Source organism: Microtus oregoni, unplaced genomic scaffold (assembly GCF_018167655.1).
Source record: "Microtus oregoni isolate MIOR12 unplaced genomic scaffold, Mior012 000009F_ref0000495, whole genome shotgun sequence".
Taxonomy (NCBI): Eukaryota; Metazoa; Chordata; class Mammalia; order Rodentia; family Cricetidae; genus Microtus; species Microtus oregoni.
Window position 1 is genome coordinate 40059543 of NW_024543068.1, and position 490706 is coordinate 40550248.

Consider the following 490706-nt stretch of genomic DNA (forward strand, 5'->3'; position numbering starts at 1 on the left):
AAGGTTTGCATAGGGCTGATTCTCTTGTGCTTTGGGAACCTTCCTGGTTTGGGGGACACCTCCAATTTAGTGTGTGGTAGATACCATGCTACAAGGTTGTTAATTAGTAACAGCATGTAAACCTTAAGGGATAAGTTTGAAAGAACAAATTAGACAATTTTAAACTACCCTTAAAACAACATCTTTCCAGTCAGCTGTCCTGTTACCTTTCTTGAGTGGATTTCGAGGAGAGTGAGCAGTCTCAATGGAAACTATTTATTGACCATTGCCAAAGGCCCGCAAATGCCTGCGCTGTGTTCCGATCGTCTGTATCCCTAAGTTCTCAAGTTCGAAACTAATCTCCAGCACAACAGTATTAAGACATGAGTCTTTGGAGGGCGTTTAGTTATGAATGCGGTAACTGCCCTTAGAAAAGGGAGCTCAATAGTGAATTACGCCTCCCTGTGAGGAAGAAATAAAAAGGCCCATCAATGAAGCAGTGAGCATGTTCTCACCAGACGCTCAATCTTCTGTTGTCCTGATTTTGGGCTTCTTAACTTCCAGATTGTCTATCTATAAGTTCCCTTGTTTACAAATTTCCCAGAAAATAAAGTATTTTGTTATGACAGTCAGTGGACTAGAACAACCTCGCCTGTGTGAACGCCGTCCCTGTTTTGAGTGTATGCTGTCCCTGGGAAAGAACCTGAGGAGAGTTGCCTTATGCAGGCCCTGCTTTACTTCATAGCACAAGGGTTAACAAAATGCATACCTTCTGCTTTTGGGGGAGCCCTTAAGGGAGCCGATGATCTCAAGGTGTTAGCCGCAATGCCTTTGCTAAGGAAATCTTATGACATGGACCTCATCTACACATATTAGATCGTTTTCCTTTGGACGTGCAAACCAGTGCAAATGCAGCCGCAGTGTGGGAAGCATGTAGCTGTTTGTAAATAAGCATCTGCATGCGTTGCTTGCATGTGACAATGCTGCCTGCAGCAAGTCAGGAGAGAACTCCAGGACTGACTTCATGGAACTCTTCTACACAGTGAGAGTGTCCACCACGACCTCAGCAGGGTCTCAGCTGAACACCTATTTTCTGGGCACGTCAAGCTTGCCATCTGTGACCAGGGAATGAAAGTTATGGCGTGTGAGTCTTTATTTGTTTGGGCTGAAAAATATGAAAAAATAAAAAGGACTGAAATGATCTGACTTAAGACTGCTTTAGAAAACCACTTAGAGAAAGATCTCTATTATTGGTGCATTGAGTTTAGGTTGTACCACTTTTTCTGGTGGTTTTGATTTCACTAAATATCAAATCTATGACTAACTAAATTCCAGATCAATCACTAATAGTTAACTAAATTCCAATTCTTAAATTACTGATGCAGAACAATCATTTAGTTTATGAAACAAAGTATATTTTGTTCTCCTAAAATTACAAATCAAATGAAAGCATGTATTTGGTCCCTGGCCTGTATATAGTTGGCTGACCTTTGCCTTAAAAATAATAGAATATTGTGGCTTAAGGATGTCAATGGGTAAGTCACTCTGCACGGGACTGAAATTGACAATATAATAAAATCTAGAAAGAAAAGCTTGCATGTTCTATGTCCCATTGGCTTTACAAGCTGCAGTCCATCTGCCTCTAAGACAACTGTGCCAGAGTTTAGAATTCCATAGCCAAAGCATGAAAGGTGAGTTTATTAGCAAAGGGTCACACAGGAAACATCCCGGGCACCCTGACCACCAAGCTTCTGCTGTGTCTAAGTAACTCTGGAGTTAAAGTGCAAAAGTGACTATATGTAAGCCAATATGTGTGGCTGTGTTACAATAAAACTTTATTCACAGACACAAAACTTTGAATTTCATTTAATTTTCACATGTCACAACACACTCTATTTTCAGCCACATAAAAGATAAAAGGCATTCTTTTCTCCCGGGTCCAACATAAACAATCACTGGGTTGAATTAGGCCCGTGGGCCATAGTTTGCTGACCTCTGTCTTAGAAAATAAAAGAAAACGTGAATCAGGAATGTTAGTGATCCTCTCCCACTCCATCGGAGATTTGAACCCAGCATCACCCGTAAGCCACAGCTGTAAAAGCCAGTTTGTCCTGAGCTTCACAGAGAGGAGATAACTGGCCTCACCCAAGCTGTGACTCATTCTATAAAACTGATCTGAGCTCTTTAGAAATGTCAAGACGGTGAGGACCAAAAACGGGAGCTATAGCAAGAAAAACTATTCAGGATCAATAAGATGCAGAGCTAAAAGGCCTATGTGGTCATTGTTTGGGCACTAGACTGTAGGTAATGGCCCCGAAAAAGAGCATGTCTTGAAACTGGAGAAATTTTACTAAGGATTATTAAGTGATATTAAAGAAAACACCTTTGTTCCTGGTCACATTAGCTCAAGACTTTACAAATGAAGTGTTGTACTCAAGAAATAAATTTCAAATGGCACAATCATACAAGAAGGTTGTGTGCGTGTTTGTGTGTGTTTGTATGTGTGGTGTGAAGATGGAGGGAAAAGATATAAAATACTAACAATAAATATATCTGAATTTTAAGTATACAGACATTATCCCTCTACCATTTGGCTCTTCCATAGATCTGAAATTAGCAAACTGAAATTGGAAAGACGTGTGTACATGAAAAGAAATGGAGCTGTAAGACTTGGCAGTCCAAGTTGTTTTGAATGTAAAAGTTACGACACTTGAAGGTCAGTTACTCTGCAAAACTCCAGCATATTTCAATTTCATTCATAAATGAGCTCAGTGTGGCCTGTTTGTTGCCTCCATCTGCTTTGTTCTCAATACTGCAGAACGTCTGAAACCTGAGCTGACTGAGTCAGGCAACAAAATATTCCAAACTGGGCTGTGGTAGACCTAGATCCTCTTGTATGCAGATTTGTCCAACAACAACAAAAAACAATCTAAAAAATACTTTTCCCCTTTGAAACAAAACCCACTCTCCTCCCCACAGTCCAACCCAGACCATATGCTCATCTGATCCTTGAAAATGTAGACAGACTAGATAAGAGGCAAAGGAAGTAGGTCTGGGGAAAATTAATTTGAGGAAACGTCATAACTGGTCTAGAGTCTGGTCAGAGAGAAACCTGTAAATTGGTTGGAGACACACAACATGTTCAGTTGCCTATGTATCCCGAGGTCACACAATGCCTCACACAAGTGGCCCCCAAGGAATATTTGGGTGCCAGAAAGAATAAGTGAGTGAATAAATGGACGGGCAAATTTGTTTTACATGGAGATGTCAGGTTCGGATCCCAACATAAGGAAAAGATTCAAGATGACTCTGGCACCGGACCGGACCACTGAAGGAAGTCATGGATTCTTCTTTTATTCACTTGTTTATTTGTTTATTTATTGAAATTTACAATAATAGAATAAACATATATCTTGAATATATTTTAGAGAAAACTTAGCACTTAAACGTCAAGATGCTTCTCTACATGTATGATGGAGACGGTCCCTTGACTTCAAGGGTTCCGTCTGTTAACATTCAGTTCGGGTTGAAACGGACCTGAAATCATGACATATGAAGGGCGGTTGGAGGAACAGTGCTTAGGAGAGACCAGCAGGACAACCATGGGACAGAGGGAACAGGAGTCCTGTGGGCTGCTGGCTCTGCAGCAGACATAGGACCAATGAGCGAAACTAAGAGGGGGGGCCGGGAGGGACACCCTGTGGACGTTAGCAACCCACGAAAGCACATTCTAACAGAAACACATGCCCAGAGGAGGGACACTTTGCTTTACCAAACAGCAAACCATTATCGTGGGACATGTGTAGATAGGGTTGTCTGAGTTAATACAAACCAGATGGGCTGGTTTCAAGGATAACTTGGAAGGTAGCGTCAACACGGGTGTGAGGCTGAGTTTCTTCCATCCCCTCTGACTGGAAAAGGCATTAATAAGTCCAAAAGTCAACCTAAAAAAATTGGTGCTAATGTTAAGTAGATAATTAATAAATACTTTCAAATCCCAAGTCTTCATGACTATGTAAGAGGCAAACAATACACCTTGGCCCATTAATCTTTGAATGGCTTCCCAATGAACACAGATGATATCAATTACTGACCAAAAGAAATTCAGGTTGTCTCAATATATAAAATAATGCCTAAAAGAGGTCCAAAAATGTCCAAAGATGTCCACGCCTCTTGGATTTCGTCTTTCTTGTATCTCAGGCTACTATCCCTGCAAACTTTATTACTGCCTTGAGTCTAGCTAGGTTTTCCTCACTGCTCCCTACCACACACTTACACTAACATTTCCTCTTGCAATCCTTGTTCACACTAAAACAAGATGTCTCCCTAAGACTCCTTTGGAAGAAGTCACTACATATCTACGCACCTAGAATGAGCATTAAAAAATATGTGCAGGAAAGCTTGGAAGGGGCAAAACCCACACAAAAGTATTAAGGCCCTGTGAAATTACAGACAAGTGCTATTTAAGTGGTCCTGGGATGGTGATACTAAAGTCCTAGTCGTAAGATAAAATAAAGCCCCAAACAAACGACAAGTCCACCTCGTACACTGCACTGCACACCAAAGCTCTAACAACTCCACGAACACTTTCATTCCTTTCCATTTGTTCTTTCCTCATATTACATCAGAGTGATCCCCCGCCGGTATCCTAGCCTCTCCCTCCACTCTCTCCTAACCTTTCTCTTTGCCCCGTCCCTTGCTGCTGTCTCTCTCTTATGACTCTTTCCCTATTCTTGCCATCTCCCTGCAGGACGCTATGGTGTGTTGTCTGTGTAGTGGGCCATTTTGCCTCTAACCAAGATGAGCCTCCAAAGGCAGTTCATGGTTTCTAGCTGCATTCCCTGAATCTCGAGCAAAGACGCTAATGGGTGGTCCTGGTGAATGAATGATTGTCATTTCTGTGGCTACATACTTCTGTCGTGTTCTTTCTGAAATCTAATAACATACTGTGAGTGGTTTCACTTTGCACATCTTTATCTAGTCGTATGTTTTAATGCAGGAATCTCAAAATAAAGATTTTATATATATATATTCCATGTTACCCCACTCAATACTCTGATTCAGCAGATTCTGTGGAATACCTACTGTGTGTCAGGCACTTTAGTAGGAGTGATACTATAAATTAAAAAGCTGCAGTTTCTCAAGTCAAAAAAAAAAACAAATGAAATATTTCTCTGTTGATTTTCTTAATGAAATAAATACACCTGAAATCTATAGTTTAGATAAAATAATAGTCAATTTTTCTATACTTTTTATCATCCACCAAAACCATTCAAATAATTATTTAAATTAAATAGGACATGTAAGAGATCTCCAAAGACAACTTGAAATCATTAACAAGTAGAAATAGAAGCATTTAGTATAAAGGGTTTTTGATTTAGGGGAAATGGCCTTTAAACACTTGCTGTTTCAGGATGTTCACTTACAGTGAAACAGAAAGAGTCTGAACGTTATGAAGGCTTCAGGCCGAGTCTGCAGTTTAAGCAACTTAAGCCTTTTCTGCCATATGGATATGTTGGAAGCTGATACATGTTATTTTTTTCTTCAGAAACAGATGCAAGAATTTGGTAAGAACACAGGTAGAAGAGATCATTAATTTTCCTTTCCCCCAATACGCTGTTTTTATTATGCCAATTTTAATTACCATGCATTTGAATGGGTTTAAGGCTTACATTCTCCACATCACTGGACATCACAAACATGAAAGCATTTTATACTGTCATATATCAGTGTTTGTGCTAGCTTATACATATGTACAGAAATTATTCACAATCCTCACCTTGCTATTTCCTCCTCTCAGACCAACATACCATTACCATGAAAGCAGCTTTTTCATGAATGGGATAAGAAAGACAGCAAGGCACACAGTTTGTAAAACAACGTTTTTCTCATTACCACCCCGAGAAGCATAGAAAACAAACAAACAGACAAAAAAAACAACAGTAGGATGTACCAATTTACAATATACAACACCATCAGAGTTGTTTCGTGAAGTGCTGCATAGAACAATATTAAAAAGAAATAATTAAAATGATGCTTTAAATGTCATTTAATTTTGTAACAAGGACCAATATGTCTCCTCTATACCACAACCAAATCAAGGGCTGGCTTTTTAGGTAAATCTCTTTCAATAAACAAAAAAATAATACCATGGAATTTTTCAGAGCAAAACATCAAATTGGTCAAGCACTGGCGGGGAGGGGTGCCATTCCAGACAGTGGGTTTAATGGACCACCAATGTGGTGAACTGCAGAGCTTGAAAGGGGAAGCAGGAGAGGCGGTGGTAAACAGAGGTCTCGCTGGAGAGAGAGGGTTGGCAGAGGTAGCTTGGGACGGGAATCCATAGCAGAGCAAGCAGCTGTGTAGACATGAGAGGTGAGCTAAAGAGAAGCGATGCACACATCCAGATCACAGAGCCCACATGGACAGACCATTCAGAGGAAAGGTGGGTCATCTTCAGAAAGTCAATGTGACAGGTGTCAGTGACAGCAGGACGGAAGCCAAGACCAGCCCAGGGTGGATCAGGCCAGCCCTGAGCGGCAGCCAGGCTCGCTCTAGGAAACAAAAAGGCGACAGGAATAGGTTGCAGAAATATCTCTGTCATTTGCAGAATGAAGCCCTTTCAGGAAGCTGCCAGTGGGGGACCAGTTGCTAACGATCTGAAATCAGAGACATGACTAGCTCACTAGCTCAAGGCTCGAACCACATACAAAAAACCCTACATTTTCAGTTCAGCAAGATGTACAGATACTTTAATATATTTATATGGTTCCAATAAATAACAAAAATCAAGTATATAATCTTTTCTCTGGGTCATCATTCATTCTTCTGTGGGTGATCTCACTTTTATTAAGATGGTTCCACATCTGTATGAGAAGGTCAGGCAATTAATACCAAGGGACGTGATGATGCACGAACAACAGTTCGCAGACTGCATGGCTGGCTCTCGGGTTAGCACGCCCTTCAGTAATTTGTGTGTGATGTTGAACAATTCTATTGTGCAGTGATGAAGCGAAGTTGCGACAGTCTTAAATGCCTTAGCGCCTCACCTATAATTGGGTATAATTAGAATTTACAGCTCAAACATGACTGTGGTTCATTTTTAGGCACAGGAAACAATGAGAAAACTAAACTGATTCAATTCTCTTTTTATGTGTGATGATTGCTATGAATTCGTCCCAGGCTCATTCTGTCCTCCTTATTTCTAAATGACTATAGCACCTGGTCAAATCGGAACAACATCGAAATTCCAGGATACAATTACTTTAGGTTCTCAGACTAGCGCTCAAAGCAGGGCCCTGCCTGCCTGGCTTTCATCTACATTCTGCAGAGCTCTATTAGGTTTTGTCCTGACCTCTTAGAAGCAAGTATTCTTTTGTGTTTTTCTATGTCTTTCTATAAACTTACAACTTTGTGCAGGAGTCAGAAAGAGTTTTCCAACTGTTGTTCCGCTCCAGCCAAACAGGAGTTGGGAAGCTAGGGGAAGTTAGCAGGAATGGGGAGACAGATGGAGGCAGATGGAACAAAATTTGGTACAGTAAAATAATGCAGTAATTCAAGAACGCACAGAGCAGCATTGCTCAAATGCTGAGGAGGTGACTCATCAAAAGCTGCCACTGAGCAGGGAATCCTCGGGTGGAGCAAATCCTGTCTCAATAAAGAGCTGGCAATTGAATTCCCTGTGGGTGATCAATTCTTTCAACTTGGCACACTTGGGAATAGGCAGGCCAAATGGGCTCAAGCCCAAATATCTCCTCTCTCTCTCTCTCTCTCTCTCTCTCTCTCTCTCTCTTCCTCTCCCCCCGCCCCCCCGTGTGTGTGAGAGAGAGAGAGACTGACTTTACTTAATAAAATCATTTTTATTTAGCATGGTAAGTTATTCAGATGTGCCAGATAATTCAAATCTCATCCAGAAGAGCCTCGGTTTATTAAGGCGATTTAAAGGTAAATTTTACAAAACTATACGCATGGTGTCTAGTGAAAGAATAATATACATGCCCCCAATGGAGTTCCCTAAAGCTGCTTGGCCAGGCCTAACCAGCGCCAGTTCAGTAGGAGGCTGAGGCATCGTGTGAGAAGGGTTTGTTTCTACCACGTTCTCGGTTTATGAAAGCAGACAAGAACTTTAAACTGCACATGTGCAAACCTGAATGCGCATCCAATTAACAGTCATCCAAAACCTGAAACTCCGGCCACCGCCACACTTGCAGACAGATAAAGCAGGCAAGACAATGAAACTAAGACCAAAGAAAGTAATTAAGAACACACACACACACACACACACACACACACACACACACCGTGTACACATCAAGCCATCACAAAACCTGAAGGAGAAGACATCAAAGTACACCCTGGCTGCACATGAGGAGTTAACTTCTTACGCAGCAGGATTTAGCCTGCCTGAATCTTAGGGTTAAACCGTTCATCAAAGATCACAGGCTTATGATGAGGATTATGAAGAAATAACTGTCAGAATACAGCAAAAAGATTAGCGCAGAGTACCTCTCTTAGGCAGGTCCTAGGAGGCGTTCCAGACATACACTGTGTGCTTCCTCCGAATTAGCAGAAAGAGCTGCATCTCTCCAGTCACCTCGCCTTTGATGTGACTTGCTCTAACTGACCTCTCTATTTTTACAGAAATGCCACACACAAATGGAACCAGTGAAAAGCCCAGCGGTTGCCTGGGAAGAAGTGCAAACGCACTCACTGTTGGGCCCCACTAATGCTCCTCACAAGGGTTCAGAGGTTTGTACTTTGAACATAGTAAACAAAATAATTTTCAAAACTCTTCGCAGAGAATTTGCTCCGGTTGCAGACTCTATGCGTGATTCTACGTCACGAACACTTTCGAGTGGAATTATAATCACTTCGTCATCTGAGAATTTATTTCTGGGCAAAGAGCTCCAGCAAACTGACTTTGGTGAATTGTGCTGTCCTGATGCAAGGATGGTCTTGTCTAAGGGTCCTCGAATGGCTGTTAAAGAGAAGAGCCTTCACTGCTTTGGACCTTGTAGTAAGAAGAACAATTACAAACAAGCTCATTCCGATGTGATGTGTCGTCTTTACCAGGCCCTTTCCTACGCTTCTTGACATCAAGTGCCAAAAGCTTAGCAGCATTTTCGGACTAGGTAACTTCTCTGGTGACTGTGTTTCCGCTATATGTGAAAGTTTTCACCCAATGCTTATAACTAGCTCCAAAGCCAGGCTCCAGGGTGTGTAGTTACAGGACGCCACAGTGCACGCGCGCAACACACACACACACACACACACACACACACACACACATGTATATACACGCATGCATGCACTCACACACACACGTGCACACACATCCTTGAAAGTGGATAATAGGGGCCACATATGGCTGCTGACACAGCTCTAGGTAGGTAACAAGTCACTTGGGGGCGATGTCAGTTCTGCAGAAGTAAAATCTGGCTGCTTCTCCCTTCACCCACAGTAGAGCCCGGTGTGGGGTGCAAGAGAACCCTGCTGCCGGGCAGGCAAGCTGCTGATAGTTTTACACTGTCTGTGCTTGTAAAATGTGACAATTACACAGATCCATCAGCACCTTCACTTCCCTCAAGTCAAAAAATGGAATCGCTCATCATTTACATTTCATTTCAATTCCATTTCTCCACGTGAGGGAGCGAAGAGACTCCCGGAGGAGCAAACAGGGAGAATACATTCCAGAAGGCTTCTCCAAGGCCTGGTCTCTCTCTGCTCCGCATCTGGGTAGGCCCGGTGATTCGGGTCACAGTCACAGGCTGGCATGCTCAGGGTGCTGTTGTTTCCTTTTTCAGAAAACAAAATCAGCCAAGCTCTCCGTGCCTTCTGTGGAGGCGGGCAGAGCCTGCATCCAATCAGTTCTAACAGAACTCGCTCTGAAGCAGCTTATGGAACCCCAGTTACTTTCCCTTAATGGTCAGTGTTACTGCGTACTGATGGAGAATTTGATGATAGGGTGGGCACCACTCACAGAGAACACATTTCTCTCTCTCCTACTTTTGTTCTCCCTCGCAGCCAATTGTAAATAGGGTCTGAAATAGAAAATTAGTGAAGTGCCATTAGTAAGTAGGGTGGCTGTCTTCAGCTTTGCATATTGAGTTTATTTTTAGGGTACATATATGGTATAGGTTGCCCCCCTCGCTCCCCTTTCTAGCAGCTCTACACAGAATCACACATTTTAATGAGCTTAGGGCACAGGTGTTGCAGGAAAAAAAAATAATGATGTTTGCCATTCATCTTTCAAATTAAATAATGTGTTTTTAAATAGTAACTTTTTTCATAATACATTATGGGAACAACATTTATCTGTCACATTTTAAAAGATGTATTTGTAATAAATGTAAATTACTTTTAGAAAATCAGTAATTAGGCTCATCAAAAAATAAACAATCTGCCACAAAAAAGATAATCTTTAGCATAGTTAAGTATAATAACTGTTATTTGAATAAGTTAACAAATTAGGGTAGATTGCTTCTGTAATTCATTTCCTATAGCACGAGTGTAGGTTACGCATTAGGTTTCTGCAGTGGGGGTGGAGGTGGCACTATGCACCTCACCCTTTGGCGAAATACAACTCTCATATTTGAAAGCTAAATTCCTCTTTAAACTTGATCGAGGAAGTACATTCATCATTTGGGGTTTAGAAATGGAAATAACAGAATCCTTGTGTCACTTTTAGAGCCATCTCACCATCCCGGAATTATCAATCAATAGCTGTCTTATTAAATATGAAAAGTAGAATGACTTTCTCAAAAAAAAATGATGGCAATCAGCCTGTCACCTTCAGGCAAAATTCAAAAATTCTGTTTTTATCAAAACGCCATTAAGTTGTCACATATTCTCCCAGCCCTTGTGTTCTGCGCTGGTTCTCAGTCTGCGTGCATGGAAGTCAGGGGATCTTCTTTGAAACCAGCCTTCCCCTCCTGCTGGAATTCTCAGGCATGGCTATGATTAGGAGCTGAGACAGCATAGCCCCTTCTGGGGGAAATGAGGGTGCCAGCGGTTATGTGGGTAAAGCTCAACTCTGGAGATACAGCCTTCCCCCAGTCCTTGCTCATGAGCAGGAGTACGGAGTGGGAGCTCCAGGGAGGAGAGCAGCTACGGAGCGTGCATTCTGACCTTAGAACTGTCAGGGATGACTGTGGCTTGGAGAGTAGTTTTCTCGGCCAGTTGAAGAGTTTGAAGCCCTAAACTGATCAGCTGTTTCCTCAGATATTGTATTGCTCTTGACAAAATGATAAAACAAATATAATGTCATTTAAAAAGTCAAATTTTCACCAGTTTTCCTCTTATGCTTTTCACAGTTACTTTCACGGTTGTAAGCGTTTCTACTTAAATGTCCTATTCAGATATGTATGTGTCGTGACTAGTCAGTGTTCTCTAATGGCTCTATTAATGCAAACTCACACACACACACACTCATACACTCACACACTCACACACTCACACACACACACACACTCACACACACACACACACACACACTCACACACCCCCCCCCACACACACTCACACACAAACTCACACACTCACACACACACTCATACACTCACACACTCACACACAAACTCACACACTCACACATACTCACACACTCACACACACACTCACACACTCACACACACACACACTCCCACCTCTCTCTCTCTCTCTCTCTCTCTTTCACACACACACACACACACACTCACACACACACTCACACACACACACTCACACACACACTCTCACACACACTCACACACACACACTCACACACACACTCACACACACACTCACACACACTCACACACACTCACACACACACACTCACACACACACACACTCACACACACACACACAAACACACACACACACACGTGCGTGCATGCACATGTACTCGTACATACCTTTCAATGAGATGATTTCCATGCTTGGGGGCATTACATTCTACCTATGCATGTTTCTATGTCGATCTTCGTGAAAGTTTACAAGCTTTTCTTTACAGGTTAAAGTTTGCGGGCTGGGATACAGCTTGGTCTTGACTTTTGGCTGTTTTGCATTCAATGGGAGAGCTTGAATTTTTGATTTGGCTGAAGTAGCATTATTGCCTTCTGGCATTCCTGATTCACCTTGGTTCCTTGCACCTCCATCTTTACTGGGCTGTCCTGAAGGAGTGGTAAGCGCTGAGCTTTTTGCACAGCCCTGGGGTGTTTGGGATGCATCATCCACTTCCTTTCCATTGTCACCTCCTTTCTGAGGGGAAGGTCCTGAAAGAGCCACCGTGTCTGTCTCGTTGACTGGGAAAGCAACATCACTGAACACAGGAGAGCTGGCTGTCACTTGTATTGGCATAGCAGCTTCCTGGGGAGCTGCCGGTTCATCTGGAAGGGGACTAGAGAAACAGGCTTTCTCATCAAGATCATCCTCAACACACGCTTCAAAGAAGCATTCAATGTCTTCCTTGTCATCGAGGCTAAAGTCCACAGCATCCGGTGGCAATGGAGTGCTGCTCTTCTCGTCTATGTAATTGGTGACCTCCCCACAGTCACTGTCATGGGATGAAAGGGATAAGTAGGAGTAGAAGTCTCCCTTCCTCAGGGGCATGGGCCGATGGGAATGTTCCAGCACTTTCTCCTTAATTTGAGTGAGTGAAGTGGGGGCCGCCACCTCACTCTCAGGTTGAGATTTACTTTTTAGGGCTGTGGACGCCATGTCAATGATTTCCTTCACAAAGTCGTGCACTGAACAATCTTCAGCATCTTTTTCATGGGAAACATCTGGCTGGCAGTTGCAACAGGAAGTGCTGTTGCTGATAGAAGCACTTTCCTCTGTCTCATTTTGTCCTAGTAGGCAGCAACCAGCAGATTTTCCAGCCCCACTTGGTGCATCATTAGACAAAGCTTTCAGTCCATCACTGTCCTGTCTGCTTCCAACTCTGGTTCCTGACAGCAATTCTGGGCAAGGGCTCTCATCGGGCACGCAGGGGGCACTTTCATTTTCACAATGGTGGAGATTTGGGCCTGTCTGTGGAAGATGCCTCTCACTTGGGGGTCCGAATTCCTTTCCAGCAACATTTGAATCCTCTGAACTGTCCACTGATGCTCTACACTCACTGTGCTCAGAGTCAGAACTCTGTTTCACATCTAAACCAAGGTTCTCTGATGCCTCTGAAGTTCCGTTCTGCTTCTCCTTCTGTCTCTCTGGAGCACTTTCAATATTGCCATTTTCCATGTCAGCCATGTGGGGATCTTTACTAACTTCGTAAATATTTTTCTTGTTTTCACCTTCTGTTCCTAAGTCATGAGTTCTGAGTGAATTCCTTCCATTTCCATTGTTTTCAGAGAGACATTTTATGGAGCCGTTCAGAAGGGCCTGGATGTTCAGGGTGTCTGAGGGGTTGACCTTCTCACTGCGGCCCCCATCTTTATCGCCCTTTATTTCATCGGGGGCACCACACCGTTTCTTTTCTCTTGCCAAGGAAAACTTTGGTCTTACCCAAGTCTGCAATTCTTTCTTTATGTAGTCCAGCCCAGACATCAGGTGGCTTTCTTCATAAATTTCATCGTCCGTTGCAATACTGGAGTCATCGTCCTCGTCTTTGAGGCACAGCTCTTCTTCAGTCAAGGTGAGCGTGGAGCTTGAGAGGAGGTCACTGTCATCTTCGTCGTCGGTGCAAGCAGAGGTGCAAGAGACATTAACAATCATGCTAACGTTGACGTCACTCTCATCAGCCACCGAGCGATTCAGGCGCTTCCTGAATGACACGTTGGACTCTGGGACCTTGTTTTTGTGTAATACGATATCCTCCGAGCAAAGCGAGAGCTCCTCGCTACTACTCAGTTCTGTCAGAGATGCTGCCGAGTCCTCATTGATAGACGAGGTGACATCCAGTGACATCTGGCCCGTGAAAGACATCCTTTGGGAGCTGCTCTGGAGGGTGATATCAGAGACACTTCGCTTTATCTTTTGCTCCGAGGGGCTCTGGATGTTCTCCAGGCGATTCAGGAGGTCTAATGTCCTCTTGCTCAGCTCACCGACTGAGCCACTGCTCACGCTAATGTCCCCGGAACTGTGACAGCTGAAAAGATCTTCGTTGCTCTTATAGGATGTCCACCAGCTCTCTAAAGAGGAGCTCCGCTGGAGGCTGTCGCTGCCATTTTTAAAGACACCTAACCCAAACAAGTCACCCTCCGGAGAAAGGGACTCTACAGATGAGCTACGGGAGACGAGGGAGAGCTGCCTGGCATTTGGAATGCCCGCCAGTGTCTTCTCTTTGTCGCCGCTTTTATAGGAGCTGCGACCCATTTCATGGGGCGCGCTTGCCAAAATCCGCTCATGGGGAGGCGCATCTGGTTGTAACTCCGGAGCCTGATGTTTAGATCTGCAGGATTTTTTATCAAAATAAAAACCACAGAGAAGGGGATCCTCCACATGTGCCTTCTCACTCTGTGACTGTTTCATTATCATTGGTAATTTGAGTTTTGAGCCTTGGAGGTATGAGTAATCATAAAATGTAAACACGTCATGTTTTCCTTGTAATTCTTCTCCTAAACAATCGGTGGTGTGTTTGGTACCGCTATTTAAATCTCCAGCTTTTCCATTTACACAACCCGCTGGTGAGACGGAGGACTGAGAGATATTTGGAAGCTTAATGCATTCGTCCCCATCTTTAAATTTTTGCTTTAACACGTTGACTGCATCTCCCATTTGTGGGTCCAGATGTTCGGTTTCAGGGTTACTTGGGGACCCATCCACCATCCCGAACACACACATTTCAGAGTTGGTAAGCATCTCATTGTCTCCTTCGCTGACAATTCCACTCTCGCTGCCCGAATTCTGGCTCACGTCTCCACTGTGACATGGGCAAGGCCTCACCAAACTGGTGCCCCCTAAAAGATCTGGCAACGACTTTGTAGAGGAAAATGAAGAATCCGTACTGAGGCTCTTAGTTAAAACACCAGGCTGGGCCGGGCCTGTAAGCTTTGGGCTGCTTTTCAGAAACGGAGTGTGGCTGTCCTTGTGGAGTTCAACGTTGTGGAGACTGTACACTTGGTAAACGTGTGGGCTGGAGGGTGCGGTGATGTTTGAGGTATACTGGGACCCACAGTCACCTGCCTCCTCCTCATACCCAGGGTCCTGGTGGCATGTCTCTTCAAGATTCACTGAGGGTATGAGGGGCTCAGGGTCTTGACCAAGGTCGTTTGATTCTTCGTGCAAACTAATTAGCTTGTTACTTATATCTGTCTCGTCCCACTCTAGGGCATCTTCACTCATGCCATTCAGGTCCATCAATCCAGGGTCTATCACGTTCAAAGACTCCTGTGTAGAAGGGAGGGGAGAGAGAGAGAGAGAGAGAGAGAGAGAGAGAGAGAGGAGGGAAAGAGAGAGAGAGAGAGAGAGAGAGAGAGAGAGAGAGAGAGGAGAAAGAGATTAGAGAACATAGTGGAGAACTTTTATCTATTATAAAGCTCTTGAAAATTAGAAAATAAAATTGAAGCAGAAGTTGGGGGTGGCAGCATCAGTAACTCTGCCTCTCCTTGGAATACTATCCAGACACTGTGGGGACAGCTCTTCCAGCAACAACGATTGTCACTGAGGCGTTAATGCACATTCACATGTAAGATACAACTATCACATGATCCTTCACGGACTTCGCCATTTCCTGTTGATTGTACTATATTTTAAATCTTGGTTTGGGTTGGTCATTGTGGATTGAATATAAAATCTGTCGCATGGGCTCATGTTTTGAAAGCGTGGCCCCCACTTGATGACACAATTTTGGGAGCTTCTGGAGAGCTTTGTGGGAAAGGTTTAACTGGAAGAAATGTGTCACTTGAAGTGGGTCTTTGGGAAGATCTTGTCCTGCTCCTTTCTCTGCTACTTCTTCACATCAGAGCAAATAACAATCCTCTGCACATGCCCAAGGACATGGGGTCAAGTGACCATGAATGTGTTCCTTGGAAACTATGAACCCAAAGAAATCCAACATCCCTGAGATTATTTGTTAGATATTTTAGTAGTGTTATTCAAAAGCAACAAAAAGCATTAAAAACTATCTAGTATATGAAGGTTAAAGAGTCCATGAAGTTCCTTAGAGTACATTTATTCTCATTTTGTTTACTTCCTGACTCTGTCATTGAATATGGCCTGTAGTTATGCATTGCAACCTTCTTGCCTCGATTTCTGGGTTCTCCACTTAAATTCCCATTTACCTGAGAACCTAGATCAGAGTACACACCTTTCTTTTTCTTTATTTCCTGGGTTCTGCCATGAGAACTCATCTCTGCCACACATTAGATCCAAGATGAGCAACACTGGCATCTTCCTGACGATTCCAGGGCAATTTCTTAGCCATTGCTTCCTCAATCCCTTTCTTCTTCATTCTCTCTTTGTGAGAGAGATTTCTCTTTGACTTTTGTTAGCCATCACTATTGATCCTGCCTATGTTCTTGACGAGAAGACTCTTCCAGTCCCACATGCTAACTATCTAAAGATGTTCCTGACCCCCAGGGATACCGTGGCCCAGATGCCCTCGTAGCTGTTCTCTGCCTCCCTTTATGAGAACTCAATATTCTCTGGGACGTTTTATGGCTATTTATGTAAATCCTGAGATGTAGCCATTAAATGGGCTCCCACAGCATCCCCACTTGTCATCCAGAATCTGGTCACATTGTAGAGCCAAGGAAGGTGACATAGGCACCGTGGGCCCTGATGGCCACTCCTACCATTGAACCGTAAAGAGCATCCTCAGTTCCACGTGCACTTAAGCCGAGGAGGCAGATGCCTGGATATGACTCGAGAACTAGCAGACTAGTTAATGGCCCGACTCTGCTCACCAGCTTTATTCCCTGCTAGTTAAGCTTTTGAGGCATCAATACCATCACATATAAAATAGACATTGCTCTTTGGATCTTTCAAAATCATTCTTTGGATGAAATGCGAACAATTCTAAGTCCCCAAGGAAGCAACCCATATTTGGCAACTAATTCCTACCACGTGCAGAATTGCTCACAAGCTCCTTGCCTCCTCCTTGGCTATCTCCTTCTCACCAGGGCTTCTAATTTGCTCTTAAAAACAATTCGTGATCTGATCGGTAAGGAGGGGGCGATTCCTTTAACAAGCCAGCGTTTTCTCATCACAAGTCAGGTTATCTCGGCCGCCGCGGTGCTTCCATTCTTCAGAGGCGGGAAGACAAGCTCACCTGGAGCACATTCGAACACATCCTCAAAGCCCCGTCCTTCCTACAGCCGATAGCCAGAGGACGCCTCCCAAACACAGTAAGTGCACAATAGCCATTAGTGCTTTATTATCCTGGATATGCAAGAGATTCTCTGTACAGCCCGGTTTAGTTGAACAGAGTCCGGGTATAAGGCAAACATCAATTAGAGGCTGTTTAAATCTTTTCTAACAGAGATCTTTCCTGCTGCCCGTGTTCTAGCAGTTAATCTAGTACACGGGCAGTTATAACAGCCACTTAGATACCCACTCACTGTGATGAATTTTTATTACAATTTCTGTTTATTCTTTGCTTACTGATAAAGGGAAGGACTAATGACCAGTCGGTATAGGTAGTGAATGTTAAACTCTTCCGCTGTAGGGGCCATCAATCAGTCTACTCAAATAGTATATTAATTTCCAACACTATCTTGCCCGACACAGTACTGACGACGGTGCTGATAAATAATTAATCTTTTGGAGGAACTCTTTGTTATGTCTGCTCAACTTGGATGTGTGACAGCGGAGGCTTTTCCAACGGGGTCTCAACCGGAGAGGCAAGAATTGTGCCATCTTGTGCCAGGAGCCACACCTAAGTGATGCTTGCCGCTCACCCTGTCTCGGGACGCAGTCATGGGCCGATGCGGCGTTATGGCTTTACAGATTCAAGCCCGTGAAAGGACAGAACTCTGCAGTACCTGAAGGAGCGGATCTAAAGCCACTGGGATGAAAGGATTAAACTTGGTTTGTGATTTTTTTGCCTTACCTCTTTTTCATTTCAAATTTCCTTAAATTTCTCTGTGTGGTACTTCTAGGGAGTAGCTGACTGGATCTGCTAGGAAATCACTCGCTTAATAATTCAGCACCTTCCCTATTAAAGAAGTCCTCACTCAACCTCACCCATTTCCTGGTTAGTTGACCTTGGCAAAAGGGCTTTCACTTCCTCTCCCCTTTCCTTCTCTGTCCTTCACCCTTCTGGAAGGTTGAAAGCTCCTCCCTCTTGCCCGGCATTTGTATTCTAAGGAAATGTTTCACCCAGATGGCCATGATATTAATTGATAAACCTTCCCTTAGGTTCCCAGGACCCAGAGTATCGCAGGATCATTGTAGTGCTGCCCGCTACCTATGCTTTGGTTCCACGAACTTCCATTGGAAGGTTCTAAAGAAGGAAAAGACATACCATCAATGACAAAGACCCCCTCTCAGCCTATGCCTTCCTTGGCCTTTTCCTTTCCCTCTCTAGACAAGCTCCCTGAATCCCCAAAACCTTGTACATAGAGCATTGAGGAGCTAAGTCCCACATCTTTTTCATGGCCAACTATGTATAAGCCAGTTTCTTCCACACAAACTCTGGACTCTATATTAGCCTTCAGGAGGAGGGCAGCCTGGACCTCAATCCCAGTAACACCTTCTGGTTTTGTATTAAACTCTGTAGTATTTTAAATACAAATCTCAATTTCGTTGGGATTTAGCCTAAACCATAAAACACACCCCTAAGGTAAGAAGGAAATAAAAATGTTCAAGAAGAAAGACACAAGGATGTTTATGCTTTTTGTGCAACTGTTGGGGGTGGTGGGAGGGGAGTAAGGCAATACACATAGGCACAACTCATCTTGGTGACAGTTCAACATAGACAATAATTCTCAAACTAAGTGTTTGACTTGTTTTTATTGTTGCAATTTGTAAAGAAATGATGTAGAGCTGTTTTGAAAAAGATGCACATGCTCCCATACTTGATAAACTGATAAGTCTGAATAGATTCACACCGAAATCTAAGAGCTTGTGAAGAAAGGCGAATGAATGGCAGACAGTAAATGAGGAACCAATGGGAAGCCTGTGACTGTGGAAACAACTGATACAAATTCATTCAAGGACAGCTCTTTCCTTTAGAGGTCTCTTCAGTTGGGTTTTAGGGAGGGCAAGGAGGGTGAGTACTGGGGTGGGGGTGGGGGTTGTCCTTCAGGGCCAGAGGCTTATTGGCCTCTGCAACAACACAGAGGGGCTCCCTTGTAGAGCCCAGGAAACACACAAGGTGCCTCTTTTAGGTTTGTCAAGGGAAGGGGACCACTGCCGTAGGTGAGAAGGCAGACTGTGAATCCACGGCTTACACTTGCTACCGTGACAGTCACCACACTTCCTCTGTGTGGACCCAGTTAATGTGTGACCCACACTACTTGGAAGAGGTAGAGCAGGGCACTGCAGGGGGCTTACGCTGGGTGGCAGGAACCATTCTTTCTTTGGGAGGAGGATGGGGACTAGGTTAACGTTTGACAGTGAGACGTCACCGCTCACTGCAGCTCTTGAACGCTGCTTTGTATGTTCTTTCAGGACTCCGTGTTTAGGAAAGAATTACCTGGAAGATCTGTTTCACTGTCAGGATGACGTGACAGTTTCATGACAAAAGAATTTTGTCCTAAATCAGGGTGCTATATAAATAATTGTAAGTGCTTGCACATATGAACGTGCACACACACACACGTGCATGCATGCACACACACTGATATTTTTACATATCTTTTCAAAAAAAACAAATGGAATTAATTTTTAAAAAAATATTTACTTATTTATTATGTATACAATATTCTGTCTGTGTGTATGCCTGCAGGCCAGAAGAGGGCACAAGACCCCATTACAGATGGTTGTGAACTACCATATGGTTGCTGGGAATTGAACTCAGGACCTTTGGAAGAGCAGACAATGCTCTTAACCTCTGAGCCTTCTCTCCAGCCCCACAAATGGAATTAAGTGATGCTAGTTTATGTTATTACTTTTATTCTCTAAATAAGGTTATTTGCATACCCATCTGTATCAATGCCCTCTGAATCACACGGCTTTAATTGTGTTAGGTCTTACAGAACAGCTCTTCTAAGATTTTTTTTTAAAAAAAATTTCATGTTTATGGGTTTAAAATTTTAAGTGTGTTTATAAGAAATGAGAACGCATTATTACCTAAAGGATGGAAATGAGAAAAATGAACAAACAAGCAAACAAACAACAACGACAACAAAACAGCCACCTGGTAAAGATCCGATGCGCCTGACTCTGGGTTTCTTTAGTGTCTTTTCAAAGAGCCCTCATCAAGGAAATTTCTCTTTGCAACCGGCAGAGACCGTCACAGGAAATCACAACCAATCAAAATTCAGAGTTCTGTACCCAGTGCCGAGTGACACCTGATACAGCTACTGAACCTTCGGCTCAGGGGTCAGTTGGGAAGGGGCCTAGGGAAGATTCCATGAGGCAGAGGGACAGGAAGTTCACTGTGAGAATGTGTCTCCTAGAAATGTCAGCAAGTCTGCACCCATGAAGCCTCCCCACCATGGCCACTGAAACATTACCTGAACAGGTTCACCGTCAACAGACACGCTAACATGGATAGAAGAAAATCACCAAGCTCAGCTCTTCTCACAGAGCTGCAGACAACGGAGGAATGCTGAGAGTGGGACTGCATACAGCAAGGATGCATGCAGCAAGGATGCATGACAGAGGTGGTACACATCACAGCAAACCAGAAACAAGAACAAGGCAGGAACCAAGGGGCCAAATGCTCAGTGCCTAGCGACATAGGCCATACTTCAACTAGGCCATACTTGCTAAATGCTCCACAGCCCCTCCTCATAAGCAGGCCCACCAGCTGAACAACAAGCACTGAGAACATGGCCCATGAGGGCCACCAGAAGGTATACACATGAGTGTGCAAGAGATGATGTGGACACTGGGGGGATAACGTACAGGAGAGAAGGGAGAGAATACAGGGATATGGCTGGAAAAATAAATTTGAACCAGGAGAAATAGCAAAATGTAATAAGTATATTTATTTGTACAGCATTTTTCTTAACCACCAACTTTAACCAAAAACACATTAGAAATTTAGCTACTTTTTAGATTAAATGTAGGTAGAAATGAAATTAAAAAAAACACCCACAAGGCAGAGCGATAATTGTAAAATAATTCTCAGTTTGCATTACTCTGTCTCTTATTGAGTGGAGAATAACAGATTCCAAGCGAACAAGAAAATATAGAAAATAAGACAAAAAGAAAGCTGTTGACCAATTACCAGCTGAATGAAATTTGGGGTAGAAACTCACATAGACGTGGGCTTGAACCCCCCCCCACACACACACAAATGCATTAGCTGTGATCTTCTATAAATCATCTAGTGTCTATAAAAACAGTTATAACATTCATCTATCAGCATGCTGTGCCTACTCCACAGACTGTTGCGGGCATCCATGTGAATGCCTATGGGCCGACTTGTGGGGGACAATGATTGGCAGGTCTCATCATATCTTCCCTCTGCTACAGTGAGATGAGGATGATGATATGGCTCAATGTTAAATAACTAACTAGGTCTACATTACCACAGCTGGTTAGCAGGCACACATGGGTTAGTTAAATACGGATTAGGTGCCTTACTTCATTCACGCTGTAAACACAGTGATGCCTTCATTTTGCATGCTCTAACCGGGTCCCTTCCACAGGAGAAAAGCAAACGAGAAAGACGCCTGCCCATTCTGTAGTTTAAGAGCTTTCTATTTATTGAACAGCATCTTTTCTTGAAAAGTTGGGTCTGTTGTCTGTGGCATTCTATTATAGCTGACCAGGGAGAGCAACCCAACCCTTCTCACTATCGATTGACAATAATGTTCAGGTAACTTGTTTAAAAACGCTTCAGAAACTGCTTTCAAAGCCTCTCACACTAATGACCAAAAAGCATTGTTCTTGTGAATGCTCTTTTTCAATACCGAATCTTATCAGAAGCTCAAAACAGACAAAAACCCAGCTGTTTCACAAATCCCACTGGAATGTGTTGAGATGAACATATTTCCTACTCTTGCCATTTGCGTGAGAAACACTCTCTATAGGTGCTTGTATTTGAACACTTGCTTCCTAGTTGGTGGCGTTGGTTGAGGAGTAGCTCTCCTTTGGTGGGAGCCTTGCTGGAGAAAGCAAGTGAGTGGGAGCAGCCTTGGCTGGTTTATAGCCTTGCCCTGCTCCCCGTTTCTCTCTGTGCTTCCTGTGGGTGGATGGCAGTGTGATCAACCAGCTTCCTGATGGTGCCACCAGGCTTTCCTGACAGCTGCCATGCCTTCTCCACCACGATCAAATCCAGCCTCCTTGAACCTTAAGCCAAAAATCAATCCTTTCTTCCATGCTTTCTGTCAGGATATTTTATCACAGCAACAACGAATTAACCAATACAGACACAATCTAAAGTTGTCAGGGGGAAAAAAAAGCTATTAGACGTGGTTCCTACGAATAAAGCAATGGGAAATGGGGGTGTTCCTTCCGTAAATAAACTTCACAAGGACAGGAACATAGCCCATCCTGTTTCTGGGATAGTCCAGCATACAAAATAGTTTATGACATAAAACAGGCTCTCCAAATAAAATTGCCAAGTGAATTGAAAGAAGGGCTTACTCTCAGCCTCTCAGGTTGTTGTGGGAAGACAGACAAAGGTCATGGGGGTTAAACTGTGCTGTGCAAAACCAGCAAGAGAATCACTGGCTTTTAAAGGCATGACACTGCTCAGATATAAAAGCTAATAGCCTCGAGAATCGGGGCAGAATAAGGCAGCAGACACAAAAAGCCACGCTCAGTTGTCATTTGATATCCATGGAGGATACGTTCCAAGAAATGCCCCAGAGACCAAAATCTGAGAATGCTTGGTTCCTTGTGGTGCTGGGGATCAAACCCATGGCCTTGCATACACTAGGCAAGTGTAATACCCACAGAGCTCTGCTTCCAGCCCTGAGTGGCAATGTCTTGCATAAAATGACATCTTTCAGAACACATACCGTACTTTAAATCCTCTTCCAATGCCTGTTCCAGTGTAAACACACTGTAAGGGGCCGCTACCCTGCACTGCTTACAGGGGACTGACAGGCTTCTACACATAACTAGGCCAGAGACAGTTTTATCCCTAAATATTTTTAATCTATGTCTGGTTGGATCTATGTGTGTCAGTTAAGGGCAGGCTATAATATATTATTTCCCTTATTACAGGAGCAGGTAACTATTTCGAGACAGGTAATCTCAGGAATATTTGGAACAGGCAAATTCAGAGACAGAATGCAGACTGATTTCTAGGAGCTCTTTCTTAGCAGGAAGAAAAGATGCTGTGGCTTTAATAGGTCTGAAATTTGCTCTGAGTGATGAAAATGTAATAAAAATAGAGACAGTAGCTGTACAGTGTTGTCCACGAACTAAAGACCCTAGAGTGATTCACTTTGAAATGACTACTTTTGTGAGAATTCAGAAAAAGTCACCGAATTAAAGAAAAAAAGAGCACCAGTTACCTTAGAGATACCAGGTTCATAGGCTGGCACGTGAGGCTAGAAGCACGGGGCATACTGGAGAGCAACCTGAAGGAGGCGGGTCTGCAGCCAGTCTGACACTGGGGCTGCCAGGCTGCTTTCCACCCTCCTTCCCCTCTCACACGATCTGGGAAGAACAGAACTGGGAGGCACAGCAATGTCAGAATTCTGATTGTCCTAACCCTTCTCGCACCGCTCCAGACACAGGAGGCACCCCAGCAGTGTGTTTATTTGACAACTGAAAAGCGGAACAAAACAAACAACTCACTGAGTGCTTCAGTTTTATCTTGTCTGTGAGAAATAGGCTGCCAAGAACTTTGATGCTCAATAAGCAAAGAGGCCCGGGGGCTGTAGGAAGAAATTCCACAGAAGAAAGCAGAGTTCACGTGAGCACACAGACACGCACAGACAGACAGACAAACAAACACACACACATACACGTTAAAATAAAGGCAAAAAGAAAAAGCAAAATAACCCCACCAAACAAAGGAAAACAAAACAAACAAACAAAACCCTGAACACTTTTCTGTCTCTTTTTTTGGTACCTCAGTTTAGCAGAAGGGGTAGCCCGAGAAAAGTGCTGCTTTGATTAAAAAGCCAAGAATAATACAAATCATATTCTGTTTCTGTTTTAGGTTCTGGCCACAGAGAACCTAAAACCTGAGCATTTCCCAAGTGACAGTCATGGTTTTCCAGTTTTCATGAAGAGCCCTTTTGAATTTATGCTGAGGAGGCCATTGAAGAAGGGGTTCTGGATGGCCTCAGGTGGGGCCGTCATTTAACACATCAGTTACGAGGGCTCAAACTTTCTTCTAAGGACCACCAGGAAAGAAAGGTGGTCCTGAAGATTCAAACTCTAGAACTGTTGAAGGACACTGAATGAATTTCCAGGTACTTAACATCTGAGGGTACAGGAAGAAGGGTATACCCCACTGTCATGGCGGCTTTGGGCTGCCTTCCACCTACCCAACATAGATCTTTCACTTGGCTAATTCAGAATTTGCCTCTTTTTATAGCAGACAGGAAGATGTAAGTATCTCTCCATGCTCTGAGAGCCTTTCTAGAAAAACTATTAAACCTGAGGCGATGGTGGAGGAGCTCGGAAGTCTGCCAGCAGGAGACAGAGTTGGCATCTGTAGTAGGACAGTCCTCTGAGACTCCCCTTTCCCTCACGGGATCTGGTACCAACTCTGCATAGGAAGTGCCGGAACTGTATCAAAGGACACTGAGCTGGTATCCTGGAAGTAAAAGCTGTGTGTGGAGGGAAAGCCAAGCACCTGCAAATATGCCATCAGAGGATTGGGTGTAGAAATGGTGTCTTAATGGAGAAGCAATATATTTGTGCCAATAAATGAAGGACATTTAGGTTATTTCATAATTTATATATAAATCTTAAGTGTCTAACTTCAATGCTGGTAATATTAAAGCTAGGTGGAAATCAATCAATGCCTGTACCAACCTTTTCTTCTTAATTTTTATATAAATACATTTTCGTATTTTGTCCTTGTTTGCTTTCTACATGACCAGAGGGTTAGCACTGTTTTGGCCACGGTGTTTCCAGTGCTCAAAGGACCCTCCCACCTTGGGCTCCAGAGTGGCTGAGACCTTGGACACCCACGCATTGTACCAGCTCTCAGGTCCTGTACTGTTAACCTCCATGGCAGGGCAGAATTACTTTCTCATCCAACTATGAATATTGGACTAGAAGAAACTATAAATTAGCCTATTTCTGGTAGTAAACAAACTATTTTATCTTGGCCATTGCTTTGCATTCAAACAACTGAAAATTTTCGCTCACCCTCAGAACAGGCACAAGAGGGGAGGGATTTGATTTCTCCTCTCAGTCACTCTTCTTGGAACTTCAAGACAGTACCAAAGTTACAATCGTTAAATAATTAATATGAATAAAAGTAAACTGGGAATTTTTTTTTAATTAAAGGAATTTCTTTTTTCTACCTCTTTGGGATTATGTAGGCCTGAAACGATTAAAAGGAAGTTCAAAAGAAAAATGACCTCAGTGAAAGGGTGGGAGCTCCCAATGGAGTAGAGGTGTAGTGCTGACTTTGTCTACTGCATGGGAAGAAAAATCTAAGACCAGCGACCCACATGCCAGCTGGCTGGAGGAGCTCCCCTCAAAGATAATGTCTCGCCTCATTTTTCTGGCTTATCCTAGCTGTTTGGTATTTGCATTCTTGGTATCAGGACTTAAAATTCTTAGAATGATCTAGAAGTAGCATAACATCCATATGGGAAAACCTTGCCCATACACAAATGTCGGCCTGAAAAGCTACTCAGGGGATAGCAGAGCTGGCTTTTGTCCCTCCATCTGCGCTTTACAGAGTGCGCACATGGCTGTTTTTCCTTTTGCGGTTTTGCTTTCCACGGTTTCAGTAATTCATAGTCAACTGAGGCCTGAAGATATTAAATGGGAAATTCTAGATATAAGCGGTTCATAAAATTTAAATTGAACACCTTTCTGAGTATCATAGCAAAGCTCACTCTACCCTGCCCCATTCTACCTCAATATGGACGGTCCATCCATCTGTCTAGCGTATCCACTGGGTATGAAGCTACCCACCTGTAGGTAACTCAGTATTCGCCTTCATCTTAGTTTCTTATGATCAAGTCACTAACTCCCGTTTCATTAGTTTGTAAGAGCCTTGTGTCACAAGAGTATTGATGCTGGCATTTTAAATTTGCCAAAGAGATGCCATAGAGTCTTTTGTTCCCTTAAAAGTTCTCAGTGAGGAAAGAAAAAGCAAAGCTGAACACGGAGGTTGCCAAGATGTACCGTAAGAATAACTCCTCCAACTTTGAAATTGCAAAGGAAAAGGCAATGTGGGCTAGTTTTGCTTTCAAAACTCGAACAGCAAAAGCTATCGCTACAGTGTGTGATCGGCTTTGGCTAAAAAGGAAGAGGCATTACCATGTGCATGTATAGGGAAACAGCATGGTAATGAAACACGTAGGGTTTAATATCAGATGTCTGTGAGGGGCTATCGAAACATATTCCCAGGAAACAAGAGGAAGGACCACTGTGCTCACCGAAAGAAACTTGTATCTGCTCATTTCCACGAAGGTACACCATGGGCGTCAACACTGTGACATCACTGTTCTTAATTACCTATTCCTCTTGGACAAACAGGGTATGATTGTCTTTCTTTCTTCAAAAATCCTACGTTAACGATTAGAACACATCACTCAGAGAACAAAATAAGCAAAGAGTGTTGGCAGTGTGGGTGAAGGGTATATATTAACTACAACTCACAAGAGTGTGCACTATTTTGTTCCTGCTCCATCTTACCAGGACTAGTCAAGTAAAATTATTTCCCCCACATTTATAATCTGCTTGGCTCGAGGGTTAATTAATAGACAGGTCAGCTGGTGACTCGTTTTCTTGATCTAGTTTAACCCTTGTATCTACATCTTATTATCCCTCACTTGATTTATATCATTGCTTTCTCACGCAGAGGGGTTGCCAGGGTACCTCGCTTCAGCTGTTGCTGTTCCCCCACACAAACAACTAGAGAGTTTACAAACTACAGTGGGTGCTGGGACGGTTGCTAAAAGTTCAGGATGAATGTTCTAGCAGGTAATACCTGTTTTTGAAAAAGTTTTTCAAGAAAATTTATACTTCTGATTTATGATATAGAAACCTTAGACACATTAAAAATGTAGAATTGCGTTTGAGATTTTAGGTAAAAAACACTAAAGTTTCTGAAATCCTAATGTATTTTAAAACTCATCTTGATTGGAATAAAAGCAGTGGTCCTGGATCTTGTAGTTTGGATATTAAAATAGCCCAAGTGTTGAGGGCTTAGTCCCCGGATGATGGTGGAAAAGTTGGTGTGCCATGGGGATGCTAACTTCATTAATAGGTTGACCCACTGGAGATGGCTATCAGGAGGTAGAGCCTCATTGGAGGGAGGAAGTCCCTGGGGGTATGTTTCTGAGAGCATTTCTTATCCCAGGGCTCCTTAATGTCTTTTTCTCTCCACTTCCTGTCTTCTGTGAAGGCACTTTGCTCTACCACAGGTTCCCAGTCCTGATGCTCAGTGTCACCTGGGCCCAGAAGTAATGGAGCCAATTACATCTGATCTAAAACCTCTGAAACTGTGGGCCAATACAAATCCTTGTTTCCTGAAGTTTTTTTCTGTTGCCATAGCAACAGAAGACTGACTGAGGCAACTCTCCTGGGGGTTCACAGGCAGCTTTTACATGTCAGCATTTTAAACTGTAACAAGCACAGATTTCTATAGCAAAGAAATATCAATTTAAATCCGGAGACAATTACCTTACATACAGATTGATTGTGTGAATGAAATTAAGATGCGATCTTTAGAGGCTAGGGTGCATTTAATCCTCTCTTTTTAGCTGAATATATATATCTCTAGATGCTCTAAACCCTTGGAGTGTGGTCCTTAAGAGGTCGGTCCACTTGGAGAATACACTGAGTTTACGGTATAGATAAGCAAAACTCTGAGCAGCCAGCAGGGCTAATTACCTACAGGGCACCTGCTGGATTCACTCCCTGAAGGCCCTGGCAATGCAGCCCTTTATGACTGGTGTCTCTGTTGAGCTTGCATTCAGTGCGACGGAGAACATTTCCTATTAGACAAATCCTGGTGGTTGCTTTTCTATTAGCAAACTGGAAGTAATCAGGAAAATATAACCCCGGATGATTGCCACCTCTTGCCGGATCAGTCATATTTTTCAGGGGACTTCTCTTTAAGACGTTCTCTATGCAGATGCTGTGGCCGTGAGGGACCACCAGGGGCATCCGGATCAATACAGAATCCTTGTGTTTGCCTGCAGATAGCTTGCATATTAAACCGATAACAGCCTTTACTTTTCTCCAGCAAATCTAAAACTCCCCCCTTTACCGAATTAATCATTTTGCTTCATTATTTAGCAAAGTACTAGATGAGCGGAGACTCCATAAACTTTAGGAACTCATTTATTATGTTGGCCCGATCAGAACTTACATTTATTTACACAACGCACCCATAAAACCTAGCTTTCATTAGTGCTGGAGGAACTGTCCTGCTCTCCTCACTGGGGAAGGTGAAGCCGGAGAAGATAATTAGCCCTGAAACAATACGGAGGCTTGCTGGGCAAGCAGCAGTGTGAAAACAGTTACTCCTCACAAAAGAGGGGAAATTAGCTTGCTGGATAAAAAAGGAGGTGTCAGATTGAAGACTGAAAGGCCTGCCAACAGAAGTAGATAGCTCTATGCATCATTAATGAAATTTTTTAGCGCTTAAACGCCACAGCTGTCCACATTTAAATGCATGTATATGCCATGTGTTTCCAAAGATTAATATGCATGCTAAAATATTTCTTCCCCCCTTAAACTTCTAGATGTTGTCTCTGTCTACTTCCTTTCACCTACTTTCTTTCCAAGCATCAAACTGAGCCGGCTTTCTCAGCATCGTGCCCTCATTTCCAAAGCCTACATACGCCACACAACCAGGGGATGGGCAGCGAGCTCATTATATTTTAACAAACACATTATTTTACATTCATAATACCGATATTTTAGTAAACAGAAAGTTTGTTTTGATTTTTCTGCTTCACAGAGTGAAGACTTATGATGTGCGCTTCCTTTCAAAACTTCCTCCCGGAGCATCAATGCTCCCTGAAGCAGCCCCATTTTGGCAGAAATTCAGTTCTGTGCAGTGCCAAAAGAAATAGAATAAACAAACACTGCTCCACGCAGCTGGCGAGATAATTTACATATTACTGCACACCAAACATGAAGACCTGAATATGGATTAGAGCGACGGTGATGACACAAATGTCATATAGATAAAGAGAAACAAAATCCAACACATCGCTGTTTATTTTGCCACTGCTACTGTGTGAGTGCTGCTAAGGAAAAAAAAGAATGGGGAATTGCATTTGGAAAATTGGCCCCCTTTCTGTATTTGAAGTGGGTTCTTTCTAACTGTATCACCAGAAACGAAGGAAGCAGAAAGGCGTGAGTTGGACCTCTCCTATTCCCCGGGTGCGCTTTGTTGGCTAAAACAGTTTTAATGTCTTCAGTTTGGATTAGGTGGATTAGTGATTTTACAAAAATGTCTTTTAAAATGCAAAGCTACCTGAATTCTCATCTAGCCCTTTCTCTAGCCCTGATTATTTCCGCCTAACACTGAGCTCTTTAATTGGGTTGAGGTCCCTGGTAGGGGGTGATGCAGGAAGCAAAGGTCCAGCAAAGATGCTTCTGGAAGCACCATGCAGCGGGCAAGATCTGCCTAGCATCCTTAGCTGATATGTTCTGGTCCTCGTTTCTGCACATGAAGCTTGTTGCTTCTATTTGGCTCTTTTTGATCTCAGCAAGATGGGTGTCCTAGGGAAGAGGAGGTTGCTCCCTGGATAGCACTGCTGCAACTCCTTTCCCCAGTTCCCATCTTTGGGAGGAACAAAAGCCGTAAGATGAGCCAACTGAGAGAATACAGACAAAGATGACAGAGAGGGGGTGAGGGATAAAGAGAATATAAGGTATTTTGTGCTCTCCCACATTAAAATGTCTTTATCCTGAATTGAACAGGATTGACTTACATACAAAAACGCTTTCAAAATGGATTGTTTTAGTAGCTTGTAGACCTCTAACACCCAGGGGCAATTGTCATAGCTATTCTTGCTCAAGGCTAAAAGAAAAGTGAGAAATAGGGCCCATAGATTCAGCTAATCAGATAAATATCATCAAAGTTTATTGTAGAACGGTCTGTAAAATATAGGACAAGGGAGTTGGAAATACTTCACCAAGTGAATCAAAAAGCACTTCCTTTTAGTAACGACTGAAAAATTCCTTTGACTAGGCTAATGAAAACCCCTTTATTTCCATAATTCCAAACTCAAAAACCGGAGCTCCACCACAGCAAGGAAAGCAAGTGAAATCCTGTCATGACTGTCTGTTGAACGGCTGATCCTCAAGGCAGAGGTGAATTCAGAGGGGGACACTAGGAAGCCATTTCATCATGAGGCCTCTGGTCTCTGACAGTGATGGGTGCAGAACTCAATGGTTTTTGGGAGGTGAGCCTTAGTCGATGGGAGGGACTCCTTGGTGATACACCCTTGGGGGCTAGGTTTCTGGCCCTCCCCTGTTCTTTCTCTATCCTGGCTAACACGAGGCAAGCAGTTTCACCCTAACACACTCTTCTGTCACTAGGTCTTTGCTTTGCTGAAGACCCAGAAACAATGAAGTTGACTAAACATGAGCCACACCTCTGAAACCATGAGCCAAATTAATCTTTTCCTCCTTTGATTTTCTCAGTGTTTTGTCAGAGCCACAGAACAAAACCTGACTAATACAGATGTGCAAAAGAGATTTCTGGCTTAAAAGACAATTAACCGCTCTTGTGGAAATTTATGAAAACCCCATCTTAAAACTTTAAAAGAAAGTGGAGACAATGATGTGTTTGGTTTAATCCTACGTAGCCCTTCCAAACCGAGCCTCCTAAAATAAATCCTTGCATTGTATTGCTTCATTCATAAAACCAAGCCACCCTTATTCACATACCTGGAAACACACACAATCAACTTTCAGTGGATAATGCTGTGGGACAATGGTTCGACCCTGTAAACATTTGTTTCTTGTACTTGTTTAATAAAATGCTGATTGGTCAGTAGCCAGGCAGGAAGTATAGGTGGGACAACCATGCAGGAAGTAGAGGCAGGGCAATGAGAACAGGAGAATTCTAGAAAGAGGATTCTGCATTCTGCAGTTGTGACCCAGGCACAGAAGAAGCAAGATGTGACTGCCTCACCAAATAAGGTACCAAGCTACATGGCTAAGATAGATAAGGATAATGGGCTAAGTGATAAAAGTTAATAAGAAGCCTGAGCTACTAGACCAATCAGTTTATAACTAATGTAGACCTCTGTGGGATTTCTTTGGGACTTAACGACTGTGGGAACCGGACAGGACAGAAATCTTGGACAACAGGAAAATTTTTACTCTACATTATTGTGGTTTTTAGGGTTTCCCATAATCTAATTGCATATAATGACACTCAATCTGCAGCATTCCTGTGAACCTGATATTCACTACAACAATTGCTGCATTCACAGTCCCTGCTCCTTGTGACACGTTCACAGTCCCTGCTCTTTGCGGCACACTCGACCTTTGCTCTTAGTAGACACTCATCAGCATTTTGAAGTGAAGGAATGGATGGATGGGTGTGGGTCCTATTTTCTTCTTCTAAAAATGTCAAAATTCTGTTATCCATTCTTCTAAAGAATACTTTCAAAATCACTGAGTCCTCAGAGGTTTCTCTCTCCTTTGCTTCTTACATCAAAGGTAGAGTTATATACCTGATCAGTTGCTTATTTCTTTAACAAACACGCGTTGACCTAACAGTGTGCTGCCCAGACACTAAGCACGCAGGAAGCATCTCACGGTCCTGTAGTTACTTTTGTAACAGATGCTGCCATTTCCATCCCAAACACAGTTTGGAGCAATTATTGCCTCATCTGTGTCAATATTGTCTTACCGTCAGTGTATATGGCTTGGAAGTTCATTGAGAGTAGTGCTGTGCTTTCCTGCAGGCAAGAATCCCAGAGTGGGAACCATACAGCAGGCACGCACAGGGTATTTCTACATTATTGGTCGTTTCATTCCCTTCTAACCCATAACCCAGTGGAATCAACAAAAGCTATGCGTGCAAATGGATTAAATATTCAGAATACAATGTGTATTTGCAAGACAACAATAATAAACTGGCAACATTATGGCTATGGGAAGAATATGTTTTATGTGTTCTAAAATAGCTTTAGCGTTGGCATCTTGAGCCTATGGGCTGATATCTATAATGTTTTATGTACTTTCTTTTATACACAAAAGTTGCCTTTTCAATTTTGATATCTTAATTTCAATCTCCCATGACTTAAACATAATATTCTTATTTGACATTCAGTAAACTCAGTCATAAATGTGTTTAAAAAATGTAAACGTAATTCAGGGGAAGCAACAGACCTAACTATTAGACCTAAATGGAAAACACAGTCGGAGTGGGTGTGATCTTCCTGCAGCAAGAGGAGACAATTATTTGACACTCGTGGCATTTCCACTTAAATGTTTTCTCTCAAATCAGAATGCAAATGTGACTTCATGATCAACAGATTGGCACTAATGCTCCCTGACTGTATTTCTAGACCAGTGCTTCGTGTCCCTTTTCGAGTCATAACATGGAGAAAATGCTAACACAGACTCGCTTTTGGGGCAGGAAACAAGAAAGTGATTGGCCACTGCAGAAGTCTGTGTTCTCTGGAGGATGCTTGCCCTATAAAGTCTTTAATAACTTAGTTCATGGCTAGCCAACTCAAAACACAAGACAAGAGTTCTGCACAAAGAAATAAGAGACTTCTTTGGTTGGTTAAAACATGAATATCTCAGAAGGTGAAGAGGTAATCCAGTAAGAACTAAGTGGCAGATTGGGAAAAAAATGAAAATAAGTAATACCCTAAGGCAAGTATTACTAAGTTTTAGATAACTCCAGTCATTTATACCATGAACATACATTGAAAAAATATGCTTATATATTCAAAAAATTTATTGATCACCGGGTATAGTGTACAAAAATATATGGTTTGCAGCTAGTGGGTCAGATTATAATCTACGATATAATCTATGATATAACAGATTATAATCTATGATATATATATATATATATATATAACTTAATATCAGAGATTCAGTTTATTCTCAGAGGTGAGGAAAATCTTTCTGAAAAATGAAATTTTAGTCATTTTTGAGAGAATTCTAAGAGTCTTCTGGGAGGGAGCCAAGGGCTGGATGGACCCTGAAGACAGAAGAAACAGGCTTGGTGGTAAGAGGAAGAAGTCTGCCCTTGAAGGGATTGGCAGCAAACAGAGGGTCTGGCCTCTAGGGAGAGCAGAGACCTCTATAAACCCAGACAAACAGAAAGGGGGCTTAAAAAAATAATACTTTAAAAAGACTCCATAGGCTTTAGAGTGGAGAGGAGATATTAGAAGATACGAGAAAGGCCGTGGCAGAGGGACTGCTAAGAACACGTACAGCTCACGTATGCCCAAGGCTGGCTTTGCGAACCAGTCATAGCTCACATAGTCTATGCAAACTAGTCATTGGCCAAAGACTCTGTCAGCCTGGACTAAGGTGGCATTAGTGCCTAGACGAAAGGGCCCTTTATACAATAAAATCCACTAGCCAAGATGATGAACTGGATGCAAGGGACAGACCGGCTGAAGAGTGAAGGAGACCCTGTTCTTTGCCTTTACATGACTGAAGAGCTAACACTGTGTTTGCTCGCAGTCCACACGGCTGCAGAAGATCAGTTTGTCAGGAAAGATTAAGATTTTTCTTTTGAACAAACAGAGTTTGAAGTGCCTTGGGGAGCTCTCCGGAGAGCTGCAGTCCTGACTTTGTGTGTCTGGAGTTCCTGGAGCTAGGGGTGGAGTGTGATTGCCTAGAGAGAAGAAGAAGATAAAAAGAGCAACTGGATTTGAAAGCAGAGCAGAGCAGGGTGAAGAGAGAAAGGGGAAAGATCAATGTGGACCAGAGATTCCGAGGGAAACTGGGGGGGGTGAAGGGGATAGGCAGGGAACTTTAGAAAAACTATTCTTTTATAAGAGGATGTATTATAATACAAGAATTCCTCTAAATCTAGAAAACTATAGGGAAGATAATAAAATATAAAATATTTGACATAAGCCCGGTAAACGTCGAACTTAAACCGGGACACATTGATCACATTAAAATCAGAACTGTAACACACATGCAAGGCATGACCAGCATTATACACACATCTTGCTCTGCACTGTATCAAACGTTCTAGGCTGCAAAATATTTATGAATAATGTGAGTTTTAATCACTTTTGATATTCTTAAAACTCTACTAGAATCATAAGCTTTTGGAGTGTCATAGTACTTCCATGTTGGGGTCAGATTTATAGATGACATAAGGATATCATCATACGAGTAGCTCAGATCATCTGTGGATAAATTTTAAAAAGATAAATACTTTTGAGGAGACTGACAACATTACTCTTCATGTCTTTCCTGGCTAATTAGGTTGAATGTTCATTACAGTTGACTATTTTATTTACTGATTTATAACTTGTTTGATTATATATATATGTACATATATTATACACACACATATATAATACAACACACAGAGAGAGAACCACCAATAAACTAAAATTAAATTCCAGAAATAAAACTTAAACATTTTGGACTATTTTGTCTAGATAGATAGATAGACAGACAGACAGACAGACAGACAAAACGGTCCAAACTGTTTCTTCAGTTACAGTGGGGATCCAACAGTAGAGACTTGGGAGGTTATGGGCTTTGGTTTTTAAGAATAATGGAATTACAACATATCCTTAATGAGGAGAATGACATATTCCAACACCATTTCAACCCTTTAGGTCAGACGCACTTGCGCTCAGTAGACTGGAGGAGAACATGGAGATAAGCATGCTAATATGGAATGGAATCTAGACGACCATTGGTGATTCTAATCTTCCTGTCCGAACTGAACAGGTGGACAAACTCAGAGACAATGGGGAAGCTCACAGGACACAGACACAGCACACTGAGAAACTTCAGCCAGCGATGGAGAGTGCATCCAATGCATCCGCTCCCGCATCCGTTATCACCACAGCACAGGGCTCCAGTGCAACCGTGGACTAGGGCTGCAAGTGATAAAGGATGTTTGAGGAAGATTCCTAAGAATCCCTGAAGATAAGAGGAGAGACAAAAGCAAGAGCAGAGAGGACTTTAAAGCTCAGCACAAAAGACTTCCGGCTGGAGCTATGAGATTCAGCTCAGCTCCTGGCTAGATTAACATAAACCTCACATGGAGAGTTCACTATTCAGTTTCTATTACCTGGTAACCATGTCCATCTTTCAACAACAACAACAAAATATATAAGGCATGCTTAGGGGCCAGGGGTAACCTCTGGAGATAGAAGCATCAGAAATAGTCTCGATAGGACACGGATTTTAGAATCACCAGAAAGTTTGAAATAACTATGTGTTAAATAAACAACGTATTAATATGCTAAAGCCTCAAATGGAAAAGTCAATAGCATGCATACATGGGGAATGTAAGAAAAGACAGAACCGCTAATAAAACAAAATCAAATGCTAGAAATAAAAACTTAAAAATGCAAAATAAGTGAAGAAAATCCTTACTGGGTTCATAAATAGACTGGAGATAGCAAAAGGATCAGTGAGATTAGATAATAATAATTTTAAAATCCTAACCAAATCACCAAGAGAATGTGATCAAGTAGATAAGGAAAATGTGCAAAACAATCACAATGGGAAGTATTCCTTCACAACGAATAAAATCATATCATCTGAGGAAAAATGGCATGATCTAGGGATCACCATGGCCAAGAAAAATGAGCCATACTCAAAGACAAACAGCACACAATCTCTCTCGTGTGTGGAATCTCGACCCCAAAAGGTCCAGTTCTGAAAATAAGCGGGGGTGTTTGGGAAGAGCAAAAAGAAGAACAGAGTAAGCAGGGGGACAAGAAAAGGCAATGATGCAATCGAGTTATATCATACAAATGTATGAAAATATCACAATAAACCCATTATTCTGTGCTACTGATAAATACTAATGAAAGAAAAAAATTAAGATTTTAAAATAAAAGTCCTCTGTGGAAAGAAAAAGAAGAGGCTTCCTGCTTCGGTCCCTGTCATCTGTCGGTGTGCTTACTAAGCACAAATATTAACTCTGCTCTTCCAAGGGAGTGTGCCACAGACAGACTCGTGAGGAAGGCTTGTGAATATGCTCACTGACTTTCTCCTTTCTGCCCACTGGTGTGTCAGGGAAGCATTGCTGGAGCCTCTCATCTGCCTTCATGTCATGTCTAAGGCAGAGAGTCTTCTAAGCTGCTCAAACAGCTTAATAAACTCTTCAACGGAGAGCAGAGTTTCCACACGACAGACAGATGAGTCTCAGGAGCCATTTTGAGCCATGGGAACCTCTCACCAACTGTGTGCTGATAAGACAGCCGAAGACCAAATGCTCCGGAAGCTTTGGATTTTCACTTATATCACTGCGGAAGAGCTGGGAGAAGCCATCGATGTGAGGCCACAGATGGTGGCTTTCAGAGGAGTTGTGGAGCCAAAGAGAGCTGGGTCGAGAGAAAGGTCTCAAAAGCCAGGCGCCCAGTTAACTGATAAAGCTCAGCATTGCCGGCAGTAAGGAAGACAGGAAGAACATCCGTGAGATGATTTTTTACAGTATGGGAACATCAAAGTGGTTTAAACCATGGCTTGGACAATCACGACTCCACAGATGAAGTCGTCACCCAGAAATGTACTGCGAATGGTCACAGCTGTGAAGAAAAACCCCGTGGAAGCAAGAGTTGGCTAGTGCCTCATCCAGCCAAAGAGGTCAAAATGATCCTTTTGATCATTTTGGTGATGATTTGGAGATGGTTTGGGTGGTAATGATGATTATTGTCATGGAAGAGGCTTCAGCAGTCATGGTGGCTTTGGTGGCAGCTGTGGTGGTTGTGGTAGGTTTGGTGGTAGTGGGGATTGCCTATAATGGATTCAGTGATGACGGAAGCAGTTGTGGAGGTGGTGGGAGCTAGAATTGTTTGGGCAACTACAACACTCAGTCTTCAAATTTTGGACCTACAAAGGGAGGGGATTTTGGAGGCAGGCGTTCCGGCCCTTCTGGTCTTAGAGGCCAAGGTTTGCTAAACCACAAGAGTAACGTGCTGATGGTGGTTCTAGCAGCAGTAACGACGGCACTGGCAGAAGGCTTTAATTACTGCCAGGGAAAGTCTTTCCTGTCTCCCAAATTAAGACACGGAGGTGTATAAAGAAAAGTAATTAGCCACAGAGACACAACTAATGGCCAAGCTCTTAATCAGGGTGTTTGTTTGCGATGCTCACGGAACACCGCCCCCTTCACTTGAGAAATTCACTCTTCTACTGAAAATTTCTCAGATTAACATCTTATATTTAACATTCGATTATAATTTAAATTTTCTTTCTTTCTTTCCTTTTCCTATTCTTGCTCCTCTCCTTCTATTCTTCTCTTCCTGCTCCTCCCTCCCTCCCCACCACCTCTCTCTGACCGTAAGGAGAAACAGGAGAGGGGGTATATAGATAGCTATATGATGCAATGTCATATCTTTGGAGAAAAGAGTGGGAGGTTTTTAAAATGAACCTATTTATCGGGTATTGCTATTGAAAGAACTTTTTGATATTGGGAGCTTGGCTAGAAATATTCTAGAGAAGGAAGCTGGTTTTGACATGTATAAGAATTTTTTTTTAACAACCATCTCTCTTGTAAGTAATTAGTACAAGTAATTACATAATTACTTGATTATGTAGCAGCGGTAAAAATTTTACAGGAGGTTTCTCACTTAAACTCTAGCCTTATAAAAATAATTGCCACAAGTCAAATTTATTTTCTAAATGCAGTAATTCTTTCTGCATTTCATTTTTGTTCGTGGGGGGGTGGAGTCTAAGTCTATTTTTGTTTAATGACCAGAGCCCAAGAAATGTGTACCTTCTTAATATGCCACTATGTTTAGATACCCATTTAAACACCTAGGATGACTCTTCAGGCTACAGTGTGAGAAACACCTAGATAGGACATGAAATTATAGTCTGAGATTACCTTCTAAAGAATGTCTTCAGTCAGAAAGCTGTAAAACCATTAGTTAGATCAGGGTGAGGATACTATTACTTAAGTCAAAAACAACAACAGAAAACTAAAGGTTCTTAGTTTTCAAAATGTACCACCAATAGCAATATGGAGAAAGGGAGAAGGTACCCAGAGAGAAAGAAAGAAAAGAGGGGAGAAGGGGAGGCTTTATATAACGCCCCCTTGTTGCACAGCCTGAGCAAGGCAGCGTGTCAGGTTCCTTCCCTTTTATTTCATGCTCTCTTTTTCTTTTTTGAAAGTGAGCTGGCTCACCATTGCAATTTTTCTCAAGTCCTTAGAACTCTAATTAAAATGTGGTAATTGGTTATGTTACCTCAATTACCATGATGCATGGACATTGATGCAATGTGACACCAGCAGAATCCCTTGGGTGTTTTACCCTGGGGCCATCCCATTTATTGTGGCCTTATTATTTTCAATTATGTGGCTAGATGTGGTGTATACTTTCAAGGCCATTAAATGTGTATGGTTTTTCCGGACACAAAGTTCTGTTCTCAGGAGAGCTCTGCAGGATCAGAGCAGAAGGAGGAAAAATGGGTGTGGGGATAAAACCTCAGACCCTCAATGCACTGAGAATTCAAAGGTACACTTGCTTTAAACAAGGCATTTCAAAGGAATCTAGCTTCGTTCTGCGTTTGAAAAGCGGGAATGATTAATGTTACCAGACAACGACTGTGCCTAATAAAACAGAGGCCTCATAAGAGATTAAGACTGATGGGAAAACAGATACAAAAGATGAATTTCTTCACTCTTTCCAATACTTTCACTTTTTTGTTTGTTTGTTTTCAGACAAGATCTCACCAAGCAGCACAGACTAGCCTGGAGTGCACTATATAGCTCGGGCTATAGTTCTCCCATCTTTGCCTCTGGAATGCTGGGATGATAGACCTGTGCTACCATGCCTGGCAAGACAAGTCTCTCTCTCTCTCTCTCTCTCTCTCTCTCTCTCTCTCTCTCTCTCTCTCTCTCTCATATTTAGTTGATTTTAGTTTCTGAGACTTCATTTCACAAATACATTGTATTTACATCATTTTCTTCCCTTCTTCTCCCTCCTTCCTGCATCTCCTGTGCCCCCCCACCCCCAGCCCGAATTCATCGCCTCTCCTATAGACAAAGTTGTTTTGCACTGTAGATAATGCTTTGGGCCTCTTAGCAAGGATAGGCAAAGCTGTATTGAATGTCTTTCAGATGCATATTTGAAGAAATCTGTCCTCAGAGTGTACATGAAAATAGGAGTAGTAACTCTTGACAGAATCAAGTATTTCCCAAAGGGAACCCTACTGACATTTGTGGGAAGATCTGCCTGCCTATGGGGTTGCTTACTCGTTCTGTGCTGTGTCGTTCAAGGCCAGTTTTATCCTCCGTGGTCACAAACAACTCCCAAATATTCGCCTCAAAAAGCTTGGAGCTCGTCTGGAAGTGAGGAGTGAGCACGTGGACGCAGTGTACTGTTGAACCGGTCTTAAATGATACCTGGGTCTTCTCCAGCTTTCCTTTCTGAAATTACAGCCCCGGATAGCTCAAAGTTGGAGAAAAATTCTGGCTTTGTTTCTATCTTTATTGACCTGCTATCTCCAAATAGGTGTCATACTGGATCAGGAAACTGAGAAGGAAGTTGTTCACAAAGATCTAAGCAAGGAGCAAGACTATGGTAGAAACTTTAAGCGCGTTACTCTGTATTTCTCTGAAGACTGTCTGAGGACATTTCTATACAGTATCTCTACACTAGAATCCTACGATAGACAAAGAGCGCACTTTTCGTTAAGTGAATGTGATTACACTATTCTAGGGAGCCTTGGCTGTGCTTTGTATAATATAAATTTTTTTCAAAAAACTTTTTGTGATTCAGAAGAGAGTTTTGATAGATGTCCTGTATACACTTAAAAATAATGTCATCTTTGTTGCTATTGGATGACAGGCTTACCCATTTTTGTTGTATATATAAGATTATCACCATGCTTTGATATGCAAATAGTGCACTGAATAAAATTAGCATATCCATAATCTCAGAGCCTCTTTTGTGCATGTGTGTGGTAAGAATGCCTAAAGCCTCCTCTCTTAACACATTTCTTGTTTGCGAGGCAATATCATTAACTATATTTTTGCTTTTATATATTATATCTCTAGATTATTCAGTCTGCCATAATTGAAGCTTTGTGTTCTTTGATGGACCTCTTTCCACTGTCCCTGTATCCTGCCCCTGCAATCACCAGTCCACTGTCTCTTTAGATTTGTTTGTTCTGCTGCTACTTTAAGATTCCACATACGAATACGATGGTCCAGCATTTTTCTTCTGGTGCCCACTTATTTAATGCCATATGATGTCCTCTAGGCTACTCTATGCTGTGGCAAATGTCTGAATCTCCATATAAAGGATGACTATACACATTACAATTGCTTTTTTATTCATCCACCAGTCATGATCTCCGTGTCCATGTCTTAGCTCTGGGGGATAATGTTGTGAAGAACGCGGTTATACAGGTACCTTAGCGAGGAGATGGCACATACCCTGAACAGAGGCTGTGGGGTCGTACAGTAATTCTATTTTCAAACCCTTCAAGAACTTCCATATCATTTCCCACAGTTGCAGCAATCAACCTCCCACAGGGACAAAGGGGGTAGCTTTTGTCTGGACCTCTTTTCTTGCTGATAGGACTTGGTTGGAGTGTTTTAGATGTCTATTAGGTCACGTTGTTTCACGATAACATTCATGTCTTCTTATGTTCACACTTACTTTCTGGTCTATCAGTCGTTGAGGTGTGGTGTTGGAATTTCTGTACCACACTCTCTTTTCCTTGCCTTTTCACAGAGACATAGTAGGTTTTAATTTACCCAATTTAACAATTATATTCTTTTAAGTAGTTTTCAGTCCATTTCATTCCCTGGGACTATTGATGCAGCCACATTAAATCTCATCCTGTCCTTAAAAGCCTTATTACGTCTGTTTCTTATTTTCTTTTTCTTCTTTAGACGGCGATATAAAAGAATGACCCTATTCATTTCCTTTCGTATCTTCCTCTAGCTTTTTGCCTGGCTGTATCTTTCGGGTGTCGCAGCCACCCATACATACTTGATCTTATCACAGCCTCCCCTGAAAGGATGCTCCAGTACCTCACACAAAATGAAAAGAGTACAAAGCATTGTGGCGTAGCTGCTTCCTGGCCCTTGCGACTCTCCGTGTTGTAAATCCTACCATGCAATGCTATTATCTTGATTTAAACAGTCCATTAACACTTAAAGAGATTGAAATAATAGGAAAGTGTTTCTCATTTACTCACAGTGAGCAGCCCCATGTTCTTTCCTTTGCATATCTGGGTTTCTATTGGATATAAGTTCTGTTTGGTTGATGGCCTTCCCTTGACATCCTAGTAGAACAGGTACGCTGACGACAAACACTTCCGCTAGAGATAGTTAGAAACTCTATTTCCTTTCCTATTGGAATGCCACCTGCTCTGTGAAGGAGGCTCCAGGTATTTTCTCACATTGCCCCTTCACCTCCATCTCCACCTTTCCCATCTCCTGAACTTCCCGTTTCTGAGAATAATCTGGGAGTCACTCTTCTTGAAAGGGTCTCTCCATTCTTCCTCCAGCTGCTCTGAAGGTACTGTCTCACCTCTGGGCTTTACCTGTTTGATCTCGTCTACATTAGCTTGTTTTCCTGTTGTTACCATAAAACCTGACAAAAGCTACTTAGGTGGAAATGGTTTATTTTGGCTCATGGTTTGAGAGTACTGCCCATGACCACACAGAAGTAATGACCGTGGAAGCTTGAGGTGGATGATTGATCCCAATTGTGTCCAAAGTCAAGAAGCAGAGAGGACAGAGAACAAGCTAGCACTTGGCTTGCTTTACCCCCCCCCCCCTTCTTTTGACATCCAAGATACCAGCCTAGAGAATGGTGCTACCCACAGTGGGTAGGTCTTCCCACCTCAGTTCACCTACCAAGATATTTTCCTCTAAGTACTCCCGGAGGCCGGGTGGCCCACTCTCCATCCCTCTGCTCCTTTCCCGAGAGTGACGTTCAGTCTCTTTTTATCACTAACATCCTTGCTTGCTACCTTCATTGTTCCAAATCACCTCATCAGGAGAGACTTGGCTGTCATTTACATGACCTCTCTCCATTAGCTCACACTTCCAAGAAGCAACTTGCCTTTACTATAGAGATAGGTAAGACAACCCAGAGGATTGGGAGATGGCTCAATAGATGAGAGAGTGTTCGCTGCACAAGCAAGAGGACCAGAGTTCAGATCCCCAGCATACCTGTAACAGCGGGGTATGCCTATAACCCCAGTACTGTGAGGGATGCAAACTCTGGGGCTTGCTGATTGACAACTTAGCTCTAGATTCTAGGAAACCTTTCTGTTCCAAGAAAGTGACAGGGAAAGACTCATCCTTTTCTGTCCTCCCCACAGGAGTATGCTTACCTGCATACACACATGCACAAATCCTCGTATATTCCATACATGGGCATTTGTGACCACATGCATGTGTGCATGTGCGTGTGCATGCACGTGCGCGCACACCCACTCGTGTGCACACAGATACTCACACGCAAACATCCATGCTCTACAGCTACTTTACAGAGCCATGCTCTACAGCTACTTTACAGAGCTCAATCCAGCCTTCCTGATCATGATTCAAATAAAGCCTGGATCAGTTTTGTCTTTGCCAAACCAGTTGAATGCCCTGAAAATGCCATAACTTTTCCTATTGCCAGTGGTGCTGAGCTAAGCCTCTCTATCCTCACCACAAAGAAGATAAAAAATAACAACCTTTTCTGCCTTTACAAACATTAGCAAGAAGAAGGGGAGGGGTAGGGGAGAGGGAGGAACAGGGAGGGAGGGAGAAGAAACGATGTTAGTTAAACAGTTTCACAACAAACAAATTATTTCAAGAATAGACACCCTGCTGGGCAGTGGTAGTGCACACTTTAATCCCAGCACTCCGAGGCAGAGGTAAGAGGATTTCTATGAGTTCGAGGCCAGCCTGGTCTACAGAGCGAGTTCCAGGACAGCCAGGACTGTTACACAGAGAAACCCTGTCTTAAAAAAAAAAGAAAGAAAAGAAAAGAAAAAAAGAGAAATATGAAAAGAAAAAAGAAAGGACATCTAATTCTTGATTATTGGTAATAATCAATAATCAATATTTGATTATTGGTAATAATTTGGAAATCTTAAGAACTGTGACAGCTTCAGTTAAGATCAGTTGAACAGAACCGTTGAGAGAAATCACCCCCTGAGACTCAGCACAGACACAAAAGCAAAGGGGACAGAGAGATCTAATGATTCCTTGCCTTTCTGCCCTGAGTCCTTGACCTAAAACACACCAGAAAAGTCAATCCTAAAGCTTTGATAAGACGACAATTTGTATGTGTTTTCAATGACAATTCTTGTTCCTTTGGGTTCCCTTTTTTGCATTTTGCATTTTCCAAATATTTTGTACGACTGGAATGAATATATATATATATATATACACACATATATATGTACTTATACACACACATATATATATACATTCCAGTATATGTATGCGTATATACATGCGTATGTATGTGTGTATGTGTATGTATGCATGTGTATTTTACTTATTTAAGTCAAATGTAAAAAAAGTGGCCCTACAACTAGTAGACACTGATGTCGAGGTCACTTCAGGGATACCCTCTTTCCAGTGATGGTTTCTTCAGGGTTACCCTCTTTCCAGGGACGGTTTCTTTCTCCTGAGAATGTGAAGGCTTCCAGAGCAAATGTGTATTCTATATTGTAATTAAAGCAGCTTCTACTCTTACATATTTCTTTCCCCCAGTAACTGCTGAAACCTGCACCCGCAGGTCTGGCAAATGGTTAATGGAAAGCATGTCCTCCTGCTACCAACACTGCATTAAACTCTCGGAGGAAACTTGACAGTTCTCAGTAATCTGTCAGAAGACCCTAGAAGCAGGACTGCTGGGGACAGGTGTACAGATGGCTTTAACTCCTCATTCAACAGAAAGATAAACAACAGATATTCAAGAAATGAAACTGTACCCAGAGCACACACACTGCGCCATGTACTTAGGGTATTAAACTATCTCCTAGCAAAACATTCTTGGAGTAGTTGTGTGCTTGGCGAACATTTTGGTGAAGGAATAAATGAAAGAATTAATATCCTCAGTGGTAAGAATAACCAAAATATACATGTAATTTTTTTAAAAAAGACAATGAGATGTGCTAAAAAGCATGTGAGCAACATGAATAACTTTCTGTTATGATGAATGGAGTTTTGGTTAGGGGATGGTTATGTCTCTAGTTTGCAAGGAAGCTTATAGGGGTGCATGTTTGCTTAAAAAAACAACAGAGCCAATTGTGCGGGGGAGTGACACTCACGGGTTCTTTTCCCATCTTCTTTTGTAGCCGCGTCTGCCACTGGACGGCTTGCATGACAATGGCTTCCCACCTTCTTTCGAGGTTTACAATGATCAGCTGCATGGGCTGGTGGTCTGCATTCAGATTGCAGGTGTCGCGGTCGTCCAGAAGGTGCTGGCACAGCCTCAGAATGGAAGCTACCCCTCTACGACGCTGCTTGATCTCGTGACAGAGAGACTGCAATACAGAGAAGGAGACCAGTTTGTATGTGTTAGGAGGACCAGCTTTCTGGAAATATGAGATAATCACTTCCATCACGATTTCACATTGCACAGACATGCTCAGCTTTGAACACTAAGGCAGGAGCGGACCTACAGTTTTCTTGAGATTGGTGGCCTCCAATACACAGCTGATGAACGCTAGGGAGTTTAGGAGCCTCTGTTTCCTAGTCCCCTTTCCTCTGATTTATGCTTCCAAAATGGAAGATCTCGCCTTGACACTCAGGTATTAGCAATCTCTCACATGGTGGAGAAAAATCACGTAAGTCATATGAACTGCAGACTGTAAACAGAGTGAGGGTGTTGGTTCAAGGTCAAAGGAAACACAACAACAAATAGAAAATCCTCCTCCAAGTGCAATTATTCTTCTACATTTATTCCTAGATCCTTTGGAGGGAAAAGTTCAGTATTTTATTGGCAAAAATAAATAATACTGCAAAGAATTTTCATATGTAAACTCTATTATCTAAAAAACAGTGGGCAATATTTCTCTTCCAATGCTTGATTAACAAAGCAATAATGTTCCTAACACAGAAATCAAGACACTGGATTATTACTGCACAATTTGCTGGTTATTCTGTTTCTTTTAATAGACACCCACACCATTTAAAAAGGATCTGCATGCATCAAAATAGCATTTTGCCTCTCAGAAGCATTTGTATTGCTGCGCTGACCCTAAGCTGAACGATTGAAACAAAATAGTGGGTACACATGTCTAAAAATATTATATCCTTTCTTTGCCTACGGATAGTGTGTAAGTGATATTCTAATTCAGAGCCTTCAGGAGAAATGATGATTATACCCACAAACATCACTGAATTGCTAATCTCCTTCTCCTGCCACCATTGGACTGTTCCAACAGTTAGCAGATTGCTTATTAATCAACAAGGGTAAACAAGACAATGCAATTTCATTTAGTGTGAGGGTTTTAATGCCTGGAAGTATTTGTGCTTAAAACGTTAATCTAGATAAGGCTTCATTAGAAGAAGTCTTGAGATGATTAAGTGCTGTTCGCTGAATTGTGCACGGGGTAGGAGTAGTTGATCAGCAGGTGGACATTCCATACAGATGTTCCACTTACTGATATAATGCATGCTATATCCATTTAAATGACCCTAACTCGGTAATAGCTGGAATTCTATTATTTCCATAATGAGAGAACCTGTACCTTTAATATTTCTGCATTTTAAATGAGGTGAATGACAAATTCCCAAACCTCTATTTATGGCAAAATATGACTAGGAATTTTATTATTCATGTCTTACCCGAGCAGCTGTTTGAGCTAGGTTTCCTAGGGTACATTTCTATTTTCCTATATAAGTCCCAATACCATCCTGGCTCTGACAAATTCTTTTTCTGATGCTATTCACTAGTTCAGTGTAGAAGACAGGAAACCCCTAGACAAGCAAAGACAAACTTGGAGCCTAGTAAAGCAATAATACTGTCTTCATCTTCTCCAGCAGTTCTCCCAACTACCTCCCCAACCCCCACTCCTACCCCATACCGTGAGACACACACATGCACACACGCACACACGCACACACACACACACACGTGCGCATGCATACACATGCACATACATATGCACACACATGCATACTTTCACTTCAACTTGTCCCCTTAATTTACAATTGTCAAGGCATGCAAATGATGAAGCCCATCTAATAGCAAATTTTGCCCAAATATTGAATATGCAAGAAAGCGCTATGGGTATGGCCAATTGAAATTGGTTCAAATGAGACCTAGAGACATGAATATTGATGATTTGGGGTTTTGAACTGTGGCTAAATTGTTAAAAGAAAATGGCTAAAAAAATCAGGAGATGTTTTGATGGAATTTGGGTTTTGCAAACCTCTCTTTAGTAGAACAATAAGTGCATATCTATAAGCCAACAAAAAACCTCGAAGTTTTTAGCTGAGGGAAAAATCATAATGAACGGCACTAAAACTTTGTGTGGCGTTACCTCAGGTCATACTGCGAAGCAGTTCAGATGGGCTTCATTCACCACACAAAGTCCTCACAAAGGCTATTTGGGATGTAATATGTTTTTCATAAAGATTACTGACCATGATTTCTTGAAAGTGTGCAGAACATATTGAGTTTCTACATATCTAGACTATCTGCATCTACATCTTAATGCAGGGAAGTCAATATAAATACACTACCTTAAAAACTACAAAAGCAAGGCTGAAGAAATGGGTCAGAGCTCTTGCATTGCAAGAAAGGAAAACTGAGGCTCACTTACCACCCAGCCCAGCCGAAGCTGCATTTGGGTGCAGAAAGACCCTGTCTCAGGCCATTAAGACAGAACACTAGAAGACATCTGATGTCCTCTTCTGGCCTCATGTCCAAACAGGGGCACATACACCCCCATGCTGATGTGTACTCACTATGCACATACGCCATAGTCCCCACATAAACAGCATCCTAAAAATTTAAACTACAAAAGCAGGTACTGTTAACATTTGCTATCTGAGTTCTGCATCCTCACAATTCGGCAGTTTTCACTTTAAATATCTTAAGGGTTTAATCTATATCCTAGATTAATTTTTTTTCCCATGTGAACTGTTCAAAGGAAACTGGAGGATTTTTTTGTACCTAACATTGTTTCAGTCTTTCTTTTTACCTAGAGACAGTTGATAGCATTCTCCTACATAAATGTGTTTCCCTGACAACCAACAAAATGTATTTATTTATAATCACACATACTAAATAAAAATCAGTGGTTTGTTGCCAACCTTCCTTAGAATCAGTATTCTACATTATTTTTCTAATAAACTGAGATACATATTCTCCATATGTACTGAGAAATGTTAAATATAACTAGCGGGAGCAAATGATTATTATTATTTTCTGCCTTAGATTTTAGAGAAATATATTTTAGAAAGCAGAAACTCCAGCCAAGTAAGTAAGGCAGTCATAGAATAAGACAAACATCCTTCCATGATCTCCTCACATCTGTGATGTGTCTTCCACTTGCTGGAACGGAGGATTACACAGAGAACAAGTCATTGCTCCTTCCGTCAAAGAGCGGAGACTTTACTAGATATGAACTACATAACTAAGCACAGTACTCTGTAGGGGGGGGGGGGAGAAAGAGGGAAAGAGAAGAAAGAGTTGTGTAAGAGAGAGAGAGAGAGAGAGAGAGAGAGAGAGAGAGAGAACAGAGACAAACACCAAGTGATGTGCTCCAGGCAAGCTGCTGCTGGAATTTCATCCACCTGTAAGAAAATGACAGGAGCCAGGGGCCCAATATGAGTGATGGAAGTCAAAGGGGTAGAGAGCCCAGAGACCTGTTAAGGTGGTGTACGATCAAGCAGGCTTAGGTGGTAAGAAGTGGTTCTTGTGTTGGGAGCTGGAAAGGGGGAGGGGGCAGAGAAACATCCACAGCGCTGGTCATTACAGCCAACTCTGAAGCATGCTCTAAAGAAATCCTCCTGGTTCTGATACGAGTCACACGGCCTTCTTGAGAAATAGGAAAGAGGCTGAGAAAACAATATTTAAAAGGAATTTCAGTTACGTCTAAGAAAGGGATTCTAAAGACTTGAGCGTTGTAGCAGCCCGTCTTTATCAGAATCTTAGTGTCATCTCCCAGGAGAAATGTCCTGGCAGGCTACTCTCAAGTTTTTAACTAGCCCCTTTATTTATTTTTCATAAAGTTCCCACCAACTTTTGTCATGTTTCTAAAAAGACAGATTTGTAGTAAACATGGAAAGGCTGAAACAAATCATCAAACTTCCATGGTTTAGGGCTGAGAAGTTACCCCCTTCTTCCCATAAAACAATCAGACGTCACACACACTGAAGGCATCTGTTTGGGGTCACACTGTAAGACAGTTGCTAAGAGGATAACAGCTTTCCCCCTACGTTTATACACTGCTAATCTAACCTTTAATTCACCAATGGCGGAACACACAAATTTTGGAGGGAAGTGTGCTTTGTTTTGTGTGTCCCCGGCTTAATCAACTTTTCCCATGCTTAACTACTCATATTAGTAAGCCAGATATAATTTTAAAACAACAACAACTTCTGTTTTCCTTTTGTGGTGCTGCAATTTGAACCCAAAGCCTCACAAATGGTAACCAAGTGTTCTACCATTTTCCACCAAGCCGAATAAGACGTTTGTTGTTGGCTTTAGGCTCTCAGCAGCCCTGAAGGGAAGACTTCCGATGTTAGTGCTTAGCTGTCACGGTGTTACACATTTGCTTAAATGAAAACATATTATACAAAAGGGAACATTTACCTGCATGTATACATTCTTGACATCAAATGAGTATTAGCTACCTCACAAAATGCAAATGAACACACAATAAAAGAACGAGTATGATTATTACTGGAACTATTATATTAAAAACAAATGTCAAATAAGAAGAGAAATGAGAAGAAAAAATAGTTTAAAAATCCCCCAAACGAAGCAAATATTGAACACGATGAAGCAAATCTAATCCCTGATAGTCAGGAGCCTGAGCAAGAGGACAGTAAGTTTAGGATCAGCCTGAGCCAAATAGTAACTACCAGGCTGGCTGGGGTACAGGGTAAGGTAGTATCTCAAAGAAAGAAAGAAAACAAAGCTAGCTTGTAGGCTCTCTGGTATCATTCACACCTATACGAATAAGGGATTCTCAGGCAAGGCATAGTGAGTCACGGCTTAGGGAAGACCTACAAGTGAGTGCAGTCTAAAGCTTGAGAACTCTATTATACCCAGAGTAGATTAAACTTTACAAATTAGAGATTTTCCCTGAGTAAATCATTTCTGGAAACACAAACATACAAGTCCTAAACTCTGATTCTAACAAACCTACAGTGTAGAGTGTCTCTGGGGCAGAAGTAGCCTTTGACTCCTTGACTCCTGATCATTGCCAATGAGGTAATTTTGTCAAAGACCGTGTGAGTGGTATCTATTATAGCAGTAACCTCCTGATGGGTATCAGTTATGCGCCAAACACTGTACTTTCCATTACAGGATTAACATTGGCGGATGACAGGCATCTTGCAAGACGTGGTGCCTCTTAGGAGCTTATAATACAGCTGATTCCCCCAAGGGAGAGCTAGAAATACAAGGCAAAGGTTGCTGATAACAGCTAATTCATCAAGATGTTGTAATTTTCAGCAAGGCAAGGGAAGGGAGCGCGCTTTGTGAACGGTGAGGCCACGGCTCCCATGTGCTGTATAACCGATGAATGCCAGCCAGCATGCGGCCTGGAGAACAGAAAAGGTTATTAGAAGGTGCAAGAGACCGGTTAGAACCCATGGGACCAGAAGGAGCCATCTGAAGGGTTGGAAAGTGGAGGAGATGAAGGGCTTTATGGAAGAAAGTTGAAAATCTTAAGTTTAACCACAGTTTTCTAAAATCTAGATGTTAATGTAGGGTCTGATGATAATAATCCCACCCGCCAGATAAATTTCTGGAGTGCCTGCTGTGTGCCGAGCCCTTTCTCAGAGACACATCCAGCAGCATACAAGGTTCATACCTTTGCTTTCGTAGAATTTATGCTCTAATTTGTCTACATGTGGATATGAGCCTGGAGAAAAATGTAAACACACACAGAAATCATCACGTAATAAGAACCGTCCAATAAAACCAGTGATACTTTAGATTGACTCATCAATAATGTTTCTCCTAGAAGACATTCTATAATATGTACAGATATAAAAACAATGTAATTTAATGTTCCAATGGAAAGTCTTGAGATAATGTTTACATCAAGAATAATTTTATGCCATAAAAGACTTATTTGGTGGCTGGCAAAATGGTTTAGCAGATAAAAACCTCCCCCCATTCAGTCCTGATGATCTGGGTCAAATCCTGGAACCCCTGGTGAAAGTAGGGAACTCACTCCCAAGGAAGTCCTCTGACATTAGCATCAAAGCCTTGGTATGAGCCCCTCACTCACACCCCCCCCATACACTCACATTCTCACACACATATCACAAGCAGGCATACACACATTCATTAATAAAAAATAAAAAAATTTTAAAGCCTACTTTATGATTAAGTAAAGAGTGTTTTAAATTAGAAATTATTATTGTTATTATTATTATTATTATTATTATTATTATTATTATACAATTATAGGCCAGTAAAAGGACCTATAACACATTTATAAATGCAGAGTTGGAACAGCTTGGTTTTCTAAGGTAAGAGATAAAAGGCCTACATGGGTAGAGTTATTAATACAGACCTATAAACTTCACTCAACAGATCAAACATTTTCTAGGATAAAAATAATACAGTCCAATTTTAATAATTACCTTCTTTTAGAAATACCAAAACTATAAACAAAAAGTATACAGAGAAGCCTGGATCCTAAAGAAGAGTTGAAGAAGCACATAAAATGAATATATTAATTATGCATAATTATTGCAGTGATGCGGTTCTTATCTGGCTTATGAAATTGTCACATACAACACTGGTAGCCTGGAAAAATGGAAGACCTAACATAAGATGACCCATCATATACTGCACCAAAGATAATTCTGTTGCTCACATGTATATGAATAAATACAAAATAAAAACAATGTCATATGTGCTTCAGCTATTTTACCAAAATTCACTTGAGCATAAAAGAATAATTATTGGAATTGCTTATCAATCATTTGAACACTATTCTGTACAATATTTTATGTGTTACGGTTACTTCCACTAATTCCATATATATCAATAACTAATGTTTTGTTTTGTATGTATTTTAACATCCTCGTGTGTGTGTGTGTGGGGGGGGGTGATGTCAAAGGACCACTTGCAGGCATCAGTTTCTCTTTCTGCAATGTCAGGTCATGGAATTGGACTCAGATCAGTAGGCCTGACAGTAAGGACTTAGACTTACTGGGCCACCTAACCGGCCTCTTTCTGTAATATTGTGTGGTTGACTCATTCAGTGGTCACAAAAGCACAGAAACTTGTAAAAGAGTAGGTAGATGATGACAGACAGACAGACAGACAGACAGATGCTAGGCTGATTTACAAGTGAGAAAATGGTGACATTTCAAGTTTAATAAACAGCATTTCAACTTACAAGGATCGATGCCAGAATTTTAACCCAGGGAGGTGGAATTGAAAACTGACTCAGAAAAAATACTGACATTTCAGAAGCAAGCTAAAGATGCTTGTAAGATCTCTGCATTCTCAAACTCTCCCGCCCTAGACTTTTAACCAGAAGTGACCACAAACATAAAGCTACAATCGTTAAGAGCCAGTAGCCTCAACCCTTTAGAAGTCCAATCTCTACCTATTTGGAGGTCTTCAATTATATAAAAATGTGTAACATATGTTACACTTGAATCTAGGATGGTTTTGATAATAAAGATGAAAAATCCACATTATCGATTGAACAAATATATATGAAACACCTATTAAAATGGACACTGTGTTAAGGGTCTACGATCTGCCAGTAAACCAAGCAGACGATGCCTCCTTATCTCTTGGACTTGATAGTCCATTTCATAGTGGAAGCACTTTCTTTTCTCAGAAATAGTAAAGAGACTAAGCAAAGATAGAAGATGTCCTTTAAATAAATGATTATCAACATTCTCAGAGTCGATAGTTCTTTGAGTCCTAACAGCTGGATCCTAGCCAAATCTGTGCACAACCATGGATGTCATATAAGTGTTGCAAGTGAGAATTTACGTCCTAGAAGTCAATAATTTTAAAGTAGACAAAAGTTAGAGCAATGCAAATGGTCTTTGACCGATGATTTACATATTTTAAATAAAATAAAATAAACGATTCTGGGTATTTGAGCTGGTTCCAAATTTCTAAAACAGTGTTAGCTAATACAGAGACCCAAGCTCGGTGTCAAACTCTGGGATTTTAATCTCTATTGAAGCTAAATGTTCTATAAGCATGCAGTGGAGTGCAAAAAATAGCAATTGAAAAATGACTTGATTAAATGGCAAGACACGCAATCATTTGCTCTCGATTATGTCAATGTATCTTCTTCCCTTCTGGGAGGCAGGCAGAAATATTGTTTTTTAAATGCCTCTATTAAATTGGTCACCAATAATAAAATAGATGAGAGTCCTAATAAGCTCATTTACATAACATACATCACACGGCACGAAACTCTCCTTGCCAAACAGTGCTGCTCCCAGATTTGTCTCCTGCTTGTCCCCGGTCTTTGCTCCATTAGCAGATTTTAAGAGCATAATACTGCCTTCAGGACCATTTGTAGAAAAATGTTTATGAAACTTTTCTAGTTAACCCTTGGCAGGCTCCTTATTGCTAATTATGGAAAAGGTATTGATATAATATCTTGGCTGTCACATTCAATTATGGTGACGGTAGAAGCAGAGTCTTGGTGTGACATTTTGGAAATATCATCTAATTGCAAGTCAGAAACAGAGAATGACAGTTTTAAGTAGATTATAACTCCTTTCAAAATAGCAAAGTGGTTTGTTTAATATAAAAGCTAGATTTTAAAAATAGTACTAAAGCCTCCTGAATTAGTTCACCAAGCACATCTCTACCAGCTCGCTGGAGAGGAGCTGGGTGGTGTGCCCAGAGTGTTGAAATTATGCATGGTGATATAAGTCTAGATTCAGACACTGAGCTGTTTCTTAGAACCGTATAAAATACAAATATTTCCAATAACTACTTTTATTTTTAAGAAAACCCATCTCCCGTCTGTTCTTTCACCTGACCAATAAAAAAAAACAGTGGTTGCCTTGATTTTTTGGGTCTGGCTTTTCAACCTAGACATGATCTCAAATGACCTTGTTAGCTAGCATGCTTACTAAGCACTCTAAGTCACTAAGGAACACCAGGAGTGTTATTACCACTGCAACTTCCTGGGACCCATGGACGGATGGTGTTACCAAGTCTTAAATATGAATAGGTATGCATAACAAATTATGTTGTCAATTGTTATAAAATATTTTAATTTTAGTTAGAAGGGGCCGTTTCTATTCCTCTTACTGTTTTGGTTATAGATCAAAATATTGCAAGCATTCCAAACATGCTAACCCTCCCTCTGTTAGCCCATACGAGCTGCTGTTCCTCCTCCGTGGCTTTCTTTAATTTCTTTGTTACTTTCTCTACACTGGGTTAAGTACTTTTTAAATATGTTTGTTTTCAGAATAAAATTCAGTAGTTGTGTATTTAGCTCCTATTCACATGCAATTAGTAATATGTTATAAACCTCCTTTTCTAAATTAAAAACACTATTAAAATTCTAGACATACAAAACAATATGAAGATTAAGTTACTCTACAGGAAACTGTAATAGCTTACAGCTTGCCTGTATCATTACGAAAATGCCAGTATCTATTACAGAGTCTCCCTGGAATAAAGAATGCACTTTTGGCAATAATCTTTTAAAAACATGTCCATTATTGTTAAGACGCTAAACTCTTCTGCAATTATAGGAAGGAAACTTTTAGCAATCAGGAGGAAGAGTGCAGGGTGATGAAACTTAGCCATTAGGACGCCAAACACAGTTCCTTAAATTCCCACAATCACTCTTTCAAAAAAACAAAAAAAGGAGAGGGAGTAATTATAATAGATTTTTACATAATTGTATTTTGAAACCTATTTCCAATGCCCACTGAGGCTGCCTGTCTTCCTGATTCCACAGCAAACATTTTAAGTGATGCTGGATGGATGGAGGTGATTTTCTTCTTTCATTTTCTGTTGGTCCCAGCTCCCTAAAATCACCTCCTCTTTTGCACAGATCTTTAGCTCAAAGGATACCCAAAGCAGTCTGAAGGGGAAGGGAGAAGGACCAACTCCCATTTAGCAAATTCTAGGACAGAGGTCATCAGAAATGCCGTATCTAGAGAATGACGTAGGGTCAGGGAGAAAGCTGGTTAACACATGAGCCGTGTGAGCCAAGAGATGTTCCTGGGGATAACCAATGTCACGTGACCACATTGACTTTTGCATTTTGCATAGGCCGGAGCCATAGTAGTTTCCTTACTCCTCCATCCAGATGATAGATGACTGCTCTATACCCCTTCTTTGTACCAATCCCTAATTTTCCAGACTTAACTGTGGCTTCTTAGGAAGGTACTCCTGGACCCACTAGACTTAGTTACTTGACGTACAACATCCAGGGACTAATACTTTAGGAAAGCAGCCCTGTTATTCCAGATCCTACAGAGGGAAAATAAAAGGATCTACTAATTAATGGCAAAGCAAAAGACAGAAGAAGCAAGCTAGGGGAAAACATACAAGAGAGAAAGGTGCAGGAAGAAAACTTCACAGTAGAAGACTCCCTTCTTTATGCGTCCAATCCCCCTTGACAAGAAGAGGCAGAGGTCTAGACAGCATTAGTAAACTTCAGACTCCCGACTCTACTTTTAACACATCTAAAGTGAACAGAACACTTTCCATGTGGGTTTGGACCACTTCTAACTTGCTTCTTAGCTTTGCAGTGTGCATCTGAGTTGGACATCCAGTTCATTTTTTTTTAATTTTTAATATTTTAAATCAGTTTTCAGTATTTTCTCAGATACTGAATAAAGCTAACTGCACTTTTAGGATCATTTGGGAATTTGACTCCTCAGTAACACCAAGCTGTGCTTCCATTGTTGTATAAGGCAGTGGAGAGATGCTAACTTTCAGACAGCTGGTAAATTACAATGACGAGGGCTGGAGAGATGGCTCAGTGGTTAAGAGCATTGCCTGCTCTTCCAAAGGTCCTGAGTTCAATTCCCAGCAACCACATGGTGGCTCACAACCATCTGTAATGAGGTCTGGTGACCTCTTCTTGCCTCCAGACATACACACAGACAGAATAATATTGTATACATAATAACAAATAAGTTAAAAAAATTACAATGATGATTTCTTAGTTCAAAACAACATCTGAGAACCTAAAGCAAAGTGGAGCCCGGAAGTCCAGAAACCTCTGGAAGCACAGCTAAGCTCTCTGTTAAAGTGCTTCTCCTCTGGGAAGGGGTCCCTCACATCATCCTGCATGCTCCTCTAGGGAGAACCGAATACACAGGGGCTCTCCTACAGCTGGGGTGGTGCAAGATGTTTTTCCACCAGCCCTCTTGGCAGTAGGACAGAGCAGAAGCTGTCTGGCCACAAAGGAGGTTTAGTTTAACATCGGAGATGCCATTTGGAATGAGAAAGAAAACACATCTGTGATTGTCTCCTAGTTCAACAAAACCCAGCTTTGTCACCGTAAGTAAATCACAAAAGAGCCCACTTAGCAGTCTTCCTCTGAAAAGTAACTATCCGTAGCTGCAAACACCTCCTGGCTGCAGGTATAATACAACATAACCCTACACTCCGGAAAAATACACTATGGTGGCCTAAAATGGCTTTGAAAACATTATAAAATAAACTTTGAATATCTATTAAAGAAGTTAAGGTAGATGTTATCTTGCACGATGAATCATGGGGGCATTATGGTACTAATTTATTGCTGTGCCCTTATCATTTTCACTGCTGCTGGCTATAACTATACCTACCTTTTTGATCTGGATAAGTGGTCTATACTGGTCAGTTTTATGTCAACTTGACACAAGCTAGAGTCTTTTAGAAGAGGGAATCTTAGTCGTGAAAATACCTCCCCCAGATTGACCCATGGGCAAGCTGGGGTTGGGGGCATTTTTTGATTAATGATTGCTATGGGAGAATCCAGGCCACTATAAGTTGGGCCACCTTTGGGCTGGTGGTTCTGAGTGCTGAAAGAAAGCAGGTTGAGCAAGTTTTGAGGAGTATACCAGCAAGCAGAGTTTCTCTGTGGCTTCTGCATCAGCTCCTGCTTCTATATTTCTATGTCCTGCCTGAGTTCCTGCTCTGATTTCTCTTAGTAAAGGTCTGTTATAATAACCCATTTCCTCCTGTCTTAGCCACTTTTCTATTCCTGCAATAAAAAGCCATGTTCAAGGCAAAGTATAAAAGAAAGCATTAGCTTGAGGTTTCAGAGGGGTGGAGTCCATGACCGGCATGGTAAGGAGCACGGCAGCAGGTAGGCAGGGATGGAACTAGAACAGTAGCTGAGAGCTCACATCTTGATCCATAAGCACGAAGTAGAGAGAGGTAACTGAGAACGGCTGGGCTTTGGAAACCTCAAAACCCATCCCCTGTGACCCACCTTCTCCAGAAAGACCACAACTCCTAATCTTTCTCAAACAGTTCTACTAACTGGGGACCAACTGTTAAAGCATGTGAGCCTATAGTGATGGCTCTCATTCAACCCATTACATGTGACTCCCTGTTTCCCACAGGCTTATGGTCATATAGTAATGCAAAATGTATTTAGTACAATTATGAAAATCTCCATAGTCTTTCATGGTCTCAACACAGTTTCAAAATCCAAAGCCTCTTCTGAAAATAAAGGAAATCTATTAACTGTAACTCCATGAATTTAAAAAAAAAATTACACACTTCCAACCTACAATGACACAGAATATGCATTACCATTCTATAGGGATAGAAAATGGGGCATTGGGAGGAAAAGCTGGGCCAAAGCAAAACCACAACCCAGCAGGGCAAACTCTAAATCCTACAGTTCCTTGTGTGATGTCAAAGGGCTTAGATGGCTCTGCCCTTGCAGCTTTGCTGACTGAAAGGCACACTTCTCTCTCCCAGGATGGTTTTACTCCCAATCTGCAGCTCTGGTTGGCAGACTTCTCATAGTTCTAGCATCTCCAACATCCTGGGGTCTCTAATGCATTGGAGGCATCATTGTCACAGCTTCAGCACTCAGGGACTCCCCTGCCGCACACCTGGCCCCAGAGGAAGATTCTACAATCCCTCTACACCTGTGTCATTCATGACTCTAAAGCCAGAACCTCAGGGCTGATGCTCCCAAGTTGGGCTGTCTGCTTGGAGTAGGACCTGGGCTCGCCTTGAGTGACATCCGCACAAGTGGTCCTTTGTTACATAAGCCTTCCTTTTGACAAGCTGTAAGCTTAGCCAGGTAGGGTCTCACATTCAGCATAAGCCTTGGGACCCACAATAAGTTTCCACATGCTCCTTTCCTCCTCAAACTGTACGTCTTGTTTCTTTACTCCTCATTTGTTCCTTCTCACTGTAGCTCTGCGATTACTGATGATAGGGGCAGGATTAATATCAGGCTGTCCTAGACTCTCCCATCAGTGAAACTGATCCCAAAAATTTTCAGCTTGGCCTCAGGCAGACTTTTAGACGAGAACAGAAAGCAGCCAGATTCTTTGCCAAAGTATCACAAGAATGGTCTCTAACACAGTTGCTAATATTGTTCCGCTCTGGAACTTCTTACACTGGGCTTCCACAATCCACAATGTTCCCTGAACGACTGTCTTCCAAGATCCTACTAGGATGGCTCATTAAACCCTGCTTAGAGCATTCAAGCTTTGCTATTCCAAAGTCCTAGAGTCTTCACACTCCTCTAGAAACAGCATGGTCCAGCCTGTCATAGCAATGACCTGCTCCCTGGGACCAGTTTCTGTCCTAGTTACTTTTCTATTCACATCATGGCCAGGGCAATCTATAGAAGAAAGAGTTTATTGGGGGATCACAGAGTCCGAGGGTTGGACTTCAGAATTATCAGTATGGCAGCAGGCAGGTAGGCATGGTGCTAAACAGTAGCTGAGAGCTCACATTCTGATCCACAAACAGGAAGCAGAGACAGCTAAGTGGGAACGGTGAAGCTTTAGACATCTCAAATTTGCCCCCAGAGACATGCCTTCTCCTACAACGCCCTACTCACTAATCCTTCCCAAACAGTGCTACCAACGAGGGGCCAAGGAGACAAACATATGAGCCTCTGGGTGCCATTTCACTCAAACCACCTCACCTCCCCAAGCTGCCTTTGGTCATGGCATTACATCACAGCAATAGAAATCCCGACTAAGATGTCCATCGTGCAGCCATCCCCATGAAACCACTCTGACGGCTGCAGGTTCTATACACAATGATCATATTCTAATATCTTCAAAGTCCAACTCTAAATAACTTCACCGAGAAGCCATTTTCTTAAGCAAGGAATACAATATTGAAAAGCTCTAATTTCCATTGCTGTATTTGAAAAGCTCTGAAGTTTGTTGAACTGGTATTTTAGTTGGAATTAGGACGGCATGGTTGAATGGCCACTCATTGACTTTCTTGGTGATCTTAGCAGATAAAGGAGTGAATGGATCATGAAATATTCCTCCAATTCCTAAAAATCACATTTTCTAGTCATGGCTGAAGGACAATAAAGGACATTTCAGCGAAGAAGGACAAACAGCTCAAAAGTCGAGCCACTTCCTCATCTTCCATTCTCAGAGGAGATTTCAACACGAGACCGATCATTCTATTTTTTACACTAGCATCATGAAATCAAATTCTAAAAAGAAAGGAAGATCTTATTGGGGAAGAGAATGTGGTATTCTAAATGTTCCGTGTATAATTTAGGATTAATCAACAATTTAGAGTATCAGTAAAATTAAGAGAAAAATGTTAAGCTTTTTTTTTTCAGATAAGAATAATGATTTATGCTGACTCTATTTTAGAGAGGGTTGCGGAGGATTAATGAGCTGCAAAGCTCTTTAAGCACCTCCTATGGAGCAGCAACACAAATGCAAGGTGAAAAATGGGAGCATGCTCTACACTGAAGTGGGCTCCCGAGAGTGCAACACCCTGCAAAGGAGAAGCCGGCGAGGGTCATGATGCTAAATCTCCGTGTGCCGATGTCAGAGGAGCCTCCGTGTGTTGTCATATGTTTACTTCTGTTGAAAGAAGCTCTCAGCAGCTGTAATAAGCATTTCTAAATTCTCCATTAATCATTATGTCCCTTGTGAAGATCATTTTATTTATTTATTTATTTTTTGTCAAATCAGATAGGCTTAGTATGCCTTTACTTTTATGAAAAGTAAAGCAATTTGAATATTGGAGAAATAAAGATAAGGGCCCACAAATCACCACAGGTTTGTCGTTATCGGATCAGAGCCTGTTGGAATTAGGGAGGTGCAGGGTTTGGTCTGACTCTGGTTGTTGGGTCCAGAGTTAGTCACTGACTACATCAGATGTTTGGTTTCCCTCTTTGGAACAAGGACAAGAACTAAATGATGTCAGGTCTCCTCCAAGGGTGAAACATTGTCTCTCAGTCAGCCCTTGGTGGAGGTTTATTGACTTCGAGATATTGACTATGGTTTCATAAAACAAAATCAAGAGTTCCTACTCTGAAAGGATGTGCTATGGTGCACTGTTAATTCACAGAGTAAATCAAATGTCAGTACACAGAAGCACCAGGAGTTTCTTCTTGCTTGTTTCTAGACTTCTGCACATGCCCATGACATGCTGCTTCTTGCCCACTGCTTTACTACAGATCTCAATGCAGACTAACCTACGTGAGAGGAGAAAAGGGCCTGGGAAGGGCAAGGAAGGAGAGCGGAGGCACAGAAGGGAAGGCAAATATGATACTTATCTCATGCGCAGAACTTAGACGAAGTAGACTACATATATAAACAAGACAAAAAAAAAGGTAGACAGGAACTATTTTAGGATAGGAAGGACCAGAGGGAGGCAGGACTAAGAAGGGTCATGGAGGACAAAGGGGAGCTGCAAAATTTTGAAGATAAGGAATTTAAATCTTTTTATTTCCCACTCACCTTGTAAAGCTCTTATGCAGATGAGTTAATACCCCCACTCTGTAAAACATTTTTACCATGCTGCGCTCTCTGATGGCAGACCCGGCCAGCTCCTACCCCATTTCCTTCATTTCCTTTGAACTTATTCTTTTAAGACTAGCCAATCACAAAAGAGTGTGAGATTGGACCCCAGCCAATGAGGAAAGGATCCGGTCACCATCTGCCTTACAGCAAACACCAAATCTCTGCCCTGTGTGCTCACATTTCCCCTCTTGTGTGTAGGGAGCCCTTTCGATCAGAGGTAGTTTTGTCTTAAGACACATTAATTGGAGTTGTAGTCTTTTTCTTTTAACCCTGAGCTTATGTCTAACAACAGGAACAGAACAAAAAGCGCGCGGGGGGGGGGGGGGGGGGGGGGGATTAAAATGTGTAAACTTTTGTATGGGAACATAGTTATCATTTAAAGTATACTGCTATAATCGAGATGTTTTGTTTGAGCCTTATGCCGCAAACAAAGAAAAAGCTTACAGCAGACATAAAAGATAAGAAAAGGGAATCCATGCAAACCATCACCAAAACAAACAAACAAAAATCCCACACAAATCGCAGAGGAAGACAGGAAGAAAGAATGGGTCAAAGGAACTGTAAAACAATCAAAACAAACAAACAAACAGGATAGAGCGGCAGTGAGTGTTTGCCTATCAATAATTGGTGAAAAGCTAGATAGGTGAGATTATCCAACCAAAGGACAGAGCAAACAAACAGATTAAGGAAAAACGATGGTCCAACAGTTTGCTGCCTACAGAAGACCCGCTTTGGCTTTAAAGCACAAAGGGGGAAGTGAAGGTTGGAAGGGAGAAGGCTTGGAAATGCTCACAGAAAAGGAATGAGAATGGCGAGACTTCGCTTCATTCAATACAGGCCTTAAGTCAAAACCTGTGACCAGTGACAGAACGTCATTTTATAACAATGGTAAATCCCACAAAGGGACATAACGATTATAAATGGCTAAATATAGGCAAAATTTAACAGATGTGAACTGTGAAATATTAATGCAGCAATTGTGAACTCTAATACCCCCGTTCTCAACAACAGAAAGATCCCGACAGAAAATCAGTAGGAAAACAACAGACTTGAGCAACAGGAAAGTCCACAGTGATGCGCGGCAGGGCACGCGCTAATGTCCACAGAGACACTGTTCAGTTAGAGCATTCGTTAGGCCAGAAGACGACTCTCAGACAATTTCAAGAATCCGGAATTAGGCAAATGTGTCTATGGTATGACAAGAGAAATTAGAAATAGGAAGAAAATTTAAAAGTTCCCAAACACATAGAAATTAAGCAGCCTACTCCCAAACAACAAATTAGTCAAAAAGAAATCAAAAGCGCAAACTTGTGTGTTGATTAGAAGTCTTACATCAGTGTGGGACGGGGCAGAGACAGGGTTGCTAGGGCTTGCTGGCCACTAGCCTAGCTTCGGGTTCAGTGAAACACCGAGTTTTGAGGGAATAACATGAGCATGACAGAGCAGGACATTCTCCATATATCTACATACAAGCACACGCACCACCCCGACATACAGCATACATATATACCACACACACTTGTGAACACAGCAAAAGTGTATTATTAGATAATTTTCTATCCCCAGCCACTTTCTGATTGGATTTAAAGCCTGCTCCATGAGAAGAAACATATCTGGTACCATTCACTCAGACAAAAGCATGTGACTGGCTAGGTCATGGGCCCTAAGGGAGACTAAATACTATTATTCTCCTAAATAGACATAGTAATAAACCATGCCCTAAGTTCTTATATCTATATAAGTGCACCTTTCAACACTCATCAGCAAATCTTATTTTTGCAATTAGTACAGAGAGCCACAACAGGTCAAAGTGCAGAGAAAGAAGGTCTCTGGAATGTTTAGCTCTAAATGGGAGGCCTAGATCATCCCCCTCCCCACAAAGTTCAAGTATTGTCATGGAAGAGGAAGCAGAAAGACTGCAAGAGTGAGAGGAAGTAGGTATTAGTAGCAAAACAATATTCGCAGGACACAATAACACAGTTGCATGCATAAATCTGTAGTGCCCGGGACTTCATGCACACGATTTGCTCAAGATCAAACCAGTCAAAATTACAGCATGAATGGGGATGGCTCATAAAACCCCAGGCCTAGCTGCGGAGCTCTTGGTGACTGATGGCTCCCAGGGGAGAAAGAGTCAGTTTTCTTCAGAAATGCAGACCCTGAGAATTGGATTTAAAGCCTGTTCCTCAAGAAGAAACATATCTGGTACTGGAATAATATACACATGTGTCTCAACAGATTAATTCCACATCCATGGATACAGGCACCACTAAATAGACTCAGTAGTATTAAGAGATAGATAGATAGATAGATAGATAGATAGATAGATAGATACATAGATAGAAACATAGATAGATAGAAACATAGATAGATAGAAACATAGATAGATAGAAACATACATACATACATAGACAGACATAGACAGACATAGACAGACATAGACAGACATAGATAGACATAGATACATAGACAATAGACCAGATGAAGATGGGAGGAAAAAGTGGTGGGATTTTAAGTATCTGTGCTCATACCCACAGATAAGTATAGTCCCAGATCCCTCATCAAGGAAACTTCTTTGTGTAACAGATGGATACAATTATAGAAAACCATGACCAATCAAATGTAGAGCTGGGGCGTTCCGCCCCATTGGATACATCTAGAAATCTTCCCCCTCACCTAAGGCTCAGAAAACGCTGAGGAAGAGAAGGCAGAAAGACAGTAAAAGTCAGAGGTCTGTGCCTCCTAGAAATGTCAGAAGCTACACCCATTGTCTCACCAACACAACTGCTTAAACATGAGCTGGACCATAACAACAGACATGTCAAAGTTGGTGGGGGAAAGACCACCAGACCGCAACACCACACAAAGAACTGTGGCAACTAAGGGATGCTAGGAGCTGGAGAGAGACTCTTCACCCAGAGAAAAGCACATGGATTGGTTATCCAAGCCCTGAAAACAGACACACAAGTAGTAGTATACAAACTGAGCAGGATGCATTTATGTATTAGGAATATATACATTATATAGACATATATGTCCTGAACAACAATTAATGAAAAAATGGGCCATAAATTTGAAAGGCAACAAGGAGGGCAGTATGGGAATGTTGGAAGGGAGGAAAAGGAATGATTAAAGATAAAAATTCAAGGCAAAATAATTGTTAAAACATATTGAAGCTTTACCAAGCAGACCTTTGAAGACTTTCATTTATTTGTTTTCATTTATTTATTTTTATGTGTATGAGTGTTTTGCATTTCTATGTACCACACACATGCCTAATGTCCAAGGCAGTCAGAAGAAGTATCTGTCCCCTTATGACTGGAGCTACAGACCATTGTAAGACAATTTTCATGTGGGTGTTGGAAATCAAAGCCAGACCATCCAGTGCTCTTAACCACTGAGATAACTAAAAAGGGGACTTTGATCTTCCTTCTTTCTTTCCTTCTTTCCTTCTTTCCTTCCTTCCTTCCTTCCTTCCTTCCCCCCCCCCCTTCATTTTCAAGATGGGGCTTCTATGTATAACCTTGACTGTCCTGGAATTCACTCTGTAGACCAGACTTGTCTTAAAGTCACAGAGATCCACCTGCCTCTGCCTTCCTTTGCTGGGATTAAATGCGTGCACCATCACTGCCAGGTGACTTTGATTTTCTTGCTTTAAAAAATTACTGGCATATATTAATTTTACATAGTGATTTTAAGGGTATTCTTATTCAAGTATACCATGTACTTTGACCATAACCATCCCTATGATTGGTTTTCTTCTCAATTCTTCCACCTGTTTTCCTCTCTCTCTCTCTCTCTCTCTCTCTCTCTCTCTCTCTCACACACACACACACACACACACACACACACACACACACACTGATTTCTGTAATGATGTAATGATATAAATGAGAGAAAATGTATTTTTCTCTTTCCGAATCAGGTTTTTAATGCTTAATATTATGATCCCCATTGCCTCCATTTTCCTGAAATTTACACTTAGAAAAATATACAAAAATTACCTGTACACATTTGCTTTGACTGATCTAAAATAAGTGTGGTGGAACATGTACTATCCCGACAGTCAGCAGGTATAGGCAGGAGGATCAGAAAGTTTGTCATTCTTGGTTACACAGCAGGTGAGGCTAGCTTGGGCCATCTGAGACTGTCTCAAAAGGTCACAAAAAATCATTCACTTTGGGTTCTCTCATTCTCATCAAATACTATTATGAATAGGAGTGGCTTAAATCTATCAACGAGTTTCAACCTTTATCAGTCAGGTCATCTCACAAGTTAGTTCTAGATTGTATCCAATTATTTAAAATTAGGTGGGGTTTTTTTGGTTTTTTTTTTTTTTTCGAGACAGGGTTTCTCTGTGGCTTTGGAGCCTGTCCTGGAACTAGCTCTGTAGACCAGGCTGGTCTCTAACTCACAGAGATCCGCCTGCCTCTGCCTCCCGAGTGCTGGGATTAAAGGCGTGTACCACCACCACCCAGCTCAGAGGAGGCTGGAGAGATGGCTCAGAGGTTAAGAGCACTGACTGCTCTTCCAGAGGTCCTGAGTTCAATTCCCAGCAACCACATGGTGGCTCACAACCATCTGTAAAGAGACCTGGTGCCCTCTTCTGGTCTGCAGCATATATGTAGGGAAAACGCTGTATACATAATAAATAAATCTTTAAAAATAAACAAAAATAAAATTAGTTTTATGGTATTAAGTAGCCAGGGTTTTTAATATGTGGTAGAACAATCTGGTACATTTTTAAATGATTATACATTGTTTTCTTGTGATTAGCACATATGGTTATTATAATCCTTCTAAAAATTATCTAAACCCCTTGAGAAAAATGAATCCTTCTCAGGTCAGTGACTTTGAAGTGTTGGCTTGCTTTGGTCCTCACTAGGTTAAACACAGAGTCTCACAGCATTGCCAATAGAGTCATCAGAGCAAGAGCATCATGATGACCCAGATGGCACTAAGAACTGCGGCCACTTTCCCCATGTACTAAACTTACAAATTCTCCTGCCACTCTTCGAGGCTCATGGGAAATGAGACAGTTTATAGTGCCACTTAGGATAGTTATAGCAGCTAAGGAACTCGATGTCTCTCGAATGTCTTAATTACATTGCTCTTATTTTTTGTTTCCGAAGACCGTGTATTGATTTTTGAGGAAATATTTCTCTTTTTACCTCTTTTCCTTTTGCTAGTATATATTAATTGTAAACATAAATTGGTTCCACTTTGACATTTTCATACACGAGTAAATGTACTGTGATCATGTTCATCTTCTCCAGCCTCCTCTCTTCTCCTCCTCCCCACTCTCATTCTTCCTTCCTGTTTACAAATAATTTCTCCTCTGTTTTCATGTCCTTAAAAAAATCTAGATTCTGCATATGAGCAAAACCATGTGATGTTTGTCTTTAATAATTGTGCAGCTCACTTAACAGGATCTCCAATTGCATGCATTTCTTTTAAATGACTTTCTACCAATCTTAGTTCCCTCTCCCTTCCCATCTCCCACCCCACCCCCCACCTTCCACCCACCCACCCCCATCCACTCCTCAGAGAGGGTAAGGCTCCCCATGGGTAGTCAACAAAATCTGATACATCACTTTGAGGCAGGACCAAGAACCTCCCTGCTATAGCTAGGCTGAGCAAGGTATCCTTCCAAAAAGAAAGGGCTCCAAAAAGCCAGTTCAAGCACTAGGGATAAATCCTGCTCCCACTGCCAGTGACCCCACAGACTGCCCCAGCCACACAACTATCACCCACGTTCAGAGGGCCTAGTTTAGGCCTATTCGGGTTCCCCTGCTGTCAGTGAGCTCCCACCAGCTCAGGTCAGCTGTTTCTCTGGGTTTCCCCATCATGGTCTTGAACCCTTTGTTTCTATTATCGCTCCTCCCTCTCTTCGACTGGACTCTTGGAGCTCAGCCAAGTGCTAGCTGAGGATCTCTGCATCCAATTGCTGAATGAAGTTTCTATGAGGACAATTAAGGAAGAAGTGTCGGTTACAGTAACTGATTGCGGCTGCAGTCTGCCTTGACAGGGTAGGCATGCTAGGAGGAGCTGCTTGAGGCTACGACTGCAGGACCATGGGTGTGTTTGCTTGCATGTGAAGGATGGAGAAGGAGAGACTGAACATGAAGGTGGACCAGGCTGCAAACCCCACAGCCTCCCCTTGATGTCTCCCTTCCTACAGCTAGAGCCCATCTCTCATAGATTCCACAGCCTCTAAAGACATCACTATCAGCTGTTGCCAGACCGCTCACGTTTAAACCACGACAGCTGGCCACTCAGTACTCAGAGCCCAGGCTATGGAATAGCAGAGCAATAAATCCCATCTCAACGTTCTCTTCTATAAGTAAAAGATAGCAAACCCCATCACCTGCATCGGATTGGGGGGGGGGGTGAAGAGAATTAAACAAGCAACTGTAGGCAGAACTACGTAAAGCTGATATAAGAAACAGCCACTTGGCATAGAAGCCTTCAAGAAGCAGTAGTTATAATGTGATGCTATGGTGATATGGTGTGTGTGTGTGTGTAGTGTGTAGTCACACATATGCATGCATGTATGGAGGCCATAGGAGGACACTCACTGTGTTGCTCTATCACTGTCTGTTTTACTCCCTTGAGGAAAGGGCTCTCTCACTGAACCTGGAGTTTGCCTTTTTCAGTGACATTGGTAGCCAGCAAGCTCCAGCAAAGCCTCCTGTCTCTCTTCCAACCCTTAGCTCTAGAATTCTAAAGCCACAGCCTCCTACATTTTATGGAGATGGTGGGGATTTGAACTCAAGTCCTTATACACTAGTCTCTCTCTCTCTCTGTCTCTCTGTTTCTCTCTCTCTCTCTCTCTCTCTCTCTCTCTCTCCATCCTGTTTTCTATTTCTCAAAGAGGTACAGATACAGACATTTCCACACTGGTGTTTTTTAAAGTCTAACACAGGGTCAGATAAATACAGCCTTTGGGTCAAATCTAGCCTACCACTTATTTTGTAGATAGTTTTAAAATTAATTTAATCAACTCCAGTTATATTAATTATTTACTACATTGTCTGTGACTGCTTTGGCACCATAGCATCGGTTGTGTGACTGACAGAGATTATATTACTTAGCCTTTTATGAAAAAGTGTTTTGAGAAAAAAAAAATTAAATTTTTCACAATTGTCCGAAAGACCAGTGAGAGACAGAGTGGCCTACTATTGGGGTTTGCACCCACAGAGTGTTGCTTTTGCTCCCTCTGTTTTCTCTGTGTGCCTTTAAGCAAGTCACATTTACTTCCCACAATGCAAATTCTTCATTCATAAAGATAAGGAAGTGCACACGTAAGAAGGTAATCAGTAAGAAACATGAAAACACTCGGCCAAGCCTAAGTTGCTGCACACATGTGCAGCATCAAATGCCCAGGTTACCACGTCTGCTCCGTTCTTGCCCCTTCCGGACGACAGCTCTGTGCAGGGTCTACTCTCACTTCCCTTCCCAGTCTGGATCTGGGCCTAGGCCGATGCTGTGGGTTTCTTTAGCTGGTAATAGACAATTTGATCCTAATTTAGAGTCTTTAGAGTAATTAATTTGGTTTTGGGATACAAGGAACATGTGATTAAGTAATTACATTCCTTTCTCTCTGAAGGGTCATGGTGAAAAGGCAGTGCCATCTAGCCAATGGCATCGAAGTTCCACTCTTGGGCGATAAAGGCCCTTTGCCAGTTGGCCTCATTAAGTCCTTGACATGAGCTCCCCTGATTTGTTATTAAACTGTGCCCAGTCCTCAACAATTTCACATTTCTATCCCAGGGCTTGGGAGTCACACCTTCATGGCAGCCCTCTGCTGGGTTTAGACTCTTTATTGTACAGAATTTCTCCTGTGTCTAATCCCTCATCTACCACAATTACTGCCTTACAGAAAAAATAATAATTCCATAATTGCTCTTTTCTTTTTTTCCCCATGAAACATTAAAATCCTGATCTCTTTCCTTAGCACATATCAAGTCGAATAGGAAATTCAGTTCTGTCTACAAAGGGACAGACTTGCTCTTTCATATCCAGCATCTCCTTCCTGTCTTCTGGATCATGCACTGGAGGCTCCGGCATTAAAGCCTTGTGGTTTCAGAGAATAACAGGGCGTGGAGCTAAGGCCTGGGGGGAAACCCTCAGTGACTGTGGGAGATGCAGGCACCTGCAGCCGATGCGGAGCATGCAGCCCGTACAAGTGTCCCACGCAGAGTCTTCCTCCCTCCCTGACCTCCGCTGTTTTAGGTTTTCTTTAGACTCTGGCAAGCAAGAGGTCGATTCTCTGTGTGCTTGTTGCAAATTGTGATTTTTGAGACATCATAAACTCAATTACATTCTTATACTAAATTACAGACTCTTGGTTCTGGTCTACCAATGAGTCTGGTAAGGTGCAGGACACTTGATTAACTATATAAGAAGTGCTGAGAATAACTTGCAAATAGCTGATAAATATTAAAACTTTGCCTATGAAATATATTTACTCCAACAGACATGTATAATTTTTTCTTTAAAAGAAAACAAGAACAAGACGGCGTTCTGCCAGATCTCCCTCACCTGTGTGCTCAAGCTTCTAAGGGCCGGCTTCAGGGCTGGGAGCACAGTTTAGGAGGCCAGGAGCTCGTCATCCAGCACACACAAGACGTGTGCTTCATCTTAGCACCAGAAAGGGAAGAAAGTCGAAAAGGAAATGTACCAGGGCTCCACCGTCTCCAAAGGCTTGGCGAGTTTCAGCTTAGCAGAAAGCACACAGCAAAGAGCACTCGTACAAAAATGGAGACCCAACCTTGATATACGCACATCTCATCCACCTACCATCGCTAAAGCTGCGGCTTTCGGCTGAAAAACTGAAGAGAGCAACTAACTAATCGACATTAGAGAAACAAGAAAATGTACTTCTTCCCTGTCTTTCCTTTAACTGATATGGAAGGCTACTTAGGAAATATCAGTTAATATCAGTTTCACATAGTCATCCATCCAGAGATCATTAGAGCCAGACAGTCCTGCATCCCAATATAATCTACTACTCATTAAAGATGACCTTGGACACACAAAACTTAACTTCCCTGTGCCTCTGATTCATAGAACCCAAGTCAAGACCCTCACAGCTAATTCATAGCACTGCTATTAGGATTAAATGAGATATATTTACATATTCAGAGTGGAGAAGCCGAGTTTTCAAAGGAAGTATATTATTGCCACAGCCAACATCGTGAAGGATCTTTGCATTACTATCGTGAATGAAGCAGGAAGCCCTAAAGGGTAGCTTACAGCATGGATATCTTTGTAATAAAATGAAGAGCAACTAACATTAAGGAATTCAATTTAGCTATAGGAAGCATCCGATAATGAATATTGGGCTTGTGAGGCTGATTGCCTTAGTGGAGCAGGGCAGGGGACAGGGCAAGGACAGGAGCCACATGATTAGGCTTACATGTTGGCTATTTTTTTTTTACCTTTTATTTAGGGTAGGAAATTCCCCATTGTTATTATAGAATTTTGAAATTACTAAGAAGACTGGAATATAAATACAGATAACTTAATGGACAGTGGCACTTAAAAATACTGTCAAGATCCATCTTTGAAGAAGAGAAATAAAGTGGGAAAAGAACGTGATGGTCTCTGCTGTACTAAAATAACAGTTCTCTGCTATTTTTAGGTACTAAGTAAACGCTGAGTGAGGTAATCTATGTAGTGACCTTGCCTTACTATCTAGAGCGGGCAGCTTAGCTTCTGTGAAAGACTAGATGCTAGGTACCATCCAGTGACCAAAAGTCCTCTGTCGTTCTCCTAGTGTTGACCTCCACTTCCTTTCTCTCCTTTTTCTCTCTCCTCCTCTTTTCCTTCTCATTCTCACTATACTGCTTTTTCCCCCACCCCCCCAATTTCTCTCTTAGTTGAGAATTTGTCACTTAGGCCTAGCTGAAAATGATCCTGCATAAAGCTAGACATCAAAGCTACGATCTCGCGAGAGCCACAACGAACGTGATGCTTCCCTCTGTAACGATAGCACGTTTTCTTCAAAACAGCTGATTCCAAACACATGCGATATTAATGTTGAAGACCTGGGGCTAAGTCTGACAAATGTTTGTGATTGCAAACTCGCTGTTGTCTCCATGTTGGGGCTTACAATGTTAAGAGATTTCTGTGTTGCATGAATGCACTCACTACATAAAGCAAAAATAACTTATATATGTAATTGCAAAATAAACACTACTAAAAGCTCATTTTATATGGAAAGGGAGATCAAGGAATCATGTAAGAAACATGACCATGTCAAACAATTAATGGGACAGGAATATGACCTAATCCCAAAGCTGGGGACACGAGCCAGTTCACTAAAGCTGCAATACAGATACAACGGAAGTCCAGATGCTCTACGATGTTTACTATTTTCAAACAACATAGAGGCACGCAAGCCTGAGGACTCCTTCTCTCTGTAGGGGGCTTGAGTGGCATGAGCTGATCATCTGGATGTCTCAGTGTAAGGGCCGAAGATGAATGATTTGATTAAAATAATTTGTATAGGTGTGATATGGGCAGTTTATGGGCAAAGGCCTTTGAGGGTCCCCTGTCTTTTGTTAAAGCAGAGTATGGTGAGAAAAATGTGGTTACTTCGTAGATGGCTAGATGTCATCGGGGCAATAAAACCTGGCCCTAGAAGGCTTTAGAAGAAGTATTTGCTGGATCCCGAATGTTCTTTTCTTTATAGTTGTTCTTTTCTTCCTTTTTAAGGTCTCCCACGCTATAAGGTATCCAGCACACTAATTCCTTCCACAGCCCCAAAGCCTTGGACTGACCAGTCCAAGCCCATATAGTCACTGTTTCACTGGCATGTTCTGGAAGTACAGTCGGTCTCTTCTGGGCAATGAGGTAAAGCATTCAAATGTTAAATTGCATTCCATGAGCTGGCAAGATAGTTCAGTGGGTCAAGGCGCTTGCCACAAGCCTGAGACCAAGTTCAATTCCTCAATGAAAAGGAAGGAAAGAACCAACTGCTGGGAGTCATCCTCTAACCTCCACATGCAAGCTATGGCATGTGAGGGAACCATGCAACCATAAATACACACACGCGTGCGCACGCATACACAGATATTTTTAAAGCTCTTTTTTTTTTTTTTTTTTTTTTGATTTTTCGAGACAGGGTTTCTCCGTAGCTTTTGGTTCCTGTCCTGGAACTAGCTCTTGTAAACCAGGCTGGCCTTGAACTCACAGAGATCCACCTGCCTCTGCCTCCTGAGTACTGGGATTAAAGGCCTGCACCACCACTGCCCGGCTTTAAAACTCTTTAAACCTCAGTCCAATTGATACCACATAAAGAAGAGAAATAAACTTGGAGAGTGTTTCTCCGTAGGACATAAGCAATATCGATCCTGTTTCAAGAATAAGCAGCATTGGAATACACCCATAATGTGGGATCTCTTTTCTTTCTTTCTTCTGTGTATAGCTGACTTTTTTATATGTAAAATTTATGTTTTCTTTTGTTAGCACTAATGGATATCAATTAAATCATGTGCTTTTACCATATCAACTTATGGTAGTATAGTCTGTTAGGCTATTTATGGAACACTTAGATCTTTTAGAGTTCCCAGTAATCTTCCATGTTTGCTGATCTGCTTTTAATTTATCCAAGTCCTCTTCTACCAGACTTTGCACACACACACAGCCGGCAGAGACACCCTCTATACAGTGTGTATTTGATATGCTTGATGTTCCTCTTTGACACGTAGAGAGGTTAGCATAAGAAGCGGGTAAATTCCAGGAAGCATTAAAGGGTCTACCCATATACTGACACATGAGAACAACACGTTGCATGCTTGATAAATATTTCACCTCTCTCATAAAGAAAGCTTTCTATCAAGTTCGATTGTTCCTTTTTTAATTATTACCTTAAAGTATTGGAGTTGTTTCTCGGCACTCATTGCTTCCTTCTCTTGTCTCAGACAGGAATTGAAGATGAGAAGCTCTGTATCTCTTAGCCACCTCTTCAGTTCTTTGATCCTGACCTCCAGCTGCCTTACCAGGCTTCCACTCTCAGGAGACAGCAGGTCACGTGGGCCTGATGCACTCTGTCCTGCCACCGGGTCCTGGATCTTCTCTCTTAGGGTTTTCTAATGCATCAGATTAAAAGTAAGAAGAAAAACGAACCCAAATAAAAATAGGTTAGCTGACAAGTCCAAAATACATCGCGGGAGATAACACAAGACCATGCACAGTGACCCCTTCCACCTCATGTCTGACATTCGGCTCTGATGCGCTTGCTGGCGCCTTCGGGGCTTGCTTATTATTCCCACTATCAACAGATGCAGCACAAGGAACCTTCATTCTTTAGACTTCCCTTTCCCGGGAAAGGGATTCAGTCCAAGTCACCACCATCGTGGACAAAAATTCATCTGAAGTCTCATGGTCAAAGTTCTACAGTGAAAAGTGGTCTTACATAAAGTGTTCAAGAGACAGAAGCCTGAATCAGTGTACAGAGAATTAAGTTCCTTTCTTTTTCTTCTGTGAGGTATAATTCCCCAAATAGTATGAAAGAGCACTCTTAAGGAGGTATTCTGTGGTTCAGCTGTCGCCAATTTCTCATGACTTGGGGTGCTTCAGCCCCATGGTTCTTCTTGCTTTGCTTTTTTGGATGCAGATAATTTAATAGCTATGTGAAAACCATGCTCAATTGGCTGTGCCATCAATGAGCTCACGAAGACTAAGCACTGTGGCATAGAGGTGCCTTGCGAGCTGGTTTTCTTTTCTTTCTCTTTGGTAGAAACACTCTTTACATAATCAATGGGATTTAATCTATAATGATAAATTAAACCTAGAAAAATACGCTTTAAAACACAAATAAAATTAAGTCAACAAACATTCATCTGCTCCACTGTGTTCTGGAAATAGTACCTTTAGGAGCTCACGGCAGAAGAATCGCCTTTTGTGGCAACACCCTTGCATTTTCATGGTGCAAATATTGATAATTTGAAGGTCCTCAGTGGAATCCAGATTTAGCTATTGTTTTTATGCCGTAACAAAAGTAACAGCAGGAGGTGAAATCAATGCCCTTGGAGGCTAGGGTCACAAAAAGGAATTTATTGCCACTTTTTTGTTCTGGAACAGTTTGCAATCATAAATTCTTTATAAACAGAATACTTCAGAGAATGGTCCGTCTTCATAAATATACGACAGAGGACATCAATTTCATTTAATTCACAATTTGTGTCAGCGCAGCAGCTGCCAATGCCTGCCTTGATAGGGTTGTTTAATATGCAATTGAGACAGCGTAATATGCAGCACAGGGGACAAAATTTCACAGATTAAACTGTACGCACCACTGACATTTCATTCCAATGTATTTTCATTCCACACTGTTCACCTTAGATGAAAGAAATATTAAAAACCATATCCCTCTATTTTACTATTGTTAGAAGTTCAAATCCTTGTCTTTAATTTTTTTCATGCCAATTAAAATGTAATCATGCCAATTAAAGCGGGGTGCCTACTGGTGTCAGTGTGGCTCCGGCTTTATCAAACCCATCTCTCCAGCCTACTCTCCCCAAAATTACTGCAAAACTGTACGGTGTTTGAGTGATATATTGTCAAAACGGTAACTGCCTGAGTGACAGCTGACTCACGGAGACTAATTAAATACTCTGTCTTCAATGCAAGGACAATTTCAAAATTTTGGGTGAGGACTTGATATTCACGACACACTTGAAACAGTTTTCTAAGGAAGTACTGTTATCTATCAAATTAGGAACGATACATTTAAATGCAGTGCCGAGTGCCTATCACTTTATCTCTGAAGCCAATAAAGTTGCTATTCTTCTCTATTTTGTAAACAACATTTGAAAAATATCATAGAGTAATCACATTTCTCCTGAGAGCAATGAGTGCTGTAGCATTTTGTGGGTGCTGATTTAAACCTCCATATTTTAAAGCAAATAACATTAATTATCATTAAAAGACAAGGTCATAATAAGCAAGAGCAAGAATTTTTAACATTTGTGAGTTACTTTGAACAACTGTAGAGTGTAGAGAATTTAGATGAGAAACTAGGGCTTAAATGTGCAGATTTTTAATCACTTAGATTAAGCATGGCATAAACGGCACACTGGCATGTCTCCAAGTCATCACGGCACATGGAGAGCTCCTAATTCAAAATATTTCTAGAGTATTATTTCTTTAAAAAAAAATTAAAGAGGCAGAAAAATAGAGGGCTTGAAAAACTATGCTCTGTAACTGACACCACCCAGAGTAGCTATTATAACTCATCACTTAGGTAATTGGCAAATTTTGGTTACCCTTGATTTGAAGAGAAGGCAATTTAGGAGAGAAGCTGATGAGCAACTATAGGCTAACTTCTCTCTCCGCTGTGACCCAACCATAGGACGGGGCGGCCTCTGGGTGACAGAATGTCTATATTGCCTTTTTGCCAGATTCTTGTATTTCTTTGACTGGGAACTACATGAAACTTTACTATTATTATTATTATTATTATTCCCTGAAAATTGAGGCACTAAAAGGAGACTGATTTAATTCTGCAATTGAGATTTGGGTTAAATATGCACATTTGATTTGGTAGCTTTCGTCTGACCTGAAAACGACAGTGACAACTCCCCTATTCACTTTAAGGCTACACCAAACCATTAAACAGCGAATGTCTCTACCATGTACTTTCAGGACAAATTCTGTTAGCATTCATCCGAGCATGACAGCCAGTGTACATCAAATATAGCGTATTAGAGTTGACTTGCCGCATACCCACAATACATGGCATATTTTACTTACTTTCTTATGTATTAAAGAACCAAAATTATTAAAAATCTGAGAGGAGACAGACTCAGAATAAAATTAAAAAAAAAACATAAGAGGAAAAGCAATGTTTTCTCTGTAATAACATGAGTAGCTTGTTTGAAATGTAAGGAGTGAATTGAAAGAGAGAGGTATTTGTGCCTCAAATTAGAAATCAGACAGATAGAGTACTTCACCACACAAAAAAATGTACACATAACCTACAAACAGTAATAAAAATGCAAATACCCCAAGCAGCTCCCATTTTTCATTAATTGAATCCACTTTTTCCAGGAGATCATTTGGTAGAGAGACGCCGCCTTTCCTCAAGGCGTCCACCTTGCTCAGCAACTCTGTCTTTTTCGGGTGCCGGATAGACATTTCCACGCTGTACCGCTGAAACAACAACATAGGGAAAACCATTAGGGGACGGAGATGCTCTTAGGGAAGGCTTTGAGCAGAAGTTATGCCGCTTTAGGGGGATATAAGGCTTTGTTTTCAAGAAGATTTACTGGGAGGCTGAACCTCCTCACCTTGGGTGAGGCAGTAATGCGGCTGAAGACACTCCAAACATTGCCACACAGGCCCCACGGACACTTCTTGCTGTGTTGTTGGCTTCCAAGGTTTTTGTCTTTGTAAACTAAGTTTTCACACACATTTTACGTTATTTACTTAAAATACAGTAAATCAGAAAATGCCTAGCCTGGGAGGGTTTGCCAGAGCTACCCCTCTCACTGGACTCTCAGCAGATCTCTCTTGGAGAAGCTCAAAGTGTTGTTTTTCTTCATGAAACACGTATATCAATCACTTGACTGGGACGTGACCCTTTCTTCTCCAAGGAGAGGTGTTCTTTAAATGAAGGTAATTGATAGAGGGAAATGTGTGTGCCACAAACAATGCATATCTTTGTTATCTTTGTCTGTGAGTTATGAAGGTAAGAAACGGTGCTTCGTCTCTGATACATTTAGACTTTGTGTACAAAAATAAATAAATAAAATGATCTTTGAAAGAAAAATATTATATTTAAGGATTATGTGGTTTATTTCCTTTATGGTCCCCAAAGTCTCAATTAACATTTTGCTTTTCTGTTATTTAACAGCTCTGTGAGAGCTTAAGAGAAAGGGCCCACATAAAGAGGGAGCAGGCACGCTAGATCCTTGGGACAGCTATGGATCCACAATTGCTTATTGATTACCATCAACTGCCCTGAGCTTCTCAGCTGATTCCTGAGCCTTCCTGGTCCCACCAATTTACACTATATTCTAACTGCCAAGTGAGTCTCTTAAGAGATGTTCCCTGGAGACAATGGCGAAAGAGTTTCATGGTGGTGTTCTTCAAATACCTGTATTTGGAAAAGTTCATGGTCAGAACACCTTATGAATAGCTGTAGATAGCTGTCATGTGTATGTGTGGAGAGGTGTGCATCAAAATATACTTGAGTGCAACAATTAGGTTGTGGGGAAAATATTAAATGTATTTTACAATTTAATGCCTATTTCCAAAAAATGCCTTTCTTTGAAACAATGATGTCAGGTGGGCGAGCCCCATGGTAGCCTTGCTCCTTTCCCCTCCGTGAGCATGGCTGGCCCAACAGAAACCCTATCATTATACCTAACAAGGACAATGTCTGTGTGGGCAAGACATTGTCAGTCTTCAGGTTCACAACACTTCCAAGCACTCGGATGGTTTTTAGTGCCCTCGAAAACACTTTGTGTAGTAGGTAGAGGCAGGTAGCCTTACATTATAATAAAATAAACAAGATACACATGAACAGGTTTGACAAATTCCAGGCTACTGAATGGTAAAATTAATATCCAGCAAAAACTAAAGCCATACAAAATGTTATATACAAATGAATAAATTTCTAGGGGTGGTAATTTGAATGAAATTGACCCCCCCATAATCTCATAGGGAGCAGCACTATTAGGAGATGTGGCTTTGTTGGAGTGGGTATGGCCTTGAGAAAATGTGTCATTGTGGGAGCAGGTATTGAGGTTTCCTATGCTCAGGGTACTGCCCAGTGTCTCAGTCAACTTCCTGTTGCCTGCCTCAGCTAGTTTTTCAGTATCATATCTACATACATGCCACCATGCTCCTGGCCATGACGATAATGAACTGAATCTATGAAGCTGTAAGTGAGCCATTCCAATTAAATGTTTTTCTTTATAAAAAAAGAAAAGAAAAGAAAGAAAACACCTTGTGTAAAACTCCACTAAACTAGGACTGGAGTTAGTTTGAATGAAAAGATGTGATCACCATTTCCTGTGCCAGATCTTCAGCATTCGTATGCATATGTTTGAACCTTCCCTTTGCACTAAACACGCACATCATTTGTATTTTGTAAACTTCTCCAAATGTTAGGCGTTCGTGGATCAAAGAACAAAATGTTTTCAGTGAGGTGATTTAAAGCATTTTATACTATTAATGAATGTTGATCAGGGTGTCAGAGTACCCGAAATTACATGAATATGCATATTGGGGAAAATCAAGGGTTGCTGGAAAAGGCTTTCTGAATCTGGACTGCGAAACCTGGGGAATTCTGATTGCATGTCTAACTGTGGACAATTACTAGGATCATGTCACGCCATTACAGAGAACACACTGTCCACTCGGGTCTTCTCAACTCAACACTCAACAAGTATTCCAGAAACCTCCGTGGTATGTTATTTGTCAGAGTGATGACTGGTGGAGAGGCTTTATGCAATCAGATTCCCATGTAAGATTTACATAACTAATTAGGTAAGACTGACAGAATGTGGCGGGGGGGGGAGGGTGCTTATTTCAGCCAGGCAGAGGACTATTATTCAAATCTTCCCTTATGTCATGTGTATTCATCAACAGAGAGAGTCTTCCAGTGGCGCCTTCTGGGAGTGGCCTCTACTGTTGATTGACTTTTCTTGTGGCAAATCCACCCTCCGTCTTTTCCAGCTTTGAATATCTCTTCCAACACAAGTTACTAAGAACTGGGGGCAGTTTAGATCATCTCATGGAAATTAAAACCTTGCGATAATGAAAATACGAAGAAAGTAATGAGTATGATTTTAGACATAAGGAAATAATTTTTTCCTACGAAATGTGGTATGAGTAGTTATGGCAAAAGCTACTGCAATGGTTACGAGATTTAAAAATCCTTGTTATTATGCATGCTCTCCTTGTCACTGGGTAGTCTACTGCATAAACAGCCGATGGAAAAGTGATCAATAGGCAATGCCTTCAAACCAGAAAAGCTAAGATAACCCAGCTAATTGTTAGATATATTGACCTGGGAATGAATGGAGAGCACTGGAATGTCCTGTAATTTAAGGTGAAAGTATTTGGGTTCTGAGATGCTGGGAAGGTTGACTCTGATTGAAGGCCTCGAGGCTGTGTACATAAAGACTCTAGGAGCGTTGTCTTTTTGTTTCCTCCTCGATACATTTGCTCTTCTCTCGCTAGCATCTTTTCAGAAGCATTAGATGGGGAGAACCAACCATCAGCTCTATCTACTCTTGCTCCCCTATCAAGTGGGCTACTCTATCCTGTGGTGAAACGATAATTTAATCTTCATATTCATTTCACCCACAGCAGTGAAAGAACAGAAGTTGCCCCATTAAGTCCCATAGTCTGGGGGGTGCTATCATACAGACCAGTTTTCAATAGCCAAAAACGAGATTAGCAACGTTCAAGTCAGCTGGCTTTTCTTGAGTGCTGAGGTAAATAAGCAGCCAGTATTTGACTTCCCACAGCACCTGCTGTGGGCCTCACTGTCTAGTCAAAAATAAAATATACTTCATTCAAAGAGCATATTTACATTATTAAGTGTATTTGCTTGGCCAATTCAATTTGGGCTAATGAATCCTCTTAATAGATTTGTGAATGATCTACATTAAAGACACAGGCTACTAGTGCCCTGGAAGCTATTTCTTCAGGTATAAAGGAAAAGTTAAAGAAAATACACAGTTACTACTAGTCCATTGTCTTAACTAAGAACTAAAACTGAAATTCTGATTTACAGTTTATATTTTAGAAGCACAAATGCTGAAGCTAAATTATAAAACAAAGCCAGTAAAACCAGGGATTTATGAAATAAATACATCTAGTAACAAATACAGACTTGATTGAGATAACTTTTTTTGACGCTCATGCCAGGCTTCCCCCTCACCCCCCAAGATCTTTACCCCTTTTCCTTTCTTCTTTTTTTCTTTTTTTTTCTTTTTTCATTTTCCTTTTCTTTTTGTCTCTATCTTTTTTTTCTTTTTTCTTTTTTTTTGTTAAAAATCACACCGAAAATTCTGCCCAAATGGAGAGTGGAACAATGCCTTGAAACAGTGTTAATTGTCACCATGGAAACCAGAAGAATAAGCCATTTTGAACTGGTATAGAAGGCACACATTGAGAAACTCAAGCATTTTTCTGCCTCCCTCAATGTTAAAGAACAAGATGCCTTGTCACGGTGAGGTCAGAGAAAGAAAGCATCCTGAAAGGGAGTAGATACTCAATGTCTAGTAAATAAAAAATAATAATAAAAATAAGCCAGATACAGCTAATGCTGTAAAAGACTCTACCCGGCGAATCTTTTTGAAAGAGAAAGATCGCCAAAAGATGGTTCGGACTGGGGGGGGGAGGGGGGTGTAAATGGCTTCCACCTAGCAAAACTTCAGGGCTACTTTATGTGAACCTTGCCCCCAAAGCTCCCTGGGAATTCTGCTGTTGTAATAAAACTTCAGAAGAGGGGAGAAAAAAAGGCAGCATGATGGAATTCAAAATAATGCCCTAAAAGCACACAGAGAGATTAAGACATTCTTTGTAAGACTTTTGTGTGGTGCTTCTGGTGCTCACGCTGAAAAGGGACCAGACATTGCTAAACCGAGAGTGAAGCTTTGGCCACAAGAAACACAAGAATTAAAGCAAACAATTTTCTGATTAAAGAATATGGCTGTCCAATTCTGAGTCCTTGGGGTCTGAGGGCCATGCAGTGTGTCGTTCTTAACTGGGCATCAGCTGACTTTACGTTACGAAGAGTTAAGACAGGGACAATTATCTAGTTATAAAAACAACACATTTGAATCTTTACCCATACAAATTAATATCTCAAATGCCTATAGATTTGTCGTGATTATCTCCCCTACCCTACAACAGGCAGAAAAGGAAAACACAAGAAAATGGCAAAATATATCTTAGTTTATCAATAAGAAAGTGTATGCAAGGAACACACCCAGCCCAAACGACTACAAAATAATATGTAAAAAATACGTATTTTGCACACAAATGCAAGGACATGTCTGTGACTCTCACATTGGATTCTCTAGCTAGTGTTTGCCCTCCTCATTTGAGACTTCATTGTGGCCCCTCAGCTAGTCCATGCCTAATGCTATTCACTGGTGAACAAAGAATCTTTCTTAGGAAAGACCAGGTCCACAGCTCAGCTGTATTGGTAGAGGCCAATGCTGCTTCTGCAGCAGCTCTTGGGCTGCCCTCTTTTAGACTGCCAGCATCCAGCATCTCACAAAGTCTATGATGCTTCACAAGGGGCCAGCACCACCAACACTTAGAGAGGATGTTCAAGATTCAAGAAGAGAGTCCAGGCGCAAGATGAGTAATAGTGGCTACTTCTTGCAAACTGTTTGTATCTTACCGTTGGAATTTATGGCGAATAATTGCACAAAGAAATTATAAAGACTCCTACAATTGTCCTTGTAAATTAATAATAGGTTTTCTTGATTGGGATAAATTTGCTGCTGAGCCTTTGGAAAAATTAAAAAGTGCAATGTCATTTAAAATTGCCAGAACTCGCACAGCAAATTACATCTGAGGTTAAGAACTGAGCCTCCCCCCCACCTTCCAGCTTATTCCATTTGCATGATCTGGAAATCACATTACATTGGCCATGTATTGTTAATTGAACATAGATTGCATTATCTTTAATATAAATCAAACTACAAATATTAAAATGAATTGCAAATTCCCTAATAGAAGATCATAAAACAATCTTTTTAAAAGTATCTCCCATTAATAATTTAATTCCAATTATATCACTCAGGAAACTTAAGTGGGAGACCAGGCAACTTACTTCTCCAATCATTTTTTCTTTTACATAAGGAATATCTATGTGTTTTAAAACAAATATAGTCAGGACAGAATTTATTGTTACTGAGTAAAGATAGAAGCACCAATAAATGAAATCTTATGGAAAATTCTGAATAAGAATATCAGGTCTCCCAACTTCCCCTCTCTCTAACCCAAATCAAGGGTGAAAAAAAAAAACCTATAGGAAAGAAGTCACTGAGCCTAAGAAATATTGTGATCACACCTTCTGAAATTATAAAAACTGATAATTATTATTCTATTTATTTTTCAAGTGGGTTTTCTGTCCCCTATGATATTTCTACAAATATGGTATCTTTCTGGAGCCTTTGCCTGGCCTTTAATGAGTTTATATTAAATATTTAACACTGTTTAGGGCATATCCACTACTACCAAAAACAGTTATATTCCCAGCAGTCCTACTGTTCCAGGCAGAGAAGTTGATTGATCCTCCGAGCCTGAATTGAGTCGAATGAAAAGAAGCGGTTGGAAAATAGCTGCAATCATTTAATGCAGATGACCTCTGACAGCCTCGCAGCGCTTCTATCCGAACAGAAATTTGCATGGGGTCTCTCTGCAGAGGAACAATGTAACCTAAATGGTAGACAATCTTTATTCTAATGAAGTGGGTGTCAAGGTCAATGTAAAACCGCAATGATAAATGGCGCACCACTAGGCAGGAGAAGTTGCACGGCACTGTGGTGCTTTCACATTAATTGAAGGCTGAAACGCACCGCGTGAAAAGCACAAGCCCCTCTTTTCACCACGGATGTTGCTAGCGCGCCAGCGCGGAGATGGTTTCTGCAACACGTTTGCCTGTTGACGTGGAGCCACGGCAGAAATAACGGCACTCGGGCAGGAGGGGACATTTTCGGGAGTTAGTGCTTTCCTAGAATAAAATTATAAAAATGAAAGAAAATGCCCCCCAAACGGCCTGGTGACACCTAATAGAATTCCTTTGATCCCTTTCCTCCTTTCTTTTCTTATTTAGACGTGTCTTTAATTAGTTTCAACCAGGCAACCTTTCATAGGACCTTCACTGGGTACTTTTCCCGCTGAGCAGCAGTTAAATATGGCTCCCCCCTCTTCTGGGTCAGTGTTCAGCTTCATCTACAGCTAAAAACCTTCAGGTGGTGTCTATCTGTCCTAAGTGAAAAATGTAATGAAATGCCTATACAGTTATTAAAAACAAAAACCAAACAAACTCCATTCATTCTGCCGTGGGAATGGGAAAGTACAGAACCTGCCCTGTCCACTTGGCACTGCCAGGAAGGCTGCCTCAGTCAGCACGCCATTTCCTCAGCTGATTTAGCAATTTTGTGGTCAATATTTTTCAACTCCTACAAATACGGACAGTACGCTGATTTTCTAAATTTGTCATCTACTTCAGGGGTAGAGGAGACACTGTTTGCTGAAACACTTCTTATCAGACAAGCACTTTAAGTTCGTCAACTAAACAGGAATGGGAGGTGTACCCCAGCTTTCACAATTTGCTAAAATAATGACCAGCCCACAATAGGAACCAATTGAGAGACATCTCTAGGCGCAACTCCTAACAGGTTATAAACTGGATATATTTTTATTTTCTGATCTCAAAGAAATCTGTGATATTCCAACAATAACCTTCCCACCACAAGTAGGTTTTGGTAACACAATTATAGTCTTGCTAGTTAAGAGCTTGCCTGTACGTCCGCAGCCTTGGTGACCAGAAAAGAGGCTATTAGTACATCTTACTGTACTAAGTGCCACTGCTAGTTTGACAACTCTCATGCACAAGCGAACCGTCTCAAACAGAAACCCTCCGCTCCTGAAATGCTAATTCAAAGGGAGAAAGAGTCTTACTATGAAGGATGGCGAAAAAGAAAGAAAAAAAAAAGTTACCGATCAAACTGTTTAAAAAACCTGTACAGTTTCATCTGTGTGTGATTTGTCAGGCCTGAAGCTTTGACGTGCCCAAGGGGCAGACCCCAGCGGGGAGTAGGCTGCCGAGCTAAATAGCTGTGAAAGAAGCCTTAATGTAGGATGGAATTCAAACTAACCTTGACATGACCTCCGGAAAAATATGCAAAAACTAAAATGCATGCTCTCTGCAAGATACATCCTAATTTTGTGGTGGAGCTGGTTAGTTTTACAAACATAACTGAGACATTAAAAGAAAAATAGAAAGCTAGGAAAAGGGGGAAACTTTAGAATTCGGGGGGGGGGGTGTAAGCAGCATGATGTGTTGCCGTGAAGGCATGTGAACCATTTGGAAAGAATCCAAATAAAAACCCACACTGAACAATATTGTTGTCAGCCTGTCTATTCAGGAAAAAAAAATTTTTTTTAGGTTGAATATAAATGACACAAAGCCAAGATTACATCATTGCATTACAAAGTCTGTTGTGGCTTTTAGCTAAACAAGCCCCGTGGATCTATTGGTTTAGGACAGTAATTCAGTCAGGAGGTTTTAATGTGGTTTTTTTTTTTTCCTTTTTCTCCTCCAGTGCCAATAATAAAAAATAGAGGAATTTAAGGAAGAAATATCCAACATGCTTTCTATTGCGTGCTTTTGATCTGGATTTGATAAGCCAAACTCCAGTTTCAGCTGATGCATTTAGTTCTGATTTGACTATATTCGAATTTTGTCTGCTGGGAGTGCTCAGAAAGGCTTTGGCTCTGATCCCCCTACAGGAGCCAGCTCACTGTGTCTATGGGAATCTTAATTGTCAGCTTGTGTAGAAGTTTGCTCCTTTGACTTTCTCAATGCAAGTTTGTAGCAACCCCAGCCAGTTCTTCACCACAGTGCCAGCCAGATTTTAAACATGATTACATTTCTAGCAACAAACACCCGGAATCTAATGACTTCAATCCCTACAGCAAGGAGGTGAATTCACGGATTAGATAGATGTACTTCCACTAGGTTTTCATTGGTGCGAAGTGGGTAGATGGATCCGGGCGCTTAGAAGCACCAAGGTAGGGGGCTTGGCAAAGAGCCTGTGGAATACGGGCTGTGAAGATCACGGTGGCTACCCTCTTGCTCTGTCCAGTCGTCTTCAATATTTTAGCAACATAAACAAGGAAAACGTTAATAAGGACATATTGATCAGTTTGCCAGATCATACTGATCTTATTAACTGATAATAAACAATTTAACTCAGAGATCATACAGTCAAACACCTATGGGTATTAAAAGCTAATTAATGGATTCTCAAAGAACAGACAGTACTGATTTATGCGTCTGTTGGTCTCTCTAGTATAAATATACCCATTGGGGTAGATCCTGAGTGACCAATAGTTATTACTGTTGGCTAAATTCATGAATTTCTATCCGGCTATCACAAGCTACCCATGGCTGGCTCTCAGACCCTGCTGCCTGGAAGGGAGTGTCAGGAGTAGGGTCAGAGTCCAGCTCCTTCTCTCGTTCATGTTCCAACGGCTCCTAGTATTGTGGTGAAAGAGAGTTGTGTCTCCTACTGAAAGCGAAACAATCCACAAGTGTGATTATTACTAGAATCTGATCCCAGCAGCAGAAGATGGGACAGGGTAGTGTGCTCTGTGGTGGATACGCTAGCATCTGCCCCATCCTAACGCTATGCCAACTACCCCCACGTGGAAATGTGGCTTCAATATGGCTTAGGGACCATTAAGTCTGTTGTTTTAAGTGAGGCCAGGAGTACATCTGTTTATGTAAAAAAAAAATCTCATAATTTGTATGTTACATCGAAACTTTTAATATACACACCAAACTATGTCTGGGTCTTGGATCTGAACCCACGGGGGCCACTTCGTGCTGTCTGTTTCAGAAGAGAATATTAGACTCTGAAAGGAATAAAGATGCTGGCATGATGAATTAAATCTGAGGAGAAATGACAACTGTCGGGCATGACAGAGCTATTAGCCACCCTTCATTCCACCTTAGCCTCACCAAAAGACAGAGACTAAAACTTGGTTGGAATGGAATGGACAAGGCTTTCACTTGCCTTCAGGTTCAATACTAAAAACAAACAAATAACCATTTGGGGCTGGACTGAGACAAAGACTGGGCCACTGTATTGAATACCCAAGGGAGACATCTAAAGGAAGTGAGAAGATCTGAGCCTCCCCAGTGGAAAGCCTCTGAAAGAGCAATGGGTCATTGCGGGTGGAGTGGAATGAGAGCTCAGGGCAGAAAAGACGGACTCGCTGCAAACAGCATTGAGGACCTTTTACATGGAAAATAAGTTGTTGCATCAGATCTATAAAGGTTACACTGGAGGTCCAAGTCTGAAGCCTAAAGAGATATGGCATAGACAGCAGGAGGTGACTTTGGGGCCATCAGAAGTCTAGGTTAAGAGCAGAAGTCCAGCTGGTTGAGAAGCTGGGTGGGGCTGAGCGAAGAAGGTTGGCGTGCAGACTGAATCTCAGATTCCTCTGTTTTAGAAACTTGAGTTCATCTATACCGGCACTCATGAGATCTGCGTAACTATCACATCACTCTGGGCACAAGAAAAGCCAAGACCCAAACTGCCAAATAAGAAATTGCCCCTTGTTGGAAGAGGATTGAAAATATCAGGCTGCAATGGAAGCAAACCTGGGAGGGCAGTGGGGAAGAAACACAACCATATGGAAAGGAAGTCTGAGGAGGGTAAAGAAAGAGCAAATGAATCCAAACTAGTACAGCCATCTTCCGTTCGCCCTGTCGTAAGAAGGAACCACCGATTGAAAGCTTTCCGGTCCTTTAACTTGATAAATAGGTATCAGAAGGATTTTGACTATAACATTTGTGTAGCTAACCCGTATTTCAGCGACGAGTTTAATGCTGATCACATTTGTACGAATTCATACATGTGGGGACAGACAGACAGACACCCAGAGAGAGAGACTTCAAAATGAGGCTCTCACACTTTTCCTTCCATCTACTTTCTCCAGTAGATATCTAACAAATGTGTAGCCCAGCAGCGTGGTGCAGGGCAATCTGTGTCAATCCATGCATCTACGGTTATGCTGTATACTCTGCAAATCTACACATCTCGAGTGGCTTCCTCTGCCTTCGAGCACACTTCAATGAGGATGTGGGTCATGGCCACAACATGCCACAACCTCTCTAATTAAGGTTTCGTTTTGATGAGCCATATAGGAGCTGGTGGGATGTCATGTCAGCACGCAGTAAGAACGGTTATACGAGTATATAATATCTTTTAGTGTGCAGTGTAGGATGGGAAGACGTGAGGAGCAGGAATTAGTACTACAAACCCAGCTTTCTTTTTCAGAGGTCCTTACTTTAGAGTATAGTTTCCTTTGTTTTCTATCCCCTCACCAACACACACCTCAAATATTTATTTTTATGTAACTGATTACAATGTTACTACATTTTCTTAAGTCAAACAAAAGAAGAATTTAAAAGGAAATTCGCAAACTATAGCTTTCTTTTAGATGTAGTAAAAGAATTTTACCTTTTTCTGTAACAAACACATCAAAATTTCAAGTATGATAAATTAAACCCCACTCAAGACGTAACTACTGCCAAACCTCAAATACTCCACAGTCCTACATGATCCGCACTGAGTCCTTGTGTAGATATCCTCTCTCTAAAACTTGATTTACCCACCAGATTCTACTACATAAACCCTGACAGCAAAGAAAAGGCAACCGTTATAGCTTTAGTTGCTTCCTTACTCTCTCATCATAAATACTCGACTTGAGTTGTCCTCAACTACCTACAAAAGCAGATGCTGGTTATTGATTATTGGTTATTGGTGGTGTAGACTTGAAGAAAAAGCCCCCGGAGGACGACGGCTATCGTGTTTCCCTTGGGTAATGATGAAATATTTTCAAAGGTTAGAGATTTTAGGAAACACTAAGTCAGTGAATAGTGTCTCAAGGTGAAGTGTCACATGAACTGCTGTTTGTCGTCTTAATGTACAACAACAGGAGAATTTCTGTGTCAAAGCTTATTACCCCACATCTTTATACCAGAATTACAGGCCTGCTCAGTGTAAGTGTTTATAATGGAAATGCTGATGAAGCCTAAACTATAGATGTGCCTGGCTGGTACAGCAGCAGTCAGTTGAAATATAGATATATTTTTAGCATTTGGAGGCACCAAGTTTGTTTAAATCTTGAAATTTTTTTTCTACAATTGCAAGTAATGTTAATAGCACACTGTAAATGTTAAGGCTAAGTGTGCAGTGTCAAAATAGATCGGCTCTCTCTGGAAATTGGAAGTTCAGGCTTTTTAAACATTATCCAGATGTTTGGCTTTTATTCAGATTTTAAGAAAGAGGGAACTAATATGATATAAAATTCATACATGCATATTTCATTAGTGCTTTTGTATCGCTGAATTAAACATTCTAAAAAAAAATCACATAGTTTCAAACCAAAGTAGTTGCCAAGATGCTGTACACCTCAAAAATAATGCCAAAAGAGCCAAATTAGTTTCATAAGGAGAAAAAAAAAAGTACTTCTTAGGCTATCTTTGTTGATAAAGCTTCCCCAAAAGGGAATATCTTGCTTCCTCTTTGTAAAAAAAGGGAGACAATGAGAAGACCGTGGCCAGTATTCATCAGAAAGGTGTAGGGGTGGAGCTTGGTGACTGTCCCGTTCTCTAAGAACCACTGGCCCGATTTTGTGCACCATTTCATTCCCCAAGCTTTGTGTGATGCTGCAAACCTATAATCCCCAAACTTGGAAAGCTGAGGCAGGAGGATTGTAAGTTTTAGGCCAGCTGAGCTACACAATGAAACCCTGTCTTAAATAAGACACCTAAATACACACATGGTGACAATAGCCATAAAATCCACAGAATCCTCATCTTCTCAATTTTAGTGTTCTCGGTATTCCTCGGGGACTAAAGATTCCTGCACAGCGAAGCCACAGATAGAATGTATCACGTGGTGACAGGCTTAGCATGTGACAAATATTTTTCAGAGTCCCTCCCCCCAAAAGATTAATGGAAATGCCATCAAACTGGTATGCACTCACATTGTGATTTCTTATGTCAATTTAGAAAAATGTTCATGTCTAACGCCCATCCGCGCAGCAGCAGCACGAATTTTACGGAGGTAACCAGCAAGTTCCTGATTCAATTTAAGGACTACTTTGAAAGAAGGAATTCAAACCTGGTACTGCAAACTTGGCCACTAACTCATGGCTATAGAGGTCATACGACCGAGAGGAGAACCAAACACGATTATTTTGCTAAATGGACATAGTATCATATTGCCTTCAAAATATCGATCCTTCCAACTGTAGACTAGTGAAGCCCTCACCTTCTCTGGAGTTGTTTCGTGTCATAGTGGATAGCAACGAATGGATGCTCATTACTAGTTAAAGTGTAGAGATGAAGAAACAACAGATGCTCAGCCTCAAATAGGACTTCTGTATCAACCCTTCTCCCAAGTCTCAGGAACATCATGGAAGAGGGGGCGGAAAGATGTTAAGAACCAGAGCATAGAGAGGACTTCTGTGAAATAATGTCTTCTGAACACAACAGGACTCATGAGTTTCTAGTAGCCGTGGATGCCAAAGAAGACTTACACATGATCAAGCCAAGCAATATTCTAGCTTGGTTGGTGAAGGGACCCTGACCCTAACTGAGAATTACTGAAATTTGTTGGGTGATGGGGTGGGGTTAGCTTTCCTCAGTGGCATGGTCTTTGTCCATATTCCAATAGGTGACCTTATAGTCAAGTACATATTTGCAGCTCTAAATGGACTCAGTGAGCCATAAAGAAAAAAAATACAGAAGAGAATATGAAATTGAGAGGGAGAAAAGTGGATTCTGGAAGAAGTTGAAGTGGGGTGTATCTGCTCAAAATACATTGCTTGCCTTCATTAGGAACAAGCATCAAGTTCTCAAAGAATATATACATACAATAAATATTTTTATCAGCATCACATTATGTAGCCCCGGCTGGCCTAGAATTTCTCTATGTAGACCAGGCTGGCCTTGAACTCACAGAGATCTGATTCTTTGCCTCCAGAGTGCTGAACTAAAGGCACCACCACACCTAACTTTAAAAAATTATTAGAGATATAAAGGAGTCCTGGAAAGATGGCTCTCAGAGGTTAAGAGTACTTGCTGTTCTTTCAGAGGACCAGAGTTCAATTTCCAGCACCCATGTCAGGCTGCAATATAACTCAGCTTGAGGGAATCCAACATCCTCATCCGTCCTTTTTATGTACCACATATAAGTGGCTTACATATAGACACACAGACAGACGCATGCACACACAGAGAGAAATATTTTTAGATAGACGAAAGGATTTTCATTTCTATAATCTTGTGTTTATATGTTCATGTGTATGCACAGGTACACATGAATGTGTAGATGCCTATGTGTGTGTGTAAATTGTAAATTTGGAGGTCATAGAAAACTTGGAATGTCATTCCTCCTAAGCGACCACTACTGCTTTCTTTTTCATCTGTTTGATTGTCTTTGCCTACTTCTTGTTGTTGCTGCTGAGAAAGGTTCTCTCATTGGCCTGAAACTTGCCGAGAAGATGAGGCCTTGGGGATGAGTCTGTTTCTGCAGCCTCAGTTTGGGAATTTTAAGGACATGCCACCACTCCTGGCTGTTTTTTTTTTTTAAATATGAGTTTTGTCAAATCAGGTACTTAACCTTGCACAGTAAGTACTTCATCAGCAAATACTTTTCCTCAGCCCGTACCTAAAGTCTTCGTAGATCTATAATAGAATAAGAGTGTTCTTGGTTAGGGCTCAATCCTTGTATGATAAAATATTGCATGCCTTGGGGCCACTTTATTGAAAGTACTTCTGATGCTTCTTCAAATGAGGATAAATGTGGTTTAGGAATTAGATCACAGACTCTGCAACGAATGGACAGGACCATTTATTATTTACCTTTTATCCACTGTAAGTATTGACATTATGGCTTAGTTGTAGGAGGTTGGAAAATATTTACTCATTTGAATTTCTCCCAAAAGAGAGATCAGACAGACTTAAATCTGTCATGGAAATACATGTTAGGCAGAGAGTTAGTCCACAGAAACGAGAAAACCATGGCTGCCTTGTTTGTCTTTGAACTTCCCTCTGTGGGAATTTTACAAGGTAACACATCCAATATAGAGAAACAGCTTCAATTTTCAGATAGAAGTCAAGTTAATCGCCTCCATGGCCAGTAATGGTTAGTGTCTATGAAATGTGTCCGTGAAGAGGAGCTAAGGCAGCTCTTTAAGCATGTAAGGGCACCTCTCCTGAGGCACGTTTTCTTGGGAGACTATTTATCAGCACGCAGGAGGTCAGTGCTCACTCCAGTGCCCACACTGCTCTCTTTCAAGTTCCTCTGTTGCTCCTACTCCTGCTTATTTTGGAGTGGGGAGGGAGATGCTTCCCCATGTTTGCCAAAGACCACATTTTAGGGTTTCTAACCTGAAGCTGCTCTGCTTTTCCAGCCTCAGAAAGTTAGGTGATCACTCTAGTGCATCGCTCTGTTATTGCTGTTATTCTCCTGAGGAAAGCCCACGAGAAATGCTAGGGATATTACTCTGTTTTCAGAATAAAAGTCAAGGCTGGGCGATGGTGGCGCAGGCCTTTAATCCCAGCACTCGGGAGGCAGAGGCAGGCAGATCTCTGTGAGTTCAAGGCCAGCCTGGTCTACAAGAGCTAGTTCCAGGACAGGCTCCAAAACCACAGAGAAACCCTGTCTCAAAAAAAAAAAAAAAAAAAGTAAAGACCAAGGCACCTGCCTGAGACCTTCAAAGGTAGGGCTGCTGCCCAGAGATAGCCCAGGGGAGCAACACTGAGGCTCAGCATGCCAGGCTGGATTACTGCTCTCCAAAAAAAAGTTTCTTTAGATTCAGCCTGAAAGTCTGAATAAAATGGTGAGCCCCAGGAGCTAAATATAAACAATGTCATCAAAGTGATTTTGGAGTAGCCAAAGCACAATGAAGAACCCACCCTGTATCCCTCTCTGGTTATACTCATATCCATGTTCCTCATCTTCCAAAAATCACATATTTTAAATACTGCAAGCTGGAGGCTGAAAGGACAGAGAGAAAAGTTCTCAGTGATAGTCATGCCTGTCATTCCGAAGAATGGCAGCTCACAGCTGAAAGAAGCTCTAGGTACAGTAGACAGTACCCGGCACAAGTTAAGACCTCAAAGAGCAAATCTTGGTTATAATAACTGGTAACTGCTCAGAAGCACACACACCCCCTCACAGGTTCTAACAACTGCTACATCAGAGGAATCTGCCATAGGCGCCCATGGAGGGTCAGTAGAAATTATATCAAAGAGAAAACTCTGTGTGTGTGTGTGTGTGTGTGTGTGTGTGTGTGAGAGAGAGAGAGAGAGAGAGAGAGAGAGAGGAGAGAAAGAAAGAGTGTGAGAGAGAAGCATGTAGACTATTAGATATATGTATGCGTCTCAACTACAAGAGGCAGAGCAATAAAATTACGGGGGAGGAGGTGTTAAAGTTTCAGAGAACAAAATAAAAAAAGCAAAAGGTGGAAAAGTAACATGCAGGAAAGGTTATAAGGAAAATTAGAGCTGGAGAGGTCTTCAGTGAGCAACTTCCCTGAAATCATCACATGACAAAATACACTGTGACGGCGTTTCAAAAGGCTAAGCATTCATTGAGCGGAGACTAAAGAAGAGACGCAAGAAGTGGGCATTTCCAACAGGATACTGTTTTAACAACAATGGCAAACTTTTACAGAAGTCGGTACTAAAACGGGCTGTAGAGGGTTTTCTCTATGAATCATGGAGAGGTAGAACCCCTCCCGGGTGCTTTCTGCCCTGTGCCTGTCTTCCTGTCTTCCCTCTGTGGACGGCATGCTGTATCACCCAAGAGAAGTCATTTCAGTTTTCCATAGCTTCATCACCAGCAAAACACAGATGAAGACACCCTTGTCCCTTCTCAACCACTTGTGTTTGAAGATGTAATCAGATCATTTTTGTAAGAATTTTACATTTCTGTGTAGAACACATCATTCGAAGAGTCTCTTCAACTTTAACCCATGTGACTCTTCTAATAAGATTTGCTTTGGTCTGCTGTGCATTTGCATACAAGACTGCAAACACCCCCTTTTCTTTCTGAGAAGTAATATAATTACTCTCTAGCCACACTAGACAGTAAAATAAGTCACATCAAAAAAGAAGCACCAAAAAGGTAAACATTACATACACATTCAATTCCCACCTTGTAGGATGTATTCAACGAAGAGTTGAATTCAAGGCAGAGTTGTAACTACTTTTCTCTTCTCTTAGGAAGGAAGGAGGGAATATGTTGATATTAGCTGCACTAGTAACCTCACAAATCCTATAAACAATCATCTCAGTACTTCCTTGAGTCTTCATTCCTTGCCTAAGAATAAATGCTAACCCTCCATAGAGTTGTTATGAGGATTAGATGAACTGACATAGAAAAGAGCTAAGGCCTGCTATATAACAAGCACTATAACCATGTCTACTTGACCTTGCTCCAAATGCTGCCAAGGCAATAGAATCCTGGGCCCTGCTGTCCTCATCTGTTTATGGATTCATAGCAATAGTTTATATATTGTGCAGATTACTTCTTTTCCCCACATAGAACACTGGACTATCAGTAGAAAGAGAAGGACATCGCCCATGAATAACTTACGTTGAATACACTGGGTAAATCTACTGTGAGTCATCATAGACTTCCCATTCCTCTCTAGTGGAACTTCCTGGTTCCAGTACAGAAGCATGCCAAGTGAACTGTCAGAGCTAAGGTGTGTGTGTGTGTGTGTGTGTGTGTGTGTGTGTGTGTTTCTCACATTGCACTTTTCTGCAAAGCATCTACCTCTGCTCTCTTACTTGATATTCTCCCCAGCAAATCCCAGTTCAGCTATCATCTCTTACATAAGCTGTAAGAAAACTAACACTCATTCTGTGGTCTTTGCTCTTATTTCATGTTGTCTGTTTGTACTTTTCTAAACAAAGTAGATTATAAATTACTTAAAGAAAAGGATGGCCTTTGCATTTTTTTAAAGCTTGCATTTACTTATTTACGAGCACATGTTCACCAAGGCTTGCATTTGGAAGTCAGAGGACAACTTGCAAGAGTCACTTTTCTCCTTTCGTCAGATAGGATCCAGGCTTGGAGCAGGAAAGCCTCTAAAACTGTTTGCCATTCTACAGCATATCATAACACCTAACCTGCTTTCTGTTTGTCCTCATGTAGTTAGTAATATGAGATTACATTATTTCTTGTACTTTAAGTAAAGGTGAAAATATTAGACCATTCATTCTTTTAATTTTATCTGCATGCATTGTGTGTGTGTGTGTGTGTGTGTGTGTGTGTGTGTGTGTAATGTCTGTGTCCATTTTTGTATGTGTGAATGTGGTGTGCACCATAGTGTACATGTTGGAGAACCTAGTACAACCTCGAATGTCAGTTCTTACTTACCATCTTCTTTGAGGCAAGGTCTCTTTTGTTGTTCGCCACTGAATATGCCACACTAGCTGGCCCCCAGCTCAGGGACTCTCCTCTTCCCATCTCCCTATGGGAGTGTGGGGACTACAGATTAGTATTGAGCTTGCCTCCCATTGATTCAGGATATTCGAAATTGGGTCCTAACTGAGCCAGCTCCCTACTCGCAATTTATTCTTACTATGTGTATTAGGACCTAAGATAACTTCCAAAATATACGATTAAAAAGTAAGAACCAAGGTAGAACTTTGTGTTTTGGCATGCAGAAAGTGGTGAAAATTTCATAAATTATTAACCAGGTTTGGTATTAACAAAAGCAGTTTCCAAATTACAGGACTTCTGGCCAGTTTCTCCTCAAGCAAACAAGCATGTGCCTCCAGCCAATAAGACCCTCCCCTGTCAACCATCAGTCACATACCCTCCAGAGAAGACACTCCAGTTGGAAATTTGGGAGTACAGTGATTGCCTGTCACTAGGTCACCCAAAGTACTTTTATTCCATAATAACCTGCTCTTATCCAGTTTTATTGAGATATAATTAATAACTAATACACTTTAACCACTTAAGGTGCATAGCATGAGAGTAGTTACTTTGTCCACAAAGTTGTGCAAACATTACTATAATTAATTCAGAACTCTGTATAACCGCTAGTGGTTACTCCCCAGGTCTCTCCCTCCCTGTGCCCAGCCTCAACAACTTACCCATTTCTGTCTCTATACATCAGCATATTCTGAACTGAATTTCAAAAGTATTCCTTCTAAGGGATGGTCTATGTCTTTTTCCACCTTACCCCATTTCTCTCCACCCTTTAACTATCCAAACCTCCACTAACAGCTGTCGGATGAAGACAACATTTCTGGTCTCACATCTGAGCAAGACCATGGATGAAGACATTTCTGATTTCACATCTGAGTGAGATCATGGATAAAGACAGCATTTCTGGTCTCACATCTGAGCAAGACCATGGATGAAGACATTTCTGGTCTCACATCTGAGCGAGATGACGGGCTATTTTCCTGTTGTGCATGACTTGCTTCAAGTAATAAAATGTTCTCCAGATTCATCCATGTCGTTATAGGTGGCAACACTTCATTCCTCTCTGTGGCTTGATGACATTCTATTGTACACGAACAATGTGACACTCACTGGGAACATGGATGTCTGCCACATTTTCTTTATCCATTCGCCTGTGGATGGGCAGCTTCATTAGGCAAGAGGAAGAAATATAAGTTACCTAAATTAGAAAACAAGCTGCCAAGCTTTCATTTTCATCTGATATGATTTTATGTACAAAGAACTCTAAATACTTCCCCAAAATATTATTAGACACAATAAATGAATTCAGTAAAGTTGCTGAACGATAAATCCAAAAATCAGTAAAGGAAATATGATGTGGGAGTGTCATATATCAATCTATTGATTTCATTGGTTAAGCAATAAAGAAACTGCTAGGCCCATTTGATAGGCCCACCCTTAGGTGGGTGGAGTAAACAGAACAGAAGGCTGGGAGAAAGAAGCTGAGTCAGTGAGTCGCCATGATTCTCACACTCCAGACAGACGCAGGTTAAGATCATTCCTGGTAAGCCAGCTGGTGGGCTACAGCAGATTATTAGAAATGGGCTAGTCCAGGTGCGAGAGCTAGCCTAGAAGAGGCTAGACAGAAATGGGCCAAGCGGTGTTTAAAAGAATACAGTTTCCGTGTAATTATTTCGGGTAAAGCTAGCCGTGGGGGCGGCCGGGTGCCAGGGACGCAGCCCGCTGCTCCTAATTCAACAGAAATAGGTAAGAGTGCAGACGACTAACAAGCAGAAGAAAATATTCGCAAACCGTATTTTAACAAGTGATCTGTATAAAAATATATAAGATATTTAAACAGCTCAACAGCAAAACAATAGCAAAATTCTTGATGTAGAAATGGGCATTTCTAAAACATGTAAGCAGCCAAAAGCACGTACACCACACACACCCAACACGGTTCATCATTAGGGAAGTGCACATTGAAACCATTTGAAACATAACTTCATTCCATCTAAATGACTATTACTGAAAAGGCAAAAGAGCTCTTGATGAAGACAGGATGGACGGAGAGCACTTCCATACTGTTTGTGAGAAAGTAATTGGAGCCAACTTGGAAAACTTGATGGAGTTTCTTCAAAAAAAATAGTAAAGCTAACATTGTGGCCCACCTCCTCCAATCAGGTCTAGCCAAAGGGAGAGAAACCAGTATGCTGCTCTCCCATAGCAATTGCAGAAACAACCTAAGCCAGCTTGCCCTTTGCCAAATGTCCTTAGGGCCCCGTAGGTCCTTTCGGCAATTTGATGGCTAATCTTGGTGGTTGATTAGACTCACCTGGAAAAGGGAACCCCTACTAATGGCCTGTGGGCCTGTTTGTCGGGCATTTCCTTCATTGCTAGTGAATAGAGGCTAGCCCAGCCCACTGTGGGCGGTGCCAACCCTAGGCAGGTGGGACTGGGCTGTATAAAAAGTTCACCCAAGGAATCAGTAAGCCGAATTCCTCTGAGGCTTCTGCTTCTAGCTCCTGCCTCGACTACCCTTCAGGAATGGGGTAACCTATGAACTGGAATTAAAGCTCCCCGCACCCCGGCAATTTGTTTTTGGTCATGGTGTTTATATCACAGCAGCAGAGAGGCAAACAGGACACTCGTAGACAGCTAAGTGCTTTTAGCTGTCCTGCTGTGACAACCAAGGAAATAATTCAGGTATAGACCAGTAACAGGAGGCAAACAGAAAGGAAAACAAGTCGCCTAAATGATACGACGATTTTCAGTGGTTTCTATGTTGTGAAAAACAGGAGCATCTAGTAGATATTGCTAAAGAAGAAAGGAAGAAGATGAAAGTGTGTGAAAATTAAGACATGAAAGAACTTTCTGTGACAGACTTAGCAAACGTCACCACAGAGCACACGGGTGTTTAGTCTATGGCCGAAGGATAAAGTGTCATGAGAACGGTCTAAGACCCGCAAACCACAAGTGACACTGGCTGAAGCAAGCGAAACTGGTGTGCCATTTAGAGACTCGGATGACAGCTGAAAAATACTGTATTTACGCATGAGTTTGTTAACCTTAAAACTTTGTTGCAGGGGCTGGAGAGATGGCTCAGTGGTTAAGAGCGCTGGCTGCTCTTCCAGAGGTCCTGAGTTCAATTCCCAGGACCCGCACGGCAGCTCACAGCCATCTGCAATGAGATCTCTTGCTCTCTTCTGGACTGTGGGTGTGCATGAAGAGAGAATACTGTATACATAATAAATAAATAAATCTTTAAAAATGTGTTGCAGAATTCTGATTTTGCCAGACCCCCACAGGCAAAGTCAATTATTGAGGTAATCAATCCTCCTATCTCTTCCCCAGAGGGAGTGGTGAGGCTGAAATCCACACTTAGAACAACTCAGTCCAACTCCTCCTCACTGTACAATAAGAATGAGAGCTGGGACGAAAGCCTGGGGCAGTGTCTCAGTGAGGGAAAGCACGGTGGCCGAGCCTGGTGACCTGGCACACAAGCTGGACTCTGACAGCCACACAAGCCACACGGCAAGTGTGTGCCCCCTTGCACACATACAGACATACACAAACATACTCATAAACAAATGCAACAGCAATAATAAACTTACATAGGAGTTGGTGCCCAAGGGGGTTCTGGCTTACGTCTCTAGGACTCCATCACGTAATTCTTTTACAGTGACCTTAGTAATGCTAATCAAAAACTCAAAAGGGTATCTATAGGATGAAATATAAACCAGAGCCGGAAGATGAGGGGCATCGATTCTCTTCAAACGGGAGATGTGAGTCTGAGTCGGCCTTCTCTTTCCCTAAGGAAGCTTCTAAACCAGCTACCCCTGTATATAGTATGAGTGGGGCAGAGACACGGTGAAGCGATTAGAACGAAAGCCAGTTCTTCATGTTACACCGCCACTGTGGAGGCCTTGTGCACGCACATGCGCGCATGCGTGCCCTCCCCTGCTCGCTCACTCACGTACTCGCCTGTACTCCCACACGCTCCAATCTTTTTATTTACTGTCCTAACTATTCCCAGCTCTGAACTAGAACTAGTTTCCCAAGGCGAGCAGTATGACTTGACTTATGTTATCGGACCAAACAGGAACCACAGGCATAACGGAGCAGCTAGGCGGCCTGTGAAGGCCCAGACAAGGACTTGTTCAGAGAAGGGAGAGAGCCACTTTCTCACTTCCTTTGGGCCCTACAAGCACAAAAGAGTATAGGAGGCCACCTGGTGGTGAAATGAACCAATTAATTGTTTAACACTGCACTGAAAAGCAAGAGAGTAGAAAATTTGGGTTGTCTGAAAAAAGATGATTGGAACCTTAGACTGATGAGCAACAGGTGGTATTGCAGTATACTAGACAGAAAATTGCAGAGAAATCCTTCAAATCTGAAGAATACTACCTACTCCTAAAGTATAGTCCTAATTATTATTTATAATAGGTATTGACACGTTTTCCCATGAGGTTAAATGTAAATGGTTTAAGAATGTCAGCTGTGCAGTCACTGCTCCACTTACTCAGCTCTCCTACCGTCGCTACCTAAAAGATGTATGAGGTTGTGTTCCAATAAAGCTTTATTTAAAAATGAGTTTTGACCTGCAAGGCGTGGTTTGCAGGTTCCCAGAAGAGTCCCTTGCGTGCGATGCTTGATTGAATTTTCACCAGAACGGTGCGTATGATTCCCACGCCCTGCGCCTTCAACCTGCTTGCCGTGTTGGAAAATCTTGTGGAAGTTGTGAAAAACTCCGTGTGACTTAGAAATGCTTTGCGTAGCCTCGAGACCACCTTTCCCGCCGAGACAGAACAAGCTTGCTTTGGCCCCTTTCCCCTTTGTATTGCAGGGTCGGCTTTTGTTCTCGCGATAGGCTCTTTGCTCTTGAGTTCCTACCTCATGTGCCCTTGATACGCTGCCTCTTACCGTTTCTTCTTCCATCACTTCTTTTAGGTTTAAAAACTTTGCATCAATGGTTTTCATAACATTAGATATAATAACCAAGCTTGAGAAAGAGACAAAAGCCATGCATTAAAAATAGACAGCCACATATATAAGTCAGGGAAACTGACACGCTGTGTAAGCTCTAGGTGCAAACTGGGCCCAAACCACCATGCCTCATTCCTTCACAAATAATTGATTATGCATTAGCAGCAAGGAGACATGGCTCTGCCCCATGTGGAAAGAGGTTTACTTGGGGTCCATTTTTATGTTCCTTTTATTTTCTCTTTAACTACATGTTTGAGGTGCACACTAGGATGGAAAACCATCCCAGACAAGCCACATCCCTCTTCTAAACATCACAAAGGCCTTTATCAGTTGCCAACAAGAGAGAGAGCCGAAAACTGTGGCTGAGACATCCATGGAGCTTGTTATGTTCCTCACATATATAGGTTTACCAGTAGTCTCTCGGTGTTGGCATGTTTTCTCCCATAAGAGAGCATGGAAATAGCGTCAGTTGGATGGAGTGTAGACAAAACTGAAATAAATTATCTAAAAATATGGTTTGGTTAGCTTGAAAAGAAAACTGCAAAAACTTGAAAAATGTGACTACATAGAAGAGAGAGAAAATATTTAATTACAGAGCTTGGGTTCTGGTAGATTTGACAATTAAACCTAACAACAAAAGACATTCACACAGGCTATAGGAAGGCTTCCAGGGTAGGGAAAGTTGTTAAACATTTTAATGGGAGTTTGTGGAATTCCTTCTGGAAAGGTCTTTAGCAGGGGATAAATTCTCTCCTATCTGCAATGGATTTTAAAAATCCTTGAAGGGAGAAAATGAAATGAAGGTACCTTTGAGGGCACTTTTAGACCAGGAAGTTCTGCTGAAATTGAAATCCCCACTTTCCAGGGAACTAAATAGTTGTACAAAACCTCTAAGAATTAGCTTAGTGTGTGAGCGTATGGCTGACCGCAAGTCCCGCTCAGTGCTGGGAATATCCACCCTCGCAGGGCACAGGTCTGGACAGCAGTGTGGGCAGTGGGTAGGGAACAAAGCGATTTGCTGCAGTTCAAGTGTTTTAAAATGAAACTCGGTGCCCTGGTTGGCCGACACCTGACATTTCCGGCATTGATTCTAGCAGCCCTGTTTTGCTGCTAGAATTGCTTTTAAACAGAAAAGGCTCCCAACAGTGTTTTCATATTTTAATTATTTTCCTAACACAAACTTGGAGGATGGAGCCTTGTGAAACTCTCATTGAAACACGGACCATAAAATGCTCGCTAAATTTAAATCCTTCTGCTCTATGGACAGCTGTAGAAGAAGACTCCAAGGAGCCCAAGCCTAGAGATTGACTTGTGCCGCAGTTTCAGTGAATACAGAGATGGTCCCCGTCCCCCCCCCCCCCCCCCCCGTGGTTTGTAGGACAACCAGTGTTTGTTTTACAGAATGGGTCTTCTACCTATCAGACAGAAAAGAGGAAGGAAAAAGAAAATCGTTTGGATGGCAATGTCCTTCATGCGTGTTTTCAAGACTCAGTGGTCTCAGCTCAGGGGACCCAAAGAAGAAGTAAGAACTCAACGAGAAGACGGCAAACCCTAATCCATCTCAAGGTGGACACAAATAAGGCCACAATACAGATTCATCACAAATATTAACCAAATTCTAATTCTAGAAGGTTTAGCCTTTTTGTAATTGCACTAGAGACTTCCACAACACAACTACTACTAATTATTGACTCCACCTTGGCCCCAATTTTGTGTTTACAAAAACATCATTTGATAACAATATTATATGTAACGTTTCCAAATTAAGTAAATGAGGCCGGGCGATGGTGGCGCATGCCTTTAATCCCAGCACTCGGGAGGCAGAGGCAGGCGGATCTCTGTGAGTTCGAGACCAGCCTGATCTACAGAGCTAGTTCCAGGACAGGCTCCAAAGCCACAGAGAAACCCTGTCTCGAAAAAACAAAAACAAAACAAAACAAATTAAGTAAATTAAAGAATTAAAATAGTCAATCACAAGATTTTCCTGTAACTTTCCATATCTAGAAATAAAATAGAAAACAAAATCCTGAATTTCAAAAGGAAACTGTTTTAACACTGGTATTTCTGTCTCATTTTGGAATTAACTATTTTCATTTTATATGAATCTCCACATACTAAATATTTAATCTGTAAATAAATATCATTAATATAAATAAAGAAAAGGTATAGGCACATGGGAAGAGAGCAAGACGTCCTTGAGAACATAAGCACTGGCTAATCTAGAGTTCTGCTTTAGCTTTTCTACAGGACTGGTAGCCAGGATTTTGTGGGGTTTTGAAGTTATTATCTTTTAAGGGTGCCAAAGGGCATAAATGAGGTCACAGGATGGTTCTTAGGGCACTTCAATAAAATGGACTACTTCCATGCTTCGAAAAAGTTCACAACTAATTTCTAGATAAGATATATAAAGAATGTCCACATGACAATTATTTAAAATTTAATGTTACCGTAAGTCCAAGAGCATTGTACTGAAGTTTGCCAACCATCTTCAGTTACTAACCCTGTTCCTACCTGCATATACTGTTGGTTTTCACTCTCAGATCTGCATAGGAAATGTCTCACTTATAGATGCAATGGCCGTAGAACTATTAGGTTCAGCGCCAAGCACCTCTACCGGTTAAAACCACCTCTCTAACCTCTAACCGCTGACTGTTAATTTGGTCTACGAAGTCTAAATCTATTGTCATGATCTAATTCATTTAATTGATATAAATGATCAAGACTACATCAGAGAATGCTACTGGCTGAGAGAGTAGAGGTTCCCTGTACACATACAGAGACCAGTTGCACTGTTGTGCTGTTTATGTCTGTCACAATTGCACCTTTTTCTTCTTCTAGCTTTTTCTTTTCTTTTCCTTCTTTTCCCCTGATATCAACTTGGCCAAACATCAACTCTGTGATTATTAAGGGTTGTCTTTCCTGTTTTTTTAGTTTTTTAAAGATAGAATTTTTTTGTTTATATCCAATATAAAAAGCCATGAAATTTTATACTCAATGACTTACTTGGAAAAGTCATGAAATGATAGCTTACTTCTAATTAGTGCAGTTGAATGACTGAAAAAGCCTTCTGGAAATATTTTTGAAATATAATTATTAAGTTTCTAGAATGATCCAGAAAGTATGTTATTTTACTTGAAACAAATGATAGAATCAACAGATATGAAGTCTTCCCTCTTGGTACATGAAATTTTAACAAATTTGTAATCATTAATTCTTTTGAAATTTGTGTGACACTTATTTATAGTGTTTATTCACAAACACACATGCCAAGGTTTGTGTGAGTGTAGGTCCTAGAGGGCAGACTCAGGTTCAGGCTTGACAAACAGGCACCTTTACCCTTCTGACCCCTGGGTATCTCACCTGTCACTAACTGTTCATTCTTACTCTGCCAAGTCTAAATCTATCACTGCCACTTAGAATATGCATTTAATTAATATTAAAGAGCTCAGTGGGCTATGTGGAAGGGAGATTTCTTGGGAGGCAGTTATGAGTATTAAAAGGGATTGTGCTGTTGTAAGGGAGGCAGTAAAATCCAATAGGCCAAGATTTATAACATAGAATGCACTCCTGCCTGAAACCTTGGCATAGGTGAAGGAATTCTGCATTCTTATTTATACATGCATGCTTTAAATGTCTTGAGTCCAAGGACTCTGGTTTCATCTAAATTCAATTCCGATGAAAGACTTTGTTAATTAAACAAATTAATACTACATACACGTGTGTGCCCGTATGTAAATGTGTGTGCATAAATGCATCTCTGTGCATTCTTCCTCCACAGGCTTCTCGGGTTTTAATGGGTAACATGACAAGAGGAATATCACGATCATAAATTTTTTATGCAAATGTCTAAACACATATGGAATCAACTAGGGAAAGCATCTAAAGAGCATGTTCTGATGGATCTCGGGATGTATATAGATGATCTTCTGGAGGAATGCCCTAGCTCTGCACAAGACAGTTTAGTAGGAAGACCGAAATAAAGCCCTGAAGCAATAGGGTATTAACTTGGTGGTTTTTTCCTTCAGGAAAAAAATGTATGCATACACACACATATGTAGATGTATGTGCTTATGTGTTTTGTGTCTTACACGAGTGAACTAAAGTCAGCAGAAAGAGCACTTGTATCTTTCCCCAGTGCACCTCATTAGGGTACAGTGAGTGTTACAGAGGTGCCGAGTTTAAGAATGTATGAGCTTTAGCAATGCCCACGTCATTAAAACTATGCTGAGAAATCCCCCCGATTCTGAGAACTGAATCTGCTTCCCTGACAGCCCTGGCAAGTGGTCTTTTCACAAATGATATTCCTGTGGGATATTTCCCCATAGGGATGATTCCTTGGGAGATTTCTTTGTGATAACAGGGCTTGCAAGGTTGAATTTTACTGTCTTTAGTATAGCCCCCACCAAATATATATTTGCAGATTTAGCTGTTCTGAATCTGACAGAAATAGGACTTCCCTGGTGTGCAAAGGCATTGTAGAAAACATAAGTGTTTCCTGTCAGTCTGGTGAATGACGAGCCAACTCAAATCCGTCGAGTTTTCTTTGACAGTTGCTATAGTTTGGGTGTGAATGGCCCTCATGGGTACAGGTGCTTCAACACTGGATCCCTAGCTGGTCTCCCATCCCATGGCACATGAACATACTCCAACACACATGCATACCCATAAATCCAGTTCCCTTTTTATCCAGTGGTAAAGTTGAGATTTGCACTTGACCCATTTTCTGGATATCTTCTGATGACATTTTATTTGCTTCATTTTACAGTGTCCTTTGATCTAAACCACATTTTTGAAGCAGAGCCTCAGGTAGCCCAGGCCTGGCCTTAATCTCACTATGTAGCCTAAGATGACCATGAATTTTTAATCCTCCTACCCCTATTTTGCGAGTGTTGGGATTAGCATGCCTGGTTATTTGGTGCCTAAGAACAACCCAGAGCTTCATGCATGCTAGACATTGCATTAACAGAGCTATATTTTTATAGTCTTCATCTAAACCAGATTTTAAGATTGGCATTTAATTCAATATTATACCCCCCCCCCCAAATATCGGCCTCTAGCAGAGGTCATTCTTTATTTTCAAAGAACTGGATCTTAGGGCTGAGATACAAGAAGCACGGACACTTGAGACAGGAGGGGGTGGAGCAGAGACATTTCCAGTGTTCCAAAGATGTCGTGTCCTGCACATCACAACCCACACATCTTCCATGTACAGTTAGACATGGTTGTGAGATGAAGACTCATGCGACCAGGATAGTGAGTTCCTGAGTGACAGCACTGGGATTAGGGAATTCCCTTGGGGCCGACCACCTGTTCTGAATAAATCCTAAAACTTCTTCTGCAATAACTATAGCTTTGCTCCCTACCTTACACTTCAGACACACACGTATTAAATTCTACTAAGACATAAAAATATAGAAGCACAAGAAAGACAAAGTGTTCAGATTAAATGACATATGTATCTACAATTATATGACATATATATATATTACTTTTGATTAATGTTATCATAACCACTACCTTCCTGATAAAACTACATGGAACATTAAACATAATTCTTATATTTTTCATACCACTATCCCTTTGCCAATGAGAATACTTGGTTTTCATCTTTAAACTTTTGTGGTGTTACACAGATTATTAGAAATGGGTTAGATCAATATGTAAGAGCTAGCCAATAAGAGGCTGGAACTAATGGGCCAGGCAGTGTTTAAAAGAATACAGTTTCCGTGTAATTATTTCAGGCATAAAGCTAGCCGTGCAGGCGGCCGGGTGCCAGGAACGTAGCCCGCCACAGCCATTACAACAAACTTTGACCCTGTACTAATTTTTAACAAAATAACAAGCCCAAATTCATACCGTAGTGCTCTATCAAGTTTAATCGCATGCCATGTAATTTTTCAAGCTCTAAACCAGATTAGTCTAATTATGAATTATATAAACTATAAAGATATATAATTTGAAACTAGGAAACGCTTTAAAAAAATAGGTAGATGACATTTCCATTAAATCATTTATCTGAAATACATATGCTTCATTGAGTACCAGGAGCCAAAGAAGGCAATGAGACAAACGGCCTTTCTTGCTAGGACTTTTATAGAAATCTACAGATAATCCGGGGATGGAGCCAAACTCTCACTTTAACATGGGAGTAGATACTATATTTCCATTTAATTAAGTAAAAGCTTTAAAAAAGTTAAAGATTGAAGTTGTGTTTTGTTCTTTTTTTAACAATGAAATCAAACTTTTATTAGCAAACTCTACTCGTTATCCTGATTGCAATTAATGCCACCTCCCTAACAGGTCAGCTCATTTAGGTGCAATCTGGAATCATTTGGATTTAACATGATGGTTATTACTTATTACCCTGAAACCAAGCAGCACAATGAGATATTGATTACTTTTAACCTTTACATCCAAGGATTCAAGAAAGGTCGGAGGAGGGGTACACTCCACTCTCAGCTGGCAAACAGCCTTTAGGAGAATTCAAATGATTCCCGTTGGCCAAGACGACCCAAGATGAGTCCGTTCTCTGAGCTGGCAAGAAATGACAATGCTTTAAAAAACAACCCTCAGCCCATGTTAAGAGTTAGCATTACATTTATATGTCATGTTTATGCAGTGGATGGCCTCAGATGTGCTGTTAACCCCTTCAAGTTTGGCTCCAGGAAGCATCTCTATTGCAAAGAGATTTTCATGCGGGTGATTAAAGTATGTGATTTCCTATGGCAGCTCTCATTTGAATAAACTTGTCTCCCCAAACAAAGACCTCTTGGTCGGCTCCCAAAGGAGGAAGACAATGGTTGGCCAGTGATGTCGGACCCTCAGGCTCCTTTTGGCTTCCTTTTTCCACGACCGCATTTAGAAATAGTTTTTCACTTCTGTGGCCCTGAGAGGCAACGAGTTCTAGGCAGGGTCCAGCAGAACCACAGACAAGAGAAACATCAACGCTATGTGTGAGATTAATTTGCTGAGCACTCGGCGTTATTATTGCCAAGTCGTCAAATGGTTCCAAGTTGTTCCGAAGGTTGTTATTAATAGGATGTTTCCTGAGGAAAGTTCTGTCTGCTTTTGGAACTGCATTTCTGTTGCCAAGGAAACTCCTTTAAGGACCGTTTTCTAGGAGCACACTGCTGCTTTGTTTGCCAGCGTCCTATTCATATCATCTAAGTAGTGTTTTACACGCTCCAGTCTCCAGCCCCAAATGTTGACGGGTTAGCCCAGTTAGCTTGCTTTTCCCAACATAGCTACTCCCACTACGATTTCTTCTTCCCCTCTCCACTCCTCTCTCATTCTCACATTCAAAAGCTCCCTCTCCCCACCTTCTTCCCCTTCTCCCTCCCGTGTGCCCAGCTTTCACTAATCGAGACTGCAATCAAACAAAACCAAAGAGTTGCATTAAAGCAGATAGTTTTCACAAGTTTTGGGTAAATTAACTTTGATTTGAATAATTCCATAGGTTCTCGCATCAGAGCGTCAGGCCTTCAAGTGTTAATTATCTTTTCACTCTGAAATTAATGTAGTCATTTCCTACTGGCTCCTCTACCCCGTTTATTGAAGTGCGGAGGAAAACATGTCAGAGTCCCCAGCCAGGCCTGTTGTTGTGATTAAGCGTGGTCACATGGCCCATCTCTGCCAAAAGGAGGGCCCTGAGAAAAGGTGACAGAGACAGTGATTTCCTGTCAGCAAAGAGTACGACAGGGCTGTCTAGAAGTGATGCAAATGAGGGAAAATTTCCCCCACAGCTTGTTTGATCCACTCTAGGCCAGAGCCGGCCAGGCCAGAGGGAGAAGAGCCACACAATGCCGCCAGGCCAGCCCCAGAGCCAGCGCACCTTCCGGGCAGCAGCTCGCCACTGGAGACGGGCAGGCCAGGCTTCCCCTCCTCGCCCTCTGCACAGAGCCAACTGCTTCTTGGCATCCGATTTTCCTTACATCCTTCTTCTCCCCACTCTCCCCCCTTTTGGAAAAGTGAATCAAATAGGAATCACAGGCTCCAGCAGGAACCTTGCGTGTTTCAGAGGTTGCTGTCTCCTTTTTCTATCCCTGAACACTCCAGGAAGAGTTTTGGCCTCTCGAAAATTAAAAAGAGAAAAATATAAATTTGAGTGTCCATATCAAACAGTGATACATCAACACTCAAATTAATGTGGCAGTTAATCTCAGGACTTTTTGAACTTTAATAAAAATGGACCAACACATTCATTCCTAGATCAGTTCTGGTCACTTTCAAAATGACTGGATGATGTTATTTGAAAAATTATAATGATTTTAAGCATATTTTTCTTATTTTAATGGAGTTTTAATGTAACATACAATTAGGCTATCCAATTAATCAACTAGGAATGAGGTAAGAAATTATCATGAAGCCTGTGTGCCTGCTCTCTCTGGTCTCTTCTGCTCTGACTGCTTTCCGTGATGAGTGATTTGTTTGATTCGACACAATCAAGATTGAAATGTGAAATTTGATACTGAAATCTCAATATGAAGCCTAACTAGCAGAATTTAATTTTTGATTCACATCCCTATACTACAAACCGATATATATATCTTTATATATATATAAAAACACAGTGGCTATTTTTCAACCCTAAGCCTGGTCGCCGTAGCCTGAGCCACAAAGCAGATGCGCACTATAGTTTTAGGAACTCAAGTTTAGCCATGAGAGTATCAAGCAACATCTGAAATTATTTAGAACAACTCAGTCCAGAGCAAACTGAAAGGAATCTATCCCAGAGGGCTGATATTCGTGAGCTTATGAAATATAGGCATAGTGTGATTAATGTGTTTCTATGATCAGTTCACAGCAATGACAGCATCATTTTGGCATCAATCGCCGTAAAACAACAAGCCAAGTATGTCCGTGTATCTTCTCTTACTCAATATCTCTTGTTCCTCTGAATATCTAATCAGACTTTGCACACATTGCTTTTAGAGTCGAAGCCTTTCAAACACACACTCCTCCAAACTGCACTCCTTCTTCCAATAATTACTTCCAAGTCGGTTCTTCTATCGTTATGTTTCAAATGCTGTTTGGGTTCTTGTTTCGCATTTTCTTCCCTGTTCCCTTGTCTATTAGCCTAACGCGGCCCTGTTGCCTTTCTTTTACATCAACAGGATTCTCTTGGTGAGGTCTGTGCTCCCTTATGGAATTTGCAACCAAGACACTGAACTGTGAGTTAGTTCAGGGGTCACAGAAACTGTGTGTGCAATGTTACCTGGAATACAGACGTGATAAATATTCTTAAGAGATGATATCGACGTGTCCAGTGAGCTTAGCGTCTTTAAAGGGCCAGCTATGAGTTTTCTCCTGGGAAACGTGTATCGTGTTTAGTGAGCTCTTGTCCTTTGCTTTGCCACCGAGCAGCTTCTCTGTGCTAGCCATGGAGGATGCTGCAGGCTCTGCGGCTGGGCCAGGTATAGCCAGTCTTCTCACAGAAGCAGCCTCTGCTCTTGCACGCTTCCACCAGTTCTGATTTCTATTTTGACTTTAAAATGTTCTTTCGAAACAAGTCTTGCTACAGTGCCTCGCCCAAGTAACAAGGTTGAAGTTATTCTCTGCTCCCCTCCCCGCAGCATCCTGGGTCGCAGAGACCATGGGAATTATGTTACTGCATCTGATACCCTGGTACATTTTTAAAAATGTTTTAAAAATATTTTCATGAAGATTCTTAGCAATCCAAAATTCATAAGACATAAAAAATGGTCAATATGCTTAGTAACTATTAAGCAAGGTAAATAGATCTTTTTCTTTTACAAACAGGACATTCAGAAAATAAGATAATGGAGAAAGATACAGGAAACTCGTATTGTTTCCAGAAAATGTGCTACTATATAATAAATATATAAACATAAACAAAATAACAATTTTTAAAATTAAAGTTAGACGGTAGTGGCACATTCCTTTAATTCCAGCACTTGGGAGGCAGAGGCAGGGGGATCTCTGTGAGTTTGAGACCAGCCTGGTCTACAAGAGCTAGTTCCAGGACAGCTAGAGCTGTTACACAGAGAAACCCTGTCTCCAAAAAAAATAAATAAATAAATAAATAAATAAATAAAATAATATAAAATAAAATATAAAAAATTCTGCTGTAAATTTCCTGGCAATAAAGTCTTACTGGGTATTTATTTCAGATTATACCTGGAAGGGTTCCTTTTAGCCCCTTGGAAGTCATATGGAACAGCTAAGGGCTTCAGTTGAGGCACACATCTGTTTGTGCCAACTTAAAGTAACTCTCGCTCCATTATAATAATCACCAGACTCTAGTGAGGGTGTTGAGATTAAGCTTTCCTTTGGCAACATACATCAACACAGGCTTACGACAAGCTCTGCCGTCTGCCCTGTGTAGGTAGCATAGAACTGATGGAGGTCAGGTGGTCCTGAGAGGGAAACACTTAAAGCCTTCTGAAGTCAGTGGTGGGTGACTTCTAGGAGAAGAACAAGCTCAGCAAGCCCATGGATGGCATGTTTCCGGGTCACTCAGTCTATAAAATGTGTAGGATGAAAGGAGGTGATTGAGCTTCCCCGAACCCAAGAATAATGCCACCTTTGATCTGCAGAAATGAAAAAAAAAATGGAGCTTTTCCTTTGCAAGTGGAGTTTTAAATATTTCTCCATTAATAGTTAATGTGCAAGCAGGCCATCAGAGTGACAGCTCCTCGCAATTATGAATTCTGGCTTCGTAACGCTAGTCCAAATAGGAGCTGAACTTTCAAAATCACAGTGGTTACTTTTGACAAATTAAATTGTCCTACTTAGGGAGGTAGAAAGAACGGAGAGCAGGACTGTGAGAGAGTGGGGGCAATTTCTCCTTGACTGGGAAAGAAAAAAAACAAGAAGGGATGATGTTTGTATTTTCTAGGCTGAAGGGACTGCCAGTGTTTATTAGAAAATGGACAGAGAAGACTCTTATTCGGAGGTAGGGCAAGAGAGAGAAGGGGGGTAGGGAAGATGCAGCAGCCAGCTCATCTGACCATATCAAAACTGCAAAATATAATTGAGAGAATAGTTCACTTTTAGTAAGAGTTGAGTTTTCTCAAAACGATGTAGTTTCAAATTAATTAGAAAGAAAAGGATCTTAAATGTCTAGCAATCTGAAAACAAGAAGTGGATTAAGTGTGCGGTATGCTTCATTGCTGTAGTGAGGCTTTTAACTATACCATCTTGTAGCAGTGTGTTCTTGGCCTTTCCAATGTCATTCTTGCCCTGCCCATGTTCCTTTGTATTTGGCTGGCTTTGGATAAACAACATATAAACAAGAAGTATCCTACTCAGATAGGGTAGGTGGTTTTCCAGCAGGGACTAAAAAATAAAAGCAGACAGAGACAGCTAGGAAATCAGCAGCTAGTATAGAAGATGCTAAGTGAATGCCACTTTCTGAGACTAGAAAACCTAGGTTTTACCTAACCTGACATTTCCAAAGGTGGACCTTGGGGGTCACTTAGGACTATACAAACTTCTAGACACAACTGTCTATGCCAGGGAAAGATTTCAGTATTGGAACACCAAGCTACCCAGGGACTGAAGAACAAAGACTTGGGATGCTGTGATAGGAGGAACAGTGGCTGCCCTTGCCCACGTTTGCTTTAGCTTTTACCTTCACTCAAGAGTGAGTTTCTTTGGAAATTTCACAGCTATCCCTTTCAATCGTGTCATCTATTAAGAGCTTCATTTCTACTTTTCATTATTCTTTGGGATTTGAACCCAGGGCCTCATGTATGCCATGCAAGCGTTCTCCCATAAAGCTATTCTCCTAGCTGGGATTATAAGTATGCATCAGGTATGCACTATCATGCTTGGTGTGTGTATGTGTATGTGTGAGCGTGTGTGCGTGCAAGCGTGTGCATGTGTGTATGTGTGTGTGTATTTGTAATAAGTGAAAGGCATTTCTCCTGATGTTAACACTTTCAATAAATAAAAAGGACCAGGAAAGCCGGGCGGTGGTGGCGCACGCCTTTAATCCCAGCACTCGGGAGGCAGAGGCAGGCGGATCTCTGTGAGTTCGAGACCAGCCTGGTCTATAAGAGCTAGTTCCAGGACAGGCTCCAAAACCACAGAGAAACCCTGTCTCGAAAAAACAAAAAAAAAAAAATGGACCAGGAAGATAGCTCAGCAGGTAGAAATACTTGGTGCCAAGCCTGAGGTCATGAGTTTGATCCTTGCCTCCCACATAGTAGAAGGTGAGAAGTGACTCCCATAAATTGTGCTCTGACCTTCACATGTGCAGAGTGGTACATGAAAATACACATACACACACACACACACTGTAAAAGAATGTAAAAAGAAATGAAGACAGTTAAAGTAAGATAGATCAGAAATTCTCTGAAGTAGGTTCAGGTCACCTTACATTGTCACAGTGGCTCAGGAGTTAAGAATAGTAAACATTCTCTGGTGGGAAGCAAGGTCCCACAAACATCCTTCATCCCCAAATATCAGTGATGTTTTTAGTAAGAATTTTGATAAAGCACTGATAAGAGGGTTGGTGGAAGCCAATGTGAAAACTAAAGATGGTCAAGATGGTTTCGTGGCGTTTGAAAGCCTAAGAAGACCCGCTGAACAATTAAAGAGCTCCAATCCTTTCAGATGCTCTTTGATCGATAGGTTACCAGTTCCCCTCTAATAAGTGGTCAGTTTAGTGGATTCCTGAGAAAGCAGATTAGAATAGAGGAATAGAGTATTGAAAATGCTGCCCTGACCTAGGAAGCCCTAGGGAGTCTTGGACAAGACCTCAAACTAATTCTCAGTCATTTTTTCTATTACAGGCTGTCTAATGTCATATCCTCAGGATTGCTTTGAAGTTTCCAGTTCTCTGCAACTGTTTGGGGCTCACACCAAGACCCTGTAGACCTGTAGCATTTTCCCTTGGTTTCTTGGTGATGTTTTCTTTACAAACCAAAATGCACAGAGAATACTGGTTTATGCTGAAGTCCTAAAAGCAGAAACATGGTGATGGAATGAGTCACAGATGAAAACAACACGATACAGATAATGTTTGGAAAAGTACTCTGACCCAGAAGCCCCGAGTGGGCGGAATAATCACCCTCAGTGTGCCAGAGTGGGAATTCTCAGGCAAAGGACTTCCAAGGAAACCGCCAGAAAAAGACAACTGCTTTCTTCATTCGACGGCTTCCTATTAATTGTGATGTAAATTATATGACTGTGATTTTTTTTTTACAAAGAATAGCAATGTTTCAGAAAATAGTGGCTTCCATGCAAACTACAAAATGCATCAGGAAGACAAGAAATGTTACTTGGCAGTGTGACTGCAGTAAGTTCTGCAGTACTGGTTTAGAAGTGGATATTTTTCTAGCACTAAATTAATATAGATTTTTAAATATTTTTCATATGTAATTTATGATCTTGACATGAGGTGTGAAATAGCCTAACCACAGTTAATATCAGTTTGAAGCTGTTACTCAAGCAATGTTATTGCAGAAAATCTTTTGGGTAGTGCGGACAGTTATTTTTACAGAAAACAGAAAAGTCACCAAACAACATCAGTGCTGAACAGAATTTTTCAGAGAGTACAACGTCCCTATTTACTCAGCCCCTAGGGAGCCTATATTTTTTCTTAAGTAAGATGATTCCCAAGGGACAATAATTAATGTCAATCAGACACTGTAAAAGTATGTGTCTCTCTCCTTAGAGGAGGCAAAAGTTAAAATACTTTACTAAAGAAAGTTTACCTAAAATGGTAAAATTGAAGGCGATAACTTTTCTTTGACCTTGGATGTACTTCTCTTCGGTAAGAATTTTTAGAAAGCTGGAGGGTAGCTGTTTCTTGTCATTACACTGTTGCTGATTCTGTGCTTAGTTATTAATTTTATTTTTTATGATTCACAATCTGCTCTTTGAAATATGCCATATGCTCAAAGCAATTCAAGGATGACAACTGTCAGAATTACTCCAATAAAAATTGCTTAAATGAGAAAGATTTACTGCGGCTGATATTTGAGGAGAACATCCCTCTTTCTTCCCCCACAGCTTTTCAGGGACGGTGCATCTTAAAGGCATTTTTTTCCCCCAGTAAAAATCACATGATTGTTTTGTAAGGTCTTCTTAAGACTATTGAAATAGAATTGGTCAAACACTTTAGGTTAAGGGGGGAACTAGCAGACATGGAAGTATCAGATGGATTACCTGAAATCGATATGAATTCCAAGCAAGAATTCTTAAACCACCTGAAAATTCACAGACTTAATTACAAAGTCTGCTGCATGTGTCACTTGCATACCTTAGATGGCTCGAGCCCTATACATTGGTAACAACAAGGCAAAAATCAAGGCAAATTTCTGTCTTCTGGGAAGCTCTAAAAGAGTGGATCAAATCTACCCCAGTGCTCCAATCCAAACACACACTGTTCAATGTTACCAGCCAGTCCAGCCGGTCTTTTCTTATTAATGTGGTTTCATTTATTGCTATTCATCTTGATGATAAAGCTCTGCCCTCCTTCGGAATTACACCAAAAGGAATACGATAAAGGGAACATTCCCGCAGTTATGATGTCGGTCGGTGCAGCCTGTCAGCACGCTGGGGATGGAAATGAGTTTGGGGACAGGGGAGGGGATTCTAATAAATACCACGATACATACAATGAACACAAAGCTATCCTGAGAGAGAGAGAGAGAGAGAGAGAGAGAGAGAGAGAGACAGAGACAGAGACAGAGACAGAGAGACAGAGAGAGGCTTGTCAGGCTAATCAGCTCCCCCATGGCAAGGCGAACACAAGGGAGGGTGGCTCTAACCTTGTACAGGTGCTGCTGCTGCTCCTCTGACATCATCAGGTCGTGGCTGTCCATGACGAGGGACTCCATGTCAATCAGCCAATCCCAGAGCTCCTGATATTCTGAATCAAAGTCCAGAAGCCTGGAGATGAGGCACAAAAATGTATTATGTATAAATACAGTGTAGTTGTTAAAAAATCTCATATTAGAATAATGTATTCTTGAAAACCCATGATGGGCCTAGGTGAATACCTGTACAACGAGAAGGGAAAATCCTCTGTATGGTTACACAGAGGGCAAAGTAGGAACTGAAGGCTGTAACATAGACACTTCGTAGATTTTGAAAGCAAGACATGTAGTTCCTGTACTTGCTCCTGAGTCACACCACGGTGACCACCATCTGCCAACCCTGTCTGAACAGAGACCATGATTGTGCCCCTGAGAAGAAGCTCCGTCATTTCTCAGCCTGAGAAACGGAGGGTCTGGGACTTGCAGAAGTTTCCATAGTCCCAGATGTGGGGTAAAGACAGCACTTCAAAATCCTAATTGCTTTCTCTTTTGAATTTCCTAGATGTTGCTCCTCAGTAAGTATATTCTTAAAAATATTATCGAGATTTTTTTTTCAAGAATGATAACGCATGCTGACAAACCAAAAACATTATTTTCACTGGAAAATGACTCAATCTTTCATGTGTCCCTCTGCTGTCTATCTGTCTATCTCTATGTCATGTATCCAACATTTCTTGTCATGGATGAGTAGCTAGCACTTCAGGGTAACACTCAGAGATAGGCCTGAGTGACTGGGGTAAGCCAGTGAGGACCAGTGGCAGAGCAAGCCTTAGACAGGTGTTCCCCACAGACACGCAGGAAACAAAGGTAAGGACAGGAAGTCAAAACAATGAATCTTTGAATAACCAGCAATCATTAAAATTCAAAGGAGGATCACTATGGTTTTCAACAAAATAAATCATTAGAATAAGGAGCTTAGCAGGATTAATGTGATTCTCTATTGAAAGCCTGGTGAATAAGGAAAGCCCAATTCCTTTACAACACTGTGATCAGAAAATGAAAGTACAGGGTGAAAACTCGGAGTTTGTCCTCCCACCTCCAAACCACCTTTCAGAGAAATACAGTTTTGTCAAACTCAGCGGGGGCAAATTTCCTGCTAGTGCTCATAAAGCATTGACCGGGGCTATGAATGTAGATTTGCCAATGGAGGGTTTGAGTACTACTCTGTTCTTGTCTCTTGCTGTCAGATCGCTTTAAAAAAATACACTTAATAGATAAATCAAACAAGTTCACAGTGGATCAGGGAGTGGGAAGACTAAATCTGGAGCTGCCTATGTTGCTTTAATTGTTTTTGCATCCTTACAAACACTCTTGATTGTGGAACTGGTTAGTGAGTGTTCACTAGTCGCCAGTGGTCTGTCTAGCTGCTGCACACACAAATGGTGGCCTACAACCATGCTTCTCAAACTCAATGAAGATGGGGCACAGCTGATGATTCTAGAAAAATGAAGGTACTAACTCCTACTTGGGGAGGAGGGTGTAATTCTGCATTTCTAAGAAGTGTCGTCAATGCTTTTGGTTCAGGGACCACACTCTGAGGAGCCACGGGTTTCCAGTAACCTTGTGAAATCTGAATTAGTATTCCTACTCCACACAAACCAACCACTATTGGAGGATAAATGAACCACCAAGATTTCAAAGTTAGTCTGTGAACAGTAAGAAAGTCTTTGCTTGTGTGATCACTTAAAAATAACATTTGAAAGTATGGCTGCCACTTCCTTTCCTGTTGCCTTCCAATATTTTACCAATAAAAATTGGGGGAAAGTGAAATGCCACCCATAATATTTGGAGAGTAGGATATGCAGAAATATTAAAACCAAAGGGAGAGATAAATAAATTATCTTCATTGAAGTGAGCTTGGAGAGCATGAACCATGTAAAGACAGGAGGAGTAGACTCTAACATCCTCCCCCGTCTCTTTTGGCCCAAGTCTTAGAGAGGAAGCATGTGAGGAAGGCTGGTGGGGAGGTAAAACAAAACAAAACAAAACAACCCATAATCCTCAGCTCCATCTCCTGCTAGGGACTATAGAGATTGTCTTCTGTGGTATATCTCCAATAAGCAGGATTGAGGGAGGATAAGAGAATGGTGGGGGTGTGGGAATAAGGGGAGGGGAGACATAGGGGGAGCTAGTTTTGATTAACCTCCCATTGACATAGTCTTCTCCAAGAAAATGCCAAGATTTCTAAAAGTTCAATGGCTAAGTTAATTGGAAGTGTTACCATAGCAACAAAGGCACAGTGAACCTAAGGGCAAGTAGGTGGGGGGTCCCACATGGGCATGCGATGCCAGGCCTCTTTGAAATTTGGTAGTACCCATAAAGGCTGGGATGAGGCTTAGTCAGCAAGAATCGCATAATGGAGTACTACACAACAGAAAAAAATGACATCTTGAAATTTGCAGGCAAATGGATGGCTCTAGAAAACATCACATTGAGTGAGGTAACTCAGACCCAGAAAGATTAATATCATATGTATTCACTCATAAATGGATTTTAGACATAAAGCAAAGAAAACCAGTCTACAATGTACAATCCCAGAGAACCTAGACAAAATGAGGACCCTGAGAGAGATATACATGGGAAGTAGAATAAGACAAGATTTCTTGAGTAAATTGGGAGCATGGGGACCATGGGAGAAGGTTGAAGGGGAGGGGAGAGACAGGAGGGAGCAGAGAAAAATGTATAGCTCAATAAAATCAATAAAAGAAAGAATTCCACCAGGGCCTGACCAAGCTAAGAGATAACAAGAAGTAAAACAACCACAGCTGTCTTCAAGGTGCAACTTGCTTGCGACAACCTAGCTAGGCTGTACCAAAATCCTAAGTTTAGCCATTGAGGTCAAGAATCCCAAGGTCATGAAAACTTGTTTGCTCAATTGTCATCTCAGAGAAAAGGATGGAGAACAAGAGATATGAGAACCTGAGCATCAACTAAGATATCACTCCCTTAGGAGAATGAATGAGTTGATGAGACTAACATATAGTTAACACTCCAATGCTGATCTTAAAATGCACCCTTCCTTTATTCTCTTAGATGCTCTGGTTTGGTTTTGGTCCCTGTCATTGTGGTGGTTTGAAAGAAAATGGCCGTTCTATTAGTTCTTACGATGGGCCTTAGAACAAGCTGTCTGTTGCTGTTGAATGCTGAGTTCAGTTCTTAGCCCACACTGGAGACCTGGGCATATGAGACGAGACGCACAAAGATGCGCTACACGTCTCCAAGACTCTCTTCTCTTCGCAGCTGAGGATATTTAGGTTTGATATTGCATTTTTAAGATCTACTACTTCACAAGTTCTCTGTGAATGCTTTGCTAACATATTTTGGTCCTTTGATGTAGAATCTGCACCAGTGTCCCCCAAAAATTATCACAAAATCCTTATGCAAAAAGCAAGAAAGATTTTGGAAAAAGGCAATAACTTCATAGCAAATAAGAAATTGATTCCTGAATTTCTTGGTTGACTCTTGTGAAACATTCTGAAATGTTTACTATTTTATGTGCACACCATTACAGGCAACTTCGTAGGCTTAGAATTTGTTAAGACTTCTTTATCTTTATATTACTTCAAAAGTAATAAGATAAAATTTTTCAAATGATTTGATTGAGAGGCAGTATCTTCTACATCACGTGTCAACTACTGTGTAGTAAACAGAAAGGTCTCATTTCTTGACTCCGTCCCCAGAACTGACTAGCAGCTCTTTTTCCCCTTGAAGCATATGCCAGTTGGATCAACTGAATTCACACCCAGGTGCTTTTGTTGACTTTCCAAGTGAAAAATATCCAGGTCTCTCCTTCAACAGAGAAGAGGTAACTGATAGTGCAGTTAAGTGGCAGGAAATTCATAAGGGATTACATTCCCATGCATATATGAACACTATCAAGTTGATTTGGTTCTTTTCCTTTTCTCCTGCAGACAGAACGGCGACATACATTAGTGAGGCTGACATAGTTTCAGAAATGTCTCTTCTCTTGCATCCCGATGGGAATTCTGCTTGACTAGCTAAGTGTTTAATACACAAATGCATTCAGGCTTTGGTATTTAAAGTGGGCATCATTAACTCAACATTTCAACTTAAACTTTGCTTAAACGATGAAGTTTCACCCAAGTGAAATCAATGGGAGGTGTGTGTGAATATATGAGGTTTTATCTTGACCTACTGAGGAATTCTGATTAAAACAGACAACCAAATTAAAGAGTCATCAAATTAGAGTGATTATTGGTTGAAGAGAAGGAAATGCTAACGTGTTCACTGCTTTTCTATCTTAAGCTGAGTATTATTTGCACATACGTATTTATTTCATCCATACACATACATGTACCCTTTCAATGATTCATTCACACTAATGAGCATCTAAAAATATCCACCTGCCTATACTAAAAGTTTTATTAAATGACCCAAGTTTCCTAGCTTCTTTAGGATATTGATTCTTTCCCCAAATATTCACTAAGTATTCACTGTTCACACTATTTGAGCAGGGAAGTTTGCTTCTGATTTAAAAAAATAAAAATAAAAAAAAGACACAAAAGGAAGTGATAAGAAAATCTTACAAAATATATAATTTAAGTGATTTGCTGAAGGAAAATATTAATGATACTTGGGAATCTCCCACTAATATCTACCCCCATGTAGAATGCCAGCATGGAAGAGGGATACAATGGTGGCATCTAGCCCAATCATAATATCATTCAAGAATAAAATTCAGCTTTCCAGGAGTGGAACCTGTTGGGTACAGTTGCATATAGAATCCCTTTTCACTCTAAACATATTACAGTGTGGACACTAATTTACTGTTTTGAATGGAAATTCATGAGCAGCTGCCTTAGAAGGTGAGCCCGACTTTGCCATTAGTAAATAAAAAGAGTATGGAATATGGAGTTCTTTCCAAAAGTAATTCTCTCTCTTTCTATCTATCTATCATCTATCTATCTATCTATCTATCTATCTATCTATCTACCTATAGATCTATGTTTATCTATATGTGTATATATTATATATACACATACACATATGTATATAGGCATATATGCATATATATCTACGTATATGTGTTTTACATATAATAAAAATATACACACATATACAGACATTAAATTATCTAAGAAAAGTAAAATTAAGAGTAGAAACTTGTTAATGATTGGTCTTTGCTTCTCCTAGACCATCTGCCCACTAACACCAATTACTGAAACTACAGAAATAAATTCATATATTTATATATGCCCACATTGATTTCTGAGTGGGTTTTTTTTTTTGTCCTTTACTCTTGACCAACTTATTAGATCAGTAGTTGAACTAAAAGCTTCCTGACGTATTTTAGCACAAAATTCAGGAGAGCAAAAGAAGAAACTATATCTCTGAAGACAAAGCCAGGGGCACCAGTAGTTGTTTAGAAACAAGCCTTCCATTATTGTATTCACTGATGAGACTCAGGATCCAGGACAGCTACTCGCATGCTGCTGTGGCTTTAGGAGCTCACCCCTTAGTAAAAACCACGCCCCCTTCAGGCAGCATTAGTTTTCAAGGGTTTTATAGGAAGTATCTACCTTCAAGTTACAATACAAGTAAACCTGAAAATAATTTTCTGCTGCCCAATCTTGCTAACAGAAGTCTGGTAGCAAAAGTTTGCTTAAGAGGCCTTTGTCTCCATGGAGACTGTCACTGTGGAGTGCTCCATGGAGTGCTGTCTTCAAGTTTTAGGTACTTATCAACTACTCCTACTGAGTTATCCTTAGGTGTTATTTGTGCAGGCCTGAAAATGTAAGCCTATTTCCACACTGACCAAAGGTCAGAGAGTTGGAACTTACCTCTAGTTCTTCAAACAAAGGTCCCACCTGCTCTCTCAGGGTTATTGTCAACAGGTGTGGCTAATAGCTCTGGCTCCAGGAATAGAGAAATAGATTGTTCCTACCTCAAACAAGAGTCTAAGGAGCCAACTAAATTCCAGTTCCCTTTATGGAGATAACATTGGATTCCACCCAGGGAGTGGTTTGCCTACAGAATGTTGTGATCTAGGGTGTGAGTGTGACTTGTTTTGTTCTAGCAACAGAAAGTTTAACTATGGTTGTAGCCTGTGACCTTCAATTGGTGTGTTCATTTCCTTGTATCCTGTTAATATAGTCTTTTATCTTACTCCTACCTTTTGGGTCAGGGGTATTTAAAGCAATTGGAAACTAAATGCAGGCAAATTCCAGTACTCACTGGCACTCCCTCCCGATACTATCCTATATTTTTCTCCATTTTATTATTTCCTTTCACTTCTTCATATTCTTTACTAATATTTTCTAAATCCTTATGCCTCTACCCTAGCAAGAGGTATTTTTTGTTGAGGATGGTCCCCGACAATTATTGTGCAGCTCACATCCCCAAACTGAGAGTTATGATAACATAATGCTGTCATCTGCTGGCCTGGTCTGTCACCTGGGTACCCTGTTCCCTTAAGAGACAAGCCCTGCCCACTCTCAACCTCTCCCTCCCTTCCACCAAGTCAAGCCATTTCAAGCCTCCTCTCCAGTTCGTTCGTTCGTTCGTTCGTTCCCCCCCCCCTCTTTCCCCTTCTGGAGAGGCAGCTTCTGTTTTTCACCTCTCTTCCTTCCCCTTCTCTCTTCTCCCCTTCCCTCCCCCTCCATAACCCACTAAATAAACTCTATACCCCAGCTCTCTCTGCATGGTGTATCTATCTGTCTCTCTCCTACCAGGCCTCAGGCCACCTGCCAGGGGACCTGCCAAGGCCTCAGGTGACCTGCCATTGCCCCTCGTAGGACCAATCCTCCACCACCTCTTTATAAAGGATAACACAGAGATACCTTTCTCTCACTTGAGAAGCAATATAAGAGAGGGCTGGGGGTGTTTTTAATGATAAGACACTTCTGTAGAATGCACAAGGACTTGGATTTGATCAGTGCACTGTAAGCAAACAGCAGAACCACCTATAGGAAAGTAAGTTAGGTACTGTCTCATTGTTGTAAGTTCCCCCTTTGGTTTACTCTGTCCCAACATGAGAAAGCATGAGGGATTGACTCCATGGCAGTGGGACATGGAGGTAAATTTCTCACATGGACACTGGTCCGGGAACCAGAGAATCAGTATAGAATATACTTATAGGTGAATATAAGGTACATCTTCAATGATCCACCTTGGCTTACCAGGTCTCTAGGTCCCAAAGTTTCCGCAACTTCCCAAAACAATGCCATCAGCTGGGTACCAAGTATTCAAAAAATATATCAAACACATTTCACATTCAAATAACAAGGGGAAATTTCTGTCTAGTCTTAGTGACTAAGAGATTGCTTCAAACTGATAGATAATGTTTTTAAGACCATGGATTGATAATGAAGTGAATTTTTTTTTTCTTTTCTTTGGAGGATTGAACTCCTGGTAACAAATCATAGCCACTCTTGAGGATATGTAGTGTGAAAAGTCCTTCTGTAAATATGTTGCTTTTATTGGTTAATGAATAATGAAGCTGGCTTGGTATGTGATGGGGCAGAGTAGAGCTAGGCGGGGAAAACTAAATGAATGCTGGGAGAAAGAAGGCAGAGTCGCCAGACACCATGCAGCTGCCGGAGGGGAAAGATGCAAGCTACCAGCTGGAACCTTGTCGGTAGGCCATGAGACTCGTGGTAAAATATAAAATGATGAAATTGGTTAATTCTAGATGTAAAAGCTAGCTAGCAATATGCTTAAGTGATTTGCCAAGCAGTGATTTAAATAAGATAGTTTCTGTGTGACTTTTTTGGGAGTCTGGGCAGCTGGAAAATGAACAAGCAGCCTCCTACTAAAGATATGCATTAAATATTCAATTCAAAATGTTCATATTATTATTTTATTTTTCCTAAGTTATTTTAATGAAGCTTTTTTTGTCTTATTCACAATAGTTTTTGCAAAATGACTCAAGTCTTTGGGGAAGAAGATGGGAGAATGATCAAAGAGGATAACTTTGAAATAGTTCTGCTCTACACACTACAATGTGTTTGGTGAACTTTATCCTAGGGCCTTCTCAAGATCTGTTAGCCTTTTAATCATCTACAGCACCCATCAGTACCCCTGAGCTGTAGAGAGAAGCAATATACATAAATCTTTATTAGTTGACTATATTGCTATCTTTGAAGTCATACCTCCCTGCAAAGTAGACTTCCAATCTCTGATTTGCTGCTTGTTGGCTCTGGTATGGATGGAGTTAGAACATTACAGAAAACTGCCTAAGACTCTATTTAATGAATCTACATATCCCTAGAATAAAGTCTCATGGTACCACTTGAGTACATTTTTCTTGGCTACTGTTCTCTGTATGTTTTAGCCCCCAAAGTATCAGGAATCTCCTGGGCTCCAATGATCTTACTGCTTTATTCTCCTGGGTAGCTGGGAATATAGGCGCACATCACTGAGCCTGGCTATTTTTTGCTTTCTTGACTAAATGTTGCATTTTTATACTTTTACTCACCATAGAAGGAGCCAAAGGGATCTGAATCAAACACTGATCAGTTACTATATTGGGACAAAGGGAAAATCAGAAGGAGTAGGAATTCAGGAAGGATTTATGGTTTATTGAGGGTGTCTACTGATTTAGCTTATCTGTAAGGAAAATTTCAATACTGGTGCATGTAAGAGAGAGTGTGTCATTTCTAGGACTGGTGGGAAACCCATATTTGATGTAAGCAGGTTCCAAATATACTCACTGAGCAGAAAATCAAAGTGCTATGTATGTGTCTATGGGGGGCGGTGAGCACATCTGCATTCTATTGGATGGAAACTTGTGGCCTATGGCTCAGTAGAAGCCCAGGAAATCACCTGCGGCAGTGAAATCCAGGGTGATTATGTCTCTTCTCAGGTGTTTAAAGTCACTCAGCGTATCTTATTGCTTAATTAATTTAGAGAAACAAACCTGGTCTTTAATCAAGCAATATTTTAAATGGTGATTCGTTTCTTTTCACGTGTCAATAGCAGTTCTCTTTGGGGATGTTGTTGACGCATTTCTGTGTGTTTTCACACTAATCAGGAGGCAAGTCTCTTCCTTGTCTCTCCTGTCACACTCCTAACCTTTTGTCATTGTGCAGGAATAATTTATATATGGTTGGGAAGACATTTCATGCTAAAATCTTGTATGATGAGGAAATGACATTTCTATTTTCTTCAATATAAAATATAACCCTCAGCTACATCGCTCCAGTTTCCAACAAGCTTTGTTCAATTTCCTCCAGAGGCAGGGGAAGCCTTGAACACGGATAATGAGGTATCTTCTAAAAGCTCCCTTGGGAAGACCTCCTGCTCCAGGCAAGCAGAGTTGGGAATATCTCTGTGCATGCCTTCAACATTAAATGAGCTACACAATCTTCACTGCACACCCTCTGCACACTTCCTGTCTAATAGCTACTGGCCTCCCCCTTCTCCTCCTCACCATTTACTACATTGTGCACATCTTTTCAGGTAAGTCATGAGTTCTTTTCTCTTCTATTTCTCTCCTACCCTGTCAAGTCAGACTGCATTAGATAGCCTCCATAGTTTCATTCTGGAATTCTGTCCTGCGATTTATAATGCTGTATCTATGTCAGGGGCTCTCATTCCCTCTTTGTCTCCATGTCTCTCCCTCCAGACTACAGAGATGAAACCTTATTACAGTTTTGCATTCCTAGTATCTCACACTACTCCCCAAAATATAATATTTACATAATAAATAATTCATTTAATGATTTTACTTTTTGTATTTTCTTACAAATTGTCACATTTTCTAGATGCAGAAATTGGCATGAGTAGGCTAGGTTAATAACTCCCATTTTATATTCCCCTGTGGAATCTTGGAGAGATTAAATGTCTTAATCAAACTTGTGTAGCCATAGAGGAGCAAGGTGCCCCTGAAATTTGAGTCTTAGTTTGTAACCTGGTACATGTTCTCATTGACAAATTTAGAGTAGAGAGAACATATGACTGTCTCTAAAGATAAACATTATTTGTGCAGTTAGATGTATTCTAAGTCTATCTAATATAGATAACCTATAAATTTTAAAAATATTCTTTATTCTCTAAAAAATATCCAGGCATATGATATCTTTATTATATCTGCCCTCTGCCCCTTCCCTCCAATTCAACCTCACCACCCCAACATATCTCCCTCCTAACTTCATGTCTTCTTTTTTAATTTTCAAAATGATATTTGTTTGTTTGTTTGTTTATTTATTTTACATCCTGACTATATTTTCCTCTCCCTCTTCTCCTCCCATCCCCTCCTCTATGAGGAATAAGTTCCCAAGGGTCAGCCAAAATATGAGAGACAGCCCCTTCTCCCATTGTTAAGATTCCTACAAGTAGACCAAGCTACATATTGTCACATAGCTTAGGTCAGTCCCAAGCAGGCTCCCTGGTTGTTCATTGTGAGTTCCTATGGGCCACGTTAGTTGTTTCTGTGGGTTTTCTTGTGGTGTCCTTGACCCTGTTGGATCCTACAATCTTTCCTCCCTCTCTTCAGCAGAATTCCCCGAGCCTGGGCTAATGTTTGGCTGTGGATCTCTGCATCTGTTTCTACCAGTTGCTGGATGAAGGCTCTCTGATGACAATTATTTTTCTTATTTTTTTTAATAACTCATTGAGTCAAGTTAGTACTGCCCATATGTGTATGGGTGTGGGGTTATCCACAGAGACATGGACAGCTTATTAGGGCCAACACCAGGAAAGAAAAGAGATTTTCTTTCCTCCTGCAGTCATCAACAGGCTGTCTCTTCCAGTTGTAGGACACAGTAGCCCCTCTCCTAATAGCGGTCTGCCTTCTGCATGGGCATGCACAGGCATGGGCATGTTGGATGTTAAATAGTCTGATGTAGTGTGGGTCTTGTGTAGACATGAGCTTTAGCTCAATAATAGGCAATAATGGTGAACTATAGCCCTCCATCACCTCCAGCTAAAATGCTACCTGGAATTCCTGATTCTGTAGTCTTTATTTTAGAAGTTTTGTGTGATGTATCAAGGAAAGATTCTAACTGAAAAAAAAGTCATAATTATCCAGAGTGCCTCAGCTTTCTAAGTCTCAAGATTACAGGCAATGGGCTTGTGTTATTACCCTTGGCCTCTTAACTAAACTATGTAATTTTTTTGTGTGCTAATATAGTCTCCATTTTTTATCAGTATAGTGGTTTGATGGTATATGTGTGTGTGCATGTGTGTGCATGTGTGTGTGTGCATTGTGTGTGTCTGTGTGGTGCATGGACATGAATGTGCACACCTGTGTGCATCCATGTAGAAGCCGGAGTAGGATCTCAGGGAGGCCATCCGTCATTCTCCACCATTGCCTCAGACAGGGAATCTCATTGAGCTGGAAGATCACTGTTCTGGCTAGGTGGGCTAGCCTGTGAGTTCTCAGAGACCCATCTCTACCTCTGACACCACACCCCCACCCCAGAGCTTATGTAGAGGGCTCAGTTTTTATGTGGGGGCTGTGGATTCAAACTCATGTCTTTGTGCTTGTCGGTTAGGCACTCTATGTCACTGAGACACCTCTGCAGTCTGTGGAATACTGTGGCTTGTCGTGCTGGTACTTCCCTTACTGTCTTAGCTGATTTCACAGATGTCTTTCTTGGGGGAACAGGCTTTTTGTCACTTCCAAGACTGTACCATCCTCTGTTAAGTTATATTTGCCTGTTGAAATTCTTTGTATCTCATTGACTTCATATCCCAATGCCTTGTGTGACCTCTGTTTAAGAGAGTGGCACCAAAGTCCTTTGAACTGGAGCACTAGAGTGCCTCCCCACCTCTCGTTCCCTTCATCCCGCAGTCCTCTGAGGATGATCCTCTATTCATTATATCTTCTGTCTTCACACTTTTTATCATACTTTACATTAACTCCTAACCAGAAAATCTCCACTGTCCAAAGAAGCACTCCCCAAATTTCTAGAAATCACTCTTGGAAGCTTGTTGGCTTAGGGTGAATGTACTCTCTGGTCCCAAATTCTCTGAATTCCTAGGTAGGTCTGAACTGAAACCCAGAAATGGTATTTTAGCAAATCCATCCAAAGTGTTGATGTTGCTGGCTCAGAGAGCACACTCTAAAAACCACTGAAACAGGTTCTCAGCATGTGATGAGCTTTTGGGCCTAATTTTCCCCACCCCCACTACCCACTCCCCACCCTGCCTATAGAAGGAGAAATTTAGGCTGGTAGGGTAAGCAGGTGGGCCTAGCAGGAAAGGAATACCTTCGGCTTTAATGTTCCACTGGCGATTGATGGAGGAAGGTCATTGGCTAATAAAGGCACTGCCCTGGCCCATTTTATTGGTTAGAGGATAGGTGGGAGGAGTAGGCAGAACAGGACGCTGGGAGGAAGAGGAAGTAAGCTCAGTCTCGACAGCTTTCCTCTCAGGAGCAGAAGCCTGAGAGAGACGCCATGCCCCACTCCCGGCATGAAGCTCCGACCCAGGATGGACTAGGCTAGAATCTTCCCGGTAAGACCGGTTCTCACAGATTATTAGAGATGGGTTGATCGGGATGTGAGAATTAGCCAGTAAGGGCTAGGGCTAAAGGGCCAAGCAGTGATTAAATGAATACAGTTTGTGTGTTGTTATTTCGGGGCATAAGCTAGCCGAGCAGGCGGCCGGGGTGCTGGGAACGCAGCCCCGCCACTCAATATGGGGCGGCAGGGCTGCGTCCCCCACACCCGGCCCCCCACATGGCTAGCTTATGCTCCGAAATAACAACACACAAACTGTATTCTCTTAATCACTGCTTGGCCCATTCTCTTCTAGGCTAATTCTCACATATTAATTTAGCCCATTCCTAATCATCTGTGTGTAGCACCTCAAGGTGCGCTTACCGGGGAGATTCTAGCCTAGTCCATCCTGGGTCCTAGCTTCATCACATGTGTCTGCCAGGGAGCAGGGCATGGCGTCTCTGCTGAGGCGTCTGCTCTGGAGAGCAGAGCTGTCGAGACTCTGACCTCACTTCCTCTTCCTCCCAGCATTTTGTTCTGTTTACTCCACCCACAGGGCCAAGCAGTTTCTTTATTGGCCAATGACCTTCCTCCATCAGGCGATCATGGCTAAGACCATATACTCCATGATTAAATCCAGGGTCTGGAGTTGACTTCCTTCCCAATCATTTTCTCCCATTCCTTCAACATTCTACCCTGTGTCCCAGAGTGGAACGCAGTTGGCAGTCCACTAGGCCTTTGCTCCCTCTTTGCTGGCTCCACAACAGTTTTAGATACTTATCCATGTGAGCACCTAGCACATGCCAGGCAGCCTATATGAGTCAAGGGAAAACGCACAGAACGTAGGATGCTGCTGTTCCTCACGCATCATCTCATCAGTTTTGGGCACGCCGTTTTGTTATGAGATAAAGATGTGTTACATTCATTTGTGCTGTGAACCATTTGTTTAATGATGCAAAGATGTGTTGCATTCTTTTATGTTGCATTTGTTGTTAACTCTGTGAAGCTATGTTATTTGGCTTGTCCAAGACACCTGATGGGCTAATAAAGATCTGAATGGCCAATAGCTAGGCAGGAGAAGGATAGGCAGGGCTGCCAGGAAGAGAGAAAAAGTAGGAGGTGAAGAGAAGAGGGAGGAGCCAGAGAAAAGCAGGAGAGAAGGACACCAAAGGCCAGTCACCCAGTCACATAACCAGCCCCCAGGTAAAAAGAAAAGAAAGATATATAGAATAGAGAAAGTTAAAAGCCCAGAGACAAAAAGTTGATGAGATAATTTAAGAAAAGCTGGCTAGAAACAAACCAAGCTAAAGCTGGGCATTCTGAAGTAAGAATAAGTCTCTGTGTATTTTTGGGGGGAGCTGGATAATGGGCCCCAAAAGAGTTAAAAGAAACTATACCCCTACACCCCTTCCCCTCTCCTACTGCACAGCTAAATACCCACTTAATGCCACACTAAAGAGCTGTGATCTGACTTTGTGGTGTTCAGTAAGCACATTTCAGAGTACAGTGAGAAATTCTGTCACCTCCAGGATCCTCTCTGTTGTCTTCCCAGCCTGCTCTAGGTCTGGACACGGTCATAATCGAGTTCAGCTGTCCAGAAGGCTGTTTCTAACTCAGTACCTAGGAGACTCCATATCATTTAGGCTATAGATCTGCCCGTTCCTAAAACTAAACTCTGAGTTTCCAAGTGTGAATACCAGCCCACTGTCTGTACACACAGCTGGACTACAGAAAGCACTTAAAAACGCTGGTCTGCTTCATGACTGAATTTGGGTTTTCTGAGGGTTTTGTTCTGCCTTTTGCATCCAGGGTCTCGCTATTCTTGAAGTCTTGGGCTCCAGCGAGCTTTCGGGTTCAGGGTCCATAAGCAGCTGAACTCACAGGCAAGCTCCATCATAGGGTATTTTGCAGTTTCTTGCCAAAAACATCCTTGTGGAATGAAATCTCCTCAGGGCTATTGGTTTCTTTCTTTCTTTCTTTTTTTTCCATTGTCAATTTTACACAGTAAGGAATTTTCACAATGCAAGATTTATGATAAAATTCTGTCAAGGGTAGAGTTCAAATCTTCACAGAGGAGATAGTGTAACTGTTTAGATTATCTGCCTTTTTGTTTGGGTTCTGTTGTTTGTGGTGGGAGTTTTGAGATGGGATCTTGCTGTCCACAAACACTCTGCCTGTCTCATTCTCCTGAGATGCTGAGACGGCATGTGTGCAGCCACCCCAACAGCCATTATGTTCTTGACCTAGGGTTCTGAGCTATGGCTTGTAGCTCCATCTTAAAATCTTCTACGCTGTGTTAGTGAATCATTAAGCTGTTGGATGTTCTAATTCCTAATTTGTATGTTGAACCGAGGACATAAATAATCATCCAAACTAAGTTTTCTCAGCAAGGACAGAGCTATTTAATACATTAGACTACATATTCGAATTTTATTTGAAAAGTGCAATTAGATAACATCTTCATAGGAGTAAACACCTGTAAAGGGGGATGGCTACTGTTTACGAAGCATACAGAATGCAAGCGGTCCTGATAAGTTACACTTAGAACATTGAACCATGCACAAAGTAGGCCCTCATGAAGACTTACTTGATGAAAGAAACAAACAATCAATACTGCTCTCACTTAGATAAAAAGTAATGGTGTTTATTTCCCCGGAGAATCACAGAGACTCACATATATCAACAGGGTTTATCTCTTGCTGCCTAACCCAAGTCTAAAAGTGAAAAGGGGTGACAGCTTATATTTTATTAAGTATGATAATCACCACTCCAGGCCACCCAGGAGTCAAGGTTCCACGATGGTATGCATAGGCCAAGCGTCTCCCACAGACAAACATGCTCTATCGCCATGTTCCTTCATGTTCCAGAAAACCCTCCCACCACGCCCATCCAGGACTGCTAACCACAAAACTGATAGCTGGGTATGAACTTGGATATACCACCCTGATAAACACCTTCTCACCAAGCCAGAGCGGCTATAAACTCATTTCAAAAGGAGTATTTTTTTTGTGACACAAAACCTGTAGAAATTTAAGAACACCATTCATTATAGCAGCGGTGTCTTCCCTGTGAAATTCTTAGACAACTACATTCGTACACACGGTCTGAGCACGCGTGTATGAACGAGAGGCGATGAGCTGGACTACTGACATCATTAGTTTATTGGATTTTTGCATTTGAAATACAAACCCTGGGAAGCCCACACTATTCTCACATTTACTTGTTGGAAACAATGCTCATTTTATATATATACATATGAATGGTTAGTGAGGTTTAGCCATCATTGGAGTCAGTAATTTTACAAGGCTGTGTTTTTCAAGCTTCAGAATTACAGATCTGACTGCGGGAGCAAAGTCTTGGGGTCAAGACACCTCTGATAAACTCCCCCACAGACATTCCTCAGACAGAGCTTTCCTGTGTGTCAGCAAGGACTAGAGCGCAACAAAGGTTTCTGTTCCTACTATTAAATGGCTGGCTTGCCTTCACTGCACTCTTAAATTTCTGCACAATGCACAGCCCTCAGCACCCTAAGGAGCACAAACAAAGGCTATCAGGAAAGTTCACCCACTCCCACGTCACAGAACAATGCTCGTTGCTAACTAAGCAATTCCCAGGGCAGATTTATGATGTCCGGAGCCCAGTGCAAGCGCTCAGGTTGGGCCCTTGGAATCTGAGGTCAAGGCACGCGATGCTGCTGAATCGCAAGGCTTTCGGAAAACACGAGAATGTGACCTAAAGTCTGTGCCTGCATGCACGCCAGAGAGGGCTTAGGGATTTTGAGAAATTAAAGCTCATTAAGGCCCCCAAACAGCTTATGGTTCATGCTCTAAGATTCAACCTTGTCCTTCTCACTTGCTGCTGACCCCCCTTCCCAGTGAATAGCTGGTCTCCCGTGTAGAACACAACCTGCTAGAATGGCAAATAGAAATTATTTCTTCTCGTTTTTTAACAAAATCATGACTCTTGTATTTTTCCTATATTCTTATACCCTTAGTTATTATAATAGGACAGAATCTCTAACCTATGAGCTAACTTAGCCCACAACATTGTACAAGGGTTGTGAGTCAATTATAAATCTAAGTGCTTCGAAAGGTCAGTGCAAGTGGGCATAGTGGTACACCTTTAATTCTAGCAGAGAAGCAGGTGGATCTCTGAGTTCAAGGTCAGCCTGGTCTACACAGTGAGTTCCAAGACAGCCAGAGGTATACAGTGAGACCCTGTCCCCAAAAAGACCCCCACCCCAATTAAAAAAGATGCACCCAAGAGCAAGAAAGGGCTTCTCTTCTGTTGTTGCCTTTCAGAGAATATTCTGGATAGAGTTATTCCCACAAGTTTAGATAGTACTATAAACATGTAATATAACTCTGGAGGCCAGGGTCTATCTCTTGCTGCCTAAAAAGGGTGACTGCTTATATTTTACTAAGTATAATTATTACTAAGCTATTAAAACTATGAAATAATTTAACTTCATCTCTTTTCCTCTTTAATGGTCATCTATTAAATATTGAAATTGCACTAGAAAACAGAAATATATAAATACACTGGGAAATGTTTGTATTGCTTTACGGGCAGTAGGAAATACTGAAGGCTATGGGCAGCGAGTCCTAGCTAAGTGGAACCATCCATCTCAGGCTAAACCAAAGAGTTCCTGGGTCACTGCCGCTACCACCACGGTTCACATACTATAAACAGCTCAGGTGTTAGCTTTTCCAGGCACTGTAGCACATACTTGTCACCTCAGCACTCAAGGTGTAGAGGCAGGAGAATTGGGAGTTCAAGGTCAGCCTTGGCTAGACATGAGCTCAAGGCCAGCCTGGATTACGTGAGACCCTGTCTCAAACACTAAAAACAGAGTCAAGAATTAGCCCATAATTCCAGCTGATTTTGTGTGAATCTAAGTAGCTAGCCAGAACATGGTCTCTAAATCACTACTAGGTCTCTATACTATGTTCTTCCAAGTTTCCAATAAAGTTCTTTTGTTTAGAAGTATGATGAACAAACCTTAACATAGACACTGAGGTCAAAGCAAGGGGCGATATATAAGTTTGAACACAATCTATGCAGAAGAAAGACCAATATTATCGATAAAATATAGTCTCAAAAATACTCCTAAGAAACACAAGGCTGACTGTCTTTTACAAGATAGTAACAAAGTTCTGGCTTAGATGGTAGAGGCTGATAAAACCCACGGTTCTTCTCCAGCCCTCCATCAAACCTTTCCTTGTCTGCTAGCTAGGAAGGAAATTCCCGCGTGCCACCTAACCAGGGACGTGGTTGAAAGAGTAAGTTAGAGAGAATGAAGTAGAAAGGACGGAATGGCAGTCCCTTACCCATTGCTTCCCACCGCATGCGTCTTGGACATATCAGCGAACTCCTCTTTTCTCTTGCTGCCGCTGGAGTACTGCTCGCTGTAGAGCTTGAGGGACATTTGCTCCACAGCGTCTCTCTGTGCTTCCAGGTAGCAGAGCTGCACCTCAGCCTGCAGAGAAATGCAGAGGAGAACGGCTCTCTTAGTCCAGCAGGAATGCATTTCCGTGAGGGACAGCAGCTTGAAGGAAGGGAACTGTTCACATCAATATTATACGGCCTGTGTAGGGTTGGGTTTAATGGGATCAGCCGGGCATATTACAGAATTACATTATAGATCTGAATCTTATAAGTTCTTTCTTAAAATATGACCTGAATAAATGAACTCTCAGAAGACCCAGTAAATATTACAAAGTATCCCTGAGATCATAACACTGCATGATAAGACTTTACATAAAAATGCTGTGAAATTCCTTAATAATACTCTTCCTCACATTGTCACATATATCCTTTTTTAAAAGAAGTCTCCATTCAATTCATACACTGGGGTATTACACACACACACACTCACACACACACATTTCTTTTTTGAATTTTTATTTTCTTCACTGGGGAGCAGTAAAATACCTTTTTTTAAATTCTAGTACATGTTTAATAACGGCCATATACTTCATTTATTGCATTTTTTTTACTCTCTGAACTATTGTCTTAATAATTATAAATCATGGATATGGGGCAGTGGTTCTCAACCCTCTTAATGCTGTGACCCTTTAATATAGTTCTTTGTGTTGTGATGATCCCAACCATAAAATTATTTTCATTGCTACTTCATAACTGTAAATTTGCTACTGTTATGAACTGTAATCTAAATATCTGTGTTTTACAATGGTCTTAGGCAATTCCTGTGAAAGGGTCACTTGACCCTCAAGGGGGTCACAACCCCCAGGTTGAGAACCACCAGTGTAGTGACTTTTTTACACATAGGCATGGATCATTGAATCATAAACACTTGGGGGGTTTGCTGCAAAGAAAAAGTAATAAATATCACCATGTTGATATTTTTCTTTTCTTTTTTATTTTTAATTTTTGGATTTTTTTTAATCAACCAGAGGCCAAAGAATGCTCAAATACTGTTGCATGGAAATGCATTGGATAAATGTTTTATTTATTGCCACTGTCACAATCCCTGTGGCTTTGGGTTCTCTAAAACACCTGCTGAGGCTGAGAATGAAGTCCCCTCAGGGTCGTGCTTCCCCGCGTTGGAGGAGAGAAGGCAACAGAGAGTTCTCATGCATGGTGGACCGCGGGACCCTTCTTTTTCTCTTAGCATATTTCACAAAATCAAACACCTCCACTAGCATTTCTGGCCAATCTTAGAACTGCTACTTCATGATTTCATTATGTGTCTTCTTAGAAACCGTGATGTCCAGCAGACACGCCCTTCTACTCATAGCATTCAGAGCCAATGGAAGCCTTTGGCCTGGACTCTTTTTAAAGGGCTCCGCTATGGAGGAGAGAGAAGAGCACAGAGTGGCGATCACTTGAAGGGCCCGAACCATGAGACATCGTACATTTTCGGTTTTCATAAGCAGTCAGTTATGAATGTCCTAAATTTCCACAGAAAATTTAAAGAGATAACGTTTAGATTACTATAGTTACGTATTAGTTTCAGAAAATTCAAAACCAGTATCTATTCATCCATCTAGATTTTCTTGCTTAAACCAACTGGCTTGAATAAGAAGAGACTCAATTAGATTAAGAATCATACACATATACGATCCTGTATGTATATGTACATACATATACATATAGTTTGAGGCCAGCCTGGTCTACAGGACAGGCTCCAAAGGTAAGGAGAAACCGTCTCAAAAAATAAAAGCAAACAAAAACAAACACACCTTAAGAGAGCCGATGATTGTTAAAAGTACTCATCACATCTCCAGTCTTACATACAAAATTTTAAACTACAATATTGCCTCCGGTCTACAAAGAGATGTACAAGCAGACGAAAATTGTTCTCAAGGGTTCGATGGGAGATGGGAAACTCAAAGAGCCACAGGGCATCTCAATAAAGAGCCCTGCCTGAACTTAATTGACGAAAGAAAATACGGTTAATTTTGGGCTACATTCATGGCCTCAAACACCCGGCAGCAAAGTATAACCAGGTGAGGATGACTAGAACAGACATTTGTGAAAGACAAACTGTGACTCTGGTCTCAGAGGCCTCACATTACACTCTAAGAATGGGCCACTGTCATACCAGGAAGGACGAATCACAGCCACTCCGACAATACGAAGATACTTCAAGCTTGTGCAGGGCGATCCCCTCACTTGTGTTGAGCTTTGCTTCACTGCCTTCCTTCAGACACTGTGGGCACAACACACGCTCGATGACTGTGACTTGGAACTGATGTCCTTTAAATATATTCCCTTCTTCAAATCATTTTTTTGTTTTGCCTTAGAAACCCTTTGGTGCTGTTTGACTATTGTAAAGAACAGTAAACAGTGACTCTGTTAAAGAAACCCACACCTCACACGCAGACTTTTGGGAGGGTCCTACTTCTGAATGCCCTTGTCTCCTAACCCTTATGCTTAAACCTATATTAAAATATCTTTATTAACCCCCCCCCAATAAAATAAAGTTTCAAAAGTGATATCATACTAGACTTGGTAGGTTACCACCAAATCCAGCCTCCCGCTTTCTGCTAGGTCCCTTCTGTTTCTGTACTGTCCCTGTTCCTATGTGACACCAGTCCCTCCACTTACATACTAGAAGTCTCTTTAGTGCCCATAAGTGATGTCCACGAAAGCCACCTTTTCTCCTACACTATATTCTTCAACCCTGTGTTATTTACAGTCACACATTAGCTCCCCTAATGTTTTTATTTTCTTATGGTTAAAATAAAATGAAATGAAAACTAAGGTGAAGAGAGTAGTTGTCACTGGAGTGTCTTCTGGCTCTAGCTCCATGGTGTCTTTCTTCACTCTGGAGAACTAGGTTTGTATTTATGATCTGTGTCTGCTGCCTCCGTTTCTCTCCTCTTTCATACTGAATACCCTAGTTAAGCTTTTGTTCATCTCAACCCTACTCTTCAGCCCCAGTATGGTGGAGGGCACGTTCTCAGAACACTTGCTCTTGATGGCTGAAGGGCTCAATCTTCTCCTCATCTCTGGTCTTTGTTGAAGACTTGTCTGCCAACCAGGCCTTCCCACCTGTGTATTGTGTGGCAGAGTTTCCCATCTTCGCTCTGAGCCACAGCTCTTCCCTTTTCTAGTCACAAGGAGAATTCTTTTTCCTTTTCCTTTCTCCTTTTAGTTTTTATTGACAAAGTTAGCAGTTCAAAATTTCTTACCATAATTCACTTTCGAAATTCAAAGTACATTTTGTGTTCAGAAATGGGCTCTGTCTGGACCTTAATCCACATACCCACAATTAGGTACATTCTGACTAGACAGAAATAGTGAGATTATTATTGTATTATTATAATACATGGGATCCTATGTCACCCTTCCAGACAACACACACACCTGAATAGGATACCAAAGGTTTCTTCCCAGAGTAAGAGGAAGGAAGGACACAGGAAGAAATATTTCTTTGTAACAATGAAGGTCTTCAACAACTATATCATGAATGTCTTTTATATAAAGGACATTGCCCAAAATACAAATGTAGGCTTGCCATTGTGTGTGTCCTCAGGGAATATACAATCTACAATCAGAAAAGCTAGGGTTCATCAGAAATTCTCAACACTCATTCAAGGATAAGACTAAGAATATTCTTCAGAATTGTCAAGGAAACAATGTATTTTTAGAATGTTCTTTTTATCACTACATAAAAATTATATATAAGAAGTATATATAACACACATACATCATACACACACACACACACACATATATATATATATATATATTGAATATATTTAACGAGAGGGTCAAAGGGATGGCTCGATGGGCACTTACCCAAGCCTGATGCCTGGGACCCACATGATGGAAGAGAGAATGAACTCGTAAAAAATGTTCTCTGCCCACTGCACACATACATACAGGAACACAGAGCAAATAAGGCGTGGAAAAATTAAGAATGTTCAACTATTTAAATATTATTTTCAGTAAATATTATTGTGTATAGTGATCTTTTTATATTAAGTATATAGCAATATGATTATAGTGACATCCAGAAAACCTAACATTAGGGATGATTAGTGATAGTTCTCATATCTTTATTTAAGAGACTCAGCAATAATAATTTAGAGTTTTAAGTGATCATTGCTATTTTTTATTGATTTGTTTGCAAATCAATAAAACATTCACGATCATATGTAGGAAATTTAACTTTAAAGCTGTACTTTTAATGAGATTGTTAAATGGTAACATTCAAACAAAGTGGGGACATTCACATCAACACTATTTTCATTTCTCTTGCATTTATGTATAAAAAGAAATGTCTTCCCCTCTCTTTTAATGACATATGGGGTGTTTATTAATGCAATGAAAACCACCTCCTTCTAACAGACAAAAACGAACCGTGATACCCAGTTGCATTTATAGAGCCTTCACCTGCCATTTTGCCTTTCCTTTTTGGAATGCAAGAGGTTAAACTCATTAAAAATTCAGCATTTTGTATCATGAGCTACGGTGGGGGGAAGTGTGATTACAAGGTGTGGACTGGAGGGAGGATTAGAATTTTCGATGTTTCTCCATTACTGTTCCCTTTGAAATCTGCATAGTGACAGATGCGGCAAGTCTGTGTTTACATTCTGCAGCCGTCGCCGCCTAATTCCTACCCTCCGCACTAACCTGCAGAAAACTTGTGTTTATTCCCCACCAGAAACGCAAAATTTTAAATGTACATTGTGAAGATACAGCCAGAGCTCTCTCAGCCTGCAGGTCAGTACAGGGATGCCTAGAAAGGCTACCATGCTACTCAGTTACTGCAAAGTCTCTGGCTATCACAAGAACTCCGGTTCCTTTGAATTTCTTTTTTATTTATTTATTTATGATTTCTGCCTCCTCCCCTCCACCGCCTCCCATTTCCCTCCCCCTCCCCCAATCAAGTCCCCCCCCCCCCCATCAACCCGAAGAGCAGTCCGGGTTCCCTAGAATAGCTGTCTTCAAATGGAAACGGGTAGGGGGGCAGGGGGAGTGCAGCAGGAACAACAAGAATTACTTTACATACTAATAATAACAATTTAGTTATCAAAACAGAGCCAAACAAGTGTGCCTTTCTACTTTCTTCTGAAAATTCAGCCTCCCAGGGCTCTAATAAGCAGGGTCTACAGGTCAGGAATGCCCGGTAGCCCTCAGTTCAGAGCCTCATCCACGCCGACATCCACCCTGTCAAGAAGCTCAACTTTGAGCTGCTAATGTAGAATAAAAATCAATATAAATTTTGATCATTTGATGAATATTTACTGCTTTCTTTAGTGTTTGGGGATTTTGAATTGAAAAGTGCTGAATCAAGTCATTTTATTTTTTTTGTGTTTGTGCCAACACCAATTTACTACCTTCCAGAAAGTTCCTGAACAAGATGTCTCAGGTGGCAAGCATGTTGGTTTTTCCTGTCAATCACAACAGTGTGTCACTAGGGGACCATAAACATTTCCCTTTCATACTCTTAGTGTTCCAAAAAGGAATCTTTGGATTATTTCCCTGGAAAAGGTAAGCCATCTCCTTATGCATTTTCCTCTTATTGTAAGCCTGGGCATCTGTTGTTTTCACAGTCAGCTAAGTCAAACTTGATACAATCTAGTAAAAGTTAAACAATTAATTGGCTTCAAGGGTCATATACAATAAGCAGAATTCACAAATGGGTTGTTTCTCTGTGTAAAACTCAGCATCCTCCCGGGATAAAGACCTTTTGTGGACACCCCCGCCAGTCCCCATACGCATTTTTTCTAAAGAGTAACAAATATTATTTGATTGCTGTAATCAGTAGAAAGACTTCTCAGCACAAGACTTTACATTTTTATTGTAAGTAAAAACATACATTAAGAGGGCTAGCAATTAAAATGTCCCTCCAGTATTAGTTACATGAGAAGAACAGCATGCCACCCTTTTATTATGATATATTGCTAGATATGTGCATACACACACATGTGTGTGCAATTGATATTACATATATTCCTCACATGAATATCTACATGTGCATATATTCATATATGTGTGTGTGTGTGTGTAACACTATATACACATATATGTAACAAAAGCTTACTGTTCTATAGAACGTTTCTGTAGTGACTTTAAGATTGTGGACAATGGCCTTTTTCAACTTGAAAGACACTAACTTAATTGCCAGAACCCAAAAGGTAAGCAATTCTCATTGATGAAAATACCTTGCATGTAATAAAACAGCAGAAGACACAATAAAGAGACATTTTTGTTGGTTCCTATAAATTAAATAAAAATAGCAGCAGCTGTGTTTCCCATGGATGATATAGCTTTAGACAATTGCTAGACATTATGTGGACAGATGTTTTAAATAAAATAAGGTATTCAGATTGCTAGATACCTTGCTAGATATGAAGGCAATTATAGGATATCTTTGTTAAATTACATTTTTCATTTTTGTGAGGAGAAAAAAGAATTGTCCTGGAAACAGTACCAACAGGAAATGATCCTATATCTAAAACAGCTGGATACTGTAACTAATATAAATTTACGAGAATAAAAATGCTGTGTGCCTCTGGAGACAAGCAGGAACATGCCGTAAAAATAAATGAGAATATCAAAGTATTTAAAAAGGAGAAAATACATTTTATCTAGAAATTATATTGAGATATAGTCCACTGATTAATGAGAAATATATGGAGATGGAGAAAAAGGAACTTATGAAAAGTTACTTTTAAACTGCTAATATTTTATTTAAAGCTATATTTGTAGGAAATGCCAGTATTTTTTTAGAAAATACCATCGCTTCTTATTCTATTGACTTTTAATCATAATAACCCAAAGACATATACTGAGTCTAATTGGGAGGTTCTAAAGGAAACAAAGAATGTTTGCTGAGTGACCTAAACCCTTAATGTTAGATAAAATTATTGTAGCAAGTCACAAAGCCATATGTATAGGAGCTCCCCCTGCCATGTGTACTCCCTTATCCCAGTTCCTGTTAGCTAGTTCAATGGGGAAAAAACATCTTATATGCCGACTCACACGACAAAGGCGCAGGCGTTAACTGTCAACCTGGAGTGTCTCCAGTTTCGTTCATTTTAATTCTCTTCAGTTAAAGACAAAACGCACAAGCCCACAAGAACAGTTTAAGAAAAAAGTATGGGTAGAAATCTACCTGCAGAGTCGCCGAGACAGCTTAGCAGGTGAAAGCGCTTGTTACTAAGGCTAACAAGTTGAGCTCAGCCCCCAAAGCTTCACGATGGGAGAAGAGAACGGATTGCTCTGTGCACGCCCCTACCCACAAACACATATATGGAATAAATATTCAAACCATATGTTTTAAAGAGATCTCTGTGCACAAGAGATGTGAGGAAGCCTAGGAAAACACACCCACATCTTGGGTATTCACGCTTCTCACCGAAGTTTAAAACTTATCTGGGATCAGCGCCTTGGAGGTGAGGGTCTCAGACAGGAAGAGACCATGGAAAGTCAGGATTCCCCATGGGCCCCAGAGTCAGAAGAGTTCACACTGATTCAGAAGCAGGCTCCTGCATGTCCGTGGGGGAGGAGAACCCAAGAGGAGGAAAGGGGAAGCAGGACATACATGTGAAATAGAAGATCCAGGGGACAATACGCAATGTCTTGAGAGAAAAGAGCAGTTACCAGAACAGGGCCCGCAAAACCAAGATTTAAAGTGAACCCTAAACATCGGGGCAATAATTCTCTCCTTTCTACAGGTTCTCCAAATACTAAAAAGAACAGTTACTATTTTTCTGGGAAACCTGTGTCCATCCACCTCCCCCCCACACACACACACATACTTCTACAATAGTGATTTGTGTGTGTGTGTGTGTGTGTGTGTGTAGACACAGGTTGACCACTGACCATCAAGACTGCTCACAGCGTGTAGAACTTCCCATGCTGCTTAGATCGTCCTGAAAATTCTTACTAGGTCCCTGAGCTATCATAGTCATTAAAGACGAAGAAAAGGAAACAAACATGTCTTTTTTCCCTCGTCCTTGATGACTCTATTCCTATCTATCAGGCATACTGGTATTCTAAGTAAGGATCAGGGTAAGAAAAATTATATCCTCCATTTCCTGTTGCTGTTGATTTTAAGGGCAGAGTGAACAGATGAGCTAACAACATGAATAGGGTGCTACGCTCTAAATCTATTTTAGTCAGGACAAACGTTTCTCTGAAACAGTGGTTTACATCTGACTTTTTATATTGGCAACCCGTGTGCTATAGCCATGCCTCTCCAGAGTCTTCAAGGACCTGCAGTATTCGGTCTTCATTGTCTGTCACTCCCGTCTGCTGAGCTGCTTGTCTTCCTGATGGCTGGACACATCTTTCAGCATCACTGCTGGTATGGACCTACTTCCTTTCCACTGTGGCCATGTACTTCTCTCTGCCTGGAATTTTCCTCTTCTCCTTTCCACTGGACTAGCACATTTTTATCTTCAAATTCTGTTCTAATGGCTTTTCCTTCCCAAATTATTCTCCCTCTCTTTCTCCTCCGCACTCCTCCATCTTTGAGCTTCCTGATATTTATGACTATATTTGATTCATTTTTGTTTGATCTTGCTAGTTTGCATTTTCTAGAATATGAGTTTTTAATTCAGATTTCACTAGAAAGTAAATTCCACAATGGCAGGGACCATGTCTTTTTTTGTTTATTTGTTTGTTTTAGAGAATTTTGTTCATGAGTCTACATCTTTCTTATTCATGATTGCCTCTCGAGTGCCCAGAAAACTGTGTGCTGAATGAGTGGGGAGTTGTTGCGTGGGAACCCCTGAGATACCTTGCTGATAGTCTTGCTAGAAGAAGCTGTGTCCTTGCAGGAGTAGCGTCATGGTTGGTTCTAATCAGAATCTGAGGCTGCTAATCTGACTGTAAGATGGAATTCTGACCAAAATCACCTGAAATTCTTTCTTTTCGTTTTCCAAGACAGGGTTTCTCTGTGTATCTCTGGCTGTCCTGGAACTCACTCTATAGATCAGGCTAACCTCAAACTGACAAGAGATCCACCTGCCTCTGACTCCCTGAGTGCTGGGATTAAAGGCATGCACCACCACCACCTGGCTTCACCTGAAATTCTTTTCAGTTTAAAAAATGGATTGGGTGTCCCTGAAATTTGTGAACAGGAAAGCCCTTGGACATTACTAATCCCCTCTGTTACAGATTTAAATTTACAGGGACATCTAGTTTTAGCAGGTCTCTCTGAAATAAGATAAAGAATTCAATAAACTCTGACATGAAGAAACTTTATCTTGTTTCAGACAATGGTTGAAAATGGAATTCTTAAAGATATAGTAGAAAATAACACTTGATCATACAAACAGGACAGGAAAAAAATCCAGTCCCAAAGGAGCCAAGGAAAGAGAAAATGCTTAATAACTGGTCAATCTCCTAAATGGATCACTTTCAGACTCCTAAACGTCCCCAGCTCAGCTGCCAGTTTTCAAAGGGGAGGGGATGGAACAATTTACCTGTTGAAAGGCCAGCAATTATTTTTCAAGTTTTATGATATACATCATAACCCTACACAGAATCTGTTCTATGTACAATTTTCAGAATCTAAGCATCAATATTCTTGGAAGTATCAGTGAGGTTGCATTTCTTCACAAAGAATGTCTTCAAAATTATTTTAATATTTCCATTTCAGATTTAATAGTTTATGTTCTTTGCTACATCTAAGATGGAACAGTCATCTTTTAGATGCTAATAGCTTGCTTCATCATATGTATGTATGTATGTATATGTACATATATCTTAATTACTCTCCTATTGCTGTGAAAAATCGCCATGACCAAGGTATCTCATAGAAGAACCAGTTTCCTGGGGACTTGCTTACAGTTTCAGAGATTAGAACCCATGACCATCATGGTGAGAAGCACAGCAGCAGCAGGCAGATGTGGTGCTGACACTGAGAGCTAACATTCTGATCTTTAGGTTAGGCACGAGACAGAGAGAGATGACTAGGATGTCATTGACTTTTGAAAGCTCAAAGTCTGCCCCCAGTGACACGCCTTCAACAAGACCACACCTCCAACTCCTTCCCAAACATTTCCACCAATTGCCACTAAGCATTCAACTCCATGTCCTATGGCCCATTATCATTCAAACCACCACAATTAAGATATGAAACTAGGTGACAAACATTCCAGTAAGTGTATCAACAGCATAGCAAGTGACCTCAGAAAAAGAACACAAGGCCTGTGTGGCTTTCCAGTCTTTTTGTCTTTGGCAGCATTTTCATAGTGTGGGTCCTTTTGCATTTCTTTTATGCCTTACATAGCTAAAACTCATCATACAAATCGTACTCCAAGGCATAAGCAGAAATATATTAAGATTTGAAAAATGACCCAGGAAGAAAAGAGCTTCGTGCGTGGGAAACAGTTATCTTGGATGCACTGGAATCTCTCATGCTTGGGGACAGTGAAGTGACCCTGATTATGAAGTGGCGCTATAAGTTTTCTTGTGATCTCCAGGTGTGTGACACACAGATCGCAGGACCACCTAGCATCCTTGTGATCTGCAGGTGTGTGACACACAGGTCACAGGACCACCTAGCATCCTTGTGATCTGCAGGTGTGTGACACACAGGTCACAGGACCACCTAGTACCCTTGTGCTTGTGTCATCTTGTAGGCTACTGCCAGGTTACTTAGCATTGAGCCCCCATCTGCATGAGATGTCCCCAAGAGAAAAAGAGAAAAAGGCCTTTGTAAGAGTCTTCCATAATCACATGATTGAGCAGTCATATGACTGCTCTGATTTACAAAAAAAAAAAAACAAAACAAAAAAAAACAAAACAAAAAAAAACAAGAAACAAAGCACAAAAGCCTCCGTGGTTATCATTTGCTTCAGAATAAAGCTAAATGTCTCTCCATCGTATTTATGTTTCTTTTAGGGCTGGGACCTGGTTCCCTTTCCCACGTATTCTCTGTGAACTCCTTTTCTGACAGAAGGCCAAACCCACCTATACTCACATCAGACTAGCCTGTGCCCTCCCACAAAGAAGGCTTCTCCATCTCTCTGCTCAGCAATTCTCCATTTCTGCAGCTTCTCTTTCCTCCTGTTTTCTAGGCTAACTAACCTCCTCCTCACCTGAATTTCCTGGTTGTATAATCTGTCCATCTCGTATAACAACTTCCCTTTCTACGGTGTAGGTGTTCATGGTTCCTCTATATGATTATGTTGTAAGTGTCCCCGGGAGTGAGACATGAACCAGATTTATTTTGGTATCATCCACAGGATTCTGGTCCAAACAGATGCTCAGTATATACTGATTGACTGATTGAATGGGTGAGTGAGGTCAAGGGAGGGGTGGGAATGGCTTAATTCCATCCGAGAAGAGTTAAAGATATCTGCTTAGTAATTAATTCAAGAATTTGGAGCAGGAAAAAAATAACATGAGCCTGCAATATCATCTTGTAAAAAGAACAAAGAGGCAGCCATTGACTGTAGACAAAAAGACACAGCTGTATCCTAAAGGAGGCCTTCAGGCAAATGTAGGAAATACACGCTCCAAATAGAATCACTTCGAGTCATAGTTACATACTGAACAAATATAAGTAAATTTGTACATAACTGTATTCAAACCAGAAAAAGACAGTAATGCCATCATGGGAGGTGCTGTTATTCTAATACATTGTTCCACTGGGAAGCAAAAGGATATTAGAAGAGAAACTGTAATTATCAGAGGTGGCACAAGAAAACTTTATGGGTTTTTTTAGCAGCTAGAAATGTATAATAAATATTACAACTAGTAGTCCACCATTTTGTAACTTCCAAAGAAATAATTGATTGTAGCATGCATCACCAACGGATAAGTTAATGGGGAACTAAATCCCCACAATGCACAGGGTCCACTGACTACCTGCTAACTCTAAAAGGAATCTCAACTGCATGAAGGTCTCTGGATACCTCCTCCACACTGGCACCACAAACAGTAGAAATCCTGACAGGAGGTGCCGCCCCCAGAACCACGCATGTCGCGAAGCCTCAGTCCAAGAACTCTTCTTGACTAAAATTTCAGTTTATAACAAACAATGACTGGGGAAGAACTAGAAGCGAAAGAAAATGAAATTAGGAGATTCCCTGAGCATGAATCTAGAACACGAAGCCATTCACACAATAAGTCACCTGGCTCATTCGGAGTGGCAAAGGATGGTGGGATGTTAGCAAGAACGGCATTTTGAGACAGAAACAAAAATGACCAGGGTCGCATTCAAGGCAGCTGTGAGAAGAGAGTTCCTGTCACTCTGGCATTAAATACATTTTTACTTTATTTTATTGGATCTAAGCTGTTATCTTGTAGCTTTAGAACCAGACCTAAGAGAATGATGCTCTCCAAAACTGATAAACCGCTTGATATTAGGCATAACTCCACACTCGGGATGCAGATGCAGCTCTCCACCATCCCATACAACATTTGGGAAGAAGCGTAAGTTTTATATCTCATTTAATTGGATATTTATGTTTTATAGTTCTACCTCAAATAATCTATTATCCTACAAAATAATTATTGATTTTACCCTGTTATTTGACACGGTATGCAAATTATAAATGAATTGGATGTCTAATCATGACCACACTGCCTATCACCTAAACTGGGTGTATTCATTGGGCATCTGGATTAATGCTTAAATGATGGATAGCAACAGTTTGCTTAATCTAAGATCACTTGCTAATAGAATCAGATACTTCTGATAATAGATTATACTTTTGTGATTTGGGTCCCATGTATAACATGTTCCTTAATATTCACAACTTATCCTGGGCACCAATATACCAGATATTATCCTTGCCAGTGGAAAGAGATGAGGAACTTGTCACATAGATATTGGAAAGAATTTCTCCAGAGCTTCTGGCTCCAAGTCATGGGCTTCAGTTTTTGAGCTCCACTTCGTTGCAGGTATCATCTCTAAGCAACAGTCCTGAAACCACGGTTTCCACTCCATAGGGAGTCCCTGACTGGCACGTCCAGCAGTTCAAACAGCTGGCAGCTGGGATACCATATCAAGTCTGCTCGGGAAGCTACACACTTTGACCACTTTCTGAAAGGCCCAATGTCCCATATCCTACAAATGTTTGATTCTGTCTCAGGGAGAAGTTCAGTCATATGGCATTCCGTGGAGACCTGCTCAGGTTAACTTCTCCTTCATGCCACGCCTACAAACGCACAATCCTCTGCAGGTGGGATGGGCAGGTGGTGTCTGTCAGTCTGCGAGGGAATCTCTTTGCTTGTACAACAGGCGTCGGTGCACCCGGCCGCCCCCTTTCGCCCATCAGTCTCTTAGGGAGTTTTCTCCTTACTGCTTCTTTGTTCTGTTAGAAATCATTAGTTCCCAAAAGGAAACATTGCTGTGTTTGGATTGAACCTGACAGGTAGAGAAGTTATAAAAAGATAGGTGATCCTCGTGACAAAGAAGGGCAACACTGACACAGGGACAGACAAGGACAAACAGTAACGGAGGAAAATGGAAAGAGAAATCCAAAGCCACAGCTGGAGAGACAGCTCTGTGTGCAGAGCGCTGGCCACACAAGCCTGAGTACCTGAGTTTGGATCCCCAGTGTCCACATAAGAAGCCACTGCAGAAAGATAGGTGGATCCCTGGACCTCACTGGCCAGCCAGTCTAGTCAACCAGTGAGCTCCAAGATCAATGGGGACCTTGTTTCAAAAATAAAGTCTGAAGCAATGCAAGAAGATCCCAGGTCAAGACAGATTCACAGGTGCCCATGAAAGCTGTGTTCTCACTTAGAACCTGGGGAGAGAGCAAATTATCGTTCTCTAGTCTATTCCCAGGGTTCTAATGTCATTTCTTTTCAGAATTTCCAAAGCTCTACACTAAACTTTATTGTTCTAGCCAGCTCTCCGCCCCCATATGAACCATACATAGAAGTTTCTTTCCAGGATCCCCAGTAATTGCCTTTCAATTTGGCACAGCCAAGTGTACCCATTAGGTTGTCTCTTCCCACCAGATGTTTTCCAGCTGTTCTCAATGTCTTTCTGCTAATGCTTTGCCATCTGCCACCTTAATGGTGATACAACAGGGATCGGATGCTTTGGTGACTTTGCTCTTCTAGTTGTGAAGGCCTGGCCCATTGCCTCAGCCGAGGAAAGTCTGCTGTGCGTATCCATAGCATTAGCGAGCTAGTTACTACATTGATTCCCGCTTCCAACTGACCGGTTGGCTCACTAGGCAGCTGTGTTGTGAAGGTCGAGCGCTCTCGCTGCCTCTTCTCTCCCTGCACTGGTCTTCACTAGTGAACTCATAACATCCTTTCTGACAGTCACATGTTCTGCCTTCAAGATGACAGCCAGCATCTTTTAGCCTACACAATACTCTTTGCCGTAACCTCAACTCATGCTAATAGCACATCGGAGGCAGCTATGTGCCTTTTGTGTCACCTTGGTAGTCATACCTTGCACATGGCAATCTCATGCTTGTTTGATATTCTCTACGGCTGAATGGAGACAAATCTTGGCCCTCTGAGATCGACAGTCCCTTATCAGAGTCAAAGTCTGCTAAAGCACAATAAGAGTTAATGATGCCGACTTCCAGGGACCATAAATCAGTTTGTAATCTATTTGTATATACCTATTGAGACGATTACTTCTCTTTCAATTATTCACAGTAATGGAAACTATTTTTCTGAAACCATGATTATACTAGATGTCAAAAAGGTTATCACTGTTAGCTCATAATCCCTTCCAAAGACCCAGTGGGAATGGTTGTTATTGGGACTTTAGCAAATACAGCAGTAGGTTCGGGAGAGCTGGCGATATGCATACTAATCACGACGTACCTGTCTTCAGCTATCTGTTTATATTTTAATTAATTATTTTAAGTTTTGGTCCCCTTAATATGGTAATCTCATGTATTATCTTCTAAAACAACACAAGCGTTCTACTGTGCTTGAGGTCATGAGCCGGGTTTGCTTATAGAACATCCAGGCTGTTAAGTTTGGAACTAGAAGATAATGTTAACAAAATCATCACCAGAATAAACACATGCTCACTGGTGTTATAATGATGGCTTATCTTAAATAAGCACCCTCGTCTCTATTCCAGACCATATTTAACTTAGGAACAGAAATATCAGCCTTCTATTGGACATTGTACTGAGAAGACCAAACGGCAACTTGGTGCCTTACAGAAGGCAGCCACATAAACAGGAAAGAAGCCATGGCTGTGCTCACAGCAACAATGAAATAGTCAGGCTTCCACTATAGCCAAGAAATATATTTAGCTATTTACAAACACACAACAATGTTGTAAGCCCCTAAAACATGCTTATATAGGGTTAAGTACATAGTGGTTATATATGGCTAAATAAAAGGAATCAAGACACTCATTAGCAAGGGACACGGACTAAACCACGGTCATCCAGGGCAGAATGCTGTAAGGGAAGGGGGTGCATTCACAGGCCAACACTGGTGAGATATTTCAAGAGCTGATGTTTGCACTGCAATTTAGTTTTAGTTTAGACAATGTACTGCTATGAATCCCTGACTGGTTTTGTATACATCATTCTCCTGCCTCAGCCTCCTGCGGAAGGGATTATGGGGAATAATAAATATACGTCTGGCTGCTTTCACTGACTTTCATTAAACGAATAGAATCTTGGCCGGTAAAAAAAAAAGAAGAGTTAAAACTAATGAAAGAAGTCTTTGTAAGTGAACTTAACAGACTCCACTGTACTTCATATAATCACTGCTGTTTTGCACCCCTAAGAGTGTTTTTGAAGTTTTCAGTGCAGTTAATTGAAACCCTACTAGATGCAAATCAAAAGTTTCAGCCTTAATTGAGATATTTTGAAAATTGAACCCATTGCTTCAGGCAGGTGCTACATGAGATTCCATTAATATAGGTAATTAACATTAGCCTCTGCTTTAATTAACATGCACACTTTAATTAGCAAAGCATTAACCAACATTAAAAAATCTGATCTTCATGCATCACAAAAAACTGCAAAGTTATGACTAGTATGTTATTTTTCTCCAAGGTTGTAAATCACAAAATAGCAATTCCTTTTAGAGAACACACCAAATTTAAAATATTAAACAGGATGAGACATGGGAGTAAAAGCTACCACTACGAAAAGGGATGCTCTTTAGAAAAGATCGAGCCAATGATGTCCATATTTTAAACATGAATCATGTCATGGTCTTTCAGCAATCTGTTAGAATGCAAAGGACACGGACACGAAAGGTTCCCGCAGACTGTCACCTTCTTCATACGTGATGGACAAATGGCTAGGCTACCTTACATAGCAGGACCATCTGCTTCAGCTTTTCTGATTCTTCTCCGAGACAAAGCAGAGCAGCAGCCGGGAGTGATCTTTAACAAGGAAAAGCTTCAAACGAGCAGAGATTTGATTTTTCAAACCATCAATGCTGTCTGTTTGAAAACGGCCATTTACTGTCCCCACACTTATCATATATCATACCAGACACCAAGGAATCACTAAGCACATAACTTTTATTCATACAAGATTAACTTGTGTGTTTTTTCCTTACAATGGTCACTGGGATGTGCTGAATTTTAAGTTGTGTTCATTGACCATCAGTGTCCCTTAATCCCTTAGAGAATAGCATTTTATCATTGTATAAAATATTATCAAAATCACACCCGTAAGGCATTGTATCTTTTCTCTCAAGCTATGCTAAAGTTATTGCAAAAAGAATAGCGACCCTGTAAAGCACCCATTTGTAGGAAAATCGATCCTAACCAGCTTAATCTCTGGGAAAACAGTTCAGGATGTTGGGAGTACAGCTCAGCAGACATGTACTCGCCTAACACGTGGGAGGTCTTCAGGGAGAGAGAGAATATTACACAAAATTAAGATAGCTAAGTCTCTGAACGTCTTTTCTGTCTATAAGGCAGTATTTGAGGCACAAGGAAATCTGAGTGCTACGCAATGAAAGTAAAGGAGTCCTAAATGTTGGGAGCAGACGCTCCAGTCTAAACAGAAGGCATCGGAAAGGAAGGCTTACATTGATGGGATTGTATCTCAGCAATGGGAGAGAAAGGGCTGGGAAGGGCACTCAGATGCACGGGTTCCTTTGCTCTTTTAAGTAATTGCTAACATGCAATTGCTTGTTTCCAGGACTCCCAGGATGGTTGGCTGTTCCCCTCTTCCTAACACTGGCCACTTTGCTACGGTCACTACAGGTTCAACCTTTATCCTTCATAAACATCACACAATGTGAGCTCATTCACCTACCTAAACAATAAAGATATGTTAGAGAAAAGGGGACTTTTCCAAGCTAATCCCAACCTCTTTTTTTCCTTTCTTTTTTTCTATTCTTTCCTTTACTCCTCATATTTTATCTCCTTATCTATTTATTTAGCACACCAGGCAAGCACTGTACCAAAGAACTACATTCTAGTCTTCTTTTAAAATCTATTACTTTTCATACAATTCCTTCTCCCGTCAATTTGTCTATGTCCCCTTGCTTCCAGATATGGAAATTTCTTACCATGATGCCTTGGCAAGCAACTCTTCTATATGAAATACCTTCCCTCATACTTGGATGAATCTGAAGGTCCGCAGTTCCCACTCTTATGCTTATATTTCTGCCTGTATCACTGACTACCTTCCATTGGTGGAGATACACGCTCTCCGTTGTGTAAATTGTAGCTTCCTAAATAATCTTTAGTTCTTTAAGGCCATGGCATCTCCCCAAGCGTTAGGGTTCCCACTTCATATGCCATAGTTACTTGAAACCTTGCTGTTGGCATTTTAAAATATCTAATTGACACTTGTAGATCACAGGTCAACCAAGGCAAGATGACAATAACGGTGCTGATGAATATTTTGATGATTGTGACAATACCTCTTCTATAGTCAAATGCTCTTAATCTACTGCATGTTCTATCTTTTCCTGGTTGTTAGTGGGTTAGCTTAATAAAAATAACTTTCTCATTAAAATATTTTGACAAGCAAACTTATATGTTAAATTATACTGAAGTTGCAAATCCCATACATATTATTCTGTGTGTAAGAATTCATCTGAGTAGAATATTGTACTCTTTATATCTTGTTTTTCAATAGCTGCTTTGTAAAGATTACGATGACATGTAATGTATCCTTTACAAAAACTCAGTGCGGTGTATCTTTCTAATCCATAGACTCGTTCATTTTGTTTTAACTCGTCACCTTTGTGGTTGAGTTTACTTTCTCACAGAGGGCCGCATCCTCACCAATTCCATTGCATTCTGAGACAGAACACCCTCTAAGGTCTGAGAAACACACTGTGCAATGGTGTCAGGAAAACAGTCTGAGAATATCAGGGATGCAGGCTTCAGAGTCCAGCTCTGGGGAAGCTAGAGTATGTAATAGCTTCAAAAAGCTCCCCTAGCCAGTTGCAAATGACATACCAATATTAAATTGAGCATGACATTTTTTGAGAGAGGAAATTACACAGCAGATATATAGCTGCTAAAAATTATGGGCATTTTATAGGGCAAAGGCTCATTTTTAATAAAGAACTGAAATAATGACTTTAAGTTTGAGCAATTAGTAAGAGATTAAGGTACAATGGTTTCAGATTAGACTTACGCACATGGCAGAAGAGCTCAAATGGGTCTCTGGTTTGCCACTGTGAGTCTGCGCCAGTTTTAACAGGAAGAGATCTAAAATTTCCAGTCATATGTAAATGTGAAATGACAGAATTCAATTAGTATGTTTTTCATTGACTAGATCAGTTCATGGCCACAAATAAAAATGAGGCAGTATTTTGTTTCCTCTATGTTTGCTAAATATAAGCCATTCAAAGCAAAAGAACAGATACAAATCTATCCCTATCGGCTTCATTGTCTTCTTCAAGGTAAAGGTCATTATCCTTATAGATGATAAATGAGGAAATTGGCACCCCGTCATTACTTATTTATCAATAAAGAGATAGGAAAAAATAACCAACATGGTGTCTAAGTTGTCAATGGTAGAATACTTACATTGAGGCCTAACGTGGGCTAGTTAAGAAGACAACTCTTTCATGTTTTAATGAGGGTTATAGAAAGATGAATGAGAATAAATCAATATTTGATTAAAAAGTTTTCTGGATGAGCATTCGGAGAGAGGAATGAGAGAAAAATGAGGGAAGAAGAAAAGGTGAAAAGTTCAAAGGTCAGGGGTGAATTACACTTTAGGCGGAGAATCGTACTCTGTGCTGGAAACAGCTTCATTCGGTGGCAAAGGCTGCCAGTGTCTTTGAGGAAGTTAAAATATCTCCGATCTGATACACTAGTGCTGAAAATAACACGAGGACTTCCCTCTTAAGGAATTTTGTGTGCTTTTGTAAAGACCAGAAGACGAAAGAATGCTTCACAAAATTACCCAGTTCCTTGATAGAGTGGGTTTCCACGAGAAGGAAGGAAAGCCAGCAGAGAGACAGGTGGGAAACATACAAGGCCCGGGCTGGCAGACACAAAGTCTGCTTCCAAATGGTCTGAGCCAGGGAAACGCAGAAGCACTGGGTGGCCACTCATTCCCTTTGGAAAGTGAAGGGGAGAATAGTAAAAATCATTCAGGCCTCCGCTGTTGGGAAGCTGGCACATTCAGGCAGGACACGGATAGGGGAGTGGGACAGGAGAAATATAAGCTTAGGTGTTATATTATTGCATATGTTTACCCAGCATGCAAAGTTAGGTGTCAAGAGCATAAAAAACAACTGGCAATCTTCTACACAGAGTCCACGGAGACTGAACTAAAGATTTAGAACAAACTTCTAGGAAGATGTATGTGTACAAAGAGGAGAAGATCTAGGCTCAGGGCCAAAGGGAGACAAAAAAAAAAGTAATCAAAAAAAAGTCTGCAAAATAAAAGAACTCTAAAAAATTATAACAGTGTGCTATGTCTAACCACCATGGGAGATGGGTCTTCAACAGCCCACAGTGATGGTGTCCCACCCTAATCTGTGATGAAACTTAATCCCAAGGCAACAGAAGTGTGCCCTTTGGTAGGCTCTCAGTCTTTCGGGCTCAGCATCCTCCTAGGAGGACTCAAGGTTGAAGGAAGTGCACTCTTATCCCCCATCCCTTCCAGCTGTCAGAAGAGTGTTCATCTCCACAAGATAGAGCAAAGAGGTGCTATTCTGAAAATAGAAACCCAGCCCTCATGAGACAGCAGACCTGATGGTGCCCAATCTTAGATGTCTCAACCTCTGTGAGAAGGAAGCGGCTGCTCTCTCTAAATCACTGTCTCGGGTTCTCTGACACGCAGGTACAAATGAAATACAGCAGGTCCCTGAGATGTGGAGCAGACTGTCTGCACCAACAGGAAGACCCCTCGACTACCATGATGACAGTGCCAATCCAGAACATTTAGAAGCATGAAAAAAAATTAAGCCCATCGACTGTAGATGCTTGTGACGCCAGCAATATGCATGGAAGTCTTGTTTTAGAAAGAAAGCGGTTAGGGCTGCGGAGAGATGGGTAAAGTAGACACTGAAGAACACAAGTGCGGGGGACTAGACACCCAAGGTAGGAACAATTAAAACACATGATGCAGGGCACAGAGGGACTGTTGGACAAATTCCTATGGCAGGTCAGTACCGAAAGCAGCCATTACCCTTTTGCGGACCAGGTCCAACTCTAGTTGACTCTGTCAACCGAGAGAAGTTTGAAATGTAGGTGTGGTATGATGGAGGAAGGTCATTGGTTAAATAAAAAGAAACTGCTTGGCCCTCATTGGTTAGAAGATAGGTGGGAGGAGTAAACAGAACAGAATGCTGGGAGGAAGAGGAAGTGAGCTCAGACTCCACAGCTCTCCTCTCGGGAGCAGACGCCTCAGAGAGACGCCATGCTCCCCGCTCCCGGGAAGATGCACACGATGAAGCTCCGACCCAGGATGGACGTAGGCTAGAATCTTCCCGGTAAGCGCACCTAGGGGTGCTACACAGATGATTAGAAATGGGCTAAATTAATATGTGAGAATTAGCCTAGAAGAGGCTAGATAGAAATGGGCCAAGCAGTGATTAAATGAATACAGTTTGTGTGTTGCTATTTCGGGCATAAGCTAGCCAGGCAGCCAGGGTGCTGGGGACGCAGCCCCGCCGCTCCTATTACTACAACAGTGGTAGATAATTTTCTTCCTTTATGTCTCATTTTATAACTTAAAACAGATTTTATTCCCCTCCTTTGAAGAGTCACAGGATTGTATTTATGAAAACACAAAAACAACATTCTTTATACTACCTAGTCCAGTTTTCCTAGTAAGTTTTGATATTTTTTTTCAGTTTCAGAAACCTAGTCACTGTCTGGGTAAGTCTAAACAAGGATGAATTCTTACCCTACCTTCATGGGAAAGCCTGGTTCATGTTTGAGCTGATAATTGATTTACTTTTATTCTGAAGCCAACATAGTTTTTGTGAGCTAAATTGTGTCTAGAATTTAGGAATCATCATGAGTTACTCGAATGTCTCTAAAAGCTGTGTGAGGGATGTACTGTTCTTCATGCAGAGTCTACGGAGCAGAGAACCCCGGATGTACACATGCGCACTGCGTGTGACCCTAGCACTTAGTAAGGACCGTGGAACAAAGAGCAAACAGGAGCCCAATCTCTAAAATGAATCTTTTAATCTCTAAAATCTGTAGCTCAAAGACCAATTCAATCTACAAAATTGCAGGAAATCTGTAAACTGTAGATGATTAATTCATCATCTATGTTAAGAAGAAACAGGAGCCCTCACAATCCTCTGTCTGCAAAGGGAAGCTACGGAAAGCGGGAAGGATGTGCATAAGGAGCTTTGCAGTGTGCTTCTAGTGCTAGCTAGCTCTTCGTCTGTTAAACCAGCAAATACTTACCAAACTAACCTGTGACCAAACGCTTTTAATTCTTTATATAATTCTAGTGAAATATGGGTCACCTTAAAAAGGGAACTACATAGAATTAAGCATAAATTATTCAAAGTGATTTACTTATAATTGCACATTTGTCCTATGGTTGCATCTTAAAACTTACAGCTCATTGCTTCATATTTATAAAAATGAAGAAATTATTTATAAGACTTGTAGTAAGGAAAGCATCCCTATAGATTTGTAAATGATAAACGCAAAATAAAAACATATCAAGATCTATTGCAATCTTTTAGCTCATGCCTTAGAAATTTCTAGAAATTTAATAAAATCTTAGCAACACAATTAAATGTAAAATAAGTTTTAGCATGCATTTCTCTTGCCAATTGGCATACATAAAGGAAAAGTGGTAGGGAATAGGTTAAAGAGTCTAAAAGGATTTTAACCTTAAATTTGACAGAAGTTAAATGCCTGTGACATCGGGCTCCCCTGCTTTATTCCAACTAGTAATCCACCCTCAAAAGTTCCTGTCAGGTAAATGACCTTGTATTTCATTAACTGATAATTAAATGGATTTATTCCACTAACGGTTTTAATTAAAATGCTAGAAATATTGATTACCCCTCTCATCCTTATTCCCCCAGATGAAAAAAAGGTTTTAGGAATGTTTATTTAGAGAAGACAGAGAATTAAATTAGATTGAATCTCTATGAGACCCGAAGACTGGTTCTTTCATTTCTGCTGCTCAAGCAGAAAAAGGTTTCAATTTTTTGATGTTTGATTAATTATTTTGAAATCCATTTATGCTTACCTTGGTGTTTAATTAAAAATGTCATTTTTAGCATAATTAAATTGGCTATCTGTGGAAGACTAACTTCAAACTTATATTTTAAAAATTTGACGCCTTTTTTTCGGTAAAAGAAACTTTTCAGTTATTTGCTTTCTCGGTGACGATGCAGCCTCATGAATGAAAAAGCAGGAGAGCTGGAACCTAGGAGGACTTTGTACATTTGAGCATTAGGCCGCATTCGCTGATGGCTTCTAAGTCTATCTGCCTGGCTCTTAAACCACACACGATTCATCCACTCTGTGAAACACAGGGTCTGCTCATCTGAGTGTGTGGAGCTTCACGGGTGTTTATACCAAAAAACCGTGCAGCTCAGAACTGTTCTTAAGGTTTCTGGATGCGTTCTGCAGCCTCGATTAAAGTGGGCTAAGATACAGTGCGCACCGGCAGGTCTGTCACTTCCGGAAACCATCCGGAAACCATTCTCACTCATATCAGCCGTGATGATGAGAGCGGGAAGAGAGGAAGAGAGGGGAGAAGATGCCATGCTGCTGGTCTACGATGCTCCACAACAGGGAGGCCCTTCCGAGGGGTTCACCAAAGGGGCAGTTCTGAAAATGATCTCTATTGTTGTATTAAGTAGTTCGGAGTTACTAACTTCCTCATAAAGAGAGGTACAACCTGAGAAATGAGTAACTGAAATCAAAGCCCGCTCAGGAGATATGCTGTTGTCATTTTAAAACCCAAACCACCTAGAATTGAGCATAGCTTTTCTAAAATGTCCATTTTAAAATTACTTATTCCTGAATTCTTCTTTAGCAAAGTCTGGCACACAGTAGTGTGGACTTATTGAGGTTCCAGGAATGAGGATGGATGTAATTCTTGTGACTGTGGCTGCCCACAGCGGCCATTCACATAGTTTTAATGGAAACGTGGGAAAGGCCAATTGGAAGATTCTACAGAACTCCTATGAAGGTACAATTTCACAGATTACAATTTGTCTTTTTTATAGCCTAAATGTCTTGCAGGGTATACTTCACGTCCCAACTTCGAATCACTCAGCTAACTTCAGCAAGGGTTCTGAAGACATTTTTGATTTGAAAAGACCAAGGCGTATTTCGCAGAACTTTGCACACCAGTATTACTGTGGCACAATGGTCCCCAAATATCAACATCTCATTTCCAATTCCTAAAGATTGTTAAGATTTTGGTTCTGTATCGTGTGAGGCCAGCATTCATTAATTAGCATTAATTACGTCTAGTCTCAATAGTATGACTTTATTAAATGACTATTTGGAACCATTGGTGCAACTTTATCCTTAGTGATGCCCAAAGGTTGTATCAGGAAGCTGAATTTGAAAGCTGCGGAGGCTATTTACAGACCACTCGGTCTTCCTATAAGAGAGAGGGGAGAAGAACTGGATATTTCTGTTGTTTGAAAAAGGCTTACAAAGAGAAACTGAGCAAACAGCATTCCAGATCTGCATTTCTCACCAGTAAAATGATATACACATACAATGATTTACCTTAGCTTTCTAATCTACCAAAGAGGAACAAAACCTAGGACGACAAGGTGGCGCTGTTCTGAAAATACTGATTGTCTGTGGTCACAAAGACCATTTGCAAAATGATAATTAGAATATGGGTTCAGATTTGCATAGAACAAATGCTCATAGATAAGGAAGGTTAGCCTGGACTCTCCTACTTAAAAACCGCCACATCTCATTTCCATAATAATTCGAACAGAGTTTATCACCTGTCTGCCGGTCCTGGTATTTAAACAATGACCACTTGTCAAGATTACTGCTAGCTCTTCCACAATCGCACACACTTAGTTCCTGGACCATTGTTTTGACGGAGATGGTCGCGGTTTGCTCTCAAATAAAGATGGACAGATTTCCAAGTGGCCAACATAGTTTTAGTGCTTTTCCTATGAACTTTAAGAAACTAGCTAAGATGAATAACTTCATTTTTAACGCTGATATGTGACATATTTTAACCTGTCTCCATACAAAAGTGCGCTATGAGCAATTGCAACTTTCTCCAAGCATGTTATGAATCACTGTGTGTACCCCGTTCCCTTTTTCCCATGCACCATTGCCGCTATCTTTCCTTCAGCGCTTTTGCTAGATTTCAATGAAGATGGAACTAGAGGGCACACATTAGAATTTTATATCAGTTCAAAAAGGGGAGAAAAGAGAGGCATATGAAGGCAGAATGACATTCATCGAAGGCTCCCTAGGGAAGATAACACATGTTTTTGTCTCTCACCTGCTAGGCATGCTAAATCAGTGCAATGATAAGCTAATTTATGAAATATATTTCACTGAAACCTGGACATCTTTACTGTTGCTAGCTCAGCCATTAGAATTTCAGAAATAGCAGCGGCCTAATTTTTAAAACATAGGAGACAAGGATTTTCTAATATAAGGCGTGTGATAAGTGGTGTAGGCAGCTTCCAACTTCCAAGTAAAATAATTGTTACATGTGGTTACTCAGCCTGGACTCAGAATCTTTTGGCTTTCCTGAAAGTTCTCATAATGGTATTGAATACCGTTATTTTTTATTCCAGTGTTAAAGTGCTTGGGTTTTAGCAAATACAAACGCATATAAATCAATCTCGTGTATTTCTATAAGGCATCAGTGGACATCATCAGCTGGTCCTTGGCAGCTCTCTGATTACATGTCTAAACTTGCTCTTATACCTGTTTGGACAATGTGCAGCCTTTACCCACTTTCCTCAGACCTGTGACTCTAACAAAGCTACTAGGCAATTACAACCAGAACAGTGGGCCCGGAGGTGACAGAAATGACTACAGAGATATGTGATCCAGTGTTTCCAGGTGGGCACCATTAAAATACAATGCCATCATGGTGGCCTCCGAAGCCAATCCTGTTCATTAGCAATGGAGCAGAGAGTTTTTCATATAATCAATGCCTTCTTCAAGGAATGACAAATTAAATGTGGATCAAATTAAAAGCATCTAAGCATAAAATTAGAGTCAAAACAAGCGTTTTTTCCATTAAAAAGTGTTATTCAGCCTGGTGTCGTATTTCTTCCAAAAACTCCTCCTTGACTGACTCTAATCTCCCTAACAGGTTCCTAAGAATTGTATACAGACGGCCTCCCCTACCATCTACACACACAAATATACAAACAGTCTCCCCTACCATCTACAGACAGATACACAAACACCTCCCCTACCATCTACAGACAGATACACAGACACCTCCCCTACCATCTACAGACACAGATGCACAGACAGCATCCCCTACCATCTACAGACAGATACACAGACACCTCCCCTTCCATCTACAGACAGATACACAGACACCTCCCCTACCATCTACAGACAGATACACAGACACCTCCCCTATTATCTACAGACAGATACACAGACAGCATCCCCTACCATCTACAGACAGATACACAGACACCTCCCCTACCATCTACAGACAGATACACAGACACCTCCCCTATTATCTACAGACAGATACACAGACACCTCCCCTATTATCTACAGACACAGATACACAGACACCTCCCCTACCATCTACAGACAGATACACAGACACCTCCCCTACCATCTACAGACAGATACACAGACATCTCCCCTATTATCTACAGACACAGATGCACAGACAGCATCCGCTACCATCTACAGACAGATACACAGACACCTCCCCTACCATCTACAGACAGATACACAGACACCTCCCCTATTATCTACAGACACAGATACACAGACAGCATCCCCTACCATCTACAGACAGATACACAGACATCTCCTGTACCATCTACAGACAGATACACAGACACCTCCCCTACCATCGACAGACACACAGACACCTCCCCTATTATCTACAGACACAGATACACAGACAGCATCCCCTACCATCTACAGACAGATACACAGACATCTCCCCTACCATCTACAGACAGATACACAGACACCTCCCCTATTATCTACAGACACAGATACACAGACAGCATCCCCTACCATCTACAGACAGATACACAGACATCTCCCGTACCATCTACAGACAGATACACAGACATCTCCCCTACCATCTACAGACAGATACACAGACACCTCCCCTATTATCTACAGACAGATACACAGACACCTCCCCTATTATCTACAGACACAGATACACAGACAGCATCCCCTACCATCTACAGACAGATACACAGACATCTCCCCTACCATCTACAGACAGATACACAGACACCTCCCCTATTATCTACAGACACAGATACACAGACAGCATCCCCTACCATCTACAGACAGATACACAGACACCTCCCCTACCATCTACAGACAGATACACAGACACCTCCCCTATTATCTACAGACACAGATGCACAGACAGCATCCCCTACCATCTGCAGACAGATACACAGAAAGCATCCCCTACCATCTACAGACAGATACACAGACACCTCCCCTACCATCTACAGACAGATACACAGACACCTCCCCTACCATCTACAGACAGATACACAGACACCTCCCCTATTATCTACCGACACAGATACACAGACAGCATCCCCTACCATCTACAGACAGATACACAGACACCTCCCCTACCATCTACAGACAGATACACAGACACCTCCCCTACCATCTACAGACAGATACACAGACACCTCCCCTATTATCTACAGACACAGATACACAGACAGCATCCCCTACCATCTACAGACAGATACACAGACACCTCCCCTACCATCTACAGACAGATACACAGACACCTCCCCTACCATCTACAGACAGATACACAGACACCTCCCCTATTATCTACAGACACAGATACACAGACAGCATCCCCTACCATCTACAGACAGATACACAGACACCTCCCCTACCATCTACAGATACACAGACACCTCCCCTACCATCTACAGACAGATACACAGACACCTACCCTATTATCTACAGACACAGATACACAGACAGCATCCCCTACCATCTCCAGACAGATACACAGACACCTCCCCTACCATCTACAGACAGATACACAGACACCTCCCCTACCATCTACAGACAGATACACAGACACCTCCCCTACCATCTACAGACAGATACACAGACATCTCCCCTATTATCTACAGACACAGATGCACAGACAGCATCCCCTACCATCTACAGACAGATACACAGACACCTCCCCTACCATCTACAGACAGATACACAGACACCTCCCCTACCATCTACAGACAGATACACAGACACCTCCCCTATTATCTAGAGACAGATACACAGACAGCATCCCCTACCATCTACAGACAGATACACAGACACCTCCCCTACCATCTACAGACAGATACACAGACACCTCCCCTACCATCTACAGACAGATACACAGACACCTCCCCTATTATCTACAGACACAGATACACAGACACCTCCCCTACCATCTACAGACAGATACACAGACACCTCCCCTACCATCTACAGACAGATACACAGACATCTCCCCTATTATCTACAGACACAGATGCACAGACAGCATCCGCTACCATCTACAGACAGATACACAGACACCTCCCCTACCATCTACAGACAGATACACAGACACCTCCCCTATTATCTACAGACACAGATACACAAACAGCATCCCCTACCATCTACAGACAGATACACAGACATCTCCTGTACCATCTACAGACAGATACACAGACACCTCCCCTACCATCGACAGACACACAGACACCTCCCCTATTATCTACAGACACAGATACACAGACAGCATCCCCTACCATCTACAGACAGATACACAGACATCTCCCCTACCATATACAGACAGATACACAGACACCTCCCCTATTATCTACAGACACAGATACACAGACAGCATCCCCTACCATCTACAGACAGATACACAGACATCTCCCGTACCATCTACAGACAGATACACAGACATCTCCCCTACCATCTACAGACAGATACACAGACACCTCCCCTATTATCTACAGACAGATACACAGACACCTCCCCTATTATCTACAGACACAGATACACAGACAGCATCCCCTACCATCTACAGACAGATACACAGACATCTCCCCTACCATCTACAGACAGATACACAGACACCACCCCTATTATCTACAGACACAGATACACAGACAGCATCCCCTACCATCTACAGACAGATACACAGACACCTCCCCTACCATCTACAGACAGATACACAGACACCTCCCCTATTATCTACAGACACAGATGCACAGACAGCATCCCCTACCATCTGCAGACAGATACACAGACAGCATCCCCTACCATCTACAGACAGATACACAGACACCTCCCCTACCATCTACAGACAGATACACAGACACCTCCCCTACCATCTACAGACAGATACACAGACACCTCCCCTATTATCTACAGACACAGATACACAGACAGCATCCCCTACCATCTACAGACAGATACACAGACATCTCCCCTACCATCTACAGACAGATACACAGACATCTCCCCTACCATCTACAGACAGATACACAGACACCTCCCCTACCATCTACAGACACACAGACACCTCCCCTATTATCTACAGACACAGATACACAGACAGCATCCCCTACCATCTACAGACAGATACACAGACATCTCTCCTACCATCTTCCATCAGATACACAGACACCTCCCCTACCATCTACAGACAGATACACAGACACCTCCCCTATTATCTACAGACACAGATACACAGACAGCATCCCCTACCATCTACAGACAGATACACAGACACCTCCCCTACCATCTACAGATACACAGACACCTCCCCTACCATCTACAGACAGATACACAGACACCTCCCCTATTATCTACAGACACAGATACACAGACAGCATCCCCTACCATCTACAGACAGATACACAGACACCTCCCCTACCATCTACAGACAGATACACAGACACCTCCCCTACCATCTACAGACAGATACACAGACACCTCCCCTACCATCTACAGACAGATACACAGACATATCCCCTATTATCTACAGACACAGATGCACAGACAGCATCCCCTACCATCTACAGACAGATACACAGACACCTCCCCTACCATCTACAGACAGATACACAGACACCTCCCCTATTATCTACAGACACAGATACACAGACAGCATCCCCTACCATCTACAGACAGATACACAGACAGCATCCCCTACCATCTACAGACAGATACACAGACACCTCCCCTACCATCTACAGACACACAGACACCTCCCCTATTATCTACAGACACAGATACACAGACAGCATCCCCTACCATCTACAGACAGATACACAGACATCTCCCCTACCATCTACAGACAGATACACAGACACCTCCCCTATTATCTACAGACACAGATACACAGACAGCATCCCCTACCATCTACAGACAGATACACAGACATCTCCCCTACCATTTACAGACAGATACACAGACATCTCCCCTACCATCTACAGACAGATACACAGACACCTCCCCTACCATCTACAGACACACAGACACCTCCCCTATTATCTACAGACACAGATACACAGACAGCATCCCCTACCATCTACAGACAGATACACAGACATCTCCCCTACCATCTACAGACAGATACACAGACACCTCCCCTACCATCTACAGACAGATACACAGACAGCATCCCCTACCATCTACAGACAGATACACAGACACCTCCCCTACCATCTATAGACAGATACACAGACACCTCCCCTACCATCTACAGACAGATACACAGACACCTCCCCTATTATCTACAGACACAGATACACAGACAGCATCCCCTACCATCTACAGACAGATACACAGACAGCATCCCCTACCATCTACAGACAGATACACAGACACCTCCCCTACCATCTACAGACAGATACACAGACACCTCCCCTATTATCTACAGACACAGATACACAGACAGCATCCCCTACCATCTACAGACAGATACACAGACATCTCCCCTACCATCTACAGACAGATACACAGACACCTCCCCTATTATCTACAGACACAGATACACAGACAGCATCCCCTACCATCTACAGACAGATACACAGACATCTCCCCTACCATCTACAGACAGATACACAGACATCTCCCCTACCATCTACAGACAGATACACAGACACCTCCCCTACCATCTACAGACACACAGACACCTCCCCTATTATCTACAGACACAGATACACAGACAGCATCCCCTACCATCTACAGACAGATACACAGACATCTCTCCTACCATCTTCCATCAGATACACAGACACCTCCCCTACCATCTACAGACAGATACACAGACACCTCCCCTATTATCTACAGACACAGATGCACAGACAGCATCCCCTACCATCTACAGACAGATACACAGACAGCATCCCCTACTATCTACAGACAGATACACAGACACCTCCCCTACCATCTACAGACAGATACACAGACACCTCCCCTACCATCTACAGACAGATACACAGACACCTCCCCTATTATCTACCGACACAGATACACAGACAGCATCCCCTACCATCTACAGACAGATACACAGACATCTCCCCTACCATCTACAGACAGATACACAGACATCTCCCCTACCATCTACAGACAGATACACAGACATCTCCCCTACCATCTACAGACAGATACACAGACATCTCCCCTACCATCTACAGACAGATACACAGACACCTCCCCTACCATCTACAGACAGATACACAGACACCTCCCCTATTATCTACAGACACAGATACACAGACACCATCCCCTACCATCTACAGACAGATACACAGACACCTCCCCTACCATCTACAGACAGATACACAGACACCTCCCCTACCATCTACAGACAGATACACAGACACCTCCCCTATTATCTACAGACACAGATACACAGACAGCATCCCCTACCATCTACAGACAGATACACAGACAGCATCCCCTACCATCTACAGACACAGATACACAGACAGCATCCCCTACCATCTACAGACACAGATACACAGACACCTCCCCTACCATCTACAGACAGATACACAGACACCTCCCCTACCATCTACGGACACACTGAAATCAGTCTTTTTCAGGCAGGAAAGTTTATCGACACAGTAGTGGGTTCCCCTGCCATCTATGATAGACACTGTCATCAAGAAACACGCAGGGTAAGAGGGGGACAGTTATAAAAGAGAGAGACTGTCTGTTTACCCACAAATATATTGGCAATCAGTAATGATGGGGAAGAAATGCAGCAAACATTACTGATAGCTTAATGGCATTTAAATAAAATATTCACGGTATAAAGTTCCCTCGGAGTTCCTTGTTCTTTAAGTGTGCTGCTTTCTGGATGAAATGCCTTTCTCTGATAAGTAAATAATTTGTACAAATACTTGTCCATTTAATCATTTTCAATCTCTATTGTCCAATTTCTCTATGCATAGAGTCAAATTTTAAGTCGACTCTAAACTTTAAGATTAGCTCATTGTCAAAACTAAATACTGTTTTTCTTAATTTGCTGGGTAGTAATAAAATTCTAAGCTATGAACAGATACCACAAGGCTTAGAGCTGTTGCAAAAATAAGCCTGTAACTGGGTGTGTCTGATTTGTAAATCTGTGTTTGGACGATTTATTGATTTAAGTAAACAGATCTGCAACTATGTCAAAGGCCAAAGCATCCTGCCGGAGAGCCTTTCCGCCCAAAGGAGAGCTCTCAACAGAAGCAGAAGAGACATTTGACAGATAATCATGGGGAGAATTCTTGGGGGTATTAAGTGAGGTACAAGAACTAGGATGGATTGAGAGGAGGTCAAAAATAATTTCCAGGTGAAGTAAAACACGGGCTTTTTAGTATGTGATAGTTGGTAATGAAGGAAAATAAATAAAGAAAAGGAAACAGAAACAGGGAAAAATTGGGAAGCTAAGGATTTTTTTTTTCAGTGTTGATTCCCCAAATCAAGAAAACTAAGGCAAGCCAAAGCCTTGTTACAGAGGCTTTGTTCCGTTTTATAGCAAACTAAGAGAAAATTCAAGTCCTTAGAACCTTTGTACTTCCTCGCCCAGCAGACTCAAGAGCAGCCTAGAAACAAACCCCCCTGGGCAGTATTCACAAGGAGATCAAATGGCTGTCTCAAGAAACCAGCAGCAGGGGAGAGTTTCTTTGCTCAAGGTCACAGACATAACCTAGCCGGACTAGAAATTACTGACAGCTCTTCTCTCTGCCGTTGCCCTGAAAACACTTGATAGGAGGGACAAATGACCTTCCAGGAGTCACTTCTCCGGACATCATCTTACAATTTGGAATAGGAACTTCCCATCTCTAACCCTCCTTCAAAGTTTAAAGATCACCCCGAACTCCTTCTGGACATGAATGTGAGCGGACGGAGGATTCCTGATGCCTTTGTGTCATGGTGGCAAATAAAAGATCACCAAACTAAATAGACCATTTGACACCAAATGATCTGTGGGAAATGGTCCAAACCAGCAGCCGTTGCATCCCCAGGGTGTGCAGAGCAGTTTCCATAAGTCAAGATTATGTGCTCTGTATATGTGTGTACACACAGGAGCCTTGCAGACGCATTAATATTTCAGTGCCACAGGTGACTCTGTCCATAGGAAAAGTGGGGCAGGGACAGGGAGGGAGTCAAAGAACCGCAGCTGTCATTATCAGTGCCCTAAGTCTACAGATGAAGTCATAACTAAAGAGGAAGAACTATGCATTTGTAATTCCTATTTCAGATGGCTTGGCTCTGGGCAGAGAATCCCGACTAAGAACCACTTGTATTACAATTCAGATGCCCAGGTCTTTTTTATTTGTGTATTACTCCATAATACCATATAACTTTCATAAGGAAAACCCATGGCCTTCTTTAGTAGCCCAAATGCTTGACAACATAGTTGGGAATCATAGAAGAATAAAAGCAGAAATTTTAAAAGGTATGGCGTAGAAAAATGCATGAATGAAATGAAGAAATGCAAAAATAAAAAGGAGAAAAAGGAAAAAACAAGAAGAGGGGGAGGAGGAAGAGGCCATGGTTGTCACTCAGTGTCCTAGGTCTGCCTAGCTCAAAGCCCTGGCCTCTAAACAAACAATCCCAGACAAGAATGATATCTCTTTTGGTGGCTTCCTCCATTCGGAACTGGAAGACTTCTAATATCTACTACGATAATGCAATGGCAAGAGGGGCTCTTTTCAGAAATCGTGGCACCCATCTTCCTAATTCCATGTATTTCCTAAGCATGATATTGAAATGTACAGATTTGTTCTAGCTGCCCCAGGAAGTCTTCATTCATCCTCTTAGATTGTCATGAAAATCTTTTTTTTTATCCTAATGAAAGAAATTCTAATACTATGTAGCACTTTAATGGTATTGCCAATTTTCTCATTATAAAGTATTCCCTTGGCGCGGTCTTAACAATGACGTACTTGAATGGTGTCCCATGTAGAAACTGCACAGCACATGTGCACTTTTTAGTGGGATTTACCTGAGTAACACTAATGGGAGTCACACATGTAAATCTCTGCGAGTCAAAGTGAAATATATCTCTACATATTCAAAATAAGGTCTACTGAAGGTTCATTTGATGTTTGTAAAGAACTCATGTGGAATGGTTTGCCAATGTCCCCATCACGGTGAATGACTGGAAGAGACTATGTTCACGTTTGTTGCTGCCTTCAAGGCCATTTAAAAATGAAATGCTGGATTTTAAGGGCATTTACCCCCCACTTTAGGAACATCAACCTGTGAAAGAAAAAAACAGGAACAGCTGCCAAGTATGCATAAGTTCAAAAGTTTTTCTATTGCCTGAAATAGAGATGCAAGAAATCACATTAAAGTTTTAAACAGAAACAGAAGTTTTCAGACAATGTAGATCAAAATCTATTAGAGATAAAATTGTTTTGACAAAAACTGTGTAAATACAACGCCACTGGCTGCAAGCCTGTGATTGAATGTGAGTGGAAAATGAGCCGAGCACTCCTGAAGGGGCATTGCTAAAGCAACACAAAATAAACACGGCATTTCGGAATAATTTTTCACATTAATTATGTTCTCTTATCGTAGATGTATAACTAGCCAAGTATAACAGCAATAACAAGATAGCAGTGAAGCTATTTTACAAACAGGAAGAAGCAAATAAAATAATACTGATATGCTAGTTATTAGATTACTAGCCTTTTATCTTGTGAAATAGCTTCCCCGAACAAAAAGACTATATTAATCATCTCTGTTCCCCCAAGTAAATGATATCGCATTTCTGGAAAAATAATGTTAACAGGCTCTTCCCTTAAAGATACCTTCATTTATCTGCCGATTTGCCATCTCTGAATCTCCAGTTATAAGAACATTTTCAAAGAAAATACAGTGTAACAATGCTGTTTTGTTTCGTTATTTGTTTGTTTCTTTCTCTCGGTTAAACGCAATCTCCGAAGAGCACATTCTCCATTCTTCTTGCATGGAAGCCTATGCCCTTTAGCCCTTCCAATGTTATTTATAATTTTAACCTTACCCTAGAATTTATAATTTTATCAAGGAGGGGGAAAGCCGCACATTTGATCATTTGCTTTCTAATAACCTGCCCCTTTCTCTACCTCCAAATGAAGCCCTGAATTGCTGCTTGCTGCATGGACTGCGGAGGCCTATTGCAGTCAGCCAGTCTCAGCCATGCCCGTCCATAGCTGCCCTTGAGATGCCCTCTTACACTTTCACAGCCAAGGCCAGAGTTAGAGTCCAGTAGACTTCAGGGCATTTCTCCAATCTCCAATCATTTCTCCAATCTTAGAAGGCACTGACATAGTCTCCTGCTCTGTACCTGGAATCCTAGTCTTCTGATTCTCTTTTTTGCTATACATTACTGCACATCCCTGTTCTTCCATGTACACAATTTGTCTTCTTTTAAAGCAGCCCACTCTGTACACTAAGTATAGCAAATAGAATCAAACAGGCAACTCATTACTCAGGGCTAGAATGGACAGGGGATGGCAGTGGTTTTTCTTTATTAGTTCTTTATTAGTTCCCAAACCTTTCCAGCCAATAAGAACACAAGACTTCCCAAGGAGTAGGGACAATTATGTTTCTTTCACATTAAAAAGGGCATTACCGTGTGTGCACCATGACAAGTCACTGAACAGTCAACCTAAAGGCAGTGTTTCTGATAACGTGGTACCAAAGGCGATCACAGGAAGATTCCAGAAGCCAGTGCCTCCTTACGACTTCACACTTCAAGCTTTGGTGTCTACGGTTTGGTTTACATACTTTTGACAGGCAACTTTGGTTTGTGCACATATGTACCAGAGTCCCAGAACCTCCAACACAGCCTTTGGAAGTAGAGTTTCTAGGTCCTATTTATTGAAATTCCATGAGATTTAGAATACTGACTTGCTTGAGGGACAATAAGGTACTAAACTATGCCACCAAAGGCAGCATCAATCAGTCAAGCGTTATCTATTAGGGACAATATGAGCAGAGGCGAGTACAGGATGGCAAATTCACGGTATAAGATGTATTGAACAATTGACTTATTACATCAGTGGCATACATTTGTAAACAATAAAGATAATAAAAATAAAAGAACACATGTTTTATGTAAATGTTATGAATTGTACAAAAGACTTTATTTTCTTCTCATCTGTTGAGCTTTGCTATGGGGAGACTAAGGAAAACAGGCAAAGGAAAAAGTCAGAAGGCCATGGATCCCACAAAGGGCAAGAGAACTCAGTCCTCTCGAGGGCCTACATCATAGCTCTGGAGTGATTTTAAAATGTCTTTAAAATGATTTAATATAGTGAGTTGAGATACATTACATTAGATATAATTAGACCTAGACAGGAAAGGTGGTTCTGGGAAGCTAATGAAATATCATTAAGGTTGAATACAAGATTGTTGATTAGGCTAAAGCTAATCCTGATTAGGATAAACAAGATAGGAGCTAGAGATCTTATTTTTCTTCTCATTTATTTATTTATTTTATGACTGAAGAAGATGTGTGCTACCTTGCCTTTAGAGGAGAGAAAAATGCACATTCTGTTAAAATATTCTATCACCATAATGCTTTTTACCATAGTTTTTTGAAAGGCATTTGCCTTGAGAAATGTATCTATTAGGGTAAAAGCTATGAGCAAAAATTGAATTGGCTTGTTTTTGCTTTCACGGCAAAGGAGAATTGTAAGGCCCCAGCTGTCTGGTTGCTCCCATGCTCCACACCTCCCTTACGTTGTCCCACACCGATATCCTCCTTGCCCCCTACTTCAGCATCAAAGTCTTTCTCTGCTTTTAAAATCCCCAGTGCTGTCTCACCATGAAAATAGTCTTAGTCCTCCCCCAAGCCCGACTTTAGCTCTGGAAAGTCTAGGCCTTGCCTGGTGTTCTATTTTGCTACTGTGGGCAACTCTTGCCCGTCTCCCTGGGTAGATCAATTCACCCACCACTTCTACACTCTCAGTTTCTCCCTGGAATCTCTCACAGGGGCACTTTCATTTCACTTGTGAAATTATTTGATTGTGCTCCGTTTGGGCCTTTGTGCGGACCAACTGTGCCTGGCTTTGCTTATAATTACTTCCCCAAAAGCACAGTACATGGCTTGTAACATATGGAAGGTACTCAGTGAACATTCAACAACGTAAGGAACGAATGGGCAAACAAATACTGCAATGGCTTTCACAACTCGATGAAACGGTTGGTGCTGTACAGATGCGATCATCAGTTCTAGGCTTGGGAGAGACGGAGATGGCTACACCATCCTCTCCATAAACAAACTCACTATACATGAAAACTCCAATAGCAAATGTGTCCGTTCTTTAAGTACATATATCAATAATAAACTACAGATGGTAAGTTCAGATGCCCTCGTAGAGGAAGAACTCAATTCCATTCCTGGATCACCTATAGTTCCTCTAACCTCTTAATACTTGTAAGTATTAAGAAATCATAACTTTAAAATTAACCATTGACCAGCAATAGTGCTTATTGATGGAAGCAAGCAAAAGTAAATTCTAGTGCATAAATCCAACTAGATTTCGTAATTTAGGGAGTGTTACTGAAATACTGGAACCGGCTGTCCACATGAAGACATATAAATTCATAAAGTATCTGATATTAGCTCATTGCTTGTTCCTCTATATTTCCATATGTAACATTTCTTCTCTGATTTTAGTCCATGTTTTTTCCCTCTGGCATTATAGCTATAATGACACATATTTTCCTCTATTTATTTATCTATAACAATATTAGGAACAATATACAAACAAGATCAAACAAGTTCTGTTTATTATATATTCCACCAATGGCCAAAGAAAATGCTTTGTTAGTTCAAAATGTGGTGTGTTTTAAGTTCAAAATGTGGTGTGTTTTAAGGGAAAAGGAAGAGGGAAGCTGAGTAAGAGAGCGAGCAGAAATAAAAGACACGACAGGTGCGAAATGGGGTCTCCTTATTTACGACCCTCTTTGTCTAGAACTGGCCGTTCTGTGATTTACAACACTCACTTATCAGAACCAGCTCTTTAAGGCATCATCTCCATCTCTCACTCTCCCTATCTCTCTCTGACCCCCTCTTTCTCTGCCCCATTTCTTCCTCTCTCTCTCTTCCTCCAATCTGACTGAAATCTAAAAATATGCAATAAAATGGACAAAATGGTGGATGTAAGAAATAAAGACCACAGTCAGTTGACTCCACTGTCCCAGGCTGTGTCAGGCTGGATGTCTGGGACCAGCTTTACCTTACTGTTCATCCTTAATGTTCCTTATTGCTACTCTATAGACAGACCCCAAGCCTGGCACTGTTATTATAGCCCTGCTTCGGAAAACCCTCCCATCTACGTCTCCACCAGCCATTGTTGAGAAGAAGCTGTTCCTCTACACCACCATGCAGGGAGGAGAGTCGCTGTGATCCTATTGCCATTCCCTACTAATCTGAAACTGCATGGCTTGTGGCTCCTGGAGTCCCCACCATTGACGGAGGGCTAAGACACTCATGATCTCTGTTTCTCTACTCCCTGCTCACTCCCATCCTGCTTCAGATAATTCCGATTTATGGCAGATTGACTCTCTACACTCCAGCTACTAAACTGCTTCAGTTTTAGCTGGCTCTACCCTCTTGTAACCTGGATTATACCTAATCTTGTCACATCTAGGATGTGAATATAAATTTCCACGTTCACTCCAAGACCACAAATTCACACTGACTTGCCAAGTGTTTGCATTCTCTTTCCTCTCCTCCCCTCTCTTTCTCTACACCCAGTCTTCCAATTTATAGTGCATTTATTCTTTCTAGATATATTGTAAGTAATTCTGATTCCTTCCCACATACCAGTGCTTTATTCTTCACTAAGATTTTTTTTCCAACTGAGATGCCAGGATTCAGAATACCAATGCCCCCCTTGCTACTACTTCCCAATTTTGGAATCTACTAGGTGGCAGGAAATATCCCAAAAGAAAACAGAAGTAAGGTGTCAAAAAGGCACTTTAATCAAATATCTCCTTTTGGCTGTGGTCTTTTTCTTTTCTTCTCCTTCACAGTCAGAGAGTTTACAGAAGTAGTTCATCTTTTTTACAGTCCTTCACCTGCATTTTATTCTTCGGTTCCATCCCTCAGAATCCATCCATAATTGTCTAGTTGAGAACACACCACTTCCTGTTTGCCATTTCCTGTCTGGGCCTGTCATTGCCTATGCATCACCCTTCTTCCCATCAGCTGCCAACTGCTACTGGCACGTTATGATACATATGCCAACTAGTACCTACCTCATGTAAGCACCAGGCCCTAAGTGCTTTACACTTCACCCCTCAGTTCCATGGAGCAGATCATATTGTTACTCCCACTTATAGAGCTACTCCCTCCTCTGTTCCCGCTGCCTGGGAATGGGGCCCCACATCTTAGTTTTCTATGGCTGTGTTTTGTGCTCTTCATCCATCTCTCCTCGGTTGCCAGCGACCTTCTAATTGGTGCAAGTGATCACGTTCTGTTTACATCCCCATAGAGGTGCCCATTAGTCCCCTTACTAAAGCTTGGGGTCACTCTTACCACCAATCTGTTCATCGCCTGCTCCTTTCTTACCTCCTGGCCTCTTCCTATGCCACTCTCTCCTTTCTCTCGACTCCAGCACAATCCCTTGTTACCGAGAGTTTCATTCTAGGGACAACACCTAAAGTCCACTTTCAATGGGCTATTTCAATTCAGTCTTCAAAGCTCAGTAGCACGCCAGGCTGGTCAGAGAGCCATCATGATCCCTCATGTGGACACTCTCTTCCACCCTGTAATGCCTAACGTTGAACTCTCAGCGCTGAGGGTCATGTCACGCCTTTCCACTGAACTGTGTGCTCGTGAAGGGCTAAAGGGACTGCTCCTTTTTTCACTCTGACCGGTCAGTGCCCCTAATGGCACTTGTAAATATAGCGGAACTCAAATACTTACTTCTCCATCTTTTTCTAGTTCCGTCCTGATCTGAACTCACACATTCAAAGTCTTCCTTACACCTGAGGGAATTTTACTACATCATCTTCCAAGGACAGAAACTTAGTTAGGTTCTGATAAGCTAGCATTCCTAATGAGCTTTGTGTCCATGAATATAAAATAATACAGACGCCATTTGTTTGTTTGGCTAGGCAAGTTGTTTGACTCCTAGGAACTGTTATATGTGTTGGGTATTCCTGCCCATATACCACTTGCTTTTCAAGTCTGTTGTAAAGATACATAGATGTTTGTCTAAGAGACATTGGCACTCTCCTATTTCAAATAACTTAAAGTATAAGTGCCAAACATTGCTGGGCAGAATAAGAAGTCCTTAAAAAAACTAGCCTCTATTCAATTCAGAAGGGAAAGCCCTATTTGTATGATTTGTAGGTAAATCAATAAGATTACTGTGGATTCCGGGTCTCTAGAGGACTATCTAGCATAAAGCAACGTATAAACTGCATGGTGCTGTATTGCTCTCTCAAAAGCTAATAAGCATGGCTTCATAACACTCCATTCCTTAACGTCATCCTTCTGCTATTGTCTGGTTTCGCATATGTATTCCTGCGACCATACATATAACACAAACAGTCTAAATTAGCCGCTATACTTAATAGTTCATTTATTTTACATTCTTCACTTGGGTTTAGAAAAACATGACCATTGAACACTGTAGTTTTTCAACAAAAATATTTACCATTCTTTCCTACTGCTTATAATAGCAATATGAAGAGGATACACCTTGTCTGTTTTTACTAGTGCTGTTCGATATGATTTTGTTCTAATTCCTTCATCTAATCTAGCTCCAACCTAACTCCCAGCCCCAAGAAGGCTTCCAAGGCCAGAGATAAATTAATAATACTCTGTTCAGAGTAGTACTTTCTAAAATTACTTTCAATTTAATAACTACAGGTGGACTGCTGATGTGTTTGTGTCATATGAAGTTGTTTTTATTTTTAGTGAAGGATACAAATTCAAACGGACAATAAGACAACCGCATAGAACCCTAGTTATTATAGACATAATTCATGTCTACCTTAATGCCTAAAGCTAGCATTTTTTACTTTTTGACCATGACTTATACAGCAAGCTTCCCATAATTCCTTGCTTTTCACAGTTGCCCAGAATTGGCAAAGCTGCTCTGCCATGCCCCCATCCTCACTAAAATAAATTGACTCCCAGAGTTTCCCGGAAAGGCTATAACTTCATTTTCCAGTCTGAAAACAATTAATAAAGCACTCAGCAGCGAGTCTCAAATAATACAAGGCAACTTGACCTTGGCAGAAGGCACACTTCATTTAACTAGGAATGATAGTCCCTTTTGAGTTTCTCCTGATTAAAGCCGGCAATACTGTGATCACTCGAGCCTTTTGCTGAAGACTGAACCTAGTAGCTGGGCTTCCCTTCCTCACCTTTTAAACGATTCAAGGTTGGGGTGCATTTACAAAGAAAACCAGGAGCTGCAGAACGAGTCAGTCTGAGCACTTAGTGCTCTTGCGTAATACCTGGGTTGGGTTCCCCAACATCAACCAGCTCACAACTTCCTGTAACCCCAGTTCTGGGGCGTCCAACACCTTCTCGTCTTTGCAGGTTCCTGTGCACATGCCGCACAGAAAAACTCATGCAGACACACATGCAAGCACATAAACAATCTTTAAGAAAATTAAATGACAGATAACAATGTACAGAGTGATATGTAAGGAACATATAGCTAAAATCATGGCCATTTTTATACAACAAAAACATTTCCCAAATTAATAAACACAACAGAGGAACTGCGGTCTGTGAACTAGATTGGAAGCTATGATGTCACTAGCCTATGATGTCAGTAGAAGGACAGAGAGCATGTTCAACTCACTGTTTACCTTCTCAAAGACTGAAACGGAATCAAGTGCCTAGTTCATAAGAAGCAATAATGAATCTTTTTTTTTTAATTTAGGGGAAGATATAACAGAGTAGGCAGGCTTTGAACTTAGACTTGAAGTCTAGTTAAAACCAGCTGAATCAGAAGAAACCCATACATTTTGGCTGTAGCCAACAGCATCAGAGCAGCTAACACTAAGCATGTACTATGCAAAAGACAATGCACCATGCCTGGTGTCAGTGAATGTCACAGTCCTCCGAACTGGGCTGTGACCCTATCATGCTCACTTTGCTGGTAACAAAACCAAAGCTAGAACAGCTTGAGTCACTACTTCAGCCGAGTCTATGGCCGCTTAAACCCAGAAGCTGCCTTTAACCTCCTTATTTCACTGGCCAAGATAGTCTCTTAGACTTTGTATGACAGGGAGAGAGCTCACCCAACTATGATAGAGGCTGCGTAGGACATACGGACATACAGGTTAGAGTACAGACTGCATTGGAAATATAAAACTTTCCAAATTGAGATAAGGCGCCATGGAGATTGAGATTTGGGGAGAAACGCAGAAGAGCGGCTTGTTAAACGCGGTAAAAACACTCAAGTTTTTCCGCAACAGTGCTGGGTGAGTTCTCCTGCAGTAACAAAGCTTTGGGATTGTGCTACATCCCCAGGAAGGGATGGCGGTGAGTGAGCCATAGGTAGTCTCTGTCTGTTGTCTTCATCTTGAGCTCAGGATGAAGGACCAGTCTGTGTTTGGACATGCTATTCTTTTTTTTTTTTAACCGATTTAAGCCAATTTATTAAAACAGTTGACTTAGGCATCTGCAATGGTGACTTCAACCTCCACGCCCGGCTCAATACTGATGGACGTAATCTGTTTAACTATCTCGGAGGGGCTGTGCAAGTCAATGAGGCGCTTGTGGATTCTCATTTGGAAACGATCCCACGTCTTGGAGCCTTCCCCACAAGGTGTTCTGAGGCGTCGTGGTGTGCGCCGCGCAGCTCCGCTTGGCCTGCTCCCGTCCTGACTCACCGCTGTTCGCTCCCCGCCGAGGAACAAGTCGGTCAGGAAGCCCACACGGCAGCCATGGCTTTCAAAGACACCGGGAAGACGCCCGTGGAGCCCGAGGTGGCGATCCATCGCATCCGGATCACGCTCACCAGCCGCAACGTGAAGTCGCTGGAGAAGGTGTGTGCCGACCTGATCAGAGGCGCCAAGGAGAAGAACCTGAAAGTGAAGGGGCCCGTGCGCATGCCCACCAAGACCCTGAGGATCACTACGAGAAAAACACCTTGTGGACATGCTATTCTTATGACAAAAGGAAGCTCAGAAGACGAGCTATGCTTCTTAATGGCTCTGTCCACCTGTCGTTATCTAAAGAAAATCACAGACCGTGCTGACAGTGCAAGGGGTATCGTCCTCCCTGGGAGCCTGCAAACCACACAGATATAGGTGGGAAGCATGATCCTTTTCCAGGAAAGGGGAATGGATTGTGGGAACAGTAATGTCATCCGCCAGAGAAAGCCTGTGCTCTTTGCAGATAGCATCATCACGCATTAAGGCAGCAGAGTGGAATGAGCGCCCTTCTTAGGGGAGGCGATTCTCTTGTTCTCTGCAGACAGAGAACTCTGACTTAATGAGAACATCACTGTTCTAGTTCTAAATTTTCCATGTAATATCCGTGCATATATGATTTTATTGCCTTCTGCTTAAAATATGTCAAAGACGGAAAAGTCCATCAGAGACCTCCTACATGAACTGGAGAAAGCACGAATGCTTGACAAGCAACGTCTCGCAAGTAAGATGAAATTTAATTAGAAAAATGCAAACTCGGAGAGAAGCCAGTGAACACGAATTCACACTCTCCTCCTTTCTGCCCAAGGAGACATTATGTTTAGGATAATTTGACCCGCTGCCTCTTTAGGGCTCTTGCTCTAGTAATTCTGGTCTCATGTGGAATCGTGCGATACAAATGACTGAGCGCTAATGTAACTACATCTTACTGCTAACACATCACCTCAAAAATGCAAATGGGCAAAGCAAATGGATAACGTGATGATGTCACTGGGACATCACTCCCAAGCCTTTCACTGAGTTTTGTTCTCTGCATGGCAAAGGTCTAAATATTCTTCATGCTGTCTGTTTTCCTGTCATTTGTGACCCCCCAAGACCTTTCCAAGAGGTTCTTTTCATTCCAGAGCCTGGTTCATTGATTCCCTCCCCTGCTCCTGATCAAGCTCCCTGCTTGGATACCTAGGTATGTGTATCTGAAAAATTACCATTTCATCTGAGCACTAGAACACAGCCATAAAAGATAAACTTTTGCCTGGTATTCTATCCGAAAAGTATGGCTTCGTCATTTAAAGTGGAAACCCTAGTTTTTTCATACCTTGAAAGTCTACAGAAGGCTATTGGGTCATGTGACAAATATAAGATGTGCGATATGACCTTATAGAGTAAATGAATAAACGGAAGCATAAGTGAGCTCACTGATGACTCCATCACGTAAGTCCATTCTGTGTAGTAGACTTGCTAAACACTTTTGTTTTGCTTTGTTTTATGTAAGAAACCAAATAAACACTATTTGCTGTTTTCCAGGGCAAGTTAGAAAAGGCGTGGCTGGTTCATAGAGAAACAGATTCATGTCACTTCCTGCCATCCCTATTATTCTTGTCAGTTTAATGCATATATGCAGGGCATTGCAATCATATTCACCCCACTGACTTCCCTCATTCCCCTCCTGTATCACCGCTCCCCTGATTTTCCCTCATTACTCTCAAAACACATGTTTACTACTCAAGAGTAGGAGAGTAAACTCAATGCTGAAAACTCTCCCCTCAGAAGAGAAATTTGTCTATCATCTTCTAAACTGTTTTCTTCTAAATACTGAAGAACGTGAATAAACTGTAATCAAGATCTACAAAGACTTTCTTTGTACTATAATGATCTATCACACGTAATCATGCTCAAAGAGGAACAAGGGTAGCACACGGCAGAACCGCATCCACCGCATTTTATTAACTCCCAAATATCTAAATTGACACACAAAAATTTGCTGTAATTTTTTAAGCATCTGAGCATTTCACTTATGTGCTAATTTCAATAGCTTATGCTATGGTTGTTTTAGCAGAGGAACTCAACTGTTTTTACAACCTGGATGTTCTGGGGAAATGACAGTGTGCTGGGTTCAGTCATAGCAATGTACTTAGAAGAATGCACACAGGGTTTCATCTTACGTTCCCATTGTTGCTCTCAGATCAACAAACCCATCTATCTTAGTTTAGTATAGCTGCACAACAGTGATGTATGAGGTTTTCCTAACTCTATTTTGCTACATTTGCAAAAAAAAAATCTATTTGTAATCTAACAAATCTTAATCTTTAAAAAGATATAGTTGATCATGAAATTCAATCACAAAATTATTAAACTATCCAAGAAGGGATTCTGAAAAGGAAGAAACTGATAAATATAAAACCTGTCATTATAACATCATTGGTTTCTTTGCACAACCAAAACGGTGGTGGCAATCTCCATCATGTAGCAAACGTGAGGTGCTCAAGGAAAATTGCTACAAAAATAAGAACAAATAGCAGATTGAGTATTTCAAACACAATGTGAGACTTTAAAGAAATGTAAGAATAAGTCTCTCAAAGCAAAAATATTATTTTTGAAAAATGAGATGTAGAAGGCATATATCATTTTTTTAAAATGATTTATTTTTATTTAATATGTTTGAGTGTTCTACCTGCCTGTATATAAGTGCACTACATGTGTGAAATGCCTGCAGAGCACAGAAGAGAGCATTAGAACATCTGTAACTGGCGTTACAGACAGTGTGGGTGTCATATTCATGCTGGGAACTGAATCCTAGTCTTCTATAAGAACAAGAGTACTCCTCACTGCTGATCCCTCTTTCCAGCCCGGATGGCATATTCCTTAACAAAAAATACTAAGTATAAATTGTCTTGATGCAATTCAAATCTTTATGTATACTCTTTGAATTTTAAATATCTGCATACAATATTATCAGTAGAAATAAGATTATAAGGCATATTACACATCAGCATGTCATTCAAGGGTAAGCCCACTCTACCTTTCTTCTGTCATCACTAGGGACTGACCACAGGGTCTCCTACATACCAGGCAAGTACTCTTCCACTGAGCCTTAGCACGCTCTCTAAAATTATTTCATAGACTTTCCAGATTTTCTTCTGTGAACCTCTATTATTTTAATATCACAAAATTAAATCATTTTACAATCTGAAAAGAATTAGCCCACCTATCTGTATCAGAAAAAGGATTCATTATGAAGTAGACCTAAACAGGCTGTGTGGAAGGACCTATCTTCTACGTTAGACTTCAGTGAATACAAAAGGCTCAAATATCAGGTGATAATTCCACTTCTATGGGAGTTATTGCTTGTTTCTAGGTCCTAACCAGGGACAGCTTTGATAGGAAACTTTCCTCTCTGTTATGAAAGTACCTTGCCTTCCCCCCCTACACTGCAGTAAAAGTTATTACCCCCCCAAAAAATGTCTTCAAAAACAAAATCAATGCTGATGCCCAACTCATTGCATTAACAGGTTTTTCATCAAATTCTACAAGTAATGCATTATGTTTCCTTTCACACGATAGCAGCACAAGGTGATTTTTATTATGCTGCTCTCGTATTTGAAGGAAGAACATTCATTCTCTAACTATGAGCAATACAGTGAGCTACACACACTCTCATTTGGAACTTTATTTCTATCTTCAACGGAAAGACGGTTTGGGGTCAATTTAATGGGCTTATGAAACAAAACCTTTTCCAAGCCGACATTTAAGATGAGAAGAGATCTCCGTTTAAGAATTTCACACATCAAGTTGTAACAACTTTACATAATAGGGCCAGGGAGAGGTGGCTGATGGCTTGCAGCCTTGGCTCGCATACAGGAATGGAGACATTCGGAACATAAAACATGTCCAGTTACCGCACAAAAATAGTCAGACGAACCTGTTTTCCTCTAATGCCAAGTAATTACTTAAAGGATCACGGCAAAGAACTTACCATTCTTCTTTAAAGAGATAATTTCAAGTCACGTTGAAGTACTGATTTGTGTTTAGAAATCTGGGTTGTAGTTCTGCCTCACTGCTACACGAATACTTACAAGCAACTGGGGAAGACATGGCGGACGCATCCAAACCTTGCCATTTACACGGGATTCTGTCCTAACACAAAAGAACCTTCTTCTTCTTAAACTCTTTCTCCTTCCTTTCCATGGTCCAGGTTCAAATGATTTCCTGGAACCGTTCACCCAGCCCTAATCTACCAGGAGACCTCAGAGTAGCACGTGTCTAATAACAGCTCTGTGGAGACCCTTGAAATTTTAATGAAGACCCATCAAGCTGTGAGGAGAACATGTCATTTTCTGTTCATTACTTCCTGGTACCCGACTGGAGAATTTGCATGGTTACACCTCAATTAAAAGTTGAATTGAAGTTAATATGATTTAAATAAAGAATTCAATAAAAAAAAGTTGAGGTTCTTTTCTTAATAGCATCTCTCCCCTTTAGTGACCGCTATGGTCATTACCTCCAGATAACTGACCGACACAGCCCTTTAGTCACTGAGGAACCTGACAGTGCTCTCAGTTACTGAGTGGTGATGAGGACCGTGTGGGAGGTTATTGTGTAACCAGGTGCCTTTCTTTGCCGCCCTGGTGCCTCCATTATTTAACAAATGCTGATTTTTTTTTCCACTATAGTTATTTTTCTGTAGTATTTCTGAAAAATAGAATACAGCTAAAATTGATGCTCACCACCCCCTTTGTCCTGCCAACTTCATCATACGATCGGCAAAAGCTCTAGATTAAAATGGGATAAATTAGCTAAATCTACCATTTTAAGCAGTGATTCCTGTCTACTAAATGCCTTAATCTCTATCATTTGTGATTGCTCTAAAGGAGGAGAGGAAACAAGAGAGATCTTCACAGGCATGTAAACATGGCTTTAGCTTTTTAATTGGCCTTTGCAGAGTATTGCACGGGGAAAGAGAGAAAGAAAAAGAAGGCTGTGATTCTGACACACAGTCTTTAAGAGCCTCAATTCCTCTTTGCCTTCCTGGAGAACGCCTTTGACTGGGTTGTGCCAAAGAAAAAAGGGGAGGGTCGCTAACCCAATTTTCCAATAAAATGTCCAGGTAGGCTCAGCTCTGAGGACCCCGAGAAATTCTACTTCCATGATGCAACTTATCTTAGGTGCTCTGTTTAAAGGAAGAGAATAGTCTCTTAACGATGGTTGGTAACTTTCTCAGAGTGATTTACTGAAATACTGCAAGGGGTCAGCTGGCTGGAGTTACTGAGGACTGCCGTCTGTCAGTTTTGTTTGTTAGTGAGTTTGGTGGGAAACTCAGGCCCAGTGACAACAAGGAGGGGAGCAGAAGGACCACATAGATGGCTGTGTCCAATGATGCCACTTCTATTGTCATGTAAATGAAGGCACTCGTACTGGGGGGCAAACCAAGTTAGAGTCACATCTTGGATTTCCCACTTAGCCCCCACAGGTCTTTGTGTATCTTAGATTTCACGGGGCCATCAAGGCAGTGTCCTGACCAGCCCTAGGAAACTGTCAGAAGTGTGCTCCTCTGCTGAAAGAGTCCCTAACTTGTGTCTGTCCTAGAGATACCAGGCAAGAAGAGCAATAGCGTACATTTCACCAGATGTGACCTCGTGTCATGGGAGGTTTCCATGAACCAAAAAGAGAAAAGTTGTCAACCAAACATCTTTGTCATGCTGCAAGAATGCAGCAGGAAGAGGTTTTTTTTTTATTTGTATAAAATATATTGTTCTTCCAGGGCTGCAGTGAAATAGTTTCTATTTAATTGCACAGAAATCCTAAGAAGGTTACAGCAGCGAAACATTAAAATTCTAAGGGCAACTAATAACATTAAAACTTTATAGCCCCAGATAGAATAATTTAGACAAAAACAACATGAACATATGTTTTGTGTAATAATAACAAACATTTATAGCTGTCAAGAGAGAAAAACACAGGTTTATGCACACCTTAATGGTGTGCATGGGTGAGCATGAGTATATTTAAAACATAATATATTACAAAAATGACAGCAGGCATGGCTCTTCTGGGTACTATGTTAAATCAATGAATAAATTACCAAAAGTGAGCTGTGGCTGTTTGGATGTGTAATTGAGCTTAACGTATGTAGTGTTATTTCAAAAGAAACTGTTCAAGGAGTTCCAGGCCCAATCCACTCCGCATCTATCCTAGGCAGTTTACAAATAGCAATAAATGAAACTGCGTCACAGTGGGAAGGAAGTTTAGTTATACACATTACTTAAATTGGGGAAAAGTTAATTTTAATATGCTTTGCAGGAATTGAAAACAAACACAATAATTTGCGTGTGTTCACCAAACTGGAAATTGAAATGATAATATTTGAATGCATTCTAATTATTCACTGTATGGCTCGCAAAATCACCAGGAATTATCGGTCTCACTTTAAGCCAACACCTATACAAACCCTTCATAAATATATAGGTTTATTATCATACTTCTTAATTACACCATTCGCATGCCACACTTTCTCAAAAAAAATTATTAGGACCACAGAATATGAAATAACTTTCAAGCTTGTTTGCACCGGCCAGTTAATAGCCACTGGTAATAACTGCGGCAGATGAAGCCATTAATGTGAATTTGGGGATAAAATAACATCTTATAACCTTCTTTTTTAATTATAAGGTTGTTTGTCTTACTCGGAGCCCTCCCACAGTTTTATGGAGCAGGAAAAGAGGTACGATGTTTTTATTGTCCTAGGCCTGTTTTTTCCTGCTCTTAATTGTCTCATATTTTTTTCTGTGTTATGAAAAGCCACAATTATTTTACATGGGAAATTTGAATCAAATTTCATCAGAATTAAGCTCCACATCTTTTAAATTACAGCTCTTTCTGGCTAGCCAAGAGGCCCAGCCAACAAGTGTGATTTCTTCCTAAGAGGCTACGACTTTAGGCCGCCACCGCGCCGAGTCCTCACCTTCCATTTCTTTTCTGTTAATAGGGTCGTTACATCATGGCAGATACAGGATGCAGGAATGTCGTGTGCTCCACAAAAGAAGACTATTTTGCCAGAACAGCATGTTTTTATCTGTCTTATTAACCCTATGATTTGTCCTCATTTATGGCCACCTAATGCTGGTTATCTTCCAATGTTGTGTGTAACAGGGCGGGGCCCTGGACTCACAAACCCAGTGGCTTGCTTTTCTTCCTGTACTTGCACAGTGGCTTCTTACTAGCTGCGTGTCACAAAAATTAAGTTTGTGTTTACCAAGATCTTTTTATTCGGAATAGCATTACAGTTAAACAGGAAGCCATTCCTCGGCACTGTTAGCACCGTTTTAACTTATTTTTGTCAGTGTGAATTCACTTTTCCACACTACTCTCTTCTCTCCTAGTTGTGCACAAACCAACTTACTGGCCGCCCAGCACAGATGGCTGAGGGCTCGCGTGCTTTCATGAGGATTAACACAGCTACAACAGTCAGATGCAGACAGACAACGAAGCCCACTTACTGCTCAGTGTTTCTTAGCGGATCAAGGCATAGACCTGCACTTTAGACAGACTAGAAGGCACTAGCCACGGATACTGACTTAGATGAACCTACTTAGAAGAGAAGCTGCCTTTTTCCATTCTCCTGTGAGTCTTCTATGTCGGCAACGCAGGTCATGCTCCTCCACCTCTAACCCCACAGAGGCATCGCTGGTTGTTAAGCAGAAAGTGTCAAACACAGGAAGAAAGAATTTACTGAAGCCTCTACAGACAAGGCCATAAGAGCCTGAGCCTTTTGCTGACAACACTTACTTTAAGAGAACCATTTTCCTTTTCTTATTTAAACCAAGCCCTATGGAATTAGGAGCAAAGAGTCAGAGATGTAGACGGTAGGAAGGGATCGGCGGCTGAGCCAATGTTAAATCAACTAGCGATTTGTCATGTTTCAAATGCTACAGTATGAATAATACACCCAGCAAGAATAAATCATTCACAGACAGTTTACTGTGGCTCTCTAAATTCACGTTAATAAGATCATAACATCGACGACCCTTAGTAAGGAACCGGCAGCACAAATTTCTAATAACTACATTAACAAAAAAAAACATTCAAATAATATTTCAAGAGCTCGGAACTGTTATCTCTTAAGAACTCCAAAACGATTCATCTTAAGATATATTCTGGAACTTAAAAGAATGACAAGGCCACACACTGAACCTATGGGGTCTCCATGACCAGAATTGTCACAATGAAGAAGGAATTACAGAAGTCGTCACAGAACAGAAAGCAAAAGGCACCACCTGCTCTGGGGCTGATCTTCACACACGCATGCGTGCACACACTCACACACACACACATACAGAGAGAGAGAGAGAGAGAGAGAGAGAGAGAGAGAGAGAGAGAGAGAGACACCACTCCTATCACCGCCCCTGGTACCATTGAGGTGCTTGTCTCTGAGTACTGATCCTTTAAATGCACCTCTCCAGGATCTCCTTCTTCACACCCTTCCCTTCCGCACTCTGTTCTGGATCTGTCTTTACCTCAGTCTATCCCTTCAGGTTCCATGCCCAATTTTCCCCTGGATCCTATGGTTTTTCTTCATCTCCTGACCCATTTGGAGTCCCTCACTGTCACCCAGAACATTGCCCCAGCTCCCCAGCTAGCACTGCCTGAGAACAGGAAAACAGACCCCCCAGGTTGGCAGTAACTGAGGGAGTTTATTGATAGAATATATTGACAACCCCCTTATGAATGAGTCAGTCGGCTCTCACGTGATCAGCCTAGGAGCGGAAGTGGGAGGCAAAGCTGCCATTCGTCATGTGCACACAACACAGGTAAAGAAGAGACTCTCTGACACCCCTGGGTCACCAAGTTCCATCTGATGTGTGGTCTGAGGAACTTGCCTCCGTCACCCTGTTGCCTCCCTCTGGCAGTTTTTTATTTGTTCTATTATTGTTCCATCTCAAACTTGGTTCTTCCTCAGTGAAAATAACTGAAATTTAACTTAATCTTACAGGAAAAAAATGAATTAAATTTGAGGGCATTTTATTTAACAAAACAAGCCGATTATTACCATATGTTTTATTGCAGTTTTATAAAATATTAGCTTACAAAATCACCTTCCCGTCCCAGCTATTTGAGGAGACAAATGGTCTATGATGTTCGCTAGTTTTCCATGGCTATGACACACTGAGGTAGACTACTCAGACCTAACATAGACAATTCAAAAGGAAAGATTTACTTGGACTCATGACTTCCAAGGTCCAAGACGAACTGGCCTAAGGCAAGTCTGACCGCTGCAGTGGTGGGAAGTTTGTCACCTAGCAATCGGCTTTGCTCATAGTGGCCAGAACACAGAGAGAATTAGCAGGGGCAGCAGTACAAACGTCCTGGATGAGAGCCCAGTTAGCAAGCTCCTCAAAGTAGGGCCACTCTCTGCTCCCCACTGTCTTCCTAGAGAGCTGTCAGATTATGGATCCACCCAGGGATTGGTCCATTAGTTAGATCAAGTCCCTTCAGGATCGAAGTCATTTCCCCAGAGACCATCAACCAGAAATCAGGTGCCCTAGTATATGAACCAATGAGAGACACTTCAGTATAGTATATTAAAGTTATGAAGTAAGAAGAGACTATAATCAAAGAGTAGAAATGGATAGGAGTACAATGGTGCCTTCTTTCTTTTGCCAACATTTGGCATTTTTATTAAGCGTAATGTAACTCTCAGCTACATTGTTGAGGAACCATAATCTTACAGAGGCTCTGAAGGCTAATGATAAATCCTACACAAGACACACTTCATTGAAATTATGTTGTTTACTATTGTCTTCTGAAATTCACTAACAATTATTTAGATAAAAACTACTATTTTAGAGCATGTTGATAGTACGTATAACCCACACTGACTATGAATCCCTTGTTGCTTAGTTTAGAATCTCAGTGGGCTAATTCAGAAATAGCTCCATTTAAATGTCTCTTTTATAAAACAGGTTTCCAAGCATATGCATTGAAGGCTGCTATTCTTTGTCTTTACCATTCTAAATGTGAGATGTGGTATTATAGAATATTTAGCATTTAGTCTTCTCCAGAGTTCCTCATAACTGGACTATGTTCCATCATGTTCATTAAGTGTAACTAGTTAAGCCATTTTAATTCTACATAACCTCAGGGAGGTTGCAAAATTTATACAAATACTTAAATGACTAAAAACATTAACTTGAAGGACATTAATATAACTTAAGGTTTTAGTTTCTATTGTGAATTTTTTTTTGTTTATTCGAGGAAGACTTTTTAAAATAGTCCCTGAGAGATATATTATGCTGAGCACTGCAGTGTACAAAGAATGAACAAGAAATGGTCTCCATCTCTAACTTCAGATACTATGCAGGTCATAAAACATCTCTAATATAACATTTAGAAAGTGAATGTGTTATCTGTGTTACACAAAGGTGTAAACGCTACAAGAACATTGGAGATAAATTGGGTCACATCTATAGATGGGTGCTGGGAGGGTCCCCAGCACTGGCACCTGCCAAAGAACCAGCTAGTGCAGCTGAACAAAGATGCAAGGAGCCGAACCAGCACAAAGGAAAAACTGGACGGTTTGAAAAATAAGAAGTGACCTTAGGTGGCTATAGTGAAGGAGGATGGGCGACCTAAGGACCTTTGCAAAGAAGCCGTGCGACAAAGCAAAGGATTCTGAGTGAGGGAATCGTGTGCATACAGGACAGGGTCAGGGAAGGACCAACATGGATGTTACACACTTGGAGCTCCATTCTAGGAAGCAGAGAGCTTTGTAGAGAAACCCCCGGGGAAATGAATAGCAGTGCAGTCCTCCACGGCTGTGAGGCGCCTAAGAAATCCCAGTTTGTTTACTGTTTTATATACTGGGTTTAGGAGTAAAGTTCCTCTTAAAAATAGTGATAGCTAAATCTATACTTGAAATTCATCCATCAGGAGCTACTGTTTTCTTTAGAGATTAGTGCCCTGAGGCTTGGGGACTATTTGAGGAAAACACCATTTCCAACCAAGAGAAGGCTCAAGAAGAAGGAAGTTCCGAAATTGCCCAGGGCACAACACCTCCAGGCCTGGTCAATTCAGCTATGAAATGATATTAAAAGCTGCCCATCCCTTCTGCGCCCTTGGCATGGGAGCGCAGCTTCTCAGTCCAGCTTACTCCCAGCTCCAGAGAGCAGCTTCAGAGGCTTGCGAAAGCAATGAAGTTGGGAGGAGACCTTTTCTTCTTATCTGTCTCCTATGAGAAAAAAAAATTTTTTTCAAAGCACCCTAGCGACATCTTTCCAAGTCCACTGGCCAGGCCTTTGTGCATCTGTTGGCTTAAACCGATGGCAAAGGAATGGTTTGGGTTGCCTGATAGACCAACCATAATATACTGCCTGGCTAAGGAAAGTGACCAACGTCCCCTGAAGACACTGCACGCAAGAGGATGGCTATGAAGGCAAAGCACGTGATTCTGCCAGGAAAATGCTATAAGCCACCTGACATCTTAAGTTTAATAAGGATTATTTGCTGTTGCCAATGCTGATTAAATCATTGGTGCCACAACCTCAACCCATTCCCCTTCTATGAGGACAAGTGTGCCTACACTTCCTAATATCCAATTGTACTATTTATGGGAAGGGAGAACTATTGATTGCCGTGGAAAAGCACATGAAACAAGAGCTCCTGTTCCCTGGCACTCGTTGACGGGAGGCTGTTGGAGAGCGTCTGCTGAAAACGCAGGATTCCCAAAGAAACCCCATCTCCACACTCGCTCCCTTCCTTTGCATTTTGTGCATGAGCCAATGGAGAGTTGTCATTAAGCTTTTTGTGGACAACTAAAACTAAAATAATCTGCATATAACAATTGAATACGCCATTTCTCAGAGGTTTGATTTCAGGAAAACAACTGGAAACTACTCCACACTTGGACAAAAATCCAAAGTGACTCGGAAGGAAGACAAACACGTAGGATATCAGAGTTACCTTCAGTCCGTAAGATCTTTGTTCAGCTCACTATTCTCTTTGTCCTATATTAAACAGTTAATAATTCTCAGCCTTCAAACAAGAACGAAAGGCAATTCCGAATGACTGAGCTACAGTAGCCCTCACAAAGTCCATATGTATTAGGAAATGAAATCATTTCATTTCATTCTAAAGCACTTAAAACACAACAATACTGTACAAGGGTGGCTTTGAAAATGACTTTTGTTTTCTGTTCATATTATTCTCATTAACTTCAGTGAAAAAGCAGTGAGATAAGGCCGTTACTGAGAGCGAGCATTGAGAAGGACCTCCTTTTACAGCATATTTAGCTCCTAGAACAGCTTGTCAAGAAAAGGAGCGAGGTGGGATTTTTAAAAACGTGTCCATGTGACGCCACTTGCTAAGTGGACAGGAGGTCAAGTTGCAGAATGTCCTATGTCTTGGTTAATGGGGAAATTGGAACATGCTTAGCAGCTGGCATTGCCCTGCAATAGACATGATCAGTGATGTCATAGAACACTCTCAATACAAGAACAAATACAATATAACATACGACGATCAGTTATCCATGTTACAAAGACAAAAAGGGAAGGAAGGAGGAAGGGATAGAGGGAGGGAAGCAAGACAACATGCAACAGACAAGCAGCCATTGGAACTGAGGGTTGAGAAAGAGAAAAGAATTGAAACAAAGAAGTGCTTCAAAACTCCTCATAATTCAAAATGCACAGGCATTTTATTTGGATGGCTCAAATAAACACTATAGGTTCAAATATGTTGAAGAAACTTAACTTTCAATTCTTGCTAGAAATAGATGGTTCTATGGGTTGTATCCACATGACACCATAGTGAGATTCAGTATCCCTCACCCTGAGCCCAATCTATAGGATGAAGTCTGAATACCTACAAAGAGGTGTCAGTTGGAAGCCAGTCGGGAAGTAAATCCAACAAAGCTACTTGAAAAAAAAATGCATGAATGCTTATGTCTGTGCGTACTACACAGAGCACATCCCAGAGAAACCGTCCAGTCATTTCATAGACCAGATTTCTCCTGCTCTGTGTGTCCTATGAAGGTCTGGAAGAATAGAAACGTTATTGCATTAGCTAAACCCTAACATTTATCATTTACTAGAAGGATCTATATGAACACAGACTATAGTGAGCCAAATACAATATGTCAGAGATTTGACTTTGTTAGACATTCAAATAGTGGTATGATCTAGTTGTGCCCTTTGAATTTATGTCAATTTGGCGACCTCTGCCTTTGCAGGTTCAATCTCATCTAATCTTGTTAAGAGAGCTTTAAAGCAAAGACCATAAATTTCATCAGCTAGTGTGCTGTCCAGTTACTAATTCCTATTAGATGCTTTTAGGGTCTTACTTCAAAGAAGTTACCCAGAGTTTACCCTTTGAGAAAGCGTTTTAAAACAAAGGCAAAAATAAAGTAAAATATAAAATCCAAGTAACTGACGACAATAATTGAAGAGACTTGCCTTAAGAAAGCTTAATAGTAATAATAGAATTGTGGGATTTTTCTTTTTTATAGCATAAATTACTACTTATTGGGGAAAACGGGTAAAATGACCACTTAAAGGTTCCCTTACGATTGCTTTGTTTACAATGAAAACCAACAGGCAAAGGAACTAGGAGAAAAGTATAGAAAAAGCAAACAGAGAAATGGGATTGGGCTATTATTTACACAACTAAGACAAACATTGCATCATGAATGGCGGGAAGATAAAGTGGAGTTACCTCCTCAGCATTAAAAACAAAGTACATATTAGTATAAAGATATACATATTATATACATAAACTATACTATAAGCTGAAATCTTAGCTAAACTGAGTCAAACAGAAGTTTACAAAGGACCTGTGCTTTCAAGGAGTTTCCAGGCTTGGTGGAGGCACCTTCACAGCTAACTATAAAAGTATAAATTCCAGGATGAAATTAGAAAGCACAGCACAAGGCTGGGTGTAATTCGCCATCAAGGGTGCAGCCTGAACATACATGCAGTTCAGCTCAGTCAGGCAGGACACACGCGGCAAGAAGCCACTCTTGAGAGAATGGGATTGGGATCCTACTCTGCTATCACAGACTGGCCTCCCCCCTCAGCCTTTCCCCAGAGACCAGTCGCGAGTCTGACTCCATTCTGAACCCATTCTCTTCTGCCATCTTTACTCTGTTCGGCACCAACATTCATCCCTTCTTCCTCTCCCAGTGGAGAAGACACATATTCTTTCTTGAGTATCACATCTTGCCTCCTCCACCCAACTTCCTCTCCTCCATTTGAGTCACTGTACAGCAGTCTCCTTTAAACATGGTGGATGTATTTCAAGATGCCCGCAGGGGCTTTCTGAAGCCACATATTACCAAACTCTATAGAGTCCACATTTTCTCCTCTACACATATACTAATAATCAAGCTTAATTTAAAAACTAAAGGCAGTAAGAGATTACCAGCAGCCAATAATATGTTAAGGCATTTATAATAATACACTACCATAAAAGTTACTGGATGTGGTCTCAAAATATCTAGTGCTGTGCTTGCCTCTCTTCTTGAGATGACATGAGGTGATAAAAGAAAACACTTTAAGGTTGCTCTTTGGCATGTCTGAACAAAAGTTCCCTGGAAACATAACAGTGTGATAAGCAACGAGACAGAGTCTTGCCATGTAGCCCAGGCTGGCATTGAACTCCTGATCTCCTGCCTTGGTCTCCCAACTTCGGGGATTACAGGTGTGTGCCATAAACCTGTCTGTTAAGACTTCTTCTGTTGTTGTTGTTGTTGTTGTTGTTGTTTGTTTTTATTTTTATTATTTATTTATTTATTTATTAAAGATTTTTGTCTCCTCCCCGTCACCACCTCCCATTTCCCTCTCCCTCCCCCAATCAACTCCCCCTTTCTCATCATCCCAAAGAGCAGTCAGGGTTCCCTGTTAAGACTTCTTAATCCTTCCTCTCCCATCTGACCTTGACCAGCTGTTGTCTATGGACACCGAAACACTAGAAACACCCATGTGAGTATAACAGCTCCTCCATCCACCATTTAAAGCTCTTCCCAGCACAACCCAGTTTTAACCTCCGTAAGGCCCCTGTCCATTCCTGTAATACAGGGGCTTTCTGTTTTCAAAAGGTCAAACACTCCTAGCTCATCATCCTTTCCAGGATGTCCAATTACATTTCCCCCTTTCATAGTTTGCTTATTCTAGTTTCTCTACCTAGGATGTCTGTCCTCCAATATTGTTTGGCTCCCAGATTAGCTGAACATTGGAGACTACTCCAAAACCAAAATTCTGTTAGGGTAATGGGGTAAATGTCTTCTAGCTAATAGAATGAAATCATGTCCCCCACTTCCCTTTGGTCCATTACCTTAACATTTATCACACTGTCCATCTTCTCTTAGAATAATATACATGAAATTTAAAAGAGTCTAGTCAATATTCATTTATTTTAAGGATGAATAAGAGAAGTATAGACAAAGATACTGAGAAAGCCATGAGCAAAATCAGAGAAAGGGGGAAAAAAACACATTTTAAGGAAGGAAAAGCTATAAGGTATATTAAATGACATGTTCGCATGAATCCTAACTGTGCCAGGGAAAAGATAAAGGGGCTGAAACATGAACCTAGAGTTACAACCCTGCTGTAAATGCTAGCTCCACTAATAATCTGTGTTATACAAGCACAGTGGTCACACAATGATATCTACGATATCAAATGTAAAGGAGCTTTCTGACTTTGGTTTCCAGAGTGAGAGAATAAAAGAAAGAGAGGCTACACTCAAGAGAAACATGGAAACCGAAGTGCCGGGACTCCATTGGGCAGCCTATCAAACGATGCCTCCGCGTGACGCCTCAGGCCATGATCTTTGCCTAGGCTCTCCCATGTTTCTCAGGCCACTCTCTGGTACCCTTCTCCTGTCTCGTCTTTCATTTATCTTAGTCTTTCCTTTTGGTTTGGTTTTCTTCTGTGGTTCTTTCTCCCTTTGTGAGGCCCACAACTGTACTTAGTCCAGGAGATAATCCCCAACCAACTAACTATAAATATGAGAAAAACAAAAACAAAAAACGGCCTGAAAGCTGTGGTAAACTGCGCCTGGAGCTTTGACCTAGATGGTCTCCAATCTAATTATGTTTCCTTATAAAGTCTGTCTGTCTGTCTGTCTGTGTGTGTGTGTGTAATATGTTAATACACATGTACATATTAAAACTTATCTTTGAGAAGTATCCCCCTTCATTTACGATGGGATGGTAGGAAATAAGACTGGGAATGGTCTTATTAGAGAGCATCTCGACTCTCTAAGTAACTGTCTCTCGAGGATACCTGAACAAGAAGAGTAAAGCAGAGCATCTTAGCACTCCTTGGCTTCACTGGATAGAAGTGCCACCCTTCTTGGGAGTGAGAACAGCTAAACAAGCGCTGGAAGCGCAAAGGGTGTTGCCTGCAGGTCTGGGGACTGGTAAATCTGTGTTTTATATGAAGTCCTGTGTGACTCAATAAACACAAGAGCCAGAGCAGAGGGATCCCTGTTAGCAGGCAGGGCTCTTGCTGGCCAAGTACTCCCCTGCCAAAAACAACACATTCCAGGAAAAAAAAATAAAAAGTGTAAATGACACACTGAGGTCATTGTTTCACACTTTCAAAGAATCTACTTATTAACTTAAAAGCATTTTTAGGAGCAATTTTGTGTCTTGCCCTTTTGTGTATGTGTTTATAAACTACAGAGTTATTAACACAGGTGACTCTGCATTAAAAATATCTCCCTTGTGTGCTTGGCAGCTACCATCTGCATAAGGAACAGAAAGGTGAAGTGTGAACCTGATAGGTGAAGACTGCTTTCTGCAGATTCTAATTTTGTAGCCAGCATCATTCATCTTTTTCACTTCTGGGTACTTCTAAATAAATACGGAAAAGTCAAATGCCTACCAATGCCAGTGAAGTTTCCACGTGTTGATCAGAGACACTGAAGAATTTCTCTCAGATTCTTGCTGAGTCAAACATGTACATCCTTGCATAGTCAAGGTCACTGGCAATGGATGTGCAGGGGACAAGGCTAAGCTATGGTCTTATTCACCTGCAGTCTAGTATAGAGATGACTGCTAGCTGACCTTTGATCTACCATTAGATATGTTTATTTTCTTAACCCTTCCATCAGTCACCTCATCAGAGACAGATTGATCATATGCACGCTGAAGTAACACAAGGACACTAGAGAAACCTTTTTGAAAACTGTATTTCATCACAAATTTAGTAACCACACTTGTCTTCAAGACAAGGTATTTTGTCTTGTTTTCTGACTTTCAAAACGCATTTTGGGAGAAAAGTTGCCCTAACAATAACAAAAGAGGGGTCATTGACAAATCTGCAGTAGGGGAAAGCTCTCCCTAGGTTCTCAAGGCAGAGCTATGATTACACACTTGAGCAAGGAAGGTCTGCGTCAGAGCTGGCTGCAGGAAGGATTCCGCACGGATGCCATGGAGGTGGCGATGCACTTCCTACTCATTTGCTTTCATCAAGAACACCGTTCCATTTCAGGCTGCCAACATCCTAATTAAGATGATCTGAATCGTAGGTGATCTATTATTCTAGATCTAAGATAGCCCAAAGCACGTTAGACAAGGCGTTACACTACGTGCTTACATGAATGATAAGACCACTGAGCAAGGGAGCGTGTCTTCTCTCATGTACGGCTCAGCACTGGGCAGAGGTTCCTGTCGGCACTCAATAAACACGCAGCTAGGCCTTTGCCTGTTGTCTTTCTCCCCATATTAGGTACAACTGAATCTTACTATATCGTTTCCACTTTCTTTTGACATTAGGTAGCTATGTTTTTCTTTGCTTTGGGTAAAAAGGAGGGCGTCTTGAGTAGCTTTTAATATGAATGTGTCTTCGTACAGGAACTGACAATATTTAAATGTGGTTCCCACTTATGACCTTAATGCTCTTTATGAAGAACTTATATTAAAGAACATACTGAGCACATACGTCCATTAGCTCAAACAGAGCTGAATGCATGGACAATGCTTGGTCTCGGTGATGCTTCAACAGATTCAGGATGAAACTATATTCCAAAACAATACCAAAAGGTTACAATATTATCCCAAAGGCATCTTGTAATACCGAGAGTATCTTCTTAATGTGTCCCCCAAATCACTCTTTTATATTTCTTTCATTGGGTAGAGTTACACATAATTTATTTGCCTAAGCACTGAGTCAAGACTTGGGCATCAGGCAAACAAATATACCAGAGTGTGTGTTAAGCCTGTACTTCCCTCACGCGACATCTGAAGACAAGTCCAACAGCCACTGACTCCCCAAGTCAAAAGGAACACAAATCCCCATCTCAAGGCAGTAGCTAAAACTGTCATTTGTAGGCCCCAGAAAACATATTCAAAGGTATCTGTGAGTTTGCTCTCCAGCTAATGCTGTGTTGATATCCTTGATGACCTTTGGAGTCTGGTACCCATTTCCAAAGGAGTATGACTTCAATCTAAGACCCTCAAAGAAGGGGGATGATCAGCATCCCTGGAGTCCACAGCAGCCCGACACCACCATCCTTTCACTGAGGAAATGAAGATGCTTCTTGGAACCAGGTCAGGTCACCGTGTCTGTCATGGCTGCAAGGTTTCTGGATTTCTTACAATAAAATCTGCAGGTGTTCTGGATTCTAGAGACCCGTCTGTTTCCTTTGAAAGGATGAAGAAGCTGGTGTTGCTTACATTTAGTGAGGCAAACTTGGGTAAGTCACGTGGGAAGACCCTGGTCCTGATTCTAGGTCCTGAAGGATACCAGCATCGGAAGAGAAAAGAGGGCACGTGGGAACATTTTAAAGGAGATGATGTCAATTAATATTTTTTTCTTTAGGATGGCCTGGCTTTTACTTTAAAAGGTCAAAAAAAGAAACACAGCATTTGATAGGCATTGGGTAGTCACTATATTTTGAAATCTTCCTCACTGCACATCACTGAAATGTTTAAAATACGAAGCCTCTAGTTTAAGGTGAGAAACTTTTATCAACCTTTCTTAAAATACATAATTACAAGCATATTTTAAATTCTTGGATGTGCATGCTGAAGCTGTAGTTCCAGAACTGATGGATTCCGCTCTCTATTTCCCAGTATAAAAGATCCCGCAGTCCTGGGAAAACACTTTTTTAAAAAATGAAATACAACAAATAAGGTATGCTGCCGGGTCCTAGGGGAGACGTTTCCCAGAGTCTTTGAATTTCCTCCTATCCTCCTGCTTTACAAGATTTCTAAGACCAAGCCCTTTTCTGCAGTCTCTCAAACAAGGTAAAAAAGAAAAATACCCCCCAGATATATTCCTTAGATTTCCTATTATGCTTCTCAAGCTTTCAGTAGCTTCTGAAGTAAACCTAAGAGAAGTTCTGGAACTATTTTTATTATGTTTTAATTTTAGTTTCTCTTTTAGGTTTAAGATGAAATGGATGATCATACCGCTTTGCTTGGGGATGCATCTCATGGCGCAACTTGCGGGTGACCTGAGCAAGGTCACGTCGTGGGAAGAAGGCTCCCGTGAAGGACAGGGAGCAGAGGCTTGCTCTCAGGCTAGAGGGACTCACAGGCAGCCTGATTCAGTTTGCACTGCTTGACACAAGATAAAATTCTTATGCAATATGCATGTCTGTCCTTAGGACTTGGATCCTGGCAATTGTTCCCGTCACTAATTGGTAAAGGTCACTCTTGTGACACCGGGAGCCTTGGCACAGACCTTGACAGCCGAGCATAATCATCCTGGCCATGGTTCTGGGTTCCACACCAACCATCTCACATCGAGTCTTTAAAAATGCTGGTCCCCCTGCCCATTACTTGGACCGTGGCAAACACCCTTCTACCCTTATTTCAAAGAGTCAGCTCCTTCCAGATCTTTCCTTGAGGCCCCTCTCCATCTACCTATAGCATCTTGTACCAGTTTCTATTGGCGTTCTATCAAATCCGTTATAATTATTTGCCTATTGTGTCATTAGAATAGGAAGGCTTCGACATCACAGTTCACCCTATTGAAGATTTACTCCAGTCAAGGTTCTGGCCTCAGCACCATTGTTATGTCATCTGCTGATTTCGAGCTCACCTAAAGGGCAGGCTGGCCTCCATCTTCAGCCATCCTAAGCCTCTGTGTCCTGAGTACGCAAAACACCCTCTCATTCTAAGACCTCTTTAAAAGGATCCATGTTGCAGATCTTTGAAGCAGAAATTATAATTTTACCCCTTTGAAAAGTTGAAATATATATATATGATAAAATATTATATCTGATATGATATTAAAATGATATATATATATATGTATCATTATGTTCTATGAGAAGAGAGAGAGCGGTTGGCTTGGCTTCTGCATGTCACAGTACACACGTGGAGGCCAAAGACCACTTCATCAGCTTTTTCTCCCACCGTGTGGGTCTCCCAAAGACTGAACCCAGGCCAAGGGGCCAGATGGTGAGTGCCTTTGTCCTTTGAACATCTTGTTGGCCCTGTTGCCTTTATTTTACAGATGATAAATACGAGAGAGAGAGAGAGAGAGAGAGAGAGAGAGAGAGAGAGAGAGAAGCCAGGTAATTGCCTCAAGAACACCTAGTGGCAAACGGTAGTCATTTCGTTCAGAGGGTCTAACCTGGAGTCTACACCTCCCTGGTATTCAGCTGCCCCAAGTCTGAGAGAAACAATTTATAAACATTAAACAAATGGGTAAAAATAGTCATCTCATCTTTCTCCATAGTAGCTTAACCTTGCATCTATATTACATTCATCCTTGAATGTGAGTGTGTTTGTTTGTCTGGGGTAGAATCCAGCCCAGACTGGTGAAGAGAGAACTAACTTTGGTACCAGCGGAAGGCCTGGGGTTTGTCTGCCTCTGCAGCTCCCAGGTTCCCCATGTGTCGATCCCTCAACACACAATCTCTTCTTGTCATTGTTTCAGATATGATGTGTGCTTGTGTGCGGACAGGAAAGTACTACAGGACAGAGGTGCATTAATTCAGAAAATAAGCCTTTTGTTCTCAGTACGCCAATGAAACCTGGGAGTGGATGCTGAATGACATAGCGGTAGCTTGCTTGCGCTCTCGTTCTGTGGTGTCTGCCATGAGACCTAAGTCCTCATACATCCTAGGCAAGTGCGCTGCCTCTAGGCCACTCCCCAACCCCTCTTTTTGTTAAAGAAATAGGACACAACCCAGATTTTAGTCGTGCCCATTCTGATAGTTTTTGCCCCTCTTCCACAGTGAAGCCTTGGCCAATCAACTTCCCCCTGCGGTCTGCTTCCTCTGCCTGGAGAGGCAGTCCAGGCTTTAGCTGCGGCTTTGAACCTCCAATCACATCCCTTCCTAAAATATGTGCTCCTGTGCCAAGCCACTTCCCTTCCTTTCTTCGAGTATTTCCTGAAGTGCGGCCTCCTCGGTGGTGGAGGTTCCGGTGGGACTGATCTTGCCATTCAGTTCTTTTCCAGCAGATAAAGAGAGGTCCTCTGAGCTTTCCCCTGGCTGGCTGCACGGTCTCAGTGTTGTGGGGCTGGTTTGGGTCCCAGCTCTGCCTGTATTGAAGCATCTGAGTCTCAGAGGGCAAAGCGGTTGCTAGTTTGCTCTGGCCACGCTGAGGAAATGGGATTTGACGATGTCTCTCTCTCTCTGTCCATGCCAGGAATAGAAACTGAACTTTTCCATCTGCTTCCCTCCGTGCTACACTAGGCTCTGGTCCCAAGTCTACAGATTTCTGGACTCCTTTTCACAAAGTGAGAAACTACAAGAAAATGTCAAATTAATAAAATTGTCCTCGACATGGTAAGTCTAAATGATTCACCTTTACGGCCAGAGCACACTACACTAACAGGCACTTCATTTGGTGCTCGGTGGCCTATGTCTCCAAGATGATTTTGTAAATCTAAAATGGATAATCAAAGCCTGCCAATACTCGTTTTTAAAATACTTGCTGCCTTCGGTGCGTGCGCCATTATGGAAAACTTACACTCAGAGCAAAAAGATTTGTAGCAAAGCATATGACCTTCTTCGCACTACAATGACCATCCCCTAATTAGGCAATGCATCTGATAGTCATTAACAGGAATGAGATAATGAATCACTTTCTCCCTTCTTTGTTAATTTGCTGTAACCAAGCGGCTAATGGATGTCAGAGCTGAGTGATTGCACTGATTATAGTGATTTATAGTTGCAACAAAACAATTTAAAACCATTCTGATTATTCATGTTAAAGATGCTTTATGTTTTGTTTACTAAATGTTTTATGCCTCCCCCCCCTTTCTCCCACCCCTAGAATCCTGTCCCCCTTCTGCTTCCTAGAAAACTTGAAAGTTCTCGCCTTTTGTTTTCAGCATACACACACACACACACACACACACACACACACACACGGAGGGAGACAGAGGGAGAAGGAGTTACAAAGTTTACTCACTAGAAACAAAGAGCCTTAGGGGTGGAAAGCAAACTTCAGTGGCGCCTAGTTCAAAAGAAGACAGGAATACGGGGAAATAAAGCAAACTTCAAGCCACTTACCTTGGGGCTCCCCGTCCCCTCCTCGTCCTCCACAGACACATCAGTAGCCAGTATCTCCGCTTTGATGGTGTCCAGAGCCTTGAGAATCCAGCTGTGCTGTCGTTTGATTTGCCTCTGCAGCTCCTTCCATTGACTTGCAATCATCTTCAGCATGTCCTTCAGTCCTTCTCCAAAGGAAAGCAAAGCTGTGGGCCCCGCTGCATCTTTGCCTGCTTTTCTGTCTGTCACACGGAAAGCGAGGCGGCCCTTTCCAGCCACATCCCTGCTCTCCAGTGACCTTACCGCTACCCGCCATTTGTCCCTCAGAACCGAGACCAGAGATTCTGAGCTAGAACAGCACAAACACGGGACAAGCACATGCAGACACCGATGCAGACACCGATGCAGACTTTGGGTTGGAGGAGATCATGCGTGCGGAACAGAATGTGATGGAGAGGTGTCATTGGGACTAGAGCTGGGCACCTGCAGCACAAGGCCCTGTGTTGATCAAATGGGCATCTGAAAATAGATGCAGGTAATTCAATGGGAAATACGGCAAATGGGCCAGAATCAAGACAGTGGTCTCTGACATAACACATCTGCTTGATGCTATTCTTTTCCTGTTTAAATAGTAAGCAAAAAGAAAAAAAAAGACACAAAATAAAATAAAATAAAATAAAATAAAAAACCAAACAAGCAAGCTTTAACCAGTCCTGTTTTGTGGCCTTTGATTATCAGGATAAATAGGACCATATAACATTTTTTTTAAATCTAGTATACATTCTTCATTAAATGCATCTGTGTTGGACTAAGAACTGGTTGAAGGCCAAAGCCTCTGCTGATGCAAAGGCCTACAGAGAATATGCCACACGTCCACATGCGTGAACTGGCACAGAAATAATCAGATGTCCATGGACAGTCTGCCTTATCTCCATGGCGATCTCTATGTACACCCTAGTGCATACGCACCGTGTCTGTAAGAACGGCTCTCACTCATTATCTTAACGTTATTTCCAGAGCTCCTACATCAAAAAGCATGTCAACGTGAAGTTGTTGGGAATGGGATTTCAATAGGAACGCAGGCGAATGGTAAGCCCCAAATAAAATGAACAGGCGGTTGGAGGCACTATTTCATCGTATAAGTATCACAGCATTGTATGCAGTATATGAAACATTTATAAATCTTGAAGGTCAATCTGATAATGTAAATATTAATAATACATAAGGAAGTGAATATATGCAGTAATTTACAGCAATGCTTCTTCATTCTTAATAGTCTGGAGACATAAAGACCCGCAATATTTCAGGAGGATTTACCTGCTTTGTGCGATGCAATGAGCTCCAGGAGTTGGTGTCCTTCCTCCTCCACGGCTTCCTTGAGAGCACAGTGACTGTCCACGTTCAACTTGAAACTCTGCAAAGGAGCACACGGCCATCAGGCTCCAGTGAGGCAGTCACGCACAAAACACGCGTGCAGAATCACTTGCTGCTTTGAATCGAGAACCACACAGCCCAATTTACCCAACAGACAGACTAATTTGCAATACTAAAAGCTATTGATATTTGGGGTCTAGGCTCTAAACATTTCTGTTAGATTAGCAGCGCGCATCTGTTTGGAAGCAGCTCAACAAATTTAGAAATTCATTAGGTTTTTATGAAAAGTCACACCCCATAGGTTCTATCGAGAGTAGCCGTCCTCAATAAAATATAATGAATTCCCACCTGCACATGCGAGCTTTTCTTAAGTACTTATGAAACCATAGAAGTTGTCAGCAGAAAAACCCGGAAGCCTGATGTGCACGTATATGCATCCACTAATACAGCATGGTTTGATTCATCTCTGTTCCTTGACTCTGCATGAGGCACTGGATGGAGAGGAGCAGCTAGGGGCTATACTAGGGTTTCTGCGCCTTCTGGGCTTTGTCTTTAAAAGCTACATTGTGCTATACTTTATATTAAGCATACATGACACAGGCCATGTTAACTCCACACTGGATTTAATTTGAATTGAAGAGCTGGATAATCATAAATTGTGAGAGTGGATCTTCAACTCAGTGATTCGCGAACTGCGTGTGGTCTATAACACCACTGGAGACTTGGGGACCAACAAGCATGGATTTTGGCCTTAATGGGCAGCAGAACTTGGCGAGTACAGAGTGAGTTGTCTTGGATGCTCAGCGGTAAATGTGAGCTGTTCTTTACTTCCTAGAGAAACATTTTTTTTTTTTTAAGTACCAAAGACAGAATCAGAACGAAAAGAAAACCTGGAAGTGGGAGAAATACGAGATGCAGCATAGAGATAAGGATTGGACTAAAGCAGTTCAAAGTGACGAACTGTACCAGCCAGCCTTCCTTCACAAGATGCGGTATCATTACAGCGAACGTTCTAGAAAGGACACTATCTGGCTCCCAACACACCACTCTGCATTTTTTCCCCATTTGTGCCTTCGGCTACAGGTATGCATTTGAATAAAATAAAATACACAGTGGTCAGGAATCTTGACGCTTCCTCTTAAAGATAATTGTTTAAAAATATCTGTAGATGTTTTTATTTTCTGTGTAGGGGTATTTTGCCTGTGTGTATGCTGTGGCACCGTGGGCACGCAGTACCTGTGAAGGCCAGAAGAGGGCGTGGGGTCCCCGGACATAAAATTAGAGATGGTTGTGAGTCAGAACCTGGGTCCTCTGTAAGAGCAAGTAAATGTTAGCTAACTGTTGTGCCATTGCTTCAGCCTCCTCTATACCTCTGATCCGCCCAATGAAGGCAGGGCCCCTGGATTACTAAACGTTTATTATCTTACAGTGAAGCATAGCATCCTTTGCTTTTTGTCCCTGTGTGTTGGGGCTCCGCCACACAGACTAGAGCACATGAGTTTCAGCAAAGGGAGCAGGAAAAAGAGAAACGTCTGAGACTAATTCAGCAGCCCCAGACTTCACGAAGAAGCCTGTCGTAAAAATTCCACATCACTATCAGTTCTGCCTCGTGCTGTCTTTGACTCCGAATGTGCCTGTATCAAACGGCTGGTGACCACCAGCTTCCCAAAAGGCACATCGGGCCTGTGCCTCCGTGCCAGAGAGAAGGGAAGACGCATGAGGAGGCTGGCACCTCGATATATTGAAATGGAGGAGACAGTGCCACCGCAGCTGGAAGCGGCTGCACTTGGGGATGATGCGGAAACATCTGATAAGGAAATTGGCAAAGATGAGGCACTCGTTAATAGGAGCGAGATAATCTGATAAGCTTGATGTTGTATAAAAGAACCATTTAATATAACTATTACGCAAATGGTACATTATTGCTTGATTTCAGGTGCGCCCATTAACCATTAATAATATCAAGCAAGGAATTTGCAACAGGCCCCCGAGAAGGCAGCCCAGCGGACACGTTAACGAAACTGTCAGTGGGATGCCAGGCTGCTAAAGCATTCTTGAGGAACCCCTCTGGGTGTTGCCCCCACCGCTCCCTAAAGAAGGGTCCGGTTTCTCCTGTTCTTTCCTTTAGCCTGATAGCTGGACACGCCCCCATCCTTACACCGTTGGCGTATTTTCTCCAGTATACCTACGGCATCTTTCATCCCTCCGCCACACCTGTACCACACCCTGACCGCGCAAAGAGTTCTCTAGGGACTGAATTTGTGGCAAGGACATTGGCAAGGGCACGCTCCAGGATCCTGTGTCACTGAGATAATGTGAAATGTCCCACAGATAGCGGCCCGGATCCAAGGGAATGCCGACTCTTTTCCGGTGTCCTTAAAGCAGCGTGCAACTGAGTGAAAAGAGAGGAACCAGAGGAAGGGAAACTCAGTGAGGGGCCGAGACATGACTCTGTGGGTGAAGACACTCGCCAGCCAGCCTGGTGCCTTCAGTGCAATCCCTAGGACCCACGCACTAGGAGAAAACTGACTCGTGCAAATTTTCCTCTGGCTTCCCCACTCACCCTCATATAAACACACAGGAAAATAATTAGTTAAATATAAATCAAGTGTCTAAACAAGCAAAATATTGATGAGGGTTAAGGCTCCTACCACCAAACCAGATAACTCGACCATGATCTCTAGTATAAGGACAGAACCACCTCCTCAAAAATGCCCTCCGATCCCCACCATGTTATACACACCCCCACCCACGCCCACGTACACAAAAATCAATCAATCAATCAATCAATCAATATGTCATTTTCTAAAACATTTTTTAAAAGAAGATTCAATGGCTAGATTATCAAAATGATTGCCATGAGTTAACCAATGGGCAGTGGTGTAATTACATCTGGCATGATTGGTTTGTATGAATCTGAATCGGAAATTCAGCTATGCCCATGACTACACCTGAGCCATGATCAGACGTGATGAAGCAGACCATGCATGCCCGTGGGATGAAATAAGGAACTCCCAATGGAGCACAGAAATGATCGTGTCTGAGGGAAAACCTAGGACCGGAGACGGGGGAATGAGCACATTCAAAGGCTTAAATGTTCAATGTGATTCCGTCCTCCCAGCATGGTAGGGTAACAGACACTCAGCCACCCCGTGGGTACTGTCTGCATCTGCCAGGTCCAACGAGCACCATGAGTATTGGTACATTTGTGAAGCCACACAAGTGACCAAAAGAGCCACACAATCTTTCTTGAGGGGATTTTGTTGTTTTTTTTTTTTCCTTAAGGCATGGGTTTATACAATAGATATATTTATGGAGAATCCCCTACCAGATTATATAAATATAAGTTAGCAGTGCACAACACCAGCCTGCAGGCAGTTTATAGTCTAGTCTACCGGGTCATAGGAATAATGGCCTAGCATAGATTACATGTGTGATTGGGATCTTATTCGTGATACAAAGTGGTGGGGCTATTTGCCTCAAGCAAAATTGAGTGATAATAGCCATAATAGCCTTGTCCAATGAGATTCAAGTTTGTTTGTTTAAATTAAAACCTACTACACTAGCCAAGTATAAAAGACCAGTGCTGACAGGGGCTGGGGGAGCCCATGAGATCCAGTCTTAGCAGAGTCTAAAGAGAGCTTATATAAGGAGTGAACTGGCTTGCCTACAAGTCCAGAGATGTCCTCTGGGGAGCAAAAGCCCAAGTGCTCCATGTGGCTGGGGTGGGCTGCAGGCAGGGTAGGGAGCAATGGTGACCACACAGGAGCTGACCCTCAGGACCATGAAAGAGCCATGAGGAATACGGCAGGGACGGCAGTGGCTGCTGCAGACCTATGAGCTAGGAAGCACTTGCTGGCTGCTGCAGACTTGATTTTTCAAAAGGACACACTGGAGGCAAAGCAGGCAGTTCTAGGAGGCTGCCGTGGTGATACGGGCCAGATGTTTCCATGTGCTCATACTCTTTTTAATTGAAAAAAGGTATGCTTTTGCTTCTAGATGAAGAGAAGAAAGAAAATTGGAGCAAATCTTCTGTCTTTTCAAGTTTCTCTCCATGCGTGAGAGCAGCGTGTGCCAGAATCCAGTTCTTTGGCTGTTCTGATGATAAATACCAGATTTTATTAGTCAGGAGTCTCTGAATGTGAAAGGCACGTTGAACTGATGAACTTACTCCTGCTGTCACTTGAAGAGATGGTGGGCGCATGCTGACGAGTAAGACACTTGGTGACACTTCTTCACACAAAGATTCTCACTCCCTCAGGAAACGAGAGCAGGCCTTTGCACAAGGGCAGGGGGGAGATATGTATTTAGTTAGAAAAGCCACAGCTTGAAGTCACTTACTGTCTCTCTGCCCAGGACCTGCTCTGTCCCTGGTCAAACAAGCGCTCTTTGGACTCTCAGAGGGCCCCTGGCAAGGAAGCAGGTTATAATCACCATGAGGAGCTCAGCGGCTCCTGCTCACTGCCCCACAAAGCCATGCATATAAGCTAGATGTACAGTTGCTCATGATAGAAAATAAATTCTTCAAAATATGCTGGGAGTCGAGAATGAGAGTTCTTTCAGTAAATATTTCAGTTATCTCTTGAAAGTAAGATATTATATAGCAATTCAAATGATGATGAGGCAATTCACACAGATAGACTCCACAACCCAAAATGACTCAGAACTATAGTGATAAAACTATAGATATTAGTATGTAAACAATATCATTGCAAGGACAAAGTTGGCTGCAAGACAACATAATGAATGTTATCGTTTGCGGACAGTGGGCTCAGGAGTTACCATAGTCAGATTTCATGAAGCAGGTTATGTTTCCGGGATTTTTTCAAAGCATTAAGTGAAAACAATAGTACCGTAGGGTTGCAAGACTCAGAGACAGTCAATGGAACGTGTTAGAACTGGATGGGAATGACTAGGGATTCCAAAAATCCATGTGGATTTGAGAGAGAACGAGTGAGTGTGTGTGTGTGTGTGTGTGTGTGAGAGAGAGAGAGAGAGAGAGAGAGAGAGAGAGAGAGAGAGAGAGATTTGGTGTGTATTATGTTTTATATGTGTGGTATAGGTGTGTGCTGTATGTACAGGAATGTTCAGTTCACAGGCCCGTGCACATTCTGCGGAGGGCAACACATGACATGTCTTACTCTCTGGTTCTTCATTCCCTGAGATAGAGTCTCTCGCTTGATCCAAAAGCTCATCCTTTAAGCTGGGTTGCCTGCCAAGTAAGCTTTGGGACTCTGTTCTCCAGTGCTGGGGCTGCAGTCATATATAGCCATGCCTGGCTTCTTACGTGCTACCAAGTATTTGAACTCGGGTCCTCATACTTGCCAGTGAAATGGTCTTACCCACCAAGCCATCTCTCTAACTCTTCTTAGGAATGTTTAAATTCAATTTTCTCATTTTGCTCAATGTCCTAGGTCATCATGTGACAGGCACCCCTTATTGTCAATACTCCACTTTCCCTAGAGACAAAAGCCAAGTCTCTGTTGTTTTTGCGCCAATGTCTACCAGTGGCTTGCCCACAGGGAAACCCAAGACAAAAATGTTACTATTGGAGACAAAAGGAAGGGAAGGCAATGACCCTGTCTTCCTCCTGGAGGGGTGTCCTCGGATGAATCATGTAGCCCTCGGGGCTTCCTTCCCTTATCTATAATCAAGGCGTTTGGACTCAATATTTTCCAGCCCTTGAATACTTTGATTTTTATCTTTTTTTTTTTTCATCCAGGCAGTTTAGAAAAGGAAACAGGAGTTTTATTTACTTTCAAGTAGAGAATTTTCAAAGAGAGAAGAATCCCAAAGGCCATCCAACCACTCATCCACCCCAGGGTGGTTCTGTCCCCGGACCGTCCCTTCTATTTTTAGCCGCCTCTGGGGAAGTCTCTTCTAACTTTTATCCTGAGTCCACATAGTTCTTCCCAGGAATCTAAGAGCTCAGCAGGGAGCAGTGTGAACCTCCCTGTTCCTCGGATTCTTTTGCCAAAAGTCCTCTCTCCAGCACAATGGTTAGAAATCAGAAGTGACACAAGGGTGTACCGACAGGATCCACACGCCCCATCAATCGCCGAGCCCAGCCAATTTCCGGCTCCATCTATGCGTCTCCACACTGACACTGCCTTAGCTCCCCGCCCTCAATGTTTCACCTGTGAGGCTGACTACAGAGGTCTCTGGCCTGTCCTCCCTCAAAGCTACACCTTTGTTGTATGTTAGTGGCAACACAGGCACGGCTGTCTCAGACTTAGAGATGTGACTTTGAGCAGAATGGCAAGTCACCGCCCTGGCAGCATGCTCAGAGCCTAGAGGGCACAGCGGGCACAGGACGGAGTTAGTCTGGAATCCCAGCGGACTGTGCTAAGGAAGCCAACAGCATGGGATGGGCTAGTGCTAGCGGTGAGCAAGGCCTTCAGGACTGGATACGGGTGTTCAAAGCCCAGCTCCTCCACCACTCTCTCTGTGTGATTCTGGGAAACCTTTGTCTATTTAGTGCCCTCGTTTGTAAAAGGAATTTTCGTGCCTATTTTCTGGGTGGTCGTAAAGATAAAAATATCCCTTGATGCACAGAGACTAGAGCCGAGTATATCATAATAGCACAGTAATTGTTACTATACAAAATGGTCTATCTTCAAAACAGCTAGATAGGGCCCACCTCTTCTTAAGTCCTTGGATAGCTAGCCAGACTCAGGCCTTATCTGACTGCAGGTCCTGTCAGGTCAGCTCTGAGAGTCTCCCACCCCCTAGTCTAGTGGCTCCTAGGATTCTGTTCTCACCAGGCCTCTACCTGGCAAGAACTGTTTCATCAAAGTCCCATTGGCATCCATCCACAGCGCCCAGCCTCCGTTTACCACACTCGGTTAAAATGATGGGTGTGTCTGTCTCCTACCCGTGAGCTCCCTGAGAAAAAGAGCGGTGATTTCACCCACATTCGAATAAAAGCGCTTAGCGCGCTGCACACAACTGCGCGTGCACACACACGGCTATCCACGATTGGGGGGCGGGCATTCCGTAAACCAGCATCCAAGGCCTGCAGCGTTCGGGCCTGCAGCGTTCGGGGATATCAATGCAATCACTCCGCACTCTAGAGTGGTTGATGAATGTCCCCAAATTTTACTCAGTGAACACCATGTAAATGAGCTGTCATGTTCCTTCGCTTACAAAATTACTTGCCAATTACACTCAGATGACCCAGTATAATTGCCATGTAAACCGTACCCTGGCTAGGGTAGCCTGAATCATCAATTTAACTTTACCCTCTCATCATATGGCACTCACCACGCAATTAAATAGATGGTCAGCCGCTACCTCAATTGTACATTTTCCCAGCAAAATGAAGTGGTTACCTTTGTCACCGCTTGACTGGTCACACAGCAACCTGTCACGTCCCTTCAGCCCTGACATCAGGAGCTTCAGAAGAGAACTTTGTGCATTGAAGGAATAACTTCCAGGTTTGTTTGTTTTTTTTTAATTTTTTTAATCAAAACCATATGTTTAAAAATAGTCTTTGTTTTCCTTTAAAGCAAACAGACAAAAAAACACACACATACAAAAAAAGTATATCCCCATTCCTCCTCAGGAGGCTTTACTCCCTTCATTTCATAAAACGGCTCCAAGCCTTTGAAAGTGAATCTAGCTCCTGGAGCAACTTCTAATTTATCTCAAAGAGTTGCTTTTGTGTGTGGATGTAGATGCAGCTCACCAAGGCTGACAGTCTTCCCTGATAGACTGGCTACTAACTTATGCACGCAGTAGATAGATGGGGCAGATCCCGGATGCTGACGTGACTCCGAGTGACGGGATTTTCATTTGCTTCTCCGGATGCTGCCTCCACACCTGACACAGGTAATCACATTGACTTCTCAGCATGGCGACATCAGGCCAAGCGCATTCTCAAACAGAGGTTCCGTCTGAAGGGACTATTTGACTTCGAGAACATACTGTTTGGAAGCCCTGATTGAAAAGGAGGTCAATGCTAGCCCAAATATCTCTCTACCCCCCGAGGTGGAATAATTGATGTGCGCCAGCCCTTGAGAACGTGGAGTCATCCGGGTGATGGATGGCTCTACGTATATTATTCGCACGTACATCTGCTAATACACAGGTCCCAGTGCAAACACCAGGACTTAAGAATATTATGTGGATTTAGGACAATCCCTGAAGGACTCCAGTTCCATTAAAAATTTGTTTTGGCAGCCTGGGGCAGATCTATTCCAACTCCCACACGCTTCATGCATTTGAAAGGGGGAACCAAACCACTTTAAAAATAAATTTAATAAATTTTTGTAATGTCAAGTCATTAACATACTGTCTAGTCATACCACATTCATCTTTTTAAACAGCAATATTAAAGCTAAGGAATTTTTAACCCTTGAAGTCATAGGTGATCACAGTTTGAAAATGTGTTCCGTTGGTTGGAATTTGTACCCACAATGGCTCAAACGTGTTTTTACAACGTTCAATCATTTCACCTAGCTGATGCGTCTAGTGACTGACTCAACGCATGATGAGCCCAGATGAGACCAAGCTGGCCCTTAGGTAGTGACGGCCAAAAGAGAACAAACAGTCAAGGGTGGGCAGGTGGGGACAGCAGCAACTTCTTTAAGAATTTGTGGGCGGTTCCTGCCATATATTTGTAAGGATTCAAGGGAGGAAAGCACAAGTCCCTGAAACAGAAAAGTCTTTCCGACCTCCCGCTGCCCCACCCCGCCTTCACAACCGTCACACGACAGGTTTGGGTTTTTTATTTTTCTGGCTAATATAAAGATATGGAGTTTTTATTATTTACACCAGAAAAAATTGCTTGAAGATTCCAAAATTCCACATAGTAAGATGCATACAAGAGGAACTGTTTCTGAGGTCCATCAGGAAAGACCTAGGTAGGTACCCCAACTCTGGTGAGTCCCTCGTCCAGAATCAATGCTCTCTGCCCTGTACGTGGGCCTCCTAAAGCAAGGCCTGTCTGGAAACTCTTCACTGCCCAGGTTGCCTGGAAATGCAGTACTTGCTAAACACAGGGCGTCCCTGGCAATCTAGTTAAAAGCGGTTATTATGCCTAATTTAAAAAATAAGTTATAGCTTAGTAAACTGGGCACTAACAATTTTTGGAATAGTGAGAACTGTTGAGTATTAAGAACTAAGAGTCTTTAAACCAAGTAGAAAAAAAGGCATGGTTCTCACACGCCTTACACTTCCCTTTTAGCTGAAAAGGCAGCACACACAGGTCTCCTCAACACATGGAATGAGTCAGTCACATGAGCACAGGAATGTGGTTATGACTGTCACATGTCCAAAGGGAGCCTCCCACTCGGCTTAGTCCCTTCCTCAGAGCAAGCAATAACAAACTGCCCACACGCTGTAAATTCCTCACAGACCGGCATCCCCACCCACCATAGCAAAGGCTTGGAGCCTGGGAATTATTTCAAATGACACCAAAGAGGAGAACCAGCGTCGCTCTCTTCCTGCTACACACTCAGCCATGCTCTAAACTGGAAGGAGTTCAAGGGGGACGAGCAAATGGAACTTCAAAGCTCCTGTCAGGCCACAGCCTTGCTCCTCAGGCTGAAGGGGTTGATAGGCAACTGAGCCAAACACACAGCTCTGGCTTTTGAAGTCCGGCTGACTGAGCCCCATTAGCTGAGTGCCACAACCTCAAGGCAGCTACTGGTCTTGTGAAGCGCCCCTTGCTCAGACCATAGCTGGCCATCATCCCAGCAGAGAAAGGGAGGAGGAGAGGTAGGAAGCCAGAAAAAAAAACAAAAACAAAAACAAAAACTCTGTGATTTCTTAACTTCCAGCAGAAAGAAATGGAGCAGAGGTAGACACAGGAGGGCAAACAAAAGACAGTCAGAAGTGTTGAGGGAAAACTGTGGGTGATGCACTGGTTTTCGTTGTGATAGAAATGAAATCAATTTGATCAGAAACAAAACATCAGGATCTAAGTAGAGACGACAAATGGGTACATATCGTTATGCCGATCATTCTTTTAACCAGACGCATTGCTAGTTAAGTCCAATTTGTGTTTATGAAGATTGGGATAAAGACACAATAAGGATGGCGAGTCAAGAACAAATGGATTTTGGTGCTCCTCTGCCACCTTGTGGCAGCCAGTTCAAATTGCAGGGACTAATACTAAATGGAACAAAAAAAAAAAAAAAAAAAAAAAAACGGGTCAGAAGGCTTGCCTTGAAAGTCCACCCGCAAACAGGGACTCTCAGAGAGCCACCACATACACACGCAAACATGGATCTGGCTCAGCCTATAGTTCTTTGATTACAGGGGGTTTCTGAGTTGCTGCTCTAGGCCAACTGGCAAAGACAAGGAGATGCTCCACCAGGGTTAGCCTGAATATTCATGGAGCATTATTTGAAAAAGAAAGCAGAGATATGGAGGCAGCTTCAATGCTACCATGACAAGATTTAATTAATTAAACTGAGGCACGTCCTCCACATGATAAAACATTAAGGAACTGGGAAAATGCACCTTGGATTTTTCTATTCCGATGGGATATATGCTGAGGAAACAAGTTATTGAATAGAACGGACATCACAAACTTTAAAATACACTGACCTTACACTGAAGGGCTCAAAAAGGCACAGGACAAACTGCCTAGCCAGGTCAGTCGGGAGGGTGGAGGGTTTTGCTTTTCATTTTACACTGCTTCATACTGTCTGACTTTCCCACTGGGTACAGTTTAATGTTTCCCTTTACATAGACTCTGAGCGAAGGACAATGGCCGTGCTTTCCTCAGCCACAACTGACGGTGCCACACTACCGGGTCACACACCGTTAGCCCTGCCTGGAGGCCCAGGTCACGCCCAGAGACAGCAGCCTCCAATCTTTCACTGCGCACAAGTCTTGCCTACGCTATGTTGGGTGCAGGATACCACAGACTAGAGCAGGGCAAACAGATGCCTGCTGGAATTTCTGACTGAACGTGAGCGAGCCTCAAAAGAGCAGCTGTTGGCTCAAATCTCTCATTGTCCTTCAGTTTGTTCCTGTTCTCTGTTCCCACCTCACCCACAATTCTCACTGCTCAAATGCTCTCAATCTCCGCGTTCATCTACGGACTCTCTGATCTTAAACTCATTCCTGCCTGTCTAAGATAGGAGTTTCCACATGCTGGTCTTTCTGGGGCAGGAATTTTTCTGTGACTTTTGTCAGGAGTAGGGCCTGGCCTACTCCTGACTGGCCTCCTGGTTCTGCCTAAGCATGGGCACCAATTGTTGAAATGTCCCTGTCCCTTTAGGAGAGACTTCTTGATGGCTCCTTTAAAAACTGTTTCCATCCACAACACAGACAGGGGGTTGATTCCTTTAATATTTAAAAAGCTCATGTCAATCTAGAAGTAACAAGGACCCAGCAGAACGGGCTATGGTAATGAGAAGTCAGTCCCAAGGAAAAAAATGCAAATAATCCCCCAAACATGAAGACAACACCAACTCTACCAAAAATGCCAGAAGTATAACAGGCATCCCCTGCCAACTACCATGGGGACAAAGGTAAGCAGTGTGCCTACAAGCTTCAGCAGCAAGACTGAGGGGGGCATGCTCAGACACTGACGGCAAATGGCGTCATCGCCACCAAAGATGCTTCAGTAATAGATGAAAATGCTGACCGTGCACAGCCTTTTGGCCGGATATTACCCGTGTAAGGACACACCCATACTAAACAAGATGACTAATTTCTAAGCACTTGGCCCAGAAGCATCATTTGAGATAGAAAAGGCCTACACAAAACCTAAATGTCCAGCATAAAAGATTGGTTAAAATAAACCATGGCGTGCTCATACAGGAAAGGCTGACAAGCCATACACAGGGATAGAGTTATAGTATAGTTACTGCTTTTGACCTGTTGCTAATACAAACTGGGGACAAAGCAAAGCACACGTGTGTGTGTGGCTGTTTTTCAACACTTGGAATGACTCTGAAATGACAGAGAGCAGGCGAGGAGAGCTGATATCCAGGAGACGGTGAGAGAGGGACTCTCTGCAGACTTTAACCATTGTGCTGTCTGTCATTCACTTTATGAAGTTCCTGTCATATTTACACAAAAAGTCATGCTTTTGAAATATGATAGTGGCTAGTCTGTGCTAGAATTTCAAATGCTACAGTCGGGCCCATTTTCCGCCATGATCACTCCGTTAACCTCATTCAGCTCATTGAAGCCAGACTGGCCTTTCCCCCACGGGATTTGTAACGGATTCCTCTCCCTCTCCTATTCTGAAGCACAGCCAAACCTTCGGTGCCCCAGAGAAAAGTCTGGCCATTTAAAATGTCATTTAGTCTCCCTTCCTGCCCAACACCAACCTGCAAGGCTCAAGCTGGGTCTCACCCATGCCAGCTGAGGTTAAGGTAACCTCAGACACTGACGGCAAATGGCGTCATCGCCACCAAAGATGCTTAAAGATGGTTAAGGTTAACCGTAACCTCCCTTATCCTTCTTGTGAAATCCCAGGCTCTGTGCTCTTGTTTTAACCCGCAGGATGATACAAGCCCTTTGAGGACTGCATCCATCCAATTATCTCTGGGAACACGATAAACCTTTTCGCTGAACTTCTTCATTTATCCTATAAAAATTTTACCGGCCAGGACTATTTCACATGACCTGGGGTTGCCTCTGTTCAACTGAAAGCCCCCAAAAGAAGCCAACTTCATTCACCATAGACTAGCACCGAAGCAACTGCCTGGCCCTCGTGGAGCCTGACCTATAGGAGCTTGAATCTTGGCTCCACAGCTCTCATTTTGTCCACAGCTCCCATGTATCAAATTGACTTAAGAATGTTTCTTCTCAAGGCGACTGTGGTGGTACCTGCTGCTATTCCAGTTCTCAGAAGACCAAGGCAGGAGGTTACAAGCTTATGGCCAGCCTGAGCTACAAGGCGAGTTCCCCAATATCCTGGGCTACATAGTAAGATAGATCTTATAACAGATTTAAGACTCCCAGAGAGATAGACCCCATTCCTCCTACTGAGTTGCCCTGCCCAGCCTTAATACATAGGGATGGTGCTAAGTCTTACTGCAACTTGATATGCCATGTTTTGTGATACCCATGGGAGGCCTGCCCCTTTCTGAACAGAAACAGAGGAGGTGTGGATTCAGGGGGATGGGAGAGAGGAGGGAAAGGCAACTCTCATCTGGACTTAAAAAAAAAAAAAAACTCTGAAAGACTGCAGAGGAACAGCTTCATCGGGAACTTCATGAGTCAAGCATGCATGTTGCATGTACCTGTGACAGTTACTATGACCAAGAAAACAGAAAGAACAGCGGACAGATACAGTGACGACATATCTATCAAGAGACAGGCTGGACCCCAGGTCGGGCTCACGCCCCAGCAGAGAGCACGCTGGTCGGTCTTATACATGTGAGATTTGAGCAAGTCCAAACTAATTGGAGAGCGACATAGAGTAAATCAGCAAATGCTTAGGGAGGAGTCTGGGGAGGGGCTGGGAGGAGGAATTACAAAATGGCATGAGGAAGGGTGGGCTGACACATGGATGGGCTGATGCATGGGTGGGCTGACGCATGGGTGGGCTGACACATGGGTGGGCTGACGCATGGGTGGGCCGATGCATGCACTCGCTACCATGATTTGGCTTGGTGTCTGTATCGTTCAGATTGTCAAAGCTCCTCAACTCTCATACTCTAAAATGCGCAATCCAGGGCAGGCCAAACACTTCAATAAAGCTGTTTTTGAAAGGCCAGGAAGGGGACAGAAGTGACGGAAAGACAGCGAAAAGGAAATCTGCCCAACGATACATTTCCCCGGCGCTACTTCTAAAACTGCTTCAGCGGGGGAGAATGGCCAGAACTCATAACACACCGCCCCCAAATGACATTTTCCTGAAAATGCCAGTTTCCAGAAAGATAGGAACTGTATTTTTGAAGAAGCAGCCAGGTTGCAAGCAAATGATTAATTCTCATGGAAAACCGCTGATGTACCATGACAATTTCTCACCATTTCCCACTGCTAAAATAGACTTCCCGTGTCTCTCTCAGGAAGGCTTTGTGAAACTTTAATTGATGTGTGTTGGGGGAAAAAAAAACGCCTTGGCTACAATCTTGGAAAATAATTGAATTACGTATCAAGATACAAATGTACAACTGTTGTTTTGGTTTTTGTTTTTCTTTACAGTAAATATTGGAAGACGCCAGCCATTCCAGCATATTCCACCAGAGAAGAATATCACTCTGGGGTCTCATGCTTGTGTGGACTAAAGACTGAGTGGTAGAATCTAGAAAAATGCTGTAACGAGCGTTGTCTGAGGACCTCTACCGCCGAGTAACACCACAAAACCCATCTGCTTACTCATTGGGAAACAGGAACGGTTTGTGTAGAGTGAGCTAGGTAGGAATTCCCAGGTTCACTTGTACAGTTCTTACAGAAAGGCAGATTTTTGCCTCCTTTTAGGACTAAGAAGAGTATTAATTCAGTATAATGGCAGTGCAATAAGGTGCAGGAGACAGCCAGGGCAGGAGGACAATGTGGACAGAGAGGAACTGAGTCTCGTCCTAGGGTCAGTGGCCTGGGAAATGGTCCAGTGACTCTCGGTGACTCCTGGAACTTTCCACAGCAAACCGTGCAGAGGAGGCTAAAGAGGCGACCACACATGACATCATCACATAAATTCAGAACATCAGAAGTAAGGTCTGACTGACTTCGCATTCAGTGGACTGGCCTATAAACCAGAATTTCTCAGCAAACTGACCCAATATCACCTATATTCCCACCAGAATGATCACACAGAGAAAGAAAAAAAAAACACCCCCCAAAAGGTATTAACCCTCTGATAGAAACAGACCACTCTACAAGAGAGATTTCTCAAGAAGGACCCTGTGGTGGTCCACAGCAAGTGGGTAATGACCCCTGTGTTGAGCACAGCACATTGTGTAGAGGCAGGTGTGGATGGCTGGGCTTCCCTGTTGTCACCTCTAAGAAGGTCTGCAGTTGTTAAGGCTGCATAGAGTAAGGCAGTAGACAGAGGTGGCAATTTAAATTGAATGAGAATATTCAAAAATTAGTTCTTCCATTAGATACATGAAGTTAGTAACACCTGCATAAGCCAGAACAATACAAATTATTTGCTCAATATGAAGCTTCGGGCTAGAACGAGATGGGGCCAGCACAAGGATGTCAAGCAAGAATTTCTGCCCTCTCACTGGGACAGGAAGACGCACTGGCAACAAAGGGCATATCGCTGGGAGAGGACAGGGCCCTCGGCTTGCACGCCGCACCTGGCTTTCCGTAAGCAACCCACAGTCAAGGCACCCTTATGCCCTTGTGCCCTTTGAAACCTCAAAAGCTGAATGTGTGTTTTCCATAAAATGTTAAATCAAGAAAATTAAGACAGCACACTTGATGTGAAATAAAGTTCATATAGTCCTGTTTAAACACAGATTAGAATTTCTGTCAGAACAATGCCAGTGAAAAGTTGACATTCTAATTAATATAATTTACATCATAAAGCACTGAATATCTTTATCTCGCGATTATGAAATGCCCTCTAAAAGATGGGAACTGAATTCTACAGGGAACTGAATGCTAAGGGCAGCATTTAAAAACCCCTGGACAAGAGAGCCACGTAGGGCCACTGGCGTTTCTCCACACCACCAGGCTATCCGCGATAACCCACAAGCCTGTCTGCAAGCAGCAACTGGATCCTGCGGCCACCTTCCTTGCAGTGACATCAAGCATGCTGCCAAACACAACACTAAGGGAACTAAAAATTCTTCCTTTCTTGCCCCCTTTTGTCCTTCTCCAGTCTCTCCTATGAGCCGCCATCCATGGGACACTACACGATGCTGACTTAATCCACATTCCAAGCGTGTAAAGGGGGCAGAAATCAGTCCCACAGTTGGGTACCCAAGGCTTCGTGCTCCTTGCCTTTGTCAATTTTATTCTATCAGTGAAAGGAATAAAGATGAGATCCTTAAAGCCTAAGTTTTCGTTTCCTATGACAACGCGCTTCTTCGCCACGCTTTATCACGCTCCGCTACGTGGTTCCCACCCCTTCATAATTGATATCGGCCATTTAAAGCATTCGGCACAAACCTCCCGAGGTTCATCAACTGTACCCTGGTCTATAATTCCTGCTTTGAGCAGAACCAAAGCGCAGCCATCCTAATGTTTTCCATGACTACTCCCTGGTTTTCCCTAAGCACGGGGCCCGGTGTAATGACAGTTGTATTAATTATCTGCTGAAAAAATCCACCTAGCAGCAGAATTGATGGAGATCATCATTTTAAATATTTTATTAAAATAGCCAAGTGTAGAACAGATTAAATAGACCTTCTTGATAATGAGAGGCTCATTAATTTTACAAGAATTCTAGAACGCCTCAGAATGGTCATCCAATTTTTCTCTTTTGTTCATTTGTTTCTTTCAAGAAGAGAGAAATCTTCAATTGTCACTTAGGAGAACACAGGCCTAATAAGATTTTCTAAGCTATTTTAAAACAGGGGCCTTTCTGGAAAGAGCTTTGAAACATCGATTTGAAATATGGAGGCCTTGGGTGTCATCTTGCTGCTTGAAATGCTGGCAAATGTTCAGCTTGTGGTTTAACCCCACTGAAGCTTGGCCTCATTAGCTTCTAAAGACTTCTGGTAACTAAAGTGACTACTGGACCTAAACAAACCAGCATCACATCTAAGTCCTTTACAGAAACGGCAATACACAACACCACCATGCCTACCAAGTGTGTCTCCAGGTACAGCCGAAGGCTATCCGTCTCTGCCTTAGGAGGAGTCCAGTTCTCTGTGGTCTCCATGGCTTCATGTAGCCACTGGATGAATTCGTCCAACTTGTTCACAAAGCCCTGTGGGAGAAGAGAAACGGGAGGGACACAAAAGGAAAATTAGTTGATGGTCTTTAAAGTCAGTCTTAAAAATTCCTCACTTTGCCCCCACGTTATGGTAACGCCTCATCCTGCTCTTTTTTGGTGACAGCATTTCCTCAGCTGGTGGCCCGAAATCTTTCTAAATAGGAAACAAAAGCTCCTCCGGGTGTTTATCTAGGAACGCTTTCCTCGAGAACATGATTAGACCACGGGGTGCACTGCATAAGTGACCTCGAGATATCTCTAGCGTGTGACAAGCATCTCCCTGACCACCTCCAAATCTCACGCTGGCTTGGGGTGTAAAAAAGGTTGTGTCCATTCAGAGTGCATGGGACTGAGTTACTATAGCTGAACCAGGAAGTGTATTTTAAATTTAAACAGTATCTAAAGATACCCAATGAGTCCTGTCAACAATCCACGTATCTGTGGCTGAGCCTGGGTACTGGAGAGACAGGCAGGACGGAAAAGGGACGACAGAACAAATGCAGACATCTGACTGGCTGAGAATGTCTGGACGAAAAGAAATATCCTCGCCCGGGAAGCACAAATCACAATAATCTTGCGATTTTTCAAATAGTGGTTATAAAATTTTATTGACCATTTAAAAGAACACATCTGTAGAGACAGAAAATAGTTTTGAAAAACTGAAAATCCAGCTACAAACAGAGCCTGGCATGGGCTTTCCATGTCTGGGTCGACAGCACCACCTGGAGGTCACACGGAGCAAGAGCAGGCTTCTGTGTCCTTTCCACTCTCTGTTCCCTATGACGCTAAATCCTTTCCTTTTTTTAAATCTTAGACTAATTATGATCGATACCTTAATACCTTCCTGCGGATATTCACACACAGAGGGAAGACTGATGCATAGAAATCCATTTTCTTGTCATGCTTCTCAGACAAGAATTTTATTACTTAGTATACTCTAGATAAGTCTTTAAGACTGATAACGCTTAATTTGAACAATTTGTCTCTAGTAGATCAGTAGAATAAAGGAAAATGGGATAGAGGGTTAGAAAAGAGAAAAACAGAGAAACAAAGCCCAGAGAAATGTTTCTGTTACAAAGGGAAGAGATCAGAGATGTCACAGAGGCTCAGAGACTCTGACTGCAGAACGCCACTCCCACTCCCATCTTGAGTGATGCGCCCATGTGTTTCCAGGCTCTTCCTGGCCACCCCACGCTTCCCTCCCAGGCTCTCAATACTTTAAAAATTCCCACCACTGGTGTTACATTACTTTTGTGGGCACAGTGGAGTCCAGTGGAACTCAAATCATCATACAGTACCACAACGAATTTTGTGCAAAACCGAGACTCTTTGGTGAGTACACAAACTTAAAGAAGCCTTATTTCTCCCTTGCAGGACAGTGCCGATGACCGACAACTGGGATGGAAATCATAGCTTAGTCCGCACATCAACCACCACTTACTGCTAAGTTTGACTTAAGTTATTGTATATAAATTGGGTTGTGGACAAAGTCAGGAAGCAAAAGATTTGGAAACAGCTAGTTGAATCCAAAAGACAAATAGTAAAGTATGCTATTTTAAATATAATCAATACTAAATGACAAATTGTCTTCCAGAAGCAACAATTGAAGCACATAAGAGTGTCCAGGCCCCTCATCATAGTAAACCGGCCAGAGTCAAAGAGTTTTAAACCACGTGTGTCATATTTCCTCACACAGCCATGCGTGCATGGCTCACTGAGATTTCTGGATGCAGGTTAGCAAATGCAGGAGCCTGGGAAATCTTCCTTGATTGTGTCTCTCTGTGTGTAGCCCAGCTAGTCACAAAACAGGGCTGACACCAAAGATCAGGGTCTGTTCCCTGCTTGCAGCCCATCCTCACCAATTCTCATCGGCTGCATATTCTGCAACCCCTCTCCTGGCATCGCCACGTTTCATACACCGAAATAGAAACAAAACAAGTCTTGGGGTTCCCGTTCGTAACCAAAGCTAGGCTGTGCTTTCCGTTAGGCAAACCGTGGCTCTCTACCCGCTGCTGTTTCTGGGTGTGGCTCTAAGATTGCGTAATGGAAACCCGGTTTCACCGGAGACTGCTCCGTTCTCAGTACATTTATCTCCTGCATCATTTTTCCCCACTGTTCCAGAACCTCTGTGGGTTATCGGGGGGCTCGTGCATGAGGGTAACGTGTGCAATCCCCATCACCGGATACGACATCTCTTAAACCAAGAATGTTCCACTTGCAGACACATTCACACTTAGACACATGCACAGTCAATCTGGCTTCCAGGGGATCCGCTGACATCTGAGGTGTGAATGAAGAAAAATGAGGCCAACATGAATAACAACATGTTGAAATGGGGGAAATCTAGAAATGCTTTTTCTATTTTGAAGTATGGATCAAATTATAGTACAGCAAAGAGTGATCATTTATTTTTTAATTTTTTAATTTATTTATAATTTTCAAATTATAGTACAGCAAAGAGTGATCATTTAATTTTTAATTTTTATTGATAATTTATTGAGCTCTACATTTTTCTCTGCTCCCCTCTTTGCCTCTCCCCTCCCCCCTTCAACCCTCCCCCAAGGTCCCCATGCTCCCAATTTACTCAGAAGAAGAGTGATCATTTATTTATTCACTTAAATATTTACTAAAATCCTACTATGTTCCAGCATAGTGTTAGACAAAAATGGGCACAAAAGGATGAATATCATTGTAGGAAAACTGCCGACAGATGGCTGGGCATGGTGGCGCATATCTTTAATAGCTGCACTCAAGAAACAGAGGCAGGTGGATCTCTGAGTTTGAGGACAGTCTGGTCTACAGAGGAAGTTCCAGGGCAGCCAGGACTATGCAGAAAAGTCCTGTCTTGTAAAACAAAAACGAACAAACAAACAATGCCAGAAGAATAGAAAGCATGTCTAAACTCTGATATATGGTCATGTGAGAGAAAAAAAAAGACATTTGTAATAAGTAGTGAGACGCTTACTCCGTCATGCACAGAACTCTTGTGTGAACCCAGACTTGTTCCTTCCTGTGTTTGGTGCTGCCATATGCGGGTGTGTTTCTCCAGCATTCTGAGAGCAGATTTACATGGGAGGCAAAGCTCACTCTAAAAGCCTGGTGGGCTCCTGCCCAGCCGGCCCTGCCCTGCCCTGCCCTGTGTGGATTGCACCCTTTATTCACGTTTGACTCATGGCCACAGCTGAATCATTGTGGTCCTCCAGGTTCAAACTTCAACCAATGCCTCAGTCATTCCCAGCCCCATCTTCCTTATTAGTCCTTGGTATCCCTTCTGTTCAGCATCTAGACACACATGGAGAGTGACCTGAGCCCCAAGGGCTGGTGGTCCAGCCCCTCTCGTCCCAGCTGCTCCCATCCACCCCGATCTCTTGCCACACTCGCATCTGACACAGTCTGAGACATCTTAACCGGGGCCAAGACAGGATTAGGAACCCGGAAGAAAAAACAGCACTGTGGTCGGCCCTAAGGTCACTGGTCAGTAGGACACCTCTGCCCTCAATCATTTATGTCTTGAAAGTTCTGTCATGAGGTGTTCTTTTGTTGTTTTGTTTTGTTTTCGCTAAACTTACTTTAAAATTTTCTAAAGCATCTATTTATTTCTTTAATGACTAAAAAATAAAATGGAATCTCACACTTACCAGTTTGTGTAATAATAGTAATAATAACAACAATAATGAAAACAATAATAAAATGTTTGCTAGAGTCCTAACATCAAACATTTGAAGATAGCAATGATAGAAGACATTTACAGGCTGTGAATACTCATTATTCCTTGTGTTTTCCTTTGTCTCCCCCCATAGCCAGCTTCTTCTCATTAATATAAACTGTTGGGTTGACCCCTCCCCCACCGGCAAAGGTACCTGAGCACCCACAGTACAGAGGATGATTTTCCGAGCACCAGGACATAGTCATTCGCTGGGAGAGAAGACACAGCCCTGACTTAGGGAATCATAGGCATAAGGGTTTTATTTTTGCTTGTTTTAAGTTTTTATTACTTTTCATTCGAAACTGAAAACCATTTCCCTAAAGGGCCAGGAACTCACACAGCAGGAAGCCGAGGCTGTGCTGTCCCCACAGCCCTGGGAGAAGGTCACTTAACCAACAAGGAAAATAGTCAGAAGAGGAGTGATTTGCCCAGTGCCAGGGGCGAAATTTGAACCTAGATCCTACTCTGAAGTCTGATCCTCCCAGGGTGCCACACTGTGCCAAGGAGGGGTGCTTCCAGAGACACACGGTAACCAGCTGATGAGCACCCCCCCAACCCCACAGCCCACACACTGAGGTAAGCTCTCTGGCTCCTTGGTCCCTTCTCCCATCACACTCATTATATCTGTCCCCGCTTTTGAAAGAAGCTCAACGGGAAAGATCCCTACAGAGTTCACCCCTAACGTATCGCGGGAAAAGTTAGAGGAAGCTAAGTGCTTGAGCAAGACTTCTCTGCCTGTGCCTTGCTACAGATGAATGACTCAGTTTACCCACTGGGGACATGGCTATCAGATGGCAGTTAGCCCCTTCCTGCATGGCCAGTTTCCCTATGGTGTTTGCCACTGGGATGTGTACTACACACACCTGAATTCTATCACCTGGTAGAGAACTCAGACCCAGGCTAGACCAAATCAGCTGCCTTCGGACAGGGCCACACTGAAGAACCTTGGAAGTGTGAACTGCTTAACTGTTTGGAGGGAAAAAATGGCAACTTCTGATGGTGAGGATTTTAAATCGTTAAAGCCTGACGGTCACTTTCTCAGTATTCCACAGTTAAGGGCTCGGTGAATCCATCCAGAAAATTCTAGCTGAAATAATATGCAGCCCTCCCTATGAGCTAGGACCTGCTGTAAGCATCTTCTATAAAATAAACCACTTGGGCCCAGGAACGACCACACGAGCTAGTGACTGCTGTCACCCTCAATATGCAGATGAGAAGAGTAAGGGCGGAAGGCGAGGACAAGTGTCCGATGCCATGGAGCCAGAAGGTGATGGACTCGGTACCCAACTACAAGAGTCTCACTGGGGCCACGGGAAATCATGGAAGGCAGGCTGATGTACTGGTAGCCTTTCTTCCCAAAAATTCAAAGTTGAAAATGAAGATTAGGTAGGGGAAGCAAAGATGGTATCTCATAGGAGAGAGAGAAAGAGAGTCAGAGAAGGGGGTAAAGAGACAGAAAGGGGGGAGGGAGGGAGGGGAGGGGAGGGGAGGGGAGGGGAGAGGAGAGGAGAGGAGAGGAGAGGAGAGGAGAGGAGAGGAGAGGAGAGGAGAGGAGAGGAGAGGAGAGGGAACGCTTATCAAGAGCCAGTGTAGACTCTAAGGAACAGAATCTGGTTCCAGTAGTTTCTACACGAGTTACTTCCTGCCTTTGAACATCAGTCCGTTCCCCTGAAAAATGCAAATGATGATGTTCAGTTTTGAGCCAAGAGGTGGTGGTACGTGCCTTTAATTCCAGCACTCGGGAGGCAGGGGCAGGTGAATCTCTGTGAGTTTGAGGCCAGCCTGGACCACAGAGTGTGTTCCAGGATAGGCTCCAAAAAGCTACATAGAGAAACCCTGTCTCAAAAAAACAAGCAACAGCTCGAGGGAGAGACGCTGTCTCAATGCAGACACCTGACGTGACCTCTGTTCTCTATATGGACATGCACACTGATTTACCCCATTTCTACATGCAAACATGTGTGCATGCACACACACACACACACAATTGTTCAGTAAGTGTGCAGAACTGTGCTAGGCATTGCTGAGAAGACGGATGAGAGATGTCCCCATACAGCCACAGCCTGATGGGTGTCAGCAACTGCTCTGGGCATTCAGAGAGACAGCCACGGTCCTGCTTCCAACATCAGTGAGCCATTGGATAGAGCGCAGTCAGGAAACCTACAGGTCGGTGAGGATGTCACCAACAAATGTTTCTATCGATAGCCAAACATTTCATAATATAATCTAATAACCTTTTGGGGGTGGGGCGAAGGCCATATTCTTGGGAACAAATCTTTAGCAGTGGGGCCACCAACAAGTAACAGCTAAGGGACATCACAGCCTCGCCACAGTGCAGCTTTGTGCAGGATCTGCAGCCAGCAAATTAGGAATCCACTTAGAAGCAAGATTATGCGCTGAGATTCGATGTGAACATCCTCCGGTATGCAGATTCACACATTTCCGAGCATAACTCTCATACAGAATTCCTATCTGAAATGTCTAGTTTAGGTTTTTGTATGATCATACTCAAACACAGCTCATCTCTTCCCAACCATGTATCTGCTTGCTTCCCTGTCAGCAGATCCAGAGGCCCGAGGTAAAGTCCTAGGGATTAGAAGCAGTTCTCTAGGGACTCTGCCACTTCACTGCCCCTGCCTGGTCACAAAGCCCAGAACCGGAGGGAAGAAGGCAAACACTGGAGAGAGATGTGTTGTCAGCCATTGGCAGCCTGATGCTTTGCGAAGCCTTTAGCTTCCTTCCTCGGGGTCCAGTGAGTGGCTTTAGAATAGAAAAGCGTCCCAGGGCAACTGTTGCAGAAGGAAAGGGCAAAACCATCAGATGAAAACAAACAGAAATGTCACAAAGTAGCGCTCTTAAAACTAACCAGATAGAGAAGTTCCATTCTGAGCTCAGCCATCTACAGGAGGGAAGCCGAACTGAAATTTGACCTCATTGCTTCCTGTTTATATAAAGAAATTATCAAAGGTTCTAGGAACATAAGAAGGCTGAAATGCATAGCATGAAGGTCTAATTTAAAATGTTTTAAAATACTTCAGAACAAACAGCAAATGGTAATAAACCATTGATAATTAAAACGTATTAACTGAGTACTTGTTCATCAAGCCTTATTTTAATCCTCGCAAGAATCCTAGAAGATACCCATACACTCTGCTTCATAAGGAAGAAGCTAAGACATGGATGGACTCGAACACTTAACAGCTGTGGGGCGTGGAACTGGGCATGTTCCCAAGTAACTTCGCCATGCCCCAAGATTTGCAGACTCCCTCTAAGTAGGACTCTACTTTGAGCACCCCCAAACCTACAGGGAAACTCAAACAGCTTAGTTGATCTTTATTTGCCTCTAAGCACAAAATATCTGAATTTACAATATTATTTGAATTTATAAAATATTTGAATTTACAATAATAATGATTTTAAATGTTTTTTCCAACGATTTCCAAATGTTTTATTGTATTTATTGGTGTTTTGTCGGCATGTATGTCCATGCACCATGTGCATGCAGCCCTCCAGGAAACCAGAAGAAGACCATTGGCCCCTTGGAACTGGAGCTAAAATTACAACCTACCCTGCAGGTACTGGGAACCGAACCTGGGTCCTCTGGAAAAGCAGCCAGTGCTCTTATCCATTGATCCACCTCTCCACCCCCTTAAATGGTCTCACTGCAGGTTTTTCATAAGCAGAGGCATGACTTTAAAGGCTCAACATTTCAGCGCTGCACCCCAGCTATTTTAATAATTAGCAGCGCTATTGCATCATTGACGGGTTTCCCAGTGCACAGATAAAAACACTGGGGCACAGACGAGCTATGCATCTCACTTAAAGTCGTAAAGCTACGAAACGATTATTTAGGAGTCTTTTTCCAGATTTGGACCACCACACCAAACTCTGTCTGGACAAACTTGCCCTCATAAGTGCCAGGAGAGAAAGAGGGACGGCAAGACCCTCTGCTGCTGGCTCTTACCCCACACCTTTGCACCTGCTTTGTCCTTGCCCCACAATCCATCCAATCCTGGTCCAGCTAGGGGTTTAAAGCCTTTTTTCTATTTTAAGCTCTCTTTTCTCTTCTTGATTTGTCTCGACTGTTGTTTCTTTTTGATCTTCTGCTCATCCCTTCTTCTCCAAGCCCCTCTCCTCTTATTCTTTGCCTCTCTGCTCTCTCTTCTTCTTCCTTTCTCTCCTCTTTTCTTTCTGGTGTTTTTTATCCACAGCTCAAATTCTCCCCCTCTCCATTTTGTTAGGGAGACTCAATCGCCTTCAGTAAGCAATAGTTTTTTACATTCCCATAAAGTTTGCAGAAAACAAGAGGCCGATCCTTGACACAAGTGTGGAGCAGAACATGTTGCTATAATCCTGTTGGGATTTGCCCACAAATGCTTTCCTGATTAAGACCCGACAAGCCAAATGTCTTCTACAGCAACACACATAGACTGATGGAGTATTTGTAGAATACTAAGGTTATTCAAAAGGTTACCTGTGATTGTTGAGTTGTTACTTAAATAGTCTAAACTTTCCTCTAGGAAACATGCACTTCTTTCATAATAACAAGGCTCTCACTCATAGAGAAAAGATTACAATCCCACGCACAGAGATGCTCATGCGAGCAAGAAAATGCTACAGCTTCTGGAGAATGTCAGGGCTGCCAATCAGTAGGGGGCACAACCCATTAGTTCTCCACTAGTACAGATGACCCGCAAAAGCACACAGCCAGTCTTCAAACACCCCTTCAAGTCTGCCTACTTCAAGGCACCCCAATTTCAAGTGAGGGAAATGAGATTCAGAAAGTTACACACTGAGCCATAGCGCACATCCAGTGGATAACTGCCCCAGAAGAACGTGGCCATCACATCCTCGAGTTTCAAAGCACAAGTAACTGTATGTTTTAAAGTTGCCATGGGCATCCTTTGGATGAGGGTCCTGGAGTTCAAAGTAAGAAGACAGACAAGGGCTTTGAGGATCATACGATTTCCAAGGCTGCTGGTTAAACTATGCATTGGGTAACATTAGGCCAGCTGGATTGAATATTAAATTGCCCTTTTCGTTAAACTCCACAAAGTCCGTACATATGTGGATTAAGTCGTTTTTAAACACTTCATTATTAAGACTTCACAATGAATCAGAAATTGTAGCAGCTTCTAGGACTCACAGGCCAGGACTCCATGCTCTTCAACAGTTCAGAGGGCAGGACATTAGGGCATGAACTTGCGGGATCAGGTAGATAGAACCTTTGATCTAAAAACTCCTTTAGACTTATAAGTTACTGGAAGAATAGGGGAACATAGAAAATACATCAGTGTCCTAGTTTGCAGAAGAACACCGGCCAAAGCTAACTTGGGTAGAGAGCTCATTCGGCTGACAGAGTAGTCTATCACTGAGGGACGCCATGGTGGGAACTAAGCAGAGACAAAGAACACTGTTTCCCAGTTTGCTCCCTCCACCTTGCCAAGCTGCTTCTCTTCCGGAGTCCTGCTGGGTTAGGGATGGCGTCACCCACAGGGGACTGGGTCTTCCTACATCAATTAACATTTCATAAAATGCCCCACAGATATGGCCGCAGGACAATTTCATGGCAATTCCTCAACTGAGGAATTGGTCCTCTTCCTGGATGACCCACATATGGGTCAACTTGACAAAAACTAACCAGTCTACTGAACACGGACAGAAGATGGCAGCTTATGGAGAATGCCAGCAGGTAGAAGGGACCAGACCAACTGATAACAAGAAGATAAAGATGCTAGCGTCTGAGATAACTGAAGGTACTCTTCCTTGACAGAAAGGAGAGGAAGTTCACAAGCGGTTCACAGAAAGATGGGGAGCATGTTAGTGATCTTAACTTTCTTTCTGAACCCACTCACTTACGACGTCCAGCAAAAAAGATAATGTGTGAGATTGGAATTCTGCAGGGAGATCTAGTCGGTGACAGCCTGCGAATGGTGCTGGAGACTGTGCCATGGATGAGATGAGCCAGCAGTGGGGTGGAGACAGCAGACCTACTGTGTGCTCTGTACTGTGATGCCTGAAACACATAATGCACTCAAGTGTCTCCACGTCAGCTCCTTGTGTTCCGTCCGCCTTGGTGGTTCCGGTTGTGCCTTAATGTTGATGCTGAAACCTTTCTACAGGAACCAAACTCGCAGAAGAGAAACCTCTCTAGAGTCCCTGGATACTTAAAAACAAAGAGCCAGCAGCTGCCACACGGAGGTTAGCGCTGATCATGAGTGACGGGGAGGACGCTGGATGCTGTGGAAGCTGGATGCAAGATGCTCTGCCTGGACTTGGCCTGGACTTGGCACTGGCTCTCAAACGAGACCACCAAACCGAGAGGCATTCATTCCTCCTCTCTTCTGTACGGCTCACCCTCTTCCTTATAGTTTAACAGGGAACGGATCTTTTTTCTACACACTCAATTTACTTACTGTACCTGTCCTTCGAGATCCACCTTAAATGTTCATCTCCTAAGAATCATTCCAGTTTATTGTGATTTTTTTTCAGCATCTTTTCTTGATCATTTCTTTTGGTCTTTATTCATCAGGAGTTTGATGGACACTTCTAAACCTATTGGAAGCCTTACCCCTTTCCGTGCATGATATAGTATAATCACCCTCCTCCTGGTTAAATTTACTGTGGGAATTATTTATTAGTATATAATTATAAATATAGTATAAATATTCATACTTACAAATAAGTAAGTTCATATGATTTATAAGGTTGCTGTGTGGCAGTGTTAAAAACTAGAATGCTGCTTATATTTTTCTGAACACATAGTCATTGCATAAATTCCTCAACATAAACTTCCTAAGATGACGGAGAAGTGCATTACCTAAAATTATTGGACCATTTAGGAGAAAATCAGCTCTAATACAACATAAACATCATCCTTCAGGGCAGGAGGCCCAGAGCTTCACAAAGAATGGGTATAGGAAACTAGGGTTAGCCATGATAGGTCCCAAGATGTGGGAGGGGTAGACGTGAACAATATGGGGGGGGGGACCAGGTAGGAAGCTGACTTCAAAGAGACCTTGGCAACTCATGGGTGGAGGAGGAAGTGGGGAAAAATGGTGTTAAGTAACACGTTGGGCTCTTTAGACACTTTAAGCACATTGGTTATCACGGCCTTACACCATGTACCTATTTCATTTTGGAGGTGCTCTTCTGAGATAGTGTCTTGATATGTACAGGATGGCTTTGGCCTCCCTGGCTTGTCCTCGGTGGCTTCAACTCATGATTCTTTTGCCATATTGTCATATGATGGGGGCAGTAATCCTATTTTACAAGGGCTACAACTGCAGTAAGTCAAAATACTTACTGCAGATAAGACAGATGCTAAGTTTAACACAGGAGTGTGAGTTAGTTTAGACATGTGGCTCCTTCTTGGCCTTATTTTGCCACCATGCAGAATAAGGGAAGCCTTTCACTCACAAGCACATTACTCGCAAATCTCTCCCCACCGAGTGTGACTTCCCTTTGTGATAAAGTCCTGTCTCCCATGCTTCTGTGGTCTTCTTTTTTATATATGAAGCAGGACTCTTACAGGAATTCTTCATCTGCTGATTTCCCAGGAAGATTGTGTCAGCAGAAGATCCGGGCACAGCGCGATTTCTTACAGGTCCTACACCTCATCAGACAGACCTTGGTCAGTAGTCTCTTAAACACAATGCACCAAGTGGTATGACACTTGGAGTGAGTGAGGCTCGGACAAGGAAAATAGCTTTACTGAAACTTTTCATTGCAAATGGAAATTTAAATCTAAATGTTTATTTTGTAGCTAGAAATACAAATCTCTGTGCTCCAGAAAATAAGGAAATAATAGCAAAAATGTGTCGTCAACTATGTTGTCTTTAATTTGGGAGTCAGAGAGGAAGAAAAGGCTACAGTGTCAAATTGTAAATTGTGATATACCTCTCTTGCTCTCTTGCTTTCTTTCTCCCTCTCCCTCCTTCCCTCCCTTCCCTCTCTCTCACACACACACATGCACACATGCACAAGCACCCACGCAAGTGATTCTGAGGAGTCTCCAGAAAGTCAAGTCAGAACATCACCTCTAAGTGATACTTTGCCAATAAGATTTTCTTAACTCATTCAAGAAAGAATAAAATAGAGTCACTTCCTTCACTCCTAGCTAACGCATGAAGGTCAGTGCTTCTTGTGGGAACCGGACCGAGCCACCAGCTTCCTGGGATGGAAGCCAACATCTTCATCCTTCGGCCTGAGGAATGGAAAACACCCAGGCCTGACTTAAGAGAAGCATCTTTCCTCGTGGAAGCTTTTATTCACGGGAATGTTCCCAGCCCATCAGCTTTGGACGGCAAGAACCTCAGGCTCAGACAGGGGCTGACTTCATGAGTGACCTTGACACAGAACCCTCACTTTAGGAATGATTTTCCTTACCTCGCATGAACAGAGGGCAAACAACAGTCCTGACGGGCAGCACAAAGGCGGGTCTGCCGAGATGAAGGTTTGCAGTACGATGCATTTACCTGACCTTATTTGACACACATTCATATTAACCCACGTCTAATGCTTACTAGGCCAGTCACTTTCTTACTGTCACCATTGGTCCCTCTCTGGGCATCTTATAAATTATAGCCAGGCCTGATTCCTCCCAAATGTCTGTTTCAGGCCCCATTCCTCCCAGATGTCTGTTTCAGACCCCGATTCCTCCCAGATGTCTGTTTCAGACCCCGATTCCTCCTGGATGTCTGTTCCTCGTCATGTTATAGCGCCAAGAACGCATCGTGAATAGTTTCACACGTCCAAGCTTGCTAATGTCACAGCCTAGCTCTCACATACTACCACTGAGATTTTCTAAGAGAAATTCCTCCATAATCATATGTGACAGAGTTAGCCATGTTGAAGTGACACATCCCAATGAATGCTTGACCCAGAACGAGTGGCTTCCTTGTTTCTCCCAGCCAACCTTATACAAAATTCCAGACCTAAGAAATATACTTAGGCCAATCAGTGAAATTTGGTTATTGTTTATTTTTCAAAATTGAGACAAGGGACCAAAAGTATTTATTCTAGTTTTGTTCAATATAAGTGATGCCAATTCTCTAGATTTATAGGGGAAAATCATAATAGCATTCATGTAGCCTTTACTATTTAGAATTTCATAAAATAATCAATACAATGGTGTAACAAAAATATACCCTATCTCAAAACTGCAAAGTTCATCCAATCTCAGTGGCTCGCACCTGTAAGCTCAACACTCAGGAGGTTAAGCCAGCAAGATCGCAAGTTTGAGATCAACTTGGGCTACAGAGTAAGTTCTAGGCCAACGTGGGCTACAAAGTTAGACTCTATCTCAAGAAATAAAATCAAGCAAAAAAAACACAAAACTTATACAGTAAACTTTTAGAGACTTAAGTGCCCATAATTAAGATGCGGGCTGTGAATGAAAACCAAACACGCACCTTCCAGTAGCTCTCCTGTCCTTTATTAATTAATAAAAGAGACAATTTATACACTTTATCAGTTAAATGTGATAAGGCATGGAAGGACTGACTATTTAGTATCCTTGCTGAAATGTTACAAGTATGCAAAAAAGGTCGAGATTTTGATTTGCAACTGTCTCCTTCTAAAGCACCAGAGCGATGAAAAGTTATTCCTTCATATTGAAGTAGGAGAGAAGAATTCTCTGATGTCCTAAGCATTTGGGTCTGCAAGATGGGTTAATGGATAGACGTTTGCTGTGCACTCCTGATGACCTGAGTTCAATCCCCAGAAACAGCGCCAAAAACTGGAGATGCTATCATGTCCATAATCACAGTGCTCGTATGATGAGCTAGTGGGTAGAGCCAGCAATGCCACACCAAAGCACGTAGGCCAGCTAACCTGGAGTGCAGAGAAAGGCAGAGAAGAGACCCTGCCATAGCAGGGGAGGAGAGACTGTAGTTGCCTGCTGTCTCCTGACATCAGCAAATGTACTGCAGCTTGCTCTCCCTCCCTCCCTCCTTCCTCCTCTCCCCTTTCCAACTATTTCCCTATCTCCTCTCCAAATTTAAAAATGTCTTTAAAATGTGAACCTGAACACCAAATGCATTTTGTAGCCATATTTTTACCTGAGACTGTTGCCAAATCACAGCCCTTCCATACCAAACTCACACACACACACACACACACACACACACACACACACACACACCCCTTGATATTTTCATCTTCATGTTTAAATTTGTGAAGAGAAACGAGAGAACCAGTTGCAGTGCCTCATATTGCCTCACGGTGGCGCAAAGTCATCACTAATAGACCGTCAAGGCCCATAGGAAGTTCTGCAGAAACCCGAGTCTGCACAGATGCATTCCTCATGGGTAAGCAAGAAGGAATTTGTTTGTAATCTGCGGTTCTTCTCAGCCAACCTTGAACAATGACCTTGACACACTCGACAAATCTATCAGCACTGTTAATGCACAACTGCTTTGCCCTCGTGGCCTTGCTACAAATGCATCACACTGAAGACCTGTTATTATCTCTAATGAGAATTTTGTGGGCTTATCTTTAAAACCATTGTGTTGACTTAGACTTCTCAACTTGGATTACGGCCCCAGGATCGGCATTTAAGATGACATTTACTGTGTAACCTAACTTCATGTGGTCCCAGGGGGCCATTCATTAACTCCTTACATCTCATCCCACCCCCCAAATTTCCACTTAAGATCTGCAGTCAGCTCTTTCCCCTCTTTCTTATTTTAAAACAGACACAAAAACATAACAAATTGTCTTTATAGACACAGTGATGTGGTAACATAACTAGCCTACTGGGAAAAAGGAAGGAAGGAAGGAAGGAAGAGAAAATTCCAAAACAGCTTAAAGGTTTATTTTCCAACTTAGCCAGACACTGCGGCTACTTGAAGAACTATAATACTTTTTTTTAAAAAAAAATTCCTATTGTGTGTATATGTGTGTGCCACAATATGAACATAGGGGTCAGAGGACAGTTTATGGAATGGATTCTCTCCCCGCTCCGTTAGTGGGTCCCAGGGATCAAACTCAGGTCTCCAGACTTGAATGGCAAGCACCCTTTCCCACTGAGCCATCTTGGTCTCCAGTCTTGCAGGGCAAGCACCCACCATCAGATTCTGGCTTGATTGCCCTGGGGCGAAGCCTGACACAGGGATGTTTGGAATGACCTCCAGGGTTTATAATGAGCAGCCACAGCTGAAAACCAAGTGCTTAGAGGCTTCCCCCAAACCAGGGCCAGATTACTTTTTAGAAGCCACCGACCCTATGTGCCAAAAATCCTAAGCAGTTTCCCATCAAAGATTACAGGTGAGTGACTTGAAGCCAAATCTTTTCCCATGAATGTGTTTGCTGGGTCTGTTTAAAGACCGCTCAGATTCAGACTTAAAAACTGGGAGATGTCACATAAAATGTAGGTTTCCTACTTTTTTTTTTCAAATTTCTTGCCATACAAGGCCACATTCCTGTGCAAATGCCATCTGAAGCTGGAAGGGGCTGCCCGCACACGTGTCGTGGAGACTCCAGTTGTATAAGTCTGCTGGTTTATGCATTTATTTATATTTATTTATATATCCTACATATCGCTTCTATACATCCTATACGGCCGCTTTAGCTCACCCACCTGGTCTCTTAGAGTCAGTTTAGTCTGCAGCCCTCGCCTAGAAGAAGTTTAAATTTAGTGAAACATTCACTCGTTCATTCAGTTACCCCAGTATTCATTAAACAGATTCTTTCGTAGCTTTGCTGTGCAAACACTTGGCATTTGCATTCCCTCTCTGGCCCCTTTCTTCCTACTTTGAAGCCCCCGTCCTTTTAAGGAGCTGTTCTAAACAGCAGGGACAACACACATTTCCTCTCCCAGCAGGAAACACGCACAGGTCCATTTCTGACATGCCCTTGTGATCCGGACCCTCTGAGCAGTTGAAATCAGTGAAACTTTCACATCTATAGAAGAAAGCTGACTGCCTCTCACACTTCCCTTCTCAGAAGCCGGAATGAACACTAGGCCCAGAAGAGTGAAGAAGCAGGAAGGAGAGAGAAGGCGGAAAGAAGAGAGTAAATGCAGAGACAAGGGACGACATGAGGGACACTGGAACAGTGGGAGGAAGAAGCTAGTGCAAGACAATCATTGAACGGAACAGCAGGGAGAAGCAGAACCCAGTGCCAGCATGTCCCTGTGCCTTCTTACTAGACATCACCTCCAACACCTAGGAGTGTCTGTTCTCACTAACATGAGAGCCAGTGGGTTGCTGTTACAGCTTCCGTGTGAAATGGCCCCGTAGGCTCCTGTTCACCAGCTGATGGCTGCTTTGGTCATGCAGCGTTTAGGAGGTAGAGCCTTCCTTGCTGCAGGATATGAGTGTCTGGGGTGGGTCCTGACGATGATCTAATTCTACACATCCAACTCCCAGTCTGCACCCTGCTCTGTTGAGATCTGAAAAAGAGTCCCTGTCACATGACCCCCCGCCACAAAGCTGCCTGTTGCTGTGCCTTCCCTGCCGTCATGGACTGTGTCCCATCTTCTAAGGGTGCACCCAAACAAATCCCTCTTCCTTAAGCTGCATTGTTGGGACAGCACGAGGAACCATATTACAGGGCCACAGCATTAGCAGGGCTGAGAACCTCTGCAGAGTTTCAGATTTGCGAGAGGAAAACGCTCTCAAGAGCTGTTTCACCCAACACTACTGAACTGCATACGAATGGTTAAAACAGCAACTTCCGTTGTGTGGTTTGCATAGCCACAACAAAGGGAAACCAGAAAGGAAAGACAACAAAATGGCTACACTATGATGGCCACCATCAGGGTGTTGTCATGGATGTAATAGCACATACCCAAAATGAAGTTCGAACGGACTGGTCTGTCTGTGCCCATCTTACTGTGGGAAATCAGTGTTAAAGCCAGCGTCACCTAAATCCACTCTCGTCTGTCTGTGCCCATCTTACTGTGGGAAATCAGTGTTAAAGCCAGCGCCACCTAAATCCACTCTCCGACACCCACAAGACGCTCAACCCACTGCTTCCCAGCTCCATCTCGGAGCACAATGACAGCTTCCCTTGTGCAGACAGGGTGACAATTTCATGCAGCCCAGTGACCAAGAGCAAGCACTGAACTGGTATTTGCTGCCCTGGATCCAAAATAATTTACAAGCGATGACATCCCCAGCTGGCAAGCAAAGTTCTTAAAACTGGTTTATAGATGCCTTCCCGAACAAGACAGAACAACAGCTGAGCCATTTAACTATAGCCGAGATACCACAATCTGCTGTTTGAAGACATTTGTGTCCGTGTGGAGAATGGGACCTATCTAAGATGTGCAGACGTCCAACTGAAAGGTGCGTTCTCCAGGACAGCGCCATCCATCCCGAGCCTCGGGGTGTAAGAAGCGGACCTTGGACCTTGGACGACAGCACAGAATGCTTATCAGGACGTCACTGCGACGCCACCCAGGGCTGCTCTTCTGGGAATCACTCAGCTGTTACAGTAGATCCAAGAATCTCACCTCCCCCAGCCCCTGCTAGACAAGTGACTGTTTCCCAAGCAGTCATGAAAATCATCCACTGTCCATTTATGAACCCAGGAGTGCTTCTGTGGATCTAATAAATAAATTTCTAATCTATATGTATGATTACTGTCTGAAATCCTTGGCATTTCACTTTATCTCACCGATAAAACAAAGTCCCTTTATCTAGCATTTCAACTGGATTCCAGCCCTTACAGGTAGCAGTCAATCTTCTGACCTTAGGCCCACCATTTGCATTTGATCCTCAGAATCATCATCTGTAAGATGGGAGAGGTGTTCCACAGGGTCATGGCATAAATGAAATGAAAGGCTCTACTGCAGAAATGAACATATAATACATGTGACTCAGAAGTGGCTTCCTGTCTTTCTCCTCGTCAAGAGCAGAGGCTAGGAACTTTGCCCCACAAAGGACTAGACAGGAAATGCTTCCTTCTTTACAGGCTATATATTTTCTGTCACAACTCCTCAAGTCTATCGTTGCAGAGCAAAAGCATCCATAGACAAAAAAAAAAACAAAAAACAAAAAAAAAAAAAACAAAGGATAGCTGTGTTCCCATAAAGCATGACTTTACAAACAGGCTAGGAATAATTGAGCGGCTGAGCACTGGCCTAGCATGTATGAGGTCCTAGGTTTGATTGCTCAGCACTTCAAAGAAGAAATGGAACAAAATAAAGCAAAGCAACAACAGTAAGAATAAACAGGCTTGGGCTAGAATCACCCTTCAGGCCAGAGCTAACCCTAAGGTTAGTTACACCATACAGATCCAGACGTTACACTTGGTTAATTTTTAACCTATGTTAAAGTCCATCTGCTTTGGCCACTCCCTTCCCTAACGTCTCCTCATCATTTTTATTCTATGTCATGCATTATGAGAAAAAAGCCACTTTGGTAACTTGATTTAATTTTTCTCTTTTAATTTTATGTTGAAAGCTCACTGAGCAGCAGACCCTCAAACCTGAAACTCTCAATCAACTTACCTATCCCATAGGCTCTCAGCAAATCATGGGGAGTTGAGAAAAATTCCCTCAAGCTTCCTATGAAGGCCATGAAATACTAACAAACAGAACGGAGCTTCAATGTGTGCAGAAGGAAAGGGTGTGACTAGTTTATAAAGTATTCCTTCCATTAGAACAAGAATTTCTTGAAGGACCTAAGCCTGTAGATAACAGTTACCTCAGGGCAGGGCAGAACCCAAGACTGGATATAGGGACAGGAAGGAGAGATATGCTGGGTAATTTTTAATGTCTATGTTCTTCAACCATGTAAATACTCTGCCTATTTAAAAAAATGGGTTTCCAAAATGGACAGGGAAAAGGCCATGAGGCCTAAGCCTTTCACACAGAACTACAGGCAACCGAGTAAAACTGGGATCAGAAGGAGACGGAGCACGAGCAAGGAACTCAGGACCACGAGGGGTGCACCCACACACTAAGACAATGGGGATGTTCTATTGGGATCTCACCAAGGCCAGCTGGCCTAGGTCTGAAAAAACATGGGATAAATCCGGACTAGCTGAACATAGCGGACAATGAGGAATACTGAGAATTCAAGAACAATTGCAGTGGGTTTTTGATCCTACTGCACGTACTGGCTTTGTGGGAGCCTAGGCAGTTTGGATGCTCACCTTAGGAGACCTGGATAGAGGTGGGCAGTCCTTGGGCTTCCCACAGGTCAGGGAACCCTGATTGCTCTTCGAGCAGATGAGGGAGGGGGAATTGATCGGGGGAGGGGGAGGGAAATGGGAAGCGGTTGTGGGGACGAGGCAGAAATCCTTAATAAATAAATAAATTAAAAAAAATAAAAAAAAAAAAAAAAATAAAAAAAAAAAAAAAAAAAAAAAAAAAAAAAACAACAATCAATGAAAAAAGAGGCCAGGAATTGATGGAGAGTGGGAAGGGGTATATGAGAGATTTGGGAGAGAGGGACAGGAAGGGAGACTTGTAATTAAATTACAATCTCAAAAATAAGCCAACAAGAGTGGGTTTCTGAAGAGCAAAAGTACACTACAAAGCGAATTTTCCTTTTAATAAAACCTAATGGTTTTGTGATGAGCCTTGCAGCATAAGGTCAACTTTAAGTGTGGAAACTTCCACTTTCTGACCATAGACTTTCCAGCTAGGAAGGCTCTGTGCATCTCCATGGCCAAGTTCATCCCATTCTGACCCCTGCAGCTTGGTGTACACGTCCTAGACTTCTACAGGTCTAAGTCCTGCATGCCATTCGATGCTCGACACAAGGGTTAGGACTTCGTGAGAATTTCTGGAGATGCCATATCATCTCCACCTACTGTGTACAGCATTTCCAGGCAAGAATACGGATAGCCTCTATTACAATACAGGAGGGGCACAGGAACACGTAGACAGTAGTGTGGGCTCCAGAGAAGACCGCCTGGTGTCTCTCAGTCCGGCTCTTCTTGTCTATATTATCCCAATTAGTTAACCCCCTTGTAATTAATGTTAAGATTGTGAGGAGGATTGGACATGTCGATACTTGAGGTAACAATTGTTTGAAACATTACTAGTCTATATTTATGCTAATTTTATTTTATGAACTTAGTTTTTTTTTCTGTAAGTTATTCTGTCCATGTGTGCCATTAACAGTGCCTAGCCTTATAGTGGCCCCTGAACAGTGTTCAACAGTAAACATACGTCAAAGAATGAGGGAAGTGTCCGAGTGGACCCAGGGGTTACAGGGACATTCTCTTCTAAATCCGGATGGCTCTGACACTGGTTCTCCACTGCTATTGGTCTTCCTGTAGGAGACATTCCAGTCTCTACCGCCACAGCAGTGAAAGCAACTGAAGAACCAAGACAGAGGTTTGTGGCTTAGCTTTCCTGGGAAAGGCGTTGATGAGTTGGTATGTCTGTCGACCCAACCAGTTTAGCGTGGAGAGCAAACATAGGCTCGCCAGACATGTTTCCATCCACGTAAAGAGGAATGATCACGTGTGATCTGCCCTCTTTGCATAACGGCTGATACGGGCTTGGAAGTGTACCTGGCAGATTTTTACCCCAGATAAAGTACTGAACAAATTTTCCAAGGTATGGACATTTATACGTCGATTAAAAATTAAATAATGATCAAATTAACTGGATCTGCTTCCAACAGAGTTCTAGAGAAAGCGAACCCTTTTGATCTAGATGCCTCTTAAAGAACAAAATCGTAACTTATATTATGGAGTTTTGATGACTGCCTTCAAAGGTTCTACCACATCCAATAATTCCTTCCAAAAGTAGAGATTTACCCCAAGTTAAATTTCTTTTCCCAGATTCTCTTGGATAATACATATGAGAAACAGCTTAGAAACAACCCAGAGGTCCCCCAAAGGAAGAGGAGTAGAAAAAAAAACAGTAAGATGGACATGTTTGGTCTTTCCAGTGGGAGGTACTAGAGACACGGGAGCCATTCTAGGGCTAAGAAAAGAGATTTAAAAGTGCTGAAGGTAACTGTGATACTCCATCCGGAGACCCTTGGATATACATGTTAGAAGCTGTTTTCGACCAATGGCATCAGCCCATGGTTCATCAGGAACCCCGTTCAGTTTGAGCAGTACCAACAGAATTCTGCAGCAGGCAGTGACTATACTGACCAGACCCTTGGGATGGACAAAATGCCTAAAGGTGGGGGTCGTGTATCTTTTCCATGTCTTTCTTTGAAGAAGAAAAAATTGTTACCATATTTGAGAATGCAGTGGGGATTGGAGAATGCAATCTTTCCAGCATTATTTCTGAAACTCGGGCAAGAAACCACTAGTAAAGCCAAGCTTACCTCTATTCTTTCCCATATGGCTTCATAGTTGTCTTGGTGTCGGATATCTTGCATGAGCTTCTGAATTAAAGCTGATTTTGTAGCAGAATGGCTCTCGTTCTTCTCAGAGGACGAAGGCCTCTCTGATTTCTCATCCGTGTATTTTTTCATGCAGGAGAGGGGCACGCATAAGTCCTCGTCAGAAAGAATGTCACTCAGGGGCCCGGATTCAATGCTCTCTCCGAGAGAAGAAGCTATGTCACTGGATGAGCTTGGGGACACCCTGCCTAGCCTTGTGTGCTTTCTCCTACTGTGGTATGTTGGATAGATTTCCGAGTCAGAGTTCATTTCGGACAGTTCCCAGTCGTCGATGTTCTGGACCGTCTCTCTGGGTTTCGGAGGCAAAAGCTTGGTGAGAGATTCCAGCTTCAGGGCCAGCACCTCTGTCTGTTTCAGGTGGGACGGTAGCGCTAGGTATTCATCGGAGCCGTACCAGGCCTCCTCCTCCTGACTGCTCTGGGTGATGTGACTTGGAGCAGGGGAGCCATCTTTTCGGCATTCACTCTCTGAAAGAAGAGGACCTGGAGCTCTGCTGCTATCGGACCCAACAGAGGACTCACTGCTATGACTGCGAGGGGGTGAGCTGGAGACCTCCGACTGCGCTGGCAAGAGCCGGCTCCAGTTTCTCTGATGGGGCAGCTCGAAGGAGGATGTTGAGGCAGAATCCGTTTCTGGTCTCACCGTGTCTTTGGGAGCCCCAGGAGGCACCATGCTCGGCACTGCTGAGCCCTTGGTGGTTTGGGCTTGCGTTCCCGAACCAGTTCCTCTTTTAGAGGTTCGGCACAGAGGCACCTCTGTCAAGGTCTTGTGTGGTTTTTTCAGTCGAGATTTCTCTTTATGGCAGTCAGTAAGCCTTCCCAAACTGGAAGAAATTTCTTTAATATGACTTCTGACTATGTTTTCAAGATTGCCAATCCCCACCTTGTGCAAGCATTCATAGGACTGGCTGGCAGCCGAAGGGCTGCTGGGGTAGGAAGACTGTAATATTAAGCAGAGTTTAGATCTGTCAGGGGGGTCCACCAGGGAAGGAGTGCTTCTGCTCAACTCTGGATTCAGGTCAACCAGCTGCCTCTTGCCGTCCCTGCCTTTCCGCTCACTCATGCAAGTTTCTTTGAGAAAAAGCCCTCTTTTGGGCCGCGTGGGCTGTGTGGGAGAGTCCTCGTTATAATTAAAGCAATCGCGGATGGATCTCTTGGGAGTCATAATTTCACAAGGAACAGACTGGGTTTTCTTTGCACCCAGCTGTGGGGAGGAACTGGGGTCTTGCTTTGCGGTCTCGGAAGGGTGTTCCGCCGCGTTTGTCAGCGCGTCTCCTAAGGACGGCATCCCTGACGTTGAGCCCGGCTGCTCTCCAGATGTTGAAGCACTGTGTTCCTCCTGCTCACCTTTATTCTCTTCTGAAAGAGGCTCTTGAGGTGCATCCTCACTGGCTGCCTCACAGCTGGAAGGGACAGGGTCAGCGGCCACGGTAAGCAACCCAACACTTCGGATAAGTTCCGGGAACTCCTTTTCCATCTCGCTGTAGCTCCAGGAGTCAAAAGGTTTCGTTTTGGCCTGGCTAGAGGTCATGTCACCCAGGCCGCCAAGCAGATCCTCACTCGGACTGAAGTCCGACAGTTCAAATGCAGTGATACCACAGTCCAGAGACAAGTAATTCTGCGAACACTTGATAGTTAGCTGCCCTGAGTCATCCACTTCTGTAAGAGAATCAAGCCGGCCCTGGAACACACAAGAGCAACCGTGTCAGTAAGGGCATTACCGATAATATATATATCATCTGTATTCCATGTGAAATAGGAACCAGATGTGCTTGCTTGAGACTGGCCCATAGAAAGGCACACCAATCACTTTGCTTTATACACAGTATCTGCCTTTAAGTACCCAGAATTTAACGTGAGGTGTAGAGTCTGAGGGATGGTGGAGACCAACCCCAACCTTCCCACTGTGTCTTTTCTTTTTAAAACAGAACATTAATGGTTTCCAAAGCCCTTCAGGTGTTGTTTGCTGTGCGTGGCTCTGGGGACGGGACTAGGATGCTAGGTACCCGCGGCTCCACTGTCACCCTCTGTCCCCAGCTTGTCCTTCACTCTCGCTTGCTAAGTTGCTGGTGCTGGTCTCGAACCCACACTGAACTTGTCAGGTGTAAACTGTCAATCCCTCTGCTGTGGCCTCCTGAAGAGCCAGGATCACACTGCAAAGCCTGTCTTTATACACGTTTTTTTTAACTAAAATCTTAAGTAAAAAGCACATTTCTGAAGAAGAAGAAGAAGAAGGAGAAGGAGAAGGAGAAGGAGAAGAAGAAGAAGAAAGTAACACAAAAGTAGAATTTTTATAAACCTCTGGGGGTTTGGGCTTCCTTTGTTTGTGCCCCCATTCCAGCACCTACCACAGTGGCTAAGTCAAGAACGATTTTAAGTAGAATAACAAACTGTATTAATCCCGTAATGTCAAACATTCGTGCACAAATCACAGGAAAGTGTTTTAAAATGTAACAGGGACTGTTTAAGAGCAGTTTCTATCTGGCCTCACCTTTTAAAGCTACACTCAGCTCACGCTTGAGAACGTTAGTGTTCAAACCTCATCGCCCCCACCCCTCCCCTCCTCTGCAATATCTCTCCCTCCTCCTGCTCTCAACACTGCATCTCAATTGCTAGCGGTCCCTTCCTGGTTATTATCTATGATTCCACGTGGGCCAATAGGATTTGAAATTCATCCACACTAATAACAGCATTATAAGTATTTTTATTCTTTAATTGTGAAATTGAGGGGTTTTTTTTCCTCATTGCAAACGTAGTTTCTATACCACACAACAAACAAGAAGGTTTTTTCATTGATGATGTAGCATACAAACTGGATTCTGCTTACCAAGCTGAAGGACATCCTGGTCTAGGCCCTAAGCATATGAAGCAAGAGTGTAAAGGTGATTCCTGTTGCCTTAGCAGGGGCACTGGACTAGAAGCAATAACGCCAGACCCTCATCTAACTGTTGGGCCCGTGTCCCTTCTGCCCGGTCATCCTGAGACCTGGCTTCCTTATGACTCGTGGTGTTTATTATCCGAGTGTTCATTTTGTCTCTGGACTGTTCGCTCCCTTCAGTTCTTCTCCTCCTTTCTATCTCCCAATCCCAGCACTTACTCTAAAATATCCAGATAAAACAATAATTATAGTAAATGATCTTTCCTAGGCCTGGGCTTCCTCCTTCCAAGTGGGGGTGGCTGCTTCCTACTGTTGCTCCTTCATTTAACCCTGACCACTTTCTTCTGAGGTCTGCACAATTTTCCTTGGGTATATTTCATCAAAAAGAAAAAAAACTAAGTCACTATGGCCTGGTGACTAAGTACCAGCCTAGGCCTTGTGCTGAGTCTGTCTGACCTGAAGTCAAATTCTAACTTTGATTGCTACTTTAAGCTGACAGCAGAGGGACTTTATAAATTACAAATCCATTCTGTTAATTCTCTCCCAGTTCAAACTCCCAGTGCCAGGCATGGGGTACCTTCCCAGCCCCTGCCCCAAGCCCAAACTGTGTTTGAAGGCAGGATATGAAAAGCGCTCGCTCTCTCTCTCTCTCTCTCTCTCTCTCTCCCACCCATGCCATTTCCCCCCACCATGGCATCCTACAACAGCGTCTCTTTTTCGGTTTCTGAACATGCCAGGTTCCCTCCTGCATTGGGACTTTGCAATGCTGTCTACAACTTTATCTCAAATATCAGACTCTTCTTTACCCCTTAGATAATAGCTAACGTTTTTACTTCATCAAGATTTTAGCCTCTCACCTCAGTCAGAATCAATCATAGAAAGCTCTCAAGTCCATGCTAACTTTCATTTAACTGCACATCTCAATGGGAAATAGTAACTCATTAGTATTGAATTTATTCATCTAACTTATTTCTCCCGTTGTATAAAAGCATCATGAGACTGTCACTCACAGAAAACATTATCTGACCAGGGCCTCTGCATCATAGAGACATGTGCAGAGAAAGACATACCTGCTGCATGAACAATATGGTGAGATTCTGTGGTCACTTGACACCTGTGTGGAGCTTCTTCCCCTGGTTATGGAGACTTGACATAATGAATAAACTCACTAAGTTCCAGAGTCAGATTCTCACTCTAACACTAATTAGCTCTGTGAGTCAGGCCAGCAGCTTGAGGATGCTAATTCTCAATTCCTTCATCTATCAAATGGAAATGATGGGCAGGGGGAGGACTTAGTGTGTAAATATGCTTGCTACCAAGGCTGACAACTCAGTATGAACCCAGGAACACACATGGGAGAAAGAGAAAACCAAATCCTGAACGGAGTCCTCTGACCTCCACATGCATGCTATGGCACAGATGCAAACACACAGTTACACACACACACTACACACACACACTACACACACACACACTACACACACACACTACACACACACACACTACACAATACACACACACATACACACACTACACACATACACACACAGTTACACACACACATACATACATACACACACACTAAAAAGTTGAAAAGAAAAGAAATTTCCAGACAGCAGTGGTACATACTTTTAATCCCAGCATGTAGGATCTCTGTGAGCTTGAGGCCAGCCTGGGCTACACAGAGAATTCCAGGACTTTTAAACAGAGAAACCATGTCTAGAACCGACCCCCCCCTCCAGGAAAGAATAGAAGGAAGGAAGGAGGGAGGGAGGGAGGGAGGGAGGGAGGAAGAGAGAAGAAGTCAAAGAAAAATGCTAAGTGGTGCCACAGAGATAGAGACTTAAGGGAGTTGAATCCACGGCACGAGAGTCTGTGCATGGGAAGTGCCCCGTGGATGCTGCCTCTGTTGCTATGGATATCATTCCTCCTAGTAATGAAGCATATTGAGGAGGAAGCACAGTCACCTCTACAACTAAAGCACCTGAACAAGGGTTGAAGATTAACCTCCAACCTCAACAAAAACGAGCTAAGTGGAGTTGTGTGTGGCATCGAGGCTTCCTGCCAGAAACCCAAACTACCCAGGGATGAGTCAGACAAACAAAAGTTACAGTTTGCAGCTTTTAAGAGAATAAATCTCACAATTTAAGGGGAGATTTTTAAAAATTGTTTGATTTTGCTGGCCATTACTGAAGAATTTCTCTTCTATAAAGATACAATTCATATTTTATATATAAAAGAGAGAGTTTAATTGGATTTACCCTATGCAGGGGCATAATGCTCCTCCCAGGAATTATAGTTTGCCAAATAAAAAACCCAGTGCCAGATATAAGGTACCTCCACCCACGTTGTTGGTCAGAGGTATCCTGGAGACCCCCAAAACAACACAAATGGGACTTCTATATCACCCCCTCTCTGAGGTTCTGGGACTAATGTAAAAGAGAAGGGCAGAAAGATCGAAGGAGCCAGAGGTCTGGGAAGACTGGGGGAAAACAGCATCATACAGATATACCAGGACCAGTGCTTTCATGAACTAACGCTCATGCATCCCCGCACAACATCCACACAGCTGTGCATCCATACATGACATCCACACATCTGTGCATACCTGCATGGCATCCACACATCTGTGCATTCCCGTACAACATCCACACATCTGTGCACACCTGCATGACATCCACACATCTGTGCATATCTGCATAACATCCACACATCTGTGCATACCTGCATGACATCCACACATCTGTGCACACCTGCATGACATCTGCACACCTGTGCATTTCCTCATAACATCTGCACAGCCATGCATCCTTGCACAACATCCTCACATCTGTGCAAATCCACATGACATCCTCACAAGATTCCAGCAAAGAATGGAGAAGGACTCATAGGTCCTCATCCCCAGCTGAGGAGCTATTGACAGCTGGGAAAGAAGAAAAAACTATTTTTCTTTAAGAGTATGGCCTCCAGTAGGCTGACACACTCGAGTGGATGGCCCCACACCAGGAGTATGTGGGCAACAGAGATTGGACTTGATGGGCTATATTTAGAGAGAAACAAGAAGAAGTTGAAGGGGGTAGGGGTGTGAATCTGGTAGGAGTTAAGGGGAGGAGTGGAAGTTGAATATGATCAAAACATATTGCAGTAATTCTCAAAGAATTAATAAAATATTATATTAAAAGCTATTTAAATTATGGTTATGTTCCTAAGCCATTCTGTAAGGCCTTTTAAACTGTCAACTAGTAGGAATTAGGAATATAATTTCTATTGTTTTTTTTATTATACTTACTGTCCTACAAGACTTTGAGGTTAAAATTTTATTGTTATAATGAATAAATTTCAGAGTTTAGGCAATAACTAGATATTGAAAGCATCAACCACCTGTTTTTGCACAAACAGGGAAGGCCAGGAGTATATTTAGTCTTCAAAATCTTGAACAGTAGATGTTCAATAAATAATTGGACATGAGTATGTTAAAAAATATATGATAGATAAATAAATCACTTCATTTAAGAGAACAGAGTATGAAACCTTTGTAAACTTTGGGGGAACTCCAGCCAGTTACTGGCTTGATTTAGAAAAACATATTCAAAAGCACTTATATTATTATTATTGAATTTTTAAATGGAAAAAATCTATCCCTCAAAAAAGATCATCAAGCAGAAACAGCATCATCTTGGGATGGGGAACGGAATCCAGGGGTGGGATACTATCTCAGAATTCTTGAAGACCTGAACTTAATCTCTAGCATTGGGGGCAGGGGTGAGAGAGGTTGAACAGCAACAAGAGAACAATAAAACCAGTTTAGGTTTTACTATGCAGTGGCCTTTTGCTAGGAGAGGAGGGTTTCATGTTGGGGACTGAACCAATGGCCTGGCCCATGTTAGGCTAGGTTTATTGCTATATAATATATATATATATATATATATATATATATATATATATATACTGTCGACCCTGCAGAGGCAATTTTAAGGGGAAATAAGTTCCCTGAAGTTTCTCATACAGATGACTGATGAGCTCAATTATTTCAAGTCTGCTCAGGAAGGGCCACCCATTTAGTTCTGCTGGTTCCTGCCACATCACGGACATATTGTAAACAATGAGTCTTGGAACCCAGGGATGGTTTTCCCACAGTTAGAACCCAGAAGTATCGCCCATACTGTTGGTAATGAGGGCTGTGTCCAAGCTGCCCAGCAATGCCTCTCCTCAGATACACCCCATGTCAGGAGGCTGCTCTTGAATGAAGGATGTGCTGTACGTAAGTGGTGATTCATTTGCTTTATTATTGGCTTCAATCTTATCATCTGCTTCAAGGAGCCTCACTTGCGTCTTTTCGAATTTGGACAGAAACCAGGCTTTGTTTCTTGCCTGTAATTAAGTTAACTAGGCCCAGATGCTCTTACATCTCTTCTCGGTACTATATTAGCATTTGTCAGCGGCTGGAGCTGCAGCAGTGCTAACTCAGTAGCTGCTCCTGTTAATAAGTTCCACTGGCATATCAGAGCCCTTGGCTGGTCAGCACCCATCACCTTTGTCCCCCAATTCAGCACTGCCCCTCCTCTCTTCTCTAGATGCTACAATCTCACTACACAATAATCCATATCTCTGTCGTACAAAATCACAGTCCTCTTACCTACCCACACCCTTACCCTCAGACCAATGGCCCTTTCATCTTTGTCACTAGGGACTGTGATTCTAGTTGAGTTCCAGAGAGCAACCGTGGACGAGAAAGAGTGGGTATAATAGGGAAAGTGAAGCAAACTTCATTCTCATGGATGGTGGGGAAATATACAAAAAATCTTTCAACATCATTCAACCGCATAATAATTCTTAATAATTTTCATTTTCTGCAGATTGAAATTATAAATCAGACAATCACTTTGACTGACTCCCAGTTCACCCATCTAATGTAATACCCCCTCCTTCTACACCAATAGCAGTGGTTATCTGCTTTAAGTTGCTTCATTTAATCTACAGACATTTGCATACAGTGATAGGACCGTCATGCCGTGGAAGAGCTGGTCCTTACGCAGCTCACAGGCTGGTGGTACTTTGTCTCGATAGAAACCAGCTGGTAACAAGGGCCTTTGTACAATGTGTACAGTTTGAGCTTTACTTCAAAGAGCTGTTTTTACACATTTGTTTAGTTGCTTGGTTTGTTTGATTTTAACCACATACCTGCCATTTTGTTTATTATATATGGTCTACTCAATATTCAAATAGAGAAGAAGATTCAAGTAATTAGAACTTGCCACTTTCTCGTCTTCCAAGCTCACTCTTCCCCCTTCTGTGTGGCTCTGAAATTCAAACGGATTCTGAAAATGAATCCCCTTCCTTGGATGGGTTCTAGTTTATCAGTGTTTCGCTTTATTGTGTATAGTTTTACAATTTTGTTTTCTTCCTATGAATCTCCCACCACTGAATGCATTCTGAGACTGTTATCTGAATTTCCTGCCCTTTTCTCAGTTCTGGAACGCTGGCAAAAATAGAAACATCCCTTGGTTCTCTGGGGTCATGAACAAATGGGATTAGAACGTGTTCCTGAAGGGTGAGAGCAGGCAGAACCTGATCCGCGTAGACACCCACAAAGCAGCGGCGAAAAGGCCTCTGTGCTCCACCCTACACGCTATGTGTTCTTGTCTCTCGACAATAATTCCAAAACTGTCCTCAAATATAAAAATGCACCAAACTGCTTCAAATAAGATTTAGAAATACATTTTTAGTATTCCTCATAAGAATCATAATGGATACTTCGTGAGGCAATCGCACAACGTCGTCAGGAAAATGTTAGCTATTAGCACTTAGCTTCATTTGCTTTTTCCCCATTTTGTGTGAGTTTCCATTTCATGAATGTTACAAGGTCAAATGCAAATTATAATCCATAAAACAATAGAGATAAATTCACTGCTGTATCTTCAAATTCCTATAACAAAGATCTGGTGAACAACTCACTTATACTTAGCAAATCAATATATAAAATTAATTTCTTTGAATCAGTTTTCATGTCCCTCCCAGCAGTAGACAGAGACGATCTGAAGAATGATGTCTTTCGAGTGCAGACAAGTACCCCTCATCCCTGATTTCCATCTGCACATATGTTCACAGGTGGTCGGTTTCCAGGAAAGACGGTCAGCTGGAGCCTGGAGTCTCCCACAGCCATGAGAGTCGCACCTGAGAGCCCCTGGGACTTGGGAAGCCATTGCATCAGAAAGCCAGCACAGCCCCTACTTTTGCCTCATGGCTCCAGCCACAACAGCCAGGAGCTCTAACTGCAGGTGGAGGCTGGCAGACGTCGAGGAAAACACAGCAGACCTGGATTCCCGCAGACTTCTAAAGCCAGCACGGGTTTTCTGCAATGGCATCTTTATTTGGAATTTATTTTGAACAAAATCAGTAGGAGTACAACATGTTTAAAATAGGTGCAGATTTGTTTCGTGGGGTTGCTAATTCAGCAGCCACCAAAACACCAATAAGTTAGTGAATCCTACATCACTTGGTAAGAAGTGCCTTAATCTTACACGAGCCTTATAAACTTGAAGAATGTTTTCCAAAAAAAAGGTAATAGCCAAGTACTAAACTAAGTATCAAGAGCCATAGAACTGTAAGACAAGCGTCACATATCAGTCCATGGTTTCTGCATCTCTACCTGAATCTATATCTATACAAATACTCCTTGAATATATGTCGGTTGTATTTGAGGATGATAGAGTTCATTTGGATTAGAGTCAGGTGCCCATAGTTGGGGATTTTGTTGTTACTGTTGTTCTGTTTTGGCAATGGAGACTAAACATGGGGCCTTGGGTACCGCATAAGCACCCACCACTGACTTCTTCCCACCCCGTGTCCACTCTCAAGTAGTGCCTCAAGAATAACAACAAACTGTTTAAAGGACTCACAAAATACACAAGAAGACAAAGTAACCTGACTGTACAGCTTTCTACTTGCCCCTGCCTGATTTGCTAGATCCAGATTGGTTTTCTGCAGCAGGACGATAACCACGCAGGCTCCTTCAACAAATAATACTTTTGTCCTCTAAGATCCAATTCTCTTAATGTGGCTCTAAAAGTTCATTTTTATTATCAGACATCCGCCTTTTCTCCCGGACTCTCCACAAATCCAGCTTTGTCTTAGTCCCATCCCTTTTGCTTTGGGTTTGATCCTGCCATTCCCTCTGTCTTGGCCATCTTCTATCTAATCCTGCCTCCCCTTGGGGGCACGCACGTTTCGTTTGCCAATCAGGTGCTTCTTTCTCTGACATCCTACTGCATCTTCTAGACTTATCACTGTTTGGCCTCAGCATCTGCTCAATTCTCTCCATCCCCTACTAGATTCAAATCTCCTCACAAACAGAAATGGTTTATTTGGGGGCGTGTATTTTATGTATATGGGTATGTCTGTAGATTCTATGCACATCTGGTAACCACTGGGACAAGAAGAGGGTGTCAGGTCACCAGGAAATGGAGTTACAGAGAGTTGTGAGTTGCCATGGGAGGGTTGGAGATTCAAACTTCCTCTTGAATAGCAGTCGGTGCTCTTAACTGCTGAGCCATTCTTCCAGCCCCTTGGATCATATTCTAGTATCTAGCATATGAACATAGTAAGTGTTAAATATCTATGAAATAATTGAAGAGGAGGTGGGAAGTCAGAAAGTGCTAACACCTCTACGGACGACATCTACACAAACTATGTTGTATGTCAAAAGCCCCCTTTATACTACCGGTACCATTGTTTCTACTCAGTCCACCCAGACCCTAGCCAAAGACTTGCTCACCTATCTCCAAAAACTCCCTTCTCGCGTCTCTAAACTGAAAATGTTTTCAAAGGGAAACACCCGACAAAGCATTACTTGCTGCCCAAGGCTGCTTACCTCCTTTGTCTCTTCGGAGAATGCTTGCAGAATGTCGGTCTGTCTGGTGTAGTTGCCATTGGCGTCCTGCAGCCCTTGCAGGATGCGCTCCCGGAGGACCAGCACGGATACTCGGAGCTGGTGCCAGAGCAGCTGGACTGCGTGGATGTCTACAATGACATTGACGGAATAGGACAGCAGCTTCAGGGAAAACTCCGTCTCAAGGAGCGCGTGGATCTGCTCGACATGGTCGGAAATATCTTCACAAATGTCCTGCAGCAAAGAAAAGCAAGTGCGTGAGGGCCGCGTAATCTTATCCTGGGGAGGACGGGCACAAAAGGTCACTCACCAAACACAAAGGCCTGCCACCGAATGTTCTAGGTGTCCGGCTGCCTTTGTTCACATTCTATTACACAGTTGCAGGTGTATTTGCCTATACTGACCCTTCTACATGTGCGGGAAGGTTGGGTTTTTACACTGTTCCTTTGGGTATTCAAGCTGAAGGTTCAGCTGGGAGTTCTTTCTGACATTCTCTGTCCTCTTATTAATCTTTTGGGGTCTAGAGACAGCAGAAGCTGCTCTATCTGATGCTGGTCAGCTGTACTGAGCACACAGCCTTTTGGAACAGATGTGTCAGCCCGATGTCTAGGAATAGAGAAAGGCTAGAATGTATTTCCTAAGAGTCCCAGGCCACTCTAAATTAGCTATCAAATTTTCAGCGTAATGGGCCATGGCCACTCTCCAAAGCGCACCATGACTTAATGCCGAAAGTCCCAGAGAAAATGTAAATTTCCAACCCTTATTTGGCAGGTGAAACTACTTTTGAGATGCAAAAATTAAAAAAAAAATTAAGAGCCAAAAATCTTAAACAAGAACATCACTAACTCCACGTTTCAATCACCTCCGCACAGTATTACGCGGGCAGATTTCACATCCGATGTGGCAGCTGATTCACAAGTTTCCCAGTGTCCTTTGCTGTAAAAGGACAGATCCAGGAAGTGAGGCCCATGAAGGATCATGTGTTGGTCCATGTAAGAGATTACTAAGAATGAAAATAATAACTACGTGGCGTACAAGTAGAAGTCTGTCAGTCTTGTTCTATCGCTGGTGTTTAAACTGGGGGGGGGGGGGGGTGTTAGTTAAGGCAGAATTTTCAGAGAAGCATTTGAGTTCTGAGCCCTGCTTCCAATGTCAAAACAATCTTTCTACGCTAGGAAGGTTGTCTTCTGATTTCATGGGTATGGATTTCAGTTGGATTCTTTCAAAGAACTTAACGACATTACACTGACAGACGCATCTGGCTCTCATTTTCCCCCTCCATACCAACCATACCTCCATCTTAAGCAATATTCATATTCACCCTGATGAGCCTCAGACCCCTTCCATTCTGGAACCTCCAGGCCTCCAGCCCTGCTCCACCAACGCATCTCTCTGCCAGAGCCCTGCTCTGGACCCTGTCATCACTCCGTCTGGGTAACTGTCAGTAGGACTCATGTACCACCAGCTCCTCTTTTTCCAGCTCGGTTATTCCTGCTTCAGACAGAATCCCCTAGGCCCCAGTCCCCCCCGCCCCACCCAGCACGGCATCTGTGCCTAACGTTCCAGCGACTCTCCTGACAGTCTTCCCAACTTCTCACACTCCTGATGTTTGTTTATTAACCTCGCTCTGTCTCTTTGAGCCGACGGATGCAGAACGCTTCAAATATCTAGAAAAAAAATGACTTCGTTGCCAGCCTAGACAACAAAATTACTGACAGCCCCTTGTCCTGTCAAGTATGGCCTCTTATACATGCAAAGTTACATCGATGCCAACGGGCACATGCTTTCCAGTGCCCACCACCCGGTTATATTACCTGCTGCAAGACACACCAAGCCAGCTAGATCAGGCAGGATGTCGACACACCAGAGGACTTTGGTCTCATTATAACATCATTATAACCACATAAAGCACATCCATCATGTTGATATCAGGCTGTGCTGTTCTCTGTTGCTCCATAAAACATAAAACAGTGTTTTTAGACTGTGTTTTGCCGTAGGTAACTCTAACCTGCCATCAACATTTGGCTCCATTTTGAGTGAAAAATGCAAGATGACTCTGCACCTTGGGCACAAACACACTACCCCCATTCAGCATATCTCACAAAGCACAGACCAAACCCTAAGGCAAGAAGATACCCGCTATAATATAAACCTACCAAACTATACAGGGACCAGAAGAATACATGGGTGCATTAAAATCATATCAGAGAAAAACAGACTAAGGAAAGGTGCAGCATCCTTCCATGGACCCCCCTAAAGAAAAGTATACTGCTATAATCTCCACCAACCTGCCATCTGACTATCTGACTACTCACTGTGTGTGTGCATGACGGGACCAACAGGTAGAGATCTCCTGTATGCCTGGGGCTTCAGTTTAGCTCAGTCCCTACTGCTGATAGCCAATTCATATTTCCGCTGTCAGCCCCCCGTTTGTTCATTTCACAGGCTGGCCTCTTGGGCATCTATGGTCCTGGACCTCGCCTTTGGGGTCTAACTCAATCCTCAAACCACCGTCTGCCTTGCCTCTGTGCTGTCATCTAACACCTCCATACCTGCCTGCACAGTGACATCTCTCTGTCAGCTCTGCCTCCTTCCTGAGCTCTGCCATCATTTCTCTCTGTAACCCACATGTAGATATAATTACTATGTCATGTAGAACGTGTGACCTAAAAGTGAGTATTTATCATTAAGATTGTGATACAAAGAGCCTGGGCTTGTCAATGGCCAGCTATCAAAGAGAAGGGGACCACTTGGCAGATTTCAGCCAGTTTACTACTGTTCGGTGAATTCCAACATATGGAAGCACACAAACATGTCTCACTGGCTTTCTGATGCGCTGCACCCAGGACACACCAGGACACACTCATGACAGATCGGGCCAAGTTCAAATGAGGCCAGAAAAGAGGCAGCACCTGGAGTCTGCAACTCTTCTCCATTCGTGAAAGCACTGACGACAACTAGCATATCAGACCTCCTCATAACTCACAACCCACTTCTGGAAAACTGTACCCCACACTTCTTCCAGCATAAGGGGTTTTCAAACCACTAGCTCCCCTTCCGATGTGCTGGTCAGGGAATCGTTTCCTGGCTTTCTCAATGTTCTTGATTATTTGACGGTAGTATAGAGCAGGAAAAACATCTTCCAGACTCATTCAGTAATAGCTTAAATAATCCTAATGTCGCTCGCTCAGAATAGACTAAAAGGAATTTCTCACCCACTTTCAGCACCCAGCACAATAGGTTATATATAACTATGGCACCACATGCCAAAACCCATGCCACCATTCCTCTGACACATGATTTGACTCCTTCATGGTGAGTGTAGGAATGTAGGCAATCAGGTGACGGGTCAAGATTCCCAGGCAACCATCCAGCAGAAACTACCCTTGAAGGGCACCAAGGGTTCACTGATGCCAGTCAGTCATCTTCCTGCATATCCAGAAGAGGAGGACATTGGACTATGATGGACTAATGGGCCTTCCTCTGATGAATATTCTGGCAATGTACAACCCTTATTAAAATTCTAAAACTAAATAATGCATGGCGTGATGCAACTTCCTGGAATCTATAAATTATTTCATGCCTTCTACTCTGTTACCAATTGCTTAGCCTGACCAAAACCATATGAACACACAGACTGTAGAATAAAAAGCGCTCTCTCTCTCTCTCTCTCTCTCTCTCTCTCTGTGTGTGTGTGTGCATATATGCATATGTACACTGAGCTTGCATGTGCATATATGTGAGTGTGTACCTACTTCCAAAACATGGACTTTGTTTTGAACACCTGATGAAAGATTTGATGAGAGAAAAATAACTAAATAATTCTGTATGATTTGCTTTCTAATGATGGAAAAATTTACTTTCATCTGTCACTGTACATAAATATTAAACAACTATTTATAGAAAAATTAGTTCAGAGATCTAATATTTAGCTTCTTAACAATTGCCAGTTCCATGGACATTTATATGAAGGAAGATTTTTGTATTATCTGAAGATTGTGGAGAACCTGCTAACTTAATGCAATCCAATCTAGGGATTAGAGACTTTAAAAAAATAATTGGTGGCTTCTCAGCAGGAATTGCTTGAAATTTCAAAGTTCCAGGAGTTCTGACTGGTTAGGGCCTGTAGATCAGGAAGCACAGGGTGGGGCTAGACCAACCTAACCCATCCATGTAGGAAATGATTCTTGTTGAGACCCCATCGCATCTGTGTCTTGAGCACATGGCAGCTGAAAACTGGTCTTGGTACATACACATCTGCTACCCAGAGCAAACTAAGTAATAAATAAGAAAATCCTTTTTTAGGAAGATAAACATTCCCTTCATGGTCAGATTTTTTATCTATCTATCCATCCAACCATCCATCTCAAGAATATATACACATATTATTTTATCTGCCACTGAGAATATTAATGGGAAACACATTATTTCATCCCACATGTAGAATTTTTAAGCACTTAGCATGAAGATAATTGATTAAGCTGATATCATAGCTAAAATTCATAGGGAATTATAATAATCCAAGAGGCAGTGTTTAATTTCAAGTCATTTTCTATTTTGATAGAGCAAAGACTACTGGTGGGCAGGGATCTGAGTCAAGAGGGTCAGAATATGGGCAAAGATGCTAAAGAAAGTGTAAGTAACAGACCGGACATAGATCCCATTCCATCATCTGTGAAAGAGACATAAAGTATTGTAGACATCCTTCGATAGGGAAGGCTAATCCTTCACAGCCTTACTCTGAAATTACCCCATGTCTCTTGCTTGCATCTGATTCTTACTCAGGTTCCTGCTGGTTTCAGCCTTTTCTCTGATGTAGACCTTTATTATCTGACTTCCAGACTCCTCTGTTTCCAAGAATTTCTCACCTGGAATGAAGGGACCTTGGGATGAATAGTGACAAGGAATGATGAGACCTTAGAATGAATGGCCACCTGGAATGATGAGACCTTGGAATGAATGGTCACCTGGAATGATGGGACCTTGGAATGAATGGTCACCTGGAATGATGGGACCTTGGAATGAATGGTCACCTGGAATGATGGGACCTTGGAATGAATGGTCACCTGGAATGATGAGACCTTGGAATGAATGGTCACCTGGAATGATGAGACCTTGGAATGAATGGCCACCTGGAATGATGAGACCTTGGAATGAATGGCCACCTGGAATGATGGGACCTTAGAATTACTGGTAACCAGGAGTGATGGGACCTGGGAATTACTGGTCACCTGGAATGATGGGAGTGTAAGATCTACCAATGCACTCAGGCTCACGACTTCGGCTTCAGACAGAGTCCTTAGTGCAGCTCTAGCCCTTGTTAGCCATGTCTGGGAACAGAGAGGACCTTGGGATTGTAAAAGCAGAAGAAACGCAGAAAAGAAAGACCTCGTCGAAGTGATCAAGACAAACTTTGCTAACCTTTAGACATTTCCTTGACGTCACCTTGCACCACTGTCTTGTATGCAGAGACAAATTGAAGTTACTATACCTAACTTCCTATGATATTATTTGACAATGGGACACTATTTCATAGAAAGTTGGATGGTTTTATCACCAACAAAATGCAGCTAACTTCACCCAGAAGATTTACTTCTGTCCACAAATGTTCTTCTTCTTTTTTTTTTAAACTTTTTTTTTATTGAGAAAAGGAGAAAAAAAAAAACAAGTTTCCTCCTCCTCCCAGCCTCCCATTTCCCTCCCCCCTCCTCCCACCCTTCTCCCCCTCCTCCCACCCTTCTCCCCCTCCCCCACTCCTCTCCCCCTCCCTCTCCAGTCCAAAGAGCAGTCAGGGTTCCCTGCCCTGTGGTAAGTCCTAGGTCCTCCCCCCTCCGTCCATTTCTAGGAAGGTGAACATCCAAACTGGCTAGGCTCCCACAAAGCCAGCACATTACGTAGGTTCAAAACCCTGTGCCATTGTCCTTGGCTTCTCATCAGCCCTCATTGTTCGCCATGCTCAGAAAGTCCAGTTTTATCCCATGCTTTTCTTTTTTTTTTTTTTTTTTTTATGGTTTTTCGAGTCAGGGTTTCTCTGTGGTTTTGGAGCCTGTCCTGGAACTCACTCTTGTAGACCAGGCTGGTCTCGAACTCACAGAGATCCGCCTGCCTCTGCCTCCCGAGTGCTGGGATTAAAGGCGTGCGCCACCACCGCCCGGCTTCCCATGCTTTTCTTAACCAGGGAGTAGAACCCATGGTTCTCTTTACACTTAGTAGCTACCAATTACTTTGTGACTGAAAACATTATGAGTCTTGCTTTAACAGACTGACAATTAAAAAATTAATTCTAGTAGATAAAACAATTCAGGTTTAGTTTTCAATATTACCAGTTGCTTTCTTTGTTTAAAATCTCCATGATTCTACATGAATTTCATTCATTTATACCTTCCCTTCTGAGAAAAGTTGTTGTCCATTTGAGTTCCCTCAAATGATTAGATTAACAGATGACTCTAAAAATAGCAAACTGAGGATAGTTTAAAAATATCCTTTGAATAACAACGTTTTTAAAAAGATGCTCAAATTGTCCCCATTTCAACCCATAATTATTAAAGACAGTTCAAAAATGTCAGGACTATGAACTAAGAAAGTGAATTCTATCTGACCAGTTAAAAATAGTAAACGTTCATCATCACAGTAAAATGAACATAGAAATTTGTTTCGGTTCACACATCTTGCAAAAAGTAAAAGCATAGAAGGTCATGACACTGTGAGTATCAGCAGCAGTTTTATGTAGTAATTTATACAGAGCTCGTACACGATTTTCTGGAGAGTGTAGAACAAACAGGGTCACCTCTAAAATGAAGAAATGCGATGGACAGTGTATCTTCACACTTCTTGATGTGTGAGGTGCTTTCTCTCAGAAACAGCTGTGCTAGGGAAAAGTGACACTCTCCACTGTCTTGTTTAAGTCACCCACACACTGCAGTCCCCGTGACACTCAGAATCACTACAGGACCAAAGACACGGCCACGTTACATTTTGTTGCTCACTGCTTCTCACTTCACTCAATCTTCCAGACAGCCTGTGATCTTAGAGGTGCAGCTGTCTCTAAAAAAAAATAAGTAAAATCTTTCCAAACCATGAACTAAATCACTTCCTTTTTCCTCCAGCAGACACATTTTTCTGTGTCTACTTTGCTCTTTGTCACTGAGAACAGCTCTAATGTATAGCAATAGGAAGGGTGGGGAAAGGCAGTTACGATTCGCACTGTGGAAATTTGCATACGATGGGTATCCTTTTTTTACGGGTAAACTTATGTGAACAGGATGACTGCAATGGGACCACCCCTAGGAATGATTCTGCTGTTATAATTATAGCTCTAACTCATACAGCTCCATGACCAGTCCATCTTCCCCAAGGCAGGAGACACGCCCTGCTTGTCTTTGTGTCTGTAAGGGCACACCAGCAGAACCCAGCCACACATATGAACAAGTTCCAAAGGATGTTTGCAGAATGTAATTCAGCTGAAGAAAATATGATACTTCAAAATTCAGAGAAAGCACCCTCAAAAATAGGCATGAGTTTATTTACTCTCTGAGGTACATCGTCACTGATAAGCTTTGGGCCAATAAATGAAACTGCCATTAAATTTGCTCTCATTTTTAATGAGGAGAGGTGCTGAAAGGGTGGCCGTACATTTTCTGAACCACTGGCAGCCATGACACTGGTGTTCTCTGTACCACACACGGTAAAGCACGGGGCCAGAGAGGGGCTGTGTGTCTCCACTGACTGAAGCTGCAGCAGACCCATGGGAGCCTGCGGCTACAGCCATATAAACAAAGACTCAAGGCATCGGGAGAGCAAGTCCACTTCCAGCTTCACACAGATGGACCCAGACAAGGATCTGCATTCTTCCTATTTATTCTCCAGACAACAATTGGTGAGAATTTCATTTGCCCAATACTAAGCGTGCTGTGATCATTTCTAGGACAATATGAGGTCTGAAGGCTTTTCTAACACAACTTCTCTATTTTTTTTGTTTGTTTTTACATGTATCACTCAACCACAGAGATGTATGCTGAGCAGTGTGTCATTGGGCAATCTTATCAGGGCTTTGAGATTAAATAACTTATACTGTAGCTGGGCAGTGGTGGCGCATGCCTTTAATCCCAGCACTTGGGAGGCAGAGACAGGCGGATCTCTGTGAGTTCGAGGCCAGCCTGGTCTACAAGAGCTAGTTCCAGGACAGGCTCCAAAGCCACAGAGAAACCCTGTCTCAAAAAACAAAAAATAAAATAAAATAACTTATACTGTAGTATCACAGTTTACATAGTTTAATAAGAGTTTGAGGTTTCATAAGTTTCTTTGCTGTCTTCAATATCCAGCTTAAAGCAAAATGTACTCATAATGAAAATGTAACAAGAACCACATGATCAACAACTACTTAGGAAAGGAAAGGTCATTTGGTCTTAGAAGGCGTGCCCTATGCAGTTCCCACAGTAGCTACTTTTGCCTACTACTGACCATCACAGTATAAGCAAAAGGACAAAACATAGCGAGAGAAGCAATCAACAATGTGCCAAAGACTTGGAACTCTAGTTTTGAGTTCTCTTTTTTTCTCTCCAACATAAGGCCGTGGATTGTGATTACTTTCTAGTTTAGGGTTATCCAGTAATTACCATGGGTCTTCTCTGCAAGGAACATCCTGTGAAAGTCCCCGCAACAGCTCACATGGCTGGAGTTGAGACAAGTACATGCTTTGTTTGTCCAGTGATCTGTATGTCCTTCCTGTCTAGCTCTCTGAGTTCTGTCTGCTTTAGTAGACTCTTGTAGAGCAAGTGCTACGTGTGACTATTTTATATTTAATATCACACAATACCACGTGCATATATACTCAATGTTGTCACTGGTGCTGATTTTATAAACCATGAAATAAAAAGTGATTTAAAATGGGGGTGGTAGACTTTATTTGGGGAATGTAGGTCAATACAAAAGGAAAGAGAAAATGGAAAATAAAATCAGGTCTGAAAACACCATAAAGGATCACATTATTATCTATTTACCTAAACTACATACAAAGCATATAAGTCTCCTCAAGAGCCATACACTAACAAAAACAGCTACATGAGGCATGAGGAAACTCTTTCCAAGTTATGGGTCAGGGGAGTTCAAGTGACTCCCAAAATAATACAGTCTGTGGCTATTGCCCTTAGTTGCCTCCTAGAGACTAAATTTAAGTCCCTCTTGCTGAAGACACCATGCACTTTAGACACAAGACCAGAGGAGCGTCTCTGTGTCTGACCTGAGAGCCTCCTCCCTGAGGATTAGCTTTCATAGTACTGGGAGGTGATATATAAGTTTCCAAGGCAGAGAAGCAACCAATAGTCCAGCCAAGCTGCAGTGCCTATAAACCACAGCAACCAACCTGGCACAATAACCCTACTGGACACAATGGCAACACTCATCTTGGTGCCAGCCAACAGCTCTCTAAATGGATTTCAGTCTACTCAATAGGAGGAAAATCACGGCTGGTACTGGAAATCTAGCCAACAGCAGGTGCTAACGAGGTCATGAATCTTCGCAAAGACACTCCTGCTGCCAACTTACTAAACCAGCATAATCCCTAACCATGTTCTAAGTAGCTACCCCTATACACACAGACAAGTGTAACTCTCATCCCCTATCAAAGAAACTCCCCTTTATAATAGGAGACCTTTAGAGAAAGCCACACCTGGTCAAAATGCAGAGAAGAAGAGATGGGAGGGTACCCAGCCCTGACTGGTCCACCTGCAATACGCCTCCTTCACCTATGGCTCAGTGAACACTGTGGAAGAGGAGCTGTGAAGACCGTGGGAGCCAGAGCACCAGGAAGCTGCTGTGAAGTTGGGTCTCCTAGAAATGCCTGGAAAATCTCACCCATGCATCAAGAGTGTGGATGCCTAAACAAGACCTGGGAAGCATAGCAATAGTCATGCTAACAGAGGAGAAGAATCTTATGGGGACCCATCCCTAGGCAAAGACTTGTAGGTAACCAAAGAATGTTAAGAGCAGAAATAATAGTCTTCTCCAGCTGATGAGCCCTCTAACTGATTACCCAATATCATGAGTTTGTATTCAGACTCACATTAAATTAATACATGAACTCATATACAAACAAGTTACACTAAAGGAACTGAACAGGCTGTATTTATGTACCCAGGCATCGTGTGTGTGTATGTGTGTGTGCGTGTGTGTGTGTGCATGTGTGTGTGCGTGTGTGTGTGTGTGTGTGTGTGTGTGTGACAACTGAAGAAAAAGAGGCTAGGAGATTTTGAGAGTGAGCAAGGCATGGGAGTGGAGGTATCTGGAGGGAGGAAAGGAAAAGAAGGAAATGATTGATTTATGTGTTAATTAAAAAAAGACAATTTGGGAGGCAGAGACAGGCGGATCTCTGTGAGTTCGAGACCAGCCTGGTCTACAGAGCTAGTTCCAGGACAGGCTCCAAAGCCACAGAGAAACCCTGTCTCGAAAAAGCAAAAAAAAAAAAAAAAAAAAAAAAAAAAAAGACAATTTGAAGATGAGAAAGAGGAGATGAATGACAAGATCTCTCTAGATCACTCTGCCTTAGGATGAGTTCAGAAAGACTTATTTCCAGCCCTCCATATGTACTCTTAGTCTGTGTCCCCATAGACGGCTAAGCCTTGTGACCGAATCTATAAAGATAGTGGAAGCTCGGGGATCTCTCAATTTCTAATGCTTTGTTATTTAGTATGTTCTTCCTATAATAGCGTGAGTTTGAATTACACAGACTCTTTTGTGTATCTTTGAAAACTCATAAAGTAACTGCTGTTTTATGACAATAGGCCGACTCCTGGACTGGGAGAGGGAAACTCTGCAGTGCAGGTTTGAGGACACTGAAATGGTCCTCTCTGACTCACGCAGGTCTCTGCCCTGGGCCCTGGGTAACAGTTGGATGGGAAGGCTCTACAGTTCATTCAGAATAAGGGACAAAACTGCAATATACCTCCCAGGGTTAGTGTTCCATTTCGGTTGCTTTTCTTTGACTAGCATGGTGGTTTCAAACCATTACTCCTCCACCCTCCAGTTCTCCCCACTAGAAACACAAATACACATATTATTTTGAGGTTGTGCCTAACTGACTATATCACTCACCCTCATTGTAATCATTTAAGAGTCCCCCTTGTGGGCAGAGAAACCATCAATACCTATTATTTATATTTGTTTTATTTGACTTGGAAATTTTCTAACTCTCTTGAAAGGCTCTTAGGAGTGTTTCTAGTTATGAAGAGTCTTATTGTTTCATTTATAAATGCTATCTCTGGACTTATTCACAAATATTTCTCGCTAAGAAAACATTGGAAAAGGTGAAAATTCTGTTTGGGACTTCATTGCTGACTCATGTTGTAACCTTGGGCAGGTCAACCTCGTTTTAGATGTACTTTATATAGTTCGACCACTAAGACCATGGCACAGCTTCTGAGGATATGTTTCTGTGTCTTCCTCCTCCACACACACAGACATCCATAGCAACTAGCTGTGCTGTTGACTTCTATACGCCCACGACATGCCTCTGGGAACTGATAGAATAGACATGGGATTTTAAGAGATTTTTCTTGTGAGCCTAGGACAGGAAATGAACCCTTGAAGGACCAGAGAGGTATGAGAAGCTAATTTTAGAGGCCGTGGTTAGGAGCTTGTAAGGGAGATATCAGTCAGTTCAGACTCTATAGCCAATGCCAGTCACCCTTTCAGGTGGGAATGGCTGGAAAATAAGTCTCAGCCTCCCAGAAAATTCCCATCATCTCTAAGGATCTAATAATTCATTCCTAAAATATTGTACTTGTGCATATCAATTTAGGCAGTATCAGAGTGTATAGCAATATAAGAAAAAAATTAGCTACTCAAAGACCAAAAGAGAGGTGTACTGAACCTCATGCAATTGTCACTGGATGGGAAACAAAAAGCAAAAACAAAAAAACAGACTAGCATTTCTTAACTTTCCTGATGCTGTGACCCTTTAATACAGTCATGATGTGGTGACCCTCCAACCATAAAATCATTTTCGTTACTACTCCATAACTATAATTTTGTTAATGTCATAAATTGTAATGTAAGTATCTGTGTTTTCCAATGGTCTTAAGCCACATTTGTAAAACGGGTTGTGACCCATGGGTTGAGGACCACTGATATGGACCCTAAATATAGACAAAGCACCAAAGTACATCAAAAAGCATCAGGTGGTCATGATATAGTTTAGCTGAGAAAAAGGTAAGTTACAAGCAAGAGTTCTACGAAAGGTTGTTTCAGCATGCCCATAGAGAAAATGCTGGACAAGGCATTAAAGCTATTCCTAATGCTTTCTCTAGGTGGCAGCATACAAACGGTTTCTGCTGTACTGTCCATCTGTAGGAGAAGGAAGAGAAAGAGAGAAGGGGTGGAAGGATGGGGAGGGGAGGGAAGTTTAACAACAAAGAAGTAAAGTTAGAGCCATACAAATGATAGACAATTAGGGAATGCAAGCGGGGAAGACACCTAGTAATACACAGGGCATGCCAAGGAGGCTGAGGACCCACAGCGGATCTGAAGTATTCTCTCCATGAGGAAAGATACTACTGACTCACTTCCGGTCACCTGGCCCCCATCACTTAGGACCCCTAGGTAACCAGGGACTCCTCGTCTGCTTCCAACATAAACAACACATCACGAAAACTGGTTCTGAAGACTTTACTGTGTGTATTTGCTTCCTTTTTGCTTGAAGGACAACAGTCTGAAAGACGGTATGGAAAAGATGTATTCACCCCGACACGACATAGCAGTGAGAACCGAAACACTACTCATCCCTCGGAGTGTGGCTGAAGAGACAACCAGGCTTCTGTTGCGTTTTCACATAAAACATCGAAGATGAGCTACCTTTCTGAGGGTGGGTTCCAAGACTTGGCAGGTGAGTGGTGATAACACTGGGATTTGAACTCATCCCTCCCTGGCGTTTGTGAAATCACGGGAAGAACAAAGGCATTTGAGCACTCAGAGGTTCACTTTATGTGACTAGAATTTCAGTTCATCATAATTTCTTATGATTAGTACATTTTTATAGTTGATTTATATGATTTCTTATTTATTTTCACTGGCCTAAATAATCTGCCTTGGTGGATTTTTTATCGACTCCTTCATCCACACGAAAGCAAAACGATCAATTACATAAACATACATTCCGACATTTTCTGGGGATTTTAGGGTTGGTCACTGAAAGCCTAAATTAAAACATGGGATCCAGCCTATGTCTTACCTAGGAAAACCCATTGTGGGATTTTGCCTGCCCCATGCTTGGCTGACTCTCCATATTAGTCCTGTTCTTCGGCAAGCTCTAGACATACGAAACAAGATGAAAGGTATTGAATTCCAATAACGTGGTTTTAAATCTACCCTCTCTGCCCTTTTCCAGAGGCTCCTCTGGGAAATAAAAATGGATAAGAATAACATATCTGACCGCCAAGCACAGTGGCCATCCATTATTAATACCCAACGACCTGCCAAAATGGAGGATGAAGGGTCTATTCAAATAATCCTGTAACAGTGCTTCAAGTTCTCCAAGGGCATTGTATTTTGCTTTTGAAATCGGTTACAAGCTAAGAAACTAATTCAACTTCAATTCACCTTTAATATGTCTAGATTATGTTTTCCCTAAAAAGCCATTTTAAAACTCATTCATTGCTTATTTAGATTGACTATAATAAACTTAGTGAAGAACCTTCCTCTCCCTGATTATACGCAGAGAATTCAGTTCCTTTTGAACAAGGGCGGGGCTTCAGAAAACATACAAAAGAAATGGCAGGATCGATAAACGAGCCCTGAGCTAGCATGGACAGCATCTGAACCCGGGTGTAGTCAATATTTCATCCAAGATTGATGAACTCTGCCCCACGTGCCCTAAGCCGTGTGCTCAGCCCCCTCCTCATTCGCTGTAGACAGAAGCCTGCCTGTGAAACTCTAGTGAAGATTCAGATGTGTAGATAGAGAAGAAACGTACGAAATAAAATGAAAGACACCAAAGGAAGGGGGCAGCAGAGCAGGAGATGCTGGGAACGAGAGGAAGGAAGGCACAGCCGAGAGACGCACCAGACCAAACGGCTTCCGCTGTTTCTCTGTGAGTTAGAGCTGACCTCAGTCTAAAGCAAGGTAGGGCACTGCAGTGGATTTTCATTTGGAAGAGAGCAAACTTTAAAGTGGAGGGAGCTGCTTAAAACAGGCTGGCCACTACAAACAGGCACGCCCTTTGGCGCTGTGAACGTTGAGAGGACCGGTAGAGGAATCAGACACACGGGGCCGTCAACAGTCACGTAAGGGGAGAGCTCTGAAATAATGTCTGCACAGAGCACGCAACAAGCGAAGATCTAGAAGACCCTCCAGAGAAGACCACTTCTTCGGAATTGCGTGGAATCTTTGTGGACATAACGCAGATTGCCTGGAAGGCAAAGTCTGAGAGAGAGCTGAGGAGTAGGGAGATCTGGTCTGAAGAGGACTGGACCACAGGAGAGAGCAGCGATAGCAACAGAAAGTCCCATAGAAGACCTAGGTTTTGCTGGTAAAAAGAGGACTCTGTGTGCATGCATCCCGCTGGTCTGTCGGCTTACACTGTGCCAAAGTGGTGTCCTTCTGTGATGAGCACACGAAGGTCAAGAGCCATTTCCTTCCCAGGCTGATGGAAAAGACCGCGTAGAGTGATTTGGTCTAGAGGGACCCCTTTTTCTTCTTCCTTCCACAGGTCACTACAAATGTCAAAACCATCAATGACCGCAGGAGGTCCCTGTACTAAAATGCCTCTTGGGGTTCATCCATTGACAATAATATTGGCCCCTTGCTCGGCAGTTTCCTCCAGCAGGGGCTATCCTGAAACTGATATCCCGATATTACATGGTGTTAGGAAAAGTAAAGTAATTCCAATAGTATTTGTTCTTCGTAGCTTTACAGGATTGGCACAGGCAGTTTGAGATTCATAAACAGGCTATGTAAATGTTAAAAGAAAAGCTGAGACAATCGTGTGAGCCAAAAAGACAAAGAAGAAAATGATACTAGAGTGTTCCCTGGGAAAGGGATTATATGCAGGTCAGTTTGTTGCTGTTGTTTTGGTTTTTGAATCTGTATATATTTGTTTTTATATTTTAATTTATAAGAAACATGGAATGTTTTTAAAAAAAAAAAATAGAAATTGCTGCATTTCGCCTGCTTGTTCATTCTTCAGCACACACAAAAGGATCCAGCCCTTAAAAGCCAGGGGAGTATAATCACTACAGTAGAGCAAAAGCTGATCACGTGATCAGAAGCCCTGAGACAGGAAAACAACACCAGCGCTTTTGTGTAAGCTCCTCCCCTTTCAACTCATCTGTGGGAAACGGAGAGGCAAAGCCCTGGCCAGGAACTCACCCCCAAACTTGCTTTGAATGTAACCAGAAGACATTGTTTGTCAAACCACGGAGATCAGCTGCGAGCAGAGGCAGGGAGCAGAGCTCATGGAATGACAGAGATTTCCGGGAGAGGCAGCTTCAGCAGGAATATAAAAAGCGCCCAGTAGCATACAGCAAGTGTAAACCGACACCGGGCTAGAATGATCCACCCCTTTGGAACGCAGTAAACAGACCAAGATACAAGCTCTCAGCAGCAGGAGTCCACTTGCTTTGGTGCCAGACAGAATCCAGTCCTGACCACTTTGGGAGCTGGTGTCCTGGGGCCACCTCCTCTCTTGCTTGAGACCTGGACTGGACAAAGGACAGGACTGCCATTTTTAGCGGTGTGACCCTCATTCCATTTGTACAGTCAATGATGATTCAGAAAACAAATTTAAATCACACAAATGAGTAGATTTTCTTTTAAACTTTAATACGTTGTTTTTCAACAGAAAAAAAACATTAAGATCATTGCAAAAGGAAATAATTTTAAAACGTGAGGAAAAAATTAATCAGGAGGCAGAGATGGTGCAGGGGTTGAGAGCCCTGGCTGTTCTTGCGGAGGACCCAGGCTCAGTTCCCAGCACTGCCATGACAGCTGACAGGCAACTGTGTCTCAAGTTCCAGGGGATCCAGAGCCCATTTCTGGCACATACTAGGCACATATGTGTTACATAGACACACATGTAGGTAAAACACTAATACACATAAGATAAAATTTAAAAAAAAAATCAGGGATCATGTTTATCTTTTGTTACCACACATCAAAGCGGCCTGGTATAGAAATGGCACCTGGTAATCACTGGATGAGGAGAAAATAGATTTCCTACTTTACACACAATGTTTCTATGCTGTGTTCATCCACATTTCTGTTGCTTTTGCCCATAGCATACCATGCATGTTTCTTCATGTAAACTGACATGTTTAACAATTCCTAGGAATGACTAACATGCAGTATAGATGAAGTCAATTCCTAGTTGCTATACATTTGGCCTTTCATTCTTTTTGAGAACTTTTAACACTATGCATGTATAGGGGATGACACCCATCACCATCACCGTGTGTGCAGATGATGCCCACCATCGCGTGTGTGGAGTCAAAGGACAACTTTGTGGACTCTGTTCTCTATGTGGGTTCCAGAAGTTGAACTCAGGTCATCAGGCTTGTGAAGCAAGCCTCTGTACCCTGAGCCATCTTGCTGGTTCTCTTTATAATCTCTCTCTCTCTCTCTCTCTCTCTCTCTCTCTCTCTCTCTCTGTGTGTGTGTGTGTGTGTGTGTGTGTGTGTGTGTGTGTATGTGTATAGTAACCAGAGGACAAACTCTGGTGTCATGTCTTAGGTGCTTTCCTTTTTCTTTTTTTTTTAATTTTGGGCAAGGTATACAAGCATATACCTTGTGGTAGAAGCCCCAAGGATCCACCTGCCTCTGCGCCCTCTGCATTCAGATTACAAGTGTATGCTGCCACAGCAGCCATTTAACTAGGGTCCAGGGATTGAAGTTAGGCCCTCATGCTCATGAGCAGGCTATTCGTCATTTGGGCCATCCCTCTATCCCTCTTTTCATTCTCTGAAAGGCACAAACATGGTGATGGTAAACCATCAAATTCTGCTTTTTCCTTTTGTTAGAATATAAGTTCTCTAAAATAGAAGCCTTTTCTGCCTGCCTTGCTTGTTACTAGATCCCTAGAACCTAGTATAACTTTTGATGGTTGATAAAGAATTAATGCAAATAACTTGAGTGTTTGTCTCTTTTAACTTTAATTGTCCTGCTTCCATCTGAAGGAGCAGCACAACCCAAGCTGGCTCCTTTTCCCAGTGTGCCTGATCCCCTTGGCCAGGTGTCCTAGTCAGGGTCACCGTTGCTGTGATGAGACATGGTGACCAAAGCAATTTGGGGAGGAAAGGGTTTATCTGGCTCACACTTCCACATTTCTGTTCCTCAACAAAGGAAGTCAGGACAGGAACTCAAACAGGGCAGAAACTGGTAGGCAGGAGCTGATGCAGAGGTGATGGAGGGGTGCTGCTTACTGGCTTGCTCCCCATGGCTTGCTCAGCCAGATTCCTTATGGAACCCAGGACCACCAGCTCTGGATGGCACCACTCATAATGGATTGGGCCCTCCCCACCAATCACTAATTAAGAGAAGGCCCTACAGCTGGATCTCATGGAGGCCATTTTCTCTGCTGATGTTTCTTCTTTCCAGATGACTCTAGCCTGCATCAAGCTGACATAAAACTATCCAGCACACCAGGGAGGTCATTCTTTACTGGATTAAATTCCAATAATTGCCTCTTTTGTGTCAAGAAGCTCCCCTTCTGTTACAGGATTCTTTTTTCAGAACATATTTTAAGTTCCTGTAGTAGGAGGATGTAGTCAAAATCCTTATTCTAGTTTATCAAGGACCACCATAAGAGAATCACATAAAATAAGGAGCTACCTTACAGTTTTTTATCTGAAAGTGGCATCTCACCTCAGGTAACTATTGCCTAGTATGTTTAATGTCTTCTTGTGGGCATGAAGCTGATTAGGGCAGAAGCCGGATCTCCAAGCTTGCAGACCAGGTCTGCCCATTAGACTCCACTGGGTACTTCCTATTATAGATACCCACCTTCACCCAGGTCCCCTACTCGGGGGAAACTTTTCACACTGTCCTGGAGACAAGTGTGACTCACCCTGGCTCTTCCTTTGCTCATGCCATTGCTGTCACCTAAGCTATCCTCCTGTAGCGGTGAGGTTCTAGGTAGGCACCAGCACCTTCATTATATTCAGTGAGTGGTATAAGTGTTGTCTTCAGCAACAGTCAGTTTGGGGAGAGCAACCTATGGCCTTGGAAACACTTGGGTTGTTTGGGGTTTCCCACGGGACGTCTGTAGCTAAGTCATTACATATGACCAGTTCCTAGTACTGGAAGCTTCATTTGGGAACAAGAGATGGTTCAGATTGGACTCTGTCCCTTCCATTCTTTGATCATGTCATTTAAATCACCTTCATATATATATATGTATTTTAGGAACCGTCTACGGCATTTGGTTTTACAGTTCAAGACCTGTCCTTCACAAAGCCTGGCCCAAGCCACACTGATTCCTTGTCCTCTGCACCCCAGCAGAGTATTTGCCTACCCTACTCAACCCAGCACTAAATTTTATATATTGCTTTGGAACAGTCATTCACAGTGGGATGGTAGCCATTGCTGTGTGCAGGAAGTTAAAGAAAGAGACAGCACAAAATTAAACACTGTTATAAAGCGCTGAGCCAGCCAATACATTCTGGTGCTGGCAGATGGCACTTGGAAAGACTTTGCATCTTAATTCTTTCTGTTACCTTTCTTCTTTTGATTGTAGAAGGTTATCTGACCCTTGGAGGCACCAGAGTCGGGTCCTTTCCAGAAGCTCCATGCTTCAACCCTCTTCGGATTTCCACCAGTGCCTCTTGTAAATGTCAGACTACAAGTTTGGGGGTAAGTCTGATTACTTTTCTACCAATAAGTATATAAATCTCCCAGTTAAGGTTTGCTGTTCTATGATTCCCTAGGCTGACTGGGATCATTAAAAAATACTAATTACTGGGTTGACGGAAGACATAGCTCAGGTGGAGTTACTCCTTCAACATGGTCTCTGACGATAAAGGCATGAAACAGAGGGAAAGGTCACCTGGGGATAAACACAGGACCTGAGCAACAAACACATCTTGTCATGAGTCATAAGGGTGAGAGACCCTCTGTTACATCTAAATAATGGTATCAGGGCTTAGAAGCAGGGACACAGGGCACGGAGAGGAGCTGAGGGCTGACACAGCATCCCAGACACATACCCAAGGGACCTGCTTCCTCCAACCTTCCTGTGTTTCGTCCCCTCCCTCCAAATAACGCCATCATAGTACAAGTCCATTACGGATTAATCCAGTTGTGACATCAGAGTTCTCAGAGCGAATGATGCCTGAAAAGCCTTCCCAGGTGTTTAAGAAACTGAAATGTTTCTTCATCCAATCAAGCCTCAATCAAGATTAACTTCACAATAAGTTAAGAGTTAGTACAACCAGAGTGGCAGCTTTTACAAAGGTGGCGAGGGCTCCCATTGTGTAAGAATGACATAATTCCACAGCTGGGAAAACTTAAGAATCAACTTGAAAATTCTAGCAAGCAAAACAATGCTATCAGATGAGCAAAAACAATAACATCTAGAAATCAAGTTGTCACAAATAGATAACAAGCTCCTAGAAAAAGATATGGAAACACTTCTAGCAATGCAACAACAAGCTAAAATGTCTTGTCCTTTCAAATAAAAGAAGCACTGAGAACCAATGGCAGAAAAGGTTACTGAAGAGTTTCCACTAAGAGCCAACCACAGGAAAGGACTAAGAATTTTCTAAAAGCACATCGTCTTACACAGCAAAGCTCTACATCTCTGACATAGCGGCTTTCCCTACGCAATGCCATAAAAATAACATGACTTCAACTCGAATAATAACAGGCTTGCCTTTTGGTGGACACTAAGGGTGAGAATGGAAAATTTTGATTTTAATAAAAAATGGAAAATAGAGAGTAGCCTGTGAAAACTGAAACAAAAGAAGCCACTAAGGGTAAGACAGCTTAGCAAATATAAAAATAATTATCCAAAACTTTTTTCTTAATATGTGTTTAGTAATATAAATTTCCTGTATAATTGTGTTTTATAAAATATTTCTATTTTATGCAAATATTGATTTTATATTTCTTAGAGCAATGATTCTCAACCTGTGACTTGCATATCAAATATCTTGCATGCCAGATTTTTACATTATAATTTATAACAATAGCAACATTAAAGTTATGAAGTAGCAACAAAATAATTTTCTGGTTGGGGTCACCACAACATGAGGAGCTGTACAAAAAGGTGGCAGCATTAGGAAGGCTGAGAACCACTGTCTTAGAGGGAGATAGAAAAAGGTGTTTCTCAAACTAAATTTGTAGAATTGCGTTCCATAGGAAGCACAAAACTATAGGCTTAAATTTTAAGAATGCATATAGATTTCTAGAAATATTTTCAAACTTCAATTTTTATAATATAAGGCCATGTTTTAAAATCATAACAAACCAGTATATAATAGCAAAAAATAAAATGCACAGTGTGATACAATAGTTTAAAATAATAAAACTTACGTTATTAGATATAGGCTACTTTTAACCACAGAAAAGTCTACTATGTTACTGTATGATTCAAGGAATGGTTTTAGCTGTATGGATATATAACAATATTCCCGCAAACACTGCAGCCTTTTTGTGCTGAAATTGTGTTGTGGTTTGGCTTTGATGTTTAATAAAACCTGTTCAAGTAGGGAGAAGGAAGTCGGTTCTAAAGCAGCGCCCACAAGAACGAAACAAGAAAAAAAATGAGAATCCATATGACTACACGCTTATGAACGTGTAGACAAACTCTAGCAGGATTCACAAGAAACAAGACAAAATATGACCATATTGGGGTTCACTAGGAAGAAAATGGCTGAAGGGCCAACTTGTACCCAGACAGATGCAGGGCAGTCCCTACACTGTTTATCTTTCATTGTTTAAATAGTTCGCTTTCCTGAATATATTTCAAATGCAAAAATATTAGACAAAATACCAAACCAATTTTGCAGTGGGCAAAATTCCAGCTAAAGAATGGTGGTACATAAGTCCATTTTCTTCAGTCAAACCAGCCCTTGATGGTTCCTTGTGTTAGAATCAGGACCTATGAGGTTCCAGCACCCTTTGGCACTTGCTTCCTTTAAGCAAGCTTGCTTCGTTTCTCTGACAGAAATATGTCCTTCAGCCTGCGAAATGAAGCCGCCCACCCAGGCACCTCAGTAATGCCACTGTTGAAAGCTCTCCTGTCAACAGTCTTCTGAGCACTTTTAAAAAGCAAAAACTCCAATTGAACAGACCGATCATTAGAACACGAAATGCGATTTATGCATTGACTGAACCGGCTTGATGGAGACCTTAATAGCCGTTTCTGTGAAGGAGGAGTCTCGGCATAGAGAAGGAGGCCCACTCAAGATGATAATGCAGTGCTCACAATGGCTGTGGTGGTTGAACCACTTACGGGTAAAGCGCATTTGCTGCGTTGTGCCGGGCTGCCTGTCATTTGCTAAAACAGCAGTAACAGGATACAGTCATTAAGCGAGAGGCGATGCAATAAAATATTGAAGACAGTGGGTTCACTGCAGGAACCGCATCTGCATGGACAGAACCGGGGCGGGGCAAGGTCAGGAGAGGAGAGGCTGCCTCACGGAGGAGACACCACCCTAGAGAGAGAGGCTCTGCATTCTGCCTACATTAGCCCATTAACTCCCGTCCTTTATTCTGCTCAGGCATCGTTTCCTGAGTTGTAAAATGTGGGAAGTGTGTGGTGGAGGCTTGCATGCACTCGGCACGCCTACTTTCTCCTGGGCTCCTCTGCATTTCTCAAGTGCTCCGGATGCTTAGGTGGGTATAATGGTTGAGTGCTGGCCATCAGAATGTGGACAGAGCTGATACACTTTGGTAGTGGCCCTAATCCCTAAAGAGCACTTTGGAACGCTCAGTGAACTCTGTTTTCCGGGTGTGGTGCCTGCACTCATAAAACCCAGAGAATCCTGAGGCTTAGAAACGAGCCTCCATATTGACAGGGTCCTGTATGTGTGAGCTTGAAACGTGCCTAGTCCCACTTGTGTAGACTGTATGTATAAAACACACTGGATTTAAGATTTCACACGAACAAAGGAACTTAAAATGGCATAGTAATAATTTTATATTGATTATGTTAAAGTGTTTATTTTTTTTTATTTTATTTTATGTGCATGAGTATTTTGCCTATATGTATGTCTGACCATCATATAGGTACCTAGTGCACATGGAAGCTAGAAGAGGGCATCAGATCCCTGAGAACTGGGGTTATAATGGTTTTGAGATGTCATGTGAGTGCTAGGACTCAAACCTGGGTCCTCTAGAAGAGCAGTTAGTGCTTGTAGCCTCTGAGCCATTTCCCAGCTCCCCTTGGTTACATATTGAAATGACAGCATTTTGGACAATAATGAGTAAATGAAACATATTGCTAAGATTCATTTACCCATTTATTTTTACTTTTTAATGTGTTACTACTTGGAAATTTAGGATCGCGTATTGGGTTCACATTTTTGTCCCATGATTATATTTCAGCTGGATAGCTCTGCTCAGCACGGAAATCTCAGTCCTTGCATCGCCACGTAGAGTGGAGCTTGCTCAGCGCTGTTCCATGTCAGAGGGACCTGTGCTTGCAGGATGAGGCTGGGGACTCAACCTCACTCCTCCAGGAGTCCACTCAAAGACCCTGTGTACATACTTCCCCTTTAAGATAAAAAAAAAAAAAAAAAAAAGGATTTGCTAATCCTAAATTGGAGTAAAGGGGACCAGGGAAGAGTGTGCGACAACAGAATGGTGGCTATGCTCCTTATGCCTTCAGAGTACAGAAACCTCTGACAAGACCAGCAAAGAAGAGACTGAGAGACACGGAGACCAGCTGAGAGCGGCTGCACCTCCCTGATGGAGTATTCTTCCCGAATGTACCAAAGTCCTGCTCAGGGGAGACTCGATGCCAGGATCGACACTGTTCTACCGAGTACAGGCCCTGGCAACATCACACCAGCCCCGAGGAGATGAGTTAGATGGATGTGCCTATACCCTGTGGCCCCGTGTGTCCAGATGGAAAGTTCTGGATTGTCCCAAACAAGAACTCTAGGGAAGGATACCAGAGGAGTGGCACGAGCGAAAGGAGCAGTCAGCGGATGGCTTCAATATGGTCGCGCTTTCAAACTCTGTCCTCACAATAGGAGTCCTGCAAACGCATTGCAGTGTTCATTGTCAGTGTTCATCTTACCAAGTATTTTCCGCGTAGCAGTCTGCCACATGAACAGGCCATGCACGGGATTGCTCAGGGAGCTCACTGGAGTCTTTTGCTAACAAGATCACCACTAGCAATTATTGCTGCTATTTCCTGTTAACAGTTCCATGGCTCAAGCTAATGAAACACGTTGGTTTTTCTACCTTCTTCTCATCTTTTTCCTTGAAAGTAAAGGCTTAGTCTAACTGAGTCATACATATGATAGCGTGGAAGGGAGGGAGGAAGGGAAGGAGGGAGGGAGGGAGGGAGGACAAAATCTGAGCATCTAATACTTTTTTAACATATTAATTAAACTTTTAAAAATAATAACCAAGAGACGCGGCGGCGGCGCCAGACGCGGCGGAGCGGCGGCCAGACCCAAGTGGCAGGGACAGGCGTGCAATAAGGAGAGCAGATCGCCCTACTACAATTGAATCAAAGAGGTAGGCCTTTGGTTGGCCAGGTCACTGGCACAAGGGGAGCCTGGTCCTGTCCTGAAGATCCTTCGGAGGGGTGAGAGGGTTCTTGGCCTGCAGCAGGAACCACGAAAGAGAGTGAGGGCATTTTGTAAGCGGAGCCCTTGGCCAGCAGGGAAACCTGATCCGGTTTCTAAAGGACCCATTGGATAGGATCAATAGGAGGAGATGGGCAGGCGCCAAGGCAAGAACTCACCCAATATTCCGAAAAACAACATGAAAACATCAGAACCCAATGATCTTACAACAGAAGTATTTGAACAACCTAACACAGAAGAAGTGGAAAAAATCGACTTTATGAAGATAATAGAGTCCCTTAAACAACATGTAAAAAATGCCCTTATAGAAATGGATGAGAAGTATAACAAAAAGTTTGAAGAAGTGAGTAAATACGTACATGATACCCTGGGAAACCAAGAAAAAACCATCAAACAGGTAATGGAAACAGTTCAAGAATTGAAAACTGAAATGAAGGCAAAGAAGAAAATACAAACTGAAGACCAGCTGGATATGGAAAATCTAGGCCAACGAGCAGAGTCTACAGAAATAAGCATAATCAATAGAATACAAGAGCTAGAAGAAAGACTCTCAGATGCTGAGGACACCATAGAGAAAATAAACGAACAGATCAAAGAAAACAGCAAAGCCAACAAATTCTCAACACAAAACATTCAGGAACTATGGGACACAATAAAAAAACCAAACCTAAGAATAATAGGAATAGAAGAAGGAGAAGAGTCAAAGCTCAAAGGCCCAGAAAATATTTTCAACAAAATTATGGAAGAAAACTTTCCCAACTTAAAGAAAGATATTCATTTAAATATTCAAGAAGCATACAGAACACCAAACAGACTGGATCAAAGAAAAACATCTCCTCGCCATATAATAATCAAAACACAAAATATACAGGTTAAAGAAAGAATATTAAGAGCTGCAAAAGAAAAAGGGCAAGTAACTTATAAAGGTAAACCGATCAGACTTACACCTGACTTCTCGATGGAAACTATGAAAGCCAGAAGGTCCTGGATAGAGGTTCTGCAGAAGCTAAGAGACCATGGATGCAAACCCAAACTACTATACCCAGCCAAGCTATCGTTCACTATCAACGGAGAAAACAAGACATTCCAGGATAAGAACAAATTTAAACAATACGTAGCCACAAATCCAGCCCTACAGAAAGTAATAGAAGGAAAATCGCAACCCAAGGAATCCAACACTGCCAACACTGCCTACAATAACCCAGGCATCTAATGACCCTTCACGAGCACATCTCAAAGAAAGGAGACACACAATCTCTACTACCAAAAGCAATAAGAATAACCGGAGTAAACAACCACTGGTCATTAATATCACTTAATATTAATGGGCTCAATTCACCTATAAAAAGGCACAGGCTAAAAGATTGGATACGAAAACAGGATCCAACATTCTGCTGTTTGCAAGAAACACATCTCAATCACAAAGACAGGCACCTACTCAGAGTAAAGGGTTGGGAAAAGGTGTTTCAAGCAAATGGTCCTAAGAAAAAAGCAGGTGTGGCCATACTAATTTCTAACAAAACTGACTTCAAACTAAAATCAATCAGAAGAGACCGAGACGGTCACTTTATACTCATAACAGGAACAATTCATCAGGAGGATGTTTCAATCCTGAATATATACGCCCCCAATATAAAAGCACCTACTTATGTAAAAGAAATATTACTAGAACTCAAGGCAGACATCAAACCACACACACTAGTAGTAGGAGACTTCAACACACCTCTCTCTCCAAGGGACAGGTCAATCAGACAGAAACCTAATAGAGAATTAAGAGAATTATTGGAGGTAATGAAGCAAATGGACTTAACAGACATCTATAGAACATTCCACCCAAATAGGAAAGAATATACCTTCTTCTCTGCAGCTCATGGAACCTTCTCAAAAATTGACCACATACTCGGAAACAAAGGAAACCTCCACAGATACAAAAAAATATCAGTGTCCACCTGTGTCTTATCAGATCATCACGGATTAAAGTTAGAAGGCAACAACCACGCTGCCCCCAAAAAACCGACAAACTCATGGAAAGTGAACAGTCAACTACTGAACCACACCTGGGTCAAGGAAGAAATCAAGAAAGAAATTAAAGTCTTCCTTGAATTTAATGAAAATAAAGGGACAACATACTCAAACCTATGGGACACAATGAAAGCAGTGCTAAGAGGAAAGTTCATAGCACTAAGTGCCCACTTAAAGAAAACGGAGAATGCATACATTGGGGACTTAAAAACACACCTGAAAGCTTTAGAAAAAAAAGAAGCAGACGCGCCCAGGAGAAGTAGAAGACTGGAAATAATAAAACTGAGGGCTGAAATCAACAAAATAGAAACCCAGAAAACAGTCCAAAGAATCAATGAAACAAAAAGCTGGTTCTTGGAGAAAATCAACAAGATCGACAAACCCCTATCCAAATTAATTAAACGACAGAGAGAGAACACGCAAATAAATAAAATCAGAAATGAAAAGGGGGACATAACCACAGACACAGAGGAAATTCAGAGAATCATTAGATCTTACTACAAAAGCCTGTATGCCACAAAACTGGAAAATACAAAAGAAATGGACATTTTTTTAAATAAGTATCATATACCAAAGCTAAACCAAGACCAGGTGAATGATCTAAATAGACCGGTTTCTCGCGAAGAATTAGAAATGGTTATCAAAAATCTCCCTTCGAAAAAAAGCCCAGGACCAGATGGTTTCAATGCAGAATTCTACCAGAACTTCCAAGAAGAACTAATACCTATACTCCTTAATGTATTTCACAATATAGAATCAGAAGAGTCATTGCCAAATTCCTTTTATGAAGCTACAGTTACCCTGATACCAAAACCACAAAAAGACCCAACCAAGAAAGAGAATTACAGACCGATCTCACTCATGAACATCGACGCAAAAATTTTCAATAAAATACTGGCAAACCGAATCCAAGAACACAAAAGAAAAATTATCCATTATGATCAAGTAGGCTTCATCCCAGAGATGCAGGGCTGGTTCAACATACGCAAATCTATCAATGTAATCCACCATATAAATAAACTGAAAGAAAAAAACCATATGATCATTTCACTAGATGCGGAAAAAGCATTCGACAAAATTCAACACCCCTTTATGATAAAGGTCTTGGAGAGAATAGGGATACAAGGGTCCTACCTAAATATAATAAAAGCTATTTACAGCAAGCCAACAGCTAACATTAAATTAAACGGAGAAAAACTCAAAGCCATCCCACTAAAATCAGGAACACGACAAGGATGTCCACTCTCGCCATACCTCTTCAATATAGTGCTTGAAATTCTAGCAATAGCAATAAGACAACATAAGGAGATCAAGGGGATTCGTATTGGAAAGGAAGAAGTTAAGCTTTCGTTATTTGCAGATGATATGATAGTGTACATAAGCGACCCCAAAAATTCTACCAAGGAACTCCTACAGCTGATAAACAGCTTTAGTAACGTGGCAGGATACAAGATCAACTCCAAAAAATCAGTTGCCTTCCTATACACCAAGGATAAGGAAGCAGAGAGAGAAATCAGAGAAGCATCACCTTTCACGATAGCCACAAATAGCATAAAATACCTTGGGGTAACCCTGACCAAGGAAGTGAAAGACCTACTTGACAAGAACTATAAGTCTTTGAAGAAAGAAATTGAAGAAGACACCAGAAAATGGAAAGACCTCCCTTGCTCTTGGATTGGGAGGACCAACATAGTAAAAATGGCAATTCTACCAAAAGCAATCTATAGATTCAATGCAATCCCCATCAAAATCCCATAAAAATTCTTCACAGATCTGGAGAAGACAATAATCAACTTTATATGGAAAAACAAAAAAACCAGGATAGCCAAAACAATCTTATACAATAAAGGATGGTCTGGAGGCATTACCATCCCTGACTTCAAACTCTATTACAGAGCTACAGTATTGAAAACAGCTTGGTATTGGCATAAAAACAGAGAAGTCGACCAATGGAATCGAATAGAAGACCCTGACATTAACCCACAAACCTATGAACACCTGATCTTCGATAAAGGAGCTAAAAGTATACAATGGAAAAAAGAGAGCATCTTCAACAAATGGTGCTGGCAAAACTGGATGTCAATCTGTAGAAGAATGAAAATAGATCCATATCTATCACCATGCACAAAACTCAAATCCAAATGGATTAAAGACCTCAATATCAGTCCGAACACACTGAACCTGATAGAAGAGAAAGTGGGAAGTACTCTACAGCACATGGGCACAGGAGACCACTTCCTATGTATAACCCCAGCAGCACAGACATTAAGGGCATCATTGAATAAATGGGACTTCCTGAGGCTGAGAAGCTTCTGTAAAGCAAAGGACACTGTCACTAAGACAAAAAGACAACCCACTGACTGGGAGAAGATCTTCACCAACCCTGCAACTGACAAAGGTTTGATCTCCAAAATATATAAAGAACTCAAGAAACTAGACCGTAAAAGGCTAATCAACCCAATTATAAAATGGGGCACTGATCTGAACAGAGAATTCTCAACAGAAGAACTTCAAATGGCCAAAAGACACTTAAGGTCATGCTCAACTTCCTTAGCGATCAGGGAAATGCAAATCAAGACAACTTTAAGATACCACCTTACACCTGTCAGAATGGCTAAAATAAAAAGCACCAATGATAGCCTTTGCTGGAGAGGTTGTGGAGAAAGGGGTACACTCACCCATTGCTGGTGGGAATGCAAACTTGTGCAACCACTCTGGAAAGCAGTGTTTCGGTTTCTCAGGAAATTCGGGATCAACCTACCCCTGGATCCAGCAATACCACTCTTGGGAATATACCCAAGAGAGGCCCTATCATACAACAAAAGTATATCCTCAACTATGTTCATGGCAGCATTGTTTGTAATAGCCAGAACCTGGAAACAACCTAGATGCCCTTCAACGGAAGAATGGATGAAGAAAGTATGGAATATATACATATTAGAGTATTACTCAGCAGTAAAAAACAAGGACTTCTTGAATTTTGCATACAAATGGATGGAAATAGAAAACACTATCCTGAGTGAGGTAAGCCAGACCCAAAAAGAGGAACATGGGATGTACTCACTCATATTTGGTTTCTAGCCATAAATAAAGGACATTGAGCCTATAATTCATGTTCCTAGAGAAGCTAAATAAGGTGAATCCAAAGACAAACACATAGGCATCCTCAGGAATATTAACCTTCATCAGGCGATGAAAGGAGACAGAGACAGAGACCCACACGGGAGCACCGGACAGAAATCTCAAGGTCCAAATCAGGAGCAGAAGGAGACGGAGCACGAGCAAGGAACTCAGGACCACGAGGGGTGCACCCACACACTAAGACAATGGGGATGTTCTATTGGGATCTCACCAAGGCCAGCTGGCCTAGGTCTGAAAAAGCATGGGATAAATCCGGACTAGCTGAACATAGCGGACAATGAGGAATACTGAGAATTCAAGAACAATTGCAGTGGGTTTTTGATCCTACTGCATGTACTGGCTTTGTGGGAGCCTAGGCAGTTTGAATGCTCACCTTAGGAGACCTGGATAGAGGTGGGCAGTCCTTGGGCTTCCCACAGGTCAGGGAACCCTGATTGCTCTTCGAGCAGATGAGGGGGGGGACTTGATCGGGGGAGGGGGAGGGAAATGGGAAGCGGTTGTGGGGACGAGGCAGAAATCCTTAATAAATAAATAAATTAAAAAAAAATAATAACCAAATAGACAATGTTTTGTAATAAATATTTCATATTTCTTACTCAGGTATATAAGTACTTACTAAGCAAGGCTTACTTTTAATTATAGAAATTATAACGACTATGGTGGAAGTATCACGTATAAAACATATAGACCATGTTATGTTATGTTATTTTGTTTTGTTTTGTTCTCTAAGACAGGGTTTCTCTGTGGCTTTGGAGCCTGTCCTGGAACTAGCTCTTGTAGACCAGGCTGGCCTCGAACTCACAGAGATCCGCCTGCCTCTGCCTCCCAAGTGCTGGGATTAAAGGCGTGTGCCACCATTGCCCAGCTTAAGACCATGTAACATGAATATTGTGTCTAATTTCCCTTTCTGTTGTGAAGTGATTTATGCTTAAAAGAAATTAAACATGAGAACTGGATTGGAGTCAATGTTAGTTTTGTTATAATAATAATAATAAAACACATTGTGATAAACTTGACTATGAATAGCATCTATTGGTATCTCAACATGACATAATATATCTCAACCACATTATTAATAGCATATCAGTTGTTATATAAATGCTTCTGTATCACAGCTTTTATTATCCACCATACATATTCACCTTCTGAACAAGCACAATTTATACGAACTGCCTATGTAAGGCTGAGAAATAGAAATATAGTTATCTAAACACTGATGCAAGAGCTAGGACAGGAGCTCCGCGATGTAGTGCTAGCCTTGCGTGCAGGAGGCTTTGATCTCCGTAGCCGCAATAGACAAGCTGGGGTGAGGAGCAGCTTTCCTGATTGTACGGAAGTAGCCGCACAAGCGAGTGAACAGACATCACACTTCCTCTTTCACTCTGCTTTCTAACTTCTCCCCAGTGTGCTCTAAACTTCTGTGCTCTAAAACATGGAATGCATATCTAGGAGCTTATAAATCATAAATTCGCATCGCAGCACATAATTACTAAGGGAACAAATGCGGACCCACCACTCTGCTGAACTTGAACTCTGTTGATGACAGCATGCTCCCACCAGCCCCTCTGCCTGCAGGAGAGCAAGACTGCTCACTATGGTAGCCATTATTCCTATTTTTTCAGTAGTCATTTTAGCTACTTGCTAATAAATGAGCCTAGTAATAAACGAAGAGCTAATATCTAAAATGAACCTTTAAAACTGCTTCTGGAATTTTCCTTTAACAGAAAGCTATCATGAGACACCCCGATTCCTGGGGCTCCCTGAGGAGTCTGAGTGGTGAGGCTCTCTCTCCATGCTGTCTGTAGATGTTGGAAGTATATATAAAAGACTGAAAACAGTCCCCACCCCTACCGCGGAAAAAGGCAGCTGTTGCGGGCACCTGTTCTTAACAGCTGACGGTCACTCTGATTGGCCGGTGCCCGCTGCTTGCTAAATGTAAAATAGGTGAGAGAAAAGCATGGCTATAGAAATTCTAGCAGTGTGAATATGAAATTATAGGCCAGGAGAAAGCTACCAGTAAATTATGTTCATACCTTAATAATCGAATAAATATGTTAATATATAAAACATACACCATTTGTCTTTCCCAGGAATAGCCTTTGTCGAAACTCCCTAAAGGAGAAGATCTTGAGGAAAAAAACTGAAATGGCTCTGTGATTTTTAGAAAGACATTCAGAGAAAACGATATTACCAGAGATGAAAAGGTTCATTTCATGTTGCTAAAAGGACAAAATTATCAAGAACATTTATTATGACTAAGTATTCATGGCCTGATGCAAGAGCTCCAAAATAAAGCAGCAGCAATGGAATTCCAGGGCAAAACAGACAGACTTACAATTATAACTGTCAATTTCGATTTACCCCTCTTAATAAGGCATGAGAAAAAATATACACGGAAAGATATGAGTAAAGAAAATATTTGAAGAATGTTAGCAACTAATTTGACATTTTAAGTCAGTCGGAGAGTCAATTGCTCCTCCCGGCTAACAGCACAGTTTGTATTTTTTTCAAGTGAAAAATCTTATAAAATACATCATAATCATACAACCAGTCTTAGAACATTTAAAAGATTTAAGCTGCAGTAAGTATGCCATCTTAATGCAATACAATTAAATTAGAATAATAGAACAATAGAAATAATAACAGAAAGACCCTTGGAAATCCCCAAATATTTAGAAAATAAATAATACTTTAAAAATGACCCATGTATCAAAGGAAAAAGCTGAAATGTAAATGAGAAAGCATTTCTAAATGAGTAAATAAAACAGTCTTTCATCCTACTGCCAAAAGCGTACTCTGTGGTACATTTATACACTAAACACAGGAGCCTTCTGAAAGATGCCCTAAGTCCTACTAAACACCATCCCAGCCATCAAGGATGGTCACTGGGTCTGATAAATGCCAGGGGCAGAAACAATTTCTTTTCAAGGTACAAACAAAGAACTTGAGGTATGAAAGAAAGACATAACCCAAGGGCTGGAGAGACGGCTCAGCAGTCACCGGCTCTTGCTCCTCTTGCAGAGGACTAGAGCAATGACTATACCCACATCAGGCAGCTCACAACTGCCTGCAACTCCTGCTCAGGGGTCCAACACCCTCTACTGACTTCTGCAGGTAACTGGCACACATATGCATCCATTACACACACACACACACCCTCACGCACGCATGCACACACAAGAACACAAACATGCATATATATGTGTGTGTGTGTGTGTGTGTGTGTGTGTGTATGCATAAACATAAAATTTAAAGTTGAAACAAACTAGAAAGGTCCCACCCCCTCCCTAGGCAATCTGCCTACAGAAAGAGCTGCTGAAGGCCCCGTTTTTAACTGGTGACCCCCACACTTTAATTCCAAGAATACTTCACTCTTGCTGTTTAAGCGCTAAGGGTTAAGGCTGGCTAAAGACTAGCCTTGCACCAAAATGAATTACTGTCTACTGAACAATTAGGCTGATCCACCCAAGAGGACCAGGAGTTCAAGGTCATCATCAGTTGCAGAAAGAGTCTGAGGCCAATTCGGGCCACGGGAAACCCTATCTCAGACAAACAAAGACTCCTGATAACTTTGCACAGGCTCCAGAAAAGTGATCAGCTGTCCGCTCCGTGTATATGGTAAATCATTCCACTTATAAAACCTGCTTGTTGCATATTTTCAGTAATACACGTGTCATCTGATGCGAGGTATATGTATTAATTGAAATAAATGCTGAATTAAAATGCTCAATCAAAAGCTCCAACTTATTGACAGTATTTATATACGTGTTTTCATGACACATCCTTGGGAGTTAGAGCAAACCTGACTTTAGGAGGCAGCTCAGCACAGGGTAAGCAGACCAGGTTGTATGCTACACTGCAGGACAAACAGTAGGGAAAGCATGGTACTTATTTTAATCAGTCTGGAAATACAACGTGGACCATTTATTCTTAAGATAGAAAAGCTGTCTGCTCCGAAATGGAGAGGACCAACACTTTCCCGTTGCTCTCACACATGCCAAACCCCATCTTTTGCAACTAGAATAAGAGAAACGCAACAGGAGGAGGATGGCTGGCCTTCAGAAGGACTTATCACAAGCTGGAGAAACCACTCGCCTCCCTTACCTTCTAGAATCTGAACGTACTTAACACTATGAAGTCTTTTTTCAGCACATTGCCTAAGCTTGGCAGTGGAACCCAAATCCCACCAAAGCCTCTGTGTGTGTGTATGAGAGAGAGAGAGAGAGAGAGAGAGAGAGAGAGAGAGAGAGAGAGAGAGAGAGAAAAGAGACTCCAGTGCTACTGCTTGGTTTAATGACCTCTGCCTTTATAAAGAGTTCCCCATAACCAACAGCCTACCTGAATGAAGAGGTCCCGAGCGTGGCTGTGTCCTACCGGGCTACTGTGGTTCCATGTCCCTTGGCCAAGCCATCCACTTCTGTCAATTATGCCACCATCCAACAGACTGGACGCAACACAGAGAAAGCCCAGATCTTGTAACTCAAGTCGGTTCAGCTTCCAACTATCTGCACTGGTTAGCCAGTTTTCACAAGAATCTAACACACATGCGCGACTTTCCTTCCTTCCTTGAACACGTCAAGAGCCGCGGGCCTAACTAACAAGAGGCTTGAAGTGCAATGGGATGACAGTGAGGTTTCAAATGCTCGGTCGCTCGGCTCCCAGACTGCGAACTGGAATTTCTTTCCACATGTGCCCCTCACTGTTAGCAGGGTTATTTTAGGTGCTGACCTAAGTTCCCTGAGAATGTGGGCCAATGGCAAAAGCTGTCTAGTGTGTCAGTTGCCTGGTTACACTAGAAGCTCGTGTGAGGAGTTTGCCGTTGTGCAGCGTGTCTTCTGCACGCCAGTGAGCGCCGTTTTCAGTCCAGGAGAAGCAGGAAGATAATCCACATCTCTAAATACCCACAGGAGCTCAGAACGTGAGGCAGACAGCAGTCACAGGTTTGTGGACAGCCTGCACTGTCAGAGCCCAGAATCCGGGAGAACCATGTGAGTGTCTCGGACAGCTGTTTGAAGAAATGGTTTTAAACTTTGGCTGGCAGTATCCCTCACAGAGGGCTCTGCTGCACAGGAGTTTCAGGACAAAGAAACCATACAGAACCTTCTCAAGATCACCCACTCCCTCCAGAGACAGCCAGAAATATAAAAGTTCTACAATTAGAAGAATTAGCTGCTATATTTTGATAGTTCCTGGGCAAGGTATTTGTAATAAACTACCCCACCTACTGGCTAGGATGACGGCTTCTAAATGTGGATCCGAGGAAAGGAAATAAGTAAAAGACAGTGGAAGGAAAGTTATGGTGCCCCCTTACCGGTGCCCGACCCTGGCAGCGACGCTTCCAGCTTCCTCAAACACCAGACTCCAGGGGAGAGGGACTGCTTCGGAGGAGGAAGCAGAAGTTAGAATTCCCCTGACTGGAGATCTGCTGAGGACCAGTCAGCCTCCTTGTCACAGAAGCTTAAACAACAGCTGGTCCCGATTCATCCCAGTACCTGCCCCCCAAAAGAGAACATCCTCTCCCTAGCTCCTGTTCTCCCAGGTTACCCCAACAGTTACCTCTCCCTGCCTGCCAGAATGCCTGGTCTGTGAGCCCGGACTCTGTTGCTGATCTCAACAGTGTCTTCTCCGCACAGCCCACACTCGGAACAGACAACCCTAGCTGGTACTGGCTATGTCCAGCTGGTTTGTGCAGGGATGCATTAAAGTGGTGCTGGGTCCCTAGAAGGTAATAACATATGTTTGCTGGGGACGAGCTCTAGCGTGCTACAGAATCTCTTCTTTGGAGTTAAAGAGTGAATTCCATCTAACCTGCTACTAGCTCAGGGTGACCAGTAGTCCTGAGGTGGCCAACAGATGCCACACGGAGTATGTTATAAAATACATTATAAATTCGAAGAATACCTTTGGCAGAAGCAAATAAGCCCAAGGCATAACAAAGCTTTAGTACAAATGCCACTCACTTGGAGCCTATTCCCAGGTCACCCGTCCAGACTGGCTATCTATCGTCTCTCAGGCCTGAGGATAAGATTCCATCTACCCCAACCCCAAAGGCTTCTTCATTTTACTCCCTCCTGACAGAGCCACTTTCCCCCCAAGTTGCTCTTGTGTCCCACAGGTTGGAATTCTTCCATTTGTGTCTTCCCGGCCACCTATAAGGTCGATAGGTCAAAGCCATTTCATAACGTGGAAGGCCACAGCTAATGGTGACCCTTTAACTTCTGAATTGTTTGAAAATCTTTCAAAAATAAGAAAAAAAAGGAAAAATTTTTCTCTAAAAGGAGTGAAGATATCTAGATGGTTAGAACATATCTTAATCACTACTTTTTTTTTATCACTTCACCTCTACTTGATAACAAGTTTGTGGCAAATTATCTCACATCTCAATGGTCTCTTTACCTCCTATCTATATGACTGTACACTAAATGGTCAATAAAAGTTCTCATTACAAAATGTGGAAAAATTGTTGCTTGACATGATTTTTTTCAATTTTTCTATCAGAAAGAAATACAGCATATTTTAAGATACCTTTATCAGAGATGGACCCTTAAATATACATAATTCCCTGCACTGTAACAACTGGAAAACCACATAGATCCTTCCTGGCCAGAAGCACTTTCAGGCCTGTGCGGACGGTATTGGGAGATGGGGGAGAGTAAGGAGGACCAACCTGAGCTGACTGAGTGTGTTGAGCTCAGTCGCTGGGAGTATCTCCTCTAGTGTTTAAATCCCAAAGCTTGTCTATCACAGTGTGAGCTAAATTCAAACTAATGATGAGAGAAAGGGTGAGAGAGGGAGGGGATAGAGAAAGGAAGAGAGAGGAGAGGGGGGAGAAGAGAAGGGGGAGGAAGAGCCAGAGAAAGAAAGAAGAGAGGAGAAGGGAAGGGAAGGGAAGGGAAGGGAAGGGAAGGGAAGGGAAAGGGGAGGGAGAAAAGAGGAGAGGAGAGAGAGGGAGAGGGAGGGGGACAGGGGGAGAGAGAGGGAGAGAGGGAAAAGAGAGAGGGAGAGGGAGAGAGAGAGAGAGAGAGAGAGAGAGCACTTACAACTTCAGAACTTCAGCTCTGTGGTCACGGTCACTTAGCACCCTGGCAGGAGCAAACAGGACATGTACTATTTTTAATTTTTTTTTAAATAGCTGTCAGCTCTTGCTAGCTCAAAAGGAAAAAAAAAAAGATGGCGAAGTCAAGACAGAGATTTTCTAACCAGAGCCAAGTATTAAGATCAGTCTGGAAAAGGCTCTGCAGAGTTGAGAAGTTACATATTCCTTCTGGAATCTAAGAAACGTCCAAATATAATTTTCCGTAAGTCTTCCATACCCAAAATGTTTATGTAGATTGAGCTTTCATTATCCAAGGCCAAAAGCTGGTTAGTTTGCAGAGTCTTTGGGATTTTAGAATATTTATATGTGCATGATAAGATATCTTAGGGAAGGAACACAAATCTGAACACAAAATTTATGTTTCCTGAACATCTTGTGTACGTAGCTTAAAGGTAATCATATATGTTATTTTTATCGTACCTGTGTTTTTATTGCAAACAACTCATGAGGTCAGGTGTTGGATTTTCCACTTCTGAGAAAATATTGGCACTCAAAAAGTTTCAGGTTTTGGAATAGTTTATATTTTAACAGTTCAAGTTACAAATGCTCAGAGTGTGTTTGTGTGTGTGTGTGTGTGTGTATGTGTGTCTGTGTGTGTGTGCGTGTGCACATGCCCACGTGCATCTGTTTAAAAGAGGGTGCTTAGTGATGTTAAATACAAGCCTATTACTTTCAAGATCTCTTATAAAGAGAATTCCATTTTAAGAGAATTCAATTTCTTGGCTAGCATTCAATATAAAACATATGTGTTTATTTAAATATAAATTAATAAGTTCAATGTTCACTGTATTCATCTATAAGCTCTATATTCAGGTCTCAGAATTTTGAAAATGAAAAGCACCTTGTCTTAGAGATGAGCAGCTGAGTGAGTGCAAGGCCATTCTGGGAGCCCAATGCTACCTGCTGAGACCCAAGAACAGGAAGCAGAAACTACACCATCTAACTCAGAAGGCAGGGATGCCAGGTAATAGAGAAATCCGGATCAAGTTCCAAAAGCTAAGCTGCCCACTTAATGACAAAGTAGCAAAGCGACAGTGTATCAACCTCATAAAGAGCCACATGGACTGGCAGGAAAGCACTGGGGAAGAAGCGGTACACTGGGAGACCTGTACACTGGGAGACCTGTACATCGGAGAGGAGAGAGAGCTGTCCCCTTCCAGCAGGCAGGTCTGAGCTCTGTAAGAAGGCTGGCCGAGTGCAGGCTGGCTCCTATCTACTTGTGGGCTGCGAAAAGGGTTCCTTGGTTGGAGGTAAAGCTGCGTGGAACAGCAAGAATTCCTGACTTAGAGCTCCTGCCCTGACTTGGCACAATGCAGAACCCTAATCTGAGTTGTGAGTGTAAATAAGCCCCTTCCCTCCCTAAGCTACTTTTGTTCAGAGTGTTTTATCATAGCAACAGAAATCAGCCAGAACCAGATCACTCTGTATGATGCGCACAACCTAACTCTTACAAGGATACATAATATGTTTTAAGGCAATGGTTCAGAATCCCAAAGTCCCTGGAACTGGAAATATTCTGACTCAACTTCCTCTTATTATAGAGGAAATAAATCTAAAAAGGTCACTCTTTCCAAGAGTCCCAAGTCAAAAAGAGGCAGCCCCTGAGCAAAGAGAGATCTCTTAATACCCACAGCACAAATTGTCAGGTAGAGGCAGCCCCTGAGCAAAGAGAGATCTCTTAATACCCACAGCACAAATTGTCAGGTAGAGGCAGCCCCTGAGCAAAGAGAGATCTCTTAATACCCACAGCACAAATTGTCAGGCTACAGAACGTGCCACAAAAGGATGTGTACAATATACACAGCTCTATCCAGTGAGTTCCAGAGGGCTGTTGATAGGCTTAAACAAGGCACTAAAGACTCAGGCCAGACTCATGGTTTAGAAGGACCTTGCCTTGTTCAGACAGAGAGCAGGAATGGGAGTCTCTTCAGTGCAGTTATGACCCAAGCAAAATCAGTGGGGCTGAGACTAAGTGAACAAACTTATTTAAAAAAATAAAATAAAATAAAAGCCAAGCAGGCAACGACAAAAGGCATGATTCAGGAACTGACAGGATCTGGTGTGGGAAAGCAGAGAAGTTGTGAAGAGAGAGAATGTTACTCATTTCCCATCATGAGTAACTGGGTGACCCCAGAAGGAAGGAGCTGGCGGGAGGCACGAAGCAATTAGGGAAGGGTGCTTTCTACGGGCGCTCCAGCAAGATGGACGATAGGATTTGAGGTCATTTGCTCCTCCCAGAGGCACGGACATTAAGCAATACTATCGTCTGACAATTCTATGGCGTTCTAACAGTCAGACAGCTTCCCACTGTGGTGCGGTTTTTGTTTTGTTTTTAGTTTTACTTCCATTACGGCAGACTAGCTTACTAGACACCAACTACCACACTAAGGACAGCTTAGTTCATGTGTGTGTGTGTGTGTGTGTGCACACATACACACTTGCACACATAAAAGCACGCACACAAGCACACTCTCATTATACACAAATTAGATAGATTGATTCTGGGAAACAAAGTTGGCTTTATATTTGAAAAAAATAATTAATCACATGCCCTCATTATGTTCAGGAGGGAAAGCATTTGACAAACTTTATAAGCCATAAACATTTGAGCAAAAGAAGCCAGATACACAGATACATATATCTTCTATGACTATAATTATCTTAGGCACAAAACCAGATAGACTGAAGAATGCTACAACCCTCTAAGACGACGTATCTTTCGGTGTAGAGTGAACACTGAGGTTCAGCAAGATCATCAGAAGTTGGAGGAGCAGAGTCAGTAGCCAGAGGCTCTTTTGCGGGGACAATGGCTGTAGGAGGACAATATTCCCGATAACTAGGAAGCTTGCTCCTCCTGTGGGCTCAGCCTGCTGCAGCTTGCTTCTGTGCCGAGGGGCACAGATGCCTTCACTGGTGCTAGCTGTGTTCCCTCTCGGGGAAGACTGACAGTAAGATTTGCCCCTGGAGAGGGGACTGTGTGTTAGGAGAAATGGGCAAGACATCTTTCCAAATACCATTCTGCTTGCCTCCTTAAGAATTCTGATTCCTTGAACATGTTATCTCATCATCAATCAATCAAAATACACAATTGAACATAAAGACTCAATCTTTTCATGTAGACTCCAAAGTATTTTATGATGGAAGACAACTGGTCATGGGATAGCAATGTGCATCCTTAAAGGTTGTATCAGTAAGAATGTGACCAGAGACCAAAAGACTAAATGACTATACATTAAATGCTCAATAGAAGTTCTCACTACAGAATAGAGAAAAATGTTGACTATTAACTTTACAATCTTTTTATCATAAAGAAATACAGCATATTTTAAGATACCTTTATCAGAGATGGAACTTTACATATGCATAATTCCCTGCACTGAAGCAACTGAAGAAACCACATAGATCCTTCCTGGCCGGAAGCACTTTCAGGCCTGTGCGGATGGTATTGGAAGATGCGGGGGAGTACAGAGACCAACCTGAGCTGACGGGGAGATCAGCAGATTAAGCTCAGTTGCTGGGAGTTGTCCTCTAGCTATTTAAATACCAAAACCTGTCTATTCCAGTGCAATCTAAATTCAAACTAATGATGAGAAAAGAAAAAACACTTTTAAAAATCTCCAGCATCTACAAACCTCTTGGCTCCGCTTGGATTAGTACTAAATTGCAAAATGGCTTTCTTCTCTCAAGATAGCTGCGTTAGTCACTTTATACCAATGTCTCCAAACCACGGGGAGAAACACACTAGACAGTGTGACCATGAATGGGCACCTTCTCCGCGACCAGGCTCAGATGCTGAAGAAGGCAAACCCCGTGACTATGCTGCTGTGTTGGTCATGTCTTCGGGGCTAACCACAGATCTCTCATGAGTGCGAGAGACCATATAGGAGAATCTACTGTTTACATCAGCTCTGATCTCCTTTCTCTCATTTGGAGCACCAACTTTCCAGTCTCCTCCAAAGGATAACATGCTGTGTCTCCTTAGAGAGCTGACACAGAACCCCTGTTTCTCCCTCGCCCAAGAAGCTCCTTATTATTTGTTCAACTTGGAAAACAAATTAGTGAGGCTGGAGCTAGGGCTGAGTGGCTAAGACAGCATCACCGCCTGCCCTTCTGACAGATCTGGGTTTGATTCCCAGCACCACATGATGGCTCGCAACTGTCTGCAACTCCAGTTGCAGGGGATCCAGAGGCTTCTGTTGGCCCTAAGAAGCACCAGGCACACAAACATGCTGGTCAAACACTCGTACCCATAAAATGGACAAATAAATTTCTAGAAATAAATGAAAAAAACAGACTACAAATTTTATCACATACCTCCAAAGCAAAACTTTAAGAGATGTAAGCCCAAAGCCCAGCTCCCTTTCATTTACAGAAACACTCTTTTATCCCCTCGCAGTTCAAGGTGCATCACCGATCCTCATCCTGCCTCAAAGGACTGAAGCCATCTCGACTCCAGTATGAGGACGGTAAAGGCGACAGAGACTCTCAGTCTGTGTGGGGTACTATAGCAAAACCCCATTTCTCAATAGCTTGTAAACAGCAGAAATGCATTCTCTCCGTTTTGGAAGTTACAGATCCTGGGTTAGAAGGCTACTACCCAGCTGCCATAATGGGTATCATCTGGCATCTCTTTAAAAAGCCATCCATACTAACTTCCTCATCAAATGACCACTTCACCAGCCCTGCTCTGCCCAAAAAGGTCTTCTTATTGTTCCCCAGTTCAAATTTTTAAGTTGTACTTTCCTTTTTATTATTAATGCCTTCCTGAAATAGGTTCTTTTTCCAGCATTTCGCTAAGCAGGCTCTTCTTGCTTGGTTTAGACGGCTCTGGGTTCATTACTCACGTTTTCTACCTTCCACAGAATGCCAGGACACAGATGCAATTTGGCCAAGAACCGTATCGCTGGCCTTTCCTCTGTTGCCCAGGGGCGTCTTTCCCCCTTATTTCTCAGATTTCGGTAAGATGGCCGGTACCACCCACACTCCACCGCTATTCTATGCCAAGCCACCCAGGTGTCCTTCGGCAAGAGTGAGGCTTTCTCCACTACCCCCTCCTCTCCTTCAGCTGTCACCAGGACCACCCTGACAGTCTACAGAGGGGATTTGGCTTTTCTACCCGCACCACAAAACGGTTCCAGTCTCCAGTCATCGCTCGGTCCCAACCCCTTTTCCACATTCTCGGTTGCTATAGCAACACGCCCGTTTCTTGATACCAGTCTCAAAGCATACAGCTTCACTTGGGCTGTCATTCATAAACTGGGTTGTCCATACACAACCAAACGTATTTCTCACAGTTCAAGAGGCTGGGAAAACAGGACACTATTAGATGTGGTGTATGTTGAGGGCACACTTTCTCACTCCTATGTGGCACCTTCTTCCACAACTGAGAAGACAGGAATCTTGTGGTCCTCTTAGGTGACAGTTCTAATTATGGCTCCACTCTCAGATATTCAGGATTGATATGTAGACCATGACAGAACTCCATCATAAGCTTCCCAGAGACTTCATAAGCACAAGAATCATGAGAAGGATTCCTGGCCCATTCGTGGGTCCATTTACAAGAGGGGGGTAAAAAGCTCAGACTATAACATTAAGTTAGAGAAAAAATGCCTAAAACTGTGATGGGATCCAGGCCAAATTTCATGCATATAAATGAGAACTAGTATATTGGAAATTCACCAAAATGGCAAAGTCGTGCTAGTGGGTCACAGATAATGTTTCTCATGATTTTAGAGGAATATATATTATTCTTGTTATCAGGAGGAAGCAATACTAGTGATGTATGTGAGTGTGTGTGTGTGTGTGTGTGTGTGTGTGAGAGAGAGAGAGAGAGAGAGAGAGAGACAGACAGACAGAGACAGAGAGAGACAGAGACTGAGACAGAGGTTGACATTGACTGCCTTTTCCAATCCCTCTCCACCTGACATGTTGAGACAAGATGTCTCAGGGAACTTGGGGTTCATTAATTCAGGTGGACTGGCTGACTGATGAGCTTCAGTGTCTCCCGTGCTGGGGCTAGAGACACTGTGCCTACAGCAGCTCAAAGGGTGCTCGAGTAGCTAACTCAGGTCCCGCGCTTGTGCTGCAGGGACTTCACTGACCAAGCCATCTTCCCTGTGATGGCTATTCCTCGTTGTCAGCTTGACCACATCTGGGATTCACTAAAACCCAAATGACTGGGCACACCTGTGAAGGAGCTTTTTCTTAATTAAATCATTTGAAGTGGGAAGGCCCGCTTCTAATCTGGATCTTTGAGGTGGGAAACTACACCTTTAATATAGCTCTTCTGAGGTGGGAAGATTCAACTTTATCCTGGCCACACCTTCTGCTGGCAGCCTAGGTAAAGGACGTGGAAGAAGGAAACTCTCTTTCCAGGTCACTGGCTAAGAAAGACGGCAGGTTTTCACCCTAGTATCTGACTCCCACGTCTCTACTGGTCAAAAGAATGATAGAGATTTAGTTAAAAACTGCATTTGGCATCAGAGGCAGAGGTGGTTCTTGTAGGAAGCAGGATGCTGCCGGACCTCAGCCTGAGCAGCAGCAGGGTAAGGATTGCAGGGCCACAGTCAGTAGCAGGAACAGCAGTAGATTCGGGGGCTGCTGCACCAATAATAAACAACACTCACTCCCTTTGCCTATTTGTTCCCACTCTTGCTAGCAAGTGCATTGCTTCTACTTCTTCATGGTTTCAACATGTGCTGAAGACCAGCTGCGACATCCTTGTGGACTGAGCAGCTGAACTCTTGGACCTTCCATTCATAGGCAGCCAACGTTGGATGAGCTGGACCACAGCCTGTAAGCTATTCTAATAAACATCCTAGCAATCTCCCCCCCCCCCATGTGTGTGTGTAAGGACTTGTTATATATGTGAATTTTAGATGTATAGTTCATATATGTAAATATGAACTCATTTAGATATATGAACATTGTATAGAGAGATTCAGTCTATAAGTTCCATCATATACATGATCCATACAATACATACTCTAAGAATCAATGCCCCTACTTACTGCTCTATGATGTTTCTCAGTTGTAACAACATCTATATTTAAAAAAAAAAACTGCTTGAAAAGATCTGGCTAACTCTAGTGCAGGGGGTACCAGGTCAGTGAGGAGGACGGCATTTTTGCAGGCTTGTGATACAACACTCGTCCGGAAACTGTGGCGTTAAATAGTTTGTCAGGTGGACATCATATCCATAAGGAAGGCACACTGCCTCAGAGCTCAGCCTCAGTCCTCCAGCCTCAGCTACTTCTTGGGAGAACCGTGAATGCCGCTCATGGTTTTCATCTTCTTGCGCTTCCGCTTACAGGTTTTTATCTCTTATCTTTAACTCTGGCGATTTAGAAAGATCTTCAGCTTGGAGCCCCCTATATAAGGATCTTAATCTTCATCTGAAGAAGGTGGAATGCAGTAAGATAAAAGTGTATGTGTGGGAAATCAGGCTAACAGTCAGCATTTGGATTGCTTGTCAAGACAATATACCCTCAAGAGTAAATCATACAAGGGAAGTTACTTAGACATTTTCTAGCCTTTCCTTTGCCGTTTTTTCTTGTCTAAGTAGTGTGGCTTTGAAGGCACCTGAATAAAAGACCCTGTGCATCTCTCTCCTGCCTCTCAACCCCCAAGGAAGCGCTTCTAGCCAGCCACTCTCCTTCCCAGGAGATAATCTGGTGTAGATAATCCTCTGGAAGGTTGCTATGGGAACAGCAAACATACGAGGTCAGAATTTTCAGCAGTTTTTCTTTAAGCACAAAGTCAAAAAGCAGTGAAAATACATCATAGAAATGTATCAAAGGATGCTATACCATACACTCGTTTCTGCATAAAAGCAGGAAATGTACAGTCTTAAATTTCCTATAAAGTGTAAGCATTGTTTGTCACTGTGAGCATAAAACAATTGAACAGATGTTAGAAAGACATGAAGGGTGATGGAGAGATGGTGCAATGGTTTGGAGCACAGGCTGCTCTTGCAGGGGACCTGGGTTTAGTTTGCAGCACTCACATGGTGGCTTACAACCATCTGTAACTCTAGTCCCAGGGGATCAAGCATCATCCTCCTCTTGTTTCCGATGGTACCAGGCACGCACACAAGGCACACACATACATGCAGGTGCAACACTTTTTGTAGAGAGCTGCGCGGAGCCACACCTTATGGTGCTGACTCCCGCCCTCCGCGATCCCGAAAGCGAGTGCTCTCTGTGATAATCAACTCCAAATATTGGCTAAGGCCTGACTCATGCTATTATCACGCAATGATTGTCAGCTGCTTGCATATGCGTGGACCTATGGGCAGTGCCCACCTGGCAATCCGGGGTTGGCGGCCCGTGCCTTTTTAAAGGCTGGGAGAAGTTTGCCTGGGGGCGGGGGGGGGGGAGAGAGAGAGAGAGAGAGAGAGAGAGAAAGGGAGAGAGAAAGAGAAAGAGAACAAGGTCCTGAATAAACTGCTTACAAGAAGAGCTCCGGTGTTGCGTCTTCCTTGCTGGTCGAGGTGGGCGCGACAACTTTTAAGATAAAAACAAATATTTTTTAAAAGTAAAAGAGAGAGAGAGATCAGGGACTAGAAATGGCTCATGGGTAAAAGTGTTTGCTGTATAAGATAGATATTGAATTTCAGATACGCCAGCCCCCATAAAGTCAGACATGGCTATTATGTATGGATAGCCTTAGAACTGGGGACTGGGGACATGGAAACAGGAGGATTTCTGGGGCTCGTTGGTCAGCTTCAGGTTCAGTAAGAGCTCCTGTCTAAAATCAGGAAGACACTAGAAGACAGGTATCCTTTGACTTCCAAGAACGTGCACACAGATGCACTTATCTACACACTACATACAGCATACAACACACACCACAAACACACACACACAAACACACACACACCACATACACAGAGGCACACACCACACACACAAACACGCACACGCGCACACACACACACACACACACACACACACACACTAAATTTTATTTTTAAGACAGACTGTGACTTGTGCCTGCCTGCAGGTCTGCCCCACAGGCTGAGACGTACGAGGGCAGAGAAGTGGGCCTGCCACATACAGCAGTCCTGTCTCCTTCACCTCAAAGGTCATGAGCTGCTGCTTCTCCCTGCTCTTCATTGAACCGTCAATAGGCCCCATCACCGGTCCTGCAAAACATCCAGCCCCAATGTCACCTTCAACACAAGAACTGACCCCAAATACATCACTAGACATGATGGGCAAAGGGACGGCTGGTCAAATGCAGTCGATAGGAAGGCCGAGCACAGCAGTTATTAAGGAGACGGACTCCGAGGGCGTTCTGAGGTTCAGTTAACGTTAACTACCTTGGTTCCATGGGAGAACCACTCCTCAGATGCTCCATTTGTTAGGGAGTCCGAACCAGCACCCGCATCGTGGAGAATGAACCAAACACTCGATCTAGTGCAGCCCGGGCACTTGCCCTGGGATAAATGTCGAGTGGAGGTTTGCCATGACTATTACAAAGTTAAAGGCAAAGGAAAGAGTGAAACTCTGCGCCGAGGCCGCCCTCTCCTTTGTAACGTGCTCTTGAGCTGTAGTTTTGTGTCTTCATCTCCAGACAGAAACGTGAGAGACATGTACTTCCTGTGTCTCAAACAAAAGTAGGCAGTTAAGAATGGATTCACAGGTCTGTGAGAATTATCAAGTGTATACCTCTTGTCCAAATGAACAAAAGGTTAAGGCTTTTCCTGCGCTGCCGTAATTGGTGCATTTCCCACTCTTCACAGCAAAGATTCAGAATCAGAACCATTTTGAAAAGCGGGGGATGTAGAACGTCAAAGAGAAGTTTAAAAATCAAGGCAAGATTCAATGACCTCGACGTAACCTACCAAGGATGGCAGATGTTCTTGTGTTCGGCAAGATGCCACTCCTGTTCCTTTTGGTCTGTGCACCAGAAGGTAGACACACCTTGGATTTAGTTTGATTGCAAAACAATCCCTCGCTCTGTTTACCATGAAACCTTCTCTTCTTGGAGAATCCTACTGGAAGTTTTCGTAGGGCAGTGTTTTCATATCAGAGGACTTGTTTGTTTATACACATGGTTTAACCAGCGTGTGGCTGTCTCTGACCTACACAAACATCGATTTCATATAATTCATCTTCATCTGTTTTAAGTTGGATGATGTGGTCATTGGAGGGCTGGGGATACAAAATGGTGGATGTATAAAAAGATTTATTTTTTGTTAGTGAGTGATTTTACTTCACCTCGTTAAAGCTGTATCGCTAAACCACTTCATATGGGGGAAATTAAACCATTTTAGCACTGATGGATAAGACAGAGCTCCCTTCTTGTCTGCATGAGATCGACAATCCAGTTGTGTAAGACTGTGCCAAGGAGGTCCAACCAGTATCCAAGACAAGGGACCAGGGCGTTCTGCCTGTTTCCTACTGTGCCAGTGGGAAAGCCACATGTGCAATAGGTGCACAAGCTATCCTGAGAACAATACCAGGCTGCTACCTGTCATGCAAAACACTGGATTTCCAGTTCTCTGTGCTGAATTCACACCCCTTCAAATGCATCTTGTCGGGACAGGCTTACCAAACAGCTGGGGAACACCTGGATCATGAATCTAGAGGAACACAGAGAGCAATGGGAACCATCATGCCCTTCTTCCCTGTTCCTCTCTCTGCCTTGGAATTGTCACTAGATTATGCCAACTTGACTCATTCCAGAAACAAACATTACATTTTTCTGGCTTTTCCGGTTTGAAAACTAGATGGCCTCCACCCTGGGCCCAGGGACAAAGGACAACAACTTGTTATCAAGAATTTCCTTTAGTTTCTACTTTCCCTTTTCTAGTTTCGCACCATGCAGATCCTTTATGAGTGTGCGTGTGTGCGCATGCGCGCGCGCCCTGGAGACGGCGAGAACCTCCAGGAAGCAGATCTTGTTGTGTCTAAGATCCAACCCTCATCCCACCCCTCCCCCATCCTCACCCCCGGTCCTGTACCCAGTGCAATGTAATCCTAACCTGTCATCTTTGTTACTCTGAAATCATTCTTGCAAAACGTCCGTGTGAAAAAGCTATAAGTCAGCCTCAGAGAAAACGAACGCAGAGTAAACCACTTTCTTACACTGCAGCTCCAAAACCCCAAGGCATTTTATATTTGAGAAAAATATCAGTGTTTGAAGGAGTGCCTTGGCCCAACTTTAATCACTCAGGGTGAAACAGAGTCCAGTTTGAACTGGATTTTCCTCTGTAATCTCTGTGGCATTCCAAACATTTCTACACATTAGAATTACATCATTTTCCCCCCCTCCTTCAACACAAACAGCCATTATATCCCATTTTCATGACCTTCAGATTCCCAGTATCAAATTACCCAGCTGGTAGTTTCTATCTCTCCCGTTGCTAAGAGATGGAAACGGTGGCAGACCAGACCAATATTCGTGAAGGCTGACTCTCAAGTTGCCATAGGAGTGAACTGAATTCGGCCCAAGTACAAATAGAGCCCAGCATTTGGCAGCCAGGCTGTGTGTGTCTCACAGCTGCAGGGGACAGTTGGTTCAGAGAGCCTGGCTGCCATCCATCTCCCTGCCAAATCGCGGCCACATTCTCCTGCGTTCTACACAAGGCCTCTAGGCCCAGCCAGGACCTGCCATTTGCATCAGAGATCAGTTTGCAGTCAGAGTACTTCTTCTGAATTAAGTTCCATAGCTAAAGACCCTGTTTTATTTCCTGGTACAGCCCCCTTTTAATAATAATAGTAACAGAGAATGTACTTGTAAGAAATGCAAATGTATTTACACTTCTCGCTGCCTAGACGGCTGTTCTGCTCAGAACTCATATTCCGTGTTCCCCTAGCCTTTCGGAGCTGGCTGCTCAGCAGTTGAACCCTCTTGGGATGATCCTCCACTGCCTAATCCATGACCACATCTTCCCTGGGAGCTCTCCACACCCAGCCACTTCTCCCCTGGAGATGGTACAAAGCTGGAGGGAGACACTTCAGGTCTCTACTGTAGCTGCTCTAGGATCCAGTTCCACTGTACGCTTGATCTGGCTTTGGGACTCTGAAAGACACTCATTCCTCAGCCCCAGCAAAACCTTCAGAATGCAGAGGTCAGAACCTCAGAACTGGCTGCCTAGGGGCCTCTGGCAAACATCAAATCTCAAATGTAGCATTTCTTATAAGAACAAAAGCTACTAAGTTTTACGTACTGAAGAATTATTTTTCAAATTAGCGTTCATAATGTGTTAGCCTAAGTCATAGCCCAGGATTCTTAACACTCTGTAATATCTGCCCTTCCAACTAGAGTCCTGTAACAATGTGTCTAGTATCATACAATGTCAGTAGGATTCTATAAAACTAGAGGAATTAGAGAGGTAATAAAATAAGCTGTGAAGACATCTGATGCCCTGGCCGGAGGTGCCTGTGCCAATAACACGACTTATGCAGAGAAGACGTTTGCCATAGTGGGAGGCACAGAGTTCCTCCCACCCCAGCTGAACAAGTGGGTGTTGCAGGGCTCACACTAAAAGCGAAGGCAGGGAGGATCCACGCAGAAGACAAGGGACGCTGGGCTGTGAAGCAGTCCTAGCTTGTAACTGTGAACCAGGCTTCTTCTACTGACATGGAAGACAAGCCAAAGATGGGTTAGCACGTGATCTGCAGTTTAGAAAGTCTAAGTCCTGCTTCAGTGTGTGTTGTCGTACACCTTGACCAGCAGATTCCAGGGCCAGCCTTGAGTCAAATCTCTTCTGCTTTCTCTAAGCCCTGGGATAATTAGAACCACAGAGAGAATGGGATTCACCTAGCTTGCGGAACTGTGTGCTAATTACAAAGGTAATTCTCGGGACTATGGAGACAATCCATTTATCATAATGTTAGAAGGTTTTGAAAAAACTGACACCTTGGAGTCTTAACTTGAAATGTGTACTAGCCCAAATTTTGGAAAAGGAAAGAATTTTGTAATATGTGAGAACCTGGGTTGTCATAATTGTTCATGTCAAATACTCTCTAAACTGCCCCCAGTCTATAAAGGGATTGCCTTGCACTTTGAAGTCTATCCTATTATCTGGAATCATTAGATGATTAACTGTCTTAGGAAATTAGGCTAAATGTGGAATGGTATTAAATTATGAACCAATTGAGCATTAGCTAATAAAGAAACAAATGGCTGTGAATATTTTGATTTTCATAGTAAACTTGGTAGATTATAGGTGGAAGAGAGGAGGAGAGCAGGATAAAATTAAGAGCCAAGGAAACCTGTGCTTTGAAGTCTCCCGTTCTAATACCATATGCCCCAAGTGCTCCTTCGCACTTCAGGTGTGAGGACTTAGGCCTCACCTTCTACTGTGAGTTCAGATCGTGATTCTGTCACAGCAGACTTACAGTATTTTTCTTAGTGATTGCATGCCCTGAAATTTCACAGCTGCCAATTGCTCTCAACTTCCTGATTCTGCAGCAATGAAGTCGACAGACAGACGACAGACAGACAGGAAAGGTTTCTACCTGCTTTGTTCAACTGCTGGTGTGGATCTTTTTTTTTAATTTATTTATTTATTAAAGATTTCTGTCTCTTCCCAGCCACCGCCTCCCATTTCCCTCCCCCTCCCCCAATTAAGTCCCCCCCCCCCAGCCCGAAAAGCAATCAGGGTTCCCTATCCTGTGGGAAGTCCAAGGAACCCCCCACCTCCATCCAGGTCTAGTAAGTTGAGCATCCAAACTGCCTAGGCTCCCACAAAGAAAGTACGTGCAGTAGGATCAGAAACCCATTGCCATTGTTCTTGAGTTCTCAGTAGTCCTCATTGTCCGCTATGTTCAGAGAGTCCAGTTTTATCCCAGGCTTTTCCAGACCCAGGCCAGCTGGTCTTGGTGAGTTCCCAGTAGAACATCCCCATTGTCTCAGTGTGTGGGTGCACCCCTCACGGTCCTGGTGTGGATCTTAGCAACCACCATGATACAACAAAATAAGCCATGAGTCAGACAGGGCAGTTATGTAACTTTCTCCGAGAATAAAATACCGTAAATCCAAAATTGCAATAGAAGTCCTTAGTCTTGGTTGACTGATGTTCAATGAGCACGAGGGGAAGAAATTTCTAGAATAGCTCTTCCCAAGGGTTAATATACATCTGGATCACTGGAATCTTAAGTGAGGCATGTGAATTGGTAGGCAGGGTGGGGTAAGGAGACCCCACAACCTAACACCTGCCAAGGGCTGTCTAAGCTTTTGGTACAGGTTCCACTTACGGTAGCAAAGCTCTGAATGTCGGGGCCCAGCTGGTGTGTTGTGGCTTTTTCTCTGGTGGTGAAGAATCTGTTGCAGAAGTTATATGAATCCAGCCCTGGACCCAATAGGACATTTTCACTATGGCGTGTCATATAATAAATATTACAATAATTTTCAGGAGAATTAGTGCTTTGCTACTTAAAGATGTTTGTTGTAAGGGCAAGAAATGTTAAAGTAAACCAGTAAGTCCTATCACCTTTGGGCTATTTGATCGAGAAATGAAGGTACTAGCTTTGAGATAAAATATGTTGGATATGAATATTGCTACATATACCAATTCTTCTCATTAGGTAATAGAATACAAAATCCTTCACTGTGAAAATTGATATATGGCTATGTAAATTGGAAGCATCCTTGAACAATGCTGGCTGGCAGGTGAGGGTGATAATCTGCTTAGATACATAATTCTCAGGCAGGGGAAGACTAGGTTTAAAAGCGCATTTCTCTATGAACACTAGATGGCGCTGCAGAACAAGTAAATGACAATTGTTCAGCATCTTCCTTTGGATCTTTTTACAAAGATGAAACTATCTTGGGTTTATATTAGACTTCTGGACGTGTTCAAAAGCTTACTACTGCAAAATGTTATTAATCTACTGGTAGTTTAAACATCACATAATCTATTAATGTTTCCAATGTGTACATGTATGGTTTTAATTCTTCATAAATTACTTGGATTATGTGTCACAAAGTCCCTTAAATACTGTCACACAAAGGAGACTGTAAACAAAATCACCACTGGGGATTAAGAGCAGCATTCAGGGGCCTGCTTCAGAGCAAGCTGAGGAACTTTATCTGACAAGGCCTAGGAATTATTTCCTGGCCCAAGATCTCAAGGAGGAACAGCAAAGCACCTCCCCAAAGCTGCAATGGTTCTCATGGTTGAGCGAGTGGGGGAGGATTAATGAAATGGGGGGGGGGGTAAGCAGATTTGCTAGTGGAATGCGTACTTAATAACTCTACAAGTGACATCATCAGAGTTTAAAACAGGCAGTTCTACACAGTCCCCTAAGGAGAATAATCTGGAGTAATTCTGCCGTTTTTATTTTGTTGATTGTTGTTTTTGTTTTGAGTCAGGACCTTTCCTGACTCTCTGCCCCTCCTCTGCAAATAAGTGCCCTTGTCCATTCTTCCCACCTCCACCCCCATCAAGAGCTCCAGGATTATAGATGCACACCACCACATCTGGGTTTTTTCTGATTTGGCTTCTAGGAAAGGAACCTTGGTCATAAGGCTTGCGAGACAAGTCATCTCCCCAGTCCCCATCCTCCTCTTCTCTCTTTTATTAAAGACTTATTATTTGATTTACATGTACATGGATGTCAGTACATGAGTATGCTCTGTCCACAGAGCCCAGAGGCTTTGGATTCTCCTGCTATAGTTACAAGCTGTGCCTGTTGAGAACCGAACCCAAGCCCTCCACAAGAGTAGGACTTTCTCTGAACAGCTGAGCCTGCCCTCCAGCCCTCCCTCCCCATTCCTATTTTATAAGAGCCTTTTGCAACCAATGGCCTAAGATCAATATCTAGAAATATTAACATTGATGAAGTGATGTGAGAATGTTAGAGCAAAGGGTTTTGCTCACCTGGAGTGCAGGGCATTCAGGGACTGGAGGGTCTTTCGAGGTTGTTGTGTTGATGATAGGATGATGGAGGAGGGTCATCTATCTATCTGTTGCTTTCATTGGTTAATTAATAAAGAAACTGCTTGGCCTGATAGGTCAGAACTTAGGTGGGTGGAGTAGACAGAACAGAATGCTGGGAAGAAGGGAAGTGAGGCAGACGCCTCAAGCAGATGCCATAGCTCTCTTCTCTGAGATGGATGCAGGTTAAGATCTTTCCGGTAAGCCACCACCTCGTGGTGCTACACACATTAATAGAAATGGGTTGAATCAAGATGTGAGAGTTAGCCAGTAAGAGGATAGAGCTAATGGGCCAAGCAGTGTTTAAAAGAATACAGTTTGTGTGTTGTTATTTCGGGGCATAAGCTAGCCAGGCAGCCGGGAGCCGGGTGGCAGGAATGCAGCCCTCAGCTCCTTCTACGGTAGGATCTCGACAGGGAGAAAATATGAGGGGACATGTTTGGTACTTGGGAAAGACAGAGAAGGGAAGTGGGAAGACCGCTAAGGACACCAAAGGCAGGAAGGACTGCTCTATGCTGCCTTCTGTCGTGGTGGCATTATAGACGGGTGACAGCAGAGACCCTTAGTCACTGGACCTAAACCAAAGTGTTAACATCCCACAACAGCATACCACCATGGCCTCACTATACAGAGGCTTAAACTTGGATCAGCAGGGTCCCTGCCCACGAGGATCATCCAGCCTAATGCTGTGCACTTTGAGAGAGGTGACTTAGCCTTCGCTGCCCTGGACAGCATGGCTTGAGTATCGGCTCTGAGGGCTTCGGTGTCTTCATCCCCTGCATAGAGAGCGAGGCATCTAGGGATGAGAACTTAAACTGCTCCATACAGCGTATGGGATACTTGGGGCATAAAACTAGCTCTCTGACGTCATTCCTTCTTGACGTCCTTAGCATTCAAGGCGCCAGGATTTTCCTTCCAGCCGTTCTCAAACAGAGAAAACTCATAATCGTGAGTGTTTCTATCTCGTTTCCTGCTCTGCACACACCCAGGGAAAGCTCCCGCTGATGAATTCAGGGCTTTGAAAGATACATCGGTCATTCTTAGAACGAGAAGGGGAAGAGGGAATGGTGTCAAGAACATGGCATAAAAGTGAAAAGTCACCTAGTGATTGAGGGGGACGACCATGGAAAATGGCAACTGGGAAGAAGAAAGTTGAACGTGAGAGGGGGAAATAGGAGCAAAGAAAAGCAGGGCATTTTAACTCACGGTGATGGAAGGGGAGTCCTGGTTTGAGCGGAGGAAGAGTGGGGCTCTGGGTGAAGAGGAGCATTGCTGCTGCCAGACTCACAGCCAGAAACCAGAGCCCTGGGAAGGGTTAGCCAACCAGGGAAGAGGCCCTCTCTGATCCTAAGATAACATGACTAGACAGCCAGCAAAGCGATAAGACACGACACCTGAGGATGGGCTAGACTCTTGATTCTAACACCCTACTTACAAGCCCTGAGGCAAATGATCACCTCTTTTTCTTTTTGTTTGTTTGGTTTTTTGTTTTGTTTTGTTTTTTTTGAGACAGGTTTTCTCTATAGCTTTGGAGCCTGTCCTGGAACTAGCTCTGGTAGATCAGGCTGGCCTTGAACTCAAAGAGATCCGCCTGCCTCTGCCTCCCAAGTGCTGGGATTCGAGGCATGTGCCCAGGACAGTTTCTTTTTTCGAGGGGTGGTCTCAAAATGATCGCCTCTTTAATCTCACTTGTGGGCTATGTTGATGATAATATTCATGCTATCATATAATGTTATATGAGAAATCTTATATAAGTGTTATTTTAAAACCGTTTTATTATGGAAATTTTCAAAGATACAAAACAGGGTAAGAAAGAACAACAAACTTCCACGTATCCATCACTGGGTAATAACAGAGGGGCTCTTCAGCCAGCCTTGTTTCATCTGAGTTCCTCTGACCTCTGGTTATTAGCAAGCCTATTAGTAAGCAAAGCCCAGACATACTGGTACCTCAGTGAAGATACAAGGTCCTGCTTTGTAAACATCACCCCATGCATGGTCAAGTCCATGCTCCGGGGGATTGGCTGCCTCTGTCCTCTATGGGCACCGTGCTCATGCGCATTGATTTTCTCATACACAAAATTGAAAGTAATAGAAATAAATTCCTTAAAAAGTAACATAGAAAGCCAAGTGTAGCATAAACAGTACACGCTGATGCTTTCTGCAGAAAGCAGTAACCATTTTCCTGTCCATGAGTTTTACAAGGTCAGATCTATCCTTGCTTGACTGAAGAAGAAATGGATGCAGTAAGGTTTAAGTTTCTTCAAGTTTACAACAAGACAATGTTACAGCTCTGAGCTCCCATAGGAACACATGCAGATCTTAACCGGAAGCACTCTGTTTGAAGTAAGTTTTCCTCAGCTTTCAAGTTCTGCTTCTTTCTTTCTTTCTTTCTTTCTTTCTTTCTTGTGTGTGCATATCAGTCTGTATAGAAGTTAGAGGACAACTTGTGGGAGTCAGTTCCTTCCTCCCATGTATGAGACACAAGGATCAAACTTACATTATTATTGTCTGCACATGTCATTACCACTGAGCCATTTCTCAACTTTAGTTATTGTATTTGATTTCCTGTCTGTCTGTCTGTCTGTTTATCTTGTGTAGCATTGTCTGGCCTGGCACTTGCTTGCTATGCAAACCAGGCTGGTCCTGAACTTAAAGAAGTTCACCTGCTCCTGCCTCCTGAGCGCTGGAATTAAAGACATGGGCCACCTGCCCTGGCTCCTAGTTCTTTGCTTTATGTGGGCAGGGGGAGAGGAGAGAAGGAGGATAGGAAGGGAAGGGAGGGAGGAAAGAAGGAAGGAAGGAGAGCAGGAGGGAAGGAAAGCAGCCTTAAGACTCCGAATAGGAATACAGTCCAGGGGTAGAGGACTTGCCTAAAGCATGCAAATACTGGGATTGATCCCAAGCACCACCAGGAACGGGTCAGGCAGAGGAGGAACACTTCTGAACACTAATATTGCTTCAGGATATTTTAAAATATCATCCTGAATAAGTTAACTGTACATATTTATACTTATTTTTCCAGTGATTTTCATTGACAACAATGAACTCTCAACCAGGCAGGAAAGTGAAGCAGAACTTTTGGTCCCTAGAAAATAACTGTAGAAAATTGATAGAACCCCTGGATGGCAAAGTAAGCAACTAAGTTGCCACGATGGGAGTTCAGACTCACCCACCTAGGGAGAGGCGATCTCAAGAGGTCTCAGGCAGCAAATGAAGATGGTTACTTTTTTCCCTTTGGCATAATGCCAGTGGAGTCCCAGTTAAATTATTAGAGCTCATGGCCTCTAAACAGAGATGCAAATGTTGACGGAAACACTCTGAAAATGTCATGTTTACCACAAATAAAAGGCAAGCGACCCAGAGACCAGACCCTGTCTGTGCAGCTTCAGCAGGTGTCCATAAGCCCCGAAGCCTAAAGGAAGCAAGTCCAGGGTGTTGGCCACACAGACATTCGTCAGTGTGGTTCTACTCCCCCTCCCACGCTGTATGGAAGCCTGAAGCTGGTCCCACATTCATAAGAGGCCTGAAGGTGTTCTTAGCTCTACCTATTCCGGGGTACTACCGACTGCATTGTGGGAAGGGGCGCTCCTATCAGATTTGGGCACTGCAGACTGCACTGTGGGAAGGGGCGCTTCTGTCAGATTTGCTGTGTTAAGACCTATTCCAGGGCACTGCAGACTGCGCTGGGAGGAAATGCTTCCATCAGATCTATTGGATGAAGAACTTCCAACCCCTCAAAGAAAGCTCAATGTGAGCTGCCCCTACTCCACAGCGGAGCTTGCCAAGCAGCTCTGGCAGACTCAGAATCCCCATGGCCTAACCAGACGCTGCTAAACACGACATTACCGGAGGAGCTCCATGCCCTTCTGTCCCCAAGCCATACTGAAGCCCACCCCCTTAGAGATAACCTTTCCCAAACCACACTCCATAGACGATAATTTTCTATTAAATACACTAATTCAGGGGTTCTCTTATCTGGTATCCACAGAGAAACTTCCTTGGTGAGCTTTCCCACTATGGTCAACCTTTTGGTTTAAAAGACTGTGCCTCAGGGAAGGGGGGGGCGGTAAACTGAATTTATTCAAGAACTCTTCTACTTTTCCATTTAAGCCACGAAACTATAATGCTGCTCAGAGTTCCCTGTGTTGATGACTTCAGCGAGGACATAGATTCAGAAACCAGTGAGAGAAAGTCAACCTATGACGCTGTACCCAGGATAAATAGTTTCCATTAGGCATGTGAAACTTCTCAAAGCAGTTTGAAAGCTATTATTTATTTGAGTTTCTCAAATTGGAGATCATTCATTATTTTTATATTCATTATTATTAGTGCATGTTATTCCCCTCTCTTAGTAAGATAATTATTTGATTTAAATGTTTATAATTATTAGCATTAAGGAATTCCCAAGTCCATTAAAAGTTACTTCTGAAGTCCATGGACATGATCCAATTCTCCAGCTCTGGTCAAGACCAGTCCTGTTTTTCACCCACAGAAAAATCAAAGCACCTAATTTGATGCAGGTATTTTGTTCCAGCCATTGAACAAAATGCTTTTAATTAGTATTTTAGTTGACACGGGTCTCACTGGACACCTTCACACAAATGTGTCTTACTTTTCTACCATGAGAAGATACCATGTCCAAGGCAACTTGTAAAAGCGAGCCTTTAATTTGGGGCTCACAGTTTCCGAGGGTGTTAGAGCCCATGATGTCATACCCAGTGAGGCATTCTGCTGATCTCATCAGATGAATAGTTTTTGGGAGCCTGGCCCTTTCCTCCGCTGTTCCTTCACTGGCCGGAGCTTTCTAATTTGATGCAATCCTGCTTGTCCATTTGTCGTCATCTCTGAGTGATCTGAAAGATCTTGCTTACACCTGTAGCCTAGAGTGCCTTTCCTAATGTCTCACACTTTACAAAGTACTTGCTAAGGACTTTGGCTCATTTGGTGCTGATTTTTCCCAGAGTGTGAAGCGAGGAGCGAGTTTGTTTTCCAGGGTCCTCAGCATCACTTCTGATGTAGACTGTCTCTTCGCCAGCACAGGCTTGTGTCGCCTTCATTGGAAACCAGATGATGATAGCAACATGTGTTTATTCCAAGGTTCTCTACTGTATGATTTCTATTTTGTTTATGAACTTATAATTGAACTGCATTCCTCTGTGGCATAAAGACAATAGTTTTACTTATTCCTGTCTTTTGAAAGATTTGCCATATAAATATGATAGCACCAACAAAATTAAAAGCACCATAGGGCCAATCAGAATTAAAATTAAACTGTGCCAAATGTGATCTTTTCATATAAGGCACCACAACCATATTCAGACAGATTGCCGGGGTCCTACTGATACCAACATCCCGTACTAAACACAGGCGTGCACTTACCAAATCTTAACCAACTTTACCATTCTGAAATGCATATAGATTTGCCTGTCTTGGCGTGTATCTATCACTTAAAACAAAAGCTAGGAGCAATGAAACAAACAAAACAAGAACCTTTGCCCCTGGAGGGAAAAAAAAACCCTAAGTAAATGTAAAAACAACAACCGCAATGAAACCCTTCTTCTGCCGCTCTCCGAAGTGCTGCGCTCTATGGTGGCCTTTTGCACCAGCCCATTTCCTCCGAGAGGACGGACAGCCAGGAAAGTCGTTTGTGTAGGGTTTACATTGTATGATAATAAACAATAACGCAAATAACACCTCACTTAAAAGTGACTGGGGAACAGGTTGCAAGTGTTATGCAATTTGAAGATTGGGCAGGAGTGATAAATCAGCGCAGATCAAAGGAAGATAAAGGGGTAAAGACGACCAGGTCTTAATGTACTCCCCGCCCATGTCAACAGCATGCAGGAAGAACAAGTTGCAAGGTGACCCAGTTTTGCTCAAGGACGAGACAAATGATGGAGAGAGCATGTGAACTAATTTTCAAATTAATTTTTAAGGGGGTGATTTAGGGTTTTGGAACAAGTCATGATTGATGGCTATTGGGTAGTATTTCAGGGGACCCTGTCCTCAAACTGTCCAGTGACTGATGTCCCAAGAAACACTCTGCTTTTTAATAAATAGAAGAAAACAATTTAATAGGAAAGAAGCACTGATATTGGGAAAATAACTTGCCATTCCAATTTTGTAATTATGTGAGCTTTTAACACTGTATGTGTATGTGCAAATACACACATGTGACAGCCTCCGTGTGAAAGGCAGAAGAAACCCTGTGGGTCTCAAAAATAAAGACAGTCAGGCTTGGCAGTCACTGCTTTTGCTCACAGAACCATCACACCAACTCTAATTATGTCTTTAAAATGGTATAGAGAAAGATAAATCTGAAATCAAGAGCAAGTAACCAAATTAAAATTAAATGCCCCCAAAACGCGTTATTTTCATCCTTTCACATCATATAAAAATTCAATTTCCGCTGTGACATATTTCCACTTTAGTCCAGTGGAACAGACCGCTAGTCTGTTCCTTCATGCTCTATTGCTTATGGTTTAAAAGATCAGCAAGGGCAAGGCCAAGTACTGCCATACAAATAAAGCCTTGCACTTCAGGAGCCATGTGCTGCCATAAAAGAAGCCGTTCTCCACCCAGAATCCTCACAAGCCCGTGATTCTCTGCAGAAAATCAGGTCCCACTTTTGCTTCTCAACGCACGATTCACTGGACGGGTTCTGACAATTCTAAATTTAAGAGCCCGGCTACTCCTTAGGAGACCCAGCTGCTAATCAAATGGATGTCGAAGATCGGAGAGATCAGTTTCTAGTAGCTGCTGGACCTTTAAGAAATGTTCCCAACTGGTCAAAGTGCAGAGAACCAATGTCTCCATCAGGCTTGGTCCCATCCGGGACATCTAGGTCACACCCCCACTTCTCTCTAAAGGACCATCGGGGAAGTAGAGTGGGAAGAATGTGAGAGATGGAGGCTGGGGAAGACTGGAGGGAAACCATGTCTTCTGAACATAACAAGACCATTGCACTGATGAAGTCACAGTAGCTGTGGCTGCCTACAAAAGGTCGGTATAAGGTCAAGCCAGCCGACACTCCAGCAGAGTGGGAAGGGGCTCATAATACCCCATCTGTAGGGAGCAAATGGAGTCCAGAGTGAATGTGCATTGCTCACAGGGACATAGTCACTGCAAGGACCCCAAAGGACGTATGTGAGCAGCAAAGCCTTCCCTGAGCAAGGTTCAGAGGGATAGCAAAGACTTCCTCTGGTCTGAGTGTGGACGTCGATCATATATACAGAAAATGCCCACCTGAAGCTCCCCCCCCACCCCCATGCTTATGGCCTGAAGGCTGCTCTGCTACAGAGACCGCTGCTTCCAAGATTAGCCAAACCTGTCTCCTTGTTCATCCGTACACCACAGACCCCCACCTCCCCACTCAGCCATGCATAATAACCCTTGCCTCCCTTATATGAACCAGCACACTGAGCTTCTGGGTGCTGCAGCTTCTCCATCAGAGAGCACAGACCTCCCCATCCCAGCCTTTATGTGTCTGTATGTCCTCCTGTGTTTGTCATTTCTTCATCCCCTCGCCCTCCAGCTAGGTCAACCCCTGGACCTGTGTGTGTGTGTGTAGGGAGGGGGGGTGCCTACCACTAGCTGAGGCACTGCTGACAGATGACTTCTGTGGGAAAGACACTCAGTTGTCTTTAGTGGTGGGACTCCTGGTAGGTAAGTCACACGTCAGTGAAGGCCCCACATCCGTGTGTGTTTGAGCAGCACAAATTAGACCAGATGGGTTTTTTAAAAAGAAAAAAAAAAGAGGACACAATTTGGGGTGGGGTGAGGAGTCAGGATGGATATGGCTGGAATTACAGAGGGGGGAGCAGGGAACGGATATGAGCAACTACGTGTGTCATGTATGAAATTCTCAAAGACTAAACAGAAAACGTTTGGTGAAAAAATAGACCCTGAAGGAGGCTAGTAGTCACCGTCACTCAGGAAAAGGCTCTGAGGGACATTCAGATAGAGCTGGGAGGGCCTGGCCATCTGGCAGGTTTGACAGGCCACCATCATGGTTTCCGCATAACTTGAGGCTGCCTGTTCTCATGGGCTCCCATTTTTAAAATAAAAACTAAAATTCAGAGACTAGCTGAACATCCAAGGGCATCGCCAAATCATCTGCTTCCAAGGAGTACTGCATGACTCGCCATTTGTAAGGAGGAGATTCAATTTGCTTTTTGGCCTAGAGAGTTGGTACCAAAAAAATTCTAGGATTGCTGTAGCAATTTCAAGTGACTGGCAGGAATTTTGTAGCCTGACTTTCAAGTGCTGGGTGAGACTTTCTAAGTATTTATTCCAAAAATAAACCAAATAAATGTCAGTTATCAAACACAGACTTCACTTTTATGTTCAAGATGGCAAGACCGTCTGGCTGCATCCTTCAGAACTGTGGGGTGGATGGAAGGGAGACCCTAGGTGGAGAGTAAGCAGGCTAGGGCTTTAGATTCCACCATGCGCTGGTAATGGGATCTACCTGGTAAGTCATCTCACTTCTTTAGGCTCCCCCCTTGTTTGTAGAAAGTGCAGGATAGTCGGATGATCTGCCACCCCATTTCTGCCACTGTAATGCCCAAACAAAAGCCACCCCTTCTCTTGGTGTCCCTGGGAAAGTCTCCCTTCGTTGTAGCATGCCTGTGCCTGCAATCACAATGATGACTCTGAAGCCATGGTCTCCATAGGGAGTCTCTAAGGCCGTGTTTCTACCCAATCCCCACAGTCGTTCTTTTGTGTTAAACCAGATAACAGGATAGTCATGGTTTCCGACTGCTACCCTCATGGCTATCAGACAAGTTAATATAAATACCATATATGGTAGCAGACCTTGATTTTCATTTTTAAAATATTAATATATTTATATTACTTGTAGCTCATCATAACCTAGTAAGCAACATGGTTAAGTACTCACTCTGGTTACTATTTCAAATTGAAAAGTCCCATGACTTACAGCAAGCCAAAGGAGTGTGCTGTCATTTGATATAGTGGCTTGGGTAGCTTGGTAATATGAGCCAAAATATGCCAATATATACCAATTCCAATTTTAAACATTTAGAGAAGTATACAAAGACAAATATGCAAAATAATCACAATTCTTTGTGTAACAGGGAAAGTTATACACACACATAATACATACATATATATATATATATATCACCATCAGTAGATTAGCAAAATAAAATAAGGATTATTCAAGCAGTGGAATACAGTTAAACTAGATTATAGCATAGAACTAGATCGTGACTTATTCTTGTCTATGAGCGAAGGTACAGCAACAGGAGCTAAGATATTAGCCAGTTCTATACAATGAGACTCTGCGTGTACAGAAATGGTTCTCTGTGGCTTCCAGTCCAGGCTCACGCACACTCACTTAAATGTGAGTAGTATGACTAAGAAACTGAGTTTGTGGTTAGTTTGAGTTCACTTCAATTAAATTAAATTCAAACAATCACGTGTGGCCAGAGGCTGCCTACTGGATGGGATGGTGAGGTCGACGAAGATGGTTCATGTGTTACTTTATAATCATAAAAATATGTAAAAAACCAACACGAACATCGCGAACAACAGAAAATAATTGGCCTTCATCTTGAGGACGCCCAGAAGATATTTCATCCATAGCAGCTTTAGCAGAGAAGCTGCTGAGCAGGGACCAAGGGCGTGGCTTACGCTCATGGTTTCCACACTGTGTGTGACTGTGCACCTTGGAAAGTTTCCTAGATGCCAGTCCCCACGCCCACAAACAGAGCTGTGCATGCCAAGAAAGCGTCCTTGTCTCTGCTCGCTCTGCAGGAACAGGCCGAGAGAGAGGTGCACAAAGGGAGGAAACAGAAAGTGGAAGCTGGAGCACCGAAAGCAGGGTCCCATTTCCTGGAAGGGTAATAAATGATTCAACTCCTGCAATGGATTCCTAGGAATTAGGAAGCTTGTGTTTTCTACTTACTGGCTTTGATTCTATCGAAATGGATGAAACAACAAAATACCGCATTTTCTCACACGCAGCCAGCCTCAAATAGTATTGAGGCAAGCCAACTAACAGCTACTGGTGGTTCAGACCTGCGCAAAGCCAGGGCAGAGGTCAGGGGCTGCTGTGTTACAGCGTTTCCCAAGTCTGCTCTGTTTGTAGATACAAAGCCCTTCCCTGGTCAAAAGATGTTTTCATCACCAGATAATCAGCCAGGTGAGAAAAAAGTCACACTTCCTCATTTGTGGTTTCCCCAATCTGAGTTCTTAGTAATGAAGCACAGAAAATACTTTATTAAAGATCCAGAAATTAAAGAAGCTTTGGACTGGAAAAGCCATTCCCTGGCAAACACAAGCTCCAAGTTCAATCCCCAGTATCCGGTGGTGTGGGGGGCAAATAGGGAGGTAGAAAGGAAGGAAAAGAAAGAAAATGAAAGGAAGAGAAAAATAAGCTGGAGAAATGGCTCAGTAAAATGTCTGCCTTACAAGCACGAGGATCTGAGTTCGATCCCCAGCACGTACATACAAACGCCAGGGCTGGCGGCACTTGCTCGCCGTCCCGATGCTGAGGAGGCTGTACAGGTGAGTTGCTGTCTGTTTCCCCACCTGTTTATGTATTTGTTTTAGGCTAGAGCTGCCTCTTCCATTGAAAGGGGTGGGCAGGAAGATGCTCAGCTGGTAGAGGCACTTGCCACCTACTGTTGGCAGCCTGAGTTCCAGCCCTGTGGTCCATAGGCTAGAAGGAGAGGACCAATTCCCATAAGCGGCCCTCCAATTCACACACACACATATGCACGCAAAATAAATAAACAAGTAAAATTTCAGAAGCCTTTTCAATGGCCTCTGCTGTTAGCTCTTGCCCACCCTTGTTTACTCTTAAGACTTTATCTCTAAGTATAGAGAGTCTCTGTCAAGGGCCAGGGAGATTCGGACACTAAACAGCAGACCAGAAAGTGAAAGCTTTTTGTTTGTTTTGAGAGGATCTCTCCATGTTAGCAGGCTAGCCTCAGACCGAGTGCTCCTGCCCCAATCTCCAGGGTGTGGAGTTCTTACAAGGTGAGACTCTGACTGGTAGCCTCACTCCACAGCTAGGAATGGAGGTTTTCATCGCCTCTGATGCTCAAGCAGAATAAGAGACACAGCACAAAGACCCCTGGGATCTATATTCTACTAAACAGTGCAACTGAGTGTTCTTCCCACCTCTCTTACTCTTCCCATTGGGGCATTCTGGTGTCCACCTAAGTCCTCTGTGGAAGAGAATACAAAGTTAGAAGATTTCCCCCACCCCACTGCCTAGGCTCCAGGATCCTGCAGAAGAGGAGGCAGGAAGGCTGCAAGAGTCATGGCGGTGGATGATGAAGGACAATGTTTCCAGGTACCACAGGACAACTGTACACACGCACTCACAGCAGGTATGGCCATCTGACAAAGCTCCAGCCACACAAAATCCCAGCATGGAGCGTGGACATGAAACCCACCATGAACTGGAGAGTCATTGGCACTTGAGGGCTGCTGGAGAGAGGGACTCCATTGTCTTTAACACTCTGACCCCTAGTAAGTCCACCACACACCACATCAGGGGCCACTCCCAAGGCTAGCTAGGCAACACTAACAGGACTCAATGGAGAAAGAAAAAGAAGTGTCAAAGTTGGGGAAGAGGGGATGGGAAGGTGAAAAGGGGATGAATATGCTCAAAATACATCCTATGAAATGCTCAAATGATTAATAAAATTATTGTTTACAAAACTACCTGCTTTTTAGTTCTAGCTCTTTCCTGCTGTGTGACTTTAGGCAAGTCAATAAGTTACTCTGTGCCTCAAGTCTCTCTCCAGAGAGCGAGGTATTACTATAAGGGTTTAAAAACTAATAATTGATTGAAAAGCACTTTGAGGCAAATGAAGCATATGTGGTCAATAGCTGATCAGTGTCCTTATTCGCATGGCAAAAACTTGAGGAGCCCTAAGAGGAAGTGGCAGCAGCTGGAAAACACATGAGTTAGCATCGTCTCACAGTGCCCTGGTCTACAGAGAATAGGAAGAAGTGAATAATAAGGCGGCAGACTGGTTTAGGGCAGTGTTGGAGTCCAAAACCTTCTTCCTTTCCAACATCAGGGTCTCAGCTCTTGAGATGCACTGATAAGGACTTGCAAAAAGATTGACTCAGCACAGACTTTGAGTTACAGTAACCGGGATACATCCGTGTGGGAGAGACTTACCTGCCACGTATAAGGCCCCGATCTGGAGCCCAGGACTGCGAAAAAGCTATAAAAACCCAAACCATAAACAACAAGAAACTTGAGACTGTTGTCTAAGATGAAACGGAATTAAAATAGCAATACGGCATTATTTTAAAAATGTCAAATTTTGCTCTGAGTTCATAGCACCAAAATTCTGTTTTCTCTGGCCAGTGTCTAGCCCCTACATTTCTGTGAATGAGCATACTAATTTAATACTGCTTATGAATATATGTGATTATTCTCTGCAGTGTGACGTAGAAGTCATGGTTTCCCTGGTATGCCAATGTCGTCTGTGGGAAGAGGAAACAGGGCGATGAGAAGAGAAGATGATGATGTGAGAATTCACCCATTCAAAGGACAAAAAAAAGGATTTGCAGTTTTATACAAAGAAATAGCAGTGTTTACATGACTCTAAAAAGCTTCAAGAGTGGTGTGAGAAGATTAGAATACGGTGTAGGAAAAAGCTAATGAAGATTCACACACTCAAGACCATCACACTGGTCCTAAGTCACAGGTGGGGAGGACTGTGAGCAGAGAGGACAGAGCCAGGGAGGCTTTCTGACGGAGCTGCAGCTCCAGCGGTCTGAATACTGGCTCAGAGTGAGAAATGTCTCTCTAAACATACAATGATGTGATCTCTCTGTATACGCTGTGGATGTTTTAGTACTGGTTAATAAAGAAGGCGATTTGGCCAGTAGCCAGTCAAAATAGAGCCAGGCAGAAAATCCAAGCAAAGACATAGGAAAAAAGAAGGCAGAATCTGGGAGACGCCAGCAGCCACCAAAAGAGTAAGATGCCAGAGCATTACCGGGAAGCCACAGGGCGCAGGGCAATATACAGATTATTAGAAACGGTTAATTTATATGTAGAGTTAGCCAGTAAGAAAGCTTGAGCCATCGGCCAAAGAGTTTGTAATTAATATTAAAACTCAGAGTGGTTATTCGGGAACTGGAAGGAGGAAAAGGAACCCCCAGTTACAGTACAATCCATTCTGTAATGTCTAGTTGCTGTTGTCATATAAAGAAAAAAATATGAACATCTTTAAAATACCTGTTTGAAATAGGATTCTTTGGGGCCATCTTTGACTATTCTATAAAAATGTTAATAAAATGTCACATCAAATAAAAGAATTTTGGTCTGATGAAGGATAAATATACCGCCATTAAAGCAGAAACCATAAAACCTTATTATATAAACACACAGTAAGTGCACAAATTTATACATTTTTGTGCTCCAAGCTTTCATAAATTTCTCCTACAAACATGCAACATATTCACAGGCTTGCATCTTAAAAGATGTATTGAATTTTAGAAAAACCACATTAAATAAGCTATAAAATATTTATTCTTATTTATGGTCTTGTGAAAGGCAAAAATACATAGCTGCCCTAGCACTGTAAGAGAAGCTAAGTCCAAGGCTTTTGAAAACCTCAGAAAACAAGACAAAACAGATGCCTACCAGCTTTGAGAAGAAAATTAACCACTTTTTCCAAACATTTAAAAAATCTACAATATAATTTTATGAAAATGGAATAATCAAGACTATTTAGTGAAGCTCTAGACTCTTCATATTTTTATACCTAACGGGAAGAGATGCTCATAGATTACCAGAAAGCAGAGAAGAGAAAAAAAGAGAAGGAAATGCATAGCACACAAAGAATAATGTCTTCTGCACTCAACTGAACAGAGAGTAAATGTATTTTGACTCGTCTACTGTACTGTAAAAGACCACAATGCAATGGATTTACATCTTCAGGGATCAACTATCAGAATTCACATATGGGTAGAGGATGCAGGAAATCTGGGAAGCCACAAGGATGTTTAACAAGCTGTTCTTTCCATGACAATGGAAGAGCTGTGTATGTGTGGATACAAACCCTACAGTGGTCTTCAGGAAACACAGCAAAGGAAACCTTCAATGTCCTGCCATATTTTTCTATCTTCTGAAGAAGGCTGTTCTTTAATGATTAAAAAATAATAATTTACCTCTAAATATTCCCAAATAAAACAGCAAACAGAACTTTGATGGCCAGGACTTCTCCTCCAAGTCACACTCCTGAAGTGCAAAGTGCACAGGAGGCTTTGTCTAGAACAAAGAAACAAACCCTAACACTCGAATTTCCAGGAGTGGGAACTAACTCCAGCTCAGGAACGTTCTCTCAGCCATCACAAGTGCGAGCACATTGATTTGTTTCCAGTCGAGAAAATAACCAGAGTAAACTGGTTAGCACTGGTTGATTTCTTTCATCCCATTTCAAAGCCCTGCCCTGTATCAAGGGAGGGACACAGCTGCAAAGAGGAAAATAGGTCCTTCCCTGCAGAGAGAGCAGGGAGCGCTCTGTTCATGACCGAGCTACACAGACAACCCAAGAGATTACGGGGAAAAGCCATAGAAGGACTCACCAGCTGGGCCTGCAAGATGGGTTCGCAAGTGGGCACTTCAAGCTGCCATCTAGAGGCTGTGTAGCATGAGGAACCTGATGCTTCCACAGGGAGAGAGGATGCTCTAAGGCATGGATTTCTGATGGGGCCTGACTAGTCAGTGGTTACTGCAAGAGAAAAGTGGAAGGAGCCCCAGGCCAGCGGGGTCCAGATGCTGAAGACACTGCAGAGGCCATGTCTGTGCATCTCTACTTTATGTGGGAAGGAAGTTGGAAGGTGAGGAAGGTAGGTCTGTAGTTAAAATGTTTTTTAAAATGACACTGTACTCTTGGGTGCTTGGGGAGGAGGAAGAGGAGACACATACAGAAAGAAAACTGTGCTTGCTATTGTTGTTTGAAGAACTGGACACAGTTGCAAGCTGTCTTTTGATCCAGTCACTAACGCCTGGCTCTCATCATCTCAGAGACGGAGGCCTTCAGCAGGTGCAGCATTCAAAAGGGTTGTGCCGAGTGCATTGACACTATTATTGATGGTCACTGCATGGGCTTTGACAGAAAGTCAGTTTCTGAATCAAAAGGGGAAATGTAAGAAGCACCGGCTTTCTCCTTGTGAACTAAGACCCCAGTGGACACAGGTCCATTTCCTCTTCCTCAGAAAGAGAACACACCACTTTTCATGTTGTAGTTTACACGTTCCTTTTGCACTAAATGATGCATTTGACAAACATGACTTATTCAAATAATGATGCGCCTTACCCCAAAATGCTTGCTGATAACGGCCATGAACAGATGGGGGCTTTCAAATCTGTTCCTCCTCCTCCCATCCACATGTACACAAAGAGAAATCACTCAGCCCTATCAAGAAGAGACAGATGAGGGTGACAAAAGCCAGTTGCCTCCAATTCCCTGCTCACCCCAGGTTGTCAACGGTGTGACGGGCTTTGTGTGTAATGGGGTCTTTTAGTTCTTTTTTCTCCTCTCCACACCAAGTCCAGCCATTGTCTCTTTCAGCAGCCTTGTGACCAGCTCACACCCCGCTCCTGGTCACCTTGTACACACCTGTACACTCACACTAAGACAGAGGGCTTTTTAAAAATTTTACACCACATTTGACCTTTATAGATATTCATATGACTGCTCTATCAAGCCCCACCGTCCCCTGGGACTCTTTAGTCTCCATGGCCTTCCAAAGGCGATGCCATGGAGCCCAAGCTCCATGATACGTCATCCATTTTAGAGGGCAGGAAACTGCCCCTCTGTGCTTTGGGGGCAAAGTGCTCTTCATTCGGACCATTTCCCTGGAACAAAGTGGCTCCAGCAGGCTGTGTGGGTGGCAGACAACACAGCTTCAAAAGGAGCCATTCATATGTAACCGCAAGGCCACAGGTGAGCTGCCTCCTGTCTGGTCCCATGGATGATTTCCACTTCAATAAACAAGAGAGAACAAGCTTTCTTCTTTTCTCTTTAAGAAATTAAGAAAATAAGCCGGGCGATGGTGGCGCACGCCTTTAATCCCAGCACTCGGGAGGCAGAGGCAGGCGGATCTCTGTGAGTTCGAGACCAGCCTGGTCTACAGAGCTAGTTCCAGGACAGGCTCCAAAGCCACAGAGAAACCCTGTCTCAAAAAACCAAAAAAAAAAAAAAAAAAAGAAAGAAATTAAGAAAATAATATATAGTTGTATATTCTGACCAAAATGGCTAATGTCTGCGTGTGTATGCCCTTCTCCACTCTTGTCTCTCCTGACTTTGTGAGGTGTCCTGGTTAGGGTTACTGCCACCGCGATGAAACACTATGACCAAAAGCAAGTTGGGGAGGAAAGAGTTTATTTGGCTTATGTTTTCACATTATAGTCCATCACTGAAAGAAGTCAGGACAGGAACCCAAACAGGGCAGGAAACTGGAGGCAGGAGCTGATGCAGAGGCCATGGGAGGGGTGCTGCTCACTGGCTTGCTCTACATGGCTTGCTCAGCCTGCTTTCTCATAGATCCCAGGACCACCAGCCCAGGGATGGCACCACCCACTATAGGAAGGGTCCCGTCAATCACTAATTAAGAAAATGCCTTACAGCTAGATCTTATGGAGGCATTTTCTTAAGTGAGGTTCCTTCCTTTCAGATGACTCTAGATTGTGTCAAACTGATTGACATAAAACCAGCCAGCACAAGTGACCCCTGTCAATTTGACCCACAAACATATCACTGTTAAGGTTACAACCATCCACTCTTTCCCTCACTGGTTATTGCCCACGCTGCTCTGTCCCAGGGCTGGGAATCCTCCAAGCCATTACCCACCACATCTCTTCCTCGCTGTCATACTGAAATATCTCATGGTCCTATGATGGCCATGAAGCCTCTCCTAGGAGCCCCTCACCCCTAGATTTCCACCACCTTCAGATCATCAGGCACATCTGTACAAACTCCAGCTGTGCAGCAGATATAGAAGCCTTTTCCCAGCAACCTCCAGACCCCATGTGAGCTAGTGGGTGTCTGGATTAACTCCCAGATGCCACAGGCATCACAGACAGTCAGAGCATCTTGTAAACAGAGATTGTATCCAGGGTTCTGACTTTGAAAACAAAAGACGCAGATGCAAATCATGAGTGGTGGTGGTTTAAAGGGGAATTTAAAGTCAGGAATTGATTCCAGTTAAGTCGCTTCCAGAGTTCTGTTTACTTAGACACACATCACTTATTCCAGCTAGTCCAAGCCTTGCCTCGTCCCTGCTACGGGGTCTTTGGGAATATAAATAGCATCGTCCCTGAGAAGGGGCCTACTTGGCCTGTCTAGTTCTTAACTGTGTGTGTGCAGCCGCTCGGCATGGTTTATAGTATTTGGTCCGCTTTTCTAGAGCCCCACAATTTCCAAACCTGGGGTGGGTGGGGCAAGTTTCTAAAGCTGGTTCAGCTGCTTCTCAGACTTCTTACTAGGGATAGTCTGCAAAGTAGAAAGTGAAATATGCCAGTTGTGTGCTCAGTTTTAAAAATAATGGAGAAAGGATTTAGTATAAGTCAGTTTTCCCTAAGGTTAGTTATTTTTTTGGTTTTGTTTGATTTTTTTTATTTTGTTTTGTTTTTTCAACTTGCAGGAACTGTCATACCCCTGTGGAAACTTTGTAATAAAGATTAGCTCAATCTGGAGCTTATAGTCAAATGTCCCCTAAGGACTTGGAAATAAGGGAGGTGAGAGTGGAGTGGTGATTTGAACAAGAATGGCCCTCACAGGGACACAGATTTGAAAGCTTGGTCAATAGGAAATGACCACTACTTGAGAGGGATTGGGTGTGGCCTTGTTGGAGGAAGTGTATCTTTGGGGGTGGAGTTTGGGGTTTGGGATTCAAGCCAGACCCAGTCTCTCTCTCTCTCTCTGTCTCTCTGTCTCTCTGTCTCTGTCTCTCTCTCTCTGTCTCTCTCTCTCTCTCTGTCTCTCTGTCTCTCTCTCTCTCTGTCTCTCTCTCTGTCTCTCTCTCTCTCTGTCTGTCTCTCTCTCTGTCTCTCTCTCTCTCTGTCTCTCTCTCTCTCTCTCTCTCTGTGTGTGTGTGTGTGTGTGTGTGTGTGTGTGTGTGTGTGTGTTCCTGCTGCCTGCAGAGGTGGATATAGAACTCTCACCTACTTCTCCAGCACCAGTTTGCCTTGCCATGATGACAATGGATTAAATCTCTAAACTAAGCCAGCCCCAATGAAGTGTTTTCCTTTATAAGAGTTGCCTTGGTCATGGTGTCTCTTCACAGCAATAGGACACTGACTAAGACAAGTGGTATCTGAGAGAGAAACTTTAAGACAAGCACAATGACCACAGACAAAATCACCTTTAGAGAACGAGAGTCAGGCTGAGGATGTTCTGATATCACAGGGGCAGGGGAAGGGGGACCGGCAGGAGGAGGGGTAAGGGGAGGAGGAAGGAAGTGAGGGTGAGAGTAAAAGATCTGAGCATCTATTTTGTGTGTACATATGTGTTCATATGTGTGCGCACGTGCCTGTGACTGCACATGGAGGCTGGAGTCCAACCTTGGGTGTTGTCCCTCTGTAGCCTCCCACCTTATTGTGGAGACAATGTCTCTAACAAGGCCCTGGAGCCCAGAGATGAGCCTAGGCTGACTGACAATTTTTAAAACGTCTACATTAATATAATGGCAGAGAAGACCATGTTAAAATGACTTAAAACAAACACTGTCAAGGCAGTGTGAGGTGCATAGACAATGAGATGTTTGTATGTGTATTCCCTTCATCAAGCACAAAATAGGTCTTGCCTCCTTGTCCCCAACCTCTGCCCCACCCTCTCTCAGTGAGTGGATGTCAGAGCTTGGCTGTGCCTCTGGCTAACAGCTTGATGAGGATCCAGAGTCAGCACTCAAAGAGGGGGAAAGACTCTTTAGGCAAAAGGAACAAGGAAAACTATGAGGCAAGAACTAGGTTGATGTTTCTCTGGGGCTTTTGGTGTATCTGGAGCTTAAAGATGGTGTGGGAGGTCCTTCTGTCTGTGTGTTGCTTTTATTGGTTAATGGATAAAGAACTGCTTTGAGCCTACAGCAGGGAAGAACAGAACTAGGTGGGGAAAGCAAGGCTGTATGCTGGGAGAAAGAAGGGCAGAGTCAAGAGACACCATGGAGCTGCCGCCAGAGTCAGACGTGTCAAAACTTTAGCTGGTAAGCCACAACCATGTGGCGATATGCAGATTACTAGAAATGAGATAAATTAAGATGTAAGAGTTAGCCAATAAGAAGCTAGAGTTAATGGGCCACGCAGTGATTTAAATAATACGGTTTTCTATGTGATTATTTTGGATCTAAGCTAGGCGGGCATCCAGGAACCAACAAGAGACCTCCTCCAACATAAAGATAAGGGTCAAGCAGGGAGCATCATGCCAGAGACTCAGGCAGTAATGAGTCAAAGGAAGAGATTTGAAGCAAGAGAAGGGCATATCCTGATGGACATCTTTTTAGAAAGTAGCTGCCCAGTGGGAAATAAGCTGCAAGGGTGGTGAAGATAAGAGGAAGCCAGGCTCGTTAAGAGGCTGTCAGTACCGAGGCAAGCAAGGGTGTGCCATGGTGTGCTGGCTGCAGAAATGGTAGCAGTGACTGAACTGAGGGCTCATCTGGGGAATGGGTTCCCTGTCGATAGAGAGAAGTGTATGGGTAGAAAGTCTTGCTTTGGCTTGGAAAAAAATGGTCCCTTACCATTACTGGGACATTAAGGGAGGATGCAGAGTGATTGAGTGGACATCTCCAACTTGAGATGCCTGCTAAGACACAAGCAGAGAAACTGGGTAAGGAGCTGGGGTTTGTAGCATTAGGAGCGCATTAGAACAGATACACAAGTGCTGTGGAATAATCCTTCTGTATGCTGTGCCAATCACACTGTGATTGGATTAGTAAAGAAGCTGACTGGCCAATATCTGGACAGGATAAAGTTAGGTGGGAGAACCAGACTAAGGACACTGGGAAGAAGGACAGAGTCAGAGGTGTTGCCAGCAAGACAGAGAGAGGAAACGGGCGGGGGGGGGGGGTGCAATATAAAAGAGAGGTAATGTCATGTGGCAAAATGTAGGTTAATATAAATGGGTTAATTTAAGTTGTAAGAGCTAGTTAGTAATAAGGCTGAACTATTGGCTGAGCATTTATAATTAATATTGTGTCTCTGTGTCAGTTATTTGGGACCTGGCAAGTGGGAAAATAAAAGCCTGCCTACAAACAACATTGAAATGTCTCTGCACCCAGGTGGCCTTTAAGGTCATAGATCATCCTCAGGCCACGAGGATGGCTTTTCACCGCAAACTAATAAATTGAGTAACGAACCAAAGCAGTGAATGTGGAGCTGGGACAACTTACCCAAGCTGGATCTGTCCCTCTGCTTTGCCACAGTCTCATCTGGGAGCTGCTTTACAAGTTTGTCCTCATCAATTTCTACTAAGACACAGTGCTAAGATGCCTTTGTTATTTTGAATTAGTGCGTAATGCAGAAAGATGACATATTTTAAAATTTAAATGCATCAAAATTTCACTGGAAAAAGAAACATTATATAATCAAGGGGGAAATGGTCTAAGCATATTGAGATTTAAAAGTAAGTCCTTTGTACATGGCAGTGGAGACCACACACACTGACTAGAGCTTGCTGACATCCATTGTCACACAAACTTGAAAACACTGCAGAGAATTTACTTAAGTGACTTCATGAAACAAGTACCCAGAAAAATGCTAACAAAACTCCTAGAATAAAATGAAGGTTGACAATTCCAGCTCATCGCTGAACAGTCATTGGCTGGTATCATATGACAATTCCAGCTCATCGCTGAACAGCCATTGGCTGAGATCATATGACAATTCTAGCTCATCACTAAACAGTCATTGGCTGGTATCATAAAACAATTCCAGCTTATCGCTGAAGAGTCATTGGCTGGTATCATATGCCCTTACATCTGACCTTACATCTCCTGCAGTTCTTTTCTCAGCAGAGAAAATAAGGCACACCCTGGGATAGAGCAGAGACAGAAAAGAGAAGGCTTCTGATGAAAGTGTCGTGACAGCTACAGTGAGAAAAGCAGATGTCCCTAGGGACGATTCTTCAAATGCAATATACAACTATACAGTCACGGCACAAAAATATGCATTCCTGAGGTAAAATATGAGCTTCCATGTGTATATTATTGGTCTAATTAAATGAAGTTGATAACAAATTAGCATTTTAAGACCATTTAAACATTAATAGTGCTTTTAACTGTCTTCTAAAGCTATGTCCATCCCCTCCCATTCGCTGCTAGCATTTACCAACTTCCAGTGTAAACGCAAAGGATTTAAGAGGTAACAGCTGACTTTCCTTACAAACTCAATCCTGCATTAACTTACAGAAGCCACACACTGGCTCAGCACTGGAGGGAGCAAGGTAAAGGAGTGTCCCAACTTCTAGTTTACTCTGGACTCCAAGGTGGCCAGGGACTATTCCTCTGTAGAAACTACACCGGGGACTCAGTCACAGTACTCCCTATTGCCACAGGAGGACGCTAGCAGGGACTAGCATCTCACTGAGGTGGCTTCCAGTCATGCCCCTGCCATCTTGGTGACGTCTTCCCACGAAACTGTGGAAAGCAGGAGAAAGACCCCAGGCCTGTGCCACCAGTGGGGAGCAGCTACCAACGCCATTACGGTTCTCCCGCTTATACTCATTCACTCTCTCACATGGTCCCCCCCCTCTGTCTTTCCTCCTTCCTCCCTCCTGCCTTCTTGCCTGTCTTTCTCCTTCCGACCTGTCTTAACACTGATGAAACAATCTGGTGTCTGGTCAGGTTTTGTAAGTTTGACATAATCTAGAGTGAAGTGAATAAATGTAGGATCCAGCCGAGACAACCTCAATAGAGTCTCAGTAGCTTACCCTGAGGCAATACCTGGTTCCCATAAAGACCACAAACTGAAACTACCCAGGCACCACCCAGAAACAGACCAAAAGAAATTCCTAATGTTCCAACCATTGTAGACAGGATCACCTGCCAGCACACACCCATCGCTTTACGCCAGGACACCCCTAGACAAATGTCAGCCAATCAACATCCTACACCCTGCTAATATAACTTTTCTGGGTTTTGCCTTTAAATAATGCCCTCTAGTAGGGCAGGGTACCTCCTCTTGTTGCACCAGTAGCTTTGAAAGGTCCCTGCCGGCTTGTATTGTACACACAAAAAAACCTTGCTTTTGCATTTCAGTGAGCCTGGTGGTTTTTTTGAGGTCCCCTCAGACTGGACAAGACATGAAGAGGGCATCACAATTGAGAAAATGCCTCCATAAGATCCGGCTATAGGCAAACCTGCAGGGCATTCTCTTAATTACTGGTGAGCACCCAGCCTATTGTGGGTGGTAGTTTCTCTGGGCTGGTGGTCCTGGGTTCTATAAGAAAGCAGGCTGAACAGGTCATGAGGAGCAAGCCAGCGAGCACATCTCCTGCCTCCAGGTTCTTGCCTTGAGTTCTTGTCCAGACTTCCTTCAGTGACAGACTGTGACCTGACCCTTTCCTCCCCGTGGTGCCCTTGGTCCCAGTGCTTTATCACAACAGTAGGAATCCAGCTGGGACTTCTGTCACAGGATCTGGGGCACCAATCTGAAAAGGTTAAGCCAGATTCACTCTAAACACTGAGAAATGTGCTCTCTCTTCACCGCACACCTATGGATCGTCTATGGTGGTTAGACCTGTAAATCATTTCAGCATGCAGAGCTAAGAATGTGTTTATGTCACGTAAGATGAGCCAGCTTAGGTAAAAGAATCTTCCGCAGAACCCCATCTAATGTGAAGTTTATATAAGGCCCATATGCAGGGTAGAAGTCGCAGACTATATTTTTGGAGCCCTGGTTTAATTGCACTCTCTCTAGCACCTCCAATTCTCTGTGCTGTGACGCTTTCCCAAGGTCTCCAGAAGCCACAGACATTTCCCAAATGTCTGACATTAGATGGGTTACTATAAAAAGCTCCTTTATACGTGATGCAGTGTCTTTGGATGGAAGATCACTCAACAAGGAGAACATTGTTCTTCCCACTGGGGTAGGAACCACTGCTGGCTTCAAAAACAGCATCAGCTTCGGACAAAGGTACCAATCACATGACCTGCTCCCCATCCCAGCTTGATGCTCTACCATGAGAGCCTTCGTGACGCCTGTCGTTGTCTTTTATATGATCCTTTCATTTCCCACAACTGATTTCTGTGAAGTTGAACAAAAACGCCCCATCCTTCCCTTGTATCTCTGTTCTATCCTCGAAGGCCGGCTTTGCTCTAGATAACCGGCATATGTAGTGAAATTAGAAGAGAAATAATCTGAGTTTACCATCAAGAATGACGGTTTCAAATCTGTTACTCTATTTTCCTTGTTGACTCTTCCTCATTGGCAGTCACAGAACTAAGACTTAAGATACCCGGGGCCTTTTTCAGTCTCTTTCCAGAGAACCTGCCTTACCTTGAGCTGAACTAGATGCACGTCCACGTGCTTGCTGTCTGCATCCTGCTGGACCGAGTAGGTGAGGTCACGGACCCTCTCTGAGGTCATCCGGAGCCAGGTCTCAATCTCAGGCAAGTGTAGGACGATCTTCCAGTCAGCTACTGTGTGCAGCGGGGGTGGCTTTCCATACTGCAGCTCAGCATCTATGTCCTTCATGGCCTCTTCTCCCTCTCCTTCTCCCTGTTCCACCGTAGGGGTCATGTTGATGGCCATGGGCGAGGCATCAGTCGCCATGGGATCCGGGTCCTGTGACCTCAGTGGGGAAAGCATCACGCTCATGGTTAACATGGAGAAATCTAAGCCTTACTTCTTTCCAAAACAGCTGAAAGGCAAAAGGAAATAAGAAAGCAAAGTCAGACTAGATTGCCAAATAAAGCAACGATACTTCACAGAAGAAACGGGGTTTCTAAATAAAGCTAGATTGCTAAATTAAGAAACCATTGCTCATAACAAAAACAGAAAGAGATGTTTGATTTTCTACATTATAGCCCCAAGACCCAGCATGTAACACAAAACCACAGTGGTAGCATCTCCCCAAATACCCATTTCCCCTCATTCCTTAGTAACAAAATGCTGAGATTCAGCTGTGAATATTGCTGCCCAGAATTTAAGAATCACAGTCCCCATTTCCTTTGTAGCTAACTGTGGCTCTCCCTGTAGCCAAGTTCTGACCAATGAGCAGCAAGTGGAATAGGTGTGTAGAAATTCTGAGATCTGTTTCGAGGGACTGCCTGGATTAGAAGATGCCACCCTCCTGCCCCTCTGCTTTCCCCTGTTGTTCTAGTGAATGCGGTGGCCTCCGTGGCTGCATTTCAAGCTCCAAGTCAGGCCAGGAGATGCTCTGGGGTACTCCTCAGAGAGGACATGAAGCACAGGGTCCAGTGGGTACCAAGGAGCTACTCTCCCAGCATTGTTGACAGGCGAGAGAAAAATATTGCACTTATGTGGAAACAATGATTAATAGGGGCTTTCCTAATACATACATCCAAACATCATTTTGACTAAAGCCAACATATTCAATACATGAATAACCAGAGGAGGGTATTCTAATTACAAAACACACTGTGCTGGTCTCAGTGTTCATTTTGAAGATTAGGTAGGTAGGTAAGTAAATAGTACATACATAGATACATAGATGATAAATACATAGATGTAGCAATTCCAAAATGTTAGTTTCTTGAAAAATAGATTATATCCCAATAGGTCTAAGTCTACTTAATGGTGATTAACTAATGTTAAACCCATGCTACATTAATACGTGGTTATGTTGAAAACTTCAGAGGCTTTTGGAATTTTAGGCATAAACTGTTCTGACATCTCCTAGTAAAGGGTTACCAGAGAAGTGAGAATAATAGCTGAGCATCGTGTTGAACTAAGTTTGCTTTTGAGAATGAAGATTAGTTACTACCAATGATCCTGCTATAAATTTACCTGCCTCCTGGCAGTGGTCCAGCATCAAGACCCTATGGGCCTATGGTTTATAACAAATGGATGTTATTTCAGTTTCAGGAGCAGCGTCTACCCAAGGCTAATGGAGTTTTTGGATTTTACAAGGTTGACAGTTTGAGGTTTGTTTGTTTGTTTTTTAAAACACATTCAAGTTATACTTTTATTGCTGTAAAGCAGCTGATCAAAAGTTCAGGAATGTAATGTGATTCATGTTGGAAAGTAGCTCACGTTTCTTCAGATTCTTAATATCCGTGCCGTGCCTGGCTTTGCTTCCTATTGCTACAAGCACCTCGGACAAGGAAGGGCAGGAAAGATCTACTTTACCTCCTAGGTCATCTGTCCTGAAAGGAAGTCAGGACAGGAACTCAACACTGATGCAGGGGCCATGGAGGCGTGCTGCCTATTGCCCCCCCCACCCCCTCACCCCCCCCACCCCCCCCACCCGTGGCTTGCTCAACCTACTTTCTTATACAACCAACCTAGGACCAGCAGCCCAGGGGCAGCTCTGTCCAAAGGCTATGAGCCTTCCCACACTAATCATTAATCAACAAAAAGAATTGTCCACAAGCCAACCTGATGGGATTATTTTTTCAATTGAAGTTCTGTCTTCCCAGGTGATTCTAGCTTGTTTCAAGTTGACAAAAACAAAAAACAAAACAAAACAAAAAACAAAAATAAACCACATTAAAAGCAAAATTATTCCTACAAACCAATATAGATGGGAAATAAATCAAGACAGCTTCCAGTTTGACCAACAACATCTAACTGTCCACCATTTAACTGGAAAGAGCATGGAGAGTCACCAGATCTGCTGAATGGACATAGTGCTTAAGAGTGATCAAATCCTGTGTTCTTTCAGTGCCCTTCCAGTGCTCCCTCCTCTCTCCACTTTCTCCTCCACCCCCTCCCGTAGTAAAGCCCCCCCCCCAGGGAACACAGACTGGCTTTGAAATTCTGATCACCTTGCCTCCAGCACCCAGCTGCTGGGATGACTGACAGGCACCATGTCTAGCTCCCCTTTCCTAACTTCTCCAGCATCTAAAATTTTGAGTTAAGCTTATCAGTGACTTTTCTGAAGCAAAGTTATTTGCAAAAAAGCAAACTCATGTCATAAAGTTGGTTGGCCCCTGTGGTGACTGCCTCCTTAGATAGATGGTTTTGGGTTAACTCAGCAGCTTTCTCTGCCTAGGTAGAGGAGGGAGAAATATACCCCTCATACTTTTAATCATCCTTGTGTTCAATTTTTAAAATAATAGTGATACAAGACTTGGATAATTAAAAAAAAAAACCTCAAAGATAACAACATTTCACTGAAGGGATCCAACCCCAGGAAGACTGAGCTATCCCAGCATGTCACAAGCTACACCCCAGCCTCGTACGGGCTGGCATTCTGACTTTCTGAAACACAACTTAGAAAGTTCTCTGCTTTCTAAGGGACCAATATCAAATCTCAACCTCAGAAAAGGAACCTGATAGCAAAGATTAATCAAGCTTGCTTATTCAAGGTCACAGAATTGCTTAGAAACTGAGGACTCCCTGATGTTACAGCGACTGTCTACGAAACTAGACTGAGACAAAGGACAGCTGGGAGTCAGATGGTGAGCACGGAACCGCCTCAGACACACACACAGTCAGCCATGGCCCGAGGGTTGTGTGTAACCAATGGGCAGCGTCTATTGGCTGCCAGGTTTTTGTTTTGTTTCTTTGAGACAGGGTTTCTCTATGTAGCCCTGACTGTCCTGAACTCACTCTCTGTAGATCCTGCTGACCTCAAACTCAAAGATCCACCTGCCTCTCTGTCTGCCCATTTTGTGAGATTCTTAAGCCGTGTGATACACACCATACTTTAGACTAGAGAGTGAATTGCGGAATCAGCTCATCCACATGTTAAAGAATTCTTGACTTGTCGTCCACACGTCCACAGGTGTCATGTGATCACGTCATCTACATGTCCACCTGTGTCCTGTGATCACATCATCCACACGTCCACAGGTGCTGTCATGTGATCATGTCATCCACACGTCCACAGGTGTCATGTGATCCTGTCATCCACACGTCCACAGGTGCTGTCATGTGATCACGTCATCCACACGTCCACAGGTGTCATGTGATCACGTCATCCACACGTCCACAGGTGCTGTCACATGTGATCACGTCATCCACACGTCCACAGGTGTCATGTGATCCTGTCATCCACACGTCCACAGGTGCTGTCATGTGATCACGTCATCCACACGTCCACAGGTGTCATGTGATCATGTCATCCACACATCCACAGGTGTCATGTGGTCATGTCGTCCACACATCCACATGTGATGTGATCATGTCATCCACACATCCATATGTACTATCAGGCTACATACAGGCGCGCGTAGTTCATTTACTCAATATCTCTCTGCCTTGGTTTCCTCATCTGCAGAGTAAAGGAACTGAACTAGACACACAGTAAGATCTCATCTGGGCAGGAGAATGAGACGCCCACAGTCAGAGGTCTGGGGAGTTCACTGCTGTTCTGATCCTGTCTATACTGAGGCTGTGTACCAACTACACAGTGCTCACCATTATACCAACGCACGCACACAGAATCCACCGACGTGTCCTAGTTAGCAGGAAAGGAAATCCGCACCAAGAAAGATAAATTATAAAGCATAGCGGTGTTGCTAATTCTTCCCAGCAGAACAAACATGACCAGGACTCTCGGAATCGTCTACTTGAGAGTAACAGCACAGATGTGGTTATGTGTGCAGGGGACAAATGGGACAGGAAAACTCAACAGAAAGCTGTCTGGAGGAGAGAACGTGCATTTCACAGGAGGAGAGGGCAGGAGACCTGAAAGTCAAACTTCAAAGCAAGATTTCCCTGTGACGAATGTCCAACCAATCAGACTGCGAGCAAGGGCATTCTTGTGTGACCCAGCGGACACAGACAACACATTGTTTACTGAGCTCACAGCTGGGTTTGTGTCGTTTGCTTTCCTTTACATATACTTTTGACACTGAGAAAGAACACTTGCGTACATATGCTTAGCAAGCTTGAGAAGCGGCATAAATGAATTAATTGCACGCTTTCCTGGGAGACAACTGCTATACCCATTTGACTTCTGATTCACGGTTCACATTGCAGTATAGCACCATGGAGATGCCTATACTCTGTGGTTTTCACAAAAATCCCGTCAGATTTAAAGGGCGAATATGCACCATAATTCAAGGAAACAGCTTCAGCCGTATAGAGACTATTGTAATGAGTTCATGAGGAATTTCCTGCCCTTGTCGTTACTCATTCCTGCTTCTGAAACAAATTAATTACTCCACTTAAATGAACTAGTAGGAGAGCCGGCACAGGCCTCTACTTCTAGACGCTGCAAGCTCTATGCTGTTCCCTTATGAGTCATTTCATAAAGGAAAAAATGCCTTCTAGCCGTAAAGATATCACAAGAGAAAGAACCACTAGACAGCGGCGCGTGACTGTGCAGGAGAAAGCATTAGGCCAAGTGCATACAGGTACCCACCGGAGTCGGACAGAGGACTTATCAGTAAGCGTTTGAAATCCAAGGACTCCCCCTCTCTCCCACTATCAAATGCTTGTCTGTGGTCACCTTCCCAGCATTAGAGATAATACCCTCTTTATCCCTGCGCCTGCTAAAAATAGCACCCACCCAACCCTCCCTTTCCACACACCTAAAGAACGGGCAATGCAAAGAACAAAGGCGGAAAAAGCTGACGGCCTTAAATCTTTCCTTATTAGATTCTGAGAGAGGCTTTCCTGCCTTACTGTACTCACTATCCTGTGGGAACAGAAGAAAACACACCACCCACGGCTCCCCCTAGCCGTCCAGAAGTTTCAGGTTGGAACCTGAGGTTACCAGAATACATTTGACTTGAAGAAACAGATGTGTTTAAGGAGGACCGCCTTCTTAGGACAAATCAAAAGGCAAAGAGACCCCAGCTGCACAGCCCTCAACATTGCCCATCTCTCTCCTGTAATTTCCTGTCTTGAAGCAGAATCTAGAGCTGTACTCACTGCAGATGCTTTCGTTCCTAATGGCTCCTCCTGGCTCCACCTTCTTGTGCCCAGACAAGAGGAAGGCCAGCATCAGCTGCTCCAAGCCAGCCTTGCTCCAAGCCACTCAGGCAGCGCTCCGGTACCGCTAGTGATCTAACTCTCAAGTGAGGACCGCGCACTGGCCCTATTAGGAAGCTAATGTATACATTACAGACTGCAGTCGCGGGCAGGCCTTTTACAAACACGCAGTGAAAGTGCTAAGTGAGAAAGAGAGAGAATTGCCAGGACACGAACGCCGGAGGAGATGAGTGCCCTGCCCGGTGGACAGAGCACTTCCAGCTACCACTCGAACCAGCGCAATATTCCCAGCAAACCAAGGGCCCCCAAAGCGGATAAATCAGAGTAGCGTGCTCACTGTCAAAGCCTGAATGGACGTGAACGTTCCCTCTTCCCTTAAGAAGCTGCTTCTTTCATGGAAATATCCCATGATGTCATATAAACCAACCCTAAGTCTTAACACAGCCTTCCCCACTCTACTTGCTCAGTGGGACTAATTTTAGCCACGCTAACAAATCTGCATGTTACATTTTACAAAATAGAGGTAGAAGCAATTGCTAGGTGTAAGTCCATCAGTTCCAACCTCAGAGAGTGTCTTTTCTCCTCTTCCATTTCCTCCTTCTCTATTCTAATAACCGCTCATCTTGGAGCCTAGTCATACTGACATTTAGAAATGAAAATAAAATCTTCTGGACTATTTCAATTTTTGTCTCATGATCTGATTGCATAAGGAAAAAGAAAATGAATTCAAGAAGTACACCCTATACCTGAGTCCAGCACCGCAGGATTAGACTCTGCCAGGAAAACACAGAAACTTGTCAATAGAGCGCTTAACTAAATGGCACCACCTACCTAGATGAATGAGGACCCAATTCCTCTCCTGGATTTAACTCCTGCTACCTCTCTGGCTCTTGTGTGGTCCTCAGCTAGGAAACAAATGACTTTAAGTCAAAGAGCTGCTGCTAAGTCAAAAGTTAAGTTTGAACTTGAGGAAGAAAGAAGTGGCTCTGGCTGCAAAAAAAATTTCCAGAACCGTGACCTGTGCCTTCTAGGACTCCTGAGAGCAATGGTGTTCTAACCTCCTCCTGCAGTAACAGCAGGCTCAGAGTGGTGGCGCTGTTCTAACCTCCTCCTGCAGTAACAGCGGGCTCAGAGTGGTGGCGCTGTTCTAACCTCCTCCTGCAGAGTGAAGCCTTCCCAGTGCACCTGGGGAGGGAACATGTTGACTGGCGACCTGGGACAGACCTCTGCACTGTAAAGGATTGTCTTGTATTTATCAGTCTTTCCCTCTTCTCCGGCTTTGATGTCCTCCCACCAGGCACAGACATCAGTTACTCACTCAGGGACCATGGATGCAATTGGGGTGCTTCCCCAGCCACGCCTCTAACTCCCTTCTCCTGACATGGCATCTTCCATCAGCAATGCTGAGCTTCATACATCGATTCCCTTCCTCAACCCCTCCTCCCTGACTTCCTGAGGCATGGATACCCAGCCTGACCAGCTTAGTCATCACGGCTCATGTTTTCTTCCTTCCAGGACAGATCAGTTCCTGTTACAGAGATTCGTTTGACTGCTTGAAGAAGTCAGCCACAAAACACCCACGATCGTCAGATGTACATGGGACACAATAACATGGAATACTCATTTCCTTTAGTCCCATCCCAAGATGACCGAGTCACCTGTAAGCGATGGGCAGCCCCCTTTCTCCTGATTGAGAAAATGCCTTGAGAAAGGCTGGATTTGTAAAACACTCATTTTTTAAGACAAGCATGGTAACAGGCAGATATCTGCTCTACCTAATGAGTACTAGTCCAGCCAGGGCTACATCCATACCCTGTCTCAAAAATACAAAGTAAAACGCCAGTATCTGTTACTTAGTTGATGCTATTAATCCAAATAAAATGATTTAAGATTTATTTCGCATCAGTTGACATCACTGAGAATCAACTCCATGTAAAACACCTTATGACTCATATTTAGCCTCAAAAATTACAGTTCCACGGGGACAATATCTGTGTCCTTATCCCCCCACCCCAGGACTACATGGGCAAGAAATAGTCAACTACACACAGGCAAAGAAAAAGGCCCCAACAGAATGCTGTTAATCACTGGGCAGAAGGGCAAGAAGCACCATTTTCTGGAGAAGGTGACATTTGAGGGGGCTTATCAAAAACTGAGCTTGGTTTAGAGAGGAAAAGATAGAAAGAGGCTGAAGGGATTCCAGGAAGGGGGGAGCAGGTTAACAAAAACACTCCTAGATCACGAAGTAAAAGAAATTCATCAGGGAACTATTGAGAGAACTGAGAAATTGGTGCAGCCTAGAAACAGGCTACAGGAGAAACCGCCACCTCGTCCTGAGGACTCTGAACGCTGTGTACTGGGAGGTGTGCAATGAATTGCAGACACCAGAGAAGGTGGTTTACAAAGAGAAACAGATAACACGAGACTGAGTAAACAGGTCCTTTATACCCTCATTTACCAAGAAAAGGAAATGGAAAATCAAAATTAGAAGAATCAAAACTCCTTTTTCTAGGCAAAGTCTTCATCAACCAAGGATATATATACCTTAATACTTCTATCCTGCAAAGAGAGAAGAAAAGAGAAGGAGAAGGAGAGAGGGAAGGAGAGAGAGAGGGAGGGAGGGAGAGAGAGAGAGAGAGAGAGAGAAGACTGGCTATATCAGAGTGATTAAGGGGACTCTGTGTTCTGTCCTACCTAGTCCATTAAATATAAAAGGAAGTCTCCATTTTTAGTTCTCCATTAGTATTGGTTCACAATCATAATACCATAGACTCAAAGTGGAAAAATTCTAAGCACCATTTTATGTAATTATTTTACTTTTTTCTTGTTCTAAAAATTTCATTCAAATTAATTTTAAATACATATTAATTCAAACATTGCAAAAATAGAAACACTGAGTGAAACGGTGCTCCTTTTGTCCCCATGTTCTCCATGCCTGACAATGAAAAGAGGTTATGCACGTCCCTCATCATCCCAGTATGTAAAGTCAGAGAGAAGGAACCACGACAGCAGAGCCGTCTTTGAGCATTCTGAGTTCTAGTCATCTGTATTAATGCAACAACTCCTAAGAGTTTGCTAACTCAGTGAACAGGCCCCAGATAGTAACAAGTGCTCTACAAAAGGTTGCTAAGGAGATGTCTAGGTAGTGACAGCCCACTGAATAGAGATACCTGATTTTGCTCCCTCCTAAAAACCTGAAATCACTACAGAAAGGGGGAGCTTTTTCTGGTAAGTAAACATCAGGAATAAGAGGGAAAACAATATTTTAAAAGCTACAAATTAGATAAACAAGTAATAAATGGCTTTCATAGCTGATAAAAGCTAAATCCTAAACCAGTAATTCATAAAGAGGCAAGCTGCCTTTTTCTTCGAGTATTTTGGAACTGGCAGACCTCGACACCTCTGCAGGTGGATAGAGGAGATCACTGAACCCAAAAGAGGTCTGGTGCTTGTCCGAGCTCCTGGGAGGAAACCTCTAAACCCATGGGTTTTCTAAAAGGGATGACTTAAGGCCACTGGGATCCTTAGTCCTGTCTGATAGTTTGTGCTAACGGGGTGACTCAGAATGGAGCCTGACAGACAACTCAACCAGCCCTCTAATTACAGGGTTAAGGCTTTGGGGAAACCTTCTTGGACAATGATTTAACCTATCATGACTCTGCTATGAAGCCCCAATAAAAAATCATGGACCTCAAAGCTTAAGGGAAGCTTCCCAAGTTGGCAGCACTCCATGTATAATGTCAGACACTGGCTGCAGAAGGGCAAGGCGTCCCCGAGGACCTGAAGGTTTGCACTAGTCCCGGATTCTAGGAAATGGGCTCTGAGTTGAAGATAGAAGTATGTAAAAAATACCACTACTTAGATGGCTTTGGAGTGCTCTGCTCTATCCGTGTGTGTGGGTGTGTATTTTTTCATGTCTGGGTAGGCGTGTACGTGTACATGTGTAAGCATACATATGGAGGTCAGAGGTCAATGTTGGTTTTTTTCTCAACTGCTTTCTACCTTGTTTTGTTTTGTTTGACACAGTCTCTCGTACCACTTACAGTGCAATGATTTGACTAGATTGCTAAATGGCCTGACCAGCAAGCCTTTCGGGCCCTCCTGTCTCCACCTCCCCAGTGCTGGGATTACAAGTATAAGCTGCTGTGCCCAGTTTTCTATGTGAATGAGATGGATCTGGACTCAGGGTCTCATGTCTGTGTGGTAAATCCACTGAATGTGCTGTCTCCCAATCTCTGGATTTCTTAACATGGACATTAAAACAAAATAAGTATTTTTCTTAAGAAGGAAAAATAAGTCCTGCCTATTGGTAGATAAGTAAATGGCCAACAAGTGCACGAATAAACAGTCCACCTTTAACTAAGCACCAGGGAAACTCAAATCGAGACCATGAGAAACTACCTTACTCCAATAGGATGGCAATTAACACAATTTGGCAGGAATATAGAGAACGAAGAATTCTTATAGAATGTTGGGGTAATATAACCAGCACAGCACATGGAAGACAGTAGAGACTGCTCTATGGGAAAATAGAGTCCCGTGTTATCTAAGAATTGCACTAATGAGTATAGTGTCAAAAAGAGATGAAATAATTATATCAAACACATACTTGCATCCATAAGTTTATTTTTAACCGAATTCACAATCACTAAAATATGGAAACAATCCAAATGCCTTTCAATGGATGGGTAGGTAAAGATTATGTGGTGTATATAAAAAAATGAGATGATACTCAGCCATAAAAAGAATGACATTCTGCCATCTATACAAATACAGCAGAACCGGAGGGCATCATGTTAACGGAATTAAGCCAGATAAAGAAAAACTTTATCCATATATTCTCACTCATTTGTGGAAACAAATATACCAGTCTCGAAAAAGAATAGACAGGAATAGTGGTCACTAGTGATTTGGAAGGTCAGAGGGGGAAGAGACAGAACGAAACCTCATAAGGTCACCAAAGCCCAGAATGGAGCAACTCATTCTGTGTCTCAGCATAGTAGAGACATATTGGTTAAAATGACTTCCATGAGAACCGAAACAGGCCAGCAACTCCTGTAAGACAACTCACGGAGAGAAACGCTGACAGGAGTGACATCCTGGAAGAGATTTAATCCTAAAGGATTGGGGATCCAGCTGAAGATAAACATAGAGAAAACTAAGCGAGTAATATCTGCAAACTTCAAAAACAAAAGAGTTGTACTAGGTAGAATTAGGCTCCAGTAAGCCCAAATCATTGATACAAAATTTGCATTTTGTGGATCGTAATCATCACCACTGAATGACACAACTATGCCTGTGTGGGAAGTGGGGATTGGTAGATCTCCAGGGCATGCTCACCAGCCAAGCCAGCCTCCTTGGGGAGCCACACATCAGTGAGAAACTGTCTCAAAACACAGGATGGACAGCCTTGGGAAATGATACTCTTGAGCCTCTACGTGTTCATGTATACGCACATATGGCATGCTCACATGCACGCACACATACATGCATTCATACATACAAATTTGTGATTACCTGCTTGTTGGTTTCCTGGCTGTTCAGCTCAGCCCCAAAATAATCACATAGAAACCATGTTATTTAAATCACTACTTAGCCCATAAACTCTAGCTTCTTATTGGCTAACTCTTACATATTTATTTAACCCATCTCTATTAATCTGTGTATTGCCACGTGGCTGTGGCTTACCAGGTAAAGTTCTGTCTGGTGTTTATCCCCAGTAGGGGCTGCATGGCTTCTTTCTGACTCTGCCTTCTTCCTCCCAGCATTTAGCTTAGTTTTCCCCGCCTCACTGAATTCTGCCTTGCTATAGGCTCAAGCCAGCTCTCTTTATTCATTAATGTTAATCACAGTATACAGGGGGAAATCCCACATCACCTGCTCCTAAAGCCCCATACTTTTAAATACAGAATGTTTACTTCAACTCGATTCAATAATAAGGCTGCATTCATTTCACTCAAATAGTCTAAGAAAGGACTCCCTAGCCAACAAGCTATCTCCAATTGACAACCGCTTGCAAAAGAACAGTTGGTTTTCTTCAATGGAGTCTCACTAGAGATACAAACCATACTTAAGGGCAGGCCTCATGTCCAGCAGTAGACAGCCAACACAAAATGAACTCAGTGGTGTTTGGGGAGATTTGTTTGTTTCATTTTTGGACTTTTTATTTTTAACCTAACTGGTCTTTTGTTTTTTATATAGTTTTGGTTCTGTTTTTTGTAGGGAGTGTGTGTGTGCATGCATGCTTTTCCTTTTAGTTTTAATTTTTACTTTTCACTGAGGTTTCTTTTCATTTGCCTGCCTGTTTTCTAAAGGGAGAGGGAAAGACAGTGTAAAGTTTGGAAGGGTGGGATGTGTGGGGAGGATCTGGGAAGAGATGAGGAGGGGAGATCATGATTAGACTATATGGTATAAAAAATTACAACTAAAACATTTTTTTAGAAAAAAAGGAAGGAAAGAAAAGGAAAAGAAAAAGAGAGCCCCGTCTCCTGCACATTAAGCCTGGTGTGACAATGAAAGACACAGGTGGGGAAGGGACCCAGCTGAGTGCAGGGTTTGCCCAAGTGCAGACATCGTAAGGTAGGTAACTGAATTCTGAAGACGACTGAATCAGGCTACAAAATTAAATGGTGAATTGAGCCAAATCGTTCCACAGACATGGGCATTTGCCTTCCGCTGTGCAGGCTGCAAGGCTAAGAGCACCTCAAACCAGCACCACACCGTTCTCCCGGAAGCAGACACTGCCAGAGACAGACTCTCAGAGACTGGGCTTTCCAAACTCATTTTTCCTATTTGCAATGTCCTCATTGCAACTTCCCAGACACGCAAATCAGGCTTCTTAGACATCATGGATGCATCCTGAAAATAGTCATGGAAGATGGCCCAGCTCCTAGTGGCCAGAGGTCTTACGTGAGCAGGAGCCCTCTTCTCTGTTTCTTATTGCAGAAGGGATTTCCACAGCCTGTAACTATGCCTACTTTTCCAGAACCATTTCAACAAGACAGAGTTCATTGTTTCAAATAACTTACAGTGCCTTTGCTCTAAATACATCAAGTCAAGCATTTCAATCTAGTCAGGCATCTAAACCAAGGGTTAATGTCTGATTGAATCAGACTACCTCCAAAATGAATTGATACTTTCGAAAATATCCATAGAACAAATAAGGATCTTATACAATAGAGCTGCAAAGAAAAACACCACACATATACTTAATATGGGGTAGATAGTACAAGCTCATGAGTGCTGTGTTTATGTGTTTATGCTGAAAGATAACTAAAGCATAAGGCATGGACTAGTTCAGCATAAATTCTTCATTGGATTGTTTCTTTATAAATTATTTACTCCATTGTTTGGTAAAAACTACTAGTTATAACAGGACTAATGTATAGTAGTAGGGGCTAATGACTTCAAACCTCTACAAAGAATCTAGTAGGTCTTGCCTCTCTCTACCTTAGAAACCTCAGGAACATAAAAGGACAATGCCAACTCATAGTCTCTCACCTAAGTCACCAACACGCTACGGTCTGAAAGCAAGGACGGATGTCAGATTCCAGCGCTTACCGCCACCCAAGCTGAGCCGCAGAGAGAAAGGAGGAACTGCAGTTTCCACAAGGGGTCCCAATCTGAGCTGTTCATTTACTGGGCCACTCAGCTAAGCCTGCGGTCACACCCCCACCGAGGAGAGCAGCTCACTGGCCTCCAGCAGCGGCTTGGCGCCGTGGAGGATGACTGTGCACTAAACATCACGCTTTAATTTTTCATGTCTTTCCTTTGTCGGCAATAGCTTCTCATAATCGATGCGGCTCTCGGAAACAACAGGTCCTTCTCAGTAGCCTCTGTCTGTGTCTTTTTAATTCGTGCCCCACAGTCATATCTATCACATGACGCCACCGCTTTTGCTCTGCTTAGTCACTGGCAGCCAGCTACAAAAGGATCTCAGATGAAGTCTGCTCGCCACGGCTTCTGGTCACTGCGCATTTTGCTGTGACCCCACCGTTGTTGATCGTTACGTGTGATTCAGACACTGACATGGTCACTGAAGGTCCTTTGAGATTCTTCAGCAAGAAATGCTATTTTCCATGCCAGAAAATGAAAATGAGTGATAAGAATATTCCAATAGTCAGCTCTCAGCTGTCTCGGTTTAAAAAAGAATATTTGGAGGTGGTCTTTAATAAGCTGGATCTATAGGTTTTATTTTGTTCATTTTAACAAATAATAAAACACATGTAACTGGAAGACTATAGTTTCCCATTTCGATGTAAAAATTGGTGTGATTTTTTAAAAATTAGAATATATGTGCATCATTTCCCCTTCCCTTTCTTCTCTTCAGTTCTTCCCATGTACCATGCCTGACTCTCAAATTCACTACCTCTTTTTAATTGTAGGTGTGTGTGTTTCTCAATATATAGATGCAACCTACACATTCCATATAAGGTTATTTATGTGTATATGATTTCAGGACTGACCACTTGGCTTTAAATCACCAGTTGGGGTTTCCTCCTTGGGGAAGACTATTTCTCCTGATCTCAGCATTCCTTAGTTGCCTGGAATTCTTTGTCTAGAGTTGGGACCCCACAGATGTCCCCCTTCCTTGTTAGCATGTCTAATGGTACTATCCTTGTCCAAGTCTTGTTTTGACAGCGATGTTGATGAGACTTCAAAGCGACAGCTTCTCTGACATTTCTGGGAGATGCAGTCTCACAGAAACCCTCCTGTTCTTCTGACTCCTACAAGCTTTGTTTCCTCTTCCTCTATGACCCCTGACACCTCAATGCAGAAATTGTGTTGTAAATATCTCAGTAGGGGATGGCATCACGGAATCACTTACTCTTCTTGCTTGTATTGGTTGTAGTTTTCTGGAATGGTCTCCATCTGTTGCAAAGACATTTCATGATGGTAAAATGGACCACTTCTCTGTGGTTGTAAGGACAAATATTTAGAATGTAGCTGTGGATGATGCTGGTTGAGTAACGTGGCATTTGTAGGTTCTTCTCAGAACCATTGCTTTACCAACCAGAGGTAGTGGGCTAGGTTTCCAGCACCAGGCACGAGTTCCTTCTTGTTGAGCAAGTCTTACATTCAATTAGAGAGCTGTGGGTTACTGCCAAGATGTGAGTGCCACTACTGCACCCTTGGCGATATCATGCCATGCTGGTTGTTACTGTGGACCATAGTTGTCATAGCTGGGTAGGATGATTGGCTGCTTCCTCTCTGTGTTGGTTTGGAAGAAAACAGCTCCCAAAGGGAGTGGCACTAGTGGGAGATGTGGCCTTGTTGGAGTAGGCGGGGTCTTATTGAAGGAAGTATGTCACTGTGGAGATGGGCTTTGAGGTCTAACATATGCTCAAGCCCCACCCAGTGAAATAGTCTACTTCCTGTTGCCTGCATATCAACAGATAGCAGCTCCTTCTCCAGCACCATGTCTGGCTGCTCTCCACTGTGCTTTCCACCATGATGACAATGGACTAAACCTCTGAACTGTAAACTGCCACTTCAGTGGAAATGTTTTCCTTTGTAAGAGTTGCAGTGGCCATGGTGTCTCTTCACAGCAATAGAAACTCCAGGATACTCCCTGAGAGGCTGGCACGGTGCCTTCTGGTACCATAAAAGTTAAACTTCAGGAAGAAGTCTTTCGGGTTAGATCCAGCTCGGATCCCCCAAATCCTGTGTCCAAAGCGTATGGTGTCTTCAGCAACAGGATCTTACTTCCATGCTCTGGGAGGCAACCAAGAGCAACAGACAACGCTCATGTTTATGATATGAAATATTTTAAAGAAGTTGTAGGACAGCCAGAACAAGGTAGAGAGACCCTGTCTCACAACAAACAAAAACTCCAGCTTTATACTGGGGCTTATAGACAAGCCTCCATCAAAAGCAGAGTTTCAAGTCAGCTTAGATAATAATTGACGCTAGCTAGAGTGAGTATAGATATAGTTTGCATTTAGACATGAATTAGCCATCTATGAAGAATAATGTGATTTAGTTCTTCTCATTAATATTATTTCATTCTTTAGAAGACAAACTAACAAAATCTTAAAGAACACGGTCTAAATTTAAAAGTATCTTAAAATAACTAAAAAGCCAAAAACTAACAAAATGACTATTAATGTAGTGTATCTATGAAGAATTGGGCCAACTTTCTTGTAAAATTCTAAATATTTGCTTTTTATCACTCGAAAATTCTTCCATCGTCATTGTTTTCATAACAATCTTCTAAAACTCTTCCACATAAACAAGAGCGAGTGAGCAGCTGACATCCTTTTGAAAACATGGAACTTTATTCCCTTTTATACTATCTGTCGCCTTGGGCTGTTAGAGGAGAACAGGCATTCAATATGCAGAGTACGTTTGGCATGAAAGAAGAATCTTTTTAGAGGAATCCATTTCAAAGTGGAACTTCTGAAGCTTACACACACGCACACTTGCACACACACAGAACAGTGCCTATTCCTTGGGAATTTCTCTTTGAACCCTTCTCTCTGCCCGCTGTTCTGAAGCCTAAGTGATCAATGGTACTAACTGTGAAATCATCCTTCTTTAGATTTCTGGCACTTAGAACATTGTAGTCTCAGATACAATATACAATATCCTAGCTCCTGTGCAGGAGCTGGCATGGAGCATGTAACTTGATGTGAGGTCCAACTTGAAGAAAAGTAGTATGTTTATATAAACAGTTATAGAAACTGGTTCCCAGAGGCCAGAGTTACTCTCCATATTCAAGCCATGAAAGGGAGGGAGAGCGTTGATGCCAGCATCTGCCCTCCTGACTCCACTTTCTTCCCCCACGGAAGCCCTTTTATAGATTTGGGGCCCCAAAGATGGTTGTATTTACACAGACAATACCTCCACCTGTCCTCAAGAGGCAGCCCCTGAAGAAACTTGGTTTTCTCCCAACTGTTGGCTTCTAAGCATTGGCTTTCAAGCAGCGAGCAGATGGACTTGGGTGCATTTAACAACCAAGGGAAGGAATCGCTGATTCTGGCAAAGTTTCTAGTATTTTTTTAAGAAAATTAGTTTAATTGTGGATCCTTCTGGAACATGAAAAGATTCTTTGACTACCAAGCTACAATTACAATTTTACCCAAAAAGTATCCTGTCTATTACTCTAAACACTGAAGACTATTTAGCAAAAAGATTCTTTTATCTTAAACCTATTTCTTTCTTTTGACACTTGTTCAAGGCTCTAGACCAATTCAAGTCCATCAACTAAAGCTTAACAGACAAAGGATACACCCTCGGCTTCTGCAAAACACTGTTAACATTAGAATGCTCCTTGCATTTTTTATTGTATCTTTCAACAGACTTTTATTATTTTCCCCTCCTTCCCTGTTCATTTCCACTTGCATAATCCTGGCTTCCAGCCAGCCAGTCTTGAGGAAAACTCTGCTCAGCCACCTACCAGTGCTCCCCATGGTGTGACAAACAGTCATTTTTCTTCAGGCTGTGACAGCTTCTGTCTTCTTCTGTATTGCAGTGCTTCAGAGAAATAGGGCCAATAATTTATGCAGATAATAGGAAAATTTCTGTACACACACACACACGCACGCACGCACACACACACACATATACATACACCACATACACACACATACATACACATACACACACACACACACACACACACACACACATACACACACACACTGCCCCTCTCCAGAGAAAGCTCAATTTGGTACTTTTCTATGCACCATTCAGCAAGGAGACCATGTGGAATGCTGAACAGTTTTGGTGCCAGGGTTCCTGCTTTACAATACAATCGAATGTTTCATTCGGATTCAGCCTACCTACTATTTAGTTGCTCCAGTTTTATGTCTCCCAATACACAGTCTTGGGGGGTTTGCCATCGTGTATATGGACATGCGTTGTGCTAGAAGTTGGCAAAGACAAACAGGCTCTATGCCATTGTTCCCAGGAATATTTGTTAGGGAGATTTAACATCTAAAAGTATCGGTTTTTACAAACTGATTAGGAAGGGCGGCAAGAATGGCAGAGATATCAGGAAGGGGAACACAGGAAGAAGAGAAAACAGGGAGGATCTCCAGTCTTACCAGCATGCGTTAATTGCCTGTTTTAGGAGCTCTGCAAACAAGCCAGCACTTCTGTCCAGATCAGGCTCCCTGGGAGCCTTTGCAGGCCTGGCCAGGTGTATGCCCCCTCCCTTAGTTCTCCTTGCCCTGCAGAAGCTGAGCTTCTTTCTGTGCCTATTTGGAGAGTTCCTTGGACATAGCTGAGCCACAGAGCTGATGCTGCCCAGGCCTGAGAACAGCAGGGCTAAATCGTTTGTTTAACTCTCTGAACATAAACTTGGCACGAGGGGAAGTTACCAAGCAACTGCATTTCTGACATAAAGCCTTTTAACAGCCTTTTCCATAGATCACTGAAAGTTCCCAGAACAAATTCATTCCTAGTCTGGTAAAGCAGAAAGAAGGAAACAGAAGCGGCCAAGGTGGCGGCGAGGCGGAGAAAGCCAAGGGGGAGGGGGAGGACAGGAAAAACAAGATGATGAGGGGTGCAGACATCAGTGAAGGACGGTGCACTCTGATGCCAGCATGGCGTTTGCTGCAAGACCTCAGACTTCTGTGGTTCTCATTTACTGTGCAGAATTATATAGAGTTTCTCTCGGTTATAGTTCCTCACAGTCACCTTAGGAATATTTCCGTCACATGAACAGGAGAACAGGAGGCTAATGGGCTTGGCAGTTTCATGCGATGGACAAGACGTAACTTGGAAAAAAACTCAACATCCTGGTCAACCACCCCCCTTCTTCCCAGCTTTGTGTCTGTCGTGCATACAATAAAAGTATTGTTTGCGGAGAATTTTAAAATAACAATAAATCAATGAAAGCCCAACTTGTCTTTTCAGTAACACCACAGCTAAAACTCAAAAGCCCAGAACTGCTACATGGCCCCACCCTCCTCTCTTTCAATTTATTTATTAAAACATTGTATTCTGCCTAGGAGTCAATTCAGACAGCCTCCAGTTCCAGCGTCAATCCCGACACTTGTGTGACTTGGCAACAGGATCCGTTCTAGGGTCCTGACGGGCTGAAGTCGGTCCTTCCTCAGAGTGTCCAGAATTGGGTTAAACAGTAGTTGGCGAACAACACAGAACAAGAGCTCGGCCAATTGTGTTGTTGGGCACGGGCACTTGGAATTCGAAGTTCATGTTTAAAATTTAAAACCGTGGTACCCAGTGCAAGCTGTAAAGTGTATGTTTGCTTGGCAAATGCAAAATTGGAGATTAAATGTGGTATATTTCCCTGAAAATAAAGTTACTGCTGGAGTTTAATCTTTATAAAATGTTGGGCTATTTTTGTTGTCAGATTTAAAGATGAGTCAAGAGGACAATTGCCACAACTGACCATGCATGCGATTATGACAGAGAGTAAATTATAAGCAGGAGGAAGGTTTTTAAAATGACTTGTTCTCAACCAGCAATGTGGTTCAGAGATCGAGGTGTCTGCCACCATGCCTGACAGCCCGAGCAATCCCTGGAACCCACAGTGGGAGGCGGGGACTCAGCCTCACACACTGTCCACTGGCCACATGCACAGTGTGGCATGCATATCCCCATACCCGTGTGCGTACGCACATGCGCACACACGCACACTCAATCACTAAATAAACAGCATGTACTAGGTATGGGTATGGAGATCCATGGCCTGTTCTGACCTGTGACTCTCCAGGCAATGGATCCCCCATGCCCGTACCAGAGCTGACGAAGGAGAAAGGTGGGGGGGCAAGGCTGCCACCTCTCCCTCCAGACAGCCTGGTTTGCCCACCGTCCACCGTTCCAACAGAAACGTTCTCTCCTGTTCTTCCTTTCCCTCTTTGCTCTAAATTATGCTAATGAAGTGGAGTACAATAGAAAAGACCAGATATTAGATACTGGTTTATTGATTTATTTAGTGACTAACTTGAAGCCCTGCTTGTCCTGCCTATCTACCGAGCTTGACTTCACTTGCTGTCTGAAGTAGGGTGAGCTGGAGAAGTAGCTGGAACAATGGATCATTGCCCTTAACAACCTGCTGACGGCCACATACGCTTCTGAAAACTCTTGCCTGACTCGCCTTGTAGTTTTAGAAAACAAACTGAGAATACAAACTGGACCCAGCACCGGAGCCTCTTAAGAGTTGCACTGACTTCAGACACGAGTGATGCCTCTTTTCTCCTCTTACTGGTGTCAGGGTGCTTATTCTACAAAGACCCTATGACAACTGCTTGCTTCTGACCAGTTCAGCCCCAGGGGCTCAAAGGACCTGCCCTTAGCCCGCGCAAGTCTCGGGATCCTTCAATATTCTTTGTTTTGCTTATGTCCTACCCATGTTTTATAAACACTTTAGAGAGGGACTCTAAAGATCACCCAGGTTTTTTGCATCTTCTTCTGAGATCCTCTGTACACGTAAACACACATATACACATACACACACACAGTGAATGAGAGAGAGAGAGAGATCTTAAATCCAATTTACATCATTTGGAAAAGTCCCCTCCTTTTCTAAGTCCGTTCGAAGTCCGCGGGCACTATGTCCCTGTGGGGTGCCTTATTACCAGTTATTATTGCTTCCTTGAGTAAGTGTGGGGAAATATCACAGGATAGGCATTTAAATCTGCGGCAGCACAGCCTCTGAAATCCACCCTTCCTTCTTAAATCCTTCCCAGTCCAATCAGGAAAATAAAATCCAAAAGCTGCCTCATTTAACACAAGCCCTCCCCTCCCCAAGGGCGCGAGGGTTGTTCTGCTTCTCGCCATAGCGGCGCTTGAAAGCCCGCCAGCCAAAGCACCTCCATAGACTCAACTCAGACGTTCCGAGATTAATCAAAACCTTTGGTCATTTTTTTAGAGGCTGAATCTCGAAGCTAATGGAAAGAATTAATTCCAGGCAGTATGAACTTCATCCGCCCCAACCCCTGTATGTCACTTCATCTTTCTCCATAGCAACTATCTGTCCAATGATGACTAAAAGACTTCATTAAAAAATTTAAATAAAAGGTATTTGTTATTACTGTTTTAAAATGTAAGGCACATTCGTTGAAATTCAAAGAATCTTGCTCCCCTGACCTTATATTTAAAATGACCTGAATGTCTTCATAGGGTGAGAACGTGACCTCTGACCGCCAGGCAAAGTCAACCAAGAAAACATGGAGAAGGAAATCACATAATCTTCTACAAACAATTTATCAGTCTGACCTGACCCTGACGTGGTGGCACAAAAGAGAACCCAAGGGCAAATGGGATGCAGAAGACACCATTACCATGACTAATCTATATTCATGAAAACGGGAGCTACAGTGGAACAAAACAAAAGCAATAGCAATAATAGCTAATATCCATGCTCACTATGTGTGCTAGGCAGTGATAAGGGGTTTTTATGCTTTGATTTATCTATTTCTTAGAACAGTGCCAAGCGTTGGATCCCAATTGCAATCCTCAATTTACAAGTAAAGAGACTAGATTCAGAATGTAAGGGCTTTGCCCAAGGAGGCACAGCTAGCAAGTGACAGAACTGTCATACAAGCACACACTGTCTGGCTCTGGGGCTGCCTTCCTAGCCACCACAAGGCCACTGCAGGACCTTGTGAATACAGCATGTTTAATGGTGTACAATACAATCAGCTTAATCGTAGTGCTTGGATTCCACCTAATATCAATGTCTCTTTCATGATAACAGAACTGAAATATACAAAGGGAACTCTTATTGACATAATATTTGTGAGGTCAGGAGAGCAGCACCAACAACTTGGGAAACCGTATTATCAGGGTAAAGTCCATTAATAACCTATCTCATTAATTCTGAGCATTTGGAAGGGAATCAAGAATCCCCTCATGAGCTGGCTGACAGTCTCCACGCCTCTCCTCAGAAAAGATCTACTGCATTCAATTTGAGGAGGTTACAGAAACTCTGATACTTATCCTCAGAGCTTGATCCTAGGTGAGGGAACACCCGGATGAGATTTGGAGTCTACGGTGCTGTATATATCCTGGGGGAAACTATCCAGGAGAGTAAGCCCATCCCTGATACTGTTTGGAGCACCCAGGACAACTAGAATAGAAGCAAACACGATTGGAGGAAGGAAAACAAAAACAAAACAAAACCCCACTGAGATTCTTAAATTGAGTTAGGACTATCGAGGTCTACTCTCTTTAAGATCAGGTAGACTGGGAACAAAATCCACTCATGAGAAGCAGCAGCAAGAACCTTCTCTCTTTTTTTAAAAAGATTTATTTATTTATTTATTTATTTATTTATTTATTTATTATATATTTAGCATTCCTTCCATGTATACCTGCAGGCCAGAAGGGGGCACCAGATCTCATTATAGATGGCTGTGAGTCACCATATGGTTGCTAGGAGTTGAACTCAGGACCTCTGGAAGAGCAGTCAGTGCTCTTAACCACTGAGCCATCTCTCCAGCCCAAGAACCTTCTGTTAATCAGGGGTGGGGTGGAAATTAGGGATAACACCCATGGGAAATCATAGCACAAGCCTGCCTTCCATTGTGGGTGTCTGAGGCAGGGTCTAAGCTCCCTACACAAGCAGGCAAGCAGAGAACTTAACATTAAGAACTCCTCTTCAGTGTTACTGCCTACACATCCTGGCTGAGGAAAACAGGGTGGGTCCTATAAAGACGCATCACAACTGTCAGTGAGAGAACAGCCTGAGTCGAAACACAGGCTAGAGAATCCAGGCAAGGCTGAAGCTTCTCCCAGTAGTCTGGAAAGAATCTCATAATATCACTATAGGTAGGGAGCCTCCAGAACGCCCACCTTGGTTGGAATGTGAATTCCACCCCTAACATGACATGAAGATTTATCCCCATTCCTTGCTACAGACAACGGGCGACTGGACAGTTCAGTGCTGAATGAAGCTCGTATTTAAGAGTCTGGGAGGAATGTTTGATGAAATCTTTGTGAATTGCCTTGCTTTGCAGTGTCTGTCTCTCCACCACGTTTTATCATCCAGCCCACCAGTTAGATTTTATTTTATGACATTGTCTAACATTTCTGAGTTTAAGGTAGGATTGCAATCTACAAAAAAATGCCACCAATTTGTACCATATCAAAATATGATTCTAGTATTAGAAAAGTGTCACTGAAAACAAGCCATAGTTTGGCAATTACTGAACCTTGAAATAGACCTGAGGATGAGGTTTGGGTAGCTGGAAATCAGAATGCTATGTCAACCGTGCCCGTCTCCTTCTCGGTCCACTCCTAAGAGAAGCGCCACTCCTTCAGACTCCTCTAGCCTTTTCCAGGAGGGATGAATCTCTGAGTTAAACCTGATGGCAACAGAAAGAGTAACTCTGAAGTCAGTCCTCTCTCTCCTGATCTGCCCTCTGGGGAACTGACGCCTGGTTTAGGAGGGAAATCGGAATGAGGAGCTGGAGTTGTGCTTTCTGGTCAGTGTGGGAAAACAGCTGAAGAGAAAACTTAGCAAAGGAAAGATCTGGGCTCAGAGTCTCAGTGACTTTAGACCATGGTCAGCTGTGTCAACCTTTCTCTCTTGGGCCATTAACTAGCTACCCAATCATGACATCGAGACTTCTTATTGGTTTTGAAAGCTCGGCCTTAGCTTAGCTCTTTCCTGGCTAGCTCTTTTAACTTAAATTAACCTGTCTCTCTTTATCTACCTGTTGCTTTGGGGCTTTTTAGCTTCTTTCTGTATGTCTTACTTTCGCTGCTTCTCATGTCTGCCAGCTGGTGGGGTGCCTGACTTCAGGCTCCAGGTGTCTCCCTTGTTCTACTCTTCCTCTCGTTTCTTCTTTCTTTTTCCAGCCTAGAGTTCTCTTATTTATTCTCCTGCTAGCCCCGCCTATCCTTTCCACTGCCTAGCTATTAGCTGTTAGACCAATCAGTGCCTTAGGCAGGCAAGGTGAAACAAAAGCAACACATCTTTACATCATAAAACAAGTGCAGCAGAAACAAAAGTAACACACCTTTACACAGTTAAAGTAGTGTTCTGCCGCATAAACAAAAGTAACACACCTTTACACAGTTAAAGTAGTGTTCTGCCGCATAAACAAAAGTAACACACCTTTACACAGTTAAAGTAGTGTTCTGCCGCATAAACAAAAGTAACACACCTTTACACAGTTAATGTTCTGCCGCATAAACAAATGTAACACACCTTTACACAGTTAAAGTAATATTCTGCCGCATAAACAAATGTAACACACCTTCACATAGTTAAATATTCTGCAACATAAACGAATGTAACACACCTTTACACAGTTAAAGTAATGTTCTGCCGCGTAAACAAAAGTAACACACCTTTACACAGTTAAAGTAATGTTCTGCCGCGTAAACAAAAGTAACACACCTTTACACAGTTAAAGTAGTGTTCTGCCGCATAAACAAAAGTAACACACCTTTACACAGTTAATGTTCTGCCGCATAAACAAAAGTAACACACCTTTACACAGTTAATGTTCTGCCGCATAAACAAAAGTAACACACCTTTACACAGTTAAAGTAGTGTTCTGCCGCATAAACAAAAGTAACACACCTTTACACAGTTAAAGTAGTGTTCTGCCGCATAAACAAAAGTAACACACCTTCACACAGTTAAAGTAATGTTCTGCCGCGTAAACAAAAGTAACACACCTTTACACAGTTAAAGTAATGTTCTGCCGCATAAACAAAAGTAACACACCTTTACACAGTTAAAGTAGTGTTCTGCCGCGTAAACAAAAGTAACACACCTTTACACAGTTAAAGTAGTGTTCTGCCGCATAAACAAAAGTAACACACCTTTACACAGTTAAAGTAGTGTTCTGCCGCATAAACAAAAGTAACACACCTTTACACAGTTAAAGTAGTGTTCTGCCGCATAAACAAAAGTAACACACCTTTACACAGTTAATGTTCTGCCGCATAAACAAAAGTAACACACCTTTACACAGTTAAATATTCTGCAACATAAACAAATGTAACACACCTTTACACAGTTAAAGTAGTGTTCTGCCGCATAAACAAAAGTAACACACCTTTACACAGTTAAAGTAATGTTCTGCCGCATAAACAAAAGTAACACACCTTCACATAGTTAAATATTCTGCAACATAAACAAATGTAACACACCTTTACACAGTTAAAGTAGTGTTCTGCCGCATAAACAAAAGTAACACACCTTTACACAGTTAAAGTAATGTTCTGCCGCATAAACAAAAGTAACACACCTTCACATAGTTAAATATTCTGCAACATAAACAAATGTAACACACCTTTACACAGTTAAATATCCTGCAGCATAAACAAAAGTAATACACCTTTACACAGTTAAAGTAATATTCTGCCGCATAAACAAATGTAACACATCTTTGCCTAGTTAAAATAATAGTCTACAACAGTCAGCTGACTCCATTGCTTTTTTAGATCTGTGGCAAAATCGACACAGCACAGCAGAAATGCAAGACAGATGAAAACTGCTTTGGCAGAAAGAGCAAAGAGGGGGTCCAGGAACAAGATACCCCATAAAGGCACACCCCAGCAACACTACACTTTCCACCAAGGCCCTCCCTTCTAATACCCCATTTGATGATGAGCTCATCAATAAATAAATCTACTGATGAAGTCAGTGACCTCACAATGGGTCATTTCTCAGGGGACCAAGTCTTCAGCACAGCAGCCTTTACAATGGGTCATTTCTCAGGGGACCAAGTCTTCAACACAGCAGCCTTTACAACCATGTCCTAACCCAACCACAGCAGAGATCCCTTAGGCCAGAGAGAAGTCATCACACTTGCTGATTCCTTGCGTTTAGAGACAGCTCACTGTATCTGGGACTACTGTTTGCTGCATGGAAAGGAAACACAGAAGCACTCATTGTCCTTGTATATAAATACCAATTATGCATCTTATTTAAGAAACAGTTGTTTGTCTGAAAGTAAACTAGATAAAAGAGAGGAGGCTCTCTTCCCCTGAAAAGTGATAGCTTGTTCTTTAAATAAAACATGTGTGGTCTCCTTGATTACAAACTTAGAATCGGTGGTGGAGAGAGGGGGCTCTGGAAGGCAAATTAACTTTGCCAAGCCGGAGCATCGGCAGAGATTTCTGTATCCACTGCTTACGCGAAAAAAAACAGGGACTAGCCACAATGACAGTTTTCCTACTCAGAATTCTAGGGCTCCAAAGAGGACCTCGCTGCTGCATTTTTCTTAGCAGAAATGCCGGCCTTTCCCTCACTGATGATCCCGTGTCCCTAGAGACAAATGCCAGCACATAACTGACTCAGCAGCCTTGTGCAAAACCAAACGACATAGCCAGGCAGGAATGGAGGGGAGAACACACACGGAGTGCCGGGCAATCTCACTAAGCTACCTGTGCATCACTCCAAACCACCCTCCCTCTGCAGTCATAGTTCACTCTATTTTAAGGAATGAGGAAACTATCACTTAGAAAAGCACCCTGATTTCCCTTGTGTGGAATGAGAGCATATTACACAGTGCCGCATGGACTTAGATCCACATCTAATTCTGAGACTCATACCCTTGTCTTTCATGGGACTAAAGCCTCGCTGACATCACCGTGGTCCTTTCTGATGTTCTCATGGCACCCTGTTTCCCTCGTCCTCTCTTCCTGCTGCGCTCACTAGTACGCCAAACCTCAGTATTTCACACCTCCTCAAACACTTTGTCCTGGTTAGGACTCCATGGGCACTGGACTGGTTCACAATAAAACGCCATGGAACGGTTAAAGGTGTAGCTATTTCCTGCTATAAAAGGACACGTGCCAGAATGTCCTGCTTCTCACTGACAAGCGCCAGCACTGAGGTGAGGCCTCGTGCCACAGCTCGTCAGTTCTCCTGAGGTCGCTCGCTCATTCTCGGTCCTCACCACCTAGTTAGTCTTGAGAACGCGAGCACCCAGATTCCTGTCTTGGCTGGTGCTTTCTTGAAAGGAGCTATGCAAGGAAGAAGACAACGAAGTGACAGTGTTAGCATGCCAAGAGGAAGATATTAATACTGTCTATTTCAAATGCTATGTCCCCTGAAAATAGCTTTGAAAAATAAATTTGGCTTTAGGCAAAGAAAAGCTAAGATCAATGACTCTCATCAACCTTGCTCTATGGAAGGGTTTAAAGGAAGTTTTACCAAAAGATCAATAATACACAATAGAAATGTAGATCTACAGGAGACATGGAAAGCATCAAAAATAAAATTATGTGGAATACAGTTGTTCCTCAGAATTCATGAAGAATTAGTTAAGGATCGCTACCAAATACAAAATACCATGGATTCCCAAGTCTCTTAAATGGAACAGTGTTGTCTTTGTAGGCACCTTACATGCTCATGAGTGTGTGTGTGTGTGTGTGTGTGTGTAATTTTTTCATTTAATTATGTGTAGTGTGGTGGGGGTTATTCACGTGAGTGCAGTTCCCAATGGAGGCCAGAAGAGGGTGTCAGATCCCCTGGAACTGGAGTTACAGTTAGTTATGAGCTCCTCAATGCAGATGCTGGAAACTGAACCCAGGTCCTGTGGAAGAATACATGACCTCATCCTCTGAACCATCTCTCTGCTCCCCTCCTGTATAACTGAAATAATGTAAATGCTATATTAATAGTCATTATGCCGTACTGTTCGGTAAATAACGACGAGAAAGAAGTCTGTATGTGTCTAGTACACGTGTGTTTCCCCCAAACAGTCCAGTGTAAAGTTAGCTAAAACCACAAATAGTAATTATGTAAACAATGTAAGTCTACTCTTATAAATATAGGAGAAATTTGTCATTAAAATATCCTTAGGAGAAAAATTGACTACTTAAAGAGCAATATATTTGAGATTATACCACACATAAAAATAAAACATAAAAGAAAAATATCACAAAGATCAAGAGAAAATGATCTGAAACTTGTTTGATTTTCACATTACATTTCAATCTTACATTATATAAATTGTGTAAATATAAAATATGATGTTATCTATATATTTTGTAAACTTTAGAGCAAGAAAGTAGCACAGCAATCATAGAAGAGATAAAGCAGATAAAACGTTAGTACTCAATGCTATACTTAAATACTAGATATTCTACTTAAAAGAAATTAGAGAAATGAAGAGATAGCAGCTAGAACAAATAGAAAACCACTTGGAAAGTTAAACCCAGTCACATTAAATATGAAGTAACTGAGCATTCCAATTAAAAGGCAAAGATTTGCTATCTTTAGAGACACTCTTTAAATAGAAAAACACAGATAGAGAGAAAGAATCATTATATAAAGACAAAAACAGTAGAGGTTGTCCCTGCCTTTCAGATTCCTGGATTCAGTAAAAGTAATTTCAATTTTAAGTAAAAGAAATTATAATACAAAATGTATAGTATTAATATATTTGTGTATATATACTATTCATGTATGTCCGTATAATGTCCATAAACAGATTACATTTTCTATCTGAAATGTTAGTACATTTCCCCTTATGGACCATTCTTTTGTTCCCAATGACATCTCTAACAGCCTTCTGTAAGTTGCTACCCTGCCATAGATTCACCTGGCTTCTGCTTGGCTGCACGCACCTGGCAGGCAGCACTGGAAAGCCCATGCACTGGATTTGCAGCCTCCCCAGCATGCCTTCTGCAGCCCTCCTCCAGCACCTCCACAAAGATGTCTCCTACTCCTCGGCTCTGTTTCTTCCCCCTCCAAACAACTTAATACCCTACTAGCAGCCACGTCTGTCTATCGTTCCCTTCGTCACAGGAGGTGACAGCCTCTGTGTTTTCCCCTGCAGGCGAATGACCAACAGTCTGTTCCCAGCAAAGATCAGTGTCTTTCTCACTGGATTCCTCTGTAAACCCATAGAAGGTAAGCCCGAGATGTCAGTGTCCCCAGAGCAAGCTGCAGCGACTCGCTTTCATTATCTACCCCGTGTGTGGAAGAGGGATTTGTCACTCCATTGCCAAAGGCCACATGCTGTCAACCAAGGGCTGAGGCCTTGACAAAGACTGAGACTTCGTACCTGATTGGCTCCAGTTCCTGGTCTGACCCCAACTCCAACCCCAGGCTCTCAAAGGCCTACAGATTCTTATAGCCCCTCTCCCTTCCATAAACACCTTCTGTCTAAATAACGGCTGTTGCTATTGCCCCCCTCCCCCCACACACACACAGAAAAGTGGGTTCCTAGCCCATCTTTCTCTGGAGGGTGTCATGAAGACTCCAGGGGATGTCTTGATGCAAGAGAAGGCAAGGCAAGACCAGTGGAGCACAGCAACAGGTGAAGCAGGAAGCAAGCTACACAGGCCAGGCCAAATTTAGATTCCCTGCCTGTTGTCGCTGGTGCCAGTCAGATCAAAGGCTGGAGATCCATAAAACTCCCATTAATTTTACAGGCCATCATTACCATAAACGAGGTCGATTTTTACAATTGTAGGTTTCACCGTAAGCATTACCCACGTTTCTTCGTGCATCCTAGCCTGCCTCGCTCTAATCCCTGCCCGTTCCCACACATAGAAGCCAGACATGTTTGCAGAGCTTCGGCTTCCTTGGCACTTGGTCAGTGACAGTCATGCTCTCTGAGACCAGAGCCAGGAACAATAAGCGTACTTTGTTCTCCCTGGTTCAGGAAGCTCATTGAGAGGTGGGGCTGGATTACCCCCAAACCTGCCCAGCCAGTTCCTATTAAACCAGTTCATCAGAGACACTGTAAGAGCACAGGGAATGGAGCCTGGGGCCAGGAAACCAGGGTTCTTCGCCATGTATTCTCGACTTAAATGAATCATTTCACACATTTAAAATTCGGTGGAAGTCTGATATCACACTCCTCATCCAACTGTGTGGAACTCCCAGGCAGCTGGTGCAGACTACCCCCTTGCTCCTCGCCTCCTGTCTTTAAACTGCAGCCACAAACCTGGAGCAATAAAGCTAGGGTTTCCAGACCTTATTCTCTAGTCTCCCATGAAATTTTGCCTGTGAATAAAATAAATCCAAATCCTTTGCCAAAGAGGGCAACAGAAAACAAAGAGCCCTTACCCTGGAGATTTCCACCTGCCACTCTGGGATGAAGAGAACTAGCCTTGCAGAGAAAGCAGGCCTTTCCCAAGTATTCCCTACTATTTCAGTTATCTGGGGAAAAAATCAGGTAAGACATTTGTGAGAGTGTTTCCATCAAATAATTGCTCTCACTTATAAATTCTCTCTTCCCCAGTCACTTGAAGCAAACACATCCTATCCTAAAACGAGCTTTGGGTCATTTTAATGGCCTGATAACAGTAGGGACAGATAGATTAGACCCGTTGGAGAATCTGCTTGGAGCCAAGTGCCTCCAGGGCATGAGGACAATTGGTAAACAATGCACTTTGGGGATGGGTAAGCCAGCTGGGCATCACCAAGGGGCACCAGTCCTCCACTGCTTCCCTCTCTTCCAGGCATGAACTCCCACTGACTTCAAAGCGGGCTTTAAAAATGGATTAAAGCAAAGACCATATATTGACTTCAAAGGGAGAGCAGCACAGAGGCTCTCTCGTGGGAGAGGGGACAGAGGTGGGAATTCTGCGCCTCTTAGTCAGCCACGCCTAATGGATTCCACCAGCAACCGCACGCATTCAGCTAGAAGTGCATTCTCCTCCTTCAACACTGCGTTATGACGGCCATCGTAATAGCTGCTCACTCTAGGAAACATTAATATCTGTTCTAAGTACTTTAATATTATTACCATGGTGTCACATGCTAGCTTTCCTTACTTGGCAGTGAAAGTTTGTCATGCCAGAAAAAGAATATTTCCCTTTTCATTGTGTGCCATAATGTCACTGTGGAAAATAATAAAAGAATAAAAGGATTATTCTTGATAAAACATAATGTTTATTTGTTATCTGCAGCCGAATCTGCCTATCAGAACTTTCACTCCCAAATACAATCTCTCTGTTCGTTTGTTTGTTGTCTGAGACAGACAAACATTATAGCCTAGACAGCCCTCGAAATTGCTATGCAAGTAAAGATGGCCTTGAACCTCTGATCCCCCTGCCTCCGCTCAAATGCTGGGATCACAACGCGGGCTACTATACACAGTGCTGGGGTCAAACAGAAGGTTTCAGGCACAGCAGACAAGCACACTTAACAGTGAGCTATATTTAAGTAATGAAATAGAAAAAATTTTCAACTTTAAATTCAAATGTCTGCTATGCCTGTTGTCTCTATGAATATCAGTATGGTCAGCACCACCTCAACACAGATCCAAATAACTGACTTTCCGTGACATTAGAGACTCCGAAAACAAAGGACACTCCCAATGAGGTTGGCCTTTTCCATAAAAACCTTCAGACTCATTCTAAAACAATAATTATGACTAATTAGGGGGCTCTTAAACAAGTATAGAAACTTAATAAAACTCCTACCAAGCCCTCTTACCTCACAAGGCCTCTAATGTTCTGCTCCAAATGGAAAGGCTCAGGGGCTTTCTGGAGATTATCACACCCACCTAACACCTGCTTGCACTGGGATCCGGCTACATCCCCCCTCCCTCTCCCTCTCTGTGTCTGTGTCTCTCTCTTCCTCTCTCCTTCCCCCCTCTCTCATGAGTGCGTACACACACACACACACACACGCACGCACATACATGTGCACACAAACACACACATACACACATACATGCACGTGTGTACATACACACACTTTTTATGGCATAACAATACATGAAGCCAAACCATATGATCCAGAACACAGAACAGGGGGAAGGCTCAGAATGCTGTCTTCTCCCCACAGTTGGAAAGAAATGTGTCACACAGCTAAAACAAAGAAAGATCAGACAATGTCACACATGATTAAATGCCACACGGGTTCTTACCAACGAACGAAAGCCACCCATGGGACTGCCACCTATATTAAGTCAGAATAATCAAGAGAAAGTATTGTGTTAAGATGGGAAGAAAGACTCAAAAGGTCTAGGCAGATACAAAACCCAAGCCTAATTTCAAATTATAAGGCAATGTCAGAATTTAGGGAAAAAAAATATTTTCAAAATACAAAACCATGTGGCCATCCTCACATTGCCCCTCACCGAACACAAACGCATGCATACAACCCAACTAACTGTAAATAACCCTAAAACCACAGTCTCTTGATCCTCAAACTTCATCTGGGTTGGAGTACCAATTTTCATCCACAATTAGAACCGGGTTAGTTAGTTGCATTAATATCATTTAGCTTAATTTAAACACTAATTTCCTTTGTGTTTTATATATTTTACTCATCTGTTCAACAGACACTAACTGGACAATTGCTATATGGGAGGCAGAGCAGCTGGACCTGCAGAAGATCTCACACACAGCCTATGATCTCCAGCTGCATGGCTGGTGGAGAGCATGTGGAAGCCTATTCCAAGCTCTGGAATGTCTTCTGGAGCCATCAAGAATAAGACACGGGCCGGGCGGTGGTGGTGCATGCCTTTAATCCCAGCACTCGGGAGGCAGAGGCAGGGCGGATCTCTGTGAGTTCGAGGCCAGCCTGGTCTACAAGAGCTAGTTCCAGGACAGGAACCAAAAGCTACGGAGAAACCCCGTCTCGAAAAATCAAAAAAAAAAAAAAAAAAAAAAAAAAAAGAATAAGACACGGGTAACCTTGTAATGTTTCAGATGAGGGATGTTTAAGGAATTTTTTAGACAAAGGAGGAATGGAAGGGTGGGGGTTCCCAAGTTTGAACAGATTCTAATAAGTTTGGAAAACACTTGATCAACCAAGCTAGGACAAGCACTGTATTGTAGAGCGTCTCGATATTTCTCACACTCTAGTCCATAAGTTGCAAATTCCAAGAAAGAAGTAATGTATCTCTCTCAGTCATTTGACCAAGGGCCACTCTGCTTTAGACCACAAAGCCTCTCATGAAGCCAGTGATTCACAGAATACTTTAGACAGTTCTAGCAGGCTTTGAGCTTGTGTTGAAGATACTGGGATGTTTGAGTTTATGGGAAAGAAGATACACCAAGTGCAGCCAGGAACTCTTGCCTGCCTCCCTGCATCGTGAGTTCTAGACCAGCCTGAGCTACATAGCAAGCATTTCTCTCAAAACAACCAACCAAAGGTAAGATTGGAAGGTAGGTTAGGGACAGATCATCAAAGGCTGTGTCCTACTACTGACTCTTCCCCTCTGGAAATGCCTTCTCTAGCAACCCTGGGAAGACAAGTTTGGAAGACTAGGTCAAAACTGGCTTTACTGCTTATTAACTACAAGATCTTCTTGAAATTATTTCCTCATCTATAAAATAGGGTTGTTCTAAGGATTCAATGAGTCTATAAATCTAAACTTAAATTATGACAGCAGGACATTATCGGTCTACCTGCTTTTAATTTTTAAGTTAACAATGAGGTATTAGATGCCATTCTGCTATTTTCGAACAAAGTGTTTTCATAGTCTCTACCTCGCCACCCTTGATTCCCCCACCCTGCCCCGACCCTGGAACATTTCACACCTACCTATCTGAAGCCTGGCTTCTTCTCCCACTTGAATGCTCCTTTCTGCCTCGCTCATTGCAAAGCTCAACCTATTCTTCAGATTCCTTAAATGCATACTTTCCTAAGGCTTCCTCTAGCCCCGTTTCTCTGCTGATTTCACAAGCTCTCCTCCGTGAGTGATTCCTTTTCCTCAGCATGACACAGGCCGTGTCTACAAGCTTAGTCCTGATATTTGTACATGGTACGACAGAGTCTTTCCAAATGCGACCTGAAAATACCCACCTGAAATGCAACACTTCCGAGACTGTTCTCAGCACCTTCCCCTCCTAACTCCCCTGCCCACTGCACCACGTATCTCAAGACCACGCACACAATCGTGCAGGCCAGAGAGCCTTGAATTGGGTTTTCACCATTAAAACTCTGCCGGCTCTGAGCTGCCCTCCACTGTTTCCCTGCCCACACTTACCTTATCGCCTTGGCTCTCCTTCTGGACTGTCTCCTTGGTGGCCATGCCTGTTCACTCCTGCTGCAAGATAAGTACTCCCAAATCCCCACTTATAAAGTCGGCTTCTAATTTGTCTCCTTCTAACTGACCCAATGCGTTGTCACGTTTCTTCTTAAAACTGATAGATAAAAATTATACACTTATGGCTTGGGAGGCAGAGGCTAGGGCAAATCTCTGTGAGTTTGAGGCCAGCCAGGTCTACAAGAGCTAGTTCCAGGACAGGCTCAAAAGCTCCAAGAAACCCTGTCTCGGAAAAAAAAAAAAATTATACATTTATGGAATGCCATATGATGTTTTGATATGGGCTTTCATGGTGCAATGTTCAAATAATGGTAGCATACCCATCTCCTCAAGTGTTCATTGGTTATTTTTTTGGTGAAAATATTCAAAATATTCTAGCTTTTGAAAATATATACAGTACATTGTCTTTCTCTGCAGTCACTCAGTCATGCAACAGAGTGCAAAACTCCCTTCCCTTCTGTAGCACAACCCACCCATAACTTACGCTTCCCCTCTTCCACTCTCCCCAGCCTTAGGGAGACACCACAGCACCCTCCACTCGTGCTATCTTCCTTTTCAGATCCCACACGGAGAAAACATACAGCGTTTGTCTTTCTGTGCTGACTTATCTCGTTTAAACTGTGACTAGGCCCCACCGGTGTTGTCGAAACTGGCAGGATTTCATTGTTTCTGTGCCTGGGTAGTAGTCTCGTGTGTATCCGTGCTCCACCTTTCCATTATTCATTGACATTGCTCCCACGTTTTGGTTATTATGAACAGTACTATAATAAATATGGGAATGCACATGCCTCTCCAACAAAACGAGACGATCTCCTTTGGATATACACCCAGGAGTGGGGTTGGTAGACCATATGGCTGCTCTATTTTTAATTTTTCTTGGGAATTACCATAATGTTTTCTATACTGGCTTCAGAAATTTGCATTCCTGCAAACAACGTACAATGTTTTATTTTTCCTCACATCCTCGCAAACAGTTGCTATGCTCTGCCTTTGAAAAGATTTTTTTTTGTTTTAGATTAACGTGTGCCAACTTCACATATTAATAGAATTCAGGGTCACACTACAATATATTCCTATAACTTGCACTGAACCAGTGCAGCCTGTCTGTACCCACCCCTCCTTCCTTCTCCCGTCATTTTGATAACAGACATTGTAACGAAAGGGAAGTGATGAATCATTGTTTTACATACAGTTCCCTAAGGATTGGTAATATTAAACAACTTTCCGTGCTTGTGTTGTCCATTTTTATTCCTTGCTTTAAAAAATGTTTAATTGGGTCTAGTGCAAATTTTAGTTTTTAATGTATTTTCATTATTTGTGTATGTATGTGTGTGTGTGGTGTGTTCTGCATGTGTCATATGTGTGTCTGCATGTGTGAGAGCATGCATGTATGTACAGATGTGCATGCACAAGTGTGTGTGCATGCAGAGGTCTGGAGTTGATGCTCGGAGTCTTCCTCAATCACTCCCCACCTCACTCACTGAGGCAGGATCTCTCACCTGAATCCGGAGGGCACTAACACAGCTTGGCTAGCCAGCCAGCTTGCTCCAGAGATCCTTCCTTCACCTTCCAAGTGCTGAAGTCACAGGTCAGCCCACCTTGCCCACCTTGCCCCTTGCGCTCACGTGTGTGCCAGCGTTCAAACTCTGGCCCTCATGCTTGTGTAGCAAGTGCGTTATGCTCCGAGTCATCTTCCCAGCCCCTCCCCCCACATTGCCCTTTTTTTTTTGTTAGGTTATTGTTGAATTGAGCTCAGTATTCTTAGTGATTAACTCTGTATCACAACTGCAAGTATTTCCCCTCCCTGAAGCTTGCCTCTTTACCCTGTTGTTTCCTTCGCTGTTCAGAGTTTGAAATTGATGCAATCCCAACAGTCTGCTTGGAGATGAGCTGTCTTTGTGCACAAAAGGAAATGAGAAATAGTACATCAATAAAATTACTACTCGGGTAGTTATCATTTTAATTTGTACTGTCATTATTTCCCTTCTCCACAGCCTGCTGGTCACTCCTTCATCAATCTAGGCTCCTGAAGATCAAATGCATCCTTCTGAATGGAGAGTCTGTCTCTATACAGGTAGAAATGGGTCATTGTGTGTCCCCATGGCATGTTAGTTCAATGTTAGGCATAAAGTTAACATTCGAAAACCATATATGGAAAGGTGAAGAACAGGAAAGATAAAGGGAGAAGAGAGAGAGAAGAAAGGGGAGAGAATTAAAAAGAGAAAGTCATAGATAGGAGTGGAAAGAGAACCGGTCTGTACATCACGCAGATGAGGAAACTGCCCTTCGAATTAGAGCAGCAACTTGCCCAAGGCAACTTCACAGCACTCAGAGCTGGGTCTCTGACCTCAGGCTGGGCCTTATTGACTTGCCACAGTTGAAGCATCCTTCTGCCTCTTTCTGACTCATTTTTATCAGTTTGACCCTCAGAAAACGAGACAGAAGATCACATCTGTTTCATGAAGCCTTCTTCACCTATTTCAACCCACCATCACCTTCCAGTCTACTAAGAACAATGCTTAAAAGATCATTTTAATATCTAAAGAAACACAAACAGGGGTTTTCATAGGTTCATTCACTTATTTCTTAGAAAAGACTTTCAGATGAATTTTTAACACATGAAAATTTTCTTTTAAAATCCATGTAAATTTCTTAAAGACTGAGGCTCAGATATCTCCCTTGTGGTGTCTGTTGGGCCATACAAAACAAGAATGGTCATGATTTAGTTAATATTCCTATTTCTGGTGCTCTCTTCCCACAATCTCCTATATTCCCTTTCTATGTCTCAATATTAATAGTGAAGCTATTATATATCTTCCCTCCACAGAAATCAAATGGAATGAATGTAAACAAGGTGATTTGGTGACTTGGTTTTACACCTTCTGGAACGGGTTGAACCTCAACCAGAAGTCGTGATGAGTCACTCTCTGCCTGACACAGGGAAGAAGGGACAGTTAGGAAAGAGAAAGGAAGAGTGAGACAGGTTCTGCCAATACCGAAACTGTCTCAGTCTTTGTGTGCCAGCCAATCTAGAAAACACGAACTCTAAGCAGAGATCTAACACTTACTCACACTGATGGCCTTTATAAGAGCAATCTGGTTTAGCCTTGGGGGAACTACTCACCCTTCAATTGCTTCCAGTGAAGCAGAAGAATGTATTCCAGTTAGTGGCCTCACTATTCCATTTCACCGGTGCTAACTGAGCCACTGGTTTCCTCTCTAATCAATCAATACGTTATTTATAGTTGGGCCTCTAGGCTATGCAGTTGGAGCCATTGCAGGGCTCTGTTACCGGCTACACATTAGGAACCAGAGTTCTAGTTCATAGGGAATCAAACTCAGTCTTTATTGGGGGGAGCATTGGAATAATGAAGACTTTAAACAGTTTGGTGAATTTAGCATAAGTGTTTTAAGAACCCAAGCCACTAAATAATAGTCCTATTTCTACATGATGTAAAGCGATGGCACTGAAAGACCCAAAAAGCCTCGTCTAACTGTGAGAAACTAAAGTCACCCTCCTGAGTGCACCAGTTTGTGACCTGAGCTGATTTGTCCACTGCCTGGCAATGTTTTACCAGCTACCCACTGGACAGACGGTAGACACTTCTGGAACACTAAGCCTGCCCTACAGGTGCAGTACATTATATGCACCGGGCCCACAGTGGAAGGAAGCAAACCGGCTTAGAAACCACAGTCTTGCAACAGCCTGGCAGAGCTGCCCGGTCATAGGGAGCAAGGCTGAAGGCAACTTATGCATTTCATTTTGCTTCGCAGTTTTAGATCATGGAGAACAATGCATAGAATTGTTACTGATGTTTGAAGCAGGCCAACAGGGCAAGAAAGAAGTCGGTGTTTTAAACGGGTTGTCCTCACCTTTGCCTGTCTGAAAAAAAGATGATTTTTCAACTCCGTTGAATAAACATGGCATGTGGTAACAATAAGGCAGCTTTTGAAAGGAAGGGGACAGTAGTCCCTTGGATTAAGGACAGTTATTGGGAGAAGGTCGCGCCAGGCTAAGATCCCCACCGCTGTTTCTCCCCAGGTTTACTGGAGGAGCAGTTCCGAGAACGTGACTGATATACACACCTATCTGGATTTTTATCAAGCATTTTACCCTTCTGATGGACAGATAAAAGTACAGCGGGGATCCTAAGGGCCCATCTGCAGTTGCTGGTTAGTGTGGCCTCGTGAATCTGAAGCGAGGTTTCTGGGCCTCCTGCCTTAACTGTTTCTTGTCTAGTTTAGACAGCAGGTCTCTCCGTTTAAGTCATTCTCAGACCCATCCACCCTCTCACACCTCTCTGCACAATCTAGTGCCTCTCTGGGCTGTTTTCCTCTAGGTTCCTGCAAGGGTCAGTCTCCACGCCTAGTCGCTAAGGACTGTTCTCAGCAATTTAAGAATGTTTGGTTTTCCCTTTGCTAAAGTTCCTCACCATGTGGATTTTATATCTACCTATGAGCAGCTTGACCCGAACCACATTACTAACCCTTGATCTTTAAAGTGATTTTCTCCTGTCTTTAAAAGCCAAATTTCTCTGTCTTGGCACTTGAACATGAACTTCTTAATAACCATAACCAGGCAACTTTCATGGGGCAACGGTTTGGGGATAATGCGATTTTGATGCGGTTTGTTTTTATTTTCTTCACGCAGGCTATTTTGATAGCTGAGTTAACTCCAGGGCTTAAAACTGTTTACAATACATTGTTGATGCTCAGATGTATGTTGGTAGCCCAGCAAGATGGCTCAGTGGGTAAGGCACTTGCCACCAAGGCCGATGACTTGAATTCAATTCCCAAGAACTCCACAGTGGAAGGAGAGAACGGACTCCTTTCTGAAGGCTGTCATCTGATGGTGGGACACAGCCACACACATACACACACACGCACACACAATGTGTGCTGGATGATCAACCCACAATCAGGACACCACCTCCCTCTTCCACTGCCCCTCTACCTTCGCCCTTTTAGTCTGCATTTTATTTCCTTTTCAGAACAAGGTCCATAAAGACATCCTTCCTTTTGCCTGGTGTGCGGCCCTCTACTGCCCCGCCCCTTCTGCCTCTCTCATCCTAATTTCCCTCAGGACCCAGCTTTAGAATCATTTCCTCTGAGAGCCCTTCCTCAACCCCCTGTCTAGGAAAGGCCCTCCCACTGCTTGCTCACAGCAACCTGCTCTTCCCGAAGTTCCTCAGGCCTCACCAGGCTTCAGCAGCAGCAGGATCTCCCCATTTCCTTCACCACCAAGTCGATCTGTGTTGTGACCACACTTAGCCCTACACTCAGAACCCGCTCGCCCAGCACACTGTCCATCCTGGACTCCATATACAGCTCTTGGATTGCACATAAAATGTCACGGTCTCTAAAGACGAATAGAGAGATGAAATGGAAAGACAGCCCCGCCTTCCTCTGTGGTGGATTGTGCTGAGTTCTGGACACTAAGTGTTAATGGTAACACATCCCCCTCCAGCCCAGAGAAAAGCAATCAGTAGGTTAAGAGTACAAACCAAGAAACTGAACTAGTTCAACCTAGAAAAGAGAGAAGAATGCAGGGTGACATGGAAGAGATGAGAACTCTTAGATTGTCTGCAAGAATATTAAACATGCGTTTGCAAGGGTTTTCTTGAATGAGTGGAAGGAAATTGAGGATAACAGCTATGGGCTTTTATAGTCAAAGATACCTGAAAATAAACATGCTGTCTGCGGAGCACTGAGGGCCCTGTCTCCAGAGGCATGCACCATGGACCAGATTACAACTTGGTGAGGTGTAGGTGGGCATGACCATTCTTAGCAGTAAACAACAGAAGAAAAGTTGGAAAGATTCAAGTATCTAAATAGCTCAGTTGGATGAGAGAGGAAATCCAAAAATGGCCCCAGTGCATACTTCACTGAGCAAGCAGGAAACTCATCCCCACCTCCTCACCCCTCCACCCCATACCCCTTTCCTGCTCCCCTTGTCCTGCAGACTAGAGGGATGAAGTAGGACAGAACTAACAGCTTAGTGAGCAGGACAATTAAGACAAGGTCCCTGGCAGGAAAATTAAAATACAGAAATGCATCTAATGGCAATGCATTTATATTTAAAAACACAATAAAAGTTATAAAGCGATATTGGGATCAACGATTAACCTTCTATTTTTTTTAATAAAAAAAAGTGGAAATCTATTCACTTTAATTTCAGGTGAAGGAAGACCTGATTTTGTTTTTCAAACCAAATTATTTCTCCTAATTCACAAACTTAGCTCCTTATAAATTGATAACTGAAAAATTGACAAGGAAGCAAATTAAAAACCCCATGAACATAAATAAACGCTTCCAATCACTTTATACTCCTTCTTTAAAAGGTTTTATATTTCTTATGTCTATGAGTGTTTTGCTGACATGTACCACATACATGCCTGCTCTTCACAGATTCCAGAAGAGTGTACCAGATGCCCTGGTACTGGAGCTATGGATGGTAGTGAGCCACCGGGTAGGTTCTGGGGACTGAACCTGGGTCCTTTGCAGGAGTCCTCTAAAGCACTGAGCTATCTATCTCTCCAGCCCTTTCATATGGTCAAGCCCCACTTCAGGAGGCTGCATGCAGGGGGTCTGATGTAAACCAATAAGATTCTAGATGACAAAACAATGCCAGTGATCTGGGATTTGTAGACTGTTGTTTTGCTGACTCAGGAAGGAAGGACAGTCTCAGCTACCAAATCTGAAGATGTATTTCAGCCTTTCATTCAGCAGAGTTTTCCAAGGGGAATGGGACCTCTGTTCCCAGGAGTCATCTAAAATGCCTTCTGAATAACTCGTGGTCTGACTCAGAGCAGCCCACTATGACAGACAACTCTCTGATGCCTCTAGAGTACCCAAGTACTTTCCTTTGTGTACCCTGGGTACTTCCCTCTAGTGTACCCAAGTACTTCCCTCTAGTGTACCCGGGTACTTCCCTCTAGAGTACCCAAGTACTTCCCTCTAGAGTACCCAAGTACTTCCCTCTAGAGTACCCAAGTACTTCCCTTTGTGTACCCTGGGTACTTCCCTCTAGAGTAACCAAGTACTTCCCTTTGTGTACCCTGGGTACTTCCCTCTAGTGTACCCAAGTACTTCCCTCTAGTGTACCCGGGTACTTCCCTCTAGAGTACCCAAGTACTTCCCTTTGTGTGCCCTGGGTACTTCCCTCTAGTGTACCCAGGTACTTCCCTCTAGTGTGCCTGGGTATTTCTTTCCCCTCAGTCTCTTGTGAGCTCTGCTGTGATTTTGTCCCTAGGACACAAGTCTGAGACTGTGACACCTTGAATTTAATAACTATCACATTTGCCATACAGTCTAAACATACACAAAATGTGTTTTACAGCTTCGATGGGCACTTTCGACTGTCAGCCCCAACACACACACACACACACACACACACACACACACACACACCATTTTCTAATCCAAATATGGAGAAAAACTTTTCACTTTCTAGTTAGAAAACACAGCAATTGATGAAATACACAATGCCAGTTAAAGTCAGTGTTCTTCAGTTTAAGGGGCTTAGTTCTGAGGACAGATTGCCTTGCTTCCACAGTAAGTTTCTAAAAACCTTTGCACTGTGGTCAGCGAGCATCTGCAGAGGACCAACGCTTTGCAATGGCCCCGCCATAGTTGCCAGCACTCACAGGGAGGAACAAGAGGCAGTGGTCAGTATAGTCTGATAACGCCCATAAAGAATTAACCTTGAAGATCCACAGCATTGGACGTAGTTCAGGGGCTGCTTTCTCAGTAAAGGAGGACTTAGCAGCGAGTAAAATAATGAAACCTGTCAATCAGGCATTGGGCTACTTAAAATGGGCAAGGATAGGGCAGGCAGTGAGGGCACATGAACAGGCCACTCTTCATGAAGACAGCACAGAAGAAGGGTGGAGAAAGACAAAACGATGGGGAGGCCAAAATCAAGGGACTGCTTTTTGATGCGAATGACTTTGCTTGGTGTTTTTTGTTTGTTTGGAGAGATTTTTGAGAGTGGCTACTGTTGCCGAAGATTCCTGTACACTGTATAAAATGCCTCACACCAGCAGAGAGCGCTGCAGAAGCTTAGTAAAGCCAGGTCCAGACACACAAACACCTCCACAAAGATACCAGTATGTTTTAAAATGTGAATACGTTTTAAAAAGAAAAGAAAATGGAAATAGACAGTCATAGAAAAAACAGTTTATAAATAAGAAAAAGTCTTTAAGCAGGGCGATGGTGGCACATGCCTTTAATCCCAGCATTCAGGAGGCAGAGGCAGGTGGATCTCTGTGAGATTGAGGCCAGCCTGGTCTATAAGAGCTAGTTCTAGGACAGGATCCAAAGCTACAGAGAAAACCTGTCTCAGAAAAGAAAGAAAGAAGAAAGAAAGAAAGAAAGAAAGGAAGGAAAGAAAGAAGGAAAAAGAAAGAGTCTTTGAAGAAAAAATAAAACAGTATAAAAAGAATAAGCCTCAAAAAATTTAAAAAAGAATAAGCCTCATAAAAATGGAAAATGCAAAATGCACATAGAGTCTGGATCCTTTATGATAATATATTGGCTTTAAGTTTTTGGTTGCTGATGAGAAAACAGAGCTGCTGAGAGACACTGGATTATAAAAACTACTAACTTAAACCAACCTATATATTTTTAAAATGTCTTAACTTCAAAATAGAAGTTAAAAATAAATTATGTTGGGGAAGAATTTATGCTTTTATTTCCATAGAATATAAAAAGCTTTGGATTCATCCAAAGTTGATAGAGACCAGATTTGATTGGAGAGGACCCTTTGAAAATCCTGGCTACATACATAAAGAAAAAAACCTAAAAAACCTACAAGACAGGATATAGATAGATGATACATATATACATATATATATGTGTATATATATATATATATATATATATATATATATATATATCCTGCTCAAACATAAAACAAAAAAACATCTTTAACTGACTTGTGCACACTGCACATCCCATACTGTGTTAATGCAGATCATGTATGTGACCTTGGAAAGTCCGTGTGTTTTCAGAACAAGGGGTCCAGTCACCCATGAAAATGGGTGGCCCAGATCATCCAGCCTCTCAGAGCATCTCTGTTACAATTTCTTCAGAGTTCTACATCCAGAGCAGCTTCAAGGCTGCCTGCTGAGATGGTTCAGACTCACAGACCACCAGCAGGTTTCGGGTAACCCTTACATTTTCCCAGCACATCAAGGCTGGACAGCCACTAGATCTCCTAGGACTTGAACAATAGTCTAATTCTCTCAGGATCCCCCAAAGATGCCGTGTTCCCAGACAACAGGAAACTGTCTAGAGAACACAACACCCACATTCCCAATAAATGGGATGGGTGGGTTTTGGTTGTTTGGTTGGTTATACATGTTTGCCATGGTTTAGGGGGATTGGTTACAGGTTACTATTTGTCATCATCAGAAAAAAAAAAACTGAACAAAGGAGATTAGATTCAAAAATCTCTTTCTAAAAGGAGAAAAGGGGATATAATATAGAAATGATAGAATTAAGGTGTATATTGTTGAGTCTACTTTTGAACAATCATTTGTCTCAAATATTTTACATTGGTATTGAATTTTATATATTGATACAAATTTAATTTTTTTGCAATTTTGTTATAATTTTGTATTATATGTTTCTCTTTCTTGTTTAAGGTATTGTGCCTGTGCCTCTCATTTTACAATGTAATGTGAATTTCTAGTCCTTAAAAGTTATCATTACAAACTATTCAGAATAATAAAAAATGCAAGTTAGTAGTCGGTCACCTATAACAATCAAACTTGTAGTCACATTAGTTATGTTTTCAAGGTCAAACAGAGATAAATTTTAGATAGACAGGCAATCTTCAAACACTTCAGAAATCTACAGAATATGGCATTTAAGATGTTTTAAAAGCATAAGGCTTTTTATGACAACGAGACAGGTCTGCTCCCGGCAGCACCAATCTACTTCAGAGATGATGATGGGCACTGAAGAACCTCCATATGGAGTTCGCTTTCTTTGTGGCAAAATTAGCTGGGGGGGGGGAGGGACAAGAAACTTCCCTTGCTTCAACTGTTGGCAGTCCACTATTCAAATTGGACAAGCAGGACACAAAAGAAAGTGAATGTTAAACTTTGCCAAGACAAGGTGGGATAGTCCTTCAAAATTCCTACTTCACAGAAAGGTCTGTCAGATATTCTAGGCCTGTAAGCCAAAGATGATGCCCCAACATTACAAAGGAAATTTTGGGTGACTGTCCAGGCAGCCAGCTGTCTCTGTCATTTCGATAGATTTGGAAGTTGCTTGCTCTGCACTTCCTGTTTACTTAGATAATATTATATCCTTCTTGTGTCTCTGATGGAGTTTAAGATGAGATATTTTACTTACAGTTTTCTCTGCTAGCAGATTCAAAACAGAAACTCATAACAGAGGTATAAAATTAAGTTTGAGATGTAGTAATAAGGGCAGCGGGGCTGCGTTCCCAGCACCCCAGCCGCCTGCTCTGCTAGTTTATGCCCCAAAATAATTACACAGACACTGTATTCTTTTAAGCACTGCTTGGCCCTTTAGCTCTAGCACTTACAGGCTAATTCTCACATCCCGATCAACCCATCTCTAATAATCTGTGAGAACCGGTCTTACTGGGAAGATTCTAGCCTAGTCCATCCTGGGTCAGAGCTTCATAGCGTGCATCTGCCCAGGAGCCAGGAGCATGGCATCTCTCTCAGGCGTCTGCTCCTGAGAGGAAAGCTGTCAAGTCTCTGAGCTCACTTCCTCTTCCTCCCAGCATTTTGTTCTGTTTACTCCTCCCACCTATCCTCTAACCAATAAAATGGGCCAGGGCAGTGTCTTTATTAGCCAATGACCTTCCTCCATCATTGAGAGACATGAAAGCTCAAATTGTTTATCTACAAAAATGTTTTAAGGTCTAAAAAGATAGTTTTAAGATGGTAATTCAGGCTATGACAGAAAATAGTTTAGGTATAAAACTTTAAATTCATCAAGGTAAGATAGATAATAGAGTATTTTTTCCAAATATGTCAAATATAAATGGACTGGACATTGTGAATGTAATTCTTACCTGATGATGCTTTTATTGTTTATGGTTTATTATATTAAAGTTAAAACCTTTCATTTTTATTTAGAAAAAAATGGAAGAAATGTTGCAGGATATTCCTGTATACTGTGTAAAAATGTATTTCTGTGATTGGTGTAAGAACAAGCTGAATGGCCAGTAGCTAGGCAGGAGGTATAGGTGGGACTCCAGGGAAGAGAGAGCTCTGGAATGAAGAAAGGTGGAATCACCAGTCAGAAGCAAAGGAAGCATGACACGTAGGAGATGAGGCCATGAGTTACATGGTAACACATAAATGAATAGCTATGGAATATTTATGAGATCTAGTTAGAAACAAGTCTAAGCTACCAGCCAAGCTCTCTTAAGTAATAACAAGTCTCCATGTGGTTATTTGGGAGCTGGCTGGCAGGACAGAGGAAGACTTGTCTATAGGTTACAATCTAAGGAGAAGGACCAGTAAAGATGAGATATTTGAAGCTGGCATAGAGAAGGTTTGCCCAGAAGTTAGGAAGCCCAGGAAGTTGGGAGGGGTCAGTTAGCTGAAGCAAAGGCAAAGATAACTTTTCCCCAAGAACAGAGGAAATAGTAACAAGTGACATGAAACAGGCTTGGGGTAGCTGGGAAGCGAAGGATTCTCACCTTATAATCAATGGGGACTTGGTGAAATAGATAGTGTGACCATCTCTTGGAAGAAGTGAGTTAAATGAAGAAGAATGGATTTCAGATAAAAATTTGGGCTGGAAGTTGGAAAGATGGGGGACAGGCTGGGAGACCTGTCTGGTGATCCAGATACCCCAATAGCAGTACCAACGTGAGACTGAAAGTTCCCTAGGTGTTACAGAAACTGGAGGAAGCTGGAGGAGGCTTCCCACAGGTGAAAGGGATTAGGATTGTGTCAAGAGGTTAACTGATCATACGAGACAGGCATTACATGGTCAGGTCCAAAGGAAGGCTTAATGGGTTTTGAAGTTGTCCTTGGTGACAGGTTCCCCTGAGAGACCACAAAAGGGAGAGAGCTAGTTACACCAAAAAGATACCCCTGTGCACTGTGGAAAAGTCCCGTTTAGGGAAACCCTCTCCTTAGTCTCCCATAAAGTAATTGTTAGATGAGTAACTTCCTGTCTTGAGGTGACTCACTAGACCCAGTTACTGCCGATATGTATCTTACAAAATCAAGAGAAAGATAAGAACAACTCCGGAAGCAATTAGGGAACATGGCAAGGTGGCTTCATATGGAGCAGACTCAAGTCAGACAGTGAGATGTCCTGGAGGGGAGAGATGTGAGCCTGCCTCCGCCCTTGGGCTAACTCGTGCCTGTAGAGCCAGTCTAGAACTTAGAGCATTTGTAAATGGATTGATTCCTGCGTCCATTACTTTTTATAACTGCCTCATTACTTTATGAATTAAATACCTGACGATTCCAGAGTCAAAGCATGTTGGGGAGCCTGAATCGACCAACTAGATACAAAAGAAACCAGAACATTCTAAGTACAACCCTGACATGGCCAACACGATTCTGTTCATTGTCAACATCTAGAAAAGTGATCATCTCACCAACGGTGAGAAATGATTCAAAGAGCCCCTCTTCACATTTTGGGGGGGGGGGGGGATTGAAAGTCTTAGTTCCTTTCAAATAGTTAACAATTTCCTGGGAGCCGGCAGAGTACAGGGATGCCAAATGGAGAGGAGAGGGAGAAGATGATCTAAATAAATGTTTTCCAAAAGCTTGGGAAATACCTCCACTGTGAAAGAGCAAAAGAAATCACAGCTCTTTATTAGGCAATAAAATGTACAGTTACTCACTTCCCTTATCTCTCTCCTTTCTGTGGATGGAAGGGGACAATAGTGGACGGACACCACAGTTATAGCTACAAATCAGCCAGCAGCAACCATGGTTCCCGGTGTACTCAGACTTTGTAAGATCCCTGGTTGTGTTCATGAGAGAGAAAATTCTGTATCAACTTCTGGAAGCCCAGGGAGAATGGAAAGAAACTGGCTTTAATCTCTGCATTACTTCAGTTCTCCAAGAATCTTATGTCTTGTTTATCTTTCCTTTTCTCACACAGAAGAATAATCTGAATTCATCGTCTCTGCCTCTCCATCCCAAGAAGCAGTAGCTTCCCTTCACACTCAACTTTTGAGGTTTCATTTTGTTTTGTTTTTCTCCTGTCACTCAGACTAGAGACATAAGGACTGGCAAGAAAGACAATGACCTTCCCTAACCCTGCTTACAGGCTAATAGGGAAGATGGAGGCTGCCGTGTTTGCAGTACCTTCTCTGTCAGTGTGTGCGTGTGTGTGTGTGTGTGTGTGTGTGCGCGCGCGCGTGTGTGTGTCCTTTTCTATGGACTCCTCACAGCCTCCTTGCCTCCTTGGGACCCACACAGTTCACTTTTCCAATCAAGCGTTGCTCCTCTGTGAACTCCTGCTCTGCTTCCCATGAGGACTTGCGTGCTTGTTTTTCAGCGTCCCCCAGCCATCAGTGTATAAGTGCCCTGCTAGCAGCCGGGGTCTTATTAATTGTTGAGTTTGTTTTCATCTGTCTTCTCACTAGAGCAGCAAATGCTACAACAGAGGAAAGCATGTTTGTCTATCTATTTGTTTGCTTGCTTTTTCTGTAGCTCCAGTGCCCAAAATAACAGTGCTGCTACTATTCATTTAACAAGAGTGTGCTATCTGGTCTACGTCTCAGATAGAAACTCCATCTGTTTATCTGATCACACTACAGCTATCACGGCCATCTTGGTTTCGTCCTGACCTCTTCCCGTATTCTGACAATGTCTGAAATACTGACTTTCTCTTATCTCCAACTCCTCATCACAGCCTCAGCTCAGCCCATGTCTTTTCTCTCTCAACCTATCACTTGCTCATCAATTTTTGTCCTCTCCTCACTGACTAATCTTTCAAACTAATGGAGAAGTGACTCTTTAAAGCACAGTCCTGATTGTGTGGCTTCCACACTCAGTAAGATAAAAATCCTAACTCCTAGCCACAGGTCTGCATCATTTCTTCAGCCCACGGCCTCTCTGACTGCCTGCTGCAGCGAATGTCTATTTATTCACCCTCCCCAAGTCGCAAACGCCACATTTGTTCATACTTCCCTGTTCACATTCCCTGTTTGCCCTACCAGAACATCACCATGAAGCCACTCCCTCTCCTCCCAAACACATAAACCTGCACAGCACATAGGTGCATGTGCCTCGTCCTGGTCCTTGCAAATCCTTAGTTAGGGTGGGAGCTTTTTCCAAATGTTGACGTTTTGCTGAAGCTTTCCTCAAGCCTGGCAGAATTCGCTCATTTCCTTCACATGGTACCCGTGTTATTTTGGTTTAATACACCAAGTTTTAAGTGCCTCTGTGTATCAGAATCCCCTATAAGGTGATAAACTCATTGGCATCTCTGGCATATCTTATTCATCCATCCAATGAGCACAAATCATACAGTGCTGACAGAAGAGGCTCCAACTGGACATCTTCAGCAGTGTTGGAGATGAACACCAAGTCTCATGTCCAAAACATTCCAAAGAGAAAACATAAACACTTAACCTGGATGCGGGGGTACTCGCTGGTCCGCAAGCAGAAAAACAGACCAGAGAATCCCTCAAGGGTGCTTGTTTTCTTGAATAATTCTCAAAGCCTTGCTGTGCTTCTGTAGCAAGTCAATCGATGTACTGGGGTTGTTGGCTCTATTAGCCAATCAATCAATTCGTCTTCATAACAGCCTGTAAGTTAGACAAATTATTCTCATTTCAGGGCTGAAGGAAAAGCAGCTCAGGAAAAGGCTTGCCCGGACTCCTATGGCCCAAGAGCACCCCACCGACACAAGAAGCCTGCCCAGAAGGGGACAGAAATTTTCTCTAGGTGTGGAAGCAAAACACACTCCACTTCCCCTGGTGACCGTGTAATAAATGCATACGCAGAAACCAATGGTTTCCCCTCTAGCACAGGAGAGGTCTGTCTCTACTGAGATTAAGCCCTTTAAAGTGTAAAGCAACTTTACCCCAAACCAGCAAGAATCTGATCCTTCTCACAGGGGAAGCTGGAAATACACCCTGCAAGCGGGAGAAGGATCTCGAGGTCACAAGGATCAGTTTCTCACATGGAATAACACATAGATGGCCTCCCAGGAAGGGCCCAGTGATCCTTCAGTTACTGCGTTTGAGCACTTGGCTATTGCTCCCTTCTCTGCAGAGCTGACCTCACTGACCTCCTGGCCTGAGTTTGTCACCTCCTCTTTCTTCCCCTCATCCTCTGCCATTTACAGCTGAGCTTAACCTGGATTTTCTCATCCCACCAGCTTCCTCCCCTAGAGATTAGAGCTGACACTGTGTTCCTGGTCTAGAATTATCTCCCCCGGCCTCTCAAAAACATACAGCAAATATACAAAGGTGAGACAATTAGGACAACGTAATAAACAACCGTAGCATTAGATGCTAATCCAACTATAAAATAAATATGTGTGCATTTATTAAGCGAATGATATAAAAAGGGGAGCCAATATTCCTTACATGAAAATGTAATTAATAAAGGTAACTGAAAAGGGGAAATTAAAAATCACTCTTATATCACAGTGATAACTGTTTCAAGAAAAACCAATGAAAACTGTGATCAATGGACAAAAGTTTTAAGACAGATAACACGGGTGCATAACCCCAGAAATAGTCCCTTCTAGATTGACCAATGATTTTCCAGTATTTTAACAATGTCCATCCAAGGTGATGCAGCCCTTAACTGGCCTGTGCCAGGCCACAAGTGTCCTCTCTATACTGTAGGAAAAATTCAATTTATGGGTGCCAAACATCCTTTGATAGATCTCCCTCCAAGAGATGAACTCAATCTGCCTCCTTTTGAAAGCCAACTAAACTGAACGACTTACTTGTAAGGAATGACCGTGAAAGAGACAGAAAATAGCAACTTTACTGTCTAACCCCAAGTGAGCCATGTGTTCCAAGTTAAATCGCCGGTAACTGGCAACGTGGACTCCACGAACCTTCCACTATGATTCCATGGGAAATGCACTCCTGTGATGTTTTTCCCAAATCAATAACCTCTGCCAGTTCTGGAGCAAACACCACACAGTCTCCAATTCACAAACGCGCATCTTGCCGCTAGTCTCTAAAAGTACTACCGTCACAAAAGACTATGAAATATAGAGAAATCATCACGCTCTAGAAGACAGTGAGGTCATATGAAAACTGAATTCACTACAGGAACCTGGTTTGTAAATCATTACAGAAAAAGAACACTAATGGAAACCCTAGGAAAAGCTGAAAAGTCTATAATTAATAGTGATGCATCAATATACTGTGCTTACGTTAAAATTTTAGTTAAAAGTTTTCTTTATTCTTGAGTGCTTCAAAATGCATACAATGAAATATGATCATGACCATACCTACCCGCCCTCATTTCCTGCTCCAGCTCCCCCGTATGCTCTCAGAAATGTCCTTTGCCAACTTTACATCCTTTTGGGGGGCATAAACCACTAAGTCAAATTAGTGCTGGCCATATGTGCATGGGTTTGGACTATCCACTGGGGTACGGACACCTTCCAGTGGGAACATCTGCAAAAGGGACTGTCTCCTCCCCCCAAGGGTTATCAACCACCAAGAGCTCTTCAGTAAGGAGTAGGAATTGGAGACCACGTCCCCTTCTAGTTAGAATTCTGACTGTCTTGACCTTGGGTAGATATTATGCAGGTGCTGGTTATATTGGATTCTAACATGAGAGGAAGCTGAATGAAGGAGACAGACAGGCAGGCAGAAGAGAGATGTGAATATATTCTCTGTTATCTTCACAACTTATATGTAAATAAAAATATTTTAAAATAAAATACTTTAACACCCAGCTCTTCTTTTTCTTTTTCTTTGATGCATTCTGTATTTTGTATATTTAAAATGAGCATGTTCCCCCCCCCCCCGCCGCAAAAAAAAAATCAGAGACTCTTTCATTTGTTAAAGACTGCCTTTTTAGAGAAGTCTCTTCTCGGGAAAGTAAATAGTGCTTTATTGTTGAACCTCTTTAGGATTTCCTCCTCCTAAACTCCACTGAAGCGTTCGGGGGCAGGCTGTGCTCTATTCTGTTTGTATTTGGGATGTGTGGCTCTTTTTGGCAGCCCTACAAAGGCAAAATCCTTTCAATCCCATCCACATTTGGAACCTAATGTTCACCAGCTGAGTTATTGTTGGAATAGAGGGCCCCATCCAGCCAAGGCTAGACCCTGAGCCAACCCCGGTCAGGAGACCAGCCTGCCAGCTGCTATTCCTCCAGATCTCCTCTGCACCTGGGACCTCAGCAGGTATCTGCCCAATAGAAACTTCCAGCAGAGCTCTGAAGCCAAGCAGTCCCGGGATGATTTATATACATCTTTACCAACCCTGCTCACCACTGAAAATACAGCCTGTATGTTCGCCGGCGCGTACTCAGTGGGAGTCTCGGGCTGGTCCAGGCATCTTCCCATCTGCCTATATCCCACAGTTTTCTTCCTTCCTGCTGCTCCTCGGGGAATCCCTCACACCTACACTTAGGAGCCCGTAGCTCCTAAGTTAACAAGTTCATCTACAGCTGGTATTTGTTTCATTCACCTCCCAGCTTTATGAAATCTGGGCTTTCCTCTAACCTTGAGATTTACCCCAGAATATGCCTGGTGTAAACTTTTCTTGTCTCCCTGTGTTCCTAGACCTCACCCAATACACAGGTCGGAGATCAAAGTAAGAGGGGAATATAAAAGAAACAAAATATACCCAAATTATTTTGGACCCCAGACATCATTCTTGGTAAGAAAACAAACAAAGGTTCATTTTGAACCAGGAGACAAAAGTTGCCGGCATCCTGTTGAAAATCAACCCCAGGAATTGCACATACACAGGGCGTCTGGATCCCATATAAAGGAAGTTTAAGATGTGGAAGTTTAAGATCAAATCCTGGCTGTTTGGTCTACTTATAAACTTTGTGCTTGGAAATCTGTCCGAGAGCTGCAGAATAGGACATGGAAAGCTTCTTTAGGATAACTTCCCGTGGAAACACAGCTAATGCTCTCGGTGCTTTGGAACCCTGGAGGCTACGGTGCTCTTAGGTGCCTGGTGTTGATGCTGCAGGAAACACCTGTCCAGATGTGGCTTTGGGCCACCTGGATGTGCTGAAAGTCAGCTCCTCCAAGTCTTTTACTAAAGCAGGGCCGGTACTTTTGTTTATCTGCAAAGCTTTACCTCCTATCAAACAATAACTGATTGGCCACAAGGCTACAGATCAGGGGAGAAGCAAGTGGAGCCCTTGGCAGGCCAGGCCAGGCTGTGCACTACACAAAACCATAGACTTGCTTGATTATCAGTAGAGCCTCCCAGAAGAGAGCAAGAATACGAGTAGCATGAATTTGAATTGGTTTTTAGTAATAAAAACCTCGAGTCAGATAGATCAGAGAAGCAGAGCAGCCAGCCACTAGAGTTCTTACCTCAACCAAATCCTCAGACCGAAAAGAGTATCCTGTCTCTACCAGTTCTCAGACTGAATACTCAGACTAACCCTGAGCTCCTGTCTCCTTCTGTCTTAAATTCCTCTCTCCGCCCAACCCCACCACCACAAGGCTCTGTCTCTATTTAGACTGATTCAACAACGCTGAGCCCAGGGTGGCCTTGAACTCCAGAGACTCCTCTGCCTCTTTCTACTGGGATTAAAGGTGTGTGCCACCACTGCCTGGCCTCTGTGGCCAGCTAGTGTGGTTAGTCCCACACTCTGATCTTCAGGCAAGCTTTATTTGTTAAGGAGTGAATAAAATATCGCCACACACATGTATTATTCTAACCGATCAGTCTACCAGAGCAGTTCCTAAAGATGGTGGTGAAGGGTTTTGAGGAAGGAAGGTCTTTTCTTAATTTCTATCCCAGTATCGTATGGACTAGAAGCCGCCATGTCTCATTTCCACTGTAAGGTTGTTTCGCATTCACTCCTCAGTGATTTTATATGTTTTAAATGTTATTAAACCAAAATCTCATTATGTAGCCCAGGCTGGACTTGAACTTACAATCTTCCTGTTGCATACTGGAATTACAATTACAAATGTGTATCACCAAGCCTGATCTTCTAGTCTTTGTCTTCATGTATATCATCCCACAAATATTCCTAAATGATTGACCATTTCCCTTAGAGTTTCTGCAAATATAACTGCAGTTGAGATAAACATTTACCATTCTGGAAAAATAGCAATAATATGCAAACTAATAGTCAAACTAAAACAGTACATAAGAATGTCAGTTTCTTCAAACCTGCACACCAGTTTTAAAGCGTGTGCTGCTTCAGGCTTCCTGAGCTCCAGCAGCTCCTTGACCTGGTTTCTCCAGCAGAGAAGCCCAATTATGTTGCACAGCAATGCTAAGATGCTGCCCTCGATTTATAATGGGAGAGATTAATTTGTTCTCATCTTCTAAAATGAATTAATTTGCATTAGTTGCATAGTGGTAATTTTTCAGTAATATTAAATGTGTCAACAAATATTTCTTGGAAATAATGACTATATAATAGTCCCTATCATCTAGGAGTCAAGACATAAATAAATAAAATGCAAGATTTTGCATCAAGAACTTTACACTTTGAAGGGCAAAGAAAAAATATATATGTGTATAATGGCAACTCAATGTAACATGATCCTCACCTGAAGCATATGTTAGGTTCAAACATGAAAAGATGGAGGCAGGGAGGGAAAAGAGGAAGGAAGCGAGTCAACGATTGTACATGAAGCATCAAGAGCTTTCCTAGGAGGAAGCACCTTGGTCCAGCCTTGAGAGATGCGTGAGAGTTAGCCGGTGGATAAAATACTAATGTGTGTGAAGCCTGTGTGGGCCTGAAAAGTCAAAAGCCGTGCAGGAAGGGACACGTGTGTATACTGTCAACATGAGCTCTCTCAGCAGAGGGCACAGAGAATGGAGTATTCAGGAAAGAAGGTGCTGGGAGGTGGAGGCCATGCTGTTGCCTCTCGGTGGCTTCTCATAACATGCAAATATCTCTATTTCAATTTGCAGCCAATCAGCAATCACTGAATGTCGGGGGGGGGGGGGAATCTGCTCAGATCTGGGGCAGAATGGCTTTTTAGAATGGTCATCCCAAGAGCTCCGTGGGAGCTATACAGAAGAGGACCACAAGCCATGGGATAGACAGACCGTGAGAAACCCCTAAGAGAAAGATGTGTAAGGTGACTGTCTGGAGACATTCAGGGCCTGGCCTCTGGCATCCAGGCTGAGGATGAAGCTGAGTCCTGGGCATGCGGACAGCAACATGAAACACTGGCATAGGTGCCAGCCTCATGTGAGGTGCAGGCAGGGACAATGCCGTGGAGCTCTTGGATTCCTAATGGCGTCGTGGGTAGAACTCAGAAGGTCACAGAACTTAAGTGTGAGAAAAAGTACAACCTCGTGTTCACTAACTGAAATGTGCCCTCGTAACTTCAATTATAAATAGAGAGAACATACCCGGAAGTATTAGCAAGGCATTTGGTCACCAGAATAAACCATGTCACAGTTCTTAAGTGTATCTTGAGAACACATTTATCCTAATTGCTGCTTAAAATTGTAGGAGTTGTCAGACCTAACACTGGATCTGTTATTTAGTGTATTAATCTAAGAAAGAAAAATAGAAAGAGAAAGAAAGAAGAAGGAAGGAAGGAAGGAAGGAAGGAAGGAACAAGGTGTGGTACTAACACCCATAACTCTGCACTTGAGGGTGGAGGTAGAAAGACAGACCATTTGGGGCCAGGCTGGGTTCCATAGCAAGATCCTGTCTCAAAACCAAACAAACAAGTTATAGCAACAAAAATCAAATCAACTGAACATATTTCAGCCAGTCATCAGGACTCAAGCCTGTAGTCTCAGCTCTTAGTAGCCTTAGATGGGAAGGCTGCAGTGAGTTTGAGGCTAGCATGGGCTACGTTATGAGTTCCAGGCCATTCTGCGCTCAGACTCTGTCTAAAAACTACAGTACGGAATTAAAATAACAACAACAAAGGTTTTCGTCGCTGTATCACAATTTTCAGAAGTGTTTTTACAGCTGCATCTCACCATCCTCGTGTGTATTCTGTTTGATACCTTTAGAAATGTTATCCAGAAAAGGAACCGGTGGTTTTCCCTCTTGCTGGAGGTCTGTGGTACAACTCAAAAAACTCAAAAAACCCAGATCAGTATGAGAAGAAAACATCGGAAAACTTGGGGCTCAGAGAAACCAGGCGAAGAAGAGAGAGAGCCAGGGCAGTGCCACGGCAGAAGCGAGGAGAGCAGAGACACGTGAGGACAGACCCGCAGTGACCCACAAAGACGGGAACGCTTCCTTTAACTTACCAATTAAGGTGAAAATCAGTCAGTTCTCTGTGAGCCACAGAGCTAAGGGATGCAAAGCACAGGCTGAAGAGAATGAAGCAGGCCAGACCCCGGGGAAAGAAGGAAAGCAGTCCATAGACAAGACAAGAAAAGAATCGTCGGAGAAGGAATGAACAGGTAGCTGGAAGTCTGCCCCTCGCCGTCACTCCGCAGACTTTCTGGCTTGGCCTGACTTGTTTGGGCTTGTGTCCACTGCAGTTTTCCTGAACTGAACTGACAGTTGCATGAAGATCCACAAACGAAGAAGGTTGTTCCCTGAGATACAGAGGGACACTAGGACGGCAAAGGATATTGGGCGAGTCAAATCCAATGCCCGCTTCGCAATCTCTCCGGTGGCGTCAGTGAGAACAGTCTCCATGTACCCGGATCCCAACCACTCCTGTGTAGGAGCCAGCTTAAGAGCCTGGCACCCTGCTCTGCCAGAAATCACGCTGTCAGAAGGGAGAACCGGGAAGACAATACCGAATCAGACTCCGGAGCGGGCTTTGGTTGTTTCTAACTGAGAAGAAATCCGGGCATATTTCCAGAGAGGAAGGAATCAAAGCAAGAGGAAAGATTCAAGACGTAGATGAGCCTTCTGGGAATGGGCTCGATCTGAGCAGAAATTAGTTACTATTCCCACTTTCCGTGCCAGAAACACTCACGGCATCCAACATCACGCTGAACACCCGCATCGCCTGTTAGCACCGGGAGGACCAAACAACCCTCTCCATTCCACACACAGTGCAATAAAAAACCAGCAGATTTTAAGCAAATTGTCTAAGGATACAAAGCAACAGAGGAAGAGCGCTCAGTATTTTTCCTCTTTCCTCCAGCAGTGAAGAGCAGTGGTCCAAACTGTCGGTTTATACCAGAGGGATGAGGTCTGAGCTGCGGAAGAGGTTTCTATTACGATTCACCTTGGGTTTTTTTTTTTTTTTTTTGTCCTACAGGGAAGTGTCAGTCACTGGTTGAGAATGGGAATGAGAACAGCAGAGCTCTGGCCCCAAAAGTCCTTCAAGTTTGTACAGGGACCCATGCCCACAGCGGAGTAACTCTTTTTTAAAAATTATACATTATTATAAATTGTATATTCTTGGATTTCATACACGCATACAATGAACTAAGGTCATATGTCCCCACCCAATCCTGTGAACTCTCTATAGCTGCTACAACTGAGCTACGGAGAAGGGGTAAGAGGGGTGAAAGAATTCCAGGAGTGAGTTCTGAGCAGTGTAAACAAGCCACATCCAGGTCCCAGATCCAACTGGGTTGTGAATGGCAATAAAGAAGACAGGCCAATGTGCTGGTTCCTGCCTGTAGTCCCAGCTCTCAGGAGGATGAGACAGGAGACTCATAATGTAGTACATGTAGTACAGCCAGCCTGTACTACACAGTGAGTTTGAAATCTAGGCTACGAAGTGAGGCCATGTCCCAAAACATCGGGGAAGAAGAAAAGTAAGCAAAACCTGTGATTATTCCAATTCATGATGTCCGTGACTCTAAGATGAGATAAACAAATGTTCCAATTCCCATCCTACCCAAGCCAGAAGTAACGTTATTAAATACATTCAATTTCCACCAGTAACCACCTAAGCTAGGGCCCGTCTGCAAAGTCACATGCTATCAGCTCTTGACAACTTTCTACTTCTGTTTTTCTAAATCATTAATACATTTCTTCTCTTTGCTTCTTAAGATTATACTATTACCAAATACTCCTTTAAGATAACCAAAGAGAGGGCTGGAGAGATGGCTCAGTGGTTAAGAGCATTGCCTGCTCTTCCAAAGGTCCTGAGTTCAATTCCCAGCAACCACATGGTGGCTGACAACCATCTGTAATGAGATCTGGTGCCCTCTTCTGGCCTGCACACAGACAGAATATTGTATGCATAATAAATAAATAAATATTTAAAAAAAGATAACCAAAGATAATAATCTTGTATAAGGAAATAGGAATTTAGAAATTCTAAAAGATTATTTTAGACTTCTAGTCTGGAAGAAGAAATTAAAATATTCAATATGTATAAAGTAGTCATCTAAAAAGCTTTAAAATAAAGATACAGACTTGAGAGTTCAAGCCTCCATGGAAGCAATACTCTCCCACAATATTTAAAAGTTTGGGGAAACTTGAGGAAAATCATTGCCCTCTGTCCTGAAATCAACTCTATGACACACTGTTTAGTAAACAAGAAGGAAGTCATAGAACAGAACAAAAATAAAGGTTTATTTTGTTCATGTACTTTCCGACTACGGGTCAGCACATCGCAGGAACTGTCTGGGAGAATGCATGCCAAATTGCCGCTATTTGCCCACAACACTGGAAGGCAGTGGCTGCTCTTTCTCCTCAGAGAAGAAAATGTTTAGTTTTAATTTTCTGTACTATTATGTTGTTTTAATATAAACCCATATCACTTTTTATTAATCCATTCATTTAATAAAATTTTATTTTTGGAATATTTTTATATTTGTAGAAAAGCTTTCTAGATAGTACAAGTTCCCACAAAACATCTGGCTGTGTTTCTTCCATGATGAACATAGCATGTTACCAACACACATGTATAAAATCTATGAAGGTGATCTCAGACTCTAGACTCCAACTGGGTGGGAAGACACTGGAAAACCCTCCCTAGTCTGTGTTGGAGAAGACTTCACATGAATGTCTCACAATTTTCCTTCAGGAAAGAATTATCAGAACCTAGGCAAGCAAAGCCACCTTTAGGGAATTTAAGTAAGAACTCACAATTCTGGTAGAAATTGTCCATCTCCTGGGGGAGAGGGTCAGAAGGGACCACGTCAGCAGAAGACGCAGAATCAATGCTTTCAAATAAAATGTCAGGTCTTTATTTTCTTGGGCTGTGTCTTGCGTCTGCTACAGCACGCATGTGTGGACGTTAGAGGGCAACCTGTGAGAGTTGGTTCTCTCCTACCATGTGGGTTCAGGGGTTCTAGGTTAATCTGATGACTTAACACAAGCACCTTTACCCACTGAGTCATCTCGCCACCCCAGATTTCTTGATTTTTAATGTTCAAATATTAATATTAACTAAACTTTGGAACTCGTTACCATGACAACAATAGGTAGACTGAGTTCTAGGAGATCTGCCCTAGAAATGGGTGCACAAACAAATGTGTTGGTATTATAAGGACGAGAGTAATTATACCTATGTTTATCCATCTTTTATCAGAACAAAGACAGGGAGAAAATCATAAATCACCATGTCTCTAATCTGATAAGAGGTGGGCAAGAAACTTAACCTGGTTTGATACAATCTTTAATTTACTTTAAGATAACTTGACATCATGTGATATGTGTGCCAATTAAATAGTTTCACTTCAAGGCCAACAATCTAATAGTTAGGATGGTTTTTATTTGTTGAAATTACATCTATCTATGCAGGTTAGCTAAAACGGGCTAACAACCTTCATAAGAACAGAGGAATAGAGTTCTCTGAAGTCATAAGTGGCGGCGCCTTTTAGTGACGTTTTTGCCTCTCTCTGTCTCTGTATATTGGTTTCTAAGTCCTGACGGCATGACGTGGACCAAAGGATGCAAACCCTACTGCAAGGAAACCTGTGAACATAGAGTTGGAACACCTAAAAGAAAATCTGACAGGCATGGTGGCCAAGGCCTCTCATCCCAATAGTTGAGAGGCTAGAGCAGCAGGATTGCTCTGAGCTCAAGGCTGTTGGGACGCTATATTTAGAAAGAGAAAATACAAGAGACCTGAGAGCTCGTCAAGCCTACTGAGCAGGTGGTATGGGATACGCGGTGCCTGCATTGCTAACAAGCACGGGTCTCCTAGATAAACACCACTGTGGATGGCAGGCTGGAATCTGAGGCTCCTGCTCATTAAACCTGGGATAAAGGTAATGGAAGAAAAACTGTTACCACCTGAAATGTAGGGAGTGGCCATGATTTCCAAAAATACCCTGAAAACTGTGCGCTATCAAATCGGCTCACAGGCATTCTCGACTCCAATTCTTCAAGACCCGTGAGTTCTTGTGAAGTTAAATGAAGTTTTTTCCCAGCAAGTTTGTGCCCTGAATATGTATGCACCACCTCTGTGCCTGCCTGGATACCCAATAGCATGTCTACAGCTGCAAGGCTAATTGTACTGATGTATACAATATACTAGAGATACTGGTATGTGTCAGAGAATAAAGGCATACTTCTAAATGGGGGTGTTCCCTTGACAATATTACGAGCTTTAACTTTGATTTGTAATTATTCACTGGGCCCCAATTTCTTTTATAAACACAGTTTCAATGGGATCAAAGTCTTTCTGATTTTCCCACTACTGTTTGGCTATGTGTGTTGTACACACAACCATGGTCACTAGGCAGACGCCCAGTTAATGCATGCTGAAATTTGATTGCTCTTCTATGCAGGAACTACACAGACTGCCTTGTCTTATAATTCTCCACGTATCTGGACAGCTCCTGAAACACTATACCCAGAGTGAGGACAACAGTGTACAGGTGGATCATGGGACATTGCCCTAAGAAAGCAGGCATTGAGGCCAGCTATTAGAACAGTCTTCGGGCTCCATGATCAGCAGAGAAGACCCCAAACACCCAAGAGCTATTTAGACTGCGCCTGAGTTCCACACAGGGCCTCCTGTGAGTGCACTTTGCGCTGGATTCCTTGTAGAACAAGAACAGGCAGATTTGTCACCAGGACTCCCAGCTGTTGGGGAGACAGTACACGTGTTTACCATGTGAATAAGCAGCAACATATAATAGAAGAATTATGGCTTTATAAACTTGTAAGGAGGAGGACAAAGTTTGAGGCATGAGCAAAGGCTTTAAAGGGGACCTGGGGCTTGTGGGGGATGACACAAGGCTACATCCATCAGCGGAACTCCTATGTGCCTCCCCCACTCTTTACCTTGTTAAGTGCGTGATGCGGTTTCCTGCCTAGTTGGCAGGAAGGGGAGAGGCTGGTACAATAGTCTGACCACTGATGACCCACAGGTCTAGGACCGAAACAGAAACTGTTCTAAAAGCGGGCTATAAATAGTCTCTACTGATCACTGTTGGGCACTTCCTGTACGCCCCTCCCAGATCCCACACTGTCCACACTCATAAACACTGTTTCCAAGCTTCACAATATTTGGCAAAGCAGTTACTATAAAGAAAAGCAGGCCCTAGGAAGGCTGGGAGGCAGCTAGCAGGTGCGTGGGCTAACTCTGAACTCGGAGAGCTGAGCTCATCAGCATCCCATCAACTTTCTTTAAGGGAGCCTGTCTTCTGGATCCTCAAAGAGGAATGAAAGTTGCCGCTTCGCTCTATTGTGAACATTGCTGGAGGCCATGGCATGCTCCCCCCTTGGAGTCAGGGTATAGTGACTAGCTTTGACCAGATAAATTTGTACTACAAAACATAAAATGTAACAGATCATGTCAGCTACAATCTCCTGTTTAGTACAGTTCCACTGAGGGCTCACATTGTGTATTTTCACCCTCTTCTGCACCATGGTGCGCTAGACACACTGGGTCCTGAAGTTGTCCTGGCCACACATTGTAGCTGAGCTGGGAAAGGTTCAGAGACATCTAGACAGATCACAGAGACAGGAGAGACTCCATGAGATACTAGCCAATTGTACCCAGTCTGCACTTTAGACAAAGGGGAGCCAGGAGATGGGCAAGCCCAGCCTAGTCACTCCACGTTTGAAAAAAATGTATTATCCTAAACTCAACCTCATTAGATCTTCACCAGGGTCAGGGGAAGGCAGAGCAAGGACAGATGCTGAAAATAACCCTAATACCTTTCTGCAGAGTCAGGGACTAGGGACGATGCTGTCTTCCAGATAGGAAATTCAGAACAAATAGGTTTAGATGGGTGTGGCATTGAGGTATGCAGAACAGCCATGTCTGAAAAATTCAGAAAACTGGAGAAGTATTTGACCCCAGGAAAAATTATCAGAGGCTAGAGATCTGAATTCATGAGTAAAAATTTAACCTCAGTAAGATATTTTAGCACAATTTTTGTAGAACAAAACTCGAAAACTATTTGTTATAAATGCACGAACTTCATAGTTTTAATGGATTTTTATTTCAAAAATAAAAAAATTAAAGGAGGAAGATTAAGCAAATTTTGAGATGCCAGATAAATTGTGACCTCTGCTCCTGATATAGTCACCTGAGGATGCCTTAAAAGACGCCTCCTCATTCCCCTCAGAAATGTCTTCAGGAGCACCTTGTCGGACTGTGTTTGTGCTAATGGGTGTGGCTCTAACTCATGCGAAAGGAAACACTCTTCCCAGGAACGTGCCCTCTCTGACAGCATCTTCTCTCAAGTCTATGGAGTGCCGCTTGTTCCACAGCAAGGCAATTGCAGAGCGTGGCTGAGACGTTCTGTGGTGGTTGCTAGTGACGGCGTCATAGCCGCCTACCCAGTGTCAACATATGTCAGGTGCCACTCCGTGAGCCGGGAACATTACCAACAGGCTGGCAAGGCAGGATTTAAACCATCTCCACTTGTCAAATGAGGATGCTTAAGCCCGGCGGAGCTGAGAAACTTGCTACAGTCACATGTCCATAGCAGAGAAACCAGAAACCCACGGCAGACCAGCCGCACCAAGGCCCTTGAATGCTGTGCTTTGCTTCACTTGCTCCTGAGGACTGGTTTTCATCACTGACATATAAAAACAGTTAAAACAAAATAAAAACAAAAACAAAAAAGCTAATATTTTATGATAACAAATGATTTTATTGAACCAAATAAAGTCAATAATTATTTGGCCATTTGACCACAAAAAAAATGGAAATTCCCATATGGTTCAAACTAATAAAAGCAGTCACTCACATTTTTTATAGATGTCTGGGGCCGCAGTATCAATTTCTTAAGAGATACCATACCCAATGGGCGGGGCAAGAGGAACAAAATATTTTATCCCAGTCACTAACTGAATGTATGTGTTGTGGCTAAAAAACAGAACGAATGAATCCACAAGACAGGGCAGCCTGGGGGGGGGGGGGTAGGTACTGTGAAAGAAAGCGATTGGTTGTTTTAAATGAAGCCTTATGTGTTAACTGTGGGCTGGCAACTGTGAACTACTGGGAATTCGAGCCAGAGGCACACAAATGCGAGAAAAGACATATAAACACTATTGCCTAAATATTTGTTATAAAAGCTTAAATGTTGAAATCAAAGCAATAATGTTAACAAGTGGAGCCAATGTGCAGCTCATTCAGACCCCAATGAATGGGATTAGTGCCCGCCCATATAAGGGAGGACCAAGAGAAAACCATGATTCCCTCTTATGGGCAGTTACTCACACCGAGGCTGCAGTGCCTCGATCTTGGAAAGCGACCTCCACAACTATGAAGACTGAGTTTCTGTGCTAAGCTGCCCACGGCGGCCAGTAAACCACAGTTACTGGATTAAGACAATACATTTAACCATTTTCATCTACGTGAGAACAACAAACACACAATATTGGAGCAAGCCATTGAAAGTTGGAAGGTCAAACAATTAACTGTTACAGAGAACCCTGAGAATGAGATATAAAATATTAGAGGAAATAGGAAATAACTCACTCAGATGTAGCCCTTTTGTTTCAGCCCGTGTTTTACTAGGAAGGAAGCCAAGGTTTGGGGAAATTACCCTAACGGGGAATTGAGCTCAGCTTCCTCAGTCCACCAAGGGTTCCCTGATGATTCTGCCTTTGAAGCTGAGCGCTGTGTGAGCTTGGTAGCATCCTTGAGCACTGTAAGTGGCCATGCCACGTGCTGCAGACGTCAGAAAACTCTCAGGTGGTGTTAACCGTTTATCTCATAGCGTGAGACTGAGGAAAGCAGACCTAAAATTCACTTTAAAGTAAACTTAAGTTTTGCTTCCGTCATAAAAAAAAGAAAAAAACCACTGTGAGTTTTCAATTTTGTTCTTCAAAGTGCTTTTCTAATGGCTGCTGCATAGTCCGTCTTCTGAGAAAGGAAGGCTTTCTACAAGTAGTTTGCTGCTAAAATGGGTTAAATTTCAAGAGAAAATAAAACCACCTGTTCTTGAAGAAATATTTCAAAGTGTGACACTTAAAGCAGGCCTTTCAAATACAAACCTGCAGCGGGTATCTACTCCTGACCAGAGTCCACCTCTAACTGACAGTGAGCAGAGAAACAGCTGCCTTGACGAGCGGCTTCATGGTGAGCGCTGCGCCCCTCTGCCCTTCTGCCTTCATGGAGCCGTCCCGCTGGGTTTCATCAGGGTGTTGTAAACAGGGAAGGACAGCTGCCTCCCTCCCACCGCTTACAGCTCTCCCTACTGGGTGCATGTATCCAACGCGCTTTCAATCCTCACCAATCAAACCGCCAAGCATGCTTTTAGTGAACCGTTCACAAAAGCAAATTAATGACACTGTTTGTAAAGGAACTTCAGAGTCACCGGAGGAGACAAGCACCAGTCTGTTGGTCTCTCCATTATGTCTTTTTACTACGTGTGTGTATGCACCTGCGTGAGTTTGGGTGCACCATGTATGTTCATACGTTCGGGATCTGTCTGTCTTTATATATATAAATATTAATGAGTGTAATTTATGTGACTGAGCTTCCCACAGCAGAGGTGGCAATGTGCTTAAAGCCCATGTCAGGCAGCGTCACTGCCTTTCTGAGAGTCCGCCGTCAACCTCACATCCTTTTTTATTATTGTTTTCATTGAACTCTATATTTTTCTCCACTTCCCTCCGTTCCTTTCCCTCCCCTTCTAGCCTCTCCCATGGTCCCCATGCTCCCAATTTACTCAGGAGATCTTGTCTTTTTCTACTTCCCATGTAGATTAGATCCAGGTATGTCTCTCTTAGGGTAATCATTGTCTAGGTTCTCTGGGATTGTGATTTGTGAGCTGGTTTTTCTTTGCCTTATGTCTAAAAACCACTTATGAGTGAGTACATGTGATATTTGTCTTTCTGGGTCTGGGTTACCTCACTCAATATAATGTTTTCTAGATCCATCCATTTGCTCACAAATTCCAAGATGCCATTATTTTTTTCTGCTGTGTAGTACTCCATTGTGTAAATGTACCACATTTTCCTTATCCATTCTTTGGTCAAGGGGCATTTAGGTTGTTTCCAGGTTCTGGCTATAACAAACAATGCTGCTATGAACATAGTTGAGCACATGTCTTTGTGGTATGATTGAGCATCCTTTGGGTATATACCCAAAAGTGGTATGGCTTGGTCTTGAGGTAGGTTGTTTCCTAATTTTCTGAGAAACCGCTATACTGATATCCAAAGCAGCTGTACCAGTTTGCACTCTGTATTTTTCCTACATGTGTGTATGCACCCACATGAGTTTATATGCACCATGCATGTTCAGGCCTCTCTGAGGCCCATGGGAGCATTTGATCCCCTGCAACTTGGGTTACAGGTGGCTGTGAGCCACCATCCCCTGAGCCATCTCTCCTCCCCTTCAATGTACCTGTCAAATGAGCCACAGGGCCCCAGCTCCCTTGCTGGAGCCCCATAGAGAAGACATCGCTGCTGCTCTAACACTATTCCTTACTCCTTCATGACAAATAAGTCAAAATGGTATTAACCAAAACATAGAGGCCAGGATGACAAAGCAAAATCCAAAACATAGAGGCCAGGATGACCAAGCAAAACCTGACAGGGTGAAATTCATCTTTATTTGAGAGGGTTGTAGTGTTGTTTTCTTGAGATGATTATAGTATTATTTTCTTGAAATGGTTATAGTATTGTTTTCCTGAGATGGTTGTAATGTTGTTTTTCTTGAGATGGTTATAGTATTGTTTTCTTGAGATGGTTGTAGTGTTGTTTTCTTGAAATGGTTGTAGTATTGTTTCCTAGAGATAGTTATGGTATTGGTTTCTGGAGATGGTTATAGTATTGCTTCCTTGGTCCTCACTTTCTCAACTCCATTCCTTTTCAGTTTTATTTAAAACATGTATGTTAAAGCTCTAATTACCAGGACTGAGGCTATAGCTAAGTGGTAGAATGCTCCCCCCGGTACATGTGAAACCCTACGTTTGAGTCCCAGGACAACAAAAATTAAACAACAGCAGCAACAAAACCTTGCTTACATTCCATGCTCAAATAAGTTTAGACTTTTCAAAAAATATCTGATTACCAATTACTTTTGTTTACCGCTAAATTCCTGTCTCAGTGTATGAGTCTGATCCTTTCTTGGTTCTGAGAACAACACAAATGTGCTATGGTTGTTTTTATTTGCCTTTGTTTTCTGGCTTACTTTTCTTTTCTGAAGCAGCCGCCTTCCTGAAGCAGGTGTTTCTAGAATTTTAAAGCTACCACTCCAAGCCAGTGTTGAAGAAATATGCATCTCTGTGACTTGCTATGCCTACCATCTTCTCATCATTACTTCCCTATCTTTATCTTTAAATAAAAATAGCAGCAACAGACTTTTATTAACCACACTGGCCACACTTCTGTTTATTTTACAGCTAGTCTTCTATCACATATGACCCTCCTGTTATAGCTGGTAATGGTAGTAGACGGGGCACCTGCAGAGTGATGAAGATTCTTCTTAAAGGGACAATCTCCAATTCACAGAAACAAGAAGACAGGGCAGTATTTGAACAATAAAAAGTGCAATGACAGCGGGTTATTTCACAAGGGGCACAGCCGAGGAGCTGCAGCGACAATGTCAGTGCTGTGAGGACCATGGCTATGCTGATATAAAAAGGGGTTAAGGGTGACACAGCCTGGAGGCTGCTGATCGGACCTGCTGGGTCCAGCTTGGAAATGTCCTAACCCTGACAGGCCTGTGGGTGCAGTGGAAACTGAGCGCCAAGGACGGAGAAGGCCAAGAGGACGCTAGATGATGGTTTTGCTTGAGCCAGTGAAGGAAGGCAATGAGTTGCTAAAAAGGTGTTTACATCAACAAGTCAAATAAGAGAAGATGGTCGGGCAGCCTCGGGCCTGCTGGCGTCACCTCATCATACATGTGCCCGCTTCATCTCAGGTGTCAGAACAAGGGAAGACATCGTCAGGGCTGTCTGCGAGCACAGCCCAGACAATGACACAGCGTTGACTCCGGGACAAGCTCTGCAGGGAACATACATGTGTGCCTTGTGGTTGTCCTGGGATTTTCCCTTTATCAGATGGTGGGCATTTGATGCATTTGTTCATTGCTGACTACCGGTGAAATTATCTGAACTAAGCTGCTTTTATGGCTTGTACAATGATAACCATGGTAAATATCAAGACTGTTACGGTGTGAAGTTCTTGAAGTTCTTGGGGCTCAATCCTTGAAGAGAATCTACCCTTCCAAGAGACAGAAAATCCCCTTTGGAGCTCCCTCGGGCTTCTATTTATTCATATACTCCCCCCAAAAAAGAAGAAGAAGAAGAAGAAGAAGAAGAAGAAGAAGAAGAAGAAGAAGAAGAAGAAGGTTATCACTTTTCAAGGTACCATCATTCATGAGACATCTCTAGGTACCATCTCTCATGTACCACCTCTGTGGCATTGCAGGACAACTATGCAAAGCTACAAACTCCCAGACGCATGCTGCTCTTTCTCTGTCATGATGAGTAAGAATGCTTCCCTATCATGAGGCCCAGGGCCAATCACCAGAGTCTCATTACCACAAATAGTAACTGAATATGGACTGTGGGACATTAGCAAGGCAGAGCTGAGAACGGCTCATTATATTGACTGTAATTCCCTTTCTAATTAAAAAAATATATGAACTCTGCCTGCAGTAATACAACCTCAAATCATAGGTCCCTGGCCTCCTGAGGAGAGGGACGAAGATGATGGGCAAAGAGAGGGAGGGGGAGTGGTAAAAACCATTCCCAGCCGGCATAAATATGTTGTGTAATTAGTTAAATGAGGATTAAAGAAGGTGTGGATAGGGATCAGGTAGGAAACAAAGGGTACGAGAATCAGGGTAAACATTGAACCAATAGGATGGTTAATTAGCTTGCTTTGCAGAGAGGATTTGATTTCTCCCCTGAAAGCAATGGTGGTGGCACAGAAACCTGGCCTCCCAAACATCAGCTGTGGTGTAATTCATCCCCGATTGCCTGTAAAAGCAAGGCCACTGAGTCGCTGGGCACGCTGTTAGTTTCCTATGGGGTAAGGGGTACGGGAGGGGGTCTTTTGCTCTGAGTTATTTTAATAACAGTGGTCTCTTAACTTTAAAGTTCTAAAATTATATCTGACTATCTCAGAGCTAGGGTAGAAGAGAGTCTCAAACCCAAACGCCCACAGGGCCCAAGCAGCACCGAAAGGCACACCAAAGAGTCGGTAAAGAACTGACCGCAGCCTTTACAGAGTATAGCAGAGAACAAAAATGCAGATTTCTCCCTAGACAGATGTCATTAAGTTCCAAGGTCACAACAGCGAAGTATTGAGCCGCGTAGGCATTTGTCCAACCACACAGGTTATGACATAAGCTGCAAGCCAGGTTCAGGGCAGGCACCAGGCAGTTTGAGAATTTGTTCTGAAAGTCCGACATTCTTTCCCTAGTTGTCATTGTGACTCAAGCGTACCTTTGCAAGACGGCTGCAAGAATCTGGGGCACGCTTTATAGCCGGGATCAGAGGAACGTACAGCTGGTGGAATATAAGAGAAGAAAAAAAACTCTTTTATATCCTCACCAAGTCTTAACCCAAATCAAGAATTCAGATTCCAACAGACACATGCTTCTGGAGAAGAAACCTTATGTTCTAATAATTTAGAATACCTAACAGTCAAGTCCAAAGTCCTACAAAAAGTGATACTCCAACGAAAAAAAATGTTTTCAGTTACCAACAAAAATGCAAGAGCTCTCAATCTTAAGTGGTTTTTGTTTGTTTTGTTTTTCTGCTTTGAAAAACCAAGATGGACACATAAATGTTGCCATGGTTTTAATCTGGAATATTCCCAACGGTTCCTGGTTTAAGCACTTGACAACCAATTGCTGTCACTGTTTGGGGAGGTGAGACACGGGCATGTCTTTGATGCTTACTCTTGCCTCTGCTTCCAATCCAGCGCTCTCCTTTCTGATCCACCAAGATGGGAGGGACTGCCTCCTCAAACTGCTGCCACCATAAACATACTCAATCCTGTGCCATGGCATCCCTGTCCTGGGAGACTCTACCCTCCGAGTCCATGAGCCTAAATCAGCCCCTGCTTTGGAGAAGCATTGGGACATGAAATGGCATGAGAAGGCAACGCAGACAAGAGCAGCCCTCGAAATGCTCACGCAAATGCATAGCTCCAAGGAAATTAATGAAGATACTTGTTTTGAAGCCTTCTCATTTGAACTGATATTTGTACAGCGTGCTAGTATAAACATGCAAGGCTGGAGCCTTGCATGCACACAGCTCCACTGGCGTCTGCCTTCCCAGAACGCTATCTGTACCTACAACCCTGCCCAGGAAGGGAGTTTGCCAGGGAGAGAACTGTTTCACTAGAATCTCTAGCATCTCTGCTTAACTGAGCTGCCTTATACATTCCTCATTTTCATAAGTCAGCTTTGTCAGCTGAGACAGAAATACACTTTCTGAATTATTTTGCCATTATGTTTCTCAGAGTAGCTTATACTAATATGACAATGTTGGCCTTTTGACACATGGCAGGGTTCTAATCCATCCCAAGGAGGAAAAACTGGCTATTATTCAATGTAGTATGTTCCTCTCCATAAATGACCCATGTAGGCATAAACAGATATACAGTTGTAGAGATTTCTATATTAGTACATGGAATCAAAGTAAACAGAATCTTTTTTTTTTTTTCAGTATCGAGGTAAAAGGAATCACCCTAGCGATGGTACCAGCTTATTGCCCTTTCCCTCTAGGATACACTGTATGTAGATGCTCCAACTGTTCCCTAATCGACCTCTCAACCCTCACGCAGAAAAAAAAAAAAAAAACCCTTGGGCCTCCTTGGAGCAGTCCAGGACAAAGGCTAACTTCTTCCCAGAACCTAGAAAAGGCTAATGCACCCAGTGGAATAATATGTCTAAGTATTCACCCCTCCAGAATCAATATCAGTGCGCTGTCAGTGTGTGCATTAGCCTATACTTAAACAAAGGACGGCCCCTAGAGCCCTGTAATGACACCGGGAGTGGATAGCTAGGAATGGGCAAGATGATGCAGAGATGACTGCATTGCACTCCTCAAGCACGAGGCTTCCAGGGTGTTGCCCAAGACTGGGATTCTTGTACCAGACCCCTCAGCACTCGGTTTCAGCCGCTGATACACCCAGCCAATGAACTCAAGAGGTAAATTCATATTAGACCGTCTAGCCTGTGAGAAAAGTTTTGCATTTATTATTTGCCTGGCATTGCCAGCAAATGCAAATATCTTGAGATTTGCAGAACACTACAGAAACAGCTAAGACGGGCACAATGAACTTGAAACGCTAAGGACTCAGATAAGACCCACTTTCAGGGAGACTCCGCCATGCTCACTCCCATCCATGTAGCATTTCCCATGCTCAGACCCAGCTAAAACGACATGCCCAACGAGGGTAGTAGCCAAGGCCTGAGCATCAATTCTGCATCACTTACACAGCGATGGTTAGAGCAATTACTCACACCTGACCAAGATTCGCGCTCTCCTTTAAACAGACCTGAGTGTAGTGAGGCTGCATTCCGCCTGTAAAATCTGATCTCGCAATCGGAATTAGGAGGGGTAGGGGATGAGCAATAAAGTAGAAATGACTAAGGCGGTTCAGACGTTGTAAGACTAGAGCGCTGTGGCGAGCATGCAGGCTTTCCAGCCAGGAGGCACAGGCTTAGAATCATAGTCCGGTTGTTCGTAAGGCATGTGACTTGTCTAACCTAAGAACTGATTTGGTAAAATATGAACACCAGTGCCCAAGCTTGCAAAATGAGACTGTTCCTTCCTACCTCATAAAGTCATCTTAAGACTAAACAAGCTAATACGGAAAGCTTGCTCCAGTAAAACTGATATAATGAGCTTAATAAATATTATAGTTGTTAACACGATTTTTATTTTTATTAGGCCCGCTATGGCCTAGTTATTTAGGAAGAATTAAATCCAACATAATTTTGTAATTCATGAACAAAATCCGTAACCGACAGCCTAGATGGGGTTAACTGCTCATCGGACTTAGCACAGTCTAAACTTGGCCACACAGTCAACATGATTTTGATAAGATTCCAGTTATTATGCACAACGAAATACTTGAGATTCTAGAAAATTTCACTGAGACACCAATAAATCCAGCCACGGAACAATTTCTCCCCCCCCACACACACACACACTGCCCCTTGGGGATGTATTAAAGCGACAGCAACTGAAAGAGCCTTAGCTCGTAATTAAGACACAGCTAAAGAGAGTGCAGCCCCGGCTGTGGCCCTCTAAGACACAGAACACCCGGGTGACAGCTCCGGCTACCAGGGCTTTGTTCTCCTGGAGCAAAAACCATGAAGACATAAAGTTGGGGAAGTGTTGCTGCACACTGTGGGGGCTGGGAGGAGGGTGACAGGCTTGTCTGCGCTGGGCGGATGTTCCACTAGCAACTGTGCAGCAGCCCACACCCGCCAGGGCCCTTCCCCACCCTAAGAGCGTGACTTCACTTTTCTGACACTGCCCTTAAGGAATCTGGCCCCTGTGACTTCCAGTAATTGTACGCGTCACCCATGATGAAGCAGCTGAAAGCAGTGTCAGAAAGAAGAGATAAGAATTAAGGCCAGAGAAGCCCCCACGAAAGCGCCGCCGTGAGCTATTTTATCACTCCCAGAAATTCACATTACCAGACAAGTCTTTTCTCATTCCTTGTCATTGAAAGGCACACTTCAGAGGGATTGTGATGGGTGCTGGGCACGGGGTCCGGACTTGTACTTTAGCCACCAGGCACACTCTCCCTTCCCCCATTGCCATCTTGCTCCTCCCTTTCACCTTAGAGCTTCTGGCTTGGCTGTGCTCACACCCAGCAGAGCTTGCAGCTCACACTACGCCTCAAAAAAAAAAAAAAAAAAAAAGCAGGCAGTGAACGTCCATGCTCCTAAGTGCTTGAGAGAAAAGCCAGGCTGAGTGGACCTCTTCCCTCCCAGTTAGCTGCTTGCCAGCCGTGTACCCTTAAAGGACTCGGGAGCAGCATGCGTGTGGTGTGGGATAAACAAACTAATTAAAACCCAAGCTCTCCCACTCAGGCTAGTGCCTAATGGGCCTGATATGCTCAACTCCACAGGAAAAAAAATAAAGCAATCCAAGCTGTTCCTGCTTCTTAGGGTATATCTGTTACAGGCGCCATCAACAATCTAAGCTAAACATAAAGGAACTCGAGGGTGCTGTCCTTTCCAGTAAGATCATAGAAGTGGGAACTATCAACGGGACTGCCCTGACACCCAGGACCACTCCCTAACTGTAAGGAGGCAGACCGATCAACTGCGCTGACATGTGTCTTCTTTCTCTCCCCTAGCAGCAATCAGTCGCACCAGGGAAATCCGGTCCATTTCATTCCCCAAAACAAAAGGCAAATACACCGTTCCCTACTGACCTCTTGGACTTTCCTTTAGAAAATAAAAAAAAAGGGGGGGGGGGGGGGAGAAGTGTAAAGGGTGTAAAGGCAAGCTCTGGATTAAATGTAAACAATGCCTGTCTGTCCAGAGTTTCAGAATGAGGTGATGTTATGAGTGGAGGTTTGCCTTCCTAACGAGTACTAAGACACCCTGACATTTATCCATCACATCAGCTTGGCTCTAAAGTTAAGCAGAACCACTGGTCCCTCCAGAGTGTCTCGCCTGGTTATCTTTGACTATAACTGCCGCAGAGAGATATGCTCCTCTCCCACGACAAGCCAGCCTGCAAACAGCTCCCGCTACAGCCTCCTAACTATGGAGGGCATGAAGACATCCCGTACAATCAAAGGACATAAATAATTTCATTTGGTTTCAGTCTTTATGCTTTTGATAAATTCTTTCTTGAACACGCGAGAGAACGCCTTTCAGTTGAGGGTTATGTCAAAGGCTTATTCAGCCTTCATTCCTCGCTGTGAGGAACCTAAAACCCAATGGAGGTAAATCCTGAATTCCATTCTGCAAGTCACTAAATATTTCATAAACCACAGAGGCAAATGGGACCAATTAGCCCTGCCCCATAAAAAAGAAACATATCTTTACAATGCTACAATACCATGAACTACACATATACGAGCTTATATGGGCGTTTGCGGTAGAAAATTATCCTGCGTTTATTTTTTTTATTATTATTCCATGAGAACACTAAATATAACAGGCAGAGCCAGAGTAAGAAATCTTTACACTTTGATTCTTACATGCTGCTTGCAGGCCTTTGTCTTAACACAGCAGCCTGAAAACAGAATTAAGCTAAACCAGTACATTTTAAACAGACAACATCCCCCCCCCCCCCCATCTCTTTGCCTGAGCAGACGCCGCCGCCAACCAGCCAACAAAACAACCATGTAATTAAGGCTCGGACATTTAACACTCACCATCTCCTGCTCCCGCCGTCTTCTTTTGATGTTTACAGCACATCTGTAGGATGCAATACTAGGAGATGCCTTGTTTGACCTGCTGCATGATGCTGTGACATCAGTTCAGATGATGCAGCTCATTATGGGAAAGGCTGCTGTTGCTATGGCAACCGGGATGTGCTAGGAATCCTTGCTGCATTTCCAGTGGAGCCCGAGACAATACGGAAGCTCTGTAAGAAACAGACAATATGCAAAATTCAGTCCAAAGGAAGAGGGTTTCTCATTGGACTAAAATCCGTTAAGTTCAAAGGGGATTTTCCTAGAAGAATTTTGGAGGAAAGTATTAAATTACCTCTTTATTTGCTGCTATAGATTTAGAGACTAAAGGTGGGAGAGGACTGTAGGCTCGGGACTGAGAAAATACAAACTCATATTCATGTTTCCCTATCAGGCAATCTGATCATTTCTTCTCTCTGGCTAGTGACAATACCTCTTTAAAAGTTACTGAAAAGGGTTCTAGCTCCTGTTCAAAGACCACAAGAACCAAGCAGGGAGTGAAAAGTAAAAGAATATTTAATATAATAAACAGCTAACCAAGTGAGTCTGAGTCTTGAGAGCACAGACTAATAATTCTCCAAACATGGGCCAAGCCTCGATGGCTAAGTCTGCCCTGACGGACAGCAACCCACAGGACTTGCCACAGCAAGAACTTAGCTGCCACCTAACCTGCAGGGGCACCGGGAAGGGGTCCTATTCCAGGGACCCTTCCCTTGTCCAGCAGAGAACTCCTCGCAGTTACGGCCAAAATGCAGTGTCTTTGGGGTTAAATCCAGAGCAAGTGGAAGACCTGTAGAAATCTCTGGTCACGGCCACTCCCAAGGCTGGGATTTGTTGTCCTCTCCAGGCAGGAAGGCTGCCTACCACAGAGATTACTGCCTCCCCTCCCCCACTGGGCACATTAAAACAAGACTCAAGAAGGGATTACTCCCGTTAGTCAAAGAAAGGGGAGTCCAAAGCAGTGGCTTATTTCCACTCTGAAGTGTAAACAAGCATTGAGTGTGGCACTGAGGAGGACTCAGTGTGGACCAGCAGCCCAGCTCTCACAGAGTTAATACTTGCAGGCCACCGACAGACAGACAGACACAAGCTGACCTACATCCGTTCTATCTTTACAACTCTGAGGAAAAACAACGTCCTGAAAACCCAATAGATAATGAGACAATTCTACCACCCCCTCCTCACTGAGATTTTAAACAGCCCTGTTAATCAGGAGGAAGGAGGGTGGGGCTCAGGTGTCAGTCTCTGTAAAGGCGACCTGATAAAATGCAGGAGGGGTGCCAAGATCCTAGCAGGGCGCACCACCAACCTTGCACAGGGCAGCCCTGCCCCCGGGTGTGGAGCCATGACTGTTCAGAAACAAGGAAGGGGAAAGCAAGAGGAGACACCGTCTAGGCACTCAGCAGTCGGCACAGCAGGGCTCCCTTATCTTAGGTCACATGATACACAGACACATGGACACACACACACACTGGGAAATTAGCATGGAGTCCCTGCAGAGACAAGAGCACTGACCTGGGGGTCAACAAATCCACCTGGGATGCTACTCCCTCCTAGAATTCTGTGTACTGTGACCCAATCTAGTAATCTCTCCTGGGCTCAGGGGTTTCCTCTGAGGGATGATAGACTTGGCTAATAATCATGGTTTGCTATTATTATTATTATTTTGATGATTCAGAACAAAGCTCGACTGCCTTCATTAGGGTGGGTGGAGGGGATAAGAAACCCACAGTCAAGACTGTTGGGTCCTTCTTACCACAGTTACTAACCCTGCCCGCCATAGAGTACTACGGGCCTCTCTCTGGACTCTCGGGCCTCCACAAGAAGATGCGTGAAAGCCATGGAGCCTTCCGGAGATGAAATCCCAAGACCCCATAAAGAGGAGAGGACAGGTCAACAAATGGACAGGTAAAAGATAATGTCATTTTACCCAGATATAAGGAGAATGAAATTATGTCATTTGCAGGAAGTACAAATTATGACACTAAGCAAAATAAACAAGCCAAAGATAGACAAATTCACTTTTTTTTGTTCACAGAATATATATAATATATAAATATATCACATACATATTATACAACTATATTATATATAATAACTTACATGATGTTTATATCATATATAAATATATCATAATGTGATATCTAAATATATTAATATATCATACATATGATATGTATGCTATATTTCATACCTGAACACATTTTCTGTTCATAGTTCCCTTTTCCAGGTTCCAGATATGGTAGAAAAGAGTGAATAGAGCGAATAGAGCAATAAATCTGACACCGGGTCAGGTTTTTAACATTGTGGACTAGCTGAACCGTAACTCACAAGTTGACCCCGTTGGCTGAAAATGGTGGCCATTTGTAGTAGAAGCAAGCTATAAAGCATGTCCTTGCTTTGTGACTGGACCTGTGGTAGTTCACTCCGGACTTCTCCATGTCCTTTGCTCTGCTGCTTACCTGCCAGGGTTGTTTATGAAGATTAGGCTTCATATATATATATATATATATATATATATATATATATATATATACACACATATGTATATATATATGCTACAATGTATCTAATGGTGTCTTAGGCGGTGTTCTACTGCTGTGAAGAGTCACCATGACGGTAGAAGCGCTCATAAAAGAAAGAATTTAATTGAGACTTGCTTACAGTTTCAAAGGTTTATCCCATCATCACAGCAGGGAGCATGGGAACACATAGGCAGACAGAGTTCTGCATCCAGGTCCACAAGCAGCAGTGTTGTACACTGTGAAGACGCATCTGTTTTACCTCTCTGCCTAAGGCACCTTCTGGGTGGTTTAATAAAGAGCTAAACGTCCAATAGCTAGGCAAGAAAGGATAGGCAGGACTTCTGGGGAGATGGAGGAACTCAGGGGAAGAATCTGAGAGGTGGGGATTCACCAGCCAGACATTGAGGAAGTGGGATGTGCGGTACTGAGCAGAGGTAGAGTCACATGGCAGAATGTAACAATATAAACAGGTTAATGTAAGCTTTAAGAGCTAGCTGGGAACAAGCCTAAGCTAAGGCCAAGCTTCCGTTCTTAATAAAAAGTCTCTGTGTCATTATTCAGAAGCTGCTGATCCAAAGAAAGACCCACTACACAGTAGGAAGAGAAAAACACTGTGCCTGGCATAGGCTTTTGAAACCTCAAAGCCCACCACCTTCCTCAAACAAGACCACACCTACTCAGATAAGGACACACTCCTAATGTCTCTCAAACAATGCCATTCCCTGATAACCAAATACACGAGCCCATGGGGACCACTCTTACTCAAACTCCCACATTCTACTCTTTGGACCCATATGCTTATAGCCATATCATAATGCAAAAAAAGCATTCAGTCCTACTTTAAAGATCCCCATAATTTTTCAGTGTCAAGACTGCTGCTAAGTCTTCAAAGTCTGAAGTCTCTTCTGAGACTCAAGGAACGTTCTTAACCAGAACCCCTTTAAAATTTTTAAATTAAAATATAGAACTTCCAACATACAATGGCATAGAATATACACTGTCATTCCAAATGGAGGAAAGGGAGCACAGTCAGGAAATACTGGACCAAAACAAGACCACATTCAGCCAGGTAGACTCCAAACTCTGTATCTCTGTGTCTGATGTCTGAGTGCTCTTCAGATCCCCAACTCCTTTCAGCTTTGTTGACTACCAACAAGCTTCTCTCCTTTGGAGCTGGTTCTGCACCCCGTCTTCCATGTTGCTACTAGGATGGCCCGTTAAGCCCATCTTAACACATTCAACTGCTCTCCTAACCGAAGTCCCAATGTCCACATTCCATCACGAAGCAGCAGGGTCAGGTCTGTCACAGTAATCCCCTACTCCCTTTACCAACTTCTGTCTCAGTCAGGGTTCTGTTGCTGTGAAGAGATACCAAGACCAGGCAAGACAACTTAAATAAAAGAAGGCATTTAATTGGAACTTCCAGTCTCAGAGGTTTAGCCTATTATCATGGCAGAGAGCATGGCGGCATACAGGCAGACATGTTGCTGGAGAAGTGGCTGAGAGTTCTACATCTGGATCCACAGGCAGTAGGAAGATAGAGACACTTGGCCTGGCTTGGGCTTTTGAAACCTCCAAACCCATCCCCAGTGACACTTCCTCCAAGAAGGCCATACCTCCTAATTCTGCTATTCTCTGATGACCAAGCATTCAAGCAATATATAAGCTTGCGGGGGGTATTCTTATTAAAGCTACCATGTCATATTGGAAGACAGAACATACCAGACTTTGTTTATGGCACCATTAGTGGAGGTTCCTTAGCACTCAGATTCCAGGCTGTAGAATCAAATGGTTGGGAAACGGACAATGAAAGCCTGAACAGTGCTGGAGCAGTAGCTGACAGCTTACATTTTGATCCATAAGCACAAGTCAATGAGAGCTAACACGGAGTGGCATGGGCTTTTAAACCACAAAGCCTATCCCTAGTGACATATGTCCTCCAACAAGGCCACACCTCACAATCCTTTCCAAACAGTTCCACCAACTATCCAATATATGAGCCTATGAAGGCCATTCTTACTCAAACTAGCAACAAACTATTCCTGGCACTGACGATTTTACTTGCAGCATAAGATGCCTAGTTGGGGCATTGTTTTCCCTGTTACTTTATGACTTCATTTATAGCCCCTCTATATATGTATATATTAGAAGCTTCTATGGTAGTAGGTTTCCACATGGTTTTTCAAATAACCTTTTATGCTACTTGTCCCTCTCATGGTCCCTTCTTTATACTTTTCTCCCACTCCCCCTTCTCTCTTTAATACCCTAATTTTTCCTTTATCTCTCCATACCTCTATATTCTTTTACCCATATGGGACACTGACTCGGGGAACAACACCGAAGTGAGGTAGAAAGGATGTAAGAACCAGAAGGCAGGAAGGAGCGCTATGTAATGATGTCTCCTGGGCATGGCATGGCCGCTGCACAAGAGCAAAGTCGACATTCCAGCCTGAATGCAAGAAGAGATATGAACCTAGGAATTATTGGTGATTGATGGCTGCTGGAGGAGAGAGCCATTTTTTGGGGGGAAGTATGGCCATTGGTCGGTCGCTCATACCCTGACGGATGGCCCCACACACATATGCACACAGCATCACTAACTAGACTCTATGGATTATACCAAAAAAAGAGAAGAATATGTGTAAGTGATAAGAGAGTGTGTTAGAGGAACCCAGAGAGCGGGGGGGGGGAGGGCTGAGGATATGAATAAGACACACTGTAAGCACAAACAAAATTGTCATGAATAAATGAAAATATTCTAGAAAAAGATGAAGAAATCAAAATAAGCAATTGGCATATAATTAATTGAGCTAGTTTGTGACACCGTGTAAAGTACATGTGAGTGAATACATGAATATACATGAATCATTATAAACGTTTTATGAACAGGAACCTTTGATATTCTCTGCTAAGGGTGACATGTTTGTACTGCCCTCACTTTCCTGCATCTTTTGACATGCAAAGAATGTGAAGAAGAATGTGCAAGATGAGACTGGGGAGGCGAAATGAGTCTCTCGAAGGGTTCAGTCTGAGGGGAGCAACTCCATGTTACTTTATGAAAAGAAGAGAACACTGGTCTTCAGATGGAGATAAAAATACTAATTTCCATCTGGAATCCTAGAAACAGGCTCTTCTCCTCCTCTCTTCACCATGTCTCTGTGATGGTTGAAATGAAAAGGCCCCTACAGGCTCATATATTTAATACTTGATCTCCAGTTAGTGGAACTGTTTGGGAAGGATTAGGGGGTGTGACCTTGTTGGAAGAGGTTTCAGTTAGCTCAGTCGCCTCATGCTTTACATCAGTATCTAATCTCCTGGATACTGCTCCTGTATCATGCCTGCCTGCCGCCACACCTCCTGCCATGATGGCTATGGACTCTCACCCTCTAGAACCATGGGTCCCAAATTAAACACTTTCTTTTATAAATTGCCTGGGTCATGGTGTCTTAGACAATACAAAAGTAACGAACACAGCTCTCCCCTTAACTGCAAACGGTCTCAAACATCTACTTTATGTTGCTAAACTACTAACGAAGCACATACAAGGAAGGAAAGGACAAAATATCCAAATTTTAAAAAATCAAATATTTACTATTGAAAAATGCATGACCACTTTGGTTACAGTGTATCTGCACGTGGTGCATTAGTAATATAACAGTTCTTGCCGTGTTTGTGCATCCATGTGTAACATGGACTTATCTCAGTGCAATACCCTATACCTGAAAATGCGGGTGCTGCTGTTATAGCTCAAGCGTGCTCAGGGCTGTGTGAGAGCACACCCCCGGGCTTTGTTATAAATGATTGTAAGTTTATGTGGTAGTGACAACGCAAAGGTCTTTGCACAGATGCCGTTGTGCAGTTCTCTGCTGGTACATTCATGTGCAGTGAAGTTTCTAAACATAAATGCAGGTTTGAAAAGAAGACAGTTAACAAACAGCCACCCACCGTGCTTAAGATATATATATATATGTATATATTACATATATATGTGTATGTATATATTACATATATAGAGAAATTCAACAAAGAAAACATGTTTATCTTGCTGCAGATATATGAAGACATTAGAACACTCATCCAAATAGATGTATACAAAATTTGGCTCAGTCAACAAAGAACACCAAGATAACAACACACCATGGAGTAACGTTCCTAACGGAAGACTGAAAGTGGTTAAGATACACCAGGAAAGTCCTCACTTACCACCTCTTATTAACGTGGGGGTGAGAGACAGCAACCTGTCCTTGGAACAAACGAATCAGACACCTCTTCCTCACGGGCCTGATGAGCTCTCCATAGTGCGGCACTTTGTCTGTCCCGAACAATAGGAAGCCAGAGGTCGCAGGCAACTTTCCATCTGGCTGTAGCCCAAGAAGAGAAGCAGCTTTTCTCAGAGCAGCTTGAGTCGTCAGCCCGGGGAAGAGAAGGTGTGGACCTTCTCCTGCTGCGATGTGGATAAAGAGCTGTGTCGCCAAGAGCAATGGCGCAGAAGGTCCACGGAGCGCAATTTGTCATCTCTAGCTCCTCATCACGTCATCGAGGTCTTGAAACTTCCCTTGTCCCTCCCAGGAACAGATTTCCTGATTCCAGATTCCTGATCTTGCCAAGTTCACTATTTGTCAGGAATGGACCTGAGCTGAGGAATGGAAAAGTACGAACTCTCGTGACATCACACTTGGTTTGTCCCAAATATCCATCAGCTGGCTGACTGTGAGCCAGGATGACTCTGGAAACTCAATGATGCCCGTGGCAGTTTTGAGGCAGTTGTCTCACAGACAGCTTTTTATTGGTGCCAAAGGTGCCCTCATACCCTTTTGGTCCCAGAGTCAGATCGTGGCAGGTCAGGGTGGGTAAAGTAACCTAACAGAAGCCAAGGCAATGCTGGGTATGAAGGGCGAAGCTAGGAGGCCCGGAACCACAAACACCGCTAGTTACTTCAGCTGTGAGGTCCGGAATTACTAACAAGCAATGTTAGTCATGAGGCAAACGATGCTATGACCGAATATCTGACAGGAGCACTTCCGGGAGAAACGGCTGACAGTTTCAGAGGCATCCCCGCTTTGTGGCAGAGGAGTTCATGGCATGGCAGCCAGGAAGGACAAAAAAGAAACAAGATGTGGTCAGGGTAAGGTCCAATCCCAAAGAGTCTATTTCCAAACATCCTCAGAGTCAGAAAAGATCTGGCATTTTTCCAAAGTCCAAATCCAAAATATATAATATCAAAATTAGCATTACATAGAACGGCAGAGAATGTGTCCCACATCCCACATTCCAAAAGGGAGGGCTAGGAAGAACGGCAGAGCAGCAATGGAAGAAAGCAAGACCAAACCGCAGCATGTCTAGCGCTAAATCCTACAGTTCCTCGTCCCGGGGCACGTGGTGCCCTGTCTCCTGCAGTCTTGTCGATTGTAGTCAGCAGGTTCTTCTTCAGGCTGGCTCCACTCTGCTCTTGATTTCCCTCAGCAAATGTCCCCTGTTCCTGGCGCTTCCAACATCCTGGAGTCTCCACTGCCGCTTCTCCTCCAAAAGTTTCGCCCTCTCACTGGCGACCTTCGCTCTGACTGTGCCATTCGTAGCCGGATTCGCGGGCTTTCCTCCTAAGTCTGGGTGCACACTTGATCCAGTTCTATTGCGGCTGCCCTTGCCAGAGAGCGTGACTCCAGCTTCTTCCACCCTTTGTCACTGACTCGCACCACTGATTCCCCTCAGCTCCCTTCCTCAGCCTTGGAACAGGGCTGCATCTTTAGTGCCCCCAAGACTTCCAGCTTCCGACAGAAGAGATGCTCAGTTCTCCGCCTTTCTGACTAACAGATGGCCCTTGCTGAACTTTCCAGACCCCAATACTGTAAGCCTGTTAATAAATAATATCTTTCTATAATTTCATATAATGTAATTATATAATGATAGACATCCTGCTTCTTTGGAGAACTGTAATGCAGTGATATCCCTAAAATGGGCCTAGCAGCAATCCAACAAGCGTTTTCTAAACTCAGAAGTCAGGTGCAAACTTTATTTGATATCTTTGTTCCTTTTACTGAAAGAGTAATATTCACATTCAGCCATTTGAAAAAATAAGTTTTAATCATATTTATCATTTTAAGCTTCTAATAATGTAAATGGTTTCCTCAGTGAATGCTGGAGCATATTTTAGCTGTGTTAAATATATTCAATAGAAATTCTAGACCAATCAATTAATGGAAAGAGAAAAAAAAACTTTTAAAAAGTGCCTTTCCTTCAAGAGATGGTATTTCCTGCTACTGAAAAAAATCTTAGGATAGCCCAACACAATGATATTTTGCTAACTCTATTAATATCCAAGGCTATCCCAAGCAATAAGGAATCAGTTCTCTTCTTTTTAACTCATTTATGTTTTACTTTGTTTAGATGTGTGTGTGCCTGAGTAAGATATCGTGCCGTGCACGAGACCGGGACAAGATTACTCTTTGCAGCTGGACTTCCGTATCTCTGAACTGCTTGTGACTGGAGTGACAGGCCAAATCCTAAAGCTGTCAAAAATATGTTTTTGTGTATATAACAGAAAGAAACAGGAATGATATTTGGAATATTCTCTCTTTGTTTTCAAGGCTCCTTTTATGTCATTTAATTGTAATTAAGGAGCTGATTTCTCGGAGACTAGAAAGACTGATCAGCAGTACGGGCACTTACTGTTCTTGCAGAGGCCTTGTTTAGTTCCTAGCACCCACACCAGGGAGCTCCTAATTGCGTGTTAACTCCCAGAGGACCTGATGCTCCCCTCCTAGCCTCCTTGGGCATGGTCACTGGGCTCATTGATGCACAGGCATACTCTCAGGCGCACACACATCTAAACAGAGTAAAACATAAATAAATTAAAAAGAAAAGAACGGATTCCTTATTGCCTGGGATATCCTTGAACATTAATAGACTCATGCTCCAGTAGATGGTCCCACATCCATGATCATACAGGCAGCATGAAGTGGACCCAATGGATTTTAGATATTTGTCTTTAAGAGTAAACAAAGGTCTGAGGAGTTGACTTAAGGAGTTAAGAGCAACAGTTCTTCTTCCAGAGAAGCTAGGTTTGGTTCCTAGCATCCGTGTGGCTGCTCACAACTGTCTACAACTCCAGTTTCAGGAGCTATGATGTCCTCTTCTGGGCTCTGTGGGCAGTGCACACGCATGCACACACAGAGTATACATATATGCATGCAAAACACCCACACATAACATTATATATGTTTATTTTAAAAAAGACAGAGGAGCTGGAGAGATGGCTCAGTCAATAAGAAGCACTTACTGCTCTTCCAGAGGACTCAAGTTCTGTTCCCAGCGTCCACATCAGGACACTGTGGCCCTCTCCCCTAAATTCCACTGTTGAAGCCCTAGTCCTAATATTTGGAGATAAGACCTATAAAAATGATAACTGAGACCAATGGCATTGTAAGAGTGTGACAAAAAGCAAACAGTGCTGGTGTTGAGAGAGAGAGAGAAAGAGCAAAAACTCACGTTCTTTTTGACACCCAAGAACACAATGAAAATTTGAGTACCTGAAAGTCAAGAAGTCATCAGATTCATTAATTTTGGATTTATTTTCTAACCCCTAAAACTTAAAGAATATAAATTTCTGTTGTTTTAAGTTACCTAGTCATTGGTATTTTGCTATAGTGGCCCAAAAGACTGAAAATTTACTTTAATAAGCATATACCTTATTGTAATCCTCAGGGACAATTCAATTAACGTTAAACCAAAGACATATAGTGAACTTCAGTGTGACACTCTGGAAGCCTCTTATCTCTCTCTAGCACCCAGCTTCAACACTTCGAAGGACTCTGCAGTTTCTTCTGGGAAGAGGAATATAAAATTTCCCTTGGGGAAAAAAAAAAAAAGCACCCTTTCCCTTTCTCTAGTCTTATGGTTTTAACGAAACCAAACCCACATGTGCAGGAGATCTCTGGTTAAGTTAAAATGATAGCACATTCCATTGCTGTGGCCACACTGATTAGTCTCAGAATGGCATATAACCTAACCACAGTCAAGGAAATGTGTTTACTCTTTCTCTGGGATTGTTAGTGCAAGAATGAAGCCACAACTCTAATGGCCAGATGAAGTAAACAGAGGCAAATCTCATTGGTGGTCTCTAAATTGAACTATACTAACTCGGCCTGACTGTTTATTTTCATACAAACCAAAAAAATTCCCATCTTACCTAAGGTACTTCGATATGGTTTTTCTAACACTTGTAATTTAAAGAATTGTAGAGAGCATGGGATTTAATTGTACTGTCTTCCACGTTCTTCCAAGATGGGTTTCCTGCCTTAGAACTCTTGGCAAGGTCTTCTGGGACATCTCTGGTAGGCTACAGGGTCATCTTTCTGGTCATGCATATCATGGAAGGGCAATAGAGCATCCTATAATTGAGGGGTACATCTTACGACCTTCCCTCCCTGCTCTTGCTTCCTATAGCATGAAGGCAAATGTTCAGTATGAGACAGTTAAGCAAATCCCAGGGCTTGAAACTCAAGAATTACTGATGCAATAACATATTCAGTCATTTTTGTCTCCTGCCACTATTTGATTATCATTCTTACTCAAAACAAAGAAACAGGTACTTCAGGCCCAGGTGGAATTACAGAAACAGAGAGCATAGACCCTGAGGGCAGACAAGAGGTTGCAGTTCCTCCCATTCCTTAGAGATGAAGCCTTTTCCTCTAGTTCTCCACCACACATCTCTAGCTCTTACCCTTTTCCTTCTGGTTATAGGGTTCCATGCATAAGACTAGGTCTCCTCAAAATTCATACACTGAAACCCTAACCCCCAAAATAACTGTATTTGGAGTCAGAAACCATGAGAAGTCAACACAGATTAAGGAATAAAGTAAGGGCAGAGCCCCAACCTAGTGGGACTGCGAGTCTTGTAAAAGAGAAACTCTGGGACCATGAGAACACAGTGAGAAGTCACCAGGAGCCAAAATGGCCCCTAGAGGCTCACATATTTGAATATTTGGTCATGGGGAGCGGCACTACTTGAGAGGGATGAGGAGGTGTGGCCTTGTTGAAGTAACTGTTGGCCGGGGTGACTAATCATATTACCTGATACCTCTTCACCATCTGGTACCTAAGTTAATTGTTGTATATGAAAAATCTTTGAGGTCTAGGCCCATGGCCTATTGCAAGCCCTCGGAAAGTGTGAACTATTGCTAGCAGAAGCCCAGTGGCAAATCTGTGCTCAGCTAAAGTAGTATAACAAAATATACATGTATTTGGTCTTCAAGACTAATACATTAAAAATAGGAACAACGATGGATATAAATTTTTTATTTCCTCCTATGAGTTGAACGCTTCATCTCTAGCATTAGCAAAGCAGCCTCTGTTGCTCACTTTAATTCTTTCCTGTCTGCTGTCACTAAATGTCAGAGAAGAAACCTCTAAATTGACAGGGTTTTTTTGTTTTTGTTTTGTTTTTTTTGGCTATGGTTTTAGGGTACAGGCCATTGCAGAGGGAAAGGCATACCAAGAACATCTTTCTCACATCTGTATGGATCGGAGAGCAGAGAATGCAGATGTTTTCCCCTTTTTCCTTCAGTTCTGGACTCCAGCCCACAGTGTAATACTGTCCACGTTCAAGGTAGCAGACAGCCTTCTCCATTAAACCTCTCCGCAAATCCTCTTACAGACATGCCCACATACGCACCTCGTTAACTGCCTGTCTGCTTCTTAGCAATCAAACTGACCATCAAAATTCAGTATCACATATTTTTGAAAAATGATTTCTTCAAAGGGTAAGCTAGTTACAAGGTGAGGTAGAGGTTCGAGTCCATCTTTGCCAGGTTCTTTCTAGCCGACCAGTCTTTTCAAAGGTCTGTTCCCTTCTAGTTCCAAATTTCATCCTCATACACTTTTGACATAGAGTGGGCTCCAACCTGAGTGCTGGAAGCTCAGGTTTTGCAGTTAGGCAACCTGGAGTCAAAGGACAGCTCTGTCACTTGTCGCATGGAGCGCGTTAGACACTTTACTTGACCTGGGCCTCAGCTCTTCCACACTGTGAAATGAATTGGAGGACAGCAACACCTCGTCTTGATGACTCGTGAGCTCACACCCAGAAAGCACCTGGCACACAGCTTCTGCGAATGATGTATTAGCTACTGTTATCCTCGTTGATGGTTGATGAAACCAAGGCAACCTAGGGAAAGAACCGGAACAGCCAACCAGGTTTCATGTTTCTGTCATTTTTCTACTGAATCATATATAGTCATACACCACTTAATGATCGAGATACATTTTGAGAAATACATTGGTGAGTGATTTCATTGCTCAAATGTCACAGAATATGTGTATACAAGACTGGATGCTACGGCCTCCTACCTATTTAAACTATGTAGTGCGTAGATATAGCATGACCTCTTGCTTATAGGGTCATGGTACACAGAGTAGCATGGGACTAAATTAAGTACAGGTGAAAATAATGTGGCAATAATGAGATACAGTCAACACGGGTGTATGTGCTGCTTCTGGGTAGCACAGCTCCTGAAGAAGCTTTATAGAAAATGGTTTCTGGTAAGTTGGAGTATATGCTAATACAACTGCAAAAACATAGTGTAATAAATATATAACCCAGCAACAGAGTCTTTTGTTATCAAGTTCTATGGACTATGTGTAATCGAGTGTGCTTCGTTCTCATTCTACAGCAAGCATGGTGGAGTTTACACTCTAACATTATCACGAGGCTTAGAGTCCCCGCAGCTCAGAAACACCGGGACTCCTAGGGTTTCTCTGCTAAGACAAAGTTCTGCACAGTTCTATGAGCTTGGAGAGTCTCAATGCCAAGCCCCTCACACTAGTACCTGAGTGCCTAGCCGTCAAACAGAGCTCTGTTCCTTCACACTGCCCCTCTTCTTCACATCCCTACAGCCTCACTCAAGATAAAAAGGTGATTTCAGCTCCTTCTGGCCCAGGGACAGCCTCCACAGTCAACAACACCCCAGGGGCCAGGGAGGTAGCTCAGCAGGTAAAGGCGCTAGCCGTCAAGAGTGACGACCTACATTTGACCCCCAGTACCAAGACGATGGAAGGAGAGAACCGACTCCATCAAGTTATCTCTGAGCTTCACATGCACACCGTGACACACACACTTTACACAGACAGACGGATAAAATGTAATCGATATTTTTAAGGAAGGATACTCCAGGACAGAGCCTTTACTTCCCGCCTGGCTACACGTCCGCCTATCCGCCTGTCATGGAAATGTCATTTGCTTCACTTTTATCATTTTTTATTATTTTTATATTTTATTTATTATTTTTCTTATCAAATGGTATTTTCTGTACCAGGTTTTTCTCTTTTTGGCCATCAACCACCTCCCGAATTATGACACAAAGATTTACTATTAGTTTTGAATGCTTGGCCTAGTTTAGGCTCACTTCTGGCTAGCTCTTTTAACTTAACCTGTATCTCTTTATCTACCTTATGCCTCGGGGCATCTTACTTTTCTTTCCTTCTGTGTCTCTTATTTCACTGCTGTTTGCTTCTGCTGGCTGGCAGCGGCCTCACTTCTTGCCTGGGGCATGTCCTTCATTCTCTCCCCTCTAGCTCCCTTTTCTCTAGTGGAGCCTAGATATCTTCTCCTATTTATTCTCTCTGCCTGACAACCCCACCTATCCCTCTCCTGCCTAGCTACTGGCTGTCTGGCTTTTTATTAGACCAATCAAGTGCCATAGGAAGGCAAGGTGAGCCATCTTTATATAATTGAACACACATCCTTACATCATGAAACAAATACAGCATAAACAAAAGTAACACACCTTTACACAGTTAAAGTAATATTCTGACACATAAATGTCACACATCTTTGACTAGTTAAAACAATATGCCACAACCATTTTCTTTTTTAATAGTTTTTTTAAAAAAAAACTTTATTATAAAGAACTTGCAAATAAAAAAAATGCCACATAATAAAATTTGTTTTGTTTTGTTTTGTTTTTCAAGACTGGGTTTCTCTGTGTAGTTTTGGTGTCTGTCCTGGGACTAGCTCTTAAAGGCCAGGTTAGCCTCAAACTCTCAGAGATCCAGCTGCCTCTGCCTCCTGACTGCTGGGATTAAAGGCGTGCACCACCACCACCCAGCTTCACAAAGTGAAATTAACCAGACCCAATTCTATACATCCCAGTGAACTTCCACACAGTTAGAACAACCTTTCTGAAGCTGTGGGGATTCATACTGGATTTTGACCTTTCACTTTTAAATATAATGTTATGCACTTACATGGCACAGAAAAGAAAAATCCATGTTGAGTTACAGCTAGAAAAGCAACAAGCCTTTTATCCTTTCATGACTAATGCCCATTAACTGCATTTATTCCTTTCTCATCCCCTGATATTTACCCTTTATTTTTCTCCTCTCTATATGTTATATTATGTCCACATGTACATTTGTTTACATATATACATATACACATATACCATATGTTATGATCCATATGAAGAACATAAACCGTTTTTTTTGAGATTATGTGACCTTGTTTAATATTATACGTTCTAAATCCATCCATTTCCTTGCAAGCTTTTTATTTTATCTTTTTTTTATATATAGCCAAATAGTATTCCATACCGTATATGCACCAGATTTTCATTCTTCACTCCTCTGTTGATGGACAGCTAGGCTCTCGTGAATAGGGCAATGCTAAATATGCAGATAAAAACATCTCTGTGGTGAGTATGGAGTTCGCTGGGGCTAAACGATGTTTTCATTTTGTTTTTATTCCTTTCTCATCCCCTGATTCTCATCGCTAATTCTTGTTGAGGTTCTGAACAAACCCACCACAGGTAAAACTCCTCCTGGTAAGAATCCTAGCCCACCCAACACTGATTACTACGGCCCTGATAATGAAAAGTTGTGCTCCCTCACGCCCGTCTCCTGCGTCTCGTGGACCGAAACAGCAGTCCTCGAGTTAAATCGTTTAAACAAGAGGCAATTGAGGATTGATGGAACTATTATTTTCCCTCTCTAATCAAGCCCCTAACACACTTTTACATAAAAGATGGAGCTTGAAGATCCGAATTTCATGCCAAATCTTGCTCCCCCATATGGCAGAAGGGCTGTTGCCACCCAGGACAGCTGCTAAACTCTGGTTCAATCTGACGTGGAGCACTTGCTGCCCAGAGGGTGTCAGCTCCAAGGTGTTCAGGCCTCCATCTCTCCCTTCCTGCCGGCCTATGAGGTTTGGGAGCAGGCCGGCAGCACAATCGCCCTGCTTCTCCCGGATCCCCGAGGGCAGCCCCTCCTCAGGGTGGAGCGTCTGTCATATGCCTCCCAGGCATCTGCTTTGAAGCAGGTTTTTGTTGAGGGGTGAGACGGTCCCAGTATTGCAGTGTTTCCCCTCCCTGGGGACTCTTATGGTAAATGATGAGGGCAGATGAAGGCAGCGAAGACCTGAATCGTTCTTGGCTAAAGTGGGTTGTTTGGAGCCAGATCTCAAACCTCAGACCCTAGAGCGCTCCCTCAATGTTCAAGAACAAGAGGAGAGGCTGAGCTGTCTTTTAGCATTCATTTCCTTGCCCCCTTACACACATGTCCTCTCTCTGTGCACACATTCACATTCTGTAATCTCCAGCTGGCCTAATTTCCTTCCCATTTGCTCTCTCCCTGTTATTGTAGTTATCTCGAAACATGCCATCCTTCAAACTCAGGTTGACGAAAGCCAGTGTTTTCAACCATCTCAGAACAGGCTCAACAATACTACAGCCAAAAATGTTCTTTCTCTCCTTTGCCCCAGAAAGGGCTGGAGCTAGAGACACTGGCAGACTGGCAAACATAAAAATAGAAATCTGGGTGAGAATGAGATTATTCAATTAAAAAAAAAAAACACCCAAGAACGAGAGGGAAAGGAGAGAGGAGGAAGCCAGAGAAGAGAACTACAAGGCAGGGGATATGCCCATAAATTATTCATCTGCTGTGAACCAAACCTTACAGGATGACTCTAGGTATGTTTAATCCCCATTAGCAGCCACGTAACAGAGGTACCCTCATTCAAGACGGTAACCCGCCTGGTATTACATCATCACTACTAAGTAGGATCCCAGACCTAGGTTCACAGTTATGGTTCAAGACCTCTCTTTTAAATGCATTGCTCTGCCTCCCTAAAATACAAATGGCTGTGCTCAAGCCCAGTCTCTAAGAAACGGATGTGATTGAGGATATGCTACATTTTCATGTTAGCAGACGCTGGGGGATGGGTTTGGGGAACCAAGTCTGCCGCCGCAGCTCTTCTCCGATGCCAAATCTGTTTCTGAATAAACAGACTTTAAAAAGGAATGTAACTGCGCCTCACATGGTGTATAACCTGGATTAGGGATCACTGAAGTGGTGGGCTGAGGGCCAAGGGACTCAAGGAGCAATGAGCAGACTCAATAGGATTTACCCACTGCCCTTTGGCCTCAGCTGCTAATAAGCCCAGAAAGTCCTTCTCACTAAAATGGAATACTTCTAAAACTGCTGCCAGTCTTAAGATATTTCCAATAAAAAAAAAAATTCGCTAAAGAAACTACTTTAAGCATTGTATCAAAAATTGCAATTATTCTTAAGGTCACACATATATAATCTTATCTCTGGGTTTTATGCTCAGGGCTTCCATTCCTATTATGAGCCCTAAATAAAGTATTTCAAGTCTTTTAGACAACGCTATGGCTTGAATGTACTTGTTATCCCAAGAGTCAGTGTGATAGCTTTACTGATGGGTTGGGTCGCCAGAGGGGTAGATAAGAGAGAGTGGGGCCGATCATTCTAACGGCTGCTATCACTTTCTATGACATTCTGCACGAACTCTTCCAGCTGGAATCCCTGATGCTCACGGCTTCTGTCCGTGTGGGATCTTACTTTCCGGGTCCATTCCTCGGCTTCTCCTTGATGATGGGAACAATGGATCTGGAAGGCACCTTGGGAGTGATTTAATAAGAGCATACCCGACCCCCAACCATCGTGTTGAGACTGAAGAAAGTTGCTTTAATTTGCCTTTAGTCTTGCTAAGCGAAAAGTCGATGATGTTGTCCTTGAGATTAATAGCACACTAGCACGAACAGCCTCGGAGGGCTGCGCTATAAATATTTCACAGCGTGGCCACTCAGGGGGCGGGGGAATCTACCTGAAAGAGTTATGATGCCATGAACTCGTTTTCTCCCAGAGTGGAGACCTCACCACATGGAATATTAATATTTCCAGTATTTTCTGTTACTGAAGTGAGTTAAAGAATACAGAAAGTACCTCTGAACTTTATCTTAAAGTAGATAATTTTAATACGGTATTAGAAGAAACTGTTCTAGGAATTCCCAAATCTCCATGGCTTAGCACATTAACGTATTTCTTACCCAAATCAAAGGTCAATGAACATTATCCAAAAGACCACTCGCGACTGACTATTCAGTCCCGAGATCGCTCCATCTGTAACTGTGGCCTGCTTTGGGTCTTTGGGTCTTCCGTTCAGAAATGGAGCAGGGTGGGGCTTCTCTGTGGGATATTTCTACAGGTCCGGCCCATGGGGCTTCTCTGTGGGACATTTCTACAGGTCCATCCTGGGGCAATGGGCATCTCCCACTCACATTTAACTCCCCAGTCCAGCCCCAGGCAGCTCCTAGGAAGAGGTGCGCGATAATGAAAACCAGTGCAGCGTAGACTGAGGTCCAACTGTGTGCCCATGAAGGCCAGCGCACAGACGCCAGTGTAAGTAGCTCTGCCAGGTACAGAAAGTTCTTGACTTAAAAACACCAAGTCCAGGCTATTTACCTAAGTTCAGGTTCTATGGCATAACTTATCACATTGAAATACAGAATCGCTCTGCTTGAATAAGCTGCGCGCGCGCACACACACACACACTTTTTTTTTAAATGGCTTTATAGAAAACTCACTGAAATTAAGCAATCAAGATGTGGAAAATTTGCTTATTAAATAATCATAGTGAAAAAAATGTACTACAAGGTAAAGAAAGTTGAGTGATTAAGCCTCATTCAGAGAAAAGTATCTTCAAATACCCACTTTGGCCTTCCCTGCCCCTCCCCCATCTCTTTTAAGGTCGGTACAATCACCCTGAGTAGAGTTCAGTGAATCGGGCCATAGAACTACACACAACACAGTGCAGTGGTCAGGAAACAGCTCAACTCTGCTCCACCTCTGACAAGCTCTGGAGCTTGGAGGCATAAGGGACCTTTCCAGCAGAATTTCCTGTCTTCTGTGGGCAGCGCGAATGCTGTTATAATGTTGCCACCGAACAAGAACCCGATGCCGGCATTCCTGTGTGATGAACTGCCCTGACTCGCTCTGCTCTGCCACCTTCCCATTAATAAGGTCTTTGTTCTCTCTCGTGTCTCCTTCTTTGGGAATCTCTTGAGTCTTCCCTACTATGGGGGGCTTCAGGGCTACCGGAAGAGCAGCAAAAAGCAGTTCTTTTTCATAATCCAGACACCTAGGAGCAGAGAACGGTTGGCAGGAAGAAGGTGTTTCTCCCCCAAATAGTCATTGGCCCTGGTGATCACTAAGATCGCAGGTCTGAGATTATCCTAATAAGGCCCAGGGTAGGATCGCTGCCCTCCCAGCACACCCCACCCTGCAGAATAAAGCCTCTCCGTTTCTTGTGTTTCCTAATGATTACCCAAAGCACAATGGGTAGGAAAGATGGGAGGGGAGGCAAGGGAGGGGAGGCCAGCCAGCAGGTCAGCCTGGAAGCAGCCAGCGAGAGGCTGACAGGCCCTAAGCCTGCTGTCGTCCAACGAGGGGGTTTTACTGACCTGACCGGAATGACACACGAGAAGGCAGCAGCTGTGGCTGGAGCCAACCTTCCCAAAGCCTGCTTAGCTAATGAACTGGAAGGACCCAGAGGAGTCAGGAGAGAATGAGTCCCCGGGGAAGTGCGGGAAGGGCTCACCATCCATGAATTTTGCATTTTTAATTAGGCTTGCTTGTTTGGTACGGATAATACTCTTTGGGGAGAATATGGCCAATGTGTTCTTCAGCAGCTCCTCTGGATAACGGGCTCAATACTCCCCCTTGTTCATGCTGCCTGACATCTTTTGATAGAGCCAAAGAAAAAACAATATTTTAAGTATTTTTATTATAAGAGGAATATTCTATAATTATTAAAAATCAAAACATTTAAGGTATAAAATATAAAGAAAATGTACCCTATATACATCCCTGATAACAATTGTTTTATTTGGCTCATTTTTAGATAGTCAAAACCACTTACATCAGCTATTTATACATATATGTAGATATTTAAGACAAAATGGCTAAAAAGTATATATTAAATTATATACATTTTTACAACTTGTGTTTTAATTATTTTTACTTGATAAATATACTTCATTTACTCTGATAGCTAGCATGTTTTCTAAGCATGTGTTTATTTAACCAGACATGTATTTACTAGTATCATTACATACTACTCAAACTATGTTAGCAAAATAAAATTCCTGGCAGAAGGATTACTAGACCAAGAGATTATATATTAGTAAGTATTTATGTTCTATTTTAATGGGCATTTCTAAATTATGACTTTGTGTTTTGTTAATTATAAGTATGCTTCCAAGACAAGTCTAGGGCAAGTTACTTGAATGATATGGCCTTTAAAGAAAATAAAGCCATCAGAAGAATTCTTCACTGTATGAATTTCAAAATCCAAACATGTGGCTAAGGAAACAGCTGGCTAACCAAGAGAATCCATCAAAAGTAAACAAAGCATAAATGTCTATATGAGCATACAAAGTTGTAAATTGTTTTATATTTAATTTCATATTCTGGAAATTATTTTAAAATTGTATAATATTTAATTCTTTGAAAGTAAAAAACTTGTTTCTTATGTTTTTATTTTAAAAATAAGTACTAGGTAGCTTATATACCAGAAATGGGAGCCAAAGAGATGAGGGCCTAGGGAGGTGACTCAGTTGGTAAAATGCCTGCTTCGCATGTATGAGGGCCAGTGTGCAAGACCCACATGGCAGTGGGGTGGAGCCAGGCATGGCAGCACATGCCTGCGACACCAGCACTTAGCTTATGAGACAGATGGCTCTCTGAAGCTCTTTGGCCAGCCAGCCAAGACAATGACCTTCAGGTTCAGCAAGAGACCTTATCTCAAAAGGAAAAAAAGGTGAAGAGTGACAGAAGCCGACATCTCTAGCCACACATGTGCACACGCTAGCTCATACATGCACTTGAGCACATGCTCACACAAACTCATATATGCACCACACCATGTGTACATGCACACGCAAGTTCATACATGTGCCACACATACATACACGTGTGCACGAGCACATGCTATCTCACATGTATACCACGGACGCATGCACATGTGCATACGCCACACACACATGCATGTACATATGCGCATGCAGCCACAAGCTCATATACACTAACAAACAAACAAGATAAAACTAAGAGATAGAACTAAATCTATAAGGAAAGAAGACAACCTCTACTGCCACCATCTCAAGGCATGATAAGGAATGAGGGCAGTACACAGCCCGACACACTTTCTTTGTGTGGGGTGGATAGATGTCCCAGGCCTGGGCCCTGAATATGGATGTCAGGGATGGTTCTGTCTTTATGCCATTACAGATGGAGGACGTTAGGGATGGTTCTGTCTTTACGCTATTACAGATGGAGGAAATAAATGAAGAGAGCTGACCCAAGTTGCTGCCTCTTGAAACCACAATTCTGCAGCTCACAGAAAATCGGCTCTGCTTTGTTTCTGTGGCCTGCCTGCACCAGGCAGGGTAGGTGCTTTGTTTGCGAGCTGCCCAACCAGCACGGAGGCCTGATCTCTAGGCGCCAGGAGACCCAGCGTTGGGGTGAGTTTCTGGCCCACGGCGCCAGTCTGGGACGGGGAGCTGGGGGGTTCCTTGGCCCCCTGTCCTTCTTGGGCTCTCTGCAGGGCCTCTACTCCCTGGGTGCTACCTCTTTCTTCCTGGCCCACCCAGCTTCCGTCCAGAGCCCTCCCCACTTCGGCCCCACTGCCCTCTTTTGGCGTGTGGCATCGCCCAGCCCAGCCTATCTGGGCGCTGGGTCCGAGTACTCGGGGCTCCCGGGCGGGCAGCAGTTCCTTTGTTTCTGTGGCCTGCCTGCACCAGGCAGGGTAGGTGCTTTGTTTGCGAGCTGCCCAACCAGCACGGAGGCCTGATCTCTCGGCGCCAGGAGAGCCAAAATTGGGGAGAGCCAGCATTGGGTAGGCAAGGAGACCTGATCCGGTAAAAGAAGATCCATAGGGAACATTTGGAAGAAGAGATGGGCCGACGTCAAGGCAAGAATTCGCCCAACAAGCTGAAAAGCAACATGAAGCCACCAGAAACAAGCGACCTCACAACGGGAGGACAAGAACCCCTTAATCAAGAAGAAGGAGAAAAGATTGACTTCATGAAAGTGATTGACACCCTTAAACAGCATGTAAAAAATGCCCTTATAGAAATGGATGAGAAATATAACAGAAAGTTTGAAAAATTGAGTAAATCAGTGAATGATACCCTAGAAAACCAAGGAAAAACAATCAAACAGATAATGGAAACAAAACACAAAACAAAGAAGGGAAACACACAAACTCTACGACTAAAAAAAAAAATGACCGGAGTTAACAACCACTGGTCATTAATATCACTTAATGTCAATGGACTCAACTCACCTATAAAAAGGCACAGGCTAAGAGATTGGATAAGAAAACAGGTTCCAACATTCTGCTGTTTACAAGAAACACACCTCAACCACAAAGACAGGCACCTACTCAGAGTAAAGGGCTGGGAAAAGTCCTATCAAGCAAATGGACCTAAGAAACAGGCAGGTGTGGCCATACTAATCTCTAACAAAGTTGACTTCAAACTTAAATCAATCAGAAGAGATGGAGAGGGGCATTTTATACTCATAACAGGAACAGTTCATCAGGATGAAGTCTCAATCCTGAACATCTATGCCCCTAATATAAAAGCACCCACATACATAAAAGAAACATTGCTAAAATTCAAGGGAGCCATCAAACCGCACACACTAATGGTAGGAGACTTCAACACTCCTCTCTCACCAATGGACAGGTCAATCAGACAGAAACCTAACAGAGAAATAAGAGAATTAATGGAGGTAATGAATCAAATGGACTTAACAGACATCTATAGAACATTCCATCCAAATAGGAAAGAATATACCTTCTTCTCTGCAGCTCATGGAACCTTCTCGAAAATCGACCACATAGTCGGTAACAAAGCAAACATCCACAGTTACAAAAAAAAAATATTAGTAACCACCTGTGTCTTATCAGATCACCATGGATTAAAGTTAGAATTCAACAATAATGTTACCCCCAGAAAGCATACAAAGTCATGGAAACTGAACAGTCAACTATTGAACCATACCTGGATTAAGGAAGAAATAAAGAAAGAAATTAAAGTCTTCCTGGAATTCAATGAAAATAAAGAAACAACATACTCAAACTTATGGGACACTATGAAAGCAGTCCTAAGAGGAAAGTTCATAGCACTAAGTGCCCACTTAAAGAAAACAGAGAAAGCTCACATTGGAGACTTAACAGCCCACCTGAAAGCTCTAGAAAAAAAAGAAGCAGACTCACCTAGGAGGAGTAGAAGAATGGAAATAATCAAACTGAGGGCTGAAATCAACAAAATAGAAACACAGAAAACAATACAAAGAATCAATGAAACAAAAAGCTGGTTCCTGGAGAAAATCAACAAGATTGACAAACCACTATCCAAGCTAATCAAACGGCAGAGAGAGAATTTGCAAATTAATAAGATCAGAAATGAAAAGGGAGACATAACCACAGACACAGAGGAAATTCAGAGAATCATTAGATCTTACTACAAAAGCCTATATGCCACAAAATTGGAAAATGTAAAGGAAATGGATAATTTTAGATAAATATCATATACCAAAGTTAAATCAGGACCTGGTGAACAATCTAAACAGACCTGTTAGTCGCGAAGAATTAGAAGAGGTTATCAAAAACCTCCCTACCAAAAAAAGCCCAGGACCAGATGGTTTCAATGTGGAATTCTACCAGAACTTCCAAGAAGATCTAATACCTATACTCCTTAATGTATTCCACAATATAGAAACAGAAGGGTCATTACCAAACTCCTTTTATGAAACCACAATTACTCTGATACCAAAACCACTCAAAGACTCAACCAGGAAAGAGAACTACAGGCCAATCTCACTCATGAATATCGACGCAAAAATCCTCAACAAAATACTGGCAAATCGAATCCAAGAACACATCCGAAAAATTATCCATTATGATCAAGTAGGCTTCATTCCTGAGATGCAGGGCTGGTTCAACATACGAAAATCTATCAATGTAATCCAGCATATAAATAAACTGAAAGAAAAAAACCATATGATCATTTCATTAGATGCTGAAAAAGCATTTGACAAAATTCAACATCCATTTATGTTAAAAGTCTTGGAGAGATTAGGGATACAAGGGTCATACCTAAATATAATAAAAGCTATATACAGCAAGCCGACAGCTAACATCAAATTAAACGGAGAGAAACTCAAAGCCATCCCACTTAACTCAGGAACACGACAAGGCTGTCCACTTTCGCCATACCTCTTCAATATAGTGCTTGAAGTTCTAGCAATAGCAATAAGACAACATAATGGGATCAAGGGGATTCGAATTGGAAAGGAAGAAGTTAAACTTTCATTATTTGCAGATGATATGATAGTGTACATAAGCGACCCCCAAAACTCCACCAAAGAACTTTTACAGCTGATAAACACCTTTAGTAATGTGGCAGGATAGAAGATCAACTCCAAAAAATCAGTCGCCCTCTTATACACAAAGGATATGGAAGCAGAGAGGGAAATCAGAGAAGCTTCACCATTCACGATAGCCACAAACAGCATAAAATATCTTGGGGTAAATCTAACCAAGGAAGTGAAAGATCTATTTGACAAGAACTTTAAGGCATTGAAGAAAGAAATTGAAGAGAATACCAAAAAATGGATGGACCTCCCTTGTTCTTGGATTGGGAGGATCAACATAGTAAAAATGGCAATTCTACCAAAGGCAATTTATAGATTCAATGCAATCCCCATCAAGATCCCATCAAAATTCTTCACAGATCTGGAGAGGACAATAATCAACTTTATATGGAAAAACAAAAAACCCAGGATAGCCAAAACAATCCTATACAATAAAGGATCTTCTGGAGGCATTACCATCCCTGACTTCAAACTCTATTACAGAGCTACAGTAATGAAAACAGTGTGGTACTGGCATAAAAACAGAGAAGTCGACCAATGGAATCGTATAGAAGACCCGGATTTTATCCCACAAACCTATGAACACCTCATTTTTGATAAAGGAGCTAAAAGTATACAATGGAAGAAAGAAAGCATCTTCAACAAATGGTGCTGGCACAACTGGATGTCATCCTGTAGAAGAATGAAAATAGACCCTTATCTATCACCGTGCACAAATCTCAAGTCCAAATGGATTAAAGACCTCAATATCAGCCCGAACACACTGAACCTGATAGAAGAGAAAGTGGGAAGTACCCTACAGGAGATGGGCACAGGAGATCGCTTCCTATGTATAACCCCAGAAGCACAGACATTAAGGACAACATTGAATAAATGGGACCTACTTAAACTGAGAAGCTTCTGTAAAGCAAAGGACATAGTCAATAAGGCACAAAGGCAACCTACTGACTGGGAGAAGATCTTCACCAACCCCACAACAGACAAAGGTCTGATCTCCAAAATATATAGAGAACTCAAGAAACTTGACTTTAAAATGCTAATTAACCCAATTAAAAAATGGGGCACTGAACTGAACAGAGAATTCTCAGCAGAGGAAGTTCAAATGGCCAAAAGACACTTAAAGTCGTGCTCAACTTCCTTAGCAATCAGGGAAATGCAAATCAAAACAACTTTGAGATATCATCTTACACCTGTCAGAATGGCTAAAGTCAAAAACACCAAGGATAACCTTTGCTGGAGAGGCTGTGGAGGAACGGGTACCCTCATCCATTGCTGATGGGAATGCAATCTTGTGCAACCACTGTGGAAGTCAGTGTTTCGGTTTCTCAGGAAATTCGGGATCAACTTACCCCTGGACCCAGCAATACCACTCCTGGGAATATACCCAAGAGATGCTCTATCATATGACAAAAGTATTTGTTCAACTATGTTCATAGCAGTATTATTTGTAATAGCCAGAACCTGGAAACAACCTAGATGCCCTTCAATGGAAGAATAGATGAAGAAAGTATGGAATATATACACGCTAGAGTACTACGCTGCGGTAAAAAACAATGACTTCTCGAATTTTGCATGTAAATGGATGGAAATAGAAAACACTATCCTGAGTGAGGTGTCCCAGACCCAAAAAGATGAACATGGGATGTTCTCACTCATAATTGGTTTCTAGCCATAAATAAGGGCCACGGAGTCTACAATAGGTGAACCTAAAGAAGCTAAGTAAGAAGGCGAACCCAAGGAAAAACATATTGTTATCCTCTTGGCTAAGGGAAGTAGACCAAATTGCCGGGGAGAAAATTAGGATCTTGGGGGTGGGGTGGGATGGGGGTAAGGGGAGATGGGGAGAGAAAAGGTAGAAGGGAAGGAGGGGGGACTTGGGGAATCAGGAGAATTGGGATAAAGGAAAGGTGGATAGGGGAGCACGGAACCACAATTCTTAGTTAAGGGAGCCACTTTAGGGTGGGCAAGAGACTTGACCCTAGAGGGGCTCCCAAGTGCCCAAGATGAGGTTCCCAGTTAGTTCCTGGGCAGCTGAGGATTGGGAACCTGAAATGACCCTATCCTAGAGCAATACTGACGAATATCTTGCATATCATCATAGAACCTTCATCTGGTGATGGATAGAGATAGAGACAGAGACCCACACATGAGCACTGGACTGAACTCCCAAGGTCCCAATGAGGAGCAGAAGGAGGGAGAACATGAGCAAAGAAGTCGGGACCACGAGGCGTGCACCCACCCACTGAGACAGTGGAGCTGATCTACTGGGAGCTCACCAAGGCCAGCTGGACTGTGACCGAAAAAGCATGGGATAAAACTGGACTCTCTGAACATGGCAAACAATGAGGGCTGATGAGATGCCAAGGACAATGGCACGGGGTTTTGATCCTACGTAATGTGCTGGCTTTGTGGAAGCCTAGCCAGTTTGGATGTTCACCTTCCTAGATATGGACGGAGGGGGGAGGACCTAGGACTTACCACAGGGCAGGGAACCCGGACTGCTCTGTGGACTGGAGAGGGAGGGGGAGAGGAGTGGGGGGAGGGGGAGAAGGGTGGGAGGAGGGGGAGAAGGGTGGGAGGAGGGGGAGGGAAATGGGAGGCTGGGAGGAGGTGGAAACTTGTTTTTTGTTTATGTTTTTTTTTCTTCTTTTCTTAATAAAAAAAAAAGAAAAGAAAGAAAAAAAAAAGAAAATCGGCTCTTTGCCTCCCTAACTTTCCTCAGCAATGGGGAATGCCGTAGGACTGTTAAAACTTTATGTGTATGGTTCCTGTCCCTGAAGACAAAGAAACAAGTCTGGGAAGTGGTGCATAAATCACCCACGTCTCAGCAAAGCAAAGGAAAGGGAAGCAAAAGAAACCACCTGACAAACACTGGAAATAATGGTTGTCAACCAGCCCTTTCTTCCTCTCTATTCTGACGCCAGAAATGAAGTCTCGAAGTACTTAATGTGTGCACATTACCTACTCTAATGTTAGATTTATAATCTAGTGTGCTGAAAAGCTCATGTGGTTTGGTAGAACCATGCCTGACAACCTGAGGTCAAACCCCGAAACCCATGGGGCTTCACACACGAGCTATGGCAAACAAGCATGTGCACACACATGAACAAATCATTGAACTAATGTAATTAATTTAAGGCTCAAATGTAAGAGGAAATTTTAAAAGTGGCTTAGACTCCAAGTTCATCAGTTACTGGAATCTAAGCAAGACGTTCATTGACTGTCTGACAATGACTTGGCAGAACGGAGGGAGGCAGGGAAAACTAAACTGAATGCTGGGGAAAAGAAGGCGGAGTCAGGAGAAGCCATGTAGCCCCACCAGAGACAGACATCGGGCAGAACCTTGCCAGTAAGCTGCAGCCACATGGCGATACACAGATTAATAGAAATGGGTTAATGGGTTAAATAAAGATGTAAGAGCTAACCAATAAGAAGCTAAAGCTAAGGGGACAAACTGATTTAATTAATATAGTTTCTGTGTGGTTATTTCGGGGCTGAGCAGGCAGGAACAAACAAGCTGACTCGTATGCACAGGACAGTTGGTACAGGCACACATCCCGTATATCCATATCTAGCTATCCAAAGTGTACATTAGGTCACATAGAAAATGGGAATCCAGGTTGGAAATAGAATGGTTGTTGTTAACTATGTGACTCTCAAGCAGAAAGACTACCTTGGTTTATTCAGGAAAGCCCAGCATAACCACAAGTTTCTTCAAGGGAGGAGGTGGTGAGATGACTCAGAGGTAGAGATGCTTGTCATCAAGCCCGACAACCTGAGTTTAATCCCCAGAACCCTCACGGGGGAAGAGAGAACCAACCCCAGTAAGTTGTCCTCGGATCTCCGTATATATGCCATGGGAGAGAGAGAGAAGAGGTGGGGGGGGGGAGAAAGCATATTTTTAAAATTGGGCTTATTTTATATGTGTATGAGTCTTTGCATATATGTGCATGTACGTGTGTGTAGATATACATATACATGTATGTATAGGTGAATATGCATATTTATGTGTATGTGTGTATGATGCCTAAGGAATGACACCAAAAGCTGCCCTGTGACCTCCATGTGTACCTGCACATACCTGGGTACCCTCCCTCCCCCTGACTCATACACAAAGAAACAGTAGAGAAGGGGCCTGCAGAGACAGATTAGCTCGTTGTCTTAAAGGGTCTCATTCAATATCCACAAGCACAGTCTTGGACCTATGGGCTAGACAGCCTCCACTTGCCATGCAGGGGACAAACAGCAGAGAGACTGGAGCAGCTATGCCAAGGGGCAGTGGAGGAAGAAGCAACAGGACATGACACGCCTCACTCCACATTCCACAGAGGCCTGGGGTTAGCGTGAGTCGCCCTGTACCATCAACGTCATTCTTCCCTTAGCTGGTACTTTTATAGTACTGAAGATTGAACCCTGCCTGTGCTAGGCCAGCATTACACCACTGAGCATGCTCCAACCTCCCTTCGCTCATCCCACCTGCAGGCTGCTGCCCACTTAAAAACAAACACACACAGTTACGGCCCTTGTACGCTCGCGGTGGCTCTGTGATAGGCCAGGGTGGCTGAACGACACTGCTTTCCTGTGGATTTCAGTGAAGGCTGGACACGGACTCTTGCCCACAGGAGATTTCCTGTGCAGGAATGATGTGGACAGCGTTTGTTGCTCAGGACAGATTGCAATGACAACTTGCTCTGCTTCTTCTAAGATTTGCCTTCAGCTGCTCCATTTCCTGTGTCAAACATGCCTCGTTGAGAGAGGAAGAATTCTAAGAGCTACTTTTATCCACATACCGTTTCAGCCAGGGGATACGAGGCTTCGCCACCCAGTCACCTGGAATCATTTTGCTTATCTGCCATTGAGTACACTAGCTTTGGTCTAGACACAGTCTGATCCCCAGCTGCCTTCCCCATAGCCTTATTAATAATCCTGGAGACCCTTCCGTCTCTTAGAAATATGTTCCCTGCGTTGACCAAACATCTTAATGCACACCCCCGTCCCTTGTTTATTTAAGCAGCTATTTCTGAAGATAAGGACAGACAAAAAGAAAGGCTTTAACCAAAAAAATGGAAACATCAGTTAGTTTGACCTGGTAGTAAAAAGGGCCCCAAGGTAAAAAGCCATCTGTTGGACTACTCTTGTGAACTCGGGCGACCATGCCAACTTCTCTCGTCATCTCTTCCATATGACAAACATTTCTCCATCCTTTTCTCTTCCCTTCTCAGAAATGTGAATCATGAGGTTACAGAGAATGCCAGACTTGTTCCAGCCTCATCTCCTCACACTGCCATCTGCCTGGCACAAGCAGACACTCGATAATAGGTTTCCTTTTGTTGCATAAGCTTGTACAAGGCCTGCTTTGCCTCAGGAAATCCTAACCAGCCCTGGAAGTTTGCGGTGCAGCCAGCATATCCAAGTCCATGCCACAAATACATTTCAGCCACGGCCTTGTGACACCTGAGAGTAAGAGCCAGAGGAAAGAGAAGGAACATGGTGGTCACTTCTTATCAAGCCCACAATTCCGACTCAAACTCCATGTGCTGCTGTTGAGAGAATCCAGCTCCCGTCCCTATTGCCCACATAATGGCTCACAGCCATCTAAAAAGGGAATTCCAAGAGTCCCAATGTCTTCTTCCAGCCTCTGAGGTGCCAGGCACCCACATGACACACAGGCAGCCAAGCACTCATACACACCAAATAAAAATAAATAAACCTGTTCAGAAAGGAACTACAAACAATTGAAAACTTTTAAAGCTGGCCACAGTAGTCCAGTCAGTAACCAATCACTGTGATTCCTGTGTGGAGTGGGGAAAAGGAGCAATCATTTTGAGGTTAAGAACAGATTTCAACGCTGAAGGAAGGAGAAGAGAATGTAAGATCATTTAGGAGCTGGATAAACAGCTAAGCAATTAGAACTCTTCCAGAGAGCCCGGGTTCAGTTCCCGACACCCCCACGGCAGTTCACACCGGCTGTAACTCCAGTTCCGGGGGATCTTATGTCTTCTTCCGGCCTTGCTGGGACAGCAGACATGCACATGGTACACAGAAATGCATGCAGGCAAAAAACTCATGCACATAGAATGAAAATATGTGTTAATTTTAAAAGAATGTTATTACATTAAATAACACTCATCTTTTTAAGCCAAAAGCATCACCATAAACTTGTATTTTTCCTCTAAAATTTTTCCTGTATATGCCAAATTTGGTCAAATGAAATAATGGTCAAATGAAATCAGTAAGCACCAATAGTGCTCAGGTACCATGTCTTCTAAAATATTTCAGGCTTTCTGGAGATGTGGTGAGCCTGCCACGAAGTGGAAAGTTGTCAAAAACTACTAGGGCTGTGCCCATAGAACTCAGAGGCCAACCTGAGCATTCCAATGGACCAAATAAGGAAAACAGAGAACTTGGTAATGCTTGTATCTATAATGGCTGCAGTGGATTAAAATACATCATATGTGTTTAGACATGTGAGTTCATAGCAATCTCACAAGAAAGCATTGGTTGGCTGGATGTGGTAACCATCCCAGACTTGGGAAGCAGTGAATTTGAGGCCAGCCTGAGCTACAGAGTGAATTGTAGTCTAGCCTGAGGTACAAAAATACTAAAAAATACAGACAAAGCCAGGTGATGCTGGCACATGCCTTCAATTCCAGAACTCAAGGAGGCAGAGGCAGGTGGATCTCTGTGAGTATGAGGTCAGCCTGGTCTACAGAGTGAGTTCCAGGACAGCCAGAGCTACACAGAGAAATCCTGTCCTGAAAAAAAAATACAAACAAACAAGCAAACAAAAAAGTGTTGAACATCACAAGCACCTTGTAGGTACCACTAACCAGTTTTACGTTGGTGAACAGAGGGAGGAATCAAGCGTCCGCCTGCCTTCCCTTTAGGAACTGTACCTCAGAGAGAGAGGGCAATAACTGAGGGGAAGCGTTCCTTCAGCTGGAAATACTGCAGCTACTACAGAAAGAAGTGAAAACAGGACACCCTCCTCTAGAAGGCCTTAGGAATTAACAGGCATTAATTAATTAGCAGCGTCAACATCCTTAAAAGGGAGAAGACACTGCACCGTGGGAAGTACCACTAAATACACACACACACACACACACATACAGACACACACACACGTACAACACACACATACACACACACACGCATAACACACACACACACGCACAACACACACGCACAACGTACATATATATATAGTCACCTCACCAGCCTGGTCCTACTTGGGGAGCGGGTAAATAAATAGCTTATTTCATGTTACATTGTTAAGTACCGTGTTCAACATGTCAAAGCTTAGTGACATAGTGTTATTTGTTTTTGTTCCACTAATTTGTGGGAATTAAAGAACTTTTTTTTTTCTGCTAAATCTCATAAGCTTCTCCAAAAGTTTACTTGAATGTTTTCTCGGGCCTTTCCCCATCTTTTGGCACACCAGCTGCTGACGTTAAAGGATGTTCTCCTGAGCTCAAAGTGAGGGCTGGAGCGGGGTCAGTCTCAGACCTTCAAACCACGTTAATAAGAACTGCTTCAAAGCACAAATACTGCCTCCCTGCCTGCACTGACCAGCTTTCCTGAAAGCAGTTCTTGGATAGAAAAGTTTTCACTCAGTAAGATTCTTCGGTGTCAGATTACTCTAACCAAACACACACAAAAACACATTTTCTTTCTTTACAGGGCTTATTCTTGTTGAAAAGTGGCTTGACTTTTTTTATTTTTGAAGCATAATACACTTTGTCCTCCTTTCAAAGGATCTCTTCTTTCTTTGAACAACAAAGGTTCAAAAATATTTTTCTAAAAAAGTATTAAACAATTATCTTTACAGCTTGGCATGGTGGCACACACTCATTATCCTTGTACCCAGGAAGTTGAGGCAAGAGGATTGCTAGTTTAGCACTAAGCTGGTCTACGTAGCAAAAGACCTTGTGTGAAGAGGAGGAAGTAGAACATGCAAATATAACCTTCTAGACATTCCGCTCCGCAACTTTCTGGGGAGACTGGGATCAGAGAGGCAATAATGGGACAGGTGAGGGTGGAGGGCCGCTGGGGTCTCTCCTCCCTGGTGGGATGTAAAATGTGCAGCTCCTCAGGCCTCTTAGCGCAGAATTACTGGATGATACTCTTCCATGCAGGTGTGTGCTCAGGAGAGTGCAGAAACAGGCACATACAAAACCTTACAGACCGCAGTGCCGCCAATATCAAATCAAGACAGCCAAAGGCGCTCTACACACTACATGTTTCAAATTAGTAAAAACAATATTTTAACAAATCCTCTCATAACATCGAGCTTCAAGAATTCTCAGCCAACAGAAAAATTGTTTCACCTAGGTCCTGCCATTGCTTCTCTCCTCTGCTCCTCATAATTATTTTGAAGAAACTCTTGGATACTTATGTTATTTGTAGAGATTATCATAGTAAAAATAAGCTTTCCTTTAAATAAACATAACCACAAGCTACTATTATGCTTGACAGGCAACTAAATACTGAAGTCATTTTATAACATTTTATCAGAATACCTCTTTTACCTAAAATATGTAATTATTAACAATAATTAAAACATAAAAGCCAGGCCTAACAGTGGTGTAGGTTTGTAAATCCGGACACTTGGGAGACAGAAACATGAGGATACTCAGCTTAAGGCTTGTTTCAGAGTGAACTCTAGGCTAGCCTTTGATCCCATTTCAGAAGACAACGTTAGAAATGGTTAAGGATGTAACTCAGAGGTAGGGTGCTTGCTTAGCTTGCATGAGACCCGAGGTTCAAGTCAAACCAAAGCAAACCCAATAACGGTCATATTCAGTGTCATCTAATATCCCATGATCACGTGCTCTCCTAAGTGTCTGGTGTAGTCAGGATCTAACTAAGGTTTACTATTGAGAATGCCTTTTCTTAAGTTCCTCCCGGTCTATGGCTCAGCCCCTATCTCCCTTCCCTTTGCAGGTTGGTAGTTGTCATCTCCTTGTGGAATGTCTCACACCTAGATTTTTGCTTGCTGCATTTTTGTGGTATTAGCGATTTTCTGGTATAAATTGATAGGTAAATTTGTGTGTGTGTGTGTGTGTGTGTGTGTGTATCAGGCTGACCTCAAACTCACAGAGTTTTTCTTTAACAATACATAAACGGCCGAGCTGTAGTGGTGCAAGAACACCTTTAATCCCAGCACTCGGGAGGCAGAGGCAGGCGGATCTCTGTAAGCTTGAGGTCAGCCTGGTCTACAAGAGCTAGTTCCAGGACAGGCCCAAAGCTACAGAGAAACCCTGTCTCGGAAAACCAAAAATAAAAAAAAAAAGAAAATAAATAAAAGAGTTTGGACTGGTCTATCATGACTGGTTTATCTTCTGGCAGCAACCACACAGACACACAAACGCTCTTTAAAAAGTGAAAATTAAAAATTTAAAGTTTCTATAGCTAATCCAAGGTGAGCAAGTCCTTCTACGTCCACCTGGTTCAAGAGAGGAAATGTGGCTTCCAATTCACTAAGAGATTACTCTAAGTTAGCCAGCCCTGAGGACAAGAGAGAAGAGCTGACCCCTCCCCCTTGTATTCCTCAGGAGGGAGGGCCCTGCACCTTGCCTGGGCAAAACAGTAGAGCTGGCCCTGCTGTGGTTGTGGGAGACAGGATCTGAGGGCTGAGAGCAGGAGAGCTGGCCCCACCTCTTGCTGTAAGCTAAGATGTGTGAGCTAGAGCTAGCCACTAGCCAGGTAGTGCTGGAGAGCTCATCCAGGTAGTGACCATAAGGGAAAACTAGCCACCGGCCAACCCAGCTACCACCCAGACCCAGAGCCAGGCCTATGAATGGCCCATCCCCGCATCCACCGAATCTATGAACTGTTGGAGCATGTGAAGGGGACAATCTACAGATCCAAGACAGCAGCGGGATATCGCAGAGGAGCCCCAGTGAGAGCGCAGTATCGAAGCCAGAGGCCTTGAGACAGGCTGTGGCTCGAGCAATGAGCACGGACAAGCAGAGATGAACGAACTAAAGGGTAACCGGGGATGCAGCGGGCCTCCGGATGCCACAGAAGGATTCTTCTTCTTTTCTATTTAGTTTGTTTTGTTGCATTTTTTATTTTTCTTTTAAATTTAGTTTTGATTTAGGGAGGGGGTAGAGCGCAGATGCGAGGAGACAGGAAGATAAATAGGATCGGAATGCATCATATGAAATCCACGAAGAATCAATAAAAGTTTTTTTTTTAAAAAAAAAAAGGAGAAAATGCAGAGCAAAATTTTTTTTTGTTTTTTTGTTTTTTTTTGTTTTTGTTTTTTTGAGACAGGGTTTCTCTGTAGCTTTGGTGCCTGTCCCGGAACTAGCTCTTGTAGACCAGGCTGGCCTCGAACTCACAGAGATCTGCCCTCCTCTGCCTCCTGAATGCTGGGATTAAAGGTGTGCGCCACCACCGCCCGGCTTGGAGCAATTTTTATTAATGAAAAAAGTATAGTCATTGCACCAGCTTCTGACAAATCCATTTTACTTGTAGGCTACTTTCAGGAAAGTTTATAAATAAAATATGACGTTTAGAAAGCAGTTACCCTTATCATCCACAGCAGGATATATAAAGAGGCATTCACGGTGAACAGAAGGGAAGGAATGGGAAAACAGACATGCACAACTTCCCTGAGACACCATGCAACACTTCTAAGTCACATTAAAGAATGCTGAGAAGTGTTTTTTTTTTAATTCAAGCAAAAAAACTAATTCAATACAAATACAGCATGGATCTGCTTTAAAGATTTGTTTTTATGTTTAATTGTGCTTCTGAGAGTGGGTTTGCGCATGCATGTGCAATGCCAACGGAGGCCAGAAGAGGGCGTCAGATCCCCTGAAGCTGAGGTTACAGGCCGCTGGGAACTACCCAATGCAGGTACTGAGAACCAAACTCAGGGCATCTGGAAGAAGAGTAAATTTCTTAACCACTGAGCCACCGCTCTAGCCCTGGATCCCTTTTTAAAATATTCTCTTTCTATAAATAGAAATTTTTGAATTAAAACCCTAGCTAATACTTAACAAAATTTTCGAATTAAAACCCTAGCTAGTACTTAACAGCACAAAGACCCGTTTTCTTGCCTCTGCCCGATCAGGCGTCGCCTCGTTTGTCTTTGTTGTCGCTGTGTTCACTAACCTTGGCTGCAGCCTGTGGGGGCTTCTTTTGCCGGCAGCATTCTTTCACTTACAAGTTTCCGTGGAATTTTCCCTTAGATAATTAGAACTAGAAGCTTGCTTGACTGCACTTCTTCATTATTAGAAATGTCTGCCTTGGAGAAAGTTTATCATCGTTTTCCAGATGAGGCCTCTTCTCATCCGAAGCCTGCCCTCTTTGGTGAGAGACAAGGCAGGGAAGGTACCGCTTCAGCTCTCAATACGATATATCAACTTCACGCCTGTCGGCACCAAATGACAGCAGATAAAGGTCCATGGCCCTGTCACTGCTCATGTGCCTCCCTCCCCTACCTCCACCTAACCAGGGAAGGGACACAAAGGTGGGGAAGGGTTCAAAGGAAATCTCAGCACCGCCGCCATTTGCTTACCTCCTTCCTGGAGACCTTGAGTCCTTAAACAAGCAGAGCAAATGTGATTCCCTTTTGACCTCGTACCTGATGTGAGATGTTTTCTTATTTATCCTGAGGAAATTAAAGATTTGTCTCTTCTGGATATAAGATTCAAACAAGATATTAAATTGGCCCAGGGTCTTGCTGTCACCGGGGCCATACTGATCAGAGTGGTGTGTGTTGCCACAGAGGGCCATGGTGATATCCGGCTTGGAGCTGCTGCCAGTGGCCATGACTGGGTCCATGTTCCTCCTGCAGCTGGGGTCTGTGATGAAGTCGGTGGCCCATGTTGCCACAGGGGGTCTTAGGACCACGCTTGTTGCCTTGCTGAGCTGGCCCCGCCCCTCACTGGCCCTGGGATAGCTGGCCTGCCCCTCAACAGGTTGGGCAGAGGCGGAAGGAAGTCTTTATGAAGACTTTACGGTGAAAAGGAATGCAGTCTGACTCAGAGTAAGGCAAATCACTTCTAAGGCTCTATTAGAAGAGACTGGATCAGGGACTTACACGAAGACCTTGTGGTAATAGCAGTGGGAGATGGCATCTCTAACTGGTCCTTGGAGCTCCTGTAACAGAGCACCACAGCCTGGGATTGGAGCAACAGACATTTGTAATCTCATCGTTCTGGATGTTAAAAGTTAAAAAATCAAGGTATTGGCAGGGCCATGCCCCCTTCCTTCTGTTTTGGTCCTGTCTCCTTGCTGCTGGCACTTTCAAGCATCCCTTGGCTTGGAGACGGCCATCCTCTCCCTGTGTCTCTAACAGTGAAGATAGTTAAAGCCAATGCTAGACAGGTCTTGGAGATGGCCATCTTCTCCTCACAGCCCTAACAGTGAAGGTGGTGAGAGCCAATGCTAGACAGGACTTGGAAACGGCCATCTTCTTCCTGCGTCTCTAACAGTGAAGGTGGTGAAGCCAATGCTAGAGAGGACTTGGAGATGGCCATCTTCTCCTCGCGGCCCTAACAGTGAAGGTGGTGAAGCCAATGCTAGAGAGGACTTGGAGATGGCCATCTTCTCCTCGCGGCCCTAACAGTGAAGGTGGTGAAGCCAATGCTAGAGAGGACTTGGAGATGGCCATCTTATTCCTGCGTCTCTAACAGTGAAGGTGGTGAAGCCAATGCTAGAGAGGACTTCACAGTTTGGCCACAAGTTGTCTTGACCCATTTGAAAGCGAGGGATCTTTAAAAATGAATTGGGATCCTATCATTTTTGTCCCATGTAATAGGAAATGTAGCCACTAATAAGGGACAACCAACTGTGGGGTGCCGTTCAGGCCTCCCCGCTTTGGGGTGTGTTGTTACCTGGTGGTATCCAATAGATTGCAGGCTCAGGCTCTAAGGCAGCATTCAGACCAGCATTCAGACCAGGATTCAGTTCAGGACCTCGCTGAACTGCTCTTGGGGAGGCCTGGCTACCGCAGGAGAACAAGGGCACTTCAGACGGCTCTCTCTACGCTCTCTCCTTTTGCCAGGTAAGATTTCCTCAGAGCTGCAATCCGTCTGTGTTTCTCCACACCCTTTTCACAGGTATCAGCAGACATGATGGATGGATTCTATGCCTGCCCTTCCTCCCCTTTCTCCTATCTCCATCCGTAGAACTCGAACATACACATTTGCAGCTAGAGCACTCTGAGAAAGCAGTCAACAAGAAGGGGTTTTTAGGCTGCATCATCTACCTGCTCATCTAGCAAAAGAAGATTCTGTTCCAAATGGTTTTAGGTCATGAATAGTCCCTGGCACAAGGTAGGGACCAGCAGCCCAAGTTTTTACTGGCACTGATGTGGGGACCTACCCTAGTAGAGAGTATTCTCTTGCTATTTAGACAAGGAATAGCAAGCATAAAGGGCATCGGGGATGGCTGATCATCACTGTGACACTGTCCTCACAAGAATAGCAAAGCACCTGATAATACACGCTAACAAAAAGTACCACAAGAGAAAGGCCCTTTTAGTAATTTACAAAGAGACTCTTATTGCCCATAGTGGAAAAGGAGACACTGGGCTTGCCCTATAAATACTTTTTGCTGTTGTTAAGTGTAGTGTAAGCAATACACATTTTTTTTTGTCTGTATGTGTGTGTGCACATGTGTACGAGCCACAGGTCACAGCATTTGTCTTCCTTTATTACTGCTAGCCTTTATTTTTTGACAAAGGGATTCCCCCTGATCCTGGATCTTGCTGATTGTTTAGACTGCCTGGCAGTAAGCCCATAGGTGCCCCTGTCTCTGCCTCCCTGGTGCTGGGGTCACAGATGTGCGCCATCTAAGGGCTACAAGGGTGCACCATCCAAGGGTCATAGGTGTGCACCGTCTAAGGGTCACAGGTGTGCACCATCCAAGGGTCACAGGTGTGCACCATCCAAGGGTCACAGGTCACAGGTGTGCACCATCCAAGGGTCACAGGTCACAGGTGTGCACCATCCAAGGGTCACAGGTGTGCACCATCCAAGGGTCACAGGTGTGCACCATCCACACTTGTTTCTTTTACATAGGGATCTGAACTCAGGTCCTCATGTTTGCCTGGCAAGAACTTTGTTAACTAAGCCATCCCAGTACATCCAGTAAGCATTTACATACTTAGCCACTTAAATATTTTATAAAAGACCTATTCTAACAAACCTTGGAACCCAGTGGGGCATCTGGATTAATGTCCCTGGTCACTGTGATATCCGCAGACTCACTTGAGCACTCAGAGCATACAGAAGTAGCCCACCACTGCCTACCTGGAGCTAGCCTCTTCCCCACACAGGAAGGTTAGTCAGAATCTTCTAGGCTACAAGCCAGACATGCCACCTTTAGGTGTTGCCCCACGCTGATCCCTGCCAAGCTGATAACCAGGGATAAATTCCAGCACAATCTGTGGTAACATGTTAGCACTGACGGGAGAAGAATGAGATTACACCCCAAAAAGCTGTGACAATCCAGTCACATGTCCCGACAGGACCCGTGGGGGGACCTCTGCACCTGGGTTTTGAGGGTGCCTGGTCACGGAAGATGGAACACAAACCCATATAAAGAGTAAGATGTCTTGGAGACGCAGAATTCAACATCCAAGCGAGGACCACAAGGATCCGGTAAGCTTGCTAAGGTTCTACCAACCTGCTTGCTTGTTGACACCTGAAAAGTTCACAACTGATGCTCGGAAAAGTGGACATGCTTCAGTACTACCATGGAAAGGAGCTCCAAGTGGCTGGCCATCACTGCTGCACCTTACACACCCTGCCCAGCAGCTGCGCCTCATCCCGGACTTCTAGTATATGAACGATAACATGTCCAAGCGAAGGTCTCTTGATAAACATTTTGCATATTTGTGCTGCAGGCGCCTGTGTTTCTGTATTCCCAGAACCTCATTTAGAAAGCTTTAGGGTCCATAGGTGACAAAAGTCTGTCACAGTGGAACATCCCTAATGAAGGTTTCCATCCTCTTGGTACAATTGGACTGTGTCGTGAACTGGAATTAAGAATGAGAGGGAGAGAGGAGGCAGTTTGAAAAGCAAACATGAGTGGCTGATGATCAAAACAGATGAACAGCAGACAATTAGTTTCCTCTGTGTATTCTTCAACTACTTGCATATGAGAAATTTTCTATCTTATATGAATATACACTAGAGATTGTTCATCTGAGACCGACCCCATGGGCTCTAAAAATGATATGACCTCAGCAACCTCAACGCCGCCGGAGAAAAGCTTCCTAGAAGACAAACAAGGCTGCCACCCAGTTAATACAGATCATGAGTTCCCTCTTTTCCTGGCCTCCGTTTGCATTGTGAAGTTCCTTTGGAGCACCAAGTTAGTGTAATGATACTTGTTGACAGATAGCCATAAGAAGTTCTAAAAGTAGGTGTGTGTGTGTGTGTGTGTGTGTGTGTGTGTGTGTGTGTGTGTGTGTTTATATCATGCCCAGCTATAAGAGGGGGCAGCAATCACCACTGTCACACAGTCCACCTTGTCAACAGTATGCATGGTCTGTGGAGTCACTGAAATCATAAACCTTCCTCCTTCAAGAGCTAGCAAAGGTAATAAGAAAAAATAGTCATATCCTTAGCCTAACCTTCTATATAGTTGAGCCTATGACCACAGTGCAGCCCCCAGTGTCAATCCCTAACCAATCCCACAGAAACATCTGTATATTCCCCAGCAGAGAGTACCCATAATGATCCTGCTCAATTTCAACCGCATTTGGGTCGCTCCTGTCCTGTGTGCCTTTTGTTTTCGCAGTGCTGTGGATGTGGGTGCTGGGAGTTTGTCTTACCTCTAAGCCGTTTCCCCAGCCCTGGTCTGTTCATCTGGTACCCGATGCTCACTTTAGTACCATATGTAGGTGTTAAGTGTAGTTGCCCTCATTCCCCTGCTTCAACCTGGGGCTTAAGACATAGACAAGAGATCACCAACTATGTCCATGGCCCCTGGTCAGACAATGTGTACACAGTAAAAGTCTCGGGTTTAGGGCTCTTCTGTATCTGGCCCCACCAGTATTGTAGAATGTTAGATACATGAAAAGATTATCCTCTGGTTTACATATCTGTTGCCTATAAATCTGTCAACAGACTTAAATTCTTCCTCAGTGGCTGTTTCCACTTTAGGGAGAGATCAAACGTACCACCTGTTGCCAGGGGCCTGGGCTGAGCGGGTGATGAGTCACACACAGCTCGTCTACTTAACTCTTCTACCTGTCAGCCGTGAGCGATGGTCCCCGCTCCCAGGAAAGAGCGAAACAGCATTATAACGAACATCTGAGGCCAGATGTTTAAAATAACCGACTTTATTCCCATCTGCCGCGGGAGGAAGCTTCTCTGGTGACGGCATTGAGAACGAGCCTCATGTGGTTGGTGTGCTCCAAGTCGCACTGCCTGTGTTTCTAGGAGAGCTGAGGGATGATGTAATATAGAGACCCACAGCCGGGCATTATGGGGAGGGGGAGGAAGAGAAAAAGAGAGGAGAGGAAGAGGGAGAAGAAAGAGAGAGAGAGGACTCCTTTGGACACAATTCTAAAGGGGAGCCTCCATCAAATTCCCCCTGCAGACCCCAGGGAGAAGAGGAAACTGGGGGAGTGGGGATGGAAAACAGGAGAACAGAATAGAGTCCTCTAGATCAACTGAGCACAGCTCCTATGACCCCTCAAAGATTAAAGCAGCAAGCACAGGGCCCACACTGGTCCGTACCAAGTCATCTATCTGTTTGGCTGATACCTCTTAGAAACCTATTTTTTCTAATGAGGCAGAAAGGGGGGTGGATCTGAATGGGAGGGAAAGGGAGGGAAAACTGGAGGCGTAGAGGGAGGAGAAACTGTGATCAGCATATATTTTATAATCAAAGAATCTATTTTCAATAAAGGTGAGAATATTACATATAAAAAAATAAAATCATGGGGTTTAGAGAAAAGTCTCTCTGCCTCCCAGCTTTACTTAGTTGCCTGTAGTTCTCTGCATAGGGTTGAGACCCTGTGGGCTTTCCCCTCTCCAGTTTGGTGTGTTTGGTGGTGTCCTTCTTGTTTATGTCCTGTTTGGGTGGTTATGTTGGCAAGACTTAAAGCCATAACTTCTGACACAGGATGTACTTTGACTATATCCCCACCCCCACCCTTCTAAAATTCCGTAAGCACTTGTGATAGTTTGTCATGATGAGTAGACGAGACATTTGAATTTCTGAGGTTTTCAAAGAAGTCATGGTCTAGATAAAGCCTGTGAGATGATGTCTTATACATTGAGAGAACGTGCCAGAAGCTTGAGCATCTCAGAAGAAAACATGAATGCTCTTCTCCTTCTGAAAGAGAGACATTCAAATATTTCCCTTTAGAGAGATTTTTTCACAAACAGGGTCAAGAATATACATGTTCTGTAAGACCATCCCTTCCAGATAATCCATAATCAACAAAATTAGATCACTACTATGCTTCAAACAGAACCAGTCCAAAATGTACCCATTTTTTAGTATATATAATTTCGTGTTATAAGCCTCTGGCCTAAAAGAGAAGGGATAGTTTTCTAACCACTAACTAGGAATTCCGGAAAGCAGTCCCCAGGACTTCCTTCGCTTGCCAGCAGGTACTGTTAGAATTTATTTGGTTGCCTGATTTGTTTCTTTATTTATTTGTTTTAAGACAGTCTCTCTCTGCAGCTGTCCTTGAACTCAATCCAGCCTGCCTCAGCCTCCCCATAAAGCCTGAAAGGGGCAGCTGTTGGTAGAAGTGTCTTCTGTGGAGTTTGGGTGTCCTGGAATGCCAAGAGAGGACAATCCAGGCCAGCCTCGCTTGTCTTTTCTGAGACACAGCCAACCCTAGTGACAACCTGATTTGCACAACCAAAAAGTTTTAGTTTTGATCTTTTGTAAAGAAAGTTGAGACTTTGCCCAAGTCAGCAGAAAAGGGAGGAGGTCGTGGTGAGAACACAGCCTCGGGTGTGATGTCTGCCTACACGCTGGGCAGGCATGTTCGCTTTGAGGCTTCCTGCTTATGTGCCTAGGCAATGGACAATCATTGAGCTCTATTTACTGCACATTTATATAGAAAGCATATTCGTCTACTGTGTCATGTGATGCCAAGGCATCTTAGCGAAGGGTCTTACAGGTGGCAGATGATCCTGAGTTATAGAGCAAGACCCTCTGGCCTTTCTAGGGCTCTTTCCCAGGATCGCAAAATGAGCTTGGCTCTCTCAGGATTGGACATGGAGGAGGGTAATGCACCTGCTGGCGGGCAGCTGAGTCCAACAGCCTGGGAAAGCTCCTTTCTCTGCAGCACCCTGCCATCAGGCTAGGTGGTTTCAAACCTAAGCCACAAAGGCAGAAATGTATCAGCTCCCGGCTCCACTTGCTTGCTAAGTAAACCCCAAGTTTTTAAACTCTCTGTGTGTTAGTCGCTACTACAGAACACGTGACGGGAACGACTTCGGAGATAAAGTTTCTTTTGACTTACCACTTCCATTCTGCCACTGTAAGGATGCATGGCAGAGGTCACGTGACAGGAACATGTAGCAGACATTTGCTCACATGGCAGTAGACCATGAGCAGAGAACCAGACTAGAACCAGGGTGGATATGACCCATGACCTTCAGAGGCCCACCACTAGAAACCTGTTAGCACTAACCAGGCACCAACTCCTAAAAAGCTCCACAGCTTTGGAAATAACACCGCAAGCTGGGGCCGAGCACTCGAAGTGCGAGTCTGTGGGAGACATTCCACATTCAGGCTCCAACGGCGCAAACGGCGCTCTATAAGCTACTCTCTTCCTTACCTGGAAAAGAAAAGAACGGACCAACCCAAAGAATAAACTACACACACGATACATTAATTACACATTTGATGCATTTAGCATACAGAAAGGTGCTGACCTTTACGGTACCCTTCTGACCAGAAGAGCAATGATGGACCTGTAACACTGTTTCCAGGGTTAAAATGGAGTCCGGACCCCTCTACCCATTGACACTGGCAGATGTTTTGGAGGACAAATGAGACGTCGGAACCAAGCCCAGAGGGAAAGGATCACAGGTGGCGTCCTCCACAGCAGGCTGTGCTCTGAGGGCAGAAAGGCGCAGCCTTGAGTCTTCTTCCTAATTTTCACTGGGATTTTGAGACAGGAGTGATGTTGGGAGTCCATAAACGCTTTAAAGCAAGGAAGACCGAAGAAAAGGAAAGAGCTCCAGGCAACGCTACCTGGAAAGACTTTGTTAACAGGCCCATTCTATCCCATCACCTCTTGAAAAAAATGATTATTATTTTTCTATTTCTTGTGGGGACTCACACATGCCACAGCTCTCCTGTGGAGGTCAGAGGACAACCTGTGGAGTTTGGTTCTCACACCCACCCTTTGATCTCAAAGGAGAAACTTAGGTAGGCAGGCCTGGAGGCAAGTGTCTTTCCATGCAGAGCAGTCTCCCCAGCCCCTATCTGACCACCTTTAATAAAAAAGAATTAAACTTGAATTCATTCTGTCAGCTGTACTACTGGGGTGGGCGGGCAGGAAAATACCCCAGTCTTTATCAAAGTTCTGACTGCAAAGTTTTGATTCTGTTGAATTATTTTTCCTTGAGCTTAATGCCTTTCTTTGAAAACATTAAAAAAGTCCAAAATATTTACCAGATACAGATCTGAAATGAAACAGGGGGCCTTTTTCTGTCTTCTTAACGTGGTCTTGAGGACACAACTTCTGTGTGTGCTCTTAAGAAACCCATACCCTGAGATTGTGATGATCTCAATCGTTCAGAGGATGCTGCTATCAATAAATAAATATACAAACAGGTAACTTTGTTCCTTGGGAACATCTGTTCACGGTGAAGCCACCACGTGTCCTGGCTTCAGTACAGATCTGTTTCCCCAGCCTCCGCCTACTCAGGTCACAGCCATCCCCCCCTTTTAGCTAAAATTCTTCTCACAGTAAATTTTAATTAAGGTTTTCTCAACTAGCAATGTTCACTTCTGGTTACATGAAGGCAGCTTCCAAAGCTGCCTCAGCCAGGACAGGACTGCCTCTCCCCTTCATTGTCACAAGGTTGCTGGGCTGCAAAACTCCTCGGGAGAAATTCAGAGTGACGTCCCTTAACAATGCAGTCAGTTTTATTCAGTTAGTTGCTAGTATTTTTTTTCAGCTAGTCATAGATATTAAAATGCTGTGTTCCTGTGTGAAAATATTTCAAAAGTATTGAGTGTTTGAGAAATTTCAACAGGCGGGGAACCTGGGCCTCCATCCTCATCCTGGCCCTGTAGCTGGAAGGCTTGGCTGCCAAAAGTCTAAGATTTCCCCATGGGAGTCCCATAGACACACCCAGCCAGGAAGGTCACACTCCAGCCGGAACTCCGGAGAAGGAGAACGGTCCAAAGGGCTGTGAAATCAGGCCAAGCATTTACTACAGACCACACTTCATCTATCACGCAGCGACCCAGTTAGTGGAGAAACGTTATCCTCACTCCACCACATCATTACGTTTATGTTTCTACGTGGGTCACAGCGCGGAAAGTTCTCCGGGGAATTTGCCAGGGAAGATATGGAAGTCACAACTGAGCATTGTCGACCCTACTTTTTACACGAGTTGTCACATGAAAGAAGAGGGGAGGCCATGGGGTTTAAAACCCTTGATTGCCCAAATTTGGGAATTTCATAGATGGGAAAAACATTTGTAAAGAGTTGAGAGATTGATTTATGGTTCTTAAAACATTTTCTTTGCCAAGAAAATGAACATTTTTAACTTGTCACCAAGAGTCCTTCCCTGAGGGAAATATAAATGTCCACCTCTACACACACACACACCCCAAGTCTCAACGACAGACCAAGGTTTTGATTCTACAAAATTTTACCCTGGGGAACCAAAAAGTTTATTAAACTTACATTTGCAGCCTAAGCAAAGGGACACTGGCAGGACCCCAAAGCAGCCACGCTGGGAAGTCGTCAGCCAGCATGGACGATGGCTTCCCCATAGCTGCACAGATGGGTATCTCCCTGCACAATCGTCCCCAGCATGTATACTACAGCCCCCGAAAGACTCCGAGAGCGTGTGCAATTAGGGCAGAGCTGTGTGCACATGGCTGGGGAAAGTGACCAAATGCAGAAGAAGTGTGGGTTCAGGGGGCACTCCCGCACCCTCTTTCCAGGAGGTAATGTCCACAGTCCACGGCTCTGTAATGGTGCACGCTAGCAAGGATGTGAACTTATCCCGAGTTCTGAAGATGGTGGAAGTCTGACTCAGAGGCTAGTGCTTTATACTTATCTGCGTCATTTAACAAAAAGTCACTTTGACACTACGGAGCAGAGAGACTATAATCTTAACAGAAGGAACGGGGTTGGGGGTGGAGGTATTTTCTTTGCCGAACAGGTCAATTGGCCCTCACCTACTGACGGAGGTGTTGAACCTGGATTACATATTTTTGTTGTGTTCTCATTTTAAACCAATGGAAAGTGGTTCAGGGCAGTATCGGTCAGCGCACTGGACCCCCAGAGTTAGGGGACTTGAAGGCGACATGAGATGAGTTCCCACGGCAGCCTGGGCCTGAGCAGGGAAAGGGAGCTCAACAGGTCAGAGGGGAAATCCCTGTGCGATGGTCCGCTCCCAGCTTGTGAGGCTCAGTAGAAAACCACACACTAAGACTTTGGGATTTCTGTTTCCTCTGCCCAGTCTTGGGAGCCGGACAGAGGGACCAGGTCTGCACAGCAGCTCTTCCCTGCTACTCAGCTTTCCTGGCAGGTCCCTTTCCAGCAGGTGGCAGAACACACACACAGAAAATTCCAAAGCCACCCAGCATTCCCTATGTATTGATTTGTTGCCTCTCAGGTGGTCCATGGTGTTAGCTCTTGAAAAAGCAGCAGGGCAAATGCGTGCTTAGTAAACACAAGACCTTGAATTCATCCCCAACACTGTAATATTTTTTTGAATGGTTCATGTGTTGGAAGGGATTCTGCAAATTTTAAAAACCTCACTCACATTCCATCCTCCAATCCTACTTGCATGGTGCTTTGCTTTTCACAGAGGGAAGTAAACTCTGCAGAAAGAAGGACCACAGCATAAGGAAACCCTGTCAATAAACCAAAGACCAGGCTCAGCAGGTCTGCCTGTTAAGGAACCCAGCAGGTAGCTTCTGCATTGACAAACAGCTTTAGCCCTACAGAAAGCCTCGACTAGTCTTTTAGCGCCTGTGTCTGTAAAGTTACAACTATAGTATTTTCAAAAAAAAAAAATAGCAGTCCACAGGTTTGGCGTTGCCTCTTTTGAAGGAGAAGAGTTGTCAAAAGCTACACACATGTCAGGAGACCAGCTATCAGCTATGAACCAGCAAGTGTCTCTGTACTGGAACTCATATGTCAAGATGAAAAGCCATTTCCTAAAATGTATTCTAACTGAATTCCAGATACAACACAGAGCGGGCGGCCTGCTTTCCCAGTGGCACGGTCTTAGTCTACAGTACTGTCCCCTGAACAAGAAAGCTCATGGGAAAAAGAGAAAAGAGAGAAAAATGAACACCCCACACAACAAGAAACCCCACAGCATGTAATTCTTTTTTTTTTAAATATTTTATTATGGATACAATATTATTGTCTGTTGTATGCCTGAAGGCCAGAAGAAGGTACCAGACGCCATTACAGATGGTTGTGAGCCACCATGTGGTTGCTGGGAATTGAACTCAGGACCTTTGGAAGAGCAGGCAATGCTCTTAACTACTGAGCCATCTCTCCAGCCCCAGCATGTAATTCTTTAGGCAGCCATTGCAACTCGGGAATCGGGACTACAATTGGGAGTTGTGTGAGTAATTCTGGAAAACAGTTTGAACTGTGCCTCTCCAAACCTCAGCAATCGCGGCCACATTACCGCCTTCACGCCCAAGCAGTTTCTAGCAGAAGCTGAATCTGGGAATAAATGTCCTCGAAACATGTTTAAGCATCCTGAATTTGATGATCAGATCCATGTTCCCTCGTCGTGTTCCCCTCTTTGCTTTTCAGTTTCCGTGGGTTTTTTCTTCTCATCCTTAACAGTAGGGTTTCCCAAGATGTTCTATGCTCGGTGCCGTCTCAGACGGTTCCCACCTCATATGACAGAATGCTTCTTAGAGCTAGAAGGGCCTGGCAGGAATCAACACAGCTATTTCTATGGGTGGATAATAGTTGTTGCTAAGAAACAAACTCCTCAAAGCCACAGCTCACCACTCCAGGGTTCAGGATTCACACACACACACACACACACACACACACCTCATTGTTGCCATCCTATCACCTCAGGTTCTCCATTTTCCCCAGGCAACATAAATGATTGCAGTATTACTACTTTAGAAAACAACCCTTTAATCCCAGCACTAGAGAGGCAGAGGCAGGGGGATCTCTGTGAGCTCAAGGCCAGTCTGGTCTACAAAGAGAGTTCTAAGACAGCCAGGGCTGTTAATGTTACACAGAGAAACTTGTCTTGGGAGGGTGGGGGAAGGAGAGAGAGAGGTAGTGTGGAAAGAGAAATACTACGTGTTCAACTCACACAGAGGCCTCAGAAAACCAAACCTGATCATGGACAAGGCATTTGGGGTTAAATCTTTCAGAAGAGACAGACAGGGCAAGCAGGAGACAAAGTCTTGAGCTCTGGGTGCTTCCCACACCCTCCAATCACATTCTGCCTGCGTATGACTCATGCTGGAAACATTCAGACACCAAGGTCTGAGCTGTGGCAACTGAACAAAATGCCGGCTTCATGAAAGCGGGGTCTCTTATACTCACACCCATATCCCTGTTTCTTCTCTCTGTCTCCATCTTCACACCTCCTGTCCAGATCCTTGTCTTACCTAGGCCTAACCTCTTAAACAAAACTCAATTATAAGTAATTATCTATCAGCCATTCACATTTGATTAGGTTATTGCTTGGCATCTCTAGAATTTCAGGTCTTGGACCCCATCATAGACCCCCATTCTGAGGAACCTTTGTGACCAAGCGCTAACGGCTCTCTCTCTCTCTCTACACAGCCAAGTTCTGCAGACTTCGGAAGAATGGCAAATTGTTCACAAGAACGGCCCCCCTCTCCAATAACTTCCTAATGTCCTCCTCCTCTAAGATTTCCTTAGCCTCTATATTTTTCTAAAGTAATATAAAAACCTACCTTCCTGCTGTCAAGACCTAGAAAACACGGTGATGTTAATAGCAAGACCTAGCTATATTGCTTTATAAACGCCAAGATGCCTGTTTCCCCACACCCTGTGCCTTCTCACCTTGTTAGCTAGAATCCTGCTTTTACCCTCTAACACACTAGGGGCTGCTGTTGCAATATCCAGGCCCAAGGAGTTTAAAAACAGAGAGGAGAAGCCACGGAGTCCTGGCAAACATTCTAGCTCCCTTCCCAAGCCCTCTGCAGCACAGAATCCCTGGCCAGAGCTCTCAGTGCAACTGCAGAGGTGGTCAGTGTAAGCCTCACCGGCAAACGCACCCATCATCTTGATAACTGCTGGGTATGATCGTTAATCCTTTCTTTGCCACCACGAAGTTCTGTTTAGACAACCAAATAGTAAACACTGTCAGGCAGAATTACACATACCAAATGTACCCACAACAGCTGGGAAGCACTTGAGTTTGGCCCTGCGTTTCACAATCGTCTTTCTCTGGTATGTGATATCTAAGGCTATGGGAATGAATTCTTTATATACAAATGACTGTCATCGGCCTCTCCTCTGGCAGCCTCCAGCTTAGCTACAGCTAAATGCTTACAGGCTGCCGGTCCCTGGCTTCGGCCAACTGTGCTTCAGTGGCGGGGACACACAGCAGGCCTATAGCAAAGGCCTTTTCCAAATTCCTAAGCAAGTCATTATGACAAAGAAAGCATTTTGTTCAGCTTGTGAATTTTTTAAGGTTAAAAAAAATGATTGTGGGGCTGGAGAGATGGCTCAGCGGTTAAGAACATGGCTGCTCTTCCAGAGGACAAGGGTTCAATTCCCAGCACCCACATGGCAACTCACAACTGTCTGTAACTCTGGTTCCAGGGGGAACCAACACCCTCACACAGACATACACGCAGGCAATACACCATGTACACAAAGTAAAAATAAATTATTTTTAAAAATGATTGCATGTTAGTGTGTGAACGTGTGCGTGTGTTGGGAGGAGGTGTGAGGTGAGTTTCAGGTATGGAGCGCAGGAGGCAGGTTTGACAGGAAGCACCCTAACCAACTGGGCCACCTTGTCAGCTCAAGGCGATTGGGTTTTTGTTGGTTTGGTTTGCTCTGTTTTAGTCCACAAATTTTAAGAATTCACTGATGAAAAGTTAATGACAAGCTTACCTCCTAGTATGAACAAGAAACATTCCCACCTAGAGACTGGATCAGTACCAAGAGAACTAGCTCTGGTATTCCTCTCAGAAAAAACGCTGTACCCCCACGACGGCTGCCTCTCTACAGCCTTGTGTTTCTCGCCCTTTGTTGGTGTGGTCCAGATGCTCTTCACAAGTGCTAACGACAGCTCTCCAGCAACGTTCCAGGTCTGAAGAATCCCAAAGGGACTCAAGAAGAATTCTGACGCACACACCATTCTAGGGCCAGTCTTCCACAGAATGGTTTCCTTTTGGCCCTGACCTTCACCCCAAGAAGAAAGTTCTAGCTGTGACTACATAACGCTTGTAGATAAAATACAAGGACTTTTGCAAGCACTGGGTTGGTGTCTCCACAGGAGCTTTAGTGAAGACAGGGATGAATGCACCCCACTCAATAAAGCATGCAGAGAGCTTTAGGCAAATGACTCTCGGTAGAATCTCTGCTTTGACTTCTCCCAGAGATGTACTTCAGCAATTGCCAGGGCTGAGATCACATAACTGAGACCCAGGACAGGGGAGGGTGGGAACTGTGCTGGAAGATGTGCATTGAGAAAGCTATTGCACTGGCTAACTGTAAATCAACTTAACCCACACTAGCGTCATCAGAGAGGAGGGAGTCTCAGAAAATGCCTCCACAATATAGTCCAAGGGCATTTCCTTAACAAGTGATGGGAAAAGGCCCAACCCATTGTGGGTGGTGCTACCCCTGGACTGGTGGTCCTGGGTTCTATAAGAAAGCAGGCTGGGCAAGCCATGAGGAACAAGCCAGTGAGCAGCACCCCTACATGGCTTCTACATCAGCTCTTACCTCTGGCTTCCTGCTCTGCTTGAGTTCCTGTCTTCCTTTGATGATGAACAGTGATGTGGAAGCTTAAGCTGAAAAAAACCCTTTCCTCCCCAGGTTTCTTTAGTTACTTGATAATGTTATTATCATAGCAATATGTTACTATCATAGCAATAGTAACCCTAACTAATACACCTGTACTCAGAAAAAAAATCAACTCTGGCTAGCCCTCTCACCATATTCTGCTCAGCCTCTGGGAAAGTCGTTCTGGTTGGCACAGTCACACTCCAAAGAGAAAACCTGGATGGTAACAACCATGGATCCGTGCCCTAACCACCTGATGAAAGGCCAGGGAACATTTCCAACCCTAGAATCCTAAAGCTCCACCCCTTTAAATAAAAATCCAAAGACAAGGCCTCCTGATAGTTATCACCTCAGAAGTTTGCATCTGCACAATGCTGACTGAAAAGTAACGTGAACAGCAAATTTCAATGTAATGCTATAGCTATATTTAAAAAATTCTTTTCCACTACTTCATGTAATTTTCTAATCAAAACCGTAAAAAATAGAAGGGCTTGCTTCTAAACTCAGCAGTGACACCGTGTTTGCCCTCGACCTCCTCTTGAAAGACTAAAACGCCATACATAGCGCTACCTCCACCTGACGGGTTGTTGCTTTTAACTGGTCTGGAGCAGGATCTGGACAGTTGGGGTTTTTGTTTTTAATTCCTCCAGTGTACAACCAGAATGAGTACATCTAGGTCAACCAGGAGAAAAAAAAATCTTCATTTATTTGTGTATTTACTTATTTATTTATTCTGAGACAAGGAGGCATAATCTCAGGCTGGCCTTGAACTTGTCAAGTGAACAAAATTGACCTTGAACTTCAGATTACCCTGCACTCACTTCCCTCCTGGAGTGCTAAAATGACAAACGTGCACCACCACCCCTAGTTTATCGGATGCCAGAGATTAAACCCCAGGGCTTCTCTTGCTAGGTGAGCACTCTATGAGCGAGCTGCATCTTCAGCCTCAAGGCAGTGTGTGTGTGTGTGTGTGTGTGTGTGTGTGTGTGTGACTAGGGATTAAACCCAGAGCCTCACAAAGGATAGGCAAGCACTCTACCTCTGAGCTATGTCCTCAGCCCTCAATGTAACTGAGAATGACCTGAAACTCCCAAACCTTCTGGCTCTACCTCCCTAGTGCTGGATTACGATAGCTCACTGTCGGAATACAAATGGCTGTGAGCCTGTTCCTCTTTGTCTGAGGGTCAGAGAGCCTGAGCTTATTTTTGCTCTCTCAACATTGTTAACAACAGGTGTGGTTACAAAAGAGCGATTCTGGCCTAGGGTGTGGTTAGTTAGTATTTTGAGTGTTGAAGAAGATCTGCTCCACCTGGACCAAAGGTCAGAGATGTCAAATCTATTCCTCGTGTCACGCTAATAAAGTCTGTTACTCCTGCCCCCTTTTTGAGTGAAATATATAAACGAGTGAAATATATGTTCACTGAATGTCCCTCCCAATGTTGTCCTATGTTTCTGTCTCTTATTTCCCTTACGTCTCTGTTCCTTTTGCCTAATAATTCTAATCCTCACTCTCCAACTCTGGAATGGACGAGTTTTGTCGAAACTTTTGACAGTTTACCACCATACCCAGCTCCTAAAAGCTTTCTTTACCTGAATTTTGTTCTGAAAAAAAAATGACATTAATCTTTCTCCTACAGGGATAGAGTGAAGATTAGACTAGAATCACAAAGAACTTGAGGTAATGAAGAAAGGAAGTTGTAACCGCTGTCTTTCTATTCGAAGCCAGTTGTTAACAGTGCTGGCAGTGAAGCCACAAGGTTTTGATGAGACAGTGAGATCATATAAGCAAATACACAACAAATCAGTAATTGTGAGGCATAAACGTACACCTCCTTACCCACCCAAAACACTGATTGCATTGTCTAACTTAATATTACCTTCAAACAAAAAGTAATTAAGATACAAAAATAAAATGGGTATAGGAGGCTTGGACCATGAAGTCTAAATGAAGATCCAGAGGATGGAGGAAGATAGGGTCAGGCCTCCAGCTTCAGAAGGTAACAAAACAATGTCACCTTGGAAGACACCACTGGTGTCAAGGCCTGCCTGGCTCTCTCTGCTTTCTCTTCTCCTTTGCTCCCTCCCTGTAGGACTGAGACCACCCCTCAAATATATCTACCTTCCGGACAGGCCCCTCACGGCTGAGAGAGAAGAGAGAGGTCACTACAGAGACCTAAAGCCTGACTTGGGGCCAAACCAGATTTCAGAGTAAGACTCAGGAGTCTGAACCACAGAAACTGGGTCTCTATGAACTTCAGTGTTTTTAACTCCTCCATTTTAAGAGACTAGGCCAACTGTCTCCCTCAGATACATAAAGTCTGCCTTCTCTGAGACTGAGAGTCCCAGAGCCACCTGGCTGCAGGGGGTGGCAGGTCTCTACTCAGCCCCAGCTAACGCATCACCATGACACTAGCTTGGCTGACTACAGTAGGACAAACACTGAGAAATGCCTTACATAACGACAGACACGCTGAAATGCGACAGGTATAGACCTGTGTTGGAATCTCACATGGGCAAAATCTCTAGCTCCTTCCAAACGCAACGTTTTTAGTGACCTAATTTGGTCAAGAATTGATGATACAACCTAGCTACCAACACGAAGCAGCTTCAGCATCTCTCCCTGCAGTTTACCCACAGCAACCTGACTCCACTCCTCTCCTGGTAGGGAAAGATCCAGGTCTTCAGTTTACTAAAGAGGGCCTGGGCTACAGCAGCCATTCCCCGTGAGGCAACCCACAAGCTCTGGGCTTCAGAGACCAACAGTCACCAAACACGTCAGTGTCTCTGCAGCCTCATCTCAAGTTCACCCTCACAACTGATGAAAGAGTGTTTTGCTCCTATCTGAATGAGAAGTGCAGTGTAGAGACGCTGGATGGTTTCTGTTCAAGAGCACAGAAGAGAAGCCGTAGGACAGGATATCTCTGAACTCAATTCTGTCTGATCGTAAGCCCATACTCTTTAAAATAATACAATGGGTTCTCTCCAGCACCAGTCAAAAGTCTTCAAACAAGAACTTGAGCAATCATCACAAAAGCCCTGGGAAAGAGGTTTTATCTTTTACCATAGCCATTTTACAGATGAGCAGACCAAGGAGCAGAGAGGTCCAGCAACTCCCCAAATGTGCACAGCTCTGCACTAGCGACACTCAGACTCTAACCCAAGCGAGCTGGTTTAAGCATCCGTCGAGGCTTCAACGACGGCACATATTAGCCCCCTTTCCCTGCGACTTAGTGCGTTCTACATTCACTCATCAAATATTGCTCACCTTTCTGCTATGTACCTAAGGCTTGGCCAGCAGTGGTCCCTTGGTAATCAGCAATACTAGGACAGCATAAGAAAGTTATCCGCAGAATAAAAGGCCAAGTGATGCATATGGAATACCTGGGGGACCTAAGCTCTGGGAAAGAGAAGACTTCCCTTAGTACCAGAGGTGAGAACAGATAGGGGACACACAAAGGGGACTAGGGGGACTGGAGATGCAGACGGTGACCTCCCCACACCGCACGCCTGATGTACATGTGTTAGCTCTTTTAGCCTTTCCGTGAGGCGTCACCCTGTAACAGGTAAAGACAACACAGTTCGTAAAGTTCAACAGTTGATCCAAGTTCATGCAACAACCTAGTGTCAGAGCTGGGTGTTTTATGTCTGCCTCTTCCTGATACCCTTTCCTGAAACATGGAAGCTTCTCACAGGGGTGAACAGAAACTAAGCAGGCCAGGGTACTGGGCAAGCACGGACAGAGGCAAGCGGAATCTAATTATTTTCATTTCTAGGCTCCTTAGAAACCAGCAGCATCCTTTGTCCCCCATCTGCCAGAGGGCTGAGTACCCTTTCAGCCTCGAAGACTCTTCCCTGTTGCGATTCTACAAGAAACAAGCTTCTTCTCCACACACTGCCACATAATGACTCGCTTTGCCCAAGTACAGAACAGCACCCGTGAGCCAGTCAAGCGTACCATGGAAGGACCAGGCCAAGGACAGACTCTGTTGGAACCAGGTCGTGAGGACACAGGCAGGGGACCCTGGGAGACCCCTAACCCACAACCCTTTGAAGGAGAGAGAAAAGCCCAGAGTTGAGTGTGAGGGGATCAAGGCTGTACATTCAGCACCCCACCCCCCAAAAAATCTGGGGTTCCTTGAAAATGCTTTGACAGGCAGAGATCTGAAACTCCTGCACCAGCTTGGGAAGGAGGTGACTAAGGATCCGCCTTCCCACAGAGTCTGTCTTTAGACTCAAATGCGGCTAAGACTAAAAAAGAGCAAATCTGTTTTCTCAGCTGACTCAGGTTTTGTGTTATTAGGAAAAGGGGTAGGAGCGGAAGGCCGTCTACACGTGAATCACCAGCTCTCCGTCAGCACCCAGGAGCGGGGTGTTTGGAGAAAGTGTCCCTTCTTGACACCTTGCTGGCTCTCTTCCCCCTACAGGGAGAGAAGGCCCTGATGTTCCAGCACCCACTGGCAGCCCCTTATAGCATGCCTTTTACAGCACCCACTGCCTATAGCAGAGACAAATATAGCAGCTGCAATGCTTCTGCCGCTGCACCCTTAGGTCGTCCTCTAAGTAGATAAGAAATAATGGATACAATAACTCAAACGAGAACCCGCTAGCTGGACAGCAAAAGAAGCGCCCATTGCTTCATTGTCAGAGTGGTAAAAGAGTATCCAGGTCCTCACTCAGCAAGCCTCCCTCCGGGAACTTACTTAGCCCATTGCTCTTGGTAAGGCCACGGAGGCGCATGCCACCTTTCTCCTGATATTTCCTGCCACCCTTGGGATCCATTCTCACCAATCACCTCATTAAGCAGTAGCCAAAAGACACGACCTTTAAAAAATATATATGCTTCTCTTAATGCACTCAGAGCTTTTATAGGTCACTTTCCTTGCTGGCTCGTGTTTATGAACTTGTACTATAAGTAAGGAAGATTTCTTCTCATCTTCTTTAGCATTAGGTAAAAAGTCACCCGAGATCAGAACCCAGGCAAATGTAAAGATATACCAATGCCCTTTAGGTAAGGTCATCTACACAGTACTGGCTGCACAGCTTTTCTTACCCCTCCCCAAATATGGGACTTTTTTGATCCTGAGAAATTGAAACTATTTGAGAATGTAGAAACAAGATAATTGCAAGGTGAAGAAGCTGTACAATCCTCGGTTCTCAAATTCTTCCTCCCCAAGCTCACTCCCTGTGTATGTATATCACCTCTCTGACCACTCAAGACTAGCTTTCTTTACACAGCTATATCTATGCCTTGTTTCTGTTGGCATGCATTCGCTCTCCCTCCCTCTACCCTCCCCACCTGTGAAATGCATCACAAGCTTCTCAAAGGCAGCGTGCAGAAAACTCGGCCTCTCTCTCTGGCACCCCCCACACCCTTTCTCTCTCTATTTTTATAGCATGACTTTACTATACTTGTTCAGATGAGCCTGCAAGTCACACATCACTCCTCTTCACTCAGGCTCCCCCACACCCAACCAATACCAAGGGCTCTCAGTTCCCTCTTTGATGGACCTAGGTGTCTCCACTCTCGTTGCCACTAGCCTAGCTCAAACCAAAATTATAATTTCCCCGAATTGCCCAGCACTCTTCCGGCTGGTTCCTCTGTCCCCACTTACATTCTTCTAGCCCAAGACTTGCATTTCCTCTGATGACCTTTCTGAGGCTTATTTAGGCATGTTCCACAGCTCACTGTCTATGTTTGACTTTAGGATGAACCCCAAAGGCCTTGACTGAAGGGCGCCTGCCACTCAGCTCCCCAGAACCTCATCCGTCAGTGGAATTCCTTCACATCCCCTGTGTCAACATCAAATCTCTTTCAGAATCTGAAACCCGCTTCTTGTCCCTCCCAGAATCACAAAATTGTCCCTGAGAGAAAGACTGAACACCAAAGCCAGGCTTCTCTGCCAACACCATTCCTATCAACAGAAAGTTCTGGACAGTTGATTTGCGAGTGCTCGTTAGGGGCAGAGCACTACTGTAGGAGTTACAATGACACTTAACTCCAGCCCGCCAGGTCCCAGGTTGCCATTGCCTTTGAGTTCAGTCATTTAAGTCCTGAATTATGCGGATAGTGCGCTCTGGATCTCAACACTTGAGAAACTGAGCCAGGAAATTGCAAGTTGAAGGCCAGCCTGGTCTATTATGTGAAACCCTGCCTGAGGCAAAAAAAAGTTCAAGTTCCTAGAATCGTTCAAAAACACACTAAGCAACTGCCCCTGGCACAGTTGGCTTGTGACTCTACAGGGGTTTATGGCGCTATTTCCTCCTTCTCTGCTAATCCAGCTCCTACGTGTCTCCTTCAAATCTCTGTACTTTAAGTGAGCTTTCTGCCCCAGCCCACACGGCTGCTTTGCCCAGCGTAGAAGCTTGGTTTTCTCTGTTGGCTTTCCCAGCTGTTGTCTAAAGCACAGAGCTAACGACCAGAACCCAGAAACCTTGCATTTAAGAGCTATGCGTGGTATTCTACTGATCTGGTTTTTCTAACAAATAGTTTTAAATTTTTATTACATTTATTTATTGTATGTTGGGGGGGGTCACACATTTGTCATGGCGTACATGCAGAGGCCAGAGGACAACCTGCAGGATTCAGTTGTCTTCTTACACCGCTGTGGGACCTAGGGGACCTTTACCTACTGAGCTGCTAGGACAGCCAAGGATTTTTTACTTTAAAATCATGAAGCTCGATAAAGGGGGTAGGCAGAAGAACTGAAGAGGTTTCTGATAGCAATTCTAGATTGTTCTAGATAGTATTTTTTATATCATGTCTAGATTGTTCCTAGGCACCAAGAGAACAAAATAAAGAAGATGATAGGCAAGAGGGTCGATCTGGAGTCAAAGGACTGCCCCCCACATCGACAGTTTTTCAGCGCTGGGGAGTGAATCTGGCCAGGGCTCTCTGTGCATCCTACTGAGCACTTAGCTCTGATTGGCAGCCCCAGCCCTGGATGTGGGTCTTGGGGGAGGGGGTGTTTCTCTTCTGGTTGTTAGATAGATAACAAGACTCTTAGTATTATCAGAATTGCAAAACAACATCCTTACAGGGGCAAATGACCAAGCCTCCCCATCCTGCCGACTGGAAGGGGGGCGGGGGGGGGGTGTACAGTTTACTCTCTGGAAGCAGGTTCTGTGCAGTCCCATGTGATACCTCTGCCTACCAAAATCATGACTTTCACCATACAAATGCCGGTACTCTGCCAAATTTCTCACTACCCAGTTCTAAATAAAATAAAAGGAAGTCTACTTTCAAGAAAGAGAAAGGGGATGCAATACATCTTTTTGATATTCCTTTAGCTTTTCATAATGCCCAATTTGTACCTCACCCACCACAGGCCCCTGCAACAACGAAGCAGAAATTTTATGATTCTCGATAGGAATAGAAATTCTAGCAAGCAGGGTTTGTCCGGAAATTGTAATGAAGTATAATAATCCCTGGCTCACCCGTGCCTTTCAGTAGAGAGGAGCAACAGGAACGTGTCAGAGACAGCACACTACAGCAGGGTTGAACATGACCTTATCAGGAACAGGACGCGGAAAGCCAGTGACCACCTTCCCTTGGTTTTATTGCCTTTGGATTTTTTCAAGCCTGACTCATTCAAACTCAGGTCAAGATCGGACACATACTAGCCTCAGGGAGCTGGTAAGGGAACCAACTGAGGATTCTAGAGACTTCTTATCGGGGGCCCTAGTTTAATCAAGCACTACTGCGTTTAAGGTATCTTTGCTATCCCCCACTACAAAGAGAATATGACTGTATATCTTAGATTGCAACTGTAGCAAACAGACAAGATGTTTAGTGTCACAGCAATGCCATAGTTCGCCTGCGTTCGCCCTAGAGGACTAACGGCTTCTGCATTTAGGGTGTCCTGGTTGGTTTGTTTGGTTGTTTCTGTTGTTGATGATGATGATCAACTTGACACAAATGAGAAAAACGCCTCAGTCATCCTGGCCTGTAGGCAAGTATGTGAGTTTTGTTGACTAACGACTGTGCAGAACCACCCAGACAAGTGGTCCTAGGCTGTGTAAGGAAGCAAACCGAGAGCAAGGGGAACAAAGAAGTAAGTGTTAGGCTTCCACAGCCTCAGCTTCAGTCCCTGTGCCCTGGTGCCTGCCTCAAGTTCCTGCCCTGACTTCCCTTAGTACAGCTATAAAAAATACACAAGAGGGACAAAATCGAAGTATCTGGCATTGCAATTATTGAAATGGCACCGAATTTGGAACTTTCCACGCTAACAATACTTCTAAAGCATTTTTCATTCTTCTACAGTAAAATATTATGCTTGCCAAGGATTAAAAAACCTTTAATAAACAGAAATATTTAACTTGGGAAAGTTGTATTATTTTGCTATTCCCTAGACAGAAATGCTGAGATATATTTTCAAATTCAGTTGCTTTTGATATTGACAAATGACTTGGCAAGAAAATAAACTAACGGACAGACAAAAGGCCAAGAGAAGCCCTCTGATGTGGAACCCTCGTCAATCCTACCACTAGGTACCACAGTTTAGCAGCAAGGCTGTAGGGAGCACAGGCCGGCTGTTCCAAAAGAATGCTGTCCTAACCACGCCCCCAGGCTCTACCAGGACTTTAGAGTCTGGAGAAAGCAGGGACTGTGGTGCCGGAGTGAGGTCTGTGAACAGCTGCGGAGCCTCTGCGAGGACCACACTACACGGTAAGAGGCTTTGGGAGAGAAGCAAGGCATTTAAAGAAAAAACTGTGTGGGATTTGGGGAGTCCTCGCTAGACACCCCTCAGTCCGATTACAGTTCTTGACTCCAGCCCTAGCTCTGAAGGATATCAGACACAGAAAGGGGAAAATAGACTGAGAAAGTTTATGGCATTTGGGAGACGAAAAGGTGCGTAGCAGGTGAGACGAAAAGAAGACAAGAAAGGGCTCAATGAGATTCATTCTGGGATCAGGCGTTTATTTGATTTAGGCCGGTCCGTGCAGAAGCTAAGCACGCTGCTCTGAGTTCCAGGCTTCAGAGCGCGCAGCCATGATCCTGTAGGCGAACCAGATGGGAACTAACACGCACAAGCTCTGGACAGATCATGACGATGGGTAAACCAGACCGCGAAGGTTGAGACTCTGATGCCACGAACCGCCCGACATCAAAGCCAAGGTCAGAGCCGCTCAAAGAACTGACAAATGTATCAATAGCGAGTTTAAGAAGAGCTTGCACCGCAGAACAATCAATGAGAATAAGGAGACAGGCTATAAAACGGGAGATAGCCTCTGCCAATCATTCCTCCACAGGAGAGCCATATCTAGGATATATAAAGAACAAAAGAGTGATGAATGCAGCCAGTAAACAGAACAATGGAAGGACACTCTCAGGTGATGTATGAATGGATAATGGATGCATGAAAAGATGTTCAACATCCTTTGCCACCAGGGAAAAGCAAATCAAAATTACACTGCAATTTCATTTTCCCCCACATAATATATTCTGATTAGGGTTCTTCCCCCTCTGCTCCTCCCAGTTCCTCCCCAACTCCCTCCCCCCTGGATCTACTTCCTTTCTCTCATTAGAAGACAAATAAGTTTCAAAGGTATAATAATAAAATAAAATAAAAACAAAACTAGTACATTAGAATAGGATAAAATAAAACAAATAGAAGGAAAAGAACCCAAGAAAAGGCACAGGTATAGACTCAGAGACTCATTTATTTACACACTCAGAAACCCGGCAAAAACACTAAACCGGAAACCATAATATATACACAAAGAACCTATAGGGTAAAAAGGTGAAAAGAATTACCTGTAGGGTAATTTTGAAAATAATTAAAAAATAAAAATCCCCGACATAACATTATGAGACAAAGAACTTCTAAAGATCCCACTGAGTTTGTTTTCTGTTGTTCATGGGGGCTGGGCAAGCACCCACCCTTAAGAGTAGGTTCATTTCCCCAGTAGTACTTGAGACTCCCTAGAGAAAGCTGTTTTCATTTTCAAGTGGTTATGGGTCAGGGATGGGGTCACGTGTCCTCTTCTCCATCCAGCTCTAGAACCCCATCTGGTGCAGACCCGTGCAGGCGTATGCAAGCTGCCTCGGTCTCCCGGAGTTCATCTGAGCTCTGCTTGAGCTGATTCAGATGCCCTTGTTGCCATGGTGTTCCCACCCACTCTGCTCTCGCTCTTCCCACCTCCTTTTCTGAGGTTCTCTGAGCCCCGAGGAGCCATCCCATTAAGAGCTGAGTGTTCCCAAGTCTCTCTGGCTGTGGGGCTGGTGTAGGTTTAATCTGTGACCCTCTGTTCAGGTTTGCCCGACAGTCTCACGACTTTGTTTCAGCATTGGTAAGGGGCACCCTTTCCCTTGCAAAAGCAGGTCAATTTAGATGGTGAATTACACTTTTCCATAGGTGTCGTCCATCCCTAAGATGATTGGTTTCTGCTAATCTGATTGTGACACCTTTAATGTGGGGCCCTATGAAGTAAAAAGGGCGGCGGCGGGGCTGCCTCCCCAACACCCCAGCCGCCTGCCCGGCTAGCTTATGCCCCGAAATAATTACACGGACACTGTATTCTTTTAAGCACTGCTTGGCCCATTCTCTTCTAGGCTAATTCTCACGTATTAATTTAGCCCATTTCTAATCATCTGTGTGTAGCACCCCAAGGTGCGCTTACCGGGGAGATTCTAGCCTAGTCCATCCTGGGTCGGAGCTTCATCGCTTGTGTCTGCCAGGGAACAGGGCATGGCGTCTCTGCTGAGGCGTCTGCTCCGGAGAGCAGAGCTGTGGAGTCTCTGACCTCACTTCCTCTTCCTCCCAGCATTTTGATCTGTTTACTCCACCTACCTATGTCCTAACCAATAAAATGGGCCAGGGCAGTTCCTTTATTAGCCAATGACCTTCCTCCATCAGCCCTGTACTTTCCCTTCAAGTCACTCCTAATCTCAGGCCACTTCCAGAAGCTTTTTCTCTCTGTTCTCCTTTCCTTTTTTTTTTTTTTTTTTTTTTTTTTTTTTTTTGGTTTTTCGAGACAGGGTTTCTCTGTGGTTTTGGAGCCTGTCCTGGAACTAGTTCTTGTAGACCAGGCTGGTCTCGAACTCACAGAGATCCACCTGCCTCTGCCTCCCGAGTGCTGGGATTAAAGGCGTGCGCCACCACCGCCCGGCTTTCCTGGCCCTCTTCCCCATGTCTCCCGAATTCTTTTCTACCCAAATCTTTCCCATAGTGCCTTGGTCTGTCTCTGAGGAAAAGGAATGCGAGTCAAGTTTATTCAGCGTCTCAGAGGGACAACGCTTACAAGACCACCATTCCTGGTACTACCACTGTTGACATTTTACATAGTGCGACTTCATTCAGCACACGATTAAACTGGCAGGGGCCCCTCCTAAGAATGGTAACAACAAGAAAGAAGAAATCCCCCATCTTGGTCCATATGAATAAATAAAAACGAGCTTGGGCGAAAGTCCTACATTGAGGCGAGGAGATGGATTATTAGTTCGAAATGTTCCCACCTACTAAGGAGAAAAGGCTAACTTATGTACTTATGTAAGCAGTCTGATTTATTCCTGAGACTTTTATCCATTTCCATTTATTTATCTCAGAGTTTACACTTGTAGGAGTCAGGAACAAATTCTATTTTGTTCATGATAAATCATCATTCACTCCAGGAAGCACAAAGGCATCTCCCAAATCAGAAGACACAGGGAGAAAGAAATGAATGCTGGGAAGAACAAAGCCCATTACTAAGCTCGGATTATTTTTTGCATTTTATTTTTTATAGAAAATTGTTTTTAACTTCTCTCTCAGAACAGGAGGAGGAATCCATCTGGTTTGTAAACTTAGCGTGACCTTCTGGCATCATTGCTATTAAGAAAATTAATAGTAAACCCGTGATCCCTTCCTTAATAAATGGGAGAGCCTGGACTCAGACACAGAACTAAATTAGGAATTTTCAAAAGACGATGCAACTGTGTAGAGTATGTCTCTGAAAACGCGGGCTGAGGCCCTCCTCCGACTATCCCTTCTGTGGTCTTAAACAAAACCTCTCAGAGTTTCAGTTTCTTGCCTGTGGAGACTAGAATGTTTTGTTTTGTTTTGTTTTCTGCTGTAGCGTCTCCTGTACACAGTTCTCTGTGTATCTATGGCTTGGTCATTTGTTCAGGAAGAATTTCTTTTTCCATTATCTTCCATCAGGAAAGATGGCTCCTTGCCATCTCCCATAACCCACGCTATTAGCTTTGGTCTAACATCTCTGGTAGTTCATCTTGGTTGTCAACTGGATGGAATTTAGACTCACCACAGAAACAGATCTCTCGGCGTTTCTGAGAGAGATTGTCTAGATTAGGTCAACTGAGGTAGGATAGCCTACCCTAACTATGGGTGATGCTATTTCACATCCAAAAGCCTCCGGAATGAGGGACTAGGGAGAGGGGAGCTGAGCACCTACACAACAGACCCGCTGCCTTAGGTTCCGCTGCCATGACTTTCCTGACACGATGGACTGAACCCTCAACCTGTGCGCCCAAATGACACCTTCCCGTCTTAAATCACCTTTGTCAGGCATTCTGTCCCAGCAGCACACAGACTAGCTAGTACTTGAACAGAAGCATCCGAGATCTTGACACTCTCTCTCTGCTTCCATCTGTCCTCGAATCTGATACGCTGCATGACACAACTCCTCGATGCTGGTTTTTGGCAAGTGAAAACATCTTAAACTAGAAAACAGTTTGAATACCAAACTTACTATAATGAGCCACTTTGGGTAAGTGAGAAAATACCACTGAGAAATTAATTACTCACACTTTGTGATTCTCCTGAGGCAGTATACGGATTCAACACATACTTTCAGCCTCAATGGATTCAAGAATTCCAATCCCTGTTCGTCCTTGACCACAAGCATCGCATCATTAATCTTGCCTAGAAAGGTACCCGACTTACAACCAACTTTCATTGATTCATTTCTTACTCCGAGACATATTTGCTCATTTAAAAGAAACTTAAGAGAACCAGCTGTTCCTTTTTCACTAGTAGAAGAAGATCTGTTTTAGGGACCCTTAAGCCTGTTCTAAAAATGGTGGTCACAGTTTGCTAGCTCTCTGTTCCTGTGAGATGGAAATGTTACATGATCAGGACCAGGAACATTAAATATCACTTCAAGATTTTTTGAAAGATCTCAGAAAAATCCTATCCTCGTTGGCACCATGAAATAAGGTGCTACCTGTGAAAACCATAAAATGTGGCACATTATCAGAACACTGTTCCTGCAGGGGGGAGGAAACATGTCTTACGAGGAAGTCAGTTGCAGAGGCTTCTTTAATGATAGCGAAGGATGACTGTGAGCCATTGAGTCAAAAAGAGGAAATGATTAGAGAGATAGAAACATTGTGCATAATATGAACACAACACAGCATAGCTCTCCAGCCTCTCAACACTACAAATGGCTCCTATCATGAAAACCTTATTTTCTGGTGGATCTCAAGTTCTAGTCTACCTATAACACCAGTGTTTATAGTCCATCTATACACTTCCCCATGCAACTCTCTAGATACAGCAGGTGCCAATGCATACTCTCTGCTCCCTGGTACTTCTGTGCAATCCCTGCATCTCCCCTATGGTACTAATGCCATTCATATACCTATGTTAATGTCTGTGATCTACTGAGAAACAGGTCCCTTGGACTCTGCTCTATAAGCAATTTGGTGAAGTCCATGACTGATGTGGGACTCCCCTCTGTATGCTGTGAATATGTTTTATTACCATTGGTTAATAAAGAAACTGCTTCTGGCCAAAGGGTAACAGACTAAAGTCAGGCAGAAAATCTGAACAGAGACAGAGAGAGAGTAGGTGGAGCCCATCAGATGCCATGTACCTACTGAAAGAGACAGATGCCAGACGCCAGTCAGATCCTTATCTGTAAGCCACGGGCCTTGTGGTGATACATAGCCTAACAGAAATGAGTTAAGATGTAAGAGTTATCTATAAATATGCCTAAGCTATTGCTCAAACAGCGTTGTAATTAATATAGTTTCCTATGTTATTATTTAGGTCTGAGCGGCCAGGAAACAAACACACTTACACACGATGTCAGGGCCCCTAGCTCTCCGGAGATTTTATTTCCCATGACTCAGATACCTTCTTATAGTAATCATGGAAGGAATAGATAGACTTCCAGATGTTTTCAGGGTCTGGATGAAAACATCAGTGCTGATGCACCTCCACTGGCCAGTTCTCTCCAGACTATCAATGCTGTCCAACAGAGAAGCTCACCAAAACCCTCCCTACTTTTAAACCTGAAGTCTTAATAGGTGAACACAGCAGACATAAGCACAGGCAGAACATTCATATACTTAAAATAAAAACATAAAATCTCAAAAACATTCAAAAATGGAAATAATATTCCAAAGACAATGTGTATATGTATAGGATTCTTACAGAGTAAATGAAAGAATATAGTCTTTGAAAAGTAAAACAAAAAAGTAGATACAAGTAGAGTTAAAGAAAATCCATAAGGAGGAAGACATCCCTGGCCTGCCTGACGCCATTCAGCTCAGGCAGGTGCAAGTTACACACAGGCCAATCTGGGTCCTCAAGATCTTGGCTGGTGGGTGTTGTTGGGTCTTTCCTTCTTACTCCATGGCTTGCTGTGTGGCTAGGTGGCTGGCCCTTGATGTCCTCCTCCTTATTCTCTTGCTCCTCCTCCTCCTTTCTCTTCTTCTATGTATTCTCTCTGCCTGCCAACCTTTCCTATCCTTTCTCCTCCCTTGCTATTGGCTGCTCAGCTGTTTATTAGACCAATCAGGTGTTGTAGACAGGCAAAGTAACATGGTTTCACAGGGTTAAAGAGATGCAACATAAAAGAATGCAAGACATCTTTGAATCATTGAACAAATAGTCCAAACCATAAACAAATGTAATACACCCTAAAATTAACATTCCACAACAAGCAGGAAGATATTCATGGCCTGCCCGATGTCATTCAGCTCAGACAGGTGCTCGTCATCCACAGGTTAGCCTGGATCCTCAAGGCCTGAGTTGGTAGACATCCCTGTGTTTGCATGGTACCAGGTGGTATGCCATTGTGATGATCAAATGTATGGTGGAGAAATGGGAGAGAAAGAGAAACGGCATGGTTCATGAGCTGTGGAGAGAGGCAGAATGGAGGAAATGAAGGCGGTGAGGAGCAGGCTGATGTGGGAGACCTGCTTACCACCCAGGGCCTTGGTGATGTCCAGGTCCAGGGCTGCTGCCAAGGGCCATGTCTGGGTCCAGGGTGCTACCACAACCACAATCAGAGTCTGTGTTGGCATCTGTATCCATGTTGCCACTAACAGTCACAAGGATGCCCAGTGTCTGGGCTGTCCCCTGGGGCCAGGTAGGTGTCTGAGGGTTATGCAGCCACAGAGGCCATACTGATCTGTGACCTGCACTGACGCCTGGTTCCATGATGACATCAGGGATAGAGCTGATTCTGAGGTTCATGTCTGCATCCACGGCCCTATCACAGCCCCAGTTTGAGGTGATGCCCTTGACTCTTGTTACCACCAAACACTGTGGGGATGTCCAGGGGATGTCCCAACACCCAAGGCCATGTGGGTGTTCAGGAGTCTTGCCGCAGATGTGTCACACTGGTCCGAGTGGCCTGAGCTGCTACCTGAGGTCTTGATGAGCCCTGGGCCAGGCGGCTGCCAAAGGCCGTGTCGCCAGGGTCTGAGCTGGCGTCTGTGACTGCTGTTGCAATGGAGGGCCATGTGGTTGCCTGGGGTCTGGTCAGTCACCTGAGACCATGTCCAGGGGCCACGCTGCTGCTGAGCCATGCTGATCTCGGTGGCCTGTGCTACCACCTGGGGCATAGTGATATCCAGGACAGGGCTGCTGCTGAGGACTGTGTCTGGGTACCTGTTTGTGCTTCTACCACAACCAGGCTCTATGTTGAGGTCCGTGGTCCATGCTGCCACCAAAGGTCACAGAGAGACCTGGGGTCTGGGCCACAACCTGTGGCCTTTTAGAGTCTGAGGGTCATGCTGCAGTTGGGGGTCATACAGATGTGAGTGGTCTGTGCCACCACTTGGAGCCATGGTGTCATCGGGCCTGAGCTACTGCCTGGGGCCATATCTGGCTCTGTGGTGCAGCTGCAGCTGGGCTCTGGGTTGATATCTGTGGCCCGTGTCACCACAGGGGCCAAAGGATCCATGCATGGATATCATACATGATGAAATCCAAGGACAGTACTGAGCCAACCCTGTCCTTCGCTGGCCCTGGGATAGCTGGCCTGCCCCTGGCTGAACACTGTAGCAAGAGAGGTGGCCCTACCCCATCATTGGCTTGGGAAAACTGGCCCTGATGGCACGGTCAGAAGAGGGGGGGGGGCAGCTCCAGTGGTACCGCCCACACCTAAGGCCACTAAGAAGAATGAGCAGGTGTTGGAGAGGCAGAAAAGATGGAGAAGAGGTGTTTTGTTGTTGTTGTTGTTGTTGTTTTCGTTTTATTTATTGTCTTTGTTTGGTTTGGTTTTACTTTTTTAAATTTTCTTTGTGGGGGCAGTGCTGCAAGGGTGAAGCGTCGGTATGTGAGGCGGGAGATGAGTGGAATTGGGTGTATGATATGAAATTCCCAAGGAATCAATAAAGAAATGGTGTTCAAAAAAAGAAGAAGAAAAAGAAAATACATCAGAAACTAAAAAACTTAATACATAAGAATATCAATAGAGACCAATTCATCTCTCATCCCTCATCTGAGAAGTTTCTAATAGAAACAGGGGATGATTAACACAAAGACCTATGATTGGCCAAGGTGCAGAGAACAAGAAACATAGGAATTCTCTGTCCTAAAGTGAATATATATATATATATATATATATATATATATATATATATTTCAATCCCCTCCCAAGGCTCAGGGATCATTGTTGATGGGTGGCAGGAGGAGTGTAAGAGCCTGAAATAGTGGGCGACCACAAGGAAACACATATGATCTGGATATAGGAGGGCAGCTGCCTAGATGAACTCAATAAAGATTTCAGGAGAAATGAGCACAGAAATTTAAAAATACATAATGTGTCTTTATTTCATATTCATAACGAGTTTTGTAAGTTTCTTTAAAGTTAGAATAAAGCCACGCACAACCCTAAAAAGGATATATGGTATATTAGTCATGGGAGGAGAGGAATCAAGAGATTTTCTTATCTGTAGAGAAGAGATGTACTAAATAAACACAGGCTTTATAGAAATCTCAAAACTTGAATGTGCTAGAACTGTAAGGGCAGCTACTAAAACGAGAAAGTGTGTGTGTGTGTGTGTGTGTGTGTGTGCATGTTCCAAGCCAATACAGAGATTACAAAGAAATAAGAGATGATGACCAAGTCGTCAGAAATCAGGAGTTGGGGAAGGAAAAGGCAGAACAGGAAGAATGGAGAAGCGAGAGACAGAACAAGGCAGCAGGAAGGCTGTGGCTTGGTGGTTCCATGTCTTCCAAAGGTCTGTTCTTCTATTCAACAAGGAACTGCAGTTAGGAAGTGGCAGCAGGGCTGTTTCCCAAGCTCGCCCTGCAGCCAGGTAGGACAGTGTGACCAGGTCTCACCAATGAAAGGCAAGCGAAACTTAGGATGACTTAATGTGTTAAGAAGCTGTCGGTACCTTCTCCACTCCCCTTCAGTGCTGACCTTAGAACTTAGGTGTGGGGTAACAGAACCTAGGTGGAAATAGTCTGGATTCCTGAGTGACTGCAGGCCACCACTCCTCTGAGCTTAAGTCATTCCCAACACAAGCCTCTTCACGTCTACCAAGGCACTACAAGAATGAAACATTTATTTTAGGAGGATTGGCTGTTTCCTGAGTTTATGAATACATCTAAACTTGAAGACACGTCAAAACTAAGTTTCAGCTTAACTATTACAAATATCAGTCTAGCTTCCTCTGTAGCAGAGGGTGACCTTGAACTTCTGACCCTCTAGCCTCCGCTTCCCACTTACTGTGACAACAGGCAGGCGTGCGACCTTTAATGCTAGTAATAGCGCACAGAACTAGAGATTAAACAGGGATTCCTGCATGCTAGAAAAGTATTTTATGAAGTAACTGTCATCCCCAGGCTAGGAATTTTTTTTAAGTTACTCCAAACTCTCTCTCTCTCTCTCTCTCTCTCTCTCTCTCTCTCTCTCTCTCTGTGTGTGTGTGTGTGTGTGTGTGTGTTTAAAAATTTTTACCAGGAACTGAAGGAACGGCAGCGGCTAAAAGCACTTGCTGTTCTTCCAAACTCAGCTGAGTTCCTAGCACCAGGGAGCTCACAGCTGTCAATAACTCCAACTTCAGAGAAATCTGATGTCTGAAGGTATCTGCACTCATGTGTACATACCCACATGCAGGCAGACACACACCTATACATAACTAAAAAAAAAAATCTTTAAAAAAAAAAACAAATAAAAGTGTTCCCACCATTGGAGAGACGGATCGTTGGTGGTTAGGAACATCTGTTGTTCTCATAGAGAACTTAGGTTCAGTTCCCAGCATGTACATGATGGCTTCATTCCACGGTGCATCTGATGGAAAGAAAAAGAGGAGAGAAAGAAGAGGACAGATGCAAAGCAACCCGTACAGGGGCTGAGAGTTCAAGGGGAAACTACACCTGCATGAAAAGATCTCACAGAAACGCAAGCCCCACTCGGGTAGATTAAATCAGAACCTCCGTAGGCCGGCTCCCACCCTGGTGTTCTGAAAGTTCTTATGGTGACAACTCGGAACCCAGGTTGAGCACCTCAGTCCTCCAGCTTGAGCTCAAGAGTTCCACAGGAGATGACGCGTGTCATAGGTGCAGCAGGTTTCAGTGACTCCGCTCTTCCTGCCAACGAGGATGTGAAGATTTGGGTTCAATTTCTTCCCTTTTAAAAGAGAGCAAAATTCCTAAAGAGGAAATCTCTTGCAGTGGAGGTTGGATTTTTGTTGTTATTGTGTTTTTAAAGAGGGTCAGTTCACAGAAAGTTCCTTTTCTGTGAACGAAAAGAAACCCAGCAAAGTTGACTTTCTGCTGATGAGCGTTCGCTATACGGCCATGGTTATAAAATGATAGGCTTTAAGTCTCCTTTCCCCTCTGTAACCTGTTGAAAAGGTATTGACTTAGTGATACTCAGCGGTGCAGAGGAAAGAGAAGCAATTTGGCTTCAAACACTGATAGGATCAGTGCCAATATTGTTCGGCAAACTTAGTCTCAGTTTCCTCTCATGGAAGAAACACATCTCATTAGATCCAAAATATCATTGATTATAAGATGCACCGGCAATTTGATTAAAGTAACCACTAAGCTAAATAGTTTTGAGTAGCTGTTTTTGAGTAAAGCAACAGAATTACCGTTATGTGAACAATTAGTATGACAATAATAACTAACAATAGAGCCCAAATGTTCCAGAAAACAAAAGTAAATTTTTCCTCATTAAAAAGTATCTAATCTGAGAAAATCCTTCAAATAAATGTCTGCTGAAGCTACGCTGTTACTCATGTCTATTAAATTTATCATTCTCACAAAAGCAAATCTGAATTCAAGGTCCAATTACTGTAACAGACGCCTACTGTGTCGCTCTCCTAAATACTTCTGAAAAACTGTGATTAAAAACAAAATAGTATTTCCCCCCAAAAGATTGGAGGTTCACATATACTTAATCAAGGGTGAAAGAACTTATTTTAATTTTGAAATAAAATGTTAATTTGGGAATCTTTTGAGTTTAGCAGGAGTCAAAAGGGTCTGAATGTGTAGTGTAAGACATGAACATAATATACAATAACAAAAGCATAAGATGAACAGAGCAAACATGTTGAGTTAGTAATGTGTGCTGAGTATTGCAGGGCTCGGGAAGAACCAGTCGGTGAGGAGGCACAGCTTCAGTCTGAGGAAGGTAATTTGCTAAAGCAAGGAACTGTACTTTGGAAAATACCCGGATAAGGAACCAAACGATCCAGAGACTCAGAATCAACGCCCCCTTTTCCCATTTTCTTTGCCTTTTCCTTTGCTTATTTTTCTCGCAGGAACCGGACAAGTTGGCTGCCAAAGACCATCCTTACTAACTCATGAGCCAGGAGTTAAATACAAACATACCACTAGGCATCTACCTGGAGAAATGTTCATTAGCGTCTAAAACCATTAGGGGAAGGTTTGGGAAAGCTTTAAAATGGAGGTGTCAGGATGCTGACCCCTCACACTTTATTGTTTACGTGTCAACATCACATGCTCCTGAAGAGATAGACGCACTATCAAGTACACCCCCTACCCATCACTATTGCACACAGAATCAAAAAACAAACAAACCAACTCATCAGGCTCTCAGCCTCTATGCTTATGCACGCGTTTCCAAGAAACAGGGCAAATAAACCAATTAAGCAGCATAAAAGACCAAATGCATAACAACACAACGGACCACATCTAAGACATACCCCTAACAAGGTAAGTATCACATGTCTTCAATGAATCATTAGCCTAGAAAGAAGCGAATAATGATCACCGGAGAACAGAAACCCACGTGTGTGGTCATAAATACAACTGGGAGACTAGTTTAGCCCTGTGTGACAGTTTCTAAGATGGCATCTTTGAAATCACCCAGCAAACTTGAGCGCGAGCTGAGGATCAGGCGACGTACAGGACTTTTATTAACATTTCCATATTTACTAAGGGTTGGGTCGTTAGTTTTCTGCTGTTTCCGAAGTACTTTTCACGGAAACTAAGCTGCGACAAGCGGTTCTGGAGCACTGTGCGGTCCGAGACGAGCCTCCCCGAGGCTCCCCACCCCAGCCTCCCCGAGCCTCCCCGAGCCTCCGCCGCTCGCTGCCCCGCAGGCTCCACAGAGCGCCGTCCCGGCATGCCCCGCGGGCAGAAAGCCGAGAACTCACCTTCCAACCTAGGCGACTAGAGCAGTCCCCTTACCCGGCGTGCATCGGGCGCTCATTTGCATGCGCTCCTTCAGGTAAATCACGCAGGTGCACGCAGGCAGCACGACCTCCACTCGGCAACCGTGTTTACGAGCCGAGACACAAGGCTTTAATAAGAAGACCTCTCTTAAGTCTCTATGCACCCCGGAAACATATTGATAAAAATCACCCTAATGTAAATAGCTAGAAATTAATGGCCCTTATATAGCTCTTGACTAGACCAGAGATTCGTGCTCGCTTCGGCAGCACATATACTAAAATTGGAACGATACAGAGAAGATTAGCATGGCCCCTGCGCAAGGATGACACGCAAATTCGTGAAGCGTTCCATATTTTGCCAACTGGATTCCGACTATTACGTCCGTAGTTGTAAACTACATTAGTTTGCACTCAGTGTTGAAAGTTTGTTTACTTTTTCTAACGCGAGCATGGTTGTCTTTGGCATTATAAAATAGGGATTAAGCTCACCCAAACCGGGAATACTTCAAGTGTACCTTTCTTTAATTCGAAAATAGACCTGAGTTTTTCTTCCCTAGCCCGAAGCCCGGGGCCCCAGGGAAGTTTAACATTCTCCCTTAGACTTCCCGGCGTGTGAACCGCGTGCTGGAGGCCCGGCAGGGACGCACCGGAGCCTCGCCGGTCTCTTCCCCGGCGTCCTGGCACTCTCTGCTGGTTCTGTAGACCTGAGTGTGCAACTGCTAAAACCAGCCAGCGTTAGGATCTGTCTCCACAAACTCTGCATGCAGCCTCGAAAGGACACTAGCAAATGCTGCTCTCCACAAATTTGATAACAGCAGGGTTTAATTGATAAAAAAACAAGCACCCGGGTCCAAAGACACGAACAAATGGGGGCATTTAATAGTGACGTGTCCCGTTGCCTTGGAGACGCTGGAGGCTGTTGAGGGAGGGGCCGCTGCAAAAGGAAGAGGTCAAGAGTCGCCCAGTCGATCGGTTTTATAAAGATGCAAAATATGGAACGCTTCACGAATTTGCGTGTCATCCTTGCGCAGGGGCCATGCTAATCTTCTCTGTATCGTTCCAATTTTAGTATATGTGCTGCCGAAGCGAGCACGTATGTGGCTTCTGGACGCGGAATATATAAGGCACAATTTCTCTGAAACTTTAAGACTAGGGTGACTTAGTTACCGCTTGATTTTTGCACTCGCCGAGAATGGAAACGCATTTTCTTCACCAGAAACCTATGTCTATGCTCGTGACTTCAGATACTAAGCGGAGAGCGCGTGGCAGCGTGGACCCGCGTGGTTTACCTCTGGGGGGGGAGGGGGGTGGGACATGCAAATGAGCGCCCGGTGCACGTCGGGTAAAAGGCCTCTCCTGGAGTCTAGGTGGGGCGGTGAGCTCCCTTAGCAAAGGGCTCTTTGGGCACCCCCGGAGGCTCGCCCTTCCCTGACACTGGTCGGGGAGCTGGGGAAATGTGAGGCTGCTCAGTCTCCAGAGCCCCAAGTCGATCACCCTTCCCCCACCCCACCACGACTTAAACCTGGAACTCGTTACCTACGTCCCAGTGTGACGTAGGTGCCCTGAGCAGAGAGCTCTGACGTCTGCCCGGGGACAGGTGAGCCCTCCAGAGCTCAGCCCCGCGGCTTCTGCACCTTCGGCGAGGATTCCGTCCGTACCGGCGGCCGGTCGCAGGTGACACCGGCCCGTGCACATTTTGCGCAGGCGCCGGTTGTGTCCAGGACCGAGGTCTGGGACCCAGGGCCGCACCCCTTCACAGGTGTCTGGCAGGCGCTAGCCTGTTGCCTGGCAACCAAACATCCGGCACGCAGATGGAAAGGCGGAAGCCCACCTCCCTGGCCCCAGAGGGGACTTTTGAGAATGTACACTGCTCACTTTGGAGTAGAACAGCCGAACCGCTCTCGCACTTCCTTTCCTCTGCCTGCTTATTAAGTGACATTTGCGTTCAACATGTTAGCCCCGTTGCGATACAAATGTGTAAAACATACCTGCTTGCCGGAAATCGTTATTGTACTCTTAAACAACAGCAAAGCCTGTGCTATTCAAGTCGTAACTCTGCGAGCTGTAAAATGAGGGACAAAGGTCGGAGCCTCTGATCGCTGGCGTAGTTTCAGCATTTCTCCGAAAGAAGCCGGGGCAAAGGTCCTCATGCGTGCATATAATTAGCACCGCCGGTCGACTGCGGCGTGGCTCTTACCTGAAATCCCCGCGCAGGGGAGGTAATCACAGAAGAACCAGAAAGTCAAGGCCAGCCTCTCCTGCAGGCGACTACAAGACCAGCCTGGAAGTACAGTTAATATTCCTTCCAAGGGCAAGAACGATTCCTCCAGGGTTCACTCTGGGGAACCCGGGAGGTGAGCTTCCTTCTAGGACGCAGTGGAGTGGCTCCCGGGGTCATAGGTGCTCACCGTCCGGAAAGCAGCACCTGGAAAGCCCTTGCCCAGCAGGGATGAAGACTTCCTTCCCCACGGTGGACAGATGGACCCCCACTCCCTCGCTCTTCCCACCTGACAGGCTCTAGCCCCGCCCCTCCACGAGGTCACCTGCAGTTCTGGACAGAGAGGGGCGGAACCTCAGGGAAGGGTCTGGCGACCTCCTCACCCCTTTACGGGCAGGTGTAAGCACTCAAGGAGCGCAGCTGAGATGATCTTTGGCAAACAGGCACAACTGAACGCAGCGAAATGGTTCAGAGGACAGTCCTGTACAACACCTATACAAGCTCTGTCTCAAACCTTGAATGAATGGTTACATCAAGTAACTCCCCTCCTCATCACCCCACCTTTCCTCTAACTTGACACATGAAGTAATTTTGAGAATTGTTTAATTGACACGCAGTTTCCTGAAGCACAAAGAGGAAATCGTGTGAAGTCATATAGACCTGCACTGCTGAGACAAAGCAGAGGCCAGAAAGCCGCGAGCACTATGGGAAGGCAGGGAAGCACAGCCTGCTTTCTCCCCTGTGTTTAGAGCTGAGGAGGTTTTCTTTCACAGCTTTTGAAAAGTAATAAAAACAATGTTCTTTCACATTCAAAAGAAAAAAACCACTACAAAAACAGCGAAAAAACGACCTGTCTGTTGAATTAAATTACCCATTAGAAGTTTTTGGTTGTGTTTTTTTGTTTTGTTTTGTTTTTGTTTTTTAAGGCTTCTACTAACCTGTCTTTTCAATAGACTATTTCTGTTTTCAAAACTGTTAAGATGTAATAAATTGATGTTCGATTTTATGATTTGAACAAATGCATCAAAACCCTTTCATGGTCTCTCACTCCTAAAAACTTTACTACTAAATGATCTCTCGTACAGAATTAAGGCACAGTGAGAAGGACGGTCAGTTACAAGGTCATAGTCTTGATGGTCTTCCAAGTTGCTCACTCCTTCAGAGTCAAGCTGCACCCCACAAAGATGGCTTATTAACTCTTTACATTCTGAAAATTCAAGAAATGTTTACTGTATACAGAAGGGAAAAAATTAAGTTAACATCAAGTCTATTGAGTAGAGAATCTTTTCCAATATGTACAATTTGGGGTGTGGGGGAGGAAGCCCTAAGTGAATATGTATTGTTAACATGGGCGCAACCATGTCAAGACCCCAATACCTCAGACCCATGGGAGTGGCAAAGGCTTCCTCCGGTGAGGCTTAGAGGAGCGCCAATATTATCTACAGTAGATGATGTTCTGGGCTGAGCTCCTAGTGAAAAGAACATAACACATAATAATGTATGCAATAATCTAAGAAAATTAAGCCTCTAACTTTAAAACTGCCAGAGAAGAATCCTGGCAGTGATCCCAACATGCTGCTCAGTAAATCTTTAAAGCTATAGCACTTAATTCAACATGGAGTTAATATAACAATACAGCTGAAGTAAAACAGGCATAGTGGCTCATACCTCTGGGGAGGCCCTGGGGAGGAAGAGGCCAACTTGGGTCTATTAGTGATTTCCAAGCCAAATAAAGCTATGCAGTGAGACCCTATCTCAAAAAGGCAAAATAAATAAATGAATACACAAATAAATAGCATATATTCTTGAAGTCAGTGTATAAATATGTAATTCAATCAGTTAATTTCAAATTCTTATGAATATCTGTCAAACTATTCTTTTGAGTTTTAGCACAAATAGACTGCTGAACACAAGGAAGGAGCCACATAGCTCATCCTGGCATTAGTTCAGCAGTGTCTCAACAGAGAAGCAGATTGCTGGCTGGTGTCCTCGGAAATTCCCTCTTTCTCCAGAAAACAAGGTGGACAGGCTTGTGCGGGGCAACCAGCCATATCTCTCTGTTGGTTTTGTTTTTGGTTATTTGAGGGTTTTGTTTTGGGGGGAGTCATTTTGTTTGGTGTTCAGATTCAGAACCATGTCTGCTACGGACAAAGTTCAAGAATGTAGGATTTCCCACAGGCAGTTAGCAGACTCTGGAAGTTACTCTTTTACAACACGTCAAAAGTAATCACAGACTAAATCTTATGATTATTGCTTCCGTTCTGTTTGGACTTGGGTTAGTCACATTAATGTTGAGCCTTTCTGTGTGCAGCCTGTCCCAAAAGCATTTGGCTTTTGCTTGGCGCAAACACTTTATTTGCATGAATTGATCTGCCTATGTTCCTTTCTCATTAACCCCTCCGGAGAACCATACTATTCAGGGATACACCGTTCCCATGATGTAGTTTATTAAAAGCATAAGAAAATAACAGTTTGGGCCACTGAAAATGTTATTCACATGTGTACTACCGGAAAAAGAGGTTTTGCCTCCATAGGCAAATAATGCAGTTTAAGCACAGTAGCAGACATGGGCCAAGGCTTTGTCTAGAGAGTAGGATGTGCTGCCCTAACCACAGCCAAATGAAGACTCTGCCCCTTGAAATATGGTTTATCAAGTTAGTATTGACATAAAGATTATGATGCACTATTCTGAAGCTCTTGGATCATCAGTGTATGGCACATTGTAGGAATAAAGACTGAAGTCAAGATTACTTGTCACGCATGAAGGAAAAATGTCCCATCTCACACCAGATTATTTAAGTTTTTCACATTGTTTTTGGGCTACATTATTTAAACTACTTATGTTTGTGAATGAAACAAAATGTAATGATATGATCATATTCATATTATTATGACTATTATGAAAAACATAGGTAAAACCCAAAGCTATAAAAAATAATAAAATGACCAAAACCAAGACATTTATTCCTGTGTTATGCTGTACCAGTACATGTGATTGGGTTTCGTTTTTTTCATAAATTGAACATTTCAGTTGTTTGAACAAATGCTTGATCAAGCCAACTTTATGTTTTGGTCCATAAACTTGTTTTAATCTAATATTTTTCATTGCAACATTCCCCACGTGCTTACATGGAGTTTGGGTACTTTTAATATTTGTATTGCATTATTATTTATTTTGTGTGCATGTGTGTGGGGAGATGTGTCATGGCACTTGTGTGGTGGTCAGAGGACGACTTGCAAGAGTTAGATCTTTCCTTCCACCAAGCAGGTCCTAGGAATCAAACTCAGATCAGTCATCTTCATGGCAAGCACCTTAACCCATGGAGCCATCTCACTGGTCCTGGATCTCAGTACTTCTGAGAACTCCAAAGTATGTAGGTAAAAGTTAAAGTTAGTTATCTTTCCTGTCAAGTGAAAAATTAACATGGAATAGAGATTGTGGAAGAAAACATAGGAAAGTATTTTTGCAACCTTGGAGACAAACAGTTCTTTTTTTTTTTTTTTTTTTTTTTTGGTTTTTCAGGACAGGGTTTCTCTGTGGTTTTGGAGCCTGTCCTGGAACTAGCTCTGTAGACCAGGCTGGCCTCGGACTCTCAGAGATCCGCCTGCCTCTGCCTCCCGAGTGCTAGGATTAAAGGCATGCGCCACCATTGTCCGGCTTGGAGACAAACAGTTCTAACATGGGATACAGAAAGTAAAAACTCTTTAAAAACTTGTTAATCTGGGATTTATCATAATTTAAAATCCTGTTCATCACAGAATCAAACCATAATACAAAACAAAAGCTGAAGAAAATATTAAGAATCTTTTATCAGAAATGTGTCAAAAATAAGTCAAGATGGGGCTGGAAAGAAGGCTCAGCCGTTACAAGCATCGGCTACTCTTCCAGAGGACACAGGCTCATTCCTAGCACCCCCATGATGGCTCATAACCATTCCTGGGGACCCACCTTCTCCTCTGACTTCTGAAGGCACCAAACACATAGTGCACAGAAAGACAGACAGACAGACATGCAGGCAAAACACTCATATACATAAAATAAATCTAGAATATGTTAAATAATAAATCAAGAGATGTTTCTACACTCCAATACTAAAAATATGCCAAAGTATGGGCAAAACGTTTGTACAAACACTTCACAAACATGTACACAAATGAAAATAAAAATGAGACAAAACAATACAGAAAATAAAAAAGACAAATGGCTAACAAGCAAATGAAAACAAATTCAACATCATTAATCATAAGAAATTTGCTAATGTCTACTGAATGCAATTCCACAGTACTAAGAAGGCAAGAACTAAGAATAAACAACACCAAACTCTGGCACTATGGGGTTCAGCTGGAGTTCCTAGGCGACATTGTTGGGGCCAGGGCTAAGGGGTATGTTTTTGAAGAACTGTTTAGCTTTTTCTATGTAATGATTCATGCTAATTGTCAACTTGACAGAATCTAGACTCATGGGGAAAGTGGGCTTCTGGGGGTTATCTTGATGATAATAGTTGAGGAGGCACCCACTATAATTGTGGGTAGGAGTTTAGGGCTATGTAAAATGAAGGCAGTGAACTGACCAATTCCCTCCTGTTCCTCACTGTGGATGTCACAGGACCACCTCCTTCAGGGTCTTGGAGTCTACACTTCCTTCCATGGTGAAGGGTACCTTGAACTGTGAATGAAAATAAAGCCTTTGTCCTGAAATTACTTTCACCAGATTATTTTTGTCACAGCAATAAGAGACTGATACACCTTACAAAGAAAAGCACATTGTGATCCAGTAGCTTCTAAATATTTACACAGGAGGAATTAAGACTTAAGTCCACAAAGATTTGTATAACAAGGGGAAAGATTGTGTCATATTAACACAATGGGATGCTATTCAGCAACAAGAAAAAACACACTGCTGGTATGCACAGAGTGGATGGATTTCACAGGCCTGGTACACAAAAGAAGGCAATTAGGGAGGTTGTGTATCATGAATCCATTCAGAGAAATCGGTGAACAAGGGCCAGTGAGATGGCTCAGCAAGTAAAGGCACTTAGTTGCCACTGAGTGGCACTGATGGCCTGAGCTCTATCTCTGGGATCTACACAATAGATGGAGAAAACCAGTTCTGACTCCACACATGACATGACATTCATTGCCCTTGCCCCACATTGGGCACCATTCTTCTGTCTGAGGTTTCTGTCCTGCCCATTTGCCGTAGTTGTTAAGTCCCAAAGAAAGCACACAGAGTTGTACATTAGTTATAAACTGGTTGGCCTAGTAGCTCAGACTTCTTATTAACTCTTACAACTTATATAGCCTATTATTCTTGTCTATTTTAGCCACAAGGCTCAGTACCTTATTCAGGAGGCAGTCACATCTTGCTTCTTCTGTGGCTGGGTCATGACTCCAAGAATGGGCTTTCCTCTTCCCAGGATTTTCCTGTTTTCATTGCCTCGCTTCTATTTCCTGCCTGGTTGTCTCACCTATACTTCCTGCCTGGCTACTGGCCAATCAGTGTTTTATTAAAATACAATTGACAGGGTGCAAACCATTGTCACATAGCACTTCCCACCTTTAAAAAAAACTCTGAATCTAATATCTTTGTTTAGCTTGTCTCCTGACCATTATCCATAACAACTTGTAACCAAAAAAGGAAAGTATCCATAGTCCACTTTTTGGGAATGTGGGCATAGTTTTCCAGGCTACTTCATGCAGGTTGGGGGCACTGATAATCTTATGGAGACCAAAAGAAAATTTAGAATTATGATCAAGTCATGACTGGAGTATCCTATGAGGCTTGATCATCTCAGGCAGCAGTTTTGAATCTGTTCTGGATGTAGAACTCTGATATCTGGGCCATCTGTTCCTACCAGAGATTTCTCAGGTGGTCTTCCTTGATCAAACCTGATTTTTCTTAACTCAGAATGAACCCACAGCCTCTCATTTCCTGTGGAAACAAAAGCAAAACCTCTTCTCCAAAGTAACATATCTTTTGACTTCAATTTTGAAGTCAAGGTATTTTCAAAATATTTATGTTTTATTAACCCAGCAGCATTTATATTCAAATTTCTTTTAGCAGCTGTTGCTCCTTCCTCAGCTGTCAAGCAATTCAAAGACAACATAATAATATACAGTATCCAGACTCTCTGTATTTTCCATCTTTACGTGGCTTTACTTTAAATTCTACTTGTTTTATTGTTACTTTTAATTTTTGGTTTTTTGAGACAGGGTTTCTCTGTATATCTTTCACTGTCCTGGAACCCCCTCTGTAGACCAGGCTGTCCTTGAACTCACAGAGATATGTCTGCCTCTGCCTCCCAAGTGTTGGGATTAAAGGTATGTGCCACAACACCTAACTACTCTCTCTTTTTTTTCTTTTAAGGACTTTAACTTTGTCTTTTCTCTCCCAAGCGTGCATAAATTTTTAAACACACTGTAAACCATTTAGAGGTTTTCTTTGTCTTTGAATCTATCTTTACTGTATATCTCTCTTTTTCTGACCACATGAGTCTTTAATTTGCTAAGCAATATGCAGAGGATTAAAGCCGTGGCACCAGGGTGCAGCAATGATCAAGTCCCTACATCGCTTGCCTTATGGAGTCTGCTGAAGCAACACACAGCTAAAAGATATGCAAACGAAAGAGTAGATAACTCCAGCTGTCCTTGAAGGCAGTGAAGATAAAGCATTTAGAGAATGAAATACCTGATGGTATTTTACTCGAGGCTGAGGGCCGGTGTGCGAGTCACAAGTGCTTCCGTGTCAAACTAGCCTAGGTTTAGCTCCCTCATGATCCCAAAGCTCAGGGCTTACCTCTTTATTCTCATCATGCAATGAAACACAAAAACAGGAAGCCATGGTTCACTTGCACACATTTGTCTTCTCACGCAGTCTTTTAGAAAGGACAAACTGACCATTCGTCAGGTTATTAATAAATGAAAAGCACAGGCGTGTCAATTTCAAGACGAAGCGCAGGCCATTATGCAGACCCACCATTTCCCTTCGGCTGAAACTCTCATTTCTCCTCAGGGTTTAAATATCTAAGGAGAGTTACCTAGTCAAAAGTGTGGGGATTTCTAAATCTATAAGCCCGAAGTGCCCGTGCAAATGAGACTACATACCAACCACATGCATCATATCGGGCAGGACAGGGAGTAAACATTCATGCTCTAACACCGGTCAGCACTTACTGCCCTGGAGCGGTGTCAGTCTCCCAGGTGAGACACAGATCACTTTTTAAGCACTTGTTATATACTGCTACAGGAGCATTGCTGTTTTTAATCTCTTTCTTTTGGTCCCCATCAATAAAGGGATGGAGGATTCAGTCTCGCGGAGTTTTTGCTATGTTTGACACCAGTGAAAAGTCAAGAATTGTAGTAATCTCAGTTAAGACAGCAAATTCTGTACAAACCCTGCATTGATTTTGGTCAGCGTCGACTGCTATACAAACTGAGACAGGTGAAAGTATCTCCTGGCCTTGTAGTTTCTGCAGTGGACTTGGTACTGTCCTGAAACATAGCACTGCTTTCTTCAGAGAACTCTCGGGCGGTCCAGGAAGGACAAGGAACTTATGAGTCATGGTCTGCTCGGAAGCAGAGACCTGCAGAGGACAAACACAATCGGCCCGTGCTTTGCTCGTTGTAAGATTGGAAACTAAAGATGGAATCCTGCGTTGTCCTTTCCGGGCTCATCTTTTAGCATTTCCTCTGTCCCAAACGACTCACGCGGGAGAGACGCTCACATTGATTATCAGCTGACTCGTCTTAGGCGAAAGACTGCGCTTGGGTTCTTTCGCCTTAGGAAATGCTGACAGTGGGGATGATAGCTCTTGAATTAACTTGAACCAGACAACTGTGTATTCTTGATACTTGAAGAGAACAGAAACCGGGTGTGTGTGTGTGTGTGTGTGTGTGTGTGTGTGTGTGTGTGTGAAGGATTATTTGCATAAATGTCAATAGTTTAAAACGTAGGGGTAAGTTATACAGACAGGAGAGGAGAAAGAGAAGAACTCTCTTTTTTCTCCATACTGAAAAGATACAAGATCAATCAGTATCTCCTGGGCTGGAGCTCCTTGGCAGAAAACCTGCCTAGCATGTGGGAAGGCCGCATTCCATCCTCAGCACTACCAAAGCGAAACATCTCTTCTGTAGACTACAACTCTTAGTCTGTGAGGCTGTTAGAAACACAGCTCTAGGGATGGGGGTATCCGAACTGGAGTCCTGGTTCTGCCGTCAGATGGTGATATCTAGCATCCTCCGTACTTGTTCACTGTTCCTTGAGCTGAGAACAAACCAATTTTATACTGTCGTTATAAGATTAAAGTAAGATGGTGCATTCAGTGTGCCTGGCTCACAAAAGATACTCAAATAACTGTGGTTCCGTTTTCGGTCCTTCTTTCCACAAAATTCTTATCACACAAAGCTTTGTGTAACCAGGTAGGCGGGTGTGTCTTATCTTTGCTCCTCTTGAGACTTTGACCTCTGCAATGACGGAGCTAGCAGCTTGGTCATTTCTATTCCCCTGAACATTTCCTTATGCAGAGAAGGTTTCTGAAAAACTACGTGTTGAATGTTACTTTTTGTAATCCAGCAAGCACTCACCATTTCAGCAAAAGAAAATCATCCCAAAATTCCCAGTGATCTCCCTCTTTATTAGCCGGGAAGCTTTGATGTTTTAATCTGTCTCTCCCGACCATTTGATTAAATCAGTGGCCTTTCTACTTCAGGAGAGCAATCTGTTGAAACAATTGGACTTTTTTCATGATTCAACCTTATTTTTGTCCTGATTAGCATGTGATATACATATTCACCCTATCCCCAAAAGTACAGCAGCAACCCTTTCTTCTTGTCAGCAGAACATGCATGATCTGCACAGACAGATTTCTAACATGGCTGCCTATGTTAACATGGATGCTTTCCAGTCACATGCTGCACTACATTTCCCAGAAAGACCCCACGCAGCAAGGGTCTCATAGGATTATAATGTAGCTGGATGAGGACCATGTAGCTGGAGAAACGAAGAGAAAATGGAATTAGCAGGAAAATTAAAAGTAACCCCAAGAAAACTCACAGTTGACAGGGTTAGAAGAACCTCGATGGATCCTTTAAAAAGTGCAAACGGGCTGGCAAGACAGCTCAGTGGGTAGAGAAGCTGTTGCCAATCCCAAACGCTGCCAGTCCCAAATACCGGAATCCCAAATGCTGTCAGTCTGGAACACCTGAATTATCTCCACAAGGAGGTGAAAACTGACTTCTGCAAGTCATCCTCTGACCTCCACATCACACACGAACACACACAAAAATATAATTTTGTAAACATGTAGAAAATATGGAACCAACCATGAAACATTTTCATTAATGGTGAGAACACTCAGCACTGTGCTCTCTACTTAGAAGCAAATCTAGAATGAAAAGAAAGACAGTCCCAAGAGAACTACCAAAGACACATTTCTGAAGTGGCACCTCCTCACGACAATCCCCAGGCACATCCTTCAGGGAATGTTATGGAAGATCTTGTTATCCAGGAACTGAATGCTCCATTCGTGTTACTGCCTGAACCTTCCGGTAGTGCCAGATGTGGAGGTAGAAGTCAGTGATAGAGATTATCCCAACTTCAAATTAGCCTAAGCTAATTTGTGTGTTTGTTTCTTTAAAAAAAAAAAAAAAACCAACAAACTTTGATTTTTGGGAATTTCACATCACCTTATTCCCCTCACCTCCCAGTCCCCCTATATCCTCTCCTTGCCCCTGCAGCACCCTCAAAAAGAAAATTTTAAAAAATCAAAACAAAATAAAGCAAAGAAAGCAAGAAAACAAACAAAAACAATAATAAAACAAAACAAAAACCAAATAAACCTCTTAGATCCTCCATCTTTCCTGACTCTCCAACACGTCTTCATTCGTTCTGGTGGCATTGGGAGTCAAGGTGTGCCCACAGTGTACCCTTTTGTCTGATCGGTTTTACTAGCAAATGTTCATTGCAGAGTTTATTGCACTGGTCTGGTTCAAGGTCTCTGGTTGCTGGCACACCACCATCACTGGATCCCAGGGGAACTCCTCTCGGACATCCCCTGCTGCTGCTGGGAGTCGTGAAGATCCTTCAGGTATCTTCCCTTCACAAACTCCAGCCGGTCCTAGACGGGGTAGATGTTAGGGTGGCCAACCCAAGGCCCAGGATGTGGGTCCGGTTTGTAGCTGAGTTGGTCAGTCCAGGCCACTGGGGCCATCGGCCTCAGGTGAGGGATAAAGCCAGCTCCCTTATGTTCATGCCTTCTTGGTCAGTTCTCCCTAGCCTGTGATGAGGGGTGGGGTCATCTCTCTCCGAAGTTTTCCCAGAGCCGGGAAGGGCAGGGCCAGCTCAGCACAGCCCTCTGATATCACACATGGTTTCTATGGTCCCCTGAGGTGATAGAGGCCACAGACATCAACACAGACCCCAGCTGCAGTAGGACCTTGGAACAGACTTGGCAGCAATTGGGTCTGGATGAAAAAAAAAACAAACTAGTTTTTAATTATAATAGAAAAAGTCTATAGAGTCATGATATATTGAAAGAAAAATATTTTATACAATATATGTGTTTTAAGATTTTTAATTATTTATGTGTATTTGTATGCAGCTCTGTGTATTTCTATACAGACATATGCTCTGGTGCCCACAGAGGCCAGCCCCAATAATACATATATTCTAAGCTAAGTATTTTCAAAAAGAGTCCAAAGCCTTAAAATGCAAAAGTTTATAGCATGAAAATAAACATGATAAAAGTAGGCCTAGAGCAGTTAAGAGAGTACTTACTATTCTTGCTGGGTGGTGGTGGAGGCAGAGGCAGGCAGATCTCCGTGAGTTCGAGACCAGCCTGGTCTACAAGAGCTAGTTCCAGGACAGGCTCCAAAGTAACACAGAAAAACCCTATCTTGAAAGTTTAAAAAAAAGAAAGAAAGAAAGAAGAAGAGAAAAAAAGAATATAGTACTCTTTTTTTTTAATATTTATTTATTTATTATGTATATAATATTCTGTCTGTGTGTATGTCTGCAGGCCAGAAGAGGGCACCAGACCTCATTACAGATGGTTGTGAGCCATCATGTGGTTGCCGGGAATTGAACTCAGGACCTTTGGAAGAGCAGGCAATGCTCTTAACCACTGAGCCATCTCTCCAGCCCTATAGTACTCTTGTAGAGAACCCGAGTTTGGTTCCCAGCACTCGCATCAGACAACTCATGAGCACCGGTAACTCCAGCTACAGGGGATCCAACGCCTCTCTTCTGGCCTCCTCGGGCATCTGTACTCACATACATATACCCAAACACATGTGTACAAATGACTTCAATTTTTATTTTCAATTAAGGAAGCAAGTGTGACCCAAGTGACGAAGTCTGCAGAGTACACAGGAATGACCTCAGCTGTCACACCCACCCAAGTGCTCGGTGACTCAGCTGGAGAAACTTGGAATGCTTCAAGCTGTTTATGGGAAGCACCCTGCACAAGCAAGCCATGTTTTCGCTTTCACACAATGTACCTTTTCTATGTGTAGATGCCCACATACACAGATACTAAGCATCCGGTTTCACTGGCCTATGGTATTCAGAAAGAGTGTGCCGTAGAGATATGTAGGAGAGATACAGTAGGCTATACGATACAGCCACCTGGACAGCAGTCTACAGCATCCGGGTTTATATCAGCACACTGCAATAAGTACACACCAGAAAGTCACAACTGTACTCTTTCTTTAAAAAGAAAATCCCTGTTTTGTTGGAAAGGTGTATAGGATTCTGCCTTTCATTCCTTCTGGTTGAGTGTGGAGGTTTGCACACTCACGTTGAAAACTATCAGAATCTGTTGGAGTGGAACACATGGACCGTCCGGTCCAGCAACACCACACCTATGTTCTCATAACCAAATACTGCAGCATGTCGGAATTTTGAAAACAAAACAGCATTCAAAAGAGGCCGAAGAGAAATGCATTTATTTTGTTTAATAGTCTGTTCTGCTTTGCGGGTTCTTGAAAAAAGAGAAACTCGTCCTCAGGATGGCCATTGTCTCTGAAGATGGACGGAGGGGAATGACAAGGCACAGCCTCTGGAACTATTCGATTCTGTCGCCTGGTGCTGTGAATACACTGTCACACCCATTTTCCAATAAGGCCACCACATACTTCTCATTTGTGTGCTTTCCTATGTGGTGGAATTCCTTAAATATTCATTGTAAAAACATAACAGTTATCTACTTTGTGACAAATCGCAGCCCATCTCTAAGCCTTTCTCACGCTCGTAAACATTTCTCTTTCTCTATTTACTTCATCACCATTCTCGGGCACTCATCCACTCTTCTCCTGATTGGAAGTCTGCGTTAGAGGCTGAGTGTACTTGTCCTTTGGGTTCCTGAAAATCTTTACATACACTAGACACTTAATGAATACTGCACCGAGATAAAAAAGAAACAGTATGCTAAAAAGCTTTCCAAGAAATTTGAAGCGAAGATGTTGCCAACCAGTTACCTCTGACTCACCTTTTCTTACCAACAATACTCTCTTCACCGTGTATTTATTTTATATTCATGAGACAAAGATTCAAAAACTGTGAGGAGTCCACCGCTGTCACTCTAGAAAACAACTACTTTAAAGCAAGTTTCTCCAAATTTTCAACTTTGCATCTGGATTTTTTCTGACACTGGGCAGTTTCTGGGCACAACTTGTCTGTGTAAAGACAGTGAAGGCACGGTTCTCACCACCAATAGATGATAATTAACTTATATTGTAAGAAATGCTCTAGGATATGTGTAACAGATTGCAAGAAGCAGTCTAGAATAGGCCTGAGGCTACCATCTGCTAACTTGGATTCCAGGGCTGCAGCTCAGGAAGAGGAAGAGTGTTTGTGACCACATTCCAGGGATAAGATAAGCTTCTACAGAAAGGAATGCGTGAACTTGCTCCTAAGAGTTAGTCATGCTGGTCAACTGACCAAAGGCTTTGCTAAGAATTTTACTCGTGACAGCTACTTTTCTGCACACCAGCCTTCAGCATGCTCCTCCTCCACAGGAATGGGGTCAAAGGCTTGTCTCTGAGCTTTCATGACCCCAGGCAAACCCTTTCATAGTTCCTTAAGACCGAGTTGAAGCCGCCTCTTCAATGTACTGCCTCTTAAATTCTGATGACCTTGAGGATCAAGCCTCTTCAAGTCCAAAAAATTTTCCATTTTATAACATATTACCTAGAATAAAGTTAAAACAGAAATAAAATTATGTACTCGAATAAAGGAATTAATTATAGACCCCAGTCCATCATATTCCTAATTAAACATGGTTCTGTGTCTGGATATGAACTATGAACACACAAGTCTGGATTAGTGGTTAAAGGACAATTAAATTGGGCATCTCAGAAGCATAACATGAAAGTATTGATAAGACTCTCAATTCTGTTTCTGGTAATATGAGAATAAGATGCCCCAAGGAATTCTGTCTGTGCAAAGTACTAAGACAGGGAGGGGGGAGTTCAAGAAGGAGTTAAAGAAGGAAGGAAGGAAGGAAGGAAGGAAGGAAGGACAAAATTCTAAAATGTCTCTGAATATACAGCTGGAAGATGCCAAGACAATCATCCCCACAGAGATAATGAGATATTGAGATGAGAGACAGTCTTTGGAAAAACCGACCCTCTGGCTTTAACTGACAGCATCTGAGTTAGGAGAGAAGACCTGGACTGTATAAGATGAGAAATGCAGGTGATATATTACATTGACACAAACTGGGATTCTGAAAGGCTCTGTTCTAACGCGAGGATGGACTTTGAGGGAACCCCTTCCACACACAGTGGCATGCCCATCTCTGTCTTATTTAGAACAAAGTTGAGAAAATTTTTCTCACAAGGTAGTGTGTGCAGAAAATGCCCACCATAGCATTCTCACGTGGATATTAACAGCCCGAAGACTTCCAAAGATCCTGTGAAGGTTAGCTAAACCTGCCTCCTCGATGCAGCGGTATGCCATAAACTGTATGTTCAGTTAATGCAAGAACCCCACTTTCTGTTCACCGCATATAATAAACACATTGAGCGTCCAGGGTGCTGCCGTTTCTCCACCAGACATTCCAGTGCCCCTTACCCTCAACTCTTCTACCATTCCTTCATCCCCATCCTGATGCCTCTCCAGCCAGGGCCAGTCCCTAGAGCTGAGTAAGAACTCAACTGTTTAAAAAACAAGGAGATGGCAAGGATATACTCAAGGAACAAAGACAATAAAATAAATAATGATCATAAAAACAGAATTATAGCTAACATAGAAATAAAAAGTGTAACTAAGATTAAAAATTCAAAGATCAAACTAAGTATCAGATTAGTCGCAAAAATTGCTAAGATGGAAAATAAAGTAGAAAAATACATCGTAGGACAAAGCGATTGAAGCCTGGAGGAAGAAGAGGTTAAGAAGTTGGAAACAAGTGCAAGGATCCATAAGGAACTTTCCTCCAAAGACAGGCTACTTTGCTAGGACTATCAAAACAAAGCAGCAAAGGCTTTGCTTCTTTCTGGGCAGGAATGTTTTCTCTTTGTTCCACAAATGAGAAGGCCAAGCTTGAGGTTCCACAGAAGACTGGTTCTCAGCAAAGCTTCTCCCGTGTGGGCTGCCGCCTTGTGTCTACACTTTCACACAGCCTTTCCTCCGTGCGCGGGGAGGGTGGTAGAGACGGAACTCAGGTCTCTCTCTGAGGACGCCAGTTATGTTGAATGATGCCCCTCCCGAGAGTCTTCAGTTGACCTTAATTAACTACCTAAAGTCCAAATACAGGCACACTGGGGTGAGGACTTCACCACATGAATTTTGGTGGGACACAATTCTGTTCATAACAGTGGGCAAGACTAATAGGATAAGAGAGACAGTATTTAAACACAGTAACAGAGAACTTAAAAACAGAGTTCCAGTTAACTTTAAAATCCAGGGCGATATAAATGAAGGGAATCGTGGCACTGAAGCGACTGTTTCTCAAAGACGAAAACGAGATCAGATAGAGGGACAGGTTATCTACAGAAGAATCACTATTACACTGATAGCCAACCTCTGATGCTGAAGTAAAAGACAATGGAATGGTATCTTAAATCAACTTAAATCAATAAGAGTATTAAAGACTGAAGCATCATGATACATTAGTCTTAGTGTAATGAGTATCACCACGCATAGCACCCTGGAGTAACAGACGTGACATTCCTTCCAAATTTTGTTGGCAATACACCTGGCCACAAACTCTATGAACTGTCCTACAATTCACTTTAAAGGAATGGGGTTAGAAAGACAGAATGTGATCTCTAAAAACTAAATTTTGTAGCCATACAAAAATAACTACTTTTCTGCACCAAAAAAAAACCAATAACAACAACAACACCCTAGAACATTTCTTACAAGACATAAGAACTAAGAAACATTTCAAACCGATTTAAAATACTGTCAGATTTTATGGACCACAGCTAATATGTGACTCACAGAGGGAGTTTTGTTCCCTTTGCTGTGTGATTTTGTTCTTGTTTTTTGTTTTAGACCATTTCTCACTGTTGCTCAGGCTAGCCTTGAACGGCCCTCAGATGCAAGCTCCTGTCTCAGTCTTTGGAGAAGCTGGAACTGAATCTGCATTTGTACCCCACAGGTTCTCACCACTTTAAATGCCTTTTAAAAAGATAGAGGCAGGTGGGCGTGGCGACAAAGGTGTATAATACCCGCACTCTGGATGCTGAGACATTGGGGTTTGGGGTTGGGCTACATAGGAAAACTTTGTCTCAAAGCGGGGCGTGGAACAACATCAATAAAACTGGTCAAAATCCAGCTAAACGAAAACCAAGACAAAAAGAGAAATGGTATTTAGAAGGTAACAGGGGTATCACAGGGTCACAGAGGGATAATAAAAGCATTGACAGCTTTGTCACTAAACCTAAGAACTTACAAGAAAGAAACAATTTCATAGGGAAATATTAGCAATCACAGTAGATACATGTTTCACTAGTATGGGGTAAACTGGAAATTCCTTAGGAATTTTTACTCCACACCAAAGATGTTAGCTCCTTCTTTGTCTCAGAAATTTATTTGAATTAGTTCCCGATCAGTCTCAGGCTTCACACTGAGCCTGCATGGGTAAGAGGGACATAAAAAATGCCAGCTGAGGGTAGGAGTGAGGGGGGCTGCGCACATCGTGGAATGATATCGGAGCACCCCCACTGCTCATTTTATTTGTGTCACCCCAGAAACTCAGAATCCCAGCCTTGACTCCGGAGCTGGCCATGTTCCAGCTTGATCAAACAAACCAGAAGGCCAGCTTCCAGGCTTGCTCGCCACTTGCCCGGTGCAGTGGGAATTCATAACATTGTGGATGCTTTCACAAGGCTCAGTTCCTGCCACCTCACACAATCAACAAGTCAACAAGAGAAATGGAAGAGAAGGTTCAAGAACACGGAACCTGAGGTCAGAGAAACAGGACTGCACCACGCATCTGTGGAGGATGAGATTGCTCAAACGTCAAAGTTGTGTTCGGGATGTGGCTGTCCTAGAGAATGCGTCCTAACTCCCCGCTTCAGCTCCTGCTGCCTGTTGGTGGAGACACGTGGTCAGGTGACTCCAACTCATACATGATAAAAATGATTCTCCTAGAATCTGACTTAGAATATTCAAAGCACCGTATGCTTAATAATCTTATTTTTAAAGCCAAGATAGTTTAAGACATTTGGTGATGGCTGGCTTGTCCGAGGAGACTTAGTAACACTGTAGTTCGTGTTGATATAAAAGAGAATTTCTTGCTGTCTAACTGCCTACAGAAGACAACACGGGCATCAGCAGAGTGACTGACTGCCCACCTCCCAGGCTGCTGTCCTACCAGCAGTGTTCTATTCATGTATACACATACACGGACAGATACTTCTATGAGCTGACTGGTTTTATGCCCGTTTAGTGGGAAATGTAATTTTAGTTTCAGCAGCTACCTATGCCTATGTTTCTATGTGCAGGGCATGCGAGGACTGGGTCACAGTGTTAGACTATTTCTTATCTTGGTCTTGATCATGTAAGAGCGGAAGCTGCTGCTTCACGTGACAACGTGTCAGAGTCCCGTCAGCTGTTTTGCAGCTTGGATGCCTGTACGACACACGTTTCCCACATACAACATCCCACATGGTAAAGGCTTCTCAGTGTTCCAGTTTGTAAGTCACTTTTGAGGGGCTCAGTCCATGCTATGTAAGAAACACTACTTACCAAAGCACCCCACGAAAGCCTTCTCAGTCTCCGTTGTGCTTGACAACACTCTACAAATGATGCGCAGCAGTGGTCCATAGGGGCGGGGCAAACATTTTCAACTCATGAGTGAAGAAACAGGCTAATCTGTGATGTCTTTGGCTAACACAGTCAAACCTCTGGAATTAGATGCCTCATCGGTGAAATTATCAGGATTTATAAGAGTTTTTCTCTTTCTGTAATATGAACCCTACATCTCTGTTCCGTGCAGTCTTCCTCCTCAGAGTCAAACATCGGGGTTGAGTGACGGGAAGAGCGCAGGTATTACATTAACTACGAACCATTTCCCAAACCCACTATCATCGGTTTGCTCTCGCCACTGCCTGCTGTTCCAGAGAAACCCACAGTTTTCCTTTGACAAGGATCCAAGAAGTGTCTTCGTCAAAAGACTACTGCCTAACAGAGATTATCAATTTATAATAATAACATAAAATACAAAATACCATTGCATAATGATACTTATAAATATACTTGTTTGACTCGAAATATTCTAGGCTGACAAAATAAAAATAAAAGTGTGAGGTGTAAAGATTCGAAGGATCTTTTTGTAAGGAATTATGAAGGTTAAAAAATGATAAAAAAAAACAAAACAAATAAACAAACAAACAAACAAAGATGAAAATCTACCAAGCCTCCAGCCTGGCTTGTGCTTGTTAGAAAATGTTATGGTTTTGGTCCCTTTAAGACACAAGCCACACCCATTCCCCTCCCCATCCGCTGAGGCAGGCTGATCTTCGGCTTCCAGCCTGAGCTCACGCTCTCTTTTCCATCTTCCTCTCGGAGAGGCAGCTTCGCTTCTGCCTCCCTCTCCACTTCTCTGCTTCCCCCCCTTCTCTGTCTCTTTCTCCTCTCCTCTCCTCTCCTCTCCTCTCCTCTCCTCTCCTCTCCTCTCCTCCCCTCCCCTCCCCTCCCCTCCCCTCCCCTCCCCTCCCCTCCTCTTCTCTCTCTCTCTCTCTCTCTCTCTCTCTCTCTCTCTCTCTCTCTCCCTCTCTCTGTCCCCCCGTTCACCCTTCCTCCTCCATAACCCCTGAATAAACATTCAACCTCACCCTGCATGCCTTGTCTATCCATGTTTCTGTCTTCTGCCTGCCTGCCATGTGTCTCCCTGCCTGGGACCAACCATTGCTCGGGGACCAGCAGCCGACTCTGCCTGGGGCCCACTGCCTGCCGCCACATGGCCCGCTACCACCATTTGGGACCTACAGCATTTCTGCTGCCTACTGCCGTGGGGATCTTGTAGCATTTTTTAAAAAAAAGAATAACAGAAAGCATATGGTTTAAAGAGATAGCATGCCTTATGGTTTCTTACAAGATGAAGAATTCACTAGGATTGGGAACAGCCTCACCGTGAAGGGTAGCATGGGTTTTGGATTGTTGTCCTTATAAATCTTTGAGTGTTAGAATCCAGAATTTATTACCTAAGATAGGGTCTCAGCTTCCACTCACATTGGGCAGAAGGAACTACATTAGTAGTTGCCAATGTGATTTAAACCTAAAGCCGGGTCGTTAATCGTCTCCTGCTCTTTCAGTGTTGCCTACAATTGAGGGATGGGTGACTTAAATAATGAATGTTCAGCAGTTCTGAAGTAGGCCAGCTTTAAAAGTCATTTTGACCCAAATGTTCTAGTTTCTAAAAGACCCACATGTAGCTATTGTGAGTAGTCCCAGGACCTAAATAACCTTGGTGTTTCATTGCCTTCATTTCTTTTTGTTTGGTTTTTCGAGACAGGGTTTCTCTGCAGCTTTGGAGCCTGTCCTGGAATTAGCTCTTGTAGACCAGGCTGGCCTCGAACTCACAGAGATCCACCTGCCTCTACCTCCCGAGTGCTGGGATTAAAGGCGTGCGCCACCACCACCCTGGCTGCCTTCGTTTCTTGTTCAATTATTTTATTCTTGGCTCCTTGTGGAGGCTCAAAAATGTGAGCCTATTCCTACCTTAACCAAAGGTCAGAGAGTTGGAACTCATCTCTATTCCTTCACTGTTATTGGGCTTCTGCCTCAAACAAAGGTCCCACCTGGATTTAGCTCAGAGAGTTCTCTCAAGGTTATTGTCAACAGGTGTGGCTAATAGCCAGACCTTGTATTTCAGGAATAAGGAAGTAGATGTGTTTCCACCTCAAGAAAAAAATCTAAGGATCCAACTAAGGTTCCAGTTCTTTTAAGGAGGTAGCATTGGATTCCACCCAGGGAGTGGTTTGCCTATAGAATGTTTTGGTCTAGGGTGTGAGAGTGACTTGTTTTGTTCTAGCAACAGAAAGTTTAACTACGGGTGGGCCCGTGATCTTCAACTGATCTGTTCATTTCCTTGTATCATATTAATGCAGTTTTTTTGTCTTATTCCTATCTTTTCAGGTCAGGGGTATTTTAAACAATTAGAAATTAAATTCAGGAGATTTCAGTATTCACTGGAATTCCCTCCTGGTACTATTCTATGTTTTTCTGTCTTATTATTTTTCTGTCTTAGTATTCTTTATTAATATTTCTAAATCTCAGCACTCTTACTCTAGCAGGAGGTATTCTTGTCAAGGCTGGTACTTGAACCACCCTCATGAATCCCAGGTCTCTTGGCTGTGTTCTTTGTTGAGGATTTATACCCTGCTGGGTCAGCACACAACCCACAACACTTTCCGACTATGGATCACAACAAGGGTTTGTGATCCATATATTTACTGTGGCTATCAGTGCTTGCCAAACTCATCTCAAGCTTCACACCTGGAGCCTAGCCTAATATCCTCCAGGCTAGATGTTTGCCCACTAGAATGCCCTGATTTTCATGGACTCAAGTGCTTTTTGGGTTGCAAGACTTTCAATGTTCAAAAGACCTTAACAAATCAAGAAAAGCTGTTTCCTTCTAAGTTTCTATATGAATTTGTACTATCATTGCATCATGACTATCATTACTCTTCTTTGCCTCATTTGGATGTAAGAAGTAATAGATCAATATTAACAACATTTTTATTACCTAAATATATAGGTATAGGAAGTCATATTTCCTGAAAAAATAACTCAGTCACAGATATACAAAATTTGGTCTTAATAGAAGATTGGAAATTCAGAGTAGGTGCATAAATCAGACTCCATTGCTGTGGAATATTAATTTACGATGGGTTACATTTGTTTATGCTGTGGAACATTTGTTTAATGATGCAAAGACGTGCTGTATTCTTTTATGTTGCATTTGTTTAACCCTGTGGGTCTGTTACTGTGCCCATCTAAAACACCTGATTGGTCTAATAAAGAACTGAATGGCTAATAGCAAGGCAGGAGAAAGGATGATCGGGGTTGGCAGGCAGCAAGAATAAATAGGAAGAGAAATCTTGGAAGAGAAGATTGAGGAGCGAGAAAAGGAGGAGAATGAGAGGAGAATGTTGAGGGCCAGCCAGCCAGCCAGCCAGCCACATAGTTAGTCATGAAATACGAATGAAAATAAAGATATATAAAGTTAAAAGCCCAGAGGCAAAAGGTAGACAGGATAATTTAAGAAAAGTTGGCTAGAAATAAGCCAAGCTTAGGCCAGGCATTCATAAGTAAGAATAAAACTCCATGTATTTATTTAGAAATGGTTTTAAATACATATCTGTTTAGTGAATAATGGTAGCAGGTTCTTCCCTAGGCTCCCTAGGTCCCATTATCTATCTGGTCACGGGTTCTTGGCTCTTTTAACATTGCTAGGTATGGGTTCTATCTCACAGAGCAGGCTATTGACCTAGTCAGAAAATGGTTGATTATCCCCATGACATTCATGACATGGCACCACTTCTTACTATATTTTTATTTTTGAGATCATGATACTATTATTATTATTACTATGATGAGTTTTTCAAGATAGGGTTTCTCTGTATAACAGTCCTAGCTGTCCTGGAACTCACTCTGTAGACAAGGCTAGCCTTGAACTCATAGAGATCTGCCTCCTCTGCCTGTCAAGTGCTGGAATTAAACATGTGCCCCACTACCACCTGGTGAGATTATGATACAATTATATCAAATCTTCTTTTCATTTCCTCTATTCTATCCAAACTCTCCTATATACCCATTCTTGCCCTTTTAAATTTGCATCCTGTTTTTTATTGATCATTGTTACATACATATAGGTATATAAAATATTTAATATTCCTATATATAACCTGTGTAATTAATATAATGTTACTTGTATGTTTTTTAGGGCTGACTATTTGGTATTGGACAACCAATTGGTGTTCTCTTCCCTGAAGAAGACTAAGCATTCCTAAGTTTCCCATAGTTCTTTGTGTAGTGTTGAGGTCACATGGTTTTTATCCTGTCCATTTGTTGTTCTAGTTTAGCTTATGTTTAGACTGTTGTGTTGGTGAGTGTGGTGGCTTAAATAAGTACAGCCCCCATAGACTCATGTGTCTGAATGTTTGGCCTGTAGGTAATGGCACTATTAAGAGGTGTGATCTTATTGGAGGAAGTGTGTCACCATGGGGGCAGGCTTTGAGGCCTCATATGCTCAAGCTATAACTAGTGCGGGACACAGTTCACTTCCTGTTGCCTGCAGATCAAGATGCAGAACTCTTATCTACCTCTCCAGCATCATGTCTACCTGTCTACTGCATTGCTTCCGGCCATGATGATAGTGGACTAAACCTCTGAAACTGTAAGCCAGCCCCAATTAAATGTTTTTCTTTATTAGAGTTTCACAGCAATAGAAACCCTAAGATAATGAGACTTTATGGGTACAGCTTTTGACATTACTAGGAGACACAATCTCACAGCAAACTCCCTGATCCTTTGGTTCTTACAATCTTTCCACTCCCTCTTCTACAATGCTTCTGGAGTCTTAAGTATGGTAGCTGTTTTGTAAATGTATCCACTGGGACTGGGATCCACAGCTCTTTATTTTGTTTGTAATCTCCTGTAATGGTTTCCATGGGTTACAAAAAGGAGTTTCCTTAATGTGGGTGAGGATTAAACTTATCTGTGGGTGTAGCTAGCCCTCAGGCAAGTCAGAGTTTAGGGGCCTTTGGGTCCTATACCTGAAGGGTATTGTGTCTTCAGCACCTCTAGGGGGCAACCAAAGGCAACAGCAATAGACTGTAAGTTTTGGGAGTCTCTTGGACAACCCTGGCCAACAACTCAAAAGAGGGCTTCTTATGCTGGTGTTAGGCTTTTTGTTAGGTGGTCTTTGAATATTCCTAGGAGTATTGTCAGCTTAGATAAATTTTTATTTAAACTATATATGTATATTTATACAGACTTATGTATATTACAAGATTTTAAGGTAAACAGTTAATAGTATGATTTTTATGACTTTTCCAGACATTCTTACTCTTATCTTACTCTATTCCCTTCTTTAGTATTTATCTTCCTCTATCCTCCTTAATTAGATACTGCCTTTCCCATTCCCCAATCTGATCACTGTGTCCCACTATTTCCTTCTATTGTTTCCCACCCCTACTCTGGCATTGGTCCCTTATTACTTTCCTGGTTTCTGCAATTACTCGCACCCGAGGATTTGGAGCTAAGAGCTTCTAACGAGAGAGAACATGGGACGTTTGTCATTCTTGGCCTGGTTAACCTCACTTAATATGAGCTTTTCTAGTTCCATATGCTAACCAGCTAGATCCAAGATTTCATTTTTCCTTACAGATGAATGGTATGCCACAGTGTATATGTACCACATTTTCATTATCCATTTGTCAGTTGAAGAACATTTAGGATGTTTCCACTCCTTAGCCATTGTGCATTATTGGTTTTTTTCAATT

The 490706-nt window shown here is 42.9% G+C and overlaps 1 protein-coding gene and 2 non-coding genes across 6 annotated transcripts; 1 reads left to right on the top strand and 2 right to left on the bottom strand.

Moving 5' to 3' along the window:
- Window positions 1-1860: 1860 nt before the first annotated feature.
- On the bottom strand, window positions 1861-401077 carry Akap6 (A-kinase anchoring protein 6). Of its 4 annotated transcripts, none has more exons than XM_041658789.1 (15): window positions 401010-401077; window positions 394243-394454; window positions 322008-322371; window positions 246596-246847; window positions 235771-237528; window positions 214687-214809; window positions 197955-198051; window positions 196659-196825; window positions 131131-131279; window positions 113349-113469; window positions 75413-75559; window positions 72274-72495; window positions 44551-44766; window positions 11874-15285; window positions 1861-6533 (listed from the first exon to the last, which is right to left on the bottom strand). In XM_041658789.1, the coding sequence occupies exons 3-14, from the start codon at window positions 322335-322337 to the stop codon at window positions 11914-11916; spliced, it is 6954 nt and encodes a 2317-aa protein (XP_041514723.1). In that variant the 5' UTR covers window positions 322338-322371; window positions 394243-394454; window positions 401010-401077; the 3' UTR covers window positions 1861-6533; window positions 11874-11913. The 4 variants fall into 4 exon arrangements, with proteins under 4 accessions (XP_041514723.1, XP_041514722.1, XP_041514725.1 ...); XM_041658788.1 differs by lacking the exon at window positions 401010-401077 and adding an exon at window positions 394577-394664; XM_041658791.1 differs by lacking the exon at window positions 401010-401077 and adding an exon at window positions 394577-394663 and having other exon boundaries at window positions 196659-196822.
- A 64706-nt stretch (window positions 401078-465783) lies between these two features.
- Window positions 465784-465890, top strand: LOC121452638. Its single transcript, XR_005974882.1, has one exon. It is a non-coding gene; the product is annotated as a U6 spliceosomal RNA (small nuclear RNA).
- Window positions 465891-466518: 628 nt separating this feature from the next.
- Window positions 466519-466625, bottom strand: LOC121452639. Its single transcript, XR_005974883.1, has one exon. It is a non-coding gene; the product is annotated as a U6 spliceosomal RNA (small nuclear RNA).
- Window positions 466626-490706: the final 24081 nt, after the last annotated feature.

Excerpts from the sequence above, each read along its gene's own strand:
- Akap6 (XM_041658789.1), bottom strand. The coding sequence starts at position 322,337 with ATGTTAACCATGAGCGTGATGCTTTCCCCACTGAGGTCACAGGACCCG. Across the intron at positions 72,496-75,412 it reads AAAAATGGGAGCTGCTTGGG|AAAACCCTAAGAGAGAAGAT; the intron begins GTATTTGCATTT and ends CTGATGCATTAG. Across the intron at positions 44,767-72,273 it reads AACAACTCCAATACTTTAAG|TCTCTCTGTCACGAGATCAA; the intron begins GTAATAATTAAA and ends TCTGTATTGCAG.